Source organism: Scyliorhinus torazame, chromosome 18 (assembly GCF_047496885.1).
Source record: "Scyliorhinus torazame isolate Kashiwa2021f chromosome 18, sScyTor2.1, whole genome shotgun sequence".
NCBI lineage: Eukaryota > Metazoa > Chordata > Chondrichthyes > Carcharhiniformes > Scyliorhinidae > Scyliorhinus > Scyliorhinus torazame.
This window is the reverse complement of record NC_092724.1, coordinates 133,094,150-133,640,387: the sequence shown is the minus strand read 5'-3', so window position 1 is coordinate 133,640,387 and position 546,238 is coordinate 133,094,150. Positions and strand designations below refer to the sequence as shown.

Genomic DNA, 546,238 nt, shown 5'->3' with positions numbered 1-546,238 from the left:
TCAATAAGATTTGTAAGGCAAGACCTACCCCTCACAAATCCGTGCTGACTATCCCTAATCAAGCAGTGTCTTTCCAGATGCTCAGAAATCCTATCCTTCAGTACCCTTTCCATTACTTTGCCTACCACCGAAGTAAGACTAAATGGCCTGTAATTCCCAGGGTTATCCCTAGTCCCTTTTTTGAACAGGGGCACGACATTCGCCACTCTCCAATCCCCTGGTACCACCCCTGTTGACAGTGAGGACGAAAAGATCATTGCCAACGGCTCTGCAATTTCATCTCTTGCTTCCCATAGAATCCTTGGATATATCCCGTCAGGCCCGGGGGACTTGTCTATCCTCAAGTTTTTCAAAATGCCCAACACATCTTCCTTCCTAACAAGTATTTCCTCGAGCTTACCAATCTGTTTCACACTGTCCTCTCCAACAATAATCGCCCCTCTCATTTGTAAATACAGAAGAAAAGTACTCGTTCAAGACCTCCCCTATCTCTTCAGACTCAATACACAATCTCCCGCTACTGTCCTTGATCGGACCTACCCTCGCTCTAGTCATTCTCATATTTCTCACATATGTGTAAAAGGCCTTGGGGTTTTCCTTGATCCTACCCGCCAAAGATTGTTCATGCCCTCTCTTAGCTCTCCTAATCCCTTTCTTCAGTTCCCTCCTGGCTATCTTGTATCCCTCCAATGCCCTGTCTGAACCTTGTTTCCTCAGCCTTACATAAGTCACCTTTTTCCTCTTAACAAGACATTCAACCTCTCTTGTCAACCATGGTTCCCTCACTCGACTATCTCTTCCCTGCCTGACAGGGACATACATATCAAGGACACGTAGCACCTGTTCCTTGAACAAGTTCCACATTTCACTTGTGTCCTTCCCTGCCAGCCTATGTTTCCAACTTATGCACTTCAATTCTTGTCTGACAACATCGTATTTACCCTTCCCCCAATTGTAAACCTTGCCCTGTTGCACGTACCTATCCCTCTCCATTACTAAAGTGAAAGTCACAGAATTGTGGTCACTATCTCCAAAATGCTCCCCCACTAACAAATCTATCACTTGCCCTGGTTCATTACCCAGTACTAAATCCAATATTGCCCCTCCTCTGGTCGGACAATCTACATACTGTGTTAGAAAAGCTTCCTGGACACACTGCACAAACACCACCCCATTCAAACTATTTGATCTAAAGAGTTTCCACTCAATATTTGGGAAGTTAAAGTCGCCCATGACTACTACCTTATGACTTCTGCACCTTTCCAAAATCTGTTTCCCAATCTGTTCCTCCACATCTCTGCTACTATTGGGGGGCCTATAGAAAACGCCTAACAAGGTGACTGCTCCTTTCCTAGAGAGAGAGCAAAAGAGAAAAAGGAGAGCCAAGAGAGAGAGCAAAAGAGAGAAAGAGAGAAAAAAGGATAGAGAGAGAAAAAGAGAGCACGAGAGCGAGCATATGAGAGAGAGAGAGAGAGAGAGAGAGAGAGAGAGAGAGAGAGAGAGAGAGAGAGAGAGAGAGAGAGAGAGAGAGAGAACAACATTCGGAACCTGGTACCTGTTTTTGGTAGGATTGTCGCCCTGTGTATGACAACATCTTCAAATATTACAGGTGACTGGTCCATAACCGCTCCAGTCAATCGTAACAACGCTCGCCAGGCCAGAACCAGATATCCAGTAGCTGGATAAAGTACTCTCCCATCAATGCAGTGATCGGCCATATAATTGTCAGGAGATTCAGGGTTCACATCTGTGGGGAGAGCACAAAATCAACAAGATATTAAAATAGATTGAAAGAATATGCAGCTACAGAAATTCAATTTGAATAAGATTTTATCGTCCAGGTATTGTGTTTTAAAAGTATCCAAAAGCCAAAAAGAGACAACAAACATGCTTAAATGATCAGTCAGCACAGTAGAGTGCAGTACATTTATTCCAGTTTAGGATGACGGAATAGCTCACCAATATTAAATACAGTGGCAGATGCTAAACCTCCAGAGCCCGCGGAGAAGTCCTCGGTCTTGGGCACGTCCCAGATCTGGCTGTGGTCCCATGTGATGCAGGGGGAAATTAAGGGGGTCCCAGCAGGGATGGGATACTCCACAGGTGGGAATAGCTTGTTGGAGTCCAGATTCGTCCTGTCATTTCAAAACAACACAGGAATAGATAATGACATCACGCCAATGTAAGCTCATTAATTTTAAAATCTCATTGCAGCGGCTCATGGAATCAGTTCAAGCAGGAACAATTTTCTGGAACGGACTCGCTTTGTCCCAGAGTCAGCTCCAGACGGAATCTCCAGTTATTATGGAAAGAATGGTATACAATTCTGGTCGCCACACTACCAGAAGGATGTGGATGCTTTGGCGAGGTAACAGGAGTGGTTTACTAGGGTGTTGCCTGGTATGGAGGGCATTAGCTATGAGGGGAGGCGAGATAAACTCGGTCTGTTCTCACTGGAACGACAGAGGTTGAGAGGCGACCTGATAGAGGTCTACAAGATTATGAATGACAGGGGCAGAGTGGATAGTCAGATGCTCTTTCCTAGGGTAGGAGAATCAAGTACTAAGTGCGTGGGGAAAAGTTTAGAATAGATCTGTGAGGCACCTTTTTAAAAAAAAAAACCCCACAGACAGTGGTAAATATATGGAACGCGCTGGGAGCAGGTACGATAGTGGCATTTAAGGGGCATCTAGATAAATATATGAATAGGGTGGGAATGGAAGGATACGGACTCCGTAAGTGCATACGGTTTTAGTTTAGACAGGCGCCATGGTCACGCAGGCTTGGAGGGCCGAAGGGCCTGTTCCTGTGCTGTATTGTCCTTTGCTCTTTGTAAAGATGGTTGCGGGTTTTTAATTTTTAAAACTTACGCCGGAACGGAGTATTGCAAACTTGCCAATAATAGTATTTTTATTTTTGGGAGTGCACAGACTTGGAATTCCTGCTTTCCAACTTCTGGTGTAGACCGGGAATGCACATTAGAAAACTCTTGCACTCCTTGCCTAGGATATTAAGACCCACAAATGGAAAACTATGGGCTGTGGCACACAATATCTCAAAATATTCACCTGCCCTGCACCCAAAATATACCAATGGAAAATCCAGGCCACATTTTCCAATTGCTACAAATGACAACCCCCCCCCCCTCACAAATCTTTTATCACGATCTGTGGCATGACGTAGAAAAAAGTCTTTGGGCAAGCCCTTGGGTCGGTCTTTTAAATTTTTGCCGAAGATAAAATGGAATTCCTTAAAGATGCAATTTAAATAGCACCAGGCTTTTGGCATCACTGTAGTTACCACTCCCAGGAGCTGAAACGGAACTCTGCATATCCCATTGAGGGAGCTGCCATCAAGGGGTTTAATTTGCTTTCTCGTGTCCCCCGGATTTACTTCACCCTTTTCCAGTCTTTATGTCCCTCACTGACCAGCACCTCAGTCCTTCATCCCATATTACTTCCTTACTGCCCATCCCATTTGACCTCCATTTTGCGTACCAAAATTAGGAGCTGGCTGTTCTGAAGCCAATCCAGCAGGTGGAGCATCAAACGCCGTCACAGGAGGCTCAAGTGGAAAGTAAGCAAACTCCCTGTTCGGGGAGGCTGGTACGGGAATTGAACCGTGCTGCTGGCCTGCCTTGGTCTGCTTTCAAAGCCAGTGATTCAGCCCTGTGCTAATGCAGCAGCTGTCAAAGCAATCGTGCAAAATATAAAATGCAGCCCATCTGCCCTATTGCTAAAAAATTTAAAAAAGGAGCAGCATAGCAACAAAAGTCACCATTCGCCCTCTGGTCATGATTGAATATTTGATGAATGAGTATGGCAATGGTGGAAAGGCAAGGTTTCTCACCTGTGACAAGCAAGTCGCACATGTTCTTACCAAATTTCAATTCACATATCTCTTTCCCCTCTCAGATAAATCACTTACCCACTGGCATAGATTTTGCCAATGTGTGATAAGAAATACTCCAGGTTATTGCTGTGCCCTCGCTTCATCAATGGGATATTAAGACAGGATGGCTTCAAACTTCGTTTCAGAATTGCCTGAAGTAAATAACAGAACGCTTGTAAGGAGCGGTGTTCACAATTAGTAACCTTTTACATTGAAGCTAGTGTTCAGCAGTGACATGCAACTTCCTACTTCTATTCCAAAAGTGACCAATACATTTTCACACCTGCTTTTCTACAAGTCCTCAAAGTGTCAATAATCCGAAATATAACTAGTTTACCCAGAGCGCAAAGACTAACAGCAATAAATTCAAAGGAATTGACAAATTTAGGCGCCGATTTCTGCCATGGTCTGAAACAGCCTGGATCTGTGCCTTTGCATTTGCGGCAGAGTGTCTTGGCTTTATAGAAACATCGAAGATAGAAAAAGGTGGCCATTCGAGCCTGCTCCGCCATTCATTATGATCACGACTGGTCAAGTTCAATACCCTGAACCCGCCTTTCAACCCCCCCCCCCCCAAAATCTCCCTTGATCCCTTTAGTCCCAAAAGCTATATCTAATTCCTTCTTGAAATTACAAAACGTTTTGGCCTCAACTAATTCATTCACCACTCTCTGGGTGAAGAAAATGTCTCCTCACCCCAGTCCTTATCCTCAAACTGTGACCCCTAGTTCTGGACTCTCCCACCATTGGGAACATTCTTTCTGAGTCTACCATCTAATCCGGTTATAACTTTGTAAATTTCTAGGAGATCCCCACTCACTCTTCTAAGCTCCAATGAATATAATCCTAATTTAACTCTCTCCTCATCTGACAGTCCCGCATAGCAAGAACATCCTTCCTCAGATAAGGACCCCAAAACTGCACACGATACTCCAGGTGTGGCCTCACCAATGCCCTATACAATTGCAGTAAAATATCTCTATTCCTATACTCAAATCCTCTCGCTATGAAGGCCAGCATACCATTCGCATAATTCAGTGATTGATGCACGAGGACACCAAGGTCTTGCTCAGTATTAAGGTTTAAATAATAATCTGCTTTCCTATTTTGCTACTGAAGTGGATAAACTCATTTATCCACATTATACTGCATCTGCCATGCATATGCCCACTCGCTCAGCCTGTCCAAATCCTGTTGAAGCATCTCTGCATCCTCCTCACAGCTCACCCTCCCACTCAACTTTGTATCATCTGCAGATTTGCAGATAGTAAATTTAGTTCCCTCGTCCAAATCATTAATATATAATGTGAATAATTGGGTTCTGGCACAGATCCCTGCAATACCCCACTAGTCACTGCCTGCAAATCAGAAAAAGACCCATTTATTCCAACTTTTTGCTTCCAGTCTGCTAACCAGCTCAAAAACTTTACATATTAATCTGCTATGAGAGACCTTGTCAAAGGCCTTATGAAAAGTCTAAGTAAACCACATCCACCAGTTCTCCCTGGTCAACTCTACTAGTTACATCTTCAATGAATTCTAGTAGATTTGCCAAGCATGATTTTCCTTTCATAAATCCATGCTGATTCTGTCCGATTACACCGCTGCTTTCCAACTGTTGTGCTATGAAATCCTTGATAAGGGACTCCAGTTCCCTACCACCGACATTAGGCTCACTGGCCTAGTTCCTGGTTTTCTCTCTACCTCACGTTTTGAATAGTGGGTGTACATTCATTACCCTCCAACTTGTAGGAAACATTCCAGAGGCCAAAGAATTTTGGAGGAGATATACGAGGATGGTGCCTGGATTAGAGAATTTCAGTTAGGAGAAAAGATTAGATAGGCTGTTTCTTTAGAACAGGAGGAGATTGAAGGGAGACTTCATTGAAGTGTACAAGTACAAAATAGCATTGAGATATAGAATGGGTGGGAAAGCCCAACTCCTGTTGGGCGAGGGATTCACAATCATGAGGTATAGATTTCAGGTAAGAGAATCAGAGGGAAACGGAGAGGAAATGTTTTCACCAGGAGGGTGGTGGGGATCTGGAATTTATTGCACAAAAGGGTGGTCGAGGCAGAAACCCTCAGCATATTTTAAAAGTACTTAGACATACACCTGAATCTACAATGTTACAATGCAAGAGCTGGATTGGCTGGATGGCTACTTGGCAGTTAGCACAGATACAACAGACCCAATGGTCTCCCTCCCTCATTGATGTAGATTTCTATGATTCTAAGTGTGTCAAATCTCTCAGGTCTTTTGCGAATATTATAATACCTTTAAATTAGCAATTTACCGCAAAACTAGTTGTCAAATCCAAAGGTGCAGTTGTGGATTTGCAACTTTTTGTGACAATATTGATTAATGCTCAGAAGAAACAGTCTTCCTGTTACAAAGCAATTCAGTGCTCCTGAAACCAGATGTACACTTGGGAAAGAACCTTGTATTATGTGGAATTCCCTCATCTTTTAAACCTCAACAGCGAGCACACACTCCATTATGGTAGGACCTTCCAAGTCGGGTGTCGATGCAGTCAGAAGCAAGGCAGATACCTGAAGCAGGGCGTGAGCAGAAATCTCAACCACGACAGCGTTTTCCGGAATATGCTGCAGTCCTTCCTGGAACAGGACTGGGCTCACCAGGTTGTTGACATGATACTCAGCAGAGGAGAATTTAGCCAGGTCACTACCCCATTTGGACTCTGGGATTGACGTACTGATCCAGCGAGGAGAACGTGCTTTGGGAGCAGTTATAACCTGTCAGGAAGGTGTGAGGAAAAGGGTGTTCAGAAAATCAGTACATAATACAACGGACACTCAAATTATCCAAAACAAGTCAACTGGAAGTATTTACAGGAAAATGTCTGAAGAATAACTCAAAATACAATTTTGGAAGAACAATTTAATCTGACTTTATGGGCTAGAAATGCAACTCCATGGTGCCAGAGGTGCTATTTTATGTCCAAAATGGCACCCAAGCCACATGTGCACAACCAGCTTCCTTTATCCATGTCAGAAACAGTCATTAGGTAAGCAGCATATGAAAATAAGGGATCTAACACCTTTTTCTGCTCCCTTCGCAGCTAGGACAGTCAACGTTTCTGGGAAAACCAGCACTTAGCAACATGGAACAAAAAGAGAGTGGGCGCTCATCCCAAGCACTGCTCGCCCCAGTCTCTGGATTTCGGACCTCTACTCCCCACTGACCCACAGCCACCTAGCCAACCCCCCAGAAGCTCCCATGTCCCCATCAACAATACTGCAGATCTCATGATCGCCTCGGACCTCTTAGCCTGTGCCCCCACCATTCTGCTACCCGATTGCAGACTTGATCTATCCAAGTTTTATGTGGAGCACTATGGAAGGCCTTCTAAAAGTCTACAAATACCAGATCCACTGCATTGGCCTGGTCCATTCTTTATATGACATCATCAAAAGCATTATCCAACAAGATGGTAGCCATACCTTCTGCAGTGCGTTTAGAAGTGTTGGCGCAATGGCTGCCATGTAGTAAGAGTGGAATGCAACTCCTGCACTGCGAACTTCCTTTGCAAAGACGCCATCCTCCTTTAGCTTGGCTACAAATTTACTCACAGCTTCCTAAGATGGAAGCAAAAGAGAATCATATAATTTACTGCATAGTGGGAACCAATCAACAAATCCTGTCAGCAACTCTTCAACTGGGGATATAGTTTTTTTTTTTAAATACCAATAGATTGCCAATTCCAATCATTTTATATTCTCTTTTCAAATATTTATATAGTTCCTTTTTAAATTATATATAGCTGTTGCCTCAGTAGCCACACGTGGTATAAATTCTAGGATATAGTTTTTCTGGAGGGACAATCAGCAAAGTGTTTGTAAATGGCACACTTTCACCCAACGACACATCCCCCTCCCAAATGCCAATAGAAAACTCTGCCGAGGAACGGCACCATTTTTAAATTTTAAAAATATTCTTTGAAAGATGGCTTCGAAATGTTAATATATCTGAAAATGGATTTTTCACCAAATAAATTGAACCAGTGTCAATCCAGCACTCAAAAAGATCCAGCTAGAGTTGTGGAGACTACGGCCTGCAGATGAAAACAATGAGCAGAAACGCCCGAACAGGTATTTTGCGAGTGGGGCCTACTTTGAGCATGGTCGTCTTAAGATTAGCACAAATTTTTTTTTTTTTTTTTTAAGATATATCAATTGCGCTGAATGCAATTTGCATGTAGAATTTCACTCTTTTTCCCTTTTATACAGGTAATTTAAACAAAAAAAATATTAACATGCAAAATAGGAGTAGACCATTTGCCCCCTCAGACCTGGCCCCCCCCCACATTCAATAAGACCATGGCTGAGTTTGTGTTTCAAATTCCACATTCCAATCCACCCCGACAACCTTTACTTTCCTTACCTAACAAGAATCCATCAAAATATTCCGATGCCAGCGATGGTGGTTGTGCGTAGGTGGGTGGGAGTGGAGTTAGGGAGTGCTATGATTTGAATCCAATGAAAATGAAGGATCTGCGATATATTTACAAATCGCCTTGATGTACAACTTGAAGGGGACATTGGCACTCCATTGCCCTCGTCCTTCTATGTGTTAGAGGTCGCAGGTTAGAGGGTGCTGCTGAAGGAGCCTTGGGCGAATTGCGGCTGTGCATCTTGTAGATGGTGCACACTGCTACAATTGCGAACTGTGCATTGGTGTTGGGGGGGAAGTGAATGTTGGACTTTGAAGGGGGTGCAATCAAGTGGGCTGCTTTGTCCTGAATGATGTCAAGCTTCTTCAGTGTTATTGGAGTGGCACTCATTCAGGCAAGTTGAAAGTATTCCATCACATTCCTGATTTCTTCTATGGAAAACTGTAAGCCAAATAGCTCCTCTGGCTGAGTACTTGGAATTTCCGTTGAGGAAAGGGAGGGGCTGCATTACTCAGCAACACACTGGGTAAGCTCATCATGATTCTAAGGTAGTGTAATGGTTATGTCACTGGATTAGTAACATTTAGTGACCTGGACTAAATGATCCAGTGACAGGAGTTCAAACCCCACCACAAACATAGCTCGGCAATTGTGCATCCATTATAACCCTTGAAGTGAAGACAGGAGTTACAAAGGGGTTAGTAGTTTAGTGATTTTGGGGGGATAAAAATACAAAGTAGAAAAAGAAATACTGTAACCTAGCGACAGGGCTCCAATGACACAGAAACAGGGAAAGACTGAAATCAAGTTCTGAGTATATATGTCAGAGAGTGAAGACAGGAATTCTCAGCTCTCTAGTAAGAAATCCTGCAAGGTTGCTTCGAGGGTTTAGAGAATCCATGCACGTGTTCCACAGTTGAAGGAATAGTGAGTTCAGAGCACGGTTTTGGGAGTCTTAGTGAGAGGTACAAGTTGGATGAAAAGCATTTAGTGAATGCTCAGTAATCCACCGGAAGAAAACGGTTTGCAACTGGGTCATCCAAAGCAAGAAGCCTCGTTAGGATAGTGGTAAATATTCACTGGAACGGTGTGTGTGTAAGGGTATTGCCAGGATAAAAGGGATATAGTGAGTTTGAATCATTTTCTGCTCTTTGTATTGCAATCTTTCCAACCTTTTTCTGGTGTAATATAGTTCATTTTTCTTGTATAATAAATGCTTTATTCTTTCTATTAAAAACTCCTTTGAATTTGTTCAGTAATTTTCCTCTACAATTAAGTTAGGATCGATCAAGCCAGGTTTTCACCTTGGGATCTGAGCTGTCCAGTTCTATCAGCTGGGATCATAGCTATTAATTAAATAAATCTGGATTTAAAAAGGTAATTTCATTAATGGAGACCAAGACGGCAATTAAAAAAAAAAAAAAAAAAAATCAGGTTCACCAACGTCCTTTAGGAAAGGAAATCTGTGGTCTTTAACTGGCCTGGCCTACATGTAACTCCAGCAATGTGGTTGACTTTTCCTTGCCCTCTGAAAAGGCCTAGCAAGCCAGCCATTCAGGGAAGGGTAATAAATACTGACCGTACCAGTGATGTCCACATCACACAAATGAATTTTTAAAAGGAAAAAAAAAGTTTTTGACCCAGGATCGTTTTTACTTTGAATAGTTGGAACAGGCAACCTGGACTTTCAAAAATGCTCTCACATGTTGTGCAGGCTTCCTCATTCCCATCTATTGCTCGGTTTCTTACCTGTGGTCCAGAGATGGTGACAGTATCCTCTGCGTTGTGACAGGCTGGGACCACCCCTTCTGGACATTGCACTTTACATTCGCTCCATGTCAGCCCTAACAGACATTGGAACATAGTTACGTTTTAGTTACATTTCAAATTTCTATTCTTCCTTGCACTGCCAATGTTCACAGATCAGGAGCGGGTATTTCTTTATGCTAAACTCACGGATCATGTTCTGTGAACATTGGCAATGCAAGGAAGAATAGATGGCCAAATCCAGATGCAAGATTCCCCTGATCTGGCCCAACAATACGTTGGTACCTCGGCCTCCTCCACCTGATTTGTACAAAATGAATAATGCTCCTGGTCTGTAGCTGGTTCAAATCAATTACTTTCTGACTGATTCACAATGAGAAATGTTCAGATCAGGATTGGAATGTTTTCCATTTCAGACACCCAGTGAGTGCACCAACACTTCTAGGTAAGGTATAGCACTATTCATAGCAAAACACTCCCTCTTTTCTACCGTAACAGTACTCCAGCCCTACAATTCTCTGAAATGTCTGTACTCCTCCAAAGTTGATTTTTGAGCATCTCAGATTTTAAATGAATCCCTCTAACATTGGCAGCTATCCCTTCAGCTAAAAGCCAAAAGCTGCGGAATGCGTTGCAGAATCTTCCTTTAGGGCACTCCTTAAAACCTACATCTTTGACCAAGCATTGGGCCATCTTCCTAGTGTCTCCTTATGCTGCTAGGTGTCAATGGTTTATTGCTAAAGTTCCTGTGAAGTGTCCAGAGTCCGTTTACTATATTAAATGCACCATATAAACAAGTTGTCGTACTTCCAGTCTGACCTCAACATGCATCAATGCGATCATTTTCATGTTGTATGCCAGCTTTTATACAAGATCTTGAAGGGAGATTGACAATGGAGCACTAATAAGTGCCAAATTGGGAGTAGTTTTTTGTTCCAATGCTCTTGATTGAGACCATCCAAACTCATCAATACAAAGTCTCTCTGGCCAGCATAGGTTTCTTATTGCCTGGACTCGATTCAAAGTGTTGAAACTCATTTCAGACAGAATCCCAACAGACAGCACTGATGGAACTACATTTGGACTGTGCTTATTTCGGTCATAAAAATAAACATCAACACCATTTCGTCCTTAATCGTAAACATAAATTCTGCATGAGCAACAAAGTAGACTTGACTTCTTGCCGTTCATTTATTCGGACTGACTCCCAATCCGTCTCCTCTTGATACATTGCTGGAGTACAGTTACAGAGCTATAGGTCAGCAGGTGGTCATGTGTATCGCTTGGCACTTGCGTCAACAGGATTTTCACTTCAGATGGAATCATAGCCAAGCACGATGCTTTCCTGATCCAATTGCTATACTGTTTCAGCTATCTTCAGTGGACAGTGTTCAGGGACAAGAGCCCTGGCTAAGGGTGCCATCCCTAACTTAGGAGTGCTGAAGCCATTGGTATCAAAGAACAAAGAACAAAACAGCGCAGGAACAGGCCTTTTGGCCCTCCAAACCTGTTCCGGTCATGATACCCCCCTTGGCCAAAGCCCTCAGCACTTCCTAATGCTGTATCCCTCCATACTAATGCCGTATCCCTCCATACCCATCCTATCCATGGGTTTATTGAGATGCCTTTTGAATGCCGTTAATGTATCTGCTTCCACAACCTCCCCTGGCAACGTGTTCCAGGCACTCACCACCCTCGTGTAAATAAAACCTGCCTTGGCACATCTCCTCTAACCTTTGCCCCACGGACCTATCAATGCCCAATTTTAGATAACTGAATTAACAGTGATCAGCAAGAGACTTCTGTGGTCACCAGTTGTGCATTGGATAGGTTTGCTGAGCTATCAGGGGAATTCAATGATTTCACTTTTATGATCAGAAGTGTTCATCCAGTCACTTACCAACAGCTGCCATTGCCCCTGCTGGTAGTTTGGCCTCCTTGATGCATCGGCCTCTCCAGTAGGCTGCTAATATGACTTCCTCATGTGTCAGTGAATCATCAGCATAACCACAGGCCAGCTCACCCACTGAATGCCCAACAATACCATCTGGTTGAAGACCCATAGCCGTCAACATGTCTATTTGAGCGATCTGTAATTGAGAGCAGAATGAGAACAAAGTAAAGTCGACTCTCAGAATTTCTGAGTTTTTTTCCAATTTGTAACAAGAGTTTATCCTACCTGGATGGCAGCAAGGGCTACAAAGGCATGCACAGTATCATCAAACGTTGTATCTTCGGTGCTCACAAGGAGTTTGGATACTTTCAATCCGGTTGTTTTCAGTGCTTTGTCAGAACGCAGAATGGATTCACGAAATATGTCCAATTTCATCAGAGAGCGACCCATTCCAATCCACTGAGCTCCCATGCCTGGAGAACAGGATATCATCAGTAGAAACATCACCCTGCAGCATTCATTTGACATTAAAGAGTGTTCCTAGCTTCTGATTGGTACTTAGCACAAAAAAAGGTTCGAGGGTCCTCACTAATTCAGCAACCCAGCTTGATGTGTCACTTGCGGTCAATTATTAATAGATTTAACACTTGGGTAACATCACCATGCAATCAAATCATTCACATGAAGGTTTCTCTAATCAAGTGTAGAGTCCTTGGCGCACAAAAATAAAACACATTTCATAGAATTTACAGTGCAGAAGGAGGCTATTCGGCCCATCGAGTCTGCACCGGCTCTTGAAAAGTGCACCCTACCCAAGCCCACACCTCCACCCTATCCCCATAACCCAGTAACCCCATCCAAGGGCAATCAGGAGGAGCTTGAAAAAAAATGCTAGAGAGCCCCTTCACTGAAAGGACCCTTCATTTTCCACCGAGAAAACATGTAATTACAGACTATTTTTTTTTTTTTTTTTTATAAATTGTGCGAACCCGTGAAACAAATAGACCGTTGAATTGCACTTTTAATCATAGGGCGGGTTCTTCAGCAGCGACCGTCCAGCAACCGGAGAATTCCGCCCGAGGTCAATGGAGTTTTCCATTCTGCGCGGCTCGCACATGGGGTTCTTGCGGCGGGCAGGGCGGAGAATCCAGCCCATAGTCTCATCTAAACTACTAAATTAGACCTGGTGGGTGACAGAAAATGCTGGATAAACCCCGACAGGTCTGGCAGCATCTGCAGAGAGCGAAACGGTTAACGTTTTGAGTCCATGTGAACTGTACATCTTGTTTCTCGTTGCAAGGATGCTGCCAGACCTGTCGAGTTTATCCAGCATGGTTTTTTTTAAATTTCAGGATTTCCAGCAGCCATGGTATTGTCTCTAGTTTAGGTCCCATTGCTTCATGATGGCCCAGAGGATTAAGTAGTAATCCTGCATACAGTCCTCCCATGATCACTGCAGCTGCTCCAGTGCTAGAATTCTTATTCTTCTTGTCTGAGCTTAGTAATAATATTTTGAAATAATTTATTTTGCATGTTAACTACAAACCTGGTAAAAGGTCATTTCTACCAGAGAGCCCAAAGTGTACATTTTCATTATCCAAAGTCAAAATCCAAACACAATGCAAGGTCAAACAGGAATATAAATTGTGACAAGAGTCACAAGACATTGAAAAGTCTTTTGGTACTCTTGTCAATTCTAACAGCATCAACATTAACACTCAACTGAGCTTTTTTAAAAAAAAAAAAGAGTACCCACCTGAACAAATATACCAAAGCGACCTTCCAGAAGACTGCATTTGCTGTACTTCTTTAGCATCCATTTCACTCCCGACAAGGGTGTAACCTCGGTACGGCATTGAAGAAACAGGCACTGTAGAGATATCGTTTAGCAAGTTGGAAAAATTCACATCGTTGCCATGTTGCCTGCTTTGATCAATCAGGGTTTCAACAGCTTCAGGGGTACGGCCACACACTTGGACCAGGCGTGGAAAAGCCAGGGGCACCGGAGGGGGAGATCGTTTTAAGTTGGGCCGCAAGATGACATGAACATTGGAACCTCCAAATCCAAATGAATTAACTCCCACAACTCCACCTTTCACTGGGATAGGTTCAGTTACTACATGGATACATCCATTCTGCAGAGCTGGAACCGCAGGATTGGGAGTTTTGTAGTGAATGTTGGGGGCCCATAAACCATGCTCCAGTGACAGCACAACCTGACAAGGGAGAAAGGAAGGAAGACTTGCATTAAAGTTAATCTCAAAGTTTAAGAATCGTCTGATATTTATTCAGTTGGTTCACAATTTAGAAAAGCTCTTTTGGCTCCACGATATTGTGCAGTAGAGGTGGGTGGAAACAGAATAAAAAGTGACTTGCCTTTGCTAAAGCAGCCAATCCCGAGGCAGGCTCTGGGTGACCCATGTTGGATTTGGTCGATCCCAACAGTAAGGGCTTGCGATCAGATTGGCAGAAAGCGTTCACAATTCCATTCAATTCCTGTGGGTCACCAACCTACAGAAACAAAATTGAACTTTTTAACAGTCATATGCCCACATTCTGGCTCCTTCCATTTTAGCCTGCTGCTCCTTGAGCCCACCTACCCTTTGAACCTTGAAGACAAGTGATGGCAAGCCCAGCACCTGGCCTTCTTTATGCTGGCTGCTGAAGTTGAAGAAGTGCTGCATGAGATAAGTGTAATAAGGGTTGCCCTCTGCACCAGTCCACCATCCCATTGATCAGCATTGCAGCAAGCCTGCAAGAAGACACAGCCAGGTTTCAGGCTGCAGCTGAATGTGACTACACATGTTGGCTACTGGTGTCCTTACAGAGAGAAAAAAAGAAATCACACAGTTCTGCACCAGTTTCTCTAATCCAGACCCTGAACCGGTAGGTTCACCATCACTCCACTAATCTTTGCTGCTGGTGGGGTCAAGGTGCTTCTGAAACACTCCCACACATTTTTGCCCCCTTCATTTCAACTCCCTTTTACTTGTCCACACCCTGTTAAGTTTGACTCGCCGTCAAGATTCCCCAATAGTGATGTCGTACCAAAACCCAATGGAGCTTGTTCAAGGTATTCCAAATAATTATGTTAAGCACAGGCAGCTCTTAAAGGAAAGTAGTTCAAAAACAGACCCACAATGTAACTCTTGTCAAGTTGGAGCTTATTTATATATGTGCCAGCAGTGGGTGCTTCATCTGGCAATGACTTTGGGAGACTAGGTAGGTACTGAAGTGAATGGGGACCATTTTCTGGCCCTGACTAATTACCATACAAAAATTAGCAGAGCACCAAAGAAAGATGGGGTTACGCAGCCATGCAATTGGTGTTAAGCTCTACAAAAAGTACTTCAATAGACAGACCTTAGTTCCTGTGCCATGTGCTTCAATATATTCCACATCAGCTGGCGAGATACCCGCTTCCTCATACACCGCTGTCATTAACCTCTGCTGCATTTCTCCAGAGGGGTACGTTACACCTGTAGGCAGAAACCATAGTAACAAGACTCTCATTACAACAGGGTAAAACTGTTCGACAATTGTTGTTGTGGATAAACATCAAACGCTCTGCACCACTTCACATCCATTAAACGCTCAACAACATGATACGTTATAAATAGAACACACCTGTAAATCGTGGCTTGCAAATAAGAAAATGAAATCCAAGCTCCTGCCTTACAATACCAGGTGGCTTTGGTGAAGGAAAGGGAAATGACAAAGCTATCCTAATTCTCAGAAGTTGTTGGGACAGTGAGCTGAGAATGAGAATCTGTTGTTTACGCAGAAGAACAGAGGATGTCAGAAAAACTCAGGAGGTCGGCCAGCATCCATCAGGAGAGAAACGGCACGGTAGCATAGTGGTAAGCACTGTTGCTTCACAGCACCAGGGTCCCAGGTTTGATTCCCGCCTGGGTCACTGTCTGTGCGGAGTCTGCACATTCTTCCCATGTCCACGTGGGTTTCCTCCGGGTGCTCTGATTTCCTCCCACAGTCCAAAGATGCACAGATTAGGTGGATTGATCATGCTAAATTGCCCTTAGGTGTCCAAAAAGGATTAGGTGAGGTTACTGGGTTACAGGGATAGGGTGGAGATGTGGGCTTGGGTAGGGTGCCCTTTGCAAGGGGCGATGCAGACGTGATGGGCCGAATGGCCTCCTGTAAATTCTATGATGATTAAACATATTAAGTCCATACATTCTGACGAAGTGTCTATGGACTCGAAACGTTAACTCAGTTTCTCTTCTCTCCTGGTAGCAGGTTCCAGCACACCTGCTGAGTTTTTAAGTCCTTCGTTCTTGTTTCAGATTCCATTATTTGCACTCTTTTCCTTATTTTTCTGATCTTCATGTCCCTGTTTCCCAATGCACATAGGAAACTGGTCAAAAGCTCGCATGCAGTTGGATTTACGTCTCCTGGTGACCCTGGCAGCCAACGCATTTCCCACTTGTAAGCGGATAAAATGGTCAACAGTTTTGACGGACCCCATTGTTAATTTAATGTAATCCTCAAGGGCCCCCACCCATTATTTTCAGATGCTAATCTGTATTTTGCATCAAATATTTGTGCAGGAACAAATTTGGTCAAGGGATTCCTTGGGAAAACATTGGAGTGAATTTCAGTACTCTCAGGAGGTCACGGTTGAAAATTTCTCACTCCACAGTTTTACAGCAATTCATCAATAAAATAAATCACCAATTACATAGCAATTCAAGTCTATCTCATTTGGATTCAAGAGTCAGAAACATCAGTGCTCACAAAAGGAGAATCAAAATGACAATTCACAAGAGTTCTTGAATACAATTTACTTTGGGTCTGAATTTTTCAGCGTGGAAAGCAAATTGCATTCTCCCGTTTTTCAATCACAAGAATAGCCAAGCCTTGGACTTGTAGAATCCTGCTGCTCAATAGGGTGAACATGATGTGCCAACTACTATAGTTGGGCTTTTCATGAAAAAGAGCTCAACTGGGGCACAGTGGTTAGCATTGCTGCCCAAGGCGCCGAGGACCTGGGTTCAAATCCCGGCCCTGGGTCACTGTCCGTGTGGAGTTTGCACATTCTCCCAGTGTCTACGTGGGTTTCACCCCCACAACCCAAAGATGTGCAGGGTAGGTGGATTGGCCACTCTAAATTGCCCAATTGGAAAATAATTGGGTACTCTAAATTTATTAAAAACAGCTCAACTGCAACCTACTGAGCTGATATAGGAAAGGAAAGGTGTACATGACCTATTGTTAAATATACAAATTATCTGTTCAGTGAAAACAGGTACTTGACGAATAAAAAAGATATTCTAGTGGGAATTCTGACTCTGTTTTCATGAATGTGTTTACGTAGCTATGTGGAACACGCATAATGAGCTACTACATCACCACCTTACAAGGCTTCAGGAGATGATCCTCGCTCAGCTAATTAGATTTATTTTCCTATTATTGTTGGAAGGGCTTTGTAATCCTTTAGCGTCATGCAGGTAAGCTTCCTGTCCCCCTTCACCCACTGTCCAGTTAGAAAAATGCTTTATTATCTGCTACAGCACAGATCAAGAAAGCTGGAGACTCATCTACCCTCAAGAAAGGTTCTTTTCACCGTACATTTACCAAGAGCAATTCTCTAAGCTTTTCTAAAAAAAAATGGAGATTTATTTCAATGCAAAGGTTTAGAGGACTGAGATGGTTTGAGCACACAATGTGACCAATTTAAACTTTAGGTCAAACCAATTGATTACATGAGAAAATGTCAAACTCTATCACACCTTGTTCTTTATAACCATCAGTGTTGCTTCCTGCGTTAACTACTGTAGCGTAAACCCGTTTGGCTGCTGATCTTTTGGTCAAAAGAACGACTACAGCTGCTTCAGAACGACAGTATCCATTACCTGAAAATACAAACAAATACAACATGATTTTTGGGAATCACCAGTTGAGATATCTACAACCGTCCCATTTCAGCTCCCCGCAATATGCAGAAAACAGCAATCGCAACTTAAATATTCCAGTGAAATATCAATGAATTGCTTTATCCATGCAGAAAACACTTAAAATATATTTAAAATGCTAACAGTTTGTAAAGTATTCCTCAAGCAAAAAAAGCTCACGGAAATATTCCAATGTTTTCACTTCCCTACCTGAAGCATCGAAGGATTTGCATGATCCATCCGGACTGAGCATACCCAGTTTCATAAACTGTACTGATGTATTGGGTTTTAGCAGGAGGTTGACTCCCCCGACAAGGGCAGAATCACATTGGCCATGCCGAATTGCCTGGAAGGCATTTTCCAGGGCCAGCAAGCTGGATGAGCAGGCAGTATCAATGGAACTGCTGGGACCTAGAATTCAGATTAAAAAGCAAGTTATTTGCAGGGGTCGTTCAACATATCTGTGAGGTGATTCTACACATCATCACGGCATGGGACAAGCTTGATGGATTGGCTGGTCATTTCCTGGCAGTTAATTCTGTGCTTTTTATATTCTTTTGTCTTCACCTCTCTCAATCTCTCCGCTGTAACTTATTGCAAACGTACCCAGGACCGCGAAGGACTATGGGTGGAATTTTCCAGCCAAAACTCCATTATCGGAAAATCCAAAGGGGGGGGTGTGTCCTGGTGGAGGAATGCAGTCTGGGAAATCTCGGTCCTTACCTAAACCGCCTTTAACTGACCCATTTTTACTTTCAACTCGGGTCGGAAGGTGTGCGGGCGGCCAAACTGACCCAAGGAGGTGGATTGCAATGTTAAATGAGATAGCAAAGATGTAGGCCGTGTTGTCATTCATCTTTTTAACTTTAACTGCTGCCAGTTGGGTTTCTGCACAGTACTGGAAAACGCTGCAGCTTCACGGAGTCGAGGGCTTGGGGGGGGGGGATTCAGGAGGACATCTAGGTTCCCGACTGAGAAGCCCCTTTGATTGGCCCTTTTCCAACACCTCCCACGAGGCCTTCGATCCCACCACACTGCCTCACCCAAAAAAAAAAAACACAAACTGGCCTCTGATATATGACCCATCCAAGTGCCCAACCACAAAGATCCCCAATTATCATTCAACACAAGGCCTCTGGTCTAACCCCTGGGGTGGATGACAATCTGATCACCCCCACTCCCCCAACCATCTCTGTGGTCTTCACTGACCGGCTCCCTCCCAACTGGAGGTCCAGTCGGTCAAGGCAGGAAGCCAAATTGTAATTTCAGGAACACAATTTGCCGCTCAAGCTCACTGGATGTCAGGTCAGTAAAAATGTGGTTCAATACAATCGCAAGTTTCCAATGATAAGAAGCAATCTCTAATAAAACCTGCTTATTTGCATAACCATCTAAGATACTGTGCACGAGTGGGAGTGAAACAACGATAAAATAATTCACACCAAATAAGAACAGGACAGTAAATGTTAATTGAAGCTTTTTCACCTTTCAAGTCAAAAAAGTACGATAGCCTGTTTGCAAACATGGCGTGTTGACAGCCAGTCATGCTGTAACCTAGCAACTCTTCTGGGTCTCTGCTGAAAGCTTCGGCTGCCTCAGAGCCACTCACACCAATCCAAACTCCAGTGTTGGTGCCACGCAGAGCAGCAGGATTTATCCCTGGAGAACAGACAAAATAAAGTCAGAAAAATGGTCCGATTCAAAACGAAGACAGCAAGCGTACATAAAACTTTCCTAGCTCCTGCAGACCCAGTGTGGGACACCATCAAAAATACAATGTACCAGGTTAAACTGTCGGCAGTATACCCCAGGCCAGAATGATGAAGCACCTTTTGGATAGGCTAGTTTCAGAGAGAGAGAGTGAGAGAAGTTACTGTTAAGAGAGAGTGCGACAATTAAGTTCCCTGTGTCTATGTCTCTATGAAGGTGTATCGCATTAGAATGCAATTGTTTCATGTAATTGCCACATGTTTGGCAACAATTGGGGATGGTCTTAATGGAACAGCAGGCAGCCAAATCAAGTGGCACGAGGAGTGAAGGACGCAGGGGGTAAAACTTGTTAATCACCTGGCTGCAGAAAATGAAAATTTGAAAACTGAAACGCCTGAAAAAAGAAACTGTTTCTAAAAAAAAAACACTTGATCATTTCCTAATACGTGGACATTTGGAGAACAGAAGCCATTGCGACAGACTTGGATTGCTCAGATTTAAACCCTGCCGATACAACCCACAACGGGTGCTCACAGGACCAGGGGATTCCACCAGCGAGATCGGCTGGAAAATTCCAGCCACTATCAGGAATATGGAGGTGAATAAAGGAACCGATAGCCATACTGCAACAGGTGACAGTTAACTCGATATTAGAGGCCCCTGCAAACAAAAGACACCGCCTCAAAATAATATTGTCCAAGTCTACAGGTCAAAGTTTAAGGTCAAAGGCACCTTCTTGGTGATATTTTCAAGAGGACAATCGGGTCTGAATTTTGCGATTTTTCCTCAAATTTCACTGTTGACATGCTGCTAAACTGGCTGGAAGTCAGGGTGTGGTACAATTAGCCGGATCACCTCATTCTTCGCGCTAGTTTGAAAGTGAACAAGCCTGCCTCAGTCAAGGCAACTCCGGACCTCTCGGCAAGAGTCAAAGAAACCAGCACATTGGACTATGAGTTCTATTAGACCATTTAAAACAATCTGCAGGAGACTGTCGATGACACAAAGCGATGAATTATTAACTGTGAGGATACTGATAGACCTCACAAGGATGACAGAACGTGTGGACAAGTGACAGATGAAATTTAGTGCAGAGAAGTGAAATTTAGAAAGAATGAGACAACTAGTAAATTGCGCAAATGTAAAAGGGGATATAGGAACAGGGAGACCTGGGGGTAAAATGCCATTGCGGGTGGCAGGGTATGTTGAGAAAGTGGTTAAACAGGCAAACGTGATCCTTTGCTTTATAAATAGAAACAGAGTGCCAAAGCAAGGAAATGACGACAAACCTTTATAAAACACTGGTTCTGCCTCAATTGGAGTATTGTGGGCAGCACTTTAGGAAAGACTTGTTGGGTTTACAAAGTGCACAGAAAGGAGTTACAAGAATGAAGGCCTGCTTCCCTGGAACGAACAAGGATAGTTTGGAGAAGCTGGCACTGCTTCGTGAGAAACAAGGAGGTTAAAAGGAGATTCGATAGAAGTGTTCAAAACGATGTGGGATCTAGACGGAGTAGATAAGGAGAGGAACTGTTCCAACAGCGGATGGTTCAGAACAGAGAATACCAACTGAAGGCGAATTTCAAAAGAAGCAACCGGCAACATAAGGAAAACTTTCCCCTGTGGCAAGTGGTTAGGATCTAGAATGTACTATTGGAGTGTAGTGGAGGCAGATTCAATTGTGTCTTTCAAAAGGGAATAGGATAAGTAACTGAGAAAGAATTGCAGGGCTATGCGAGGAAAGATCATGAGAGTTCTTACAGCAAGCTTCACCAACAAGATGGGCTGAATGGCCTCCTTCTATAATTCTAGGTGAAGCCAGCTATTCATTCTGGAATACAGAATGCAGGTGAATATTCAGAGCTCCCAAAGCTTTATTCTGTTTTAATATTGGAGCAGCGCCTATGCTAAATTACTGGTCACTGAAACAAGGTGCTTTAACGGAGTACATTTTGCGACCCCAGAAAATATTTTCCACAACGTGCACACCTCCATCTACAATAGCTTCGTATGCGACTTCCAATATGATCCGGAGCTGTGGGTCCATTGTGTGCGCTTGCTTGGGGTGGACACCAAAGAAGGAGGCATCAAACTTGCTGATATCTTTCAGTTTCCCACTTCTGTGAGGGAGCCCATATAATCCTGGGAGGAAAATAAAAATCAAGGCAAGTGTTAATTCCTTAACCCTTTTAGATGAAACAACACAAAAAGAGAAATGCACACTTGCTCCTGAATCTGTGCTCCGTTGTGGGGCTGGAGTGGGTGGGGTAAAAGGTGCCAAGTGAAGGCTAGGCACCTATAGAAGGGAGGGAGGTGAAACCAGGTTACAGCTACAGCAGAGAGTCAGGAATAGATTGTTCAGCCTAGATACTGAGAAGACAATGGTGCACAGGGAGATGGCAAAAATGGGGAGAACGTAGGACAGTGCAAATTTACACAGCATTAATATTTCCATTTGCATCAGCCTTAATGCATCTAAAGATTTAACACACAAGTGCACCAACTGTCATTATGTAGACAAATGTGATACCATTCTGCTTCAACAATTAAAAGAATAGATTTAGGGAGCTGCAGTGGGCAGGACACTGGAAGAACTCTCGGCGCTATTTCCTTTTACAGCAGGTAATCTTCAGTGTCTATCAGAACCATCAGAGCCTCTAATTAGGACACTTGGTTTGAGGTCTCATTCAAAAAATAAAAACATTTGTACTGTGATTGTCGCATTGTTGGAAGCAGCAACAGTACAAAATTAAAGGGCTGAATTGTTGCTTAAAGGAAACCGAGTGAAACTCCTTTTTCCACAAAATATAATTACTTCATTCCAAAAGACAGGTTGAGCCCCTTACTCTGGATTTACACTACAATGTAATATAGCTGGCGAGGAGCTAAACCATTTTGCACGGACATTATGGTTAGTTGGAGAAGGTTCTCTCATCTCAGTACAGTAAAATGAATTACTGTGGTCCCCTGGAGTGAACAATTATTATTTTTACTTAAAAACAGGGAATGCGTTCTGTGGCAAAAAGGATGGAATAACCTTCCCCCTCGGCTAAACCTCAAAACATCATTTCATACATTTCTCCAGGGCCTCAGACCTATAGCTCTGCTTCCACTAAAGGTTTGCACTTAATTTGGGGTAAATAGTAACAAACCGTTAACAATGCATTTATTAGTTTTGGTCTAACAAGGAAACTGCACAAAGAAGGCTCACACCAGGTAATGCGGAGGTTTCTTCACTTGATCTTTCCCCAAGACCTTTTCAATTATACTAATTAATCACGGAAATGAAGAGCAAACAATTGCGACTCTCTCAATACCCACCTGGCTTCCACCGTCTACCATCATCTGTTACCATGTCAATGCCGTTGACGAGATTATGCCAAAATTCCTCCAGGTTGTCCGACTCTGGAAGTCTTCCTGCAATTCCTGCTATCACAATATCTTCCATTTTTGGTTCTCCTCAGAGGCTGCAACACAAAGAAACAAAACCCATGAGAACTTGCATTTCAATAGTGCCTTTATTGACCTCGGAATGGTTCCAAAGCGCTTTACAGGTAATGATACCAAGAGTAGTACGCTGGTAATAGTGGGAATGTCAGCCAATTAGCACACCACAAGATCCTAAGAGCCATCATCAAACAATTGACCAATGATCTGTTTTAGGTGTTGCAATTTTTATTATTTTTTTTTAAATGTATTCTTTGATGGGATGTGGGCGGCACTGGCAAGGCCAGCATTTGCTGCACACCCCTAATTGCCCTTGATTTGAGTGGCTGGCTATTTCAGAGGGCAGTTCAGAGTGAATCACGTTACTGTGGGTCTGAATCGTTTAGAATTTACAGTGCAGAAGGCCATTCAGCCCATTGAAACCGGCCCTTGGAAAGAGCACCCTACTTAAGCTCACACCTCCACCCTAGCCCACTAACCCAGCATCCCACCTAACCTTTTGGACATTAAGGGCAATATATAATGGCCAATCCACCTAACCTGCACATCTTTGGACTGTGGGAGGAAACTGGAGCACCCGGAGGAAACCCATGCAGACATGGGGAGAGCGTCCGCAGACAGTAACCCAAGTCGGGAATCGAACGTGGGACCCTGGTGCTGTCAAGCAATGCTAACCACTGTGCTACCATGCCGCCCATAAGTCACGTGTAGGCCAGACACAGCTAGGAGAGAAGCTTTCCTCCCCGAAGGGGCATTTGAGAACCAGATGGGTTTTCCTGACAATCAATGATAGTTACCATGGTCACTATTATTGAGACTAGCTTTTCAATTGCAGATTTGGGGGAATTGAATTGAATTTCCACCGGCTGCGGTAGGGGAATTTGAATCCAAATCCCCAGAATATTAGCCTGGGTCTCTGGATTACTAGCCCAGTAACTTTAATGCTACATCACTATCTCCCCCAATAGCCTTCTCAAAGCACAAGCTCAAACTCACCAGGATCCTATGTTGTACTTGCTTCCCAGCTACAGACAGTACTCTAAAGGCAAGTTCAACCTGCAGATTGACCACACAGGTGTAAGGTGGGCACTCGAGCTTTGCAGGTTGCTGCTACTTTCTCTCTTGCCCACCCCCCCGGCCTGAATCAAGGCCGCCCCCCCCCCCCCCAACCGGCCTGAATCAAGGCCGCCCCCCCACGTGCCTGCATCAAGGTATGCGCAGTAAACCAGGGCAGAGAACAGCCCAAGGGGAAATAAATTCCAATTACTGAACAACTTTCAATAGAGAGCGACAGCACATTGAACATTTGGAGAATCACGGGATGGCATGCATGCTTGCTGCCCAGCAGAGACATCAGCCAAACGGCAAACACTTCAAAAAACGAATGACCAAAGGTTTCATCTCTTCAATATCACAAATAAATCACTTGCAATCCAATTCAAGAGGAATTTCAGACAGAGAATCTGTTGAATCATCACATTGCTCGCATTAAAGCCAAAGCATAATTCAATTATAGATGTCGTATAAAACCATGATAGTAATCAGACATTAATGTCCTCAAAGGAAATTGTTTAATAGTGCTGTTTAAGCATAAACTGAAGCCAAGTCATTGAGGCACCTTGTGACAGACATGGCTGGTTTACGTAAGAGGAGTAATTGTCCAATCCCTCAGGCTGTAGCTGCTCTGCACGGTAAGGTTATGATTCCTTCAATCTCATACAGGAAATACTGTAACAGGATCATCTTATGTCACCACGCAGAAAAACACCAGAGTCAGCTCTCCATAAATAAACACGCAGTTGATGCACCTTCTACACGGAATACCACAGGCGTGAGCTGATCCACAATCCTGAACACGACCAACAAATTATCAAGGGCATCAGGAGGCTTCTCCTCAAATAGGACAGTTTTTTTTTACAAATAAAGTATTTTTTTTTGCAAAAAAAAAAAAAAAGACAGCTGAAGGTTTCTGAGCTACACGGTTTCTCATATCCTATTAAGATTTTTTTTACAACGGAACACATTCTTTTCTCTACGTCTCCACTTGGCTTTTCAGTACATCTGCCCGTCTGTGCTCAGATGCCAACGTCGGGATTGAAAGGCAAAGAAGGGGCTGCAAGGGTAAACTTCCTGTTCTTAAAACGGCGCCAAACGATCCTTGCATTTACATTATCAAGCTGAATGATGGTATATCTGCAGGTTTGTCTGCTCATTCATTACTTATTATCCTGTTGAACCCCAAACTGCATAAATTGCTCGAAGAGTGCTCATGTTCTCTGCGACATCATCTGCCTCCAGTCCTAATATGAAATTAGACATTAATGTCCTCAAAAGGAAAGAGTTTTATTGTAGTGCTGTTTTTTTTCGTTTAATAATTTTTATTAAAGGTTTTCATAAAATATCAATAACAAAATGAGAAAGAAAAAAGAACCCAACAGGGTTAAGTACAAAACACAATCTAAAAAACAACCCCTCCCCCCCGTACCTAAATAATAAATTAACATTAACACCCCGACTTAAGACAACAGGTGTATACACCCCCTCAGACCCTTCCAGTGTAAATAACATAAACAAAAATAAAGTAAACCCCCCCCCCCCCCCCCCCCCCCCGAGCTGCTGCTGCCATTGACCAATGTCTATCGTTCTGCAAGAAAGTCTAAGAACTGTTGCCACCGCCTAAAGAACCCTTGTACCAACGCGAATTTCACCCTCTCCAATTTAATGAACCCCGCCATATCGCGATCCAGGATTCCACGCTTGGGGGCCTCGCATCTTTCCACTGAAGGAGAATCCTTCGCCGGGCTACCAGGGACGCAAAGGCCAGAATTCCGGCCTCTTTCGCCTCCTGCACTCCTGGCTCCTCTGCCACCCCAAATATTGCGAGCCCCCAGCCCGGTTTGACCCTGGATCCTACCACCCTCGACACCGTCCTCGCTACGCCCTTCCAAAATTCCTCCAGCGCTGGGCATGCCCAGAACATATGGGTGTGATTTGCTGGGCTCCCTGAGCACCTAACACACCTGTCCTCACCCCCAAAGAACCTGCTCATCCTTGTCCCGGTCATATGCCCTGTGCAGCACCTTAAACTGTATGAGGCTGAGCCTCGCGCATGAAGAGGAAGAGTTCACCCTCCCTAGGGCATCTGCCCACGTCCCCTCTTCGATCTCCTCCTCTCTTCCCCCCCACCCTCCTCCTCTCTTCCCCCCCCCCCCCTCTCCTCCTCCTCTCTTCCCCCCCCCCCCCCTCTCCTCCTCCTCCTCCTCTCTTCCCCCCCCCCCCTCCGAGAGCACCCTGTCCTGTACTGGGTGTGGCAGTAGCCGTGGGAATTCCACCACCTGCCGTCTGGCAAACGCCCTTACCTGTAAGTACCTGAAGGTGTTCCCCGGGGGGAGCCCGTACTTCTCCTCCAGCTCACCCAAGCTCGCAAACTTCCCGTCCACAAACAGGTCTCCCAACTTACGTATCCCTGCCCTGTGCCACCCCGAAAACCCTCCACCTGTTCTTCCTGGGGCGAACCGGTGGTTCCCCCGTAATGGGGTCCACGCCGAGGCCCTAACTTCCCCCCTATGCCGCCTCCACTGCCCCCAAATTTTGAGGGCCGCCACCACCACCGGGCTCGTGGTATACCTCCTTGGAGGGAGCGGCAGCGGCGCCGTTGCCAGCACCCCCAGACTCGTACCCACACAGGACGCCGTCTCCAGCCTCCTCCATGCAGCCCCCTCCCCCTCCATCACCCACTTGCGCACCATCGTCGCATTGGCGGCCCAGCAGTACCCACAGAGGTTAGGCAGCGCCAGCCCCCCCTCCCTATCTCTACTCCGCTCCAGGAACACCCTTCTCACCCTCGGAGTCCACACAAACCCCATTATACTCCTGTTAACCATTGTAGTGCTGTTTAAGCGTAAAATTGAAGCATCGCAATACAAACATGCAAAAAATGATTTACACCATTACACAACAGGGCAGATGCAGCAGGAGTGATTTCATTTGTGTTGCGTTTCCTCCCCCACCTTTCCGGTCCCTTGACTCTTCCTTGTGTACATCTTTCCATCACCCACCATTGGCACAAAGGGTGACAGCCGCCTCAGCAACTCACTGGAACCCCCTCCCTAATCCTCTCTCATTTGCCGTTTGTGGAGCCCTCGCTGAGCACAATTTAACTGCCACATCCGTCAAAATGACAATAGCGACTGCATTTCAAATAATTTATTGCATGGAAATTCTTAATTTCTCAGGATTTTCAAATGGACACACAAACAGGGTCATGGGTTTTCATGTCACACAGTAGAACAGAAAAAAATGTTTTCATCTTATTTTACACACAACAGCTGTAAACCAGGGAATGAAAGGGAGGGAGGAACCTGGGGGAAATTACAATCACCAAGAAGCTGTACTGTGAAAATTGTTGGGACTGGAGGCTCACAAGTCACCAGGCCCTGATGGACTTCAACCTAGGGTCTTAAAAGAAGTGGCTGCGAACTAGCTGATGTATTGGTTTTAATTTTCCAAATTTCTCTAGATTCAGGGAAGGTTCCATTACATTGGTTAGCAGATCGAACTCCTGCATTCAAAGAGGGAGGAGATAGCTAGGAGATGAGTGGTTGCACACAAGGTGGCTCCCACTTGGGGTTTACCCAGTTAATGGGCGAAGTTTTGGGAAAAAGGTGGAGTGACTGAAGTTTGTTGGTTCCTCCTCTGGTGTGGGAAGTCTACAGGATACAACACGGGGCGGAAGTCGAATAAAGGCCCCTCAGCAGACTCAGAACGCCCTCACGGTGGAGTGGAAGAGAAAGTGGCAGAGCTCTCCGCGCAGTTGCAGCCCTCGGTGTCGTTGATGCCCTCCCAATGGACAGCGGAGAGTTAGTGGAATTCCTTACAGGGGAATTCTAGAAGCAAAAGACTGGCAATGTTGGAAAACCTGTCCAAAGCGATGGAGGTGGTGATGGCACCCATTCGCGTGACCTTGGATAGGGTGGAGTAGCAGTTGGAATCACCGGACTCAACAATTCGGGAGGTGGAGGTGGTCTCAGACCACAGTGATCGGATTGCCTCTTTGGAAGCAGAAGCGGCGTTGCTGGTGGCTCAAAAGATACTGAAGGCCAAGGTGGACCAGGAGAACCGGCCAGAAGCGGAGGATTGTTGGGCTACTGGAGGGCATTGAAGGTACGAACGCCACAGAATACGTGGCGCCTCCCAAGGTGGACCAAGCCCACTGGTTGCTACCACAAAAGGCCCAGGCCTGTCTCCATAGGTATCTGGACAAGGAGCAGATTTTAATGTGGCCCAAGGCCACCTCTAGAGTAGATGGGAGAGCCACCCCATCCAAATTTATTTTACAAGATATCAGGGCAGAACTGGCAAACGACGAGTTGGATTCAGCAAGGTCAAGGGGGTGCTCTACAAGAGCACGGTGCAGTTCGGAGTGGTGACCCCGGCTCGTTTGTGGGTCACGTTAAAGGACAGAGACCATTATTTTAATACGTCAGTGGAGGCAAATGCTTGTTAACGGGGAGTAAAGTGGGGGAAAAAAAAGAGGGCTGCATCTGGTTACTATTGGGGGGGGGGGGGGGGTGGAGAGAGAGAGAGAGATGGAGAAGAGAGCTGTGTGGATTGGCTATCTGATGTTCGATGGGGGGGGGGGGGGGGGGGGTGGAGAAATGGAGGAGGTAGCGTGCTGGTGCTGAAGGTGTCTTTGTTTATGGTGTGAGGGTGGTGACAGTGGCCATTTTGGGTGGGCCTGGAAGCAGGGTAGGTTTGGGCCCAGTTAGATTTCCTCACGGGTAGGATATGGCTCTAAGTAGAGGGTCCAGAGACCCCTAGCTAGGATGGATTATATGGCAAGTGAGGGGGTTAAATGGTCCAGTTAAAAGGTTTTCCCATTTGAAGAGTTTGAAGGCGAATGTCGTCTTCTTGTAGGAGAAGAATGATCAGAAGGGATGGATGAGGCAGGTGGTGGTTTTAGTGAACATATATGCACCGAATTGGGACGACACAGACTTCATAAAGAAAGTGTTGGCGGACATCCCGGAGCTACATGCGCCATGACTTCGGGGACGGTGAAGGAGCTGGCAGTGTACAGGAAGCAGGTGGGGTGGATCCGTGGAGGTTTCAACCCCCGAGGGTGAGGGAGTTTTTTTTCTTCTCGTACCTGCACCGGGTCTACTTCCGAATAGCTTTTCTTCTTGCGGTGGGAAATTGTTACCCACTGGGGGTGTGGGAACTGGGTAATCAGCGATTGTAATATCGGACCATGCCCCACACTATGTGGATATATGGCTGTAGGCCGGCTGAGCCGCCCGCCACCCCGGACACTCCTTACAAATAAGGGGTTGGGTTTTCTTAAAGGGTAGCCTCAGCCACCGGGAGCTATGTAGGTTTTCACAAGGATGGGAAGATTTCACCGTCCATGTTCTGGGCAGCATGAAGGCAATGGTCAGGGGGAGATCATTCATACAAGGCCCACAGGGATACGGGTTGGAGGGGTGGAATGTCAGTGGCTCACCAGTTGAGGCGGCATGTGGCCGTGTGGGATATAGCCCCAAGGACCGTTTGGGGGGGGGGGGGGGGGGGGATGGCTCCATGGCATCAATCTCTCTGATCCTGAAAGACGACAAAGATCCTGTGGAGTATGGATCTTACAGGCCTTTCTCATTGTTGAATACCAATGCACAGGTATCAGCTAAGGTGCTGGCAACGCGTCTGGAGGGGTGATTGCCAGAGGTGATTTCGGAGGATCAGACAGGGTTTGTCAAGGGTCGACAGTTGTCGGCCAGCATCAAGAGACTTTATAAATGTGTTCCTGTCACCCTCCTTGGAGAATGCCCCAGAGGTAATCATCTCCATGGACGCAGAGAAGGCATTTGACCTGATGGAGTGGAGGCATCTCCGAGACTTTGGGGAGATTTAGGTTTGGCCCAACATTTATCTCCTGGGCGAGACTGCTGTATACTGCTCCCCCACGGCTAGTGTCCCGACCAACATGGAGTTCAGGATACTTACGATTGTATCGGGGCACAAGGCAAGGATGCCCGATATCCCCATTGCTGTTTGGCTGGCGATTGGCCATCATGCTTAAGAGCATCAGGTGGGCGAGGGGTATAAAGAGAGCAAGGAACACCAGTGTCCCTTTATGCAGACAATCTGTTGTTATACGTTTCAGATTCTCTCTGTAGTATGGATAGGAAATTGGGGCTGTTGAGGAAGTTAGAGTCCTTCTGGGGGGGGGGGAAAAAGGGAAAAGAGAGAGAGAGAGAGAGAGAGAGAGAGAGAGAGAGAGAGAGAGAGAGAGAGAGAGAGAGAGAGAGAGAGAGAGAGAGAGACTTGGAGGTAGGACACCCTCCCGTTGTCCTTGGCAGACAAAGTGAAGGCGGTTAAAATTAGCAGTCTACCAAGGTTCTTGTTTGTGGCCCAGTGCCTTCTGATCTTCCTCCCCAAATCTTTTTTCATTGGAGCTGATAAGTTAATCTTTATCTGGGCGGGTAAGACTCCCAGGATTCGAAGAGCCTTTCTGCAGAGGGGGCGGCAATCGAGAGGGCTGCACAACCGAATCCGATGATTTATTAGTGGGTGACAAACATCGAGAAAACGCAAGGGTGGACGAAGAAGCTCGAATCAATTTAGGCCGCATGTTAAATTGGGGGCAATGTCATTACTGTCACCAATTTGTGAGAACCATAGATTTGTGCCGTCAGACATGGATGCAATGTACAGGACTTGGAAGAGGGAAGGGGGTCGAGATGTTCAGGGATATGTATGTGGAGGGTAGATTTGCTGGACTGGAGGAGATAGTGGGGAAATTTCAACTCGAGGGGGGAATTTGTTTAGATATGTGCAGGTGCAAAACTTTGTTTGTAAGGAATAATCTTCGTTCCCTCAGCTACCAGGACCTACACTTATGGTGAGGGTGCTATCTCCAGATGAGATAAGGGAAGGTATCCAATATATATGGGTGCTTGTTGGGAGACAGGGAAAGCACCATTAGGGGAAGTGGGAGGAGGCATTGGGCTGGAGGGAGGATGTGGAGTAAGATTTTGCACAGGGTGAATTCCACCACTTCTTGGGCCAGGCTGAGCCTGATACAGTTCATAGGGTGCATTTGACTAGAGCTCGTCCGAGTGGGTTCTTCCCAGAATAGAGGACAGGTTATTTGGGGAGGCAACCATTCACATATATTCTGGTCCTGCCCAAAGTTGTTTTGAGTCTCGACTTTTTAGACTACGTCAAAGATCATGGGGGTCAGCCTGAAGCTGTGCCCATTGGTGGTGATCTTTGGGGTATTGGATTGGCCACTGCTCCTGGAGGGGAGGAAGGCTGATGTCCTGGCCTTCGCCTCTCTGATAGCAGGCCTGGAGGGGAGTCCTGCTTCGATGGAGGTTGTCGGCGCAACCCAAGGCCTCGAGATGGTTGGAGGACCTGTCAAAGTTTCTGAGACTGGAAAAGATTAAGTATGTCATTAGAGGGTTGGAGGAAGGCAGTCCATGTGAATGCCATCCATCACCTTCTTTAAAAGGACTTGTTCGTGGCCAGCAACTAGGGGGAGTTGGAGTTAAGTTTAGTTTGTTTTAAAAAAAAAAAAAGTTTTTGCATTCTATTGGACTTTTTTTTTTTTTTTTTTAAATCTGAAAGGAGGGAGACAGAAAGCAGGAGTCAGTTAGTTTCAAATATTTCAATGAGAAAATGTTAGACGCTATGATCAAAGACGTTATAGCAGGGTGCTCAGAGAAATTCACGGTAATCAGGCAGAGTCAACATGGTTTCATGAAAGGGAAATCATGTTTAACATATTTATTGGAGCCCTTTGAAGTAATATATGCTGAGGATAAAAGGGAACTAGCGGATGAATTGTATTTAGATTTTCAGGAAACATTTGATACGGTGAAAAATAAAAGTTCATAGTGTAGTGGATAGCATATTGAAATGAAATGACGACAAGAGTAGGCATAAATGGGTCTCTTTCTGGTTGGCAAGATGCAATGAATGGTGCGCCGGGGATCAGTGCTAGGGTCTCAACCTTTTACAATTTATTTAAATTACTTAGAGATGAACGGACTGAAGCTGTGCTTGCTAAATTTTCTTATGACACAAAGATAGGTAGGATAGCAAGAGGTGAAGAGGACTATGAGGCTACCAAAGGGATATAGATAGGTTAAGTGAGCAGGCAAAGAACTGACAAATGTGGGAAAATGTGCAATTGCCCATTTTGACAGGAAGAAAGGTGGGAAGCACATTATTGACCACAATTCGGTGACGTTTACGTTAAGGATGGAAAGGGATACGTATACACCGCAGGGCAAGAGTTATAGCTGGGGGAAGGGAAATTATGATGCCATTAGACGTGACTTGGGGGGGGATAAGGTGGAGAAGTAGGCTGCAAGTGTTGGACACACTGGATAAGTGAAGCTTGTTCAAGGGTCAGCTACTGCGTGTTCTTGATAAGTACGTACCGGTCAGACAGGGAGGAAGGTGCCGAGCGAGGGAACCGTGGTTTACCAAAGAAGTGGAATTTCTTGTTAAGAGGAAGAAGGAGGCCTATGTGAAGATGAGGTGTGAAGTTTCAGTTGGGGCGATGGATAGTTACAAGGTAGCGAGGAAGGATCTAAAGAGAGAGCTAAGACGAGCAAGGAGGGGACATGAGAAGTATTTGGCAGGAAGGATCAAGGAAAACCCAAAAGCTTTCTATAGGTATGTCAGGAATAAGCGAATGACTAGGGAAAGAGTAGGACCAGTCAAGGACAGGGATGGGAAGTTGTGCGTAGAGTCTGAAGAGATAGGCGAGATACTAAATGAATATTTTTCGTCAGTATTCACTCAGGAAAAAGATAATGTTGTGGAGGAGAATGCTGAGCTCCAGGTAAATAGATTAGATGGCATTGAGGTACGTAGGGAAGAGGTGTTGGCAATTCGGGACAGGCTGAAAATAGATAAGTCCCCGGGACCTGATGGGATTTATCCTAGGATTCTCTGGGAGGCCAGGGAAGAGATTGCTGGACCATTGGCTTTGATTTTTATGTCATCACTGGCTACAGGAATAGTGCCAGAGGACTGGAGGATAGCAAATGTGGTCCCTTTGTTCAAAAAGGGGAGCAGAGACAACCCCAGCAACTATAGACCGGTGAGCCTCACGTCTGTAGTGGGTAAAGTCTTGGAGGGGATTATAAGAGACAAGATTTATAATCATCTAGATAGGAATAATATGATCAGGGATAGTCAGCATGGCTTTGTGAAGGGTAGGTCATGCCTCACAAACCTTATCGAGTTCTTTGAGAAGGTGACTGAACAAGTAGACGAGGGTAGAGCAGTTGATGTGGTGTATATGGATTTCAGCAAAGCGTTTGATAAGGTTCCCCACGGTAGGCTATTGCAGAAAATACGGAGGCTGGGGATTGAGGGTGATTTAGAGATGTGGATCAGAAATTGGCTAGCTGAAAGAAGACAGAGGGTGGTGGTTGATGGGAAATGTTCAGAATGGAGTTCAGTCACAAGTGGAGTGCCACAAGGATCTGTTCTGGGGCCGTTGCTGTTTGTCATTTTTATCAATGACCTAGAGGAAGGCGCAGAAGGGTGGGTGAGTAAATTTGCAGACGATACTAAAGTCGGTGGTGTTGTCGATAGTGTGGAAGGATGTAGCAGGTTACAGAGGGATATAGATAAGCTGCAGGGCTGTGCTGAGAGGTGGCAAATGGAGTTTAATGTAGAGAAGTGTGAGGTGATTCACTTTGGAAGGAATAACAGGAATGCGGAATATTTGGCTAATGGTAAAGTTCTTGGAAGTGTGGATGAGCAGAGGGATCTAGGTGTCCATGTACATAGATCCCTGAAAGTTGCCACCCAGGTTGATAGGGTGGTGAAGAAGGCCTATGGAGTGTTGGCCTTCATTGGTTGAGGGATTGAGTTCCGGAGTCAGGAGGTCATGTTGCAGCTGTACAGAACTCTGGTACGGCCGCATTTGGAGTATTGCGTACAGTTCTGGTCACCGCATTATAGGAAGGACGTGGAGGCTTTGGAGCGGGTGCAGAGGAGATTTACCAGGATGTTGCCTGGTATGGAGAGAAAATCTTATGAGGAAAGGCTGATGGACTTGAGGTTGTTTTCGTTGGAGAGAAGAAGGTTAAGAGGAGACTTATTAGAGGCATACAAAATGATCAGGGGGTTGGATAGGGTGGACAGTGAGAGCCTTCTCCCGCGGATGGAAATGGCTGGCACGAGGGGACATAGCTTTAAACTGAGGGGTAATAGATATAGGACAGAGGTCAGAGGTAGGTTCTTTACGCAAAGAGTAGTGAGGCCGTGGAATGCCCTACCTGCTACAGTAGTGAACTCGCCAACATTGAGGGCATTTAAAAGTTTATTGGATAAACATATGGATGATAATGGTATAGTGTAGGTTAGATGGCTTTTTGTTTCGGTGCAACATCGTGGGCCGAAGGGCCTGTACTGCGCTGTATTGTTCTATGTTCTATTTAAATGGCGACAGATGCAGAGCTCGAGATCCAGAGGGATCTGGGTGTCCTCGGCATTAATCACAAAAAGGCTAATATGCAGGAACAGTAAATAATTAATAAAGCTTTTTTTAAATATATTGAGTATCCAATTATTTTTTTTCCCCAATTAAGGAGCAATTTAGCGCGGCCAATCCACCTAACCTGCACATCTTTGGGTAGTGGGGGTGAATTCTACGCAGACACTGTGCAAACTCCACATAGACAGTGACCCGGGGCCAGGATCAAACCTGGGTCATCAGCGCTGTAGGCAGCAGGGCTAACCACTGCCCCACCCAATAATTAGTAAAGCTAATAGAATGCATTCATTTATTGCAAGGGGAATAAATGCGAAGAGGCTACGCTTCAGTTATACAGGACATTGGTGAGACCACATCTGTAGAACTGTCCACTGTATTGTCTCCTAATTCAAAGGAAGAATGGAAACACATTGGAAGCAGTTCAGAGAAGGTTTACCGGAATACCACCTGGACTGGGTAGGTTGTTATATGAAAAGTTGGACAGGCTAGGCCTGTATCGTTTAGAAGAGCGAGAGGCATCTGGATTGAAACTCAAGACTCTGAGGAGTCTTGACAGGGTGGATGTAGAGAAGGTGTTTCCTCTTATGGGAGAATCTAGTACCAGGAACTATTGTTTAAAAATAATGGAGTCGCCCATTTAGGACAGAGATTGGGGGATTGTTTTTAAATCTCAGAGCGTCTGGGATTTTGGAACTCTTCCTCAAAAAGGTGAGGGAAGCAGAGTCTTTGAAGGCCGAGCCAGATAGATTGTTGATAAGCAAGAAGGTGATTAGTTATCAGGGCAGGAGTGTGAATTGATGTTAGATCTTGAGCCACGATCTGGCAGGGCAGGCTGGAGGGGTCTATTCCTGATCTGCATGTTCTCACATATAGTTAGTTAATCATCTAATTTGCTTTGTCTAATCGTGCAGCCCCCTACCACATCCTGTGTGGAGGCAGGGAATGTTACTTTGAGCCTGAGATAGATGCAAAACTGGTTTGGTCTCAACAGAAAAAAGGCGGATTCATATGGCAGGAAAGGCTGAAATATCCCAATTTTGAGATTGACTCAGGAGTCGGTGGGTTTTTCTTGTAGGCCAGTCAACTGGGAGAGTAGGAAAGACACAAAGGGAAAATGCAGGTTCATCCTGGATTTCAAACCCCTCCCTATCTCCAATCCCACAACCCCTTGAGGTATTGGCACTCTTCCAATTCTGGCCTCTTGAGCATTCCCAATTATAATTGCTCCACCATTGGCGACCAGGCCTTCAGTTGCTTAGGCTCAAGTGCTGGAATGACCTCCTTCTACCTTTCTGCCTCGCTTTCCTCCTTCAGAAAACCTGCCTCTTTGACCCACCTGACCCAGTATCTCCTTATGAGACTCATTGTCATATTTTGTTTCATAATTCTCGTTGTATCAGACTTTTGATGTCATGAAACGTCCCGGGTACTTATTTTTATAGGCGGGGAACCAGGGAATAGGTTAATTTGAAACGAAACAGGGAAGCATATTGCAGTGGCTGAATCCTGTGGGTTCGGTTTTCTTTCTTACATCCCGTATTTGATGACTCAAACTTTATCAGTTACAGAGCCCCGTGTCAATGAGACAGAGGCACCTAAGCCACAGCATAAACAACTTAATAATTTATAATTCTGCTATCACAGATGCTGCACTCGTCTCCAACTGTTTCTCAATGATATACCTTCTGAAATAAATACATTCAGGTCAAATGTCTATTTTTGGAAGGGTGATCAAGGAGAAATGGGAAGCGGAGTTGGGGCGGGAGGTCAATTGGAGAGTATGGAGTGAGGCTCTGCGTAGGGTAAACGGAACCGCCTCTTGTTCAAGAATGAGCCTGATACAGTTTCAGGTGGTGCACAGGGTGCATATAACTCGGGCGAGAAGGAGAGGGTTCTTTCAGGGGGTTGCAGATGAGTGTGAGGTGTGTGGGCGGGGGCCAGCGAATCACACGCACATGTTTTGGGGTTGCGAAAAAGTGGGAAGATTCTGGGCGGGAGTGTTCACGGTCTTAGCCAGGATATTGGAGGAGGGGGTGGATCCGCACCCTTTGTCATGGCCTGCGCCTCTGATTGCACGGCGGCGAATTTTACAGGAGTGACGGTCGGCATCGCCACCGGGGATAGCGGTTTGGTTGGGTGACCTGTACGAGAAAACAAAGTATGAGTTAAGGCGCTGGGAAATATGCTTCCCGGTGTGTTTATTTGCTGTAGCCTGTTTTGATACATGTTTGTAATAAAATACATTTTTGTTTTAAATTCTGACGGGCAAATGTTACCTCGGGCAGTTTTCCTATTAATGACCCAACAGCACAACATTAAAACCTCAGTCCAATAATACTTCACCAGAACAGTCATGTTAGACTCGAAACATTTCTCTCCACAGATGCTGCCAGACCTGCTGGGTCTTTCCAGCAAGTTCTGTTTTTATGTCAGATTTCCAGTAGCCGCAGTATTTTGCTTTTATTTTCAAGTAGTCTGCAGACTATTCACAGAACACAAGTTTAAACTGCCAACAGTGTCCAGCAGAATTGAATGATTCTTTTTCTAGGATTTAGAGTCTAAGTGACGCTTCTGAGCAGATGCTTGAACAGGCTTCCAAAATATTTCAGAGTGTGAGGGTAAACTATTCGCCAGATGCAGAATGTATTGATGAAAATGTCAACTCAAAAGATCAAGTCTCTCACTTATGAGATTTTTTTTTGCAATTTAGCCAAACTAATTTAGACTTCATATACAGAAACTAATATTTTTGGAAATAATGTATCCCTTTTGTCCCATTCAACTTAACACTAATAGAAGGCAACTAAAAGGTCATCAAAAGTATGAAGAAGCTAATTTAGATTGTTCACTTCCCCTCTCTCTCTCTCACCTCTGTGCTGGAGCAAGCAGGCACCAAAGAAATCACAATCCCCTTCAGCAAAGCTAATGCCCTTGGGTTTAGAAAGCTGCATTCACTTGCCCCTCTCCCCGATTCTGCTCCTCCAGCCCCCTTTTTGTATTTCTCTCAATGGTGCCTCGATAACAATTGTTCCTCAAGCTGACAACTCCTTTTTTCTCTCTCTCTCCGAAACATGCTGCCTTGTGCTGCATTCTTGCTTCACAGGTGACAGCCACTCTCAAAAAGTACACAGAGTACTTCAATCTCCCATTAGTGCCTCGCCGTTCTTCATGTGTGACCCGAGACGCTGAGTGCCAGCAGGCTTCTTACCATGGGGATTATCGGAACAGAGCCGGATAATGTCCTCACCTACCTACACAAATCCACTTGCCCACGGAAAGCAGGGCCCGCTCCCGCTCTGTTGCACTCTCTCAGGAGGTTAAAACTAGCAGCTTGGCTGAGACCAGCTAACCTGTCGCAGATCGGACCGAGAACCGTCCTAATCTTTTTGGTCAATCAACTTATTAACTCGATCCTCAGGACAGCTATTACTTGACCTTCTGAACGACAAAGTGGCTTTTCCTTGCGTTCCCGTTTGGCTGAACATTTGAAAACCACGCTTTCTAGATTCCCGTTAGTTCTGCACATTGAACATCTAAACATCACCCAACTCCATTAGTTTAATAAATTTGGATCAGTTTCCCCAAACTGTTAAGAGCCTGGAAATCAATTCGTAACAATTCCCCGATGACAAGGGCAGCCGTGTTGCCGGTTATTAAGCACCCTGTAATCATTTGCCTTACATTATAATGTCAGTATATTTGTGGGAACTCAGACTTCCTTCCCACAGTCCTACAACTGGGGCGTTGCACCGGACAGCACAGCATCAAACTTAAAAAAAAAGAGAACATTTTGGTATTTCTTACATTTCCAGCATCACCCTATACCTCCAACGGCCACAGCCCCCGACAGCTTACTGTGGTATTTCCTTCTAATTCAGTACAAGTCTGTTTTGGCTGAACCCTGCTGGACAAATGATGGGCGCGATCTTCCCAAAAGGGCACAAAGTCCCCGAGCGAGCACATTCAGCTGCTCGTTTCCCGTCACTCGCAGTGCCGAGAAACACATGACTATTCAACAAGACTTGCTTTGAGTAGGGGGCCTGAAAGGCAAACTCATGGCCGTGGCCGCACATAGCCCCGTTGTAACGAGAGATCGGGATGCCCGAAGGACATGCAGCTGGGTGCCTCCGATCCCCTTGGAGACCCCATGAGTCCCCTTCCATCTGGTCCCCATTTTTTTTATTCAAAGAAATATACTTTATTCATAAAATTTATCATAAACATTACAGAAACATTTCAAATTGTCTTGACTGTACACTTCCGGCAGAGTTACACATTGCCTTGACTTTCTTCCATTCAATTTTGATATTATTATACACATATCACTCTTTACAATTCCTTCTTAAATATTTACATTGTCATGTTTATTTTATACATTGGAGTGTTGGTTGCCCAGACCGAGGGGGGTTTACGCTGTTACCCGCCCCTTGGTGTACATTTGTTGGGAGATCTTACACAGTGGTCTTTCCCCATTGCGCCTTGGCAGCAGCTGCCCCAAGCTGGAGTGCGTCCCTCAGCACGTAGTCCTGGACCTTGGAATGTGCCAGTCTGCAACACTCGGTCGAGGACAATTCTTTGCACTGCCTGGGATCGTCACTCCTCTTCTACCTGGATCCTTCCTGATGGACTCGGCAAGTTTCGGGCAGACCAAAGAGCGTCTTTCACCGAGTTGATGACCTTCCAGCAGCAGTTGATATTTGTCTCGGTGTGTGTCCCTGGAAACAGTCCGTAGAGCACAGAGTCCTGTGTCACAGATCTGTTCGGGATAAACCTTGACAAATACCACTGCATCCCTCTCCAGACCTTCTTTGCAAAGGCACATTTCACAAGGAGGTGTGTGACCGTCTCATTTCCCCCACAGCCACTCCGAGGGCAGCGTGCATTGGCGCAGACCCTTCGTGTGTGCATGAAGAATCTGACAGGGAGGGCCCTTCTCACCACCAGCCAAGCTAGGTCTTGGTGCTTGTTTGAAAGTTCTGGGTGATGAGGCGTTCTGCCAGATGACTCTGGCAGTCGGCTCAGGGAACCATCCAACGTCCTCCATAGTCTCCTTTTCCCTGAGGGCCTCAAGGACATTACGTGCTGACCACTGCTTCATTGCCTTGTGGTCAAGGTGTTTTTCTTCAAAGACTTTTCCACGAAGGACAGGTGGTACGGTACGGTACGGTCCAACTACTTGGAGCGTTCCGCGGCAATGAGGCCAGGCCCATCCTTTGTAACACCGGGGACAGGTAGAACCTCAGTCTGTAGTGACACTTGGTGTTTGCATACCGGGGGTCCACGCACAGCTCGATGCACACAAAGGTGGCCAACAGGATGAGGGAGGCGTTGGGTACGTTCCGCCCTCCCTTCTCCAGAGGTTTGTACATGGTGTCCCTTCGGACACGGTCCATCTTGGATCTCCAGATGAATTTGAAGATGGCTCGGGTGACTGCTGCGGCGTAGGGTCGGGTTATGGGCCAGACCTTCGCCACGTGCAGTAGCACCGAGTGTACCTCACACCTGATGACCAGGGTTTTGCCCGCAATGGAGAGAGAGCGTTGCTCCCACCAGCCCAGTTTCTGCCTTGTCTTTGCTATGCGCTCCTCCAAGGTTTTGGTGCACGCCCCAGCCGCTCCGAACCATATCCCCAGCACCTTCAGGTAATCTGACCTGACAGTGAAGGGGACAAAGGACCGGTCAGCCCAGTTCCCAAAGAACATGGCCTCGCTCCTGCCACGGTTTACCTTGGCTCCCGAGGCCAGTTCAAACTGGTCGCAGGTGGTCAAGAGCCTGCATACAGGCGCAGGATCCGAGCACAAGACGGCAACGTCGTCCATGTACAGGGAGGCCTTGACTTGCATGCCTCCACTGCCTGGGATCGTCACTCCTCTTCTACCCGGATCCTTCCTGATGGACTCGGCAAAAGGTTCTATGCAGCACACAAAAAGGGCAGAGGAGAGAGGGCAGCCCTGCCTGACTCCGGATTTGATCTGGAACTTTTCTGATTCCCACCCATTGATTGAGACTGCGCTATAGATGTTGGTGTAGAGCAGTTTGATCCAATTGCGAATTCCCTCCCCAAACCCCATTTTGGAGAGCACATCCATCATGTAGGTGTGCGATATTCTGTCAAAAGCCTTCTCCTGGTCAAGGTTGATGAGGCAAGTGTCCACCCTCCTGTCCTGCACGTAGGCGATCGCATCCCTGAGTAGCGAGAGGCTATCAGAGATCTTCCTGCCGGGTACAGCACAGGTCTGGTCAGGGTGGATCACCGACTCCAGAGCAGACCTGACCCGATTGGCGATGACCTTGGCTAGAATTTTGTAATCCACATTCAATAGTGAAATGGGTCGCCAATTTCGAATTTCTTCCCTTCTGCTTGTAGATGAGGGTGGGACCAGCACCAAACGCCGCTCACCCGAGGTGAAGAGATTGAACCCCAAAGCCTCAGGTACCTCGGGAATCTGCACATAGAGTAAGGCTTACTGCCTCGCTCCAACGTGCAGATTTGCAAAAAACTGATCCTGCCCCATGGTGGGTGGGATTCCCCTTTCAACGTCTCGTGAGATTGCATAGAATCTCCCGAGGTGTTGCGAGCCAGGTAGATCCCGGGAGCGGGGTCTCACGGCTTTCACCGGCCACGGTGAGATGCTTTCCCGGTGCAGCGTGGCCGGAGGATCGCACCCGGCGTCTCTCCTGCCACCAGCGCCCCTCCTCCATCATCTCACTTATTTTAAAAATCCTCCTTTTCATTTTCTTCTTGAAAATAATTAATTAAAGGCAGTTCTGTTCCGATGCGCCTGGGGAGGTAAACTGCTTCCTCACCTCAGTTATTAATGCAGCGACACCAATAAAGATAATTTCTTACGGCTAAGAAAATGTGCATAATTTAATATCTTTCACCTTGGTGCTTGAATACCAAGAACATCCCAAAGCTACAGCCACAAGAAATATTTCCAATAAGCCCAACCACAGCCTACAATCAACCTTCTTTGCTTCTGCAAACCACACAATCAGGACAAGGCCTAAAATGTGCCCGCCCGCCAACATCTGCTCAGCTTAACAAAGCGCTAAGTTAACAATAGTCAGGCAAGTCCAAAGCTAAACATTGGTAATGATTGTGTGCCAGTCGCTGGTATATTAACTTACAGATATATTCTAAATGGAGACTGACTGCATTGTTACTATCAGCTAGAAATTCTTCAACTTTAAGCTCTATAATAACATTAACAGGATGTTTTCCTATATTTAATAATTTTAAAAACAGAATAGTAAAACGAGTTAATACAAGGTTGCACAGGAGACCAGTTGGGCTATTATGTCTATGCCGATTCTTTGAAAGAGACGGACTTGCAAATCATTCTCCTTCGAGTATTTATTCAGTCCCCTTTTGAAATGTAAGAAAACTGAAAACCCCACTTTCTTTAACTATAGCGTGTGGCTAAATGATTTTTTAAAAAAACAATGCTTGATAAAGAGAATCATTGGAAGCCTGGCCTCTGTGTTTTCAAACACTTTCATGTAGACAATACTTACTAGTGCTAACTGCATCATCAACAAATTGTTCAATGTTCCTAGCCAAAAGCAAAGCCACCCTGCTGCGTTCTAAAGTCACAGCATTGTACAGGATTGATCTGAATTGTGCTTTGATTCAAGACTAACTGAAACCATTCAGTAAAAATTTCCCCACTCCTAGTAACGGCCTGTTGTCTGTGTAGGAAGAGAGAGAGAGAGAGAGAGAGAGAGAGAGAGAGAGAGAGAGAGAGAGAGAGAGAGAGAGCGCCAATGTTCTCTCAAACTCTGTCTTAGCTAGCTGAGCCTCTCCATTGTACAGCAACAGCAGGCTTCAACCCTCATGGCTTTCGGAGCTCAAAACTATTTTATTGTGGTGGCAACACAACATTTCTACGAGCTGCCAAAACTCTGCTCTCGACCCCTGCAGAAAAGTTATTTATTTACAATTTATACCTAGACTCCTTTGCAAAAAGAAAATGCTTCATTTCAAAAACTGGCCTGGTAGAAACTGAAGTTTAGTGAGATCAGCACAACAGCACTGCTTAGAAAGTTTATCCACATTCTTCACTGTAAGCGTCTGCAAATAACTGAAGGAAATACTATCAGAAGTTTGCTTCAATTTCTATTTACTGTATGGAAGTTAATGGAAAAAGTGACTCAGTATCTGGAAAACATCTTATCTTTCATGTTGCTGCACCAATATTTAATTTATTTTTGTTTCTAAGGTGTCTCACATATGCCACTAAATTAATTATTTCTAACTTTTGTGTGAGTATTGATAAAGTAGGTGTATTAAACAATTCTTAATTCCACTGGTTATAAAAATGTAGTGCCCGTTGCAGTGTACACATATGCCAGTGTACACATATGCCAGTGTACACATATGCCAGTGTACACATATGCCAGTGTACACATATGCCAGTGTACACATATGCCAGTGTACACATATGCCAGTGTACACATATGCCAGTGTACACATATGCCAGTGTACACATATGCCAGTGTACACATATGCCAGTGTACACATATGCCAGTGTACACATATGCCAGTGTACACATATGCCAGTGTACACATATGCCAGTGTACACATATGCCAGTGTACACATATGCCAGTGTACACATATGCCAGTGTACACATATGCCAGTGTACACATATGCCAGTGTACACATATGCCAGTGTACACATATGCCAGTGTACACATATGCCAGTGTACACATATGCCAGTGTACACATATGCCATTGGCTTCACTGGTTTACTCTTTCTAGTTCTGGATGAATTCAGGTTGCCATGTGTGTCTCTCTGTTCTCCAATAGGCCAATCATAGCACATGTTGTCTCCTTAAGTGCAATAACCCCAATTGCCCTGCCTTCTCGCCCAAAGATGTCTATCCGACTAGTGTTGGGGATGAACCAACACCCTTCTTCTAATTTCACTCACTCATTCACCACAGCCTCCTGGACTCTGCCACTGGGTGGGACCACTTTCACTTGGGAACCTTTTGGTGAAATTGTATGAGACTTTTCTAGGTGTCCTTTTGTGCTATCTACCCTGACCACTTTCACCGAGAGCATATAAATTCATAAGATATAGGAGCAGATAAGGCCATTTGGCCCATCGAGTCTGCTCTGCCATTCGATCAAAGTTAATCTCAACCCGGCCTTAACTCTACAGTCCATTCTCCATAACCTACTCTTAACCTTCTCCTAACTCTACTCTGCCCGTTCTCCATAACTCTTTAACTCATTACCAATTAAAAATCTGTCTAGCTCCTCCTTCAATTTACTCACTGTTCCAGTATCCACCGCACTCCGGGTAGCAAATTCCAGATTCACAACCCTTTGGGAGAAGTTGCTCTTCAACTCGGTTTTAAATTTGCTACCTCTTATCCTAAGACTCCTCGTTCTAGAATGCTCCACAAGAGGAAGTATCTGTTCCACGTCTACTTTATTCATACCTTTTATCATCTTGGTATACCTCAATTTGATCTCCCCTCATTCTTCTAAACTCTCGAGACAGTATAGGCCTAAACTGTTCAACCTCTCCTTATACAGCAAACCCTTCATCTCTGGAATCAACCGAGTGAACCTCCTCTGAACTGCCTCCAATGCCACTACATCTGTCTCAAATATGGGGACCAAAGCAAAGTTTTATACGTAATCACCAAGCGCCCTCTCCTCATTTCCCTCCAGAGTGTCTGTTAATCTAGGAGCCAACCACAACCTCACTGTAGGGATTAACATAGAATTTACAGTGCAGAAGGAGGCCATTCGGCCCATCAAGACTGCACCGGCTCTTGGAAAGAGCACCCTACCCAAGGTCAACACCTCCACCCGATCTCCATAACCCAGTAACCCCACCCAACACGAAGGGCAATTTTGAACACCAAGGGCAATTTATCATGGCCAATCCACCTAACCGGCCCATCTTTGGACTGTGGGAGGAAACCGGAGCACCCGGAGGAAACCCACGCACACACGGGGAGGATGTGCAGTCTCCGCAGACAGTGACCCAAGCCGGAATCGAAGCTGGGACCCTGGAGCTGTGAAGCAATTGTGCTATCCACAATGCTACCATGCTGCGGATTGACATATTGGTTTTGACCAAGGTCTAGCTGGTTTCCGAGGCTCCTTCAATCCCTACATCTATTTTTGGAACAAGTCACAACTACATTCTCAAATTCAGCTCACCACCTTTCTGCCTCCATTCTGCAGCTGCTGACGTGCTCAAGGACACAGTCAGTTCTCTCCCCACACCTCCATGGCCTAGTCCGCAAGAAAACCTTTACATTCGCCCATCCCAACTGTTCCCCATGGTGTGACCAACATCTTTACTCCCTCAAGCCGAAGGTGTATAAATTTCAATGGGCCTGTCCTGTCACACAACTGGCTCAGCTATTCATCAAGTCTGTCGACCACACCAAACTTCCAGGCCTTGTTGAAAACTACCAAAATAGCTCAATATTTTGTGACCCATCCTCGAGGGGAAAGATAACCCAGGCTCCTTTTCCCTATTGCCAATCAACATCCTTAAACCTCTCTCCCCCCATATCACTTCACCCTCACACTTAGCAAAGAGCTTAAGGGTTCCATCGTCACATCAGGCTTCTTGTTCCTTCCCCAAAACTTTGCCTCCCATTCTCACTCTAGCCTGTCTTTGACCCCTCTTCTCTTATGGTGCTTTTCTATCCCATCTCTTCTACTCGTTATCTCTCTCTCACAAAGCAGAACTAATTCACACTTCACCCAGGACCCCAAGCTTATCCAACTTGAACTGCAGGCCTTCGACCTCAAGCCTACCCAACTTGAACTACAGGCCCCCAACTGACTTAATTTTTCCTTCGATACCTTTACCACTGCTGCCATTACTGACCCCCAATAAAAATGCTATCCTTGACTCTCTGTTCTCATGAATTAACCTCCATCCTGAACCTCCTTTTCCTTTCCAAAGTATTGAACACATTGCTGTTGTTGCCTGGATATGTGCCTGCCTCTGCTGAATTTCCCTTCTTACGTCCCTTCACAATCAGGTTTTCTTCCCTCCTACAGTACTGAAACAGCCCTGATTATGTCACACAGATGCTTGTCCTTCACCCCTGTATCATCCTCCTCGACCTCTTGTGCATGGGTAAATCACACCATCCTCCCCCAACACTGTTGACCAGCTCCATGATACTGCCCTTGCTCGGTTATACATTACCTCTACAAACCTAGTCAAAGCACCTCTAGCAATTCCATCCAAACACCGTCACCTCAAATGTTCCCACAGTATTCATCCCTGATCCCCTCTTCAATTGACATTTACATGTTATCTCTCAGTGACATCAAAACGGTGATATTATATTCCTGTTGCCACCCATCGCTAGCTCTCTTAACCTTCCACTGCCTTTGTGCTGATCTAAAACACCAATTTTGGGATGCCAGATCGCGCAGGTAAACATTTGGAAGACTTATGTAATCACCTTCGGTCCCAGTTCTCCAGGATCCTGCCCCATATTCATGGTCTCTCCAACACGGTTCTCTTTTTGTGTGCCACCCCCTCCCCTCCCACTATTGATGGCTGTGCCTATAGCCACCTGATCCCATTCTTTGGAATTCCCCCTTTCATAAAGTCTATTCCTCCAACCAAGCTTTTGGTGACCCCCCCCCCAAAAAAAATTGCCTCGGTCTCCATTTTTCCTTCCAACACCATGAGACATATTGCAACTTTCTATAGTTCTACAGACTCGATGGGCCGAATGGCCGCCTTCTGCACTGTAAATTCTATGATAAGTTGAATGTAAATGCAAGTTGTTTTTTTTGTTGCCAAGACAATAAACACGAGCTGAATATTCCTGAAATTAACATTCCCTGAGAAAATCCAAGAAAACACACATTTAAAGAGGCCAACGTCTTGTGACTTTTACATGATAGCTTTGTTTGGGGGGGGGGGGGTCAGGATTTTTCATAGTTAAATAAATTGAAGTCAATCACTGCATTTTTTCTAAATCACAAACAGACATTATCAAGGAATGTTTTTTTTTACATTAAATGGTAGTCAGGGTTATACGAGGTTCAATATAGAGTCACACAAAATATCAAATATATATATTTGGCATCCTAAATACAATGAATTAGCTCAGTGGGACTTGGCCCGCTGTAGGGGGAATGGGTGGGAAGCAGTAAATTCCACTTTTGGACCATCTGTGCTATCGATCCTCGGGCTGGCTTAAAACATGGATCATCACAGCGGCTACAACAACTGGTTTCGAGGGGACGGGGGGAGATGCCTGGTTTGGCCTTGAACACTTTGAGACATTCGACCAAAGATTGGGGCTGACATTCTTGTCCTAAACCAGGACGTCCAAAAGAGCCGGGGGGGGGGGGGAAACGTGTGCAGAATTTAAAAATAAAATACAAGATAAAAAAGGGCCTCTTTTGTGTGGGTGCAGGTGGCCAGCAGCAGCCCCGGGGGAGGGAGCAGCGCTGGATCGGCTGCTTCCTGCCCCTCACTTTCCAGTGCAACAAACACACACATTAATCACACTGGTGTTCACCGCCAAGCTCGCCGTGAATGTATTTATTGCAGGCCAGGCTGGGAGCTGGAATCACTCCCCCGCACCCACACACATCCCCTCTCTCTGGCTCAGCAAGTGGGCGGCTCTTCGGTGAAACAGCCGCCTCCCTCCCGGAGAAATTGCAACATGTCGACCATCCCCACATCCGCAACGTGGGGAGAAACACAGCAGCCAGCCTGCCATTGCCCAAAACACACACACACACACATCATGCAGATCATTCCCCTCCCACCCCCCCCCCCCCAAAAAATAATATCTTTGTTGCGGAAGGAAAAGAATCGACCTTCGCAATGTGGCGCAAGCAACAGTCACCCAGAGGAAATGGCAAGGATGAGCGAGTCCCAGTAAAATGGCAGCGGCAGCCTTTTGTAATCGCATCTCCACCGCGACTCAATGCACAGTCATCGGATAAGACAGCAGCCGAGCTGAGAGAGGAGACAGCCCGACCCCGTCCCCACCGAGAATCCAGCCCCCCTTTTACAGAAAGACAACAGTATCCCCTCTAGACAATAAACCGCCCAGACAGTAATCTCCTGGGCAGTACAGACAGGGAGGGACAACACCTCCATCAGGGTCACATCCACCCGGAGAGAAACCCTCTATCATTTCACTCTGCCATGTATTTGTTCAAACAACGATTGCTGCCCCAGTCATCCAATGTATCAAATTCTATACATTATATATATTTGCAGAAGTCATTCATACCTTCCCAAATCCAGTGCCTTTCTTTGTCTCGCTTTCCTTTGTTTGGAGGTGCACTCAATGAAATCAGTGCAGCGTTTCTCTCGTTCTTTTATAAATAAATTGGATTTCTATTCCCTCCGTGCTGCCTGGGCACTCCGCTGCTGATCTCCAGGAGCTGCGCTGCGCCTCTCCAGCGCCGCTTTACATTATTTAAATGGCTGATTCGCCGGCTCGACACGCCACATGGTCTGACAGATTGGGTTTTCAGGCCGGTCCAATGGGAGGAGAGGCAGGGCTGGACCACAAGCTCATGAGATGATCCACGCCCACCCTCTCCAGCGCCTGAGAAAGCGCACACCGGGGTTACTGCAGTTCATGTGGCGCTAGACACCGCTGTGCTGGCCCGGGACCGGGGGGCAGGCAGGCAGGGTGTGCAATCTGCAACTTCACACACACACCAAACCCTCTCTCTCTTCACTGGTTAGGAAGCCAGTGTTAATAAGCCTTTGCAAAAAAAAAAGTGAATGGTTAATTCAAGCTTCTTACACATTCCTATCCCCTTTTTTGTGTTACAAAGCGTTAGGTCTCATATTTTTACTTTGAATTTGTTACAGTTCTGTTTTGATCACATTATGTGGATCCATTCCTCTATAAGGTTGCAACGAGAGAGCTCATCCTTCAATCTCAACATCAATCACCTCCAGGCAATAATATTTACAAGATATTTGCTTGTGGAGCGCAATATCTGGTCCAGATACATTGGGCTTTTGTTTTATATAAAGAGAACTGCTGTGTGTGTGTGTGTCGAACCAGGCCAATTCGACCCCGGAATTAACTGAGCACTTAAAACATGCTCCTGCTGCACAGTCCACCCGCTCTCGATCCTGATCCCTGCATGCGGGCGGTTCCAAACACGTGGGAGCAACAGGGAGGGGTGAGTCAGCCAGCTTCACGGCTGTTGCAAGTACCTACCCACAAGTTGGAAATGACACTTGGGAGAGAGACCTGGAAGCAGTTTAACTTAACTGCCTGGCTGCTCCCCTGGCCCTGGAAGGCGTGCAGCAGAGGAATGTCAGACTTGGGTTCTCATCTGACAGCTCACTGTGACACCGACTTTACCCGAATTGAATTTAAATTCCTCAAATGCTGCAGTGGGATTTGAACTCCTGTCTCCCGTTCAACAATCCAGGCCTCTGGGTTTCTAGTCCAGTATAACATACCCTGCCCCATAACTGAGTGATGTAGGAGTGTAATTAAATTCAATTGTTGATTGTCACCTCCCTTTAATCATCTCCCAGAATTACACCGTTTTTGGATTGAGCATAGAGACTGGTTCTCTCAATAAAGATCACAGGTGAATTTAGCTGTGAAAATGGCCATTCTAATGTAATACATAAATTGCAAAGATGGGCTAATTGTAGTTTATTTTGGCTCCACACATATTTCCAGATCATTTTAATGAACTGCAATCAGGGGCTGGGTTGTCCGAGCCTCCGCGCCGAAATCGCATTCGGCGTGGTTGGGGGGTGGGGGCAGGGAGTGGTCGTCAACCCGGAAATTCGGACCAGTGCCGCTCCCGTGCTTCGCCAGTCCCCGGAGAATCGCTCGAGAATCACACGCGCGTGAACTACACGGCGCGGGTAGGGGCCCATTGGCAGAGGCTCCCCTCCCGCGATTCTCCGCGCGCAACCGGCCGAGTTCCCGACTGCGTGGTTCTAACCACCTATCGGCCGTCGGGAATGTCGGGTGGCAGCTGCCGACTCAGTCCACGGCCGCCCTGGTTTGGGGGGGGGGGATCGTTCACCGTGGGGGGCCTCATGGACGGCCAGGGGAGCAATCGGGCGTCACGGACCCATGGGCATGCGCGATCTCGGTGGGGCCTACATTTTTGATGCTGCTCCGCAGTCCGAGTCTGCCGTGTTGCACGGGGCAGCTGGCGCAGGCTGCCTCCGCGCGCATGCGCAGACTCCCGACTGGAAGTGCGGGGCCCCGTATCCATAGCCAGAGCTGCGAGAACCACTCTGGGGCCCTGCCAGCACCCTGCAGATGGGAGGATCACTCAGGACTTTCTTAAGGAAAGAGTGAAATGCCAGCGTTTTTACACTCGTGTGGGGACATAGCCCCATTATTGGAGAATCCAGCCCCAGAACCTCAAAAGTAAAATACCACAGACGCTGGAGGTCTGAAATAAAATCAGAAAGTGCTGTAGATTCTCGGCAGTTTGTGTTCAGGTTTGTTACCTTCCAATCAGAATCAACAAGTGAAACATTAACTCTGTTTTTGCTCTCCACAGTTACTGCCACAGTGTCCCCATTATTTTCAGCCTTTATTTGAATTCAGCGCTTGTTGATTCTGTGAGATTCCAATTGCCGAGCAAATTTTAATCCCTCCAAGTTAATCACAGAACCACCTTTATCACAGGATCAAAACAGCTCTTATCAAAATCACAAATGACATTGTCGGTGACCAGACTTGGGTAAAAGGGAATGTTTTGTGGTGTCTTCTCCAGGGTCAGAGATCGGAGTGGGGGGGAGGTTGCTTTTCGGGTAGCAGCGACCCAGTTCAGGTATTTGGGAGTGCAGGTGCCCCCGGATTGAGCTCGGTTTCGTAAATTGAACTTTACGAGTCTGGTAGGTAGGATTAAGGCAGATCTACTAAGGTGGGACAGTCTTCCCCTGATGCTGGCCGGTTTGGTGCAGGTGGTGAAGATAAATATTTTGCTGGTCTTTTTGCCAAAGTCGTTCTTCAAGGGGGTGGAAAGGCTGGTTTTGTCGTGCGTCTGGGCAGGTAAAGTGGCTAGGATTAAGAAGACAGTACTGAGAGAGGATGTCAGTCGGGGGGGGGGGAGCCTTCCAAACTTATTGTACTATTACTGGGTGGAAAATGCAGAGAAGGTGCGGGTTTAGAGTAAGGAGACAAAGGCTTTGTGGGTGACTATGGAGGTAGGTTCTTGTAGGGGGTCAGGGTTGCGGATGCTGGCAACGGCACCACTCCCATTTCGGGGAGTCCTGTGGCGATTGCCTCGTTGAAAGTATGGAGGCAATTTTGGCAGCACTTTAGGTTAGGAGCGGGGTCAAGGTCGATGCCAATCCGAGTGAACCATGGGTTTGAGCCTGGGAGGATAGATGCGAGGTATCGGGGATGGGAAGAAAGAAGGGTGATGGAGATGAAGGGGTGATAGAGATGAAGGATTTGTTTTTGGAAGGCAGTTTGCAGGTTTGGAGGAGTTGGGGGTGAAGTTTGGGTTCCTGTGTGGGGAGGGTTTTAGGGCCACATCCGGGGTATCAGACCTGCCAGCGTTTCAGGCGGGTGGGGTCAGATGTTTTAGCCTTCGCTTCGCTGATCGCTTGCAGGTGGGTTTTGTTGGAGTGGAGGTCAGCTTCTCCAACCTGTGCCTCCGTGTGGCTGGGGGATCTAATGGAGTTCCTGCATTTTGAGAAGGTGAAATTTGCCCTCAGAGGGGCAAATGAGGGGTTCCACAAGAGATGGGGTTTGTTTATTCTGCATTTTGGAGAACTAGTTACCGTCAATTGTTTGGGAATTGAAGTTACATTTTTTAAAATAAATTTAGAGTACCCAATTTTTGCCAATTAAGGGGCAATCTAGCATGGCCAATTCACCTAGCCACGGGGGAGAATGTGCAATCTCCACATGACCCAGAACCAGGATCGAACCTGGGACCTCGGCACCGTGAGACAGCAGTGCTAACCACTGGGAATTGAAGTTACTTAGTTTAAATCTCTATCTGGAACATCCCAGGTGTGCCACATTGTGGTAGGGATTGATTGCACAGAGGCATTTTTATGTTTTGGGTTTGTCTATGTCTTTTCTCACAGGAATAGTAATACAGCTTGGAAGACTCTGAAAAGACAGTGGTGTATCTGCTGGAAGCCAGAACAAGGAGCATGAGGAACCAGGGATGTTTCTGAGGTGGAGTCAATAAGCAGGAATTGTGAATGGGGCCCATGCTTGGAATGAAAAGTTCAAATTCCTGAGAATTAAATTGTCACGCTCACCTAGTAAAGCCAGTGGAGGAGAGAGCTCTGGAAGTCTAAGTGCCAGACTAGCAAACTGAGGAGGGTCAAAGTGAATTCTTGAGAGCTGTGGCACACCTTGGTTAGGTCCCAGGAGAAATAAAAGGACCCTCAAAATCATGGAAATTATGGGGCACTCTATAAAAATAGAGTTGGAAGTGGTTTGTTCAGGTTCTTAGGTGAATGTAAAGGATTCGTGAAATATATAGTGTTACATTTGTAGCACTTGCTATGTTTAATTCTTGTACAGTAAATCTTTTTAAATAAGGTTTAAAAGATGAAACCTTATGACATAATTCTTTCAGTTAATACCGTGAGTTCAGATTTTCTTTTTAAGAGGTAATGATTTCTCTTAAGGTTGAATTGAAATGGTGCAATGTTTAACGGAAATAAGTTGTTCCAGTATTGTTTTTATTTATGGGTTTGGACTGACAACCAATAAAAAGTTATGCTATTGTATCCATAGCTTGACTCCAATAATCCATTTATTTTTGGACAATAAAATGCAAATACTTCACTTTCTAACCAATCACCTTGAATAAATTGCACTTATGATTAAACTTCAAGCGAGAATTGTTAATAGGATCCAAGCCACTTGGTAAAGTCAAAACCAAGACACAGAACTGTTCTTTACTGCGAGATTTTACTTATTGCTTTTGTGCCATCTTATAGCTCTCCCAGCACACCAGTGCCTAAACTGTCCCCTATTTATGTGTTCACCAGCTACTTAATTAAACAATGCCCTTCACCTGTGTATCCTAACGATATAATTAACAGGAAAAGAAAACAGAAAAAGACATCTTTCATTCTCACTCCACAGTATAAATATTTCCCACTTTCTCTGTCTGTTAGCTTTGACAAAGAGTCATTGGACTCGAAACGTTCGCTCTTTTCTCTCCCTACAGATGCTGCCAGACCTACTGAGATTTTCCAGCATTTTCTCTTTGGAATATAATTAACATACCATTAACAACAAGACTGTACATTGTCCTGCTATCCCAACTTGTACACCAATATAATCCTTTGCCCTTGGGACAGGCTGGAGATTATCTTTAGTCAGGTAGATTTATTTTCTGCTCCAACATATATGGAGGTTTGTCCGTATGTTTAACCATCTCTGAATAAAGCTACTGAGAGAGAAATTTGGAGAGGTATGTTTTCTGTATGCCCCGTACAGATTTCACAATCTCAGTGAAACCTGTATACAACCAGAGAATGTGGATGTATGTTTAGATTAAGTGATCCCCAAGTGTCAGAGACTGCTGGAGTTTACCAGCTAAGTCAATCAGTAAAGTACACTAATAACCTTCCTGCTGTATGTTCTATGCATTAAAACACTGGTTTGTACCATTAACTGGGGCAGTGAGAAGAATCCCAGCCATCACTTGCAGATCAATTCCCTCCAGTTTCCATTAGTGAGTCAAGCTGGCTGGTCAAATATCAGTAGTGTTCTGCAGTGCTGTGTATGTGTCTGTCTAACACTATTGTGTGAAGCTCTGTCACCATGAGAACTGCAGGAGGTGGTTTCCTTCTCAAGGAAGCCAGGGATGGATAGTAACTGTGGTTTTAATTGTCAACCTTGCTCAGATTCGTTCAGAGAGCAAATAAAATGAAAATCCCCTTGGATCATGATGGTTAACCTCGCTGACAGTGCATCTTGACTCCTAGTAACACAATTATGGCTTCATGCTCTCTTAGTTAAAGTGCAGCAAAATGAAACGGTCAGTTGCAGTAAATGATGAAATTTGACTTGATACTCCAGTTGAGGTCAAACCAGTGTTTTATCAACATTTCTCATAACTTCCTATGGTATTCTACGTCTCTACTTATAAAGACCTGGATTCCACATGCCTTTTTAAACACTTTCGTAGCTCTCCTGCCATGTTTTACAATTCATGCACAAATACACCCAGGTCTCTCTCTGTTCCTGCACCCTCTATAGAATTGTACCTTTTAGCTTATATTGCTCCCCTTTTTTTTTGCTACCAAATGTACCAGACCACATTTCTCTGCATTCAATTTCTACTGCCACGTATCAGCCCGATCCACCAGCCGGCCTGAGTCCTTATTGTAATTCATAATTTTCCAAGTTTTGTGTCATCTGCAGATTTTGAAATTGTGCCCTTGCAAACCCAAGTCTGTGTCATTAATATGAAGAAAAGCAAAAGTATTGCAAGTGAAAGATTAAAATCTAATCTGGGCCTTGTATGAAAACTCCCCTCCTCACTCAATAGGTGTTACTCACTGGGACTAATGGGCGAGTCACAAATTCATATAATATGATTTCATAATATATAATTATGTTTTTTTTTTACATACCTTACTTCACACTATCTTCTACTCACAACTCCCAAAAATCGAAGGGACACCATATATTGTGCCCGCTGGGGAACAGGATTAATCCACCAATAGTAAATGGAAGGTTTCAGTATTTAGAACAGTATTAAGTTTTGTGTAACTAAAATAGAAAACACTGGATAAGCCCAGCAGGTCTGGCAGCATTTGTGTCAAGAAACAGAGTTAATGTTTTGGTTCTAAATGATCCTTCTACAGAACTCCTTTAGATCCGAAACTTCTCTCCACAGATGCTGCCAGACCTGCTGAGTTGATCCAGCATTTTCTGTTTTTATTTCAGATTTCCAACTTCTGAAGTATTTTGCTTTTATTTAATTACATTTCATGTTTTGCAATGTCTGCTTCGATGCGGCTGAAGGCCTGGCGTGCCTCCGTCGACAGGGGGAAGGTTGTGGACTGGATTAGGGGTCGGGCTTTGTCTGCGTAGTTAGGGACCCACTGTGCGTAATAGCTGAAGAACCCGAGGCAGTGCTTCAGGGCCTTGGGGCAGTGAGGGAGGGGGAACACTGTGCTCAGGGTCGTGGCCTATAATTCCATTTTGCACTACGTAGGTCGGAGCTAAACACGCATTTATCCTTATTGTATGTCAGGTTAAGGATTTTCGCGGTCTGGAGAAATTTGCGGAGGTTGGTGTCATGGTCCGGCTGGACATGGCCGCAAATGGTGACGTTATCCAGATACGGAAACGTCGCGCGTAAGCCGTACCGGTCAACCATTCGGTCCATCTTTCGCTGGAAGACCGAGACCCCATTAGTGACACCAAAGGGAACTCTTAAAAATTGATAGAGCCGCCCATCTGCTTCGAAGGCAGTGTACTTGCGGTCACTACTACGGAGGGGTAGCTGGTGGTAGGCGGACTTGAGATCCACCATGGAGAAAACCTTGTATTGTGCGATCCTGTTTACCAGGTCGGCTATACGGGGGAGAGGGTACGCGTCCAGCTGCGTAAACCTGTTGATGGTCTGGCTGTAGTCAATGACCATCCTATGCTTCTTCCCGGTCTTTACCACCACTACTTGAGCTCTCCAGGGACTGTTGCTCGATTCGATGACCCCTTCCCCCAGCAGCCTTTGGACCTCTGACCTGATGAAGGTCCGGTCCTGGGCACTGTACCACCTGCTCCTGGTGACGACGGGTTTACAATCCGGGGTGAGGTTCGCACACAGGGAAGGCAGGTCGACGTTAAGGGTCGCAAGGCCGCAGACAGTAAGGGGAGGTATAGGGCCGCCAAATTTAAAGGTCAGGCTTTGCAAATGGCATTGGAAGTCCAGCCCCAGGAGGGTAGCCGCGCAGAGGTGCGGCAGGACATACAGGCAGAAATTGTCGAATTTCCTGCCTTGGACAGTGAGGTTCGCTAGGCAGAACCCCTTTATCTCCACCGAGTGTGACCCGGAGGCCAGGGAGATCCTTTGGTTTACAGGGTGGGTTACAAGTGAACAGCGCCTTACCGTGTCGGGGTGAACAAAGCTTTCCATGCTCCCAGAGTCAATCAGGCAAGACGTCTCGTGGCCGTTGATGAAGACCATTGTTGTAGCTGTTGCGAGTGTCCGGGGTCGACCCTCGTCCAGTGTCACCGAGGCCAGATGAAGCAGTTGCGAGTTCTGATCAGGCAGCTGGGGGCCTAGGGCCCCATCCAAGATGGCGTCACACATGGGTCGCACATGGCGTCCGGGGATGAACAAGATGGCGGCGGCGATGGTCAAAATGGCGGCGCCCACCCGTCCAGCGTGGTGTCCGGGAGTGAAGATGGCCACGCCCGTGGGTCGCACGTAGCCCTAGGATAGGGGGGTGGTGATCTGATATCTGAGGAGCTCATACCTGCTACAAAAGCATCCCTGATTAAAAGTTCCGTGTGCTCGCTCCCCGAAACTTGCGGGCAGCACCAGTAGCGCCCGGTAGAAATCTTCCAACGATTCCCCGGGGCTTTGCCGTCTAGTTGCAAGCAGGTAACGTGCGTAGACCTGATTTACAGGGCGAATATAATGTCCTTCTAACAGTTCGATCGCGGCATCATAATTCTCCGCCTCCTCGATAAGGGTGTAGATCCCAGGGCTGACCCTTGAGCGCAGGAGATGCATTTTCTGTCCTGCTGAAGGGGTGCCTCCGGCCGTCTCGAGGTAGCCTTTAAAGCACGCCAGCCAGTGTTTAAACATTGCAGCCGAGTTCTCCGCGTGGGGGCTGAATTGAACGCACTCCGGTTTGATTCGGAGATCCATCCATCCACCTTAAGTCTAGTAGATTAAATTGATGCGCGATCAATTACACTCAAGACGAAGTGATTTCATAACTGAAGGCTTTAATCTACTAGAACTTGTTCCCCAGCAGCTTCGGTACAGAAAGTGAAGGCTGCTGGGACGGCACCGTTTCTTATACACCGCCTGTCAGGGCGGAGCTACGTAACAACAGCCAATGGTAAATTCCTGGGTCTAACCAAAGGTCATCAGCCTCTTAGGTACCGCAATACCTGGTACTACCACAGGTAGGTGGGTTGGCACGCTAAATTTCCCCTTAATTGGAAAAAAAAAGAATTGAATACTTTAAATTTTTTTTAAAATCTATTATAGTATATAGTAAAGTTTCGACAGAGCTTTCTAGATTGGCTTGGATAGAGAAGTTAACAGCAGAACACTTATACTGTATAGTTTTAGAAATGCAGGCTAGCTCGACGTGAAACATAACTCTGTTTCTCTCCACATATGCTATGCTGTCTGACGTGTTGACTATTTCCAGCATTTAAAAAAATATTTCCAGCATCTGCAGTGTTTTGCTTTTGTATACTTCACTTCACTTGGTAGCCATATTTGAACAAGTAAAACTTTGCTTTAAGGTTCCAGTATAAGACTGAACCTTGCAAACATTCAATGTTGGTCGTATGTACAGACTGATCCATATCAATTTGATCCCCAAGTGAGTTAGGTGATTACAGCAAGACTGTCAGGAGTGTGTGTTACACTGGACATCAGTGTCCTTCGATTAGGGAATGTGGGAAATATTAGCCAGTATTTCCACTGTCATTAATGACCCCCACAGGTATGCACATGGGGTGAGGACGGGCTCAAATTCAGCTGTAACCCTCATTGTAAGATGTTGTGTGCTGTTCGGTAAGTCTCACAAGGAAGTTCTGAATATCACAATCACATAGTATAACAATAAGTGTTATAACAGTAAGTGGACAGCAGCCTGAATTTTAGGCCCAATATATAATTGGACACTTCAAATTAAGAATTGGAGATTTTAAATTAAACCACAGTCATCTCCAAGCAGGCCTGATAGGAATTCGAGCAGCCAAGTTCAAATCCACTGAACAGAGACAGATAAGTCAGGACAGGTCTGGGCCTGCCCTGTCAACAAGATTTCAGGAGATAATTGGTCCCATTCAAATGGATCGATTGTTGTGGACTGCCCAGATAAAGATAGACTTTCTGGCACCCAGTTTACCATATATGGAGTAAGATTACATGCAAACAATACATCTAGAGATGTACCTTTGGAGGTGGGTTCTCGGTGTCCTGCAGAGTTGAAAGCAGCAACTCCATTGGATGTTGTGACCCCCGCCCTGAGATCTCATTGGCTGAGGGCCAGAGAACCTTCTGGAAAGGCACGAAGAGGGATATAAAGATCGACCACCAGGACCCCCTCCCCAGAGAAGATTCGGCACCGAGGTTGCAGAGAAGATTCAACAACAGACCAGAGATGGAAGGAAGCAGCGTGTGAGACCCACCTTCGCGGACGAAGGCCCTGAGACAACTGAAACTCAGAGATTTCGATCGACAGCTCGATTGAGTTCTTTGGCACGGGTAGTATAAAGAATCTTGGGATTATTATTAGTTGGAATAATTTAACGGGGATAACTGTTTTACTGTATTTAACCGAGCAAATTGCTGCATATGGTTAATGGCACAGATAAATTAATCACCAACAGAGGTAGCAATGGTGAACTACATAGATAGGGGGTGGTATTCTCCACTCCCACGCCAAAGTGGCCGCGCCGTCGAGGTTCACGACGGCGCGGAACGGCCCCGGTCCCGACCGATTCAGGCCCTGACAATGGGCCAGGATCGGGGCCGCATCACCTACACGCGCCAGGCCTTGTCGCCTGCATAAAAGCGGCGCCGCATAGATGACGCTGCCGGCGCCGCATAACGAGCGTCATCCGCGCATGCGCGTGGTTGCCGTCCTCTCTAAGTCCGCCCCGCAACAAGATGGGGGACGTATCTTGCGGAGCCGCGGAAGGAAGGAGGTCCTCCTTCAGAGCGGACGGCCCGACGATCGGTGGGCACCGATCGCGGGCCACCCCACATTCCAGGTAAAGCCCGGTGCAGGATCCCCCCTCGCCCCCCCCCCCCCCCCAACAGGCCGCCCCCCCAGCGTTCACGCACCGCCCACGACTGCAGCGACCAGGTGTGGACGGTGCCGGGGGAACCCGCCGTTTTGGCCTGGCCGCTCGGCCCATCTGGGCCTCAGAACAGCAGGGGTGCCGGAGAATCGCCATTTTGGGTGTCTCCGGCGATTCTCCGGCCTGCGGCCCGCGAAACGCGACCGGGCCGTTCCCGCCGCTTGGGAGCATCGCGGGAGGGCGTCGGACCGGCGTCCCCGGAAATTTTGGCGGCCCAGGCGATTCTCCCAACCGGCGTGGGAGTGGAGAATGACGCCCAGGATTTCCAAAATCGGGGAGTTATGGATAAAACCCACCAACATGACTGATGGCCAGGGGGCACAGGGTATGCTAGTGAAGCACAACAGGCATTCGCAAACCACAAACACGACTGTGGCCGGAAAGGGAACGTTATTTTAGAAGGCCCTGATCCAAAACCCCAAATCCCTTTTAGCAAACCAAGGCGGAGGGGGGCAAAGTGATTAGCAGTTTACTGCAATAAGGAGTGGCTTGCTAGGCCATTTCAGAGGGCATTTAAGCCAGTTCAGGTAAGGATGGCAGATTTCTTTCCCGAAAGGACTTTAGTGAACTACATGAGTTTTTACAACAATCAACAATGGTTTCATGGTCATCTTTAGACTTTAAATTCCAGATATTTTATTGAGTTTCGAACCCAGGTCCCCAGAGCATTACACTGGGTCTCTGGATTACTAGCCCAGCAACAATACCACTACGCCATCACCTCCCTGGCTAAAGCTCCCCTTCTTAAGCTGCTATAAAAACTGCTGAATCTCCTCTCTATGCTGGGCCTAAAAGCCAACCCCAAGAAAGCCCAGATTATGAGATCACAAGTCCCATACTTGGGGACAGTAGTGACTGAGGGGAGGGGCATGAAATAGAAAGGAAGCAAATTGAGTTGATAACACGCCTTGCCCCACCAAAGGCCGTGGGCTTGTTGCACTCCTTTCTAGGTTTGGTGGGGTACTGCCAAAAACAGACCATGGCTCAGGCCCCAACACCACAAATAACTAACCCAGACCTCCCTTTTGCACTGGAAGTAGCAGCCACGGACAGTACATTTGTAGACATACCTCTGCAGGAGTGCCACAAAGACTCGGGCCGTTGGCCTATGCCTCCCGACTCCTACCCCATGTCAAACAGGGTTTCCCAGTGTACGAGAAACACATTTTAGCAGTTTTCTGGCCGGTTCAACGTTTTAGTTATATTTTCGGCCTAAACCCATTAAGTTATTGTTGGAAGCCCGGATCAAGGATGGGATGTTAGTCAAATCCTTATAGCACGCTGGACCCTCATGCTCGCGACACCGCAGTAAAGCCTACCTGAACCCCCACCTTCCTAGCGAATAACTTGGAGGGGAACTCATAAGGGCCAGGTCATAGCAATAAATAACCGTTTGGGGCCATTTCTGCCAAAACAAAAGGGTAGAGGATCCAAGGAAACTGCTAATCAGGCCCTAAAAATATTTGTAGACAGATCCTCCATGGTGGAGGGCAGGAGCAGAAAGACAGGGTCCGGCATTTATGTGGAAGACTAGGAAGGCAAACCTCTGAGGGAGATAGCTTTAAAACGCCCTACCCAGATGAGCGACCAGGCTGCAGAGCTAGCAGCTGCAGCTTACATAGTCAGCCACCCTAAACAGTTCCCCTCACCAGCAGACATACACTCGGACAGCATGCATGTCTGCAATAGTTTAACTGACTTCCTGCCACTATAGGAAGCAAGGGCATTTGTCTCAGTAGGCGGGAAACCTTTACGGTCTGCACCCGTCTTAAAATGTATTCCTCACACTGCCCAAGGCTGTGAGTATGGCATTGTTAAAGTTAAGGCCAACCATAGAACTTCCCCAACTGGGAACATAAGGGCAGATGAATTAGCCAAGCAGGGGGCCCGGGAGAATCATGGCAACCCCCCGTTATCGAATGAATCGATGCCGTGGCTTTTTGAAAAATTTGTTCATGGGACGTGGGTGTCGCAGGCTGTAGCTGCATTTATTGCCCATCCCTAATTGCCCTTGAGGACGCAGTTAAGAGTCAACCACATTGCTGTGGGTCTGGAGTCACATTTAGGGCGGACCAGGTAAGGATGGCAGATTTCCCTCCCTAAAGGACATCAGTGAACCCGATGGGTTTTTACAACAATCGACAATGGTTTCATGGCCATCATCAGACTTTTAATTCCAGATTTTTATTTAATTCAAATTTCACCATCTGCCATGGCATATTTGCACCTGGGACCCCAGAGCATTATCTAGGTCTCTGGTTTACTAGTCCAGTGCCAATGCCACCTCGCCACCACCTTCGTTTACCAGCCAGACGAAGATTGGAGACCTTAAACAGGCCCAGAGCAGCAATCGGGACCTGAAACAAATTCAGGAAGGAGCACACTCTGCCTCCTTTGACAAATGGTGAGATTCACTCACCATACAGGACGTGCTAGTCCTTATGGATGGCCAGTCGTTCCAACCAGGGACCTCAACCACATGGGAGCCATGAGTGAGTGCATTAAGGGATTGTATTGGTGACCAAGCATAGACCAAGACGTGCAGTGTTACGTCACTAACTGTGTATCTGTGCCCAAAACAATCCCGACAAATATGCTCACAAGGAAGAACTGAGGCACGCCTGACCCGTGGAAGGTCCCTGGACTAAATGACACATTGATTACATCGGTCCTCTATCGCCCGGCACTGGAAGTTACAAATACATCCTGGTCATCATTGGCACTTTTAGTAAGTGGGTTGAAGCCTTTCCCACTGGAACCAATAGGGCCACAGTCACGACAGATATTCCAGTGCAATAAATGCTTACTACGTGGGGTCACCCTCTCAGTATAAATTCAAACCAAGGCACTCACTTCACTGCCCAGATGATACAGCGGGTAATGAGGTTATTTGGAATCCAACAAAAATTCCACATTGCATATCACCCTCAATCCAGCGGGATAGTGGAAAGGATGAACCACACCCTCAAAGAAATGATCCCGAAGACCGTCCAGCAGAGCAATCACACCTGCAACAAAATCCCACCCTTTGTCCTCATGATAGTTTCCAGTTCCACCGGATTCATCCCTCATGTGACCATGACAGGGCGACCCATGAGAGAGATCAAACCCCTGCTAGGGTTGGACTTATCGAAACCCGAGCTTGCGGCTCTTAGCCATGAAACCGCAATCAAAACACTGGTGGAAAATGTTTAAGCTACACAACTGGCAGCAGCTGTTAAAATAGGGAAATGGAGGAATCATAGTAAGGCATATTTTGATGGCAAGGTGAACCCCCTCGAGTATGAAGTCGGACAGAAGGTAATGCTTCAAGTCTTCCAGTCCGGCACATTTGTATCCTCCAGATATGCGGGTCCTACCTGTCGTGTTGGGTGTTCCGATATACAAACGAACCAACACGGTTGTAGATGGTCCAACTCTGTTTTATTATTCTGTATAATAACAACTGTTAACTTCTGGCTGTGGTTCGTACTTCACCAGTTAACCTGTGGACCCAGCCCTAGCGCTATCTTAGAGAGGCACTCAGCACATGGTCTATGTCTGAGTGGTGCGCTGTGAGCTCTGTGCTCTGAGCTATCTCCTGGTGGAATGAGCGGGAACTGTGGTGTTCCCTGTTTTATAGTGCGTGTGCTCTCACTGGTGATTGGCTGCGATGTTGCGTGTGTGTTGATTGGTCCGTCGACTTGTCCATCAGTGTGTGTGTGTGATTGCACCATGATATGTTAATGTAGATATCATGACACTACCCAGTGATAGAGTTCATTCATTTACTGGGTGCTGATGGATTCAGGAAAAGCTGGATGGTACCATGTGAACCAAATGAAGGCATTTGGTTCCCAAAACAACTATCAGCAGTATCATCTCACACTTGAAGGAATTGAGGCAGTAGACCCTGCCCTCTTGTTTCGAGTCCCACCCACACAAACCCCAGGCTCAAGGCTCCGTCTGATGTCAAGGAGAAAATGAAAACGAGTCACGATTAAAGTACGTACATTCGAAGGTACCTAACACCGGGACCCCCGGAAGCACTTGGTATGACGCTCCGACTGGGAACCAGTGGTAGAGCAGGTTCCAGGTAGCCAGAGCCCGGCCACCTAAATCACCACCTCAAAGAGAATCTGCCATTCCAATTGTAAATAAATGTATAGTGTTCACTTAGAAAGTATAAAATTTTCCCTCTTCCTTTGGTTTCACGGAAGACATCCTGCAGAGTGCACGGCACATACTGTTTGTGAGGTCCAAATCCCGGAACATCAGCTGGCGCCAAGTAGCAGCACCTCACGTCCAGGTGCAACATAGCTATCGTCATTCGCACCCGATATTCACCCGAGGTTGATGGCCTTCGCTTCGCTGTATCTAGTCTTTTTCGCCGTATCATCTTACTTCTTCATCTAACTTCTGCTTGTGCAACTCTGCCTTGCAGCAAAAGCCTCAACTCATTGCTACAGGGACGCAACCCCCCCTGCAACACAGCTGTATAGACAACCATTCCTTGTTGTACTAGCCACAAAACCCATTGTCCCCAGGAGGCACAAAATTAAACACAGGTTTCGGCCACCTCAAATTCTGGAATGGTGCTCTTTTTTTTAAATAACTTTAGAGTACCCAATTATTTTTTTTCCAATTAAGGGGCAATTTAGCGTGGCCAATCCACCTACCTTTCACATGGGTTGTGGGGGCGAAACCCACGCAAACACAGGGAGAATGTGCAAACTCCACACGGACAGTGACCCAGAGCCGGGATCGAACCTGGGACCTCGGCGCCGTGAGGCAGCAGCGCTAACTACTGCGCCACCGTGCTGCCCTGGAATGATGTTCTAAAAGGGAGTCAGAAGAGTGTGAGCCAGTATCTGGTGGGAGGAAAAGGGAAGAAGGGATCAGACATTGAGAAATAAGGTGCTACATTTTGCAGAATGTGCTACACACTTGCTGTGTGCTACATGGGATTCCTCACCCTGGAATGGACATGAGGGCCCCAATCGACGGAAGGACTCTCTACCAGCAACCAGAGGATTGGACCAATATATCCCGGATACATGGGGTTTAAAAAGGAACTGATACCGCAGCTGGATACAGAAACCGTGATCCAGCACCACAAAGAACTCTCCATCTGAAAGTTTTCTTTTTGTTTGTTTGTTGACTGGTGTATTTATTAGTTTTGTATTTATTTGTATTTTCGACTGTTGTATTTTGTACACAAGCAGTTTAATTTTGTACTTTTTTTATGGTTTCTGGTTTATATGAAATGCATGACTGTTGGGTTAGGGAGTAGGATTGTTTGCCCATGATGCTGATACTTGTCCGTCCGATAGCTTGGTTAGAGTTGTGTTACCCGGTTCGCTGATGCTCACTGGATCAAGAGGAAGGAGTGTGGTAAAATGGACAGCAGCCTGAATTTTAGGCCCAATATAAAATTGGACAATTTCAATTAAGAATTGGACATATTTTTTTTAATAAACATTTTATTGAGGTATTTTTGGTATAGTGACAACAACAAAATAAACAATATACATGAAACAATAAACATAGTGCAAAAGCCATTTACCTCTCGTACAGGTCCCACCCTTATTGATCCCCTACTCTAATCTAAACTACTCACCCGCCCCCCCTCCCCACATCTGCTGACGATTAATTTCCCGCAAAGAAGTCGACGAACGGTTGCCACCTCCAGGTGAACCCTAACAGTGATTCTCTCTTTTTTTCAAGAACACATAAATAAACATCTTACAACTACATCACGAATTCCCCCAATATACAAACCCCCCATTAAGCAATAATAAACACAGTAGAAAACACAAAGTCCCCCCCCCCCCACCCGGATTGCTGCTGCTGATCACCTCCTAACACTCCGCTAGAAAGTCTAGGAACGGTAGCCATCGCCTGAAGAACCCTTGCACAGACCCTCTCAAGCCAACTTTTACCCTCTCCAATTTAATGAACCTTGCCATGTCGCTGATCCAGGCTTCCACACTCGGGGGCCTCACATTTTTCCACTGTAGCAGAATCCTCGGCCGGGATACCAGGGACGCAAAGGCCAGAATACCGGCCTCTTTCGCCTCCTGCACCCCCGGCTCGTCCAATACCCCAAATAGTGCTAACCCCCAGCTGGGCCTAACCCGGGCGTTCACCACCTTAGACACCATCCTCGCAATACCCCTCCAGAACCCATCCAGCACTGGGCACACCCAGAACATGTGGTTGTGATTTGCTGGGTTCCCCGAGCACCTCCCACACCTGTCTTCTACCCCAAAGTACCTGCTCAGCCTCGCCCCTGTCATATGCGCTCTGTGAAGAACCTTAAATTGTATCAGGCTAAGCCTGGCGCAAGAGGAGGAAGAATTAACCCAACCCAGGGCGTCCGCCCACGCACCCTGGTCTATCTCCTCCCCAAGCTCCTCCTCCCATTTACCCTTTAGCTCCTCCACCGAAGTCTCCTCCTCCTCCTGCATCTCCTGGTAGATCGCCAAGACCCTGCCCTCTCCAACCCACACGCCTGAGAGCACCCTATCCTGGATCCTACGTGCTGGAAGCAGCGGGAATTCCCTCACCTGCCGTCTTAAAAACGCCCTTACCTGCATGTACCTGAAGGCATTTCCGGGAGGAAGCCCAAATTTTTCCTCCAGCGCCCCAAGGCTCGCAAACGTCCCATCTAAAAACAGGTCCCCCAGCCTTCTAATTCCTGCCCTGTGCCAGCTCAGGAACCCTCCATCCATTCTCCCTGGGACAAACTGATGGTTCTCCCGGATTGGGGACCAAACCGAAGCCTCTACCTCACGCCTGTGGCATCTCCACTGCCCCCAAATTTTCAAAGTCGCCGCCACCACCGGACTCGTGGTGTACCTAGTCGGCAGCAGCGGTGCTGTCACCAGCGCTCTCAGACTCGTGCCCACACAGGACACCATCTCCAGCCTCTTCCACGCCACCCCCTCCCCGTCCATTACCCACTTGCGTATCATCGCCACATTGGCAGCCCAGTAATACCCACACAGATTAGGTAACGCTAACCCTCCTCTGTCCCTACTCTGCTCCAGAAACACCCTTCTCACCCTCGGGGTCTTTTTCGCCCACACAAATCCCATGATGCTCCTGCTAACCCGCTTAAAAGAGGCCTTAGGGATCAGGATGGGGAGGCAGTGGAATATAAAAAGGAACCTCGGGAGCACCGTCATCTTCACCGACTGTACCCTACCCGCCAGGGAGAGTGGCAGCATATCCCACCTTTCAAACTCCCCCTCCATCTGCTCCACCAGTCGCGTCAAGATGAGCTTGTGTAGGGCCCCCCAGCTCCTGGCCACCTGGATCCCCAGGTACCGAAAACTTCTTTCCGCCCTCTTCAGTGGAAGCTCGTCTATCCCCCGTCCCTGGTCCCCTGGGTGTACCACGAAGAGCTCACTCTTCCCCACATTGAGCTTATACCTGGAAAAGTCCCCAAACTCCCTGAGGATCCGCATCACCTCAGGTATCCCCCCACTGGGTCCGCCACATACAGTAACAGGTCATTGGCATACAACGAAACCCGGTATTCCACCCCCCCCCCCCCACACACACACACACACACAGTTCCTGGACTCCCTCAAAGCCATAGCCAAAGGCTCAATTGCCAATGCAAATAGCAAGGGGGATAGGGTGCACCCCTGCCTCGTCCCCTGGTACAGCCGAAAGTATTCCGACCTCCTCCGATTCGTGGCCACACTCACCACCGGGACTTCGTAAAGTAGCCTAACCTAACTAATGAACCCCTCCCCGAACCCAAACCTCCTCAACACTTCCCAGAGGTACCCCCACTCCACCCTATCGAAGGCCTTCTCCGCGTCCATCGCCGCCACTATCTCCGCTTCCCCCCCACTGCAGGCATCATGATTATGTTAAGGAGCCTCCGCACATTGGTATTCAGCTGCCTTCCCTTAACAAAACCCGTCTGGTCTTCGTGAATCACCCCCGGGACACAGTCCTCAATTCTGGTAGCCAACACCTTCGCTTCCACGTTGAGGAGAGAGATTGGCCTATACGACCCACACTATAATGGGTCCTTGTCCTGCTTCAAGATCAGCGCCCTGGACATCGTCAGGGGTAGGAGCCCCCTCCTCCCTCGCCTCATTGAAAGTCCTCACTAATCGAGGGCCCAGTAGGTCCATGCACTTCGGGTAAAATTCCACCTGGAACACATCTGGCCCCGGTGCCTTCCCCGCCTGCATACTCCCCAGTCCCTTAGTCAGCTCCTCCAGCCCTACCGGTGCCCCAAGCCCAGCCACCTGCTCCTCTTCCACCCTCGGGAGCCTCAGTCGATCCAAAAATCGACGCATCCCCCCCTCCCCCGTCGGGGGCTCAGACCTATACAGCCCCTCATAAAAGTCTCTAAATACCCCATTTATTCCCACCAACAGTGACCCTCTCAAGGTGAACTTGATTTCCTCCAAACAGAGAAAGCTAGCCATGTCCGACAGCCAGGTCTCCGACTTCAGGGGCTTTGAGTCCCTCCATGCTAATCGTATCCGTCTCCGGGCTACCAGGGAAGCAAAAGCCAGAACTTATGCCTCTTTCTCCTCCTGGATTCCTGGGTCTTCTTACACCCCGAAAATCACCACTTCTGAACTCAGCGCCACCCTTGTTTTTAACACCGTGGACATGAGGTCCGCAAACCCCTGCCAAAATCCCCTAAGCTTAGGACATGTACAAAACATGTGGGCATGGTTCGCCAATCCTCCCGCACATTTTGCGCACCTGTCCTCCACCCCAAAGAATCTGCTCATCCGGGCCACTGTCATGTGAGCCCGGTGAACAACCTTAAATTGTATCAGGCTGAGCCTGGCACATATGCAGACGCGTTAACTCTACTCAACGCGTTTGCCCATAGACCATCCTCTATTTCACCTCCCAGCTCCTCCTCCACCTGCTCCTCCTCCTCGGTCTGCGTCTCCTCCGACCCCATAAGCTCCTTATAAATGTCCAAGACGCCCCCTTCTCCTCCCCACCCTCTGGAAACTACCCTGTCCTGAATCCCCCTTAATAGTAGGAGCGGGAAGGTTGACACCTGTTTACGAAGGAAGTCCCGCACCTGCAGATACCTGAATTTGTTTCCCCTCGCCAACCCAAACATTTCCTCCAACGCCCTCATATTCGGAAAGCTCCCCTCTATGAACATGTCCCCCATCCTCTCAATCCCCGCTCTCTGCCATAACCGGAACTCCCCGTCCATACTCCCCGGGGCAAACCGGTGATTATCACAGATTGGGGCCCAGACCGATGCTCCCACATGCCGCCTCCACTGGCCCCGAACTCTCAGGGCCGCCACCACCACTGGACTGGTGGAGTACAGTGCCGGCGGGAACGGCAGAAGCGCAGTTACCAACGCCCCCAAACTGGTCCCCTTGCATGAAGCCGCCTCCATACGCACCCATGCCGACCCCTCCCCCACCACCCACTTCCTGATCATGGCTACATTAGCCGCCCAGTATAGCTGCTAAAATTTGGCAGCGCCAGCCCGCCCTCTCCCCGGCTCCGCTCAAGCATTACCTTCCTTACTCGCAGGGTCTTGCCCGCCCAGACGAAGTGATCACTCTGTTGACCCTCTTAAAAAAGGACCGCGGAATAAAGATGGGAGACACTGAAATACAAATAGGAATCTCGGGGGGACCGTCATCTTCACCGTTTGCACCTTCCCAACCAGAGACAACGGAAGCGCGTCCCATCTCCGAAAATCGTCCTTCATTTGGTCCACCAGCCGGGCCAGGTTCAATTTGTGCAGCCGGTCCCATTCCCGCGCCACTTGGATGCCTCGGTACCTAAAGCTTCCCTTTACTAACCTATACGACAGATCTCCCAGTCACCTCTCCTGTCCCCTCGCCTGGACCACAAATATCTCACTCTTTCCCATATTAAGCTTATACCCCGAAAACCGGCCAAATTCCCCTAGAGTCCTCATGATTTCTTCCATCCCCTCTATTGGGTCCGAAACGCACAGAAGCAGGTCATCCGCATAGAGCGAAACCTTGTGCTCCACTCCCCCCCCCCCCCCCCGACCAGTCCTCTCCAGCCCCTCGAGGATCTCAGAGCAATTGCCAACGGTTCTATAGCTAGCGCAAACAACAGTGGGGAGAGGTGTCATCCCTGTCTCGGCCCCCGGTGTAGTCTAAAATAGTCCGATGTTGTCCTATTCTTCCGTACACTTGCCACAGGAGCCTGATACAGTAACCTGACCCAGTCAATAAAGCCCCGCCCAAATCCGGACCGTCCCAGTATCTCCCACAGATAGTCCCATTCTACCCAATCAAAAGCCTTTGCTGCATCCATTGCGATCACTACCTCCACCTCCCTACCTTCCAGGGGCATCATGATCACATTTAACAGCTTTCTACATTGGCCACCAACTGCCTGCCCTTAACAAACCCCGTCTGGTCCTCCCCAATAACGTCCGGAACACAATCCTCGATCCTGGAGGTCAGGATTTTGGCCAGCAACTTGGCATTTACATTCAACAGAGAGATCGGCCTGTCGGATCCAGGTTCTTGGGTTCTTGTCCCGCTTAAGAATCAGTGAACTCATTGCCTGTGAAATCGTCGGGGGCAGCACCCCTCTTTCCCTTGCCTCATTGAACATCCTCATCAACACCGGCCCCAATATCCCAGAGAACCTTTTATGAAATTCCACTGGATATCCGTCCAGACCCGGGCCCTTATTGGCCAGCATGGCCTTCAAGCCCTCCACTATCTCCTCCTGCCCTATTGGGGCCCCCAGCCCTTCTACCCTCTCCCCGTCCACCTTTGGGAAGTTCAGCCCCTCCAAGAAGTGCCTCATCCCCTCCAGCCCCGTAGGGGGTTCCGACCTGTGCAGCCTACTGTAGAAGTCCCTAAACGCCTTATTCACCCCGACTGAATCACCAACCAGGTTCCCATCTCCGTCTTTTACTTTCCCTATCTCCCGAGCTGCCTCCCTCTTCCTAAGCTGCTGTGCAAGCATTCTGCTGGCCTTCGCTCCATGTTCATAGATCGCCCCCCTTGCCTTTCTCAGCTGCTCCACCACCCTCCCTGTGGTCAGCAAGCTAAATTCCGCCTGTAACCTCCGCCGTTCCCTTAAAAGCCCTGCCTCTGGGGTCTCTGCATACCTCCTATCGATCTGTAATATCTCCTTTACCAGTCGGTCCGTCTCTGCCCTGTCCACGTTCTCCCTATGGGCCCGGATCGAGATCAGCTCCCCACTGACCACCTCCTTCAGTGCTTCCCAGACCATCGCTGCTGAAATTTCCCCTGTGTCATTGACCTGCAGGTAGCTCTGAATACATTTCCCCAGCCACTCACACACCCCTTCATCCGCCAAAGGTCCCACATCCAACCTCTAGTGCGGGTGCTGGTTACTGTCTTTACTAACCTGCAGGTCAACCCAGTGCGGAGCATGGTCTGAGATTGTGATCGCCGAGTAATGTGAGGTAATGCATTTTGGAAGGGCTAATGCAGGTAGGGAATATACAGTGAATGGTAGAACCCTCAAGAGTATTGAAAGTCAAAGAGATCTAGGAGTACAGGTCCACAGGTCATTGAAAGGGGCAACACAGGTGGAGAAGGTAGTCAAGAAGGCATACGGCATGCTTGCCTTCATTGGACGGGGCATTGAGTATAAGAATTGGCAAGTCATGTTGCAGCTGTATAGAACCTTAGTTAGGCCACACTTGGAGTATAGTGTTCAATTCTGGTCGCCACACTACCAGAAGGATGTGGAGGCTTTAGAGAGGGTGCAGAAGAGATTTACCAGAATGTTGCCTGGTATGGAGGGCATAAGCTATGAGGAGCGATTGAATAAACTCGGTTTGTTCTCTCTGGAACGAAGGAGGTTGAGGGGCGACCTGATAGAGGTCTACAAAATTATGAGGGGCATAGACAGAGTGGATAGTCAGAGGCTTTTCCCCAGGGTAGAGGGGTCAATTACTAGGGGGCATAGGTTTAAGGTGAGAGGGGCAAGGTTTAGAGTAGATGTACGAGGCAAGTTTTTTACGCAGAGGGTAGTGGGTGCCTGGAACTCGCTACCGGAGGAGGTAGTGGAAGCAGGGACGATAGGGACATTTAAGGGGCATCTTGACAAATATATGAATAGGATGGGAATAGAAGGATACGGACCCAGGAAGTGTAGAAGATTGTAGTTTAGTCGGGCAGTATGGTCGGCGCGGGCTTGGAGGGCCGAAGGGCCTGTTCCTGTGCTGTACATTTCTTTGTTCTTTGTTGTTCTTTGTACCCCGTGTCCACCACCCCAGCCAGCAAGGCCCGGCTCAAAATAAAGAAATCAATCCGGCAGTACACTTCATGCACATGAGAGTAGAATGAGAACTCTTTCACCCTCGGCTGCCCAAATCGCCAAGGATCCACCTCCTCCATCAGCTCCATGAACCCTCTTAGTTCCTTTGCCATTGCTGGCACCCTGCCCGTTTTCGAGCTTGACCGGTCCAAGCCAGGGTCCATAACTATGTTGAAGTCCCCTCCCATGACCAACCTGTGCGAGTCCAGGTCCGGTATCTTCCCCAGCATCCTCTTTATAAGCTCCACATCATCCCAATTTGGTGCATACACATTTACTAACACCATCTGCACCCCCTCCAGCTTCCCACTGACCATAATGTATCGACCTCCCACGTCCGAGACTATTCTACCCGCCTCAAACTCCACCCGCTTATTGATCAGGATCGCGACCCCTCTAGTCTTTGAATCTAGTCCCGAGTGAAAGACCTGACTGACCCAGCCTTTCCTCAGTCTAACCAGGTCCGTAACTCTAAGGTGCGTCTCCTGCAACATTACCAAGTCCGCCTTCAATCCCCTAAGATGCGCGAACACACGTGCCCTTTTAACCGGCCCATTTAACCCTCGAACATTCCAGATGATCAGCCTAGTTGGGGGGCTCATTGCCCCCCCCATCCGCCGATCAGCCATCCCCTTTTTTAGGCCTGCCTCCAGCCCGTGCTCCGCACCTCCACCGGTGCTTCCCCAGGCAGCCCCCACCCCCAACCTCCTCACTGTCCCTCAGCCCATGTCCCTCCCTCGTCAGCAAAACATTCACTCCCCCTCCCCCCCGAGTAACAACACCCTGTAGCCCAACCCCTTTACTAAACCAAACATATGCACACACTCCACTGCGCTTCCGAGAGCTAGCTCACCCAGCTAGCTTGGTGGCCCCCATCCCCGGTGCCAGATAGTCTCCCACCTATTGTTCCCTCCCCACCCCACTCATACAAACTCCAACATCAAACAGTCCCCCCACAATTGCCCAACAGAAAAACACCAAGATCAAAACAAGCACCTCTCCATCCCCAACAGCGCAAATTAAAACCTTTACTCACTCAGCTCTACTGCTGGTTCTAAATCAATGCAAACAGCATCACAAACAACTTCCATGAAACGCAAAACGGGAAACCTTTTACAAAAACAGAGAAACAAAAACAAAAAACAAAGACATGAACGTTGCAGCCAAGTTTAAAAGTTCTCAATCCATCACCAGCCCTCTCTTTTTCGCAAAGTCCAACGCGTCCTCAGGCGACTCGAAGTAGAAGTGCTGATCCTCATGCATGACCCAGATACGGGCTGGGTATAACAGTCCAAACTTCACCTTTTTCTTAAAAAGGATCGACCTGATCTGGTTGAAGCCTGCTCTCCTCCTGGCCACCTCTACACTCAGGTCCTGGTAAACCCGCAGGATGTTATTGTCCCATTTACAGCTCCGTGTCTGCTTGGCCCACTGTAGAATGCGCTCCTTATCCGAGAACCTGTGTAATCTCACCACCATTGCCCTCGGGGGGTCTCCCATTCGCGGCTTCCTCGCGAGTGCTCTGTGAGCCCTATCCACCTCCAAGGGCCGGGAGAATGCCCCATCCCCCAGCAGCTTCACAAACACGTCTGCGATGTATGCCCCAGCGTCTGTTCCTTTGGACCCCTCTGGGAGCCCGACGGTTCTTAGGCGGCACCTATTTTCTAGGTCCTCCACCTCCTCCAGGAGTTTCTTCTGCTGGTCCCTCAGCATCCTCACCCCCAGCACCACCGCAATCTGATGTTCCCCTGCTCAGCCAGCGCCTTCTCCACCTTCTGGATCGCATGATCCTGGGCGTCCAATCTATGCTCCAACCGCTCAATCGACTCTTTTATCGGGTCCAAGCAGTCCCGTTTCTGCATAGCAAAGCCTTACTGAATGACTTGCATCAGCTGCTCCGTAGACTGCTGGGTCGACAAGCCAGAGGTCCGAACCTCCGCCGTGCTGTCTTCTGTTGCAGCTACAGCCCAAGCCTTCTCTATCTTTTTGTTTCTGCCCTTATGAACACTTCTCGTCCTTCTCTCCATGCACCGAAGTGGGAATTCAGTAAACAATTGCCACTAACATCCGTTTTACAATTCAAGTCCGGTAGAAAAACGGAGAAAGGTCCAAAAGTCCGACCAGAGCGGGAGCCACCAAATTTGCGACTTACTCCTCCATAGCTGCCACCGGAAGTCAAGAATTGGACATTTTAAATTAAACTACAGTCAGTTCAAGTCCTGATAGGAATTCAAACAGCCAAGTTTGAATCCACTGAACAGAGACAGACAGTCGAGACAAGTCTGGGCCTACCCTGTCAACAAGACATGAGAAGCCACTGGTTCCATTCAAATGGATCAATTGTTGTGGATTGCCCAGGTAAAGTTTCTGGCTCACATTTTACCATATATGGAGTAAGATTGCGTGTGAACCGTACACCTAGAGATGGATCCCTGGGGGTGACTTCTTGGTGTCCTGCAGAGTTGCATTCGGCACCTCCATTGGGTGTTGCAACCCCCACCCCGAGACCTCATTGGCTGAGGGCCAGAGAACTTTCTGGAAAGGCACAAAGAGGGTTATAAATATCGACCATCAGGACCCTGCCCTCCTCACCCTCACAAAGATTCGGCGCCGAGGTAGCAGAGAAGATTCGACAACAGACCAGAGGACGTAAGGAAGCAGCGTGTGAGACCCACCTTCATGTGCGAAGGGCCTGAGACAACCAAAACTCAGAGAACTGGACCCGCAGCTCGACCAAGTTCATCAGCACGGGCAGTATTAAGAATCTTGGGGTTATTAGTAGTTGGGATAATTTAAGGGGGATAACTGTTTTTCTATGTTTAATAATAAATTTGTTAAATCATAAACTTGTATCTGTCCATTGTTCACCTCGCAAATAAGGGCACCTGAGTAAAATGTTTGAGTAATAAACTGGTGAAGTGTCTGAGGTTTGACAGTCAATATTCTTAACTACTCATGATTATGTACTTATGCACAGAATAAGGTCTAAGTTAGGAGTGGTCGCCATGTTGCCTCTACACATGTCTCTCTCTGGTACAAGACAGCCTGCTGGATTTGGGTCATGTGTTCCTTTACATCACAATGTGGGTGGTACTGTACCCAGTCCTTCATTAACCCTTTCTATACCAGACCCTGATGCTACAACCTTCACTGTAGTGGAACAGTAACTACCAACACTCACTATCAAACCTCACACAGGGGGACCATCCATTTGAGAGAGGCAGCGGAATGCTATTAGTGCCACTGGAACTGCACTCCGTATGAGTCAGAAACATTTGGGGAAGTGGGAAAGGAAATTAGGAAACAAAAGAACACTGCTTACACTCATTTCTTAAAACGTTCAACAACTTGGCAGAATGCAGTATATCTGACCGTTTTAAATTTATTTATTTATTTAAAAAATAAATTTAGTGTACCCAATTCATTTTTTCCAATTAAGGGGCAACTTAGCGTGGCCAATCCACCTAGCCTGCACATCTTTGGGTTGTGGGGGCGAAACCCACGCAAACACGGGGAGAATGTGCAAACTCCACACGGACAGTGACCCAGAGCCGGGATCGAACTTGGGACCTCAGCGCCATGAGACTACAGGGCTAACCCACTGCGCCACCGTGCTGCACGGACCGTTTTAAATTTATGTCCCTGGGCAACACGATGGCGCAGTGGTTAGCAGTGCTGCTTCATGGTGCCACGGACCCAGGTTCGATTCGGCCCCAGGTCACTGTCCATGTGGAGTTTGCACATTCTTCTCATGGCTGCATGGGTCTCACCCCCACAACCCAAAATGATGTGCACGGTAGGTGGATTGGCCATGCTAAAGTGCCCCTTAATTGGGAAAAAAAAGAGAATTGGGTACTCAAAATTTATTTTTAAAAATTTATATTCCTGTTTTATTTATTTGTTATTTTCTCTCTTGTGCCATTCAGCTAACATAGATTGAGGGCACTGCTTTTGGGAAGCACGGTAGCACAAATGGCTAGCACTGTGGCTTCACAGCTCCAGGGTCTCAGGTTCGATTCCCCGCTGGGTCACTGTCCGTGCGGAGTCTGCACGTTCTCCCCGTGTCTGCGTTGGTTTCCTCCGGGTGCTCTGGTTTCCTCCCACAGTCCAAAGACGTGCAGGTTAGGTGGATTGGCCATGATAAATTGCCCTTAGTGACCAAAAAAGGATAGGCGAGGTTATTGGGTTACGGGGATAGGGTGGAAGTGAGGGCTTAAGTGGGTTGGTGCAGACTCGATGGGCCGAATGGCCTCCTTCTACACAGTATGTTCTATGTTGTGCAAATATAACCCAAGCGTAAAAGATGAGCTATATATTCAAATATTTGGTTTGAAACTTTTGAAGATTTACCATTTTGGGTACTGTTGGGGAGATGGCTCACCAGGGGAAGGCAGCAGTAGCCAGGTTCATGACACCGTGGCTGGCTCTGCTGCGCAGGAGGATAGGAAAAAGAGTGGAAGCGCTATAGTGATACGGGATTCGATTGTAAGGGGAGTAGTCAGGCTTTTCTGTGGACTCAAATGAGACTCCCGGGTGCAAGGGTCCTGGACAGCACGGTAGCATAGTGGTTAGCACAGTTGCTTCACAGATCCAGGGTCCCAGGTTCAATTCCCGGCTTGGGTCACTGTCTGTGCGGAGTCTGCACGTTCTCCCCGTGTGTGTGTGGGTTTCCTCCGGGTGCTCCGGTTTCCTACCACAGTCCAAAGATGTGCAGGCTAGGTGGATTGGCCATGCTAAATTGTTCTTAGTGTCCAAAAAGGTTAGGTGGGGTTACTGGGTTATGGGGATAGGGTGGAGGCGTGGGCTTAAATAGGGTGCTCTTTCCAGGGGCTGGTGCAGGCTCGATGGGCTTAATGGCCTCCCTCTGCACTGTAAATTCTATGATTCTATGTCTCAGAGCGGCTGCAGGGTATTCTAAAGAGGGAGGGGTGGTGCATATAGGCAGCAACAATATAGGTAAAAAATGGGATGAGGTCCTACATGCTGAATTTAGGGAGTTAGGAGCTAAACTAAAAAGTAGGACCTCAAAGGTAGTAATCTTGGGATTGTTACCAGTGCCACATGCTAGTCAGAGTAGGAATAACAGGTTAGACAGGATGAATGCGTGGGGCTTGAGAGATGGTGCAGGAGGGAGGGATTTTGGGGAGATTGGACATTACAAATCAGATGGTCTACACCTGGGCAGGACTGGAACCAATGTCTTAGGGGGTTGTTTGCTAGCACTGTTGGGGATGGTTTAAACTAATGTGGCAGGGGAATGGGAACCAATAGAGGAAATCAGAGAGTACTAAAGAGGGGTTAGAAACAAAACCCAGTAAGGAGAAAAGTGGAAGGCAGAGAAACAGATTGAACTGCATGTATTTCAATGCAAGAGGCCTAACGGGCAAGGCAGATAAACTCAGGGCATAGATAAGTACATGGGTCTGGGATATTATAGCTATTACTGAAACATGGCGAAAGGAGGGGCAGGTCTGGCAGCTCAATGTTCTGGGGTACAGATGCTATAGGAAAGATAGACCAGGAGATAAGAGGGGAGGGGAGTTGCGTTTTTGATTAGGGACAGTATCATGGCAGTGCAGAGAGATGATATATCCGAGGGTTCGCCCACTGAGTCTATATGTGTAGAACTGAAAAATAATAAGGGTGAGATCACTTTCATAGGGCTGTACTATAGGCCCCCAAATAGTCAGCGGGAAATCAAGAAGGAGATTACAGTTAGCTGCCGGAAAAATAGGGTGGTAATAGTAGGGGACTTTAACTTCCCCAACATTAACTGGGACAGCCATAGCACGAGGGGTTTGGTTGGAGAGAAATTTGTCGAGCATAATCAGACATTTTGGTAGATCAAATCAAGCAGGACCTACTCAGTTAATGGTAGGGAGTTGGGGAGAGTTACAGAACAAAGAGATCTAGGGGTACAGGTTCATAGCTCCTTGAAGGTGGAGTCATAGGTAGAAAGTGTGGTGAAGAAGGCATCTGGAAACATGGAAACTGAGGCCAACTTCTTTTTTGAGGGTGGGGGTGGTGCTAGGATTAGTTTTCAACCACTTGCCAAGGTGTCCTGGAGGACCTTACAGGGTCTAGATACACAAGGGGCGGCACGGTAGCATAGTGGTTAGCACTGTTGCTTCACAGCACCAGGGGCGGCACGGTAGCATAGTGGTTAGCACTGTTGCTTCACAGCACCAGGGTCCCAGGTTCGATTCCTGGCTTGGCTCACTGTCTGTGTGGAGTCTGCACGTTCTCTCTGTGTCCGCATGGATTTCCTCCGGGTGCTCCGGTTTCCCCTCACACGTCCCGAAAGACGGGCTGTTCGGTAATTTGGACATTCTGAATTCTCCCTCTGTGTACCCGAACAGGCGGCGGAATGTGGTGACTAGGGGCTTTTCACAGTAACTTCATTTGAAGCCTACTTGTGACAATAAGCGGTTTCATTCATTCATTTCATAGGGGCTGTTTAGCACAGGGCTAAATCGCTGGCTTTGAAAGCAGACCAAGGCAGGCCAGCAGCACGATTCAATTCCCGTAACAGCCTCCCCGAATAGGCGCCGGAATGTGGCGACTAGGGGCTTTTCACAGTAACTTCATTTGAAGCCTACTTGTGACAATAAGCGATTTTCATTTCATTTCATTTCATTCACTCGGGGATTTTCACAGTAACTTCATTGCAGTGTTAATGTAAGCCTACTTGTGACAATAAAGATTATTTTTTTTAATTAAGTGAAGGGGGGGAGGGGCACGACTGATGCCATTCTCATCTCTTCAGGTGCATACTTTTCCCAGCAGGGTTCAGTAGAGAGCAATCTGAAGCAGGAAGCCGGGAAAATGCACCGTGGCCATCCGTATTACCCACGCCGATGTTGAAATCAGTTCAATTATTACAAGCCCCAGCTAGCCACTGGATAAACTCAATGGAGTGACGGCAGCAGCTTCACTGTGCAGGAGGAAAGAAAACCTGGAGCAGTTTCCCTCTGCACAGCACCATTAGCAGGGAACGGTGTGGTGGAGGGAGAAGGGATTTTATCCCCTTTCGTCTTTTTTAATGCAGTAACAGGGCCTTAAAAATGCATAACCATGGATTTGGAACGTTGATCGTACAAACAGACAATGCAGCAGGAAGCTGTCAGTCAAGGAGGCAGCAGAGTCAATCATCTAGCAGATAGCCAGTCAGGGCTGGAGGGTGGGGAGGTGTGGCAATCCTGTCCAATCATGTTCAGCAGCTGGGTGATGGGCAATGATGGGCTGATGTGGTGTTATTGTTTAAAGGGGGCAGGGTTTGAATTAAAGGGCCTGGCCAGTGCCGTTCAGAAGCTAGAGCAGCAAAAAAAGCTGTGAGCTGAAGTTTACTCTCGGTCATTGACCTCAAAATCACTGATGCAGTTTCAGGGTTCTGAGGGGTTATTAAAAGTCATGCATGGCAACTGTCCAGGATTTGGGGTACTGCTTAAAAAAACGTATTAAGCACAAAACCTGCCTCCTTTCACAAATCTGACACATCCTGTTAAAGTAAATCACTGAGTGAATGTCAAGTACCCGCAGGTTTAGATACAACGTACTGAAGAAAATGTATTTCATAATGTATGTTCCTCAGAGTCAGTCGCCCACAGAGGATATTTACAGAGAGAAGAGTCTATTTAATCCTCACTACTGTATTCCTACACTGCTGCAGTGCTTTTGATTTGTGATGCCGACCATGTTATTTTAGGAACATGAAAGCTTTGCACATTTTAACATCAAGAGGACTTTAATGAGAGTTCAGCTCGACAGTTTCCAAAAATATAGTTCATAGAATTTACAGTGCAGAAGGAGGCCATTCGGCCCATCAAGTCTACACCGGCCCTTGGGAAGAGCACCCTACCCAAGCCCACATCGCCACCCAATTCCCGTAACCCAGTAACCCCACTCCACCTTTTGGACACTAAGGGCAATTTATCATGGCCAATCCACCTAACCTGCACATCTTTGGACAGTGGGAGGAAACCGGAGCACCCGGAGGAAACCCATGCAAACACGGGGAGAACGTGCAGACTCCGCACAGACAGTGACCCAGCAGGGAATCGAATCTGGGACCCTGGCGCTGTGAAGCAACTGTGCTAACCACTAAGCTACCGTGCTGTTATTTTGAATTTAAGAATCTGTGCCTATCTCCTTCTATGGCCTGGACAGATTATGTATCCTGGGACGGACTGGGTGCCTTCTGATTTTTCCTTGAGGTCGGTGTTTTTAGGGAAAGAGTGGTGGTGCACATCAAGATGGGTTTGGTTAATCCTTGATTTACTTTTTGCTCGTAGGGCGTTTTTCCCTTAAGGGCTTTTTTCTTCCTCTCTTCATCGAGACGCTGTTACAAGTCCTGATTTGGTTTAGTGGTCCAATGGTGGGCCGCTCCCAGGGCACTTAATTGTTGGATGTCTGGACGATTCTTTAACTCTTGGTGATGGGGTCTCCCCAGTTGAGGTTAACGTTATCTTTTTTTAAAAGTAGCATTGGGAGAGGTGCCCTCTGGGTGTGGTTGAGGAGGTGCAGGACTGGTTGGGGTATAGGTTTTGGGGTATTTTGGAGATCTTGGGGGTGCTGACTTTTGTGAGTCGGAGTGTGCTGGGCTAGGCCAGGTCCAGTGCTATGGTTGATGTCCTGTGGTCCCGTGGAGCTTGCCCTGGTCCTTCTCGAAGGCACTTATTAGGGATATCCTGAGCAGACTCTTGGGTGCACGGGGGCCTGGGGTTGAGCCGAGATCTGTACTTCAGTTGATGTCCTGTTGCCCCCTCATGGTTGGGATGCCTTTTTGTTTGATACAGTAGTTTTTTTCCTCCTTCTCATCAACGATGGTTACTATGCACCGGGGGAATTCGGACTCATGGTTGAGCCCTGACACTTTGTTATCCAATGATCCACACCTGGTAGTACTCTGTCCCTTTTGTGGTGAGGATTTAATGGCACAGATCATAATACAAATATATAGCTGCTGGTTCTCTCTGCAAAATTGTATGAAATGATGTTGGTTCTGTCTGGTCCTGAGATTGGGGTATGTTGCGTTGTGTGGTATATATGTAACATTCTTTTAGAACTGGGGTCTTGTGAATTTCCTGTTTTTTACTGTTCGGAATAAAGAATCCGTAATTATCTGGGGGAATGAGTTGTCGGTGTATCATTGGTGCCGCTGGCGCTGCTGGGGTTGAGGGCAATATATATTGGTGCACGCCCGAACATGGCATGAAATATGTATCCTGATCTCTCAAGGTAACTGCAAGCAATTGCCACGTGGGAAGATGTGAACCATTTTACAATGTTTTCCTGGCTTTATCCGGTTCTCCCTTCTTCTCCGGTGGAGCTTTTAGAGGTGTCAAGTTATGTCTAATGATTGTATAGACCCAAAAAGAAAATGCTGGAAAATCTCAGCAGGTCTGGCAGCATCTGTAGGGAGAGAATAGAGCGAACATTTTGAGTCCAGGTGACCCTTTGTCAAAGCTAAAGACAGAGAAAGTGGGAAATATTTATACTGTGCTGTGAGAATGAAAGATGAGTCATAGCCACAGAAACCCGGGGAAACAGGGTGCTAATAGCCACAGAAAGCAAGGGGAAAGAGTGCTAATGGCAGCCCCCAGAGAGAACAAAAGGTGTAAAAGGCCAAACTGCAGAGAAACTATCAGTGAGTCAACTGTGACAGATGTAGCTGTGGGGGGAGGGGAAGGGGGAAGCAAAGGGGAGAAAGGTGGATAGGATGGGGGGCTGTAAATATATATAAAGTGTGATGAACGGTTACTGCCTTATCATCATGTGAGGTGATGTCCCCTTTAAGACCAGGCTTGGAACCCTGGGGACTCCGCCTCTGGCTCCGCCCATCTGGGAGCCATACATAAAGGCCTGCCTCATGGTCTGTATAGCAGTCAGCTCTCGTCCAAATCTGTAGCATAGTTATTAGCCTAATAAAGCCTTCTTTACAGTTTAATCTCTAAGCATCATTATTGAGGGTACCTCATAAAGAAAGACAAGAAAGAAAGAAATGGTAAAAGACAGTTAAAATGAAATGGGATGAAAACAAATGGGTCGAGGTGGGGTAGAGCTAATCCTCTGAAGTTGTTGAATTCGATGTTGAGACCAGAAAGCTGTAGTGTACCTAACTGGGACCAGAAGGCTGTAGCGTGCCAACTGATAAGGACTCCATTCCCTGTAAGGGCTCCATTCCTTTCTCTCAACTCCTTCGCCTCCGTCGCATTTGCTCAGATTATGCCATTTTCCTAAATGGCGCTTCGAAAATGTGTTCCTTCTTCCTCAAATGTGATGTCCCACCTACAGTTGTTGACACAGTGTGCGGTCCATCTCCCGCACCACTACCCTCGCCCCCCCCTCCCCTCCCTCCAGAACAAGGATAGAGTCCCTCTCGTTCTCACAAAATGAGAAACACAATTCCTCCCCCCTCCCCACTTCACAATTACTCTCCCCCTCTCCTGCAGGCACTGAATCTTTGTGGGCTATGGTTGCATGGGGACTGACAACCCTTTGAGACCTTACCCACAGCGGTGGAAGGATCACACATCCTTCACATGTGTCACAAAGGGAGGTCATTCAGCCCATTGGGTCCATACTAGCCGTCAGGAGAGCAATCCAGCTCTTTCCCCAGAGCGTTGCAAGTTTATTTCCCTCAAACGGCCATAAAATTTCCTTTAGAAATCACTCATTGCCTTTGTCTCCATTGTGGGCCATGAGTTTCCGGTTATTAACACTTACAACATAAAAAGGTTCTTCCCCACGTGCCATCTGCATCACATGTCCAAAGCATTAAATTTGTACCTCACCCCCCCTACCCCCACCTCGTCCTTGTACCAACAGCTAATGGGAGCAGCTTTTTTTGTCTACCTTTTCAAAACCTATCAAGTACAACTGCTGGGCTTGATCGACTTCTCACTTGGCCTTCACACACTTTGGCTGTCTGGGCTCTTGCTCACTGGTCAGAGACCTGGCAAGAAGGACTAGTAAACTAGAGACCGAGAGTAATGCTCAGGGACCCAGGTTCAAATCCCACCACTGCAGATGGTGAATTTTGAATTCAATAAAAAAATCTGGAATAAAAAAAAACTCTTAATTGTCGATTGTTGTAAAACCCCATCTGGTTCACTAATGTCCTTTAGGGAAGGAAATATGTAAGGTGTAGCACATTGGTTAGCACTGTTGCTTCACAGCTCCAGGGTCCCAGGTTCGATTCCTGGCTTGGGTCACTGTCTGTGCGGAGTCTGCCCGTACTCCCCGTGTCTGCGTGGGTTTCCTCCGGGTGCACCGGTTTTATCTCACAATCCAAATAGGTGCAGGTTAGGTGGATTGGCCATGCTAAATTGCCCTTAGTGTCCAAAAAGGTTAGGTTGGGTTACGGGGATAGTTATAGTCATAGAATCTACAGTGCAGAAGGAGGCCATTCGGCCCATCGAGTCTGCACCGGTCCTTACAAAGAGAACCCTACTGAAACACACGTATCTACCCTATCCCTGTAACCCAATAACCCCCACTTAACATTTTTTCGACAGTAAGGACAATTTAGCATTGTCAATCCACCTAACCAGCACATCTTTGGACTGTGGGAGGAAACCGGAGCACCCGGAGGAAACCCACGCACACACGGGGATGATGTGCAGACTCCGCACAGACAGTGACCCAGCCGGGAATCAAACCTGGGACCCTGGAGCTGTGAAGCAATTGTGCTAACCACTATGCTACCTTGCTGCCCAAACCTGAATATCATTGTGAATGTGGAAGAAGAAATGTTTGTCAGTTCTGTCTGAATTATTTTTTTCCAATTAAGGTGCAATTTAGTGTGGCCAATCCACCTACCCTGCATATCTTTGGATTGTGGAGGTGAGACCCACTGAGACACAAGGAGAATGTGCAAACTCCAAACAGACAGTGACCTGGGGCCGGCATCGATCCTCAGCGCCATAGGCAGCAGTGCTAACCACTGCGCTACCATGCCGCCCCTAGGGTTGTGAGTTTCCGGCATTGGTCTTCGTGTAACTGAACAGAGCCGCACATGGGTTCAGACTTACATTGAGTTAGTGGGATCCAGGCAGCAGGATTTGCTTCCGTTTCTTTACTTCTCTGTTGCTACTCTGATCATAGATATCTGGGTCTGTGCAAACTGGGGTAATGGGAGATCAAGTATCCAAGCCAAAGGGTAATGCGATTTCCTGGCCAGGTTGTCTCCATTCTGAGCAATGTGGAATAAGCTTCTCCCAGCCATCGAACATGTTGCCCCCTACAAACATGGCGGACGCACATGCGCTCTACTGCTCATTGTCCCGAGTAAAGATGGCGGTCGTTATGCCGAACCGATCACTAGACCCTCGCGGCTCCGCTCCGTGAAACGGGCGAACTTGGAAGTGATTTTTCCGGGTATGGGCTTGTTCAACATGTTTAGAAAACCTCTCCATCCATCAGCCAGATCCATCGCTTCCCGCATTCCACAATATAGGGTGGAGGCGTGGGTTTGGGTAGAATGCTCTTTCCAAGGGCCGGTGCAGACTTGATGGGCCGAATGACCTCCTTCTGCGTTGTAAATTCTGTGATTTAATGAAACCCTGTCATTTCCATGGGGGAGGCTTGACTGAATCAAGTGCCCTTCAGTCATTTAAAAAAAATTTTAGAGTATCCAATACTTTTTTCCAATTTAAGGGGCAATTTAGCGTGGCCAATTCACCTATCCTGAACATTTTTTGATTCTGGGGATGAGACCCACGCAGACACAGGGAAAATGTGCAAACTCCCCATGGACTGTGACCCAGGGCCAGGATCGAACCACAGTGAGGCAGCAGTGCTAACCACAGTGCTACCGTGCCGCCCGCCCTTCAATCAGTTAAGTGGCCACGGTCAGACCTGTCACATGAATGATGTCCCTGGTGGTATACATTCTGCCTGCTGGGAGCTGTCAGCCAACCAGAGGCTGCCCGTGCCAGTGCATCCACCAGAGGTCCAGGATCATTGTGGGATCCTATATCAATGGCGATATGGAGATCATGGGGTGGGGGGGGTCAGGGGGAAGGGTATTCAACACCTGATGTCTGACTCTTCGATCAGACACAATGCCTGACGATAAGGGACCACCTTAAGGGGGGGGGGCAGGAGGGAGGCAGGGGTGTTGTTGTTGCTGGGAGACCGATGTAGTGTCTTTCCCATGGTTAAGTGGACCCAGCTGACATGTTTCCTGGAGATACCACAGCATCACGATGAGCCTCTAAAGCAGCCCTTTATAGGGCTATGGAGTGAAGGCTGACTGGGACTTTCCCTGACCCTGACTTAATCGGGGGACGGAGGTATCGAGAAGGTGATGCTCCCTCCACCCTGCACCTTCTCACCCAATTATATGGGTTTGCGTATCTTTTTTTAAATTCTTTTTTTTAAATTTAGAGTACCCAATTCATTTTTTTCCAATGAAGGGCCAATTTAGAGCGGCCAATCCACATACCCTGCACATCTTTGGGTTGTGGGACCGAAACCCACGCAAACAAGGGGAGACTGTGCAAACTCCACACAGACAGTGACCCAGAGCCGGGATCGAACCTGGGACCTCAGCGCCGTGAGGCGGCAATGCTAACCACTGCACCACCGTGCTGCCCTTTAAATTCATTTTTTACAGGATGTGGACATCACTGGTTAGGCCAGCATTTATTGTCCATCCCTAGTTGCCCTTCAGAAGGTGGTAGTGAGTTGCCTTCTTGAACCGCTCCAGTCCTTGAGGTGTAGATACACCCACTGTGCTGTTAAGGAGGGAGTTCCAAGATTTTGACCCAGCAACAGTGAAGGAACAGCAATATATTTCCAAGTCCGGGTGGTGAGTGACTTGGAGGGGAACCTCCAGGTGGTGGGGTTACCAGGTATCTGCTGTCCTTGCTCTTCTAGATGGTAGAGGCCATGTGTTTGGACGGTGCTGCCTAAGGAACCTTGGCAAGTTCCTGCAGTGCATCTTGTAGATGGTACACATGGCTGCCACTGTTCATCAGTAGTGGAGGGATTAAATGTTTGAAGGGGGAGCAATCAAGCGGGCTGCTTTGTCCTGGATGGTGTCGAACTTCTTGAGTGTTGTTGGAGCTGCACTCATCCAGGTAAGTGGAGAGTATTTCACTACACTCCTGACTTGTGCCTTGTGGATGGTGGGGGTAGGAGGTGAGTTACCTGCCATAGGAATCTTAGCCTTTGGCCTGCTTTGGTAGCCACAGTATTAATTTGCCTAGTCCAATTCAGTTTCTGATCAATGGTAACCCCCAGGATGTTGATTATGGGGGATTCAGTGATGGTAATACCATTGAATGCCAAGGGCCAATGATTAGATTCTCCTGGTAGGAGATGGTCATTGCTTGGCACTTGTGTGGCACAAATGTAACTTTCCACTTGTCAGCACAAGCCTGGATATTGTCCAGGTCTTGCTGCATTTGGACATGGACTGCTTCAATTTCTGAGGCGTCGCGAATGGTGCTGAATACTGCAAACATCCCCACTTCTGACCTTATGGAAGGGAGGTCATTGAAGAAGCAGCTGAAGATGGTTGTGCCCAGGACACTAACCTGAGGAACCCCCCGCAGTGATGTCCTGGAGCTGAGATGATTGACCTCCAACCACACAACCATCTTCCTTTGTGCCGGGCATGACCCCCAACCAGCGGAGAGTTTTGCCCTGATTCCCATTTATTCCAGTTTAGCCAGGGCTCTTCGAAGCCATACTCGGTCAAATACTGCTTTGATGTCAAGGGCAGTCACTCTCACCTCACCTGTGGCATTCAGCTCTTTTGTCCATGTTTGAACTAAGGCTGTAATGAGATCAGGAACTGAGTGCCCTTTGCGGAACCCAATTTGAGTATCCGTGAGCAGGTTATTGCTGAGTAAGTGCCGCTTGATAGCACTGTTGATGACTCCTTCCATCACTTTGATGATGGAGAGCAACCTAATTGGCCTGTTCTTGTGTAAGGAACGCATCTGGGGAATTTTCCATATTGCCGGGTAGATGCCAGTGTTGTAGCTGTACTGGAACAGCTTGGCTAGGGGTGGAGCAAGTTCTGGAGCACAAGTCTTCAGTACTATTGCTGGAAAATTGTTAGAGCCCATAGCTTTTGCAGTATCCAGTGCCATCAGTCGTTTCTTGATATCATGTGGAGTGAATCACATTGACTGAAGCCTGACATCTGTGATGCTGAGGACTTCTGGAGGAGACCGAGATGGATCATCCACTTGGCACTTATGGCTGAAGGTGGTTGTGAATGCCTCAGCCTTGTCTTTTGCACAGATGTGCTGAGGTCCTCCATCTTTGAGGATGGAAATATTTGTGTAGCCTCCTCCTCCAGTGAATTCTTTAATTGCCAACCACCATTCACAGCTGGATGTGTCAGGACTGCAGAGCTTAGATCTAATACGTTTGTTGTGGAATTGCTTAGCTCGGTCTATTACTTGCTGCTTATGCTGTCTGGCACACAAATAGTCCTGTGTTGTAGCTTCACCAGGTTGTCACATCATTTTTAGGTGTGCCTGGTGTTGCTCCTGGCGTGCGCTCCTGCACTCTTCATTGAACCAGGGTTGATACCCTGGCTTGGTGGTAATGGTAGAGCGGGGGACATGCTGGGCCACGAGGTTGCAGATTGTGGTTGAATACCATTTTGCTGTGGTTGACGGCCCACAGCGCCTCATGGATGCCCAGTCTTGAGTTGCTAGATCTGTTCGAAGTCTTTCCCATTTAGTATGGTGGTAGTGCCACACAACGTGATGGAGAGTTTCCTCAATGTAAAGACGGGATTTTGTCTCCACAAGGACTGTGCGGTGGAAAATAATTCCCAGTACTGAATCTTAGTGCCACCTCCCTCAGTACTTCCTCCCACCCTGACATTATCCTTCTAATTGGTATACTTTATTTTCTATCCTCCAGCCAATCCCTTACACATACCTAAGTTTTGCCTCAAATTTCCGTGGCTGTGTGTGGAACTTTATTAAAGGCCTTTTGGAAATCTAAATATACGACTTTGTAGAGTTTCTACAGCTGATTTGGGTTGTCACTTTCTCAAAGGTATGATGGAGATTGGGCAGGTTGGATCTGCGCTATCTGAGTGCTGCTTATTAGGCCTGGAACATTCACCAGATGGTGGATTTTCCTTTGTCCAAGATACTGCCTGATCTGCTGGGTGTTCCCAGCATTTTCTGTTTCTACTGCACCGCCTAACCCAGAGAACAGACAAGCAACTACTTAATAGGTCAAAATCAAAATACTGCAGATTCCGAAAGTCTGAAGTAAGAACAGAAAATCCTGGCAAAACACAGCAGATCAGGCAGCATCTGTGGAGAGGGAACTTATGTTAATGTTTCAGATCCATGATTGTTCGTCCTAACTGGAAAAATGTTAGACATCAATCGAATAATGATAATACTCTTTATTATTGTCAAAAGTACATTAACACTGCAATGACGTTACTGTGAAAATTCCCTAGTTGCCACACTCCGGCACCTGTTCGGGTACACAGAGGGAGAATTCAGAATGTCCAACTCACCAAAGAAACACGTCTTTCGAGACTTGTGGGAGGAAACCGGAGCACCCGGAGGAAACCCACGCAGACACATGGAGAACGTGTAGAATCCGCACAGACAGTGACCCAAGGAATCAAAGCCGGGACCCTGGCGCTGTGAAGCAACAGCGCTAACCACTGTGTTACCGTGGCGCCCAATTTTGAGGATCATTGTGCAATGTATATTATTTTCCATAGTAGAAATATGCATATAAACAGAAGGAGAAAATACACACGATGTTCCAAATTCAATGCATCACTCGACCTTCTCCAAAGTGACGACAGCGCGGTAGGACATACTGAAGTTGAACAGGATGATGAATGTGGAAGCAGTTGTCCAGCTGTTGCCGTTCTCATTCTCATTGTCTTCAATCCATATGTGGCCAGTGGAATCTTTACAGAACCCCAGGAGCAGATCGCGGGAGCAGTGTGGAGAGCAGGGTGAAAAAGGGAGGGTTGGGGGCAGGAAAAGAACAAACAATGATGGTAGGGCGGAGAGCAGGAGAGGCAGGGCTAAAGGTGCTGGTACCTTGAAACAAAAGATAGGTCCAAAGGGATGTAAGTGGTTAGAGAAGAATAGCAAATGAGGAGAGTAGCAGGGAAAGTGTGGCAGAGAAAGAAGATGCCCGTGGGATATGCCAAAAGAATGATGGGAAGGCTCCAGGGCATGGCCAATGCCATTGGCCAAATGCCGAATAGATCTCTGTATTTGACACACAAAATCATAGAATGGCTACAGCACAGAAGGAGGTCATTCAGCTTGTTATGTCCATGTGGACTCTCTGCAAGTGCCACCACCACATTCTCAGGCAGTGCATTGATAATCCTAACAGAAGGTAGAGAATAATGTTGTGCTCAATGATATTCTTGTGTTATTTAATAAGAAACTTTTAATGAGACTGAGCTTTTGTGCTTGGTTGTTTTATGCTCTTGAATCAACTCAATGTCATTGAATTTTTTTTGTTATTTTAAAATTTATAGTGCCCAATTCTTTTTTTTCCAATTAAGGGGCAATTTAGCGTGGCCCATCAACCTACCCTGCACATCTTTGGGTTGTGGGGGTGAGACCCGCGCAGTAAATGTCATTAAATTAAATGTAAATTTTAAGTTTTCGTACATAGCAGTGAAATGTTCTCAGTGTAAGCAAGTGTTTCACTGTTTTCACAAGGTCAGCCTGTGTCACAGAACGTCCTTCACAAACATTTAATATTGCTGGGAAACGGTCTACATATTTTAGATGCGGCAAAGAATGATGAGTAATGAAAGGTCTTTTCCAAGGCCAATGATAGAAAATTCACGATTAGTTTAAATGAATACATTGTAGTGTTTCACCCTCCTCTTCATGTACACTTTAGAGGTCACTTGTTCAGATCATGTAATTTAAATCTTACATAAAGTTTTTTTTTTAATTTAGAGTATCCAATAATTTTTTCCAATTAAGGGCAATTTAGCGTGGCCAATCCACCTACCCTGCACATCTTTTTTGGGTTGTGGGGGTGAGGCCCACGCAGACACGGCGAGAATGTGAAAGCTCAACGTGGACAGTGACCCGAAGCTAGGATCGAACCCGGGTCCTCAGCACCGCGAGGCAGCAGTGCTAACCACTGCGCCACCGTGTCGCCCCCTAAGTCTTACATAGAGTTTTTCAATACTTCAGAACCAGATATGAGATTTGATTGAAACTGCCATTCTTTGTCATCAATTATGAAACCAACAGCATTTGCTTATAAGCCTGAAATGAATTTAAAACAAATTAATATTTAATTGTAATTTATAGTTATGGATGGCATGGTGGCACAATGGTTAGCACTGCTGCCTCAAGACGCCAGAGACCTGGGATCGATTCCGGCCTTGGGTGACTGTGTGGAGTCTGCACTTTCTCCCCTGTCTGCGTGGGTTTCCTCCCACAGTCCAAAGATGTGCAGATTAGGTGGATTGGCCATGATAAAATTGCCCCTTAGTGTCCAGAGATGTGCAGGTTAGTTGGGGTTATGGGGATAGGGCGGGGGAGTGGGCCTAGGTAAAGTGCTCTTTTGGAGGGTTGGTGCAGACTCGATCGGCCAAATGGCCTCCTTCTGCACTGTAGGGATTCTATAGATCTATAGATCTCAGCTTTCTCAGTAAGTACAAATCACCATGCTGTTATAGCACAGATACATTTCAAGAAGAGTCTTTCAACTTGCATAAGATATAATGTATATTGCTATTTATATGTAATCGCAATATGTTGCACAAACGTTCCTCCTATTAGCACTGTTGCTTCACAGCTCGAGGGTCCCAGGCTCAAATCCTGGCTTGGGTCACTGTCTGTGCAGAGTCTGCACATTCTCCCCGTGTCTGTGTGGGTTTCCTCCAGGTGCTCTGGTTTCCTCCCACAGTCCAAAGATGTGCAGGTTAGGTGGATTGGCCATGCTAAATTGCCTCTTAGTGTCTAAAAGGTTAGGTGGGGTTACTGGGTTACGGGGATAGGGTGAAGGTGTAGGCTTAAGTAGGGTGCTCGTTCCAAGGGCCGGTGCAGACTCGATGGGCCGAATGGCCTCCTTGTGCACTGTAAATTCTATGATTCTATTAATCAATGAACATTACAATATATTTGGACTTGTGGGCAAAGTTAGAACTCATGGACTAAAAGGGACAGTAAATAGCAGCATGGACACAAACTGAGTGATTGAAAGCAGAGAGTAGTGGTTAATGTTTTTTTACAGACTGGAAGAAGGTTCATAGTGAAAGACCCCAGGAGTCAATTTTGGGACCCCTTGTTTTCCTAATATATATTATTCAGAATATATAATTTATAATATACAGGGTTTATAGGGTGTACAGGGAACAATTTCAGCAGGATAGTGTAGAACTTCAAAAGAATATCGGCAGATTGGTGCAATGGGCAGACAAATTGCAGATGAAATTTAATGCAGTGAAACGATTAATTTTGGTAGGAAAAATGCGGAGACAGTACAAATTTCAAATCATTGCATAATTCTAAACTTACAGAATCCCTACAGTGTAGAAGGAGGCCATTTGGCCCATCAAGTCTGCACCAACTCTCCGAAAGAGCCCTCTACTGTAACCTACACATCCTTGGACATTAAGGAACAATTTAACATGGCCAATGCACCTTACTGCACATCCCTGGACTGCGGGAGGAAACCGGAGCATCAGGAGGAAACCCATGCAGACAAGGCTGGAATCAAACCCGGGTTCCTGACGCTGTGAGGCAGCCGTGTTAACCACTGTGTTACCATGCCGCCATGGCATAAAAGGTAGTACAGGAGTGGAAGAACCTGATTGTATATGGTCTTAAATCAGTGTTCTTCAAACATTTTTTCCGGGGACCCATTTTTACCAACCGGCCAACCTTCAGACCCAACCCGGCCGATCTTCGCGACCCACTCCGGCCGACCTTTGCGACCCACGCCAGCCGACCTGCGCGACCCACCATTTTCTCTTACCTTGTTTGCTGCTGACAAAAATGGAGGAAATGGTTTTGGGTCTCTTTGGCCCTCGTACACGCTCCTCCAATGGAACCTGTTGGTGAAGGTGAAGCCTTCCGTGTTGGAAAGTATGGAGTCCCCATCTGTCCAAAGTTCTGCATTTTTTTCCTGTAAAAGTTTATCAAATTAATCCCCCCCGAACTTGTAAAGAAAAAGAAAAATGAAATGAATAAAATAAATGAAAAAAATTAAAATTAAATGAATAAAATAAATGAATAAAACCCCCCGAACTTGTAAAACAAAAAGCTGTGACCGTTTTTTAAAAAAGCAGCCGCACTGCGCATGCGCACCGATGATCGGGCACGCATGTGCGGCCGTATTTGTTTTACATGATCGCGGCCATTTTGAAGGCCACTTGCAGCTGCCGTTATTAACAGCCGGCTGCTGTGGCTGTTGCGCGCAGTTTTGCGCGATCTGGAGCGCCGCGACGGATGGCTCCGCAACCCTCCCGACACCCACCCATGACCCACCCGCGGGTCACGCCCCCGAGTTTGACAATGCCTGTCTTAAATCATTGAAGGTGACAGGACAAGTTGGCAGAGTGTTCAATAAAGCATAAGATACCCTTTGCTGTTTTGGCCTCCACTGAAGTATCACATCCAGTTCTGGACATCACACTTTAGGAATGATGTGAAGGAGTTAGGGAGAGTGCAGAAAATATTCTTGAGAATTTTTCCAGGGATGAGGAACTTCAGTTACATAGATGGATTGAAGAAATTGGGATTGTTTTCCTTGGAGAGGAGATGGTTGAGAGATTTATTGGAGATATTCAAAATCATGAGGATTTTGTGATCTAGATAGGATAAGCTATTGCTATTGGTAGAAGGATTGAGAACTAGAAGGCACAGACTGGAGATAGGTGGCAAAAGAAGCAATGGTAACATGAGGAAAGACCTTTTCACACAGCAAGTGGTTAGGATCTGGATGCTTGAGATTGTGGTGGAGATAGGTTCGATCAAAGCATCCAAGAAGGAATTAGTTTATTATCTGAAAAGAAAGTATGTGCGGGTCCATGGGGAAAATCCGTTGAATCCTAACAGTGCAGAAGGAGGCCATTCGGCTCATCGAGTATGTACTGACCCTCCGAAAGAGCGCTGTACCTAGGACCACTCCCCTGCCTTATTGATAGAACATGTCTGACACCCAAAGCCCCATTATGACAACCATCTCAATTTTATCAATGGCAAAATCATTCATTCTATTCATGTTCAGCTTGTGCACAATGTCACTCACCTTATTCTGCTCACCAATGCCAGGTACCCAGGAAGCTGCATGGTCTTTTTATCATGTGCAATCCATAATTTCAGCAGGGGCAGCACGGTAGCATAGTGGTTAGCACAATTGCTTCACAGCTCCAGGGTCCCAGGTTCGATTCCAGCTTGGGTCACTGTCTGTGCGGAGTCTGCACGTTCTCCCCGTGTGTGCGTGGGTTTCCTCCGGGTGCTCCGGTTTCCTCCCACAGTCCAAAGATGTGCAGGTTAGGTGGATTGGCCATGATAAATTGCCCTTAGTGTCCAAAATTGCCCTTAGTGTTGGGTGGGGTTACTGGGTTATGGGGATAGGGTGGAGGTGTGGGCTTGGATAGGGTGCTCTTTCAAAGAGCCGGTACAGACTCAATGGGCTGAATGGCCTCCTTCTGCACTGTAAATTCTATGATAAAGCTCTCATTTCAGAACCATGCATTCAGATGGTTGCATGGGGATTTGGATTATTCCCTGCTCTCACAGCAAATGACTCCAGAAAGGCTTTTACAGAAAGAACAAGGTTACAGGTTCTCTGAGGCTCACTGCACTACAAGTCTCAGAGTGTTCTATATGAACTCGCAAATGTGATGGAGCCTTATCATTTGGCCCATGGAGTTTCATGAAGCAATGTACTTGGCTTTGTTTTTCATAGCACGGCAATGAGGGATGGCTTGCTGTTTCTGGAAGCTGATGATGACGAAAAAGGAATGGATGGGCTTCTCCCCTCACAGTATGCTAAGGGCACACGGGGAGGAGAAGATGTGGGACAGGGCATCCAACATTCAACAGCCAGAGAAAGAAGGTGCAACTGATAGCTCACTGCTTTTAATAAATTAAGGTGCACTCGCCAAATAAGAGTCTGTAGAGTAGTGGAGACTAGTGTCCACGTGAGGCTTATTGCACATGGCTCTCAGCACCCTGGTCAAGGAGCAATCTCTGCATTCGCATTCACGTATGAGCAGGAAGAACACCCATCTCTGCTCCTCCAGGATGTTCTTTCCTGGAAGTGGTTGGGTTGGGATGCCATGTATAGATACAAGAACACAACACAGGAGATAGAAGCAGGAGTAGGCCACCAGGCCTTTCAAGCCTGCCCCACCATTCAATACGATCATAGCTGTTCTATGCTGGCCATAATTCCTTTTCTATTGGGCAGCACGGTGGCGCAGTGGTTAGCACTGCTACATCATGGCATTGAGGACCTGGGTTTGATTCTGGCCCCGGGTCACTGTCTGTGTGGAGTTTTCACATTCTCCCGTGTTTGTGTGAGCCTCACCCCCACAACCCAAACATGTGCAGGGTAGATGGATTGACCATGCCAAATTGCCCCTTAATTGGGAAAAAAATATTTTTAAATTGGATACTCTAAATTTAAAAAAAACACCTTTTCTGTGCCATTTCCCCATAGCCCTCTATTCCTCGATCTATCAAATATTTATCCACCTCCACTTTAAATACTTCTAATGGTTCAGCCTCCACCACCCTCTGGGGCAGAGAATTTCAGAGATTCACCATCCTCTGCGAGAAGAAATTTCTGCTCACCCCAGTTATAAATGACCGGCCCTTTATCTTGTAGCAATGTCCCCTTGTTTGAGACTCTCCTATTAATGAAAAGACCTCACCATGTACCCTGTCAAGCCCCTTCAGGATCTTATATGTTTGAGTCAGGTCACCCCTCTCTCTTCTAAACTCCCAGGATTACAGACCCGGACTATTTAGTGTCTCTTGATAGGACACGCCCCTCATCCCAGGAATTAGCCTGATGAATCTTCCTTGGACTGCCTCCAAATGTTACCATATCCATTTTTAGGTAAGGGGACCAAAACTGTACGCAGTGTTCTGGGGGAGGCCTCACCAACACCCTGCACAATTGCAACAAAACCTCCCAATTGCTAAACTCCAACCCCATGCAATAAAGGCCAAAATGCCATTTGCCTTCTTAACTACTTGTTGGACCTGCCTGCTTGCTAGGAGGAGGTCAGGTGAAGGGTTCAGCACTGCCTGCTGGTTTTGACACGGCAGGAACTTGTAAATGAAATGCTCACTTAATGTATCAAATCAATTTGTTCACATAACTACTGAGGTGTCGATGATGCAGGCAGCAGGCAACCCTGCCTTGGTAATGGCTCTCATCCAGATGGGAAGGAGGGCCCTTTGTAGTTTGGCACAAGGTCATGAGGAGCAAGGGCCTGAGCAGCATTAGGTAGTGGGGCATGTATAAGATAAAGAGGGTGGTGAACATGGACCACTGCAATTGTGAGCATTGGCCTGACCATGGGTGTATCACTAAAAATAAGCGAAAAGCAACCCCAGAGGCATCCTTTATTGTCCCAGGATGTGGTTGCTTATATCTGCCAGCTTTTCCAGCACAAAATGCAGCCACAAGAAGTTTGGAGGAATAGTGCACAGCTCCTGGCCTGCAATGGGTGAATGTGTGCCCAGGTGCCCTTTAAATCTAGTGCCAGGATCTTCAACCTCGAGGTAATAGTGGGGCAGAGGGCTCCTTGCCTGCCTCGCCAGACGATTCGGTGAGCTCCAGACTGATGCATAATTAACAAGATGAGAAGGAGCAGAGTGTATGTGTTCACCTGCCTCAGCAGGAATCAAGCCGACTTCCCAGCCACCACCTCCCGAATATGTTGCTTAACAAGTTAATATGATTTTATTTTGCGAGTATTGATGATGGAGTCATGCTGGCTGGGATGCTGGGAGAACCCCCTGCAATTATTCTAGTACAGTCATTGGATCTTTAATACCCATCTGCACCATTGAAACAGGGCTTTGGTTTAAAATCTCAACTAATGTATAGCAGTTCTCTCAAAACAGCATTTCCTCGGTATCAAAGAACAACAAAGAACAAAGAAATGTACAGCACAGGAACAGGCCCTTCGGCCCTCCAAGCCCGTGCCGACCATACTGCCCGACTAAACTACAATCTTCTACACTTCCTGGGTCCGTATCCTTCTATTCCCATCCTATTCATATATTTGTCAAGATGCCCCTTAAATGTCCCTATCGTCCCTGCCTCCACTACCTCCTCCGGTAGCGAGTTCCAGGCACCCACTACCCTCTGTGTAAAAAACTTGCCTCGTACATCTACTCTAAACTTTGCCCCTCTCACCTTAAACCTATGCCCCCTAGTAATTGACCCCTCTACCCTGGGGAAAAGCCTCTGACTATCCACTCTGTCTATGCCCCTCATAATTTTGTATACCTCTATCAGGTCGCCCCTCAACCTCCTTCGTTCCAGTGAGAACAAACCGAGTTTATTCAATCGCTCCTCATAGCTTATGCCCTCCATACCAGGCAACATTCTGGTAAATCTCTTCTGCACCCTCTCTAAAGCCTCCACATCCTTCTGGTAGTGTGGCGACCAGAATTGAACACTATACTCCAAGTGTGGCCTAACTAAGGTTCTATACAGCTGCAACATGACTTGCCAATTCTTATACTCAATGCCCCGGCCAATGAAGGCAAGCATGCCGTATGCCTTCTTGACTACCTTCTCCACCTGTGTAGCCCCTTTCAGTGATCTGTGGACCTGTACTCCTAGATCTCTTTGACTTTCAATACTCTTGAGGGTTCTACCATTCACTGTATATTCCCTACCTGCATTAGCCCTTCCAAAATGCATTACCTCACATTTGTCCAGGTTAAACTCCATCTGCCATCTCTCCGCCCAAGTCTCCAGACAATCTAAATCCTGCTGTATCCTCAGACAGTCCTCATCGCTATCCGCAATTCCACCAACCTTTGTGTCGTCTGCAAACTTACTAATCAGACCAGTTACATTTTCCTCCAAATCATTTATATATACTACAAAGAGCAAAGGTCCCAGCACTGATCCCTGTGGAACACCACTGGTCACAGCCCTCCAATTAGAAAAGCATCCCTCCATTGCTACCCTCTGCCTTCTATGGCCTAGCCAGTTCTGTATCCACCTTGCCAGTTCACCCCTGATCCCGTGTGACTTCACCTTTTGTACTAGTCTACCATGAGGGACCTTGTCAAAGGCCTTACTGAAGTCCATATAGACAACATCTACTGCCCTACCTGCATCAATCATCTTAGTGACCTCCTCGAAAAACTCGATCAAGTTAGTGAGACACGACCTCCCCTTCACAAAACCGTGCTGCCTCTCACTAATACGTCCATTTGCTTCCAAATGGGAGTAGATCCTGTCTCGAAGAATTCTCTCCAGTAATTTCCCTACCACTGAAGTAAGGCTCACCGGCCTGTAGTTCCCGGGATTATCCCTGCCACCCTTCTTAAACAGAGGAACAACATTGGCTATTCTCCAGTCCTCCGGGACATCCCCTGAAGACAGCGAGGATCCAAAGATTTCTGTCAAGGCCTCAGCAATTTCCTCTCCAGCCTCCTTCAGTATTCTGGGGTAGATCCCATCCGGCCCTGGGGACTTATCTACCTTAATATTTTTTAAGACACCCAACACCTCGTCTTTTTGGATCACAATGTGACCCAGGCTATCTACACCCCCTTCTCCAGACTCAACATCTACCAATTCCTTCTCTTTGGTGAATACTGATGCAAAGTATTCATTTAGTACCTCGCCCATTTCCTCTGGCTCCACACATAGATTCCCTTGCCTATCCTTCAGTGGGCCAACCCTTTCCCTGGCTACCCTCTTGCTTTTTATGTAAGTGTAAAAAGCCTTGGGATTTTCCTTAACCCTATTTGCCAATGACTTTTCATGACCCCTTCTAGCCCTCCTGACTCCCTGCTTAAGTTCCTTCCTACTTTCCTTATATGCCACACAGGCTTCGTCTGTTCCCAGCCTTTTAGCCCTGACAAATGCCTCCTTTTTCTTTTTGACGAGGCCTACAATATCATTCGTCATCCAAGGTTCCCGAAAATTGCCGTATTTGTCTTTCTTCCTCACAGGAACATGCCTGTCCTGTATTCCTATCAACTGACACTTGAAAGCCTCCCACATGTCAGATGTTGATTTGCCCTCAAACATCCGCCCCCAATCTATGCTCTTCAGTTCCCGCCTAATATTGTTATAATTAGCCTTCCCCCAATTTAGCACATTCATCCTCGGACCACTCTTATCCTTGTCCACCAGTACTTTAAAACTTACTGAATTGTGGTCACTGTTACCGAAATGCTCCCCTACTGAAACATCTACCACCTGGCCGGGCTCATTCCCCAATACCAGGTCCAGTACCGCCTCTTCCCTAGTTGGACTGTTTACATATTGTTTTAAGAAGCCCTCCTGGATGCTCCTTACAAACTCTGCCCCGTCTAAGCCCCTGGCACTAAGTGAGTCCCAGTCAATATTGGGGAAGTTGAAGTCTCCCATCACCACAACCCTGTTGTTTTTACTCTTTTCCAAAATCTGTCTACCTATCTGCTCCTCTATCTCCCGCTGGCTGTTGGGAGGCCTGTAGTATACCCCCAACATTGTGACTGCACCCTTCTTATTCCTGATCTCTACCCATATAGCCTCACTGCCCTCTGAGGTGTCCTCTCGCTGTATAGCTGTGATACTCTCCTGAACAAGTAGCGCAACTCCGCCTCCCCTTTTACATCCCCCTCTATCCCGCCTGAAACATCTAAATCCTGGAACGTTTAGCTGCCAATCCTGCCCTTCCCTCAACCAGGTCTCTGTAATGGCAACAACATCATAGTTCCAAGTACTAATCCAAGCTCTAAGTTCATCTGCCTTACCCGTAATGCTCCTTGCATTAAAACATATGCACTTCAGGCCACCAGACCCGCTGTGTTCAGCAACTTCTCCCCGTCTGCTCTGCCTCAGAGCCACACTGTCCATATTCCCTAGTTCTCCCTCAACGCTCTCACCTTCTGACCTATTGCTCCCGTGCCCACCCCCCTGCCATACTAGTTTAAACCCTCCCGTGTGACACTAGCAAATCTCGCGGCCAGGATATTTATGCCTCTCCGGTTTAGATGCAACCCGTCCATCTTATACAGGTCACACCTGCCCCGGAAGAGCTCCCAGTGGTCCAGATAACCAAAACCCTCCCTCCTACACCAGCTGTTTAGCCACGTGTTTGTCTGCTCTATCTTCCTATTTCTAGCCTCACTGGCACGTGGCACAGGGAGTAATCCCGAGATTACAACCCTCGAGGTCCTGTCTTTTAACTTTCTGCCTAGCTCCCTGAACTCCTGCTGCAGGACCTCATGCCTCTTCCTGCCTATGTCGTTAGTACCAATATGTACAACGACCTCTACCTGTTTGCCCTCCCCCTTCAGGATTCCCTCTACCCGTTCGGAGACATCCTGGACCCTGGCACCAGGGAGGCAACATACCATCCTGGAGTCTCTTTCACGTCCACAGAAGCGCCTATCTGTTCCCCTGACTATAGAGTCCCCTATAACTATTACTCTTCTGCGCTTTGACCCTCCCTTCTGAACATCAGAGCCAGCCGTGGTGCCACTGCTCTGGCTGCTGCTGTTTTCCCCTGATAGGCTATCCCCCCCGACAGTATCCAAAGGGGTATACCTGTTCGAGAGGGGGACAACCACAGGGGATTCCTGCACTGACTGCCTGCCCTTTCTGGTGGTCACCCATTTCTCTGCCTGCACCTTGGGTGTGACCACACTTACATAACTGCGATCTATGACGCTTTCCGCCACCTGCATGCTCCTAAGTGCATCCAATTGCTGCTCCAACCGAACCATGCGGTCTGTGAGGAGCTGCAGTTGGGTGCACTTTCTGCAGATGAAGCCATCCAGGACGCTGGAAGCCTCCCGGACCTGCCACATCTCACAGTCAGAGCACAGCACCCCTCTAACTGACATTGCGTCAATTAATTAAAATTAAAATTTGTCTTTTTTTTTATAAATACTTTTTTTTTTTTTAAATTACAAAGTTACTGTCAACTATCTGTTTCCTAGCACTAGATTTCTAATAGAAATGCGATAGCTAACTATAATATCCTCCGATCTCTGGCTTAGATATCCTCTAAATTATAATTAAGTTATTATGTTTAATTAGTTCCCAAATAGTCAAAAAAATTTAGGTTATAATCCCAACCAGCCACTCAGGTCACAGCTTTTCTGTCCCCCCCGACACACACAATTTGAAAAAAGGTATAAAAGTAAAAATCACTTGCTTACCTTCTGAGATGTTCTCAGGTTCTCTCGCTGACAGAGACTGCTCCTCCACCTCCAATCCTTGGCCTGCACAATGCTAATAATATATAATATAATATGGCACTTACCTTACACCAATGGGTCTTATTATTAGGTTAGAGGAGGAGGGTGGGTGGGAGACACTACACGTGTAGTGTCTCGGGTTTCCTCTCCACCAGAATTTATTGGTTGGGGGGGGGGGGGGGGGGGGGGGGGGGAACTTGCCAGAGGTCGAACTTCCGGTTCCCGCCGAAATCCAAAGGGCTGCTCCTGTAAAGGTAAGTGGTTTTAAACTCACTACTCACCTCCCAGAAGGCCCCTGCGCACCGCTGCCGCCGAAATCCAAAGGGCTGCTCCTGTAAAGGTAAGTGGTTTTAAACTCACTACTCACCTCCCAGAAGGCCCCTGCGCACCGCTGCCGCCGAAATCCAAAGGGCTGCTCCTGTAAAGGTAAGTGCTTTTAAACTCACTACTCACCTCCCAGAAGGCCCCTGCGCACCGCTGCCGCCGAAATCCAAAGGGCTGCTCCTGTAAAGGTAAGTGCTTTTAAACTCACTACTCACCTCCAAGAAGGCCCCTGCGCACCGCTGCCGCCGAAATCCAAAGGGCTGCTCCTGTAAAGGTAAGTGGTTTTAAACTCACTACTCACCTCCCAGAAGGCCCCTGCGCACCGCTGCCGCCGAAATCCAAAGGTATCGTCAAGATTAAACAAAAAAGTGGTGCTTGAACCCAGAAACCTATGATTTAGAAGTATTGTTTCCGATTGCATTTACAATATTACAATTTGTATATGTTTATAATATGCAACCTGTACTGATAAGAAATTGCTCTAATGATTTCTTATTGATAATGCAATGATGCAATGTAGGCATTAAGCCTTATTTTTAAACATGATTCTGCAGTAATTGATATTGGGGGATTACAATGTAATATATAGAGCAATAATAATAATCACTTATTGTCACAAGTAGGCTTCAATGAAGTTACTGTGAAAAGCCCCTAGTCGCCACATTCCGGCACCTGTTCGGGGAGGCCGGTACAGGAATTGAACCCGTGCTTCTGGCCTTGTTCTGCATTACAAGCCAGCTGTTCAGCCCACTGTGCTAAACCAGCCCCTACAAGGAGGAAGTTCATTAATGTCTTTGAGGTTAGAAAAATTAATGCAAACTGTACTATCTGAAGAGCAGATATAATGAGGTTTAAGTAGTGCGGAATCACTATTGAAGTGAGGAAATTATGTTAGCACTGATAGAAAACCAGATCAGAGTTTTCTGGCATATTTAATCCATTGGCAGAAGATGGGATTTCCTGTTGTGGTCTGTTCCAAATGATATCCTTTGTGAAAAAGACTTTGTTGCATGCAACAATTTGTTTTATTATACAGTAGACGTTTCCTTCGAAAACAAAATTTATATATTTACAAATAATTTGAAATGCAGTTAAATGTAAAACAATCTTATATGAAATACAAAACATCTATTCTGTGTGGAACAATTATCGCTGTTCATTCCATGAAACAATTAAAAAATATAATTTAAAAAGTAACCTGGTAGAAAAGTGTTCATTCGTCAGGTCTGAAACTGCTGTAAATATTCAGCAGGTTAGGAAGCATCTCTTGAGAGAGGTAAGATTAATGTTTGAGGTTTACCTTTTGCCAGAAACCAAACAAAATTTGACCTGAAACACTAACCTATCTTCCTCTCAACAGATGCTGCCTGACCAGCTGAGTATTTTCCTCATTTTTGATTTTATTTTCAGGTTTCCAGAATCTGCTGTATTTTCACTTTAGTTCTGTAAATAAAGGATTTGAGCCCAACCAGTTTTAGGTTGCAACTTCCATTCAAATTATCCTATTTGGAGAAGTTTCATCAGTTGAATTCTATGTCAAAGCTAAGCTTTCCAGTTTAAGAATGGAAACTGATGCAATTCATCTTTCACTGGAAAACACACCTCCCCTAAATAAGCTCTGTAAACGACATCGAGCATTGATGAAACACCTGAAAATATTTACATTATTGGGAACCAACTATTCTGAGACAGTGTCAGTCACATAAAATGGAAATTATTAGTATAATTAGCAATTCAGGGGAGGTGGTGGCGAACTGGTATTATAATAATAATCTTCATCATTGGCCCAAGTAGGCTTACATTAAAACCGCAATGAAGTTACTGTGAAAATCCCTTAGTCGCAACACTCGCATCTGTTTGGGTACACAGAGGGAGAATTCAGAATGTCCAATTCACCTAACTGCACGTCTTTCGGGACTTGTGGGAGGAAACCGGAGCGTCCAGAGGAAACCAACGCAGACACAGGGAGAACGTGCAGACTCCGCACAGACAGTGATCCAAGCAGGAATTGAACCCGGGACCCTGGTGCTGTGAAGCAACTGTGCTAACCACTGTGCTACCTTAGACTAATAACCCAGAGACCCAGCATAATGCTTTGGGGACTGCAGTTTGAATCCCACCATGGCAGATGGTGCAATTTGAAATCAAAAGAAACAAAACCTGGAATTAAAAGTCTAATGATGGTCGTGAAACCATTTTCAATTGTTAAAAATCTTACACTAAAGGTTGCTGGTGGCGACTGGAGAGGAGAGTTGGGATGGGGTTGGGAGATGCTTGCCAGGGAGAGGAGACATCGCTAGTTGGGGGCACATATTGGAGGAAAAATATGACACAGTGTATGGAAAGGCTCAGTAAACCAAGGTCCACCACACTAAGAAAACAAAAAGGGACGGTCAATAGAGAATTAAAGGTGCTATATTTAAATGCGCGCAGTGTACGGAACAAGGTAGATGAGCTTGTGGCCCAGATTGTGACTGGCAGGTATGATGTGGTAGACATCACATAGACATGGTTGCAGGGGGTTCAGGACTGGCATTTAAACATCCAGGGATTCACAACCTATCGAAAAGACAGGGAGGTGGGCAGAGGGGGTGGGGTTGCCTTGTTAATTAGGAATGAAATTAAATCAATAGCACTAAATGACATAGGGTCAGATGATGTGGAGTCTGTGTGGGTAGAGTTGAGGAACCACAAAGGCAAAAAAAACCATAATGGGAGTTGTGTACAGGCCTCCTAACAGTGGTCAGGACCAGGGGCACAAAATGCACCACGAAATAGAAAGTGCATGTCAGAAAGGCAAGGTCACAGTGATCATGGGGGACTTCAATATGCAGGTGGACTGGGTAAATAATGCTGCCAGTGGACCCAAGGAAAGGGAATTCATTGAATGTTTACAGGAGGGCTTTTTGGAACAGCTTGTGATGGAGCCCACGAGGGAACAGGCCATTCTGGACTTAGTGTTATGTAATGAGCCAGACTTGATTAAAGATCTTAAAGTAAGGGAGCACTTAGGAGGCAGTGATCATAATATGGTCGAATTCAATCTCCAATTTGAAAGAAAGAAGGTAGAATCAGATGTAAAGGTGTTACAGTTAAATAAAGGTAACTACAGGGGCATGAGGGAGGAACTGATGAAAATCGACTGGGAGCAGAGCCTAGTGGGAAAGACAGTAGAACAGCAATGGCAGGAGTTTCTGGGAGTAATTGAGGATACAGTACAGAGGTTCATCCCAAAGAAAAGAAAGGTTATCAGAGGGGGGATTAGGCAGCCATGGCTGACAAAGGAAGTTAGGGAATGCATCAAAGCAAAAGAGAAAGCCTATAATGTGGCAAAGAGTAGTGGGAAGTCAGAAGATTGGGAAGGCTACAAAAACAAACAGAGGATAACAAAGAGAGAAGTAAGGAAAGAGAGGATCAAATATGAAGGTAGGCTAGCCAATAACATTAGGAATGATAGTAAAAGTTTCTTTAAATACATTAAAAACAAACGGGAGGCAAAAGTTGACATTGGGCCGCTCCAAAATGACGCTGGTAATTTTGTGATGGGAGACAAGGAAATAGCTGAGGAACTAAATAAGTACTTTGCGTCAGTCTTCACAGTAGAAGACATGAGTAATATCCCAACAATTCCGGAGAGTCAGGGGGCAGAGTTGAATATGGTAGCCATCACAAAGGAGAAAGTGCTAGAGAAACTAAGAGGTCTAAAAATTGATAAATCTCCGGGCCCAGATGGACTACATCCTAGAGTTCTAAAGGAGATAGCTGAAGAAATAGTGGAGGCGTTAGTTATGATCTTTCAAAAGTCACTGGAGTCAGGGAAAGTCCCAGAGGATTGGAAAATCGCTGTTGAAACCCCCCTATTCAAGAAGGGAACAAGGAAAAAGATGGACAATTATAGGCCAATTAGCCTAACCTCGGTTGTTGGCAAGATTCTAGAATCCATTGTTAAGGATGAGATTTCTAAATTCTTGGAAGTGCAGGGTCAGATTAGGACAAGTCAGCATGGATTTAGTAAGGGGAGGTCGTGCCTGACAAACCTGTTAGAGTTCTTTGAAGAGATAACAAATAGGTTAGACCAAGGAGAACCAATGGATGTTATCTATCTTGACTTCCAAAAGGCCTTTGATAAGGTACCTCACGGGAGACTGCTGAGTAAAATAAGGGCCCATGGTATTCGAGGCAAGGTACTAACATGGATTGATGATTGGCTGTCAGGCAGAAGGCAGAGAGTTGGGATAAAAGGTTCTTTTTCGGAATGGCAACCGGTGACGAGTGGTGTCCCGCAGGGTTCAGTGTTGGGGCCACAGCTGTTCTCTTTATATATTAACGATCTAGATGACGGGACTGGGGGCATTCTGGTTAAGTTTGCCGATGATACAAAGATAGGTGGAAGGGCAGGTAGTATGGAGGAGGTGGGGAGGCTGCAGAAAGATTTAGACAGTTTAGGAGAGTGGTCCAAGAAATGGCTGATAAAATTCAAAGTGGGCAAGTGCGAGGTCTTGCACTTTGGAAAAAAGAATAGAGGCATGGACTATTTTCTAAACGGTGATAAAATTCATAATGCTGAAGTGCAAAGGGACTTGGGAGTCCTAGTCCAGGATTCTCTAAAGGTAAACTTGCAGGTTGAGTCCGTAATTAAGAAAGCAAATGCAATGTTGTCATTTATCTCAAGAGGCTTGGAATATAAAAGCAGGGATGCACTTCTGAAGCTTTATAAAGCATTAGTTAGGCCCCATTTAGAATACTGTGAGCAATTTTGGGCCTCACACCTCAGGAAGGACATACTGGCACTGGAGCGGGTCCAGCGGAGATTCACACGGATGATCCCAGGAATGGTAGGTCTAACATACGATGAACGTCTGAGGATCCTGGGATTATATTCATTGGAGTTTAGGAGGTTGAGGGGAGATCTAATAGAAACTTACAAGATAATGAATGGCTTGGATAGGGTGGACGTAGGGAAGTTGTTTCCATTAGCAGGGGAGACTAGGACCCGGGGGCACAGCCTTAGAATAAAAGGGAGTCACTTTAGAACAGAGATGAGGAGAAATTTCTTCCGCCAGAGATTGGTGGGTCTGTGGAATTCATTGCCACAGAGGGCGGTGGAGGCCGGGACGTTGAGTGTCTTTAAGACAGAAGTTGATAAATTCTTAATTTCTCGAGGAATTAAGGGCTATGGAGATAGAACGGGTAAATGGAGTTGAAATCAGCCATGATTGAATGGTGGAGTGGACTCGATGGGCCGAATGGCCTTACTTCCGCTCCTATGTCTTATGGTCTTATGGAAGAGATTCATGAAACACTGACAATCGTTATGAGGAACGTAATGGGCACTGGGTGGGGGGGGTACCAAAGATTAGAAACCTACCAATGTGATATCCACATACAAAAGGTGACAAAGCAGACACAGTCAATTAAAGACCTGATGATCTTACTTCCATTCCCTATAAAATAATTATTTAATCATCAGAAGTAAACCTGAGGATTTTCTGCAATGTAATGATTTGGTAAACAGTAGTCACCGTGATCCAAAATGGGATGATTCTGCCTGATTAGTCTCCTTAACTTCTTTGAGGAAGGGATAACCCAACTGAACCTTGGGAAGCACAAAGACACGATACATATTCTTGACTTCAGAAGGCTAAGTTTGATCGAGGTTCTGTTACATTGTTGGAAGTAAACTTGTAAGACTCATGAAGAGTGTGATTGTTTTCAAAAATTGGAGAGCGACCAGTTTAGAAAGTTCAGCGTGTGAAAAAATTCTGTCTGCTAATTGTAACACTTATACCTTTTGTTTCAGATTCTAGTTCATGAGAGTCTTTAGTCACGGATATTGTAATTTCTAATCTTTGCAGTTTTTGATGAATGTTTCTGTTTTGTTCCAGTAGCAGTTAGGTGATGAGGTTTTGCCTTCTTGTGAATGTCAGCCTTAGCGCCTTGCAAGGTGTATATTGGCTCCATTCCGGCTTGCTGTATGGCAGTAGAGTCTTGTATCAAAAATACCAATTCTGCCTTATTTCCACGTTTACTTTGGTCGACATCATCTAGAAAAATAAACTTTCTTTTTTTTAAAAAAGTATGCTTTGAGCAGTGTTTTTCCATAAGCTACTAATTTAATAAATTTGTCTACAAGGTTTCTTATACCGCCCATTGTTATACAGTGAGGAATGACAAGTCCAGGGCCTGTTTTTTTGCTCCCTGGTTGGAAGTACAAAATGAGACATTTCTCCAGCTCCACAAATCTGGCCCGAGGAAAAAAAGTGTCCCGGAAGCTGGGATTTTGTTCACGACTGGCAGGGTTCTCTACGAGGCAGTCCGTACAACCCCCCAGACCAAATGTGGAGGCTACCAGGTGCAGAGGCGGACTTGGTGGAAGACCTGCTTCTGTGCTGAGGCACTGTACTGAAGTTTTAAAAAAATACATAAAACAGCCCTCACCCTCATAAATCCCCCTCCCCGACATTCACCATGCCCCATTCATGCCCCTCTACCCACCCCATGACCCCTCATATCCTCCATGCCAACACATGCCCTCAAGCCACTCAACTAACCCTTTATAGCCCCATGCCAACTTACTGCCAACCCATGCCCCACACCCACCACCCATTTCCCTTACATATACCATATCAACTCAACTAACAGGCATCATGAGAAGACCTCAGAAGCCATGCTGAGATTAAGGGTGCGATTGAACAGCCAGCCTTTGTCACGCCCAACTTTGTCTCGGAATGCCTAGCGAGATATCGTTTTGCGAGACATCACGATCTGAATGAATCCCCAGTCAGAGAATCCCGCCCTCTGTTTTTGGGGCATTAAATGGTCCCCAAAATAATATAAAGTTCGAAGTGTCTGTTGCAGATTTCATTTTTGTTTAAAATCACTCATTCATAAAATACCTACTAACTGCATTTATATTATTTCACTACATAACCCCTTATAAAAACAAACATTTATTCAACTGCATAATCCCTAAATTAACTTATAATTCTTGATGATCACAAGGAAGTACCAGTGTGGCTGTTTTGTATAGTGGTACGTTTTAAAGTTAAGGAAACCTAACTAATCATTTGGAATTCTGAGCATCACTCGTAAGCCTGATCTTTATTGTTCACCCCTCGTTGTCCTGGCAAGGTGGTAGGGGGCTCCCTAGACCAGTAATATAATCACTACACTAAATTCCTAAAATTAGTAAGATTAAAACCATCCATTTTGCCCTTGTAGCTTCATTGCCTCCCTCCCTTCCCCTAACACATCAGGTCAAACTTTCCCAAGGTTTCCCCTACTCCAGTCCTGAAATTATAACTTCTATCATCCTTCATGCCATTTCTTTTTGTTTATAGTATTTTTATTGAAGTTTTTGCATTTTAACAAATAAATGGTAGGGGAATTGCAAAAATGCCTCAACATACATAGATATGGAGGACAGAAGAACAACAATACAGTTGGCCCAGTACAAGCACTAAACTCAACTTGGCACCTCCATACATACAAGGGAGACGAGGTTAAGGCCATGAACACATGGTAATATGGCGCTCATCTTCCCACACAGTGATTGCCCACAACAACCACAAGAATTCGGGATAAGATCTTCATGCCATGTTTGGGCACGCACCAGAACATATACCCCTCAACTCCAACCACACCAGAGGCACCAATAACATGGTGTACTGTCCTCTTCTTAGAGATCAGACCTGTCTGTACCCTTGTCGGAGACGGTCACGGATTCTTTAACCCCACAGTAACATAAAGAAAAAGAATTACGGAAAAAGTATTCAAGGCCACCAGCTCTAAAAGGATATTTTATATACTCAACTAGTTGCAACAAAACCCCAAACTCTGGCACAGTACAGAACGATCATCATTCCAAATATTTATACAGAGCGGACCAGAACATATTCCTACAATAAGTTCAGTCCAGTCAACGCCTCCCAAAGAACTAACCAAGACAGGATAAAAATGAAAAACTACCAGGAGTAGAGGCTCCCAGGACAAAAAGGACCAGTAAATAGCCACAAGTCCATGATCCTCTGGTGCAATCCCCTCACCATACGACAAAGAAGAGAAAAGCTGCTCATTCAATGCTCACTCAGCATCTCCGAACATGCTGAAGGAACATCCCAAGAAAGGGGCAACGGGATATCAGCCACAGTACAGGACTGCCCAATCCTACACATTCTTACACATAGGAATCAGTATTCCCGGGATACCCAGCACATGCCATGACACACCAACCAACCAACTTCATTCCTCACTAACTGCACCCAAGGCAGCACATTAGCCCCACCGAGACTAGAAGAATCATGTTGTCCTCAACCGAGGAAACCCCACCACCAAGGAGAAGAATCACCAAGACCCCCATCGATTGGGCATCTTGGGAGGGGGCCGATTCTCTCCCTCCGATGCCACCCCCTCCCCACCCCCAACCCATTAACCAAATCGGGACCTGCAACAGAACACTGCCTACCCAGATGAGGAGAGAAGACCCCATAAGGGAGGAATGCCAGGATTAACCAAAGAACATCAGACGCAGCCCAGCACTGCACGCCATTGCAAAAAGAATACTAGGGGACAGAGCAGTGCGGTCTTCAACAGAGACAAAAACACTGTCTCCCCATGAAGACCCAACGACAACAAGGAGGGCACTCAGGAAGCCACCACATAAGACCACTTGGAGGAGCGTGCCTATCTCCCCCATCCAGCTTACCCTCAAACTGAGGAAGGGCTCCAACATGCAGATGCACAGCATGCAGACTCTCACTCTAACAAATCAAGCAAGGACTAACCGACCACACCCTGGTGCACACCTTCACACATTTTCCCCGACTCAAGAACTCCAGAGACGCCAACCACGAAGGAGAATCAAAAGGAACCCAGTCCTCTCTACAATATAAGATCAGTCCAGCCTTTTGTAGAAGATAAGCACAGATTCTCAAGACTCAAAGTAAAAAAATACAAAAAGACCCGATACAGATGGCTCTAACTGGGGGTTTACCTCAATCCAAGTGAGAACTTAGCTAACCCTACCACCCACCACCTTGACGTGGTTCTACTCACCTTCTCCATAAGTGAGATCACGGGTATCGAAAATGCACTCCTACCTCTTAAATGCAAGGGTTACAGCACATTAAAACAAAGGGCAAGACTCTGCACAAGCCACATGACACGTTACCAACTCACTATGGTTTTTGCCAAAACAGGATAACAGGCAATCCTTGCCGTCATGCTCATATATTGCATACCTTTGTCAGGAAAAAAGACAACAGAATAATCCTAAGGGAATAAAGTTCATGATTATTGATGAACTGCAGACTAACACCATCCATGGCACTTGGAAAGGCCAAAGCCATGACAGGATTATCGAGCAACCTCAGGATCCCTCCAAAGTTCCATTGAATGAAGTTCTGTCAGCTCCACCAAGCCATCATCCAAGCAGCAAGAACTTAGACCCTGGCAGGAGAGGATGACTCGACATGTGCAGCTGCCTCCAACTCCTCACAACGAGCAATGAGGACAGGATAGTATAAGGCCAGTAGTCAGGGTCTATGACCGAACCCACATCTCAAAGACCAGATACTATGTGCTCCGTCAAACCTGAACGGCCAGCATTCAAATTGAAATTGCGAAAGCTTGGCAGCCAACTCTCAAAATTGGTTGGTAACTCACCCCCCGCCTCCTTGCAAGAGACCGGGTGCACACACACTCCCTGTCTGGCCCTTACACCCGAGTCATTCAGGATAGATGACATATCATGCAACAGGATTTCCAAGGACCGAAGGTGCGTGTCCACCAGGGAAATTACTCTTATCAAATAACAGGATTCTCTTCTCTGCTTCCACTATTCCATCAGGAATGTTATATAGTTCATAAAAGTAAGCACCAAAATACTGCACCACGGAGTCAGGATCATCGTCTAGAACATCACTAACAATGGCAGCCATAATCTTGATGCCGACAGCAGCGTCGAGGCGTAGGCCCACTCACCAGTAAAACCGCCACTGCAAACCAGGCCCCATCCCAGCCACCTCCGACCACCTCAACCAAACGAGGATTTATTGATTTAACTCGGCTCCTCATCGCTAAACTCTAGTCGGGACTTCTCGGGAAATAGTACAAGAGGTATTATCCCAAAGTAATTATGGGATGTGCATTAGGATAAAATAAAGGATTAAAAGACAAGTAGAGCCAGAGTTTTCAAAAACGCAGCCGCTTCTGCACTCACATCATGTGTGTGATCCCGGTTCGATCCCGGCCCCATTCTCCCCGTGTCTGCATGGGTCTCACCCACAATCCAAAGGTGTGCACGTTAGGTGGATTGGCCATGCAGAATTGCCCCTTAATTGGAAAAAAAATAATTGGGTACTCTAAATTTATATTAAAAAACTCTTTAAAAAAAATGTTTTTTTAAGTGCTTGCTGACCATACTACAATCCCCATCACCAAACGCCACAATTTAAAAATTCTCAACTATGAGTTCAAATCCCTCCGTGGCTTCAACCCTCCCCATCTCTGAACCTCCTCTAGCCAGGTGTTCTGCCTCTCATACATTCCCACTTCCTACACTCCGCTATATCAGTCACGCATAGGCCACTTTGGTCTTAATGCCTTGTCCATCCTCAAAACCTCTCTGTCTCACTCCTCATTTAAAATTCTCTTAAAAACATACGTCCGAATAAGCTTTTTGGTCAACTGTCTTAAGGTATCCTTGAGCTCAATGTTAAATTTTGTATGATAATCATTCTTGGGAAGAGTTTGTAATGTTTTACTGTGTTCCAGGCATTGTATAAATGTTCAAAACCAAAATACTCCGGATGCTGGAAATACTCAGCAGGTCAGACAGTGTGCGGAATTCCCCACCTCGCGATGCAATCCGCACTCAGGTGGAGAATCGGATGAAATGGAGGCCTGCGCCCAGCGCTGATTCGGGCACCATGCTCCGTTCACTCACTGGTGGCGATAACGAGGTTTGTGCCCCGTGCCGGTGACGGAATGCAAAACCTGCATTTGCATTCATTTAAATGTGTTAAGCGCGCTTGACCCCCTCTGCTCTGTGCCTCTGTGATGCTCGGCCCCTCAGGCAGAAGTCACGCGGGCGCGATTTACTACAGGTGTTTACAAACGTGGACTGGGCGTCATGGCTGCTGAGGGGGGAGAGAGAGAAGTTAAGCAAAGTTTGAAAACTGTTAAACATTGTACCACTTGCCGGGGGATGGCTGCCAGTGCCGGAGGCAGTAGCAGGGAAAGACTTGGTGACAGCACCGTGGGTTCAGGGTGTCCCCTTGGAATCAGGGTGGCCTGGTTCAGGCTGCCATTGCTGCAGTATCTGTTTTAAATGCACCCATTTGGTACAAGTTACAGGCCCCGGCTGTTCACTCTACTAATTGTTCTCTGTCCTGTAAGTATTCACAGAGCCTCTGGTCATTTGGGAGCCCACCCACGCCACACGTCTGGAAACCATCAGACCCCAGCTGACCCATCAACGGGATGGGTGTGGCCAAGCTCAATCAGTGGCACACAGGGGGCCGGCACTCCTCAGTGCACTCATTAGAAACGCAGCCCCACTGCAGGGGAATAGCATTGTCCACCCTGAACCAAGGACAAGTGCATTGTGGCCTTTGCACCCTCCCTGACACACTGCCCCTCTCAGGGCAGAGGCCCCACCAGTGACACCACTCCACTCCTCAGGCCACCAGCTGTCTCCAAGCCCTGCCTGCCCACTGTGACCCTGCCCCCGGACAATGTCCAGCGCCGCCACACTCAGCTGAGATCAGTACCGCTGGCCGGGGGGGCCAGAAGGTGGGCTGTGGGGGCGGGCATGCGGTCCAGCAGGGCCGGCGCCATGTATTCCGGCGTGGCTGGGGCGTGGTGGGGGTGCAGCCCTGCGCATGTGCAGCTCAGGACCCAGCGACTCTCCGATCGTTTTCCACGCGTTCTGTGGGTGTTTCACACGGCGCTGGTGTTAGCCCCTCACCAGAACTGGAATCGGGGAGGGTTTCGTGCCGTTTTTCCCACCATGAAACACCACGGATCTACCATTGGCGTCGGCACTTAGCCTCAGGAACGGAGAATCAAACCTGCTGTCAAAAACTCTTCTGCCTCATCATGAGTGATAATTTAGCACACACCTCCTTTAACATTTTTCTGCTATTCCGTAACAACATTTAATCACAATTAATTCTCTCTTAGCCAAATAACCTTATCTTAATACACAATGGTAGATCAACATTCCGATGTGATTTGCCCTTATAATTGGTCTAATCAATTCGGACTTCCAGTTTCTCAAGAGCTACAATGGTTAAATGTGGTGCCACCAGGGTCTGTGTGCTGGAAGAGTGGTGTTTCCCTCATACTAGCCTCCAGCTTCTGGATAGTGTTTCCCCAACCAAGATGGCCACAGGAAGTCACATGACAGACTGATGAGGAATCAGTGCGATGAGGATCTGCTGTGCAGCCTGATCAGACTATGTAAGCAGAGTACTGAGTCTTGCTAGAAGAGAAACCCACTTGGTGAATGGGAGAAGAATGGCAGCTGCCGCCTCCACTTCCGCTGCCTCACTCTGTGCTTGGCCTTGCTGTGCGCAAAGTTCAGCTCAAGGAAAAGTGAGGTATTCATTTCCTTTTTTCTGTTTTAGTGAGTGTCTGAAGACCTGTAAATAAACGTTCATCTTTATATTGTACCTGGACAACCGAGAGAACTCCATCCCACCTATCGCAATCCCCAGCTTCTGGTGACATCAAATCTGGTGGAGAATGTGGGGCTGGGTTCTGGGTAATCACTGAGAACTCAGTTCAATAATGGAAGACTTAATGCTACATAGGCAGAACATGAGGCCATTCAGGCTCAAGTGGAGACTAACAGTATATTGCTGGAAGACCCAAGGTTGAGTCATCAGCAACTACAGGCTGAACTCTAAAGGATAAGCGTTGAGTTTGCCAGTCGGACAACTCAATCTCTCCCTGCAGCTCCAGGAGGTGCCAGTCTACAAAAGATGACTGAGGCGGATGATGTAGAGGCTTTCCTGAGGAGATCTGAGCGAACAGCGAACAGGAACGCCTGGCCACAAGAACAGTAGGCTGGAATCATTGACCCATCTTTGGCTGGCGAAATCCAGAAGGCTTATTATGACCCAGAGAAGAAAAAGATTGAGAACTACGAGGCATTGAAAAAAGAGATCCCAGCACGGCTAGGAGTAATGATTGCTACGTGAGCTTGGAGCTTCCATGCCTGGGTATATAAAGAAGACAAAGCAACCCCAGTCCCAGGTGTTTGATCTCATACACTTGTTCCAGAAGTGGTTACAAGCAGAGGAGCTCAGCCCTGGACAAGTGGCGGAAAAAGTTGTCCTGGATCACTTCCTTAAGACTTTACCACTGGACATAAGGAGATCGATAAGCCAAGGGAATTCCCAGTTGGTGGATCATGCAGTGGAACTTATCGAGTAATAGTGCCACTAATGAAGGCTAGATGAATGGAAAAACCTACTGTGGGATGTAGGGCCTGAACTGAAGTGCACCGTTAACCAGCGGCTAGTTGATGCTACACCTGTAGGTGCATCTGGTTGGCTAATGTCCTTATCAGCCAAATCATAGGGCAGAGGAAGATCCCAAAGATAAGAACTGCCACCTCATTGCAGCCTATAGCATCAGCAACCCTGTAACCCAAGAACCTGTCACCTACATGTGGAAGAGACCGTTGTAGAAGCCATCTTGGACTCGGGGAGCATGGTTACTTTGGTGGACTTGAATACGGTGCTCAAAGACAAGCCTTTGAAAGAACGAGCAGATACATTGTGTGCATGGTGTAAGGGTGCTTCCTGTTGACTCCCATATTTCTCCTTTCTTTATTATTTTTGCCGTTATCATTTTGATCCATGGATGCTTAATGTACACGTATCTTTAAGTCAGCAGCAGAGAGATTGAGGAGTTCAAAAGTTACAACATAGTACAACCTGCTAGCTTTGGACAAAAGAACTCAGACTTTGTGGCACCCGAGTGATGGGGTGGGACTCTATTCGATTGGGTAGCTGGTGGTGAATTAATTGGCCAAAAGGCTGTATTCTGCCGGACTTCCGGGTGCGGCAATGACCAGCTGAGTCGCACGTTTCGGCAGCTCCCGGTGAAACGGACTTTTGGGCTCTTGATAGGAGCCCCAACGGCAATTTTGACGGCTAAAAACACTGTGCGGTAAACCAGAAGGGAATCCCCCCTGGATACGGATGAAAAAAGGAGGAGAAAGTGGCCGGATTGCAGTGGATCCTTTAGAACAGCGGCAAGGAAGGCAAGCAAAAACCAAGATGGCGTCGGAAGGTGGCAGTTTAACATGGGGCCCTGAACAACAAGAGTTCTTGAAATGCTGTGTGGAAGAGCTCAAAAAGGAAATGAAGAAAGAGCTGTTGGCCCCGATACTACAGGCGATCGAAGGGCTAAAGGAGGAACAAAAGACCCAGGAGCAGGAGCTTCGGGTCGTGAAGGCAAAGCCAGCCGAGAATGAGGACGACATACAGGGCCTGGTGGTGAAGACGGAGATGCATGAGGCACATCAGAAACGATGTGTGGAAAGGTTGGAGCCACTGGAGAACAACGCAAGGAGGAACAACCTGAGGATTCTTGGTCTTCCTGAAGGTGCGGAGGGAGCGTACGTCGGGGCATATGTGAGCACGATGCTGCACTCGTTAATGGGAGCGGAGGCCCCGGCGGGTCCGTTGGAGGTGGAGGGAGCATACCGAGTGATGGCGCGAGGACCGAGAGCAGGAGAAATTCCCAGAGCCATAGTGGTGCGATTCCTCCGTTTTAAGGATAGAGAAATGGTCCTTAGATGGGCAAAGAAAACTCGGAGCAGTAAATGGGAGAACGCGGTGATCCGCGTTTATCAAGACTGGAGTGCGGAGGTGGCGAGAAGGAGGGCGAGCTTTAATCGGGCCAAGGCGGTGCTTCATAAAAAGATAAAATTTGGAATGCTGCAACCGGCAAGACTGTGGGTCACATATCGAGGGAGGCACCACTACTTTGAGACGGCGGATGAAGCGTGGACCTTTATTGTGGAAGAAAAACTGGAATGAGCGGGTTATTAAAAAGAACGTTTGAACAAAGTGGTGGGGCGAATGTGGGGGGCGAAGAGGGGGGTTAAAAAGGGGGGAAAGAGGAGTTTTATGTACTAATCCTGCGATGTGGTAACTTTTCTCTCTTCCACAGGTGGTGATGGGGGGAGGAGGGGAGGTGGAGGAGATGGGGTGTTGGCCATTGGGGGCGGGGCCAAGGGAGAAGCGCGGGCTTGGTTCCCGCGCTATGATAATCATGGCGGGAATAGAGAAGCAGGAAGGAGGGGGCGTTGCATGGTGCGAGCCGAGGTCACGGGGGGAAGCCGAGGTCGGCCAGAGTTTGCTGACTTCTGGGACCAACATGGGGGGAGTAATTACGCTAGCGGGGGATCTAGCGGGGGGGGGGGGTGGGAGGGGGGAATTACTGGGTTGCTGCTGCTGGGGAGAGGGGGGAGCTGGTATGGGAGGGGATGGGCGGGGGGGGCACCGCCTGGGGGAGATACAGCTGCGTGGGAACCGGGTGAGGAGCTGGAAAAAGAGGATGGCTAATCGACAAGGGGGGTGGGGTGGGGGGGGGGGGGGGGGGGGGGGGTAGGAAGCCCCCAACCCGGCTGATCACGTGGAACGTGAGAGGGCTGAACGGGCCGATAAAGAGGGCACGGGTACTCGCACACCTTAAGAAACTTAAGGCAGATGTGGTTATGTTACAGGAAACGCACCTGAAACTGATAGACCAGGTTAGGCGACGCAAAGGATGGATGGGGCAGGTGTTCCATTCGGGGCTAGATGCGAAAAACAGGGGGGTGGCTATATTAGTGGGGAAGCGGGTAATGTTCGAGGCAAAGACTATAGTGGCGGATAACGGGGGCAGATACGTGATGGTGAGTGGCAAACTACAGGGGGAGACGGTGGTTTTGGTAAACGTATATGCCCCGAACTGGGATGATGCCAATTTTATGAGGCGGATGCTAGGACGCATTCCGGACCTAGAGATGGGAAAGCTGATAATGGGGGGGAGATTTTAATACGGTGTTGGAACCAGGGCTGGATAGGTCGAAGTCCAGGACTGGAAGGAGGCCGGCAGCAGCCAAGGTACTTAAAGATTTTATGGAGCAGATGGGAGGTGTAGACCCGTGGAGATTTAGCAGACCTAGGAGTAAGGAGTTCTTGTTTTTCTCCTATATCCATAAAGTCTACTCGCGAATAGACTTTTTTGTGCTGGGAAGGGCGTTGATCCCGAAGGTGAGGGGAACGGAGTATACGGCTATAGCCATTTCGGATCACGCTCCACACTGGGTAGACTTGGAGATAGGGGAGGAAACAGGAGGGCGCCCACCCTGGAGAATGGACATAGGACTAATGGCAGATGAGGGGGTGTGTCTAAGGGTGAGGGGGTGCATTGAAAAGTACTTGGAACTCAATGATAATGGGGAGGTCCAGGTGGGAGTGGTCTGGGAGGGGTTGAAGGCGGTGGTTAGAGGGGAGCTGATATCAATAAGGGCACATAGAGGGAAGCAGGAGAGTAAGGAACGGGAGCGGTTGCTGTAAGAACCTTTGAGGGTGGACAGACAATATGCGGAAGCACCGGAGGAGGGACTGTACAGGGAAAGGCAAAGGCTACATGTAGAATTTGACTTGCTGACTACAGGCACTGCAGAGGCACAATGGAGGAAGGCACAGGGTGTACAGTACGAATATGGGGAGAAGGCGAGCAGGTTGCTGGCACACCAATTGAGGAAAAGGGGAGCAGCGAGGGAAATAGGGGGAGTGAGGGATGAGGAAGGAGAGATGGAGCGGGGAGCGGAGAGAGTGAATGGAGTGTTCAAGACATTTTATAAAAAATTATATGAAGCTCAACCCCCGGATGGGAGGGAGAGAATGATGGGCTTCTTGGATCGGCTGGAATTCCCCAAGGTGGAAGAGCAGGAAAGGGTGGGACTGGGAGCACAGATCGAGGTAGAAGAAGTGGTGAAAGGAATTAGGAGCATGCAGGCGGGAAAGGCCCCGGGACCGGATGGATTCCCAGTCGAATTCTATAGAAAATATGTGGACTTGCTCGCCCCGGTATTGACGAGGACCTTTAATGAGGCAAAGGAAAGGGGACAACTGCCCCCGACTATGTCTGAAGCAACGATATCGCTTCTCTTAAAGAAGGAAAAGGACCCGCTACAATGCGGGTCATATAGACCTATTTCCCTCCTAAATGTAGATGCCAAGATCCTGGCCAAGGTAATGGCAATGAGAATAGAGGAATGTGTCCCGGGGGTGGTCCACGAGGACCAAACTGGGTTTGTGAAGGGGAGACAGCTGAACACGAATATACGGAGGCTGTTAGGGGTAATGATGATGGCCCCACCAGAGGGGGAAACGGAGATAGTAGTGGCGATGGATGCCGAGAAAGCATTTGATAGAGTGGAGTGGGATTATTTGTGGGAGGTGTTGAGGAGATTTGGTTTTGGAGAGGGGTATGTTAGATGGGTGCAGCTGTTGTATAGGGCCCCGATGGCGAGCGTGGTCACGAATGGACGGGGATCTGCATATTTTCGGCTCCATAGAGGGACAAGGCAGGGATGCCCTCTGTCCCCATTATTGTTTGCACTAGCGATTGAGCCCCTGGCGATAGCGCTGAGGGGTTCCAAAAAGTGGAGGTGAGTACTTAGAGGAGGAGAAGAACACCGGGTATCTTTGTATGCGGACGATTTGCTACTATACGTGGCAGACCCGGCGGAGGGGATGCCAGAAATAATGCGGATACTTGGGGAGTTTGGGGATTTTTCAGGGTATAAATTGAACATGGGGAAAAGTGAGTTGTTTGTGGTGCATCCAGGGGAGCAGAGTAGAGAAATAGAGGACCTACCGTTGAGGAAGGTAACAAGGGACTTTTGTTACCTGGGGATCCAGATAGCCAAGAATTAGGGCACATTGCATAGGTTAAATTTAACGCGGTTGGTGGAACAAATGGAGGAGGATTTCAAGAGATGGGATATGGTATCCCTGTCACTGGCAGGGAGGGTGCAGGCGGTTAAGATGGTGGTCCTCCCGAGATTCCTCTTTGTGTTTCAGTGCCTCCCGGTGGTGATCACGAAGGCTTTTTTAAAAAGGATTGAAAAGAGCATCATGGGTTTTGTGTGGGCCGGGAAGACCCCGAGAGTGAGGAAGGGATTCTTACAGCGTAGCAGGGATAGGGGGGGGGGCTGGCACTACCGAGCCTAAGTGAGTATTATTGGGCCGCTAATATTTCAATGGTGAGTAAGTGGATGGGAGAGGAGGAGGGAGCGGCGTGGAAGAGATTAGAGAGGGCGTCCTGTAGGGGGACTAGCCTACAGGCTATGGTGACAGCCCCATTGCCGTTCTCACCGAGGAACTACACCACAAGCCCGGTGGTGGTGGCTACACTGAAGATTTGGGGACAGTGGAGACGGCATAGGGGAAAGACTGGAGCCTTGGGGGGGTCCCCGATAAGAAACAACCATAGGTTTGCCCCGGGGGGAATGGATGGGGGATATGGAATGTGGCAAAGTGCAGGAATAACGCAACTGGAAGATCTGTCTGTGGATGGGAAGTTCGCGAGTCTGGGAGCGCTGACCAAGAAATATGGGTTGCCCCAAGGGAATGTATTCAGGTATATGCAACTGAGGACTTTTGCGAGGCAACAGGTGAGGGAATTCGCGCAGCTCCCGACACAAGAGGTGCAGGACAGAGTGATCTCAAAGACATGGGTGGGGGATGGTAAGGTGTCAGATATATATAGGGAAATGAGGGACGAAGGGGAGACTATGGTAGATGAACTAAAAGGGAAATGGGAAGAAGAGCTGGGGGAGGAGATCGAGGAGGGGCTGTGGGCAGATGCCCTAAGCAGGGTAAACTCGTCGTCCTCGTGTGCCAGGCTAAGCCTGATTCAGTTTAAGGTATTACACAGGGCGCATATGACTGGAGCACGGCTCAGTAAATTTTTTGGGGTGGAGGATAGGTGTGCGAGGTGCTCGAGAAGCCCAGCGAATCATACCCATATGTTTTGGTCATGCCCGGCACTACAGGGGTTTTGGATGGGGGTGACAAAGGTGCTTTCAAAAGTAGTGGGGGTCCGGGTCGAACCAAGCTGGGGGTTGGCTATATTTGGGGTTGCACAAGAGCCGTGAGTGCAGGAGGCGAGAGAGGCCGATGTTTTGGCCTTTGCGTCCCTAGTAGCCCGGCGCAGGATATTGTTAATGTGGAAAGAAGCCAAGCCCCCGGGGGTGGAGACCTGGATAAATGACATGGCAGGGTTTATAAAGCTAGAGCGGATTAAGTTCGTTCTAAGGGGGTCGGCTCAAGGGTTCACCAGGCGGTGGCAACCGTTCGTCGAATACCTCGCAGAAAGATAGATGGAATGGAAAAAAGAAGGCAGCAGCAGCAGCCCAGGATCGGGGGGAGTGGGGGGGGGGGGGGGGGGGGGGGGAGGAGGGGGGGAGGAGGAACCAGAAGGACTCTCAGGGTTGTTAATATATACTGTATAATATGTATAGGTCGTTGCGACAGATAATTATATATTGGACTGTTAAATTATATTTTTGGAGAGTGTTACTTGTGATAAGGCAGTTGCCAATTAGGGTTAGTTTTCATTTTTGTTATTTATTATTTATTCATTTTTTGTTTATAAAATAGGTCATTGTTATTTGTGTTGTTATAATATTGTGTAAAGGATGCACAATGTACTGTGTTGGTTGACCAAAAATTTTCAATAAAATATTTATTTTAAAAAAAAGGCTGTATTCTGCCTGCTAACAGGTGGTGATTAGGTCTTATGAGTGGAATGATTTTCAGAGACCCAAGGAGCTCAGTTTGAATCCTGGACACTCCGGGAAAGGACCTGCTCTCTTTCATTGTGTTTTCTCCAGAAAATCTACTGTATTTCTGAAACTGCAGAGACCTAAATGAATCTACAATGAAACCCATTGCAGACTGGAAACCAGAAACCTTGACCTGAAAGCCAGGTTTAAAGGACAATGTGCTCAAGACAACCATCTGAAACAAAGATTCTTTTTTTTTCTCTTTTATTATTTTTCTAAGAATTATTGGTTAATTCAATTGAGTTGTGACTCTGGGTCAAGGGGGATGGAATTGACTGCACCCTAGCCCAGGGTGTCATAACATAATTTGGAGGCTCATCCGGGATCTTTGGAATGTTAGACGGTAAAGTTTGCGTTACAGGTTTGTAGCAATATAACAGGATTATTCAAAATGTTTAACATTTGAAGCACACAACAGTACAAAGTAAACCTGACACCCTAAGCAACCACCCCACCTTGCTCCCTCCACCCCAGCAGCTGACAGTAGCTAGCTCTTTGAAATGTAGTATAAACAAACCCCATCTCTTATGGAACCCCTCACGCGCCCACCTCAGAGCAAATTTCACCTTTTCCAAGTGCAAGGACTCTATTAAAATTCCCAGCCACACCGAGGCTCTGGAAGCTGTTAAGATTTTTCTTCAGGTGGGCGGCTTGTCTTTGGTTTATTTAAAAGGGCTTTGAAAAGGCATTGGTCAAATTGGCAGGTGAATTTAAAAATAGAAATACCAGCTAAAGCTAGGGAGGTATTATTTGGGTGTTAGTAGATTGCGTAGGACCATTGCATTAAAAGGAAGGCAGGGCATCAGTACATTTTAAAAGCCATGGCATGGATATGTCTACTCAATTTCCAGAAGCTATACCTTTGCAAACCATTACCGCTAAGGTAGTGATGGAAAAATGGATGTAGTTTTTCATACGTTGTGGCCTACCCTTAGAAGTACAATCTGACTAGGGCTCTAACTTCCTGTCTAAGATTTTCCAGGACATAGTTTGCAGTTTGAGTATCAAACAATTAAGATCAATTGCTGATCATCCACAAACTCAGGGAGCTTTGGAAAGACATCATCAAACTCTCAAAACCATGATTAGGGCCTATTGCCATGAATATCCAAGAGGTTGGAACAAGGGATTGGATTTTTTACTATTGTCACCAGAGATTCTCTGAACGAATCCACTGGCCTTAGCCTATTTGAGTTTGTTTATGGCCAAGAGACACGGGGTTCATTAAAATTGATAAAAGAGAAGTTTCTAAAACCACAGGACAAATCCTCCATGTTAGATTATATATCCATGATCCTGGAAAGACTCAAAGGAGCTTGTCAGGTAGCCCGAGAGCATTTAAAGGTTTCGGCAGTCAGAATGAAATTGTGGGCCGATGAAGAAGCTAGGTCCCGAACTTTCCAGGCTGGGGATGAGGTATTAGTATTGTTACTGTTGTAGGGTGAACCTCTGAAAGTGGAAGTCAGTGGCCCCTATAAGGTGGTTAGGAGAGTGAGTAAGGTAACTTACTTAATCAATACTCCAGACTAGGAAGGAGGACCGGTTATGTCGTCTAAACATGTTAAAGAAATACTACGGTAGGGGGGAGGATGGAAAAGGACAAATGTGTCAGGTGGTACAAATTGTGGAAGAAAACAGTAATGGGAAGAGTGAGGTAGGAGAAGAGGTAGACAGTCCACAGAATGACCCCCCTCTGGCAGCACAATTAACAAATACAGATATCTTAGGACAATTAGAGGCTCAGTTTGCCTATTTGGAAAGACAGCGGAACGATCTAATAAAGTTACTGAAAAAATATAGACAAATTTGTAGGGCACACCAGGGTGCACTCCGTTAACTAGTCATGAAGTAGGTGTAGACATGGGAAACTCCAAACTAATAAAGCAACACCCATATTGGGTGAATCCATGAAAACTGGCTCAGTCAGAGTTAGAGATCCAATATATGTTGGAAAATGTCTTAATTGAGCACTGTAGGAGCAATTGGAGCCCGCCGATAGTGTTAGTGCCTAAGCCGGATGGAATCACGTGGTTCTGCACAGATTTTCGGAAAATAAATGCAATCATCAAAATAGATTTGTATCCAATTCTAAGACTGAAGGACTGAATTGATAGAAAAGGTAGTGCCTCCTTCCAGTTAAAGATTGATCTGTCGAAAGGATATTGGCAGGTCCTGTTAACACCCAGGGTGAAGGAGATATCTGCTTTTGTAACGCCCCAAGAGTTGTTTCAATGCAGGGTAATGCTATTGGGATTCAAAAATGCACCAGCAAATTTCCAACAGCTTATGTCCCAAGTAGTGGCTGGAGTGTCTGTGTGGTCTACTTGGATGATATGGTAGTGTATAGTGACACATGGAAAGAACATATGGTGCAGTTGGAGGAGATATTCCAACAACTGGAATTGACCACGCCCTAGCCCAAGGTGTCATAACAATGGGGACACACAGACATATCCCACAGTGCAACTCCACTTTCAAACACCTAAGGGGATTACCAGGCCAAGGTTGGCATTGTAAAGCACTTGCTATATCAAGTATTGATTGGTCAAGATTGCCATTTTTGTTCCAGGCACTATGGGAGCAGCCCGAGAGTATTGCATCAGATGCTGTGGCCTGTTAGGGGTAAAAGGATGGGGACCCTCCTGAAGATAAGCGTAAAGACGGCTCTCAACAGTGGAACTGCCTGGACCCGAGGTGAAGGAAAGGGCTCACGACAACCAAGCGACGGGACACAATAAGAGCACCACCATCCGAGAGTTTCAACCAATAAATGTGTCCTGATATTGGTATCAACCACTGAATATAAGATCCTGGTGAACTGGAAGGGACCTTACGCAATCATTCGAGAATGTGAGACCAGTCACCAATAAAGTCAGGCAATCAGGTTAAGAGAAAATGGGCAGATCTACCATGTCAATCTTTTGAAGACTGGGAGATACTAGAGAACTCACTGAACCCAGAGCCTGTCAATAAGGACAGGGCAAAGGAAGTGAAGAGGGAGAATCTCATGTCCTCCCAAAGGCGAGATGTATGTGGATTGGTGCCCAAGAAGAATGATGTGTTCTCAAATTCCAGGAAAAACTCAACATTCTGGAAAAAATGAACCAGGACAGAAGGTACGACTACAGCCCTACAGAATCCCTGAGGCATGGCAAAATGATTGTTTCAGAAAAAATGACCAGAATGACCACATCACAAAATGGTCTTGGGCTCTGCAGGCATTTAGTTTCAACGTGGCACACTGGGTTGGTTCCAGACAAGTTAATGCAGATACCCTGCCCCACATGTTCAGTCGGCAGGCCAAGGTTGCTTCCTGGGTGACAGGAAGGAGATATGTGGTGCCACCAGGACTGGCTGTGTGCTGCAAGGGTGGAATTTCCTCCATACTATCCTCCAGTTTCTGGACAAAGTTTCCACAAGATGGCCACAGTGTCACATGACAGCTGATCCTCATTGCACTGATTCCTCATTTTTTGCAGCCTAATCAGACTATATAAACAGAGCATGGAGTCCTGCTTGAAGAGACGCTCACTTGGTGAATGAGAGAAGGCTGTCTTGAAGAGTGAAGGGACTTGCTGTGTGCAGAACTGCATAAAAGTTCATTTCAATGAAGAGCTAGCTATTCATTTCCTTTTTTCTGTTTTGCTGTGTGTCTGAAGACCTGTAAATAAACATTAACCTTTTATACTGTATCTGGACAACTGAGAGAACGCCACCCCACATATCACACTCACCAGCTCCTGGCAACCACATAAGAATAACAAAGTAAAACATTTGAAAAGCTACAAACTTGGTCGAAATAGAGGAAGGATTAAGCATTTTAACCAACAACTCTTTGGATAGTTTACTCTTACCTCTGTTCGTCAAATGATATAATTTGCTGATTTAACCCAAGCCCTGAGTAGTCATTGTAAACCTGCCAGAAACAGTGGCCAAGGCCATGATTGTAACATTTTAATGAGTGCCTAGTGGACCAGAAAGACTTGGAAATGTTTTCTGAGCACCACAAGAAAGCTGTAAGCCCTTCCTTACCCCAGCTACCTGCTGTAGGTTGGCATTGTCAGGTGGATTCTGTAGGGCTGTAGTCGTACCTTCTGTCCTGATTCCGTTGTCGAGCTCCCACTAACCACTTACCTTGAGCCAGGAACCATTTTTTTGGGGTCCCCAGTTTTAACAACAAGGGAGATACTTCTTACAATCAAGTCGCTGGTTTGGTTGGAATACTAATGATGCCCAGTCAGCAAGGAACTGCCAAGCATGTCTCATGCCAATCCTGGACACCCTGCTGCTCACTTTACCGCATTCCTACCAGAATGTGTGTTCTAGGTGTTTTGATTATGCACAATTGGCCAACTACCTTTGGGCATTTTCTGCATATCTACAGTCAGTAATTCCCCACCTGTCACCAGTTTTCACTTTCCACTTATTTATTTGCTCAGGGGAACTAATTATTTCCCTGATTCATTATTCATGAATCATCATGCACATGTTCTTCCCATTTATGAAACCGTTCTGCTTTCCTGTACAGTTACGTAAAATTCAGAACTGACGCACCAATTTCCAAAACATTTTCAATTGTACCATCGTTTTGTTTCACATCTGTTTGAAACAGACAGGAAATCGGCAGCTGTCTGACTTCTCCTTCAGAATGGGTGTTAATTACTGGATTATACACTGGATTTTTCTCTCACTTAATTCCTTTGCTGCGCAAGATCTTGTTCGTCAAAAAGTCAATGTCCTGTTTTAATATTGATCTCTTCTAGTCCGTTTGTCCACTGGAAATGTGTACCAAATCTAGTAACTACCTATTCAATCTTATTTTCAAAAAAACTGTTAGACAAAGAAACTTAATTGCTGTGCTTGCGTTTACAAAAATTTGAAAATATAATCTACATAAATAATGGACTTCTGCTATCTGCAGAATTTTATAGTGGCTGATTTTAAGCTGCTAAATTTTAAGCCGCTAAATGGAAGTGGTTCAGGATTTTAATAAAACAAAAAAATCAGGTTCTGAACATCTTTGTTCATTTTTTTGTATGTAGAACACTGCAGAAATTATACTGTCTGCATAAAAGAATGCATGAAATGTCTTGAAACATTTTATTTATGCTGAATTTAATACTTGCATAAGAGCTAATTAGAAATAAGTTAAACAGCTTGCTGGAAAGTATCAGTTGATGTAGTTGCAAAATTGCTTGATCTGGATTTGCAATGTCATATTTCAAAATTGAAGGAACTTTCTCCTGTCTGAAATTTGTTGCATAATCCACTGAGTGCAAGTTAGGGTAGTCTAGATTGTGATCACCCCATGTGCTGAGCTACTGATATTTGCCAGTCTTGCATTGTTGGTTAATCATTTATTCAGTCAGGTTGTCTGCTGAGAGGCAGCAGTTCCCTGACGTAGACACAGTTCCCTTGATGTAGACACAATCTAAAGTGTCATAATTATTTCAAATAGTTCCCAAAACAGATAACCTTTCCACCCAGTCAACAGACAGTACTGTGCAATCAAACTGTTCCCAAGATAAGTCTCTGTTGGCCCAAAACAAACAAGTGCCTGACCTGAAATATGCAACAAAGTAAAATTCAATTCAATTCCAGGAATAAAGCTGCAATTTTGTTGCAAAGCTTTTATTTGAAATTCAGCAGAAATGGTTGCATGGGGGCAGCTCGGTGGCACAGTGGTTAGCACTGTTGCCTCACAGCGCTGAGGTCCCAGGTTTGATCCCGGCTCTGGGTCACTGTCCGTGTGGCGTTTGCAAATTCTCCCAGTGTTCACGTGGGTTTCGCCCCCACAACCCAAAGATGTGCAGGCTAGGTGGATTTGCTATGCTAAATTGCCCCTTAATTGGAAAAAAATTAATTGGGTACTCTAAATTTATTTAAAAAAAATAAATGGTTGCATGAATGGCGCAGTGAGTAAATGCACCGTCCAGTGGAACAATGAACTGTTACAGCCCAGGAGGGGCTCAGGTCCCATTCAACACTGAGGGTAATCTCAGCCACGAAGGCTGTTGGATTCCTCCAGCAATCTGAGCTATGGTTCCAGTTCCTGGTCACTGGGTAGGATTTTAAGGATGGCAAGCAAATGGCGCTCGTCACCTCTCGAGTCGGCGGGTAATACGGTACTGTTGACTCTGGAGCTCCCACTGCCATTTAACGATCACTTGAGGGAAGGGGGTTCCACCCGCGAGAGCTGTTGGACAATCAGATTGGAGGACAGCTCCAAGTTAGGGCCAAGCACAGTGCTGCAGTGGCCAGAAGCAAAACTGCAGTTCTCTGTCTGGAACTAAGTCCTGGGACCGTTAGAAAGGTGGGCAGGAGAGCAGGGGATACCCTGGAGGGGGAGGGGGGCTGGGAACTGCAGTATTGGGGGTTAGGCCGGGAAGGAAGGGAGTCCTGGAGATCAAGGTGCTGGAGGGGAGGGCACTCTAAGTCTGAGAAGATGTTCCTGCAAGAGATGGGAAAAGGTTGTGTTGTCAGTTTCCCACTCTGCCTGCACCTGCTCCTGCCAGCCTAAAAATTGAGACTGGATGGAAAAAGGCACTTAAGTGGTCACTTAAGATCCTGAATAAGTGAAAGGACGGGATTCCCGCCCAAGGCCCTGCCCGCCCAAATGTGAAATTGTTTCTGGGTGCATGGGTTTCCGGGGGGAATCCCATCCATTAAATTTTACGCTCCCCCCACCTCAGAACCCACCTTGGGGCAAGTGTAAAATTCTGCCCAATAACTGTTTTGTGTGTACCTGTACATGCTGAGAACAGGGAAAAGGCTCAGCTGTAATGTCCTCCCAAAGTCAATTGGTCTGGGTTACTGGCTTGGCTCAAAGACGAATGCCCAATTGGGAAATAAATGCACACAGATGCAAAGTACAGACAGACACACACATTAGTGAAAATCAGCAGTACTGTATATATTGCTCAATGATACCATCTCTTGTATCATGTGGGACTGCCAGATCTGCTCAGCACCCTCAGTAATCACTTACATCCCAGATAGTATTTTTGCAACATGCTGCCTTGAAAGATGGGGGTTTGCTGATAATCGGTATTGTGCATCATCTGCAAGGCATGAGGTTCATGCACAGTCAGTGCTTTAACAGAGATTGAGATTTTAAAAAAGTTTCCATTTTACATTTAAATACTGTTGTATTTTAGCTGAGAGTAATTAGTTATATTCAGGAAATTATTTTGCAATGCATTCAATGGTAAATGAGCTGGAAATTAGGTGTATATTTATCTAATTTTAAACATTGCTTTTGCCTTCAGATTTATTGGACCATGACAGATATATGACAATCAGACCCTGAATATAAAGGGAGAAGGAGAGAGGATTGGCCTGGAGACTCCAGGAATTGAAGATTAATCTTCAGGATACTGATGCGCGCAGTCCTGGAGAAATATTAGATACAATAAAAAAACTGTTTTTTCTTTGAATATTTCTCTTTACCAGATATAAAAATATTGAAAATTTCGATTTCCTACACAGTCAAGCTGAGCAATGAGTATTTTTATTTTCCATTTGGGATTGGAAGGTAGTGTGCCACAAAGATGGAAGTGTCGGCTAATGGTTGGAGCATGGGGAAAGACAAGTGATGAAACCTCCTTGAATATATTTAATTGCAGTTGGCAACGCTAGAAAACAGAAAGCAGTGGTAAATAGCTGTTTTTTTTGACTGAGTGAGGTATATAGTGTTCCCCAGGGTTCAGTACTTGGGCCCATTAATACATTAATAATTTAGACTTGGGTAGGTGTGTGCACCTGGGAGGGGACCAGCGCCTGGTCTAGGTAACCCTGGTCCTATCATTAAGGTGCAGGTGTCTGTGGTACAGGGTGTGGGGTCCAGTGAGCAGGGACCCCACTGCAGCTAGGGGTGCATGGGCAGGGCATGCCGGGAGAGGGGAGGCATTCAGGAATTCCATGTCCGGGGAGATGGGGCATGGGATTGGTGATTGGCATGCATTGCAGAAAAAAGTGCCAGATTGAATCACTCAATGATTTTTCATTATTTTATGCCCATGGCGGGAGTCCTCTGGGGCTGGAGGGCCCCGGTGCATTTGCCGGCAGCACATGCCTTGCCATGCCACGCTGGTCTGGGTGCTGACTCTAAAATGCGCCGCTGTCAGAGGGATGGTCCTTGGGGGAGCAGGTGGCACCATCGCCACTCTGTAGGGTGGCTCTGGGTTGGCATCCAGTGCCCCCTCCTCCAAGTTGGTGCCCATGGGGCCCTGGGGTTCACCCTGGAAGGAAGGGCAGCTGGATCGAGTCCCAGCTACCCCTGCGTCATCTGGCTCTGCCAACCCTGGCGGCTTCCCAATGTCTGCAGCATGGGCAGCACGGTAGCATGGTGGTTAGCACAATTGCTTCACAGCTCCAGGGTCCCAGGTTCGATTCCCAACTTGGGTCACTGTCTGTGCGGAGTCTGCACATCCTCCCCATGTGTGCGTGGGTTTCCTCCGGGTGCTCCAGTTTCCTCCCAGTCCAAAGATGTGCAGGTTAGGTGGATTGGCCATGCTAAATTGCCCTTAGTGTCTAAAAAATTGCCCTTAGTGTTGGGTGGGGTTACTGGGTTATGGGGATAGGGTGGAGGTGTGGGCTTGGGTAGGGTGCTCTTTCAAAGAGCCGTTGCAGACTCGATGGGCCGAATGGCCTCCTTCTGCACTGTAAATTCTATGATTCTATGAACGCCCTCAGCAATGCCAGTGACTGGGACATGCTCTGGAGCACCCTAGCAATGCCATGCCCCCCAGCGATCAGAACATGCTCTGCAGTGCTTCGGCTATGCCCATCTGAGAATGTATATGTCCCGCAGTGGCTCGGCTACGACCAAATGGGACTGGGAGACCTCCTCTAGCAGCCGGGACGTTGTCTAGAGGGCTTTGGTAATGTCCGTCTGAGACTGGAACATGCTGCGCAGCGCCTCATCAAGGTCCGCCTGGTACTGGGTCACATCCCCCAGTGACTGGGACATGCTGTCGAGGCGCTCAGCCATGGCCGTCACTGACTGAGCCACACCTTGGACAACTCCACCCATGCTGCCGATGTTGTTCACCAGGCTCTCCACTGTGGTTGCCACCCTAGCAGTGTTGGCCTCGGTGCCATGCATTGCCAGTGCTATCTGCTGCGCCTTTAGACTCTAGGATTCCTCCAATCGGTTATGGACCTGCTGGAGGGTCGCTGACATCCCCCTTTGAATCTCATGGCCGCACCACATCTACATCAGCTCTGGGTAAACCTGGTTCAGAGGCTCAGCCTCTGACTGGGACCCAGTTGGGTCTTGTGATCCAGCAACCCTCCGTCTGTCCTAGGTGTTCCTGCCTCCACCGGATGTGCATCACCAACTGTGTAGTGCTCACTAGAACTACCGTTGCCCACCGACATGTGTGTCTCTGCTCTGGTGGAGGGTGGGGATGAAAGCTGTGAAGCTTCAACAGCGGCATCCTTGGAGCTCTCCTCTGAAGTTCTCATGGGCGGCGGGGAGCTGGACCACACCGGAAGGGCCGTCGCCCTTAGATGGAGATCCTGCGGAAGAATGGACATGTGATCAGTGGGAGGGATGGGTCATTCTGTGAGGCATTAACAATTCGCATATGGCAGTTCATCTGGGTGGGGGCCAGTGGATCCTCACCTTTGCACCATACGCCAACCTCTGCATTGGTTACTGATCTGACCTTGGCCAAACTTGCGATCTCCAGGGCATGTTTCTCAAAGGGGGTGAGGACTCTGATGTCCGGCACCCCGCCGCACATCTGGGCCCTCTCCCACCTGTTGTGGACCAACTTCTCCTGCGGGGACAGAGGGGGCATCATTAGCCACACATGTCATTCATCGCGGGGTGGGGGGGGGGGGTTGGTGAGACGGCCCCTCTTGGGGGGGGGGGGGGGGTGTAGGCGGCTCTGCTGGACATGGGTGGGCCGGGGCACAGAAAGGTGGGGGGAATACTCATGGTGGGGGGTTCAGGGATCCGGTGCCAACACACCCGTGCAGCCCAATGGAGGTCATTGGTTTTCTTGCAGCTGTGGGTGCCGGTCCTCCTAGTCACACTCCCCAGCAGACGGCCGCTGCCACTTCCTCCCAGGCGGCACTGGCCGCCCCTCCGAGACCCTCTGGCGAACTGGTCATCCCGTCTGGTCTCTCCACATCCAGTAATCTGCCCAGGTCGGCATCCCTGAATCGTGGGACTGGTCTTCTTGGTTTCATGGCTGCGAGCTGTGTGGGTTTGGCTGTGCAGGAGTGGTTTAAGCGCTGCTCTCCTTTGTTAGCCCGGGGCTGTGCTGTTGACTTGTAGTAATCATACCATATCTTTATTAAGACATCCTTAAAAACATATTCCAGCATATAAATACTGTGGCTATAACATCAGGTCAGAGGCTCTTGATTTCCCCAAAGCCTTTCCAGCATAGACAAGACAGAAGTCAAGACTGTGATGGAATACTCTCTACTTGCCTGGATGAATGCAACTCCAACAACTCTCAATAATTCTACACCATCCAGGGCAAATTCATTGCCACAGAGGGCGGTGGAGGCCGGGACGTTGAGTGTCTTTAAGACAGAAGTTGATAATTCCTCGAGAAATCAAGAATTTAAGGGCTATGGAGAGAGAGCGGGTAAATGGAGTTGAAATCAGCCATGATTGAATGGTGGAGTGGACTCGATGGGCCGAATGGCCTTACTTCCGCTCCTATGTCTTATGGTCTAAGTCTCTCAAGTGACCTGTAAAAAATTTCCACTGGTCATAAAAATATTGCGGGCTTCGGAGCGGGAAGACAGGAAATTCTCCTCTTTAGGTCTGAATCCCAGTAGGGTAAAACTTTCTCAATATTTTCCCCAAACTGGCCCATTTTTATGCGCCAGGACACACAGCATATTGAATATGTTTTAGAAATCCCAGGTAAACCACATCGATTGGTTTTGCTTTATCTACCCTACCATTTACACCTTCAGAAAACTCTTAACAGGAATGTCAAATAGGATTTTCCTTTTGTAAAGCCATGTTGACTTGTTGTAATCATACCATATCTTTATTAAGACATCCTTAAAAACATATTCCAGCATATAAATACTGTGGCTATAACATCAGGTCAGAGGCTCTTGATTTCCCCAAAGCCTTTCCAGCATAGACAAGACAGAAGTCAAGACTGTGATGGAATACTCTCTACTTGCCTGGATGAATGCAACTCCAAAAACTCAATAATTCTACACCATCCAGGACAAAGCAGCTGGCTTAATTGATGTCCTATCCACCACTGGTACACCACACCTATAACCATCTACAAGGAATTCTGCAGCAACTTACCAACAATTCTTTGACAGTACCTCACTAAAGCTTGGATAAGCTTCTGGAGGCCCTGTGAAATAGAAAACATGCAATCATGTTTTTACTGCTTCATTGTATTGTGTCCCCCTCCTGAAACCCAGTGCTTTCTAGTATAAATGGAGCAGTTTTATGAAAAAGTGGAAAAGCTTCGAAAGCAGTTCTGAGTATTAACAAGAGGCTGAATGGCAGTACGGTGGTGCAGTGGTTAGCACTGCTGCCTCACGGCGCCGAGGTCCCAGGTTCGATCCCGGCTCTGGGTCACTGGCCGTGTGGAGTTTGCACATTCTCCCCATGCTTGTGTGGGATTTGCCCTCATAACCCAAAGATGTGCAGGGTAGGTGGATTGGCCATGCTAAATTGCCCCGTAATTGGAAAAAATGAATTGGGTACTCTAAATTTATAGAAAAAGAAACAAGAGACTGAATGGTTCTCCGGCTTATCCCAATAAAACTACTCAGACTGATATGGGGGTAGGGGCAGAGCGAAGAACAGAATTGATAATCTTTACCACTTCTAGGAAACGTTAGCCCAATAGGACCAAGATATCTTTATGAGCCTGATTAAATAAATTCCAGTCAATGTCCAGTTGGGATGATATCTTTATTGATTGCTTAACAGCAATGTCAACAAGACTGATTGCTTTTAGATTTGCAAATGCAAATAGCAGATAAATAAATAGTGGAAATGCAGTGATGGCTGAAAGAAAATTAAGATCCTTATTGCATCTCCAACTACTCTGGAGGTATTGATTCTTGCTAGGCTACAAGTCTATTGGACCAGCTATCCTCCAGTATCCTTTTGTGTGAAGGGAGAAAATTGGACAAAACCTGAAAATGAACACGGAAATTATAATGTGTGACTAACCCCCACCATTTGTTGCGATACAAGCAGTAAGTGAAGTTTGAGCTGCCTGCTAATTTAAATCATAGAATCATGGAATTTACTGTGCAGAAGGAGGCCATCCGGCCCATCGAGCCTGCACTGGCCCTTGGAAAGAGCACCCTACATAAGCCCACGCCTCCACCCGATCCCCGTAACCCCACCTAACCTTTTTGGCCACTAAGGGCAATTTAGCATGGCCAATCCACTTAACCTGCACGTTTGGATTATGGGACAAAACCGGAGCACCCGGAGGAAACCCACGCAGACGCGAGGAGAACGTGCAGACTCCGCAGAGACAGTGACCCAAGCCGGGAATCGACTTTGGGACACAGTGATAACCACTGTGCTACCGTGCGTAAATTATAACGATGTGCAACCCAGTGCTAATTATGCTGCTTAATAGCTGCACGTCTTGGCAGGGGACCCAAGCTTGGGCAAGACTAGCATCATATAAAGTGAGGTTCATTCTCACTGCAGAAGGTGACAGAAGTTTTGGAAGAGAACTTAAGTAACAAAATGCAGAAGTGGCACAGTAAGGATCGAAGATTTACTGAAGCCCTGGGTGCAGGTGGTGGACAGAAGGAGAGAGGTCCTCTACCCAAAGGAGGCTTTCGAGACAGACACTGAGAAGGCAGTGGGACCAGATAGTCATCGCTGTCAGATGAACTGGTCTGGCTCAATGACCTGAATACAATGAAGGAAGAAATTTTTTTTTTCAAGTATATTTATTAGGATTATATATCTTTGAAATTGATGCATCAAAGTTAGAAAATAATACCATACATAAAGTGAAAAAATGCCTTTACATACATGGGCACAGGATGATGCAGGAGACTGACAACATAACTGGCTCGATACATAGAATTCCCACAGTGCAGAAGGAGGCCATTTGGCCCATTGAGTCTGCACCGACCCTCTGAAAGAGCACCCCAACCTCAGCACACTTTTCCACCCTAACTCCGCAACCCCGTACAGGAAGCAAGGAATCGTCAAGACACCACATCCAACCCACACCCCCAACTCCTTGGGCAGCCTCCTGAGACACACCAATGAGGAGGACAGCCAGCCACCAGTCAAGAGGGGAGGAATTACACCTCCCCAGGGAAAAAAAACAGGATGAAAAAAGTCAATAAGAAACCCCAGGGAGGGGACAACCAACCGACTCACGGTGGCAACCGTCATATAAAGGACACCTAGGGCCACTCTCATCTCTCCAACCCTCAGTCATGAATACCAATCCCACTTGAACTGACTTTAATAACAGAATAGGCTCTCTGACCACCTCCCCAACCATCTCTCCCCCAGAATCAAATGACAATCAGTGTGTACTTCATCTCCCCCTCATGCTGCAGGCCAAGGGTGGATGATGGGGAGCAAGTTGTCTCACCAGTCACTTGAAGTCAGACCAAGGCCTACTCCATGACCAGCATTGCACCCTGCCAACTGCACCAATTCTTGCAACTCTGGAAATCACCAAGCACTTCTACAACACTCAAATATAACCAGTAGAAATTAATCAGCAACTAACCATGGAGAAGTTCAAATTCAAAGTGAGAATATAAGCTCAGAAACAGAAAGAAATGTACAGTAAGAGACAGGTTCAGATTGTGAAATAGAAAGTTAAAAAACCTAGAAGTTAAGAGGGCACAAAAGACCATAAAGCACTTTATATTACACGTAATCCATCTTATGCTGACATTACTTTTTTAATATAAAAAATTAATAAAATAACCTCTGTCCTGCACCATTTTCACCATTGAGCAAATTAATTCAAGTAATGCTCTGCCCTTTTCTTTACCTGTGTTCTGTGGAGTAGATATAGAAGGACTGGATCCTCCGTCTAACATCTGCCAGATATCTTGAATAGAACTGTCAGCTCCGTAAGATGACATCAGAAGTTCGGGCTGAGTGGATGCGCCATGCATCATTGGTTGTGACTGGCTGGGCTCTGGTACAATTAGATGTGACTGGCTGGTTTCTGAGACCTCACTTTCCTTTGTTTTGCCATTCACAGTTTTTCCTGTTGATGTTACAGCTGGGTTCTGAAAGTCAAAACAGAAAAAACAGACCAAGAAAATTCAATTGAAAAATGGACCACACCTTTCTTATTTAAAAGCTTACATATTTTGTCAACTCTCCCATCTGCTGATGTAATTGATGGTACATGATTCTACCAGCACTAAGAACCTTGCCAAATGGCTATTATTTGTGTCATCCTTCGCAATGAGTTTGACATTGGAATAATAACAGCCAAGCCAAATCTTGTCCCCCATCTTATGCCCAATTATTTTGATTTTTGGGACTCCCAACTATTTTGATTCATCTTATGCCCAAAGATGTGTATTTCTAGCAGGAATACGTGAATAGTAATCAGGAATTGGAATGATAAACTCTTCTCCTTCCAAAGTCCCAAACCTAGGAATGATTAGGCGAATTGTATAGTTCCTTTGCCTGCATTAACTAAAAATAAACTAACTCAACACAGACTGGAGACTGGACATGATGCTTTCCTGGTCTGTAAGGCACAAGTTACTTTTTGGATAACCTCAGTGAAGCAAGCAACCCTTGAAACATGCCTTTTCTACACAGTTTGGCTTTGAGATAATACAATGGAAATCTCCTTCTCCCCACAAAATCACGTGCGATGGTGCAGGATGCTGGCTCCAACTGATCGCCCGCTGTAGAATCCTGTTCAGTTGGTGGTCAGCAGCACCACCCAAAGATGCAGACTGGCTGTCCGACCTCTCAGAATCTCTCCAAATGGAGAAAATCTAATTTGCCATCCGAGGGTCAGACGACGGCTTCCACAGAACGTGGGAGCCATTCACCCAACTGTTCCGGGACCTGTTTGTGGCCAACGAACCAGCAGAAGAATAGCCAGGTAGCCAAGAATCAGGGGAAAGTAGCCAAGGCGTGAGAGGGAGGGACAGCTAAACCTAAGAAAAGAAAGGCGAACCACAGGAGAAGGGGAGGGGGAAAGGGGGGCAGAAGGAGGGGGGGGGGGGGGAAGAGGGAGGAGACAGGGAACAATAGAGGGGAACCAGAGAGAGGGGGAGGGAGGCAAGGGAATGATAGCCAGAAGGAGAGCACGGGAAACGATAACAAACTTGGCAAACACAGGAGCAGAGAGCAAGGAAAATACGGGTGAAAGACGGGGTGAACGGCCGAAGCGGAGGTGAAAGCGAGACGACAACGGCAGCGAAAACCGTCCGGGAGAAGCAAGCGACAACACCAACATCAGATCCATTCTCGTATTGCCCTCTCTGTATTGGACATGACTAATGTAATTGTTTCTCCGGCACCCAAATGTATATGTACCTCCCCAGTTCCCCCTCCCCCCCCCCCCCCGCCCGCCACAAACAGATGCCTACTTATGTGTTAAAAATAATATTGCTAACTGTATAGAGTTGTTGTTGTTGAGCTAGTGCACAATATCTTACCAGTTTTTTTTTCTTTAGTTTTCTTCTCTTCTATATATAAATTTTATTCTGTGTACATAACTGTAAATATACTTTGTTTAAAAACCCAATAAAAAACATTTATCAAAAAAATGAAAGCAGAAGAATAATCAGAATTTTGTCCACTAATGTTACAGTTTAGCAGAGTAGGATGGCGAGATCCCAAGGAGACCAACCCGGGATTTCACCACCTAGCAAACCTGTCTAAAAAGTGCAAAAGTAAAATTCCAACATGATACTGAAGGATAACCTTTCACCTTCATATTCCCAGTGGAGAGACCAGCCTACTAGCTGTGCACATTGGGAATTTTGGACATGCCAAGCACAATATCTAACAATTGATTTAAATGGTTAATCATATACATTGCCACTCAGACTTCCAAAAATAAACGTCGCGGTGGGTGAGGCGCCCCACAGAAAACAAATGGTCAGAAAAAAGATTCCTTTGGTCTTTTTGAGCAGAATCCAAGAACAAATTTCTGTGGGGCAAGCACAGGTTATTTGTCACCCCAAGCGAACCTTCAGCCTGGTGCAACCCCGCCCCACAATTAACTTTTAAAATGTAGATAGTAAAATGGTCCCATTTTCACACAACTGCTAAAAATGGTCTAATTAATAGATTATTCATGAAGGTCTGCCTTCTCAACCTTGGCCCTCGTCTGATGAGTGAAGATCCTCAGGTTAAATCACCACCAGCCAGCTCGTCCCCTCAAAGGAGAAAGCAGCCTATTGTCATCTGGGACTATGGCGACTTTACCTTTACCTCCGAGACAGTTATCAGTGGTCTGCCCTCAGCCCACCCTCCGGTCTCAGTCTCCTGAGTCTCATCCCACCGCTCTGCTTCTGCAGCACCATGTTCCCTTCGTGCAGCTTAGATTAGCACAGAACACCTTTTGCGAGACCTCAACCCATATCACAAAACTGTCACCACTGTGGTGGGGGATGGGGGTGGGGGGTGGGGAAGGGAGTGGAAAGGAAGGGAAAGCAATTAGATGGTCAGCGAGCATGTGCACGCAGTGGGACACTGATGGGTCGCTGCGAGCATGCCTGGGGGGACTCGTGTTGCCTAGTTCTCGGTGTGGCTGAGCCAGCACTGACTGGAATTTCAACTGAGCTCTACTGGAACGAGCTTGACATTCGGTGCCACCTGTTGGCTTAAGTGGTAATGACATTCCAGAAATGGGTGAAAGAACAAGTAATATTATCACAAAGTCGACACAGATGAGGAAGATCAACTTAACTCATCCATCCAAACAAACCTACTGGTTCTTAATTACTTGATGATTTTCATCTTCATTAACCTATTAGAAAATCCATTACATTTGTTGACTGTGTGTGCAGAATTACGATAAAGTAGGTCCCAAATCTTACCTATTATTATTCACAGGCAGTGGAAGCAGGGTCACTGAATATTTTAAGGCAGAAGTAGATAGATTCTTGTTAGGCGAGGGAATAATTGGAGGTAGATGGGAATGTGGAACTTGAAAAACAAACAAATCAGCTATTGTGTTAATTGAATGCCAAGCAGGCTCTTAATGTTTCTATAAAAAATTTCCTTTCGTCAATACATTTGCCAATCTTTAGAAAGTTCCCAAAATAAGTGTGTGTATTATTAAAATGAAAACTAAGAGTTAAGTAAATCTTTTCAATTAACCTCCATATATTGTTTTGAAAATATGTTCATTGATGTTTAGAGTTATAGATGCAAAAAAAATGGCAGAGGAAACTGAGTTTTGCATGTAACAGGCAATGCAACAATAGTAAGAATAATCAACAATGGGAACAAGATTTGACCTCCTCACTGTAACCGTGACTAGGGGCTGGATTATCCACCCCGCCCATCGCTTGAAAGCCACGGGTAACACGCCAACAATGGAAAAATCCATTGACCTCGGGCTGGATTTTCAGGTCGCCAGGCAAACGTGGAAGAAGTATCCCATTCCATGGCTCCAATGCTATTCAATATTTACAGCTATACATTTTTTTTCCTTAATTTAGAGTACCCAATTCTTTTTTTTCCAATTAAGGGAATTTAGCATGGCCAATGGGTACCCTGTTTCTCCAACACAAAATTAGTGTTCGGAATTCTCCCCCCCCCCCCCCCCCCCCCCCATGACGGGTGGGAGAATCGCCAGGGCGCCGCGCCCTGCCGCCCCGACGCGATTCTCCCACCCCCCCATTCCGGCGCGGCGAGAATCACGGCTGGGCGCTCAGAGAATGGGCGAGCGGCGATTCTCCGGCCCGGATGTTTCTAAAAAAAAAGTAATAATAAAAAAGAAAAGAAAATAACTGGTAAGGTATTATGCACCAGCTCAACAGCAGCAACTCTGTACAATTGGCAATATTATTTACAACATATAAGTAGGCAACTATCTGTGTATGTGGTGGTGGTAAGATATACATTTGGGTGCCGGAGAGACAATTTCAGAGGGCAATACTCGAATGGATCTGGTGTTGGTATTGTCACTTGCTTCTCCCGGATGGATTTCGCTGCCGTTGTAGTCTCGCGCTCACCTCCGCTTCAGCCGTTCATCCCGTCTTTCGCCTGGATTCTCCTTGCTCTCTGTTCCTGTAGATGCCAAGTTTGTTATCGTTTCCCGTGCCCTCCTTCCGGCTACCATTTCCCTGCCACCCCCCGACCACCCTGGTTCTCTGTCTCTTCACTCTTCCCCCCCTCCTGTGGTTCACCTTTCTTTTCTCTTAGCTTTAGCTGTCCCCCACCTCCCTCTCCCGGTCTATCTCTCCCTCTCATGCCTTGGTACTTTCCCCTGATTCTTGGCTACCTGGCTATAATTGTTGGCCACAAACAGGTGCCGTAACAATTGGGTGAATGGCTCCCACGTTCTGTGGAAGCTGTCGTCTGACCCTTGGATGGCGAATTTGATTTTCTCCATTTGGAGAGATTCCGAGAGGTCGGACAGCCAGTCTGCAGTGAACCCTGCCAGTGAACCCTGCTCCAAACCCAAGCCTCCTTGAGATATTTCCATTCTATTTGATCAAAGGCTTTCTCGGCGTCTGGGCAGAGCATCACCTCTGGTATCCTCTCCCCAGATGGGATCATCGTTACGTTCAGCAGGCGTCTGATGTTCGCTGTTAGTTGCCTGCTCTTAACAAGCCCGGTCTGATTTTCCGCGTTCACTTCTGGCAGACAATTCTCCAGTCGCCACACTTGTGCGTTCGCTAAAATTTCCGCATCAGTATTTAAGAGAGCGAGGGGTCTGTGTAATCCACACTCTAGTCAAGTCTCTGTCCTTTTGCTCACCTACCATCTTACCATTACTGTCTCTAACTTGAGCTATCTCTTTCGCGACCGCCTGTTTCCCCAACTGGTGAGCCAGCATGCGGCTGGCTTTGTCTCCAGGCTTGTAAAAGGCCCCCCTGTGCCTGGCAGAGCTGGTGGACTGCCTTCCGTGTGGAAAGCAGGTCAAATTCCATTTGCAGCTTTTTCCTTTCCACCAGCAGTTCCACGGTTCCTCGGAGTGCGCCGCTTTGGAGGGGGCGGAGCATCGTGAAAGCGGTGCAGCCCCCGATTTGGTCAGAAACTCGGATTCTCCGGCCGATCGCTGAACATGATTTTGGCGTCAGCGGCCGGAGAACCCAGCCCAAGGTGTTCAGGAAACGAAGGAAATCAGGAGGGGTGGCAGTATTAATTAAGGAACACAGGTGTCAAAGACTAAATGCAGCAAAAATAACTTTATAATAGACATTTTGTGGTTGCAAATGCTACTGGTGTAAGCTGCTTCTAAGTTCTACAACCACCAGAAATATACACAAGGTTTCTTTGCCTTTACATTCATCAGAAGTTTCTCTACTACACTCAAAATTGTTGCAAAACAACTTTCCCTACAAGTTCTTATTTTTTAATGAAATGCTTCCTCTGGATCACAGGAACCCATCTTTCAGGTTTTCCAAAGTACAGTGATAAATCTAGCAGTTTAGTGCTAGAACTACTGTACTGACTGGCTAAAAAAAAAAACCAGTTGCAATTTGGGGACATTGGTTAATGTACCTTCTGCATCATACCTTCTGTCAAGTCAATGTCTTAAAATGATTACTCAAGATTTCTCATTGTAGTCCTCCAGCATCTTACCGTATTCCTGATTTGTGCTCTTGTTCCAATTTTCTTATTCTGGGCATCCTGGCCATTTTCACTCTCCGATGAATTCTGCTGCACTGTGATGGGAACTTGTCTGAAATGTTTCAGTTGTGCATATTGCAACTCCTAAAATCATACAACACTTCTTTGTAGTTAAGAGTTCATGAATAAGCACAGCAATGAACTGATGATGAGAATAACTAAATACTAAACTAAATACAAATGGCAACCAGAGTCTAGATAATACTCAATAAGGAAGGAGCCATAATTTTCAGAAAATTGCACATGTGAATAGAATTGTATGATCATCAAAGTAATCATGAGAGTTTGTGGATGACCAAGGATCTAAAGATTAGGCAAAAACTACCATAAAAAGAGGCAAAGAAAAAAGGAAATAATTTTGAAAAAAAGAGCACTGTTGTGATAAATATGAGGTAGGCTGATGGAGAGGAATTTTATTTCAATCTGGTGTTGAGAAATATTAAACACTCGGAACATCATGACCTGTGAGGTGAGTTGGTACTGTAAGCGCTCCAAAGCAGTCAGACGATTCTGCGCTTCCTGTGCTAGCTCTTTGGGAGACTGGGCAGGTAGATCTGAGTGGCTTACAGCAACAGAGGGCTGAAAAACTGCACAAGAGAAAAAAAAAGAATAGTTAAAGATTACATAAAACAGTACCTGCGAGATAATGCAAACATGATCATAAGAGTGAGGTGCAGAAAATGATCTATCACTGTAATTGGAACTGAGTATGAACGTGACATTCTTCTGCATTGACTGAATTTCTTACATTTCTATAAATTTAAATTTTCTAAACCTGAAGAAAAAGAGACGTGACTGGTGACATACCATCTAATTTCGATCTAACCAGTTCCGCACGCAGTCGGTTTCCCATCTCAATCAACTGCTGTTTGTCACGGGATAGCTGACTGATGTAGCGAGCTGCCTGCTTTAGTTTGGCTTGCAAAACTGACACGGTGGAGCTTTGCTGTTTTGAGGGAATGTTAACCAATTGTGAGTGGCCCAGTTGCTGTCGGAGGTGGAGAATTTCTCCCTGAAGCTCCTTGACAAGTTCAGTCTGAAGCAGAAGAGGAACAAATGAGTAAAAACCAACTTATTCCTGGAAATACTATAAAAGCATTTGATGAGATGAAAACAACAAAGACCTGTGTATAAGTTTGACATTTTTTCCTGGCAACCTTCATGACCCTCACTGATTCCAAATGCAGCTTGCAGCATTTCTTTGAGCTCATTTCATTTACACAGCACTGCAGCTCCTGGAGGCAGCCTCACCTTCAGGGTGCTAATTGAAAATTGCAACTTTAAGTGAATCATGAGTTCCCATAGGAATCAATGTTAAAGCCAGAGTTAGGTTCCTCTGAACATTTGTTGGGACATTTCCAATGTACAAGTTGAAATTCTGTACTTTATGTGAGCTGTACTGTGCATTCCTACTTGAAATAACTTGCAAAATAAAATAAGTTATTGAATTTAAAAGAAGTACAATACATGATGTAATTTTAAAAAGTTACTCACCTCAGTAATTTTCGATTGGCCAGGGTCCATCTAGTGGCAGCAGTTGGTTGGGGCAGAAAGCTGCTGGAATCCTGGGGCTCTCTGCACTGACTTAACTTCTGGCACTAGGTGGAGCCTAAGAGCTTTAGTTTGGAATCATTGCCAGTAGCAAAGTGAGCAGAGAAGCCAGATGTCGAACACCAAGAGTGGCTTAGTAGCACCACTACTAAACTGAATACTAAAAGACATAGCTGCTAAACTGGGTCTGCAGGTGGTGAGGGAACCAACATGCAGGAAAAAAACTACTTGACCTTGTCCTCACCAATCTACCTGCTGCAGATTTCAAACAGATCCAGCAAATCAAAACTTGAAATCCATGCTGTGGGCCATCAACAACAGAATTGTGTACTGTCATGTGAGAGTACCTTTAAGAAATGGATGTTTAAGCAATGTACCTTTAAGGAATGCAGTGATGTCCAGAGTGTGGGTGGAGCTGGGCTTCAGCTTGGCCATTTTGAGGTTTTAGTTTCAGCTTTGGAGACAGCAGCTGAAAAGTGCCTGGCTGTTTTGCTGTGAGCTGCTTGAAAGGAGAAAGCCAGTTTGAGACAGCAGCTTGAAAAGTGCCTGGCTGTTTTGCTGTGAGCTGCTTGAAAGGAGAAAGCAGCTTGAGAAGTGCCTGTGTTGGCTGTGTGCTGCATGAAAACGTGCTGGGACTGCAGGATGATAAATATCTCGGCCATCCAACAGAAAATATATATTAACTGTAACCTGGTGTTACTGTTTTTGAAGGTGAAGTCTTTTGGATGTATAAAGGAACATTTTGAAGGATTATTTAGTGTTGTAGTCTTTTGGGGTTATCTTTGAAGTAATGGGTGTTAAGATAATCAATGTTTGTTTTTAAAGGTTAAATTGAGTTCATAGAATAAATTGTTTTGTTTTAAAAACCACGTGTCCATAATTGTAATACCACACCTGGGGAACAAGCCATGTGCTTCAAAAGCAACAATCCATTAAAGGTGGGAGTTGGGTGAACTCCATGATACATTTTGGGGTTCTGAAAACACCTCTCCCATAACAGTGCAAACACAAAGTGTAAACCTCATGGCCTGGCATATCCCTCCCCACCAAGCCACGGGATCAACCCTGGTTCAATGAAGAGAGGACATTCCAGAAACAGCACCAGGCAATCTAAAAATGAAGTATCAACCCTGTGAAGCTACATGACTACTTGCATGCCAAACAACGGAAGCAGCATGTGATAGACTGAGCTAAGCCATCCCACAATCAACGGATCAGATCTGAGCTCTGCAGTCCTACTACATCCAGTTGTTAATAGTGGTGTACAATTAAAACAACTAACTGGAAGAGGAAGTTCCACAAATATCCCCATCCACAATGATGGGGAAGCCCATCACATTAGTTCAAAAGATAAGGCTGAAGCATTTACAACAATCTCCACCCAGAGTGCTGAGTGGGTGATCCAGTTTGGTCTCTTCTTGGGAAAAGAATCCCAAACTTCAAACTTATTGCTTCCTCGGCGGAAGCACAAATTCAATCCTTAGAAACCAGCCCTGTGGCATGTCAGAAATCCTGAAGATTTGGAGGACCGAGATCGGAGAAAGAATATCCGAGTCACTGTCTGCCTGAGGCAGTGGAGGGTAAGGCTTCTATTAAGATGTTTGAGAACTGGCTGCCACATTTTATTAAGCTGGATGTGAAGGCTGTGCATTTCAAATTAGACAGGGTGCACTATCTGTAAGCAGGCCAAGGGACAATCACCATCCCAGGCTTATGCTCATTCACTTCCACAATTTTAAATATCGCCAGAAGGTCCTGGAGTCAGCGCGGTGGAAGCTGGTTCCACAAGGGAGCAAGGATTTCCTTATTCCAGGACTTTTCAGTGGCATCGCAGATAAAGCATCGAGGCTTTGATGCAATTCAAGGCAGCTGGAGTGAATTATGTTATGCTTTATCCTGTGACCCTGAAAATTGTATCTGACAACTCATCTTTGGAATGATGGTCTGCAACTCGGACTAAGCTCTAATGCGAACTTGTTTGTCTGAATTTATTGGGCGCAATTTTCCCACTGCGTTGCGCCCGCCACCAATCTCGTTGCATCGGGAGCATCGTGGGAGGGGACCAAATCGGGCTTTCCGCCATGCACAAAAATGTGTGCAACATCATCTGACCTGCTGCACGCACGCGATCTAGTAATGACATTTAAATAAGCCACAAGTGGAGACCAGGTCTGATGGCCACTCCGGGGGACCCGGAGGCCATTAGAGTCCCCTGGGTGGTCGGGTCCTAATGGCTCATTTAAATATGCATATCTGGATCTCGCCCAGCGAGAGCGAGATCCAGATTGTGACGTCTCACGAGACTCCGCTGAATCTCCCGAGACGTTTTGAACGTCGCCAATCCCGCGAGATTCGACGGCCTCATCCCGACACCAAGCCAGGCGCGATGAGGCTGTTGAATCATAACCGTAGTGGCTGTTTATCTCCACAGCCTTTATGTGCATACATTTCTATACTTAAACACTTTAAATGCATAAAACCCTTACATGGCTTGTAATTGTCTGCTGCTTACAGCACACAGTATGGACTATATGCTGAACAATGTGCATGGCCCATGGTAATCAATGGTTAAAAAGGCTTTTTCTGATATATTTCTTTATAAGGCTGTTAGATTAACAGATGGCATCCTTGGCTTTATGAATAGAGGATTAGAATACTAATGCAAGAAATTTAAGCTAAACTTTATAAGTCAATTAGGCCTCAGATAGAATACTGTCACCATGCTTAATAGAGGCATTAATATTTATGAATAATTATGATGGAGTAGTTAAGTAGGTATGATTCCCAATGGCAGAAGGCTCAGTAAACCAGAGGAAATGGATTTAAAATAATTGGGAAAAGAACCAGGTGGCGGGAGTGGAAGGGGTCTTAGATGAGGAGACAATTTTTTTACACAATGAGTTGTAATGACCTGGAATGTATTGCCTGAAAGTGTGGTGAAAACAGATTCAGTCATAATTTTCAAAAGCAAATAGAACTGTCAGGAAAAGGTAGTTTTATGTAACCTATATTTGTATTTGTGGATATTAGAAACAAGGAATAGGTTTAAGTAAGTTTAATTTGGGATTTCAGTGCAAGAAAGGGTTAAAAACTTTAGTTAGCTTTGTGCTAACTTTTGTTTTAATTTTAAACTGTGTCTGCATTGTAATTAAAGGATTTACATGAAAAAGAACAGGGTTTAAAGAAAGACGAGTCTGTTGCTTAGCAACCAGGGGTCCCACACTGAAAAGCATAAGCACTTGTGGTTCAGTTGGAACCAGGTACCCGAGAAGAAAGCAGCTTGCACAGAAACTGCGAGCAGAGAGACAGAGCGAGGTGTCCAGGATAGAAAGCAAGTCCCAAAAGCTAAAGAACAAATAGTTCTAGAAACCAGGGAATGAAAAGAGAAGTCCCAGGAAGACTGAAGTCAAAGTGACTGTTATGGGCCAGGGTTTAGAGAACCCCAAAGTGTATCATGGAGTTCACCTGACCCAGAACGTTTACTGGATTGCGGTGTGGGGAGCACACAGCTCATTCTACAGGTGTGGTAGAGCAGAAATGGAAAAGTATTTTTTAAAGCAAAACAATGTTTATTCTATGAACTCAAGTTAATCTTTTTAAAACATACAGTGAACATCTTAGCAACCATTCATTCAAATACAACCCCCAAATAATACAACACTAAGTAATCCTTTAAGCTTTCATTTTAACATCCATAAGACTTATAACACCTTTTACCAGAAGCACATCAGGTTAAAGTCACTACTGTTATTAGCTTTAAATCACCAGGATCGACTTACAGTCTTTAGATTACAGATAGAGACTCCAATACACCTTCTGGCTGTGACTGCGGCTATCCAGCTCTGAAAATGAAACTAAAACACTCCCTGTAGTAAACAGCCTAAAACAAAAGTAAAAAGCTGACACAGCCCAGCTCCACCCACTCTCTGACATCAATGCAGTAATAAACACCCATTTCTTAAAGGTACTCTCACATGACAGTGACAAAGAACTGGAATCTGAACAAGATACTGGTCACTGAAGTTAAAGAAAGGGGCAGTCCGACCTGGGTTCGAATCCTGGCGATGGGTCACTGTCGATGTGGAGTTTTCACATTCTCCCCGTGTCTGCGTGGGTTTCACCCCCACAACCCAAAGATGTGCAGGTTAGGTGGATTGACCACGCTAAATTGCCCCTTAATTGGAAAAAAGTAATTGGGTACTCTAAAATTTAAAAAAAAGGGCAGAGAGAGCCTTCCAATTAAAGACAGAGCTGAAAGGTGCAAATCTGGTTAAGTCAGCTAGCGAGAAGCCAGACATTTGAAGTAACAAGGTTGGTAACACCTTAATACCGTGAAGCAATGGTATTCTATTAGCATACTTGGGTAGTTGAGAGATTGTGTGGAAGTTTGAATGCTTGTGGTAATCCAAGGCAGAGGTGCATTGACAGGAGAGATTGAAATCCTGGAAGTGGATCCTTGGTGAGGCATCCGAGAGGAAGGGTTGTTTGGGAGAAGATTCCACGGTGTGTTTCTTTGAAAGTGAAGTTTGGAAACACTTGTGTGAAAGTTGGAATTCCAGTGAGACCAGTTGGCTCACAGCGTGACAAGTATCTGGCGGGAATTGACAAAGTTCCATTGGGTGGCATCTGCCACTTAGTTTCAGAGTGCGGTCTGTCTGACCACAGTTGGTTTACATGGACTGTGTGCTTACTGAGAACACTCTAGTATAAGATATATGTTGTAATTTGTGTTATCCTGAAAAAATCTGTGTACATCTGTGAAGATATAGGTGGGATGAATAAGAATTGTATTATAGTCAATATTTCCATGTTTAATAAATGTTTATTCTTTTGCTAATAGTTAATTGGCAGTCCTGTGACTCTGCTCACCCACATCTCTAGACAAACAAATCCCTGGGGGCAAGCAGGGGAGGAGGGGATATCCAACGCATCATTGGGGTAACCCCCAGTTACACTGCCCAGGAACTCGGACTTTATGGCTCATTAATATCAGGACGATTCCTCCTCATGGACAATAGTCTATTAAACTATTATAGTGAAGGAAACTGGAAAGTTGAGACCCTCTAAAAGCAGTCTGGGAGGAAAAGGTTTTACTCTTTGCTGTGTACTTGTAAATAATAGCCAAGAAATAACCATGTACCTGTTCAACTACCACTGGAGCTCGGCCACTCACCAAATCCAGCTTCAAAGCGGAAACCTGCAAAGAAGATTCATTTTTTGAAATTATGTTTTTCCTTTCTATCCTTCCAAAACTGTTGATAGGTCACTAGGCATAAAAGCAGCAAGCAACCTGTACTCTGGTCCTTCTCAATGGAACTCACAAACCAAACACGCAATGTGCTATAGTTTATTGTGGTTCCTTAATGAGATCGGATTTGTGTCAAGTGCCTCTCCTAAATAAAATTAGTAACTTGCCAGAGAGGGCCATTTGTCTGAAACCACATCAGCATTACCGGTAGGTACTAAATTAACTTGAGGTACTTTTTTTCTGGAAACATGAAATGCTCATTCTCTTCCTTGTTGATACTTCAGGTATGTTTTTCCAGACCCAAAGAATAAATTAATAACTACCCTCTGGGAATGTTTTATTTATTGTGCTTGGCCAACAACTTGTATTTATATATCATTTTTAACATAGTAAAAATTTCAAGGCACTTCAGAGGAGTCTTTTCAAACAAAGTTTGATGCTAAACCACACAAGATTCTATTAGGACAAATGGACAAAAGCTTGATTAAAGAAGTAAGTTTTATGGAATGTCTTAAAGGAGGAGATGTCATTAGGAAGGCAGAGAGGTTTAAGAGAGGGAATTCCAGAGAATAGAAATTCAGTAGCTGAAGGCATGATCACCAACAATGGGCAGATCAAAAGCAGTAATGTACAAAAGGCCAAAAGTGGAGGAGTGCAGAGATTTTAGAGGGTTATCGAGCTGGAGGACATTAGACATAGGGAGGGGCAAGGCCATGCAGGGATTTGACAACAAGGATTAGAATTCTAAAATTGAAGCACTGCTGCATCAGAGCCACAGAGCCAGTGCAGGTCAGTGAGCACAGAGGCAATAGGTGGATGGAGCTTGGTGCAAATTAAGGTGCTGATAGCAGAGTTTTGGATTAGTTCAATTTAATGGAAGGTGGAAGAATGACCGGGAAAATATTAGAATAGTCAAATCTAGAAGTGTCAAATGCATGGATAAGTGTTTTAGCAGATGAGATGAAGTGGGGTTGACGTGTGCTATTATGGTGGTGGAAGTTGAAAAGTCTTATTCATGGAGCTGATCTGGTTGATATGCAGTCAGAGACTCGGTGTCAAATGGGATGCCAAGGCTACAAGCGGTCTGATTCAGCTTTTGACAGTGACCGAGGAGAGGGATAGAATTGCGGACTAGGAAATGGAGTTTGTAGCAGGGGCTGAAAACATGGTGTTGATCTTCTCAATAATTAATTGGACAGCGTTTCTGCTCATTCAGGACAGGGTGGCATACGAGCATAAGAATTCACAGACAATGGAAGGGTCGAGAGAAATGGTGGTGAAGTAGAGCGGAGTGTCACCAACCTGATGTTGGGTTTCCAGGTGATGTTGCCGAGAAACATAATGTAGTTACGAATTAGGAGGGAACTAAACATTGGGCCTTGGAGGACTCCAAAGGTAATGGGGTAGGAGTGGGAAGAGAGCGTCATGGTGGCATAGTGGTTAGAACTGCTGCTTCACAGCACCAGGGACCCAGGTCCGATTCCTGCCTCGGTTGGCTGTTTCCTCCCATAGTCGAAAGATGTGCAGGTCAGCTGAACTGGCCATTATCAATGTGTGGGGTTACAGGGATAGAGCAGGGGAAGTGAGCCTGGGTATAATGTTCTTTTGGAGGGTCGTTAGTATTCAGCTATGTGCAGGTTAGGTGGGGTTATGGGGATAGGGCAGGGGAGTGAACCTAGTTAGGGTGTCCTTTCAAAGGGTTGGTGCAGACTCAATGGGCTGAATGGCCTCCTTCTGTACTGTAGGGTTTCTATGGAAGCCACTGCAGGAGGTTCTCTGACTATGGCTGGATAGATAGGGGGGCCCGGTAGCACAGCGCCAGGGTCCCAGGTTCGATTCACGGCTTGGGTCACTGTCTGTGCGGAGTCTGAACGTTCTCCCCATGTCTGTGTGGGTTTCCTCCGGGTGCTCTGGTTTCCTCCCACAAGTCCTGAAAGATGTGCTGTTAGGTAATTTGGACATTCTGAATTCTCCTCAGTGTACCCGAACAGGCGCTGGAATGTGGCGACTAGGGGCTTTTCACAGTAAGCCTACTCGTGCCAATAAAGATTATTATTAAATTAAATAATATGGAAACCGTTGACTGCAGTCGCACTCTGCTGCAGGACAGAGGAGAGGTGTTCAAGACATATAATAACAGGAAGACAAATGGCCTGAAAAATGAAACACGTTTATTTTGGGGTTTGCTCAGGGTAGGATTTAGCTTATTACCTCATTTCCTAAAGCCACAGCTTCAGAGTTTTGTTGAAGATTACCCTTAAAGTATTCATCTGCCTCTCTCCGTGCTTCTACCAATTGTAACTCCAGTTCAGCAATTCGCTCATTTAGTCTCAAAATGTCTGCACTTGTTCGCTGTTGCTGGCTGGTTAATTCATATCGCAATTGGTCAATTTCAACCTGTTTCTGACGTGTCTGTTAAGAAGGAAAAGCAGTGCAGATTTGTACATTTAGAAGTCCAGGTAAAATAGGTCAATTACAGACCTCCTTTTAAACCCATATATGTGAATCAGAGTACAAGGTTCCCCTGAAATCTTATTTGCAATAGGCAGTGAGGAGCATCCTGCATTCCACAGAGGATTTTATCATAATTTAAGAGCAGCTACCAACCATCAGTAAACATGGGAAACCATGAATTTAAATGACCAAACGCTGCTCAAGATACTACTAAGAAATCTAAAGGTTAATGCCAGAACATAATGTGTGGATTTTACAGGTCATCTGTGGGCAGGAGAACAAAGAGATGGACCGATAAATTAGGCCCACTCTCCCCACTGCAATTTTACGAATAGTGGGGGAGGAGGTGTTGAATGGATTGCCTGCCTGTGGTCCAATTGAGGCCCTTAAGTAGTCAATTAGTGCCAATTAAGGGCCACATCTCACTGCTGCCCTCACTTAATGGGTGGCAGGAGAGCCCCCTGCTCCATGTGCCTCCTTACAGGTTTACCCCTGCGGGCTGCTGGCCAGTTAAAAGGGGGGAGTGAGTAGGGTTGCCCCTTGCTGGGTCCCAATGCCAATCAGAGGTTCCTCCACAGTTTGATGTCCTATGCCCCCCTATCCTACCCCCCTCCCCTGTCCAGCATGCCCCCACACCCAATCATTGGGGTCTGTCAGCCTGGTCCCACAAGATCCCGGATGTACCTGAATGGCCAGATCAATCAGTGAATGCCACTTGCTTGTCCTACCCGTAGCACCAGAAGTGGCCACTGCCCCTGCATGATGCCTGCCGGTTAGGTGAATTGGACATGCTTAACTGCTTAGTGTCCAAAGGTTAATTGGGGATACGGAATAAGGGGATAGGGCAGGCATAGTAGGGTGCTCTTTCAGAGGGTAAGAGCAGACTAAATGGACCGAATGGCTTCCTTCTGCACTGCTATGATTCTATGAACTGCCACCTGTAAAAGGGAGTACTTCCTCCTAAAGGTGGTTGCTAAGTCCTGCCTCATATTATTTAGAGGACCATTCCTGAAAAATTAAAGTACGGTAAGGATGCCAAGCGAAGGTGGGCTCACCCCTGAAATTTATGTTGGGGTGCGGGGACCCTGTTCAACATCATCCCATCGCTTGAGCACACAGGTGCCCAATATTTATGCAGGTGGTGAACACTCTTTGCAAGTTTGCAATTGCCAAAGTATTTTTTTTGAATAAACATTTTATTGAGGTATTTTTTGGTTTGACAACAACAACAAAATAAACAATGCACATGAATTTAGTGCAAAAACCGTCTTCCTCCCTTTCAGGTCCCACCTTTATTAACCCCGTACTCTAAGCTAAACTAACTCACCCCCCTTTCTGCTGACGATTAATTTTCTGCAAAGAAGTCGACGAACGGTTGCCACCTCCGGGCGAACTCTAACAGTGACCCTCTCAAGGCAAACTTGATTTTCTCCAAACAGAGAAAGCTAGCCGTGTCAGATAGCCAGGTCTCCGACTTAGGGGGCTTCGAGTCCCTCCAAGCTAATAATATTTGTCTCCTGGCTACCAGGGAAGCAAAGGCCAGAACGTCTGCCTCTTTCTCCTCCTGGATTCCCGGATCTTCCAACACCCCGAAAATCACCACCTCACTGTGGACATGACATCTGCAAAACCCTGCCAGAATCCCCTAAGCTTTGGACATGACCAGAACATGGACATAGTTCGCTGGCCCTCCCGCACACTTTGCACACCTATCTTCTATCCCAACAACCTGCTCCTCCAGGCCACTGTCATGTGAGCCTGGTGAACGACCTTGATGTTTGAGGCAAAGACCATAGTGGCGGATAGTGGGGGCAGATACGTGATGGTGAGTGGCAAATTGCATGGGGAGGCGGTGGTCTTAGTGAACGTATATGCCCTGAACTGGGATGATGCCAACTTTATGAGGCGTACGTTAGGACGTATCCTGGACCTAGAGGTGGGGAAGTTGGTAATGGGTGGAGATTTTAATGCGGTGTTGGACCCAGGGCTGGACAGATCGAGGTCCAGGACCGGAAGGAGGCCGGCTGCAGCTAGGGTGCTTAAGGACTTTATGGAGCAGATGGGAGGAGTAGACCCCTGGAGATTTAGTAGACCTAGGAGTAAGGAGTTTTCGTTTTTCTCCTATGTCCACAAAATTTATCCACGGATAGACTTTTTTGTTTTGGGAAGGGCACTGATCCCGAAGGTGACGGGGACGGAGTACACGGCTTTAGCTATTTCGGATCACGCTCCACATTGGGTGGACCTGGAGATAGGGGAGGAAAAAGAACAGCGTCCACCCTGGAGAATGGACATGGGATTATTGGCAGATGAGGGTGTGTGTTTAAGGGTGAGGGGGTGTATTGAAAGGTACTTGGAACTCAATGATAATGGGTCCAGGTGGGAGCGGTCTGGGAGGCGCTGAAGGCAGTGGTTAGAGGGGAGCTGATATCTATTAGGGCACATAAAGGAAAGCAGGAGGGTAGGAAAAGGGAGCGGTTGTTGAAAGAACTTCTGAGGGTGGACAGACAATATGCGGAGGCACCGGAGGAGGGACTGTACAGGGAAAGGCAAAGGCTACATGTAGAATTTGACTTAATGACTACGGGTAATGCAGAGGCACAATGGAGGAAGGCACACGGTGTACAGTACGAATATGGGGAGAAGGCGAGCAGGTTGCTGGCCCACCAACTGAGGAAAAGGGGAGCAGCGAGGGAGATAGGGGGGGTGAGAGATGAGGAGGGAGAGATGGAGCGGGGAGCGGAGAGAGTGAATGGAGTGTTCAAGGCATTTTATGAAAGATTATATGAAGCTCAGCCCCGGATGGGAAGGAGAGAATGATGTGCTTTCTGGATCAGCTGGAATTTCCTAAGGTGGAGGAGCAGGAGAGGGCGGGACTGGGAGCACAGATTGAGACGGAGGAAGTAGTGAAAGGGATTGGGAGCATGCAGGCGGGGAAGGCCCTGGGACCGGACGGATTCCCAGTTGAATTCTATGGGAAATATATGGACTTGCTGGCCCCGCTACTGATGAGAACCTTTAATGAGGCGAGGGAAGGGGGGCAGCTGCCCCCGACTATGTCAGAGGCAACGATATCGCTCCTCCTAAAGAAGGAAAAAGACCCGCTGCAATGCGGGTCCTATAGGCCTATTTCCCTCCTGAATGTGGACGCTAAGATTCTGGCCAAGGTAATGGCAACGAGGATAGAGGATTGTGTCCCGGGGGTGGTTCATGAGGACCAAACTGGGTTTGTGAAGGGGAGACAGCTGAATACAAATATACGGAGGCTGCTAGGGGTAATGATGATGCTCCCACCAGAGGGGGAAGCGGAGATAGTGGTGGCGATGGATGCCGAGAAAGCATTTGATAGAGTGGAGTGGGATTATTTGTGGGAGGTGCTGAGGAGATTCGGCTTTGGAGATGGGTATATCAGATGGGTACAGTTGCTGTATAGGGCCCCGATGGCGAGCGTGGTCACGAATGGACGGGGGTCTGATTATTTTCGGCTCCATAGAGGGACGAGGCAGGGATGTCCTCTGTCCCCGTTATTGTTTGCACTGGCGATTGAGCCCCTGGCCATAGCATTGAGGGGTTCCAGGAAGTGGAGGGGAGTACTCAGGGGAGGAGAAGAACACCGGGTATCTCTGTATGCGGATGATTTGTTGCTATATGTGGCGGACCCGGCGGAGGGGATGCCAGAGATATTGCGGATACTTGGGGAGTTTGGGGATTTTTCAGGGTATAAATTGAACATGGGGAAAAGTGAGTTATTTGTGGTGCATCCAGGGGAGCAGAGCCGGGAAATAGAGGATTTACCGTTGAGGAAGGTAACAAGGGACTTTCGGTACGTGGGGATCCAGATAGCCAAGAATTGGGGTACATTACATAGGCTTAATTTAACGCGGTTGGTGGAACAGATGGAGGAGGACTTTAAGAGATGGGACATGGTGTCCCTGTCACTGGCAGGTAGGGTGCAGGCGGTTAAAATGGTGGTCCTCCCGAGATTCCTTTTTGTGTTTCAGTGCCTCCCAGTGGTGGTCACGAAGGCTTTTTTCAAAAGAATCGAGAAGAGTATTATGAGTTCTGTGTGGGCCGGGAAGACTCCGAGAGTGAGAAGGGGATTTTTGCAGCGCAGTAGGGACAGGGGGGGCTGGCACTACTGAGCCTAAGTGTGTACTACTGGGCCGCCAATATTTCAATGGTGTGTAAGTGGATGGGAGAAGAGGAGGGAGCGGCGTGGAAGAGATTGGAGAGGGCGTCCTGCAGGGGGACTAGCCTACAAGCTATGGTGACGGCACCGTTGCCGTTCTCACCGAAGAAATACACCACAAGCCCGGTGGTGGTGGCTACATTGAAAATTTGGGGGCAGTGGAGACGGCATAGGGGAAAGACGGGAGCCTCGGTGCGGTCCCCAATAAGAAATAACCATAGGTTTGTTCCGGGGAGAATGGATGGGGGATTTGGAGCATGGCAAAGAGCAGGGGTAGCACAATTGAGAGATCTGTTCATAGATGGGACGTTTGACAGTCTGGGAGCGCTGACGGAAAAATATGGGTTGCCCCAAGGGAATGCATTTCGGTATATGCAACTGAGGGCTTTTGCGAGGCAACAGGTGAGGGAATTCCCGCAGCTCCCGACGCAGGAGGTGCAGGATAGAGTGATCTCAGAGACATGGGTGGGGGATGGTCAGGTGTCGGACATATATAGGGAAATGAGGGACGAGGGGGAGATCATGGTAGATGAGCTGAAAGGGAAATGGGAAGAAGAGCTGGGGGAGGAGATTGAGGAGGGGCTGTGGGCTGATGCCCTACGTAGGATAAACTCATCGTCCTTGTGTGCCAGGCTAAGCCTGATACAATTTAAGGTGTTACACAGGGCGCATATGACTGGAGCACGGCTCAGTAAATTTTTGGGGATAGAGGATAGGTGTGCGAGATGCTCGAGAAGCCCAGCGAATCACACCCACATGTTCTGGTCATGCCCGGCACTACAGGGGTTTTGGGTGGGGGTGGCAAAGGTGCTTTCGAAGGTGGTGGGGGTCCAGGTCGAACCAAGCTTGGGGTTGGCTATATTCGGGGTTGCAGAAGAGCCGGAAGTGCAGGAGGCGAGAGGCGCTGATGTTTTGGCCTTTGCGTCCCTAGTAGCCCGGCGCAGGATATTGTTAATGTGGAAGGAAGCCAAACCCCCGGGTGTGGAGACCTGGATAAACGACATGGCAGAGTTTATAAAGTTAGAACGGATTAAGTTCGTACTAAGGGGTTCGGCTCAAGGGTTCACCAGGCGGTGGCAACCGTTCGTCGACTACCTCACAGAAAGATAGAGGGAATGGAAAAGAAGAAGACAACAGCAGCAACCCGGGGGGGGGAGAAATCGGACGGACTCTCAGGGATGTTATTGTATATGTATAGGCACTTGTTTTAGGTAATGTTTATTGGACTGTTGGATTGTATCTTTGGAGAGTACTTATTTTTGACAAGGCAGTTGCCATTTAGTTTGGTTTTTGTTTCTGTTCATATATTATTTATTTATTTGTTTAAAACTGGCCACTGTTATTTCTATTGCTTTATTGTTGTTTAAAAGAAACACTACGTACTGTTATGTTTGGCCAAAAAATCTTGAATAAAATATATTTTTTTTAAAAAGGAAAGCTCCCCTCTATAAACATGTCCCCCATCCTCTCACCCCTGCTCTCTGCCATATCCGAAACCCCCCGTCCATCCTTCCCGGGGCAAACCGGTGATTATTACAGATTGGAGACCAAACCGATGCTCCCTCTGCTCCCACATGTCTCCTCCATTGCCCCCAGACTCTCAGGGCCACCACCACGACGGGTCTGTGTTCCACTCCCCTCCAGACCAGCCCCTTGAAGCTCTCAGTGGCTCTATGGCTAACGCGAACAACAGTGGGGAGAGAGGGCATCCCTGTCTCGTCCCCCGTTGCGGCCTAAAATAGTCCGATGTTGTCCTATTCGTCCGTACGCTCGCCACAGGAGCCTGATACAGCAACCTGACCCAGTCAATAAAGCCCCTCCCAAATCCGAACCGCCCAGTATGCAATTGCCAAAGTTATGTTAATATAAGCGCAAGCCTCTTTTATTCGCATTTTAGAACATAACATGAAAAGAACAGAATTACATAACTCAAAACCAAAATAAAACCCAAGAAAATTCTAATATATAAAAGTCTATGCAGCAAGGATAGGGGGCCAAATAGACTATTGTAGTGGTAAAGTACTCCTGCGATTTAAGTCTTTGGCCTCATTCACATTCACCAGGTGTTAGGGTTATCTGATCAGCTTTGTCGTGATGTCAATTTGGCACCCTGTGGTGCCAAATTGGCATCACGACAAAGCTGATCAGATATGGAAAAGTTGTCAGCTACTGGAAAGATAATCAGATATGGCAAAATAAAAAGATTGAAGTTGCTGCCAGGAAGACAAGTCATGAGGGGGCGTGGCAGTTCCAGAGTGGTGGCTATCCAAATTATGTCTGTGAGCCCCGATTTACCTTTGATTGTTACTTTTTATCTTTCATAACCCATGGAGTGTCAGGCAACAGCGCGGTTCAATTCCCGTGCCAGGGGGGATGGGCACATCTTGTTCCCCCGTGAGGTTAAAACTCAGGTCAATTGAATGCACTCAATTCTTTTGATTGATGTCAACCAGCAGCAGCGACAGCGATGTGCTGCTGCACGCGATCAGGAGCAGCGCCCTACAAAGGAAGGGGAGGCAGGGCCTGCTGCTCTTCCAGGAGCAGGGATACAGATAGCGGAGCCTTGGAGGAGACACTATTGGCCACGGGTATTCGGGGTTGAACCTCCTATCAATGCTGCTCTGAACCTCTATGCCAGCGGCTTGTTTCAGGGCTGACCGGTGACCTGTGCAGCATATCCTGGTCAGTAGCCCGCAAATTCATAAGGGAGGTCACAGATGCACTCTTTGCGAGGGCTCACCTGAACATCAACCTGGACCTAGATTGGGCGAGCCTGTGTAGTACACTTCAGCTGCAAAACTCTGTAATTTGGGTCTCTGCTTCTTTACAAAAGAGGATTAGTAGTGAAGATCTAGGACCTCTTCTTCCAACAGATCACCTGCATCTGCATTTGAATTCTGTCCCGGAAGAGCCAATCAAGATCTAGAATCTCTTCTAGCGGATGGTCACTGATTTTGTCAGAGCATCCTGTTTCTGTCTCTTCTAGCCTGTCAGCAAAGAAAAGTGAGAGATCTGCAATCTCCTCCTGTGCTCCACTGGATGGCTTTTCTGCACCGGCTCACTGCACAATGAGCTGTCTTCAATTTCTCCTGTAGTTCTGAGTTTTCCCACTCCTCGAAACAACTTTGGAAATTCATCCTGGGTGTTACTCCACTGTCCTCTATTGTTACCTCATTGACCTTTTGTAGAAGACCAAGCCCTTAACACACTGCCCTGCTAAGCAGGGAAATTTGCTTGTTCTATAACAAGGTTTTTAAAAAAATTTCATGCTTGAGGGTTCTAGTGAACTGAGCCTTCACTTCGAGGTCTGTTCCTCAGGTCCCTGTACCTTTATTTAGACTGGATTTCAGTTTCCTTAAGCCAGTCTCAATTTGTCTGATAAGACAGTGGCCCCAGCCCCGGTGTCGAGTTTAAACTCTGTTCTGTATGCCTGGACTTCCAGCTGTACAGGCCAGAACGGCTCATCGGAAACTTTAATTTCTCCTGGAAAAGCAGGGGGTTGAAATGCTATATTTCCAATTTCCTGGACTTCAAAATGGTTGAAAGCTTGTTCCAGCTTTCTTCCTCTACATTAAATTTCAAATCAACAAATTGTTTAAAGTGTCTAGGCTTGCCACACTGAAAGCATTTGGCTCCCTCTGCTTGTCAGTCTTCACAGGTTCAAGTTTTTGAGTAAAATGAGGATTTAAGAATTTAATGGAGTAAAGATTAAAGAAGTTTTGGACAAAATAAAGCAAAGCTATCTGAAGGTTTTTTGATATGCAAATGTGTTTAGCAGCAGGGAAACAAGTGCTTACTTAAGTGATGTGGGAAACAATGGAATATAGTATTTTAGGTATTAAAATCATTGAAGAGGAGAGTTCAAAGTGGAGATATAAATGCCACGATTTTCCCAAGAGGGAACAAAGTCCCTTGTGAGCATCTTTAGTTGCGTATTTCCTGGCACTCGCGTTGAATAATCCTGAACGGATTCAATGCAATCTCGCGAGATGTTGCGATGTGAATCCTGCCCATTGTGGGCGGGATCACCTTTTAGGAAATCTGCACACCAGGCACATTGGCAGTGCCAGTATGCCACCCAGGTGGCACCACCTAGGTGCCTGGCTGGCACTGCCAGGGTACCCAGGTAACACCAGTGCCAGGGCACCAACCTGCCCAAAGGTCATGCAGCTGGGGGCCTCCGATCCCCTGGGAGACCTAGGTTAGATGCTCTTGCAGAAAGCAGACATGGACATGATGGGCCGAATGGCTTCCTTCCAACATACAGCATCTATGCAATAACCATTCTCCATTTGCCCCTGGAATTTTTCCCCAGGAAGTAGTTGACACCTTAAGGAGAGATGGGGAGCAAAATCATTCTCACTCCTTAGTATGCAAATCTAAATAATGCATTGAGCCTTTGATTTCCTGTCGCAACAGACAGCAAGCTTCTTCAATCAATAAATGAGATTGTAGGAAACAATAATGAGAATACTTAGCTACTTAACATGGGAGAATAGCAATGACATCTAATATTCCAAATCAATGATTCAAATATATGTGGAGTAAGCTTAACCCACTGACATCAGCCTTGGCTAAGAGACAATTCTGATCATTATGTCAGAAGGTTGCGAGTTCAACTTGGCACTGAAGCACAAAGTCGAAAATGACATTCAATACGAGATCTTAAATCAAGGATCGATCTGCCTTCTAGGTGGATGTAAAAGATTCTATGCTAGTATTCTTTGCTTCAGTATTTACTAGAGGGAACTTGTTGCTCATGAGAACAGTGTGAACCAGGTTAATAGACACAAACAGATTGATATTAAGAAGGAGGATGTGCTGGAAATTTTGAAAAGCATCAGGATAGATAAGTCCCCTGGGCCTGATGGGATATACCCAAGGTTACTCCGGGAAGCGAGGGAGGTGATTGCTGCGCCATTGGCGATGGTCTTTGCGTCCTCACTCTCCACTGGAGTAGTACCGGATAATTGGAGGGAGGCAAATGTTGTTCCCCTGTTCAAGAAAGGGAATAGGGAAATCCCTGGGAATTACAGACACATCAGTCTTACGTCTGTGGTGAGCAAAATATTGGAAAGGATTCTGAGAGATAGGATTTATGATTATTTAGAAAAACATAGCTTGATTAAAGATAGTCAGCATGGCTTTGTGAGGGGCAGGTCATGCTTCACAAGCCTCATTGAATTCTTTGAGGATGTGACGAGACAGGTTGATGAAGGTCGGGCAGTGGATGTGGTGTATATGGATTTCAGTAAGGCATTTGATAAGGTTCCCCATGGTAGACTCATTCAGAAAGTTAGGGGGCATGGGATACAGGGAAATTTGGCTGTCAGGATACAGAATTGGCTGACCAAAAGAAGACAACGAGTGGTAGTGGATGGAAAGTATTCCGCCTGGAGGTCGGTGACCAGTGGTGTCCCGCAAGGGTCTGTTCTGGGAGTTTTTTTACAAATGACTTGGATGAGGAAGTGGAAGGGTGAGCTAGTAAGTTTGCCGATGACACGAAGGTTGGGGAGTTGTAGATAGTGTTGAGGATTGTTGCAGGTTACAACACAACATTGACAGGATGCAGAGCTGGGCTGAGAAGTGGCAGGTGGAGTTCAACCTTGATAAATGTGAAATGATTCATTTTGAAAGGTCGAATTTGAATGCTGAATACAGGGTTAAAGGCAGGATTCTTGGAAGTGTGGAGGAACAGAGGGATCTCGGGGTCCACATGCATAGATCCCTCAAAGTTGCCACCCAGGTTGATAGGGTTGTTAAGAAGGCGTATGGTGTGTTGGCTTTCATTAATAGGGGGATTGAGTTTAAGAGCCGCGAGATTTTGCTGCAGCTTTATAAAACCCTAGTTAGACCACACTTGGAATATTGTGTCCAGTTCTGGACGCCTCATTATAGGAAGAATGTGGATACTTTGGAGAGGGTACAGAGGCGATTTACCAGGACAGGGGCCTGGACTGGAGGGCATGCCTTATGAAGAAAGGTTGAGGGAGGTAGGGCTTTTCTCACTGGAGCAAAGAAGGCAGAGAGGTGACTTGACACAGGTGTACAAGGTGATGAGAGGCATGGATAGAGTGGATAGCCAGAGACTTTTCCCCAGGGTGGAAATGGCTGTCACGAGGGGACATAATTTTAAGGTGATTGGAGGAAGGTATAGGGGAGATGTCAGAGGGAGGTTCTTTACACAAAGAGTGGTGGTTGTGTGGAATGCACTGCCAGCAGAGATGGTGGAGTCAGAGTCATTAGGGACATTTAAACGACTCTTAGGCACATGGGCAGCAGTAAATTGAAGGGTGTAGGTTAGGTTGATCTTAGATTAGGATAAATGGTCGGCACAACATCGTGGGCTGAAGGGCCTGTACTGTGCTGTACTGTTCTATGTTCTATATTTGATGGGTTCTCTTGTTGTCATGGTCAACATTTATTCCTCAGCCAACAATCACTAAAAATGGATTCTCTTTTTTTTAAATAAAAATTTGGTATACCCAATTCAGTTTTTCCAATTAAAGGGCAATTTAGCGTGGCCAATCCACCCAGCCTGCACATCTTTGGGTTGGGGGGGGTGAATGAAACACACACAAACACGGGGAGAATGTGCAAACTCCACACGGACAGTGACCCAGAGCGGGATCCGAACCTGGGACCTCAGCGCCATGAAGCATCAGGGCTAACCCACTGTGCTACCGTGCTGCCCAAAAATAGACTATCTGATCATTTATTGCATTGCTAATTCTGGGACCTTGCTGCTTGCAAATTGAACGTTGCATTTCCCTACGTAACAACAGTAATTATACTAAAAAGTTACCTTGTGCAAAGCACTTTCGGATATCCTTAGGTCATGTAAGATACTATATAAATGGAAGTTAGTTCTTTACTTTAATGATAAATGGCTCTATAATAGAGTTTCACGGGATGTGCTTAAAAGTAGAATCTTATGGAGGGGTATCATCAACATTAAATATTCTACCCTTGTCCTTTAGTCAGCAGTTTCACAAATCTCCTATTTGATAGCAGAAATTTATTTTTTGAGCTTCCTCCTCCTGCAATCTTATGGAGATGCAAATCATCTGGAAGTGATTGAATGAACTGTGTTTTAACAATGAGCAGTTTTACTGAATCAGCAAGAATGAGTAATCTTTTCCTTCCTGGTTAGTGATTCAGAGTTGCTAGTAATTTTAGTCACGGTCTGGCAGACAGGAAGATCTGTGCATCTGTTCGGAGACAGTTTTACTGTGGGTTTACAAATGAATTATCCAACTTTTTGCAGAACATTACCTGCTGTGTGAACTGTATTATAAGATGGTCCAAATGTACAATCCGAGCTTCATGTTTCTTTACAGTAGCAGCTGTAGAGACCTTTTCAGCACGAAGGCTAGCTAATGTAAAGCGAAGGAAGGGATAGATGCATAAAACAATCTGCAGTGCAGAAAGAATCATTACAATGTTTTTAAGGTACATTTAACAGTCAAAATTGTGTTCTGATCACTTAGCAAAAGATGAGCTCAAGCTCCACATGGAAGAATTTGAACTCATACCGCTGTGAATAGCGTTGGGGGAGGATGGCATGGTCAACCTTGTCAAAAGCTGCAGACAAGCCAAGAAGGGCAAGGGGGGATAGTTTACCCTTGTCAGAAGGTGACAGAAGCAAAACTGAACCAATCCACATAAAGAGAGGCAAACAAGGTGCCCATTTCAGAATTGGACAATTATCCGAAGAGAAAAAAATTTGTAGGGCTAAGGAGAAAAGATAGAGTGGGATTAACTGAGTTGCTCTTGCACAACAGATTGCATGGACCTGATGGGCCAAATAGGGGTGGCGGTGACGTAGTGGTACTGTCACTGGACTAGTGACGTAGGGTAATGCACTCCAATCGATGGTGAAATTTGAATTCAACAAAAATCTGGAATGATCGAATGATGAGCATGAAGCCATTGTCGATTGACTCAAAATTCCATCTGGTTCATTAATGTCCTTTAGGGAAAGAAATCTGCCATCCTTACATTTTTAAAAATAAATTGAGTACCAAATTCTTTTTTCCAATTAATGGGTAATTTAGCGAGGCCAATCCACCTACCCTGCACATTTTTTGCATTGTGGGGGTTAGACGCACGCAGGTATGGGGAGAATGTGCAAATTCCACACGGACAGTGACCCAGGGCCGGGATCGAATCCAGGTCCTCGGCGCCGTGAGGCAGCAGTGCTAACCACAGTGCCATTGTGCTGCGTGTGTCATCCTTACTTAAGCGGTCTGGCCTACACGTGCTTCCAGATTCACAGAAATGTGGTTGACTCGTAACTGCCCTCTGAAATGGCCCAGCAAGCCACTCAGTTCAGGGGCAATTAGGGATGGGCAATAAATAGTGCTCCAGTCAGCAACGCCCACATCCTTTTAATTAATTTAATAAAAAGTGGTATCCCTTTGAGCTGTAACCATTCTGTGATTCCATCACCACTAGTATTCAATATAACAATGGACCCTCTGATGTGCTTGTTATACAAGCAAATATAGACATGGCAATGAAATTAAATAACAGGTGCATAAACCTAACACTGCTTTATTTTGTGGACAACATTATGATCCTCATTATGATTCTTTGGAATGACCAGCAACCTCAAAAATGAAGTAAAGGAAAATAATTGGGATAACGGTGAGGTTGAAAATAATGGTGGAATCAATTTGTGGTAATGAATTAGGAATATCCCACATTATTAGATACCATGAAAACAATACATTAAATAAGACTGCTGGAAAACAGATACATATAGAATCCTTACAGTGCAGAAGGAGGTCATTCGGCCCATCAAATCTTGCATCAACCCTCCGAAAGAGCGCCCCACCCAGGCCCGCTCCCCCACCACGGCCCCGTAACCTGCACATTTTGGGATACAAAGGGGCAATTTAGCATGGCCAATGCACCTAACCGGCATATCTTTGGATCTCTCTATATAGTGAGAAAGTTGATTTCAGGATCTTTGTGATGGATGAAGTTTTAAAAATTGCATGATGATATTTTAAAAATTGCACCATTTATAATTTTGTATGTTCCCCCCAAATGTTTTTGGCATAATAGAGTATCTCACCTATTGTCTCATTTAAAGTGCGGGTGTGGTTCTGGAGATAGGCATTGTCTGCAGTAATAGGGAGGCTTGGAAGTGAAACCTTCACTTTACTGGAAGCTTTTGAAATGTCCTCTAGTTGTCCTTCCAACTTTCTGCACTTCTGTTTCAGTTCGTAAACCTCATCTTCCACAGACTTAACATACTCTGGAAGTGTAGATAAAAAACAGAACATGAATTTCAATCTGAAATATATAGTAACTTTGCGCCAGTCTGTTCAGATTACTGTACACTTGGGGCAAAAGTAGAAAAATTGCCTCAATAAATGCTGTTAGTTGGGGGAACATTCAGCGAGATAACAAATGTAGTGTCAGTGGATTTGATTCCAGGCACAATCTGAGTTTTAGGCAACCTCTTCTTTCACCTCATTCTGTGAACCAAAATTCTTCTCTAATTACTATCAAATCCATTTTGATTTTATTAAGTAAACAGTAAAATCAGACTGAGATAAGAAGTTAATATACAGTTGAATTACAATGAAGGACTTAATGTGAAAAGCAGATAAGAATCACATCATCCAGACTAGCTGAATATGTGGACCAAAGCAAAGCAAAACATTATACCACGCAGCCTCCCTCCCCACATCCCGTCCAAATCCCCAAGTCTACTGCTCTGTGTATCATAGAGTCCCTACCGTGCACAAGAAGGCCATTTGGCTCTTCGAGTCTGCACCGATACTCTGAAAGGGCACTCCACCTCGGCCCGATCCCTCACCCTATCCCTGTAACCCCACCTAACCTGCACATCTTTGATCACTGAGGGGCAATTTAACATTGTCAATCCAGCCAATCTGCACATCTTTGGACTGTGGAAGGAAACCAGAGCACCCGGAGGAAACCCACGCAGACATGGGGAAAACGTGCAAACTCCACATAGACAGTCACCCAAGGCTGGAATTGAACCTGGACACAAGGGGTTAATGTAAATACACTAAGACTAAGTAAACACTAGAGGGAGCACCAGAGACATCATGACATGCAGACATACAGATAATGAACCCACAGGATAAGATACGACCAATGGGCAGTCAAGACACCCAGAGGTGGCACTACCACAAGGGGGCAACCTATATAAAAGGACAGGGCACACAAGCTCTTTCTCTTTCCACAGGCGACACTCAGAAAGGACAGGGGCAGATCAGAAGCATCATACCCACCACATGGCTTAGAGCAGATAGGTTAGTTAGACTGAGTTACTACAGCAAGATTAGCAGGAGAGTCGAACTCAAGTAGGAGAATTGTTAACTGTTCAATAAATGTGTTAAACCTATCTCCAAGTCTGAACCTTCCTTTGTCAGAGCATACATCAAGGAAGCAGCTTATGCTACATGAAGAAGCACAACACAACAGGCCCCTTCCGCTGTGAGGCAGCAGTGCTAGCACTGTGCCACCCTATCAATCTGTGTCAAGATCTCAATGGGAATTTTACCAGCCCATGTTCAGTCCTTGATCTATGTAGAGTTAACGAGTTTGGATGATGCATGAATGATGTGTGGACTTCTCAAACTGGCAGTCTGCCAAATTGGCCACTTACGGCCCAATGTTTGGCGTGGCAGGAAATCAGGTCACTTCCAAATTGCTTGTCTTGAGGAGCTTTAGGTAACTTGTAGTGTCTTTCCCAGCAGTCTGGTTGAGACTATCTAACTGAGCACAGACTAAGAATCAAACTGGGTCCTTCTGATCTGTCTATATCTTGCTTAATAAACTGAACATTTGCAGAAACTGCAAAGAGTTTCTTTGCATAATTGTATATTTAAAGTTTAACTAAATGATCGTTACCTGAAGTATATGGGGTTATATCATCTTTCGATGTCTCTTTTGGGCTCTTGGATGAACCTATTTCATCAAATGATTTGTCCCGACTTTGGTTGGCAGGAATTTGCTCAGTCAGCATCTCCATCTCTTTCCTCATTTGGGCAATAACGGTACGGAGGTTTAAGTTCTGCTCCTGAAGCTTTCGAATAACATCTGAAGGGAATTCTACATTATTCACATTTCCTTTCTCAGGCATTGAAGTCTGTCAAGGTAAAGACAAAACGTGGTAATTGTCTTTTTTGGTTTATCCAATCTATACAAACAGATCCAAACCCCATGTAAAAAAATCTATATACATCAGAGGCTTACATAGTGAAATACCGAGAACTTGAGAACCAGACTAAAGTGACAGCTGTCAAAGAGCGGCAGCAACATCCTTTGTGATTCATGAGGAATTTCAGCAAATTCAAAAATATTCTGCAAAATTGTTTGAATTTCTTCAAAAGATCCAATACAGCATAGCCTGTTGTGAATGACACAAAATGCACACATGGTACAGCCAAACACTCAGACCATCTGCAGTAATTCTGGCTCAGTGGGAGAGAAACATAAGAATTAATAAATACTAAAGAGACAATAGACTGAAAAAAGGAGACTGGAATTCAGCACATGAGGAAGACACAAACAAAACAATACTTTTGTGTAATTGAATAACACTATTCTATTATTTATTTATTCTGTGCTGTGCACCTTTTCTTTGAGATAACAGGTTAATGTTTTATTTGTTTTGCCTATTGATCTGAATCCTTGTGGCGGCATGAACAGCAACTCTTAGGGCCAGGTTTTCCCTTTCCTTAAAGAAGAAATTAGGTGCTTAAAGAATCATGGTTTAGACAAGGTCAGGGAAGTCAGGTACACCTTTTAATGTGCAAAGCAAGTCTGTCATTTACAATGATCCCTCTCTCATGTGATGTTGAAACATTTAGCTAACATATCATCAAATTCCAGGTAGAAGCACAAGATGCTTTATATCCCTAGCCTCGATTTAGATGTGTTCCCTGCATGACAACTCCACAAAAGCTTTTATGTAACTGCTTGTCATCACACGTATCAGCTGCATGCAGACACCTGTGTTTGACTGCACTTAGCCATTGGCCATTCTGCTCACTTGATGGTACTCTAGTTTCTGAATCAAAGGACAAAGTCCCACTCCTGAATTTACGTAAACAATCTGGATTAACATTTCAGTAAAATACTGTGGGAATACATTCAGGTGTGCATTAACAATATACTAAAAGAGGAAACACATCTCTTTTGCACTCTTGTTTGAATCTCTGCTGTCACCTTTCTACCACTCCCACAGCATCAAATAGTCCTAAACAATGTCATGGATGAAATTCTCTGTGACTGCGGCACACTTATCTCTCTTCATGCTCTTGGACTTTTCTGCACCCTTCTTCCACTGGAATATTAATTAGCAAACCACAACAATGAAAAATGCCTAACAGGGCTGTGTGGCCTGCTACCCCAGATCAATGTGGGGAACTTTAAAACCGTCATGGTCTACTCAGCAGCAAGCATCATTGAGTACCCAAGGGGTTCTCGTGTTCCATCAGGCACTGAGGCCAAGGCCTTTGTCAATAATCGACTATCCAGAAACTTGCCTTTGACTTATAAATAGAACTGACATTAGGGGCTATTGTAAATGAAACTGCATTTATTTAAAAAAAAAAAATTTAGAGTACCCAATTCCTTTTTCCCAATTCAGGGGCAATTTAGCGTGGCCAATCCACCTACCCTGCACATCTTTGGGTTGTGGGGGTGAAACCCACGCAGACATGGGAGAATGTGCAAACTCCACACGGACAGTGACCCAGAGCCGAGTTCGAACCTGGGACCTCGGCGCGTGAGGCAGCAGTGCTAACCACTACACCACCGTGCTGCCCGTGAAACTGCATTTCTAATGTCAGCTGACTGAACAGCTTGCCTTCACATTCGTAATGAGGTGCCTTGCATTACAGGTCAGCCGTGTCTTGAGAGAATTATACCATTTCCTGTATTTAAAAAAACAGCTTTCTCAAAATGGGGCAGTGTGGTAATGTGGTCCTCATGTGTGACTTCTGTCTGTAAAATCAATAAAGGAAATGAAATGTAGAGTCCACAGAACAAGGCATTAGTTACTTTCAGATGCAGCAGCAGAAGAACATTGACTGAAGTTGGAAATGACCTCCATGCTGCTTGAAAAATGTAGGTGTATAAATGAGAACCCCAGTGACTTTTACTGCCATGTTAATGTTGAGCATCTGGTGTGGGTGTCCACCAGATCTTGGGAAAGCAGCTGGCAGGTTATCCTTCCCGATTTGCTCTTCTTCATCTTACAGTTCATCATTTCAAAGCACAGGTATAGCAGAATCCATAAAGGAAAAAACCATTGTGCCCTGGACTTTATGGCTGAAGTATCACCACGAATTGCAGCAATGTTGACACTATTGGTAAATTGGAGATACTGAAATTTCCAAGTATACTTTTTTTTAGCTGCAAAGGTTGAACAAGTGCAATATTCTCATAAGAAAGCTTGTAGTATAATTTCTGCCTCTCTTAATGAGACTCATCAACCAACAACGCTTCTTTTATACAGACTTTGATTGTTTGAGGCAGATCACAGTATGTAGGTAGAGGGAAATCCAAGGTGGTTGTTAATATGCAATTTAAATTTAATTTGCATGCAACATGTAGGATTTCATACTCAAATAGAAGCAAAATACTATGGATACTGGAAATCTGAAATAAAAAAAGAAAATGCTGGATACACTCAGCGGGCACGATTCTCCGGCCGCGTCCCCCGGAGAATCCCGCCCAAGGTCAATGGACTTTTCCATTGTCCGCGTCTCGCCCGTGGCGATCTTGCAGCAGACTGGGTGGAAGAAACCAGCCCTGCATGCCTGGCAGCATCTGTGAGGAGAAACAGAATTAAACCTTCAGATCCAAATGATCCTGCTTTTTAAATAATATTTTTATTCGGTTTTTAACATTTTATTCATAAAACAAAACAATGCAAAACATCAAGAATAACAGACCACCCCACTCCACCAACCAACACCCCAATAACTCAAAGAAACACCGCCCAATCCATCCCCTAACCACCCCCTCCCATTAGCAGCTGACGGTAACCAAATCTTTAAAGTGTAGAATAAACAGACCCATCTCCATCGCCTCCCTCAAAGCAAATTTAACCTTCTCCAAATACAGGACTCCATCAAGTCCCCAAGCCACACTGAGGCACAGGACAGAGAAGCTGACCTTCATGTCAACAGGACCCGCCTGCATACAATCAGCGAGGCAAAAGCTAAAACATCTGCCCGCGCTCCTATCTTCAGCTCCGGCAAGTCTGACATCCCAAATATGGCCCCCAGGGGACTGGACTCCAAATCCACATGCTGGATCGCTGAAATGGTGCTAAAAAACAACCTCCAAATTTGTCTGACTTCAGGCAGGACCAGAACATATGTGCATAACTGGCCGGACCTCTCCCACACTGCTCGCAAGTGTCCTCCACCCCCTCTAATAGCCGGTTCATCCTCAACCTCATCAGGTGCGCCCTGTGCACCATCTTTAAGTGTATTAACTCCAGCCCCAGGTTGAGGCATTCACCCTCAGCAACACCTCGCACAAACAAAAGCTCCTCCAGCGCCACCCCCAGCTCCTCCTCCCACTTGGCCTTAATCCCCTCCAACGATGCCATAACCCCCTCCAAAATGTTCCCATAAATCGCCGAGATGACTCCAACCTCCAACCCCACAACCGACAACGACCCCTCCAACAACAAGGACGGCGTTGTCACCGGAAACGTCGGGGAAACCTTTTTTGCAAAGTCCCACACCTGCACATACCTAAAGGCCTCCCCTTGTGGAATCCCAAACTTCTTAGTCAACTCAAAACTCGCAAATGCCATTCCAAAAATCCCACCCCAGAAACCTAGCATCCAGCCTCACCAGCTCAAACACATGATTCTCTCGGACCAGCATCAACTTCGACCCCGCCCCAAAACTGCTGCCAAAATTGCCTTCATATCTTCAGCATGGCCACCACCACCAGACTACTGGAGTATTTCCCTGGGACAAATGGGAGCAGTGCCATTGCCAGCACCAGCAACCCCGACTGCCTACAAGACCCCATACAAGAGCCTGCCTCCACCCTCATCCACAATGCCTCCGGCTCCCTACCCCAGCGCCGTACCTTCTCAGCGTTCACCGCCCAATAGTAATACAACAGATTTGGAAGAGTCAAACCCCCTGGCTGTCGCCCTCTGTGAAGCACCGGTCTTCCGAATCCTCGCTACCTTACCTGCCTGGACAAACAACGGAATCAACCATTCCACCTCCATAAAAAACACCTTTGGCAAAAAGACTGTTAAGCACTGGAATAAAAATAAAAAACGATCCAAGATATTCATCTCTGCCATCTACACCCGGCCTGACAATGAGAGGGGGAGGCTGTTCCCCCCCCCCCCCCCCCCCCCCACACCCGCCCCGCCCCACTGTAAACAACTGCTTATCCTTTACAAACCCCGTCTGATCCTCCCCAATCAACTGTGGAAGGCACTCTTCCAACCAAAGCGGCAGCACCTCGGCAAGAACCTTGGCATCCACATTTAACAGGGATATTGGCCGATACGACTCATACTCCAACGGGTCCTTATCCTTTATTAACAGTGAAATAGATGCCAGTCCCATTGTCTCCGGGAGCGTCCCCTTAGCCACCGCATCCTCAAACATCGCCACGAACAATGGTACCCACCTATCCAAAAACGTCTTTGGGAATTCTATCGGGAACCGATTGGCCCCACTGCTTTACCCATTTGCATCTTCCCTATCGCCATCCGAACCCCCTCAATCCCAACTGGCTCTTCCAACCCTGCCATGTCCTCCTCTCCGACTTTAGGACACTCTCCTCCCCTCCCCCCCCAACCCTCCAAGATGTCCCTCATATCCGTCTCATCCTCTGGGGGCTCTGACCTATACACCCTTTTATAAAACTCCTCAAGTCCCTGTTATCTTACGCATACTTCCGATGAACTTCCAAGATTTAACCTACCAGCCGCTGCCGCTCCTCTCCTGCCTCCCTATTCACTTGCGCCTTATACAAGATGATCTCGCCCTTTACCAATGCCTTCAGCGCCTCTACCTACAGTGAGACCTCCCTGTGATGATATGCCTATGGACAGTATCATAGATGGATGGTATGCGATTTCCAACCAGCAGGTGGCAGTGTAGACACACCAAGCGGTAGCAAGGCCATGGTCAGGTGACCTGCTACTCTCATATACATCCGGCCATCATCAATTGGTTGCAGATGGTATACCGTAAGGCATACACGTGAATAGTCAGGGCTAGGTGTAGTTCCAGAGGAATAATAAGGAGACTCCATGATAATGTTCTCTGTAACAGATTGCTATCTTATCACACAAGACTCAATAAAGATCCTGGTTTGGACAAGTCAAGGTGTTTGGTGGATTCCTTTGCAAGGTACAGAAGACTGAACACAACACTCCCCATTCTTATTGAACCCAACATAATCATAAATCACCTTTCCCATCCTCGCACAAAAAGTTGGATCCGTAAACAGCCCACATCCAACCTCCACGCTGGCCTCTGTGCAGGCCCCTTTTCAAGGACCACATCCACCAAATGATCTGAAATGGCAATCGGCGAGTATTCTGCTTTCCTCACCCCTGACAGCAACGACCTCCCCATAATAAAAAAGTCAATTCTTGAGTTCACATTTGCACTGGTGAAGAAAAGGAATACTCTCTGGCAGTTCTTACATCCAGGGCGTAGAGAGATTTTGGCATGGTCCAACTGACCACCCACAATCCTGATGTAAGAATGTCACAAGGGTATTTTTCTTTAAATTGCCAGGGGTTCTTGTTTATTCTTTTCCAATCGTCATCCACTATCCTTCCCAAATCAGAAACAAAATGAGCATCAAATAGCAGGAAAATCTGATCCAGCCCCAATCAATTTTAAGTAAATCTCTCCACCAGAGGGAGCAGTCATTCTAGAAGGGGCATATAACTCCAGTATAAGATTTTCGAACAATTAAAAAATATGACAATCTACCACATTTCCAATACGCAGGGTGGAATTTTCCCAAAATTTGGCAGAGTTCGATGCCTGTGTTTAGTCTGCCAGTGGCGATGGCAGGTTTTCAGGCCATATTTTTAAGAACCTGGGGAAAACGTTTTCAGCATGGGTTTCATGCCACCTCCGTGGTGGGTGGCCTCTAATCCGCCCGCCCATCAGCTGAGCACTCCGTTTAAAGGCTGCCCCAGCGCTCCCCAGCCACATCTTCTAGGTCCAAGGCAGGGGATGGCAGCAAGGAAGTCAGCGCCCAGATTCTGAGGCCTGCTTCGCCAGAATGCTTGATGCCGTGGACGCATGTTATAACATCCTGTACCCATGCAGAGGGAGATTACTAGCTAGCAGGGACACCAGCATGGGAGGCGATGGAAGTGTTGGCTAGTTACAACTCCCTGCAAAGACAGAGAGGCATCCAATGGCAGAAAAGGATAAATAATCTCCTCCGTTCTGCCAGAGGAAATCACTCTTCTGATCATTCTCAACTCACATACTCATCACACATCCACTGTTATGATACCAGTTGATGTTATAACAGGATCCCAGAATGGAACTCTGCTTCAAAAGACCGTAACTTTTATTTTTCTTTATAAAGAATGGAGGAAGAGTCACAGGCCTGCACATAGGTTTTAACAAGAAGAAAAAAATATATACGAAGAGATGGATTATTATATAATAATATATAATTTATTTTACTCCCCCCCCCCCCCTTAGCTTAACAAATATACACAGCTTTAAAGATTAACATGAATTGCAAGTACATCTTAAGCTACAATAGTCTCATTAACACAGGAAGTCACTTTCAAGCACACAAGATGACTGTGGTCAAATACTTGCACTCCGCTCTAAACCCAAGTCATTGTCTGGGGATTTCGCCTCAGAGTCCCCCCCAGATGATGATCCCGAGAGTTTCCAAATTCCACTCCCAAAAACACACTTTCAAATCTTCTCTCATAATAATGCTTTCCCTCTACGGTTTGCATTCTGAAATCCAGTCCAAGTTTTACAAATGACTCTTAATCCAAGCTTCCGTTCCACTTTTAACAGTGAATCCAGTCCGGGACTTTTTGCCACCCCTGTTAGGATTCCTGGGCGAAATTCTCCCCCAACGGCGGGATGTCCGCCGACTGGCGCCAAAGCCGGCGCCAATCAGACGGGCATCGCGCCGGCCCAAAGGTGCGGAAGGCTCCGCATCTTTGGCGGCCTAGCCCCAACATTGAGGGGCTAGGCCGACGCCGGAGGGATTTCCGCCCCGCCAGCTGGCGGAAATGGCGTTTGTTTCCCCGCCAGCTGGCGCGGAAATGCGGCGCATGCGCGGGAGCGTCAGCGGCCGCTGTCAGTTTCCCAGCGCATGCGCGGGAGCGTCAGCGGCCGCTGTCAGTTTCCCGCGCATGCGCAGTGGGGAGAGTCTCTTCCGCCTCCGCCATGGTGGAGGCCGTAGCGGAGGCGGAAGGGAAAGAGTGCCCCCACGGCACAGGCCCGCCCGCGGATCGGTGGGCCCCGATCGCGGGCCAGGCCACCGTGGGGGCACCCCCCGGGGTCAGATCCCCCCGCGCCCCCCCCCAGGACCCCGGAGCCCGCCCACGCCGCCTGGTCCCGCCGGTAAATACCAGGTTTGATTTACGTCGGCGGGACAGGCAATTTCTGGGCGGGTCTTCGGCCCATCCGGGCCGGAGAATCCAGCGGGGGGGATCCCGCCAACCGGCGCGGCCCGATTCCCGCCCCCGCCCAATCTCCGGGAGCGGAGACTTCGGCGGGGGCGGGATTCACGGCGGCCAACGGCCATTCTCCGACCCGCCGGGGGGTCGGAGAATGACGCCCCCTTTCTCTTAACTGCTTTTACATGAACTGAGAGATCCAGCTACCGATTTCCATAGTTATTTCAACTCATGTTCCACAGGCTGAAGTAAAATTTTACAAACCTGAAAATCACTTCAGATATCTCTCTGACTTCTCAGCCTTCTTCTCACCTTTGTCTGTCTTTACTGAACAGTACTCTGTTCTAGTACCTTTAACCTCAGACTTCTTGGAAACTTCCCTTCGTTTATTAGTTTCCTTAACTACCTGCTCTTCAATCTCTGCATGTGTTTTCTTAACCATTACTCCGTCGTACAGCTTTTCTTCTAGCAAAGTTGAGAGAAATTGTTCCCTCTCTCGACTTCTAAACCTACTGCTTCTGGCAGAGCTGTGAGAGTTCCCTTCTTTCTCATTATCCATCTCCAACAGCAATCAAATTAGCTACACTAAAACGTAAAAGCTTCTCGAGCTTACAAGGCCCCAGTTGCTGAGCAACCACTACTGGTTTATTTATTCTTCACACCATAACCCTCTCTAAGCACAGTAGAAACACAGTTGAAACTTACCTAACCCCCACACATACAAACACCTTTGTCCAGCATGAATCCAACTATCAGTTTTATCCTTCCAGGCACAGAAACATTAAATTAAATCCAGTTAAAATTATACCTTGGGCGAAATTCTCCCCCAACGGCGCGATGTCCGTCGACTGGCGCCCAAAACGGCGCCAATCAGACGGGCATTGCGCCGCCCCAAAGGTGCGGAATGCTCCGCATCTTTGGGGTCCGAGCCTCAACATTGAGGGGCTAGGCCGGCGCCGGAGGGATTTACGCCCCACCAGCTGGCGGAAACGGCGTTTGTTGCCCCGCCAGCTGGCGCGGAAATGACATCCCCGGGCGGCGCATGCGCGGGAGTGTCAGCGGCCGCTGACAGTTTCCCGCGCATGCGCAGTGGGGAGAGTCTCTTCGCCTCCGCCATGGTGGAGGCCGTTGCGGAGGCGGAAGGGAAAGAGTGCCCCCACGGCACAGGCCCGCCCACGGATCGGTGGGCCCCGATCGCGGGCCAGGCCACAGTGGGGGCACCCCCCGGGGTCAGATTGCCCCGTGCCCCCCCCCAGGACCCCGGAGCCCGCCCACGCCGGTAAATACCTACTTTAATTTACGCCGGCGGGACAGGCAATTTCTCGGCGGGACTTCGGCCCATCCGGGCCGGAGAATCGAGAGGGGGGGGGGCCCGCTAACCGGCGCGGCCCGATTCCCGCCCCCGCCGAATATCCGGTACCGGAGACTTCGGTAACCGGCAGGGGCGGGATTCACGGCGACCAACGGCCATTCTCCGACCCGCTGGGGGGTCGGAGAATGACGCCCCTTATTCCTAATATTCACCAATACCAATACAACTCTCTCCTCGGCCCTGTTTGTGAGCTGCATAGAACCTTTTGCCGAGTCCATCAGGAAGGACGGATCCGGGTATAGGAGGAGTGATGATCCCAGGCAGCGGAGGCGTGCAAGACAAGGCCTCCCTGTACGTAGACGACGTCGCCGTCTTCTGCTCGGATCCCGCGTCTGTACGCAGGCTCTTGAACGCCTGTGGCCAGTTTGAACTGGCCTCGGGAGCCAAGGTAAACCGCGGCAAGAGCGAGGCCATGTTCTTTGGGAACTGGGCCGACTGGTCCTTTGTCCCCTTCACTGTCAGGTCAGATTACCTGAAGGTGCTGGAGATAAGGTTCGGAGCGGCTGGGGCGTGCACCAAAAACTGGGAGGAACGCATGGCCAAGGTAAGACAGAAACTGGGCATGTGGGAGCAACGCTCCCTCTCCATTGTGGTCAAAACCTTGGTCATCAGGTGTAAGGCACTCTTGGTGTTACTGTACCTAGTGCAGGTCTGGCCCATTACCCGACCCTACATCGCAGCAGTCACCCGGGCCATCTTCAAATTCATCTGGAGATCCAAGATGGACCGTGTCCGAAGGGACACCATGTACAAACCTCTGGATAAGGGAGGGAGAAACGTACCCAACGTCTCCCTCATCCTGATGGCCACATTTGTGTGCATCGAGCTGTGCGTGAACCCCCGGTACGCAAACACCAAGTGTCATTATATATTGAGGTTCTACCTGTCCCCAGTGTTACGAAGGATGGGCCTGGCCTCATTGCCGCGGAACGCTCCAAGTAGTTGGACCGTGCCGTATCACCTGTCCCTCGTGGAAAAATCTTTGAAGAAAAACACCTTTGACCACAAGGCAATGAAGCAGTGGTCAGCACGTAATGTCCTTGAAGCCCTCAGGGAAAAGGAGACTATGGAGGACGTTGGATGGTTTCCTGAGCAGACTGTCAGAGTCATCTGGCAGAACACCTCATCACCAGAACTTTCAAACAAGCACCAAGACCTAGCTTGGCTGGTGGTGAGAAGGGCCCTCCCCGTCAGATTCTTCATGTACACCTGAAGGCTCAGCGCTGTTGCAGGCTGCCCTCGGAGTGGCTGTGGGGGAAATGAGACGGTCACCCACCTCCTTGTGGAATGTGCCTTTGCAAAGAAGGTCTGGAGAGAGATGCAGTGGTATTTGTCAAGGTTCATCCCGAGCAGCTCTGTGACACAGGACTCTGTGCTCTACGGACTGTTTCCAGGGACACACACTGAGACAAACATCAACTGCTGCTGGAAGGTCATCAACTCGGTGAAAGACGCTCTTTGGTCTGCCCGAAACTTGCTGATCTTCCAGTGCAAAGAATTGTCCTCGACCGAGCGTTGCAGACTGGCACATTCCAAGGTCCAAGACTACGTGCTGAGGGACGCACTCAAGCTTGGGGCAGCTGCCGCCAAGGTGCAATGGGGAAAGACCACTGTGTAAGATCTCCCAACAAATGTACACCGAGGGGCTGGTAACAGTGTAAAACCCCTCGGTCTGTGTCATTAACACTCCAATGTATAAAGGCATTGAAAGAAAAATGACTATGTAAATACTTACAAAAGAATTGTAAAGTAAACAGGGAAATATGTGGAATGTCATCCCAATTGAATGTAAGCTAGCCAAGTGAATATGTAACTTTGATGGAAATGTACAGTCACGACAATTCGAAATGTTCTGCAATGTTTATTAGAGATTTTATGAATGAAGTATATTTTTTGAAAAAAAAATTAACCTACTCCAATATTAAATTGAAGTTAGCTCGGAAAGGAATGATCTAGTATCAGGCTGGTTTGCACCAAGGTCTATTTCTTTCCGGTGAGCTTTGTCAGAATCTTTATTATTATGGAGAGCCTTGGCAATTTTGACAACTTTTATTAAAAGGATCCTGCTTTGGAGAAAACAAACAATGTCAGAGGCAAAGCATGTTAAAGTCTTTCCCTTTTAAAAACAAAGTTTGGAAGGAAGCAGAAGAAAGTGGGAAAACATTACTGACATTATATTGCCATAATAATAAATAATAATTGAGGGCGGCACGGTGGCACAGTGGTTAGCACTGCTACCTCATGGTACTGAGGTCCCAGGTTCGCTCCCGGCCCGGGTCACTGTGGAGTTTACACATTCTCCCCGTGTCTGCATGGGTCTCACCCCCACAACCCAAAGATGTGCAGAGCAGGTGAATTGGCCATGCTAAATTGCCCCTTAATTGGAAAAAAAAAGAATTGGTAACTCTAATTTATGAAAAATAAATAAATAAATAATTTTCACCTGTGAATCCCTTTGTGGAAAAACACCATGCTCCTGTAGTGAAGCTATTGCTTGGTCTCTTTCTAGGGTCAATGTTCTGACTAATGTCTCCACCTCTTGCAGTTTACGGTCTGTTTCATGTAGTTCGGCTGTAACCTAAAGAGAATCGTACGGACAGGCAATCACTTTTAAGAACTTGTTGTCGAAGCTGGGTCAAGATCTAAAGAATGAAAAAATCGCCCAGGCGTTCTTTTCTACGTTAATTCTCATCAGTTGGTCCAACTTATCTTAAAAATCAAATATTCTTGCCAATTTTTAAAAACACATTTGTTCCCTTCCCATCATCTTATGATGGTCTTACTTCTTTACTGAGGCCAAGTTCCAAAAGTGCTGGTCTCACAATGGTACCTCACCCAAATGGCCAATATTCATACCGTTAAAATTGGGAGGATATCACAGACAAGCCCAAATAGAGCTCATTTTCCCTTCCTGCCCTGGGGCAAAAAAGGAACAAAAGGCAATGCATTATTTCTCCTGGCATCTAGCTATTTTTATTCTTTCATGGGATATGGGTGTCACTGCCAAGGCCAGCATTTGTGTCTACCCTGAACTGCCCTTGAGAAGGTGGTGATGATGAGCTGCCTTTTTGAACCACTGCAATCCATCAGGTGCAGGTACACCCACAGTGCTTTTAGGAAGGGAGTTCCTGGATTTTGATCCCACAACAGTGAAGTAGTATAGTTCCACGTCAGGTGTCGGCTCGGAGGGGAACTTGCAGGTTGTGGTGTTTCAATGCTTTGCCCTGAGGTCATGGGTTTGGAGATTGCTATCAAAGGAACCTTGGTGAGTTGCTGACGAGCATCCTGTTGAAAATAAACCTGAATAAAGCAAAGACTTGCATTGGATTCATTCTTCCATATTATGAGGATATCTGAATTAACAGGGAGTGAAAGTTCAAGTTGGTAGATGCTGTGCAATCAACCAGGCTGATTTGTGCTATATGGTGTCAAGCACCTTGAGTGCTGTTGGAACTGCATTCATCCAGGCAAGTGGAGAGTATTTAAATGGCTGGTCCAGTTCAGTTTCTGGTAACCCCAGAATATTGATCGTCAGAGATACAGCAATGGTATTGTCATTGCATACCAAGGGGAGATGATTACATGCTTTCTTGTTGGAGGTGGTCCTTGCCTGGTACTTGTGTGGTGGGAATGTGACTTGCCACTTATCAGCCCAATCCTGAATGTTGTCCAGGTCTTCCGCACACTGATGTAACACATACTGCATCAAGATCTGAAGAGTTGTGAATGGTACTAAGCATTATTAACAATTTTCAGCAAACATCCCCACTTCTGACCATATAATAGAGGGAAGGTCATTGATGAAGAAGCTGAACATGGACTAGGACACTAGCATGATGAACTCCTGCAGCAATGTCCCGGTACTGAGATGATTGGCCTCCAACAACCGTAACCACCTTCCTTTGTGTTAGGTTTGGCTGAAACCAGTGGAGAGTTTTCCCCCGATTCCCGAGGACTTCAATTTTACCAGGGCTCCTTGATGTCACACCTGGTAAAATTCTGCCTTAATATCAAGAACAGTCATTCCCACCTCACCTCTGGAATTCAGCTCTTGGTTGGACCAATGATGAGGTCAGAAGCCAAATGGACCTGACAGAACCTAATCTGAGCAGTGAGCAGGTTATTGCTGTCCAATTTCTACTTGATAGCACTATCTGTAGCACTTTCCACCTTGCTGAAATCAGTTAACTCAGAGTGGAAGAAGAATTGAACTGTCGGACCTTGCTGGTCTGTACCATTTGAGGCTATTTAGCCATAAATAAATATGCTGACTCAGTCCTTGTAACCATATGTCAACAGGCAACAGAAAAGATATCAGCAGATAGGTTCAGAATTTACATCAAAGTTTTACCTGTAAACATCAACACATAATTGAAATGGGATTAATCAGACCATTTCAGGTGCCTTTTCATCTTCATTGTGCCTCATTTTCCAACCTTTCCTTGGAAAACTCCAAATCTTTCTTGCAGTTTTAAAAATAACAGATACATCTGCTAATCTGCATAAAACAACTGGGAAATGAACAGCCAGATTGCTTCTAGCACCAGAGAACATTTGGCTCATATTTGGAGATTACCCTATAATCATGTCTGTTGCTGTTGCACATTTCACTCTGGATAGAAGTGTTGATTTCCGTGTCTGTGAATTCATATGGTGAGTAGCTGGGCCATACAGATTATGAAAGGGTAGATGCAGGAAGGATGTTTCTGATGGTGGGTGTGTCCAGAACTAGGGGTCACATTCTGATTATACAGGGTAGACCATTTAGGACAGAGATGAGGAGAGATTTCTTCACCCAGAGAGTGGTCGGCTTGTGGAATTTGTTACCACAGGAAGTAGTTGAGGCCAAAACATTGTCTGTTTTCAAGAAGTAGTTAGATGTAGCACTTAGGGTGAAGGGGATCAAAGGTTATGGGGGGATAGCGGGATAAGGCTATTAAGTTGGATGATCAACCATGATCACAAAGAATGACGGAGGGGGATCGAAGGGCCGAATGGCCTCTTCCTGCTTCTATTTTCTATGTTTCTCTGTTTCACTGAAATCCCCTCCCCACAAAAACAATCATTAAAAAAGTTCTCGAATGCAAGTAACTGACATGAAAACTGGTTAAATTTATTGCAGCTGAAGCTGGCAGACTCATGTTGTTTTTATATCACAGAAGCACCTCTTGAAACATCCCTTGCTAATTAGTATACATGAGCTGTCCCCCAAATACAAAGAGGTCAGGCATGCAGAACCATCCACTGTAGAACAAATAACAACAGTGGTGAGAAGCCGCTATTTTATACAAACAACTCACTATCTTTCCAGTCTGCTGAATAAATGCTCACAAGTGGATTCAGAAACTGGCATGAAAATATTACAAAATTAGACTGACTCCTCTGTGAGGAAATATTACAACTTTCCAGCAGCTTGCAGACAAATTGTACCTTACTCAACATGCCTTTTCCATTGCTTCCCATTGAAGCACCATGTCCATGGCCAAGAACTAATATCAATAGTTTCAATGCCAATTAACCTCTCACCATCCTTACAACAGTGCTATAATCTGAAAGATACTCACACGTCTCCAATTCCTTTGCCATATTTGTTTCCCTGTCAACAGACAATGCGGAAAGCTGATAGGGGTCATGGGAATTAGACTCAGAACACTGCATAACAGAGGAGGAATAGAGGGGGGGGATCCAGAAATCTTGCAGGTGAATGCGAATAGTCAATGCAATATCAAACTTCAAATATTCTGCACTCTAACCAAATTCCATGGGCTGGATTCTCCACTATTGGGACTATGTCCCACGCCGGCATCAAAACGGTGGAGTTTCCCGCCAGAAAAACTAAACATTTACCAGCCACCTATAAGGCCCTCCCTGCCCTCTGATCAGCCCGCCCCGACCAGGTCGGCCGCGGATTGAGCCGCAGCCGCCACGCGAGTATCCTGACCGGCTGGAGCACATTTGTTCCATGCCGTTGACAACAGCCCCTGGTGGCGCGGCGTGCTTTTCGGGGCCCGCAGGATCGGGGAACCGATGTCAGTCCTGATTCCTTGCGGGAAAATGGATTCTCTGCCCCCGCGCCGGTCGCGATGCCGGGGTGCGGAGAATCCAGCCCATAAATTCCATCCTTTGATAACTAATGCACAATGGAGGACAGTAGCTTGGGCAGTGTACTTGCTGGAGCAGTTTGGGTACATTCTGCCTCAATAAGGGGTTTTCCATTCTGGGATTGGGTTATTTCTGAGACCAGACCCTGCACCATGTTGGTAACACGTGTAAAACATCTACTTGGCTAAGTCACATTTGCTGCGCAATTAATGGCAATTGACATGGGAAGGCAGGCCAAAGGCAGCGGTGGGCCCAATTTAAAGGGAGAGTAGCAACCATTGCTAAGGCTTGCCGTTTGTCCCAGGAATGTGAATAATATACAGAACAAAGGGCAGAGAGTAAGAAAGAACCCAACCCCTGCCAGGGCAGCCCCCCTGTTTCGTGATGCTTTACTGGAGAAATGATTAAGCGCTGTAACATTCTGTTCCCTGCCAATGAAAACAGAATGACTGCAAGGCTTACAAGGTCACATGTGGTAAAGGAACATCTGTGATTATGGGTTACTTTAATCTGCAGATAGATTGGGTGACTCAAATTAGTCACAGTACAATAGAGGAGGAATTTCTGGAGTGCATACGGGATGGTTTTCTAGACGAGTATGTTGAGGAACCAACAAGGGACCAGGCCATCTTGTTGTGCAAAGAGACAGGATTAGTTGGCAATCTAGTTGTGAGAGATGAGTGGGGATAATATGGGCATAAGTGGCCATAATATGGGAGAATTCTTTATGAAGTTGAATAGTAACGCAATTGATTCTGTGACCTCAATTAAGGTATCTATGATGGTATGAGGCAGGAGCTGTATGACGGACTAGGAAAAATTACCTAAAGGAAGGACAGCAGACAGGCATTCAAGGAACGAATAGGTGAACTCCAAAAGTTGTTTATTCCTATTTGGCGCAAGAGTAGAAAGGGAACCAAGGCTTACAAGGGAAATTAGAGATAGTATTAGATTCAAAGAGGAGGCATACAAATTAGCAAGAATTAGCAATAGACCTGCGGATTGGGGACAGTTTAAAATTCAGCAAAGGAGGACCAAGGGATTGATTAAGAAGGGGAAAATACAATTTGAAAGTAAATTAACACGGAACATAAAAATGGAGTGTTAAAAGCTTCTATATGTATGTAAAGAATAAAAGATTAATAAAAACTAATGCAGGTCCCTTACAGTCAGAAACGGGGGAAATTGATAATGGGGAACAAAGAAATGGCTGAGGAACAAAATTCGTATTTTGCTTCTGTCTTCACAAAGGAAGATATGAATAATGTATCGGAAGTTCTGAGAAGCACAAGTTTTAGCAAGGAGCTCAAGGAAATTAGTATTAGCAAAGAAATAGTTTTGTGGAAATTAATGGGGGTTGAAGGCAGACAAATCGGCAGGGCCCGATAATCTTCATCCCAGAGTACTTAAGGAAGTGGCCTTAGAAATAGTAGCTCCATTGGTAGTCATTTTACAAAATTCTCTGGGATGGTTCCTACTGTTTGGAGGGGAGCGAATGTAACCCTGCCATTCAAAAAGGGAGGTAGAGAGAAAACAGGGAATTATAGACCAGTGAGTCTAATGTTAGTAGTAGGGAAGTTGCTGGAGTCAATTATCAAGGATTTCATAGCACAGCATTTGGAAAGCAGTGGTGTAATCAGAAAAAATCAGCATGGATTTATGATTATGTTTGAGAAATCTACTAGAATTCTTTGAAGATGTAACTAATAGAGTTGACCAAGGAGGACCTGTGGATGTGGTTTATTTAGACTTTCAGATGGCTTTCGACAAAGTCTCACATAGCAGATTAATATGTAAAGTTAAAGCGCATGGGATTACGGGTAGTGTCTTGAGATGGATAGAAAGTTGGAATAAATAGGTATTTTTCTGATTGGCAGACAGTGACTAGTGAGGTACCGCAGGGATCTGTGCTAGAACCCCAACTGTTCAGATTATATATTAATGATTTGGATGAGGGGACTAAATATATAATCTCCAAATTTGCTGATGATACAAAATTGGGTGGGAGGGGAGCTGTGAGGAGGATGCAGAGATGCTTCAGCGGGATTTGGACAGGCTGAGTGAGTGGGCACACGCATGGCAGATGCAGAATGATCTGGATAAATGTGAGGTTATCCGCTTCGGTAGCAGAAATAGGAAGGCAGATTATTATTTGAATGGGTGCAAATTGAGAGGTGGATACTCAGCAAGACCTTGGTGTCCTCGTGCATCAGTTGCTGAAAGTAAGTGCTCAGGTACAGCAGGCAGTTAAGAAGGCAAATGGTATGTTGGCCTTCATAGTGAGAGGATTTGAGTACAGGAATAGGGGTATTGTATTGGGCATTTGTGAGGGCACAACTGGAGTATTGTGTGCAGTTTTGGTGTCCTTATCTGAGAAAGGATGTTCTTGCTATGGAAGCAGTGCAGCAAAGGTTTACCAGGCTGATACCTGGGTCGGCCGGACTGTCATATGAGGAGAGACTAAATTGGTTAGCATAATATTAATTGGAGATTAGAAGAGTGGATCTCATAGAAATTTATAAAATTCTAACAGGATTTGACAGGTTAGATTCAGAAAGTATGTTCCAGGTGCTGGGGGAGTCCAGAGCTAAGGATCATATTTTGAGGATAAGGGGTAAACCTTTTAGGACTGAGGCGAGGAGAAGTTTCTTCATCCAGAGAATGGTGAAACTGTGGAATTCGCTACCATAGAAAGTAGTTGAGGCCAAAACATTGTGTGATACAAGCTGAATGTAGGGAAAAGCGAGGTATTCCCGGTGAATGAGCTGGCACAGCGGGCTAATTTAGGGGGGATGCCATTTACGGTAGCGAGGGATAAGTTTAGGTACTTGGGGGGTTCAGGTGGCGAGGGAATGGACGGGGCTCCATAAGTGGAACTTAACAAAGTTGGTGGAGGAGGCCAGAGAGGATCTTAAGAGGTGGGATACACTGCACTTAAGTTGGCGGGGAGGGTCCAAGTGGTGAAAATGAATATTCTGCCGAGGTTCTTGTTTATCTTTCAGGCTCTCCCGATCTTTATACCAAAGGCCTTTTTTCGGAAAGTGGACACAATCATCTCTGACATTGGATGGATATGGCTGGCACGAGGGGACATAACTTTAAACTGAGGGGTAATAGATATAGGACAGAGGTCAGAGGTAGGTTCTTTACGCAAAGAGTAGTGAGGCCGTGGAATGCCCTACCTGCAACAGTAGTGAACTCGCCAACATTGAGGGCATTTAAAAGTTTATTGGATAAACATATGGATGATAATGGCATAGTGTAGGTTAGATGGCTTTTGTTTCGGTGCAACATCGTGGGCCGAAGGGCCTGTCCTGCGCTGTATTGTTCTATGTTCTATGTTCTATGTTCTATTGTATGGGCGGGAAAGGTGCTGAGGATGGGGAGGACCCTGCTACAGAGGCAGAGGCAGCAAAGAAGGCCCAAAGAAGAACCAGGCAACGTGCCTCAATGACTACCGTCTGATGGCCCTGACTTCAGTCGTAATGAAGTGCTACGAGATGTTGATCATGAAGCGCATCACCTCCATACTCCCAGAACACCTTGATCCATTGCAATTCGCATACCGTTGCAACTGGTCCACAGCAGACGCCATTTCCCTGGCCCTACACTCTCCCTAGAGCAACTCGACAACAAGGACTCCTACATCATTTTTCTTAGGACTCCTCCTATTTTTCTTAGCATTATAAACGGGATGGACAGTAGCGCGCCGTGATCGTATAGTGGTTAGTACTCTGCGTTGTGGCCGCAGCAACCTCGGTTCGAATCCGAGTCACGGCAGTAAGGTTTGCACTGGTCAGAATCTTTGTCTGTTCCTCGTTAGTATAGTGGTGAGTATCCCCCCCTGTCACGCGGGCGACCAGGGTTCCATTCCCCGACGGGGAGGTTAGTTCGTTGTGAGATTTATTATTGCCGGGTGTTGTGGCGCACGCCTGTAATCCCGCTGCTGGGAGGCTGAGGTTGCCGGATTGCTTGAGGTCGGGGGTTCTGGGCTGGTGTCCTCTATGCCGATTGGGTGTCCGCACTAAGATCAGAATCCACATGGTGCTCTTCGGGTAACCAGGGTGCACCAGGTGTGTTAAAGAGAGGTGAACCGGCCCAGGTCGGAAACGGAGCAGGTCAAATCCTCCGTGCTGTTCAGTAGTTGGATCGCACCTGTGAATAGATACAGCAGTGCAGCCTGACCAACACAGCGAGACCCATCGTGTGCTCGTTTAGCACAGGGCTAAATCGCTGGCTTTGAAAGCAGACCAAGGCAGGCCAGCAGCACGGTTCAATTCCCGTACCAGCCTCCCGAACAGGCGCTGGAATGTGGTGACTAGGGGCTTTTCACAGTAACTTCATTTGAAGCCTACTTGTGACAATAAGCGATTTTCATTTCATTCATTTCATTTCATTGGGCAGCACGGTAGCCTTGTGGATAGCACAAATGCTTCACAGCTCCAAGGTCCCAGGTTCGATTCCGGCTTGGGTCACTGTCTGTGCGGAGTCTGCACATCCTCCCCGTGTGTGCGTGGGTTTCCTCCGGGTGCTCCGGTTTCCTCCCACAGTCCAAAGATGTGCGGGTTAGGTGGATTGGCCATGCTAAATTGCCCATAGTGTCCAAAATTGCCCTTAGTGTAAGGTGGGGTTACTGGGTTATGGGGATAGGGTGGAGGTGTGGACCTTGGGTAGGGTGCTCTTTCCAAGAGCCGGTGCAGACTCGATGGGCCGAATGGCCTCCTTCTGCACTGTAAATTCTATGAAATCTATCAGACTCCTATTTATTGACTACAGCCCCGCCTTCAACACCATAATCCCAGTCAAGCTCATATAAAGCTCCAAAACCTAGGACTTGGCTCCCCACTCTGCAACTGGATCCTCGATTTTCTGACCAACAGACCACAATCAGTAAGAATGACAAACAACATCTCCTCCACAATAGTCCTCAATACCGGGGCCCCGCAAGGCTCCGTACTTAGCCCCCTACTCTACTCCCTGTACACACACGACTGCGTGGCAAAATTTGGTTCCAACCCCATCTACAAGTTTGCTGACGATACGACCATAGTGGGCCGGATCTCGAATAACGACGAGTCAGAATACAGGAAGGAGATTGAGAACCTAGTGGAGTGGTGCAGCGACAATAATCTCTCCCTCAATGCCAGCAAAACTAAAGAGCTGGTCATTGACTTCAGGAAGCAAAGTACTGTACACACCCAATGGGGCCGAGGTGGAGATGGTTAGCAGTTTCAAATTCCTAGGGGTGCACATCTCCAAAAATCTGTCCTGGTCCACCCACGTCGACACTACCACCAAGAAAGCACAACAGTGCCTATACTTCCTCAGGAAACTAAGGAAATTTGGCATGCCCACATTAACCCTTACCAACTTTTACAGATGCACCATAGAAAGCATCCTATCTGGCTGCATCACAGCCTGGTATGGCAACTGCTCGGCCCAGGACCGCAAGAAACTTCAGAGAGCCATGAACACCGCCCAGTCCATCACACGGACCTGCCTCCCATTCAGTGACTCCATTTACACCTCCCACTGCCTGGGGAAAGCGGGCAGCATAATCAAAGACCCCTCCCACCCGGCTTACTCATTCTTCCAACTTCTTCCATCGGGCAGGAGATACAGAAGTCTGAGAACACGCATGAACAGACTCAAAAACAGCTTCTTCCCCGCTGTTACCAGACTCCTAAATGACCCTCTTATGGACTGACCTCATTAACACTACACCCTGTATGCTTCACCTGATGCCGGTGCTTATGTAGTTACATTGTATATCTTGTGTGGCCCTATTATGTATTTTCTTTTCTTCCCTTTTCTTCCCATGTACTTAATGATCTGTTGAGCTGTCTGCAGAAAAATACTTTTCACTGTACCTCGGTACACGTGACAATAAACAAATCCAAATCCAAATCCAGCAGGGGGGTTGGCGTTGCCAAACTTGCTTTATTATTATTGGGCGGCGAATGTGGACAAGGTGCGGCGGTGGTGGGAAGGAGAAGGGGTAGAGTGGGTTAGGATGGAGGAGCATTACCATGCATTACAAAAGAATCTAGGTAATAATAGCAGAGGCACTATAATACATATTTAATAATTCATTACAAAAGTGGTAGTACAAGTAATAGCCAACATTATAGCTATATTTTAAGAAGGGAGATGGAACATGTCCAGGAAACTATAGACCTGTCAAATTAACATTAGTGGTAAGTCCATTACTTTTCCTACTACGAGAGAAGAAAATAAAAATCATCTGGAAACCAAAAATATAATATGTAATAGTCAATATTTAAAAGGGAATGTCTTACCCCCGGGAAATGCCTTTAGATATATGCAGGTGAGGGCTTTTGTGAGGTGACAGGTGAAGGAATTCCCGTTGCTCCCGGCACAAGAAGTTCAAGATAGGGTGATCTTGGGTGTATGGGTCGGGGAGGGCAAGGTGTCGGAAATACACCAGGAGTTGGAAGAAGAGGGGGAAGCGCTGGTAGAAGAGTTGAAGGGTAAATGGGAGGAGGAGCTGGGGGAGGAGATCGAGGAAGGTCTGTGGGCTGATGCCCTAGGTTGGGTTAATTCCTCCTCCTCGTGTGCCAGGCTCAGCCTGATACAATTTAAGGTGGTCCACAGAGCGCACTTGACGGGGGCGAGGTTGAGTAGGTTCTTTGGGATAGAGGACAGATGTGGAAGGTGCCCAGGGAGCCCGGCGAACCATGTCCATATGTTTTGGTCATGCCCGGCACTGGAGGGGTTCTGGAGAGGAGTGGCGGGAGCAATATCTCAGGTGGTGAAAGTCCGGGTCAAGCCAAGCTGGGGGCTAGCAATATTTGGAGTAGTGGATGAACCGGGAGTGCAGGAGGCGAAAGAGGCCGGCATTCTGGCCTTTGCGTCCCTAGTAGCCCGGCGAAGGATCTTGCTAATGTGGAAGGAGGCGAAGCCCCCCAGCTGGAGGCCTGGATAAATGATATGGCTGGGTTCATAAAGTTGGAGAGGATTAAGTTTGCCTTGAGAGGATCTGCGCAGGGGTTCTACGGGCGGTGGCAACCGTTCCTAGACTATCTCGCGGAGTGTTAGAGGAAGGTCGGTCAGCAGCAGCAGCAACCTTGGGGGGGGGGGGGGGGTGTAGAGGGGACGTCCTGGGAGGGGGGGGGGGGGGGGGGACTGCCTGGGAGGGTGGATGAGCAAGAGATAACATGAAGGGTTGGGGAAACTGGCACGTACGGGTGAGGGCCAGTGTACAAAGCTTGTAAATATACCATTTTGCCATGTATATATCTTGCTCTGCGCGATTTCTCGTTTGTTTTTTGTTACGAGGGGGGGAGGGGTTATTGTTTGTAAGGGAGAAAAATTGTGTTAAAAAACTTTAATAAATATATATATTTTTTAAAAAGGGAATGTCTTGCATGATCAACCTCATAGAACTTTTTGAAGAGGTACCAGGGAATAAATAGACAAGGGTGGCACAGTAGATGTAACATATCTAAGGCGTTTAAATTTTTTTTAGATACGGTACCACACAATGGACAAATGAATAAGATCAAAGCGTATCGAGTCATGGGACAAGTAGCGGAATGGATAACTGGCTAGATGGAACACAGAAAGTAGAGAGAAGGGATTAAAGTATAGCTATTCAGAGTACCAGAATCTGGCACGACAATAATCATAATTTATATTTACAATTTAGAATCTGTGAACACCAATATGTGAGGGATAGTCAATACTGCAGAAGACTACTACCAACTACAAGACATTAATAAATTTGCAGAATGGACATGTAATTGGCAAATTAATTTAAATACGAGTATTACATTTTAACAAGAAAAATAAGGCTATTGTATATTACTTAGAAAATGAGAATCTAAATGGGTTGGGAAGCAAAGGGATCAGGGAGTAAATATGCAGAAATCACAAAAACGTACAAGGCAGGTTGATAAGGTAAACCATGCACCAAAGTTTATTTCTAGAAGAATAGAATTGAAAAGTAGATAAGTTATGCTAAACTTGTATAAAACCTTGGTTAGACCAAACGTGGGAGTACTGTATACAGTTTGGATTACTATATTGTTAAAAGACTAGAGGAACTGGAGAGTGTGGGGAAAAAAGAAATTTACAAGGGTGATATCAGAACTGTAAGTTTGTGACGACTTCCGGGTGCGGCGATGACCAGCTGAGTCGCACGTTTCGGCAGCTCCTGGTGAAACGGACTTTTGGGCTCTTGATAGGAGCCCCATCGGCAATTTTGACGGCTAAAAACACTGTGCGGTAAACCAGAAGGGAATCCCCCCTGGATACGGATGAAAAAAGGAGGAGAAAGTGGCCGGATTGCAGTGGATCCTTTAGAACAGCGGCAAGGAAGGCAAGCAAAAACCAAGATGGCGTCGGAAGGTGGCAGTTTAACATGGGGCCCTGAACAACAAGAGTTCTTGAAATGCTGTGTGGAAGAGCTCAAAAAGGAAATGAAGAAAGAGCTGTTGGCCCCGATACTACAGGCGATCGAAGGGCTAAAGGAGGAACAAAAGACCCAGGAGCGGGAGCTTCGGGTCGTGAAGGCAAAGGCAGCCGAGAATGAGGACGACATACAGGGCCTGGTGGTGAAGACGGAGACGCATGAGGCACATCAGAAACGATGTGTGGAAAGGTTGGAGGCACTGGAGAACAACGCAAGGAGGAACAACCTGAGGATTGTTGGTCTTCCTGAAGGTGCGGAGGGAGCGGACGTCGGGGCATATGTGAGCACGATGCTGCACTCGTTAATGGGAGCGGAGGTCCCGGCGGGTCCGTTGGAGGTGGAGGGAGCATACCGAGTGATGGCGCGAGGACCGAGAGCAGGAGAAATTCCCAGAGCCATAGTGGTGAGATTCCTCCGTTTTAAGGATAGAGAAATGGTCCTTAGATGGGCAAAGAAAACTCGGAGCAGTAAATGGGAGAACGCGGTGATCCGCGTTTATCAAGACTGGAGTGCGGAGGTGGCGAGGAGGGCGAGCTTTAATCGGGCCAAGGCGGTGCTTCATAAAAAGAAGATAAAATTTGGAATGCTGCAACCGGCAAGACTGTGGGTCACATATCGAGGGAGGCACCACTACTTTGAGACGGCGGATGAAGCGTGGACTTTTATTGTGGAAGAAAAACTGGAATGAGCGGGTTATTAAAAAGAACGTTTGACTGCCGGGTGCGGCTATGCAGAGCTAGGTCGCATATTCGGCAGCTCCTGCTTGGAACGGACTTTTGGGCTCTTTTACAGGGCCCCCACGGCATTTGTTTGACATTTCCCGGTGTGGGAAGAAGGCTGCAATATTCCCCCGACAGTGTCCCCCAGGAAGGGTATGTCTCTTGGTTGCCAGACACACGCAGAAACAGTAAAAGATTTGGCTGCAACTGCAGGATAAACAGGGCCTCTTCCAGCATGCAGGCGGGGGAAGGGCAAGCTTAAAGCTGCAAGCTGACCTGAGGGCCTGTATCAAAAGTGAATTCTAGCAGCAGAGGGAACAACTGTGAAAAGACCTCATCAAGGCCACTGAAGGGACTTCCGGTTGCGGTGATGCCTAGCTAGCCGCACGCTTCGGCGGCTCCAGCTCCGACGGACCTTCGGGCTCTTTTAAGAGCCCCAACGGGGAATTTTTCGACGACGCAACCCGGTGTGGGGCGTGTGAGAAGGGAGTCCCCCCCAAACGAAGGAGGAAAAAACCGGCGGCGGCGGCTGCAGCGCGAGGAATCGTCGACCAAAGGGTCAGAAAGAGAGAAGTACAAGATGGCGGCGGAGAAAGCGCAGGCGACATGGGGGCCTGAGCATGAAATTGTGAGACGGTGCGTGGAGCTGCTGAAGAGGGAGGTGCTGACCCCGTTGCTACAGGCAATTGAGGGGCTCAAGGAGACATTAAAGACCCAGGAGACAGAGCTCCGTGTGGTGGAGCAGAAGGTGACAGATATTGAGGACGAGATCCTGGGCCTGGCGGTTAAGACACAGACGCACGAGGCACTTCATAAAAAGTGTACTGAAAGGATCGAAGCCCGAGAAAATGGAGCGCGAAGGAAGAACCTTCGGATACTGGGTCTCCCTGAGGGTGTGGAAGGAGTGGACTGTGGAGTGTACGCAAGTACGATGCTGAGCTCACTGATGGGTGCTGAGGCCCCTACGGGCCCCTTGGAGGTGGAGTGGGCAAATCGGATTCCGGCGAGAAGACCAAAAGCGGGAGAACCACCCAGGGCGATAATCGTGCGATTTTACCGCCTTAAGGACAGAGAAGAGGTCCTGAGATGGGCTAAAAAGGTGCGGAGTAGCAGATGGGAGAATGCAGTGGTACGGGTATACCAGGATTGGAGTGCGGAGGTGGCGAGAAGGAGGGCGAGCTTCAACCGAGCCAAAGAGGTGTTGCATAAAAGGAAGGTGAAGTTCGGGATGCTGCAGCCGGCAAGACTATGGGTCACGTATCAGGAGAGACACCATTATTTCGAGACGGCGGAGGAAGCATGGACCTTCATCAAAGAAGAGAAATTGGATCGGAACTGAGGGACTGATGCTGCAGGAAATGTTATTGTTAATGTTACGGTGGAAGTTAATTGAGAAGTAAACAGGGAAGGGGGGAGACATTGGGGAAATGTGGGCGCCGGTGAGGGGGGAAAGACGGGACATAGTTGGAGAATGGGGAAGGGGAGGGGGAGGGGAAAGGGAGCTGCGCCATAAGAGGCGGGTCAGGTAAAGGGATGTTCCCGCACCAGAAAGAATAAGGCGGGAAGACAGGCGCAAGGCGGATGGGAGTTGCCCACATGGGGGGGGGGGTCGAGGAGTGAGCAGGAGTAGCCGGGGTCAGTTGAAGTCAGCTGACTTAGGGAAGTAATATGGGGGGAGCAATCATGCTAGAAAGAGATCTAGCGGGGGGGGGCGGGGGGGGGGGGGGGGGGGAAGAGGGAGGGGGAGGGGGGGGGGGGGACAACTGGGTTGCTGCTGCGGAAATCCAAAAGGAAATGGCTAAAGAGTGGGTGGGTGGGGATGGTGTGCGACGCTGGGGGAGCAAGCGGGAGCGCGGAGGCGGGATATGGGACTGGCCTAGAGAAGGTAATGGCTAGTCGACACGGGAGGGGGGCAGGTAGCCCCCTAGTGAGGCTGATCACGTGGAACGTGAGAGGCCTGAACGGACCGATAAAAAGGGCCAGAGTGCTCGCGCATTTGAAAGGACTAAGGGCAGACGTGGTTATGCTCCAAGAGACGCACCTAAAGGTGGCGGACCAAGTTAGGCTAAGGAAAGGATGGGTGGGACAGGTGTTCCACTCAGGACTGGACGCAAAGAATAGAGGGGTGGCCATTTTGGTGGGGAAACAGGTCGCATTTGAAGCAAAGAACATCGTAGCAGATAGCGGAGGTAGATATGTAATGGGGAGTGGCAGGCTGGAGGGAATGGAGGTCATGTTGGTTAACGTGTATGCCCCAAACTGGGACGATGCGGGATTTATGAGACGGATGCTGGGGCGTATACCGGACCTGGAGGTAGGAAACTTGATTTTAGGAGGGGACTTTAATACGGTGCTGGACCCGGGGCTAGATAGATCCAGCTCAAGGACCGGAAGAAGGCCGGCAGCGGCCAAGGTACTTAAGGGGTTTATGGACCAAATGGGGGGAGTGGATCCATGGCGATTTCTTAGACCTAGGGCTAGGGAGTTTTCCTTCTTCTCCCATGTCCATAAAGTGTACTCCCGGATAGATTTTTTTGTTTTGGGAAGGTCGTTGATCTCTAGGGTGGAAGAAGCTGAGTACTCAGCCATAGCGGTTTCGGATCATGCCCCACATTGGGTGGACCTGGAATTAGGAGAGGAAAGGGAGCAGAGAACACTCTGGCGATTAGATGTGGGACTGATGGCGGATGAGGGAGTGTGTGCAAGAGTGCGGGGGTGTATTGAGAGATATCTGGAGGTCAATGACGACGGCGAGGTCCCTGTGGGAGTGGTATGGGAAGCACTAAAAGCGGTGGTCAGAGGAGAGCTGATCTCCATTGGGGTCCACAAAAGGAAAACAGAGGCCAAGGAAAGGGAAAGATTACTGCGGGAGATTTTAAGGGTGGATAGGGAATTTGCAGAGACCCCGGAGGAGGAATTGTACAGGGAGAGGAGACGACTCCAGACGGAATTTGACCTTCTGACCACCAGAAAGGCGGAGGTACTGTGGAGGAAGGCACAGGGGAGGAGGTATGAATATGGGGAAAAGGCGAGTCGCCTGTTGGCTCATCAATTGCGAAAGAGGGCAGCAGCGAGGGAGATAGGAGGAATTAGAGACGAAAGGGGAGACACGGTGCGAAGGGCAGGAAAGATAAATGAGGTGTTCAAGACCTTCTATGAGGAACTGTATAGGTCTCAACCCCCAGAGGGAGAGGAGGGGATGCGGCAGTTCCTGGACCAATTGAGGTTCCCGAAAGTGGAGGAGCAGGAGGTGGCAGGCCTGGGGGCACCGATTGGGGTGGACGAGGTTATTAAGGGACTGGGAAGCATGCAAGCAGGGAAGGCCCCAGGACCAGACGGGTTCCCGGTGGAGTATTACAGAAAATATGTGGACTTGTTGGCCCCGTTGATGGTGAGGACGTTCAATGAGGCCAGGAAAGGGGGGACTCTACCCCCGACGATGTCGGAGGCGACGATATCGTTAATTTTGAAGAGGGATAAAGATCCGTTGCAGTGCGGGTCCTATAGACCCATTTCATTGTTGAACGTGGACGCCAAATTGTTGGCAAAGGTACTGGCATCGAGGATAGAGGACTGTGTCCCGGGGGTGGTGCACGAAGACCAGACAGGGTTCGTAAAAGGGAGACAACTGAATGTTAACGTGCGACGACTATTAGGGGTGATAATGATGCCCCCAGTGGAGGGGGAGGCAGAGATAGTGGCGGCAATGGACGCAGAGAAGGCATTTGATAGGGTGGAGTGGGAGTATTTATGGGAAGTGTTAAGGAGGTTTGGGTTTGGGAACGGGTTTATTAGCTGGGTTAGACTTCTTTATGGGGCTCCAACGGCAAGCGTAGTTACAGGTCGACATAGATCGGAGTATTTCCGACTATATAGGGGAACAAGACAGGGATGCCCGCTGTCTCCATTGTTGTTCGCGTTGGCAATTGAACCTCTGGCCATGGCGTTGAGAGACTCCAGGAAATGGAGAGGGGTGATTAGAGGGGGAGAAGAACACCGAGTCTCGTTATATGCGGATGACCTATTGTTATACGTGTCGGACCCAGCGGGGGGAATGATAGAGGTTATGCGAATTTTGAGGGGGTTCGGGGATTTCTCGGGGTATAGGCTAAACATGGGGAAGAGTGAATTATTTGTGATACATCCAGGGGACCAGAGTAGAGAGATAGAAGGCTTGCCTCTAAGGAAAGTGGAAAGAAACTTCCGATACCTGGGGATTCAGATCGCTAGGAGCTGGGGAACCTTGCACAGACTTAATCTGACACGGTTGGTAGAACAAATGGAGGAGGACTTCAAGACGTGGGACATGCAGCCTCTATCGCTGGCGGGCAGGGTGCAAGCAATTAAGATGATGGTCCTCCCGAGGTTCTTATTTGTATTTCAATGTCTCCCTATACTAATCACTAAGACCTTTTTCAATAAAATAGACAGGAGCATCACGAGCTTCGTGTGGGCAGGGAAAGTTCCGAGAGTAAGGAGGGGGTTCCTTCAGCGTAGTAGGGACAGAGGAGGATTGGCACTACCGAACTTGGGCGATTACTATTGGGCCGCCAATGTGGCAATGATACGTAAATGGATGATGGAGGGTGAGGGAGCGGCGTGGGAAAGACTGGAGAGAAAGTCCTGTAAAGGGGCGAGTTTAGAGGCGCTGGTGACGGCGCCGCTACCGATCTCACCTAAAAAGTTTACCACGAACCCGGTGGTGGCGGCAACATTGAATATCTGGGGACAGTGGAGGCGACAGAGAGGGGTGCGGGGAGCCCTGGTGGGGTCCCCAATCAGGAACAACCATAGGTTCGCCCCAGGAAGAATGGATGGAGGATTTCAGAGCTGGTTCCAGTTGGGAATTAGGAGGGTGGGAGATTTATTTATAGATGGGACTTTTGCGAGCTTGGGAGCATTGGAGGAAAAGTATAAGTTGCCGCGGGGAAATTTCTTGAGATATATGCAGGTGAGGGCATTTACTAGACAACAGGTGAGGGAATTTCCGTTGCTCCCGACACAGGGGATACAGGACAGGGTGCTTTCAGGGGTGTGGGTCGGAGAGGGCAAGGTGTCAGAGATTTACCGAGAGATGAGGGAAGAGGGGGAGGAGTCGGTGGGCGAACTAAAAGGAAAGTGGGAAGAAGAACTAGGGGAGGAGATAGAGGAGGGTATGTGGGCTGATGCCCTAAGCAGGGTAAATTCCTCTTCCTCATGCGCCAGGCTTAGCCTGATTCAATTTGAGGTGCTACATAGAGCACACATAACGGGAGCAAGATTGAGCAGGTTCTTTGGAGTGGAGGACAAATGTGGGAGGTGTGGCGGGAGCCCGGCAAACCACGCACATATGTTTTGGGCGTGCCCGGCACTGGAAGAGTATTGGAAGGGAGTGACGGGAGTGATTTCGCGGGTGGTGAAGGCCCGGGTCAAACCAGGCTGGGGGTTAGCTCTATTTGGAGTTGCGGAAGAGCCGGGAGTGCAGGAGGCGAAAGAGGCCGACGTTGTGGCCTTTGCGTCCCTAGTAGCCCGGCGCAGGATCCTACTCATGTGGAAGGAGGCGAAACCCCCCGGACTGGAGGCCTGGGTAAATGATATGGCGGGGTTCATTAAACTGGAGCAGATAAAGTTTGCCCTGAGAGGATCGGCTCAAGGGTTCACCAGGCGGTGGCAGCCATTTCTCGACTACCTAGGGGAACGTTAGAGGGAAGACAGATGACCAGCAGCAGCAACCCAGGGGGAGGGCGGGGGAGGGGGGGGGGGGGGGTTTAGTTTAGGTCAAAGATAAAGGGGTTTTGTTACTTGTGTATTGTTTAAAATTTCTGTATTGTTATTGTTGCGTTTGCTTTGTAAGAGGGGAAAAATTGTTGTTTGAGAAAAAAATTTCAATAAAACATTTATAAAAAAAAAAAGAACGTTTGAACAAAGTGGTGGGGCGAATGTGGGGGGCGAAGAGGGGGGTTAAAAAGGGGGGAAAGAGGAGTTTTATGTACTAATCCTGCGATGTGGTAACTTTTCTCTCTTCCACAGGTGGTGATGGGGGGAGGAGGGGAGGTGGAGGAGATGGGGCGTTGGCCATTGGGGGCGGGGCCAAGGGAGAAGCGCGGGGTTGGTTCCCGCGCTATGATAATCATGGCGGGAATAGAGAAGCAGGAAGGAGGGGGCGTTGCATGGTGCGAGCCGAGGTCACGGGGGGAAGCCGAGGTCGGCCAGAGTTTGCTGACTTCTGGGAGCAACATGGGGGGAGTAATTACGCTAGCGGGGGATCTAGCGAGGGGGGGGGGGGGGTGGGAGGGGGGAATTACTGGGTTGCTGCTGCTGGGGAGAGGGGGGAGCTGGTATGGGAGGGGATGGGCGGGGGGGCACCGCCTGGGGGAGATACAGCTGCGTGGGAACCGGGTGAGGAGCTGGAAAAAGGGGATGGCTAATCGACAAGGGGGGGGGGGGTAGGAAGCTCCCCAACCCGGCTGATCACGTGGAACGTGAGAGGGCTGAACGTGCCGATAAAGAGGGCACGGGTACTCGCACACCTTAAGAAACTTAAGGCAGATGTGGTTATGTTACAGGAAACGCACCTGAAACTGATAGACCAGGTTAGGCTACGCAAAGGATGGGTGGGGCAGGTGTTCCATTCGGGGCTAGATGCGAAAAACAGGGGGGTGGCTATATTAGTGGGGAAGCGGGTAATGTTCGAGGCAAAGACTATAGTGGCGGATAACGGGGGCAGATACGTGATGGTGAGTGGCAAACTACAGGGGGAGACGGTGGTTTTGGTAAACGTATATACCCCGAACTGGGATGATGCCAATTTTATGAGGCGGATGCTAGGACGCATTCCGGACCTAGAGATGGGAAAGCTGATAATGGGGGGAGATTTTAATACGGTGTTGGAACCAGGGCTGGATAGGTCGAAGTCCAGGACTGGAAGGAGGCCGGCAGCAGCCAAGGTACTTAAAGATTTTATGGAGCAGATGGGAGGTGTAGACCCATGGAGATTTAGCAGACCTAGGAGTAAGGAGTTCTCGTTTTTCTCCTATGTCCATAAAGTCTACTCGCGAATAGACTTTTTTGTGCTGGGAAGGGCGTTGATCCCGAAGGTGAGGGGAACGGAGTATACGGCTATAGCCATTTCGGATCACGCTCCACACTGGGTAGACTTGGAGATAGGGGAGGAAACAGGAGGGCGCCCACCCTGGAGAATGGACATGGGACTAATGGCAGATGAGGGGGGGTGTCTAAGGGTGAGGGGGTGCATTGAAAAGTACTTGGAACTCAATGATAATGGGGAGGTCCAGGTGGGAGTGGTCTGGGAGGCGCTGAAGGCGGTGGTTAGAGGGGAGCTGATATCAATAAGGGCACATAAAGGGAAGCAGGAGAGTAAGGAACGGGAGCGATTGCTGCAAGAACTTTTGAGGGTGGACAGACAATATGCGGAAGCACCGGAGGAGGGACTGTACAGGGGGGCTACATGTAGAATTTGACTTGCTGACTACGGGCACTGCAGAGGCACAATGGAGGAAGGCACAGGGTGTACAGTACGAATATGGGGAGAAGGCGAGCAGGTTGCTGGCACACCAATTGAGGAAAAGGGGAGCAGCGAGGGAAATAGGGGGAGTGAGGGATGAGGAAGGAGAGATGGAGCGGGGAGCGGAGAGAGTGAATGGAGTGTTCAAGACATTTTATAAAAAATTATATGAAGCTCAACCCCCGGATGGGCTTCTTGGATCGGCTGGAATTTCCCAAAGTGGAAGAGCAGGAAAGGGTGGGACTGGGAGCACAGATCGAGGTAGAAGAAGTGGTGAAAGGAATTAGGAGCATGCAGGCGGGAAAGGCCCCGGGACCGGATGGATTCCCAGTCGAATTCTATAGAAAATATGTGGACTTGCTCGCCCCGGTATTGACGAGGACCTTTAATGAGGCAAAGGAAAGGGGACAACTGCCCCCGACTATGTCTGAAGCAACGATATCGCTTCTCTTAAAGAAGGAAAAGGACCCGCTACAATGCGGGTCCTATAGACCTATTTCCCTCCTAAATGTAGATGCCAAGATCCTGGCCAAGGTAATGGCAATGAGAATAGAGGAATGTGTCCCGGTTGTGGTCCACGAGGACCAAACTGGGTTTGTGAAGGGGAGACAGCTGAACACGAATATACGGAGGCTGTTAGGGGTAATGATGATGGCCCCACCAGAGGGGGAAACGGAGATAGTAGTGGCGATGGATGCCGAGAAAGCATTTGATAGAGTGGAGTGGGATTATTTGTGGGAGGTGTTGAGGAGATTTAGTTTTGGAGAGGGGTATGTTAGATGGGTGCAGCTGTTGTATTAGGCCCCGCTGGCGAGCGTGGTCACGAATGGACGGGGATCTGCATATTTTCGGCTCCATAGAGGGACAAGGCAGGGATGCCCTCTGTCCCCATTATTGTTTGCACTGGCGATTGAGCCCCTGGCGATAGCGTTGAGGGGTTCCAAGAAGTGGAGGGGAGTACTTAGAGGAGGAGAAGAACACCGGGTATCTTTGTATGCGGACGATTTGCTACTATACGTGGCAGACCCGGCGGAGGGGATGCCAGAAATAATGCGGATACTTGGGGAGTTTGGGGATTTTTCAGGGTATAAATTGAACATGGGGAAAAGTGAGTTGTTTGTGGTGCATCCAGGGGAGCAGAGTAGAGAAATAGAGGACCTACCGTTGAGGAAGGTATCAAGGGACTTCGTTACCTGGGGATCCAGATAGCCAAGAATTGGGGCACATTGCATAGGTTAAATTTAACGCGGTTGGTGGAACAAATGGAGGAGGATTTCAAGAGATGGGATATGGTATCCCTGTCACTGGCAGGGAGGGTGCAGGCGGTTAAGATGGTGGTCCTCCCGAGATTCCTCTTTGTGTTTCAGTGCCTCCCGGTGGTGATCACGAAGGCTTTTTTTTAAAAGGATTGAAAAGAGCATCATGGGTTTTGTGTGGGCCGGGAAGACCCCGAGAGTGAGGAAGGGATTCTTACAGCGTAGCAGGGATTGGGGGGGGCTGGCACTACCAAACCTAAGTGAGTATTATTGGGCCGCTAATATTTCAATGGTGAGTAAGTGGATGGGAGAGGAGGAGGGAGCGGCGTGGAAGAGATTAGAGAGGGCGTCCTGTAGGGGGACTAGCCTACAGGCTATGGTGACAGCCCCATTGCCGTTCTCACCGAGGAACTACACCACAAGCCCGGTGGTGGTGGCTACACTGAAGATTTGGGGACAGTGGAGACGGCATAGGGGAAAGACTGGAGCCTTGGGGGGGGTCCCCGATAAGAAACAACCATAGGTTTGCCCCGGGGGGAATGGATGGGGGATATGGAATGTGGCAAAGAGCAGGAATAACGCAACTGAAAGATCTGTTTGTGGATGGGAAGTTCGCAAGTCTGGGAGCGCTGACCGAGAAATATGGGTTGCCCCAAGGGAATGCATTCAGGTATATGCAACTGAGGGCTTTTGCGAGGCAACAGGTGAGGGAATTCCCGCAGCTCCCGACACAAGAGGTGCAGGACAGAGTGATCTCAAGGACATGGGTGGGGGATGGTAAGGTGTCAGATATATATAGGGAAATGAGGGACGAAGGGGAGACTATGGTAGATGAACTAAAAGGGAAATGGGAAGAAGAGCTGGGGGAGGAGATCGAGGAGGGGCTGTGGGCAGATGCCCTAAGCAGGGTAAACTTGTCGTCCTCGTGTGCCAGGCTAAGCCTGATTCAGTTTAAGGTATTACACAGGGCGCATATGACTGGAGCACGGCTCAGTAAATTTTTTGGGGTGGAGGATAGGTGTGCGAGGTGCTCGAGAAGCCCAGCGAATCATACCCATATGGTTTGGTCATGCCCGGCACTACAGGGGTTTTGGATGGGGGTGACGAAGGTGCTTTCAAAAGTAGTGGGGGTCCGGGTCGAACCAAGCTGGGGGTTGGCTATATTTGGGGTTGCACAAGAGCCGGGAGTGCAGGAGGCGAGAGAGGCCGATGTTTTGGCCTTTGCGTCCCTAGTAGCCCGGCGCAGGATATTGTTAATGTGGAAAGAAGCCAAGCCCCCGGGGTGGAGACCTGGATAAATGACATGGCAGGGTTTATAAAGCTAGAGCGGATTAAGTTCGTTCTAAGGGGGTCGGCTCAAGGGTTCACCAGGCGGTGGCAACCGTTCGTCGAATACCTCGCAGAAAGATAGATGGAATGGAAAAAAGAAGGCAGCAGCAGCAGCCCAGGATCGGGGGGGGGGGGGGGGAGGAGGAGGAGGAACCAGAAGGACTCTCAGGGTTGTTTATATATACTGTATAATATGTATAGGTCGTTGCGACAGATAATTATATATTGGACTGTTAAATTATATTTTTGGAGAGTGTTACTTGTGATAAGGCAGTTGCCAATTAGGGTTAGTTTTCATTTTTGTTATTTATTATTTATTCATTTTTTGTTTATAAAATAGGTCATTGTTATTTGTGTTGTTATAATATTGTGTAAAGGATGCACAATACTGTGTTGACCAAAAATTTTCAATAAAATATTTATTAAAAAAAAAGAACTGTAAGTTTGTACCCATAAGGAATGGATGAACAAACGGAGTTTACTTTCTCTTGAAAAAAAAAGTTGACCTAGTACAGGTCTTTAAAATTATGAAACATTTGGATACAGTAAACACGCTGCTTCCACTTGTGGAGAAGAACAAAACAAGAAGCCATTGTGCTGAATGTAGGAATTTCAGATATATTGTATTGTATCTATTTGGTGCAGTAAAGGTTAAAAGCCTGGGTTAGTATGTGACTGCTGCAGCTATGTTTTAAAAATCCCTGATTTAAAAGGCAGTTGGACATTTTGGATAAAGAGGTGCAATTAAAGCAGCGTAAAAGCAAGATCATTATTCATTCCAGCCATGGATAGTTTGTTGAAGTTGTGCTAATGGGCATTTGTTTATAAAAGGAGGGTTCTCTGGGGAGTAGATAATTAGACATATTGGGTACGATTCAGTGGCCTCGTCGTGCCCAGCTTGGTGTCGGGGTCAAGGTCGTTGAATCTGAGAGGCCTCTCGCACGATTTGTGATGCTCGAAACGTCTCACGAGATTCAACGTAATCTCACGGGACATCGCAATCTGGATCTCGCCTTCACTGGGTGTGATCCACATCAGAACATTAAAATGAACTATTAGGCCTATTTAAACATACGATCGCCAGATTCACTCGCCGCCTGGGACTCAACAGCCGTGCCTGCGTGACATCGCCAGGGCGCCGTTTAGTACTGTTCTTCACCTGGGGGAGGGGAAGGGGGGGGGGCTCCCAGGCCATTTGAGGCCCCGGGGTGGTCAGGGACAGGGAAAGCTGGCATCCTGGCTCTCCCTCTTGCACCTGCCAGGCTGATAGGGGCACTGCCAAGTGCCAGTGCCATGGTTCCAGTTTGGCACTGCCAGGGGTAGGGCAGGGTGGGGCTTTACCAGGTAGCGTGGGTGAGAGTCAAATAGAAGGAGAGCGCGATGAGAATGTGGAACTAGCAACTAAGGGGTAGTTTAAGTATTTGGTATAAATGCATTTAAGTGGAAGCGAAATAAGCACTGGGGCTGGTTTAGCTCAGTTGGCTGGACAGCTGGTTTGTGATGCAGAGTGAGGCCAACAGCATGGGTGCAATTCCCGTACTGACTAAGGTTATTCATTTAAGGCCCATCTTCTCAACCTTGCCCCTCGCCAGAGGTGTGGTGATCCTCAGGTTGAATCACCATCAGTCAGCTCTCCCCTCAGTGGAAAGCAGCCTCTGATCATCTGGGATTATGGTGACTTTGCTTTACTTTTTTAGAAAAACACGTGACATCTACGCAAATAGTGTGTTCTGTTGGTAGTTAGATCAGGAAGGTCAGTCGAAGGCTTCAATGGACCATAAATGCCGGTTTGACTAGTTCGGCCAATTCTAGTTCTGAGTATTCCATGAAACAGAAAAAATTGGGCTCATCTTTGATCCCATTCAATTACATACTCTGCCAACACTGAACATCAGAGCTTATATTTGAATAAATTATGAAGAGCTGGAAAATGTCCCATATGTCTAGGAAAGAGAGGAGGGGAGAAAAATCAACCAGAAAATTAAATGCGCACACAAAGCATTCAAAATATGTAAACCCATGGCAACAATTATCAGTATATATTTCTGAAAAAATGCCAACAAAATATATAATGAATCAATAAATGGGAATTATTTTGAAAAAAATACATTCAATCCAGATGAGTTATCCACTGAAGGTGGTTGGAGGCAATGTTTTTGCTCCTGTTAGTCTGTTTGTTTGTAAACAACCTATCTCAAAAAGTAATGGACAAATATCAGAGTATGGCCTAGTTTTTGGCAAAGATGTGGATCCAGATCCTTGAATTTCTTTAAAGAATCCGTTCAGATTGTGGAATAGGGCAAATTGACTTCCATTTAACAATGTGGGTTATTTTATTTGGAATCTTGTTGCTGATTTTAGGATGTTGTGGCTGGTCTCAGATGCTGTGGTAGAATTTGGTGCAGCTATCAAAGTGTGAGCAGAGTTTTCAGAGCAGGTTCCTGAATGTGGGTTGGCCTAAATTCTCCTCAGTGAGATGGAAGCTTTTCATAAAAAGGGTTTTTTCAGCTTTCTAGTTAGAACACCGACCAGGAAAAAACCTCAAAGAAGAGCTATGTAATTGTATTAACATAGAGTTAACACAGCATGATGGAGGTATGCACTCTACTGGTGGTAAAGTGACTCAGTAGTTAGCACTGCTGCCTCACAGCGCCAGGGACCTGGGTTCACTTCCAGCCGTGGGTGACTGTGGTGTTTGTACATTCTCCCTGTGTCTGCATGGGTTGCCTCCAAGTGCTTGGTTTCCTCTCACAGTCCAAAGATGTGCAGGTTAGGTGGAGTTATGGCAAAGGGTTGGGGGTGTGACTTAGGTGGGCTGTTCTTTTGGAGCTTCGGTGCAGACTCGATGGGCCGAATGGCCTCTTTCTACACTGTAGGGATTTTATAATTCTACTGAGTGACCTCTTCACTTGTTTGTAACAGTATTACTTGGAATCTTTGAGAATTGACAACGAATCATATAAATTGGAAATCTAACCAAGATATCCCCAAAACAATAATCTATGGGAATGGATTCTGGTGCATCAAAATGGATGTTGAAATGGAGGGCTGAAATCATTTTTTTTAACTGAATTTGTTTTCTGTGACTTACCCGGTCTTGCGCTTGGCTCAGACTATGAATTAGTTCTTCTGATTTTGCGTACTGACGTCTTTCCATCTCCTCACAGCGTTGCTGCCAATCCAACTCTGCCTGTACTTTTGTTTGTTCCAGATCCCGCTCCCTCTCTACTGCTCGGAAAAGTTGTTGTTTATATCTAAATCCAGAATAGTTTCAGTATGAGGGAAGTAATAACTTTTGAAAGATTATTATCTAATAAACGTTTGAAGACTGTGATTATGGCTGGTACAGAATATGGAACGGTAATTCAACCTCAGGGAATCTACTTGCAATTCCTAATATCTGACATCTCAGAACTGTTGCAGTGAATTATCTTGAAAACTGTTCTAAGCTCGATCCATCGTGGCTTGTCCAACACCCCATCCTTGCTAACCTGCAGCAGTGATCATAACATGATAGAATTTCATATTTAGTTTGAGGGTGAGAAATGTGGATCTAAGACCAGTGTCTTAAACTTATTACAAGGGCATGAGACAAAGTTGGCAGAGTGAACTGGGAAAATAGGTTAAGAGGTAGGACAGTAGAGAAGCAGTGCCCAAAATTTAAGAAGATATTTCATAACTCTCAGCAAAGATATATTCCATTGGCAAAGAGACTCTATGAGAATGTACCATCCATGGCTAACTAAAGAACGTATGGATAGTCTCCAATTGAACGAAAAAGTGTACAATACTGCAAAGATTAATGGAATGTGAGAAGATTAGTCAGATTTTAGAAACCAGCAAATAATGACTTTAAAAAATGGAGGGAGAAATTAGAGTAGTGAGAGAAAGCTACTTAGAAAAATAAAAACAGCTATCAAGAGTTTCTACAAGTATGTAAAAAATAAAAGAGTAACTCAAGGGTGTACTAAGAAACAGGACTGAAGTCAGGTCCCCTGAACCGGATGGTCTTTATTTAAAAATGAATTTACGGGGCGTGAACGTTGTTGGCAAGGCCAGCATTTATTGCCCACTTCTAGTTGCCCTTGAGAAGGTAGTGATAGAAGGGAGAAGGGGGGGGGGGGGGTGAGGGGGGGGGGGAAAGAGTGAGGAGACTGGAACAATAGAGGGGAACTAGAGAAGAGGGGGGGAGGCAGGGGAATGATAGCCGGAAGGAGGGCATAGGAAACAATAATAAACTTGGCATCTACAGGGGCATAGAACAAGGAAAATCCGGGCGAAAGATGGGATGAATGGCTGAAGTGGAGGTGAATGCGAGACGGCAATGGTAGCGAAATCCACCCGGCAGAAGCAAGTGACAATACCAGCACCAGACACACTTGCGTATTGTCCCCTGTAATTGTTTCTCTGGCACCCAAATGTATATCTACATCCCCAGTTTCCCCTCCCCCACAAACAGATGCCTACTTATGTGTCAAAAATAATATTGTCAATTGTATAGAATTGCTGCTGTAGAGCTGGTGCATAATACCGTACCAGTTATTTTATTTTATTTTATGTTTGTTCTTTTTGTGGTATGTTTGTGTGTGCTTGTCTCTTCTATATATATATACTATTCTGTGTACATTATGGTAAATGTACTTTGCTCAAAAATCCAATAAAAAACATTTACATTAAAAAAAAGAGAAGGTAGTGATGAGTTGCCTTCTTGAACTGCATCCAAGGGTCTAAAAAAAAAAGTGCTCGCATAGATAATTGGTTGTGATCGTCCAAAATATCCTAGGTTCTGGGAAAATACAAGTGGATTATAAAATGTAGTACCTCTATTCAAGAAATAAGACAGACAGAAAACCTGCAACAATACCAGTTAACCTAACATATGTCATAGTGAAAATACTTGAATCCATTATCAGGGAGATAACAGCAGTACATTTAGAAAATCATAATACAATCCAGCAAAGTCAACATGGTTATGTGAAAGGGAAAATCATGTTTGACTAATTTATTAGTTCTTTGAGAAAGTAACAAGCAAGATGGACAAAGGGGAACATTAGAATATGGTGTAAGTGGATTTCCGAAAGACATTCGATAAAGATCTATAACTTTCTCAGAGTGGCCGTCACTGGTGGATTGCCACCCTGGAGGGACTTACCTTCACTGGAATTCCAAAGCCAATGTCGCCCAACTTACCTCACTCAGACTGGGTGATACAAGAGCAGCAAAGCGTGCCTCCGGCTGCATCAGTGTGGTGTAATTGAAAGGAAGGAGGTAAATGGTGATTCAGACATCGGAAGGAGGGGGCAGAGAGTTGAACTAGGGGTTGGGCGGAGAGGGACAGAGAGGAGTCCGGATCAAAGACGGTCCCGGACCAGGTGGGTGGGTTCAGGGTATGTCCAGTGACAGGGTGGGGTGGGCTGGGGCACAGACAGATCAGTCATGATCTTATCAAATGTCAGAGTGGCTCGAGGGGCTAAATGGCTTACTGCTACTCCTTATTTCTTGGGTTCTGCATTGGTTTGCAGTCCACCAGTACCTTAAATTTAAAATTCTCATCTTCGTGTTTACGTTCCTCAATGAATCGGCCCACCAGTAACTCTGCTACTTCCTTAAGTCCTACAAACCAACCATAAACTGTTCCTCTGACTCAAGCACCTGCGCATATTCCATCACTCTTTATCCACTCTTGCCATGCATGACCATGCTTTTGGTTGCCTCAGCTCCACGTTCTTTGAATTTTATTCCTAGACTATTCTGCTTCCAGCTCTCTCTTTGTCTTAAGTTACTTCTTAAAATCCACCTCTTTGCCCAAGAATTTGGTCACCTTTCCTAAACTTTCCTTTTTAGTTACGGTGTCAATTTTCTTTAAACTTCTTGTGAATTTCCTTGGGATGTTTTTATATATTAACACTGCCATTGGACTGCTTCTTATAAGTTGCTCTGTAGTACTTGGACCACGCAAAGTTAAAATAAGGAGGTAGAAGTGGAACACAATGCCGGGGGGGGGGGGGGGGGAAGGAAGAGGAAAGGAAGAGGAAGAATGTGGTTGTGAATAGAATCATAGAATGGTTACAGCACCAAAACCATTTGGAGCGTTGTGTCCATGCTGACACTCTGCAAGTGCAACTCACCCAGTCTCACTCCCTACCTTTTCTTCATAGTCCTGAAATATTTTTTTTCTTCAGATGATTATCCAATTTGATTTTGAAAGCCATGATTGAATCTGCCTCCACCACACTCTCAGGCAGTGCATTCATGATACTAATCATTTGTTGCGTAAAAAGCTTTTTTCATGTTGCCATTGTTTCTTTTGCCTATCACGTTAAAAATCGCTGATATCTGGTTTTGATCCTTTGCCAACAGGAACAACATCTCCCGATCTATTCTGTTCAAATCCCTCATAACGTTCAGCACTTTGATCAAATCTCCTCTAAATCTTCACTTCTCTCAGCTTCTCCAGTCCATCGACATAAGTGAAGTGCCTCATCCGTGAAAATATTTCATTCAGTTGCTTTGCATCCTCTCTAATGCCTTCACACCTTTCCTGAACTGGAAACAATAGTCCAATTGAGGCCAAACCTGTGCGTTTTTGCAGGTTTATCATGGTTTCCTTGCTTTTATACTGTATTCCCATTATTAAGATTGGAATATTGATAGAAGCAGAATGGTGAGGCAGATGGGTGCAGGGGAGGGATGGGGAAGGGATAAGAAGAATGGATGAGAAGGATGGAAAGTAAGGTGGAACAGGGAAACAAAACAGTGGATGGTGGGTGTAAAAGGTGAGCAGGGATAGGAAGAGAGGAGTCAATGATAGCCAAGTTCATGTTCAGGTTTTTCTCAACATATCTTGGAGCAACAGTATGTTCCTGATATCACCTTCTCTTCTGATTGAAACCACATTGTATAATTCTGAAGTATTGGCCACATGTCAGACAGGTTGATTGGAAATAGTCAACAACTGAATTGGTTACTCCACAGCCATGGAGAACATCTGAAGCCCCCATCCCCACGGTTAGCAGCATTGCCAATACTTCGGCATGTATTAACTGATAGGCCATGTCCCTTTCCCATTGAGCTTTATCACTCCTTACACCAACTTGGTCATTATTCCCTGTCACCACATCCCCCATAGAGAAGCATGGTGAGTGACAGAATGGATTACTTTACAGTGAATACAGAAATACGTTTGCAAGCACTGGTAAGGTCCCAGTTGATCAACATCTGTGCACATTTTCTTGTCAATATTTTCAAAAAATTATAAATTCTGATATCTAATTGTCACAAACATGTAATTATGTTATTACAGATTTATGGACAGCTGTTTGAAAGGTACATTTCTGAATGTTAGCACACCAGCTCAGAAAAAGGGAGGCGGCCAGGGAGATAGGGAGAGTAAAGAATAGAGGTGGGAATACTGTCCTGGACCCAGTGGGAGTGAATGAGGTGTTTAAGGATTTGTACAGTAAATTACATGAGTCGGAGCCCCTGGCTGGGGTGGAGGGGATGAGGCAGTTTTTGGATCAGTTGAGGTTTCCGAGGGTAGATGAGGATCTGGTGGAAGGGCTGGGAGCCCCAATTGAGATTGAGGAAATAATCGAGGAAATAACTTGGGGGTGGAGCACCGGGTCTCGCTTTACGCAGATGGGGAAGGGGTTGGTATGGGGGCGGATGGAGGAGGCGTCATGCAAAGACACAAGTTTGGGAGCATTGATGACGGCACCGCTTCCGTTTTTACCGGCCCGAAACTCCACAAGTCTGGTGGTGGTGGCGGCTCTGAGAATCTGGGGGCAGTGGAGGGAGCATCGGTTTGGACCCCGATTTTGTTGTTTCATGGTTGGGGTGTGTCAAGATTGCGATGGGGGGGAATGTTAAATGTTTATTGTACCATGTTCTTTTTTTAAAAAATATATTTTATTCAAGTTTTTTGGCCAAACATAACAATACGTAGTGTTTCTTTTACACAACAATAAAGCAATATAAATAACTGTGGCCAGTTTTAAACAAATAAATAAGTAAAATATAAACAAAAACAAAAAACAAAACTAAATGGCAACTGCCTTGTCCAAAATAAATACTCTCCAAAAATACAATCCAACAATCCAATATACAATTACATATACCAAATACCTATACATATACAATAACATCCCTGAGGGTCCGTCCGATTCCTCCCCCCCCGCTGGGTTGCTGCTGATATCTACTTCTTTTCCATTCCCTCTATCTTTCTGTGAGGTAGTCGACGAACGGTTGCCACCGCCTGGTGAACCCCTGAGCCAAACCCCTTAACACGAACTTAATCGGTTCTAACTTTATGAACCCTGCCATATCGTTTATCCAGGTCTCCACACCCGGGGGTTTGGCTTCCTTCCACATTAACAATATCCTGCGCCGGGCTACAAGGGACGCAAAGGCCAACACGTCAGCCTCTCTCGCCTCCTGCACTCCCGGCTCTTGTGCAATCCCAAATATAGCCAACCCCCAGCTTGGTTCGACCCGGACCCCCACCACCTTCGAAAGCACCTTTGCCACCCCCACCCAGAACCCCTGTAGTGCCGGGCATGACCAGAACATGTGGGTGTGATTCGCTGGGCCTCTCGAGCATCTCGCACACCTATCCTCTACCCCAAAAAATTTACTAAGCCGTGCTCCAGTCATATGCGCCCTGTGTAGCACCTTAAATTGTATCAGGCTTAGCCTGGCACACGAGGACGATGAGTTTACCCTACGTAGGGCATCAGCCCACAGCCCCTCCTCAATCTCCTCCCCCAGTTCTTCTTCCCATTTCCCTTTCAGCTCATCTACCATGATATCCCCCTCGTCCCTCATCTTCCTGTATATGTCCGCCACCTTACCGTCCCCCACCCATGTCTCTGAGATCACTCTATCCTGCACTTCCTGCGTCGGGAGCTGCGGGAATTTCCTCACCTGTTGCCTCGCAAAAGCCCTCAATTGCATATACCGAAATGCATTCCCTTGGGGCAACCCATATTTCTCCGTCAGCGCTCCCAGACTCGCAAACGTCGCATATACAAATAGATCGCTTAATTGTACTACCCCAGCTCTTTGCCATGCTCCAAATCCCCCATCCATTCTCCCCGGAACGAACCTATGATTGTTTCTTATTGGGGACCGCACCGAAGCTCCCGTCTCTCCCCTATGCCGTCTCCACTGCCCCCAAATTTTCACCACTGGGCTTGTGGTGTATTTCTTTGGTGAGAACGGCAACGGCGCCGTCACCATTGCTTGCAGGCTAGCCCCCTGCAGGACGCCCTCTCCAATCTCTTCCACGGCGCTCCCTCCCCTTCGCCCATCCACTTACACACCATTGAAACATTGGCAGCCCAGTAGTACTCACTTAGGCTCGGTAATGCCAGCCCCCCCCCCTGTCCCTACTACGCTGCAAGAATCCCCGCCACACTCTCGGGGTCTTCCCAGCCCACACAAAACTCATAATGCTCTTCTCAATTCTTTTGAAAAAAGCCTTCGTGATCACCACCGGGAGGCACTGGAACACAAAAAGGAATCTCGGGAGGACCACCATTTTAACCGCCTGCACCCTACCTGCCAATGACAGGGACACCATGTCCCATCTCTTGAAATCCTCCTCCATCTGTTCCACCAACCGTGTTAAATTAAGCCTATGTAATGTACCCCAATTCTTGGCTGTCTGGATCCCCAGGTACAGGAAGTCCCTTGTTACCTTCCTCAACGGTAAATCCTCTATCTCTCTGCTCTGCTCCCCTGGATGCACCACAAATAACTCACTCTTCCCCATGTTCAGTTTATACCCTGAAAAATCCCCAAACTCCCCAAGTATCCGCATTGTCTCTGGCATCCCCTCCGTCGGGTCCGCCACATATAGCAACAAATCATCCGCATACAGAGATACCCGGTGTTCTTCTCCCCCCCTAAGTACTCCCCTCCACTTCCTGGAACCGCTCAATGCCATGGCCAGGGGTTCAATCGCCAATGCAAACAATAACGGGGACAGAGGACATCCCTGCCTCGTCCCTCTATGGAGCCGAAAATAGTCAGACCCCCGTCCATTCGTGACCACGCTCGCCATCGGGGCCCTATACAGCAACTGTACCCACCTGATATACCCGTCCCCGAAGCCAAATCTCCTCAACACCTCCCACAAATAATCCCACTCCACTCTATCAAATGCTTTCTCGGCATCCATCGCCACCACTATCTCCGCTTCCCCCTCTGGTGGGGGCATCATCATTACCCCTAGCAGCCTCCGTATATTTGTATTTCGCTGTCTCCCCTTCACAAACCCAGTTTGGTCCTCACGGACCACCCCCGGGACAAAATCCTCTATCCTCATTGCCATTCCCTTGGCCAGAATCTTAGCATCCACATTCAGGAGGGAAATGGGCCTGTATGACCTGCATTGCAGCGGGTCTTTTTCCTTCTTTAGGAGGAGCGATATCGTTGCCTCTGACATAGTCGGGGGCAGCTGCCCCCTTTCCCTTGCCTCATTAAAGGTTCTCATCAGTAGCGGGGCCAGCAAGTCCAAATATTTCTTATCGAATTCAACTGGGAATCCGTCTGGTCCCGGGGCCTTCCCCGCCTGCATGCTTCCAATCCCTTTCACTACTTCCTCCGTCTCAATCTGTGCTCCCAGCCCCACTCTCTCCTGTTCCTCCACCTTAGGAAATTCCAGCTGATCCAGAAAGCACATCATTCTCTCCTTCCCGTCCGGGGGCTGCGCTTCATATAATCTTTCATAGAATGCCTTGAACACTCCATTCACTCTCTCCGCTCCCCGCTCCATCTCTCCCTCCTCATCTCTCACCCCCCCCCATCTCCCTCGCTGCTCCCCTTTTCCTCAGTTGGTGGGCCAACAACCTACTCGCCTTCTCCCCATATTCGTACTGTACACCCTGTGCCTTCCTCCATTGTGCCTCTGCCTTACCCGTAGTCAACAAGTCAAATTCTACATGTAGCCTTTGCCTTTCCCTGTATAGTCCCTCCTCCGGTGCCTCCGCGTATTGTCTGTCCACCCTCAGAAGTTCTTTCAACAACCGCTCCCTTTCCCTACCCTCCTGCTTTCCTTTATGTGCCCTAATAGATATCAGCTCCCCTCTAACCACTGCCTTCAGTGCCTCCCAGACCACTCCCACCTGTACCTCCCCATTATCATTAAGTTCCAAGTACCTTTCAATACACCCCCTCACCCTTAAACACACCCCCTCATCTGCCAATAATCCCATGTCCATTCTCCAGGGTGGAAGCTGTTGTTTTTCTTCCCCTATCTCCAGGTCCACCCAGTGTGGAGCATGATCCGAGATGGCTATAGCCGTGTACTCCGTCCCCGTCACCTTTGGGATCAGTGCCCTTCCCAAAACAAAAAAATCTATTCGTGAAAATACTTTATGTACATAGGAGAAAAACGAAAACTCCTTACTCCTAGGTCTACTAAATCTCCAGGGATCTACTCCTACCATCTGCACCATAAAATCCTTAAGCACCCTAGCTGCAGCCGGCCTCCTTCCGGTCCTGAACCTCGATCTGTCCAGCCCTGGGTCCAGCACCGTATTAAAGTCTCCACCCATTACCAACTTCCCCACTTCTAGGTCCGGGATTCGTCCTAACATACGCCTCATAAAATTGGCATCATCCCAGTTCGGGACATACACGTTCACTAATACCACCGCCTCCCCTTGCAGTTTGCCACTCACCATCACGTATCTGCCCCCACTATCCGCCACTATAGTCTTTGCCTCAAACATTACCCGCTTCCCCACTAGTATGGGCACCCCCCTGTTTTTTTGCATCTAGCCCCGAATGAAACACCTGCCCCACCCATCCTTTGCGAAGTCTAACCTGGTCTGTCAGCTTCAGATGAGTCTCCTGAAGCATAACCACATCTGCCTTAAGTTTCTTTAGGTGTGCGAGTACCCGTGCCCTCTTAATCGGCCCGTTCAGCCCTCTCACATTCCACGTGATCAACCGGGTTGGGGGGCTCTTTACCCCCCCCCCCCCTTGACGACTAGCCATTTCCTTTTTCAATCCAGCTCCTCACCCGGTTCCCACGTAGCTGTATCCCCCCCAGGCGGCGCCCCCCTGCCCCGACCCACCCTCCCATACCAGCTCCCCCTTCTTCCCAGCAGCAGCAACCCAGTTAACCCCCCCCCCCCCACCCCCCGCTAGATCCCAAGCTAGCGTACTTGCACCCCTCATGTTGCTCCCAGAAGTCAGCAAACTCTGGCCGACCTCGGCTTCCCCCCGTGACCTCGGCTCACACTGTGCGAGGCCCCCTCCTTCCTGCTTCCCTGTTCCCGCCATGATTACCATAGCGCGGGAACAAAGCCCGCGCTTCCCCTTTTGGCCCCGCCCCCAATGGCCGGCGCCCACAGCTCCTCATCCTCCCTCACCCCCTCCCCCACGACATGGGGAAGAGAGAGAAGTTACAGGGTCGCAGGTTTAACAACCTGGGAAGTCCTCTCTTCCCCCTTTTCCCCCCTTCATCCCACAAATTATTGTACCATGTTCATGGCATTGTTATTATTATAAAAACTTGCAAATACCCGAATAAAAATATTAGGGATGCTGGAGCTGTGAAGCAGCAGTGCTAACCACTGTGCTACCGTGCCACCTGCAAGTACCTGAAACAATCTCAGAGTGACTGATTTGAAATCTTATTTTTAAGTATTTTCTTTACTCGCATTTTAATCTTTGTGTTTGTATTTTAGTTAATAACTTTATCACTTATTTTATTAGGTAAATAACTTTCAGCAGTAGTTTTGCACTAATCTAACTTTCATCTTGTTTAAGATTAAAGCTTCTCCGCTGGGTTATTTTCAAACTAACCACCCATAAATTAAAAGGGGGTTACATACACACGCACACATAATTCTTTGCTGATGGACCACTTTGAAGAAATGTTTTTACGTGGTTGTGACACAATTTTAGAATGGAAATGGTCGATATAAACCTGCCAGATTGTAATGTAGGTGTGCGAGTACCCGTGCCCTCTTAATCGGCCCGTTCAGCCCTCTCACATTCCACGTGATCAACCGGGTTGGGGGGCTCTTTACCCCCCCCCCCCCTTGACGACCAGCCATTTCCTTTTTCAATCCAGCTCCTCACCCGGTTCCCACCTAGCTGTATCCCCCCAGGCGGTGCCCCCCTGCCCCGACCCACCCTCCCATACCAGCTCCCCCTTCTCCCCAGCAGCAGCAACCCAGTTAACCCCCCCCCCCCCCGATAGATCCCAAGCTAGCGTAATTGCACCCCCCATGTTGCTCCCAGAAGTCAGCAAACTCTGGCCAACCTCGGCTTCCCCCCGTGACCTCGGCTCACACTGTGCGAGGCCCCCTCCTTCCTGCTTCCCTGTTCCCGCCATGATTACCATAGCGCGGGAACAAAGCCCGCGCTTCCCCTTTTGGCCCCGCCCCCAATGGCCGGCGCCCACAGCTCCTCATCCTCCCTCACCCCCTCCCCCACGACATGGAGAAGAGAGAGAAGTTACAGGGTCGCAGGTTTAACAACCTGGGAAGTCCTCTCTTCCCCCTTTTCCCCCCTTCATCCCACAAATTATTGTACCATGTTCATGGCATTGTTATTATTATAAAAACTTGCAAATACCCTAATAAAAATATTAGGGACGCTGGAGCTGTGAGGCAGCAGTGCTAACCACTGTGCTACCGTGCCACCTGCAAGTACCTGAAACAATCTCAGAGAGACTGATTTGAAATCTTATTTTTAAGTATTTTCTTTACTCGCATTTAATCTTTGTGTTTGTATTTTAGTTAATAACTTTATCACTTATTTTATTGGGTAAATAACTTTCAGCAGTAGTTTTGCACTAATCTAACTTTCATCTTGTTTAAGATTAAAGCTTCTCCGCTGGGTTATTTTCAAACTAACCACCCATAAATTAAAAGGGGGTTACGTACACACGCACACATAATTCTTTGCTGATGGACCACTTTGAAGAAATGTTTTTTACGTGGTTGTGACACAATTTTAGAATGGAAATGGTCGATATAAACCTGCCAGATTGTAATGTAGGTGTGCGAGTACCCGTGCCCTCTTTTTTTTTTTTAAGATATTTTATTGAAAATTTTTGGCCAACCATCACAGTACATTGTGTATCCTTTACACAGTAATATCACAATATAAATAACAATGGCCAGTTTTATAAACAAGAAATAAATAATATATAAACAAAAACAAAACTAAATGGCAACTGCCTTGTCCCAGATAAATATTCTCCAAAAATATGTTTCAACAGTCCAATATACAATTATCTATAACAACAACCTATACATTTTATACTTATATACTTATATATTAACATCCCTGAGAATCCCTCTGGTTCCTCTCCCCCCCCCCCACCCCCCCTGGGTTGCTGCTGCTGTCTTCTTCTTTTCCATTCCCTCTATCTTTCTGTGAGGTATTCGACGAACGGTTGCCACCGCCTGGTGAACCCTTGAGCCGATCCCCTTAGGACGAACTTAATCTGTTCCAGCTTTATAAACCCTGCCATATCATTTATCCAGGTCTCCACACCCGGGGGCTTGGCTTCCTTCCACATCAACAGTATCCTGCGCCGGGCTACTAGGGACGCAAAGGCCAAAACATCAGCCTCTTTCGCCTCCTGCACTCCCGGCTCTTCTGCATCCCCGAATATAGCCAACCCCCAGCTTGGTTCGACCTGGACCCCCACCACCTTCGAAAGCACCTTTGTCACCCCCACCCAAAACCCCTGTAGTGCCGGACATGACCAGAACACGTGGGTGTGATTCGCTGGGCTTCTCGAGCATCTCGCACACCTATCCTCTACTCCAAAAAATTTACTGAGCCGTGCTCCAGTCATATGCGCCCTGTGTAACACCTTAAATTGTATCAGGCTTAGCCTGGCACACGAGGACGATGAGTTTACCCTACTTAGGGCATCAGCCCACAGCCCCTCCTCAATCTCCTCCCCCAGCTCTTCTTCCCATTTCCCTTTCAGCTCATCTACCATAATCTCCCCCTCGTCCCTCATTTCCCTATATATGTCTGATACCTTACCGTCCCCCACCCATGTCTTTGAGATCACTCTGTCCTGCACCTCCTGCGTCGGGAGCTGCGGGAATTCCCTCACCTGTTGCCTCGCAAAAGCCCTCAGTTGCATATACCGGAATGCATTCCCCTGGGGCAACCCATATTTTTCGGTCAGCGCTCCCAGACTTGCAAACGTCCCATCTACAAACAGATCTCTCAATTGTGTTACTCCTGCTCTTTGCCATGTTCCAAATCCCCCATCCATTCTCCCCGGAGCAAACCTATGGTTATTTCTTATCGGGGACCACACCGAGGCTCCCGTCTTTCCCCTATGCCGTCTCCACTGCCCCCAAATTTTCAGAGTAGCCACCACCACTGGGCTTGTGGTGTATTTCTTCGGTGAGAACGGCAACGGCGCCGTCACCACAGCTTGTAGGCTAGTCCCCCTGCAGGACGCCCTCTCCAATCTCTTCCACGCCGCTCCCTCCTCTTCTCCCATCCACTTACATACCATTGAGATGTTGGCGGTCCAGTAGTACTCACTCAGGCTCGGTAGCGCCAGCCCCCCCCTATCCCTACTACGCTGCAAAAATCCCTTCCCCACTCTCGGGGTCTTCCCGGCCCACACAAAACTCATGATACTCTTCTCAATCCTTTTGAAAAACGCCTTCGTGATCACCACCGGGAGGCACTGAAACACAAAGAGGAATCTCGGGAGGACCACCATTTTAACCGCTTGTACCCTCCCTGCCAGTGACAGGGATACCATGTCCCATCTCTTGAAGTCCTCCTCCATCTGTTGCACCAACCGCGTTAAGTTTAACCTATGCAATGTACCCCAATTCTTGGCTATCTGGATCCCCAAGTAGCGAAAGTCCCTTGTTACCTTCCTCAGCGGTAAGTCCTCTATTTCTCTGCTCTGCTCCCCTGGATGCACCACAAACAGCTCACTTTTCCCCATGTTCAGCTTATATCCTGAAAATTCTCCAAACTCCCCAAGTATCCGCATTATCTCTGGCATCCCCTCCGCCGGGTCCGCCACATACACCAATAAATCGTCCGCGTAAAGAGATACCCGGTGTTCCTCTCCTCCCCTGAGTACTCCCCTCCACTTCCTGGAACCCCTCAATGCTATTGCCAGGGGCTCAATCGCCAGTGCAAACAATAATGGGGACAGAGGACATCCCTGCCTCGTCCCTCTATGGAGCCGAAAATACGCAGACCCCCTTCCATTCGTGACCACGCTCGCCATCGGGGCCCTATACAGCAGCTGTACCCATCTAATATACTCATCTCCAAAGCCAAATCTCCTCAACACCTCCCACAAATAATCCCACTCCACTCTATCAAATGCTGTCTCGGCATCCATCGCCACCACTATCTCCGCTTCCCCCTCTGGTGGGGGCATCATCATTACCCTAGCAGCCTCCGTATATTCGTATTCAGCTGTCTCCCCTTCACAAACCCAGTTTGGTCCTCATGGACTACCCCCGGGACACAATCCTCTATCCTCATTGCCATTACCTTGGCCAGAATCTTAGCGTCTACATTTAGGAGGGAAATAGGTCTATAGGACCCGCATTGCAGCGGGTCTTTTTCCTTCTTTACGAGAAGCGATATCGTTGCCTCTGACATAGTCGGGGGCAGCTGTCCCCTTTCCTTCGCCTCATTAAAGGTTCTCATCAGTATCGGGGCAAGCAAGTCCACATATTTCCTATAAAATTCGACTGGGAATCCATCCGGTCCCAGAGCCTTCCCCGCCTGCATACTCCTAATTCCTTTCACTACTTCCTCTATCTCGATCTGTGCTCCCAGTCCCACCCTCTCCTGCTCCTCCACCTTAGGAAATTCCAGCCGGTCCAGGAAGCACATCATTCTCTCCTTCCCGTCCGGGGGCCGAGCTTCGTATAATCTTTTATAGAATGCCTTGAACACTCCATTCACTCTCTCCGCTCCCCGCTCTATCTCTCCTTCCTCATCCCTCACTCCCCCTATTTCCCTCGCTGCTCCCCTTTTCCTCAATTGATGAGCCAGCAACCTGCTCGCCTTCTCCCCATACTCATACTGCACACCCTGTGCCTTCCTCCACTGTGCTTCTGCAGTACCCGTTGTCAGCAAGTCAAATTCTACGTGTAACCTTTGCCTTTCCCTGTACAGTCCCTCCTCCGGTGCCTCCGCACATTGCCTGTCCACCCTCAGAAGTTCTTGCAGCAACCGCTCCCGTTCCCTACTCTCCTGCTTTCCTTTATGTGCCCTTATTGATATCAGCTCCCCTCTAACCACTGCCTTCAGCGCCTCCCAGACCACTCCCACCTGGACCTCCCCGTTATCATTGAGTTCCAAGTATTTTTCAATGCACCCCCTCACCCTTAGACACACCTCTTCATCTGCCATTACTCCCATGTCCATTCTCCAGGGTGGGCGCCCTTCTGTTTCCTCCCCTATCTCCAAGTCTACCCAATGTGGAGCGTGATCCGAAATGGCTATAGCCGTATACTCCGTCCCCCTCACCTTCGGGATCAACGCCCTTCCCAAAACAAAAAAGTCTATTCGCGAATAAACTTTGTGGACATAGGAGAAAAACGAAAACTCCTTACTCCTAGGTCTGCTAAATCTCCACGGGTCTACTCCTCCCATCTGCTCCATAAAATCTTTAAGCACCTTGGCTGCAGCCGGCCTCCTTCCAGTCCTGGATCTCGACCTGTCCAGCCCTGGCTCCAGCACCGTATTAAAATCTCCCCCCATTACCAACTTTCCCACCTCTAGGTCCGGGATGCGTCCTAGCATGCGCGTCATAAAATTGGCATCATCCCAGTTCGGGGCATATACGTTTACCAAAACCACCGTCTCCCCCTGTAATTTGCCACTCACCATCACGTATCTGCCTCCGCTATCCGCCACTATGGTCTTTGCCTCAAACATAACCCGCTTCCCCACTAGTATAGCCAACCTCCTGTTTTTCGCATCTAGCCCCGAATGAAACACCTGCCCCACCCATCCTTTGCGTAGTCTAATCTGGTCTATAAGTTTCAAGTGCGTCTCTTGTAACATAACCACGTCTGCCTTAAGTTTCTTAAGGTGTGCGAGTACTCGTGCCCTCTTTATCGGCCCGTTCAGCCCTCTCACATTCCACGTGATCAACCGGGTTGGGGGGCTTTTTACCCCCCCCCCCTTGTCGATTAGCCATCCCCTTTTTCCAGCTCCTCACCCGGTTCCCACACAGCTGTGTCCCCCCCAGGCGGCGCCCGTACCCGTGCCCTCTTAATCGGCCCGTTCAGCCCTCTCACATTCCACGTGATCAACCGGGTTGGGGGGCTCTTTACCCCCCCCCCCCCCCCCCCTTGACGACTAGCCATTTCCTTTTTCAATCCAGCTCCTCACCCGGTTCCCACGTAGCTGTATCCCCCCCAGGCGGCGCCCCCCTGCCCCGACCCCCCCTCCCATACCAGCTCCCCCTTCTCCCCAGCAGCAGCAACCCAGTTAACCCCCCCCCCGATAGATCCCAAGCTCGCGTAATTGCACCCCCCATGTTGCTGCCAGAAGTCAGCAAACTCTGGCCAACCTCGGCTTCCCCCCGTGACCTCGGCTCACACTGTGCGAGGCCCCCTCCTTCCTGCTTCCCTGTTCCCGCCATGATTACCATAGCGCGGGAACAAAGCCCGCGCTTCCCCTTTTGGCCCCGCCCCCAATGGCCGGCGCCCACAGCTCCTCATCCTCCCTCACCCCCTCCCCCACGACATGGGGAAGAGAGAGAAGTTACAGGGTCGCAGGTTTAACAACCTGGGAAGTCCTCTCTTCCCCCTTTTCCCCCCTTCATCCCACAAATTATTGTACCATGTTCATGGCATTGTTATTATTATAAAAACTTGCAAATACCCTAATAAAAATATTAGGGACGCTGGAGCTGTGAAGCAGCAGTGCTAACCACTGTGCTACCGTGCCACCTGCAAGTACCTGAAACAATCTCAGAGAGACTGATTTGAAATCTTATTTTTAAGTATTTTCTTTACTCGCATTTTAATCTTTGTGTTTGTATTTTAGTTAATAACTTTATCACTTATTTTATTGGGTAAATAACTTTCAGCAGTAGTTTTGCACTAATCTAACTTTCATCTTGTTTAAGATTAAAGCTTCTCCGCTGGGTTATTTTCAAACTAACCACCCATAAATTAAAAGGGGGTTACATACACACGCACACATAATTCTTTGCTGATGGACCACTTTGAAGAAATGTTTTTTACGTGGTTGTGACACAATTTTAGAATGGAAATGGTCGTTATAAACCTGCCAGATTGTAATGTAGGTGTGCGAGTACCCGTGCCCTCTTAATCGGCCCGTTCAGCCCTCTCACATTCCACGTGATCAACCGGGTTGGGGGGCTCTTTACCCCCCCGCCTTGACGACTAGCCATTTCCTTTTTCAATCCAGCTCCTCACCCGGTTCCCACGTAGCTGTATCCCCCCCAGGCGGCACCCCCCTGCCCCGACCCCCCCCCCCCTCCCATACCAGCTCCCCCTTCTCCCCAGCAGCAGCAACCCAGTTAACCCCCCCCCCCACTAGATCCCAAGCTAGCGTAATTGCACCCCCCATGTTGCTCCCAGAAGTCAGCAAACTCTGGCCGACCTCGGCTCACACTGTGCGAGGCCCCCTCCTTCCTGATTCCCTGTTCCCGCCATGATTACCATAGCGCGGGAACAAAGCCCGCGCTTCCTCTTTTGGCCCCGCCCCCAATGGCCGGCGCCCACAGCTCCTCATCCTCCCTCACCCCCTCCCCCACGACATGGGGAAGAGAGAGAAGTTACAGGGTCGCAGGTTTAACAACCTGGGAAGTCCTCTCTTCCCCCTTTTCCCCCCTTCATCCCACAAATTATTGTACCATGTTCATGGCATTGTTATTATTATAAAAACTTGCAAATACCCTAATAAAAATATTTTTAAAAAAAAGAAAGGTACATTTCTGTTTTCCACCTTTATATTGAGTTTAAAAGCCTTTTTCAAAATGGAACGATGGACCGGCAACATGGCACCTTTCTCCGTTTGTTCAGACCTGGTCAGACTCATATCTCTACAGCTGGTTATGAAGAGTTATTAAAATGCATGAGACTCCGCCAGGGATGCTCATTAAATCTTCTAAAAGATGTGAAAACCCCTTTTTCTTCTGAGGGAACAGGAGACAGATAGAGACTTCAAAAGGATCACAATTTAATTAACTTCTTTGCCAGTTGAAACAATGGGCAGGGTTTAGCGACTACCCAGTCACGTGTTTTTCAGCGGGGGAGGGGGCCCACTAACGGGATCTACTGGTCCCGCCGTTGTCAAGAGGATTTCCTGTTGACAGCCACCCTTGTCGTTGGGAGACCCGTGCGCCGCGGCGCGTGGGACCAGAATTTCCCGCCAGCGTGAACAGCTGGTAAACTCCGCTGAATGACTCCTTGAAAATTAACATAGTGCTCATTTTGTGTTTATTGAACTGTATCAAGGAGGACGTAAGAAGCCACCTCATGAGAGGGTCAAGAATACTCAGGAAGATCCCTGAGAATCGACTTTAGAGTGGGCTCTTGGCCAAGCGAGGACAATTCAGGAGGTATTAGAATTAAATTCTGTTCTGCCAAAAGAGTCCAGGCCATCTGCAAGTGCCATAACTGTAGAATTAGTGAGGAATAGGAAACGTCTCTCTCACCCAAAAAACTTCTGATCTACTGAGTCCACCTGAAAAAGACAAACACTGACAGTCGACTGCAGGAGCCATCACAGCTGCTAAACAGAACATCAGGTTTCAACTCTATCCCTTTGGAAAAACGGAATCATAGAATTTACAGTGCAGAACGAGGCCATTTGGCCCATAGAGTCTGTACCGGCTCTTGGAAAGAGCACCCTACTTAAGCCCACACCTCCACTTTATCCCTGTAACCCAGTAACCCCACCTAACCATTTGGCCCATTGCGTCTACGCCGACTCTTCGAATGAGTTACCATTTACACTCCCCTGTTCACCCCACTCTATCCCTGTAACCCCATAACCTAAGCTGCACATCCCTGGACACTAAGCGGCAATTTAGCATGGTCAATTCATCTAACCTGCACATCTTTGGACTGTGGGAGGAAACCGGAGCACCCAGAGGAAACCCACGCAGACACGGGGAGAAAGTGCAAACTCCACACAGTCACCCGAGGCTGGAATTGAACCCGGGACGCTGGAGCTGTGAGGCAGCAGTGCTAACCACTGTGCTACCGTGCCACCTGCAAGTACCTGAAACAATCTCAGAGAGACTGATTTGAAATCTTATTTTTAAGTATTTTCTTTACTCGCATTTTAATCTTTGTGTTTGTATTTTAGTTAATAACTTTATCACTTATTTTATTGTGTAAATAACTTTCAGCAGTAGTTTTGCACTAATCTAACTTTCATCTTGTTTAAGATTAAAGCTTCTCCGCTGGGTTATTTTCAAATTAACCACCCATAAGTTAAAAGGGGGTTACATACACACGCACACATAATTCTTTGCTGATGGACCACTTTGAAGAAATGTTTTTTACGTGGTTGTGACACAATTTTAGAATGGAAATGGTCGATATAAACCTGCCAGATTGTAATTACATTCTTCCACCAATATTAATACTGTGCCATTTGAGTTTTACACAGCTTAGCTCCACTTTTGTGTTCCGAAATTGCTGCATTACCATTTGTAGCCATCTAAAATGGCCACCTACAAAGGACCATGGGAACTCTGGTCAGCTTGGACACAGAACAGGTACACAGCCTGTGTATTGTGCAAAGAAGCCAGACATGACTGAAACTTGTATCCATTAAGAGTCAATCATCATTTCCCCCAGGCCAATAGAGTTTGAATCAAGGAGTTACAACAGTAGCAGACTAGCCGCCGCCACTTCCCCTTATTTGGAAAGGCCTACGTGCCTAGGACAATGGTAGCTAGGACCCGCCCAGCCACCGAGGTATCCGGCCCCCAATTGGACAGGATCAATGAGGGTGATCGAAACCCTATCGATCTATTGGATCTAGAGATAGGGCCGCCCAAAAGGGAGCAAAAGAGAAGAAGGATAAGAAGCCCTGCGTACTAAGGATCGGCTTGTGTGCGGCCAATTGCAGCATATCAACTAGTCAAGTTCAAGGATCCGCGATCGCTACCTGAAGGACGAGCCCAGCCGAGACGAACCTGAAGATTTCAAACCGACCCACGTGGACACAGATAAAGGCCTTATCTCGCTTCGAGCCAGTCACCCCAAAGTTAAGTAAAGGTCATCTTAGTTATTAGGTCTAGTTTAGTGCATAGTCGCGTGTTTCATTGCATATAGTAATGAGTCTTGTGTTATTAATAAACTGTCTTTGAACTAATACACTAGTTGTGTGGTCATTCGGTCAATATAAGAAACAGCTTGTGGTTCACATCAAAATATAGAAGTCAACACATTTAACTGTAAAAACTATAGTAAAATAAGAGCATATACCACGCAAGATTACATAGGATATACAGTACAGAAAAAGACCAATCAGCCCAACTAGTCCATCCTGGCATTTATGTTCCCCTTGAATGTTCCCATCTTTTCTCAATTAAATGCATCAGCGTAACTCTATTTTCCTTTCTTCCTCACAGGTGTCTTGTCTATCCTTAGATGCATCTATACTATTCGCTTCAACACTCCCTATGCTCGCGAATTTAACATTCTCACCATTCATTGGATAAAGTTGTTTCTTCTGAATTCCTTATTGAGTTTTCTTGGTGACTATCTTATATTAATGGCCTCTAGTCAAGCTCTTTCCCACAAGTGGAAACATTCTCTCCGTATCCATCCTATCAAAACCTTTCATAATTTTAAAGACCTTGGTGAGGTCACCCCTCGTGTTTCTTTTTTTAAAAGAGAAAATAGCCTGTTCATCTTTTTCTTATATGTATACCCACGTATTTCTGGCTATCTTTCTTGAAATCATCTCTGCACCATCTCCAGTGTCTCTATATGCACACAGTACTCTAAATGTGGTCTAACCAAGCTTCAATACAATACAAAGTTTATAGTTCTATAAATCTTGTGCTTGTTTCACTGTTATAGCTTTGCTAAATGTTTACTTATTGGTGTAAATATACTCTGAGATCCCTTTGTTCTTCTATCCCACCTAAACCTGCACATTCCAAAATCCAAGGAATATTCCAAGTAATACCGTTACAGACAAGTCCTTTTCTTCCTACCAAAATTGACTATTTCACATTTCGCCATAGTGAACTTCATTTGCCAATTATTTGTCCATTCTTCAAGTTTATTGTCATCCTGTAATTTGTGGTAGTCCTCTTCAGTATTGACTATTTCCTCAATTTGGTATTGTTACGACACCCTGAGCGAGTGCGATGTCAAATCCAGCCCCACAGACACCAGAGTCTCAACACTGAATTAATAATAATAATAAGAATAGCCTTTTATTGTCACAAGTATGAAGTTACTGTGAAAATCCTCTAGTCGCCACATTCCGGCGCTGGCAAGATGGTACAGGAATTGAACCCGTGCTGCTGGTTCTTCTGCATCACAAACCAGGGGCGAGATTCTTCCCTACCCGGCGGGGTGGGGGGTCCCAGCGTGATGGAGAGGCGGGAACCACTCCGGCGTCGGGCCGCCCCAAAGGTGCGGATGTCTCCGCATCTTTAGGGGCCAAGCCCTCACCTTGAGGGGCTAGGCCCGCGCCGGAGTGGTTTCCGCTCCACCGGCTGGCGGGAAAGGCCTTTGGCACCACGCCAGCTGGCGGCGAAAGGTCTTCGCCGGGCGACGCGGACGTCAGCGGCTGCTGACGTCATCCCCGCGCAGGGGAGGGGGGTTTCCTCCGCCTCCGCCATAGTTATGACCATGGCGAAGGCGGAAGGAAGAGTGCCCCCACGGCGCAGGCCTGCCCACCGATCGGTGGGCCCCGATCGCCGGCCAGGCCACCGTGGAGGCACCCCCCAGGGCCAGATCGCCCCTCGCCCGCCCCCCCAGGACCCCGGAGCCCGCCCGCACCGCCTTGTCCCGCCGTTCAAAAGGTGGTTTAATCCATGCTGGCGGGACAGGCATTCCAGCAGCGGGACTTTGGCCCATCGCAGCCCGGAGAATCGTCGGGGGTGGGCCCGCCGACCGGCGCAATTCCTGCCCCCGCCGACTGGCACGGCGCGATTCCTGCCCCCGCCGACCGGCACGGCGCGATTCCCGCCCCCACCGAATCTCTGGTGGCGGAGACTTCGGGACACGGCAGGGGCGAGGTTCACGCCAGCCCCCGGCGATTCGCCAAACCGGCGGGGGGTCAGAGAATCCCGTCCCAGATGTCTGGCCCACTGAGCTAAACCAGCCCAATAATTCATATATTTCCCTGAGATCTTTGACACTGCATCAAGGGGTGTGCCTGGGTTAGTCCAAATATCAGCTGCCAGCAGGGAGGGAGGGGGGTCACTTCAAAACCAAAAATTTGTACTTTTATAAACAGCAGCCCGCAAGACGGGGCTTAGACAAGGAGTTAGAAGAGGGTCCTTACAGTATCATCTGCACATTTAGAAATTGTGTTTTAGATTCAAAAGCCCAAACGTTCATGTAAATTCTGAACAGCAGTGGTCCCAGCACTTTCTTATGGAATACCACAAATCCACCTTCTGCACCCTTTACTCCCAGGCTCTGCTTTCTGTCTTGAAGCATGCTGGCAATTCATTCTGTTACTTGTCCCCAATTCCACATTTTCTGATCTTATTCATTAGTCTATAATGGGTCACAGTATCAAAGGCATTTTGAAAACCCACATAAATTATATCTACTGCATTACCATTGTGTATTCCCTGTGTTACCTCCTCAAAAGAATTCAACACAGGTTGATCAAGCAAGATTTTCCCCATTGAAATTCACGCTGCTTATTCCAGATTATATTTTTCTTCTCTAGATGTTTTAAAATTCTCTCCTTTAGCAGGGATTCCATTATTTGTCCTGCCACTGATATTAAGCTGATCGATCTATAATTCCCTGGACATGTTCTGTCCCCCTTATTAAAAATAGATATTATGTTAGCTATCTGCCAGTCCTCCATTACAATATTTTCTCTAATTAATTATTAAATATGTGGAGTAAATCCTCTGCTATCCCTTCCCAAGATTGTTTCAAAGAGCGTGAATGTAATTCATCTGGACCAGGGATTTTACCCTCGAGTTTACTAATTTCTTCCGTACATCCACTTTTTATTACAAATGCGCTTATCACATCACTTATCTCATCATTCCATGTCATGTGCACCTGTTATGTCTCCATGGCAAATTTCTGCCATCTCTTTATCGTTATCTGTGGCATTATCCTGCCCAAACTTAATGGCCCTATTCTCAGCTCAGCCTTCCATTTTGATTGATGTGTCTGTAAAATATTTTGTTTTGTATTCCTTCTAAGTTAATTTGAGTTCCTCTTAGCTTTCCTAAATGTCTTTTTACTTCTCTCCTAATCGCTTCGTATTCTCTCTTATCATTCACCGCTCTGCTGTCTATGTACTATCCTTACCCTCAATTGTTCCCTGATGTCTTTATTCATCCACGGAGTCTTATTAGTGTTTCTGTTTTACTTTCCTTTTGACAGAATATCTTTCCTGCACACCATTTTAAACGTTTCCCATTGTTGTTCTACATTATTGTTAGACAATATTGTTGCCCATTTTATTTTCCCAAGTTCTATTTTCGTCCCTCATAATCAGCTTCTCTCCAATCTATTAACCGATTTTCATTAGCCTTCTGTCCTGTTCCATTATCATCTTAAACCAGATAGTCACTTGCAACAGTTTGAGGTTAAACTAGTCTGGTTGCAACGTTGTTGTCACATCCGATCTAGAAATGGGCTTCTGACCCATTGCCACCTTCATAACACCATATGACTTTGTGCATGTCTCAGCTCATCTGCTGCTGAAACCCTCATTCATTCCTTTGATATTTCTAGACTTGACTATTCCAACACACTCCTGGCTGGTCTCCCACATTTTGCCCTCTGTAAACTTGGGGTCATCCAAAATGTTGCTTTCTGTGTCTTCACTAGCACAAAGTGCCGTCACTATCTCAACTGTGCTTGCTGACCTCCATTGGCTCCTGATCTTAGAAACATAGGAATTAGGAGCAGAAGTAGGCAATTCAGCCATTCCAGCCTGCTCCGCCATTCGATCGGATCATGGCTGATCTCTTCCTGGTCTCAAAGCCACCTCCCTACCTGTTCCCCATATCTCTTTAACCCATTTTTAAAATCAGAAATATACCTATCTCCCTTTTGAAACTATTTAATGATTCAGACTCCACCGCAGTATGGGGCAGCGAGTTCCACACATTCATCATCCCTGTGAGAAGTAGTGCTTCCTCATCTCAGTTTTAAATCTATCACCTCTCAACCTTATCTGTGACCACTTGTACTAGATTGCCCCACAAGGGGGAACATTTGGTCTGCATTTACTTTATGAATCCCTTTTAGTATTTTATATATCTCCTGGTTTTCGAACTCCTCCAGGGCCTCACCCTTCCCTCTCTCTGGAATCTCTTTCAGCCCCACAACCCTCCTATATATCTGCTAATTTTGGCTATTTGTGCAAACCTCATTTCAATCACTCCACCATTGGTGGCCGCATATTCAGTTGCCTAGACCCCAAGCTCTGGAATACCCACCCCCTCCAACTCCATTTCCTTCTTTTTTTTGGAAAAGATATTTTATTCCAAACATACGTAACATCAACAAAATGCACAGTCCATCAAAGTCTAACTAACAGTTTGTACAGTTTTTCCCCCTTTTAATCCCCTCCCACGCGACGAACAGCCCCTCAAATACAGTCATGAAGAGCCTCCAATACATCTCAAAACCCTCTTCTGAACCCCTCAACTCGAACAATTTTAAAATAAATTTAGAGTACCCAATTATTTTTCTTTCCAATTAAGGGGCAATTTGGCGTGGCCAATCCACCTAACCTGCACATCTGCATGGGTTGTGGGGGTAAAACCCATGCAGACATGGGGAGAATGTGCAAACTCCATACGGACAGTGACCCAGGGCCGGAATTCGAACCTGGGTCCTCAGCGCTGCAGTCCCAGTGCTATCCACTGCACCACATGCCGCCCCCCTCAACTCGAACTTAATCTTCTCCAGTTGGAGAACTTAGGGCTGCACGGTAGCACAGTGGTTGGCACTGTTGCTTCACAGCGCCAGAGTCCCAGGTTCGATTCCTGGCTTGGGTCTGCACGTTCTCCATGTGTCTGCTTGGGTTTCCTCCCACAAGTCCCGAAAGGCGTGCTGTTAGGTGACCTCTGTGTGCCCGAACAGGTACTCTCTCTATTTCCCTTTTGAATGACTCTCACTGCTCTGTAGGATCTTCCTAAACGTAGCTGCTCCCAGTCCACTTTGGTCAGTTCCTGTCGCCTCCTATTAAAATTGGCCTTACCCCAATTCATAATTCATATTTCCAGTCCATATTTGTCCTATTTCAAAATTACCAAAAATCTTATCGAGTTATGGCCACTATCACCAAAATGCTGCCCACTGACACATCGACTACCTGCCCAGTTTCATTCCCTAAAATTAAGTCAAATACTGCCCCCTCGCTTGTACGACTTTCTACGTGCTGGCTCAAAAAGCTCGCCTGGATGCACTTTAAGAATTTTGCCCCCTCACACTGTGGCAATTCCAATTAATATTTGAGAAGTTGAAATCCTCTACTATTATTACCCTATTATTTTTACACTTCTCTGAGAATGGTCTATATATCTGCTCTTCTATCTCTCCCTGACTGTTTGTGGGCCTATAGTACACTCCCAGCACCGTGATAGTCGCCTTTTTTGTTTTTAAGTTCCACCTATATGGCCTCAATTGAGGGGCCTGCTAAGATATCATCCCTCCTCATTGCAGTAATTGACTCCTTGAGCAATATTACAACACCACCTCCTCTTTTGTAACCCCCCTGTCTCACCTGAAGATTCAGTATTCCGGAATATTGAGCTGCCAGTCATGCCCTTCCCTTAACCATGTCTGCATGATAGCAATAATATCATATTCTTATGTGTTAATCAACACCCTCAGTTCATCAGCCTTACCTGCAAGCTCCTTGCATTAAAATAAATGCCATCCATCCTTGCCTTATCCCCCCCGTGCTTTAACATGTCTCTCTTTGCACTGCCTTCTAGACTGACTTGGTTACTCGTCTATATTTGGCTGTGCATCACCCCCATACTGTATCTCCGCACTGTCACCCATCCCCCTGCCAAATTAACTGATGAATTAACCCAACAAACGATGAATCCATGTTGAACATCATTTGGAGGTAGTACTAAGGGTAGCAAGGTGGCAAAATGTACTCTGGGTGAGGGGACTTCAATGTCCATCACCAAGAATGACTCGATAGCATCAACACTGAGTGAGTTGGTTGCGTTCTAATGGACATAGCTGCTAGACCGGGTCTACGGCTTGTTACATGAACAGTGCAGGAGGGCATGTCAGGAGCAGCACCAGGCATATCTAAAAAAGAGTTGTCAACCTGGTGAAGCAACGACACAGGATTACTTGTATGCCAAACAACATAAGTAGCAAGTTACAGGGCTATGCGATTCCGACGGATCAGATCTAAGCTCTGCAGTCCTGCCACATGCAGCCATGAAGGGCAGTGAGCAATTAAACAACTCACTGGAGGGTAATGCTCCACAAATATCCCCATCCTCAATGGCAGGGGAGCACAGCACATCAGCGCAAAACCATTTGCTACAATAGTACCAAGTGGATGATCCATCCCAGCCTCTGCTGGAAGCCCCCAGCATCACAGATGCCAGTCTCCAGTCAATTCGATTCACTCCACATGATATTAAGAAACAGCTGAAGGCACTTGATACTGCAAAGACCAAGTGCTCCAGGACTTGCCATGCCCTTAACCAAGCTACAATACTGGCATCTTCCTGGCAATGTGGAAAATTGCTTAAGTATGTCCTGTGCACAAAAAGCAAGATAAATTTAATCCGGTTAATTACCACCCTATCAGTCTTCTCTTGATCATTAGTAAAGTGAGGAAGGAGTCATTAACAGTGCAATCAAGCGGCAGTAATAACCTGCTCACTGACGCTCAGTTTGGGTTCTGCCAGGGTCACTCAGTTGCTGACCTCATTACAGCCTTGGTTCAAACATGGACAAAAGAGTTGAGCTCCAGACGCGAGGTGAGAGTGACTACCCTTGACATCAAGGCAGCATTTGACCGAGTAAGGCATTAAGGAACCTCAGAAAAACTAAACTCAATGGGAATCAGGGGTAAATTCTTCGCTGGTTGAAGTCATACCCAGTACAAAGGAAGAAGGTTGGGGTTGTTGGGGGTCATTTCCGTTGCAAGACATCACTGCAGGAGTTCTTCAAGGTAGTGTCCTAGGCCCAATCATCTTCAGCTGCTTTATCATCCTTACATCCTAAGGTCAGAATGGAAATGTTCGCTGATGATTGCACAACGTTCAGTGCTATTTATGATTCCTCAGATACTGAAACAGTCCTTGTCCTAAAGCAGCAAGACCTGGATAATATCCAGGCTTTGGCTAACAAGTGACAAGTAATATTCGTGCCACACAAGTGCAAGGCAATAACCTCTGACAAGAGAGAATCCAACCATCGCCCCATGACATACAATGACACTGACATTGCTCAATCCTCCACTATCAACATACTGGGAACTACCATTGACCAGACGCTTAATTGAGCTAACCATAAAAATATAATGGAATACTCTCTGCTTGCCTAGATGAGTGCTGCTCCAGCAACACTCAAAAAGCTTGACACAATCCAGAACAAAGCAACCCACTTGATTGGCGCCCCATCCATAACCATTCACTCTCTCCACCACCGATGCACAGTAGCAGAAGTTTGCTTCATCTATAAGATGAACTGTAGGAGCGCATCAAGGTTCCTTAGCCAACACCTACTAAGCCCACAACCACTACCATGGAAAAGGACAAAGGCAGCAGGTACATGGGAACACCGCCACCTGGAAGCTGCCCTCTAAGCCACTCACCATCCTGACTTGGAAATATATTGCAGTTCCTTCACTGTCGCTGGGTCAAAATCATAATCATAGAATTTACAGTGCAGAAGGAGGCCATTCAGCCCATCGAGTCTGCACCGGCTCTTAGAAAGAGCACCCCACCCAAGGTCCTCACCTCCACCCTATCCCCATAACCCAGGAACCCCACCCAACACTAAGGGCAATTTTGGACACTATGGCAATTTTGCATGGCCAATCCACCTAACCCGCACATCTTTGGACTGGAACACCCTCCCTCACACCCACCCTCCCTGTGGCTGTGCCTACACCATGTGGACTGCAGTGGTTCAAAAAGGCAGCTCACCACACCTGCTCAAGGGCTTTAGGGATGGGCAATATATGCTGGCTTAGCCAACAAAGCCCACAGCCCTTGAATGAATTTTTAAAATTCTGAATCGAGGCATCTCAGAGTAGAACATGCTGTATGGAAACAAATTGGAATCTACTGCACTTTCTGTAATTTTCAAATAGAAATATTTTATAATGTCCTTTTATAGATTTTAATGAACAAAGTATATTTTTTTGAGGAAAAAGATAACTGAATCCTTTTATTTGCCGCCGTTTTGACATTCCTAATAAGGATCGCTAACCTGCCTCCCCATTTTACTTCTCTATCATTCCTAAATATGTTAAACTTGTAATGTTTAATTCCCAGTTCCAATTTTTCTACAGACAGACCTCAGTATTCTCCATGTCTGGTTCCTCAAAGTGGGCATCTTCAGCTCTCCTGTTTTATTATGGCCACAGCATCTATTGCTATAAGGTGTCCGTACGATAACAAAGAGTATGGGCAGCACGGTAGCATTGTGGATAGCACAATTGCTTCACAGCTCCAGGGTACCAGGTTCGATTCCGGCTTGGGTCACTGTCTGTGCGGAGTCTGCACATCCTCCCCGTGTGTGCGTGGGTTTCCTCCGGGTGCTCCGGTTTCCTCCCACAGTCCAAAGATGTGCAGGTTAGGTGAATTGGCCATGATAAATATAAATTGCCCTTAGTGTCCAAAATTGCCCTTAGTGTTGGGTGGGGTTACTGGGTTATGGGGATAGGGTGGAGGTGTTGACCTTGGATAGGGTGCTCTTTCCAAGAGCCTGTGCAGACTCGATGGGCCAAATGGCCTCCTTCTGCACTGTAAATTCTATGAATTCTATACAAGCAGCATAACTAATTTTTAAGTCAATTTCCCCTCATTTCATGTTTAATCATTTTTAAAAATAGATTTAGGATAGGAAATGAGCACCTGTCATGACCTAGTTATTTACTATGATCTCACCCCACATCACTTGAAGATTATGTTTGATCTTCATTACCCACATGCATCCTCACGCAAGTTGGATTAGTAAGTATTATACATTTTGTAAAATGTAAAGTACATACATTTTCATGTATCTAAGGTGTCAGTACGATAACAAAGAGTTGAAGAGCTAGTTGTTCTACTCCCCTATAAATTTAAGTTCTCCCCTGTGCTGTCACTCTGGAAAAGAGATCCACTTCATCACAGGATGTTCTCAAATATAAATTTTCTCAGTTTATCAGCGTCATTCCATAATTGTTAGCAAGGGTGGAACCGCAGGAGATATGTTTTCCCAGATTATGTGAGGCAACTCATAACCACCCTGAGGAAATCAATCTTGCAACTTCACCAAGACCTCTTAAAAAAGAAAGCCCCAATTAATGGCAGGTGAACCAAAGTGGCAATTTTGAGACTCTTAAATATTGCTACTATTTTAGCTTCTCGATCACCATTCATCTACTTCAGAAAATCAGTGTACATTTATATCCTAAAAAGTTCTTAATGAAATTAGCAATGCAAATCCCACGGTGTTTTAGGAAACTCCAGGCCTTATTCCAAAAATAACAATGGATCTGTAGCTTTTCAAGTGAGGGTGATGTGCCATTTCTCAACTGATTGGTAATGCAGCTTACTTTTCCACGTCCTCCTTGTGCCTTGCTAACTCAGTTCTCAGCTTTGAATCCTGGTCTTGCAACATTTTAATTTGCATGTCCTTAGTAACGGTCTCCTTGGAGATCTGCGCGATGTGACTATCCCAGCCAGTCTTCACTGTTGAAAGCTCCCCATATAACCTAGATAAACAGCACAAAAAAACAAGAAAATTGTATACTCGTTTCAAAATAAAATAAATGGCCCCTCTTCAAATCTGTGAGCTGGAACAGCTGCATTGTCCTACATTATTAAATATGCCACCACATCCAATCAGCGACAACTCAAACAATTACAGTAGTATAGGATCATTTTCTGAAACTGTTTTGTCTTCATTTTATCTGCCTTTAAAAAGTGCACTTCATTAAAATTAATGAATGATTTTTCTATTCTATTTCATCCTACGATAACACAGTCATAGTTTATTAATAACTGAACAGTTCTGTTGTTTACCAGCTTGCCTAGTAATCAAAACAATTATTCTATCTGTTACAGTGTTCTCTGTTGATTACGACTTTGAATGTAGAGTTAACAAAGAAGTTTCGGAGAACTCCTTCAAAAAGTTAATTTTCCAGGTTACAATCAATGGTCCCAACTGAAATTGACATTTTAGTAGAGTTTGCGTAATTATCTAATCATAGGAGGACACACAAATTAAAGAAAAGTCTTCTCTGTTAAGTCTCTCATGCAGATTTGGTTTAAAATTGTATCAAGTGTTCTTTTAAAAAGAATTTCCCCTGAAATTCACAAAAAAACAATTTCCTTCTTCTTGGCTCCAAATGTCATGTTTGAGTGAACCAAGTTGAAAACAATGGGTTTGGCAAGCCATATGTGAAGTACCAAAGGCTACTGATTTAAAGAGTCAGTGATAAATGGATCAAAATAATTACTCTTAAGCTCTATTTTCTCTTTGTGAGACAGCGACTTGGACTGGTCGGATTCCACAGGCACCAACAATCAATTATCATTCATTGTGTGTAAGCCTGGTCTTCAGCCTTTTCAGGATATATGTCCAGTCCTCATCTGACATCCACATACCCAAAATTACCAACAGAGGTTACCAGATAGTGATCAAGAATGGCAATACCAACTAATGTTTCTTCTCCCTAGCCCAGGGACACAGAGGATAACCATTGTGCTTCCAATACCAAGACAACTGAAGTCAGGTACCTCTACACAGAAATATAATTGGAATCGGTGGTCATAAAGTCTCAGGAATAATACACTCTGTTGCATTAATCTATTGAGCCATTGTGGATGGGTGCCTTTGACATGTCTCAAAAAAGACCAGGGGCGAAATTCTCCCAAAATGGCGCGATGTCCGCCGACTGGCGCCCAAAACGGCGCCAATCAGACGGGCATTGCGCCGCCCCAAAGGTGCGGAATGCTCCGCATCTTTGGGGGCCGAGCCCCAACATTGAGGGGCTAGGCCGGCGCCGGAGGAATTTCCGCCCCACCAGCTGGCGGAAACGGCCTTTGTTGCCCCGCCAGCTGGCGTGGAAATGACATCCCCGGGCGGTGCATGCGCGGGAGCGTCAGCGGCCGCTGACAGTTTCCCACGCATGCGCAGTGGAGGGAGTCTCTTCTGCCTCCGCCATGGTGGAGACCGTGGCGGAGGCGGAAGGGAAAAGAGTGCCCCCACGGCACAGGCCCGCCCGCGGATCGGTGGGCCCCGATCGCGGGCCAGGCCACCGTGGGGGCACCCCCCCGGGGCCAGATCGCCTCGCGCCCCCCCCCAGGAACCCGGAGCCCGCCCATGCCGCCTTGTCCCGCCGTTCAAAAGGTGGTTTAATGCACGCTGGCGGGACAGGCAATTTATCGGCGGGACTTCGGCCCATCCGGGCCGGAGAATCGAGCGGGGAGGCCCGCCAACCGGCGCAGCGCGATTCCCGCCCCCGCCGAATCTCTGGTGCTGGAGACTTCGGCAACCGGTGGGGGCGGGATTCATGCCAGCCCCCGGCGATTCTCCGACCTGGCGGGGGGTCGGAGAATGACGCCCCTGGTGCTCATGCAAGAAAAGAGCAGAAAAACGGAAATACTCTAGCTTTCTGCAAACGTATGGATTTCTTCCCAGAATCTGGCAAAGTGTCAGGCTCAGACTGAAAACTGGCATTTAACTCTCCAGTTGCACAGACCAGCGCTGCAGCCCAACAGCCCCCAGACTCCATCCATCATGAAGGTTTTGGGGGCTTCCCCCCTGCAATCCTCACCGGTATCCCCCCCCCATATCCTCTCTGGCATTAGAATGCCTCCCCACCCGACATTCATCACTAGCAGTCCATCCCCCCCCATACGCAAGAGTATAGCTGGCACTGCCCCCCCAACCCAAGCTCTCCCCAATCCCCCCCCCCCCCAACCACACATCAATGCACCCTCCTGTCATGTTGAGTGTTCTGGTTTACAAACAAGCCAACAATGCTGGAAGTGGTGTAATGCTATTTTATTAACTGTTCAACTATGCTAACATACTGTAAACGTGGGTATAAGCAATACCAGCTTAACTGTGGACCCTTTCCTATCACTAGCTATGGTGAGGCACTCAACACATGGTGAATGCCTGTGATGCAGGCTGTGAGCTCTGTGCTATGAGCTGGCTGCTGCTCGAATGAGCGGGAACTCTCCCGTCCCCTGTCTTTATAGTGCTTGTGCTCTCACTGGTGATTGGCTGCGGTGTTATATATGCTGGTTGGTCCTACTGCATGTCCATTAGTGTGTGTATGTGATTGCACCATAATGTACTGATCTATATTATGACATCCCCCTTTTTTTTTACAAAGAACATGTGCCTATGTGAGAATAAATAACGTGTAATGAGTATATCTGATCTTGTGTGTGCAGTATTTACATAACCATGTACATGAGGCTAGTCTATATACACAGAAAGGTGCCTGGTGCAGAGAAAAGAAAAACAAGGTGTTAATCTAACAACAAAACTAATAACAAATGTTATTAACAAACTAGTGAAATGCTGAAACAGGATGAAAGAACAAAGCATTGAGTCCAACATTGTAAGGCTCATAAATCAAGTCTCTGAGGTGGGCGACGAATTCGGGTTGACCGTCACGGTGGCACACCACTCGTCGTCCGGATCAATGCTGTGCACCAACAACGGCTGGTGCTTTCGATTCGGGGACAGCCTGTTCTTGGTTATGACAACGACTCGAAAAGACTCCCTGTCCTCGGTGTCACTGGTCTGCATGAAGTCAGGATCGGACTCGGTGAAGGTGGGTTGGATTGCCCGAACATTCCTGCGAGGCTGGTTAAATCATTGCGAGTTGGCAGGCTGGGCTGCTCGACAGCAGGCAGCATAGTGGCCAAGCCTGTCACAGCGTAGGCACCGTCGTGATTTTGCAGGGCATTGCCGCTTTATGTGGGCGGAGCCACAGTTGCCACACGTCGTGACGTCAGTGCGTTCGTTGCGCCACTGCTCATGCGCGGTACGGTCTTGCATGGTGCGGGCCTGCGCATCGTGTTCCTCCACGTCACCGTCCCCTCGTTTGGCGCGTACAAGCGCGGGAGGCCTCGGAAAGCGCGCGAAATGGCCGCCCTCCTCCAGACTGCAGTCCAGGAAGTGTTCGATCGTTTGGACCCGTTCCGCCTCATGGGGCCCTTGCCGCGTTTCAGCTGCCTGTATGTAGGAGTACCAGCTGGTGGCATTCTCATGCAGGACACAGGTCTCGATGGCAGTCGCGAGGGTTAGTTGCTTAACTTTAAGGAGCTGCTGACGCAGGGTATCCGACATGACCCCAAAAACAATCTGGTCGCGTATCCTGGAGTCGGAGGTGGGCCCGTAGCCGCAGGATTGCGCGAGGATGCGGAAGTGTGTTAAATAGGATTGGAAAGGTTCGTCCTTACCCTGCAAGCGCTGCTGGAACAGGTACCTTTCGAAGCTTTCGTTGACTTCAACACTGAAGTATGTGTCGAATTTGAGGAGCACCGTCTTGTACTTGGTCTTGTCCTCGTCGTCCGCGAATGTCAGGGAGTTAAAGATATGGATGGCATGTTGCCCAGCCGTGGAGAGAAGAAGGGCTATCTTCCTGGTGTCCGATGCATTCTCCCTGTCCATGGCCTCGAGGAAGAGCTGGAAGCGCTGTTTAAATATCTTCCAATTTACCCCGAGATTGCCAGCGATGCGGAGCGGCGGCGGGTTGATGTTCTCCATGCTGTAGGATGCCGGAATGCTGAGAAGTTGCAGGTAGGTCCCACAAGTGCTAGATTGCGGCCACTCCTTGTACCATGTCGTGTTGGGTGTTCTGGTTTACAAACAAGCCAACAATGCTGGAAGTGGTGTAACGCTATTTTATTTACTGTTCAACTATGCTAACATACTGTAAATGTGGGTATAAGCAATACCAGCTTAACTGTGGATCCTTTCCTATCACTAGCCAAGGTGAGGCACGCAGCACATGGTGAATGCCTGTGATGCAGGCTGTGAGCTCTGTGCTCTGAGCTGGCTGCTGCTAGAATGAGCGGGAACTCTCCTGTCCCCTGTCTTTATAGTGCTTGTGTTCTCACTGGTGATTGGCTGCGGTGTTATGTATGCTGGTTGGTCCTACTGCATGTCCATCAGTGTGTGTATGTGATTGCACCATAATGTACTGATGTATATTATGACACCTCCTTCCATGGGGCATGGAGTATAAAAGTTCACAAAATAAAGTTTGCAAAGACTCAGGCCACAGCTTCACACAGCGAATTACAAAAAAGGTTCTACTGAAAGGGTGATGGTCCTAGAAGATACTGGTGTCCTTGAGAGTGTGATACAATGCATAAATACCAAGTCGGAAGTCGACAGAAACAAAGTCTTCAAAACAAAGCCAAAGGCCGCTTCAGAAGATGACTCTACTGGTTCTGGAGGCAAATGTCTCCTTGAAAAGAAACACGACAGTGATGTCAATGGCTGCTCATCAAACATCAAACAGAAATGTCGGCCAGAACAACAGAAAACAAGAACGAATGGTCCGAATAGCAGGACAAACAAGAGTTTGAAAAGCACAGAAAGAAATCAAATGAGCCAAAAAGCACTGATCTTGAGTGATACACAAAAAACAACTGGCATAGTATAGCATATCATGACCTCACGAACGAAAATGATGAACTTTTGGAATTGAAACAGCACCATGAGCTAGAAATGAAGCACCAAAACTCGCATAATGCTGGCCCTTAAGAACAAGAAAAGAAACAAAATGTCTCTCTTTCTAGGTAGCTCCACCATATTTGTTCAAGATGATCAGTACTCATTTAAAAACCAAAAAGTGCCATATGTAGCCTACAAGTGAGGCATCATCACATCTAATTTATCCACGGAATCTGTTAAGGTTACTCTTTGAATTTTAGTGAGGACCTCCTGCTAGGAAATATATTTGAGCAGGCAGCTTTGATGGGTGAGGAAAGGAGTTTACTTTGTTAGGCCTAAGTGTCAATTGAACACCTGGAACTATGCCACCTGAATGAACTTGATCGCAAGAAATTCAAACTGCTCTTTGTCTCAAATAATGTAGGCAGTCCTTTCAGGACGACAGCCAACTTCCTTCAAACACATTTGTTGTTGCTTACTTTCACTCGGTCTTTGGACAACGGGATCAAAAGCTCCTGGGGTTCTGATTTGAGGGAAAGATCTACCAATAAAGCTTCCGTTGGCCCCACATCTTTACTTAACGTTTTCACAAAAAGCGTGTTTGTTTTTGCAGGCCATTCTTGCAGTTGAAAAAGACAGTCTGGCAGAAGGCTGCTCAGGGTGCAAAACAGCCTGATTTCTGTATCTTTCAGGGTCTTGGTTTGCTCATGAGTTTTTAGTCTGAGAAACCAGAGGGAATATTTTTTCGAAACCTATGCTGCTAAATTTCTTCATCCGGCTGCTTTCAATTCTTAATATCTATGTTAACGGGGAAATAAATTGAGCTGCAGCTCAGGAGATATGATGGTCCCGGGAACAATGATCAAGTTGAGACTTGTACTGCCTTCTTTGATGTGAACTGCATGTCTGACAGGCTAGACGGGGGGGGGGGGGGGGGGGGAGTTCATCTCAAATTCAGGTTTCTGGACTTCATGGGAGCGATTTTGAGCCTGTGCTCGCCATCTGCGGGATCACCACTACAGACAGAAATGCCGGGAGAACCGCGAGGTGATTGCCACCCTGAGAGATCGCTTTACACAATTTTGGTGCTTTACGGTATACTCATGAACGTCTTCAATATTTTCCCCAAATAATTTCCCAAATGGACCATTGCAGAAAGGCCTTGCAGTATTTAACTCAGTTGGCTGGACAGCTAGTTTGTGATGCCAAGTGAGGCCAACAGCGCGTTTCAATTCCCTTACTGGTTGGGGTTATTATTTGATGAACAAGTTGTCACCATTTTGAATGACTGGTAGCAACACTGAAGTGCTTCAAGGAGAGTTTCAGAGTGTCTTTGAAACATTTTCTGACCTCCCCTGGAACGTTGGCCATTTGAGAGATGGTGATGACCAGTGGGGAAGATGGTTTTCTGCCATCCTGACACAGTGCCCAGTCTATTACTTTACAGGAGTTTTGCCTGAATGCTTGTGGAGCAGGCTTCAGGAAAGACAGCAGCATTTGCTTCACAGTCAACCCATTGAATCAGGAGGATGCAGCAGCAGTGCTTGTGGAATTTCTTTAGAGTTCTTATATGTTGCTGGTACACAGTCCATGTCTCACTGCAGAACGAGTGTGGTAACAACAATCGCTCTATTCACCAGGGATGGGATTCTCCACTTCCATTCACGTTGGGTGGGTTTGCCGGTGAGAGCGGAAAATATCACAAGGCAGCCTTAGATGTGTTTCACATTAATGTCTGAGCACAACATGATTGTCCCCTCCTCCTTCAGTGGCGGGCTGCATTTCCCGTCATTCAATGTCGGGAACATCATTATAGTATATTGTTATGGGCCAGGGTTCAGAGAACCCCAAAGTGTATCATGGAGTGCACCTGACCCACAACTTTCAATAGGTTGTGGCATGGGGAGCACATGGCCCACTCTACAGGTTTGGTACAGCAGAAATGGAAAAGTATTTTTTAAAGCAAAACAATGTTTATTCTATGAACTCAAGTTAACCTTTTTAAAACACAGTGAACATCTTAGCAACCATCAATTCAAATGGATTACAACACTAAGTAATCCTTAATAACTTCCCAAACAACATCCAGAAGACAAAAAAAACACCTTTTAACAGAAGCACATCAGGCTTACATTCACTACGGCGAACATTTATAATTCTGAATTCACCAAATGATCAAGAGATAGTGTTTCCATGGCAGAGAGATCAACAGTACACCTGCTCTGTCTGGCTTCAGCTCCAACACTGAAAACAAAACTAAAACACACCCTGCAGCAAACAGCCTAAAACGAAAGTAAAAAGCTGACAGACAGCCCAGCTCCACCACACTCTGATATCACTGATAAACACCCATTTCTTAAAGGTACATTTCTTAAACACCCATTTCTTAAAGGTATTCTCACATGACAATATCAACATACTATTATCGGGCCCATACACCAGAATCAAACCGCCACATCAAATAATCGGCCATGGCAGTGCAAATCAGGACAGCACGATGTACGATTGGCTTCAAAATGTATACGGTGAGCAGAACTCAAAGGGTGACTGGAGGTGCGTTCACTCAAGCTGGCACAATGTTCTCAGAGTGACTCTGCTTCTTCAGAGGTCGAGGGGAGTAAGGGGGGCGAGGGGTGGGGGTGGACAGGGGAGGTTGGGAAGAGGGAGGTTCAAAGGCAAGTCTGAACTGCAGCATATTCAAGGCTGCCTTATGTTGTCGGGTCATGGGTTTCTTGGATCGGATGCACAAATGGAAGGGAAGAAAAGCCTGGGGCACAGGCTTCTTGGAGGTGTTGCACAGAGATAATGGTAGGGAAGTCTGCGGCATGGACTTCAATGCGGTGGGGGTTATGTGGAGTCAGCATGGACTGGAGATTCCACACAATCTGGTGGAAGTGGGTGGGGTGGGGGGGGGATGCGTATGGAAGCGGGGTGTTGACAAGGGCAAGTTTAATGGAAAAACATGTCAATGATCAGTAAGGCCGCCATAGTCCCAGAAGATCATAGGCTGCTTATACCTTGGAGGGGGAGAGCTGTCTGGTGGTGATTTAACCCGAGGATCACCACCCCTCAGACGAGGGGCAAGGTTGAGAAGGCGCAGCCTTCATTAATAACCTCAATTGGTATGGGGATTGAACCCACGCTGTTGGTCTCGCTCTGCATCACAAACCAGCTGTCCACCCAACTTAGCCAAACAAGCCCTCGTACCCCATTGTAGCTGACACCATTCATCTTGAGTTGAATTGACACGCTTGGTGTCAGACAATTGTGCCCACTCAAGCAGCACTTACGTGTGAGATTGTCAAAGATTGCTGCTCAGTATTTAAACCTTGGTGCACGGACTTCCAAAACAAATGACTGTCATGGTGTGGCTGTACCATTCCCCAGCTGGGCAAGCAACTATATCCTCTGCAAAACGTGGCCATGACACACTGCCCAAGGATAGTACTCCTAATCCTTAGCTTTGTGCTGAAGAGCCTATTGGTTAAGTTCTGCACAAGGTCTTGGAGTGAAGGTTAAGACGATGACTGCGCTAAAGGTGAAAGCTCAATAGAGTGGCCAAAGCTGTCGCCATTCAGTCACATGGTGTAGGGCAAGGGTGGTGCGAGGTTTTGCCCCACCAGCATGAGTCAATGGGCTTTGAGAGGCAGCTGCAGACAATGCATCGACAAAGAGTGCTACTTAGTAGACAAATGCTAACTGTCAAGTCTCTCTTTGATTCTGTAGTGGAGACCATTGGGAACAGGGAGCTGGTGATCTCGCTGTCATTCCCCTTGCTCATTAGCAGGAGAGAAGACGGCGATGATATCAATGGTTGCTCTTGGCTTGCCAAAGGCTGGAGCTGTAGCGTCAAGAGGAAGGGGTGGCAATGCTTCCTCCACATGCAGAGGATGAACCCCAGAGAGCCAGTGCTTGTAGGTGACTCACTAGACCCAGGGTCTACAGACAACGCTCGACACACCTGCAGATGTCCAAAGGCCAGTGTCGTTGAAGACTATGTTTATCCCAGGAACTGGTTGATCACATCTGCTACCTGCTGCAGGATTTGGCACCACAGTGACTTGGAGAGCATCCGCTGCCAGTATTGCTGAAAGTGGTTGCAGCAATCAATTTCTACACCAGTAGATCCTTCCAGGGCTCCACAGATGACCTCTGCAGGGTTCTGCAAGCCTACGCACATAAGTGTATCCAGGAGGTCACTGACGTAATCTTCGCAAAGGCACACAACTTCACCCATTTCAACTGGGATCATGGAAGTCTGAAGGCAAGAGCAATGGGATCTGTGCAGACCTCTTGTTTCCTACAGGTATAGGGTGCCATCGACTGCACTCACATGGCACATTGAGACTGTGGCATCAGGCTATCAATGATGTGAACTGCAGAGCTTCCACTTGCTGAATGTTCAGCTGGTCTGCGGTCACATGAAACAAGTCCTGCAAGTGTGCCTGATTTCCAAGGAGTGCACACGATTCCTACATTCTCAGCCACTCTCAGAATTCTGAGAGGAGGAACTGTCTGAGGAGGAAATGGAGGAGCAGCACATCTCCATTGATAAGGAGGATGCAAAGGTATGAGGCTGAGAAGGTCCTCAAGGATGAGGATATTGGCCATGGTGATGTTCAGATGAGCTTGGGACACTGCTGATTACTGCTAGATTCATGAAGTATGATGAGGACATCCAGTGATAATTTTCACATGGCATCTGTGAGCATTGCATTTATGTGTTACTGATGGCAGTGCATACTCACTATGATAAGGTTCGTGTCATGAAGACGCAGCAAATGCCCATAGTCCCTACATACCAGGAGGATTATGACGACCTGTAGTGGGGACAATCCATAGATCCTCACGGAGCTTATGCGAATATCTGACTCCTGTCTGGCTGATGGTCGCTCACTTGCTCTGAATGACCAGGATGATATCATGGCGATGCAGCGGGGAAAACCTAACCTCTCTTGATCCTACGGCAGCCTTCATAAGTTGAATCTTGAGGAACGCAGTGTCACCGGAGGCTGAAGCTGTTGAGATGGCGAGCCAGCTACACCTCAAAAGGTGGAGAGAGCACATTGGGAGAATGAATGGACTCTGTGATACCAGACTAGTACATTGTGGCAGACATTCTAATTCCCATTGAGATGCAGGCATGACTGGTGTGTGAAGGAACACCACCAATGTGCTGGAAAGGTTGCATAAAGCATAGAGAGGAAGTCCTGGACTGAGCACCCTGCCTTTATCTTGTGCAGGAATCAAGTTTTCACTTCAGACTGACAGGAAAACAGCTCATCCTAACAAGGAGACATAGAAAAGGTGACATTTTTAGTGGGAGTTTACAAAAATGAATGATATGTACAAGTGATTAACACACGTGCTCACGCTCAGCAACTACAACTTAATTTTGTGGAGGTAGCCGACTGACTGCTACGCCCTGATGACCTTGTGCATGGCCTCTTGAGGGCCAAGACCTGGGGGGGCTCCAGGGCATTGAGTATAAAAATTGGCAAGTCATGCTGCAGCTGTATAGAACCTTAGTTAGGCCACACTTGGAGTATAGTGTTCAATTCTGGTCGCCACACTACCAGAAGGATGTGGAGGCTTTGGAGAGGGTGCAGAAGAGATTTACCAGGATGTTGCCTGATATGGAGGGCATTAGCTATGAGGAGAGGTTGAATAAACTCGGTTTGTTCTCACTGGAACGAAGGAGGTTGAGGGGAGACCTGATAGAGGTCTACAAAATGATGAGGGGCATAGACAGGGTGGATAGTCAGAGACTTTTTTCCAGGGTAGAAGGATCAATTACTAGGGGGCATAGGTTTAAGATGCGAGGCCAGTTTTTTTTTTTTTTTTTTTACAGAGGGTGCCTGGAACTCGCTGCCGGAGGAGGTGGTGGAAGCAGGGACGATAGGGACATTTAAGGGGCATCTTGATAAATACATGAATAGGATGGGAATAGAGGGATACGGACCCCGGAAGTGTAGAAGATTTTAGTTTAGATGGGCAGCATGGTCAGCGCAGGCTTGGAGAACCGAAGGGCCTGTTCCTGTGCTGTACTTTTCTTTGTTCTTTGTTCCACCGCCTCCAAGTCTGGTTTGGTCACTTTGGATACAGGGGATAGGGCATGGTGGGCGGGGGAGTGGACATGAGTAGAAGGCTCATTCGAAGGGTCACTGCAGACCTGATGGGCTGAATGGCCTCTTTCTGCACTATAATTCTATTCTATGATTCAATGAGGTGATGGCGGGGCAGGTGAATCAGAAGTCGCCCGCCAGCGAAACAGCATGGAACTCACGCCTGCAATTTCTTTCCACAAAGTGCCGCACAATACGGCGGAAAAAGCTGCCATTGTCATCGGCGGGCTCAACGCCGCATTCCCAGCCTGAAATCAGACTTTGTAAATTTCAGAGATGATTCCATCCTTGGACTTTTGTTGACTTGCGAAAGTCTTTGTTATCAAACATTCACTGCTGTCGTTTGAACTACTTCTTCAGCTATCTAGCACCCCCTGCTAGAAGTGCAAGGGAATGGACCTCATAATCTAATGATGGTTCCCAAAGTCAAACCAACACTTACCATAATGTGTATGTATAAAAATGTGTCTGTATAAATAATGACCACTTCTGGGGAAGGTAGCGGGGTAGATAATATTTAGAGAACTGTAAGTCACCAAGGATTTGGGGTATTTAAGAGAGGGATAGAAATGATTCCCAAAATAGAGGGTTTTCCTTACAATCTTTACAGCTGACAGTACAGGTTCATTCCTGTAGCCTGCAGAGGCTGCTGGAATGAAGAGGAAGGAACTAAATAAATGTCGCTTTGGGCAACATTTAGATGCACTTAGAAAATCAATCAACAGATGCCAGAGGATGGGAAGGGCATGTTGAGGTAATTGAGGAGTGGACCAGGGTGTTTGGAGGGGGTGGGTGGAACTAATACCTTCAGAATGCTGAAAAGGGAGAAGTGGGTTGTTTGGTGGTGGCATCACACTGGAGGTGTTGGAAATAGTGGAGGCTGGTAGGGTGTAAAATTAGGGCAAGGAGAATTTTATCATTGTTCTGAGGGAGAGGAAGTAATGAGAGAAGTGGTAGTGCAGGACATGGGACAGATACTGTCGAGAATCCTGTGAACCATGGTGGGAAGGAGTAACCCTTGGCGGAGGAAACTGAAGCATTGGGCAGAAGGTGACATCATCAGGACAGATGTAAAGGAGACGGAAAAACTGGGAGAATGGAACAGAATCTTTACAGAAAGTGGGGTGGGAGGAAGTGTAATCAAGGTAGCTGTGGAAATTAGTGGGCTCATTGTGATTACTGGCTGATAACCAATGCCAAGATTTAGAGACAGAGAAGTGGAGGAAATCAATAGTCAATGATGGACAATATAGATCTAAAGTAAGTGGGGAAATTTAAAGCATGCTGGTGAAATTTTCCAGTTCGAGAGAGTGCAGGAAGTTACATTAATACAGTCATCAACGTACCAGATTAAGAAGAAAAGGAAGGGGTCCTGAGCAGGACTGAAATAAACGATCCATATATCCCATGAAAAAGCAGTCTGAACTAGGACTCGTTCAGGCTTCATTTGGAGGAAAAGAATCAAAGAAGCTGTTTAATGTGAGAACAAGTTCAGCCAGGTGGAGCGGCGCGCTGGTTGATGGAGACTACTTGAGCCTCTATTGACGGAGGAAGCAGGGAGCTCTTAGGTCATTCTAGTGGGGACGGATGTGTAGAGACATTGGACATCCACAATGAAAAAATGATGTTCTGGACCAGGAAACTGGAAACTTCAAATGGCACAAAATGGTGTGAAATCATGGATGCAGGTTGGAAGAGACTGGGCAAAAAAAGGAGAAAAAAAAGAGTTGAGATAGGAAGAAATTAGTTTTATGAGACAAGAACAGGTTGAAACAATGGGACACCAGGGTGGTCCTTGTAATATCCTGCACGGGACTTTTGGGGTGGGAATGGTTAGCTTCCCCGTGATTTCTGTGGAGTACGAGCTCCATCACGAGGGGACTCTATTGCCCATTGTAAAAAGATCGGCCAATAAGGCCTGGAGAGAAAAAAGGGTAGGGACCTACCGGGCAGTGTATATTGCGAATTGTAAATAAGTCCTCGTTCTTTACTTTATTCGGTGTGGACTCCTGGTGTCCTTATTAAACTGGCGACAAGGATGGATGAACGATGGCCATGGCCATCCGATCGCCTTTACCTCTCAGATGTTGCCAGTGGCCAAGAGAAAATACGCTCAGATCAAAAAAGAAGGACTGACGGTCGTATTTAGTGTCAAGCGGTTCCATCAGTACATCTAGGGCCTCCATTTCTTTATCATCACTAATCACATTGCTGGGTCTCTTCCATGAAGACAAGACAATCCCACCAATTGTGTCTGCAAGGATTCAGTGCTGGGCCTTGCTATTGGTTGCTTACGAATAATCTTTCGAGTACCACCCAGGGAGCCAGATTGCATCTGCTGGGAGCCGTCTTACCCTGCAGATCAAATTTGCAAATCCTTATACAGTGGATGAAATGGTCGCTGTCCTGAATTTTATGGACTCCTAGCCTGTCACTGCATCGTGTATTAGTGACTGGACGCAAACCTACTCCGTAGTGGCTAAGGTGCGGCATCTGGTGCTCTACGGTGGCTAGCATTGACAGCTACTAGGGGAGTTGAAGGGTTTCTCCTCAAAGTTCTCAGAGCTGACCATAGAAGATGGCTTCCTCCTGTAGGGCACGAGGGTTGTTGATCCTGCGAAGGACTCTGCAATTATGTTCAAGGACCTTCACAACGGCCACCCCGGAGTGTCCAAAATGAAGATGCTGCCGAGAAGTTACATCTCGTGACTAGGTTTGGACACAACTTTCAAAACATCAACCCACAGCGCTCCATCTGTCAAGAGCGCCAGAACTCTCCACAGCGGCATCCCTACACCCTTGGGAGTAGCCAGGGTGCCCTTGGGCTAGTGTACATGCCAATGTTGCCGGTCCATTCTTGGGTTCGCTGTTTCTTGTTCTGGTGGAGGTCCAAAAGATGCCAACAATCACCTCCCGAGTGACCATTGAGCGATTGAGCATTTCTTTTTCCACCCATGGAACCCCGGAGGTGCTTGTAACAGATAACGGGGCCTCTTTCACGAGTGAAGAATTTGCCATTTTTGTGAAAAGTAACCGGTTTCGGCATGTCCGTACTGTTCCATACCATCTGGCTTCGAATGGCTTGACAGAGAGGGCCATACAGACGGTTAAGTGGGTGCTAAAGAAGTAGACTTCGGGTACGATGGACACCAGATTGGCACGTTTTTATTCTCATACAGGACCATGCCATCTGCAGTAACTGGGGTGGCCCCCATTGAGATGTTAACGGGTCGTAGGCAGTACTCGCCAGAGTTTGATTCTCCCGGATATCGGTGTAAAAGTGCGCCATAACCAAGATTTGCAAGGGCTTTGCCCAGTTCGATGTTGACACCTTCGGCACTTCACACCTGACGATGTCGTGTTCATTCGTAACTTCAACGGCTGTGCTCGCTGGCTCTCTGTTGTCCATCAGACAGGACCTGTCTCTTACCAAGTTTGGGTCCAGGGGCAACTGTGAGACGGCATTTGGATCACATTCATTCACCAAGGTTGTTCCCTCGTGAGGTTCCTTGGAAGAAACCTGTCCTGTATCCTCCAACTCCATGGCCAAACCAGCCTGCTGTGACACATCCAGTCTACCTCAACGCCGACATGCCCGATGTTGTATCTTCTGATTCTGAAATGGAGATGCAGACATCCGAGGTCTTGGATGCTGATTCAACAGCTCAGCCGCCTCCTGTCAATCTTCCACCACAGCGTTCCTGCCGCAGACGACGTTCACCGTTGTGTTATATGCCGATTGATCCGGGGCATCAGGTACATGAGGATTTGCCAGAATCAAAGAGAGTCCGATGTCCTCCATCTCCTCTTCCTTCTCCTCCCCATTGGTTATCAGTCTTCGGATTTGGGGGTGGGGGTGGTGGGTGGGGAGGGTGGTATGTAATATCCAGCACAGAACAGGGTGGGAATGATTATCTTCCCCATAATACTTACTGAGTACGAGCTCCCCTGCAAGGGGTGGGGAATTCTATAATCCTTTGTATAAAAGGTCAGCCAGTAAGGCAACAACTTGGAAAGAGAAACACAGTTAGGGTCTATAGGGCACTGTATTATAAATAAATCCTTGTTCTTTACATTAGTCAGTGTGGATTCCCCTTGTCGTTATTAAAGTTCTGTTTGTGGATGTTTGGAAGGAGGCAAAAGTTACCCAAATGGAGTGGATAGACTATGAGATTGGAGGCTGTGGCATGGTGGTCCTGGGCAGTGGTTAGCACTGTTGCTTCACAGCGCCAGGGTCCCAGGTTCTATTCCCGGCTTGGTCACTGTCTGTGCGGAGTCTGCACCTTCTTCCCATGTCTGCCTGGGTTACCTCCGGGTGCTCTAGTTTCCTCCCACAAGTCCCGAAAGACGTGCTTGTTAGATGAATTGGCCACTCTGAATTCTCGGTGTTTACCCGAACAGTTGCCGGAGTGTGGCGACTAGGGGGTTTTCACATTAACTTCATTGCAGTGTTAATGTAAGCCTACTTGTGACAATAAAGATTATTATTATAAAAAAGGTAGGAGGAGAGTAAAAGAATTGTCATTCTGCCTCCAGTATATGGAGATAGATTTGCCAGATAGATCACTACCTTTGTCAGCAGATTTAAATAGAAACGTTAGAATTGGACTGGAGAGAATGGAGAGCAGCAAACAAAGAGGGAGAAAAGTTTGAGTGCACGAGGAAAGCAGTTATATTGAGACTGCTGGCAGTTCCCAATGAAAAGATCCAGAAAGAGTTAGAGGCCAAAGGGAGGGGCCCAGGTAGAACATGAATTCTTAAGATAGGACAAAAAACCCACTATGAGGGGGAGGGGGATTGGCTGAAACAACCTTAAACTAACAAAACCCAAATCCAAATAAAATTCTCCTAGAAAAGAATAGAAAACCCCTTCTATTTAAATTATTCCTATCAAGCAATTTCTGGGACAATGAATGTTGAACCGAACTATGCCTGGGTAACTGCTCTATTTATACAGACGTTTCTAATTATAGGATACCACTAACTGGCTTTTACTGTATTAGGAAATGTAATCCACATTGTAATTGACATTACAATCCTCGGTAGGTCACACCAAAGGACATACATAGCTGTATTTAAAGGAGCAGTAACTAGTTTTTTTTTCCAACTATTTCATGAAATAAACATTAGCTGCAAATTATCCTTCTTGTTCCTCATAAAGCCTAATTTAAGCATATCCCATCTAAAATTTCATACAGGTATTTTGTTGACCTCGGATCTGCCTTCTTCATTTGCTGTCTGTATTTCATAGCACCAAATTTGGAACTTTAATTTTTTTGAGAACCTTCTGTGATGCATGTACATGGCTTCAGCTTCCATTGAGGAGCCACAGCACAGTGCATGTTTCACCCTTTATGTGACCTTTCTATTGGATTTTATCATCACTTCCCATAAGCCTTTTAATCACACCTTTTGTGTTGTGTCACTCATTCATCTTCAATAAAGCATTCAGATAAATTATAGGGAAACAAAGGAACGTGCAGTTTGGTACTGATACTTATTACATTGCAGTTTCTTCTACTAATCTCCCCGTTAGTTTCATTACTCATTTTGGTTAATTACTTGGTTGTTCAAATTTTCTCTCAAAATTCTTGTAGTTGAGTTCTCGTATATTGTTCAGTTCTGCAGATGGGTGTATGGACGCAATGGAGAGAATTTCCTCAGAGTTCTTCCATTGCAACTTCACCAGTAACTCGAGAAAAATATAAATGGCAGTTTTTAACCATTTATACTGCTTACCAATCCTTTGGAGAAGCCCAGCAGTAATTATAGCAATGCACATACCCACTGTCATGGTGATCATGTACTCTTATATGAGGGAGGGAAAGGGGAAAATATAGGAAGTAGGGAAAGGAAAGAAAGAGTGGTTCATGGGGGTGGGGTGGATGGGCAAGAGGAGAGAGTAGGAAGAGAGAAGAAGGGACAAGGAAAGGAGAGCTAAGGAAAGGGAATTTTGATAAGTAGGGGTCTAGAAATTGAGAAATGGAACAGTAGGGGAGAAGAAGTGTAGTCGGTGGAGAGTGGCGTTGCTGCAGATAAACGCTTTTGAGGAGGTTTTTTTACTCCAAAAGGGGGAAATTAAGCAAGAATTGGATGGCCTGTAGCTAACCTCAGGATTCCAAAAGGTACTAAAACTGCAGCTAACACTGTGAACAAAACAATACTGCAGAGGGCAGTAGAGCAGAGCTGCTGATTGGCTGTTGCAAGGGAAATTTGCATACCTCCGTTGTGGTCACCCTAACTTGAAGGTGTACCTGAGCTAGAGGGCATCTGTGGGCAGATGTCTTAGGTAGGGTTAATTCCTCCTCCTCGTGTGCCAGGCTCAGCCTGATACAATTTAAGGTGGTTCACAGAGCTCACCTGACGGGGGCGAAGTTGAGCAGGTTCTTTGGGGTAGAGGACAGATGTGGAAGGTGCTCAGGGAGCCCGGCGAACCATGTCCATATGTTTTGGTCATGCCCGGCACTGGAGGGGTTCTGGAGAGGAGTGGCGGGAGCAATGTCTCAGGTGGTGAAAGTCCGGGTCAAGCCAAGCTGGGGGCTAGCAATATTCGGAGTAGTGGACGAACCGGGAGTGCAGGAGGCGAAAGAGGCCGGTATTCTGGCCTTTGCGTCCCTAGTAGCCCGGCGAAGGATCTTGCTAATGTGGAAGGAGGCGAAGCCGACCAGCGTGGAGGCCTGGATAAACGATATGGCTGGGTTCATTAATTTGGAGAGGATTAAGTTCGCCTTGAGAGGGTCTGCGCAAGGGTTTTACAGGCGGTGGCAACCGTTCCTAGACTATCTTGCGGAGCGTTAGAGGAGGGTCGGTCAGCAGCAGCAGCAACCGGGGGGGTGGATGAGCAAGAGATAACATGAAGTGTCGGGGAAACTGGCACGTACGGGAGAGAGCCAGTGTACAAAGCTATGTAAATATACTATTGTGCCATGTATATATCTTGCTTCGTGCGATTTCTCGTTTCTTTTTTTTTGTTATGGGGGGCGGGGGGGGGGGGGGGGGGGTGGTTATTGTTTGTAAGGGAGAAAAATTGTGTTAAAAACTTTAATAAATATATTTTTTTTTAAAGAGAAGGGGAGTGAATAACAGGTAAGCTCTTTCTTTCATTTTCTTTTTTTTAATCTAGAGGGGATGACAGGGAAGGTAGTGCAATGTTCCTCCTGCAGAATGTTTGAGGTGAGGGACGCCGACAGTGTCCCTGCTGATTTCATCTGTGGGAAGTGCACCCATCTCCAGCTCCTCAGAAACCACGTTAGGGAACTGGAGCTGGATGAACTTCGGGTCATTCGGGAGGCAGAGGTGGTCATAGATAGAAGCTTCAGGGATGTAGTTACTCCGAAGAATAAAGATAGATGGGTGACAGTGAGAGGGGCTGGAAGGAAGCAGTCAGTACAGGGATCCCCTGTGGTCGTTCCCCTTAGTAACAAGTATACCGCTTTGGATACTGTTCGGGGGGGGGGGGACTTACCAGGGATAAGCCATGGGGTGCAGGTCTCTGGCACAGAGTCTGTTCTTGTTGGTCAGAAGGGAAGGGGGGAGAGGAGTAGAGCATTAGTCATTGGAGACTCCATAGTTAGGGGGATAGATAGGAGATTCTGTGGGAACGAGAGAGACTCGCGGTTGGTGTGTTGCCTCCCAGGTGCCAGGGTGCGTGATGTCTCGGATCGTGTTTTCGGGATCCTTAAGGGGGAGGGGGAGCAGCCCCAAGTCGTGGTCCACATAGGTACCAATGACATAGGTAGGAAAAGGGATAGGGATGTAAGGCACGAATTCAGGGAGCTAGGGTGGAAACTTAGATCTAGGACAAACCGAGTTATTATCTCTGGGTTGTTACCCGTGCCACGTGATAGCGAGACGAGGAATAGGGAAAGAGAGGAATTGAACACGTGGCTACAGGGATGGTGCAGGAGGGAGGGTTTCAGATTTCTGGATAATTGGGGCTCATTGTGGGGTCGGTGGGACCTCTACAAACGGGATGGTCCACACCTGGACCAGAGGGGTACCAATATCCTGGGGGGAAATTTGCTGATGCTCTTCGGGAGGGTTTAAACTAGTTCAGCAGGGGCTTGGGAACCTGAATTGTAGCTCCAGTATACAGGAGGTTGAGAGTAGTGAGGTCATGAGTAAAGTTTCAAAGTTGCAGAAGTGTACCGGCAGGCTGGAAGGTAGTTTAAAATGTGTCTTCTTCAATGCCAGGAGCATCCGGAATAAGGTGGGTGAACTTGCGGCATGGGTTGGTACCTGGGACTTCGATGTTGTGGCCATTTCGGAGACATGGATAGAACAGGGACAGGAATGGTTGTTGCAGGTGCCGGGGTTTAGATATTTCAGTAAGCTCAGGGAAGGTGGTAAAAGAGGGGGAGGGGTGGCATTGTTAGTCAAGGACAGTATTACGGTGGCAGAAAGGACGTTTGATGAGGACTCGTCTACTGAGGTAGTATGGGCTGAGGTTAGAAACAGGAAAGGAGAGGTCATCCTCGTAGGGGTTTTCTATAGGCCTCCGAAAAGTTCCAGAGATGTAGAGGAAAGGATTGCAAAGATGATTCTGGATAGGAGCGAAAGCAACAGGGTAGTTGTTATGGGGGACTTTAACTTTCCAAATATTGACTGGAAACGCTATAGTTCGAGTACTTTAGATGGGTCCGTTTTTGTCCAATGTGTGCAGGAGGGTTTCCTCACACAGTATGTAGATAGGCCAACGAGAAGCGAGGCCGTATTGGATTTGGCACTGGGTAATGAACCAGGACAGGTGTTAGATCTGGAGGTAGGTGAGCACTTTGGTGATAGTGACCACAATTCGATTACGTTTACTTTAATGATGGAAAGGGATAGGTATATACCGCAGGGCAAGAGTTATATCTGGGGAATGTCAATTATGATGCGATGAGGCAAGACTTAGGATGCAACGGATGGAGAGGAAAACTGCAGGGGATGGGCACAATGGAAATGTGGAGCTTGTTCAAGGAACAGCTACTGCATGTCCTTGATAAGTATGTACCTGTCAGGCAGGGAGGAAGTGGTCGAGCAAGGGAACCGTGGTTTACTAAGGCAGTCGAAACACTTTTCAAGAGGAAGAAGGAGGCTTATGTAAAGATGAGACATGAAGGTTCAATTAGGGCGCTCGAGAGTTACAAGTTAGCTAGGAAGGACCTAAAGAGAGAGCTAAGAAGAGCCAGGAGGGGACATGAGAAGTCTTTGGCAGGTAGGATCAAGGATAACCCTAAAGCTTTCTATAGATATGTCAGGAATAAAAGAATGATGAGGGTAAGAGTAGGGCCAGTCAAGGACAGTAGTGGGAAGTTGTGCTTGGAGTCCGAGGAGATAGGAGAGGTGCTAAATGAATATTTTTCGTCAGTATTCACACAGGAAAAAGACAATCTTGTCGAGGAGAATACTGAGATTCAGGCTACTAGACTAGAAGGGCTTGAGGTTCATAAGAAGGAGGTGTTAACAATTCTGGAAAGTGTGAAAATAGATAAGTCCCCTGGGCCGGATGGGATTTATCCTAGGATTCTCTGGGAAGCTAGGGAGGAGATTGCTGAGCCTTTGGCTTTGATCTTTAAGTCATCTTTGTCTACAGGAATAGTGCCAGAAGACTGGAGGATAGCAAATGTTGTTCCCTTGTTCAAGAAGGGGAGTAGAGACAACCCCGGTAACTATAGACCAGTGAGCCTTACTTCTGTTGTGGGCAAAATCTTGGAAAGGTTTATAAGAGATAGGGTGTATAATCATCAGGAAAGTCAACACGGTTTTGTGAAGGGTAGGCCGTGCCTCACAAACCTGATTGAGTTCTTTGAGAAAAGTGTGAGGTGATTCATTTTGGAAGGAATACCAGGAAGACAGGGTACTGGGCTAATGGTAAGATTCTTGGCAGTGTGGATGAGCAGAGAGATCTCGGTGTCCATGTACATAGATCCCTGAAAGTTGCCACTCAGGTTGAGAGGGTTGTTAAGAAGGCGTACGGTGTGTTAGCTTTTATTGGTAGAGGGATTGAGTTTCGGAGCCATGAGGTCATGTTGCAGCTGTACAAAGCTCTGGTGCGGCAGCATTTGGAGTATTGCGTGCAATTCTAGTCGCCGCATTATAGGAAGGATGTGGAAGCATTGGAAAGGGTGCTGAGGAGATTTGCCAGAATGTTGCCTGGTATGGAGGGAAGATCTTATGAGGAAAGGCTGAGGGACTTGAGGTTGTTTTCGTTAGAGAGAAGAAGGTTAAGAGGTGACTTAATTGAGGCATACAAGATGATCAGAGGATTGGATAGGGTGGACAGTGAGAGCCTTTTTCCTCGGATGGTGATGTCTAGCACGAGGGGACATAGCTTTAAATTGAGGGGAGATAGATATAAAACAGATGTTAGAGGTAGGTTCTTTACTCAGAGAGTAGTAAGGACGTGGAATGCCCTGCCTGCAACAGTAGTGGACTCGCCAACACTAAGGGCATTCAAATGGTCATTGGATAGACATATGGCCGATAAGGGAATAGTGTAGATGGTATTTAGAGTGGTTTCACAGGTCGGCGCAACATCGAGGGCCGAAGGGCCTGTACTGCGCTGTAATGGTCTATGTTCTATGATATCAAGCTCACCTCTTGATTAGCAGATCAGCTTCCACCCCCAAACAAATTGTCCTCCTCGATCCACCAGATTTTGATCCAATCCTCTCTATTGCAAGGTGCTTCTCCCAACACACCATAGGCTATCCAATTCCTGCTTCATTTCCCCATAGACCTGTAGATGGTGCTGTGATAGATGTATTTCAAATATCAAGGATGTTGCACCATTAAACATAGTGGTAGAGATAGTAATCGTCGTGGTTTAAATTTATTTTTTTCCTGATGAATGAGGTAAAGCTTGACCTACACATACAGTCCCTTTCCCAACTGAAATTTCAGTTTGTGGTGAGATTACAATCCTGGATTGCAGTTCTTGATTACCCTTCTCTCAAGAGATCATTTTGGTGCCTCTGTTCTCCCCATCTGTCGGACACCACCGTCTTCCTTCTTCCCACCACCCATCCTTCCTCTTTATACCCTGTCTTACAGTCCCTACCACCATTTCACCCTTCTACTCTAACGCTACCCTCCCTCTCCTAAGCCTGGATCCAATTATTCCTCCACCTTCCTATCCTACTTAACCTGAATACTGTACTGGGAGCAATTGTGTGAGAAATTCTTTAATTGAAGAAAAAGAAGAATGTCACTTACTTCTCAATGACATCCTCCTTCTCCTTTGTGGCATCTGCATGGTTCCATTCCATTCGCCGTTTCTCCATTTCAGCTGTCTCCAAACTCATTTGCAGTTCACGGATATTGTTCTCTAGCTCTCTAATCTGTTCTGTGTGTAGTCCCTTTGTAGCAGCGAGCTTTGCATCTCTCTCACGAGCAAAATGATCCAACTCACAATGTCTAAAGAAATATTAGATTTTGTAATTTAATAGAATAAGGCAATTAAAAAATCAGAAATCTTTATTTATTTTGAACATTAACGTTAAAAACATCTCCAAGTTTGTGATTATAGCAGGTTCCTATGGGAAAAACACAATTCAAAAACTTGTGTTATTTGTAAAATACATCTGAACATTAATTACAAAAAACACCAAACTTGACTTTTTTTCTTCAAGAATGGCTACTCACTTAGCACCAATTAATGTGAAACGTCAAGTTAATTTGTATTCGAGATTCATACAAAATAGGAACAATGTTTGACCTCCTCAACATTAGAACAATAGAACTCCTACAGTGCAGAAGGACGTCATTCGGCCCATCAAGTCTGTGCCGGCCCTCTGAAAGAGGACTCGACCTAGGCCCACTCTCTCATCCTATCCCCATCACCTGTAACCCCATCGAACCTGCACATCTTTGGACACTAAGGGGCAATTTATCATGGACAATTCACCTAACGTGTACATCTTTGGACTGTGGGAGGAAACCGGAGCACCTGGAGGAAACATGGAGAACGTGCAAACTCCACGCGGTCACTCAAGGACGGAATTGAACCCGGGTCTCTAGCGCTGTGAAGCAGCCGTGCTAACCACTGCACCACCGTGATGCCCCCATCTTGTTTCAACAGAGAGTATGAACCGAGAGAAAACATATTAATGCCCTGTCTTGATTGAACTGATGGCCTTTTCCTCTCCTTGGCAGGCGTTACAATTCTACATAACTATCTAAATATTTCAAATGCAGTGTAATCCTATCAGCATGACAAGAAGAACATGCCTTACAAGTCCTGCTCCATATAAAATGCTTTTTAAAAGATTAATGACAAAATGATTCAGAGATGTAAAAAGTTCAAATTGAGAACAGAAAATCAAACGTGCTAGCTGAGCCATAAAAAAACATGAAACCTGGGTTTGGTTTCTGAGCTGAGTTGGCAGATCTCAGTAGAATGGTGTCATGGTTACAACAAATGTTTCAGTGATCCTGGGCTGGCTGGTGGGTGGGAATTGTCCCAGTTCCTGCTCACAAGCAAGTAATTCCTGCTGAATGTAGGTCGAGACAGCATTATGTTTAGCTGTGTTATTCCCACGACTTGAGCTATCCATCAATGTGACTGATTTACCTCACAAACTATAAATGGCCCCTTGGCTGTGACACTGGAACAGGTGCTCATGGAACAGTGCACTAGTGAGAAGACAGCTCCTTCAGGAAAAATAGGAGAAAAAGTATGAAAGGGAAGGAAGGAACTAAATATTCTCCAAACCTGTCTTAATTTGATTAAAGAAGATTGGGAGTGAATGTTGACTCTTAAGATAGCGGAAAGCGACGGGCCCCGACGGAGTCCCTGGTTGAGCACTCAGAACCTGCGCTGACCAGCTGGGGAGTCTATTCACAGATATCTTCAACACCACACTTCTCCGCTCCGAGGTCCCCGCCTTCTTCAAGAAGATCACCATAATACCAGTACCAAAGAACAAGGTAGCATGCCTCAACGACTACCAACCGGTGACCCTGACATCTGTTATCATGAAATGTTTCGAGCAGCTAGTCATGAGACGGATCAACGCCAGCCTCCCAGACGGTCTTGATCCATTGCAGTTCGCCTACCGCGGCAAACGATCCACAGCAGATGCTATTTCTCTGGCCCTACAATCAACACTCGAACATCTCGACCAGAAGAATACGTACGTCAGACTGCTCTTCATAGACTTACAGCTCCGCCTTCAACACCATTATCCCGACAAGACTAATAACCAAACTCTGCAATCTTGGACTTGATCCATCCCTGTGCAGCTGGATCCTTGACTTCCTCACCAACAGACCGCAATCTGTCAGGATAGGTAACAGTACCTCTTCCCCAATAGTTCTTAACACCGGGGCCCCGTAAGGATGTGTGCTCAGTCCTCATCTGTATTCCCTGTACACACACGACTGTGTGGCAAGATTTAACTCTAATCCGATCTATAAATTTGCGGATGATAAGACTGTGGTGGGTCATATCTCAAACAATAGCGAATCAGACAACAGAAGGGAGATAGATCACAGTTGCATGGTGCACCAAAAACAACCTTTTTCTAAATGTTGGAAAGACCAAGGAAATGATCATCAACTTCAGGAAGCGAAGCACGATACACACCCCTGCCTACATTAATGGCTCCGAAGTGGAGATGATCGATAGCTTTAAGTTCCTGGGGGTAATCATCACCAACAGTCTGTCCTGGTCCACTTACATTGATGCAACAGTCAAGAAAGCTCAACAACATCTCTACTTCCTATGGAAGCTAAAGAAATTCAGCATGTCTGCATTGACTCTCACAAACTGTGCCATATCCGGCTACATCACAGCTTGGTATGGCAACTGCTCAGCCCAAGATCGCAAGAAACTGCAGAGTGTGGTGAATTCAGCCCAACGCATCACATAAGCTTGCCATCCTCCCATTGATTCTGTCTACACCTCCCGCTGCCTCAGGAAGGCAGACAGCATTAAAACAGACCCCTCACACCAAGGGTTTGACCTCTTCCAGACCCTTCCATCAGGCAGAAGATACAGAAGTCTGAAGACCCGCATATCCAGACATAGGAACAACTTCTTCCCCACAGCTACTAGACTCCTCAATGACTCTCCCGCGGACTGATGTGTTCCCTGTAAAAACACTATTCATGATGCGCTATGCTGCTCTCCAATCACTATTTGTTGATGTACCATTTGTCAATGTACTCTGTCGATTATTCTTTTGTCTATTACGTGTGTACTGTGTACGTTCCCTTGGCTGCAGGAAAATACTTTTCACTGTACTTCGTTACATGTGACAATAAATATCAATCAATCAATCAATCGATAGGGCTCATGGATTCAGAAATAATATAATCAAGTTCAAAATGCACATGGTCTTCAATGAGTACTGACCAGATTGCCAAATAGAGAAAGAGTATTACTACTTCAGTCCAACAACAGGAGTATGGTTATATTGATTATTAGAATCAATACAAACATAAATGATCACAAATTATGTGGAACACTGTTTCCCATGCAGCAGGGACCATGGGAATGCCACTGATGGTGACTATTCCAATGCTTTTCTGGCTAACTTGCACACTTAAGCTCATCCAGAACTCGGTTATTCATATATACTCTGCTGCCATAATCCAGGTCCCACTCACCCACCATCTCTATGCTCGCTGACCTACACTGGCTTGTGATCGTGGAACCCTTTATTTAATGTAAGCCTACTTGCGACACTAATAAAGATTATTATCAAAACTATCAAACTTGTTTTCAAATTGTTCCATCAATTCAGCCTCCTCATCTCTGAAACCTCCTCCAGCCCTACAACCCACTGAGATATTTGTCTTCCTCCAATTCTGGACACTTGCACATCCTCAATTTCAATTAATGGTGGCTGTGCCTTCAGTTACCTGGCCCTAAGCTCGTGAAATCCACCTCAACCTTTCCACTTCTCTACCTCTCTTTCGTTATAATGCTCGTCAAAACCTACTCCTTTGACCAAACCTTTCGTGACCTATTCCCAATATCTCATGTGGCTTGATGTTAATGTTTTTTTGATAATTTTATAATGGACCACCATTATACCGGTGCCAAAGAAGAACCAGGCAACGGGCCTCAATGACTACCGTGCGGTGGCCCTGGCTTCAGTCGTAATGAAGTGCTTCGAGAGGTTCATCATGAAGCGCATCACCTCCATATTCCCAGAACACCTTGATCCACTGTAATTCGCATGCCGTCGCAACTGGTCCACAGTAGACGCCATTTCCCTGGCCCTACACTCATCCCTAGAGCATCTCGACAACAAGGACTCCTACATCAGACTCCTATTTATTGACTACAGCTCCGTCTTCAACACCATAATCCAAGCCAAGCTCATATCAAAGCTCCAAAACCTAGGACTTGGCTCCCTACTCTGCAACTGGATCCTCGATTTTCTGACCAACAGACCACAATCAATAAGAATGAACAACAACACCTCCTCCACAGTAGTCCTCAATACCGGGGCCCAGCAAGGCTGCGTACTTAGCGCCCTACTCTACTCCCTGTACACACACGGCTGCGTGGCAAAATTTGGTTCCAACCCCATCTACAAGTTTTCTGATGATACGTCCATAGTGGGACGGATCTCGAATAACGACGAGTCAGAATACAGGAGGGAGATTGAGAACCTAGTGGAGTGGTGCAGCGACAACAATCTCTCCCTCAATGCCAACAAAACTAAAGAGCTGGTCATTGACTTCAGGAAGCAAAGTACTGTACACACCCAATGGGGCAGAGGTGGAGATGGTTAGCAGTTTCAAATTCCATGGGGTGCACATCTCCAAAAATCTGTCCTGGCCCACCTACGTCGACGCTACCACCAAGAAAGCACAACAGCGCCTATACTTCCTCAGGAAACTAAGGAAATTTGGCATGTCCACATTAACCCTAACCAACTTTTACAGATGCACCATAGAAAGCATCCTATCTGGCTGCATCACAGCCTGGTATGGCAACTTCTCGGCCAGGACCACAAGAAACTTCAGAGAGTCGTGAACACCGCCCAGTCCATCACACGAACCTGCCTCCCATCCATTGACTCCATTTACATCTCCCGCTGCCTGGGGAAAGCGGGCAGCATAATCAAAGACCCCTCCCACCCGGCTTACTCACTCTTCCAACTTCTTCCATCGGGCAGGAGATACAAAAGTCTGAGAACACGCATGAACAGACTCAAAAACAGCTTCTTACCCGCTGTTACCAGACTCCTAAATGACCCTCTTATGGACGGATCTCATTAACACTACACCCTGTATGCTTCATCCGATGCCGGTGCTCATGTAGTTACACTGTATATCTTGTGTTGTCCTATTATGTATTTTCTTTTCTTCCCACGTACTTAATGAACTGTTGAGCTGTCTGCAGAAAAATACTTTTCACTGTACCTCGGTACACGTGACAATAAACAAATCCAAATCCAAATCCAAATCCAGCAGGGGGGGGGTTGGCGTTGCCAAACTTGCTTCATTATTATTGGGTGGCGAATGTGGACAAGGTGCGGCGGTGGTGGGAAGGAGAAGGGGTAGAGTGGGTTAGGATGGAGGAGCATTACCATGCATTACAAAAGAATCTAGGTAATAATAGCAGAGGCACTATTATACATATTTAATAATTCATTACAAAAGGGGTAGTACAAGTAATAGCTAACATTATAGCTATATTTTAAGAAGGGAGATGGAACATATCCAGGAAACTATAGACCTATCAAATTAACATTAGTAGTAAGTCCATTACTTTTCCTACTACGAGAGAAGAAAATAGAAAAACATCTGGTAACCAAAAATATGATATGTAATCGTCAATATTTAAAAGGGAATGTCTTGCATGATCAACCTCATTGAATTATTTGAAGAGGTACCAGGGAATAAATAGACAAGGGTAGCAGAGTAGATGTAACATATCTAAGGCGTTTAAAATTTTTTTAGATATGGTACCACACAATGGATAAATGAATAAGGTCAAAGCGTATCGAGTCATGGGACAAGTAACGGAATGGATAACTGGCTAGCTGAAAGACAGAAAGTAGAGAGAAGGGGGAAAGGATAGCTATTCAGAGTACCAGAATCTGGCACGACAATAATCATAATTTATATTTACAATTTAGAATCTGTGAACACCAATATGTGAGGGATAGTCAATACTGCAGAAGACTACTACCAACTACAAGACATTAATAAATTTGCAGAATGGACATGTAATTGGCAAATTAATTTAAATACGAGTATTACATTTTGACAAGAAAAATAAGGCTATTGTATATTACTTAGAAAATGAGAATCTAAATGGGTTGGAAAGCAAAGGGATCAGGGAGTAAATATGCAGAAATCACAAAAACGTACAAGGCAGGTTGATAAGGTAAACCATGCACCAAAGTTTATTTCTAGAAGAATAGAATTGAAAAGTAGATAAGTTATGCTGAACTTGTATAAAACCTTGGTTAGACCAAACGTGGGAGTACTGTATACAGTTTGGACTACTATATTGTTAAAAGGCTAGAGGAACTGGAGAGTGTGGGGAAAAAATAAATTTACAAGGGTGATATCAGAACTGTAAGTTTGTACCCATAAGGAATGGATGAACAAACGGAGTTTACTTTCTCTTGAAAAAAAAAGTTGACCTAGTACAGGTCTTTAAAATTATGAAACATTTGGATACAGTATTCCACTTGTGGAGAAGAACAAAACAAGAAGCCATTGTGCTGAATGTAGGAATTTCAGATATATTGTATTGTATCTATTTGGTGCAGTAAGGGTTAAAAGCCTGGGTTAGTATGTGACTGCTGCAGTTATGTTTTAAAAATTCCTGATTTGTACATTTTGGATAAAGAGGTGCAATTAAAGCATTGTAAAAGTAAGTTCATTATTCATTCCAGCCACGGATAGTTTGTTGAAGTTGTGCTAATGGGCATTTGTTTATAAAAAGAGGGTTCCCTGGGGAGTAGATAATTAGATATATTGGGTACGATTCAGCGTCCTTGCTTTTATTTTTGAAAAAACAATTGGAAACACTATTCATTTCAGAAACATATTTTAGGCAAAATAATTCACATTGACCTCGACTGCCAGATAAACTCAGCAATTTTTCCTACTGACAGACTGGAAAATGTAAACGAGGACATTGGTAAAACAGGAGATTGGCCAAATTCAAGAGAAACCCCCAGAAATGGTTAAAAAAAACTTTCAGAGTTTCTCCAAGGTTTCTTCTCTTTCCAGTGAAGTTACAATGGGAGATCCTCTGAGAAATTCTCCCCGCAAATCATTCAACTTGTACAAGGGGGCTATATCGTTACATACCTAAAATCATGGGCCTTGGGGGGCTTGGTTAGGTCTTCAGAATGACCTGTTTGCAGGTCGCAGAGGGGATTCACTGCAGGCCCCAGAATCAGTGTTTAGTGTTGTGGATTGCTGGGTTAAGCTGATAGTGGTAACAGGGATTGAGGGTTGTGGACTGGTTGCTGAGGCCCACTGATGTCCTTTTTTATGGGTTACCTAGGTACAATGGTCCTGGTGCATCAGAGAAAATCAATCGGGAACAGGGACATAAACCACGTGTTAGGCCTCTTATTTGAAAAAGTCATGGGCCTGACCCCTGTTTCAGGAATGGGTAAAACATGCTTCCTTGGTCCTTATCAAATATGGTGGCAGCATACTTTTGGCCAGAAGTGTGCTTGTGTATTATGCCTGTCATTTTGGAGCCTTAGGTGTCCAAGTAATGCCTGAAGAATAGGTGCTGTATGATGCAATTTGGGAACATAGGAACATGAGTGGGCCATTCAGCTCCTCAAGCCTGGCCCGCCATTCAATGAGATCATGACTGATCTGTGACCTAACTCCATATACCTGTTGTGCCCATATCCCTTAATATCTTTGCTAAACAAAAATGTATCTATCTCAGATTTGAAATGAACAACTGATCTAGATTCAACTGCTGTTTTTGGGAGAGTTCCAAACCTCTCCCACCCTTTGAGTAAAGAGATTCTTCCTAAATAGTCGAGCCCTAACTTTTAGACTATGTTTTAGACTCTCCAACGAGTGGAAATAGTTTATCTTTATCTTTCTTGTCATTCCCTTGAAAAAGGGAATCTTGAATACTTTAATATCTTGAGTACTTTGATCAGATCATCCCTTAACCTCCTAAAATCTAGCAAAAACAGGTCTAATTTGAGTAATCTCTCCTCGTAACTCAACCCATGTAATCCTGGTATCATTTTTGTAAACCTACATTGCACTCCCTCCAGGGCTAAAATATCCTTCCTAAGATGTGGTGCCCAGAACTGCTCACAGTACTCCAAGGGAGGTCTAACCAGGGTTTTGCATAGCTGCAGGATAACACCTGTATTTTTATATTCAAATCCTCTAGATATAACTTCTGGGCCAAGATATCCATTTACAGGAGTGACCAGTGCCATTGAACCCAAAGGAAGGCAGACCAGTAATTTAGGTGTCCTTATGTACCCCATACCATTCCAGTACATCTAATCCTCAATTAGACTTGAATGAATGGCTCCATAGGAGTCAAAAGCTATGACTGCTGCAGTGACAAACATCAAACATTTGTGAAGAATCAACATGTCAGTTTCCTGAGGTAAGTATTACAGTTCTTAGACTATGACCCTATACGCTAGATTTAGCCTGATAAACACCGGCCTTAGAAATTTGAAATACTAACAATTTTTCAAGGACAGTTGAATGTCCCTATGGCTTAGGCTTGCTACTACAAAGGCACAGACATGTAAAATCTCACTGGCAGACAGATGGAACTATTCAGACTATTCATAAATAAATGTTATCATTAAGTTCAAAAATAGGAGGGGTGACTGGTTCAAAGCAGAAGGACATGCCTACAAAGGAGGCATCTGATGTTTGCTGAAGAAGAGTATATACCTAGTGGACTATTAATAAGTCATGTGGCAAAGGTGTTTTCCAATAAGGATGTTGCAAGTTAGTTTAACATTTTCTTAAGTTTGCAATAGGTTGCTTGTTCAATACTTGTCAACAAGAATGCAAGATTGATTCAATCCCTAAAAGTTATTACATTTGTGCAGAACGTAGTATTTTGTACCTTTAAAACATGCAAGGAATAGTCAACCTGGAAGGAAATTAGATGAATTTAGAAACACAAAATTTATGGTTTGGTCACTTATTTAATTTATGAGCAATGTGGTTGTTGCATTTCCTACATTGCAACAGTAACTATGCATTAAAAGTACTTAATTAGTAAAGTGTTTTGGGATATCCTTGGGTTGTGAAGGGTGCTCCAAAATGCAAAACTTACACTTATGCTTCTTTTAAAAATATTGACTAAAATTACAGCTTTGTGTACTTTGGATATCTGACAGTTCGTCATTCAGGGGCTGAACAGCTGGTAACTGGGAGTACGGTTGTGTCTTCTAGTGAAAGTCTGTCAGAATGTGTCAATACTTGCAAAGGGGCTCCAGCAAAAGGTTTAAAAACTATTGTACTTGATGTTACTAATAAATTTGAGGCTGGTGTTTGGCTACCAGGATACGGAGCTCTATGTGGAAAATCTCCCAACTCACAATGGGAGGACACATGGTGGGTAAATGGCAAGTCGGGCTGTTCCATTTGCCCTTTGGTTGTCTGGGACTTAGTCCCTGTTGTTGAAAAGATTTTTATGCTCTTGAGACCTCAACCTGCCTTACCAATACCTCCCCTCACACTCGCCCACCCCAATAGCCCCTCACTCACCATGCCACACCTCCCACCCTCCCTCCATGGCTCATCATACCACCATGCAACTCCAGAGCCACTCACCCAATATTCATTGTGGAAAGACCACAGGAGTCATGTGGAGATGAAATAAAATACATTTCTAAGAAATTAATACAGCATTCTCCAACCTGTGAAGACAAACCGCAGCCCGACAGCGACCCGGGACGCCCGACCGCGCAGACCCACCTACCGACACAGGAACCGCAAGCAAGGCAACAAATCCTCCATCCACACACCGACCAGAGTGAATAACCTCATTAAAGAACTATTATTCCCTTAACACTGCATACTCTCACCGTCTCCTAGGCTCGAAAAGAAGCAGTCACTCCAGGAAGCGTGGAAACCGTGCAGGCCTGCAGGTGAGAGTGAAACAACGTGGCCCCAAAGCCTAGTTTACTCCTAGCTAATGTCCAATCTCTAGAAAACAAGCTAGACAAACTTAAAGCCAGACTCACTTTTCAAAGAGAACTAAGGGACTGCTGTGTGCTCTGTTTCACGGAGACGTGGCTCACTCCTGCTTCACCGGACTGTGCCCTACAACCAGAGGGCTTCTCAATCTACCAAATGGACCGTACGGCGGCCTCAGGCAAGGCAAGGGGAGGTGGGGCCTGCCTCCTAATCAACACCTCCTGGTGCCTAGATGTAGCAACACTGGCGAGTTTCTGCTCCCCGGACCTAGAATACCTGACGCTAAAATGCCGCTCCTACTACCTTTCGCGGGAGTTCAGCTCCGTTATCCTGAAGGCAGTTTACATCCCACCCCATGCGAACGTGAAAATCGCACTGGACGAAATATTCACCACCACAAATAGCCTTGAAACGAGACATCCCGAGGCCTTGTTCATTGTAGCTGGGGACTTCAATCAGGCCAAGCTCAAGAGCGTACTACCAAGTTACCACCAACACATCACCTGTTCCACCAGAGGCCTAAACATCCTGGACCACTGCTACACAAATATCAAACATGCCTACCGCTCTACGCCCGCCCACACTTTGGCAAATCTGACCACAAGGCTGTGCTCCTGCTCCCAGCTTATAAGCAAAAACTGAAGCAGGAGAATCCGTCAAAGAAAGTCGTGCATTGTTGGTCTGAGGAATTAGATGATCTCCTACGGAACTGCTTAGAGTCAGTGGACTGGTCAGTATTTAAAAACTCTGCGACCAGCCTGAACGAGTACACTACTCCAGTAACTGACTTCATTAGTAAGTGTGTAGAAGACTGTGTGCCAAAGAAGCAAATCCGCGTGTTTCCCAGCCGGAAACCCTGGATGAACAGGGATATTCACTGATTGCTGAAGTCTAGGTCTGAGGCGTTCAAGTCAGGTGACCCTGACCTCTACAAGAAAGCCAGATATGATCTAAAGAAATCCATCATAGATGCCAAAAGACAGTACCGGACCAAGCTCGAGTCCCAGGCTAGCCACACGGATCCCCGCCATCTATGGCAAGGTCTGCAAGACATAGCGGGCTACAAGATGAAGGCATGTAAAATCGTTGGCTCCAACGCACCCCTCCCTGATGAGCTCAACGCATTCTATACCCGCTTTGAGCAAGAGGTCAGCAAGAGCGAGCCCTCCACCCCAGAAGCCGCGGATGAACTTGTATCTGAGATCACCACTGCAGACGTCAGAGCAGCCTTCTCGAAGGTCAACCCACGGAAAGCCACTGGCCCGGATGGGGTACCCGGACGAGCACGCAGGTCTTGCGCGGATCAGCTGGCGGGGGTATTCGCAGACATCTTCAACCTCTCTTTACAACAATCTGAGGTTCCTATCGGCTTCAAGAAGATGACCATCATCCCTGTACCAAAAAAAAGTCAAGCATCGTGCCTTAATGACTATCGTCCAGTGGCTCTGACATCCATCATCATGAAGTGCTTCGAAAGGTTAGTCATGGCACGAATCAACTCCAGCCTCCCAGATTGCCTTGATCTACTACAGCTCGCCTACCGCTGCAACAGGTCCACAGCAGATGCCATCTCCATGGCCCTGCACTCTACCCTGGAACACCTAAATAACAAAGACACCTATGTCAGACTCCTATTTATCGACTACAGCTCAGCCTTCAACATCATCATTCCTACGAAACTCATCTCCAAACTCCGTGGCCTTGGCCTCGGCTCCTCCCTCTGAGACTGGATCCTGAACTTTCTAACCCACAGGCCACAATCAGTAAAGATAGGCAACAACACCTCCTCCACGATCATCCTCAACACCGGTCCCACAAGGCTGTGTCCTCAGCCCCCTACTATACTCCTTATACACCTATGACTGTGTGGCCAAATTCCTCTCCAACTCGATTTTCAAATTTGCTGATGACACCACCGACGAGACAGAATACAGGAATGAGATAGAGAATCTGGTGAACTGGTGCGACGACAATAATCTCTCCCTCAATGTCAACAAAACGAAGGAGATTGTCGTCGACTTCAGGAAGCATAGTGGAGAACATGCCCCCGTCTACATCAATGGGAACGAAGTAGAAAGGGACGAGAGCTTCAAGTTTTTAGGTGTACAGATCACCAACAGCCTGTCCTGGTCCCCCCATGCCGACACTATAGTTAAGAAAGCCCACCAACGACTCTACTTTCTCAGAAGAGTAAGGAAATGTGGCATGTCAGCTACGACCCTCACCAACTTCTACAGGTGCACCATAGAAAGCATTCTTTCTGGTTGTATCACAGCTTGGTATGGATCCTGCTCTGCCCAAGACCGCAGGGAACTACAAAAGGTCGTGAATGTAGCCCAGTCCACCACGCAAACCAGCCTCCCATCCATTGACTCTATCTATAATTCCCGCTGCCTCAGAAAGGCAGCCAGCATGATTAAGGACCCCACGCACCCCGGACATACTCTCTTCCACCTTCTTCCGTCAGGAAAAAGACACCAAAGTTTGAGGTCACGTACCAACCGACTCAAGAACAGCTTCTTCCCTACTGCCATCAGACTTTTGAATGGACCTACCTCGTATTAAGTTGATCTTTTCTCTACACCTTGCTATAACTGTAACATTATATTCTGCAGTCTCTCCTTCCTTCCATATGTACGGTATGCATTGTTTGTACAGCATGCAAGAAACAATACTTTTCACTGTATACTAATACATGTGACAATAATAAATCAAATCAAAATCAAAATCAAGCTCTTACTTGTTTTTTTAAAGGATTTTTATTCCAGTTTTCAGGATTTTACAACGAAAAAGACACCCAACACATTAAACCCCCAAACAAGAAGCACCGCCTGCATCCGCCCCCCCCTCCCCACTCACCCCCCTCCGCTCCCTCCCCCCACCCCCTCCTTTAAAGCCACCGCCAACTCCTCTTCCTACTTGGCCTTAATCCCCTCCATGGACACCTTATCCTCCTCCAAAATCCTCCCATAAATTGCCGAGACAACCCCCCTTTCAGCCCCCACTAACAGCACCTTCTTCAACAACGAGGAGACGAGCTATATCAGAAAGGTCAGAAAAACCTTCTTCGCAAAGTCCTGCATCTGCATGTACCGAAAACTCTCCTCCAGCGCCAGTCCAAACTTCTCATTCAACTCCTCCAAGCTCGCAATCTGCCCTCCCAGAAACAAAACCTTCAGCTCCCTGAAACCCCTATCCTTCCATCCCCAGAATCAATACAGCTCTTACTACAAACTCTCAAATGGTTAATCAGTTTTAATAATGAACTTTTGTTGATATTCCTAATCCTCTGATAACCTCTTTAAGCTGTTGATCAAATAATTAACTCAGAAACCAGGAGATAATTGTAGCTTTCGAAACTCTCCCAAGCATTCATAACGAATATCCCTTGGGAGAATGTCAACAAAAGATTCAACTGAAACTGCCAAACAGTTGCTACACCAGCTGGCCTGTCAAAACAGCCCTGCAGAAGTTTTTTTAAAAAAAACATTCACTTATAGCTGAAGTTTTTACAGTTTAAAGAGTGGGAGATTTAAAAAAAGCTTCAGGTCACATTCGTTAAACAGAGATTATCTGTCACTTGCGTTAATTACCCATCATCAGTTTTTTTTTTTAAATGGTCAGAATATTACCACAGAAAATATGACAATTTCATGGATTTTCCTAACAGATTTTCTTGACTTTAGGAAGGAAAGTTCTTGATAGAATGCATGCAACATTTATAATATTGAGCTACAGAATTTGGAGCCTCGAGGGAAAAACAAATGCATAATGTAATCCTTTTCTCAAAATGTTGTTGACTTAATGTAGTCAAGATCACTAATTATTGACTGTGAACAGAGAGTTTGTGGTCTGGAATATATCTTTATTTATGTGTCCTTTGTATTTTTCTTAGTTAAGCTCAATAGCTTTCCACGTATACTTCCAGCATTAGTTAAACTTGAATCAATCTGACAGTTGTCAACATTACAAAAAATGTATACTTCCGAATGCATTGATTAGAGAACAAGGGAAAAATATTGAAATTTATCAAGGAAAACTGAAAAAACGTCCTGGAACTGTCACGATAATTAGTTGTTTTCTCCATCGGGATGTATTGTATAAAACATTTTAAATTTGTGACACTGTCAAAGTAGTGTTCAAGAGCCTCCTTACAAAATTGTAATGGAAACAACAGGCAATTTTATGTTCCCACACTCCTGGGTAGGTCAGTAGCACATATGGTAAATACTGCAATTCAACCTATCATTTCCTGATGGTGCAGAACATCTTGATATGCACTGCTGGCATGTGCATATCCAGAAGCACTGAAGCAGAAAATGCTGACAATATCTCTGTGGGAAAGAAGAAAATACCTGTCTTCAAAAACCAATCAGCTTAAAGGTTACCCTGATGGTTCGGATAGTTTATTTGAAATATTAATGCATGTGGCTGAAACATGAGTTGTCATCAGGTATGAAGACTAAAGTGAAGAGAAATTGTGTTTAAGCCATCACAGTTCCACCTCTCCTGTCCAGTACTGCAAAATGAACTGTAACATGAAAAAGGAACAAAATCCTAAAAATGCTGGCCACTGCTGCTGTTTGGAGCTACTGAACTACTCCTGCCAAGAGATATGCTCTCATGGAATGCCACACTAGTCTGCCTTGTGCCATCCGCATCCATCCACAATAACTCATCTGCGACCACTCTGTGACATCCATCATCTAACTATTCAGGGGTCAACCCCTCTTTCTGCTGTCCTCCACTTTGCCCTGTAGCTTTCCAGCTTTGATCAAATGGCCGAAATACTGACATTTTCTTTTCTGGATATCACTTTTGAGAGTTCTTTTCGCTGTTACTATTTTAAATACCGTTTAATTTGTCTTTCGGTCTGTACATGGAATTTTTAGCATACATCCTGGCATCCATATTTCAAAAGCCTCTATTCCACCCCCCCCCCCCCCCCCATATCTTTACCGATTGTCTAGGTTTCTAGGGCATACAGGAAAATGGATAGAATATGCAATCTTAAGAGATTTTACTTGTTACAGTAGTTAACAAATCCTTCATCTTCACAAAATTATTTCTGGTGCTCTCTAACCTGCTTTCCAACTTCTGATCACACGTGCATCTTCTGTTCCTATTTGTCTTAAATATGTGACATCATCCACTTCAATCTTCATTCTAGTTTTGTCTAATGAGTTCCTTCAAACTCCCATTGTTTTTGTCTTTTTGGTGTTCATATTCAAGCCATGTTCTAAATGTCTGGATCTTACTTGATCTATGATATTTTGTAGGGTCTCTTCTCATTTTCCAAGTAGTGCTGTTTCATCAGAATACTGTAAGTTTGTTACATTCTTGCCTATAAGCTTTACCCCTGGAAGTATATCTAATTCTCTAGATACCTGTTCTGTGTCCAGATTAAATTATTTTGGCAACAGTGCACAGCCTCATCATACTACTCTCTTTGCTGGACACATATTTGATTGTCTGTCTTAATTTGCTCACTATTTGGTACCAAAATAGACTCTGAGTAAATCTCACACCTTTACTGTCAATGTCACAATCAGCAGCACATCTATTAACTTTTGGCGATGAATACAACTGACCGCTTTTATATTTAAATATTTTTGTTTCCTTCTGGAGAGTTATTGAAGATTGTTCTTCGGTTAAATATTCTCTCTTGTGATCCTACTTTACATGTGGATTCAGACTACTTTTCACCAATTTCTCCCTCAAATGTGTTATTCTTTCTTTCTATTATGAATTTCAATATCAATTTAATGAGATGCCTCATTAAACTTATGGTTCTAAAATGATTGCACTTCCATTGCTTTAGGTTCCTTACATAACTGCGTGAATAATGCATGTCTCAAGTCAGTTGGTATATATTTGACCATGAATTTCTGTTATCACCTCTAACTCTGTTTCTCCAAGGGATTTTAGATGTTATGCTTTTCCTGTACTCAGCACGGTAGCACAGTGGTTAGCACAGTTGCTTCACAGCTCCAGGGTCCCATGTTCAATTCCTGGCTTGGGTCACTGTCTGTGCGGAGTCTGCACGTTCTCCCAGTGTCTGCGTGGGTTTACTCCGGGTGCTCCGGTTTCCTCCCACAGTCCAAAGATGTGTGGGTTAGGTGGATTGGCCATGCTAAATTGCCGTTAGTGTCCAAAAATGGTTAAATGGAGTTACTGGGTTACGGGGTAGAATGGAGACGTGGGCTTGGGTAGGATACTCTTTCCAAGGACCGGTGCAGACTCGATGGGCAGAATGGTCTCCTTCTGCACTGTAAATTCTATGATTCAGCAATTTCAAAACATTCTTTACCTCTGATATCATCATGTTTGGTCCTTCATTTGCTTCTTTGTCTTGAGGACTGCCTCGATTTGGATCTTCGTATAAATACTTTGTGTATTCTGTCCATCTTTCTGCAACTTCGTCCCTTTCAAACAATATTTTACCATCTTTGTCTTCTATGCACCCTATAACCTGTTATCTCTTTCTTTCTACCTGTCAAAGATTTCACCTTCTGGTGCATCATTTTGTGATTTCTTTCCAACTCCAATCATTCATCACATATCTCATTGTACTATTTCTCTTCAACCTGTCTATGTGCATTCTTTATTTTCTTCTCAATTTCAGGGGCTGGTCTAGCACAGTGGGCTAAAAAGCTGGCTTGTAAAGCAGACCAAGGCCAGCAGCGCGGGTTCAATTCCCGTACCAGCCTCCCCGAACAGGCGGCGGAATGTGGCGACTTTGGGGCTTTTCACAGTAACTTCATTGAAGCCTACTTGTGACAATAAGCGATTTTCATTTCATCACACTTGACACTTCCGATGGCACGATGTAAGGGGAGGGCGTGCACAAGTTGGCTCCTGCTGACTTTTTGCCCTTTTTTCTGGCACCACGAACCTTTTACTTCTCAGGAATTTTTGTAATTTAATGGAATAGAGTTTCCCCTTCTCTGAGATGCATGGGAGAGACAAAGCCAAGAAGAACAAAAATCTGTCGACTGATTCTGAAGCCTGTCAGCGATCTTCTGGAGGCAAGGTGGCAGGGGTGGATTTTTCCTATCTGAGGCTCTCACCAGCATTTTGCCAAGGAAGCTAGGCAAACACCGCCAAAGCTTGGCGGCAGATCTTAAAAGATCAATTTGAAGAGACCTTGGCCCCATTTGTTTGGCTCTTGAAAACACAAATAAGACTGTCGAAGCTCATTGAGCAACAATTACGAGCATGGAGGCGGCATTATGAGATCACAGTGATTGGATCACCTCTCTGGAGTCCAATATTACTTTAGGTGGTTGAAAACAACAAGTCATTAAAAGCCAAACTGAATGACCTGGAAAAAAGATCCAGCAGGCTAAACATTCATATTGTGGGGCTACCGGAGGGGACGGAGGGCCGCACCCCTCCTGAATATTTCTCTGGCATGTTTTACAAGATGGTGGATGAGGGTGTTTTTACATCTCCCCCAGAATTAGACCGGGCCCATCGCTCACTTCGACCGAAACCTCGTTCTGGATATCCGCCTCGTGTGGTGATCGTACGGTTTCATAGTTTTCAAGAAAAGGAACAGGTTCTTTGATGGCCAAGGCAACATTGAGATCTCAGATGGGAACTCCATTCCATTAGACTGTACAAGATATGAATGTGGATCTAGCAAAAAGAAGAGCTGTTTTTAAAGGAGTGAAAGTAATCTTGTATAAGAATGGAGTCAGGTTCGGAATCATCTATCCAGCTCGCCTTCGAGCGACGGTTGGGGATAAAGACCACTTTTCTGACATGACAGGAGATGCAGATGGCTTTTGTTCAAAAGTTCAAATTGGACGTTGTTTAATCTATTTTATAGTGTTAGTTTGCTGGTGGTATCTGTGGGTTCTCCTTTGTCGAGTCATCTGACTTGGCTCGGTGGCTATCTTGGGTGGATCTCTTTACTTTATCTTTTTAGTGCCCTCTCTCCCCCACACACTCTCTCCCCCTCCTCATGGCCTGGGCCACGCACCACCACTTCAGTTGCCTTGCCTGGACCCTGCACCACTGCTCCAGCTGCCTTGCTCTCTGGGCCCCAAAACCTAACTTCAATACTTACCTTCCCACGCTTAAGCCAAATTTTTCAACCCTTCCTGCTGGCAGACCAGCTGATGGCAAACCACCGCGGCTCATTCCCCAGCGGTAAGAGAACTGGGCACATAAAAGCCCATAGCCATCGGCTGATTTTGAAGGTGTCAACACTGGCTGCCTCCCCCGTCGGAAAATATGCCCTGGGGAGCCACAAAATCCCACCCTTTGCTGCTCCTCCAATCAGAGGCTGATTTCTCCCTGGTTTGCTGCTGGATAGGCTCACTAGTGAGCTTATCAGCCAAAACCTCAGGGAAGAACGAGCCTATTATTCGATCTGAGCAACTTTGCAGCATTTTTCAGGTATCAGTCACTTAAATGTCTAGAATGGGTGCCCCGTTGCGCTCTGGCAGTACTACTTCACTGAATGCTTCACTGATGTTCTCATCCTTTTAACATGTCAAGGTCTGAATAGTCGCACATCTTTTTCTTTTTTGGTATCTTCAATTTTAACTTTTTGTCACAAGGAAGCAATGATCTGAATTTATAACAATGGTGAGACACGCATGAATGTTCTTTATACTGTTTCTAAAATGTTATTTCACCATCATCTAATCTATTTGGCCCCCAAACGCATCGCCTGGGCTTCTTCAAATGTAGTTTCCTTTTGGTTGCCTACAGATATTTGTCACCATCAGATAATTTTCTGGACAAAATTTTAATCAGTCTCTTCCTCTTTCATTTCTTGGTCCAAAACCTTATTAATCGACATGCATTCCTTCACCAATTTTAGTGTTCAAGTCATCCATTATAATCACATCAATTCATTTAACTGAAGCATAACATTTTAAGATGCCACCATAAAATGCCTCTATTTCCTGTTCACTGATCTTGTGTCAGGGCAGAAACTTGTGTGACAAGTTTCCTTCGATCGTAATCATGATCATGCTTTCTGAGATTGGCAAATCACCGTGAACTGATCTCATGTCTTATATTTACGACTCCAGTCCTATATTTCTCAGGTGGTAAACAAAGAGATTCTTCTTTTCTATCTGACAAGATTCTAATCATGATTTGGAGATGCTGGTGTTGGACTGGGGTGGGCACAGTAAGAAGTCTTACAACACCAGGTTAAAGTCCAACAGGTTTGTTTGGAACCACTAGCTTTCGGAGCACTGCTCCTTCATCAGGTGAGTCACCTAATTGACAGGCAGAGAAAAAAAGAAAATAGATGCATTTTTTGAAGAAAACTAAATTGCCATTGTCACAAACCAGAAAAACTCATCGAGTGACAATAAAAGTCAGTGGCTCCGTTTTGTTTTTGTGGTGAGCAGAATAGAAGCGGCTTTTGCCGTTGACCTTGCATACAGTCCTCCAGAGACTTTGAGCAGGCATGCCAGGCAGGACTTCCAGTCATATGGTGTATGGTTGAATTCATTGCCTTCTGAGAGTGACTATGAGCAAAACAAATGCAGGAAGGCTCCTCAAGTAATCAGATTAAAAGGTTTCCACTGAGATACTCAGACTACAAAGCAGAAGTTAAAAAACAGGAAATATAAAAGTTGTACTGAAATCGTTGTACAACTGAAATAAAGATTAGGATGTCCACATGAGATTAAGGGAAAAACACAAGAAATATTTTAATTTTCATGTTTTTGAAATCTGCATTGCTACTTTTCCTGAGGGAATGAGACAGTACATTTTTAAAATTACTTTATTCAGGACTAGATGGGTTCTTCAATGGTAATTACTACTGACTATGCTTTAAAAAATTCAGATGATCCTGATTGCATGTGGTTCAATTTTTCATCTGTCTTTAGAGCACGAATAGCATGTAATTAGTCTAATTTCACACCATTACAGTGATCTCTGTGCAAGTTTATCAACAAAGTTGGCAACAGTGCAGCCTGTGGAGGAGCAGGGTATCACTGACACAACCCTTGGATTTCCATATTTAACTGTGCATGTTTGGACCCAGAGGTAGCTGCCAGTTTTACCCAGTAATAATGGTGAATGCCAACAGTGGCACTCCTATTGGTACAGCAAAACCTGGGCTACTCGTAATATAGTCACAGTGCGAATATGAGAATTACTTCTGGAGCCACCAGCTTCATAAACAGGAAATCTGATCATATCTAATGTTTGAGAATTATTTGTAATAAGTACCTGAACTTCCTCCCTGACTCACCATAATTTATATTTCCACTGCAGTCTGGCACCTTAAGTTGCCTACCACATGCAGACATTTTCAAAATCATAGGCATGTAGCAGGGGCTGGTTTAGCACAGTGGGCTAAACAGCTGGTTTGTAATGCAGAACAAGGCAGCAGCGCGGGTTCAATTCCCGTACCGGCCTCCCTGAACAGGTGCCAGAATGTGGCGACTAGGGGCTTTTCACAGTAATTTCATTGAAACTGACTTGTGACAATAAGCGATTATTATTATGTATTTTTAACCAGAATATTTGAAATATTCATGGGAATAGAGGCGGGTTTTCTAAATCAACTCGACATTTTAAAAACACACGCTTTAAACAGGCTGTGTTGTAAGGACTTTGTATTTCACATGGATGTATACTAACAGATGACTTTAGGAATGTAAATTTACTTACTTGCGTTGGAATATTTCTTCTTCTTTTTTCAACTTAATTTCCATTTTATTGACTTTGCCCTCCAGTTCTTTTATCCTGACAAAGAGAGATTCAGAATATTAAAAAAGCTTCTTGTTTCCTACAGAATCACTCAATATCTATCTGACGCAAAACTAAGTAGGAAAATGGAGCTTCCATTTTGCTTTGAAGATAGCAACATTCAACTATTAACCTTAAAGCCGGAGTACTCAAAACTCTTTCAGTGCCTGGCGAAGGAACTTTGCTGCACGATAGAAAAAAAGATTAATTGAAAAACTATTAAATGATTAATTATTTTTATGCTCATCTATTTTTATGCTCATCTACTAACTGAGATTGGCAGGTAAGCCTCAATGACTGAAGTCTGCTAGCAACAGGTCAACAGCCCAATAGTCATTGGTATTACAATAGACACAGATGGAGCATGGGTCACTCTTTTCAAAATAAATGTAGTTTTTCTCCCCAAATTTATTCTCTCGCCTCATGAAGGCAGTGTCCCTAATGAATTACTGTTCCATGCATGCTAATGGTTCTCATTCAGGTGGCTATCAAGGTGTGTGACGCTTGACAGTAAGCAATAGTGAGTTAATGTGAACCCAATGAGGGCTCACATCACCTCATTCGCACAGGGCTAAATCGCTGGCTTTGAAAGCAGACCAAGGCAGGCCAGCAGCATGGTTCAATTCCCGTACCAGCCTCCCCGAACAGGCGCCAGAATGTGGCGACTAGGGGCTTTTCACAGTAACTTCATTTGAAGCCTACTTGTGACAACAAGCGATTTTCATTTCATTTCATTTCAGGAGGGTTCAGATCACCTTGTACAAAGGTAGATACAGCATCACTTTTTAAAAATAAATTTAGAGTACCCAATTATTTTTTTCCCAATTGAGGGGCAATTTTAGTGAGGCCAATCCACCCAGCTGCACATTTTTTGGTTGTGGGAGTGAAACCCACACAGGGAGAATGTGCAAACTCCACACAGATAGTGACCCGGGGCCGGGATCGAACCCAGGTCCTCAGCGCCATAGGCAGCAGTGCTAACCACTGCGCCACCGTGCTGCCCGTAGATACAGCATCACATTGGTCAGGTCACCTGGACTTGTTTCAATCACATATACAGAGGGCACGATTCTCCAGAAAGATTTCCATGTATGGTAGTGAGCATAAACTGCCATGAGCTGCTCGGCCCGGCAAGGCTGGCAATGCAATGCAACATTAATTTGTCCACTTAAGTAGGCCTCACGCTTCACAAGGGCTTCACGCCGCAAATGAAGGCTCGCTGGTCGATTCGAGGGACCGGGCTCGGCAGCCCCTCGCTAACAAGGTCGAGCAACACTTAAACAGCTCTTGCACAGACAACCCCACTCAGCCCGTAGCCATGGCGCCGAGACGACCGGCCCCAAGGTTTGGAGACGCGGACATTGTGAGGCTCCTAGATGCGGTGAAGGCCAGGAGGGATGTCCTGTTCCCCATAGGATCCCGGGGGTGAGCTACACGGCAGCCAGTGCCGCCTGGGATGAAGTGGCAGCGGCCGTCAGCTTAGGCAGCATGACCAGGAGCTGTCCTCCAATGCCACAAGAAGGTCGACGACCTGCACCAGGCCGCACGTGCGAGTTGTCACAACTTACCCCCCCCCCGTGCAAACCTACCCATCTCCACGCGACGGCACCCCCCAACCCTTCATTACGCCCCCCCCCCAATCCTCCCTTCACCCTCCCCCCAACTTTTCCTTCACACACCTCCCTCCCGCCCCCCGCCCCTACCCATCACCACCACTGTGACCCACATGTGCGGCTATCGATGCCCTCTCCATGTCGCCGCAGGAGAAGCTGTCCCACAATCGCCGGGAGAGGGGCCAGACAGGTGGCGGGGTACCAGACATAATAATCCTCATGACCTTCGAAGAACAGACCCAGGAGGTGATCGGGGTAGCTGAGGACAGGCACGGAGGATCCACCAGGCCCCACCTGGAGGACCTGTCAAATAAGAGTTGTTAATGCCATACAGATTGACCCATCCCTCCCACTAACCACATGTCCATTCTCCCGCAGGACTTCCAGGCGACGGCGTCAGCCATTCTGGGATGGCCTCCCTCCCTGCCTCCATAAGATCACCTCGGAGGGGAGCTCCGAGAATGCCACCATCATGCATCACAGCTGTCATCCCCACCCTCCACCAAAGCAGAGACACATACCTCGGTGGGCGGCAATAGCGGTCAGGTTTCTGGGACACATTCTGGTGAGCACCACATAGTTGCTGATGCACATCAGGTGGAGGCAGTAACGCCCAGGTGAGAAAGAAGTTGAAGATCTGCTGGATCACAGGACCCAGCTGGATCCCAGTCAGATGCTGAGCCTCTGGAACAGGTTTACCCAGAGCTGACAGTAGACATTAGGGCTCGGCCGGGACATTCAGAGGGAGAGGTCAGTGACACTCCTGCAGGTCCATAGCCGTTTGGAGAGGTCCCAGAGACTATGGGCACCGACAATGCGTGACACCGAGGTGAACACTGCTAGGGTGAAGAACGCAGTGGAGCCTGGTGCACAATGTCAGCTGCATTAGTGGAGATGTCCAAGACATGGCTCAGTCGGTGGCAGCCATGGCTGAGGGCTTCGGCAGACAGTCCGACTCACTGGGGGACGTGACCCAGTACCAGGCGGATCTTGATGAGGTCCTGTGGGATATGTCCCAGTGTCAGATGGGAATGGCCGAGGCGCTACGGAGCTTGTCCCAAAGCCCAGGCTTAACTCTTAACTGAGAGGGCACTGAGGGGGGGGGGAAGGAACAAGGTAGTGTGCGTGGGGGGCATTGGGAGAGAAGGGAGGGAAGGTGGCGGCACCATCGGGAGAGTGGGGCAGTGGTGTACATTTGTACAAAAAACATTAAAATACCCTCACCACAATCAGTATGACGCCTCTGGCTTTTTGCTCTGCGATGCGCGTCGACCAGCAATCCCATGCCCCAGACATGGGGTCCTGGTCCCCTCCCCCTACCCAACACGCCCTGCCCACACATACCCGACCATGGCTGCACCCCAGATACCCAAACAGAACTTCGCCAAACCCCAGCTACGGACATGTGCCCAGGGCTGAGGCCCACCCCCTGGGTGTTCGGAGGTTGGCTCCTGCATCTGTGGTGCTGCCTCCCACAATGCTCAAGCACAGTATCCATCTGTCAAGGTGTGATTGGGATGCTAGGCAATGAGCCCCACATACTACATGGCACGCCCACCCACAAGGATCCACTTGGGATGTGTGAAGTGCTCACTTAACCAATTCCCTGCCAATTCAATTGCCAATTCCCTATTTGCAGTAACCTTCAGCTGCACGGCCAGAGGCCTCCGCGGTTAGTGAGAGTTATGGGTGGTCGGTGGGGTAGACAGGCAGAGACTACGGTTGCTCCCGGAACAGGAACACACAATCCAGGGGTTGGCATGGAGGGATGGTGCATGGTTGCCCCCCCATAACCCAGCAGAGCCCCCCTCAGCCCCCCATGGCAGCCCCCACCCCCCCCCCCCCCCCGGGTTTCCCCGACAACCCCCTCCGAGCACAGGGGCAGCATGCCAGTGCTCCTGGGCTCATTGCCTGTGAGCAAAGATGGCTGCTCACCTCCTAGGGTCCCCGCAACAGCTCTTTGGCCAGGTTTACTTTTATCGAAAGGAGTACTAATCAGCGCCACGCGGCCACTGGAGGTCTTTGGATATGGGGTGGCTGCCGTTAATTGTATGGAAACAAGGCTTAAGTGGTGATTATTGGTTTCTCGCCACACTACGGCAGGATCCCAATTTCGCCTACGGGAGCTGGCCGGTTGCATTGCAAATGGTTTGGCACCTGGCACGGTTCTGGTTTTTGGTCTCTGCACTATTCACCGGCCTCATTGTGCTCTCGTTCGACACTTGCTTATTGGGGGTTGGTAAAGGGAAAGCAGTACTTTGTCAATGTATCAGCAGTCAGTGTTAGGGTTCCTACTGTTTCTAAACGAGGCCAATGAATCATTTATGTGGATGGAGAAGAATTTTCCAGATCATTTTTCCCAAACTGGTTCGGGCTTTTAACTAGTTTCTCACCTCTCCCAGGCTACTCTAAAACACTTTGTTCAAAGATTTCCCAGTGTAACGCCCAATGTCAGTCAGTACTGTACAATGCTTACACAAAAACACAAGAGGTAACAGCAGGAGTAAACCATACGGCCCATTGAGCCTGCTGCATCATTCTGTATGGTCATGATTGAGCTTGGCTTCAACTACACTTTCCCATCCTCCCCCCAAGATGAAAACCAGATTACAGATAAGAAACTGGCATAAGAGAAGTAAGTGACACTTACTGGGGGCTGGTAAAGGGAAAGCAGTACTTTGTCAATGTATCAGCAAGTCAGTGCTCGGGTTCCTACTGTTTCTAATTTATATCAATGATGTGGATTCATAAACTCGATGAAAATGCTCTAATTCACAGATAATATTAAATTAACCAGAGAGTGATGCTACAAAAAATGGCTTCTTTAAAACTGTAAATGAGCAGAACTGTAACAAATGAAATTCAAGACTGATTTGTACAAGCTCCTGCACAAGGGAAATAAAAATGGAGAACACTTGTTCTCTATGAATGACCAGAAAGTTAAAAAAAACGGCAAATCAAAAATAAAAACAGAGAAGGTTGGGATCACTCAGCAGGTCAGACAATACCGGTGATAAATATGAGAAAGGCTCCACACCCAAAACATAACACTGTCTATTTTCTCAACAAACACTGATAAGTGCTAAACAGGTTGAAGTTAAAAGCGATCTGGACAGGTTAGCAGACTTTGTATAGTTAATCAGTATGAAGCCACAAGTAACAAGGCAAACAGAATGTTGCATTATTTGGCATCAGTCCAATATAACCTGGGAAGCTAACTTGCTGAATAAAAGTTGTGAAGTGCTCTGGCATTCCTCATCGAGTACTGCACCTAATGTTTCTCACTGTGATATAAATGAAGCAGTAAAGGCCTGGAAGTGATACAGAAAACAGCTAAAAAGCCAATGACATATGTCAAAGGATGGAATACAAGATAAGACTGGAGAAACCCAGTCCTTCAGCACTGAAGGATTTGACTGAGAAGGGACTTAATAGAAGTATGAAATGGTACAGTAGTTTGTTTTTATACCCACAATAAATTACATCAATTAATTTTTTGTCCATCCCCTCAGTTTTTTGAGATGACCTTGAGGACTCTCAATTAGGCAGCTGGTCACATAGAGTTTGCTGATAGAACCAAGTTATCAATAAAAGCATTAGATTCGATGCATATAACAAATAGAGTAATCAATGAATTCAGAGCATGGTAGCAAATGGAACTCTTTCCAGTTCAAGCACCCTCTGTCAACATTGTTCCTTTTGCTCTGCCCTAACAATGTGCCTCAGCTCCAAACTCCAAATAATATCAATTTTGCCCTACAACCACCTGAGCCTGAATCAGGTTTCCAATTAGATAGGGTCCATTGTAAGTCCATGCCAATCAGAACAGGATCAAAAACATCCAAACCAATCCAATCCAAATTTTCAAAAGGATTGTTACACTTACATGCATTTTTCTGGATTTGATCCTTGATCTAAAGTAAAAAGGTCATTATCCTCCTCACTTCCAAAATATCTTCTGTAGCACAATCAATCACTCACGAGGCGAGAAGAGATGAAGTCAATCGATGGCTTTATTACGCAGACTTCTTCCCCAGCAGCTCGGTTACAGAATGCGGCTGCTGGGAGAACCCGGGTTCTTATACTCCGCCTTACTGGGTGGAGCCAGCAGGCGGCAGATCCAATCAGGACCCAGTGTCTGTCCACCAATAGCCTCTCGGGATCACTGGGTACCGTACTACCCCTAATACATACCACCACATTCACCCCTTGTTTAAAAAAGAACCCGGCGGGGTGGTGGGTCGCATGGTGGTAGGGGTTTACAAAGTCGGTACTGGGATTCCATTAACACAGTGGCTATGCATCGATATCAACGGTTAACTATTTACAATGCCGTTTTTACTGGGCTACTGAATTATTTACAGATCTTGCTTTGTCACGCAGATTCAATGAGTCGAGTGGGCGCCCTGGTCATCCTTGCCGATCGTCTCAGCTCCGGTGGTGGTGCAGGCACTGGCTCGGGCACTGTCGTCTCTGGGAGCGTCGCGATATTTGTTCCTGTTTCACTACTCCTGGGCGGGCACGGAAGGAGGACCGATCCACCCGGGAAGGGAGCGGCTGTGGGGTGCGCCGGTGGGAGGGAAGGGGTGATTGGTGTTGGGGGTGTGTGGGGAACTCCGGCGGGCGCCAGGTCCCGCAGTGAGATCGTGTCCTGTCTGCCGTCGGGGTATGCCACGTAGGCGTATTGAGGGTTTGCATGGAGGAGTTGAACCCTCTCGACCAACGGGTCCGATTTGTCCGCCCGCACATGCTTTCGGAGCAAGATGGGTCCTGGGGCTGCCAGCCAGGTCGGAAGTGATGTTCTGGAGGAGGACCTCCGAGGGAAGACAAGGAGGCGCTCGTGAGGCATTTGATTAGTCGTGGTACACAGCAGCGACCGGATGGAGTGGAGGGCATCCGGGAGGACTTCCTGCCAACGGGAAATTGGAAGACTTCTAGACCATAGGGCCAGTAGGACGGTCTTCCAGACCGCACCGTTCTCCCTCTCTCCCTGACCGTTCCCCCGGGGGTTGTAACTGGTCGTCCTGCTCGAGGCGATGCCCTTGCTGAGCAGGAATTGACGCAGTTCGTCGCTCATGAAGGAGGACCCACTATCGCTATGGATGTAGGCGGGGAAACGGAACAGTGTAAAGTTGGTGCAGAGGGCTTTAATGACCGTGGCCGTGGTCATGTCGGGGCAGGGGATGGCGAAAGGGAAACGGGAGTATTCGTCAACCACGTTTAGGAAGTACGTGTTGTGATCGGTGGAGGGGAGGGGGCCTTTGAAGTCCACACTGAGGCGCTCAAAGGGACGGAAGCCTTTATCAGGTGCGCTCCATCTGGCCTGAAAAAGTTCGGCTTGCACTCTGCGCAGATTTGGCAATTCCTGGTGGCTGTTCGGACCTCCTCGACGGAGGACGGAGTAGGGGAGGTTGCGGGTCTTCACGAAGTGGTAGAACCGAGTGACCCCCGGGTGGCAGAGGTCCTCGTGGAGGGCTTGGAGACAGTCCACTTGTGCTTTGGCACTTGTGCCGCGGGATAGGGCATCGGATGGCTCGTTCAGCTTTCCGGGACGATACAAGATCTCATAATTATATGTGGAGAGTTCAATCCTCCACCACAAGATCTTGTCGTTCTTGAACTTGCCCCGCTGCGCATTATCTAACATGAAGGCTACCGACCGTTGGTCAGTGAGGAGAGTGAATCTCCTATCGGCCAGGTAATGCCTCCAATGCTGCACAGCTTCTACTATGGCTTGGGCTTCCTTTTCCACTGAGGAGTGGCGGATTTCTGAAGCGTGGAAGGTACGGGAGAAAAAGGCCATGGGTCTGCCCGCTTGGTTTAGAGTGGCCGCCAGAGCTACGTCGGATGCGTCGCTCTCGACTTGGAAGGGGAGGTACTCGTCGATTGCGCGCATCGTGACCTTTGCGATATCTGCTTTGATGCGGCTGAAGGCCTGGCGGGCCTCTGTCGACAGGGGAAAGACGGTGGACTGAATTAGCGGGTGGGCCTTGTCCGCGTAGTTGGGGACCCACTGGGCGTAATAAGAGAAGAAGCCCAGGCAGCGTTTCAGGGCTTTGGAACAGTGAGGGAGGGGGAATAAGGGGGCGCATGCGTTCAGGGTCGGGGCCTATCACTCCATTACGCACTACGTAGCCAAGGATGGCTAGACGGTCGGTGCTAAACACGCATTTTTCCCTGTTGTAGGCGAGGTTCAGGGCGTTAGCGGTCTGGAGGAATTTGCGGAAGTTGGCGTCGTGGCCCTGCTGGTCATGGCCGCAGATGGTGACGTTGTCGAGGTACGGGAACGTGGCCCGTAAACCGTGCTGGTGAACCATTCGGTCCATCTCCCGTTGGAAGACCGAGACTCCATTATGGATCTCTTAAAAAGTGGTAGAGCCGCCCGTCTGCTTCGAAGGCAGTGTACTTGCGGTAGCTCGGGCGGATGGGGAGCTGATGATATGCGGACTTAAGGTCCACAGTGGAAAAGACCTTGTCCTGTGCAATCCGATTGACCATGTCGGATATGTGGGGGAGAGGGTACGCATCTAGTTGTGTATACCTATTGATAGTTTGACTATAGTCTTACGACCATCCTCTGCTTCTCCCCGGTCTTTACAACTACCATCTGAGCTCTCCAAGGACTATTGCTGGCCTGGATTATGCCTTCCTTCAGCAGCCGCTGGACTTCAGACTGGATAAATGTTCGGTCCTGGGCGCTGTACCATCTGCTCCTAGTGGCGATGGGTTTGCAATCCGGGGTGAGGTTCGCAAACAAGGAAGGCGGTTCAACCTTGAGGGTCGCGAGGCTGCAGATAGTAAGTGGGGGTATAGGGCCGCCGAATTGGAACGTTAAACTCTGAAGGTTACATTGAAAATCTAACCCTAGGAGAGTGGGAGCGCAGAGGTGGGGGAGGACATAAAGTCGGTAATTCTTAAACTCTCTCCCCTGCACCGTTAGGTTCGCGATGCAAAACCCTTTGATTTCTACGGAATGGTATCCCGCTGCCAGAAAAATCTTTTGGGTACTCGGGTGGATTGAAAGAAAACAGCGTCTTATCGTATCCGAATGGATAAAACTTTCCGTGCTCCCAGAGTCGATCAGACAAGGCGTTTTGTACCCGTTAACCAGCACCGTCGTCGTTGCCGTTTGGAGCGTCCGGGGCCGCGACTGGTCCAGGGTCACCGAAGCCAGTCGCGGTTGCTGCATTGGGGCGTTTTCTTCAGGCCCCGTGGAGCCGTCCATGCTGGGGTCCTTGGCTGTCAGCCAAGATGGCGGCGTCCACGGATCGCACGCGGTCGGACAAAATGGCCGTGCCAATGAATCGCACGTGGCCGGAGGGTTACAAGATGGCAGCGCCCATCCCCCACGCATGGAGTCCGGGGCCCAAAATGGCGGCTCCCATTGGCCGCACATGGATCGTTTTGGGGGGGTTGAGTCTGTGATCCCAGTTCTCCCCCGGAGATTGTGGCGACCCCCCGGGACTGACACACCACTGAATAGTGTCTCCTCTTGCCGCAACTTTTACAGATGGCCAAGCGGGCCGAGCAGCGCTACCGGGGGTGTTTCGACTGGCCGCAAAAATGGCAGCGGGGCCCCCCCGGGTGGTCTGGTGCTCTGGCCGCGCAGGCTTGCGGGGGGATGGGGGTGCTGGGGAGTCGATCGCGGCGGGGGTCCATGGAGCCCAAGGGGCTGCCGCGCGGTCGGGGGCATAAGCGCGGGCATTCTGCGAGGCCACATCGAGAGGCCGCAAGGACCCGTGCCTCCGTGAGCCCCAGTGAGTCTCTTTCCAGCAGTCGCTGACGAATTTGGGATGAGATCATACCTGCTACGAAAGCATCCCTGATTAGGAGTTCCGTATGTTCATTAGCCGTCACCGGTGGGCAATTGCAGCTCCTTCCCAATATTAGCAGCGCGCTGTAGAACTCGTCCAGCGATTCTCCGGGGATTTGCCGTCTCATCGCGGGTTGGTGGCGTGCGTAGACCTGGTTTACGGACCGAATGTAGATCCCTCTCAGCATGGCGAGAGCCGTCGGGAAATCCTCCGCGTCTTCGATGAGCGTGTAGATCTCATAACTCACCCTGGAATGCAGGACCTGCATTTTCCAGTCTTCTGTAGGTCTGCTGGGGGCCGTTTGGAGGTATCCCTCAAAGCACGCTAGACAGTGTTTAAACGTGGCCGCTGAGTTTGCTGCATGGGGGCTGATTCGCAGACACTCCAGGGCGATCCGGAGCTCCATAGTCCTTTAAAGTGTGCGTAATAAATTGTAGCACAATCAATCACTCACGAGGCGAGAAGAGATGAAGTCAATCGATGGCTTTATTACGCAGACCTGTTCCCCAGCAGCTCGGTTACAGAATGCGGCTGCTGGGAGAACCCGGGTACTTATACTCCGCCTTACTGGGTGGAGCCAGCAGGCGGCAGATCAAATCAGGACCCAGTGTCTGTCCACCAATAGCCTCTCGGCACCACTGGGTACCGTACTACCCCTAATACATACCACCACATCTTCATAGCTCTTTTAAGAGCTTCATGTACAGATTTTAACTAAATTATCCACTAAACTATCCTCAAACATTGACAATGGGGGTGATTATTGTTGTGTTATGCTGCTTCGGATAACACAAGCTGCTTCCTTGTTGTAGTCTCTACGAAAGGATGCTCCAGACTATGAAATGAGTTCAACATGTTTATTGAACTATTAACACAGTTTTTAAATGAGTTCGACACTCTGCTAATCTACCTCTCTAGTAACTCAGTCTAACTATACCAGCTTGCTCTAAGCCAAGTGCTGGGGTGTGATTCTGCTGATCAACCCTGTCTAACTCTCTAGATGTCTGTCTGTGGAAAGAGGCAGAGCCTGTGTGCCGTGTTCTTTTCTATGGGCCGTGTAGTGCTCCCTTGTGGTAATGCCACCTCTGCGTGTCCTGATTACCCATTGGTTGTGTCCTGTTATAATGACCCATTGGTTGTATGTCTGCATGTCATGATATCTCTGGTGCTCCCTCTAGTGGTTACTTAGTTGTAGTGTATTTACATTAACCCCTTGTGTATATACAGTGATGCATATCACTACATCCCCCCTTTTTTCGTGTTACATATTTTCTATACTTTGTTAAAGAAAATTGTACAAAACAGGTAGATAAATGATGACATGCACAAGTTGTGATGATATTGATGATTATACAATACCAATTAACATTTATGAGTCCAAACTTTAGGAATTGGTATGGTCGCGTGGCTTGCTTGTTTTGTTGTTGAAGTGGTGATGTTGATGCTGTCATTTGTTTGTGAACGCCGTCAGTGTTCCTGTGATCATGAGGTGTTGAATGGTCGATTCACTTCGTTGTCTGATTTGGACTCTTTTTTTTTTCTATGCTTGTGGTAGCGATTCTGTATGTCATCCTTCCTGAAAGCTGGTTTGCTTGTTTGTGGTGGAGCAAACGTGAATCGGTGAGATTCGGTGTCATGCCATGGTATGTCTGCACTCTTGCCATTGTCTTGAGCTGTGCTGTCACATTGTCCTTCGTGTGCAGAGTTGTACAAGTCGTTGTTCTATTGTTGTTGTTTTTGTTGTGTTTGTCGTGCTGGTTGTTGCTGTTGTTGCCTTTATGCTTCTTGTTGTTGTTTTTATTGTTGTTCTTGTAGGTTTCCTTGTTGTGCTTGTTGCGCTCAATGACCGTTCCGTGTGGATAATTCGAGTCATTCTCAAAGTTACATGTGTCAGTGTCCTTTGTGGTATCTGATGTTTCATTGAGCATTTCTTTTTGAGGATTGTGTGAATGACCTGATGTTGCATTGATCTTGGTGACATCAGTCATTTGTGGTTGATGTGATTCCTCTTTGATTCCTTGGTGCTCCTCTTTTGGAGTCATTTCAGGTTCACTTGAATCATCTTTGGTTTCTTGATGCTCCTCTTCTGGAGTCAAAATTTTCAAGATTTCATTTTCTTGTGGATAGGTTAGAGTAGATGAGATTTTAATTGACATGGTCTCACTGGACTCAAGAGCAGTTTCATTTTGATTGTTGAGTGCTTCTGTACATACGAGCTGAGATCTGTCAGTCTTGCTGTGATCTTGCACATCTTGTATGGGAATCGTGATTTCTGCGTCACTTGTCTCACATACAGTGGGTAAGACATTCTGTGTCTTCTTGTTGGTTAAATGAGTTGGGTAGACTTTCATCGTCTTCTTCTGGTGGCTCAAATAAGCTGGATAGACCTTCATGGTCTGGTTCATGCATGGACTGCGCTATGGTGTCTTGAATTGCTTCCATTGTGGAGTCTGTCAATGAGTTCGCTGTGGAGGCTTATATCGCTCTCTCTGTGGACTCTTTCGTCGCTCTCTGTTTGGAGTCGTGCAGTGGTCTCGCTGTGGAGTCTTTCATCGCTCTCTGTGTGGAGTCGTGCAGTGGTCTCGCTGTGGAGTCCGTTCATCGCTCTCTGTGTGGAGTCGTGCAGTGGTCTCGCTGTGGAGTCGATCTGTGTGCTCCCAACGAAGTCGTGCAGTGGTCTCGCTGTGGAGTGTTCCATCGTTTTGTGTGTGGAGTTGGGGACTCGTCGTGGTGCGTGGACCACTCTGTGTGGCGGCGTCTTCTTCTTGGGTATTTGACAGGTTGCTGTCATCCAATGTATCGACAATCTGCCATGGCATCATGGTATTGGATTCATCTACCATGAGTAGAGTCGTGTTGAACTTTGCAACCGTGTTGCTGATGCAATGATCATCAAATCCGAATAACTCATCCATGTCTGAGTAGTATTCTTCAATGTACAAATCATCTCTTTGTGTTTCGGATTTGTTATTGTGCTCTCTATGTCCAATGATGAAATCATCTTCTGAGTAGTATTCTTCAATGTACAAATCATCTCTTTGTATTTCGGATTTGTTATTCTGCTCTCCTCTTTGGGTGGTGCTAACTGCTTGTTCCAGGGTGCGGCGGATGTTGTTTTCAACTGCTGGTAGAAGTTCAGGCATTATTTTGTCTTTCGAGGTGAAAGAATTGTGTTTTGTGGCTTTAAAACTCTTCTTTTTAATTTTCGGACATTTCCCCTTTAAGTGGGCGTGCTCCAGAGCCGCTGACGTCATGACACTCGTGGCGTCATGCGTAGGACTCCATTGTGCATGCCGAGGTTCCTTTACTGTGCGCTCTTTTCGCAATTGCGCATGCGCGGCTTCTCGCGCATGCGCAGAACACCGTTTTGCCGGTTCGCGTCTTCTAGGGAAATGCGCATGTGCGGACTAGTCTGGCTGGATACACGTAAGATGGCTGCCAATCAAAACTGCCGTCTGCTTCTGTTGCAATGTTGCTCTGTTTATCTGGTTATAAATATGGCGGTCAATATGGTTGCCTTCCTTAATCCTAATTATGTTTACTTTAGAGTCACCAGGTATCTATCGATACCGCCACAAGGTTCAACCGAAATACCGATCAAGGAGACAATACACCAGTTAGTTAGTTCAAAGTCAAGACTATTTATTTACACACACAGTAAGATCTACTCATGCACAACAGTACTACAAACTAAACTATCTCTAACGCTAACGCCTATACTTAACTTTGGGTGCCCACTTAGTCAGAGGAACAATGGCCGTTCTTCGGGTCTGAGGCTGTTGGGTTCGAAGATATACAGGAGAGCAGCTAAGGTCGTCCATCTGGTAGCAAGCGTTGACCTTGAACTTACTTGCTTCTGGTGATGCTGGTGGATGGGTCTCTCCGCTTTGAGAGCCAAATCCAAGAGAGCAATTCTCTCGTGGGGGTTCCTTCTTATACCCGGAGGGATTTCACGCGCTTTTAGGCGGGCCTTAAACATGGCTCTAATTAATTGGGCCACTTCTCGATCACTGGTATTGATCTTGACCAATAAAGGGATGGATGCCCTGATGGCTGGGCGTGTCTTTGGTGGCCGTTGGCCTTGCTTTGTTTGTGCTTTCGGTTGGGGAACTGGCGCCGGGATGTCTGAAACAGTATCGGTTGCTTGAGTGTATTTCCTTTGTTCCTGGAGATGGGCCATCAATATGCTAATTGACCTATAGTTTCAATTCCGTCTGGGAGCTGTTTCTCCAATATGCATACAGGCTCTGTGCCTGTTTGTTTTATTAACATTGTCCACAGTTCCCTACATTCTTTGCGAGCGTCCATTTTGTATTCTGGAAGTGGCCATCCCAGATGGCTACAGCAACCCTACCTCTGCCTCGTGGTGAGTATTCACACCGGTTTTACCAATTTCTTTTGTCTACCTCGCAGTGGCTGTCGAATTTGTCCAGGATGGTCTGGAATTTTGTTCTGTCCTGCCCGTCGGAGTATTTAAAGGAGTTGAAGATCTCTATTGCATGATCACCCACATTGGTGAGTAGAAGAGCTATCTTCCGAGCATCAGTCGCGCCATTGAGGTCGGATGCTACCACGTACAGTTGAAATTTCTGCTTGAATTATCGCCAGTTGGCACTAAGATTGCTGGTGGTCCTGTGCTGATGAGGAGCCTGAATCTTGTCCATTGTGCCTGTATTCAGTAGCTGGTTGTCACAGATCTTGCTGTGATGAACTAAATAGATTGAACAGTCACTCCTGGTATCATGTCTTATGCTGCTTCAGATAACACAAGCTGTTTCCTTGTTGTAGTCTCTACGAAAGGATGCACCAGACTATGAAATGAGTTCAACATGTTTATTGAACTATTAACACAGTTCTTAAATGAGTTCGACACTCTGCTAATCTACCTCTCTAGTAACTCAGTCTAACTAGACCAGCTTGCTCTAAGCCATTTGCTGGGGTGTGATGCTGCTGATCAATCCTGTCTAACTCTCTGGATGTCTGTCTGTGGAAAGAGGCAGAGCCTGTGTCCTTTTATATGGGTCGTGTAGTGCCCCCTTGTGGTAATGCCACCTCTGTGTGTCCTGATTACCCATTGGTTGTGTCCTGTACTAATGACCCATTGGTTGTATGTCTGCATGTCATGACATCTCTGGTGCTCCCTCTAGTGGTTACTTAGTTGTAGTGTATTTACACTAACCCCTTGTGCATATACAGTGATGCATATCACTACAATTATCAGCCCACGTTACCTGTCAGCAAGAATGGCAATGCGGGTGTAAAATAAGGCGAGAATAGGTGAGATTGCGTTTCCCAATCATCCAGGCCCCTCGCCGGTGATGTAATGAGCCTCCCACCACAATAGGTTGGGAACCTTATTTAAATACATCAACATATCATTAGTGAGCCCTCCCACTAGGAAGTCTTCTCTCACTGTATATTCATCGGCCGTGATATCATGCTGGCACGATTCACAACAGCTGTACAGAAACGAGAACATGCTGACCTGACCTCTGAAGGGGGTATCGGAGGTGAGCGCTCAGGTCGCCATCACCCTTCAGGGTGCCAATTGCAGACGGGGATATGTGAGGGTGCAAGGGATCCAGAGAAGTGCAACTTAGGAGCCAGGGGGCAGGGCCAGTCACAGCAAATCAGGGGGGTGCTCACTCCTGGGCCTTAGCGACTGTTCATGGCTGTGAGCCTCGAGGTTTAAAGTGACCTGGTGGCTGGGTTGCATGCATTGCTTCCCTTGTGCATCTGGCTGGGCTGGTGGCAATATTACCGCCCTTCAAGAGTGCCAGCTGGGAAGTGGATGGGAACAGGTGAATTCACAAGGTCAGCAGTGGGACTGTGAGATCCTCGGCTGGGATCTCATGAGATGTCAGGCTGCATGGGCAGAGTAGGGGACTTTGACAAGGACTGACTCCCAGCCTCATGCGGGCTGAAGACCCTCACATGGGGGAGGACAAGAGCAGTCAGAATAAACCCCACACTCTGGCTGAACATTCAGGAGCAGGCTGATGATGCCAGTGCAATAGCCCTAAACACCCACTGAGACATGCTGCAAAGAGGTTAATGCATCAACGTGTGCGCTGTTGGAACAGGCAATTGGACTGCTCAAGATGTGGCTCTGGTGCCTGGACCATTCGGAGGAAGCTCTCCAATACACTCTCCAGAGTGATCCCTGCATCACTGTGATCTGCTGCGGTGATGGAGGGGCACCACATCTCCTCCAATGAAGATGAAGTAGAGGAGGGCGGCGAGGGGCATGCCATGGAGGAGGTGGAGGTAGGACCTCGGGTGATGCCAGGGCCTGCATAGTGCGCAGTTAGAGATGCCCTCATAGCCTCTTAGTTTGGGGTCAACCAGGACCAGGGCGTCAAGACCTCTCCCACCATGGGATCTTACATCATCTTAACACCGTGGGGCCTGCGGAAGGTCATCGTGATGGTCACATCATTCATAGGGAGGGTGCTAAAGTGACTAACTGGACGCTTCAGGAGAATGTTGATGACTTGCAGTGAGGACAGAACGATGCTCCTCTTAACATCTGCAAAATGTCTAACTCCTGCCTGCCAGAGAGCCAAATGTAACCTGCCACTGAATGGGGTGATCTAGGGGCCCAGAGAGGCTGAATGACACATTTCATCTGCTAATGCTTCCCCCGAGGTCAGGGTTCCTGGTGCGTTTCTCCACCTACTGACAAGGTGGATAGGCGCTCTCACGTTTTAAGCCCATGGAATCCTCATAACTAACAAATTCTGGCAGACATGAGGCCTGAGTATTGAATTTTGGGGGGGGGGGGTGCTGTGGGGCAAGGCCTGTGCAGGCAGGCACGGCTTGACTGCGTCGTCGTTAGTGTGGGTATTGGGGAAGCATAGAGCTGCCAATCTCTCAGGGAGGAGGTGCCAAGTTGCACAGGAGTTTGCGGCGCCATGGCATGACAGCGTGGAAATTCCTTTATGGGTGATCAAAGTTATTTTTAATACAAATGAGTTACAACAATTGTATCTTTTCTCTAATAACGCATAGGTTCACCCATACTCTCTAAGTGCCTACATTTTCCTAGTCTTCCTCACCCTCCCATAATGTCTCGGTGTATCCTCAGGATTCACAGAACAGTTGAGGCGACCCGCTGACTTCCACAACCTGTTGCCTGAGATGACCTTGGCGGGTGTCCCTTGGGGGGGGGGGGGGATCTGGAGGGTCTGGGCCTACTTTCAGGCAGCATGAATGCTGCAGTGCTGCCTTCCTCGGTGTGCGGGGCTGGAGATGTGTCGCTCACAGGTAGGGAGGTGTCAAATAGACTGGGCACCTCAAGGGTCTCCAGAGTTCCTTCCTGCCTATCCTCTTTGGGTGCATGGGGGCCCCTGGGCTCCACCATGGGATAGAGAGGCAGTTGGAGTGAGATCCAGAAGCTTCCCATCCTCTGGCTCTGACACTCGTGGATTCCCACTCGTGCCTGTACCATGCAGCTGAAGCCCTGCACCATGGACCTCATGCCCTCAGCCATGGACATCATGAGATGACCCATGGAGCAGACATACCCCACCATAGAGTGCCAAAGTCTCAACTGTGGACAGTATCCTCGCAGTGTTGGCCTCGTTGCGTCGGAGTGACGGCACCATCTCCTCGGACAGAAGGCGATGGGACGCCTCTAGTTGGCCTTGCAATCCTAAGAGGGGTGCTGTCATCCCTTCCTGATGCGCGCAACTCTGCCTTTGCAGTTCCAGCGGCCCTGGGATGACTGGACCCAGCAAAGTTCTGGGCTTTGGCATCCCTCAGTGTAGCACATCCCTCCACCTCTGCCTGCTGTGGATCATCAGATGTAATATGCCCACCAGTGAGTGACCCAGGAGCCTGCCTACTACTTTCCACCGAGTTGTGAGTATCTGCACTGTTGGAGGGTGTGGGTGACAGGTGTGACACCCCTTCGAAGCTCAACTCCAAGATGTCTGGCGCTCACAATCGTGGCCACAGCCTCCGAGGTGGGGATGGTCACTTTGCTGACTGGACAGCTGTCCAATTATGGGTAGAGAGCTTCCCGCCTATGCTTCCCGTCGAGAAGTTTGCTGAGTGCTTCCTCTGTAAAACGTGGTACAGTCTTTCTGGCTGCCAATCCCCTGATTGAACTTGGAACACATGCTGGGAAGGCATTTAAAAGGAGCACCCCACTGATTACAGCGATTACATTTTACCGGGGTGAGCGAATCAGAGACAAGCCGCCACAAGCACAGTATGAAACACGTTTTTTATGAAACATTTGTTAAAGAGGCTAAATATATAATGATTTCATAACCGACAGCGCCGGTGGGATCATCCCCAGTCTTTTTGTCGGGACGGACTCTTTGAACAAATTTCGGACAATTCTGCCCTAAAAATGCAGAAAATTAGAGATATTGTCTGTAAATCATATCTTAAAAGAATTTAAAAACAAAATACAACTTTGTTCATACACCACAAACCTGATTTTTTTTAAGGCGACTACACCTTTCAATTCAAGCTCTTTTCTTTGAAGCTCTTTCTCCATTTTAGTGTTCGTTTCCTCTGCCCTCTGAAGTGATTCTCCAGCCTTTACTCCTGCCTCCCTCAGAAGCTCCAATTCTTTTGACAGAAGTTTCACCTGTATGGTCAAGTATAGGGCAACATAGATATGTTTCTTTATTCTTTTAAGTCTAAGCTGTGGTAATATATGCGAAGAATAGAATCTTTCAACTACACATTGCTGAAGAATTGATATAGACATTAAGTAGAATGGCCTCCTTCTGCAATGTAAATTCTAATCACCGAATCAACAGTGCAGAAGGAGGCCATTCGGCCCATCGAGTCTGCACCGGCCATTGGAAAGAGCACCCTACTTAAGTCCACACCTCCACCCTATACCCGTAACCCAGTAACCCCCACCTTTTTGGACACTAAGGGCAATTTAGCATGGCCAATCCACCTAACAAATATGTAGGTACAAATATGTAGACAGATTATAGAAAAATGTAGGAGCAATAGGATGGTCGTGATGGGAGATTTTAACTTCCCCAACATTGAATGGGACTCATGTAGTGTTGGAGGCGTAGATGGAGCAGAATTTGTAAGGAGCATCCAGGAGAGTTTTTTAGAGCAGTATGTAAATAATCCAACTCGGGAAGGGGCCATACTGGACCTGGTATTGGGGAATGATCCCAGCCAGGTGGTTGAAGTTACAGTCGGTGATTACTTTGGGAATAGCGATCACAATTCCGTAAGTTTTAGAATACTCATGGACAAAGACGAGAGTGGTCCTAAAGGAAGAGTGCTAAATTGGGGAAAGACCAAGTATAACAAAATTCGGCAGGAGCTAGGGAATGTGGATTGGGAGCAGCTGTTTCAAGGGTAAATCCACATTTGAAATGTGGAAGTCTTTTAAGGAAAGGTTGATTAGAGTGCAGGACAGACATGTCCCTGTGAAAATGAGGGATAGAAATGACAAGATTAGGGAACCATGGATGACGGGGGGAATTGTGAGACTAGCTAAGATGAAAAAGGAAGCAGACATAAGATCTAGGCGACTTAAAACTGATGAAGCTTTGGAGGAATATCGGGAAAGTAGGACAAATCTCAAACGCGCAATAAAGAGGGCTAAAAGGGGTCATGAAATATCTTTGGCTAACAGGGTTAAGGAAAATCCCAAAGCCTTTTATTCGTATATAAGGAGCAAGAGGGAAACTAGAGAAAGGATTGGCCCACTCAAAGACAAAAGAGGGAATTTATGCATGGAGTCAGAGGAAATGGGCGAGATTCTTAATGAGTACTTTGCATCGGTATTCACCAAGGAGAGGGACATGGCGGATGTTGAGGCTAGGGATAGATGTTTAAATACTCTAGGTCAAGTCGGCATAAGGAAGGGCGAAGTTTTGGGTATTCTACAAGGCATGAAGGTGGACAAGTCCCCAGGTCCGGATGGGATCTATCCCAGGTTACTGAGGGAAGCAAGGGACGAAATAGCTGGGGCCTTAACAGATATCTTTGCAGCATCCTTGAGTACGGGTGAGGTCCCGGAGGACTGGAGAATTGCTAATGTTGTCCCTTTGTTTAAGAAGGGTAGCAGGGATAATCCAGGGAATTATAGACCTGTGGTCAGTGGTCGGCAAACTGTTGAAGAAGGTACTGAGGGATAGGATCTATTCATATTTGGAAGAAAATAGACTTATCAGTGATAGGCAGCATGGTTTTGTGCAGGGAAGGCCATGTCTTACAAACCTAATAGAATTCTTTGAGGAAGTGACAAAGTTAATTGATGAGGGAAGGGCTGCAGATGTCATATACATGGACTTCAGTGAGGCGTTTGATAAAGTTTCCCATGGCAGGTTGATGGAAAAAGTGAAGTTGTATGGGGTTCAGGGTGTACTAGCTAGATGGACAAAGAACTGGCTGGGCAACAGGAGACAGAGAGTAGTGGTGGAAGGGAGTATCTCAAAATGGAGAAAGGTGACTAGTGGTGTTCCACAGGGATCTGTGCTTGGACCACTGTTGTTTGTGATATACATAAATGATCTGGACGAAGGTATAGGTGGTCTGATTAGCAAGTTTGCAGATGATACTAAGATTGGTGGAGTTGCAGATAGCGAGGAGGACAGTCAGAGAATACAGCAAAATATAGATAGTTTGGAGAGTTGGGCAGAGAAATGGCAGATGGAGTTCAATCCAGGCAAATGCGAGGTGATGCATTTTGGAAGATCTAATTCAAGAGCGGACTATACGGTCCATGGAAGTGTTCTGGGGAAAATTAATGTACAGAGAGATCTGGGAGTTTAGGTCCATTGTACCCTGAAAGTGGCAACGCAGTTCAATAGAGTGGTCAAGAAGGCATACAGCATGCTTGCCTTCATCGGACGGGGTTTTGAGTACAAGAGTCGGCAGGTCATGTTACAGTTGTATAGGACTTTGGTTAGGCCACATTTGGAATACTGTGTGCAGTTCTGGTCGCCACATTACCAGAAGGATGTGGATGCTTTAGAGAGGGTGCAGAGGAGGTTCACCAGGAAGTTGCCTGGTATGGAGGGTGGTAGCTATGAAGAAAGGTTGAGTAGATTAGGATTGTTTTCGTTGGAAAGACGGAGGTTGAGGGGGGACCTGATTGAGGTCTACAAAATTATGAGAGGTATGGACAGGGTGGATAGCAACAAGCTTTTTCCAAGAGTGGGGGTGTCAATTAAAAGGGGTCACGATTTCAAGGTGAGAGGGGGAAAGTTTAAGGGAGATGTGCGTGGAAAGTTTTTTACGCAAAGGGTGGTGGGTGCCTGGAACGCTTTGCCAGCGGAGGTGGTAGAGGTGGGCACGATAGCATCATTTAAGATGCATCTAGACAGATATATGAACGGGCGGGGAACAGAGGGAAGTAGATCCTTGGAAAATAGGCGACAGGTTTAAATAAAGGATCTGGATCAGCGCAGGCTGGGAGGGCCGAAGGGCCTGTTCCTGTGCTGTAATTTTCTTTGTTCTTTGTTTAACCTGCACATCTTTGGACTGAGAGAGGAAACCGGAGCAGCCGGAGGAAACCCACACAAACACAGGGAGTACGTGCAGACTACGCACAGATAGTGACCCAAGCCGGGAATCGAACCTGTGACCCTGCAGCTGTGAAGCAACAGTGCTAACCACTGTGCTATCATGCTGCCCCACGTAAAGTGGAACCACAAATTCACAAGAATTGCCAACAAAATTTGAGCTTAGATACATCAGCTAATACAATTGGGCATTTGAAATAAAGAAGTTGATGGGGAGCATCTCCTTTCTCCTCTTGGTTCATTCCATTTCTATTCCCAATTATCCATGCTAAATCCAGTTGATTTGAAAACTAAATTTGACATGGGAGTTGAATCATGCAATGGCATCCACTATGTTCATCTGAGGTGGAGGAGCATTAGTTGGAGGAGAAGGATGGAGGGGTGGAAAAGATAGGCAAGTGGAGGGAGTTGCACCTATATTCATGTTGCATCAGCTCTAGTTGGTAAAGTGTGCACTCAGACCATTGAAAATAGTTTCAAAGGAGGCACGGTGGTGCAGTGGTTAGCACTGTTGCCTCAGGGCACAGAGGACCGGGTGCGATCCCAGGTCACTGACATGTGGAGCTGGCACATTCTCCCTGTGTCTGCGAGGGTCTCACTCCCACAACCCAAAGATGTGCAGTGGGTGGATTGGCCATGCTAAATTGCCCCTTAATTGGAAAAAAATAATTAGGTACTTTAAATTTTTTAAAAATAAAATAGTTCCAAAGGAATCCGCATACTTTTGTTTCAGATTATGTTGCAAACTTGGATCTGCCGTAGATACTCATAGGTCAGAGGTCTTTCAAGTAGGGGTAGAATCTTTCTTTTATAGAAATTGACGCATGTTGTCATGCTGCCTCAAATTACCTACTTATGTTACAATAGCAGCGTGATTCAGATCAGACAACTTGTCTCTTCAATTGTCATCTTTTTTTCAGTCTTTCTGTGGGTGTAGTGGGATAAGATATAGATCATCCAGCTGTATTATTTCCCATCTAAATGAACATACAGAGCAACAGTTATAACTGAATTTACTTGTCTCCAATTCAATTGCCGTCTGTAATGACATCAAAGTACTGAATATTAAACTCTACCCTATTGTAGTGAGCTCTCCAGCTTTTCTAACTATTTCGCTTTTAATCCATCATTCTTAACATCTTAGTGCTAGGATGCCTGGGTGTCTGTGTCCCCAAAGCCAGACTGTGCATGTTCGTGTCTGTGTTTTTCTTTATTTTAGGCTGTTCACATCCAGCAAAAGATCAAAAAGACGCTGATAAAATGGATGCAAAGCATTTACCATTTACTGAAATAAGCCAATGAATAGCTTAATATCTGCTGTCAAGGAGAAGACAATGTCAAAGCTAGCTCAGTAGTACCTCAACTATTCATATCTCCGAATTTTTCTTTGATATTTGCAGGCTATACAAGACAATATTTACAATCGTTTTTATTCAATCTTTCTGTGGAAAAATAGCTTAAAAATGTAGCAGTAGCAATTTACTGTTAGGTTCTTGCCAAACGGGCATTCAATTGACTTACATTTTTTTTAGTTTATAAAAGGTTGTCCCATGACTATTACCAAATTAGAATACCACAATGAAAACATGTTGATTAATTTATTCCAAAAACACAAATATTTAACGTTACCTACCCCCCCCCCTCCACCCCGCTTAACAGCTAACAGTAACCAAACCAACTCCCAGAAATACATCTCTGATAGAACTCGAGGGTGGTGGTTGATGGGAAATGTTCAGAATGGAGTTCAGTTACAAGTGGAGTACCACAAGGATCTGTTCTGGGGCCGTTGCTGTTTGTCATTTTTATCAATGACCTAGAGGAAGGCGCAGAAGGGTGGGTGAGTAAATTTGCAGACGATACTAAAGTCGATAGTGTGGAAGGATGTAGCAGGTTACAGAGGGATATAGATAAGCTGCAGAGCTGGGCTGAGAGGTGGCAAATGGAGTTTAATGTAGAGAAGTGTGAGGTGATTCACTTTGGAAGGAATAACAGGAATGCGGAATATTTGGCTAATGGTAAAGTTCTTGGAAATGTGGATGAGCAGAGGGATCTAGGTGTCCATGTACATAGATCCCTGAAAGTTGCCACCCAGGTTGATAGGGTTGTGAAGAAGGCCTATGGAGTGTTGGCCTTTATTGGTAGAGGGATTGAGTTCCGGAGTCGGGAGGTTATGTTGCAGCTGTACAGAACTCTGGTACGGCCGCATTTGGAGTATTGCGTACAGTTCTGGTCACCGCATTATAGGAAGGACGTGGAGGCTTTGGAGCGGGTGCAGAGGAGATTTACCAGGATGTTGCCTGGTATGGAGGGAAAATCTTATGAGGAAAGGCTGATGGACTTGAGGTTGTTTTCGTTGGAGAGAAGAAGGTTAAGAGGAGACTTAATAGAGGCATACAAAATGATCAGGGGGTTAGATAGGGTGGACAGTGAGAGCCTTCTCCCGCGGATGGAAATGGCTGGCACGAGGGGACATAGCTTTAAACTGAGGGGTAATAGATATAGGACAGAGGTCAGAGGTAGGTTCTTTACGCAAAGAGTAGTGAGGCCGTGGAATGCCCTACCTGCTACAGTAGTGAACTCGCCAACATTGAGGGCATTTAAAAGTTTATTGGATAAACATATGGATGATAATGGCATAGTGTAGGTTAGATGGCTTTTGTTTCGGTGCACCATCGTGGGCCGAAGGGCCTGTACTGCGCTGTATCGTTCTATGTTCTATGTTCTAATCGACAGCCTCGTGGCGTATTTGACCTTCTCGAGGTGCAAAAACCCCATCAAATCCCCAGCCACGCCGAGGCACTCTGTGGTGTCGCCAACCTCCAGCCCAGTAGGATACCCCGCTGTCACCATCAACGAGGCAAAGGTCAGGACATCCGTCCCCGCACCTGTCTGAAACTCAGGCACATCTGAAACCCCAAAAAATAGCCAGCAGAGGGCAAAGCTCTAGCTCAATATTTAGGGTCACCGAAATGGTGTTGAAAAAGGAACCCACCAGCTTAGAACAGGACCAAAACATGTGTACATGGTGTGCGGGCCCCCTCGAGCAGTGCTCGCACCTATCCTCCACTCCCCCGATCAGGAGAAAAGCCTCTTCAAGATGGATGATGGCGGCACCACAGGGCAGTCCAAAAATAAATCTCTTAACAAAGCTTCACACCTGAAGGTACCTAAACATGGCCGAGCCTAACTGCTCAAATTTCTCCTTAGCTCCTCGAGACTGGCAAACCGCCACTCCAAAAAGAAATCCCCCACTCTCTCCAGCCCTCTCTCTCTCTATGCACCAAATGTGGCATCTAACCTTGCCGGGCTCAAACAGGTGCTGAGCACAAATGGGAGCCAGCTTTGAAGCTGCCCCCAACTTAAAATGCTGGCGGAGCTGTCTCCAAATCTTTAGCATGGACATCATGGATTCGTTGAGTACATTGCCAGTGCAAATGGAAGTGGCGTCATTATCAATGCCCCAAAACCTGTCCCCATACATGATCCCAATTCCATCTGAACCCGGAGAGCCCCTGGGTCCCCACAGCACCCCAACACTTTCTCTGCGTTGGTCGCCCAATAATAGTACAGTAAATTTGGCAACACTGGACCCCCTAGCCTGCCTCTCCTTCTGAAGCATCCTCCCTCCAAATCCTCAGGGTTTTATCCGACCAAATAACGCCAGGAATAAACTGCTCAATCCTTCGAAAAATTGACCTGGGTAAGAACACTGGGAGACACTGAAATAAAAATTGAAATCTCGGCTAGATGTTCATCGTAAGAGGGGTTCTGGTGTGAGGTGCTCCAGATAGTGAACGCCTCCATCTCGTGCGCAAGGTTGGGGCTGATACAGCTGAAGGTGGTATATAGAGCACACCTCACAATGACAAGGATGAGTCGGTTCTTTGAGGGGGTAGAGGATGTGTGTGAACGTTGCGGTCCTGGCCAAAGATGGAGGATTACTGGAAGGAGGATTACTGGAAGGAGGTTTTTAGGGTAATCTCTAAAGTGGTGCACGTGAAACAGGACCGGGGCCCTCGGGAGGCCATATTCGGGGTGTCGGACCAGCCGGGGTTGGAAACAGGTGTGGAAGCAGATATTGTAGCCTTTGTCTCGCTGATCGCCTGAAGGCGGATCCTATTGGGATGGAGATCAACCACTCCACCCTGTACCCTGGCGTAGCGGGGGACCTGTTGGAATTCTTGACTCTTGAGAAGGTTAAGTTTGAACTGAGAGGAAGGATGGAGGGGTTCTACAATTCATGGGTGTTATTCATTATGCACTCTCAAGAATTGGATTACATCAAACATTAGGGGCGGGAGGTTGGGAGGGTTGGGGGAGGGGGACTGTATATGCTAAGAGTGACTATAGCTGATTCCTTTTTGTTTTTTTGGTTATGTTAACATGCGGGCTGTTGTTTGGGAGTTTGGTGGGAAGATGGGATTATTGTTGTTGATAAGGGGATTGACATTGTATTCGTTACTGCTTATTGTTTGTTGATGGTTGTAAATTTGGAAGAAAATGTCAAAAAGGAGGACAATAAAAATATTTTTTTTAAAAAGATGTTCACCGTAACTAATTGGACCCGGTCCGCCCTAATAGTGGGAGACTCTCCCACCTCTGCAAATCCACCTTAACTCTATCCACTAGGCTTGTATAATTCAACCTCCAAAGCTGCCCCCAGTTCCCCACCATCTGGACCCTGAAGAATTGAAAGCTAGTCCCAGTCATCCGAAACACCATTAACCTGTATTTTAACCTTTTATGTGACACCGTATTGAATCCCTTTTGGAAATCCAAGTATACTACATCTATTTGTTCCCATTTCTGTCCCATTAAGTTACATCGTCAAAACATTCAAACAAATTTGTCAAACAGCATTTCTCTTTTGTAAAATGATGTTGACTTGTTCTTATCTTACTATATTTTCTAAGTGCTTTGTTAAGACTTCCTTAATAAGGGCGGCACGGTAGCACAGTGGTTAGCACTGTTACTTCACAGCGCCAGGGTCCTGTTTGATTCCCGGTTTGGGTCACTGTCTGTGCGGAGTCTGCACCTTCTCCCTGTGTCTGCGTGGGTTTCCTCTGGATGCTCCGGTTTCCTCCCACAAGTCCCGAAAGATGTGCTGTTAGGTTAATTGGACATTCTGAATTCTCCCTCAGTGTACCCGAACAGGCGCTGGGATGTGGCGACGAGGGGCTTTTCACAGTAACTTCATTACACTGTTAATGTAAGCCTATTTGTGACAATAAAGATTGTTATTATAATGGATTCTAGAACTTTTCCAATTACTGATCTCATGCTAACTGGCCTATAATTCGCTGTCACGGTTTGTAAAGCTGTAACGCTGTAATATTTGCTAAATTCCAATCTGCAGCGACCATTCCAGAATCTAGGGAACCTTGAAAAATCATAGCCAGTGCATGCACTATCTCTGCAGCAGTCTCTTTTTGAACTTGAAGAGGTAGGGCATTAGATCAGGTTTTAATTTCTAGTGTTTTGCCAGTACCTTTCTGTGCTGATATGAATTACCTTAAATTCCTCATTCTTATTAGCCCATAGTTACTCTCCGCCCCCCCCCCCCCCCCCCCCCCCCCCCCATTTCTTGCATGTAACTTGTGTGATCTTCTGTGAAGACAGATTCAAAATATTTGCAATTTCCTTATTCCCATGATAATGTTTCCCTGTCTCTGCTTCTAAGGGACCAATGTTTACTTCAGGGGCTCTATTTATTTTTATACACAAGTAAAAGCTCTTACAATCTGTGTTTATATTCATGGCTGGATTACTTTCATTATTTTTTCCCTTTTGAATCATCTTTCTAATGGCCTTTTGCTGGTTTCTAAAACGCTTCCAATCCTCAGATTTACTACTATTCTTTGTAACATTAGAAGCCTTTTCATTTAATCTATCCATAACCTCCCTAATATGCCAAGGATGGACATGTCTTGCTGAGCTTTTGTTCTCAATGGGATGTATTTTTGTTGAACATGTTAAATAGTTCCCTTAAATGTTTCCTATTGTTTAGTTACCACCATAACTCCTCACTTAATGTTGTAACTGCGTTCCTGAAAAGTCCAACCTTAAATGAAACAACATTAAGCGAATCAGATTTTACTATTACAACCAGTGTAAAAGATGTAGTTAGGTTCTGTAGGGCCTTTCCTGTCAGAAATTTAAAAAAACTTCACACCCAGCAATTTGTAAAACTGTACGTTCATGAATGAAAATATTTGGAAAATGTCCCGCTCGCCAAACCTCATGCTTGCCAATCCTCTTGATTGCCACTTCTCTCTTCCGCTCTTCTTGCTTGCCACTCCCTCTCCCAAACACTCACTGTGAGCAAGGGCTCGAGGAGATACAGGAAGAAGCGAGCAAGAGAGTAAGAGGGACTGTAAGCGTAAGAGGCAGAAACCAAAGGGTGCACTTTCGGTGGGGCCAAGAGGGAGTAAGTCGCGCATTTGGTGGCGCTCGCTCCGGTCAAACCTTTAGACCTTTTCCCCCAACTTTTTCGAACTTTTGAGCGCTGGAGGGGAAAACAACAGCACTGTAGATTTGGATCCATACAGAGTTGTATGGACTTAAGGAGTAGAAGGGAGCTAAAACAGACGAAGAAGGGGCTGAACAAAGGTGGTGTGGAAGTTCAAGTGGGAGGAAAGATGGCCGACGAACGGACCATGGAACGGACGGTCCAGACAGCACTGGGCAACATGCTGAAGGTCATGAAGGAGAGCTTTGTAGCACTGAAGCGGGATAATTTGGAACCGCTTCAGAAAGCGGTGGAGCGACTGGACCAAAGGCTGGACACCCAGGATAAGAAGGTCCAGGCATTGGAGAAGACAGTGGAGGAGCAGGCGGATTTCCAAACGGTAGCGGACGTGGAAATTAGAAAGTTGAAGGAGCAACAATCAAGGCTGATGGACAGGCTGGAGGACGTGGAAAATAGGTCTCACCGGCAGAATCTGAGAATCATTGGGCTCCCGGAGGGGGCCGAGGGAGTGGATGCTACGGCATATGTGGCAGACATGCTGCAGAAGCTGGTGGGGAATGATTTCTTCCTGTGTCCGTTGGAGCTGGACAAGGCACACAGAGTGCAGGCGAGGCAGCCGTGAGGGGGGGCCCCCTCCGGGCGATGGTGGTCAGGTTCCATAGGTTCGTGGACAAGGAGCGGGTCCTACAGTGGGCCAAGAACACGAAGAGCTGCTTATGGAACAACAGTGTCCTGCGGATCTATCAGGATCTGAGCCAGGAGGTGGCCAGAAGGAGGGTAGCCTACAGACAAATTAAAGAGATCCTGTTTAAAAAGAGGGTCAAGTTCGGGCTAGTTTTTCTGGCGCGGCTCTGGGTCACATACCGGGGACAGCAACATTATTTTGAAGACCCGAAGGAAGCGATGGACTTCGCTAAGGGGCATGGACTGGTGCCAAACTGAGGACCCATGGACTCGAGTTAGAGTGTTTCAAGGGATGTTTGCATTTGTTTGTGGATTGCCCTACGTGTTAGCGATGTCGTTCGGCATGTTCTTTTACTTAAAATTTGAGGTGTTCGTGTGTTTGTTTTTGCCTGTTTGAAAGTTTTAAAGTTAAAGTCATAGTTAAAGGTTAAGGTATTGGGTGCTGGGGGGCTGTACGGGTTTTTTTTGCTATTTTTCTGGTAATGTTGGGAGGGGGGTGGGTGGTCACGCCCACCTCATTACACAGTTTGAATTGCACTATTGTGGGGGCGAGCTTTGTTCTTTGTTTGTTTTCTCTCTGTTTCGGTCCCAACAAGGCTGTTCTGTTAGGTTACGGGGGGGGGGGGGGGGGGAGCCAGGTCTCCCATTCGGGGCTTGACGCTAAGACCAGAGGGGTCGCGATCATGATTAACAAATGGGTTCAATTTGAGGCGGACAGCACAGTTGCGGATGGGGGTGGTAGATTTTTCATGGTCCGGGGAATGCTTGGGGGGGGTGAGGGTGGTCCTAGTGAATGTTTACGCTCCAAACTGGGATGATGTAGATTTCATAAAAAGGCTGCTGGGGAAAATCCCCGACTTGGATTCGCACAAGTTGATTATGGGTGGGGACTTTAATACAGTCCTTGATCCCGACCTGGTTCGGTCGTGCTCCAGAACGGGCAGGGTCCCGGCAATGGCAAGGGAACTGAGGGGGTTCATGGAACAAATGGGGGAGTAGACCCCTGGAGAATCAGGCGGCCGACGGGGAAGGAGTTCTCGTTCTATTCGCAGGTTCACAAGGTTTATTCTCGTATTGACTTCTTTATTATGAGTAGGGACTTTTCGGAGAGGGTGACGGATACAGAATACTCGCCGATCACTATTTCTGACCATGCTCCACATTGGGTCGACCTGCAGGTCTACAAAGAAAGTCACCAGCGCCCACAATGGAGGATAGAGGTGGGATTGTTGGCAGATGAGGGGAGGTGTGAGAGAGTGGGGAAATGCATGCAGAGCTACCTACAGGTCAACGATACAGGGGAAGTCTCAGCAGCGGTGCTCTGGGAGGCGCTGAAGGCGGTGGTGAGAGGGGAACAGATCTCAATCTGAGCCCATATGGACAGAACGGACAGGGCGGAGATGGACAGACTGGTTCACGAGATGATACGGACGGACAGGGAATATGCGGAGTCCCCGAGGGCAGAGCTACTTAGGGAACGACGGAGACTGCAGGTGGAGCTGGGGGCGCTATCCACTGGGAAGGCTGTAGAGCAGCTCAGAAAGGCAAGGGGCGCGGGGTATGAGTATGGGGAGGAAGCCAGCAGAATGCTTGCACAGCAACTTAGGAAGAGGGAGGCAGTCAGGGAAATAGGGACGGTAGTGGACGGGGCAGGGAACCGGGTTCAAGACCCAGCAGGATTGAACAGGGTATTCAGGGACTTTTACAGCAAGCTGTACACCTCGGAACCCCCCACGGGGCCGGAGGGGATGAGGAGCTTCTTAGATGGGCTGACCTTCCCAAAGGTGGGCAGGGGGATGGGTAGAGGAGCTGGGGGCTCCGATTAGGGCTGAAGAAGTAATGGGGGGCCTGAAGGCCATGCAGTCGGTAAAGCCCCAGGGCCGGACGGGTATCCAGTGGAGTTCTACCAAAAATTCTCGGGGATAGTGGGGCCGTTGCTGGTTAGGGTGTTTAACAAGGCGAGGGACAATGGGGTGTTACCCCCGACGATGTCGCAAGCCACCATCTTGCTGATATTAAAACGGGATAAAGATCCGGAAGACTGTGGGTCCTACAGGCCAATCTCCTTGATTAAAGTTGACACTAAACTGCTGGCCACGATCCTGGCGTCCAGAATCGGAGACTGTGTACCGGACGTGATTGTGGAGGACCAAACGGGGTTTGTAAAGGGCAGGCAGCTGATAGCCAACCGAAGAAGGCTACTCAATATGATTATGATGCCCCCGGAGGGCAGAGAGGTGGAGGTAAGTGGTGGCAATGGATGCCGAAAAGTCTTTTGACCGGGTGGAGTGGGACTATTTATGGGAGGTGCTGGGACGGTTTGGGTTTGGGGAAGGCTTTGTGGACTGGGTTAGACTGCTATATCAGGCCCCGGAGGCTAGTGTAAGGACGAACAGGACGACATCGGAGTATTTTCGACTATACCGTGGGACAAGACAGGGATGCCCCCTCTGTCCATTGCTGTTTGCGTTGGCCATAGAACCGCTGGCAATTGCTCTGAGAGCAGCAAGGGGATGTAAGGGAATGGTCAGCGGCGGGGTAGAACATAAGGTCTCTCTCTACGCGGATTACCTGCTTTTGTAAGTGTCGGATCCAGTGGCAGGGATGGTCGGGGTTATGGAAATCCTAGGGGAATTTGGCTGGTTTTCGGGGTATAAGTTGAACATGGCAAAGAGCGAGATGTTTGTGGTGCAGGCAAGGGATCAGGAGAATAGGCTGAGGGAGCTACCGTTTAGGCTGGTTGGGGAAAGTTTTAGGTATTTAGGAATACAGGTGGCGCGGGACTGGGGCAGGATGCATAAGTTGAACTTGTCTAGGCTGGTGGAGCAAATGAGGAGCAAGTTTCGGAGATGGGATGGGCTCCCGCTGTCACTAGCGGGGAGAGTACAGACGGTGAAGATGACGATCCTCCCGAGATTTCTGTTTATTTTTCAGTGTCTCCCTATTTCCATTATGCAGTCCTTCTTTAAAAGGATCAATAAAATCATCCTGGGATTTGTTTGGGTGGGGAAGTCCCCGCGGGTAAAGAGGGGGATGCTGGAGCGGAACCGTAGCGAGGGGGGACTGGCATTGCCGAACCTCAGCAACTACTACTGGGTGGCTAACATAGCCATAAGGAAATGGATGGTGGGTACGGGGTCAGTTTGGGAACGGGTGGAGGCTGCTTCGTGCAGGGGCACCAGATTGGCAGCCCTGGTCACGGCTCCTCTGCCGCTCCCGCCGGCCAGGTACTCCACCAGCCCTATAGTGGTGGCGGTTCTGCGGATTTGGGGCCAATGGAGGAAGCATGCGGGGGAAGTGGGAGCGTCGGTCTGATCCCCAATATGCGACAACCACCGATTTGTCCCGGGGAAGATGGACGGCGGGTTTTGAGCGTGGCGGAGGTGGGAAGGATGGGCGACTTGTTCCTGGAAGGGAGCTTCGCGAGCATGAGGGCGCTGGAGGAGAAGTTCGGGCTGGCAAGGGGAAATGACTTTCGGTACTTGCAGGTGCGGGATTTCGTACGTAGACAGGTCCCGTCCTTTCCACGCCTTCCACCAAGGTTGATCCAGGACAGGGTAGTTTCCAGGGGAGAGGTAGGATGGGGAGAGTCTCGGATATTTATACGGAGCGGAGGACACAGGGACCGAGGAACTGAAACTCAAGTGGGAGGAGGAGCTTGGTGGGGAGTTGGAGGGAGGCGCATGGGCAGACGCTCTGAGGAGGGTAAATGCAACCGCAACATGTGCCAGGCTCGGCCTGATTCAGTTCAAGGTAGTTCACCGGGCCCACATGACGGTGGCCCGGATGAGTAAATTCTATGGGCTGGAGGACAAGTGCGCTAGATGTTCAGGAGGACCAGCGAATCATGTCCACATGTTCTGGGCGTGCCCAAAACTCAGGGGGTACTGGCAGGGATTTGCGGACGTCATGTCCCGGTTACTGAAAATAAGGGTGGCGATGAGTCCAGAGGTAGCGATTTTTGGGGTGTCGGAGGACCCGGGAGTCCAGGTGGGGATAGAGGCCGACACTGTGGCCTTTGCTTCCCTGGTAGCCCGGCGACGGATACTGTTGTCCTGGAGGGACTCAAAGCCCCCAAAGACTGAAGTATGGCTGTCGGACATGGCAAGTTTTCTCGGCTTGGAAAAAAAAATCAAGTTCGCCTTACGAGGATCACTATCGGGGTTCGCCCGGAGGTGGCAACCGTTCATCGACTTCTTCACGGGGAACTAATCATCAGCAGGGGGGGGGGGTAGAATAATGTAGAGTAGGGGGGAAGAATAGGCGGGTCTATTGGCGAGAGAGGAACTGTTATTTGCACTGTTTTTGTAATTGATATTTGCACACTAATGTATATTGTTACTGTTTACAATGCCAAAAATACCTCAATAAAATTGTTTGTTAATAAAAAAAGAAACCAAAGGGTGGCCAATGGGAGGGTTGGCAAATGCAAAGGTCTCAGAATGGGGGGGGGTCCTGTGAGCAGTGATGCTACTCCAAAATGGAAATTAGGTCATCTGATGCTGTGTCGGCCCCATCATGACACAACACTAAAATGGAATTTCCGACACTAAATGCTCATTCTGCCCTATTATATCTGCAACGTGTAAATGGAATGACTTAAAACCAGGCAACTTAAAATGATGACTTACTGTACTTACCCAATCAACCTTAGGCAGCTCTCCCCTCATTACTATGTAATTGGATTTGTTTAATTCAAGATTCTTGTTGGTCATGTCATTCAAATTTATGATGGAATTAAATTTTATTATGATCACTATTTCTTAGTGGGTCGTCTACTATGACATTACTAATTAACTCTGCCTCATTGCTCAGTATCAGATCCAAAATAGCTTTATCCTGAATTGGTTTCACAATATAATATTCCAGAATTGTCATAAAAGCATTGCTCCAGAAACTATCATAAAAACATTCAAAAAGCTCCTCTACCAGACAACCTTCGCCAATGCAAATTCCCTAATGTACATAAAGATTGACAACTATTACATTGCCTTTGCTACAAGCTCCAATAATTATTTGTTCAATGCTCTGCCCAATGATATAAACTACTGACAGGGGGGCTGTTAACTACACCCGTCAGCATTTTCTGACTATAGTTATTTCTAATCTCTACCCGTACTGAAACTACACCCTGATTTTCTGAGCCAAGATAGCTTTGCACTGATGTCCTTATGGCATCCTTTATTATCAGAGTTACTCCTCTTTTTCTATTCTGCCGATCTTTTCAAAATGTTGTATACCTCCGGAATATTTATTTCCCAACCTTGGTCACCTTGTAATCATGTCTCCAAAATGGTGATTAGATCTAAACTATCTATCACTAAATGTGTCACTCAGTCACATATCTTATTACAGATGTTCCATGAATTCAGATAGTGACTTCAATTTATTTTTGTTTATTACTATTCCCAGCAGGATTTTACTCTCAGATGCACTATTACCACTAAACTCGCTGTTCCAACCCAGCTTGGTTTTACCCACATCGACATCCTTTTCTATTGCCACAACCTTTATCTTTGAATTCCTAAATGTTCCTTCACCTGAACACTCCTTCCCCTGTTAGTTTTAAGCCATCTTTCCTTACTGGTGGATCGATATGTCAATCTTCAATTTGTAGAATTACAAAGCAAGTGAATGCTGCAATCATTAAGATGTTGTTCCTCAATGGAAAAGTATTTTTAAAAGCCAAACTGCATCATAAATACTTCAGTGCAGTAACCTTGCTAAAGCTGACTACATAGCATTTTTAGCTGAAACAGCCGTTAGTGCAAGCATGGTTATCAAAAGTATGTTTTTTCCTAGTTGACACAAGTTCACCCAAAGTGAACTGGAGAGTAAGTGGAACATTTTGATTGAAGCCTTTCTGGAGACGTGTACAATGGTTCGAAGCTTATTTATGGACATTGAGGATTCGGTGGACTTTGCCTGAAGTATGTTTGTGCAATAGAGTGTGAAATGGCTGCTCAGACATGTATAGTAATGGATAGATTATTAATAAGCTTTTCCTATCTAGATTTGCAGTAGTCTAGCTCTTGCTACAAGTGCAAGTATTGGGTTAGTGACAAGCTGATTGACGTAACAGGAAAGAGCAATGAAAACTCCCCACAAACCTTCAGTTCACTTGTAAGTACCGCATTACTCATTTCATCTGCTCGGAGAGTAAACTCATGTTCTCGATGCCTCATATCAGCATCAAACTCTGCCAACATTTCCTGAAAGAAAGTAAATATACAAATTGATGCTGAAATACCATTTTCGCTTTAATTAATTGAAAAGCATTTTAAAGTGAAGGATGCAAAACACTTCTTATTCTAGTCTTTACTTTTTACTGAACGTCCTCTGAGGATGTTCCTATCCCATGGTCAATAACAATAAGAAAGATTTGCATTTATAAAACGACTTTCATGATCACCAGACATCTCAAAGCACTTTACTGTCTATTAAGTTCTTTTGAAATGTTGTCATTATTGTACTGTTATACTGCAGCAAACATTACAGCCAAGTTGCACACAGCCAACTCCCACAAACAGCGGTATAATTATCACCACATTATCTTTTTTTTGTCGTGTTGTTTGACAGATAAATATTGACCAGGACACTGGGGATAATGCCCGTGTTATCCTTCAAAATAGGCTTGAGCATAAAAATCAAGGTTGTCAACTCTGGTGTAGTACTGATGGAGTACTGCACTGTGGGAGGTGCTGTCTTTCATATGAGCCATTAAAAACCAGGTTGGGTTGCCTGCTTGGGTGTAAAAAGTCCCATGGAACTATTTTGAGGAAGAATAGAGGAGCTATTCCTGGTGTCCTGGTCAATATTTCTCTAAGTTAACATAAGTGAAAAAAAAAAATCACATTGTTGTGGAAGCTTGCACTCCAACAAATTAATTGAGTTTAAGTAATTGCTACTTTCCTTCAATAATCTCCAACAAACAATTCAACTCCTCAATTTTGCTCCGTTCTTGGCAATATTTATTTTTTCTCCACTCTTCCTCTGAAATCACTGACCCCTATTAGAAACAATAGGTGCAAGGTGCAATCTCACACAAATCTCTCTCTCTCTCGGACTGTGGTAAAATGACCCAAGAGTTTCAAATATACATTTTTGAAAGCCTGTAACTCAATCCTACAAACTGTGTCCTATGTATCCTTCCACCTTCAAAGCTTATGTTCATGGCAAAATGAATCACATAAGCCTTGTATCCAGGTAGAAATGCTAACTAGCTAGGCAGCACTGTGGCACACTGGTTAGCACTGCTGCCTCACAGCGCCGAGGTATCAGGTTTGATCCCGGCTCTAGGTAACTCTGTGTGGAGTTTGCACGTTCTCCCTGTGTTTGCGTGGGTTTCGACCTCACAACCCAAAAATGTGCAGGGTAGGTGGATTGGCCACGCTAAATTACACCTTAATAGGAAAAAATGAATTGGGTATTCCAAATTTATTTTTAAAAAGAAATACTAACTAGCTATCCTTTAGACTTCCAACTCCATTCCATGTTTTAAGATAGAAAAAACAAAAAGTAGTCAGTTAAACCATTTGCAAAACACGCCATTCTTAACACCGTCCTGGGACTTGGGAGACTAGCAGTGCACCCGCTGTCAGCACAGCTGCTTCTGTCATTGTGTGCAAGTGTGAATGCCTTGCATCTTCTCCCAGTAAACCAACCAAAGCTATCCTCTTAATCTTGAACAATCAAACTGCCCATGTTTACTGTCAGCTGAATTCAGTACAGGTCACAAAGAGACCCTTTGTTCCTCCATTTTACTCTAAAATAAATTGCTTTATCTTTGTTAAATTCAGTGAAAACAGTGTAGAACAAAACCTTGACACAAGAATAACCATCATCAATTAAGGAGAGTAGTGTAGTAAGAAGTCTTACAACACCAGGTTAAAGTCCAACAGGTTTGTTTCGATGTCACTAGCTTTCGGAGCGCTGCTCCTTCCTCAGGCGAATGAAGAGGTATGTTCCAGAAACATATATATAGACAGATTCAAAGATGTCAGACAATGCTTGAAATGCGAGCATTAGCAGGTGATTAAATCTTTACAGATCCAGAGATGGGGTAACCCCAGGTTAAAGAGGTGTGAATTGTGTCAAGCCAGGACAGTTGGTAGGATTTCGCAGGCCAGATGGTGGGGGATGAATGTAATGCGACATGAATCCCAGGTCCCGGTTGAGGCCGCACTCATGTGTGCGGAACTTGGCTATAAGCTTCTGCTCAGCGATTCTGCGTTGGCACGCGTCCTGAAGGCCGCCTTGGAGAACGCTTACCCGGAGATCAGAGGCTGAATGCCCTTGACTGCTGAAGTGTTCCCCGACTGGAAGGGAACATTCCTGCCTGGTGATTGTCGCGCGATATCCGTTCATTCGTTGTCGCAGCATCTGCATGGTCTCGCCAACGTACTACGCTTCGGGACACCCTTTCCTGCAGCGTATGAGGTAGACAACGTTGGCCGAGTCGCACGAGTATGTATCGCGTACCTGATGGGTGGTGTTCTCACGTATAATGGTGGTATCCATGTCGATGATCTGGCATGTCCTGCAGAGATTGCCATGGCAGGGTTTTGTGGTGTCGTGGTCACTGTTCTGAAGGCTGGGTAGTTTGCTGCAAACAATGGTTTGTTTGAGGTGGCGCGGTTGTTTGAAGGCAAGTAGTGGGGGTGTGGGGATGACCTTGGCAAGATATTCATCTTCATCGATGACGTGTTGAAGGCTGTGAAGAAGATGTCGTAGTTTCTCCGCTCCCGGAAAGTACTGGACGACGAAGGGTATTCTGTCGGTTGTGTCCCATGTTTGTCTTCTGAGGAGGTCGGTGCAGTTTTTTGCTGTGGCGCGTTGGAACTGTCGATCGATGAGACGAGCGCCATATCCCGTTCGTACGAGGGAATCTTTCAACGTCTGTAGATGTCTGTTACGCTCCTCCTCGTCTGAGCAGATCCTGTGTATACGGAGAGCTTGTCCATAGTGGGTGGCTTCTTTAATGTGGTTAGGGTAGAAACTGGAGAAGTGGAGCATCGTGAGGTTATCCGTGGGTTTGCAGTAAAGCGAAGTGCTGAGGTGACCGTCCTTGATGGAGACGAGTGTGTCCAAGAATGCAACTGATTTTGGAGCGTAGTCCATGGTGAGTCTGATGGTTGGATGGAACTTATTGATGTCATCGTGTAGTCGTTTCAGTGATTCTTCGCCGTGGGTCCAAAGGAAAAAAAAGTCATCGATGTATCTGGTGTATAACGTCGGTTGAAGGTCCTGTGCGGTGAGTAGGTCTTGTTCAACCTTGTGCATGAAGATGTTGGCGTATTGGGGTGCGAATTTGGTCCTCATGGCTGTTCCGTGCGTCTGGATGAAGAACTTGTTGTCGAAGGTGAAGACGTTGTGATCCAGAATGAAGCGGATGAGTTGCAGAATTGCGTCTGGAGATTGGCAGTTGTCGGTGTTGAGTACTGAGGCTGTTGCAGCAATGCCGTCGTCATGGGGGATGCTGGTATAGAGTGCCGAGACGTCCATTGTGACGAGGAATGTTCCTGGTTCAACTGGTCCATGGGTGCTGAGTTTCTGTAGGAAGTCCGTCGTGTCGCGACAGAAGCTGGGCGTACCTTGTACGATGGGTTTCAAGATGGGTTTCAAGATTAAGGAGAGTTCTGGGAAAAGCATGTTGCAAACAATAAAATTCCACTGTAAAATTTCTCAGTTGAAGCAACATGGTTTTCTTTTCTCGCTCTCTTATAAGGCCACAAAGGAATTCTCACCGAGTAGTTCAAAGAAACTTTGTTTATTTACAATAACTATTATATACACCACATGGTAGATCCCAACTGGGTCTGTCTTGCTGGTGCCTAACTGGCCGACTTTATTATCATACAACTAGACATTGTTTAGAGGTCCCCCCGCCCCCTTAGTGGGGGAGCTCGTATTCTGAAAGGTTCACGAAGAAGGTAATTGTTCCCACCCCGTAAGATGCCTGTGGGTTATAAGATTCTCCCAGCCATTTGCATCCCTTTTTGATTTGCTTCGGAGGTTGTTTTCTTTTTATGACAAGGTTTTATGGGCTTTGGCTTTCCCCTTCACATGATAATTACCCAAACTCTTATTTGTGCTTTGAGGTGAAGATAACTATGTTCATCATGTGGTATGTTTGTTAGGTGTACACATAGGTTTTGCTCAAGGCTAATTGGCACCCAGGAAGTTCTGCTGCATATAGAACAGGGTACTGCAGACAGCTGAGGTTTGGACAAGTTGCTGGCTTGGGATTTCCTCTTCTTGCGCATTCTCTTTGCCCCTGACATGCACTTGCATTCGAAGACCATCTTTTTTTGTTTGTTTGTGTCAGCTGCTGTAACCATAAGCAAGTTTCTCCCAGGACTCAACATCCATATCAAAACTCCTGGGTGAAGCCTTCTGTCCTTGGTGTGTTTCTTTTGACCACCATGAGAATGCACCCCAGACTCAAACTCGCTCTCCACAGAAGATTCACTTTGGTGAACGAGTATCAGGCATTCTAGCTACATGACCACCTCAAACCAGAACCTTTGCAATTAAGTTCAGAAAACTATTGAGCTATGTGGTACATCACAGTCAAGCTCAAACCCGTTATCGCAGGATGCTCTTTCAGGAGATCATATGTAGTGATCACGAGTAGGAGCCTTGGCAAATTGTCACTCTCTTAGCTAAGGACATCCCGGGTGCACTATACACAATATTTGTACTTTTTTAACATTGGTACTCATTTAGGGTTATGCAGCATAAACATCCCCATGTTACATTGTGAAATGAAGTGAAATGAAAATCGCTTATTGTCACAAGTAGGCTTCAAATGAAGTTACTGTGAAAAACCCCTAGTCGCCACATTCCGGCGTCTGTTCGGGGAGGCTGTTACGGGAGCCTCGGCTGTTACGAGGCTGTTGTCACTTTCTGAATTTCAATTAATAAACTCGACTGGGCTTCCTAGAAACTTTGCTTCACACGGTTTGCATTAATACTGCAACAACTGTGAATCCTAAGCACTGGCCCCCCAAGCTAATCTTACAACCTTGGTCGACCATACCTGAATTACGCCACAGACTCCATCTATTGTTTTCAGTTGTATAAAAATATAATTACTTCAGTCGTGGGAATCAAAGCTGACAATTTAGATATTGGTAACATGAATTATAAGAAAAGGTGGTACAACTAGTCTGACACTGAAATAGATAGTTGATTTTTGTTCTGTGCTTTTCCAGCAAGGGACATCATGTGGCTACTTGGTATTCTTTCCTTGTAACTTACCTCACCAGTTTAGCTGGCTTTGAATGGCTATAATTATGTGGACTCAGCAGAAACTGCATTAATTCCCAGAGCTAATCCACTAAGGGAGCAGTGTGAATGGGAGGCAGTGACAATCTCCAACAAGGCGCACTTTAAACTTCAGGGAAATTACTCAAATATTTGAGTGGTGTGTTACCTGATAACTTTAAGAAGAAATAATTTGGCTCATCTGAAGCTGCATTCACATTACAACTGTAGCTTTTGTGTAAGGCAAAACAATTTCCCATTGACACAGTTATAGTGCATATGGACAGAAGTCCACAGTCTGTAGCAAATAAATAAGACACTACCTGGAGGAGGGAGTGTTACACTGCTTCATTTCAGGGTTACTGTATGTCATAGCACCCAATATACACTACACACATTTAACAGAAAAATAAAACTGCTATGCACCAGTGCTAAATTTCAAATATTAATGTACCCTGACATACAGACATTTTACAGTACTGTGACCCAACAAGCCATGCAGGTCCTGCTACACTCCCCCAAGTTCATTTCCCAGTCAGTGCTGTATTTATTGATCTCTAAAGGATAAAGTGGGAAAATGGGACTGACTGGTTTGCTCTATAGCGAGCTGGCACGGACTTAATGGGACGATTGGCCTCCTCCTGTGCCATAATGACAATAACTTTTTGAATTCTCAAAGAAATGCAACTGATTTTATCATAAATCATTTATTTGTTAAATATTATATTTGTACAGTGGCATCATACAGTACAATTTGAATAGCTCAGTAAATTGACAAAGAAGAAATGGTCTAATTAAATCAAAATTTCACGAGACTAATCTAGCATTTCAGCATTTTGGCCAGTTAATAACTATGCAGTCAAGAAAAGTCCTAGTTTGCTGATGGTAAATTACCCAATGTTAGCTGGGTGTTGATAAAGGTGTTGCTGCTGGCTTCTGTGCCTCTAAATTAAGAGAAGAATCTGCCAGGCTTTGTTCTCCTGATTTGTTATTCACAAATCCTTCCTTGAAAGACGCATGCTTGGACATTGCAGGAGGACAGATCAGGCTTGGCTGTGATAGAACAGCCTGCCAACACTCACCATGAAGGTTCACAAATAATAATTTGATCTATTAACTTGTGCTCTCAGAAGAGGGATGAAAATAGAAAAAAAGACGCTGCATTTGTACTTTAATCCTTTTAATTACTTATATAGATGAGCTTAATTTTTGGAAAAAGCAGCACTAATAAGAATGTTCAATGATGCTACTACACTGAGCATGACTGCAATATGATGATCATGATCATGAATTTGAAATAGAAATCCATTAGAATCATATTTGGATCAGATAGACAAGAACTCAATAAAAAAATTAAGTTAATTTAAATATATATATATATATGTAGTCTGTCTTTTAGGTACTTGTCTCGGTCACAAATATTCTGATGAAATGAATTCATTTAAAAGTTCATGTAAATTACGCCAGTTCACTCAACATTTCCTTTCCTTTAAGTGCCGAGCTGCTTGTATATTTTTGCTGCATGTGAAAGGAGTACCATTGTCTGTTGCTAAAGCAACTTTTGAATTCTATTTAGCTCTGGACACAGTTGTAGTTTCGATAAAGCGCAGTTTTCATGTGGCATCGTCTTTGGCTGCTCGTATATTTTATTGTTAATTCTGACATGTGGGGCGGCACGGTGGCACAGTGGGTAGCACTGTTGCCTCACGGCGCTAAGGGCCTGGGTTCGAACCCGGCCCCAGGTCACTGTCCATGTGGAGTTTGCACATTCGCCCCACGTCTGTGTGGGTCTCAACCCCACAACCCAAAGATGTGCAAGGTAGGTGAATTGGCCACGCTAAATTGCCCCTTAATTGTAAAAAAAAAAGAATTGGGTATTCAAAATTTATTTTAAAAATTAAATTCTGAGATGTTGGCACAAAATTTCTAACAGGTTCATTAACCTGGTGTTAGCTTTCCTCAAGCTCTAATTTTCATTTCAGCAGGTTAATTAATTACATTTTCACCATTTTTTAAACTTTAAACATGGTGAAACTTGCTAAGAATTATAATAAAGCTTCAGCACTAGTGCTTTAAGACTTGTTTTAAGTTTTCACCATAAAGCAGAGGGAACGAGAGTCCACACTACTTGAATGCTTTAATGTTCTTGTCAACCTGTGGGATAAGCACACAAAAAACTACTTTCACCCGAACATGGAACTGTAGGGCAAGATCTTCTGGTGTCGCCGACGGGGCACCCCCCGTGTGGGTTTCTCAGTGGTAGGGGGGTGGATTCAATAGGAAATCCCATTGACAGCAGCGGGTCAAGATCCTCTGAGAAACACCCCATAGGGAGGCAACAGAATCTCGCCACAAGCTATGTATTGTGCAAAGGAGTAAAAGGCAACAGTATATAGACAGGTCTGGAGGGTGATGGATTGTACTAAAGTCATCCAGTCAAATCTATAGGCATTTAGAATATGTGAGCTTGGTCGATTGTCTTTATTTTTTTTTTTTTTAAATATATTTATTAAGATTTTTTGACAACACAATTTTTTCCCCTTACAAACAATAACCACCACCCCCCCCCACCCTCGTAACAAAATAACACAAAATCGCACTGAGCAAGATATATACATGGCAAAATGGTATATTTACATAGCTTTATACACTGGCTCTCGCCCGCACGTGCCAGTTTCCCCCACCCTCCATGTTATCTCCCGCTCATCCATCCCCTCAAACAGTTTCTCGTCCCCCCCCCCCCCCCGCCCCCTCGTCCCCCCCCCCCCCCCCCCTCGTCTCGTCCCCCCCCCCCCCCCCCCCCCCCCCCGGGTTGCTGACCGGCCTTCCTCTAACGTTCCACGAGGTAGTCTAGAAACGGTTGCCACCACCTGTAGAACCCCTGCGCAGACCCTCTCAAGGAAAACTTAATCCTCTCCAACTTAATGAACCCGGCCATGTCGTTTATCCAGGCCTCCAGGCTAGGGGGCTTCGCCTCCTTCCACAATAACAAGATCCTTCGCCGGGCTACTAGGGACGCAAAGGCCAGAATTCCGGTCTCTTTCGCCTCCTGCACTCCCGGCTCATCCACTACTCCAAATATTGCTAGCCCCCAGCTTGGCTTGACCCGGACTTTCACCACCTGAGATATTGCTCCCACCACTCCTCCCCAGAACCCCTCCAGTGCCGAGCATGACCAAAACATGTGGACATGGTTCGCCGGACTCCCTGAACACCTTCCGCATCTGTCCTCTACCCCAAAGAACCGACTCAACCTCGCCCCCGTCAAGTGCGCCCTGTGAACCACCTTAAATTGTATCAGGCTGAGCCTGGCACACGAGGAGGAGGAATTAACCCTATCTAGGGCATCAGTCCACAAACCTTCCTCGATCTCCTCCCCCAGTTCCTCCTCCCATTTACCCTTCAACTCTTCTGCTAGGGCTTCCCCCTCTTCTTTCACCTCTTGGTGTATTGCCGAAACCTTGCCCTCCCCGACCCATACACCCGAGATCACCCTGTCTTGAATTTCTTGTGCCGGGAGCAACAGGAATTCCCTGACCTGTCGCCTCACAAAAGCCCTCACCTGCATATATCTAAATGCATTTCCCAGGGGTAGCTCAAACTTCTCCTCCAGTGCCCCTAGGCTCGCAAATGTCCCGTCAATGAACAGGTCCCCCATTCTTCTAATCCCCGCCCGATGACAGCCCTGGAACCCCCCGTCCATCTTCCCTGGACAAACCGGTGGTTACCCCTGATCGGGACCACACCGAGGCTCCTACTGCACCCCTATGCCGTCTCCACTGGCCCCAGATCATTAACGTTGCCGCCACCACCGGGCTCGTTGTATACTTTGATGGCGAGAACGGCAGCGGTGCCGTTACCAACGCCCCCAAGCTCGTTCCTTTACAGGACGCCATCTCCATCCTCTTCCATGCTGCCCCCTCTCCCGCCATAACCCACGTGCGGATCATCGCCACATTTGCTGCCCAGTAGTAGCTCCCTAGGTTTGGTACCGCCAACCCTCCTCGGTCCCTACTGCGTTCCAGGAACCCTCTCCTTACCCTCGGGGTCTTGTTCGCCCACACAAACCCCATAATACTCCTACTTACTCTCTTAAGAAAGCCCTTGGTGATCACGATGGGAAGGCACTGAAACACAAACAAAAACCTCGGAAGGACCACCATTTTGACCCACTGCACTCTACCCGCCAACAAAAGCGGCAACATGTCCCATCTTTTGAAGTCTGCCTCCATTTGGTCCACCAACCTCGTCAGATTCAATTTGTGTAGGGCCCCCCAACTCCTAGCTATTTGGATCCCCAAATACCGAAAACTCCCCGTCGCCCTCCTCAGCGGTAGGTCCCCTATCCCTCTTTCTTGGTCCCCTGCCTGTAGTACAAAAAGCTCACTCTTGACTTCCGGGTGCGGCGATGACCAGCTGAGTCGTACGTTTCGGCAGCTCCCGGTGAAACGGACTTTTGGGCTCTTGATAGGAGCCCCAACGGCAATTTTGACGGCTAAAAACACTGTGCGGTAAACCAGAAGGGAATCCCCCCTGGATACGGATGAAAAAAGGAGGAGAAAGTGGCCGGATTGCAGTGGATCCTTTAGAACAGCGGCAAGGAAGGCAAGCAAAAACCAAGATGGCGTCGGAAGGTGGCAGTTTAACATGGGGCCCTGAACAACAAGAGTTCTTGAAATGCTGTGTGGAAGAGCTCAAAAAGGAAATGAAGAAAGAGCTGTTGGCCCCGATACTACAGGCGATCGAAGGGCTAAAGGAGGAACAAAAGACCCAGGAGCGGGAGCTTCGGGTCGTGAAGGCAAAGGCAGCCGAGAATGAGGACGACATACAGGGCCTGGTGGTGAAGACGGAGATGCATGAGGCACATCAGAAACGATGTGTGGAAAGGTTGGAGGCACTGGAGAACAATGCAAGGAGGAACAACCTGAGGATTCTTGGTCTTCCTGAAGGTGTGGAGGGAGCGGACATCGGGGCATATGTGAGCACGATGCTGCACTCGTTAATGGGAGCGGAGGCCCCGGCGGGTCCGTTGGAGGTGGAGGGAGCATACCGAGTGATGGTGGAGGGAGCATACCGAGTGATGGCGCGAGGACCGAGAGCAGGAGAAATTCCCAGAGCCATAGTGGTGAGATTCCTCCGTTTTAAGGATAAAGAAATGGTCCTTAGATGGGCAAAGAAAACTCGGAGCAGTAAATGGGAGAACGCGGTGATCCGCGTTTATCAAGACTGGAGTGCGGAGGTGGCGAGAAGGAGGGCGAGCTTTAATCGGGCCAAGGCGGTGCTTCATAAAAAGATAAAATTTGGAATGCTGCAACCGGCAATACTGTGGGTCACATATCAAGGAAGGCACCACTACTTTGAGACGGCGGATGAAGCGTGGACTTTTATTGTGGAAGAAAAACTGGAATGAGCGGGTTATTAAAAAGAACGTTTGAACAAAGTGGTGGGGCGAATGTGGGGGGCGAAGAGGGGGGTTAAAAAGGGGGGAAAGAGGAGTTTTATGTACTAATCCTGCGATGTGGTAACTTTTCTCTCTTCCACAGGTGGTGATGGGGGGAGGAGGAGAGGTGGAGGAGATGGGGCGTTGGCCATTGGGGGCGGGGCCAAGGGAGAAGCGCGGGCTTGGTTCCCGCGCTATGATAATCATGGCGGGAATAGAGAAGCAGGAAGGAGGGGGCGTCGCACGGTGCGAGCCGAGGTCACGGGGGGAAGCCGAGGTCGGCCAGAGTTTGCTGACTTCTGGGAGCAACATGGGGGGAGTAATTACGCTAGCGGGGGATCTAGCGGGGGGGTGGGAGGGGGGTATTACTGGGTTGCTGCTGCTGGGGAGAGGGGGGAGCTGGTATGGGAGGGGATGGGCGTGGGGGGGCACCGCCTGGGCGAGATACAGCTGCGTGGGAACCGGGTGAGGAGCTGGAAAAAGGGGATGGCTAATCGACAAGGGGGGGGGGGGGGGGGGGTAGGAAGCCCCCCAACCCGGCTGATCACGTGGAACGTGAGAGGGCTGAACGGGCCGATAAAGAGGGCACGGGTACTCGCACACCTTAAGAAACTTAAGGCAGATGTGGTTATGTTACAGGATACGCACCTGAAACTGATAGACCAGGTTAGGCTACGCAAAGGATGGGTGGGGCAGGTGTTCCATTCGGGGCTAGATGCAAAAAACAGGGGGGTGGCTATATTAGTGGGGAAGCGTGTAATGTTCGAGGCAAAGACTATAGTGGCGGATAACGGGGGCAGATACGTGATGGTGAGTGGCAAACTACAGGGGGAGACGGTGGTTTTGGTAAACGTATATGCATCGAACTGGGATGATGCCAATTTTATGAGGCGGATGCTAGGACGCATTCCGGACCTAGAGATGGGAAAGCTGATAATGGGGGGAGATTTTAATACGGTGTTGGAACCAGGGCTGGATAGGTCGAAGTCCAGGACTGGAAGGAGGCCGGCAGCAGCCAAGGTACTTACAGATTTTATGGAGCAGATGGGAGGTGTAGACCCGTGGAGATTTAGCAGACCTAGGAGTAAGGAGTTCTCGTTTTTCTCCTATGTCCATAAAGTCTACTCGCGAATAGACTTTTTTGTGCTGGGAAGGGCGTTGATCCCGAAGGTGAGGGGAACGGAGTATACGGCTATAGCCATTTCGGATCACGCTCCACACTGGGTAGACTTGGAGATAGGGGAGGAAACAGGAGGGCGCCCACCCTGGAGAATGGACATGGGACTAATGGCAGATGAGGGGGTGTGTCTAAGGGTGAGGGGGTGCATTGAAAAGTACTTGGAACTCAATGATAATGGGGAGGTCCAGGTGGGAGTGGTCTGGGAGGCGCTGAAGGCGGTGGTTAGAGGGGAGCTGATATCAATAAGGGTACATAAAGGGAAGCAGGAGAGCAAGGAACGGGAGCGGTTGCTGCAAGAACTTTTGAGGGTGGACAGACAATATGCGGAAGCACCGGAGGAGGGACTGTACAGGGAAAGGCAAAGGCTACATGTAGAATTTGGCTTGCTGACTACGGGCACTGCAGAGGCACAATGGAGGAAGGCACAGGGTGTACAGTACGAATATGGGGAGAAGGCGAGCAGGTTGCTAGCACACCAATTGAGGAAAAGGGGAGCAGCGAGGGAAATAGGGGGAGTGAGGGATGAGGAAGGAGAGATGGAGCGGGGAGCGGAGAGAGTGAATGGAGTGTTCAAGACATTTTATAAAAAATTATATGAAGCTCAACCCCCGGATGGGAGGGAGAGAATGATGGGCTTTTTGGATCGGCTGGAATTTCCCAAGGTAGAAGAGCAGGAAAGGGTGGGACTGGGAGCACAGATCGAGGTAGAAGAAGTGGTGAAAGGAATTAGGAGCATGCAGGCGGGAAAGGCCCCGGGACCGGATGGATTCCCAGTCGAATTCTATAGAAAATATGTGGACTTGCTCGCCCCGGTATTGACGAGGACCTTTAATGAGGCAAAGGAAAGGGGACAACTGCCCCCGACTATGTCTGAAGCAACGATATCGCTTCTCTTAAAGAAGGAAAAGGACCCGCTACAATGCGGGTCCTATAGACCTATTTCCCTCCTAAATGTAGATGCCAAGATCCTGGCCAAGGTAATGGCAATGAGAATAGAGGAATGTGTCCCAGGGGTGGTCCACGAGGACCAAACTGGGTTTGTGAAGGGGAGACAGCTGAACACGAATATACGGAGACTGTTAGGGGTAATGATGATGCCCCCACCAGAGGGGGAAACGGAGATAGTAGTGGCGATGGATGCCGAGAAAGCATTTGATAGAGTGGAGTGGGATTATTTGTGGGAGGTGTTGAGGAGATTTGGTTTTGGAGAGGGGTATGTTAGATGGGTGCAGCTGTTGTATAGGGCCCCGATGGCGAGCGTGGTCACGAATGGACGGGGATCTGCATATTTTCGGCTCCATAGAGGGACAAGGCAGGGATGCCCTCTGTCCCCATTATTGTTTGCACTGGCGATTGAGCCCCTGGTGATAGCGTTGAGGGGTTCCAAGAAGTGGAGGGGAATACTTAGAGGAGGAGAAGAACACCGGGTATCTTTGTATGCGGACGATTTGTTAATGTATGTGGCAGATCCGGCGGAGGGGATGCCAGAAATAATGCGGATACTTGGGGAGTTTGGGGATTTTTCAGGGTATAAATTGAACATGGGGAAAAGTGAGTTGTTTGTGGTGCATCCAGGGGAGCAGAGTAGAGAAATAGAGGACCTACCGTTGAGGAAGGTAACAAAGGACTTTCGTTACCTGGGGATCCAGATAGCCAAGAATTGGGGCACATTGCATAGGTTAAATTTAACGCGGTTGGTGGAACAAATGGAGGAGGATTTCAAGAGGTGGGATATGGTATCCCTGTCACTGGCAGGGAGGGTACAGGCGGTTAAGATGGTGGTCCTCCCGAGATTCCTCTTTGTGTTTCAGTGCCTCCCGGTGGTGATCACGAAGGCTTTTTTTAAAAGGATCGAAAAGAGCATCATGGGTTTTGTGTGGACCGGGAAGACCCCGAGAGTGAGGAAGGGATTCTTACAGCGTAGCAGGGATAGGGGGGGGCTGGCACTACCGAGCCTAAGTGAGTATTATTGGGCCGCTAATATTTCAATGGTGAGTAAGTGGATGGGAGAGGAGGAGGGAGCGGCGTGGAAGAGATTAGAGAGGGCGTCCTGTAGGGGGACTAGCCTACAGGCTATGGTGACAGCCCCATTGCTGTTCTCACCGAGGAACTACACCACAAGCCCAGTGGTGGTGGCTACACTGAAGATTTGGGGACAGTGGAGACGGCATAGGGGAAAGACTGGAGCCTTGGGGGGGTCCCCGATAAGAAACAACCATAGGTTTGCCCCGGGGGGAATGGATGGGGGATATGGAATGTGGCAAAGAGCAGGAATAACGCAACTGAAAGATCTGTTTGTGGATGGGAAGTTCGCGAGTCTGGGAGCGCTGACCGAGAAATATGGGTTGCCCCAAGGGAATGCATTCAGGTATATGCAACTGAGGGCTTTTGCGAGGCAACAGGTGAGGGAATTCCCGCAGCTCCCGACACAAGAGGTGCAGGACAGAGTGATCTCAAAGACATGGGTGGGGGATGGTAAGGTGTCAGATATATATAGGGAAATGAGGGACGAAGGGGAGATTATGGTAGATGAACTAAAAGGGAAATGGGAAGAAGAGCTGGGGGAGGAGATCGAGGAGGGGCTGTGGGCAGATGCCCTAAGCAGGGTAAACCCGTCGTCCTCGTGTGCCAGGCTAAGCCTGATTCAGTTTAAGGTATTACACAGGGCGCATATGACTGGAGCACGGCTCAGTAAATTTTTTGGGGTGGAGGATAGGTGTGCGAGGTGCTCGAGAAGCCCAGCGAATCATACCCATATGTTTTGGTCATGCCCGGCACTACAGGGGTTTTGGATGGGGGTGACAAAGGTGCTTTCAAAAGTAGTAGGGGTCCGGGTCGAACCAAGCTGGGGGTTGGCTATATTTGGGGTTGCACAAGAGCCGGGAGTGCAGGAGGCGAGAGAGGCCGATGTTTTGGCCTTTGCGTCCCTAGTAGCCCAGCGTAGGATATTGCTAATGTGGAAAGAAGCCAGGCCCCCGGGGGTGGAGACCTGGATAAATGACATGGCAGGGTTTATAAAGCTAGAGCAGATAAAGTTCATCCTAAGGGGGTCGGCTCAAGGGTTCACCAGGCGGTGGCAACCGTTCGTCGAATACCTTGCAGAAAGATAGATGGAATGGAAAAAAGAAGGCAGCAGCAGCAGCCCAGGATCGGGGGTGGGGGGGGGGGGGAGGGCGGGGGGCAGGGAGGAGGAACCAGAAGGACTCTCAGGGTTGTTAATATATACTGTATAATATGTATAGGTCGTTGCTACAGATAATTATATATTGGACTGTTAAATTATATTTTTGGAGAGTGTTACTTGTGATAAGGCAGTTGCCAATTAGGGTTAGTTTTCATTTTTGTTATTTATTATTTATTCATTTTCTGTTTCTAAAATAGGTCATTGTTATTTGTGTTGTTATAATATTGTGTAAAGGATGCACAATGTACTGTGTTGGTTGACCAAAAATTTTCAATAAAATATTTTTTTTAAAAAAAGCTCACTCTTCCCTACATTGAGCTTATAGCCCGAGAACTCCCCAAACTCCCTCAGAATTTGCATGACCTCCACCATCCCTTCCATTGGGTCCGCCACGTACAACAGATCATCCGCGTATAGCGACACCCGATGCTCCTCTCCCCCGCGGACCAGCCCCCTCCATTTATTAGACTCCCTCAGTGCTATGGCCAAGGGTTCAATCGCCAATGCAAACAACAGGGGGGACAGGGGGCACCCCTGCCTCGTTCCTCGGTACAGCCGAAAGTACTCCGACCTCCGCCGGGTCATCACCACACTCACCACCGGGGCACTGTAAAGGAGCTTAACCCAGCTAATAAACCCTCCCCCAAACCCAAACTTACGCCACACCTCCCAGAGGTACTCCCACTCTACTCGATCAAAGGCCTTTTCCCCGTCCATAGCTGCCACTATCTCCGCCTCTCCCTCTTCCGACGTCATCATTATCACGTTTAAGAGCCGCCGCACGTTAGTGTTAAATTGCCTGCCCTTTACGAATCCCGTCTGGTCCTCATGTATCACCCCCGGTACACAGTCCTCAATCCTCGTGGCCAGCACTTTTGCCAATAACTTAGCGTCCACATTGAGGAGCGAAATCGGCCTGTACGATCCACATTGCAGTGGGTCCTTGTCTCACTTCAGAATCAAGGAGATTGTCGCCTCCGACATTGTCGGGGTCAGGGTCCCCTCCTCTCTTGCCTCGTTAAAGGTCCTCACTAGTAGCAGGGCCAATAGGTCCACATACTTTCTATAGAACTCCACCGGGAACCCGTCCGGCCCTGGGGCCTTCCCCGCCTGCGTACTCCCCAGACCCTTACTCAGCTCCTCCAACCCGATTGGTGCCCCCAAACCAGCCGCCTCTTGCTCCTCCTCCCTCGGGAACCGCAGTTGGTCTAGGAATCGTCTCATCCCCTCTTCCCCCCCCTGGGGGCTGGGATCTGTACAGCTCTTCATAGAAGGCCCTGAATACCTTGTTTATTTTCGTTGCGCTCCGAACCGTGGCTCCCCCTCCATCTTTGATTCCCCCTATTTCCCTCGCTGCCGTCCTCCTGCGGAACTGGTGTGCCAGCATCTGACTGGCCTTTTCCCCGTACTCGTAGGTCGCCCCCTGCGCTTTCCTCCACTGTGCCTCCGCCTTCCCTGTGGTCAACAGGTCAAACTCCGGCTGGAGCCGTCGCCTTTCCCCAAGTAATCTTTCCTCCGGGGCCTCTGCGTATCTCCTGTCCACTCGCAAAATCTCCCCCACTAACCTCTCCCTTTCCATGCCCTCTGTCTTCTCCCTATGAGCCCTGTTGGAGATTAGCTCTCCCCTGATCACCGCCTCCCATACCACCCCCACTCGCACCTCCCCGTTGTCGTTGGCCTCCAAGTACCTTTCGATACACCCCCTCACCTTCCCACACACCACCTCATCTGCCAACAGTCCCACGTCCAGCCGCCACAGTGGGCGTTGGTCTCTCTCCTCTCCCAGCCCCATTTCCACCCAGTGCGGGGCATGGTCCGAAACGGCTATGGCCGAATACTCCGTTCCCTCCACCCTCGGGATGAGCGCCCTGCCCAGAACAAATAAATCTATCCGGGAGTAGGCCTTGTGTACGTGGGAAAAGAAAGAAAATTCCCTGGCCTGCGGTCTTACAAACCTCCATGGATCCACTCCCCCCATCTGATCCATAAACCCCTTGAGCACCTTGGCCGCCGCCAGCCTCTTTCCCGTCCTGGATCTGGAGCGGTCCAGTGCTGGATCCAGACTGTATTGAAGTCCCTTCCCATTATCAGTCCTCCTACCTCCAGGTCCGGAATGCGCCCCAACATGCGCTTCATGAATCCAGCATCATCGCAGTTCGGGGCGTATACATTTACCAACACCACGCACGTCCCTTGCAACCTACCACTCACCATCACATATCTCCCTCCATTATCCACTACGATAGTCTTGGCCTCAAATGACACATGCTTGCCATCTCCCTTTCTGGGCCAGACCCGTGTCCGCGTCTCCCTCACCCTCCGGTCCCCCAGCCGGGGGACCTCCGTCCCGACCACCTCGTGTCCCCCATTCCCTTTCGGCCAGTGCAGCAGCAAACCCCCCCCCCCCCCCCCCCCCCCCAGACCCCGGTCTAGCTTTTTTGCTCCCCCATATCACTCCCGTAAGTCAGCTGACACCTGCTGACCCCGGTTTCCCCCGCCATCCCTTTGATCCCCCCCCGTGTGGGAGTCTCCCCATCAATATACGTTCCTTCGTTCCCCTGCCTGCCTTTCTTCCCGCGCGCGGGAATAAAAACCCGCGCTTTCCAAAGCCTGCCCCGCCCCCTCTGGCGCAGCTCCTGTCGCAGCCTTGTCTCTCTCCCCCAGCCCATATAACATTCCCTGCGCATGATTGACCCCCTATATACAACAACCATCGTACTTTAACCCTCAAACACCCCCCACCCTCACAAACCCTCAATTAGAGTCCAACTTTTCAGTTAGTATAAAGGTCCACGCCTCTTCGGGCGTTTCGAAGTAGTGGTGTTGGCCATTATGTGTAACCCACAGTCACGCTGGCTGCAACATTCCAAATTTCACTCCTTTCCGATGCAGCACCACTTTGGCCCAGTTGAAACCCGCTCTCCGCTTAGCGACCTCCGTGCTCCAGTCCGGGTATATTCTGATTTCTGCGTTGTCCCACTTGCTGCTCCGCTCCTTCTTGGCCCATTTCAGGACCCTTTCTCTGTCCGTAAACCGGTGAAATCTCACCACCATCGCCCTTGGCGGCTCATTTGCCTTGGGCTTCCTCACCAGCACTCGGTGTGCCCCTTCCAGCTCCAGCAATCCCGGGGGGGGGGGCCTCCGCGCCCATCAGCGCCCCAATCATTGTGCCCGCATATGCCGCGGCGTCAGCCCCCTCCACTCCTTCTGGGAGACCCAGGATCCTCATATTATTCCTCCTCGACCTGTTCTCCAGGTCTTCGAGTCTTCCCGCCCTCGTCTTGTGTAGCGCTTCGTGCTGCTCCACTTTCACCGCCAGGCCCAAGAGCTCGTCCTCATTCTCACTCACTTTGTCCTGGATCTCCTGGATCTTCACCTCGTGGGCTTTCTGGGTTGCCCCCAGTCCTTCAATTATTGCCAACATAGGCGCCACCATCTCCTTACGCAGCTCCTCGAAGCAGTGCTTGATGAATTCCTGCATCTCCCCTTTGTCCCCGGCCGCCGCCATTTTGCTTGTTTTCCCTCTCTTCTCCCTCTGCTCCAATATCACTTTTTTGGCCGTTTTGCTGCGAGTCCGGTCCATACAAGTTAGTAGGGGACCTCTCTCCTCTCTTCCCCACGGGTTGGCTGTGAAAAAAGTTCCGTTGGGGCTTAGCTCCGCATAGCCGCAATCGTGCGGCTTAGCTCCGCATAGCCACAACCTTTGTTGCGTCCGATTGTCTTTATGGGAATAAATTATCGAGTTTACAACAATAAAATGATTGGAAGTGATCAAAAAGGATAATTGCATTTTTGCTGGGTATCTGTTTTACTATGATTTATTCACAGAAACTATGGAATGCAGTGACAAAGGTAAAAATTGTATAAAAGTGTGCGAGAATCACCATATACCATTGCTTATTTAAGAATCACAAGTTTGGTGTCTCAGTAAAGACCTGATCCTGCATTGTTACAACTGAATATGTGTGTGTTTGCTCTGTTGTTTAAGATAATGTGATTAATTTGAATGAGAAAACATGTCCTACAGAGGGAACCTTTAAAAAAACATTAAAAAGCTTGTCTGATCATAGGATCTATAAATCATAGCACCGACATACAAGCTGCTGTGTTGCCCACCTTTACTTTAGTCCACATTTTATTCTCGATAGTGCCTTTATTACTTACTTCTTCAGAGGACACAGAAATGCCAAGAAATAGCAAAACCTGATCACTAACAGTTGTTCTCAAACATTTTGGTTGTAGGATCCTTTTACAAGTGAATTAGTAATCATAGACTCTCCATTTAAATTACATAATTATCTCAATAAACAGTGCTGCAAGTAAGTAGTATTTTAACAATACTTTTCAGAAAACTGGTATTTATTTAGAGTAGCAATTTGAATCATAGAATCATCATCATAGAATTTACAGTGCAGAAGGAGGCCATTCAGCCCATCAAGTCTGCACCGGCTCTTGGAAAGAGCACCCTACCCAAGCCCACACCTCCACCCTATCCCCATAACCCAGTAACGCCACCTAACCTTTTTGGACACTAAGGTCACTGTGCGGAATCTGCACGTTCTCCCCGAGTCTGCGTGGGTTTCCTCCGGGCGCTCCGGTTTCCTCCCACAGTCCAAAGACGTGCAGGTTAGGTGGATTGGATATGATAAATTGCCCTTAAGAGTCCAAAAAGGTTATGTGAGGTTATTGGGTTATGGAGATAGGGTGGAGGCATGGGCTTAAGTAGGGTGCTCTTTCCAAGAGCTGGTGCAGACTCGATGGGCCGAATGGCCTCCTTCTGCACTGTAAATTCTATGATTCTAATCCAAAAAGATGTGCAGGGTAACTGAATTGGCCACGCTAAAATTGCCCCTTAATTGGAAAAAAAAAGAACTGGGACTCCTAAATTTAAAAGAAAATGAAAGATGACCTGCTAATTACATACATAAAAAATAATCATTTAAAAAAATAAATTTAGAGTACCCAATTCATTTTTTCCAATTAAGTGGCAATTTAGCCTAGCCAATCAACCTACCCTGCACATCTTTAGGTTGTGGGGGCGAAACCCACGCAAACATGGGGAGAATGTGCAAACTCCACATGGACAGTGACCCAGAGCTGGGATCAAACCTGGGACCTCGGTGCCATGAGGCAGCAGTGCTAACCACTGCGCCACCGTGTTGTCCTAATAATCATTTATTTTAACAAATCACATACAATTGGCCGAATCAGTACTAAAATCAGAATCAGTACTAAAATCAGTCTCATCCCATTTAGATGCTCAAAAAGTTATGCTATGTCAATTTTCCTCCGATATAAGTGGCAAGTCTGCTATCCCACCAAATAACCCCATTTAGGAACTGAGAACTGAACACAGTCATGGCAGAGATAAGAAACTTTGGTTCTTGTGGATTCTGCACCAGGAAGAAGTTATTTGTTCTAAAATCTATTGGTAAACTGCATTGTAGTTTCTTTCAAGGATCTATAAATTAAAACGGGTGCATAAAGCCGTATACATCTTGACCAGGTTAGCTTCTGGTATCTTTGGAATCAAACAGAAACACTAAGATCTTCTCAAGGGCAATTAATGTGATCTATAAATGGCCAGCGATGCCCACACTGTGTGAAAGAATAAAACAAACAATGCTCATAGGGCAGATTCTTACCCTCCCCCAAGGCTGGCTCTTGGTCCGGTGGGAGAGGAGATGCCTTATGTTCCCAAAAGTCTGGGACTTAGTCCCAGGCTAAACCCTGCAGTACTGTTTTCGGCCAATTTGATAGAAGTCCCGCCCATTGCCAATCAATGTTCATGTGAGTGTTAACTGGCAGTAAGAGTTCAAGAGTCTGTATAAGGCTCTGGTCAGACCCCATTTGGAGTATTGTGAGCAGTTTTGGGCCCCGTATCTAAGGAAGGATGTGCTGGCCTTGGAAAGGGTCCAGAGGAGGTACACAAGAATGATCCCTGGAATGAAGAACTTGTCATATGAGGAACGGTTGAGGACTCTGGGTCTGTACTCGTTGGAGTTTAGAAGGATGAGGGCGGATCTTATTGAAACTTACAGGATACTGTGAGGCCTGGATAGAGTTGTCCTGGAGAGGATGTTTCCACTTGTAGGAAAAACTAGAACTAAAGGACACCATCTCAGACTAAAGGGACGATCCTTTAAAACAGAGATGAGGAGGAATTTCTTCAGCCAGAGGGTGGCGAATCTATGGAACTCTTTGCCGCAGAAGGTTGTGGAGGCCAAATCACTGAGTGTCTTTCAGACAGAGATAGATAGGTTTTTGATTAAAAAGGGGATCGGGGGTATGGGGAGAAGGCAGGGGAATGGGGATGAGAAAATATCAGCCATGATTGAATGGCGGAGCAGACCCGATGGGCCGAGTGGCCTAATTCTGCTCCTGTGTCTTATGGTCTTATGGAGTCACTGGTTGCATGTAGGTTTGGGATGGCGAACGCGGAGTACTTGCCACCTTTAAAATTCTACCCATAGATCTTACATACTCGACAAAAAATTCACTAACAAGAAAAGCAATGTCCCACCAAGCAGAACACATGCTGTAAGATTAAAGAGAGATGAAGAACTAATGGAGGGAGCACGAGACGGCAAAGCTTCAGGAAGCTGCCAATAAACGACCAGAAGGCTCTCTATGGCCCCAAAACTAATGGTACCACACCTGCAGATAGCAATCAGCTCCTATCAAACATGCATGAGATTCTCTCTCAGTGGCCAAGAATTTAGTGTGTAACAACACCACTGAATCATTTCCATAGCATTGCTTTCTGGACAAGCTCACATCGATCCATCACAAGCCAAAGTCATCAAGGCCATAACGCAATTGTTCATGGACAAGTCTCTGGGAGCTGATGGCATTCCGTCCGACATATTCAAGTACGAAGCAGATCACATGGTTTGGAAACTCACTGGTCGCTTCTGCTTAAATTGGAACTAAGGCATTGAGAACCAAAATTACAAGGATGTTTCCAACTCATCTGTACATAAATGCAAGGGAAGCGGGTCCATTTGTGACAATTATTGTGGTATATTGTTTCTCTCCACAGCAGGAAAAAACCTTGCAAGGGTTATTTTCAAGAGGATTGTGACTCATATTACAGACTTGATGTACCCAGAATAATAATGTTGCTTTCATGCCAGATGAGGAAGGGTTGACATGATCTTTGCACCTAAGCTCCACGAACTGAACAAGGACCACCTAATGCAGTTGACCTGACTGAAGCCTTCATGCAGATAAAATGCAAAGAAGATGCTGTACAAATATGTCTTCCTTGAAAAGATGATCAGGGTCACCCCCTCATTTCATGATGGCATGGCTAATGGTTTGCAGAATGGTGCCTTATCAAGTGTCCTTTCTGTCAGCAATGGCACCAAGCTGAAGCCATCCATAACCAAATGCACCAAGACGTGGTTAGGCTGATAAATGGCAAGTATCATTAATGCCACTCAAGTACCAGGTAATGACCATTTCCAACAAAAGAGAATCCAACTATCTCCCTGAATCAACATTCTGTGGGTGACCACTGACCAGAAATTGAACTGGACCAGTCATCAAAACATAGAAAATAGAAGCAGGAGTAAGCCATTCTGCCCTTCAAGCCGGCTCCACCATTCATTAGATCATGGCTGACCATCCAACTCAGTAACCTGTTCCTGCTTTCCCCACATATCCAGTGTTCACTTAAGCTCCAAGAGCTATATCTAACTCCTTCTTGAAAATATACGGAGCGGGATTCTCCATTGGCTGACGCCGAAATCAGGAAAAACGGTGGGTAGAGAATAGGTGGGTGGAGAATAGGTTCCAACACCAAAATCGTGGTGGGTGCCGATTTGACGCCAAATCGCAATTCTACATCACCTCGACAGCGGCATCAATGTGGCCTGGAACCCACGTACAGTAAACTGTACGCATATTTGTATATCATTCGTGGGCCTGACCTGAGGACACTTGATAAGGCACCATTCTGCAAACCATTAGCCATGCCTTCATAAAATGTGTATTCACCAGGACCTCTGCGATTCTCTGCCTCCGATGGGCCAAGTTCCTGACTGTGCAGTTCAGTTGTGCTTCTAAAACTCATGAAATAGGCATCGTGGCTGATGAGGGAGAGAGAGAGAGAAGGCAGGACACAGAGCGGCGCGACCGTGGGCTGCCGGGCCAGAAGTTGGTGACGGGGGAATGGGCCAAATGGCCCGGGTGGCCCCCCACGGGACTGGGGCAGTGTCCAAGCAGGGGCTGCCATTGCCTCGGCCTGCAAAGCAGCCATCATGCTACGCATCCCACTGACCGCCCACCTTGTCCCATGGTTCTGCAGTGACGCCAGCCGGCAAAACCGCCCCACCCCCCGCCACCACTACTTGTCCAGCGCCCGCCAGCAGGGCATCAGGTGACCCTCCCAGGGCAATGCCCAGTGTAGCCCCTACGGGGGCGCTGGGACACCTGACATCAGGAACTAGTGCCAGGGCCAAAGACTCCCATGGTGCCGGGCACCGATGGGGCCAGTGGTGTGAGGATAAGGGAGGGGTCATGCACAGCAGAGCCCTCAGTGCCAACCGGGCCCACCATGTAGACCCGTGGGCCTGGTTGGGCACAAGGATACGTACCGTGCTAACAAGTCAGCCTTTTACCCCCTGTAGACAATGGATATTGGAATTCAACCAGCAATGGTGGCCTTCCTGCTAGTCGCTGCAGCCCTGGGGGATGTCTATGGCGGTACGAGCTGGTGCTATTCGGGGAGGAGAGGAAGCTGCAGCAGCGGAGCGTGCAGCAGTGGAGCATGCCCCAGAGGGACAGGAGGCAGCAGCCCAGGATAAGAGAGCCAGTCGAGGAGGCAGTGGTGCCAAGGAAGTCTCACATGTATCGGCAACGCCTGTCATTCTGCCGGACCAAGCATGTCATCGAAAACGCCGGCTGAGCAGGGAGACAGTGCGACATATCTGCCAAATCATGGCACATCTTGCACCGCAGTGGTATAGGGGAAGGACATCCAATCCTGGTGGCCGTCAATGTGACCGTCGCCCAGAACGTCTACGCCACGGGGTCCTCCCAAGTGCCAATTGGGAGCCTGTCCGGGATCTCAGAGACCTCTGTGCACAGGTGCATCCGCGCTGTCACAGAAACTCTATATGTCCAGGCGGCTCAATACATACATTTCAATGTGGATCGAGCCCAATAGGATGCCCGGGCAGCAGGGTTCGCTGCCGTGTCCCAGGTACAAGGGATGATTGACGGGATGCATGTCCTCCTACGATCACCTGCAGATGACAGCTGCTCGAAACAAACCCGAAAGAGGTTCCACTCGATGAATAGGCAGCTGATATGTGACCATGAGCTGCGCATCATGCACGTCTGGGCCTGATATCCGGGCAGTGTGCACGACGCCTTCACCCTGGCACACTCGACGATTCCAGACATGTTCGAGAGGCCAACGCGCACAGGACACTCTGATCGCTTCAAGGTTCGCTGACTTGGGGGAGGGAACACTGACCAGGGGAAAGGACATGGCATCCGACACCCCCCCCTCTCCCTCAGGTCTCACCCCTGCCTGCAACCCCTTCCGCGATACATATCTGTTACACTACGGGTATGGGCCCTGGGTTGGCAGTAACACCGGATCTGGTCCATGGGATGGAGAATGACAACCCGCTCTGCGATGAGCTCTGGTGCGCCACATCGTTTGACAATGTCCGACTCCTGCCCGCGGTAGCAGTTTACACTGTCCACATGGGTGATCCCTGCATGCGAGCTGGCCATTGCATCACACGGTCCCATCGAATCCCTGGAGTGACGGTGGTGGGGTCTGTCTGGCAGATGGGGGACCCCAGGCTATCCACAATGCCTGCCCATTCCCCACAACCCCTCACTGGCCAGCCTAGACCAGTTCACCCCTCGCACCCATCTGACAGAGCACCGAGACAGGTTCTAATAATGCTTAATGTGGCAACGTATGTACAGATTTCTGCCCTAGCGCCTCTCACTAAACTGTGCCCTGCATCCATGCCAACGTAACCAGTGTCTAACTTTCTGGCCCTATGGGCCCTAACGCTATGTCTTGGTAGATCCCCAGGTGGTACAGCAGGAGTGGAGGCGGCCTGCTGTGATTCCTGCCCGGCGACCTGGGTCCCCATTGGCAGCCGCCTCCTGGGGCGACCTTGCCTGGATGGGCCCGGCTGCTGCTCAGGCTCCCAGGTGGCATGATGCTGCCGTTCTGCCCGCTGCCCACCAGATGCATCAGAGACAGGAGGCGGGGGGGTCTGAGGTGCTGCTGTGTTCTGGCACCTCCCCTGGGGGAATCACAAGCATGGCTCCATCAACTCTGCCTTCCTCGAGGCACCCGATGGCCACCGGGCTACTCTATGAGATGGGGGTATGAGCAGGGCTATCCCCTGAGGCTCCCCCACCACCTGGCGCTGCTAGTCCTGGAGGCCTGCTCTGGGCTCGACCAGGGTCTGCATGCTCGTGGCCATGGAGCACAGGGAGTGGACCATTTCCATCTGGAACTGTCACATCACCCATTGACTGTGACTTTATTCCGGGCTGCCGATCATGTCCAGGACCCTCTGCCCTGCCGCGGTCAGGGGCTGCAGGTACGTGGTCCCGCTCCAGTTTTCTCCCGTGGTGTGGGGGGGAGGGGGGGGGGGGTTAACATCACATACAAAATGGCACCAACCTAGACGGTGAACAATTGGTCTCCTTGCTGAACACTCATCTGTCAAAGTGACGAGTGAATCCATTGCCCAGCTCTCTCCAGGGTCATCATTTATTTTTCTTTCAGTGAATAGATCAGCCCTATAGACCAGGAACACTTCAAAAGTTCAATGAGCCCTTTGTGCATTAAAGCTAATTGTAAATCTAACTCTGCACAAATTAACATTTGTACTGGGACTCTTCTGATCTTTCTAGTTTTAAAACTGGCCATGGAAGGAATTCTGTGAACCTAAACAGCTCTTTGTGTACAGTCAAAAAGCTCAGCCCAAACAATATTGTGCACTTGTGATGCTACAAGAAACATTTATGTAATGAGTGATTCACTTATCTCAGACACCATAAGATGACAGACTCACATTATCCCAATGAAAGGAAATCTTCAAAATGTTTTTGCAAGCTCCATATTCAGAATGGAAGTAAACGTTTTGACTCTATGGTCAGATGTTCGGCTCTGCAGTCTGTCATTGTGATTACTCTTTACCTTACTTAAAGGAACAGAGTGATAAATATTTGAAATAATCCAATAGAATGACAGTGACACAAACACTGGCATTATGCAACATACAATTACTGAGGGGTGAACTTTGATAAATTTCCTTTTGTTCTTGCTTGCTCAAAATAGATTTCAAATTGGCCAAACATCTCTGGGTAAAAAGGACAAGATTAGATGTAGCTCTGCCACCCCTGCTCTGCATTATGGTCATCACATTTAAGGATGATATATTGATAATGGTCACCTAGTTGAGAGACTGAAGATCATCAATCATCCATGGAATTTCACCTCACTATGGTCTAAATACCTAAAGGACAGGGAGCAAAATACAGATAAAAATAAAAACTGGTCTACATACCTGAAGGACAGGGAGCAAAATACAGATAAAAATAAAAACTGGGGAAAGGCAGGAGGCAACTGGTTTTGAAGTAACTTTTCCCAAGCAAGGAGTCAACACATTCAGGAAAACGGAGTGGGAAGGTGAGAAAATTTAACTTGGAGGTGGAATTTTACTTTTTCACTTTAGCACATGCACGTGCCACCCACCTAGAGATGCAGGAATGACTGTGACAAGTGTCAAAGACTTGCCACACAGTGGCTTGTCTCACATCCTCCATGTTGCCTTTAAAAGCGAATCATAAAAATTAAACTTTTTCACAAAAAGTGCTGGAATCTCAAGTTTTTTTATAAGTTAAGTATTCCTTCCACACCCAATAGCAATGTTAAATACTAGAGGCAATCAGCTACTTCAGTGACCAAGGTTGCTAAATGTCTAAACGGTAACATTTACATTAGATTGCTCATTTATCTCATTGCATACAATACCCCGATATCAATGGTTGCAAGATACATCACCCATCAATTCCAACAGAGAATGCACATGACCATCATTTTCCAATCCACAGTGATGGATTGAAGGACACTGAATGGATTGAATCACACTGAAGGACAGTTGGGCTGATGAAGTTTTAAATTGTTTAAAATAAAGGAGAATGGCAGCACGGTGACACACTGGTTAGCACTACTGCCTCACAGCTCCAAGGTCCCAGATTCGATCCCGGCTCTGGGACACTGCCCATGTGGAGTTTGCACATTCTCCCTGTGTTTGCAAGGGTTTGACCCACAACCTAAAGATGCAGTGTAGGTGGATTGGCCACGCTAAATTGTACCTTAATTGGAAAAAATGAATTGGGGACTCTAAATTTAAAAAAATAAACAAAAAATAAAGGAGAAAGCGATAGGCTGACTAATTACAAGCCAGTCAACCCAACCTCAGTAGTGGGCAAAATTCTGAGGGACAAAAAAAATCATTCAGAAAGACATTGATTAATCAAGGGTGGTCTGAGTGGATTTATTTTTGGACGGTCATATCTGACTAACTTGATTAAATTTTTCAAAGAGGTAACATCGTTGATGGTGCTGGTGTGTTTGATGTCTACATGGATTTTAGCAAGACCTTTGACAAGGGCCAAAATGGAAAACTGGTCAGAAATGTATAAGCCAAGGGAAGGTGGCAAGTTGGATCCAAAATCGGCTCAACGGCAGGGAGAAAAGATTAATGTTTGCATGAATGGAAGGTTGTTTCTAGAGTGGTTCCACGGGGTTCCAAACTATGTCCTTCAGGCTCAGAACCACGTCCCTTGCTTTTTGTGATACAAATCAATGATTTTGACTTAAATGCAGGAAGTTGACAAATTACACGAAAATCCACATGTGACCTACAGCAAGGAAAAATGCTGTAGACTGCAGGACAATATCAATAGGCAGGTCAGGTAGGCAGAAAAGTGGCCAATGGAATTCAATTCAGAGAATCGGGAGGTAATGCCCTGGGAGCAAACAAGGCAATGGAATACACAGTAAAATTATAGGATACAGGGAGATGTAGAGGGACAGAGGGAGCTTGGAGTGCATGTCCACAAATCTCTGAAGGTAGCTTGACAGGCAGATAAGGAGGTTAAGGCAGCATTTGGGCCATTTTCCTTTATTAGTTTAGGCACTGAATACAAGAGCAGGAAGTTATGTTCGAAGTGTACAAAATACACGTTAGACCCCATTACAGGAAGGATGTGCTTGTGCTAGAGAGGGTATAGATGAGCTTTATGAAGATCTTGGCCAGGAATGAAGAATTTAATTGAGATGAAAGATTGGATAAATCAAGGTTGTATTCTTTGGAACGCAGGAGAGATTTCATTAAAGGTGTATAAAATTATGAGTTGTCTAGACCGAGCGAATAAGGCAGACCTAGTTATCTGAGCAGAGAATTCAATAACCAAATAGTATAGTTAAAGTAATTGGCAGAAGAATGAAATAGGAATTGGTAAAAAGTATTCCACTTGGAGAGGTGGGGGTCTGCAACTTGCTATGGGCCAGGGTTTAGAGAACCCCAAAGTGTATCATGGAGTTCACGTGACCCACAACTTTTAATAGATTGTGGTATGGGGAGCACACGGCCCACTCTACAGGTATGGTAGCAGAAATGGAAAAGTATTATTTTAAGCAAAATAATGTTTATTCTATGAATTCAAGTTAACCTTTTAAAACAAACAGTGAACATCTTAGCAACCATTAATTCAAATACAGCCCCCAAAGAATACAACACTAAGTAATCCTTTAAGCTTTCCTTTTAACATCCATAAGACTTAAAACACTTTTTACCAGAAGCACATTAGGTTTACATTCACTACTGAGAACATTTATAATTCTGAATTCACCAAATGATTAAGAGATAGTCTTTTCATGGCAGAGAGATCAACAGTACACCTGCTCTGTCTGGCTTCAGCTCCAACACTGAAAACTAAACTAAAACACACCCGGCAGCAGACTAAAATAAAAGTAAAAAGCTGACAGACAGCCCAGCTCCACCCACTCTCTGACATCACTGCAGTAGTAAACACCCATTTCATAAAGGTACATTTCTTAAACACCCATTTCTTAAAGGTACTCTCACATGACACCAAACCCCAAGAAAAAAAAATAAACCATCAACTTCAAGATGGTTTCATTTTTCACCTTTTCACTATCCTTTAACAAATGCACACAGTAAATATACTTTTTTGTTTCAAAAAACAACACGCGCAAACAGGTATAATAATATAGTCCATTTTCTTTTCGTTCTTCATCCTCCAACTGAAACTGCTTCCTGATTGACAGTCTCTTTGAACAAGAAGGTCTCTGCACGATCCGTCCATTTCTCTACGCCTCGGCATTTCTCTTCAGATACTTTAGTTCTATCTGATCACAGAGCCCCTTGTAATTCTCTAACACAAGAGCATTGGTAATCACAGCTTTCAGGCAGTCAAATGCCTGTTGAAAGTCCGCTGCCCACTGAAATTTTCAAAGTTTCTTTAGCAAGTCCATCAGTGGAGCAACCACGCTACAAACATTTTTCACCAATGTTCGATCAAATCCACTCATGCCAAGAAATCGCATAATTTCCCGTCGTGTCGAGGGTATCGGAAACTCCTCAAGGAAAGTGACTTGGAATTTTCCAAATTCACTTTTGGCTAGGTTTATCACCAAACCCGCCTCCTGAAGTCGATCAAAAAAACTCCATCAGATGTTTTAAATGTTCTTCCCATGTCTGGCTGAAAATTATCAGATCGTCGATATACACCGCACAATTGGGTAACCCTGAAACAACTTTGTTAGTTAACCGTTGACATGTGGCTGGGGCATTTTTCATGCCAAATGGCATAACTTTGAATTGATATATACCATCTGGAGTCACACAAGCTGAAATCTCTTTCACCCTTTCAGATAAAGTTACCTGCCAGTAAACTTTAAGGAAATCCAGTTCGGAAATAAAAGCTGATTGTCCCACTTTCTCAATACAATCCTCCAAATGTGGGATAGATAAAGAGTCCATTCTGGTAACTGCATTCACCTTTCTATAGTCCACACACAACCGGTGGGTACCGTCTGGTTTAGGTACCATCACTATGGGTGAGCTCCATTGGCTGCAACCCACTTCAATTATGCCATTTTTAAGCATACTCTCAATCTCTTTGTTAACCTGTGCCAATTTTAAAGGGTTAAGTCTGTATGGGTGTTGTTTGATTGGAACAGCATTTCTTACATCTACAACATGTATAGCCATTTTAGTACTTCCCAATTTATCTCCACAAATATGCCCATGTGATATCATTAATTCTTTCAGGTCAGTCCATTTTTCCTCTGCAAGGTAACTCAAAAATTTATCCCAATTTTTAAGAATATCCTCATTTTCCAATTTAATTTGAGGTATGTCAAATTCACAGTCAGCTGGATTTGGTTCATCACTTTGAGTTAGACTCATTAAAACCGCCTCCTTTCTCTCTCCTTCCCTTTCAAAGTACCTTTTAAGCATATTCACATCACACACTTGGTGAGTCTTCCTTCTATCTGGTGTTTTTTTACCACATACTTCGCCTCACTTAATTTCCTTTCAATCTGATACGGTCCACAAAACCTAGCTTTTAAAGGCTCCCCTACCACTGGTAACAACACTAAAACTTTATCCCCGCTGGCAAAACTACGAACTTTGTATTTCTTGTCTGCGACCCGTTTCATCACATTTTGTGCAACTTTTAAATGTTGTCTAGCCAATTCACCTGCTCTATTTAATCGTTCCCTAAAATTTGACACATAATCCAATAATGTAAGTTCTGATTTCTCACTCACCAATTTTTCCCTAATCAATTTAAGTGGTCCTCTTACCTCATGACCAAAAATTGATTCAAAAGGACTGAATTTGGTTGATTCATTAGGTGCATCCCTAATTGGAATGGAATTCCTTTATCCCAATCCTCTGGATAATCTTGACAATAAGCCCTCAACATTGTCTTTAATGTCTGATGCCACCTTTCTAACGCTTCCTGCGATTCTGGATGGTACGCAGTGGATTTAAATTGTTTTATTTCTAAGCTATCCATAACTTCTTTGAATAACCTCGAGGTAAAATTTGATCCTTGATCCGATTGTATTTCTGTGGGTAGTCCATATCTAGTAAAGAATTTAAGTAACTCCTCCACAATCTTTTTAGCTGTAATATTACGAACTGGAATGGCCTCTGGAAACCTAGTAGACACATCCATTATAGTCAAAAGATATTGATTCCCACTTTTTGTTTTAGGAAGCGGTCCTACGCAATCAATTAGGACCCTTGTAAAAGGTTCCTCAAATGCTGGAATGTGTATTATGGCCGCTGGTTTTATCACTGTTTGAGGTTTCCCTATCACTTGTGTCATGCAAGAATGCCTTTAAGAAATGGATGTGTAAGCAATGTACCTTTAAGAAAACAGTGATGTCAGAGAGTGGGTGGAGCTCAGCTCAGGTCAGCCATTTTGCAGGTGTGGTTTTGCAGTTTAAAAAGTGCCTGGCTGGATTTGCTGAGAACAGTTTAAAAGTGTCTGGCTGTTTTGCTGTGAGCTGATTAAAAGTAGAAAGCCAGTTTGAGACAGCAGCTGGAGAAGTTCTGGTTTGCTGTGATCTGCTTAGAAGGGAGAAAGCCAGGTTTGAGAAAGCAGCGTGGGTGTGTCTGTGGGTTTCCAGAGAGCTGCATGAAGAAAGCAAGGTGCTGGAGCTGAAGTCACCCAAGCTAATATATCTCTGCCATTCTACAGAAAATATATATATCCTTTAACCTGATGTGATACTGTTTAAAGGTGTTAAGTCTCTTGGAAGTTTGAAGGAACATTTTAAGGAGTTATTTACTGTTGCAATATTTTCTGAGTTATCTTTGAAGTAAGAGGTCCAATGTTTATTTGAGATGTTAAGTTGAGTTCATGGAATAAACAGTATTTTGTGTTTAAAAACCCACGTGTCCATAATTGTAATTCCACACCTAGGGAAAAAGCCACGTGCTCGGAAAAGCAACAAATCCATTAATTGGAGAGGTTGGTTGAACTCCATGATACATTTTGGGGTTCTGAAGATATTGATTCCCACTTTTTGCTTTAGGAAACGATCCTATGCAATCAATTAGGGCCCTTGTAAAAGGTTCCTCAAATGCTGGAATGGGTATTATGGGCGCTGGTTTTATCACTGTTTGAGGTTTCCCTATCACTTGACATGTGTGACATGATTGACAAAATTTAACTACATCTTTATGTAGTCCAGGCCAATAAAAATGTTTTTGTATTTTAGATTGAGTTTTCCTAATTCCCAAATGACCTCCCACTGGTACCTCATGTGCAACTCGCAACACCTCCTTCCTGTACCCTACCAGCAGTACTAGATGAACTTCTGCCCACTTTTCATCTGCCTGCATATGTAAAGGTCTCCAATTTTCTGATTGAGACATCACTTTTACGGTAATAACACTCTGGTCTCTTCCTCTTCCATGTATGCTTTCTGATACATCCGGTTTATTTCTACACCTTTCTGTTGTCACACCACCAATTTTCCTGAACTAAAAATATCCGCCTCATCCTCCACCTGTTCTTGTTCTTTTTCAACCACTGATCAAAAATCGTTTCTGATAATTGCACTTCAACTTCACTCTTTGATTTCTCCTTTTGTCTTAACCTGTGACTTTGCGACCTTGTTACTACAAAATCCGGAAAAATCCCAGGATACTCGTCCTTCGACCCTTCAGTTGTCTAATTTTCCACTGGCTTATCAACCACAGTAGGCATCACTCCCACCTGCGATCCAGCTATATCATTACCCAAAATAAACTGTATTCCTGGACAAGATAGTTTCTCTATTACTTCTACTACCACTTCACCACTCTTCACTGGACTTTCCAACCTTACCTTACATAATGGAACACTACTCCTCTCACCCTGAATTCCACATATTACCACCTTTTCTGGCAACATTCTTCCTAAACTACATAACTCCTCATCTCTTACCATTAAATATTGACTAGTTCCCGTATCTCTTAAAATTGTGACTTCTTTACCTGCTGAAACACATGAGTAAACTTTACCCACACAAGTAAATTTTTTAAGAGATCTGGCACCTTCTTATCAATCACCTCTTGATCAGGCTGTACATTATTTTGCACCTCCTTCGCTTCACTTGGGCTTTCCTTTACCACTTTAACAAACCCCATTGTCTTATCCTGTTTTACCACATCAGCCTTCCCAGTGCGTTTCTTCAACCACCAACACTGTGACTTCACATGGCCTAGTTTATTACATGAAAACATCTGAAACTTTTCATTTCTTTTCCACCCTCCTGGATTTCTTTTTTAATCTGAGGTAGACTCGCCTTATTATCTCCCATCAGATCACCTTTACCTTTACCACTTGAATATTTCTCATGCCCCCAGTTTCTACCCTTCACAGGCTGAAACTGATGTCGGAAACCAAGCTTTGATTTATGAACTAATTCATAGTCATCCGCCATTTCTGCTGCTAATCTTGCAGTTTTAATCCTCTGCTCTTCACATGAGTTCTCACTACATCAGGAATTGAACTTTTAAACCCCTCCAAAAGTATAATTTCTCCAAGAGCTTCATACATTTGGTCTATTTTCAAAGCCCTTATCCGCCTATCAAAATTACTCTGTTTGAACATTTCAAACTCCATGTATGTTTGACCAAATTCTTTCCTTAAATTTCTGAACCTTTGCTATAGGCTACAGGCACTAGTTCATATGCAGCCAAGATGGATTTTTTCACCTCCTCATACGTCTCAGATACCTCCTCTGGTAGTGATGCAAACACTTCACTAGCTCTACCTACCAGCTTTGCTTGAATCAGTAACACCCACATGTCCTGTGGCCATTTCATTTGTTTAGCCACCTTCTCAAATGAAATGAAAAAGGCTTCTACCTCCTTCTCGTCAAACCTTGGCAATGCTTGGACATATTTAAATAGATTCCCACCAAGCCTTCGACTTTGACGCGTCCTCACTATCCTCATCACTATCATCCAACTGTACGTTTCCCTTTACGTCTGCCAATTTTAACTGACTGTCATGTTTCATGGCCATTTTCTGAAGTTCAAACTCTCTCTCTTTATCTTTTTCCCTGACTGTAGCTCCCTTTCTCTTTCTTTTTGTTCTGCTAGGGCTATTCTTTCTTTTCTCCTTTCTTCTCTCTCCTTTTCTTTTTCCTCTCTCTCTCTTTCGTATTCAAGCTGCTTTCATTCTTTCTCATGTTCCATTTGTTTGCGTTGTAACTGAGTTTTTGCCATTTCCAATGAGTCAAACTGTATCTCAGGCAACTTTAAATGCTTAGCTACCGCCATAATTACCTCTTCTTTTTGCATTTTGTCAGATAATGTTAACGGCAATGTTTTTGCCAAATCTAGCAGTCCGCTTTTAGTCTCAGTCTGTAAGGTACTGCGTGTGACCGTCTCAACCCCAAAAAACTTCTGAGCCTCTGAAAGAGCCATTGTCCACACCACACTCCCTACTTAAACTAGAATACCACAACTGAAAAACAACCACAATATGCTCACCCCTCACTGGCTTTAAGTTCACTAAGCCAATCCAATAGATAGACTTTTATCCCCTCGAGCCCCCAATTTTTTATGGGCCAGGGTTTAGAGAACCCCAAAGTGTATCATGGAGTTCACCTGACCCACAACTTTTAATAGATTGTGGTATGGGGAGCACACAGCCCACTCTACAGGTGTGGTGCAGCAGAAATGGAAAAGTATTTTTTTAAGCAAAATAATGTTTATTCTATGAATTCAAGTTAACCTTTTAAAACAAACAGTGAACACCTTAGCAACCATTAATTCAAATACAACTCCCAGAATATACAACACTAAGTAATCCTGTAAGCTTTCCTTTTACATCCATAAGACTTAAAACACCTTTTACCAGAAGCACATTAGATTTACATTCACTACTGAGAACATTTATGATTCTGAATTCACCAAATGATCAAGAGATAGTCTTTTCATGGCAGAGAGATCAACAGTACACCTGTTCTGTCTGGCTTCAGCTCCAACACTGAAATTGAAACTAAAACACACCCTGCAGCAAGCAGCCTAAAACAAAAGTAAAAAGCAGACAGACAGCCCAGCTCCACCCACTCTCTGACATCACTGCAGTAGTAAACACCCATTTCTTAAAGGTACATTTCTTAAACACTCATTTCTTAAAGGTACTCTCACATGACAAACTCACTACCTGAAAAGTGTGCTAGAGGCAGAAACGCTTGCTGCATTAAAAAATAATTGGGAATGCACTTGGAAGTGCCGTAGCCAATGAACAAGAGTGGAAAGTAGCATTAGGCTGGATAGCTCTTTTTGGCTGGCACAGACGTGGTAGGCCTAAAGGCATTTTGTGTCCTAAACTTCATGTTTTTCTATGCTTCACGGAAAATGGGCACGGATGCAGCAGAATGACTCCTCAAACCATTTCCTGTTTCCATCTTTCCCAATTCTAATTAAAAGAAAACAGCAGAAGACAGCACATGAGGTCATAGGGGTTTAGTACAGGCAAGTGTACAATACCCACATAATCCATTCATAAGGACGACTGTTATAGCCCACTTATCAAGTAACTGATTTTCACCATTACCCATTGTGTAACCTCTATTTCTATTGAATATGCAATTTGCAGGGCTGTGAATCATCCCCGAATTCCCAGGGTCATCCCTCAATTCCTGCATTAAGTGTCCTGCATTACAAACTGTTTCAACATTGTCTCCACTGAAGCAACCTTACTATAAATTGGCCCACCCGTGCACAAAAACAAAAAAGTCTGAGGCCAGCCGGAATTGGGACAATGAGACAATGCTCTGCACTATGCTTTGGATAAAGTGTTTTCTGGCAACAGTGAAAGGACTATTATTCTGGCAGGGTGTCCCAAAAATAAGGTTTGAAAGTTGCAATGTCGAAGATGCAAATTAATGGGCAAAGAATGGTAATTTGGCTCAACAAAGCAAATTGCTCACAGAAATTAGTGATTTTCAACTAAGGAAAATTTTACTTGGAAAGGACAAATAAATGTGCAAATATTATATCAGATAATGCATGTTTGATGAAAAAATTGGGAATAAATGGATTTGGTTATTAAAGGAAAACGGCTATTGAAATCATTCACATATGGCCTCAAAATGTAATCATTGAGAATCGGAAGACAGTTCTGAGTCAAAGGTTTAAATTAGGTTTTTTAAGAAGGTATGCTTCCCCGAGCAGTTGTATTTCTTTGCAAACATAGCGGAACAAAAATAATAAATCAGATTTTCCAAAGTAAAAGATATTCCACAGAGAGACTTCTGCAGAATGAATTTCTACGTTAATTGGGTTATCAAAGGTCTACTAACTCAGGGTGGCATGGTGGGGCACTGGTTAGCATTGCTGCCTCACGGCACCGAGGTCCCAGGTTCGGTCCCGGCTCTGGGTCACTGTCCGAGTGGAGTTTGCACATGCTCCCCGTGTTTGCGTGGGTTTCGCAACCTTTTATTTATCGATGTCTAGTTATGTATACACAGAATACCCTTTCTGTTTTTGGCGCGTACACACGTACACACACACACATCATAGGTCTTGTCTATCGAGTTGAAAAAGGCCTTAGGATGTAGATCAGTATGGACCTAAACAGGAAGAGGAACTTGGGCAGTACGTTCATCTTGATCGCATGAACCTACCCGTCAGGTAGAGCGGGTGCGAATCCCATCTCTGCAGGTCCTTTGTTATGTTTTCCGCCAGACTGGTCAGGTTCGACTTGTGGATCCGTGTCCAGTAATGGACAACCTGGAACCCCAGTAGCGGAATTTGTTTTGGGCTCGTTTAAAATGGCAGTCCCTCCAGCTCCGTCCCTTCCCCTCTCGGGTTCACGGGGAATACTTCACTCTTGCTCAGTTTGAGTTTGTAGCCCGAGAAGGTTCCAAACTCTTTCAGGAGCTTCATGATTCCTTCCATTCTGTTTTGCGAGTCCAAGATGCAGAGGATAGAGGTGCATCCGCATACAGCAAGACTCTATGCTCTCGGTCTCCTCTTCGGATTCCCTTCCAGCTTCTCGCTGCTCACCAGCGGCTCGACTGCCAGGGCGAATAAGAGCGGGGACAGCAGGCATCCCTGCCTTGTGCCTCTGTGCAGCTGCAACAATTCAGAGCTGGTAGAGTTGGTCCGTACGCTCGCCTTGGTGGCATGTACAGGAGTTTCACCAATGAGGTGAACCCTGTCCTGGGCCCAAACCACTCTAGTACCTCAATGAGATACTTCCATTTGACTCTGTCGAAGGCATTTTCTGCATCCAGGGAGACGATCAGCTCGGTATTCTCTCCCGGGATGGGGTCAATATCACATTCAGCAGCCGTCTGATGTTCGCAGTTAGCTGTCTACCTTTAACAAAGGCCGTTTGGTCCTTTGCGACCAGCTAAAATACGCAGTTGTCCAGCCGCATGACCAGGACATTTGCAAGTATTTTCGCGTCTACATTGAGCAGCAAAATGGGTTTGTATGATCCAGATTCCGTTGGGCCGTTTGTCCTTTTTGGGCATCAGCGATATGAGGCCTGTGTTAATGTTGGAGATGTGCCACGACCACGTCGCTCATACTTCCTGGCACTAGCTTTCCCGCTAGTGTGGTAGCTCCCCTTCCAAGGTCGATCTGACCCCCTCCTACACCCACTCTGGTGTCCCTACTATCCCCTCCTTACCCTCTCCTGTGCTCTGCTGCACTCGCCCCCTCCTTTCTTTCTATGAGCTGGTTCCCCTGTTCACAGCGAGATGATGCAGTCCCGCGCAAAATTGTCCGTTGACTTCCTCCGCCTCGTAAATGCCTTCCTCACCGCTGCCTCTCTTGCTGCCTGACCAAACCGTTCTGCCGGACGTAAAGGTCTGCTTCTGCAGTAAAATAATGTTCCTTGCCCTAATATGTTACCCTGAACCTGGCTGGGAATAGCATCCCAAATCCGATTTTGTTTTTATAGAGGGCCAACGTTGCCTTGTTAAATTCTGCCTGCGCTTTGCCATGTCCTCCCCAATGCCTAGGTAGACTCTGATTTTATGTCCCGTCCAGTTGCATGCCTTCATCTGTTTGACCCAGCGAAAGATCCTTACCCGGTTATGGTACTTGTGCAGCTTGACTATTAACGCTCTCGGCAGCACCCCTGCCTTGGGCTTTGGTTGGAGTGACCTGTGAGCCCCGACAATCTCCTGCGTCTTGGGGGAAGCTATCCCTCCCCACTAGGTTGCCCAGCATTTGGGCCACGTAGCCGGTTGGGTCCCTGCCCTCAATTCCATCTGGCAGACCCACTATTTGGATGTTCTGCTGACTCGACCGATTTTCATGGTCCTTGACCTTCCCTTTCAGGCTCGCCTGGCTCACCACCAACCTCTTGATTTCGGCCTTCAGAGTGACAATTCGGTCAGTCTGGTCCGTCGATGTCTTTTCCAGTTCCCTTATCATGCTCCTCTGGGCTTCCAGTCACTTTCCCATGCCATCGAGAGCCATCTGCATGGCGGCTAGTGCTTCCGCCAACTTGACTGCCGCCTTTTTCTCAGTCTTGATGTTGTCTTTTATTGTTTTTAGTTCCCTGGTGAGGAACGTCTTCCATCCATCGCCTGGTTGGGCGGGGGGGTCGGCTGGTCTCCCTCTCTTAGGGGTGGCCGGGGACCCCTCGCCTCATGAGTCCGCAGACCCGCTTGCTCGCCACTCCTGCCCCTTGCCGCAGTTCTTGGTGTCCCTATGGCCTCTTGAGCTGCTGCTTCCTGGCATTTTCTCTGTATATATTATCATTGCGGGTGAGGGGATTTTTTTCGTCCAATTTTGCGGGCTAAATTCAGTCAAAAGTGCCTATTTTGTTGTCTTTTGGAGGACAGACACCTGATGTACGACTACTCAGTGCATCCCCATCGGACTAAACCTAGTTGTCAAGTCTACAAAGTATAAGATGAAAATACACTTTCTTTATCCCACACCTTAAGATCCATAGCAACAACTTTATTAAAATCTGTCACTAAAGTCATACGCAAGCACTATGGGTTGCAATGGTGTTCTTCTATATTTCTTATATAGATGTGATATAAATGATAAATGTGATATAAATTTGGTGTATTCTTGCATCCCTGAGCAAAATCTTTACTCTTTGGAAGGCGGATGGGCAAATTGCCGATGCGATCTTAACACAATCAACTTTTTGTTTTCTAGACTCTGTTCTCTGATGCTAACAGTACTTCATTAATTTCTTTACAAGAAAAATTAGGTTTCATTAGTGGGATACAAGTGTCCAATAGTGTGTACAGCCACAGCTTTTCCAAATATGATGGCCATGGCGTTTTCCATGCTAAGTTTCACGTGTGCTTTCTTCATCAATGGTTGGCTCAATAATGAAGGTATTTCACTGGATACAACATCTGTGCAAATGAAATTATTTTATCTTATGATTTTACTGGGAATCAGTACTGGTGCTGGGGCTGGTTTAGCACAGTGGACTAAATAGCTGGCTTGTAATGCAGAACAATGCCAACAGCACGGGGTCAATTCCCGTACTGGCGTCCCGAACCGGCGCCGGAATGTGGCAACTAGGGGCTTTTCACAGTAACTTCATTGAAGCCTACCTGTGACAATAAGTGATTATTATTATTATTACTCTTCAATGTTCTAAGGGTGTTCCCATCACCAATCTGAAACTTGTGGAACTTCCAAATTCCTTAGCCTTGATCCGATCTTTGTCACTTAAAGAGTCCAGGTAACATTTAAATCAGTCTATTCTACATATTGTAGATGTACAGCCACCGTCTAATACGGCACAATTGAAGGACTCTGCGGCCAGCACTTTCATCATCAGAATAAAGCTTCTCGTTCCTAAGATAATGCATTCTATTTGATTAATATCTTCTTCTTCAGAATCTTCTGTGTTATGTTTGGTTTCAAACACCCTATCATATTGCTTCGGACAGTTTATTGCATTATGCAACATTGAATCACACCTAAAACAATGATTGACCACACCCTGGGCATTTGTGTGGATTACCTTTTCGCTTGAAATTTCCTAATTCATTCCTCCTGCCATAATTATTAAAGGTCTTTTCATCTTCATTGTTTTTGGTGATAATATTTCTCGGTATTGATGCTTTTGGCCCATTTCTAGACCACCTCACTATCCCGTTAACATAGTGTCTTCCAAAGTGTCTTATTGCCGATTGGCACTTATGCCATTTGAGCCATGAAGGCTGAGGGAAGGAATATTTCCGCAGGAACTTGTTTTAGAGCCTCTGACATTTGTTGTAGTGTGTCTTTCGGCAAATTTAACTCCCACCAAAATAAGAAGAATATCCATATTTGTAACTTTGGCACAGTCCAGTAACCTAAACACAAGCACGGATTGAGGAATTTCTAGACTGAAATTTAGCAGCCTTGTATACAGTCTGATAAATTCCATTATGTTCTCTTCTATAGAAGTATGTTAGGGACGCCTAGTCAGCTCTCAACAGTGGCTAAAAGACTGGACCAGGAACATAACTTTAAATATTTTTAAGACGGTGTGGAAAGATCGATCGTTCCAGAATGATATAAGAAATAGGGCTTGGTTATTTTATAGTACAGACAGACTTTATTAAAACAAAATAAAAAACAATATTTAACTTTTTAAACATCAACACTAACAGATTACATATAGTTTCTTAATCTTAACCCACTAGTTCCATTGAACAACACTGTAACAGAATATGCAGCTCTCATGCCACTTTCACAGGCAGACAAAGGCAATACTTGCAATTATGAAGCAAAGTTTCTTCTGGTATGGACGTTCATTTTGAACCCCTTTTCCAAAGCTTGCCTCGGTGGCAACTTTCATGACGTTCTCAGTCGATTTCCAAAGCCTTCTCCTGCACCTGTTCAGAACAGCATTCTTTCTCTCTCTCTCTCTAAGCTCCGCCTAGGCACTCAAACAATGGTTGTCTGCTGGGGCTTCCAGGCACGAACTCAGGCGTTATCTTGGCTGTTTGATTGCCCACTCCAGTTTATACAAAAGAACAAAGCCATGCTATTTATATGCAACTAACCTCCCATTGACGGGCAAAGGTTTAGCACACTGGGCTAAATCGCTGGCTTTTAAAGCAGACCAAGGCAGGCTAGCAGCACGGTTCGATTCCCATACCAGCCTCCCCGAACAGGCGCCAGAATGTGGCGACTAGGGGCTTTTCACAGTAACTTCATTTGAAGCCTACTTGTGACAATAAGCGATTTTCATTTCATTTTCATTTCAAGAGGCCATCAGATTATAATGGAGTAATAGCTGGTAAGACAGGAGTGTCCTGAAGAACAATGGATCTGGGGCATCCTATGCATTCCCATTAACTAGTTTTAGTCTGACTGGGACAATGTAACTCAGCCAGGCATGGGCGTATCCCTCCGACTCTGTGTTAGCAGGTTTTTTTTCCCTCAGTCTGTTTAACCCCTAAATTGTCTGCTACATTGGGGTCTCATTTTAGAACATAAGAACATAAGAACTAGGAGCAGGGGTAGGCCATCTGGCCCCTCGAGCCTGCTCTGTCATTCAATTAGATCATGACTGATATTTTGTGGACTCAGCTCCACTTTCCGCCCCAAACACCTTAACCCTTAATCCCTTTATTCTTCAAAAACTATCTATCTTTATCTTAAAAACATTGAATGAAGGAGCCTCAACTGCTTCACTGGGCAAGGAATTCCATAGTTTCACAACCCTTTGGGTGAAGAAGTTCCTCCTAAACTCAGTCCTAAATCTACTACCCCTTATTTTGAGGCTATGCCCCCTAGTTCTGCTTTCACTCGCCAGTGGAAACAACCGGCCCGCATCTATCCTATCTATTCCCTTCATAATTTTATATGTTTCTATAAGATCCCCCCTCATCCTTCTAAATTCCAATGAGTACAGTCCCAGTCTACTCAACCTGTCCTCGTAATCCAACCCCTTCAGCTCTGGGATTAACCTAGTGAATCTCCTCTGCACACCCTCCAGCGCCAGTACATCCTTTCTCGGGTAAGGAGACCAAAACTGAACACAATACTCCAGGTGTGGCCTCACTAACACCTTATACAATTGCAGCGTAACCGCCCTAGTCTTAAACTCCATCCCTCTAGCAATGAAGGACAATATTCTATTTGTCTTCTTAATCACCTGTTGCACCTGTAAACCAACTTTTTGTGATTCATGCACTAGCACACCCAGGTCTCTCTGCACAGCAGTATGTTTTAATATTTTATCATTTAAATAATAATCCCTTTTGCTGTTATTCCTACCAAAATGGACAACCTCACATTTGTCAACATTGTATTCCATCTGCCAGACCCTAGCCCATTCACTTAACCTATCCAAATCCCTCTGCAGACTTCTAGTATCCTCTACACGTTTGCTTTACCACTCATCTTAGTGTCGTCTGCAAACTTGGACACATTGCCCTTGGTCCCCAACTCCAAATCATCTATGTAAATTGTGAACAATTGTGGGCCCAACACTGATCCCTGAGGGACCACTAGCTACTGATTGCCAACCAGAGAAACACCCATTAATCCCCACTCTTTGCTTTCTATTAATTAACCAATCCTCTATTCATGCTACTACTTTAGCCTCAATGCCATGCACCTTTATCTTATGCTGCAACCTTTTGTGTGGCACCTTGTCAAAGGCTTTCTGGAAATCCAGATATACCACATCCATTGGCTCCCCGTTATCTACCGCACTGGTAATGTCCTCAAAAAATTCCACTAAATTAGTTAGGCAACAACCGGCCCTTTATGAACCCATGCTGCGTCTGCCCAATGGGACAATTTCCATCCAGATGCCTCGCTATTTCTTCCTTGATGATAGAGTCCAGCATCTTCCCTACGACCGAAGTTAAGCTCACTGGCCTAGAATTACCCGCTTTCTGCCTACCGCCTTTTTTAAACCGTTGTGTCACGTTTGTTAATTTCCAATCCACCGGGACCACCCCAGAGTCTAGTGAATTTTGGTAAATTATCACTAGTGCATTTGTAATTTCCCTAGGCATCTCTTTTAGCACTCTGGGATGCATTCCATCAGGGCCAGGAGACTAGTCTACCTTTAGCTCCATTAGCTTGCCTATCACTACCTCCTTAGTGTTAACAATCATCTCAAGGTCCTCACCTGTCATAGCCTCATTTCTATGTCACTGACATGTTATTTGTGTCTTCCACTGTGAAGACTGACCCAAAAAACCTGTTCAGTTCCTCAGCCATTTCCTCATCTCCCATTATTAAATCTCCCTTCTCATCCTCTAAAGGACCAATATTTACCTTAGCCACTCTTTTTTGTCTTATATATTTGTAGAAACTTTTACTATCTGTTTTTATATTCTGAGCAAGTTTACTCTCATAATCTATCTTACTCTTGTTTATTGCTTTTTTAGTAGCTTTCTGTTGCCCCCTAAAGATTCCCCAGTCCTCTAGTCTCCCACTAATCTTTGCCACTTTGTATGCTTTTTACTTCAATTTGATACTCTCGCTTATTTCCTTAGATATCCACAGTCGATTTTCCCTCTTTCTACCGTCCTTCCTTTTTGTTGGTATAATCCTTTGTTGAGCACTTTGGATCCAATTTCCTAATATCTCCCAGGCGTGACAGGTATCCTTCAGCTTTCTAAATTTGTCAAAATCACATAAGCCCTTAATCAGTCATCCTTTTTGTAAATCTTATCCATGAAAGTTAATAATGTATCCAAACCTTCACCTGAGTTTAGATGCTCTGGCTCCAGTTCCATGTATAAGTGCCAAGGCCATTCCCTGTTATTTCTTGGACAAGGAAGTAATCCATGTTGGGTCAGCATGATGGCACAACGGTTAGCACTGCTGCCTCACAGTGCCAGAGACCCGGGTTCAATTCCGGCTTTGGGTCATTTTCTGTGTGGAGTTTGCACATTCTCCCCGTGTCTGCGTGGGTTTCCTCCAGGTGCTCCGGTTTCCTCCCACAGTCCAAAGATGTGGTTAGGTGGATTGGCCATGATATATTGCCTGTTAACGTCCAAACAATCCGTGTAGGTTAGGTGAAAGGGTTATTTGGATAGGACGGGGGAGTGAGCTTGGTTGAAGTGCTCTTTCAGAGTGTCGGTGCAGATTCGATGGGCTGAATGGCCTCCTTCTGCTCTGTAGCGATTCTATTATTCTATGATGATTCTATATCCACATGGTAACTTCATTCTTCCATTGGTGATCTGGTGATTCTCGGAGATCAGTGGTGAGGTAGTCATACCCCAATGCTCTACACCTGGATTCAGCCATTTGTTTTCCAAATTACTCAAAATCACTCTTCAGGTTAGAATTCAGAACATAGTCTTTTGTCCAAAGAAATCTTAGTTTGCAATCCTTTCTCTTACAGGCAGAAACTATCCTCTGCTACCATTGTTAAGCTCTGATGATAACTATATAATAGGAACTAGGAAGTAAGTCTTGACTTCTTCAACTCCAAGTTTGTGTTCAGTAATCACTTTCCAACACAAAGTGCTTGGGAATCCTAAGGACGTGAAAATTGCTTGCCATTTTCAACGAACTAATTGGAACTTCATTACCAGAATAATGTTTTGCTCAAGCATTTAAAAAATGCAAGCTGCAAAATAGAATCAGCCAACAGACAGGAATTCTGTTCCAAATTTAGACAGTTTAAGTAAAGGCAAAAATAAATCTTCTCAGTCAATGTCTTGCAATTAGGCAGCACATATTCTTGGCACCCAAAATTTTCAGCCACTGTTTAGCCAGTTTCAGCCCTCCTACCATTCCAAACTGAAACATTAAACAGTCAAAATTCAAGCCTCATTACAATAGCATGAAAGCCAGTCATAATGACTAGTTCACTGCACCGAATAGCAGGAAGATTAATGATACAATACTTTAATTCTGCTGCTCACATTTTAGCATGTCACTTTGGAGGAAGGCCTAATGCAGGCTAGCCACTGTGCGAAGGCCAATTGTTCATCAGTTATTTTTACATTTGCACAATATCTTATTCGCAGAATGCACAAAAACATCTCATAATCAAATCATTATCTTTTTTGCAGTAACTGTTTTTTTTTATAGTGCTGTAACTACTGAAGAGTAAGCTGCATGGAGGGGCAGGGGTAAAAATGTTGGGCTGGATTCTCTGTCGGCAGGTTCCTCCATTTCGCTGGCAGCGCACTCACGCCCGCGGATTTCCCGACAGCGTGGAGTGCCCACAATGGGAAGCCCTATTGTCCGGCTGCCGAGATGGAGATTCTGCTACCGGCGGGGTGGCTCGCACCAGAAAACGGGTACAGCGGCACGGAGAATCCCGCCCCTAATGTTTGACATCAAAGTGCCCGAAAATGACAGGCCTGGGAATAAAGTTTAGAATCCTCTGTGCTGACTTAATAATCCATTGCTCAAGGCAGACAATTTTGCCATATTCCAGGCTTCTGCTGATGGCCAATAAACCAATCTAATTTACTAACAGAATCTGGCGAGATGGACCCATTAAGCAGGGACATGGATCCTTCTTACTCAACTCCAGATATCTCTGTAAGTCAATACCCCAAGGGTAGTGACACATAGCAGGAAGCATGCTACTATTGGTAAGCGGCAGTTTTGGTGGTTAGAATTAATCTGTACCTCAGCACATATCCGAGGGATCCAAATGTTAGATACTACCAACCTGCACCTAAAAGCTAACTTAGGGATAGGATAGGCTTTCCTCCCTATTGGGCAAACAAACACAACATTTGATTTCTAGTTTGGTCTGGAGACTTGTCAAATGCTAATGGTTTTATGTCAGATAAAATAAATGAACTTTCACTTATGCTAAAAATACATAAGAATTATAGTTGAGATATTTAAGACAGCTTGTTTTCATTCAAAATAACTGTTAAAATGAAATGGCATTTAATTGATTACAACAGTTGACACTGCCACAATGCCCGTAATTTTTTTCAAGGTGTTTATGAAGTTGTTCAGATATAAAATTTTGCTAGGAGCAGTGTATATTTAAAGATTGAATTAAGGCTAAATAGATTTGTCACCTGTTTTTGTAAAGCAAGTTGTCCCTCCACTTCTTGGACTTTGCGTTCAAGATCTTGTTTTAGATTCTTATACTCATCGCGCTGCCCGTCAATCTTAGAGTCGTTTGAACTGTATTTAAATCAGACGAAATAACAGTTATGAATCGCAACTTATTCCGTATTTTTGTTAATATTGAAGCATGATAAGAAAGAAAACGGACGAGTCCTAAACCCAGATGTAAAACACCGAGTAATACAGTTGATTATGTCATGATCCTAGCTGATGTTATCACTGGACAAGTCAGATCCCTGAGTGGAACCTGGCTTGATGAATCCTGTTGGATTCAACAATTGTAGAGAGGGGTCCTTTAAAATATCAGCTAAAATATTCTGGAAAATAAAATAAATCTTGAAAATTATTGAATTTGTAGAAATATGAGTAAGTTATAAAATTGGCTAATCTTCTGAATAGTGTCCATGACTGTCTCAAATGTTACGAATAATGTCCTGCAGGTACTCTTACTGATATGAGGGTACATTCAATGAGTTTGAAACAATCTCATAACTGAGACCAGATGTGACGTAGGGAGTTTGTACGTGGGACAAGGGTCGTGGAAAGATAATTAATTTGGAGTAATTGATAAATGTCTAATTAACCAATCGCCTCTTAAGTGACTGACACTTTCCTGAACAAATCAAGGGCGTCTCAGCTAAGAATTAGAACCAATGAAACTAAGTAAGGGGCTAAACCCAAATAAGGATTCCCTTAAGAACGTGATCCGTTTGACTGATTAGAGAGAGAAATCTTAGCCGTCGGAGAATCCTTGAAGCATTGGTAAAAATTACTTTTACAGCCTTTTGTTGAAATGACTTTTAATTTTGTAAATCTGGAGTCACTTTTATCTTGAACTTTTTGCTTCCACGCGTTGGTGTCTCAAGGACATTTCGAGACACACAGGAAAAAATCTTTCCAGTTAATTTTGTACGAATGTACCAAAATGTGTTCTCAAAGAAATAAACATTACTTTACATTCATAAAGGCTCAGTAAACCAAGGTCCACCACACTAAGAAAACGAAAAGGGACGGTCAATAGAGAATTAAAGGTGCTATATTTAAATGCGCGCAGTGTAGGGAACAAGGTAGATGAGCTTGTGGCCCAGATTGTGACTGGCAGGTATGATGTGGTAGGCATCACAGAGACATGGTTGCAGGGGGTTCAGGACTGGCATTTAAACATCCAGGGATTCACAACCTATCGAAAAGACAGGGAGGTGGGCAGAGGGGGCGGGGTTGCCTTGTTAATTAGGAATGAAATTAAATCAATAGCACTAAATGACATAGGGTCAGATGATGTGGAGTCTGTGTGGGTAGAGTTGAGGAACCACAAAGGCAAAAAAACCATAATGGGAGTTATGTACAGGCCTCCTAACAGTGGTCAGGACCGGGGGCACAAAATGCACCACGAAATAGAAAGTGCATGTCAGAAAGGCAAGGTCACAGTGATCATGGGGGACTTCAATATGCAGGTGGACTGGGTAAATAATGCTGCCAGTGGACCCAAGGAAAGGGAATTCATTGAATGTTTACAGGAGGGCTTTTTGGAACAGCTTGTGATGGAGCCCACGAGGGATCAGGCCATTCTGGACTTAGTGTTATGTAATGAGCCAGACTTGATTAAAGATCTTAAAGTAAGGGAGCACTTAGGAGGCAGTGATCATAATATGGTAGAATTCAATCTCCAATTTGAAAGAAAGAAGGTAGAATCAGATGTAAAGGTGTTACAGTTAAATAAAGGTAACTACAGGGGCATGAGGGAGGAACTGACGAAAATCGACTGGGAGCAGAGCCTAGTGGGAAAGACAGTAGAACAGCAATGGCAGGAGTTTCTGGGAGTAATTGAGAACACAGTGCAGAGGTTCATCCCAAAGAAAAGAAAGGTTATCAGAGGGGGGATTAGGCAGCCATGGCTGACAAAGGAAGTTAGGGAATGCATCAAAGCAAAAGAGAAAGCCTATAATGTGGCAAAGAGTAGTGGGAAGTCAGAAGATTGGGAAGGCTACAAAAACAAACAGAGGATAACAAAGAGAGAAATAAGGAAAGAGAGGATCAAATATGAAGGTAGGCTAGCCAGTAACATTAGGAATGATAGTAAAAGTTTCTTTAAATACATTAAAAACAAACGGGAGGCAAAAGTTGACATTGGGCCGCTCCAAAATGACGCTGGTAATTTTGTGATGGGAGACAAGGAAATAGCTGAGGAACTAAATAAGTACTTTGCGTCAGTCTTCACAGTAGAAGACATGAGTAATATCCCACCAATTCCGGAGAGTCAGGGGGCAGAGTTGAATATGGTAGCCATCACAAAGGAGAAAGTGCTAGAGAAACTAAGAGGTCTAAAAATTGATAAATCTCCGGGCCCAGATGGACTACATCCTAGAGTTCTAAAGGAGATAGCTGAAGAAATAGTGGAGGCGTTAGTTATGATCTTTCAAAAGTCACTGGAGTCCGGGAAAGTCCCAGAGGATTGGAAAATCGCTGTTGTAACCCCCCTGTTCAAGAAGGGAACAAGGAAAAAGATGGAAAATTATAGGCCAATTAGCCTAACCTCGGTTGTTGGCAAGATTCTAGAATCCATTGTTAAGGATGAGATTTCTAAATTCTTGGAAGTGCAGGGTCAGATTAGGACAAGTCAGCAAGAATTAAGTAAGGGGAGGTCGTGCCTGACAAACCTGTTAGAGTTCTTTGAAGAGATAACAAATAGGTTAGACCAAGGAGAGCCAATGGATGTTATCTATCTTGACTTCCAAAAGGCCTTTGGATAAGGTGCCTCACGGGAGACTGCTGAGTAAAATAAGGGCCCATGGTATTCGAGGCAAGGTACTAACATGGATTGACGATTGGCTGTCAGGCAGAAGGCAGAGAGTTGGGATAAAAGGTTCTTTTTCGGAATGGCAACCGGTGACGAGTGGTGTCCCGCAGGGTTCAGTGTTGGGGCCACAGCTGTTCTCTTTATATATTAACGATCTAGATGACGGGACTGGGGGCATTCTGGCTAAGTTTGCCGATGATACAAAGATAGGTGGAGGGGCAGGTAGTATGGAGGAGGTGGGGAGGCTGCAGAAAGATTTAGACAGTTTAGGAGAGTGGTCCAAGAAATGGCTGATGAAATTCAACGTGGGCAAGTGCGAGGTCTTGCACTTTGGAAAAAAGAATAGAGGCATGGACTATTTTCTAAACGGTGACAAAATTCATAATGCTGAAGTGCAAAGGGACTTGGGAGTCCTAGTCCAGGATTCTCTGAAGGTAAAATTGCAGGTTGAGTCCGTAATTAAGAAAGCAAATGCAATGTTGTCATTCATCTCAAGAGGTTTGGAATATAAAAGCAGGGATGTACTTCTGAAGCTTTATAAAGCATTAGTTAGGCCCCATTTAGAATACTGTGAGCAATTTTGGGCCCCACACCTCAGGAAGGACATACTGGCACTGGAGCGGGTCCAGCGGAGATTCACACGGATGATCCCAGGAATGGTAGGCCTAACATACGATGAACGTCTGAGGATCCTGGGATTATATTCATTGGAGTTTAGGAGGTTGAGGGGAGATCTAATAGAAACTTACAAGATAATGAATGGCTTAGATAGGGTGGATGTAGGGAAGTTGTTTCCATTAGCAGGGGAGACTAGGACCCGGGGGCACAGCCTTAGAATAAAAGGGAGTCACTTTAGAACAGAGATGAGGAGAAATTTCTTCAGCCAGAGAGTGGTGGGTCTGTGGAATTCATTGCCACAGAGGGCGGTGGAGGCCGGGACGTTGAGTGTCTTTAAGACAGAAGTTGATAAATTCTTGATTTCTCGAGGAATTAAGGGCTATGGAGAGAGAACGGGTAAATGGAGTTGAAATCAGCCATGATTGAATGGCGGAGTGGACTCGATGGGCCGAATGGCCTTACTTCCGCTCCTATGTCTTATGGTCTTATTCAACCGGACTGAGACCTTATCTATGAGCGAGAGATAAGGGGGTACTGGTCCCAACTTTTTTTTGTTTAGATAGGTGGAAGGCAGGAATAGAACAGAATCGCAGGAGTCAGCTGAAGAACATATAGGGGCTAGTTTCACACACTGGGCTAAATCGCTGGCTTTTAAAGCAGACCAAGGCAGGCCAGCAGCACGGTTCAATTCCCGTACCAGCCTCCCCGAACAGGTGCCGGAATTTGGCGACCAGGAGCTTTTCACAGTAACTTAATTGAAGCCTACCTGTGACAATAAGTGATTTTCATTTCATTTTTTCATTTCATTTAACAAAAGAATAAAACATTTATTAAACAAAATGAACTGATACTCTACTCGTTCACTCCAACTATACATCTACAGATGTATAGAGATTTGTGAGGATAAAACAAGTTACAAGATCTAGCTTATATTCTAATATTCACAGTAAGTACACAAGTCAATGTAAACCAATATGCAAAATATGGTTAGATAACCCACGCTCTAAAACCAAGTGGTAGATACCACCCAAAGCAATCCCAGATTTGTAACACTGTGAGCCAGCTAGTCTCACTGGAACTCTGTCTTCCATACAAGGGGTTCCAGTCTCTGCTCCCGAAGAACATGTCTTGGAATCTTCCCCCAAACAGCGCTTTCTCCTGGATGTCTTCACCAAGATTCCACTTCCAAAGGTTTCAACCTCTCCTTCCTGGATTGCCATGTGGATTCAAGCTTTGCTTTCACACAATCTCTTCTCTATCCAGCCATGCAAACAGAACATCCTGTTTCACAGGCCTGTAGTAAGGGGTCACCAACCTTCTGGTCATTTTCGATCTCTGGCTTCTCGCAAGTCCTCTTCGTTTTCCATCTGCTTTCTGCAGTTTTGTTTTTTGGAGTCTCTCTCTTCCCTTCACTCTTAACTTTACTTAACAGGACTCTTTTTTCCCAGATTCCTGTTCCTTGTTCCCTTGATTAGACGTTGTTATTGTAACTGGCTTCTGTTCCTCTCCCTGGTTTCAGGACATGTCTGTTCTTTAGCCTGGGGTCGGCAGCCTCTCTTCATGTCCCTGTTCCAGCAGATGATGTGTCAGGTCCTTACTCTAGGCTACATTCTTTCAACTGAACTCAAACATCTTTTGCTGCCTCTTTGGGACCCTGGTTGCTCAGCAGTAGCCCAGTGTTTTAATACCTTGTGTTTGTTTTAGAGTTGTAAAAGCCTCATTAATATGCAGGGATCTTTTAAAGTGAAACTAAAAATGAAATTTCCTTAACACACAGCTGCAGAAGTACAATTTAAGCTTAAACGTATAGCTATGGGCAGCACGGTGGCGCATTGCTGCCTCACGGTGTCAAGGTCGCAGGTTCGATCACGGCTCTGGGTCACTGACCGTGTGGAGTTTGCACATTCTTCCCGTGTTTTCTTGGGTTTCGCCTCCACAAGCCAAAAATGTGCAGGGTAGGTGGATTGGCCACACTAAATTGCCCCTTAATTGGAAAAACACTATATTGGCGATTGTTTCTGCAGTCGAAAAATACCGTTCTCTCTTCACATCTCCTTTTAAAATTGCAGTAGTGGGGTAGCACGATGGTGCAGTGGTTAGCACTGCTGCCTCACGATGCCGAGGTTCCAGGTTCGATGCCGACTCTGGGTCATTGTCTGTGTGGGTTTGTACATTCTCTGCGTGGGTTTCATCCCCACAACCCAAAAAGATATCCAGGGTAGGTGAATTAGCCATGTTAAATTGCCCCTTAATTGGAAAAAAGAATTGGGTACTCTAAAAAAAAAAAAATTTAAAGCAATAAATACAAATATAAATGATTTAAAACTATCCCTATTTCTTAACACTTACTTGCACAATGTCTATTATGTAAAGTTACTTTGAATTCTGACAACAAAATCTCATGGGAGTGGGGCAGGGGAGTGGGCCTGGGTAGGGTGCTCTTTCAGAAGATTGGTGCAGACCTGGTGGGCTGAATGGCCTCCTTCTGCACTGTAGGGATTCAGAAAAAAAAAGGGACAGCCAGTACAATCTGTTGACTCAATCAGGCTTTGAAATTGAAACTATTGATACACTATTTATTTTTCAATGTCATATCATATATAGGCAAAAAATTAAAAGGCATCCAATATAGTTGAGCAACAATGATGGATCCAGATACAATGCACAACATTGTGCTGAGTTAGCTAGTTTTAGCTGATGTAGTAGTTGACTCTCAATGTCTCAAAATTATGGCAGGGGTGAGACGGTGAACCCATTTACTCTTGGTAACTCTTAATATAAATGCCCTCATGTGATCCTCTATTGAGGAAATGTGTGGACTTTTCTGCAAAGCCAAGGATGTTGAAGAGCCTATAGAGCTAATTTCTAAATAAGGTCACTCGGTATGTACTAACAGAACACTGAATGTGCTAGAAACCAGGCCCAGGAAGCAGTCACTACCTTTGCTAATGGAAAGGAGGCACGAAAGTCAAAAATCGAAAATGCATAGCATTGGAAATCTAATAGTTTTTCATTGAATTCTGCTACTTAACCTGGCATGATTTAAAAGTCAAGTCGGAAAATGTATCTCAAAATTCCAAGAAGAAACACGAAAAATACCGTTCTCTCTTCACATCTCCTTTTAAAACTGCAGTAGTGGGGCAGCACAGTGGTGCAGTGGTTAGCATTGCTGCCTCACGGGGCCGAGATCCCAGGTTCGATCCCGGCTCTGGGTCACTGTCCGTGTGGAGTTTGCACATTCTCCCTGTGTCTGAGTGGGCTTCGCCCCCACAACCCAAAAGATGTGCAGGGTAGGTGGATTGGCCATGCTAAATTAAATTGCCCCTTAATTTGGAAAAATGAATTTGGTACGCTTAAAAAAAAAAAAAAAAATTTTAATTGCAGTAGTGACTTTAATTTCTATTCTACAGATTCCTTTACATTAGGGAAAGGTCAATGTGGACTAGGAATATATAAAACCATACTGTTGACGTGTACAGAATTCAACCTACCTGGAGTCAGTAAAATGACGATGAATGACATCTATTCTCGCTTACCTTCATTGGTCCTTCAGAGTCTGCCATGCAAGTCGGTAGCATTTATAATATAGTAACAGAAAGTCTGTGCAGCAATGCAGCTTCAAATAGAAGGGAACAAAATCATTTAAGGGGCAGAGTAGCTTTGCCATTTCAACTGGGAGCACATGGTTTCCCATAACATTTTACTTTCAAAAGGCAAGCATAAAGGTGCTCAGGATTAGATTTATTTAGGAGAAATTCTAGATAACACAAAGTGGGTTTCAAACAATATAAAATTACCGATGAACCATAATATTTCTAAAACCATAACAACGCTATCCACAAACCCACAGACATTCCCATGTATGATTACCCTCAGCTTGACCTTACCTGCGTATTTTTTCTATTTCCAGTTGATGTGTTTTTACCGTCTGTTGGTATTGGAACTGTAGATCAATCCGTGTCTTTGTCTCCTTCGCAACAATTTCTTGCGTCTTATCAATCTGAATTTGCAGATCACTGATCTCTGCCCGTTTACAGTTTTCTGTAATCTTTAGTTGAGCAAACATGGCATCATACCGTTCCAAATCCCGATCTCGTTCCTCCAGTACTTTTAGGTTGAACAAAAAGTCCTCTTTCAGGATGTTAAATTTTTCTTGCTGGTCTTTGAGTTTTGCTTGTGAATTTTGAAGTGCAGTCTCTAACGACTGAATGTGACGTATCTGCAGGTCCTTCCATTCTTGTTCCTTTTGAGCAAGGAGCTTATCAAAATTATCTTCTTGAAGCATTCTGGGAAGTTACACCTTATAAATATAATAAAACAGGTTACTCTAACATATAGTAACACTGAGCATTGAATGCTTCTTGCAGTTCCCAAAATAGAAAACTTTCTTCCAGCATTACTGACCAAATCGTTAAACTGCCTTATATTCCGTACAAATACTGACTGAATTATTGTGTACTGCCAATTTTTCAGGAGCCAAATGCGATAATAAATGTATTAAAATATTCGATCAGGTACAATGGTTTGAGGCTCAAGATGAAGCTACTTTTGTTTCTCTCTTGTTTCCAATTCATTAAATTTGTAATGGTACATTACAGTTAAATTTAACTCTGGCAGTTCACATACAGATTAATTATGTTAAATACAGTACATGAAACACCAGGATACCCCAATCCACTTATGTACAGATTGCTTCCACATTATTATATTAAACATTTCCTGATGCATACAAACAGAAGAGGATTTTACCCTAAATTATAGGGACAGTTCCAGAAAATAACCTTATAAACTTTTTATTTGCAGCAAATACTAATATCATATAATTGACATTCATGGTTGCATCAACTTTTAAAACTTCTTAAGTATAGATGGCATTGACGGCATCCATGACATTGACTTGAATGACCTGGAAAAGGAATGTTAAAAATGCTATGGTGAGGTTGTCCAGTCTATTCAGGACAGCCTCTATAAAGTATATTTCTTTCAGCACTTTGTGTTAGAACAGTGCAACCAATAGCCTACGTGCAAGTTTCTTGCTGTCAGCAGCGTTTCTAAATATACACAATCCACCTTTACCACAGAGACTGAGATTTTCTAGTGGGAGGGTTTTGTTAAAGGTTCTGCCTTTGGAAATTCAAAGTCAAGTTCCTGTATTTATGTCAAAGGGAATCTTGGTATCTGCAGTGGTGGCAGCAGTTTAGGTACTATACCATAAAGGGGTGGCCCAATCCCAAAATAATTAATGTACTGATCCAAGTAAAACGCAAAACTTCATTTTTTTCAACAGGAGCATTGGCCAATTGTTCAGCCAGAGCAAAAGAATCTACACCACATTTCAGTGTGCATTTTGTTATCCGACATCAGACATCTGTACAGATATATGGCATGCAACTGTTAGCTGGCCAGCTACACAATTAAGAAATTAGCAAATTAATTAGCCAGCACAGCATTAGCAGGAGATGTGATGGCATGGGGACATGAAGCATATGCTGCAGACAATGATAAAGCTCCAGTCTCCAATATCGTATTTAGCCTCTGGTAATAAGGCTACATAAAAGTCTCATTGTTTGAAATAAGAGTAACTCCAGTGGGATGTGGAATGCAACAGCAGCTTCAGTATTACTCAGCAGTTTCATACACCTTCTTTGATATGTAATGAAGTGTGCTTGCTGGGTATTCTCAAATATTTCCATAGAATAACTTACAGAATCAACTGTGAATGGGCAGCACAGTGGCACAGTTGACTTTGCTGCCTCACAGCTCCAGGGTCCCAGGTTCAATCCCGGCCTCAGTCTGTGCGGAGTTTGCACTTTCTCCCAATGTCTGCATACGTTTCCTCCGGGTGCTCCAGTTTCCTCCCACAGTCAAAGATGTGCAAGTTACGGGGCGACACGTGGCACAGTGGTAGCACTTGGACTATGACGCTGAGGACCCGGGTTCGAATCCCGGCCCTGGGTCACTGTCCGTGTGGAGTTTGCACATTCTTCCAGTGTCTGCTTGGGTTTCACCTCCACAAACCAAAGATGTGCTGGTTAGGTGGATTGGCCACACTAAATTGCCCCTTAATTGGAAAAAAATGATTGGGTTCTCTAACTTTATATTTTTTAAAATGTGCAGGTTAGATGGACTGGCCATGCTAAATTACCACTTAGGGCCCAAAAGGTTGGGTGGAGGCATGGGCTTAAGTAGGGTGTTCTTTCCAAGGCCGGCGCAGACTCGATGGGCTGAATGCTTCTTTCTGCACTGCAAATTCTATGAAAGAGAAGTGGTATGATGTTTTCTTTTACAACCATGAGAAAGATCCACAACATGAAGACTTTTCAGTGAAACTTATACTAAATGTCAGTCATTTTCATACCCTACTAAAAAATAACTATACCAAAATGATATAGAAGCCCCAGACATGCATTTTAATGTGAAACACAAGTCTGACACAGAAGGGCTGGGATTGTTTGGATTTTTATTGTCGGTCACCAACTGTCAAAACTAGCACCATAGGGCAAAAGGAAAATTTACAAACTTTGTTCTATAGTTAAGAACTTTTTCCCCTTTCCTGAATGCGAAAATGTCTTAAGTGAAAAAACTTGAACCATGCTGCTCGATTTGGAATCTGCAATGTAACCCTAAAATATACAATGTGCAGTTCATCACTGTTTGTGCTTGGTTTAAAGTTTTTCCAAAATGTTTTATCTAGTATAAGGGCGTCACTGATTTTATGTTGTTATTGTTAATGGTTTGAGTTTGAATGACTTTTCTCATAAATCATTAATGTTGCTGTCATACTTACAATTACGAAAGAGTTACTGTGCACTGGAGAAGAAACAACAGACTGAAAACAGGCTTTTGCAGTTAGTGTACGTCAGCAAATGAGTGACAGAACAGACAGAGGCAACAAGAAGAGCTGAATTTCAGAGGTAAAGTGAGTGGCTGCACTTGACATCAAGTTAGCATTTGACCGAGTGTGAAACTGGTGTCAATGGAAATCAGGTGAGAAACTCTCCACTCTGAAATCATATCGAACAGAAAAGTAAGATGGCCGAAGTTGTTGAAGGCCAATAATCTCAGCCTCAAGATGTCACTGCAGGAATTCCTCAAGCCAATGTCCTAGGCTTTACTATCTTCAACAAAAACAGAAAATGCTGGACAATCTCAGCAGCTCTGACAGCATCTGTAGAGAGAGAAGGGAGCTAATGTTGAGTCTGGATGACTCTTTGTCAAAGCCAGAGAGAATTGGAAATAGGATGAGGTTCATACTATTTTTGAGGGGGGTGGGGGGTGGGGGGTGGGGGGGGGGGGGGGGGTTGCGTGTGTAGCTGTTGGGCTGGAGAGAGGACCAGCAATAGGTGGAGATTGACAAAGATGCCGTGGACAAAAGGACAAAGGGGATGTAAATGGTGGTTATCATGGCTAAGAAGGGTGTTGATAGTGGCACACTAAAAGATCAGAATATGTTAATAGAAGAACAAAGGTAAGTCAAAGGACAACTTGGAAAGGGGGACAGACAGCCCTGGTAGAGTGGGGTCGTTAGACACAGACTAGTACTATATGCCCTTGCAAAAAGGATATTAGGGGATAAGGCAGCTCTGCCTCAACAGAGACTGCCTCCCCGTGGAAATCGCAACCACAACGGGAACACTCAGGAAACAATATAGAAGACCACCCAGGGGAAGATGCCTAACTCCCCTATCAAGCCTTACCCCCAAACTGAATAAGGGCTCAGACAACACAGAGACATAGTGTACAGACTCTCACTTCAACAAATCGAACAGGCCTAACAACAAAAATAGAATCAGAAGGAATCCAGCCCTCTCCAGGGTACATGATCTGCACAGGTCTTTAAAGGAGACAAGTATGGATTTGCAAAATTCAAAGCAATAAAAAAGCAAAATAAAAACCGATACAATTAGCTCTAAATGGTCTATCCTCAATCCAGGTGAGGGCTAATCTAACCCTACCATCCACCACCACACCAACCATCATTCTGCTGTGGCCCCACTCATCTCCTCTATAAACAGGCTAAGGGGTATCTAATACGTGCCCCCTTCTGTAGCCACCTGGGTTGGCCACTTCCCGACTTAAAATGGAGAACCGCAAAGGCTGAAGGGAAATTCAGCCAACACAGGCAAAGACTGCAAATACAGAAATCATGTGTATTGGAACCTGTAAGAAACCAGACAGCACTAAATCTAGCAGCCATCTGCATAGTAATACAGCAGCCATCTGCATAGTAATGAGCAATTCCAGGGCACAATGGCAACAGTTAAGGTAAATAAAGCCAAGCCAGACTCCTCGGCGCCAGTAGGAGCCAAGACAAAGGAAGGCCAACGGACACTTAAGGACCGCCCAGCGATCAGGGAACCGCTCCAGCATTGCAGAAATCGATCCAAGTGATCAGAAAGTAGTCCAATCACTTGGAACCAGGTACGGGGTCCGCCCCGAAGGGTGGGAAGCCCCTGGGGGCTATAAAGTAAAGCCCCCAAGTTCAAATCGTTCTTCTTTGGCAGGGTCACTCAGCAACTTGAACCAAACCCTTGACAGTGACCTGCCTCGCTGCCGCCAACCAAGTAAGTCTCAAGTCAACGCTCACTACGAGATAGGCGCTCCTAGCTACCAGTCCATACCAGCTTTTGAATCCTGCAGACTCAGGACCTGAACGAAAGGCCATTTGTTCCCCTGACCTGGTGGGCCAGTCCGAAGCCAAGTATTGGCCTTTTAGTGATAGGAATAGCCTAGAAAGTAGAGTTTATGCATGAGTAGTGATTTACTGTGTATAATAAATGTGTTTTGATTTGAATCTTGCTAATTGGTGTGTTGGGTTATTGATCATTACTTGAACTTGAACCTCGTGGCGGTATCATAAAGATACCTGGCGGCTCTAGAGCAAAGGTTAAACAAACAGAGCAAATTACGATTTAAGAGCCAACCAAAAGTTAGCAACATATTACTGGCGACATCCTGATGGGACCCGACTTAGAAGTGGCTTAACCACTCCGGGAGAACCCAAAATTTGAATTAGAAATCCAATTGGGAACAGAAAAACCACAAGTGTTTAAGCAGTTCTGATCAATCCTCATAATTCGGAAGTGTGGTAATGCATGCGTAACTAACAGGGCTATAAGATATGGGGGGGAGCAATCATGCTAGATAGGGATCTAGCGGGGGGGGGGGGGGGGGGGGGGAGACAACTGGGTTGCTGCTGCGGAAATCCAAAAGGAAATGGCTAAAGAGTGGGTGGGCGGGGATGGTGTGCGACGCTGGGGGAGCGAGTGGAAGCGCGGAGGCGGGATATGGGACTGGCCTAGAGAAGGTAATGGCTAGTCGACACGGGAGGGGGGCAGGTATCCCCCGAGTGAGGCTGATCACGTGGAACGTGAGAGGCCTGAACGGACCGATAAAAAGGGCCCGAGTGCTCGCGCATTTGAAAGGACTAAGGGCAGACGTGGTTATGCTCCAAGAGACGCACCTAAAGGTGGCGGACCAAGTTAGGCTAAGGAAAGGATGGGTGGGACAGGTGTTCCACTCAGGATTGGACGCAAAGAACAGAGGGGTGGCCATTTTGGTGGGGAAACGGGTAGCATTTGAAGCAAAGAACATCGTAGCAGATAGCGGAGGTAGATATGTAATGGTGAGTGATAGGCTGGAGGGAATGGAGGTCGTGTTGGTTAATGTGTATGCCCCAAATTGGGACGATGCGGGATTCATGAGACGGATGCTGGGGCGTATTCCGGACCTGGAGGCAGGAAATTTGATTTTAGGAGGGGACTTCAATACGGTGCTGGACCCGGGGCTAGATAGATCCAGCTCAAGGACCGGAAGAAGGCCGGCAGCGGCCAAGGTACTTAAGGGGTTTATGGACCAAATGGGGGGAGTGGATCCATGGCGATTTCTTAGACCTAGGGCTAGGGAGTTTTCCTTCTTCTCCCATGTCCATAAAGTGTACTCCCGGATAGATTTTTTTGTGTTGGGAAGGTCGTTGATCTCTAGGGTGGAAGAAGCTGAGTACTCAGCCATAGCGGTTTCGGATCATGCCCCACATTGGGTGGACCTGGAAGTAGGAGAGGACAGGGAGCAGAGAACACTCTGGAGATTAGATGTGGGACTGATGGCGGATGAGGGAGTGTGTGCAAGAGTGCGGGGGTGTATTGAGAGATACCTGGAGGTCAATGACGACGGCGAGGTCCCTGTGGGAGTGGTCTGGGAAGCATTAAAAGCGGTGGTCAGAGGAGAGCTGATCTCTATTGGGGCCCACAAAAGGAAAACAGAGGCCAAGGAAAGGGAAAAATTACTGGGGGAGATTTTAAGGGTGGACAGGGAATTTGCAGAGACCCCGGAGGAGGAATTGTACAGGGAGAGGAGACGACTCCAGACGGAGTTTGACCTTCTGACCACCAGAAAGGCGGAGGTACTGTGGAGGAAGGCACAGGGGAGGAGATATGAATATGGGGAAAAGGCTAGTCGCCTGTTGGCGCATCAATTGCGAAAGAGGGCAGCAGCGAGGGAGATAGGAGGAATTAGAGACGAAAGGGGAGACACGGTGCGAAGGGCAGGAAAGATAAATGAGGTGTTCAAGACCTTCTATGAGGAACTGTATAGGTCTCAACCCCCAGAGGGAGAGGAGGGGATGCGGCAGTTCCTGGACCAATTGAAGTTCCCGAAAGTGGAGGAGCAGGAGGTGGCAGGCCTGGGGGCGCCGATTGAGGTGGACGAGGTTATTAAGGGACTGGGGAGCATGCAAGCAGGGAAGGCCCCGGGGCCAGACGGGTTCCCGGTGGAATATTACAGAAAATATGTGGACTTGTTGGCCCCGTTGATGGCGAGGACGTTCAATGAGGCCAGGGAAGGGGGGACTCTACCCCCGATGATGTCGGAGGCAACGATATCGCTAATTTTGAAGAGGGACAAAGATCCGTTGCAGTGCGGGTCCTATAGACCTATTTCACTATTGAACGTGGACGCCAAATTGCTGGCAAAGGTACTGGCATCGAGGATAGAGGACTGTGTCCCGGGGGTGGTGCACGAAGACCAGACAGGGTTCGTAAAAGGGAGACAACTGAATGTTAACGTGCGACGACTATTAGGGGTGATAATGATGCCCCCAGTGGAGGGGGAGGCAGAGATAGTGGCGGCAATGGACGCAGAGAAGGCATTTGATAGGGTGGAGTGGGAGTATTTATGGGAAGTGTTAAGGAGGTTTGGGTTTGGGAACGGGTTTATTAGCTGGGTTAGACTTCTTTATGGGGCTCCAACGGCAAGCGTAGTTACAGGTCGACATAGATCGGAGTATTTCCGACTATATAGGGGAACAAGACAGGGATGCCCGCTGTCTCCATTGTTGTTCGCGTTGACAATTGAACCTCTAGCCATGGCGTTGAGAGACTCCAGGAAATGGAGAGGGGTGATTAGAGGGGGAGAAGAACACCGAGTCTCGTTATACGCAGATGACCTATTGTTATACGTGTCGGACCCAACGGGGGGGATGATAGAGGTTATGCGAATTTTGAGGGGGTTCGGGGAATTCTCGGGGTATAGGCTAAACATGGGGAAGAGTGAATTATTTGTGATACATCCAGGGGACCAGAGTAGAGAGATAGAAGGCTTACTGCTAAGGAAAGTGGAAAGAAACTTCCGATACCTGGGGATTCAGATCGCTAGGAGCTGGGGAACCTTGCACAGACTTAATCTGACATGGCTGGTAGAACAAATGGAGGAGGACTTCAAGAGGTGGGACATGCAGCCTCTGTCGCTGGCGGGCAGGGTGCAAGCAATTAAGATGATGGTCCTCCCGAGGTTCTTATTTGTATTTCAATGTCTCCCTATACTAATCACCAAGACCTTTTTTAACAAAATAGATAGGAGCATCACGAGCTTCGTGTGGGCAGGGAAAGTTCCGAGAGTAAGGAGGGGGTTCCTTCAGCGTAGTAGGGACAGAGGAGGACTGGCACTACCGAACTTGGGTGATTACTATTGGGCCGCCAATGTGGCAATGATACGTAGATGGATGATGGAGGGTGAGGGAGCGGCGTGGAAAAGACTGGAGAGAAAGTCCTGTAAAGGGACGAGTTTAGAGGCGCTGGTGACGGCACCGCTACCTTTCTCACCTAAAAAGTTTACCACGAACCCGGTGGTGGCGGCAACACTGAATATCTGGGGACAGTGGAGGCGACAGAGAGAGGTGCGGGGAACCCTGGTGGGGTCCCCTATCAGGAACAACCATAGGTTCGCCCCAGGAAGAATGGATGGAGGATTTCAGAGCTGGTACCAGTTGGGAATTAGGAAGGTGGGAGATTTATTTATAGATGGGACTTTTGCGAGCTTGGGAGCATTGGAGGAAAAGTATAAGTTGCCCCGGGGAAATTTCTTGCGATATATGCAGGTGAGGGCGTTTACTAGACAACAAGTGAGGGAATTTCCGTTGCTCCCGACACAGGGGATACAGGACAGGGTGCTTTCAGGGGTGTGGGTCGGAGAGGGCAAGGTGTCAGAGATTTATAGAGAGATGAGGGAAGAGGGGGAGGAGTCGGTGGGCGAACTAAAAGGAAACTGGGAAGAAGAATTAGGGGAGGAGATAGAGGAGGGTATGTGGGCTGATGCCCTAAGCAGGGTAAATTCCTCTTCCTCATGCGCCAGGCTTAGCCTGATTCAATTTAAGGTGCTACATAGAGCACACATAACGGGGGCAACATTGAGCAGGTTCTTTGGAGTGGAGGACAAATGTGGGAGGTGTGGCGGGAGCCCGGCAAACCACGCACATATGTTTTGGGCGTGCCCGGCACTGGAAGGGTATTGGAAGGGAGTGACGGGAGTGATTTCGCAGGTGGTGAAGGCCCGGGTCAAACCAGGCTGGGGGTTAGCTCTATTTGGAGTTGCGGAAGAGCCGGGAGTGCAGGAGGCGAAAGAGGCCGATGTCGTGGCCTTTGCGTCCCTAGTAGCCCGGAGCAGGATCCTACTCATGTGGAAGGAGGCGAAACCCCCCGGACTGGAGGCCTGGGTAAATGATATGGCGGGGTTCATTAAACCGAAGCAGATAAAGTTTGCCCTGAGAGGATCGGCTCAAGGGTTCACCAGGCGGTGGCAGCCATTTCTCGACTACCTAGGGGAACGTTAGAGGGAAGACAGATGACCAGCAGCAGCAACCCAGGGGGAGGGGGGGCGGAGGGGGTTTAGTTTAGTTTAGGTCAATAGACAATGGGGTTTTGTTACCTGTGTATTGTTCAAAATTCCTGTTTTGTTATTGTTTTGTTTGCTTTGTAAGGGAAAAATTGTTGTTTGGAAAAAATTTTCAATAAAATATATTTTTAAAAAATAACAGGGCTATAAGGTAAACTGATAGATTTTTTGTTGCGACAAAACTGTCGGGAGGGCAGCACAGTGGCACAGTTAAGGAGGGCAGCACAGTGGCACAGTGGGTTAGCCCTGCTGACTCACGGCGCCATGGTCCCAGGTTCGATCCCGGCTCTGGGTCACTGTCCGTGTGGAGTTTGCACATTCTCCCCTTGTTTGCGTGGGTTTCGCCCCCTCAACCCAAAGATGTGCAGGCTAGGTGGATTGGCCACGCTAAATTGCCCTTTAATTGGAAAAAATGAATTGGGTACTCTAAAACATTTTTGAAAGGATAAGACTATGCACACAAACCGGTTCAATATGTTTTTTGCTAAAACAGGATAAGACTCGGCCCTCGCCCTCCTGCCCAAACATTGTACACCATTGTGAGGAGAAAAGACAATAACACAAAATCAACAGCATAAGCACAAGGTAATAAAGTCCAGGATTATTGATGAACTGCAGGATAACAAAAACATCTGTGTCACTTGGAAAGGCCAAGGCTATGACAGGATCGCAAGCAACAATCAGGATCTCTCAAAAGTTCCATCGTACGAAGGGTCTTCACCTCCGCCATGCCATCGGCCCGACACCCAGGCAGCCAAGAACCCAGACCCTGGTCGGGCGGTGATAACCCAACATGACTAGCCACTTCCAACCCCTCATGATGAGCATCGTGGCCAGGATAGCATAAGACCAATAGTCGGGACCTCCACCAAACCCCAGGCCTCTAAAACCGGATCAATGTGCTTCATCGAACCTCTCAACAACTTTCAAGGATACTTTGCAATTCATCAAAGTGAGCACCAGAAACGCGCACTACAGAGCCAAGATCACCATCCTGATGCACATAGCACTGCCGAAGCACAGGCCTGCTCACCAGCAAAACCGCCACTGCAATCTGGGCCCCGTCTCAGGCTGACTCAATCAAACAAGGATTCAGATTCAACTCGGCTCTTCATCACAACACTCCAATCAGGATTATCCAAGGACACAGACAAAAATAGATTAGGATAAAATAAGCGATTAAAAGATGAGTGGGAACAGGGCGGCATGGTGGCGCAATGGTTAGCACTACTGCCTCACGCCATCAAGGACCCGGATTCAAACCCAGTCCTGGGTCACTGTCCATGTGAAGTTTGCACATTCTCCCCATGTCTGTGTGGGTCTCACCCTCACAGCCCAAAGATGTGCAGGTTAGGTGGATTGGCCACGCTAAATTGCCCCTTAGTCAGAAAAAAATGAATTGGGCACTCTAAATTATAAGGCGAATGGAGCTAGAGCTCACGAAAAGGCAGCAGCTCGCAAACGTCCCTTATTTAAGCTCCGTAAAGAATGTTTTAAAAATTCCAGTGTGAAAATATTTAGTGCCGAAAGGTGAACCATAAACTAGAACTATAGAATCCCAGAAGGAAGCCATTCGGCTCATCGAGTCTCCACCGGCCCTTAGAAAGAGCACCATACCCAGCCCCAATATCCTGTCCTATCCCAACCTTTGGACACTAAGGGTCAATTTATCATGGCCAATCCACCTAACCTGCACATCTTTGGATTGTAGGAGGAAACTGGAGCACCCGGAGGAAACCCACACAGAACACGGGGAGAATGTCACCCTGAAGGGCAACAGAGAACTATCCGGCAATTCAGAGTCGATTAATTGTTATCCAGTCACACCATTGTTCAGGACACTCTAGAGCCATGTCAGTTAACACTATTCAGGCTTGGGCAACATGGTGGCGCAGTGGTTAGCATTGTGGCCTCACGGCGCCGAGGTCCCAAGTTCGATCCCGGCTCTGGGTCAGTGTCCGTGTGGAGTTTGCACATTCTCCCCGTGTTTGCATGGGTTTCGCCCCCACAACCCAAAGATGTGCAGGGTAGGTGGATTGGCCATGCTAAATTGCCCCTTAATTGGAAAAAATGAATTGGGTAATCTAAATTTATTTTAAAAAACACTTTTCAGGCTTAAAGAATAGCTTTGAGTTACTTTTGGTTCATCAAGCCCCATGTTTTGGAAAATCATTCAAAAGAGGGCTTGCAGCACAAAGTTAGTACAAAAATTATGTTTTCGGAGTTTATACTGTGATGTAATAGAGGTTAAATAATATGGAATGAATACATGAATATTGGGTTAAATATTACTTTAGGTAAACTTGCAGTATATTTTAACAGGAGTCAAAGCTACCTTGCAAAACAGCAAGGTAAACTCCCTTGACGGCAACGTGAATTCACCAATAAGAAATACATACAATTAAAAAACAGTACTTTATGGTTCTTGCCATTGCATTAGCAGATGCTACTCTTGATAATTAAAATTGCAATCAGATGAAAGAGTGCTGGGCTCAAGTCTTATTAGCTTACTAGGCACTGCACCGTAACCAGGCTTCAAGTCTTATTAGCTTACTGGGCACTGCACCGTTACCAAGAAACATTGACCAATGGGAGTTCACAATGTCCAGTTTTCAGAAATAAATTCAAAATAACATTTCCTAGAAATTGAATGAGCATGCTCATTATAATAGGGGGGTTGTTTAACCAAATATAGGATGATAGTTAGGGATGGTCTGTACCCCGAGAATGAGCCAAAACCCCTGAGAATGAGCCAAAACTCCGAAGTAGCTTTAATATCTCCTCTACATTGTTGAGTGGATCCGTTATATACAATAGCAGATCAAGGATACCTGTGCTCCCTCCATCCCCCCTCTATCTCTCTCCACTCTGTAGATGACCTCAGTGCTATGGCCAGAGGCTCAATTGCCAAGGCAAACAATAGCGGGGATGTACAATAGGCAACCATGCTTCACATCCCTATTCAATTGGAAATATCCTATGATCAGCGCATTTGCAGTGGGAGCCCTGTATAGAAGATGGATCCAAGAGATAAACTTAGGCCCAAATTCGAACCTCCTAGGATCTCGAACTGACACCCCCATCTACCCTATCAAACATTTTTTCAACGTCCTTGAAATAATCACCTCTGGCTCAAGGACTCGAGAGGGGGACACGATAATATTAAGTAGTCGTTTATGTTGGTTGATAGTTGCCCGCCCTTGACAAACCAGTCTGTTCCTCCGAGATCACCCCGGATAGCAGGGCTCCAAGCCCATTGCCAGAACTTTTGCCAACGTTGGTGTTCAGCAACTAAATAGGGATGATGCAACCCACGCTCTTGTCAGATCCTTATCCTTCTTCAAAATAAAGGAGATCAATGCCTGCGTCAGTGTGACCGGCAATGCCCCCCGGGACATAGAATAATTAAACATATCTAACAATATATATATAAATAATGGGATCAACTGATCCTCAAATTTCTTATAAACTCCAATCGGAAATCCATCTGGGCCTCGAATTTTACCCGACTGCATTTCATAATCACCTCCGGACTCAACAGGGGCTCCAACGCCTCTCTTCTCTCCTGCTCCACAACTGGGATAGACAAGGCATTCACAAATTCCATCATGGGCAAATTCTTCTCGGGGGGCTCTGACTTATAGAGGATTTGGTAAAAGGCTTCAAAAGCAGCATTCCCTGAGGCCGAGACCAACCCGCCACCTGAGTCCTTCACCTGCACCATCTCCTGGGAGGCAGCCTACCACTGCAGCTGCTCCGTTAACAGGCAACAGGCCGTCTCTCCATATTCATAAAATGCCTCACTCGAGTGTCACAGCTGTTGCACTGCCTTGCCCATCGAGAGCAGCTCAAATTCCATCTGCAACTTCTTCCTACTCACCAACAACTCCGGTGTCGGGGCAAGCGAGTAGTGATGGTCCACCTCAAGGATGGAGTCCACCAACCTCTGCCTTCTCCACTCTTTCACTCTTCTCCTTATGTGCCTTATAAGAGATTATCTCCCCCCTATTAACTGCCTCCCACAACATCGAACATGAGATAGTCTCACTCCGATGAGACTCAATCTATTCCCCAATGGCATTAGAAACCCTCTCACAGAATCTTTGTCCGCCATCAATGCCGTATCCACCATCCATTGGGGAGGGGAGCCCGAGGGGCCCGGCCTCAACCCTAAATCTACAAAATGTGAATCTTGATCCGAAATAACTATTGCCGAATATCCCGCCCTCATCATCAACCCCCACCTGTTCCATAAAAGCAAATAGTGCCTTTGCCACTCCCAAAAGACTCAAAGGCTGAGATCTTGATCTATCTAGTCGGGGTCTAGTACACAATTAAAGTCGTCGTCCCCCCCCACAATTAACTGGTGCGAATCCAGGTCGGGAATAGAGTCAACAACCTATTGACGAAAGCCGTATCAACACAGTTTGGTGCATATAAATTCACTAGGACCACCGGAGTACCTGCCAACAACCACTAACAATCACATACCTCCTGCTTGAGTCCGTCAAAACCTTTAGCCACCGAAAAGGTTAGCCTTTTATGAACCAAAACCACAACTCCCTTGGGCCCTATCAAATCCCAAATTGAATACCTGCCCCACGCAACCCTTCTGCAGCCTTGTCTGGTCCTTCATCGAGAAATGGGTCTCCTGCAAAAACACAACATCAGCCTTCAAACTCTTAAGGTGCACAAACACCCTAGATCTTTTCACTGGGCTGTTCAATCCCCTTACATTCCAAGTGATCAGCCGAACAGGGGGCCTCTCCCCCTCCTACTCCAGAGTCAGCCATTCTCACCATGTGGGGTATTCCAACAGCTACTCAGTGTTGACACTAAGCCCACGCAAAACTGCTACCAGACTCCCCCATCAGAATAAATAAAAAGTTATAGCTACCATCAGAGAACTAACCCTACTCCACCCATCCTGCCTCCCACACCCGCATAAACCAGAAAACCGCAACAAGGCAAACAAAGAGCCCCACCCTTAGTCCCAAACAAAAACAAAAACCCGAAGTTCATCCTTAAAACCCACTCAATTACGAGCTGCAGTTACTCCTCCCACTCTTCTCCCAGTTAACTAACTATACAGCTAGCAGGGTGGCCCCCGCTTAGAGTAAAAAATAGTCAAAGAAAAAAGAATACCCATCCCACAAAAAACAGTAAAAATACAAATACAAATTCCAGAATGCCCAAAAAACACCCCAACAAATCCCAAATATCACATGCCCACCTCCCCCAAACAGAAATCTCACAACTCCAATTCACAGTTAGCTCGAAACCCAGTCCATGCTTCTTCACAAACGCCTCTGCCTCCTCAGGCACATCAAAATGGTAGTCTTTCGAGTCATACGTTACTTGGAGGCGTGCAGATGGAACTATACCAAAAATGAACGTTTTTCCTGTACAAGAGTTGTACAGTTGTACAGGACGTGTTGAATAGCGAACTCCAGTCCCACATCCTTGTAGAGCTTAATGGCATGGCCCTTCCATTTATAATCCAATGGTCCTTCACCACAGCACCCTTTCCCCTCTGGGTAGCTATGAAAGCGCACGATGATCGCCTGTGGTGATTCACCAGAACGGGGCATTTGCCTCAGCGACCTGTGGACACGATCCAATTCGGGAGAGGATGTTGTTTCCCCCACCCCCCCCCCCACCCCATCTTCCCAAACATCTGTGACATGTATTCCATTGGATTTGTACCTTTCTGATCCTCTGGCAGCCCTACATTTCTCAAGCGATTCTCCAGATTGTCCACTTTTGCTCTTAGCGCCTTGTTATCCCTGGCCATCCGTGCCATCTCCATCTCCAGGGAGGCGATCTGATCACTCTGCCTCGAGAGGGCCACCTTCACACCCTGAAGCATCGTACCTTGCTCCTTTACTGTCCAGTCCATTTTTGCCAAGGCTGCGCTAATGGGGGCCAGGGCCCCTTCGATTGCTCTGTCGAGGTCTTCAGAGACAGCCTGTCATAATTTTTTAAGTACGACTGCCAAGATGCCTGTGAGCATCTCAGCAGTTAGTGTGCAGAGTGGCCAAAGTTGTGGCCGAAACCTCTGCCATTTTCTCAGCAGTCGAGGCTCGAGAGACTTCTGTGGCTGACAACGATTCTTTACTTGTCTGCTGCCTGGTCTTGTACTTGTTGGGCATTCCTTTTACTTGGGACTCTTATCCCATCAAACTAATAAAGTTCCACCCCAAATCACCCCCAAAAACCAGGCGAAAAAGGCCAAAACCAAACTCTGGCGGGAGCAAGCTCGTGTGCAACTGCTCTCTACATGTCTCCACCGGAAGTCCATATTCTTTTCAATTCTTCCCCCAAAGTGGACAAATCACATTTTCTCACATTATACACATTTGCCAAATTTTAGCCCACTCACTTAACCAAGCCATATTTCTTGGCAGACTCCTCACAACTTGCTTTCCACCTCTCTTGTATCATCTGCAAATTTGGTTCCAATATACTCAAACACTTCATCCAAATCATTAATAGATTGTAAATAGTTGAGGCCGCAGCACTGAGCTCTGTGGCACCCCACTAGTTGCAGTCTGCCATCCTGAAAATGACGCATTTATCCCAAATCTCCATTCCCTGTTAGTTAGCAATCCTCTCTCCATGCTGACCCTCAACACCATAGGTTCTTATCTTGTGCAGCAACCTTTTATGCGATACCTTCCCACCCTAATAGTTCTACTGGTGTACCTACACCTTAGAGTCTGCTGTGGTTCAAGGCGGCGGCTCACCACCACCTTCTCAACGGCAACAAAGGATGGGCAATAAATGCTGACCTAGCAATGATGTTCACATACCGGAAATTAATTTTAAAAAGAGAATGTCCTTTGCAAGTTCAAATACACTAGACTAGACTAGATACTGGTTCCCCTTTGTCTATGCTGGGCATTGAATGTTCAAAGAATAACACATTTGTCAATACTATCTCCCTTTCCCAACTGCTTGATTGTATTATGATTTTCTAAATGACTTGCTGCTGTTTCCTTAATAATGGATTCCAACACTTCTGGTTGCGGCTATGCCTAGGTAGGTCGCACGGTCGGCAGCTCCCGCCGATAACGGACTTTTGGGCCCTTTTAAGGAGCTCCAGCGGCATTTGGACGGCGATTCCCGGTGTGGGAAGGAAACAGTGAGGGTCCCCCAGCGCTATATGGAGTGGACCAGGAGTGGAGCGGTCAAAAAAGTGGCTTTAGAGTACAGAGGAGAATGGGCGCGAAAAAACAAGATGGCACGGGCGGGGATCAGGCAGCGTAGGCCCAGTGGTCCCGGGAGCAGCAGGAGTTTTTAAGAAGCTGCTTTGCTGATTTAAAGGCGGAGATGTTGGCCCCCATGAAGGCGTCGATTGAAAGGCTGGTGGAGACCCAGAAGATGCAGGGGACGGCGATCAAGGAGGTGCAGCAGAAGGCTTCTGATAATGAGGACGAGGTTCTGAGCCTGGCGGTCAGAGTGGAAGCGCACAAGGCGCTGCACGAAAAATGGCAGGAGAAGTTGGAGGACCTGGAGAATAGGTCAAGGAGGCAGAACCTGCGGATTCTGGGTCTCCCTGAAGGCGTGGAGGGGTCGGATGCTGATCACGATGCTGAGTACGCTGATGGGCGCGGGGACCTTCCCGGTGCCCCTGCAGCTGGATGGGGTGCACAGAGTCCTGGCAAGGAGGCTGAGGGCGAACGAGCCACCGAGGGCTATGGTGGTACGGTTCCACCGCTTCACCGACAGGGAGTGTGTCCTGCGATGGGCGAAGAAGGAGCGGAGCAGCAGGTGGGAGAACACCGAGATCCGGATTTATCAGGACAGGAGTGCAGAGCTGGCCAAGAAGCGTGCAGGATTCAATCGGGCCAAGGCGGTCCTCCACGGGAAGGGGGTGAAGTTCGGGCTGCTACAGCCGGCGAGGCTGTGGGTCACATACCAGGACCGACACCATTATTTTGATACGCCGGATGAGGCGTGGACTTCCATCAAGAATGAGAAGTTGGACTCGAGTTAATGGATTGCAGTATGTTATGGGGGTTGGTGGTGAGGGGGATGGGGCGGTGTTTGGGTGGGGGTTTCCCCACGTTTTCTTGTGTCTTTGTGGCCCGGGGCCCTTGGGGATTTGGGTGAGGTCGCAGTTGAGAGGAGTTGCATCACAGAGGGTGGGGGTCGGCCCAGGCAGGGAGCGCGGATTTTTCCCGCGAAATGGTGGGGGCGGTACCTGAAGCAGGGGACAGCACTGTGTTCGATGTTCGCATTGGTTCATATGGGGTGTAGGGGGGGACGGGACTTTCTCTACCCCACTTAGGTGGGGGGGAGGGGGGCTGGAGATTTGGATGGGGAATCCACAGGGGCAATGGAGGTAGAGGCGGGAGCGGCCGGGGTCAGCATGAGTCAGCTGACTTACGGGAGTGCAATGGGGGGGGGGGGGGGGGGGGGGGGGGCAGGGGGGTTAAGCAGTTGCTTGGCCGGGGGATGGGGGGTTGGGGGGGGCGGACTGGGTTGCTGCTGTGATGACTGAGAGGGAATTGATGGTAAGAGGGAGAGTCGGGGCGGGGAGCCTGCACCTGGGGGGCTGGAGGGTGTGGGAGGCGCGGGCACGTGGCTGGCCTAAAAAAGGAGATAGCTAGTTGGCAGGGGGAGGGGTGGGTAGCCCCCCGATCCGGCTGATCATGTGGAACGTGAGAGGCCTGAATGGGCCGGTCAAGGGTTCCCGGGTGTTTTTGCACTTAAAGGAGCTAAAGGCAGATGTCGCCATGCTACAGAAAACACACCTCAAGATCGCGGATCAAACCAGGCTGAGGAAGGGATGGGTGGGACAGATTTTTCACTCAGGGCTGGATGCGAAGAACAGGGAGGGGGGGGTCGCAATCTTGGTGAGTAAACGGGTGGCATTTGAGGCGGTGGGTATTGTGGCAGATAAGGGGGGCTGTTACGTTATGGTGAGTGGCAGGCTGCAGAGGGCCCGGGTGGTGCTAGTGAATGTGTACGCTCTGAACTGGGACGATGCAGGGTTCATGAAGCGGATGCTGAACCGGATTCCGGATCTGGAGTCATGTAGTTTGATAATGGGGGGGGGACTTTAATACGGTCCTGGACCCGACATTGGATCGGTCTAGGTCGATGTCTGGTAAGAGGCCGGCAGCGGCCAAGGTCCTGAGGGGGTTCATGGACCAGATGGGGGGAGTGGATCCGTGGAGATTTGCAAGGCCAAGGGCGAAGGAGTTTTCCTTCTTCTCCCATGTACACAAGGCTTACTCGCGGATAGATTTTTTTTGTGGTAAGCAGGGCGCTAATTCCGAGAGTGAAGGGGGCGGAGTACTCGGCCATTGCGATCTTAAACCATGCCCCGCACTGGGTGAGCTGGGGATGGGGGAGGAGAGAGGCCAACACCCGCTGTGGCGAATGGACATGGGACTTCTGGCGGACGAGGTCTGTGGGTAGGTCCTGAGGTGCATCCAAAGATATGTGGAGGCCAATGATAATGGGGAGGTTTCGGTGAGTGTGGTCTGGGAGGCGCTGAAGGCTGTGGTCAGCGGGGAGCTAATCTCAATCAGGGCCCACAGGGAGAAGAGGGAGAGGATGGAGAGGGAGAGGTTGGTGGGGGAGATACTGAGCGTGGGTAGGAGGTATGCGGAATCCCCCGAGGAGGGATTGTTGAGGGAGCGCCGGAGCCTTCAAACGGAGTTTGACTTGCTAACCACGGGGAAGGCTGAGGCCCAGTTGAGGAAGGTACAGGGGGCAATGTATGAGTATGGGGAGAAGGCAAGTCGGATGCTGGCGCATCAGCTGCGGAAGAGGGAGGCGGCTAGGGAGATTGGGGGAATTAGAGATGGATGGGGGGGGGGGGGGGAACATGGTGCTGAGCTCAGCTAAGATAAACGAGGTCTTTAAGGACTTTTGTGGTAAGTTATACGAGTCAGAACCCCCGGAGGGAGGGGAGGGGATGAGGCAGTTCTTGGACCAACTGAGGTTTTCAAAGGTGGAGGAAGGGCGGGTAGAGGGATAGGGGGCCCCGATTGAGATGGAGGAACTAATTAAGGGGTTGGGGAGTATGCAGGCGGGCAGGGCTCCGGGACCGGATGGTTCTCCCGTAGAGTTCTATAGGAAATTCTCTGAGCTGTTCGGCCCGTTGCTGTTGAGAACTTTTAACGAGGCTAAGGAAAAGGGAATCCTTCCCCCGACGATGTCGCAGGCTCTGATCTCGCTTATCCTCAAGCGTGATATGGACCCGCTGCAATGCGGCTCCTATAGGCCAATTTCGCTCCTTAACGTGGATGCCAAGCTGTTGGCCAAGATCCTGGCCACTAGGATTGAGGACTGTGTCCCGGGAGTGAATCATAAGGATCAGACGGGATTTGTGAACGGCAGGAAGCTGAATACGAATGTGCGGAGGCTTCTGAATGTGATCATAATCCCTCGGAGGGTGGGGACGCAGAAGTGGTAGCGGCAATGGATGCGGAGAAAGCCTTTGACCGGGTGGAGTGGGAGTACCTGTGGGAGGTGTTAGTCAGATTTGGGTTTGGGGAGGAATTCATAGGGTGGGTCAAATTGTTGTATCAGGCCCCAGTAGCGAGTGTTTCGACGAACAGGTGGCGGTCAGGGTACTTTAGATGATATCGTGGAACGAGGCAGGGGTGCCCCTTGCCCCCCTGCTGTTTGCCCTGGCGATTGAGCCACTGGCCATGGCGTTGAGGGAGTCCAGAAACTGGAGGGGGTTGGGGGGCGGGGGAGCACCGTGTTTCACTGTATGCGGATGACCTCCTTCTGTACATTGCAGATCTGGTGGAGGGGATGGGGGAGGTCATGCGGATACTTTGGGATTTTGGAGACTTCTCGGGGTACAAGCTAAATGTGGGAAAAAGCGAGCTTTTTGTGGTGCATACAAGGTGCCAGGAAAAGAGGTTGGAAGACCTACAGCTCAAGATGGTGGAGAGGAGCTTTCGGTACTTGGGCATCCAGGTGGCCAAGAGCTGGGGGGTCTTGCACAAGCTCAATTTAGCGCGGCTAAATTGGAGGAAGACTTTAGGAGGTGGGACATGCTGCCACTCTCCCTGGTGGGCAGGGTGCAGTCCGTAAAGATGACGGTCCTCCCTAGGTTCTTGTTTGGCTTCCAGTGCCTGCCCATTCTCATCACCAAGTTCTTTTTCAAGCGGGTAAGTAGGAGTATTACGGGATTTGTGTGGGCAAATAAATCCCCGCGGGTTAAGAGACTGTTTTTTGAGCGCAGTCTGGGAGGGTTGGCGCTGCCGAATTTCTGCAGCTATTACTGGGCAGCGAATGTGTCTATGATTCGGAAATGGGTAATGGAGGGAGAGGGGGCGGATTGGAAACGGTTGGAAGCGGCGCCCTGTACAGATACTAGCCTGGGGGCACTGGTGACCGCACCATTGCCACTTCCGCCGAAACGGTATACCACGAGCCCGGTGGTGGTTGCGACACTGGGGATTTGGGGGCAGTGGAGACAGCATAGGGGGGAGGTCGGGGCCTCAGTCTGGACCCCAATACGGAACCACAGGTTTGTTCCAGGTAGGATAGACGGCGGGTTCCTAAGCTGGCACAGGGTGGGAATCAAAAGGATGGGGAACTTGTTTATCGATGGGACCTTTGCCAGTCTGAGGGTGCTAGAGGAGAAATTTGGATTGCCCCCGGGGAACACTTTTTGGGTACATGCAGGTTCGGGCGTTTGTGAAAAAGCAGGTGGGGGAATTCCCGCTGCCAGCCACCCAGAGGATACAGGACAGGGTGGCCTCGGGCGTGTGGGTAGGGGATGGCAAAGTATCGGACATATACCAGGAGCTGCAGGAGGAGGCCTCAGTGGAAGAGCTGAAGGGCAAGTGGGAGGAGGAGCTGGATGAGGGCCTGTGGGTTGACGCACTGGGCAGGGTCAATTCCTCCTCATCTTGCGCCAGGCTGAGCCTGATTCAGTTTAAAGTGGTGCACCGGGCGCATATGACAGGGTAAGTTCTTTGGGGTAGAGGACAGGTGTGTGAGATGCTCAGGGAGCACAACGAACCATGCCCATATGTTTTGGACATGCCCAGCACTTACGGAATTTTGGAAAGGCTTTGCAAAGGCTATGTCCAAGGTCTTAGACACTCGGGTAAAACCGAGCTGGGGGATAGCGATATTTGGGGTATTGGATGATCCGGGAATGCAGGAGTCGAAAGAGGCCGGAGTTCTGGCCTTTGCCTCCTTGGTAGCCTGGAGAAGGCTCTTGTTAATGTGGAGGGACACGAAGCCCCCAAGCGTAGAGGCTTGGGTCAGTGACATGGCGGGGTTCCTCAGGTTGGAGAAGATGAAGTTTGCCTTGCGAGGGTCCTTGCAGGGGTTCTTCAGGCGGTGGCAACCGTTCCTTGACTTTCTCGCGGAACGTTAGATGGAGGTCAACAGCAGCAGCAATCCAGGGGGGGGGGGGGGCTGATTTCATTTTATTTGTAAGGGGCAAATGCCCCACCTTGTTTTGTTTTGTTTGTTAAATTGTTAATTTGTTAGAGGGTTAAGTTGTTTTTGTTGGCATATTGTTTTGTTCTCTTTGCATTATATTTTCTTTTGTAGTGGTTTGTAAAAATTATTGAAAAGTTTGAATAAAAACATTTTTTTAAAAATAAAATAATGGATTCCACTCGTCGTCCTCGTGCGCCAGGCTAAGCCTGATTCAGTTTAAGGTATTACACAGGGCACATATGACTGGAACACGGCTCAGTAAATTTTTTGGGGTGGAGGATAGGTGTGCGAGGTGCTCGAGAAGCCCAGCGAATCATACCCATATGTTTTGGTCATGCCCGGCACTACAGGGGTTTTGGATGGGGGTGACAAAGGTGCTTTCAAAAGTAGTAGGAGTCCGGGTCGAACCAAGCTGGGGGTTGGCTATATTTGGGGTTGCACAAGAGCCGGGAGTGCAGGAGGCGAAAGAGGCCGATGTTTTGGCCTTTGCATCCCTAGTAGCCCGGTGCAGAATATTGCTAATGTGGAAAGAAGCCAAGCCCCCGGGGGTGGAGACCTGGATAAATGATATGGCGGGGTTCATAAAGTTAGAGCGGATTAAGTTCGTCCTAAGGGGGTCGGCTCAAGGGTTTACTAGGCGGTGGCAACCGTTCGTCGAATATCTTGCGGAAAGATAGATAGGGGAGAACAAAGAAGGCAGCAGCAGCGGCCCAGGACTTGGGGGGGGGGGGGGATGGGGGGGGGGGTGGCCTGAGACAAGGCAGTTGCCAATTAGGGCTAGTTTTTTTTTGTTGTTTTTTTTTTGTTATTTAATATTTATTTATTTGTTGTTGTTTTTGTTTAAATTTAAAAAAGGTCATTATTATCTGTATTGTTACAATGTTGTGTAAAGGATGCACAATGTACTGTGTTGGTTGACCAAAAATTTTCAATAAAATATTGTTTAAAAAAAAAAAAAATAATGGATTCCAACATTTTCCCAATCTCAGGTGTTAGCCTTACTGGCTTATAGTTTCCTGCTTTCTATCTCACTCTTTTATTGAATAGAGACATTATGTTTGCGGTTTTCCAACGTGCTGGGGCTGTTCAGAATCTAGAAAATATTGGAAAATTACAACTTTGAACTTTTTGTTTCAGCTAAAATGTCCTTAATTTTTAAATGAATGGGAATGCTGCCCACAATTCACTACAACCAATTCTAAAAAATAAATACTAGTACAGCATTCATTTTTTTTCATAAATTTAGAGTGTCCAATTTATTTTTTCCAATTAAGGGGCAATTATTATTATTATTATTTTAGCGTGTCCAGTCCACCTACCCTGCACATCTTTGGATTGTGGAGGCGAAGCCCACGCAAACACGGGGAGAATGTGCAAACTCCACACAGACAGTGACCCAGAGCCGGGATCGGACCTGGGACATCGGCACCATGAGGCAGCAGTGCTAACCACTGCACCACCTTGCTGCCCCAGTAGAGCATTAAACATAATGGTGATATCACAATATTAAGGATATTTTGGAAGTTGATGCCTCATCATATATTCCCAACAAATTCACTTAATGTGGAATTCAGGAAGATTTTTGCCCTCTCTGGCGATTTACAGATGAGAACAAAATAACAGACAAGTAACAAGACTAACTGGTATCTAGAGGAGTAATGATATGTAATTTTCCCAGTAGCAAGATTAGTAGGCGTCCGGGCAGCATGGTGGCGCAGTGGGTTTGCCCTGCTGCCTCACGGTGCCACGGTCCCAGTTTCGATCCCGGCTCTGAGTCACTGTCCGTGTGGTGTTTGCACATTCTCCCCGTGTTTGCGTGGGTTTCGCCCCCACAACCCAAAGATCTGCAGGCTAGGTGGATTGGCCACACTAAATTGCCCCTTAATTGGAAAAAATGAATTGGGTACTCTAAATGTCTAAAAAAAAAGATTAGTAGGCGTCCAGAGACATTGAGGTGCGACTAGCCGTATCAGAAACCTTGGGCGCAATCCAATTGCCATTCTGCGTCTGAAAAGCAGTGCATCGCAGTGCAGCGTGGCTAATAAAAGCCAGAACACTCCATTCCCGGGATCTACCCGGCTCGTAATGCCTTGCGAGATCTAATGTGATCTTGCGAGACGTTACAATGTAAATCCTGCCCATTGTGGGCGGGATCACTTATTCGCAAATCTACATATTCATAGAATCATAGAATCCCTACAGTGCAGGAGGCCATTCGGCCCCTCGGGTCTGCACCGGCCCTTTGAATGAGCACTCTACCCATGTCCCCTTCCCCACCCTCCCCTATCCCGGTAAGCCCATAACCTAACCTACACATTCCTGGGGACTAAGGGGCAATTTAGCATGGCCAATCGAACGAACCTGCACATCTTTGGACTGTGGGAGGAATCCGCAGCACCAAGAGAAAACCCACGTAGACAAGGGGAAACGTGCAAACTCCGTACAGACAGTGACCCACGGCTGGAATTGAACTTGGGTCCCAGGCGCTGTGAGGCAGCAGTGCTAACCACCTTGCCAACATGCTGTCCAAAGTGAGACAGTTAGTCCCACTTTAACGTGCAGATTACTGAAGTACCTGAGGCTTTAGGATTTATCCCCTTCGCCTCGAGACCTCGGGCGAGTGCCTTTGGTACTGGTCTCCACAAACAGGGACTAGATGGAATGGCCCTCGTGGGGGTCTCCCAGGGGATCAGAGGCCCCCAGCTGCAGGCCCTTTGGGCAGGGTGGTGCCCTGGCACTGCTGGTGGCACCTCAGAAACATGCAGCTAAATCCGCTCGCAATTGGACTTTATTCCCAATTAGTTGAATTGCATCCCTTGTTACGAGATAGTGGGACTGTACAAATGACAACTTCTAAAGGCAAGGAATGAGAGATGCAGACAGCCGAATCCACAGGGCAGGATGTCAAAGAGATGGAACCGTATAACTGCTAGCACCTTAATTGGGGAGACAGGCTAGTTCCATCCATAATCTGAGCCATGGTGACCGTTTGCATTTAACATTTAGAACCACGGCAGATTGCAGATTTTTTTTCCCAATTAGGGAGCAATTTAGGGTGGTCAATCCACCTACCCTGCATATCTTTGTCCTGTGGGGGTGAGACCCGCGCAGAATGGGGAGAATGCAGATACTCCACATGGACAGTGACCTGGGGCCGGAATCGAACCCGAGTCCTCAGCGCCGTGAGGCAGTGCTAACTAACCACTGCACCACCGTGCCGGCCGATATTGCAGATATTCACCTCTAAAAGATACAGTTTTAAGTTGCCTCTTAATTGGAAAAAGTACTTTAAATTTACTTTTTTTAAAGAAAAAAAGTTGCAGTTTTGTGCCTTCGCTGAAACCTGGAAGTGATGTTGTCCCAGACCTGATCACCTAAGCAGTATTGTGTGGTAACTATTAGCTGAATTTGACCTATAGAGTTACTAAAATGGCTGTTGCTTGGGAAAAGGAGTCTCAGTGAGTTCAGGTAATATGGGTATATTTTGGGAACAAGAGGTAACTTCAGATGAAACGGGATGTTTAGTTATTGATATACTGAAGTGTCATAGGGTGTGAGTCTTTTGTCATGTGCTATTTTCCTTTCTTTTACTTTAATAAATAGTCTTTATTGTTTACACAATGACTAGTCAGGTTCCTCACTGGGTTGTACATTGTTCCTCACATTATTCCAAACAAATATACACCACTAAGAACCACTGTTTCAAGTTATCCTTTGGGATTTTGAAGCACTCTCGCAAGCAACATCAGCAGGATTCTTAACATTGTGTCACCCCCTTCTCCCATGTCGCTGAGTTCAGCTAACTCCACAGAAACTAGGATCTTCACAATTATATGGCCAGGTTCAAGCTGTTATTGCGAAATTCTGCATGAAATCTTTGTTACACATAATCCTGTGTTGAAAATGTCTTGTCGTGTTATGTACTCTGGGATAACACAGGCTGCAACTGGATGCAGCTTTAACCAAAAGATACTCCAGACCTTGAAGTTAGTTCAATCTAATTTAGTGAACTAGTAGCACAGTTCTCTATGAGTTCGACTCTCTGCTAATCTAAGTGTGGTTGCTCTGTCTGACTAAACCAGACTAGCTCTTAGCCACGTGCTGGAGGTGTGATACTGTACATACACCCTGACTCACTCTGTAGATGTTCATCAGTGAAAAGAGGTGGAGTGTGAGTGCCTTTTATAGTGAGATACCACCCCTGAGTGTCCTGCCTGCTCATTGGTCATGTCCTGTTCTCTGTGTTCATTCGCTGCATGTCTGTGCCTGTCTGTATATCATTATCTGCATGTCTGCATATCATGACATGTCTAACTTTAATTGTCTTATAAGCTCCAACAGTCATGGAACCAGAATGCTGCTATGTCTCCTTCCATCTATTGTCACTCCTGCTACTCTGATTGTTCTGTTGAGGACTGTATCCATTCAAATAGATTGGAAGTGAAAATCTGATCTTGAAACTGGTAAGAAAAATAACTTAAAACGTACAAAATCTAACATTCTAACTCACTCAGCATCTTTAATTTTCTAAATTATCAGAACATGTTATTTGTTTAGTGCCTGAGCAATTTATAGTGCGGATTTAACTTGGCCCCAATGAGCTTGTTTTTATTCACACAGAAAGTTCCTTCTGTCTGACAGCCAAGACCTCAGTTTTCTATTTATTTATTCTATCACTAATTTCTTTCCTTGTACATATCCTCTTTACCTCTCAACAATAGTCTTGATTCATTGCTAGAATACAGTTATTCAAGCAACCCATACAGTATGTTATCTTTTCAAATTGGCTATTATTCTTGTGAGCCCTAAATTTATATACAGCCAGCCACTTTTGCCACATGGTAGGCAAAATAACTGAACTTAGTGTGGCTCAAATCATTGAGCTTCTGCACTCAGCAGCATGAACCCTGGTTAATTCTCTGAATGAGCAGAAACGTCCTCCAACTAAATAGTAGGAAGGCCAAATCTAGTTTTTTGTTTCTGCAGCAAATCCTTAGCTACCAACTCTGCCCCTCTTCTGGAAAACCATCAGAGGCTCAACCAGACTGTTTGCAGCCTTGGTTTATTGTCAGACCCCAGGATGGGTTTTGGACCACATAATCACAAAGACCACCTGTTTTCACTTCCATAACCCATGAACATAGCCTAACTCTGCTCCTGCCTCTGCTCATTCGCATTCTCAAATCCTCGTTCATTCCTTTATTACTTCTAGACTCGACTATTCCAACAGACTCTTGGCCAGCCTCCCACATTCTATCCTCTGTAAACTTGAGGCCATCCAAAACTCTGATGTCCATGTGCTTACTGACATCTAGTCCCATTCAGCCAACACCTCGGAGCCTGCTAACCTACAAAGGCTCCTAGTTAAGCAACACCTCCATTTAAAAATGTTCATCTTTGCTTTCAAGTCCATCCATGGTCTCACCCTCCCAATCTCGATAATGTCTCCCAGCCCCAGACACTGCACTCCTCTAATTCATGTCTCTTGAGAAATATTATTTATTAGCCACTATTTGTGGCTGTACTGTTCAAAGCTCTGGAATTCCAGCTTCCCGTGCTGAGGTCAATTATTGTGGCTTACTGAGATAACTTACTCAGTAGGGAACTTGATTCAAACCTGGGACCTTACTGATCTGTTGCTCAGCTCTCAATCATCAAAAGTGGTAGTTTAACGGATACTTTAGTTCTATTATCCAAATGATGCACTTCATCGTTTTTTTCCCATCTCAGCTGGGTGCTTTATTAAGTGTATTCGCCAGTCTGCTTTATTTCAAAGCTTTTGCCTTGAGCACCTGGGACACATACATACTGCACTCAGCTTTTGTTTTCAAAACAAAAAAGGTAAAATACCAATCATTTGGAAAAATCCAGGAACCCCAGTCAGCAGGAAACAATTCTGATTTTAACCAAACTGTGGAAACACATTAAAGTTAAATTAAACCTACAGATCACATTTAAACATTATTAATGAATGCAGATGTTGGAATGCAGTCACTTTATCCTGGCCTACGCGTGCTGTTGAGTGTACTGCTGAGAACATACACGCAGCCAGTGCAGTCAACATGTGCCTTCAGGTGGATGAAACAGACTTTAAAGAACAAATAATCTCCCCCCTTCCCCTTACAGCACGGGTGTTTCGAGGTTATTGCTCAATGAAATATTTAAACGGACGCTTAAAGAAAAACAGTTTGCACCTTAGGCATTAGTGATGTTGAGGGTCCTTAGTGATTCTTTTCAACGCGAGCCTTTCAGGAAAGTCAGGCTCCGTTGCCGGTTCGTTAACCGTTCAGAAGCTGCACGGACGGCAGCAGCTGGACCGCTTCCGGGCCTGGATTTCACCTCCGAGCTCAATCTCTCATCTCCTCTCCTGCCCACCCACCCTACTGTTAAGAAATCCGCCTGTGCGTGTGTGGGGTGGGGGGGGGGGGGGGGGGGGGGTCACGACTTGGTTGGGAAGCCCGTTCAAACAGGCCGCGGGTTTGCCGTTGCCATGGCGACTCGTGGTGGTGTCGCAGTCAATTCCCTCCGGGTGGGGAGGGGGATGAACCGCCATTTCCCCCTTCCCCTCGGGGGGGGGGGGCTTGTTTGGGGCACCGGTCCTTTCCTGTTTTAATTTGCTTTTATTTCAACGGAACAAACACAGAACGTAGTGGGAAGCAAGAGCAAGGATACTAAGAGTAGCCCCCCCCCCTCCTTTGTTTTGGCCCTCTCCTCTCCTCATTGATCGCCATCCAAAAATGATCCTCAGTGGAAAACGCGCGTTTGATTATGTGTGTCCTCTGCGCGGTGTAAGGTCATCCCGGTCGGTGCTTCTGAAATCGCGGGGGGGAGGTGGTGGCTGGGTGCATTCTGTATCCTCCTCTCCCCACCCCCAAGTGCGGGGTGGACAGCCTGCAAAGGGGAGGAGTGAAGCTCTCTCTCTCTGTCTGCTTCCCTAAAGCTTAGGTTGTTTGTATTGAACCCAGAGAGGTGCTGATCTGCACGTATGCAGAACGTGGCCCCGAACTCTGCAGCCACAAAGACACGCTGCCCCCCACCCCCACCCCCCCCAAAAAAAACAATCATTAAAACATGACCGATGAATCGCACGATTTGTCTTGCTTAGGGTCCAGATTCCCTAACACAACGAGTCCTTTATTGGGGGGGTGGGGGGAGTGAGTGGGTCCGTTTCCAGAAATATTTAACGTCTTGATGAAGAATGCCTGAGAAACAAGCATCAGCTCGTTTGCATTCGCCCCGTATGGTTTGCAAGTGAAAATCTGTAGAACTGGGATATTATTTCTTACTTTGCCAACATATATGTGAAAAAGAATACACATAACCCAGATATTATTTCTTACTTTATGAATATATATCTGAAAAAGACCTTTGAACATAACCAGAATATTATTTATTTCTGAAGACGTGTAAAAAAAAGACAGCATAGCCAGAATATTATTTATTTGTGAATATATATGTGTGCGAAAAGGACTGCACATAACCGGGATATATATGTGTGAAAAGGACTGCACGTAACTGGGATATTATTTCCTCTTTTGAGAATATATGTAAAGAATGCACATGTTACCCAGTCACACGAGCGACCAATGGGCTACTGCCCGTGCCTACTGTAAAGTCCATCATTTAACCTCGAAGATAAAAAGGACAGGGCAGAATTGGTGGGGAGAGAAACAGTTAACACTTTTATCCGGTAAAGTTTCATTAGAACCTCGCTCAGATAAATATGTGTTTTCTGAAGCGCCTGGTTACATGTAGATTTCTATTCATTTCACAAGTACGAGGTAAAGGCGCTGGAAGCAACAGTGTATCTGTCTTTAGCTAGTCTTGTGAAATTACTTGGTTGGGTCACGGAGAGGGAAACGGGAAGGTGGATTGTGTATGCTCTGCAGTGAAATTTCTTTCTACTATAATAGGGAAATATAACTCATTTATCGCATTGGTGTTTCCTCCCATTCAGTTTCCTAGAACGCGCGGAATGCATTGCAGCGTCATTCCTCTTTCACAATAAGAGGGAGGCCGAAGTGAAGTGGGAATGAGCAGGCTGGCGATCAATTAGGGGGGGTGGTAGGGGTGGGGGGGCAGTATTACATACAAGGAACAGGGAAAGTACACTTCAAGCTAGAGAAATTGAACAATGTGACAACCGGAAAAAACCCAAACTGAAACATTTGTAGACTTGAACAGCGTCGTAGTGAAAAGTTATAAGATTTTAATAAGAAAGAACTTGCATCCAGTGAATGAGAAATACAACATACAAAGGGTAGGAAGATGTTCACACGTAGAAAGGATGTGGTTAATATTAGGAAAGGGGTACGTGTGTCATGGAAGTCACGAAATGGCGTCAGCTACAGCAGCCTTTGGTTGCAATCTATCACATGGCTAAACATTGTCGGGTTATGTACTCTGGGATAACACAGGCTGCAACTGGATGCAGCTTTAACCAAAAGATACTCCAGACCTTGAAGTTAGTTCAATCTGATTTATTGAACCTGTAGCACAGTTAGCACAGTTCTCTTATGAGTTCGACTCTCTGCTAACCCAAGTGTGGTTACTCTGTCTGACTGAACCAGACTAGCTCTTAGCCACATGCTGGAGGTGTGATACTGTTCACTCTGTAGATGTTCATCAGTGGAAAGAGGCGGAGTGTGAGTGCCTTGTGCCTTTTATAGTGTGATACCACCCCTGAGTGTCCTGCCTGCTCATTGGTCATGTCCTGTTCTCTGTGTTCATTCGCTGTCTGTCTGTGCCTGTCTGTACATCATTATCTGCATGTCTGCATATCATAACAAACACGACTAAAGATCGTGTCCTAAAGAATGTTACACAAAATAAATAAGTTGAGAACTTGAAACATTCTGTTTCCCGCTCCACAGATACTGCCTGACCTGCTCAGTACTTCCAGCATTTTCGGTTTTTATTTCAGATTTCTATGCAGCATCTGTACATTTTGCTTTTGCAACAGTTGACTTGTTCTTGTGGAGGAAAAATGTAAGTTGTGGCACAAAAAAAATAAAGGAAAGCAGCTCTCTCACCTTCGAGTTGGAAGGTCGCTGGCGTTGCCTTTCAGATGAAACTTTAAATCATCTCAGGCCCAATCTCCCCTCCCAGTGGATGTAGAAGAGACTATTTGAAGGAGACATGGGGAGCTTACATGGCCAATATTGTTTTTAAAAAAACATTATCTCGTCATAATCTCATTGCTGTTTGTGGAACTGACCATGTGCAAATTGCTGCATTTCACACATCACAAAAGTGACTATAAAGGTATAATTAACATCAAACCTTATGGAGCATCCTAACGTTGCTAACGGCACTATATAAATGCAAGTTTTTTCTTTCCTTTGTTCTGAGCTTTGGCAAGAACCTGGGTTGTGGGGGTAGATCTGGTAAGGGATTTTGTTCAAAGTAAATAAAGTTTGAGGTTCAGGATGCTTACTAAGTGACTAAAACGACAAGATCCCATGGGTTTTGAACAAACAAAAATAAACTTTATTATATGAGTTCAGAAAGATATAACAATTTACAATATCTATCTTGTACTCTAACATTCAGGGTAAGTTTGACATACATGTGAATTAACCGGCAAATTGTGGCTAAACATACCACGTGACCGAACAAATTGCAACGGCAACCAAACCTGATTGCATGGATTTCTTAACAACCTACAGTACATAAGGAGGCCATTTGCCCCATTGAGTCTGCACTGATCCTCGGAAAGAGCACCCTGCCTTTTTTTAAATAAATTTTGTGTACCCAATTCATTTTTGGGGCAATTTAGCATGTTCAGTCCACCTACCTTGCACATCTTTGGGTTGGGGGGGGGGGCGCGCGAAACCCACGCAAACACAGGGAGAATGTGCAAACTCCACACGGACAGTGACCCAGAGCCGGGTTCGAACCTGGAACCTCGGCGCCGTGAGGCAGCAGGGCTAACCCACTGTGCTACCGTGCTGCCCAAGAGCACCCTACCTAAGCCCACGCCTGTCCCCATAACCCCGTCACTCCACCTAACCTGTACATCCCCAGACACTAAGCAGCAATTTAACATAGCCAATCCACCTAACCTGCAAACATTTGGAGTGTTGGAGGAAACCAGAGCACCCAGAGGAAACCCACGCAGACACAGGGTGAAAGTGCAAACTCCACACAGACAGTCAGCCATGACTGGAATTGAACCCAGGTCCCTGGTGCTTTGAGGCAGCAGTGCTAACCAACGTACCACCGTGACACCCATGGTACTCTGTATCAGATCATCTGATTTGCCTTTTTCGCACCTTTCTTTTTTCTATGCAGGTGTGTAGGACCAGTACAAGGTCTGAAGAGTGTAAAAAGGCAGTACTGCGAATGTGCTCCCAGTTCTTGCCCGACACATAGAACTGTACAGCACAGTACAGGCCCTTCGGCCCATGACGTTGTGCCGAACTAGTCTGAAACTAAGATCAAATCAACCTACTCCCAATCATTGTCTCCCAATCATGTGCAAAAGATTGTTTGGAATCAGAGTTCCGACTTCCAAACGGAAGAAAGTGAGTTTAGGTTTCATCATACCTTATTTAAGCAGCTGATTGGATTATTACAAAGGTATTGTGTCCCTGTCAGGAACAGTTAATTTTGTGACTTTATATAAAATATAAAGTAAGAAACACCAATTATACCTAGCTCACTTGGTAAAGGAAGCCATATAAATTGAAGATCCTGTTTTTATTCCCATGGAGTTTTGAGTAAGTTTATCTCAGGTGGAGTGACAGTAAAATCCTACAATTAGTTTCAGTGACTCTGAACTACAGGAGGGAAAAGCAGTTATTTGCCAGGTCTTATTCACTACCCAGTGTTCCTTGCTGGAATGAATCCATTTTGGGTGTTGAGTAAAGACAAGAATTTAGCAGTAAGATCACTGTCTGATCAAATAGACTGCAAAAATTCACTACCTTGGTCAACACATGAAGAATGCAATCTTTTAAAAATACTTGTGAGTACCTGTAAAATCATATCTCAGCATAATTCAATGACTAAGAGAAAAGAACAAAATTGGAGGAAGTGGGAAATCAAGTCAAGAATCTCTGTCTTAGTGTTTGAACAGAATAGTGAATTAACATTTTTTTATTACCTAAATTGATTTTTTTGTGGTTTAAATGTTATTTAAATGGGGCGGCATGATGGCGCAGTGATTAGCACTGTTGCCGAGGACCCGGGTTCAATCCGGGATCCGAGTCATTGTCCATGTTGAATTTGCATATTCTCCTTGTGTCTGCGTGGGTCTCACCCCCACAACCCAAAGATGTGCAAGGTATGTGGATTGGTCACACTAATTTGCCCCTTGATGGGAAAAAAATATTTTGGCTACTTTAAATTTTTTTTTTTTTTAATGTTAATCACTGACTGTTAAAAAATTATAACGTTAATGATTGGTGCAAACAGAGTTAGGGAGATCCAATACTTATCATAAAGATTGAACCAGAAAAATAAAAGCATACGAAGCAATGCTGAAAGACTGGCAGTGAAGGGAGAAACACTGAAGTCATTTAGAAATGATCTAATTACATTGTTAATAATCTGATCGGAGCTGGAAAATAACACAGTGTAAACCCTGTTTGTTCATAGTTTTATAATGGTTTAAATATACTGTAATGTACCATGATGTAATCTTCCATTGTGATATGCTGACATAGTTGCTCATAGAGTGATGAAACGGGGATCAGCAGCTACGATTTCCCCACAATGTGAGTCCTTAATGATGGTTATATTGTGACGGAAGAGTCAGACTGAAACAAGGTTCTTTTTCGGACAAAAAGAGGAAGCAAGTCAGAAGTGGCTCAATTGGGTGTTCATCTTAGCACTGATTTCCAGTGTGGCTAAGAGGGGATGGTGTCCAGATTTGTGGACAGTATTAAAATAGGCAGCAAGATAAATCATCATGGGGATCAAAATAAACCACAACGGGATACAGTAGCACAGTTGCATTGCAGCTCCGGAGGGTCCCAGGTTCGATTCCGGTTTGGGTCACTGTCTGTGCGGAGTCTGCACGTTCTCCCCGTGTCTGCGTGGGTTTCCCCCGGTTTCCTCCCACAGTCCAAAGATGTGCAGGTTAGGCGTATTGGCCATGATAAATTGCCCTTAGTGTCCAAAAAGGTTAGGTGGGGTTACTGGGTTATGGGGATAGGGTGGAGGTGTAGGCTTAAGTGGGATGCTCTTCACAAGGGCCGGTGCAGACTCGATGGGCTGAATGGCCTCCTTCTGAACTGTAAATTCTATGATTCTATGAAAAGATTGTGGAATGGGTCAAATAAGGGAAATAGAATTTCACATGCTGAGTGCGAGGTGGTATATTTATTTTTACTGGGAGAAAGCTGGATGATGTGAAAGAACAGAGAATTTAGGTTTTCAGATTCAGAAGACAGTAAGACACTGCCTCAAGTGATTAAGGACATAAGCTAATGAACTATTGGGTTTTATAGCAGAGGTTATTGATATGGTATATATCTATAACATATATTATATAGGTAAAAGATACCAGTAAGGATACATATAAAATGTCGAGGCAATAGTGAGTACAATGTAGATTTACTCGGACGATGCCTGGTATAAGGGAATAGATATATCAGGAAAGGGTGAGGAAATTGTGGCTGCTTTTCTTGCAACAAAGAAAAAAGTTCTGGGGTAATTCTCTAGAGCGGGTTAAAATTATGAATGGATAGTCCCAAAGATGGAAGACTTGTGGTAGCATCCCTGCCTCTGAGCCAGAAGCTCCAGGTTCAAGTCCCACTCTAAGACCTGATGGCCATGGAAGGTATGTTCATAACAAGGCCAAACAGGTTGAGGGTCAACTTGTAAAACATAGAACACACAGTGCAGAAGGAGGCCATTCGGCCCATCGAGTTTGCACCGACCCACTTAATCCCCTCTTCCACCCTATCCCGTAACTCAATAACCCCTCCTAACCTTTTTGGACACTAAGGGCAATTTAGCATGACCATTCCATCTAACCTGCATGTCTTTGGACTGTGGGAGGAAACCGGAGCACCCGAAGGAAACCCACGCAGACACAGGGAGAACGTGCAAACTCTTCACAGACAGTGACCCAGTGGGGAATCAAAACTGGGACCCTTCCAACATATCCTTCCAACATATGCCAATAACAGGTGGTAAGAGCAGGAGAGATTCTTGGTCAGCCATGAGATGGAATGAACATTTTAAGCCTCTACTATCACTATCCATAGCTCCAGGCTACAACATCCATGTAAAAGTGTATGTTCCAACATCAACTCAGATTCTTTGGGAGGGGGCGGTTGGCTCAGTTGGCTGGATGGCTGGTGTGGATCAGATTGGTGCCAACAGGGGGTGGAGCACTGGGCCTCGCTCTACACAGATGACCTGCTCTTGTATATTTCGGACCCGTTGGAGGGGATGGGGGAAGTAATGCGAAACTTGGGGGAATTTGGCAATTTTTCGGGGTATAAATTGAACATGGGGAAAAGCAAGATGTTTGCGATCCAGGCGAGAGGGCAGGAGAAGAGACTGGGAGAGCTGCCGCTTAGAATGGTAGGGAAGAGCTTTCGATATCTGGGAATCCAGTGGCCCGGAAATGGGAGGTACTACACACGTTAAACCTATCCCGGTTGGAGGATCAAATGGAAGGGGACATTAAGAGATGGGACATGCTCTCGCTATCGCTGGCGGGAAGGGTACTGACCGTGAAGATGACGGTCCGCCCCAGATTTCTGTTTGTCTTTCAGTGCCTCCCCATCTTCATCCCTAAGGCCTTTTTCAAGCGGGTGAATAAAATTATTTCAGGCTTTGTGTGGGCGAGTAAAACCCGCGAGTGAAGAAAGTGTTGCTGGAGCGCAGTCGCGGGGAGGGTGGGTTGGCACTGCCGAACATCTGCATTTACCACTGGGCGGCTAATATAGCCATGATTAGGAAGTGGGTAGTGGGGGAGGGGTCGGCATGGGAGCGGTTTGGAGGCGGCGTCATGTAAAGACACCAGTTTGGGAGCATTGGTAACGGCACCTCTGCCGTTCTCGCCGGCCCGATACTCCACATGTCCGGTGGTAGTGGCGGCTCTGAGGATCTGGGGGCAATGGAGGAAATATAAGAGAGTGGAGGGAGCATCGATTTGGACCCCGATTTATAACAACCACAGATTTGTACCGGGTAGGCTAGATGGCGGGTTCCGGAGGTGGCAGGGGGCAGGAATTAGAAGGATGGGGGATCTATTTATAGATGGGAGCTTTCCCAGCTTGAAAGCTTTAGAGGATAAATTCAAATTGCCACCAGGGAATGGTTTTAGGTATTTGCAGGTGCGAGACTTCCAGAGAAAGCAGGTGCTGGCCTTTCCGCTGTTGCCGCCACGCGGGATACAGGATAGAGTAGTTTCCAGTACCTGGGTGGGGGAGGGGCAGGTATTGGATATTTACCAGGAGCTTTCGGAGGCGGAGGAAACTCCAGTGGAGGAGCTTAAGGGCAGGTGGGAGGACGAGCTAGGTGGAGAGATAGAGGCGGGTCTGTGGGCGGATGCCCTAAGTAGGGTTAATACCTCCTCATCATGCGCCAGGCTTAGCCTGATACAATTTAAGGTAGTCCACTGGGCACACATGACAGTGGCTAGGGTGAGCAAGTTTTTCGGAGTAGAGGATAGGTGTGCGAGGTGCGCGGGAAGCTCAGCAAATCATGTCCACATGTTTTGGGCATGCCCGAAGCTTAGAGGGTTTTGGCCAGGTTTTGCTAAGGCAATGTCCACGGTACTAAAAACACGAGTGGTGCCGAGTCCGGAGGTAGCGATCTTTGGAGTGTCGGAAGTACCGGGAGTTCAGGGGGCGAAAGAGGTTGACGTCTTGGCCTTTGCCTCCCTGGTAGCCCGGAGACGGATCTTGTTAATGTGGAGGGACTCGAAGCCCCCGTGTGTGGAGACCTGGGTCAGTGACAGGGCTGGGTTTCTCAGTCTTGAGAAAATAAAGTTCGCCTTAAGAGGGTCAATGTTAGGGTTCTCCCGGAGGTGGCAGCCGTTCGTCGACTTTCTCGGGGAAAATTAAAATGTCAGCAGCAGCAGTATTCCAAGGAGGGGGGTGGGGGGTTGGGGGGGGGGTATTGTTGTTGTTTGGTTGAGGTGTGTGAAGATTGGGCTGGGGGGGGGGGGGAATGTTCATTTTGCCATGTGGATGTTATTGTTTTTGTTAATGTTATAAAAATTTTCAAATACCTCAATAAAAATATTATTAAAAAAAAGAAGATTGGTGCCAACAGATCAATCCCATTCCGGTTGGGATGGATTCAGCACTTGTCTCTTTTCCCTACCCATGGTGGAGGTCATGGCTGTGGGTCAGAACAGCCTTTAGACAGAGAATTGAAGAAGAAGTCACAAAGGCTATGAATAAATGACTTCTGAATCGCAGTAACTGTTGTTATGTAGAAAAATATAACTGTCAATTAATTGCCAGATTATTGTGTGTTTTTGTGCTGCTGCTTGTGGGAGAAATGCCAGCCAAGATGTAGGGAGAACTTATTATTTGGCAATGCAAATAATATATTTGGTTATAATGTGATTCTGCCAGCCATAATCTTAAAAGTTTAACTATGTAGTCCTGTTACCCGTTCAGTGCAATATTGCAAAGAAACATGAAGTTCACACTGACCCTATTTCCAGGCAGTACACGAGGCCGAAACAAACTCAACACACTCATTGGAGTAACTCATAAGGCGTATCTTGTGGCAGCAGATGTGGCCCACCATTTGCTAATGATGGGAACTTCCGGTCCCGCCACCATCAATGGAGTTTCCTGTTGTTTGCACCCTCCAACTGGAGTATTGGGTAACACACTTCAGGGAAGGTGTGAAGGCATAAAATATGTGCAAGATTGGTCCCACCGATGAGAAATTTCAGTTACATAGAACGGAGAAATTGGGACTATTTTCCTTGGGAGAAGAGAAGGTTGAGGGAAGATTTTCTAGATGTAGCCAAAATCATGAGGAATCTGGATGGAATGGATGGGGAAAAAATGTTCCCACTAGTGGAATAATCAAGAACAAATTGGTGTTGAATTAGAGTAATTAAAAAAGAAGCAATGAAGTCATAGTAAATAAGATCTAGAATGAGCTACCTCCAGCCCCGCGTCACTGTCCATGTGGAGTTTGCACATTCTCCCCACCCCCACAACCCAAAGATGTGCAGGGTAGGTGATTGGCCACGCTAAACTGTCCCTGAATTGGAAAAAAAATGAATTGAGTACTCCAAATTTATTTTAAAAAGTAGAATGAGCTACCTGAGATTGTGATGGAGGCAGGTTTCATCAAGGCATTCATGAGAGAATTGGATTTCTATCTGAAAAGGATGAATGTGTAGGGTTGCAGGGAGAAGGCGGGGAATGATACAAGATGCATTGCCAACACACACATGATGAACCAAGTGGTCTCCTCCTGCGTGATAGCAATTCTGAGTAGCAATAAAACCTCATTGTATTCATTTTATAAGCATAAAATGAGTGCATCAAGGCCCAATTTTGAGGACTAACATCCTGTGATTTCAGGACACCTAAACATTGCCCCAAAATTGATTCACGCTGTATTTCAATTGTTCCTGGCAGCCACCTAAAGCAGATGCTATGGGTGTTTCTGACAAGACCAGGATTTAGCATATTGCTAGTTGTCCTCGAGAAGGTGGTGGTGAGCTTTATACTCCACTACATCCCATGTTGTGAAAGTACTCCCACAGAACGGTGAAGTAGGAGTTTCAAGGGATTATGGTTTTTGGAGGTGCTGTTGAAAAACCTCAAACCTTGAAGGATAAGGCCAGCAAGTACATGGAAACATCATTACCTTCAAGTTCCCCTCCAAGTCACAGACTATCCCGACTTGAGCATCTGTCATATCCCTTCATGGTGGGGCGGCATGTGGCGCAGTGGTTAGCACTGGGACTGCGGCGCTGAGGACCCGGGTCACTGTCTGTGTGGAGTTTGCACATTCTCCCCATGTCTGCGTGGGTTTCACCCCAACAACCCAAAGATCTGCTGGTTAGGTGGGTTGGCCACGCTAAATTGCCCCTTAATTGGAAAAATAAAAATAATTGGCTACTCTAAATTTATATTAAAAAAATATCCTTTCATCGTTGTCCAGTCAAATCCTTTTAAAATTTATTTTTAGAGTGCCCAATTCTATTTTTTTTCCAATTAAGGGGCAATTTAGCATGTTCATTCCACCTATCCTGCACACCTTTTTGGGTTGTGGGGGTGAGACCCATGCAGATACAAGGAGAATGTGCAAACTCCACAAGGGCAGTGTCCCGGGGCCTGGATCAAACTCAGGTCCTCAGCACTGTGAGGCTCCAGTGCTAACCACTGTGCCATTGTACCGCCCTGTCAAATCAAATCCTGATCCTGTAGTGGTCTGAAAATTAACTGTTTCATTTTGTTCTATTCTACATTTGTAACTAAACCATTGTAACCATGCTAAACCATGGACAAAAATGCTTCAATTTTATTCCATTCTTTTTCTGTTCTTTCTATTCTCCATATAGAAAATCTTGCAAGTTGATGCCGAGGATAAGGGAAACTAGAGTATGAAACAATCTCACAAATGAATAAAGATTAGTATAGATTTTTACTTGCTTAGTAAAGAATCTCTGAGTATTAGAAGTATTGTGAATGAGATTGAATTGCAACAACGGGCAAAGTACATGTCAATCAGTAATTTAACTCACCCACTATTGTACACACCACTTATTCTTCCTGTCTGGAACTGTTGTACAAGCTGACTTGGCTTTATAAATAGAACATGTATAAAATATTAGTTTTGACTCAGCCAGACTGGCCATTTGTAAGATGGCAGTTTGCACCATGGTGGTCAACTCTATTAAGCATTGCCTGATGTGGCTCATGAACCTCAGTCTGGTTTGGCAGTCTCTGGTACATTTGCTGCAGAGGATTACAGTGGGTTGCGATGGCTCACAATTCACTGGCGTCTGATTTCTCTCGGCCTTCTTCTCTGCCAGCTGAGCTTTTAGTTTCTGCTCGTTTCTTCCAATGTCATTCCAAACAATCACTCTTGGGAGCTCTCGGCAGTCAGTGACTGTCTCCTAGTTGTCAATGTCAATATCTAATGTCTTCATATCCCACTTGCAGGTGTCCTTGAAGTGGAGATATGGGTACCCAGGAGGTGGGTGCCCAGGAGGTTGTTACCCAGTGGCCAATTTAGTGTACAAAAGTCTTTGTGTATATGGCTGATGAATGTGACCGAGCCAGTACAGATGTCATTGACTTAGCAATGAGTAAATGCTGATGCAGTTAGCATGCTCCACGACCTCTGAGTTGGTGAACTTACACTGCCAAAAGATGCAAGATTATGTCTGAGATAGCGATGGTGGAAACTGTTCAGCCTTTCCTTCTGCCTGGCATATGTTGTCCAGGTCTCACCACTGTAGAGGAACGCACTGAGGATGCAGACTTGATAGACCCAGTTTGGCATCCTCTGTCAGGTTACTATAAATTCCACACTCAACTTGTAAATAATAGTTGCAGCTTTTGCAATGCACATGTTAATTTCAGAATTTGACATACAGCAAGTGACAGATTGCTGGTGATTGTGGAGCCGAAATATGTGAAGCTATTAACAACCTCCAGCATCACATTATCAAACTGCCTCTTAATTGGGAAAAAAAAATAATTGGGTAATTTAAATTAAAAAAAAGACATGGGGAGAATGTGCAAACACCACACAGTCAGTGACCCGGGGCTGGGATCAAACCCGGGTCCTCGGCACAGTGAGGCAGCAGTGCTAACATTATCAATGCTGATGAATGGCAGTATGGCAACATCCTGAACCATGATATTTGTCTTCCTAATGCTGCTGGTCAGACCAATCTCTTTACAGATGTGAGAAAGTTTGTCCATTGCTGCTGCAGGTGTTCCTCATATGGAATGTTAATATAGTATCATCAGTGTACAGCAACTCTCTGATGATGCACATTTCTCTTGGATCTCGGTTGAGCAAGGCTCAAAAGATTTCCGTCAGTTCTGATACACAAATAGACACCCTCTGCAGGTGGCCTGAAGGTACATGACAGCAGCAAAGAGCAGAATATGCTAAAGAGTGTCAGTGCTAGAACACAACACTGTTTGACCCCACTGCAGACCTCAGCGGGTTCTGATGTTACTCTATCATAGCTGACCTTACCCATCATATTGTCAAGGAAAAAGTAGATCACATTCGCTGCCAATTTTCACTAGCAGCTTAAATAGACCGCCTCTGCTCGCGTGGTTGAATAACTTGGTGAGATCGATGAAGACAATATATAGTAGTCTCCTTTGTTTACGGCATTTTTCTTGCAGCTGCCAGATTGAAAAGATTTTTTTTTAATAACGCATTTTATTCAAACTTGTATCAAAGTAGGTTACAGCAAATAAACACCCCGGGAAACATTCTTCCCAACAATCAACTATACAGTTTGTACAGATTGTTCTCCTTTTTCACCCCCCCCCCCCCCCCCCCCCCCCCACCCCCCACCCCTCTCCCCATCACCCACAGATTGAAAAGATTATGTCAATTGTAGATCTTCCTGTCCTGGAACTGCTCTGGGATTCGGGATGGCTGCAATCAACCAAGATCTGAAGTATGACAAGGGTAAAATGGGCAAATACTTTTTCCGTGGTGCTTAGCAGGGAGATGTCTTGATAGTTGTTACAACCGGAATATTAGGTCCAGTTCTGAGCACTGAATGTTAGGCAGAATGTGAAGGCTTTAGAGAGGGCATAGAAAGGATTTATGGGAACGATTTCAGATATGCGGTACTTCAGTTCCATTAATAGATTGAAGAAACTGGCATTGTCCTCCTTAAAGAAAATTTTGAGAGGAAGTTTGATGGAGGCGTTTAAAATCATGAGGAGTCTAGACAGAGTAGATGGGAAAAACTGATGTGCAGGTTCAGTGGGTTGGCAATGCCAAATTACCCCTTAGTGTCCAAAGATATGTAGGTTAGGTGGGATAATAATATTTATTTGTGTCACAAGTAGGCTTACATTAATACTGCAATGAAGTTACTGTAAAAATCTCCCAGTCACCACACTTAGGCGCCTGTTAGGGTACACTGAGGGAGAATTCACAATGTTCAATTCACCTAACAGCACGGCTTTCGGGACTTGTGGGAGGAAACCGGAGTGCCTGGAGGAAACCCATGCAGACACAGGGAGAACCCGGGTCCCTGGCGCTGCAAAGCAATAGTGCTACCCACTATGAATGGCCTCTTACTGCACTGTTGGGATTCTATGACTCTATCATTTATGGAAAGGCAAGAACCAGAGGACACAGATTTAAGATGAATGGCAAAAGAACCAAATGACATGAGGGGAAATCTTTTTCAGCAGCAAGTGGTTAGGATCTCGAATATACTGTCTGAGGGTTTGGTGGAGGCAGATTCAATTGCTGCTTTCATAATTGGATAAACACCTGAAGAGAAAAAGTGTCGGGGGCACAGGAAAGGGTGGGGGAGTGGGACTAGCTGACTGCTGGGTTGCTCTTGACGTCTGCCAGCACAGCCATGATGAGCTGAATGGCCTCCTTCTGTGCTGTAACCATTCTATCATTCCATGATTTCCATCCTCAGATTTGATCACACTAGAGACTTGGTTTGTCATTATGAGTAACTCCTTGCCTCTTGTGCAAAAGTAAAACCAGAAATGCATTTTCAAGATAGTTTGTCAAAGCACCTAATTTGAACCAATCACTGGCTGTCCAGATGCTTCTGTTGGTCAGCAACAGTGATCAATGTTCAGCCAAATCTACTTTCCACAAATCCGTACATAACAATTCTATCATCTACACATTGGAACTCACAAGCATTGTCAAGCCATCTAAAAAAAACAATACAAGAAAATGCCTATAATTACAATGTTCACATTTTCAGTCAAAATAAACTTAACACTTGATGATCAATGATTTGTGTTCCATTTATGGTGATCCAGCTCAATGTTTCACATATGTATTTCACAATTCTTATGAATTCTTAAGAAGATATAACTATATGAAGAAGGAAGTATATGAAAAAAAATGTGCATGCAGTGACAGAATAGATACAGCAGGCAGGTGTTGATTCCCCACACAGCAGATCATTTCAGCTTTTGAAGCATTTGTAAATACAGGGAGAAAACAGCTGAGCGAGAGGGAAAATTATACATTGAGTAGCTACCGTGCCTTATTTTCTTGTTCATTCCCCTCCATTTTTTTCCATTTTGATGGACTTCCAGTGGGGCTGAAATCAAGCACTTCTCCAATTGGACGACCGGAAAAGGGCAGCAGTAAACAACACAGAGCACAGATAGAAATGCCTTTTTTTAAATAGGAAAATGGCGTAGGACTGATATTGGATGTCTTCTAGTTGCAGCAAAAAGACCTCCACTTTTTACTTCTACTGCGTTCCCCGCAGGCTGACAGAAGCAGTGGACTTTGCTCCTAAGTGCTAAATTCTGTCACGGGCTATGCCTGCAATTGGGGTATATCAGGGTCGTGCAAGTGACAAAAAGCAACAGTAGGCGCGTTCAGTTCTGGTCAGGTGTTAGTCACCTTGAATGCTGTCCACCTGACTAATTCACAGATCGCTGGAAAAAGGTCAATCAATCAGGTGTGTCAGTAGGTTAAGAACATAATTCTGATGATTAATGGTGAGAAGTCTGATAAACTCACAGACCACCTCAGATCCCCGACAACTATGTAGGAGATGTAAACTGTAAATTGAAAACAGCAAAATCATGAATAAACCAGGAGCAAGAATAGCATTAAAAACTTTCTGAAACCCATAACCTCAGCTTTAAACCAAAAGGGCTTTGGAACAGTCTAACTCAAGATTATGTTTTTGCTCCATGGTGGCTGCGTGGGAATATTATATGCAACAGATAATAAAGTCTAGATACATTTATCTTCTTGTGCTGTTCAGGAAACAACGGTGCAGGATGAAATATTTTTTTTGGGGAAAACACTCTAGTTTGTTGCTGACAATTGTACTAGTTTCCCACACATTTGGTTAATCAGCTAAAATGGAGAAACACTAAGCCTCTTAAACAAATATTTCAACTTAATGGACTGGAATTGGAAGGAGGTAAGCATTTGACATATTAGGCAGACAAGGCCAAGTGTTTACTAAGTAAAGATGCTGTAGAATTTAGGGAGTTATATGTTTTATGGCAGGGATTTTAAACCCTACGGTGTGGAACTAAGGAGAGAACGTATGGTATTGATGCTCAGCTCACATCCATTAATGTACCTGATATATCAGCATAGGAGGAGGTAGCTGGGATCAGGCAATTTCAGTCACTTTTCACACTGCCAGACATGATTCAATCACAGAAGAGTCCTTGTGACGGACAGCTAGGAATTCACCAGAGCCCCAGCAGACTTTCAGCGAAACATTACAACCGATTGAAACAAAGACTCCTCTTACTAGGAAGTAGGTGAGTAAAAGTTATGCAATGTCACATGGAATCTGTTAGGACAAGCACCATGACAAAACACAGCCATCACTCACACCTCAACTAATTCATTCAATTTTCACCTACTTGATTTGTAAACGTACCTGCGATGTCTGTGTGTTATGCAGAATAATGTAAACAATACAGTAAAATATGAGTATTGAGTATAGTTGCAAAAGTGCTGAAGATGATGTTGAAAAGTTGCTTTTACTCCGTTTCCCTGACACATGTAGATAAGGAGGTTGTTAAATTGGCATTCAAGGCACTTCGATCAATGTGTTTGAGTGCATGGTGCAGCAGAATGGCAGGGTGTGGTATTCAGGAGCTATTTCCTCATTTTCATTGTCTTTTTGGATTCTGAACTTTTATAGTTAGACCTTTGTAGAGAACAAATTATTAACATACAACAAAGGGCAATGATCGTAGAAACAGGTACTGTAGGGCATCAAGGTGGCGCAATAGTTAGCACTGGGACTACGGCGCTGAGGACCCGGGTTTGAATTCCGGTCCTGGGTCAATGTCCGTGTGGGGTTTGCACGTTCTCCTCGTATCTGCGTGGCTTTCATCCCCACAACCCAAAGATGTGCAGGTTAGGTGGATTGGCCATGCTAAGTTGTCCCTTAATTGGAAAAAAAAAGAATTGGGTACTCTAGGTTTATAAAAAAAATAAACAGGGACTGTAATAGGCTTTGCCATCTGTCTAAGTATCAAAACTGCTATAAATGACATGATCAATAATTATTTTATTGGTTCACTGGGCTTCTTATTGCCATTCATGCTCTGTCTATTGGCTGCCAGGGTATTTGAGGATCCACTATACCTTGCTGTTCAAATTATCACAGATGATTGGTAAAATAAAATAGGCGCATCACAGGAACTGCTGAGAAGCTAGGCATTGAGCAGCATTGGGTGGCATAGTATCACAGTGGTTACAGCGCCAGGGACCTGGATTCAATTCTGGCCTTGGATGACTCTATTGGAGTTTGCACATTCTTCCCGTGTCTTCCTCCCACAATCGAACGATGTGCAGGTTAGGTGGATTGGCCATGCTAAATTGCCTCCTTAGTGTCCAAAGGTAAGATGGAGTTAGGGGGATAGGGTGGGAGAGTAGGGTAGGGTGCTCTTTCTGAGGGTTGGTGCAGGCTCGATGGGTTGAATGGCCTCCTTCTGCATGTAGGGACTTTATGATTCTATGAAGCATTATTCTCTGGTAATGGCTAACCAGTGGACATTGAGAGAATAAACCTCCTTCCTATTCATTTAGGCCATAGCATTCACAGCATAGACCTTAATAGTACAACCGTTCACCCCTTGTACTCATGTAAAGCTAGCTGTACAATACAATTATGGAACATTTATACAATACTACAACAAAAGCAGAAAATACTGGACAATCTCAGCAGGTCTGACAGCATCTGTGGAGAGAAAAGGGAGTTAACGTTTCGAGTCTGGATGACTCTTTGTCAAAGCTGGAGAGAACTGGAAATGGGGTCAGATTTATACTGTAGTGGGGGGGGGGGCAGGGGGCGTGGAGCGGAGGGGCTGGATAGGAAGCTAGCAATAGGTGGAGATAGACAAAGCTGTCGAGGACAGAAGACAAAACAAATGTAAATGGGGTGATTAAGGCTAAGAAGGGTGCTGATAGGGGCACATGAAGAGATTAAAATGTGCGAATGGCAGAACAAAGTTGAGCAGTGTGTTAAAGGGCAACTAGGAACAATTGCCCAAGTGGAGTGGGGGGAGGGGGGGAACAATGGTGAGGAAAAACAGATCAATGGAAGAAATGAAAATAAAAATAGATTGATAGAAATAAAAATGGGGTGAAGGTGGAGGAGAGTGGTCACAGTCCGAAATTGTTGAACTCAATGTTAAGTCTGGAAAGTGTAATGTGCCGCATCAGAAGATGAGGTGCTGTTCCTCCAGTTTGCGCTGGGCTTCACTGGAACATTGCAGCAGGCTAAGGACGGACATGTGGACATGAGAGTAGGACAGTGAGTTGAAATGGCAAGCGACTGGAAGGCCTGGGTCCTGCTTGCGGATGGACCAGAGGTGTTCTGCAAAGCGGTCACTCAGTCTGCATTTAGTCTCTCCAATGTAGAGTAGACCACATTGGAAGCAGCAAATGCAATACATCAGATTGAAGGAGGTGCACTTGAACTGCTGCCTCACTTGAAAAAAGTGTTTAGGGCCTGAGATGGTGAGCAGTGAGGGGGCAGGTGTTACACCTTCTGAAATTGCATTGGAAGAGGGTGAGGTGTTGGGCATGATGGAGGAGTGGACCAGGGTATCCCGGATGGAACAGTCCCTGCAAAATGCTGACAGGGGGAGTGAGGGGAAGATATGTTTGGTGGTGGAATCATGCTGGAGTTGCCGGAGGATGATTCTTTGAATGCGGAGGCTGGTGGGGTGAAAAGTGAGGACAGGTGAGCCTCTGTCCTGGTTTTGAGAGGGAGGAGATGGGGTGAGGGCAGAGGTGAGGGAAATGGGTCGGACAGGTTGAGAGCCCTATCGACCACAGTAGGTTGGAAACCACGATTAAGGAAGAATGAAGACATGTCCTTCTAATACTGCAGTTCAGTGGCAAATGTGATGGAACGTGTTGACTCTGACAAATAAACTGGCAGTCAATATCTTGCTTCACTGGGGGGATATTTTACCCAGCTGCAGTTTAGAAGAAGCTGAAAAGCATAGATAATGAGGGTCATGATGACTTTGGTAGTTATTTGTAGTGTTGGCTGAGTAGCATATGTTATGCAGAAGATACATTCTTACTTTATAAATCTTAGTATTCTAAGGCATTGGCTCAGTCAGACTCACTTAGCTTTAACTGGGGTGGTACCTTTAATATGTGGCACAGCAGTAGGCACAGACAGCATGCTTTGGAGTTACACATTAGCAGCCACAAGTGTGATCCCAATCTGCCGGTAGCCTGCCCTATTAATTCTCCACCTTGCTCCCACTCTGACCTCCGTATTCTGAGCCTCCTGCAATGTTCCAATAAAATTCAGCGGAAGCTGGAGGACCAGCACCTCATCTTTCATTTAGATAGTTTACAGCCTGCCAGACTCAACTATATTAATGTGGTATATAAATGCAGGCTGTTGTGATGGTGAAAACTGGTCCTACGTTTTTCTGGCACCTTCTGAAGATTTTTTGCACCAATTCAAACAAATGGCTAGCATTTGTTATTGATAAACACATTCACAATTAATACAAGGCCCTATTATATGATATAAAGCATTTGGAGTAAAAGAAAGCTTAGGCATTCCCTTGGGATCTAGGCTGATTTGTGTCCACTCTGATTTGATGGATTCTGAGGTGGTTGGTAAGTTCAATGTGTGATCTGCAGACTCTGTCACATATGGGGCAGGTGGTGCTTTAAAGGGTTGGGTGAGAATGGGTTGTTTGGATGTTTATGCACTTTCTCCAATGCCTTGGCTTCACCACTGCACATTCCTGACAAAGCCTCTTGGTGTGTTTGGTGCCATTCCAAATGAGCCTTCGTCATTTTGGTCGGTCACAATCCAGGGTCTCCTATAAGTCGCTGGGTATGTTTGACCACTTCAGGGTTGCTTCGAAGACATCGCTAAAGCATTTCTTCTGTGTTCCTGGGAGTCTCCTGTCATGGTTGAGTAGAGCAGTTGCTTCAGGAGTGTGCTGTCGTGTATAAGAGTGATTAGTGCCTCGATGCTGGGCAAGTTGGCTTGGGGGAGGAATTGCTGTCGGACCACCTTCCTTGCCACTGGATTTGGAGGACCTTGTGAAGGAACCGCTGATACTATTTCTCCAGTACTTTGAGGTGCCTGCTACAGGTCATCCAAGTCTCCAAAATATATAGGAACAGGGGGAATCACTGCTGTCCAGTAAACCATGACTTTCGTCTCGGATTTGAGATCCTGATCCTCTTTCTGTCAGTTGGCTGAATGCTGAGCTGGTGCGATGGAAGCGATATATTTGCCTTCACTGAGTGGAGACTCCCAAGATATGGAAAATGGTCAAAATTTTCCAGGATCTCCCATTCCAAACCTGTGACCTCTACCTCCTAGAAGGACAAGGACAGCAGACGCATGGGAATACCACCACCTGCAAGTTCCCATTCAAGCCACACGCCATCCTGACTTGGAACTATATCCTTGTCACTGGATCAAAATTCTAGAGCTCCTTTGTTAATAGCATGTGAGTTGTGCCTGCAACACATGAACTGCACATGATACATGAAGTCAGCCCACCACCATTTTCTCTTTTCCCCCCCCCCCTTTTTTAAAAATTCAGAGTACCCAATTCATTTATTCCAATTAAGGGGCAATTTAGCCTGGCCAATCCACCTACCCTGCACATCTTTGGGTTGTGGGGGCGAAATCCGTGCAAACACGGGGAGAATGTGCAAACTCCACATGGACAGTGACCCAGAGCCAGGATCGAACCTGGGACCTCGGCGCCGTGAGGCAGCAGTGCTACTCACTGCACCACCGTGCTGCCCTCCACCATTACTTTCTCAAGGGCAATTAGGGATGGGCAATAAAAGCTGGCTCAGCCACGCCACCCACATCCCGCCAACAAAGAATAACTATTTTAATTGTCAGGAGTTTTAGTTCAACTCCAGGTGTTTAATGAAAGACCCACTTTCTCAAATGAGTTGACAAGGAGCCCCAGCTCTAGTTCTGGGGCTGAGGTCACGCACACATCTGCATACTAATGATTCGGCGGCCACTAAGACCCAGCGGAACTGTTTCTGAGGACACTGCCTGACGCACCAGTCTGAATAAGAGCAGAGCGTGGGAGAGCATCACGTATCAATCCTGAATAAAACCTCAGCGTGCTGCTCCAACGAGGTAAGAACCTACACTGTACTCGTTTATTTGTATGGAAATAACACATTGTGATTAAACAGTGTTGTAAATATGGGATATATTGAAGATCATCACGTAGCAGCCCTTAATTTCGACAATTTTCATCAGAATTTGAAATTAGCGTTTGTATGAAAATACCTTAATACCAGCAGATTTGGTATTATTCAGGTTTATGGATTCACACTTTAGCAATACTCCAATTTGCATTAATTTGCTCGGAGCAGCATTGTGTCCAGCCATTGGCAGATGAGATTGATAGATACCGTGATGGAGATGATCGCAGTCAGTAAGCCTGGAAAGGCTAAATGTGAGCCCTGGGAGTGTATTTCAGCGACTACATTACAACGGTGGACCTGTGAGTTCCGAGGGCGGGCGATTCTCAAAAGGGATGAGGAGAAGAGCGAAACAGAAAGTCGCCCACAAAACGTGTGCGGCAGCAGCAGCAGCAGCAAATGGCGATGGGCTGCCTCCCGGAGGCAGACCTCAATGGAAAGTCTGGCTGCGCGACTTGCAACGAAGCGCCTGCACCGGAGTGGGGGAACTCCCCGCCTTTATCCGGGTCGACGTGATGGCGAGAGACCCGCTGGAGCTGGACAAAGGGAGTGAGGAATCTACCTGAATCTCACCATGCCCTCCCCCCCCCCCGTCACCTGAATCAATGGCAAAGTATTCCTCGGCAAACTTTGCAATTATTTTACCAGCGCGGAGGTAAATCTTTACAATGAGAGGAGGAGCGCGCTGGAAAAGAATTAGCCACAAGTTTAAAACAAAACAAAAAACCTTGAGTAAGGACTTGTAATGCCTGTGCCCCGGAGTGTTTTACTGCCATGGAGGGTCCGTGAAGATTAATTTTATAAACTGCTGGAGCTTCATTGAAATAACCCGACCCATTTTTAAAATTAAACTACTGCCTTGTACTTCCCTGGGGCGTCCAGCGGCCGGGGCGAGTAGACATCCAAGTGCAAACATTGAGTGTGAGACGAAGATGTTCCCGGAAGCAGTGGAGAAACGGGTTTGAATTTTCCCATCGAAATCTCCTCCGGAAAGAAACGTGTGTTTTAATAGCAACGGTTGAAGCCCCCACGCGATTAGTGGATTGAAAGAGGCTGGGTTCATCAAGTGTTGTTGGGACAGACGCAGTGATCGTTCAGGGCCGAATGGACTGAAGCCAGTCGGGCGTGTGCGCCAAGGCCAGCCGAACGGCAGGAGGGGGGGGGAGGGGTCCATTGATGTTGTTTCCTTTGGGTTTGGACGCTTTCCCCGTTGATTGATGATCACTGCAGCCCCGCCACGGGAAGTGCGACCAAACACTGGGTGTTGTGAAAGAGTTCCCCCCCCCCCCCCCCCCAGGGGCATTTGCTACTCGGTGTCACTGGGCACCCCACTCGCCTCCGCTCATGCTCTTTGATTCGGTACAATTGCTCCCACACTCCGGTCAGCATCGCAGGCACCCTTTGCCCGCTCTCCACCGGCTCACTCTCTCAGCTCACGTCCTCCTGCGGTGGCGGTGATGGTTTGGCTCCCCCCCGCCCCCCTCTCGATACCTGAACACCAAGGGTCACTGGACAGCATTAAACAAAACTCCACCATCGAATATTTGTCGGGATGGCGATTTAAAAAAAAAATGTAAACCCTCAGATTTTATCAATGCAGATCACCCCAATTGGACTGGGGATGACTCCGGTCAGTGTTAAAGTCACCCTGCCTGCTGTTAGCAGACATATGCCTGGCTGTGGGGCAGACGTGCTGGCGGGAGCCGGCATCTCGATGGACGAAGGATTGGGAATGGGAGTGAAATGCATCTTCCAAAAGGTCGAAGCGAAGGCACACCCCAGCCCAGCGATCATTTGACCAGACTGGGTGATTATTCATGCTGAAGAACTGTTTTAACATGTGAACAATGGGACTTCTAGATTTAAAAGTTAGGCCAGTGTATGGTAATCAATACTAAATGAAGAGAGGATTCATCACAGTCGGGCCACATTTGTATCACGAAGCCCAATTGGCTGACGGTTATTCCGAACGTAAAACCGAGACAATCTTTGTGGGCCGGTTGTGTAAACAGTCTCTTCCAGCCAGCCGTGGATTGGGCTTGATCAACCAGCAGTAATGGAGTATGGGTGCATTGTCTTGCCAGCAGGCATAGGATGATAGAATACCAACAGTGCAGAAGGAGGCCATTCGGCCTGTTGGGTCTATACCGGCCCTCCGAGAGGGCACCACGCACAGGCCCACTCTTTTCCCCCTATCCCCTTAAATCCCCCTCACCGTTGGACACTAAGGGGCAATTTAGCATGGCCAATCCACCTAACTTGCACATCTTTGGACTCTGGGAGGAAACCGGAGCACCCTGTGGGGAGAACGTGTAATGATTTAAAAAATAATTTAGAGTATCCAATTCATTTTTTCCAATTAAGGGGCAATTTAGAGTGGCCAATCCACCTACCCTGCACATCTTTGGGTTGTGGGGGCGAAACCCATGCAGACACTGGGAGAATGTGCAAACCCCACACAGACAGTGACCCAGAGCCGGGATCGAACCTGGGACTTTGGTGCTGTGAGGCAGGAGTGCTAACCACAGCACCACCATGCTGCCCGAGAATGTGTAGTAATAATCTTTATTAGTGTCACAAGTAGGCATACATTAACACTGCAATGAAGTTACTGTGAAATCCCCTAGTCGCCGCACTCGGGGAGAATTCAAAATGTCCAATTCACCTAACAACCACAAAACTCCACACGGAGAGTTGCCCAAGGCCCTAGCGCTGTGAGACAGCAATGCTAACCACTGTGCCACCCGATTGATGATTCGGGTAACTTGCATGTTTCTATCTTCAAACCTGCTGTGTAAGCCAGTACAGGTGAACAGTAAAGACGCAATTGCATTCAGTCAAAAATGTAAGAGCAGCGTGGAGGCCTGGATAAACGATATGGCAGGGTTTATAAAATTGGAGCGGATAAAGTACGCACTAAGAGGTTCGGCTCAGGGGTTCACCAGGCGGTGGCAACCGTTCCTCGACTATCTCGCAGAGCGATAAGGGAAAATAGGAAAGACAACAGCAGCAACCCAGGGGGGAGGATGCATTCGGGTCTTTGTTTTTTTTTTGTGTGTTGTTACATATTTGTTGTTCATAGTTATCTTCTTAATGTTACTATTTTCATTTTTTTATTTGTGTTGGCACTTGCCGTTAGTTACTATATTATTTTAAAAAACGATCAATGTATATATTGTTACAAAGTTGTAAAAATGGAAAATTCTTGGTTGATTGAAAAACTTTAATAAAATATATATATTTTTTAAAAATGTAAGAGTAGAATTCCTACTTTGGGTGCAAATTGCATTTTTTTGCTGCACCAATCAGGTTACAATTAAAAGCCAAGAGTTTCTGCTGCAATTTATTTGAATAATCATAAGCCTAAAATCTGCCATGAACTGTAATTGGTCAGCATAATAGAATGTTACTTTTGTTTATTTTTTGAATTAAAAAATCCTTGATGTATTTAAGGGTGCTAAATTGCAGTTTATGAATACAACAGAAAATGAGCTTATCACAAAACATATTGGGTGAAAGTCTCCGTTTGGTACTGAGTTTGGCCACATTCCCGTTGGGGGCACTGTTTCTGGGGCAATTCAGGACATGCTATTGGGCCAGGACTGTGCTGGGGCGAATTCCCGGCCCAGCGGGCATTCTAACACGGGGGCCGGAATTAGCACCAAAGAACATGGCAGCTGAAGAAGGTTTTAAGCGCTCCACTTACGCATACTCACTGCAGCCACCAAGGTGACTCACAGAAGACCTGCCCCCTGAGGTCAGGTGTCCAAAGGTGGACCCACACCAGTGCCCTCCTGAACACTGCCTGGGAGGTGGTGGCAGAGGCAGTGAGCGCTGCCAGGCTCACCAGGAGGAGACAGCTGGTGATCTGGAGGAGTGGGTCATCATAGATCATCATAGAATTTACAGTGCAGAAGGAGGCCATTCGGCCCATCGAGTCTGCACCGGCTCTTGGAAAGAGCACCCCACCCAAGGTCAACACCTCCACCCTATCCCCATAACCCAGTAACCCCACCCAACACCAAGGGCAATTTTGGACACTCAGGGCAATTTAGCATGGCCAATCCACCTAACCTGCACATCTTTGGACTGTGGGAGGAAACCGGAGCACCCAGAGGAAACCCGATCACTGATTAGTTCTCTGTCCTGAGAGGAGCAGAGAACCAGGGAGCATGTGGTGCAGGTGTCCTCTGGTTGGGGTGCGATCCGCTGATCCCATGCTTCCAAGCAATGGGGCAGTGTGTCTGAGGAGTGCCAACCCCTGGTGGACCCCTGATTGAGCTTGGCCCTTGATGGTACAGCTGAGGTATGTAGGTGTCCAGAGGGGCTCCCTGGGTGGGCCCTCAGATGGACCAGAGGCCTTCTGAGCATTTAAAGGACACATGCTGCACTCAGCAGTGTGAGCAGCCAGGTACCTGTAAGCAGCAACAAAGGGGTGCATTTAAAAGACAGACTGCAGCCATGACGGTCTGAGCCAGGCCACCCTGATCCCGAGAGGGACACCCAAGTCCACGGACTTGGTACCAAGTCACTACCTGCTACTGGCCCTGGCAGCCATGTCCCGGCAAGTCTGACAGTTTTCAACAAACTGTTCTTTAGCCTCCTTCCTCCTCCGCAGCCATGGTGCCCAATCCACTTTTGTAAATACTTGTAGTAATTCATGCCCACGAGACTGCCACATGAACGGAGCACAGCATCGCGGAAGGACAGAGCATACTGTGTCCAATCCCCATATCACATTTAAATGTGTGCAAATGCTGGTTTTGCTTCTAGCATGGGGCGCACACCTTGTGGTCACCGCCAGCGAGGGACTCCTGGAGCAGGGTGCCTGAATCAGTGCTGGGCACGGATCTGGATTCAAATCGCTGAAAATAACCTAAGCACTGAACTATTTAAATTGGTGTACATTTTTCAGTTTCTTGGTAAATTGACTTTTTTAAGATGTAAAAAATTGTTTTAAAACATTCCTAATACCCTTGCACCTTAGAGAACATGCTCAATCTGAAGATGCTCCTTGGACAGGAAACTTGCCATTCTCAATATTTCAGTGTGGCACTGTGGTCAGTTTTATGCGCAGGGCTGGCTTTGGGCGCAATGATTCTTAAACCAGAATTAAAAATTCCAGAAACTGGATTCACTCTGAATGTCAATGTCACTTGACCTTCCCTGATCTTTTGCACTGCTTCAACCATTTTAATCCGGATTTTGCTGATAAAACCAACGTTAATTCTACGCCGAGAAGACATATACCTTGCAAGGTATTACGAGACAGAAACAGGACTTAACTAATGCCAGCCCGACCCAGAGATGTTTTGCTGTCGAGGAGTACCAAAGCGTGCTTTGCTTTTTTTCCATTACCACTCATAAAGAAAAATATTGGCATTTGTATAGCACCTCTCATGACCTCAGGACATCCCAAAGCACTTCATAGTCATTAAAGTACTTTGTAAGTGTAGTCACAGTTATAAAACATACAAACCAATTTGAACACAGTGGCGTCCCAGCAATAGAAAGTAAGAAGTACTACCATGCCGCCGTAGTATTTAAGTAAATGACCAGATCATCTGTTTTTATGCATTGGTTGACAAATGTACTGAGAAATCCCATACCCTTTATTGAAATAGCATTGGAGGGTTTTCACCTATTTGCGAGGACAGCGTGGTCTCCGTTGAATGTCTTATCCGAAAGACAGCAGGAGCGATTTAATGGGGGGGAAACAGAGTCCCTTTTTGGGCAGTACCGAGAACAACGCCGCTGTAAAACGAGATTCTGCTTCTTTTCTGGGACTTGCCGATGAACGTCCCGCCGAGGCCGTACTTAGACTAATTTCCTGACTAATGGGCTCAGCTCACCAATGCAGGAAATGGCGCACTGATCTCTCGATCCCCCACCTTGGCCTCCAGACACCCCCCCCCCCCCCCCAAAAGCCTCAACTTACTAATTTGGGAGTCTTCAAACCCCCCCCCCACCATCTCATAAGGGCAGGGCGCCCCTAGGCCCAATCCCTGGCATGGGCAAGATGCCAGCTTGGCACTGTCAGTCTGGCACCCTGGCAGTGCCCCTGCAAGTGACATCTGGACACCCTGGCACTTCCAGGGTTCCTTGGTGGCACTGCCATGGTGCCAAGCTGGCATCTTGCCCTCACTGGTGGTGACCACAAGGTGTGGGCCCCATGCTAGAAGCAAAACCAGCATTTGCACACATTTAAATGTGATTAGGGGTTTGGACACAGTATGCTCTGTCCTTCCGCTATGCTGTGCTCTGCTCATGTGGCAGTCTCGTGGGCGTGAATTACTACAAGTATTTACAAAGTGCACTGGGCACCAAGGCTACGGAGGTGGCATCAGGAATGCCAGGGTACCACCTTGCTCAGAACCTGACCACCTGGGCGACCCCCCCCCAAGTGCCGACATGCCTTGTCCGTGTTTTGCAAACCAATGCTAAACGGCACAACAGCAGGGTCTCCGAGGTGAGGCCGTTTGATCCTGCCTTAGGGTAACTCCACTGAGACTACTCACTTGAATATGCACATCTGGATCATGCCAGGTCGTGATCCAGATCATGATGCCTCGCAAGATCTCCCTGAGGCGTAATGAATGTCGTAAATTTCACCCAGTCTTGTCGCATCCTGAGTCTGGCGCATTGAGGCCGGTAAATTGTGCCCAGTATCTTTGAGCCTGTAGCACTCCCTCAATACAGCAATAAAGGGTGAGCTTGATCAAGACCTTAGTATTGGGGCTTGAACACATAACTTTCTGACCCAGAGTTGAGAATGTTGTCACCGAGCCAAGGCATGGATATTCGATGACTTCAGATCAAAAGTAGATTCCCACTTGTGTACTGCACTGTGTGACAAACTGTGAAATTGGGATTTATTTTCAGGACATGCTGCTCATAAATCTGAGGACCACCCAACACAATCTCAAAACTCACCCGAAACAACATTTCTACAAGTCTGCCTCTACAAATGCTGTTGCAGCTTATCCCACTGCTTTTTCAACTCTGCTCCCTCCTTCTACTCCACCAAAGTGACAGGATGGGTGGAATCTTTCAAAGTGTTGGTTCCAGTGAGAAAACCGGGGAGAAGCCTACCGATGCCGCGGTGGGAAAACTCACTGAATAGTCTGCCTCTTTAACAAATTGATTTTGTCCCCATGTGATTCACGACACACTTGTGGCGGCTTGCTTCTGATTTGCCTGCTCCGGGAAAACGTAATCTCTGCAATCAGTGGGACTCTCCTTTTAAATGCCTCCCCAGCACTTGTCCCAAGTCCAATCGGGGGATGGCTGCCAGGAATGCAGAATCAAGATTTCCGGAGTGGGCCCTTATCAAACTTCTGGATGGTTTGTAGCAGAGGCATGGCATCCTCTACCCGCGTTCCTGCAGACGTCCATCAACCAAGGTCACCACCCCCACTGGGGTGGCAGTGGCTGCAATAGTGAGTGCCAGCTTACTGTATAAGAGGATGGGGAAATAGCGCCAGAAGAAGATAAGTGACCTTCTTTGCGCATCCAGGGCAAGTCTGCGCCTGATGTGTGCTGCGGCATCCCTTCACACCCCCACAGTGATCTCTCACTCAGCCACTTCACACATTCCCAAAACGTCTCATGGCACACTGTCTCGCACCAACACCTGCCCAAACTGTCTCTTTCCCCCCCCCCCCCCCCCCGCAATCTGCTCCTCACATCCCTGGTCCCATTCACGTCCTGCGCTCATACCAGATGTCAAGCTGGTGACTGATGAATGTTTAATATTTATTAACTTGCATAGACTAATGAGAAAATAGTTGCATATAATGTAATAATCGCTTATTGTCACAAGTAGGCTTCAATGAAGTTACTGTGAAAAGCCCCTACCGATGCATCAGTTTTTGCATGTATGCTGACAACACTCAGCTCTACCTCATCACCACCTCTTTCAACTCCTCCCCTGTTCCTCAGTTGTTTGCCTTTATATCTCCACATCATTCATATCTGATGTTCAATGCTGGATGAGTGGAAGTTTCCTCCACCTAAATATTGGACGGGTCAAAACTATTGTCTTTAGTTCCCAGTAGAAACTATATCCTTAGCCAATGACTCTGTCTCCCTCCCTGGAAACCCTTGAGGCTGAATCCTGAATCAGGCCTTTCACAATCTGTTGTCATACCTGACCTGGAAATGAGTTTCTAAACACATAGTTGTGCCATAACAAACAACACATGTTGTCACTTCCATAACATTGCATGACTCAGCTCTACCTCAGCTCATAGGAGCAGAATCTGGCCATTTGGCCCATCAGATCTGCTCTGCCACTCAATCATGGCTGATATTTTTCTCATCCCCATTCTCCTGCCTTCCCCCCCCCCCCCCCATAACCCCTGATCCCCCTATTAATCAAGAACCTATCTGTCTTTTGTCTTTGGCCTCCACAGCCTTCTACAGCGAAGAGTTCCACAGATTCACCACCCTCTGGCTGAAGAAATTCCTCCACATCTCTGTTTTAAAGGAACGTCCCGTCAGTCTGAGGCTGTGCCCTCGGGTTCTAGTTTTTCCTACAAGTGGAAACATCCTCCCCACATCCAGTCTTATCTAGGCCTCACAGTATCCTGTAAGTTTCAATAAGATCATATGCTACTGAAACCCTGATCTGTTCCTTTGTTACCTCTAGGTTCAACAATGCACCCCTAGCTGGCCTATCATGTTCCACTCTCTGTAAAGGTATCCAACAACATGTGTCGTAATTCACACTAAATCTCGTTCATCCATCGCCCCTGTGCTTGCATACCTAATAATAATAATCTTTATTGTCACAAGAAGGCTTACATTAACACTGCAATGAAGTTACTGTGAAAAGCCCCTAGCCGCCTGTTTGGGTACACAGAGGGAGGATTCAGAATGTCCAAATTACCTAACAGCACGTCTTTCGGGACTTGTGGGAGGAAGCCCACACAGATGCAGGGAGAACGTGCGGACTCCACACAGACTGTGACCCAAGCTGCAAATCGAACCTGGGACCCTGGCGCTGTGAAGCTACAGTGCTAACCATTGTGCTACCGTGCCGCCTGACTTCCAGTTCAACAATGCCTCAATTTTAAAATTCTCGCCTTTTGTGTATTGCACTGAGTAAGATTAACACATGCTCAGCTGTAGGCAGCCATTATTGAATTGGGTTTATTTCCACCCCCAGCAGACAGTGCAAAAAACTCAGATCTTGCAATATACATTGCCCTTGTTTTCAAATCCCTCCATTGCCTAGCTCCTCCCTATATCTGTTACCTCCTTCAACCCGAGAACCCTCCAAAATATCCACCCTCCTCCAATTCTGGCCTAAATCGCTGGCTTTTAAAGCAGACCAAGGCAGGCCAGCAGCACGGTTCAATTCCCGTACCAGTCTCCCCAAACAGGGGCCGGAATGTGGCGACTAAGGGCTTTTCACAGTAACTTCATTGAAGCCTACTCGTGACAATAAGCGATTTTCATTTCAATTCCTTTCCTGTAAACCTCTCTTTCTTCCTTCAAGACACTCCTTAAACCTACCCTGTTGACCAGACTTTTGGTCATCTGTCCTACGTGTTTTCATTTTGTTTGTCATTGCCCTTATGTTTTGGGGTGTTTTACGATTTTAAAGGTGATAAATAAATACTTGTTATTTTAAGGTTCCCTGACCTCTCTCTGAGTCTTGTCAGGACTGCAAGTGGCTATTTTCCTGTCTCCTGAACAATACATTTTCTTGATTCTTGCCATTAAGGTGAAGTTAAGTATTATTAAGTACTCATTAACTATTAATGGCATATGTGACAGATCTTTCACTGATACTTCCAGTATTCCGTCAGATACAAAATGTTTGTGAAATATATTTAAGGGTCAATATTCATTGGCTTTTCCATAATGTGCTATTAAATATTTTAAGATGGTGGGACCTATGCTCCCATTGAGTTACAACAATGAGTAATTTTAGTAAATCACAAATGAGTCCGAACTGAGTTGGTAAAAAGAAAACTTGGTTTATTGCAAAGCAATTATATTTGCAATATCCATCAGATCACAGATCTGGCCAGCTTTAAACAGATCTCCATCATGAATAATTTCTGGCTCCCCATCCCCTTAGCGGTTCAACAAGACACATGGGTAGACTGATGCTCCAACGTGGTAGGTCTCGTGCGGGTCTTGAAAGTATTAGAAAGAGAAAAATCATCCCAGGTTCATACCTGATCAGTATATAGCGACATCTACAAAAAGTATAATGGGTGATGTGGACAAAATTGGCTTCAACTTGCTCATCTGCCACCCTTGCACCAGTAGGATTGGACAACATTTTCGAACAAAGATTTTCTTAAAGTGAAGTCTGCTGTAATAAATATCCTGTGAGCAGAAACATAGAGCAGTTGCAGTAATATATTTGAAAATGGGTTTATCACAAAAAATAAGCATTTTAATCAGCTTGCCTAGTCCGCCACTTCTGAGTAATCCAATTCTGAATAATAGAAAATTAGTTTTTTTTAAATACAGAAACCATTTGCTAGCCATATTGACGTGCAATAATCAATTTCATGGTGAAGTAAAAATTATTAATTATTATTATTTATAAAATAGACAAAATATTTTTTTTAAATGTCTATTACTGTCCTTATGTCAAAAAAAAGCTTAATTTTTAGAGCTTCCTTGAAGGCTCATAAATGAAGAGAATTAGCAAAATCGTGCAATGGCGTTTCATTCGATCTGGGAACATAGCCAGCTTTATGATTGGACAAGCTTCGCTTGAAAATGGGTCCAATAGATCACAGATCTTCAACTTGCGTGGAAAATTCCCCAATCTTTTGATCAGCTTTTGCCAATTTCAATCTGGTTACTCCAAAACAGGTCGGCGCAACTGAGTGGAAGCTCCAAGCCCTGTTGCTTAAATGGTTTGTTGCATTGCCGTGGCGTTTCCTCCCAGCTCTGGCTCCATTTTGTTTATGGTGGCACTTCTCATTAAGTGTACAGGTTGTTATCATAGAATTTACAGTGCAGAAGGAGGCCATTCGGCCCATCGAGTCTGTACCGGCTCTCTGAAAGAGCACCCTATCCAACCGCACACCTCCACCCTATCCCCATAACCCAGTGACCCCACCCAACACTAAGGGCAATTTTGGACACTAAGGGCAATTTAGAATGGCCAATCCACCTAACCTGCACATCTTTGGACTGTGGGAGGAAACCGGAGCACTTGGAGGAAACCCACGCACACACGGGGAGAACGTGCAGACTCCGCACAGACAGTAACCCAAGCGGGAATTGAACTTGGGACCCTGGAGCTGTGAAGCAATTGTGCTAACCACCATGCCACCGTGCTGCTGTGTTAGTTCACTCCACATTAACATGTGATGAAATCAATGTTGAAGTGCTGATTTTTGGGGTAGCGCTCACAGAGAACACCGGTTGGAGATTTGTTTTGGTTTCCTGACCACATAAATGATTGGACGGAAAATCAGGGGTTGTGGGTTCACATTGCTCCTCACATCAGAATAGCTCTTTGGGGAAGGAACGGTTTTATAGTTGGAAATGGTAGAGGACGAGTAGAAGTATATACAAAAATAACCATCCAACTGGTGATATATTACTCTACTTTCCATGGCACTGATGCATTGAGTGACTTGAGATAATGTGATAAACCATAAGAACAAAACTGAAGTGCTTGAGCAGCATTATCTGAAGCTTGAAACGCACTACTGCCATAAAACAGCATAGGCTGAGATTTTTCTTTATAATGGCTACAGGATTCTCCCATTTAAAGTAGATTTGAGCTGTTCATTCTTGGGTTTGAAAATTAGATCGCTGACTTCCACATATTTTGTCTAAAAATGGTTTTCATTCAATGTGACCAGCTTTATGATCAATTTCACTACATGTGCGAAGGAAATGAAAATCTCATATTTTATAAGTCACTAGCTCGGATGAAGATGACGTTAAAATAACAATCTGCTATGATTGTTATATTCTACTCACATAGCAAATTATTGTAAAAGTGGAGATACTGTAGCAGTAACAGTGAGGGTTTGGAATGTTGCCATGAGTGTGAAGGCCTTCAGTGACTGAAAGCAAATAGAAAATCCCGAATTCGGAGGACAATGGAGCTTTAAACCCTTCTGGGGAGAGTGTTGTTCCCTTAGCTATTGGAATGTGATCATTTTAATATCACCCAGTCCACATTTATCTATTAAAGAAAAATAAATCTGAATTCAAAATCCCTAATCAAATATAGCATGTATTTGAAGCATTTGGGTTTTAAATTTTACTGTACTTGGCAAAGCAGCACAATTGTTAGTTTATGGTCATCTACTTGCGTCAAACACACCCAACACGTGGCATCTCTTCCTGTATGTGCACAGGACATGCGGGGATCTTGCTACCTAACGTAAGTTCCTGTATGTGCACAGGACATGCGGGGATCTTGCTACCTAACGTAAGTTATGTAAAATGTTACATCATCACAGTATCTAATAATTACACTCTTAACATCCACACTATATGAAAAAAAGCATGAATGTAATGAAACTGAGAAATGTCAGGACTTTAGATATTTTTTAGGTATGCTTGCATTTCTTATTTTACTTAATTTTTTAAAATGAGTACATGCTTTAGCTATGGGCCATGACTCTCCGAATTGAAAACTAAGTGCTCCCACCAACGGAAAAACCAGAGTATTTCCTGTTGGCACTAGCAACAAACCCGATGTGCCATTCAATTACACCATAGACGTTTATTTTACCCAGGATTGTGTTTTCCACGCAATTCAATGGCACATCAGGGTTCTTGCTGGACCTCAGAGGGGTGGGGCCTAATCTCTTTGACAGGTCTTGCTCCTCAGTGCTCAGGGTTTTTTTTAAAAAGGGCTTCCCGATCTGAATGCTGCTGCAGCCAGACCCCCTCCAGATCATTGGCAAGGCTGCCCCCACCTTAATTGCTGGCAAGGCCCCCTTCCTTCCCCTCAGTCCCCCTTTTCAGTCCCACAGCAGGTGTGGAGGCAGCACTCAGACAGAGCACCTGCTCTTAGGAGGAAGCACTTGAGAACAAAGAGACAGACTCTTGGGGGGGGGGGGGGGGGGGAGAGGGGAGTGCAGTTAGAAAAACAGCTGCTCAAAAGAGGAAGTACTTGCGAACTAATGAGCCCCTGTAGAACTATACAATTAAACCACCATAACACTCCCTTTGAAACTGCTTGGACCTGTCAATCAAAAAGCTTTTAAATTGCAGTGCTGTGAAATTGAATGTAAACAATACAGTTGAAATCTTTTAGGCATTTAGGTATACAGACAGGCTTAAAAAAGGCTAACGGGCAATGAAATTGACTGAGAAAAACACTTCAAAGGTTTCCACCACATTAAAGGGGATACTTTTATTTTCATCTGACAGATCCTTGAACTTTGCACGCTGATAAACAGTTTAAAGGGTTTAGGGTTGCATATGGGAAGACTTTCACTTTATTGTCAGAGAGTTTTAATTTTGAGCTGCTGTCAGACTGGTTAAAGGGTTCAATACTGCAGATGGGAAGACTTTTACTTTATTGTCAGGGAACTTTAATTTTGAGATGCTGATAGACTGTTTAAAGGCTGTAGATGGGAAGACCAGCCAAATGACCTCCATCCCAGGAAAGACCCCCGACCCGAGCCTCTCCAGCCCAGCACAAGATCATCTCTGATGAAGGACCCCCCTCCTTTACCCTGAAGGCAATTGTAGGGATGGTAATCACCTCTTGGAGTGCAAACTGCCAGGTTCCCGTTTCTCAGGACTCGCACCAATTCACACTAGTGGGACCACCGGCTGGTGGGGCTGGAGTATCACAGGAGGCAGGTGAGTTGGCGTCCTGTCCGTAAATACCTTCAAATTAGCTGTAATGAGCTATTTGCATCAGGGCCGTCGGGAACCTTGTTTGGGCCGGCAGGCGGGCCAGGAGATTTGCAACAGATGTCACGACCGACGTGAACCCCATTATTTGCCCAATGCTGGATTCACTGGGCCATCGGGAACCCCACCGCTGGCTGATGGCCCCGGAAATTGCCCCCCACATAGTGTAGCAATACCAGTCTTGGCTAGTGAGGTGTGAAATGTGACTTTTATCAGGTGAGATGTGAGGTCAAATCAAATCCATAGATGAATTAAACAGTATCATATAAAACATTTGTTAAAATGGTGGTTTAACACAATGTTGCAAGCTGCTCAAAGAATTGCGCACGCGCACATTCTTTATTAGAGATTGTCTTATTGGATTGGATTTGTTCATTGTCACGTGTACCGAGGTACAGTGAAAAGTATTTATTAATCCTATTAGACTCTGAGTAGCAGTTGCAATAGTACCACAAAGGTTGCATTGTCTAAACTGACATTAGCCACACTTGTGAACCTTCATGCTGTTTCCTACTATTTTACATTTTGATTACCTTCTAATCCAACATCTATCTAATCCAACACTTAGTGCATGAATAAGATGAAGTTCATAAAAGTACCACCCAGGGTTGTATAAGGTGAAGTTGGTGCTCTGAGAAGTTTTTGACATTATTTTGAAAGTTGATGTTGAATTTCAGAACAATACTAAGTGCCATTAGCTGATGCTGAAGAAAATGCTCTGGTTATCTGCAAGCATTATTACCTGAATTTCTGAGCATCTCCTGGACAGTCCTGGGATGCATCAAATTCTCTATTGATCTAAAGTTGAACCCTGAAAAAAGCATGATGACTTTTCAAAAAGTTATTGGCAAAGTTTAACAGTTCACTGAATAATTTATAGAGCAATTATGAAGTCAAAACTGAAAATGAGTAAAGGTGCATTAAATTTTTTCTTTGGCACGATGTGCCGAAGTGAACATTTAGAATGGCTGGTATAAGTGATTCAGTGGGTTGATGTTGAAGAGTAATGCCAATGGAATCGTAGGGCAAGATTTTTGCCTGAGATGACCATGTGCAAACTTTCTGATTGTCACAAAAGTCAGTGATTGGTCCTGAGTAAAAGATGGACACAGAAAGAGAGAAATTTGATTGGTGTATCAACTTTGATGTGTTAGAGCCAACTATATTACTTTGCAAAATTTACAAAAGCCTTGGAGCAAGTATCTCTCTCAGTTAAGAAATAGGGAATCATAGAATCCCTACAGTGCAGAAAGAGGCCCTTTGGTCCAACGGGTCTACACCAACCCTCTGAAAGAGCACTCTTTCCACGTAACCTAACCTGCACACCCCTGGACACAAAAAGGCAATTTAGCATGACCAATTCACCTAACCTGCACATCTTTGGACTGTGGGAGTAAAGCAGAGCACCTGGAGGAAACCCACACAGACATGCAGAGAAAGTGCAAACTCCACACATTGATCCACGGTCGGAACCAATCCCAGGTCTTTGGCTCTGTGAGGCAGTAGTGCTAATCAGTGTGCCACCCACCTGAAGATGGAGAAGCAAAACCAGCAGGAAAGTTGGCATGGAAGTGAAGAGGGCAATTTGAGCATCTTTAGATATTACACTGCAACCAGTTTAAAGACTCTAGTTCTATTATTTACTGGAGAAGTTAAAATCTTCAGTTCTGACTGAGAAACATGCTGCCAATGGTAAAAAGATACCACAAGGACACAATCTGCCAGTGGCGGCCAGCTTCCAGGCAGATACGCCACAGGAGTTAAAACCCAAGGTTTGTGTAACAATGTGGGACAGTCTACCATTTGTTCTGGCTCCAGGGTATCTGTCGATAAAGACAGGGAGGGGTAACAGGTGGCATCCATACCTTGAGAAGAACAATTAAACAGCAGGGAAGAAGGTGATTGATAGCTACACCCCAGATACCAGACCACCGATATCACTAATTGTAAGATAACAAACGTGCCTTTGTCGTGATTGGATGGTTAAACTAAGCATGCAAACCTTTGATGTGACTTGTTAATTATTCTCACCTCAATCGAGTCATGATTGCAGTAAGAAGTCTTGCAACACCAGGTTAAAGTCCATCAAGTTTGTTTCGAAGCACTAGCTTTCGGAGCACTGCTCCTTCCTCGGGTGGAATCATGATTGGTCATAGATATTTAGTAACGATTGGTATATGCTAATTTCTTTTCACCGAATCTCAAAGTATATCTGTCTGTACCGTTGTTGAATCTGTTCTCTGGAATTCCTCATTCGCCTGCTGTTATAGCATTGAATAAAGGCCAAGGGTGTAATTCTCTGGAAAGATTTCTAAGTTCATTTGTGGCGGGTTTTTCAGGGAGTTTCGAATTCTCCACCGCTATCCAATGACACTTAGGGCGTAATAATATAATAATCTTTATTGTCACAAGTAGGCTTACATTACAACTGCAATGAAGTTACTGTGAAAAGCCTCTAGTAGCCACATTCCGGCGCCTGTTCGGGTACACAGAGGGAGAATTCAGAATATCTAATTCACCTAACAGCACGTCTTTTGGGACTTGTGGGAGGAAACCAGAGCACCCGGAGGAAACCCATGCAGACACAGGGAGAACGTGCAGACTCCGCACAGACAGTGACCCAAGCCGGGAATGGAACCTGGTACCCTGGAGCTGTGAAGCAACAGTGCTAACCACTGTGCTGCCATGCTACCCACGGCATTCCCAAAAGAGAACAAAATCCCTCCGCGAGCGAGTTGAGCCGCACGTTTCCCAGAACATGCAGCGCCGCGAAACACATGGATATTCAACGAGACTTGCACTGCATAAGGGGCCTGAACGGGGATGCGCGGCTGAGGCCACACATAGCCTCACTTTTGACAATGGGCAGCTCTGCTCGCCGAAACTCTCCATTGTAGCGAGAGAAATGGCATCCTGATTTCCGAGGCCCTGAAAAGAATTCCTGACATCCGCCCCCACCCAAACGCAATAATGGGCGGGTCCCCCAGCACCCCACCCAGCCCAATTGCACATGTGCACAAAATGCCAGCTTGGCACCTTGGCAGTGCCACCTGGGCACCTTGGCAGTGCCAGGCTGACACCCAGGTGGCAATGGCAGGCTGGCACTGCCAGGATATCTAGGTGCCAGGGTATCGCCCTGCCCAAAGGGCATTCAGCTGCCTGTTCTGACTGCTTTTCTGCCTGTTTGGGGACCAGTATCAAAGGGCGCTCGCCCGCGGTCCCTGAAGCGAAGGGATTAAATCCCAAAGTCTCAGGAATCTGCACATTAGAGTGAGGCTTACAGCCTTGATATAATACGGGAGATACCCTTGCAATGTCTCACGAGATTGCGTTGAATCTCGCGAGGCGTTGCGAGCCGGTCAGATCCCGGGAATGGGGTCTCCCGGCTTTCACCGACCATTCTGCACTACGGCGAGCTGCTTTTCCGGTGCAGTGTGACCGGACGATCTCGCCCATAGACAATTTTTTGGGACCTGGGGAGTTTCTTACCAGTTTAGCCTACAATTAGAATATTTTTAACACTGGGGAGCTGAACACCGAGACTGGGCTGCCATTTTGAAATCTTTAAGTGAGCTTGTGGGCCCCCCACACCATCCACCCCACCCACCCATGGGAAATGTCACCCCCCCCATGCACATGAGCACACCCCGCTATGGGGTCCCTTTGGGACACCCATTTTCAGGCCCCCCAAACCCCCTTACAGCAGCCCCCTTCCAGGACACGTCACCCCCCCCCCCCAAACCTCCAGAAAGCCCCTACTCACCTGCCCTGCACATCCCATCCTATCATGGGCATGGATCCTTGGCAGTGCCACCCTGGCACCTGGGCACTCTGGCACTGATATGTGGGCAATCCTCCTTCCTGCTTGGCAGTGCCTCTGGGCACCTTGGCAGTATCAAGATGTCAGCTGGGCAGTGCCATGGTGCCCACATTCCAGGGGGAGGGCCAGGGGGCCACCCTGCCCTGACCAGCCAGGGGTCTCCGATGGCCCGGGTGACCCCCCGCCCCGGGTGCCGTTCCACCTGTTCCACATTCTTGTGGACTAGCGTTGATCGGCGCCCAGTTCGAGGGAGGCCGGTGGATCCCGGGTAGGTAGGCCTTAAGTAGGTTTAAGATCTACTTCAGCGTGTGCCGTTTGGTCCTTCCCCTTTTGGGCGGAGGTCCGAATCCGACAGTTCAGGGTTTGGGTGAAACCCGTGAAATGCAGGGCCTGCTGGGAAACCCGCAGGAGGACTCTCCCGGGATTCTCCGGCCACTTTGTGGTCTCATTCAAGCACAACGCAGCCAGAGAATTGCGCCCTTGGTCTGGTTTCTTGTGAGAGGAAGAGTGAAGTACACTAAAGTCGAATAGCTGTACTTTTCTCCACAGCAGTTGCATTCTCCACACAGTCCTCAGGAAAGGCAAAAATTGCTGGCCTTTCCAACAATGCCCACAGCCCAGAAAAGAATAAAAAACTATTGACCATGATATGATTGCACATTTGAGCTAAATCCAGCACAATATTTTCCCAAGGAAATGAGTTATGTATTGAAAGTTATCTAACAAATAAGGAATACAGCTTCACATTCTCGATATTAACGCAAAATGGTTTGGAATAGAAAGAGTGCAACCGAACAATTCTATGATAGATGAGCATGTAATATAGTTGGTGATGGAATCTAGAGTGAATATTGTTGATCATATTGAGATCCAGTAATTAGTGTAGCTAAGTCTTTAGAAGATTATTTCAACTATTCTAAGTTAGTCATATTGAATTTCTGGTAAAGAAACCCTTCATTTTTTTTTAAGGGAAAATACCTATGAATTTTGCGAGAGTATTCCGAAACATTTTGCGTTAATATCAAGAATGTGAAGTTGTATTCCCTATTTATTAGAATAAATATGCATCACATTTGATTGCAACAGGATATTTTGAAACTGTGATCTTAAAGTGGCTAGCACTTAACCTTCAAATTGTTAGTGGAGGTATCATTCTTTCTGCTATTATTGTCTAACAATGCAGATGCACTTCAAGTAGCTGGAGGAGTCATGCCAAGTCCCAACAGTGAATGTCATGGAAAGGTTAAACATTTTGAACATGTTTGTTTCAGTTTCATACAGTGCTTGTAGCCTATCACTGTAGCCTGTAACTTAATCATCCTGTTGAGTCTCTGGAGAAATGCTCTATTTTCTATTTTTCAACCTTTAAAGACACTGACCTTTAAACAGGTGTAAGGATCGTCACTCTGCCTGTCTGTTCACCAGATATGCTTGCCCTGTTAATTGCTTATTAAAGAAAAGCCATTCCTGCTGTCAGCGCACCCCACCCTGTGGGTCTCTCGCTGCCGTGGGGTGGTTTCAGTGGAAAATTCCATTGACACACAGTGGGAAGAGAGAATCCCGCCACAGCAAAAGGCGGGGGGGGGGGGGGGGGGGTGCTGGCTGCAGAGAATCCAGCCCATGAAGTTTTCAGAGTAAAGATTAAAAAGATATAGGGAATTTGTAATAAAATAAAAACTGCAGATTCAGAGCAGGTCACTCATTATCTTCTCTGAAAGCGGCTATCTTTCTTGGTATTATTCTTTATTGGAGCTAGTTCACTTGGAAGGATAACACATGACATGGAAAGCTGGTGTTCTCTGTCAAATGCTGACCAACCGGTTTCGGCTTGGTATTGCAGAATACCCACTTTAAAGTACTTGACGGTGAAAGCTTTGAGTGGGATTCTCTCAGCCCACGCCGGGTAGGAGAGTCACTGGGCCGGGCACGATTCGCGAGACGCCGCCCCGACGCCGGTCTGCCAATTCTCCGGTCACTGGAGAATCATCATTGGCGCGGCGCCGGTCGTAGAGCAGCCCCCCCCCCCCCCCCCCGGGCGATTCTCCGCTCGGGATGGTTCCGAGTGACCGCCCAAAAAAGCCTGAGTCCCGCCGGTGCCGTTCACATCTGGTCTTACCCGGCAGGACCTCGGCATCCATCCTCTCTGAGGTGGGTGGGTGGGGGGGCCTCCACCGTGGCCTGGTCCGCAATGGGGCCCTACCGGTCGGCGGGCCGGCCTCATGGTGAGGGCCTCTTTTGCTCCGCGCCGGCCCTTGTAGCCCTATGCCATGTTGCGTCGGGGCCGGCGTGGAGAAGGGAGCTACCGCGCATTCGCGCCGGTCGCAGCGCGCTTGCGCAGAACCGCGGCGCCCATTTGACGTCAATATTGGCAGCTGGAGCGGCGTGGGTCGCTCCAATGCCGTGCTGGCCTCCTGTAGGGCAGAGGATCACCACACATAGCGGTCCGATGACGCCGTCGTTAAACTCTCCAGTTTTTACGACGGCGTCAACACTCTGCCTTCAGATGGGAGAATCGCGCCCTACACCTTTCAATTAAAAAAAATAAAATAAATAAATTTAGAGTCCCCAATTCTTTATTTTTTCCAATTCAGGGGCAATTTAGCGTGGCCAATTCGCCTACCCTGCACATCTTTAGGTTGCGGAGGTGAGACCCACGCAGACGCGGGGAGAATGTGCAAGCTCCACACCGACAGTGACCCGGGGCCAGGATCGAACCGGGGTCCTCAGCGCCGTAATGCAGCAGTGCTAACCACTGCGTCACCGTGCCGCCCTAGGTTGCACCTTTCAAACAAGTGAAAATGCCCTTATTACATCCATGCTATCCCCTTGCACTACGGATTACTTTCTCATAGAGTTACAAATTAAGTTTGACAGCATCTCCAAGCCGATTACACATCTACATTAAGAAGCAATGTTTACAGTTGGGATCGGGGACAAGTAGAAATGCCAAGAATAAACTGGAGCGTCACCTCCACTGGTGTCTTCAAGACACCCATGCCACATGTTTTTATTTGTTTGGTCTACAAGAATTCAAGATGTGTCACTGACATTAAATCATTTTTTGAATGCAAACAGTTTTGGTTCAGTTATTATTTTAAATGTATTATTGAATATTTGTTGTAAATAATAGCCGGAATTCTTCAGTCATTGCCATTCACGTTTCCTGCCGGCAGCGCACCCCCACCAGCATGTTTCTCGGCAGTGTGGGGTAGTTACAATGGGAAGATTGGTGGGAAGATTGAATCCCACCGCCAGCAAACAGCACGTTGCGGAGAAACCCGTGGCTGGCTGGCCGGAGAATCCTGCCCAGTGTCGATGTAATGTGTAATTAGTTTTTGCTAACTCTACACCTGAAACTCTTCAGTTGGTGAACTCGAGTCGCACTGCACCTCTTGATTCGAGATGTCAGTAAGTTTTAATGTTTCTGGTATGATATGATCCACACATTTTGTTGATTGAGCAAGGACAGATAGATCAGGTTTTCTGCTGATGCTGAAACCACAGTAGTAGAGGAATGCTTTATCACCCAGCATTAGAATAATTGGCATGACGACTTAGTTGCTATCAATCTCCTCAAAAAAGTTGAGTTAATAACCATATGGTTTTTGATGGTCCCATGGTATCATGGTCAATTTTAACTAAACCGTGTCCCTGGGTCTTAAACATGATTTTCTGATAATTACAAATATATTGTTGTGTTAACTGGTACTTGAAATTCTTAATGTAATGATCCAGATGGCAGTGCCAGGGTGACAGGCTGGCAGTGCCCAGGTGGCATCGGTGCCAAGATACCACCCTGCCCAGAGGCTGACCACATGGGGGCTTCTGATTGCCTGGGCTGGGAGACCCCTCCCTAGTGCCATTCCACCTGGTCCCTGACTGTGGAGACAGGTGTTAAAACGGCGGCCGTCTGGGGTCTCCTCAGCGAGAGGATTCAATCCCCTCGCTGGTTAAATCCGGCGAGTCCATATTCAAGTGTACCTAACTGCATATTTAAATATGCAAATTTAGAGCACACCCAGATGTGAGCGGGATCCAGGTTGCGACATCTCACCCAAACCCATTCGATCTCGCGAGGCATGGCAAGCTGGTGGCCTTTCGTGAGATTTACCAGTCTGTTGCGTCCCGAGGCAGGTGCGAAAAAGCCGTTAGATCGCGCCCAAATTGTTTAACCATGGACTCCAAAAAGCCTTGATCCCATATTTCTTTTCAGAAATGTAGGCAGTGTGGGCTGCACTTTCGTGAAGGCATCATAGCTGCTTCTTGAATAATCGTCATTGACTCACCTGATGACATTTCTGTGGTTAGATGCAGCCTGAATATCAATTGAGTGTAAGCACGTGCTGTTCATGTAACCTATGGGATTGGTCGATGGTGAGAATCCCTGTGTGCAGTACAAGATACTGTCAAAAAATAAAAGCAAATTACTGCGGATGCTGGAATCTGAAACGAAAGAGAAAATGCTGGAAAATCTCAGCAGGTCTGGCAGCATCTGCAGGGAGAGAAAAGAGCGAACGTTTCGAGTCTGATGACTCTCTGTCAAAGAGTCATCGGACTCGAAACGTTCGCTCTTTTTTCTCCCGACAGATGTTGCCAGACCTGCTGAGATTTTCCAGCATTTTCTCTTTCGTACAAGGTACTGTCATCTCCCTCTTAAGAAAGCTCATGAGCAGGTCAGTTTGCAGGACTTCTGTATCCATTTAAATGGTTGAGATGTAAGCTTTAGATGGAACCTGAAGTTTGTTGCAGGTGCAGGTTTCATTTAATTTTTTTCTTCATTGAAGGCCACACCATTTTATTTTAGCATTTGTTGCTCTTTTCGTTTCAGATTGACTGTGACAGCATATGGTGGACTTCTAATTGGGCATGTGATTTGTGGCCTGACCTTTGAGCGCATGTGCCCACCCCACTTCCCCTGTTGACAGTGAGGTGTTGCATTGACGGCACGGTGTCACAGTGGTTAGAACCGGTGCCTCTCAGTGCCAGGGACGGGTTCGATTCCATCCTCGGGTCACTGTCTGCGTGGAGTTGGCACTTTCTCCCCTCATCTACCTGGGATTCCTCCGGGTGCTCCGGTTTCCTCCCACAGTCCAACGATGTGCAGGTTAGGTGGATTGGCCATGATCAATGGACGGGTTATGGGGATAGGGCAGGGGAGTGGGCCTACGTATAGTGCTCTTTCGGAGGGTCGGTGCAGACACGATGGGCCGAATGGCCTCCTGCACTGTATGTATTCTATGGATTGCCAATCAGCCCAATAGGGTAAGTGCGGCACATTAATTTCTATCCATTATGGACAGAAAGCCATGTAGACTGTGCCCATAATTTTCAGGTACCTGGTGCTGGTTGGCAAGGTGGCATGCCAGGAGCACACATTTGGAAAATCACCTCGTGGTGTAACCATTTGGAAAAATCGTAATTTATTTTTCCGTTTAAGCTAAGTAAAAATCAGCTGGGTGCATCTTATTATGGCATTCAACACGGTACAATGCAAAGTACCAGCACGGCATAAGCATCACAGAAATCCCAATCCAATTACGAACAAAGTTGCCCAAGGAAATTAACAGTATTAAATTTGGAAATAGTGTAACATAGCCTCATGCAAAGTACCTTCTGCATCACACACACACGTACAGAAGTGATTGCTGAAGAATGTTTGAATTGATAAAGATTGGTGCTGGAAAGGTCCATAAACAAATTTGCCTATTAATACAAAGTGACCACACAGTTGTGCCTTTAGAAAATGCTTCTGGAAAGGAAAATAAGTTTTCAGTGTCATGCAGCTTGGCAATGTGAGCCATCTGTCACTCACGGGTCACACTATACCTCATTAGATGCTGCAAAAATGTCACACGTGGAATACCCAATACAGTCGGAAATGTCATGCATTTTAAAGAAGTATTTTTGGGGATGTAATCTGGGCCAACACTGCAGCATGTGCAAGACAGAAGTTCAAAACTGGATAGAGCAAAGTTGGAGTTCAAGGTGGTGAAAGGGTGGCTTTACAATAATGTATCAGTTTATATGCTGGCTTACTATTTCAAACTTCAACCCTGCAAAAGCTATACCTTTGTTCTCATCCAGCTTTCAATGTGGAGGCCTTGGTATAATTGTATATTGGACAAAATATTTGAAATTTATGAATAGTGTAATCATTGGAAACTCATGGCTGGTAAACAGCTCTGGGCATTATTATATATATTTGAATATTTTTTCTCTTCAGAGAGTGGGCGATATAACTCAATCTACTCAGAAATAACTTTGCAAATTATACTGTAGTGGATTCAGAATTGGTACTAACTGCAGTAAAAGGATTTCTGTAGCACCTTTCACTCAGGATGCTCCAAAGCAAGTCATGCCAAGTAATTATTTTCTGAAGAGTATTTGCTGTTGTAATGTAAGCAAACTTCATTTACACCTTTGGGTCCAGTTTGCAATTCAGCTGTCCAGGAGGATGCTCAAAGGCATTTACTGGGCTTCCGTCCTCACAGTTAAATTTCAGGACCTGTGCATATCCTTGAAATTGCACACAAAATTGGTTTATTAATTTAAACTAAGGAACTAAATAATACCACCGTTGAATTCCAGTTTCACTGCAATACTGCAGTGTTTTATACTAGCCATGATGTGGAGATGCCGGCGCTGGACTGGGGTGGGCTCAGTAAGAAGTCTCACAACACCAGGTTAAAGTCCCAACAGGTTTATTTGGAATTAAAGCTTTTGGAGCACCGCTCCTTCATCAGGTGAAGTGGAGGCAGGTTCACAATCACAGCATAGATAGGAGAGTCACAATTGCAAGATAATTACAGATTGGAATGAAAAATGAAATGAAATGAAAATCACTTATTGTCACAAGTAGGCTTCAAATGAAGTTACTGTGAAAAGCCCCTAGTCTCCACATTCCGGCACCTGTTCAGGGAGGCTGGTACGGGAATTGAACCGTGCTGCTGGCCTGCCTTGGTCTGCTTTAAAAGCCAGCGATTTAGCCCAGTGTGCTAAACCAGCCCCTGTGAAGAATCGTTGGAATGTGATTCATTACGTAAACAATCTCTGTCCCTGACCGTAAATCTATGTCCCCCTGATTATTGACACCTCCGTTAAGGACAAAAGTTCCTTCCTATCTGCCACATCTATGCCCCTTATAATATTACACACCTCAATCCGGTCTCCCCTCCACCTTCTCTGCTCTAAGGAACACACCCCAGCCTAACTAGCCTCTCTTCATAGATGAAGTGTTCCATAAGACCATAAGAAAAAGGAACAGGAGTAGGCCATTCAGTCCTTCAAGCCTGCTCTGCTATTTAATAAGATCAAGGCTGATCTAAGACCACTTTCTTGCCGTATATCTATAACCCTTAATTCACCTCCTGATGAAAAACCTACCGATCTCAGCCATCCCAGGCAACATCCCAGTGAATCTCCTCTGCACCCATTCTAGTACAATCAAATCCTTTCATTTTGCGGCAACCAGAACTGCACTCAGTGCTCTAGCTACGGCTTAACCAGCGTCTTGTACAGCTCCATCATAACCACCCACATTCTATGCCTCGGCTAATAAAGGCAAGTATCCCACCTGCCTTCTTAACCACCTTATCTACCTGTCCTTCTGCCTTCAATGATATTTGGACCTCTGTACTTCCTAGTGCCCATGAGCATCAATTTCAAACTGACTTCAGAATTGTAATTAAGACTGTCATGTTGAAAGACTCCACAGCACAAACTCAAATGAAAAGATACTCCCACCTGAGAGTATGTGGTGTGGCTAGCTTTGTGGGCAGAGATTCAGTTGGAAGGTTTGAAGGGCAGATGCAAAATACCGAGGATATTATGGGCATAAACTACTTCCAGCCAAAATCCTGCAGTCTTTAAAGCCAGATAATTGGTTTGTACCCTATGTGTCTCAATGCAGAAATATGGAAACCAACTCCAGAGCAAGATATTGAAAGAGCCTTAGTGCCGAAAAGAAACAGTTGGCAAATAATTGAGCAACTCTGGTTACATTTTAAAAGTCATGATAGGAGGACTTCTGGTGGCGGCAATGAGAGAGTGAGCCGCACATTCGGGGGCTCTCACTCCGCCGGGATTTGAGGACCTGGTTCCCCGGTTTTGCGGCCTGTGAAAGGATGGCCACGGGGGGCTAAGGAGCGAGCAGAGGTGCATGGAACTGCAGGAGAGCAGAAAGCAGCGCAAACGGGAAAGGAAGGGACAAAGGCAAGGTGCAGGGGAAGCTGATCCGGGAGCAAAGGTGGGGGACCTGCGGACCTCGGACCCGGCGATCCAGCAGGCGCTGGAAAACATGCTGCAGGTGATAAAGAGCAGTTTTGAGTCGTTGAAGCGGGATAACTTGAACCCACTTCAGAAGGCAGTGGTTCAGCTGAAACAGAGACTGGATGCCCAGGACGAAAAAGTTAAGGAGCTGGGAGAGGAGGTGGAGGAGCAGACGGACACGCAGACGATTGCTGCGCTAGAAGTCGATGGGTTGAAGGAGAGACAGAGAAGACTGCTGGACAGAGTAGAGGAGCTAGAAAATAGAGCCCGTAGACAAAATCTGAGGATCATCGGCCTCCCGGAGGGGGCGGAGGGAGCTGATGCCACAGCGTTCGTGGTGGACCTGTTGATGCAGCTGATGGGGCCTGAAGCCTGTCCGCGATCGCGGAGCTGGAGGGGGCACACAGAGTACAGGCGAGACAGGTGCGTCCGGGGGGGGGCCCGGTCCGATCCGATCCGATGGTGATTAGGTTCCACAGGTTTGTGGAGAAGGAGCGGGTGCCGCACGTGGAATAAGTGTCCTTTGCATTTATCAGGACCTAAGCCAGGAGGTGGCCAGGCGGCGAGCAGCCTTTAAACAAGTTAAGGATGTGTTGTTCAAAAAGCACGTGTGAAGTTTGGTCTGCTCTTCCCGGCCCGTCTTTGGGTTACGCATCAGGGCCAACACCACTACTTCTCCGAGCCCAAAGAAGCAATGGACTTTGTGAGGGATCAGGGGCTGGTCTCGAAAAAGGAACCCCCCCCCCCCGTGCTTCATTTATGTCTATGGTTTTTATGTTTGTTTCGGATGGGAGATGTACGGGTACTGGGTTATTGCGGTGTTATATATATTTTTTGGTGCTCAGAAAGGGACGTGGGTTAACACTTTTCTGTGCACACAGCTGGAACTGTGTTGTACCTGGAGCAGCCTCGCGTTGCTGTTTGATGTTTCCATCTTGTTTGATCTTTCCCATCTTAGTGAGACTGCTCCAGTGGGTCGGAGTGGGGGAAGGTGTGCTGGGGAGTGGGGAGATGAGGTCGGGGAAACAATGGAAGTGAGACAAGGGGGCGCCAGAGCGATGAGTCACCGGGCTAGCAGATTGGCTAGTCAAGGGAGTCAGGTGGGGGGGAGAATACAGCCAGTGAATGGCAGGGGTGGGGTTATCGGGGGATGTTGCTAGGGGGAGGGGGGGTGTTATTTTGCTGACTTGGTGGGGGGGGGGGATCTGAAGTAGGTAATGGAAAGGAGGTCAGGGGTGGAGGCAGCTAAGAGGCGAGCCAGGAATGGCATGGCGCATGGGCCGGGGACGGGCCCAAGAAAGGTTATAGCTGACCGGTGGGGGAGGGGGGTGGGGGGTGGGTTGTGCCCCCCCAACCAGGCTGGTCACCTGGAATGTCGGGACTAAATGGGCCAGTTAAAAGGGCACGTGTGATCGCGCATTTGCGGGCTCTAAAGGCGGACGTAATTATGTTGCAGGAGACCCATTTGAAAGTGTCTGACCAGACTAGGCTAAGGAATGGCTGGATCAGCCAGGTCTTCCACTCGGACTTGGATTCTAAGTCCAGGGGGTAGCAATTATGATCAATAAGCGGGTTCAGTTTGAGGCGGAGGGCGTCGTCGCAGACGGCGGGGGCAGATTCCTTATGGTAAGGGGCAAGCTGGAGGGGAGAAGAGTGGTGCTGGTGAACATATATGCGCCAAACTGGGACGACGTTGACTTTATCAAAAGAGTTCTGGGGGAGATCCCGGACCTAGACTCACGTAAGTTGATAATGGGGGGGGGGACTTTAATACGGTCCTCGACCAGGGGCTGGACCGGTCATGTCCCAGAACGGGCAGACTCCCAGCAATGGCAAGGGAGCTGAGAGGGTTCATGGAGCACATGGGGGTTGTGGACCAACGGAGAGCCAGACAGCCGACGGGAAGGGGCTACTCTTATTCGCATGTTCATAAAGTATATTCTAGGATTGATTTTTTTATCATGAGCAGGGACTGTGCAGGGGAGGTAAAGAATATGGAATACTCGGCAATCACTATCTCAGACCATGCCCCGCACTGGGTGGACCTGCAGGTCGGGGGGGGGGGGGGGAATTACCAACTCCCGCAATGGAGGTTAGACGTAGGACTGTTGTTGGAGATGGGGATATGTGAAAGACTGCGGAAGTGTATGCAAAATTACTTGTAGGTGAACGATACGGGGGAGGTTTCAGCAGCGACCCTGTGGGAGGCGCTGAAGGCAGTAGTGAGGGGGGAGCTGATCTCAATTCGGGTTCACAGGGTCAGGGCGGACAGAGCAGAAATGGACAGGTTGGTTAGGGAAATTCACTGGATAGACGAGGAGCATGCGGGGTCCCCGGGGGAGGACCTACTCAGGGAGAGACGGAGATTGCAGTCGGAACTGGGGGAGCTGTCCACGAGTAGGGCCGTGGAACAACTTAGGAAGGCGAGGGGAGTGGTGTATGAGCATGGGGAGAAGGCCAGTAGATTGCTAGCGCAGCAACTCAGGAAGAGGGAGGCGGCCAGGGAAATAAGTAGAGTGGTTGATGGGGAGGGGAGCAGAGTGGAGGACCTAGCAGGACTGAATAAGGTATTTCGGGACTTCTATAGTAAGCTGTAGACTTCAGAACTCCCGGAAGAGCCGGAGGAGATGAAAAGGTTCCTGGATGGACTAACCTTCCCAAAAGTGGGCAGGGGACTAGTGGACGGGCTGGGGGCCTCGATTAGAGCGGAGGAGGTATCGGGGGGCCTAAAGGCCATTCAGTCGGGGAAAGCCCCGGGACCGGATGGATACCCAGTAGAGCTTTACAAGACTGGTCCTGACAAGGGTTTTTAATGAGGCAAGGGACAGAGGGACCCTGCCACCGACGATGTCGCAAGCCACCATCTCGCTGATACTGAAGCGGGACAAGGACCCGGAATCCTGTGGGTCATACAGGCCAATCTCCCTGATCAATCAAGCTCCTGGCCAAGGTCCTGGCGATTAGAATTGAGTACTGCGTATCGGAGATGATTGGGGACGATCAGACAGGGTTTGTGAAAGGCAGGCAGCTGACAGCTAACTTGAGAAGAATGCTTAATGTGATCATGATGCCCCCGACGGGCAAGGAGGTGGAGGTAGTGGTGGCAATGGACGCTGAGAAGGCCTTCGACCGGGTGGAGTGGGGCTATTTGTGGGAGGTGCTTGGACGGTTTGGGTTCAGGGAGGGACTGGTTAATTGGGTCAGACTATTGTACCAGGCCCCACAAGCTAGCATTAGGACGAACAGGATAATGTCAGATTATTTCAGACTACACCGCGGGACCAGGCAGGGGTGCCCTCTCTCTCCGTTGCTGTTCGCGCTGGCCATAGAGCCGTTGGCGATGGCGTTGAGGGGGGCGGCGGGTGGAACATAGGGTCTCTCTATATGCGGACGACCTGTTCCTGTACGTGTCGGACCCACTGGCCGGGATGGAAAATATACTGGAAACATTGAGGAAGTTCAGCAAGTTTTCAGGGTACAAATTAAATATGGCCAAGAGTGAGATGTTTGTGGTGCAGGCCAGGGGGCCTGGAGAATAGACTGAAGGAGCTGCCATTTAGGCTGGTTGGGAAAAGTTTCCGGTACTTGGGGATACAGGTGGCACGAGACTGGGGCAGGTTGCATAAGTTACATTTGACTAGGGTGGTGGAACAAATGAAGAGGGCGTTTCGAAGATGGGATGCACTCCCGCTGTCACTGGCGGGGAGGGTGCAGACTGTAAAGATAACAATCCTCCCTAGATTTCTGTTCATCTTCCAGTGCCTCCCGATCTTTGTCCCACGGTCCTTCTTCAAAAGGACTGGCAAAATCATCATGAGCTTTGTCTGGGCGGGAAAATCCCCGCGGGTGAAGAAGGCGATGCTTGAAAGGAGCAGCAGCGAGGGGGGACTGGCATTGCCGAGTCTGATCAACTACTGCTGGGCGGCTAACAGAGCCATGATAAGGAAGTGGATGGTGGGTACGGGGTCTATCTGGGAGTGAGTGGAGGCGGCTTCGTGCAGGGGCACCAGTTTGGCAGCCCTGGTCACGGCTCCCCTACCACTGTCGCCGGCCAGGTAATCCACCAGCCTGGTAGTGGGGGTGGCCCTGCGGATATGGGGCCAGTGGAGGAGGCATGTGGGGGGGGGGGGGGGGGTGCGTCTGTCTGGGCTCCAATATGTGATAACCATCGATTCGCCCCCGGGAACATGGATGGAGGGTTTCGAACATGGCGGCAGGCGGGGGTGGGGAGGGTGGGCGATATGTTCCTGGAGGGGAGCTTTGCGAGTTTGAGGGGCTTGGAGGAGAAATTTGGGCGGGTAAGGGGAAATGACTTTAGGTACTTACAGGTGCGGGACTTTGTACGCAGCCAGGTCCCATCCTTCCCATGCCTACCGCCAATAGGGATCCAGGACAGAACAGTCTCTAGAGGAGAAGGAGGAGAGGATAGAGTCTCGGATATCTACAAGGTGCTCATGAAGGGGGAAGAGTCCCAGACGGAGGATCATTTGCGGGGGTCATGTCCCGGGTGCTGAAAACAAAACAAAGGTGGTGATGAGTCCAGAGGTGGCAATTTTCAGGGTTTCGGAAGACCCGGGAGTCCAGGGGGAGAAAGAGGCAGATGTTCTGGCCTTTGTTTCCCTGATAGCCCGGCGGCGAATACTGCTGGCATAGAGGGACTCAAAACCCTCGAAGACCGAACTATGGCTTTCGGACATGTCAAGTTTTCTGGGTATGGAAAAAAAAATTAAGTTCGTCTTGAGGGGATCTGTACTGGGGTTCGCCCGAAGGTGGCAACCATTCATCGACTTCTTCGCGGGAGAGTGAACGTCAGTGGGGGGGGGGGAGGATTAGAGTCGAGTAGGAGGGATAAATAGGCGTGTAGTGTGTAGGGGAGAGGAGCGGGCATGTGCAGTATGGTTTGATTGAAGTATTGGTTTTATATTGATGTTTACACATTTCTGTTATCTGTAACTGTTTACGATGCCAAAAAATACCTCAATAAAATTGTTTGTTAAAAAAAAAAGTCATGATAGGATATGAATTGGCACTTTTTAAATATAAATTGAAAGTACCCAATTCATTTTTGTTTCCCAATTAAGGGGCAATTTAGCGTGACCAATCCACCTACATCTTTGGGTTGTGGGGGTGAGACCCACGCAGACACGGGGAGAATGTGCAAACTCCACACGGACAGTGACCCAGAGCCGGGATCGAACCCGGGTCCTTGGCGCCGTGAGGCAGCAGTGCTAACCACTGTACCACCCGAATTAGCACTTCTTAAATGAGATTTCACTTCATTGGCGTTTTCCTGTAATTTTAGTGCTTTGCAATGATAAAGTTGTAACATAAATGTAACAATGTATCATTTCACCATAGTATCTGCTCTTTTATCTAAAGAAACACATACAACTGATATACTTTGTCAGTTCTATTTTATATGTAGGGATGAAATTGAAGCCTTAAATGTATTCAAAAAGTACATTGATGCCGAGTAACAGTTGTGTTCCCTACTACCGATGGTTCAACCTAAATTGCTTGATAAGACATGTATCTGATCTTGTGTTCCTGTGAGTGGTAGTGGATTATACCGTACTTGTGAAGAAGCTGGAAAATCAACTTGACAGAGCAGCTTTGTCATGGCTGTGGTCACCTGATTACTTTTTACTTTAGTTGGTGATGATTCAGATTTACCGAATATAACTGACAATTTCCGCCTCGCTAAACACCCAGGAGGCCTGTGTGAAATTTCTGCCAGTTGACACACCAAACTCCCTCCTGCGCCCAACTCTTTTCCCCCAACTTCAGAACCACGTAATTCAGTCTGGCCCAACATTCATTAAACCTAACAATGATGTGCAGTGAATAACTATAGTGTAACCCAGCATTGGGATTTTGTGTCTAAAAGTGTATCCAGAGACAGAGACTGTTACAGATGTTCCTTGAAGTGTAGACAACTAGCACATACAGCTTTGTGAACGGTACTAAATGTGTGGAGTGGCTGTCAGAAATCTCCCTTGATGGACAAAAGGGGGCAGTTTATAGCAAGTTATCGGTGACTAAGAATAGGAGCCAGTTGCATCCCAATATAGATCTGACCGTTTGCTATCGTAGATAAGAATGCATCTCTTAACAACTTTGAAGCAAACTACAGTACATTTGAGTTAGATCACTCCTCAGAACACATTACAGTACCAGAATAATTGGTATACCATATAAATAGGTGCAGCAATTTCCATGGGACAAGGGGTTATTTTATAGGCTGTTTCCATGTAGTGGTGCAGCCAAATTCTCTCCAACCTAGAGAATTACATTCCAAGCACTGTTTGAATTCAGAACTACCGTACATTCCTCGCCACCACTGAATCACAATGCCCCCCTCAAGCCAGGGGCAAGGTGCAGTGAAACTGCCCAACCATCATAGCCCCATGACAACTCTCCTGAGAGGGGGATGACTCATCTATGTTTGATTTGCGATTGGTGTGCAGTGGCAAGCCATTCCATTCCTTAAATGAGGACAGAAGATTAACAGGACTTAACCTAATTACATGCCTGATTATCAGTGTCTTTGACTTTTACTAGGAGTTAAGTTGCGCCTGTGCGAAATGATCACGACATGAGTGAGTGCATATCCCATTTGCTAATTTCCTTTTTCTCGTTCTCAGTTAAAGAGATCCCCATCTCTTGTGGCACATATGGTCAGCGTGTTCGGCTGTTAACCGAAAGATAGAAATTGCACTACGGGAGATGTTGAAAAAGGTTTATTGACATGTTTGGAGGGGAAGGTTGATTTCCTGTGCCAAAAGCAGAAAGGTGCCCCAAATTAGCATAAATCCTGAAGTTGATTTATGCTAGAAAGTTGCCTTATGAAGCAAGACTTTCCAAAGTCTTACAGCTGACCCAGATAAAAATGTAACAACTTAAAGAGTACTATGAAAGAGATTTGCTTGCTTCATGGGCTGGATTAGCGCACTGGGCTAAATCGCTGGCTTTTAAAGCAGACCAAGGCAGGCCAGCAGCATGGTTCGATTCCCGTACCAGCCTCCCCGAACAGGCGCCGGAATGTGGCGACTAGGGGCTTTTCACAGTAACTTCATTTGAAGCCTACTTGTGACAATAAGCGATTTTCATTTCATTTCATTTCATGTGCTTAACAAACAGCCTGAAACCACAAGGTGCAAATGTCTCCAGCTGGGATGCATCTCCCCTCATAGCTTTATGCTTCTCCGGCTGGCATTTGGCACTCAACAAGTGCAATTTTCTGAAGGGGCTTGAGATAATTAAATAACGATAAAGATTTTTTACACTAGCTGGTGAATTAGCAATAAGGGGACAAACACATGGATGGTTACTGAAGCATGGAAGTTTGAAAACATGGTTTCACAAAGTGGCTACATTCGTGTATGAAATACTACAGATGAGTGGTAATCAAAGTTATGTTGATCACAACATTGAGAGAGGATTGAGGGAGGGGAATTTGGACCATTTTAACTCGATGGTAAATTTAAAGTATACACTCTGGGTTTTTCTTCATTTTAAATTCATATTTATAATAGAAACTGCCTCTGTAAAGGTTGTAATTACACTCTTGCGCTAGCTAGAGAGCAGTTAAATGTTATATTTACATGGACAGTTTCCATTATAAATGTAAACAGTGATTTATAATGGAAACAGTTGACCGAGGGTGTGCGTAGATATGTGGTATTTTTTGATGTCAACATTGAGCGAGAGTTCGAGATACAAGGAAGGAGAGAATTTCCTGTCATAACTTGATGGGGCTTTGGCCAATCCCTCGAGAAATAATGTAAATGGCTGTTTCTTGTTGGTCAGACAATTTTCTCCAGGAGGTCTAATACAGGTAGGGAATATACAGTGAATGGTAGAACCCTCAAAAGTATTGACAGTTGGAGAGATCTTGGTGTACAGGTCCACAGGCCACTGAAAGGGGCAACACAGGTGGAGAAGGTAGTCAAGAAGGCAGACAGCATGCTTGCCTTCATTGGCCGGGGCATTGAGTATAAAAATTGGCAAATCATGTTGCAGCTGTATAGAACCTTAGTTAGACCACACTTGGAGTATTGTGTTCAATTCTGGTGGCCACACTACCAGAAGGATGTGGAGGCTTTACAGAGGGTGCAGAAGAGATTTACCAGGATGTTGCCTGATATGGAGGGTATTAGATATGAGGAGAGGTTGAATAAACGTTGTTTGTTCTCACTGGAACGAAGGAGGTTGAGGGGTGGCCTGATAGAAGTCTACAAAATTATGAGGGGCATAGACAGAGTGGATAGTCAGAAATCTTTTCCCAGGGTAGAGGGGTCAATTACTAGGGGGTATAGGTTTAAGGTGCAAGGGGCAAGGTTTAGCGGAGATGTGTGAGGTAGGTTTTTTACACAGAGGGTAGTGGGTGCCTGGAACTCGCTGTCGGAGGAGGTGGTGGAAGCAGGGACAATAGTGACGTTTAAGGGGCTTCTTGACAAATACATGAATAGAGGGATAGGGACCCTGGAAGTGTAGAAGATTTTAGTTTAGACGGGCAGCATGGTCAGCGCAGGTTTGGAAGGCCGAAGGGCCTGTTCCTGTGCTGTACATTTCTTTGTTCTTTGTCTTGCAAACCTCTACCAAAGTTATTTCTGGAGTGACATGCAATGGCGTTACACATTGTACTCGAGGAATGTTTACAATAAAAGTCTCTGATTTGTTAGTACCAGTGTTCTTTCCGGAATACTTTCATGGCAGGAATAATTCCCAACTTTGAAATCAATCCTTTCACGAGTGTGATATTTGATATAATAGAATCACTACAGTGCAGAAAGAGGCCATTCGGCCCATCGAGTCTGCACCGACCCTCTGAAAGAACATCCTACCTAGGCCCGTGCCCCACCCTATCCCCGTAACCCCCCCCCTAACCTTTTGGTCATCAAGGGGCAATTGATCATGGCCAATCCACCTAACCTGCACATCTTTGGACTGTGGGAGGAAACCGGAACACCTGACGGAAGCCCATGCAGACACGGGGAGAACATGCAAACTCCACACAGACAGTGACCCAAGGGTGGAATTGAACCCGGGTCCCTGGTGTTGTGAGGCAGCAGTGCTACCCCCTGTGCCACCGTGGTGCCTTTCTATTCAGGTTTCGTCAAACATTTCAGCCAGTTTCATGTTTGTCAGCCTCCGGTTTAGGCCTGGGATATTTTAACTTCTGGGCCTCATTTAAATGCTGCCTGTCCGCCTCCCACTCGCCAGAGCCATCAACAACAATGTTTCATAACCACCTTTGAACAACCTGTCTGGCCCTAAATAAAACAAAGGTTATATTTCTGCAATGTCACATTTCTGCATGATGATAAATATTCAATTGTATTACAAATTTCCACTATGCTAATATTTATGCAAAATATGCTAAATTCACTTCTGCTTTACAGACTGTAACCTGAACAATGGGAGCCATAGTAGCGGATGATGGGCCGCCAACTGTAAAAGCCCCTGACGGAGGTTGGGGTTGGGCCATTCTCATTGGTTCTTTCGTCATCACTGGATTCTCGTATGCTTTTCCAAAAGCTGTGAGTGTTTTCTTCAAGGAATTGATAAAAGAATTCCACATTGGGTACAGTGATACTGCCTGGATCTCTTCCATTCTGCTTGCTATGCTGTATGGAACAGGTACGCATTCGATGAATCGATAACACATAGCTGGTCTTTTTGTTACCAAACTTCATTTTTGCATTACAAATTAGTTTATATTTCCATTTGATTACTTCTGTAAATGTGCACAGATTGGCAGCTGGTCAGTTATTTGATTCCATGATGTGTGTTTTTATGCTTGAAGAGCAGCATACACAATGCTATCGTGCTTCCAATTACGAGATAAACGCACAGACGTTTGGGATTTGTATAATCCGGTTTCTTTTCAGTGAAGGTAGAATCGCAGCATTCCATTGATAACTCTAAAGTTTGCTTTTACAGAATTTACTGATTTGTAGCCAACGTCAAACTCAAATAATTTATATACTAAATGGTGGAACAGAATTTTGCAATTTACTTGTCTCCTCCATTACTGGGGATTGGATCCACAGCACCGTCTGACCCTTTACTGGGGTGGCTGTTCACCATGTTGAGCCTAATGTGTGTTGATAGGTAGGGGCTAGTGAATAGTGATCTGGTGCAAGTTCCATGGCCACCGTGACTCAGCCAAGTGTAATTTTTTTTAGTTCTTCCATGGGATGTGGGAGTCGCTGACAAGTCCAGCATTTGTTACCCATCCTGAACTAGCTTGAGAAGGTGGAGCTGAGCTGCCTTCTTGAATTGCTGCAGTCCATCTGGCGCAGGTGCACCCATGGTGATGTTAGAAAGAGAGTTCCAAGATTTTGACGCAACGGCAATGAAGATACAGCGACATATTTACAAGTCAGGATGGTGTGCGGTTTGGAGGGGAACTTGCAGGTGATGGTGCTGCCATGTTTTTGCTGCTCTTCTCCTTCTAGGTCATAGAGGCTGATTGTTTGGAAGGTGCTATCGAAGGAGCCTTGGTGAGTGCACTGTAAATGGTACACAATGCTGCCATTGTGCAATGGTGGTGGAGGAAGGGAATGTTGAAGATGCTGGATGGGGTACCAATCAAGGGAGCTACTTTGCCCTGGATGGTGTTGAACCTCTTGAGCGTTGTTGAAGCCGCACTAATCCAGGCAAGCAGAGAATGTTCCATCACACTCCTGACTTGTGCTTTGTAGATGGTGGATAATCCTTGGAGAGTCAACCTGAGTTACTTGCCACAACATTCACAGCCTCTGGCCTGCTCTTGTAGCCATAGTATTTATATGGCTGGTCCATTCATTTTCTGTTCAATGGTAAACCCCAGGATTTTGATCATGGGGGATTCAGCGATGGTAATGCCATGGGGTGATGGTAGATCCTGCCTTGTTGGAGATGGTCATTGCCTGGCATTTTTGTTGCATGTCCATTACTTGCCACTTATCAGCCCAAACCAATCTTGAGGAGTGGTGAATGATGCTGAAGAATGTGCAGTCATCAGCAAACATCTGCACTTCTGGCCTTATGATGGAAGGAAGGTCATTGATGAAGCAGCTGAAGATGGTTGGGCCTTGGACACTACCCTGAGGAACTCCTGCAGTGATATCCTGAAACTGAGATGATTGACCTCCAACAACCACAACCATCCTCCATTGTTCCAGGTATGACTCCAACCAGTGGAAAGCTTTCTACATGATTCCCACTGTCTCCAGTTTTGCTCAGCCTCCTTGATGCCATACTGGGTCAAATGCTGTCTTGATGTTAAGGGTTACAACTCTCACCTCAGCTCATGAGTTTTGCTCATCTGTCCATGTTTGGACCAAGACTGTAATGAAGGCAGGAGAGGAGTCTCTCAGGTGGAACCTAAGCCGAGTGTTGTGAACAGTTTATTGCTGAGTACGTGCCATTTAGTAACACTTTCCATCACTTTGCTGATGATTGAGAGTAGACTGGAGCGGTAATTGACCAAGCTAGAATTGTCCTGCTTTTAGTAGACAGGACACATTGCCGAGTAGGTGCCAGTGTTGTAGCTGTACTGGAAAAGCTTGGCTAAGGGCGCAGTTAGTTCCATTGCTGAAATATTGTCAGGGCCTTTGCAGTGTACAGTACTTTCAGATGTTTCTTGGTACCACGTGGCGTGAATCATATAGGCATCTGTGATGCTGGGGACCTCAGGAGGTCAAAATAGATCATCCACTTGGCACTTATGGCTGAAGATGGCTGCAATTGCTTCAGGCGTATCTTTTTCACTGATGTGCTGGGCTCCCCTAAGAACACCTTCCCCGTCAGTTAATTTTTATTTGTCCAACACTATTCACAACTGGATGTGGCAGGACTACAGAGGTTAGATCTGATCCATTAGTTGTGGGATCGCTTAGTTCTGTTAATCGCATGCCGCCTCCGCTGTTTGACACGCAAGTAGTCCAGTATTGTAGCTTCACAAGGTTCACACCTATTTTTTAAGCATGCTTGCTACTGCTCCTGACATGCCCTTCTCCATTCTTCATTGAACTAGGATTGATCCCTGGCATGGTGATAATGGTAAAGAGGGGCATATGCTTGGCCATGAGGTTAGAGAGTATGATTGAGTACAATTTTGCTGCTGCCGATGGCCCACAGTACTTCATGCCCGGCCAGTCTTGAGTTGCTAGATATGTTTGAAATCTATCCCATTTAGCATTGTGGGTAGTGCCACACAACATGATGGAGGGTAACCTCAATGTGAAGATGGGACTTTGTCTGCATGAGAATTGTGCTTCTTACTACTGTCATGGACAGATGCATCTCTGATGGGTAGATTGCTGGGGATGTGATCCAAGTAGGTTTTTCCCCCTTGTTGACTCACTCACCACCTCTGAAGACCCAGTCTCCAGTGTTATCCTTTAAGTCAAGGGAAGCTCAATCAGTCGTGGAACTACCAAGAACTCTTGGTGATGGACTTGAAGTCCTCCACTCAGGGTATGTTCTGTACCCTTGCCACCCTCAGTGCTTTCTCCAAAGGGTATTCAACATGGAGAAGTGATGATACATCAGCTGGGGGAGGGTGGTAGGGGGTAATGAGCAGGAAGTTTCCTTACTCGTGTTTGGCCTGATGCAATGAGACTTCATGGGGTCCAGAGTTGAGGACTCCCATGGCAACTCCCACACAACTGTGTCACCACCTCTAATAGGTCTGTCCTGTCGGTGGGACAGGTCATACCCAGGAATGCTGACGGTGGTTTCTGGGAAATTGTACTGTCTGATTCAGACAGACTGTTGCTTGACTGGTCTGTACAGCATCTGTCCTCATTTTGGCACAGACTCCCAGATGTTAATGAGGAGGACTTTGCAGGGCTGACAGGGTTGGGTTCACCATTATGGACCGATGTGGCAATCTCTGTGTGGAGCTGGAAGATGTAGGTAAGGCTTTCAATGGGTACTTTGCATCTGTGTTCACTATGTGTAGGTATAGAAATCCGGGAGGGGGACTGTGAACAAATTAATACAAGGACAGAGGAGGTATGAAAGGTTTTAGTTGGCTTAAAAGTGGATAAATCCCCAGACCGAGATGAGATGTATCCAAGGCTGCTATTTGAGGCAAGAGGAGGTTGCAGAGGCTCTGACAATAATCTTCATATCTTCTGGCCACAGGAGAGCTGCCAGGGGACTGGAGGACAGCTAATGTGGTACCATTATTCAAGAAGGGTGATGGGGAAAAATGAGGAAATTACTCTAATCCTACCGAACTATTCCATTTCCTCAAAAGAAAAAATAGCCATAAATTGGGCTGAAAGAGCCAGAAAACCGTGTGCCCCATCGGGAGTCACCGCGCGTGCGTCCGCTCAGCACATCGCCACCACCGGAAGTCATCGTCTGCTACAATTGAGTGGCCTGCTTGGCCATTTCAGAGGGCATTTAAGAGTCAGCCAGATTCTTGTGGGTCTTGAAGCTGACCAGTAAGGACAGCATATTTCTTCCCCTAAAGGACATTAATGAATTAGATGTTTTTTTTTATGACAATCGAAAAAGGTTTTGTGGTCACCATTTGACTCGCTTTCAATTCCAGACTTATTAATTCAATTTAAAGTGCAATAGCTGCTATGATGGGATTTGAACCCATGTCCCCAGAGAGAGTCAGCATTGTCACAGTCAGCGGTGAGGGGCAGAGGTGATGGTCTTGAGCATTTTCTTTTTTTTTTTAACATATGTTTTTATTAAGAATGTTTCAATAACAATATTTTGTACCTTACAAACAACCCCCCCCCCCCTCCCCCCAATATATGGCAGAGGAATTAACCCTACTTAGGGCATCAGCCAATAGCCTCTCCTCAGGGACTACCTGAGAGGAGAGCTCCGAGGAGAAAATCACCAATGCGTTAATGCTATCACCCCCACCTTCCACCGGCGCAGAGACACACACCTTGGTGGGCAACGCTAGTGGACAGGCTTCGGGGGCACTAACTGGTGACGAACACACAGCTACTCATGCACATCAGGTGGCGGCGGGAATATCCAAGCCAGCAGTTGGAGATCTGCTGGGTCCCAGGGCTCAGTTGAGTCCCAGTCAGATGTCGAGCCTCCGGACAAGGTTCTCCCACAGTTGAGACAGATGATACGACAAAGCCATGAGATTCAGGAGTGGGTATCAATGACATTCCAGTGACTGCAAAGCTGATTGGAGGAGTCCCAAAGCCTTCAGGCGCAGGAGATGATGCTGGCGTTGTGTGGCAGTCACCCTCACCTCACCTCTGGCATTCAGCTTTTTTGTCCATGTTCGAACTAAGGTTGTAATGAGGTCAGGAGCTGAGTGACCCTGGCAGAAGCAGTGAGCAGGTTATTGCTGAGTAAGTGCCGCTTGATAGCACTATGGGCCCTGACAATATTCCGGCAATAGTATTAGTGCTCCAGAACTTGCCTCATCCCTAGCCAAGTTGTTCCAGTACAGCTTGATAAAACGGTTGATGACTCCTTCCATCACTTTGCTGATGATGGAGATCTATGGTGGTACTATCAAGTCACTCTTGCTGATGGACAGTGAAGTTCCCCCACCCAGAGTATATTCTGCGTCCTTGCCCCTTTTGGTTCTTCCTCCAAGTGGTGTTCAACATGGAAGAGTACTGATGCATCAGCTAACGGCGGCCAGTATATGGTAATCAGCTGGGGGTTTCCTTGCCCATGTTTAACCTGGAGCCATGAGACTTGATGGGGCCCAGAGCTGATGTTGAGGACTCCCAGGGCAACTCCCTCCCGATTGTGCCGCCACTTCTGCTGTCTTGCTGGTGAGACAGGAGTGGCGATAGTGGGATCTGGGACATTATCTGTAAGATATGATTCTGTGAGTATGACTATGTCAGACTGTTGCTTGACTAGTCTGTGAGACAACACTCCCAACTTTGGCACAAGCCCCCAGACGTTAGTATGCTAATCCCTCCTTTGAAAGAAATAAATCATTTTTATTTTTGTCACAAGTAGACTTACATTAACACTGCAATGAAGTTACTGTGAAAAGCCCCCAGTCGCCACATTCCGGCGCCTGTTTGGGTACACAGAGGGAGAATTCAGAATGTCCATTTCACCTAACAAGCTCATCCTACGGGACTTGTGGGAGGAAATTGGAGCACCCAGAGGAAACCCACGCAGACACGGGGAGAACATGCAGACTCCGCACAGACAGTGACCCAGCCGGGAATTGAACCTGGGACCCTGGCGCTGTGAAGCAACAGTGCTAACCACTGTGCCCTGCCCAGCCTTCAGCTGTGAAGCTAGAGGCTGCTCACATTCAAAAGGGGGAGTGGAATTGACTTTCAGGAGAGAAGTTGCAGCGGGGCTCTGTCCTGGAATAGTTTGGTAGGGCAGTCAGGCTGCAGCTGTGATTTCCCCTATTGTGGGTCTCTACAATATTTGAAGATGGCGTGAGGGACTGGTGTCCTGGAGCTGCAAGCCAGTAAATAGAAAGGGCTACTCACCTCCTCACTTCCCCTTGGCAGCCATTGAGCCAGATCCAACTTTTCTAGAGTGCTAAATGACGTCCGCGCCACCTCTCACTGGGGAGTCGGGTGACTTCCAGGAGGCCGCGGCATTCGACTTCAATCTTTAGGCGTAATGCGCTTTTTGTAATTTTTGAGCGAGATCTGGATCTTGCCATCGGGAATGGCCAGGTAAATTGTAAAATGGTTCGCATCCGGTGCGAATCTCGATTTGGGCGTTCCCATGATTTACTCTGTGCGCGTGGGTTGGCGCCAGGCGCAACAAGATGGGAAAACCGCACCAATTTTGTTCAATTGTAAGCAGTAGGCTGGCTATTGTACATGTCTGGTGCAACTGTGATGTGTAAAATTAAAACTCTCTACATCTCCTGCCCTTGAGGCATTTGCTCTAATTATATTGTGACGATCAAACTCAAATGCCAATACCACTTCTGGCCCAGGGTACATATAATCAAAATTTCCTCACACGGACGTCTGCTCTGAAAGTAGATTTGTTTTTCAGTACAGTGCATTAGCGAGTTCTGAGCAGTGATTTTCAGGCAGCCTTATTAAATTTGCCACTTTGTGCACCAATGCAAATGCATCCTGAGTTTCTCCCTGAGCGATTATCCGTTTAATTCAGGAAATAGGTAAAATCTTCATTTTGCTTCTTGAGTTATTTTAGGTTTGATTGTACTGCATTTTAATACTCATTAAGTGTAGATTTGTGATAGCAATTATGTCAAATCCATTAGAAAATTCAACAGATAAGTAAGCTAATAAGTTATATTTAGCCCAATGACCAGTGGCCTGTATTCTGTATTGTTATCACCTTGGCAATGAACACATTTCTGGACTAGGAAAGGCCCATCACATTCCTCCCATCGCTGCCAGCAATGGTATTTGTCATGTGGTTACTTCAAATCATTCACAGATGTTCATCAGGTATTATTATCTGGATCTCTCTCTCATTGTGGAGGTTTAAATTTCCTGCAAGGATATGCCTCCCCCAGTCTTGAAATAGTTGTCAATCTACAGCAATGTATGGATGATGCAATCTGAGCACAAGAACATAAGAAAAAGGAGGAGGAGTAGGCCATTCGACCTTTCAAGCCTGGTCCACCATTTAGTAATGGTGGACCAGGCTTGACCGCCGGCATCTCCACATCATGGCTACCATCGACACCGCAAACTGCCGGCTCAAAGTGGAGAGGATCTCCAGGAAGATCGCGCATATAGACACTGACATTAAGTTTCTACAAAGATGCAAGAAAGCAGACAAGATCCTGAAAGGGCTACAGATCACAAACCCACTCAAGTCGACCTACAACACAGACTTCGCTGAGAGACTCTGCCGTCACACCTCTCTCACACTCCTCAACCACCTCGTCCGCCAGCTCTACAGCAGACGACGCAACCTGGAAACCAAGATAGAGGCCATATTCTCAACTTGCGCTCAGGATGCAGCAGACCAGCTGCGGAACACCGCCAAACAGATGAGACAACAATACTATGCCACCTATATGCATACCAAGAACAGAAAGCTTGAGAAACTTGGCATCACCACCGGCAGCAACCAAGCCATCCCCGGTGTCACAGTAGAAAACAATACAGGGAAATCTATTGTCAACTTGTCAGACTACACCCTTCAACCAGACGAAATCGAAGTCCTCAGCAGAGGGCTTAATTTCTGCACCACCACCAAAATGGACCCCATCAGTCTCGCGGCAGACACGGAGGAATTCATCAGGCGAATGAGGCTCCGGGAATTCTTCCACAGACCCCAAGAGGCCAACAGCGAACCCAAGCAGACTACCAATGAACCGGAACAGCAGACCGAGAGATCTGCGGTGCGGCAACCGAAGAGGAAAGAGTCGAATTGGACCCCTCCGGAAGGCCGCTGCCTTAGACTCGACATGTATGCTCAAGCCGTCAGGAGTCGCGTCAATGCCAGATTCATCAGTCGCATTCACAAGACAACCCCGAACGTCACCCAAGCACAACGCAATGCCATCCGCGCTCTCAAGACCAACCACAGCATCGTCATCAAACCAGCAGACAAAGGGGGGGCCACTGTCGTACTGAACAGAACGGACTACTGCAAAGAAGTATACCGACAACTGAACAACCAAGAACACTACAGACAGTTACCCGCAGATCCGACCAAGGAACACATCCGCCAACTTAACAGACTGATCAAGACCTTGGATCCAGATCTTCAGAGCACCCTACGTGCTCTCATCCCACGTACTCCCCGCATTGGAGATCTCTACTGCCTCCCAAAAATACATAAGGCCAACACACCAGGCCGCCCTATCGTTTCAGGCAATGGGACCCTGTGTGAGAACCTCGCTGGCTACATCGAGGGCATCTTGAAACCTATCGTACAAGGTACACCCAGCTTCTGTCACGACACGACGGACTTCCTACAGAAACTCAGCACCCATGGACCAGTTGAACCAGGAACATTCCTCGTCACAATGGACGTCTCGGCACTCTACACCAGCATCCCCCATGACGACGGCATTGCTGCAACAGCCTCAGTACTCAACACCGACAACTGCCAATCTCCAGACGCAATTCTGCAACTCATCCGCTTCATTCTGGATCACAACGTCTTCACCTTCGACAACAAGTTCTTCATCCAGACGCACGGAACAGCCATGGGGACCAAATTCGCACCCCAATACGCCAACATCTTCATGCACAAGTTTGAACAGGACCTACTCACCGCACAGGACCTTCAACCGATGTTATACACCAGATACATCAATGACATTTTTTTCCTTTGGACCCACGGCGAAGAATCACTGAAACGACTACACGATGACATTAATAAGTTCCATCCAACCATCAGACTCACCATGGACTACTCTCCAAAATCAGTTGCATTCTTGGACACACTCGTCTCCATCAAGGACGGTCACCTCAGCACTTCGCTTTACCGCAAACCCACGGATAACCTCATGATGCTCCACTTCTCCAGCTTCCACCCTAAACACATTAAAGAAGCCATCCCCTATGGACAAGCGCTCCGTATACACAGGATCTGCTCAGACGAGGAGGAGCGTAACAGATCCAACGCCGGCATCTCCACATCATCACCATTTAGTAAGATCATGGCTGATCTCTTATCTCGACTCCACCTTCCCGCACTATCCCTGTATTACTTAATTTCCTTAGTGATCGACAGTTTTCTAGATACTGTGCAAAATGTACTCAATGGTTGCGCATCCGCAGCTCTAAGAGGTAAGAGAAGTCCAAAGATTCACAATCCTTTGAAGAAATTTCTCTTCATTTCAATCTCTTTGTCCTAAGATTGTGACCCTGAGGTCTAGAATGTCCAGCCAGATAAAACATCCTCCCAGTCTGTACCTGCCATGCTCCAATTAGCCCACTTCTTATTATGTTAAACTCTTGGGAATATAGAACCCAAAAGAGAAAATGCTGGAAAATCTCAGTAAGCCTGGCAGCATATGTAAGGAGAGAAAAGAGCTAACGTTTCGAGTCCAGATGACCCTTTGTCAAAGCTCATGGGAATATAGGCCTGGCCAACTCGGTCTCTCCTCATAGGACAATTCCCTCATCACAGGAATCAGTCTAGTGAGCCTGTGTTACATGTTGGAAGAAGTACATCCTTCCCAGTTAGGGTTCCAATACTAAACAAGACCCCATATAATTTTAGTAAGACTTCTTTACTCTTACATTCTAATCCCATTGTAACAAATGCCATTTGCTTTTTAATTGCTCACTTTACTTACATAGAAACATAAAATCCCTACAGTGCAAAAGGAGACCATTTGGCCCATTGAGTCTGCACCGACTCTCCGAAAGAGCACGCTACCTTGTTTTTTCAAATAGAAATTTAGAGTACCCAATTCATTTTTTCCAATTAAGAGACGTGTTCAATCCACCTACTTTGCACATCTTTGGGTTGTGGGGGCAAAACCCACGCAAACACGGGGAGAATGTGCAAACTCCACACGGACAGTCACCCAGAACCGGGATCGAACCTGGGACCTCGGCGCCGTGAGACTGCAGTGCTACCACTGTGCCACCGTGCTGCCCTCAAGAGCATGCTACCTAGTTGCAACCCCCACCCTATCTCTGTAGCCCCACCTAACCATATTTGGACACTAAGGGCACTAATAGCCAATCAACCTAACCTGCAGATCTTTGTACTGTGGGAGGAAACCAGAAAACCCAAGGGAAACCCATGCAGACCTGGGGAGAATGTACAAACTCCACACAGTCACCCAAGGTGGGAATCGAACCTGGGTCTCTGATGCTGTGAGGCAGCAGTGCTAACTACTGTGCTACTGTGCAACCCAACATGTTAACTTACAGGTTAACATCCTGTGCTTTATGTACAAGGACAAATCTTTCTGAATATCAAAATTTCCTAGTTGATCACCATTTAAAAAAATATTATTTTCTATTTTCTCCTACCAACGTGGATAACTTCATAATGCCTCACGTTACATTCCATCTGCCACATACTTGCCTACTCAATTAACCTGTCTATATCACCTCTTCACAGTTTACATTCCCACTTAACTTTGTATTGTCAGTAAACTTGGATGTAAGACACTTGATCCCCTCATCCAAGTTATTGATGGATAGTAAATAGCTGAGACCCAAATACTGCCCCTTGTGGTAATGTTAGCTGAAAATGACCCATTTGATCCGAATCTTTGTTTTCTGTTCATTAATGAATCTTCAATCCATGGAGCCCTGATTTTGTGTAAGGATCTCTTGTGCAACACCCTATTGAATGCTTTTTGAAGTAGAATAGAGATGAATAAAGTTTGGAATCTTTATAGAAGAAATTAGTCTGAGTGTCACGCCTCAATTCTGGTTCTAATTGAGTATTTAAGGGAGGAATTTCAGGGAGCATCTCCCCCACATCCCAAAGGCAAGCCTTTTCCCAAATTCGAAGCTAGTGACAAAGTGTCACGAGCATTTTTCTGAAACCGACACTGCACCCTTGAAGCTGATAAGCAGAAGGCTAATATGAGCTATAAGTCCTATTCCTAAATATGATAGAAATTTACTCAATTTCCCATTGGAAATATAAATCAATCAGAAATAAATGATCTTAATGTGGAACTCGAGAAACTCAATCCTTGCTCCATAATTGTAATGTAGTCTTGGTTAACCAACTTGCTCTGATTCACCTCACCCCCAACTTACCTCTTGGCTTACAAATTACCCAATTTTGGGAATACTTTAACTACTTGCCATATTGGTACACAAATAGACCACAATTCTCTGGTTTTGGGGAAAGGAGATCTAATATGGGTTTCAGGATGGCCTCTTCGGGCACATATTCCTGGCACGCCATCCACTCTGTGCTGGAGCTGCCACAAAACCAATGTCTCGGCCTTCCTTTTTCAGAAATATCTTCCCACTTTGCCACCCAATCTTCCCTACAGGCCTTGCAGCGTGAAGAAAATTGAAGCTATCATCTCAACCAATTATCTCAGTCCCAGGATATTCCTCAGGGCCACGTGCTCGGCTCCGCCATCTTCCGTGTTTCATCAAGGACCTTCCCTCCATCACAGGGTCAAAGGTGGGACAGTTTGGTGAAGATTTCATTGTTCAGTCTATTCACAATCTCTCAGATAATGAAGCAGACCAGCACAGAACTCACCACAGAAAATTATGTCTTGTTTATTCCAGCCACTGACAATTACTTATTTAAAGTGCAGGTTTTAACGTTTAAAATTAATTTTTGTTCTTACCCTCGGCCTGTCGACCTCTCACACTCATCTATTACCGGTGGGGAGAGGGCATACGATCTAACCAAAATAAAACAGAGTGCCGTTCTGGGCGGCAATAGCGGCAGGAACGACCTCACTATTTACCGGCACTCTATCTTGTTTTCTTGCCCCGGCGGAGAACACCCCACCGAGGCCACACTCAGCCTTATTTCCTGCACTGAGGAGCTCCAATGAGCGGAAGGGTCGCGATTCCATTTTTAAATGTGGCACTGCCAGCCTGGCATCCTGGCCATGTCCCTGCCAGCCTGGCAGTGCCACCTGGGCACCCTCTGCTAGTACAGGAATTGAATCTGTGCTCTTGGCCTCGCTGTTCGTCACAAACCAGCTATCCAGCCAACTGAGCTAACCTGACCCGAAATCAAAGTGGAGAATGTGGGATTTTAATTACTTACCTGATAACTCCACCGGGTTTCCCGGTTGCCTACAGACCCATCTTGGTTAAATCCGGAAGTAGACAGGATCATGCTGGATTCCTAACCTGACCCCACTTTTTTGGGGGGCTTTGACCCGATGTGCACACCTGAACCCCTCCAAAGTGATTATTCTGGTCTTTATTTCTCTTTCTGTGCCAGATTTGACATTGAATTCACCTACTCCAATTCACACATCCCTCTGAGCCTTTGTGCTCTGATTTGCTAAGGAGAACCTGGTTAAGGAGACAACCTGTTGGATGGCCGGTTTCCCTCACTGCACCATTATCATTTCATACTTTCACAAACCTGTCACACATTAAAAAATCTAAGGTTGAAAGACTAGCTTAACAAATGTAGATTCAAATCTAAATCTTTTTTTAAATTATAAATTTAGAGTACCCAATTCATTTTTTCCAATTAAGGGGCAATTTAGAGTGACCAATCCACCTAGCCTGCACATCTTTGGGTTGTGGGGGCGAAACCCACGCAACCACGGGGAGAATGTGCAAACTCCACACGGTCAGTGACTCAGAGACGGAATCGAACCTTGGACCTCGGCACTGTGAGGCAGCAGTGCTAACCACTGTGCCACAGTGCTGCCCCTGAAAACTAAATCTTAAGGTTACAGAAAGCTTAAAAATAAATCTCAGTACATTATAAAATCGTTTCAGATTCTTGTATGATAAAAGTAATACCCTATCAAATAATAATTTTTATATTTTTGCCACTCTTGTATAGCTGAGATCAACCATTTTCTTTCCTGTGCTGTCAAATTACTTTATTTCCCTTACTGTACTTTATCAACACTTTTCCTGTAATTTGCTCTTAAGGACACCTTGCTTCTGAAAGCCACAACTTAACATTATATAATCACTACATTTTGATATGTTCCTTTCATTTCTGGTCATACTCTACACAATTGCCCTTCACCTAGGTCCTTGTAACATAATTGTACACAACTGACCCAAGTGACTGCATGGCTAAGAATGTTGCTTTCAATCAAGAACTTAATTTTGTAAATCGGTAATATCGGATTCCCCAGATCTCTGATTTTTGGGTTGCTGCGGTAGCAGTCTTCTCTACTGACTAAACTGAGTCTTTAATGGTTCTTTGTTCTGAACTCGTCACCTGACCATTTTTTCTTCCTCCTCTGCTTCACGCAGGGCCTTTGTGCAGTGTTCTGGTGAATCGCTTTGGCTGTCGTCCTGTTATGATGGTGGGAGGCCTATTTGCATCAGCGGGGATGATACTTGCATCACTGTGCACCAGCATAATCCAGGTCTACATGACTGCTGGTGTTATCACTGGTAAGAAATTCTTGCAACAATTTTTTTAAAAAGCAAAGTACTGCATGCGGATGCTAGAAATCAGAAATAAACACTGAAAATACTGGAAATACACAGTAGATCAGGCAACATCTGTGGAGAGAGAAGCAACATTAGCCTTTCAGGTCATTGTCCATCTGTCAGCACTGATGAAAGTTCACCAACCTCAAAATGCTTCCACTCTGCTTCACTTTCCGTAGATGTTGCCTGACCTGCTGAATATCTCCAACCTTTTGGGTTTTCATTTCTGCAGTTAAATAGCTTGCTTCATGAAGAAAAAAGTGTCCATGGTCTTGAAGCTTTTTGTTTCTTTGGACTCCAAATGTGCTCAAGTTACTAGAATCATTAATGTATTATTAAATTATGTGTTTGGAACTGTAATTTTGTGGCAGGTATGAAGCTGTATGGCACCTAAACTGAAAAAAAAGCTATTTTCATTCACTGAGATTTTTCCGTTATCATGGCTCTACTCGCGTTTACGTTTCCTTATCATAGCCATAAAATCATACTGTGGAGATGCCAGCGTTGGACTGGGGTGAGCACAGTACGAAGTCTTACAACACCAGGTTAAAGTCCAATAGGTTTGTTTTGATGTCACTAGCTTTCAGAGCGCTGCTCCTTCCTCAGGTGAATGAGGAGGTCTGTTCCAGAAACACATATATAGACAAATTCAAAGATGCCAAACAATGTTCTCAAGCTTTCTGTTCTTGGTATGCATATAGGTGGCATAGTATTGTTATCTCATCTGTTTGGTGGTGTTCCGCAGCTGGTCTGCTGCATCCTGAGAGCAAGTTGAGAATATGGCCTCTATCTTGGTTTCCAGGTTGCGTTGTCTGCTGTAGAGCTGGCGGACGAGGTGGTTGAGGAGTGTGAGAGAGGTGCGACGGCAGAGTCTCTCAGCGAAGTCTGTGTTGTAGGTCGACTTGAGTGGGTTTGTGATCTGTAGCCCTTTCGGGATCTTGTCTGCTTTCTTGCATCTTTGTAGAAACTTAATGTCAGTGTCTATATGCGCGATCTTCCTGGAGATCCTCTCCACTTTGAGCCGGCAGTTTGCGGTGTCGATGGTAATAAAATCATACAACAGAGAATGAGACCATTTGGCTCTGTGCATGTGGAAGAGCTCACGAGTCCCGGTCTCCTACTCTTTTCTCCCGCTCGCCCTGCAATAGTTTTTGTTTTCAAGTTGTTGCAAATATCTAGTTCGTTGTTCAGATGATTTGGAAAATAACTTTTAGTTTTAGGAATTAAAGTTTAAATGTACAGAATGGGGGAAATTTAAATTTAATACTGATAAACATCTGATGTAAATGCAACTCCAAACAAAGGCTGAGTCAGTCACAATTCAAAAAACAGCACATTTTATCGAAAGGCTGCATCATATTGACTTTAAAGTTCAGAGTAGAAAGGAAAGAGTCATAAAACACCTAGCATTGGTTTCTGGTTCGGCATCGCCTCGATTTGAACAACCCCACCCTTGTTTTCAAATTCCCCCCCCCTTCCCATCTGTCCCTCCCTATGTTTTAACCTCCTCCAGCCCTACATCTGTTTGAGATCTCTAACCCCCTGTCATGCTGCCCACTTGTACATTCCTAATTTTAATCCCTCCACGTTGGGGGGTCCCTTCCCTAATTCTTTCTACCGTTCCTCTGTAAACCACACTTAAAACCTACCTCTTTCTTTCAATCTTTTTGTCATCTGTCCTAATATCTTTTTATATTGGTTGGTGAATAATTTTGTTTGAAAACTCTCCTGTCGGGCATTTAGGGACATGTGTTTGGTTTAAAAATGCTGTTTCACTGAATTGTAAATAGTCCCTGTCCCTCCAAACCAAAACCGTAACTAAACAAATCGCCTTTTATATTTTCACTGCAGGTCTGGGTCTAGCCTTGAACTTTCAACCATCTCTCATCATGTTAAACCGCTACTTTGACCAGCGTCGCCCATTAGCAAACGGCTTATCTGCAGCTGGAAGTCCCGTGTTCCTGTGTTGCCTCTCTCCATTGGGCCAGACCTTATCTAAGAAATTTGGTTGGCGAGGAGGCTTCCTCATTCTCGGGGGTCTCCTGCTGAACTGCTGTGCCTGTGCAGCACTGATGAGACCCCTTAAACCTACCCGCAAAGAACAAGAAAAAATAGATCAAGCAAAGAAAATGCAGGAAGGGAAGAAGAAAAAGCTCCTGGATTTCTCAGTCTTTAAGGATCGAGGTTTTCTGATATACACAATAGCAGCCTCCATCATGGTCTTTGGTCTGTTTGTGCCTCCTGTATTCATAGTGAACTATGCAAAAGATACAGGCGTGCCGGACACAGATGCTGCTTTCTTGCTGACTATTTTGGGTTTTGTCGATATTTTTGCCCGACCTTTTTGTGGTGTTCTTGCTGGCTTGAAGCAGGTCCGGCCTCGCTGTGTGTATCTTTTCAGCTTTGCTATGATTTTCAATGGAATCACAGATCTAGGGGGCTCCTTTTCTCAAGGTTATGGTGGACTGACAGTGTTTTGCATTTTCTTTGGGATGTCCTATGGAATGGTGGGAGCGCTGCAGTTTGAAGTGTTGATGGCGATTGTTGGAACCCAGAAGTTCTCCAGTGCCATTGGGCTTGTGTTGCTGGTCGAAGCCATGGCTGTCTTGGTTGGTCCTCCAGGAGCTGGTAAGTCTGCGCGCGCACAGACATGTCTGTGTATGCACTTTTGTGTACCTTTATGGGAAGACTTGCTTCAGCCTTCTTTGCAGTATAAAATACGAATCGATGGGAAACTTGACAAAAGTCACGAATGCCAGAAATATTAGTTAACATTTGAAAGGTTTATATTTTTAGTGGGCCTATTCATTAAAACTGATATGGTCCGGAGTGGTGCCCATTTATTACATTGGTCAAGGCAAGCAGCCAAAAGAACAGTAGATATCAATTAAGGATTACAGATGTGCGAATTGCTTTACTAAAGAAATAACTGGGTTCTCCAAGTATTGCGACAGAAAGTTGGCTGTTGTTTTCTATCCTATTCCCATGTACCTCGTCACAAAGGGCTGGTTTAGCACAGGGCTAAATCTCTGGCTTTGAAAGCAGACCAAGGCCAAGCCAGCAGCACGGTTCAATTCCCGTACCAGCCTTCCCGAACAGGCGCCGGAATGTGGCGACTAGGGGCTTTTCACAGTAACTTCATTTGAAGCCTACTTGTGACAATAAGCGATTTTCATTTCACATCTCACCTTCCTCTAATATAGCCTAATTGCTTTCAATGGTCTTCAATGATTTTTCTATAACTTGCCAACCACAAAATGGCCTTGTATCAGGGAGAGAAGTGCACCGTGGGGCCCTCGTTTAGCACACTTTGTGGAATAAAGTGCTGGGCCTGCATCGAGGGGTCATGGGCAAAATGGACCTTGATAAACTGTGAACAGAATAATTAAATTTGCCCTGAAGTGATGCGACCTACTCCCATCGTTGGGTGGAAAAGAGAAATATATTGATTTTTGTTTTCCTGCTGTACCTGTACAGGGAAGCTGTTTGACACCACAAAGAATTTCAAGCACGTTTTCTATTTGGCCGGGAGTGAAGTAGTTTTGTCTGCCTTTGTACTGGCGATTGGGAACTTTTTTTGTCTACACAAAAGTACTGAGCCCCCTGCGAAAGAACAAAAGGAAAATGAGGAAGAAGGAGAGCAGAAAAGGGAAACCGCGGATTCCATTGAGGTAGATCAATTCTTAAAGGATGAGACAGGAAACAATGGTGAAATTGTACCAACACCAGAAACAAGTGTATGAAGGTCTCAATGGAGGAAGAAACAGAACGTTTACAGAAGCTCAAGAGAAACAAGTTTGTATTTATTTAGAAATGTGAGGAATCTCCATGTATAATGGTAAGAGTAGTTTATTGTGCAGAATATTTTTGTGATTTTTTTTTAAAAATTGCTGCCTTGCATTTGCCATTCATGTGTGTCTTTCACAAAAGTTTTTTGAAACAACGGCATTCGTTGAAAGTCTAAGATGTTTTTAAGAACATTCTGAAAAATCAAATCTACAGAATTGGGATTGCACAAACTGGAAAGAGGTTTGATGCACAAAACGCTTACACTATTGTCACTAATGCTGTTGTTAGCTGTATCCACAGCTTATAACATTGGCCACAAATGATGGTTTCCACAATTAAAGGAGTGTCAGTTACCCATAATAGTGAACCCACTAATAGTGAACCAGCATGGGTTAAATAGTTTTTAAAGGAACATATCGACACCTGCCTCAGCTACACCATACCAATACTTGCACTGATGATTTGCATCCAAATTTAACACCAACTAATAAGGTCGCCAAACTGCTAGTATGTGATGAACGTAAACAGTAATGGCTATAAGACAAAACCAATTACATCAAACCTGTTAGTTGTTGCCATTGAAGAACATTCAAAAAATTGAATACACAAATTTGACACCAAATCTGAACTCGCCGACAAGAGCTGTGGAGAACCTCCCAGCCAAAGCTGCCTGAAATAACACTTAGAAAGCTTTCCGTTAGATCGCGCCCATAACCTAGTTTCTAAAGAAACATTTTCCATTGTAGTGTGACTGAATATTTATCATGTAGAAATGTGACATTGCAGAAATATAACCTTTGTTTTTTTTTAGGGACAGACAGGTTGTTCAAAGGTGGTTATGAAACATTGTCGTTGATGGCTCTAGCGAGTGGGAGGTGAACAAGCAACATTAAAATGAGGCCCAGAAGTTAAAATATCCCAGGCCTAAACCTGAGGCCAGCCCACATGAAAGTTGCTGAAATGTTTGACTAAACTTGAATAGAAATGCATTATGGCGGCACAGTGGTTACCACTGCTGCCTCACAGCGCCAGGGACCCGGGTTCAATTCCACCAGTTGGTCACGGTCTGTGTGGAGATTGCACATTCTCCCCGTTCTGCGTGAGATTCCTATGGGTGCTCCGGTTTCCTCCTATAGTCTAAAGATGTGCAAGTTAGGTGGATTGGTCATGCTAAATTGCTCCTTAGTGTCCAAAAGGTTAGGTGGGGTTACGGGGATAGGGTGGGATATGGGCCTAGGACTTTCAGAGAGTCAGTGCAGACGCAATGGACCGAATGGCTTCCTCCTGCACTGTAGTAATTCTATGATTCTATCTCAAAGTACACAAGAATTTTGGCTGCAATAATAAAGCATTGAGGAGCTCTTATTACTATTTCACTGCTCCAAATATCAGGGTGGTGGGATAAGAAATTTTGTAGTTTTATCCAAACGGAACATTGCCTCACGAACGGTTTTTAAAGGTATGTTAACAGGAACCTGTTTGACAAATTAAATTTTAGCGGGACAAGCAATAATGATTGACACACTGTTGGTTTCTGGGAAGTGAGACAGATGGATAATAGAGTCGTTTGATGGTGGTATGGTGCAAGATAATGCTAAGATCGTGGACTCGATCCCCATCCTGGCTAAGGTAGTTCTTGGGGCCTTTTCCCTCATGTTGCCTCATAGTGATGTAGTGGCATAAGTCATGGTTAGCAACCGCCAGACAACGGGGATTCTGTGCCAAGAGAGGAAGCTGAGGCTTAGATGCCCCACATCGCCTGGTGATCTCATGCAGCCATAGGAGGACATATGCAGTTGCATCACTAAAGAAAGTTCTGGCAGGCTTAGGGAAATTCTACCCTTGATGTAAAAAGGAGGAAGTTTTGGATGCAATTCACATTAAAACCATGACGCTAAGTTGCAGAGGTGAAAAGCACATGTTAACTTGTGAAGAAACCTCATGAGCTGGGAAGAAGTCTCAGGTGTTAGATAATGCCAAGCAGAGGGGTCATATTGCTGCAACTGGTGGGAGTATGTAATTAAAAGAGACAACATTACGTGGGCAGATTTTTAAATTGTAAATGTTGATTTAGGAATGGGGAGGGTCGGAAGTTAACAGAGGTTGATAAAAGTATAACAATCAGAAGTACGGTTTTGTAGACATTAACTCATTCCAATTGTCCATACTGTACTGTATACTTAAAAAAAAAAAAAAAATTTAGTGTACCCAATTCATTTTTTTTCCAGTTAAGGGGCAATTTAACGTGTTCAATCAACCTACCTTGCACATCTTTGGGTTGTGGGGGCGAAACCCACGCAAACACGGGGAGAATGTGCAAACTCCACATGGACATTGACCCAGAGCCGGGATCGAACCTGGGACCTCGGCGCTGTGAAGCAGCAGGGCTAACCCACTGCGCCACCGTGCTACCTCCTGTGCTGTATACTTGACCAACGAGATCAATAAACTCAAAGCACAGTGGTTATGAAAGGAAAAAGTATAATTTACCCATTAAGGCTGAACTCTTTAATTCACACTTACTTCCTTTGTATAGCAATCCTAATAATCTAATTGAAAAATTAGAAGTCTTCACTCTTTGAGGAAACAAAACTTTGATTGTGGGCGTTTATGGATTCCAAATCATCCTCAAAGCTCTCCACAAACTCCAGATTAACCAAGAGGTGCAAATGAAATCACAACCCCTAAATCAATTGTGATCAGTCATCATGGTGAGAATCTGGAAGGACTTTCATAACTTTGTCTTTATAGATTTCAAATAATCAATTTTTGCTATTTGACACAATCTGTACAGCAAGAACTTCATTGATTCAAGTTTTGACTTTAGCTGGGCAAAAGACCAATGGAAACAAACTGCTGATCATTATACACCCTGCCTGATTTTCATTTCTATTAACTTAAATTTACTGATTTGCTACCTTCCATTTTGCTCTCATGCTGAATTTGAAGTTCACCCCAATGCTATTGCATGGTCAGTGATCTTTTTGCAGGCTTGACTAAATGAGTGATGGGATACAATAATGAAAGATTGGAAATATCTCAAAAAATGGCTAAGAAACACATGCCATTTTGTCCGTGCTTGGCTGTAAAAGTGCGACAATAGAACTATTACTAGGTGACATATATCTTGTGTTTGCTTAAAGTGCATCTTTACCAAAACTAAAAGGAGCTTCTTAAGATTCCCTCGATGCAAACATTTTTACAAATAGAAAAGGTATATTTGATTTTGGATGATTCTTAATCACTATTTCTATTGATTCAACGCATGAGGATAAGATTTACAATTTACCCAAAGAAAACACCCAATTTTGATATCCATTGGTTTCAGGTTCCATAATGTGCATCTGATCCGCGATGTCACATTATTGCCTGGGCAGTAAGTTGAAAACCTAATTCTTTGAGTGTCACTTACACGCTTTGAGGCCTACAGGGACATTTTTGCAACACGGTCTTTTAATTTGAGGTATACATGTAGAATATCTAACCAACCCTTTTCTATACGAACTTAGATAAAACATTCCAGGAACTGAATTCATCAGTTTGTCCCTCAGTATTTTCTTTCCTCGAATTATACATCTTTTACGACAAAATCCGCATAGTTTTTTATACGAATTATACAGCATTCTCTTCAATGGATTGAAAATCTTCTCCATTTCAAACTGATTTGGGGTTATGTCAAAATAGGACTTGATAAGTGTTCTTGGGATTAATGCTGGGTCGGAGAGGGGGTAGTGCAGGGTTAAATTCAATTTAAGTAGGGTCATAAAACAGGTGTAAGCGGATTGGCCGCCTGTTGTATTGTCAGAAAGGGCTTGTGAGCAATTCATGATGCCCAATTTGTGTCCCCATCAAACTCAGATTTCATTCCCATTGTGTCTGTTGTCATGCCCGGGCATTTAAGTTTTAGTATTGCAAAAGGCATAGGGAGGTCTTGGGGCTCAGCATATGGGCATCCCTGCCTCCGAGCTAGAAGCTCCAGGTTAAAGTCCCACTCCAAGACCTGTGACCACAAAAGCAGCATTTATGACTTGGCCAAACAGGTTGATGATCAACCTGCTAATCCTTCCAACATACTCATGGCAGGAAGTAAGAGCGGGAGAGATTACTGGTCAGCCATGCTTGATGCAAGCTATGACCACTTGTCTCTCCCTAACAGAGAGAAAAGGCAACGGTCCCTTACCGACTGCGGCTAACTATGGATGGACTGCACAAGTCACGGACTGAATGCTTTAGCATATTCTGGTTCGAAGATTCCTCTATTTATTAAAAGTTTTGTAACTTATTATTTTCCTCTCAGTACCAGTGCTCTCATAAAGTGATCTTCCCTCAGGGAGATCAGTTTTTGGAGAAATGTAATTTGTAGTATGCTTTTGTATGTGTCTTGTGCACAGTATGGTATGCATTGTATAATATAATGACACTGTAGAAAAGTCTGTAAACCCTGAGCAGTTTTCGGGTGTTAATATTTTTTTCAGAATTGCATCTCATAGGTCAAAAGATTTACAATCCCTGGTCTGAAAAGAAAAGCTTTCTACAGAATTTCAAGTGGTTGACAGGATGGGTGGGATACAGACTATTCTCGGATAAACACGTCCGCCATACTTTGCAAATCAACGTCCTTGTAAGGCAGGTGGAAAGGAAGTTCACCACTTGGCAAGATTTGCACTTTAAGATATGGTGCAGGCCATGTTTTCAGACAGGCAGAAACTGTATGTTGTGACATTGTGAGAAGTTAGCAATAATCTGAGATGAGATGGCTGATCTTAGCCGAGCAGCAGCTAGTGGCTACAGTTATTCCCACCATCCATGAGGTATGGAAAGGGGCAAAGAAGCCAGAACTGTCCTGCTGGTCATTGTGCTGTTACAATTGCTGGGGAGCCATGTGCGTGATGTCAGATAAGGATAGGGTTAGATCTACACAATGTCCTTTACAGCCTTCGACACTGCCTGGGATAATACATGAAGAATGGATCCACGCTATTGTACCGCAGGAAACACAGCACCTCCGAGATGGGAGAGAGAAAATCTGAAGGGGGTGGTGGGACAATACTCTGGTATGGGAGGGGAGATTTCTTCTGTTTTCTCCATGGTAGGTTAAGAGAAGACCTCTTCCCCTATAGTCTCCCGGTAACACAATGTCAAGAGTGTCACATTCATTCTGCTAACCCAAGCTCGACTGTAAACCTGTTATGATGGGTTATTGTTTTTTTTTGTCCTATTTAAAGTAAGGTGTGTAAAAGTGGAATGGTGAAATCCACTTTTTAACATTTACATAGACGAGACAATTAAAATGTGTACATTTTCAAACTCCATGCTGTCCTCAAAGTGTTGAAGCAACACTTCAAAAAATCTCATTCAGAAAAAAAATGGTTAATAATCAGTTTGAATTCTGGGAGTTTCATTACACAAAATATTTTTATAATGCAAGGTTTTACCATGTGTGTGTAATTGTTGTTAACACAGATACTGGCCTTCTTTATAACCTCAACTGTAAGGAGGTAACTAACCAAACATTTCAAATTTACTATCTGTCTGTAAACTCATTGAATCTGTATTACTGTATGTATTAATGTCCAAGTTAACAGTGTCAAGTTTTGCCAGCAGTTCTTTGTCATGTTCCAGCTGACAAATTTAAAGGAGGACCCAGTTACTGAAGGATTTTATCATGGAAATGTAAATATATTTCTGATAACTTAATGGTTAAACCTAAAGAGCAGCTGAGCTGTTAATGCATTGAGCCAGTGTCTGAGTCTTGATTAGACCAGAAGGATTCATAATAGAGGGGTTTGATTTACTGTGTCAATATGATATTTTCAGCCCAGAACCTTTGTGTGCTTATTAACAAAAGTAAAAGAGGAACAAGAATTAAACATGGTACAAATTGGGGTGGATAGGTATGCTTTTGTTCCTATGCACAAGGAAAGAAAAAAATATCTACAATTTCAGAATACGTCTACACTCTTGTTATTCAGTATTAAAACACCCACATAATGACCTCACCTCTGATTTCGATTGAATCAGCTCTGTGTCGAACCTAGTGGTGCACACCATTTGTCTCAGGCTCGGGATTCTTTCAAACAAACAACATGTTGGAACTAAGACTCCAAAAGTCCTGGAATTTGTGAATTTATTGTACGTGTGTGTGTCCGTATATAACCAAGAAATAGTGTCACTTTATTCAGGAATTACAAATGCTTGCTTGACCATAATTAAGTATTTTGGATGCCGTACTAATAACATTGATGTCGGCGCTGTTATATTCAGAACCCACAAAGATTACAGGTTGCAGCTTCATTTTACCCAGACGATTTGATCTTTATTGGGTTTTCACTGTTTCATCTGATTGTATGGATTTACTCTGTTATTTTTGCTGAAGTATTGCTATTTTTTGAAGTTTGAAGTGCTGGAAGTATTTTTTTGTAGTCACATATACATGGTAGATTTGTATAAAATATATAGAAAAACCTTGTCTTAGTGTTCGGTACTTCAAAGTAATTCTTTCAAGCCATTTGAACATGGTAAGCATAATCTGATGCCCTACCAGTGAATGGCAGAGAGCTTAAAATAAAGCGGGCATTGGTCAGGAACGTCAACCTGCAGCCGCAAGTGCCAGACTAGCAGTTTCAGAAGTGAAATTGAGACCAAAGTGCTCATTTAATTAGACACATTTATTCCAGGAGCTTGCTAAAGGTTGGCAAATGTATTAATGAAAGGAAATCTTTTTTTATACGAACGTGTGAAATGGGAGCAGAAGTAGACCATTCAGCCCTTCGAGCCTGCTCCGCCATCCAATAAGATCCTGGCTGACCTGTTTGTTTTTCGAGTTCCACATTCCCATCTGATAACCTTTGAGACCCTTGCATAACAAGAACCTACCTCTACCTTAAAAATAAAGGTGATCCCACTTCCACCGCCTTCTGAGACAGGAGTTCTAAAGTTGCACAACCCGCTCGAGTGGAAAGATTTCTCCTCATCTCTGTTCTGTAAGGGCGATGTTTATATTTCTTAGATGTGGTCCTTACTGCATTTTCCTTTGTGTACCAGCTTCTTTCAAATGCCACCATTTTTTTTATTTTCGTTGCCAGTACTCTTGGCTCCAAGGCCATTAAGCGGCACCGTACAAAGTGCTGAGCATGGCCATTCTTTGCCAGGTTCTAGTCTGAATGCTTCAGTTGGAGAAGTGAGACACCATCAAATGCAACAACACCTCTGGCAGTCCATCTGCATCCATCACTTGTGCCTGGGACATGCATTGACAGATCTGCCAGAATCTATTGGGGCATCAAAGAAGACCTGTTTTTGCCACCTCTGCTTTACTAGGTAGACCTGCTGCACGAGAACACATGGGTAACAGCTGAGGTCTTCCAGTGGTAGAAAGAAAAGTTACTCAAATGAGAAGCTTTCACTCTTCCATTTCAGACATTGCCCCATCTGTAGTACTGCACCTTCTTATTAGATATAATTGCAAAGCTATTTGACCCATCAAACCTGTGTTGGATTTATTCTGTACATGTGGTCCTAATCTTGTGTTTCCTATATTTTTTTATTGACCTTTCCTTCAGCCACTTATTAAATGTTGACAGGGTCTCATCTTTAATCATTAACTCTAGTACCGCATTCCGCAGCCGCAACATCACTTGTTTGGGAAATGGTTTTCCTGTTCTCATCTGTCACATATATCCTCTCCATCCATATGCACCGTAATTATGTCTGGCTGCCACAGAAATACTGGGAGGAATTTTAACACCGATGAGTATGTGTGATTGGAACTGCAGGGGAGAATAAATCGGGATAACCTCCTAAGTGCATTGGGAAGCCGAATCCAACCCGCCGACTTCCAGTTTTCACTGAGGCAGGTCACGAGGGCTGGCATTTTAAATATGTTTTTGAGACTGGTTAAGCTCTTATTTAACCTACTTTGCAGTGCAAAGCCTGCAAGTGAAGCAAGGCAAGGTCAGCTTCAGAGATAAGGTAAGTAGTGCATTTACAACGCTGTTTATGAGCCAGGGGCTTCCCCCACATTCACCTCAAGCTCGCCTGTTTGCTCGTAAATTCCTAACCTGGATTTTCCTTTTACATGCACGGTTATCGATTCCATTGAGAAATTCCCTGAACTACGGGAGACTGACCATCTGTTCTAAATACCCCATCAGCTGTGAGAAAAATGTGCTATCACAACGTTCGCACAATAAAAGAGCGTGTGTAAAAGGGAAACAGGTGGGCAAAAAGTTAACCCTCATTAACTTATGGACCGGAGGGTGTGGAGTCAAGATTAGTTGCGCATCATCAAACCGAACTTTATTACCCACAGATCACTAGGGTGACAAGTTTAAGTGATCTCTGCATTTTTGAGTTCATGGCACAATTTCCCAGTTAAAAGTGGTTGCAGCTCTTTAAGGATTACAGCATCAAAAAGCATTTTCCAATTCACAAACAGCTCTTCCTGTGCCTACAACGTACTAATTTTACACTGCGGGCTCTGTTTGGCTGGTGGTGATTGGGCAGCAGCGGCCTCAGCTGCCAGCTGGCAAGAGGTGGCTCTTTTCTGGAAGGTCCACCGAACCATAAGCCAATCAGGGGGGGGGGGGATCCCCGTCGCACTCCCACTCCCCGCACTCACCCGTCCTTCCCCCGCACGCCCCCACCCCCTCCCGCACCCCCCATGATTGAGTTGTACAAGATTAGGAAGTGTGGATAAGAAGCAGCAGTTCCCCTTAGTTGGTGTCAGTTATGAGGGTACACAAGTTCATGGTGAAAGGGGGGTTTAGAGGGGATGTAACAAAAACCTTTTTACTCAGAAGGTGGTCATGGTCTGGAATGCACTGCCTGGGAGAGTGGTAGAGGCGGGTTGCATCACACCCTTTAAAAAGTACCTGAATGAACATTTGGCACGTCATAACATTCAAGGCTGTGGGCCAAGTGCTGGGAAATGGGATTTGGTAGGTGAGTCAGGTGTTTTTCATGTGTCCGCAAGGCTTTCATTCATATCTATGAGAAATTGATTTTACTAGGCTGTGATTGACAGATTTCACACACACCCAGCTGTCTGGAGGATGGTTTAATCTCATTTCCCTTCACGCTTGAGTGGATTTCAAGTAGTCAACTGTGAAACTAACCACAATGTTTATAGGCATCTAGCTACCATTGACAGCTCTTGGACCACATCAAAGAGAGTTAAGTAACCTCATTTTTGGACTGCCCACTCAAAATGGTGGTCCAATAGTTAAATTCCCTCACCATACATAAATTTGCGTGGCAAGTGATAGGGAATCCCCTATGGATCTGCGCTTCCAGCATGAGTGAAAATCAGTGGTTATTCATCTGCGGCAGGAGAACCTAGTCTCCCAAGCAGAGAATTATGGCCTAATACGAATCGGCGCCCGGGTGAGGCCTCACTGGTGTGGTAGGTAACTCCCGGGCGCTGGGAGAATGATGTCTCAAATAGGCTGTGCATATTTAAATGAGCCTAATGGCTCATTTAAATATGATTATCTGGATCCCATCCAGAGAGGGTGCAATCCAGATCTCGCCGGACGCTGCGGGTCGAGTGACCTGCGCATGCGGTTTTGCACCTGGTGCAATGAGATCAGCGCCGGGGCAACATGGTGGCAAAACCGTGCCCCACATCTCCAGTGGCCTTGTTCACTGAGGTTTATTAATAATAATCACTTATTGTCACGAGTAGGCTTCAATGAAGTTACTGAAAAGCCCCTAGTCGCCACATTCTGGCGCCTGTTCGGGGACGCTGGAACAGGAATTGAACCCGCGCTGCTGGTCTTTTCTGCATTATAAGCCAGCTGTCTTAGCCCACTGTGCTAAACCAGCCCATTGTAGTTTCATTGCAGTTCCCTGATTTATATAAATTTGAGAGGCACCTGCCAGAGTCAGGCATGTGCATCAGCCATCTGAGAAAAAGCTCTGTTAAAATGGCCCCATGGAAGCAATTGTGTGGTGAGTGTATTGCTTCTATTTTGATTCCTATTAAAGATTCCCCTGTAAGGGCAGCACAGTGGCGCAGTGGTTAGCACTGTTGCCTCACGGCGCCGAGGTCCCAGGTTCGATCCCGGCTCTGGGTCACTGTCCGTGTGGAGTTTGCACATTCTCTCCGTGTTTGCGTGGGTTTCGCCCCCACAAGCCAAAGATCTGCAGGCTAGGTGGATTGGCCATGCTAAATTGCCCCTTAATTGGAAAAAATGAATTGGGTACTCTAAGTTTTTAAAAAAAGATCTCCCTGTGGTTTATAAATCATACATTATACTACTGCTTATGACTTGTCAATTTATTTCCTTTGCTGTTCTAACACTTCTCAACCACAAGTGAATCAAGAAGATGGACTGAACCTTCTATTGATGATGTTCATGTAATGTTTTACATATGCCGGGCGGCATGTGGCGCAGTGGTTAGCACTGGGACTGCGACGCTGAGGACCCGGGTTTGAATCCTGGCCCTGGGTCACTGTCCGTGTGGAGTTTGCACATTCTCCCTATGTCTGCGCGGATTTCACCCCCATAACCCAAAGATGTGCAGGTTTATGTGGATTGGCCACGCTAAATTCCCCCTTAATTGAAGAAAAAATAATTGGGTACTCTAAGTTTATTTTGAAAAAATGTTTTACATATGCCAATAGAATGCTACTGGTATCCAATAGATACAGAAAACATTTCACTACCTTTGCATTATATATGATCAAGAATAAGTACAATGCTTTTACAGACAAATAAATGAATAAGTACACTAGCATGAATAAACTGCTGTATTTTAAACTTTTCCTGACTGTCGTAGATATTTTGTAATTATTTCCCTGTTTGTCAGTGAATCACTGCCTTCTCTCCCCCTCAGAACCACCCACCCACCTAATATTGTGGATAATTTTCCAGCTAAAAGAATTGAGCAGTTGCCCTCCTTGCAAGCTCACCAATTCCCACAGCTAACTCGACTACAGCTCTTCACATCCTGTAAGGACTCCATCCCATTCTCCCAGTTCCTTCACCTCTGTCGCATGTGTTCCGACGATGCCATTTTCCAAAACCTTGCTGCTGACTTTTCTTCATTCTTCCTCAATCATGGTTTCCCGCCCACTGTGGCTCCATCAGTCCCAACACCTCACCCTCTTCCTACGGCACCTTCTGGTGCAATTGGAGAAGGTGCAACACCTGCTCCTTTACCTCCGCCCTGATCACCACCCAAGGGCCTAAACACTTCAGGTGGGCAGCGCTTCACGTGCACCTCCTTCAATCTGGTCTATTGCAATCGCTGCTCCCAATGCGGTCTACTCTACATTGGAGAGACTAAACGCAGATTGAGTAACCACTTTGCAGAACACCTCCGGTCTGTCCGTAAGCAGGACCCAGACCTTCCTGTCGCTTGCCATTTCAACTCACGGTCCTGCTCTCATGTCCACATGTCCGTCCTTGGCCTGCTGCAATGTTCCAGTGAAGCCCAACACAAACTTCCAATCAGACACGTTACAGCCTTCTGGACTAAACATTGAGCTCAACAACTTCAGACTGTGAACCATCTCCTCCACCTTCACCCCATTTTTATTTCTATCAATTCAATTTCATTTCTTCCACCGATCCATTTTCCCCTCACCTATGCCTCCCCACCCCACCCCACTTGGGCCATCTGTTCCTAGTTATCCTTTGACATAAAGCTTACCTTTGTTCTGCCATTAACACATTATCATCTTTTAATGTGCCCTTCTTAGCCTTGATTACCCCCATGTACATTCTCTTTGTCCTTTTGTCCATGACATCTTTGTCAATCTCCACCTATTGCTAGCCCTCTATCCAGTCCCACTGCTCCATGCTGCCACCCCCAACCCCCACTCCCCACACCAAACACTACAGTATAAACCTGACACTATTTCCAGTTCTCTCCAGCTTTGACAAAGCGTCATCCAGACTCAACGTTAGCTCCCTCTCTCTCCACAGATGCTGTCAGGCCTGCTGAGATTGTCCAGAATTTTTTGTTTTTGTTACCCTGCTTGCAAATCTATATGTGCATGATTTGAAATGACTTCAGCCTTTAGATTTCCCTTCCGACAAGTATTTGTTAAAAAGTGCCCTCATCGCCTGTTCAACTCGGGCAGATTAAACTTGTGATCAGTTTGACCCCAGTGGCTTCAGGGAGAGTAAACCATTTGGGTAACTTTACCTGCCCAGTTTCCTTTGTAGGATTGAAGATGACCCCTATAATCTTCAAAACCTTGCCCTCAATGAAAATCATAGAATTTACAATGCAGAAGGAAACCATTTGGCTCATCGAGTCCGCACCGGCCCTTGGAAAGAGCACCCTACTTAAGCCCATGCCTCCACCCTATCCCAGTAACCACACCTAACCTTTTGGTCACTAAGGGGCAATTTAGCATAGGCAATCCACCTAACCTGCACATCCGGAGCACCCGGAGGAAAGCTACGCAGGCATACTGTGATTGGTGTTGGTGATCTCAATTGTGGGCAAAATCTTAAATTTTGAGCAATGGAACATTCCACTATTTGGGCTGGAGTAAGAATTTGGATGAATTCAAATTAATTTTGAGCTGCTGCAAAACAAGATTTGGATCATGTAAAACTTATATAAAATGGGACATGGAACAATGCAAGGGAGAATCACCCTGCACCACAAAACACTAAAACCACACTCCATACTTAAACAAACAGTCATATCATCCTTAAACGAAAGCACCGTGGAACATTAACTCATCCCCATCCGCAAGACTACCAGCAAATATGGAAGCAACTCTTCTGCCAGACCAACAACACCAACTTGCATTTATATAGTGCCTTTATTGTTAAATGTCCCTCTGGATTTCAAAAGAAATAAAAATTTCACACCAAGCCCCGTAAGTTGGGTGAGATTCTCTGGCCTCCAGGATCGGAAGATTCCACTGGCATGAACAGCCGTAAGATCACACCCAAGTAGTTATTAGGGCAGGGGAAAGATTGTTTCAATTAACATTTTAACAGAGGAGAGAGAGAGAGAGACAAAGAGGTTTTGGAAGGGAATCATGACTGAACCTAGGTGAATTTTCTTCCTCAAACAAGAATCAACAGGGCCATCTCCTTCTCCAGCAGTCCATCAATTAATAAAGATACACTTCTGCAGCAGACCAGTAGGGAATTCCTCGCCAGTGCCAGGAGGCATGGAACCAAATGTACCCCATTAGACCAGCAGTGATGATAGAATCAACCTCTTTCAATATATGATGTGGAGATGCCGGCGTTGGACTGGGGTGGGCACATTAAGAAGTCTTACAACACCAGGTTAAAGTCCAACAGGTTTGTTATTTTTAAAGCTGCACTCTGAAAGCTCGTGATTCGAAACAAACCCGTTGGACTTTAACCTGGTGTTGTAAGACTTCTTACTGATTTTCAATACACAAAGAGGCTAGACTAATGGAAGCGCGTATACCTGACAACCAAGGAATATAATCACCTTCTTCCACTAACAAGGGAAATAAGGTGAACCTTACTGAAATATGAAGGGAATGGAGAAAATACAATAGATCATTACGTTTAAAAATAACTATAAATAAACTCAAATCTTTTTATCTTAAATGCCATCAGTATAAGCAGCTGGTGACTCTGGAAGAGCTGAGGCTGATATCTGTAGTAGAACTCTCAGCAATTCCAGCCCACCAAACTATTCTACATGTGTATAAGGGGCTCAGGCTTTGTACGACGGCATTCCCTGAAGTACACATACAACTAAAACCAATTGAATTGGGCCAAAGTTCAGTGTTATCACAAATACTTAAAGCCCACCCCAAAATGTTCTATGAGGTTCAGTCATGATCACCGTTACACATATACGGGTTTGCCACATGTTTATTTTACGGATTAAACTGCATTAGCGGATAGATTATTGCAAAGACAAATCAGTGCTGTCAGTGCAGGCACTAATGCCTGATAATAACCCTACATTGCTACAATAGATTGAGCAGATTAATAATAACTTTGTGTGTGAATTTCTAAGCTGCAGTACTCTTGTCTCTGCTAAAGGTTGAAATGAATGCTTGAATGTTTGTGATGCTGGAGATTTGCTATGCATTATTAAAATAACTTATTTTGCATTCAAAAGTCCTATAATTAATAATGTTATGCAATAGATCAGTCAATGAACTTGGCTGTTATATCCTAATGTTAGCACTTAAACTGCCTGTCTTCACAATATGTAAATACATGCATTTACTAGTTAAATTGTTCACAAGTCTTGAATCTTGCTGGACATATTATTCAGAAGATCGTATGAAAGAGTGGATGCTACACTGGAACAATAAACTATGGCAGTGAGTCTTTGACAACAAAGACCTCTGCCAGTCAACAGGAGTCCTGGTTGGCAGAGCTGTTGGCATTACCATACTCCTGTGCTAGAGGGAGACCTGGACAGGGTATCAGCGACAAATAAGAGCACGAGAGAAATTCCATTAGCGAACATCTCCTGGATTCAATGGAAGGACAGTCAAACACAGGCTAGTGACCTTCTCGTGGCCAGCTCCACCAGCATTCAGGCAAAACTCCAGCAAAATCAACTTCAGTGGACTGGACACTCTGTCTGGATAGCCAAAATGTGATTCCCTCACCGGGTCTTGTTTCCTCAACTTTCAAATGGGCAGTGTTCCAGAGCAGGACAAAGAAAATGCAACAACAATGATCGGAAGACAGGGGAGGTCTCAGCAGCAGCGGTCTGGGAAGCGTTGAAGGCAGTGGTGAGAGGTGAGCTGATCTCGATCCGGGCTCACAGGGACAGGACGGACAGGGCAGAGATTCTACAAATCGACAGGAGGTACGCAGAGACTCCAGAGATAGGGCTTTTAAGGGAACGGTGGAGGCTACAGGCGCAGTTCAGCTTGTTAACCACAGGGAAGGCAGTGGAACAGCTCAGAAAGCCAAGGGGTGCGATCTATGAGCATGGTGAGAAGGTCAGCAGGACGCTTTCTCAGCAGCTCAGAAAGAGGGAGGCAGCTAGAGAAATAGGGAAAGTTATTGACGGGGATGGGAACTTAGTTGGGGACTCGGCATGGGTGAGCAAGGCGTTCAGGGATTTCTGCAGCAGGTTGTACAGATCGGAACCCCCTGCGGGGCCTGAGGGGATGAGGCATTTCCTGGAGGGGCTGACTTTCCCGAAGGTGGACGGGGAGCTGGTAGAAGGACTGGGGGCCCCGATCGGGTTGGAAGAGATAGTGGAGGGCTTGAAGGCCATGCAGTCGGGTAAGGCACCGGGAGGGGACGGGTACCCAGTGGAGTTCTACAAAAAGTTCTCCGGGATATTGCGACTGGTGCTGATGAAGGTGTTTAATGAGGCAAGGGAAAGAGGGGTCCTGCCCCAGACGATGTCACAGGCCACGATTTCGCTTATCCTGAAACGGGACAAGAACCTGGAGCTATGTGGGTCTTATAGGCCGATTTCCCTGTTGAACGTAGACGGCAAAATGTTGTCCTCCAGGATTGAGGATTGTGTAGGATCAGACAGGGTTCGTTAAGGGCAGGCAGCTGGTGGCCAATGTAAGAAGGCTGTTAAACGTGAGCATGATGCACCCGGAAAGTAGGGAGGTGGAGGTAGAGGTCGCAATGGATGCGGAAAAAGCTTTTGACCGGGGTAAGTGGGGGTATTTATGGGAGGTTCTGGGGCGGTTCGGATTTGGGAGGGGCTTTATTGACTGGGTCAGGTTGCTGTACCAGGCTCCTGTGGCAAGTGTACAGACAAACATGATGACTTTGGGCTATTTTAGACTGCACCAGGGGACAAGACAGGGATGCCCCCTCTCCCCACTGCTGTTTGCGCTGGCTATAGAGCCGCTGGCAATTGCTCTGAGGGCCTCAAGGGGCTGGTCCGGGGAAAGGGGGGGGGGGGGAGCACAGCGTCTCGCTGTATGCAGATGACCTGCTTCTGTATGTTTCAGATCCAATTGAAGGGATGGAAGAAATCATGGGAATTTTAGGGGAATTCGGCCGGTTTTAGGGGTATAAGCTCAATATGGGGAAGAGCGAGATGTTTGCGGTCCAGACGCGAGGTCAGGAGAGGCGACTGGGGGAACTGACGTTTTGTTTGGTAGGGGACAGTTTCAGATATCTAGGTATCCAAGCGGTCAATAAAGTTATCGCCGGCTTTATAGGGGGGGAGCAAGTCCCCTCGAGTGAGGAGGGTAATGCTGGAGTGGAGTCGGTGAGAGGGAGGGCTGGTGCTGCCAAACATTAGTAATTATTGCTGGGTGGCTAATATAGCCATGATTAGGAAGTTGCTGGTGTTGGGGGGGGGGGGGGGGGGGTGTTGGCATGGGTGCGTATGGAGGCGGCTTCTTGCAAGGGCATAAGTTTGGGGGCCCTGGTAACTGCGCCGCTGCTGTCCCCGCCGGCGCGGTACTCCACCAGCCCCATGGTGGTGGCGGCCTTGAGAGTCTGGGGGCAATGGAGGAGACATGTGGGAGCATTGGTCTGGTCCCCAATCTGCGCTAATCACCGGTTTGCCCCGGGGAGGATGGACGGGGGGTTCCGAATATGGTGGAGAGTGGGTATTGAGACGATGGGGGACTTGTTTATAGAGGAGAGCTTTTCGAATATGAGGGCGCTGGAGGAGAAGTTTGCATTGGTGGGGGGAAATGAATTTTGATATCTGCAGGTGCAGGACTTTCTGCGTAGACAGGTACCAACATTCCCACTCCTGCCGCTAAGGGGGATTCAGGACAGGGTAGTTTCCAGAGGATGGATAGGTGAGGGGAGCTTTTCTGATATTTACAAGGAACTTATGGGATCAGAGGAGACACAGACCGAGGAGCTGAAGCGAAAGTGGGAGGAGGAGCTGGGGGGAGAGATAGAGGGGGGCTTTTGGGCAGACGCGTTGAGTAGAGTCAAAGTGATCGCAACTTGTGCCAGACTCAGCCTGATTCAATTCAAGGTCGTTCACCGGGCTCACATGACAGTGGCCCGGATGAGCAGATTCTTTGGGGTGGAAGATAGATGTGCAAAATGTGCGGAAGGACCAGCGAACCATGTGCACTTGTTCTGGACATGTCCAAAGCTGAGAGGATTTTGGCAGCGGGTTACTGACGTCATGTCCAAGGTATTAAAATCAAGGGTGGCACTGAATCCAGAGGTGGCGATTTTCGGGGTGTCGCAGGATCCGGGAATCCAGGAGGAGAAAGAGGCAGACGTTCTGGCCTTTGCTTCCCTGGTAGCCCAGAGGCGAATATTACTAGCGAGGGACTCAAAGCCCCCAAAGTCGGAGACCTGGCTATCGGACAATACTAGCTCTCTCTGTTTGGAGAAAATTAAGTTTGCCTTGAGATGGTCACTGTTAGGGTTCACCTGGAGGTGGCAACCATTCATCGACTTCTTCGCGGATAATTAATCGTCAGCAGAGGGAGGGGGGAGAGGGTTAGGTTAGCATAGATTAGGGCGTTAATTAATGGTGGGACCTGTTGGGGAGGGAGGTGGTATTTGCACTATGTTAATATTTTCATGTACATTGTTTATATTGCTGCTGTTACAATGCCAAAAAAATACCTCAATAAAATGTTTATTAAAAAAAAACAATGCTCGGAAGCTCTCCTTGAAGTGCCGCAGCGTTGTCATTAGTGACCCGGAGGAGTGTTCTGCCAATCGTTAGAAACGGTGACAATTTGTCCATCAAGCTGCATCATGTTTTGGGAATCCAAATGCCTTAATGATGAGGCAGAGCAGTGGCAGAAAAGGAAGCAAATCCTGCACTCCGGATCCCACTGCCTTATGGGATACTAAACCCCATGTGCCCGAAGACCATGGGTCGAGAATCAGCCTGTTCCGTCACATGAAGACTCCTGGCAGGAGCTCAACCCTCAGCAAACCTCATCCTCGCATTGAGGGCGAGCCAATGACGACAACTCTGACTCTTTTACTTCTCAGGCCCCAAGTTTCAAACTGATCCATTCTGCTGGGATGAAAATCTATTTTTTTTGGCTGATAACCAATTATGTTCTTAGTGGGTCTGGGCCAGTAATAAAATAAGAAACTCCCATAACAGGACTAAGTTGTCAGTCTGGTGGATGGCAACTTGGATACATGGGGAGTGTTCTTCTGGGCTTGGGGTTAAGACAAGTGGTTGGCACAGAGTGGTGGAGGGAGCCTTTATGCTGCATTAGAGTTATACGTTACAGCTGTAACATTCTTCACCATGGCAAGCACCAAAACCATTTCACAGAATCCAGGGCGGGATTCTCCACTCCCACGCCGAAGTGGGTGCGCCGTCGTGAACGCCGTTGAGGTTCACGACGGCGCGGAACGGCCCCGGTCCCGACTGATTCAGGCCCTGACAATAGGCCAGGATCGGGGCCGCTTCATCTACACGCGCCAGGCCTTGGCGCCCGCGTAAAAGCGGCGCCGCATAGATGACGCGGCCGGCGCCGCATAACGGGCGTCATCCGCGCATGCGGGAGTTGTTGTCCTCTCTAAATCCGCCCCGCAAGAAGATGGGGGACGGATCTTGCGGGGCCGCGGAAGGAAGGAGGTCCTCCTTCAGAGAGGACGGCCTGACGATCGGTGGTCACCGATCGCGGGCCACCCCACAATCCAGGTGAAGCCTGGTGCAGGATCCCCCCTTGCCCCACCACAGGCCGCCCCCCCAGCGTTCACGCACCGCCCACGACAGCAGTGACCAGGTGTGGACGGCGCCGTGGGGAACCCGCCGTTTTGGCCTGGCTGCTCGGCCCATCCGGGCCTCAGAATAGCGGGGGTGCCGGAGAATCGCCATTTTGGGTGTTTCCGGCGAGTCTCCGGCCTGCGGCCCACGAAACTCGAACGGGCTGTTCCCGCCGCTTGGGAGAATCGCAGGAGGGGGTCGGACTGGCGTCCCTGGAAATTTTGGCGGCCCAGGCGATTCTCCCAACCGGCATTGGAGTGGAGAATCGCGCCCCAGGTCTCCTCAAAGATACTGGCTGGAATCTCCCAAAATGGGACTATGTCCCCACACCAGCGTAAAAACGCCGGCGTTTCACTCCGGAGTTTCCTAAAAAAAAGATAAGCCAATTCACTCACCTGCAGGGAGCTAGGTGGGACCCAGAGTAGTTCACGCAGCTTTAGCTGCAGATACGGGCCCCCCGCACTTGCAGTTTCAAGTACGCGCATGCGCACGGCGGCGGCCTCCAGCGGCCACGCCAAGCGCCATGGTGGACTCGGATCATGGAGGCAGCTGCAAAATGTAAGCCCCCCCCCAATGGGCCGCGCGCCTGAAGATCCGACTAGCCCGATCTGTCCCCTACCTGCCCATAAGGGCCCCGCTCCCTGGTGCCCGATCCCCCCCCCCCAGCCCCCACCAGGGCAGCCGCGGACTGATTCCACAGCCGCCACGCGAGCTTCCTGAATTAGGTGGTTAGAAACACGCCGTCGGGAACTCGGCCGGTTGGGAGCGGAGGATCGCTGGGCTGGCCTCTGGCAATGGGCCCCCAGGCGCGCGGGGTACTCCGCGAACTCACCGATTCTCGGGTCCCGGAGAATCGGCGGACCGGCACTGGGCCCGATTTTGGGGTGAAATTGGATTCTCCGCCCCCGCGCCAATTTCACCGCGGGGCTGCGGAGAATCCAGCCCACTGAATTTATACTCACTCATTATCACCACCTAGTGGTGGGTTTGCATTCTGTTCTGCTTTCAGGATACTTCGTATTGATGCTGCATCTCACCTGCAAACCTAGGGGTTAAAAGACTGTGAAATTGCAGGCAGTTTATTCAATGTTGTGGTTAGCAACACACTGACCCCATCACATCAATAAGAAATGATAGACTTGCATCCTCACAGTGTCTGACCTAGAAATTTAACTGGAATTTAAAATGTATATATTACTCTAGTCGATTCATTTCTTTGTAAGATACATGAAGGTTAAATCTGAACTTGTTAAATACAGAATGTTTGTTTCTTCATGGCAGAAAATATCAGAAACACCACACAACACAAATGGTCACAGTTTTCTACGGATTGCACTGAATATTGCACCATTTGAACAGTGAATTTTTAGAGACAATTTCATTAGTAGTGATTATTATTAGGTTTATATCACAAGTGTTAATAAAGGATGTGTGGTATTTTTAAAGGATAGGCTTGCAGACCATAAAGTTTCAAACAAACAAGTGCTTTATTGTGTTTACTCTGCAGGCTGTTAGGATAGACTGCCCATTTGCCAGCGCAAACGGCCGATTAGGTCATCAATACGTCACGTGATGGGACTCTGAGGGTGACCTTGTCCCAATTAGGAACAAACATGAATACTACTTTCCTCCCCATTTACATTAGAGGTTCCTGCAATGAAACACAATATAATGTTCAGAATCAAAATTTACAATATGAACAATTAATAAACACGACAGTGGATATGTTAGACATTTCAGAGGATGTTGATTTCTGCGTGGTTATCACCGAATCTCAGGCGACATTATGTTTTTTTATTTAATTTTTTTTAGGGTACCCAATTTCTTTTTTCCAAAATAAGGGGCAGTTTTAGCATGGCCAGTCCACCTCCACTGTACATCTTTGGGTTGTGGGGGTGAGACCCACGCAGACACAGGGAGAATTTGCAAACTCCACACGGTCAGTGACCCGGGGCCGAGATCGAACCCAGGTCCTTGGCACCTTGAGGCAACAGTGCTAACCACTGTGTCACCGTGCTGCCTAGGCGACATTATGTTGACTGCAACCTCTGATGTTTTTGGTTTAGTTTGTACATCGTCCATAGTTGCCTCAACTGGAGTCGATGTAGTGTTTGGAGTTTAACTGGGGTACTGTCTTCCACAGCTCTTTCTGGTATTGTCAGGTCCTTGGCAATGTCGAAGTCTTTGGTAAACTAGTCTTTGGTAAACTCGGTTGACTCTGTCTTTGGTAAACTAGTTCTAGTTGCTAAATGTTGATCAGCATGTCTCCTCCACATTACATCACCCTAAGTTTGAATGGTGTAGGAGACTGGTCCTTTCTGTGCCAAGACGATGGCAGGCATCCACTTCTCAGTGGTGGTATAGTTCCTTGCCAATATTTCCTGACAATTCTGTAAAACATGAATTCGGAAATCGCAAAACCTGACTATGCTGTTTCCTCCCAACAATTTCTCTTGACTTAGGTGGCTTCAGCAAATCAAACACTGTGTGTAACATAACATTTTACCATGAATAATGCTTGAGAACTTTGGGATGTCAAACGTATGTCATCAGGAATTGGCTCGGTTGTTTAGACAATGATCCTTGCTCACGAGTAACCTTCAATTAATGCTTTGTTGTCTGAGCAAACCTTTCAGCCAGCCCATCTGTGGCAGGATAACAAAAAGAAGGTTGGATGTGTTGTCCCCCAACAGACACAGGGAGAATTTGCAAACTCCACACGGTCAGTGACCCGGGGCCGAGATCGAACCCAGGTCCTTGGCACCTTGAGGCAACAGTGCTAACCACTGTGTCACCGTGCTGCCTAGGCGACATTATGTTGACTGCAACCTCTGATGTTTTTGGTTTAGTTTGTACATCGTCCATAGTTGCCTCAACTGGAGTCGATGTAGTGTTTGGAGTTTAACTGGGGTACTGTCTTCCACAGCTCTTTCTGGTATTGTCAGGTCCTTGGCAATGTCGAAGTCTTTGGTAAACTAGTCTTTGGTAAACTCGGTTGACTCTGTCTTTGGTAAACTAGTTCTAGTTGCTAAATGTTGATCAGCATGTCTCCTCCACATTACATCACCCTAAGTTTGAATGGTGTAGGAGACTGGTCCTTTCTGTGCCAAGACGATGGCAGGCATCCACTTCTCAGTGGTGGTATAGTTCCTTGCCAATATTTCCTGACAATTCTGTAAAACATGAATTCGGAAATCGCAAAACCTGACTATGCTGTTTCCTCCCAACAATTTCTCTTGACTTAGGTGGCTTCAGCAAATCAAACACTGTGTGTAACATAACATTTTACCATGAATAATGCTTGAGAACTTTGGGATGTCAAACGTATGTCATCAGGAATTGGCTCGGTTGTTTAGACAATGATCCTTGCTCACGAGTAACCTTCAATTAATGCTTTGTTGTCTGAGCAAACCTTTCAGCCAGCCCATCTGTGGCAGGATAACAAAAAGAAGGTTGGATGTGTTGGATTTAATTATCCTTCAAATAATTTGTGAATTCTTGCAAAATGAGCTGTGGCCCATTGTCGACAACAAGGTGTTCAAGGTAACCAAATCTTGCAAAGATCGCACCCAGTCTTTCTATTGTTCTCTTCGAGGATGTAGTCCTCATAACAGCAACTTCAGGCATTCTGAGTGCCCATCTACCACAATGATAAACATTAGTCCTTCGAATGGTCCAGCATAATCTATATGTATTTTTTGCCATGGCCCTTTTGGCCATTCCTGTGGGTATAATCACACGAGTGGCAGCAGGTTTCGAACATTTGCACAAGCCGAACACATGCCTGCCTTCTCCTCAATTTTGCTATCAAGCGGACTTCCGGTTGCGGCTATGCGGAGCTAAGTCGCACGTTCGCAGCTCCTGCTAGAAACGGACTTTTGGGTTCTTTTTAGGTCCCCCAACGGTACTTTTTCGACGATTCCCAGTGTGGGAAGGAGACAGCAATATTCCCCCGGCACTGTATGGATTGGACCAGGAGTGGAGCGGTGAAAAAAGTGGAATTGGAGCAGAGAAAGGTGCGAGGGAGGAAGACCAAGATGGCGGCGGGTGGAGAGCAGGCAGCGTGGGCGCAGTGGTCGCAGGAGCAGCAGGAGTTTCTCCAGCGCTGCTTCACGGAGCTGAAGGCAGAGCTGCTGGAGCCGATGAAGGCGTCAATTGACAAGCTGCTTGAGACTCAGACGGCCCAAGGGGCGGCGATCCGGGAGGTCCGGCAAAAGGTCTTGGAGAATGAGGACGAGATCTTGGGCCTGGCGGTGAAGGTGGAGACGCACGAAGCACTCGATAAGAAATGACAGGAGAAGTTCGAGGACATGGAGAACTGGTCGAGCAGAAAGAATCTGCGGATTCTGGGTCTCCCGGAGGGGCTGGAAGGATCGCATGTCGGAACCTACGTGGTCACCATGTTGAACACGCTGATGGGCGCGGGGGCCTTCCAGTGGCCCCTGAGCTGGAGGGGGCCCATCGAGTGCTGGCGAGGAGGCCCAAGCCCAGCGAGCCGCCGCAGGCGGTGCTCATGCGGTTCCACCGTTTCGTGGGCAGAGAATGTGTCTTAAGGTGGGCCAAGAAAGAACGGAGCGGCAGGTGGGAGAACGCAGAGGTCCGGATTTATCAGGAGGTGGCTAAGAAGAGGGCCGGGTACAATCGGGCTAAGGCGGTGCTGCATCGGAGAGGGGTGAAGTTCGGCATGTTGCAGCCGGCGCGACTGTGGGTCACCTACAGGGACCGTCACCATTACTTCGAGACGCCGGAGGAGGCGTGGACCTTTATTCGGGCCAAAAAGCTGGACTTTGATTGAGGGCTGGGGACGAGGGGATGCTGAGGGGGGATGGTTAGGACTGTTGTGTCATGTTTTGGGGGGATTGTGCGGTTGGTTGGGCAACGTTTCTTGCCGTCTGTCGGGTGGGTTGGTAGGGGGGTGCAGATAAAAGCCTGTGGGCGCTGGTGGCTGGTAATGGAGATGGGGCCTCGCGGGGGGGCCGAACCGGAGGAATTGGGACTGGGCCTGGAAAGAGAGCTGCGCCAGAGGAGACGGGGTCGGGTGGGTGGAAAGCGCGGGCTTTTTCCCGTGCTAAGGGTGGAAAGGGGCAGGGCCGGTGCTGGAAAGCGCGGGCTTTTTCCTGCGCTGAGAGTGGAAGGGGGTGGGGTCGGGGTGGGGGGGGGGGGTGGGGGGGAGAGGAGAGCCCGTTGACGGACAGGAGGGAGGAGGGGAGACTCCCACACTGGGGGGGCCGATGGAGCGGCGGGAGTGGCCGGGGTCAGCAGGAGTCGGCTGACTCACGGGAGTGCAATGGGGGAGCAATGCTGCTCGGGGGAGACCTTGCTGGGGGGGTGGTGGGGGTGGGGGGCGGGTTGCTGCTGGAATGGCCAAGGGGGAGCTGGAATCTGTAGAGGAAGTCGGGGTGGGGGTCTGCTGCTGGGGGAAACGGGAAGTGCGGGGGGTGCGGGCACATGGCTTGCCTAGAAAGGGTTATGGCTAATCGGCGGGGGGGGGGGGGGGGGGGTGCAGGCAGCCCCCTGATCCGGCTGATAACCTGGAATGTAAGAGGCCTGAACGGGCTGGTCAAACGGGCCCGTGTGTTCGCGCCCCTCAATAGGCTGAAGGCAGATGTGGTCATGCTCCAGGAAACGCATCTGCGGGTGACGGATCAGGTAAGGCTAAGAAAGGGGTGGGTAGGGCGGGTGTTCCATTCGGGGTTGGATGCAAAAAATCGGGGGGGGGGGGTGATTTTGGTGGGGAAGAGAGTGTCGTTTGAGGCGTTGAGCATTGTGGCAGACAATGGAGGTAGGTATGTGATGGTGAGTGGCAAGCTGCAGGGGGTGCGGGTGGTCTTGGTCCCCGAATTGGGACAATGCGTGGTTCATGCAGCACATGTTGGGCTGGATCCCAGACTTGGAGACAGGGGACTTGATAATGGGGGGGGGCTTCAACACCGTGCTGGATCCGGCGTTGGATCGCTCTAGGTCTAGGACGGGCAGGAGGCCGCCGCCGGCCAAGGTGCTGAGGGGGTTTATGGACCAGATGGGAGGAGTGGATCCTTTGAGGTTTGCGAGGCCGGGGGCCAGGGAATTCTCATTCTTCTCCCATGATCATAAGGCGTACTCTTGGATTGACTTTTTTGTAATGGGCAGGGCGCTGATTCCGAGGGTGGAGGACATGGAGTATTCGGCGATAGCCATCTCTGACCATGCCCCACATTGGGTGGACCTCGAGCTGGGGGAGGAGAGGGACCAGCGCCCACTGTGGCGCCTAGAGGTGGGGTTGTTGGCGGATGAGGAGGTGAGCAGGTGGGTCCGGGGGTGTATAGAAAGGTACCTGGAGGCCAATGATAATGGGGAGGTGCAGGTAAGGGTGGCCTGGGAGGCGCTGAAGGCAGTGATCAGGGGTGAGTTGATCTCCATTAGGGCCCACAGAGAGGGGAAAGAGAGGAGAGAGAGGTAGAGGCTAGTGGGGGAGATGGTAAGGGTGGTTAGGAGGTACGCAGAGGCCCCCGAGGAGGGACTACTCAAGGAGCGACGGAGCCTCCAGGCCGAGTTCGACCTGTTGACCACCAGGAAGGCGGAGGTGCAGTGGAGGAAGGCGCAAGGAGCAGTGTACGAGTACGGAGAGAAGGCTAGCTGGATGCTGGCACACGAGCTTCGGAAGCGGGAGGCAACGAGGGAGATCGGGGGAGTTAGGTATGGAGGAGGGAAGCACGGTGCGAAGTGCGGTGGGAATAAATGGGGTGTTCAGGGACTTTTACGAGGGACTGTATCGGTCTGAGCCCCCATCGGAGGAGGGGGGGATGGGTCACTTTCTGGACCGGCTGAGGTTCCCGAGGGTAGAGGAGGGGCAGGTGGCGGGTCTGGGGGCGCCGGTTGGGTTGGAGGAACTGGTCAAGGGACTGGGGAGTATGCAGGCGGGGGAGGCACTGGGGCCAGATGGGTTCCCGGTGGAATTCTATAGGAAGTACGTGGACCTGTTGGGCCCGCTGCTGGTAATGACTTTCAATGAGGCAAAGGGGGGGGGGTCCTGCCCCCGACGATGTCTAGGGCGCTGATTTCTCTAAATCTGAAGCGGGACAAGGACCCTGTACAGTGCGGATCGTATGGGCCGATTTCACTCCTTAATGGGGATGCGAAACTGCTAGCAAAGGTTTTGGCCATGAGGATTGAGGACTCTGTTCCAGGGGTCATACACGAGGATCAGACGGGTTTTGTGAAAGGGAGGCAGTTGAATACCAACGTACGTTGGCTCCTGAATGTAATTATGATGCCAGCGGTGGAGGGGGAGGCGGAGATAGTGGTGGCTATGGTTGCGGAGAAGGCCTTTGATAGGGTGGAGTAGAGGTACCTGTGGGAGGTGTTGAGGAGGTTTGGGTTTGGGGAGGGGTTCATCAGCTGGGTGAGGTTGCTGTACGAGGCCCCGGTGGCGAGTGTGGCCACGAACAGGAGGAGGTCGGAATATTTCCGGTGATACCGAGGGACGAGGCAGGGGTGTCCTCTATCCCCCCTGTTCTTTGCACTGGCGATTGGGCCCCTGGCCATGGCTTTGAAGGAGTCTAGGAACTGGAGGGGGTTGGTGCGGGGGAGGGAGGAACACCGGGTATCGTTGTATGCGGACGATCTGCTATTGTATGTGGCGGACCCGGTGGGGGGAATGCCGGAGGTGATGCGGATCCTTAGGGAGTTTGGGGATTTCTCCAGGTATAAGCTCAACATGGGGAAGAGCGAGCTGTTCGTGGTGCACCCGGGGGACCAGGAGAGGGGGATTGGTGAGCTTCCGCTAAAAAGGGCAGAAAGAAGTTTTAGATACCTGGGGGTTCAGGTGGCTAGGAGCGGGGGGGCCCTACATAAGCTCAACTCAACGAGGCTGGTGGAGCAAATGGAGGAGTTCAAAAGGTGGGATTTGCTGCTGCTCTCCCAGGCGGGTAGGGTGCAGTCGGTTGAAATGACGGTGCTCCCGAGGTTTTTGTTTTTGTTTCAGTGCCTCCCCATCCTGATCCCTGAGGCCTTCTTTAAGCGGGTTAACAGGAGTATTATGGGGTTCGTATGGGCGAAGAAGACCCCGAGGGTGAGAAGCGTGTTCTTGGAGTGGAGCAGGGACAGGGGGGGTTAGCATTGCCAAACCTATGTGGGTACGATTGGGCTGCCAACGTGGCGATGATACGTAAGTGGGTAATTGAGGGGGCGGCGTGGAAGAGGCTGGAGATGGCGTCCTGTGTGGGCACGAGCCTGGGGGCGCTGGTGACGGCGCCGCTGCCGCTTCCTCCGACGAGGTCCACCACGAGCCCGGTGGTAGAGGCGACCCTCAAAATCTGGGGGCAGTGGAGATGCCACAGGGGGGAGGTGGGGTCTTCGATGTGGTCCCCGATACGGGAGAACCATCGATTTGTCCCGGGGAAAATGGATGGGGGTTCATGAGTTGACACAGGGCAGGTATTAGGAGGATGGGGGACCTGTTCATAGATGGGAAGTTTGCAAGCCTTGGGGAGCTGGAGGAGAAATTCGGGCTCCCCCCTGGAAATGCTTTCAGATATATGCAGGTAAGGGCGTTCATTAGGCGACAGGTGGTGGTGTTTCCGCTGCTGCCGGTGCGCTGGGTCCAGGGCAGGCTGCTTTCGGGGGGGTGCGTTGGAGAGGGTAGGATCTCGGCAACTTACCAGGTGATGCAGGAGGAGGAGGAGTCCTCGGCGGAGGAGTTAAAAGGTAAGTGGGAGGAGGAGCTAGGGGAGGAGATCGACAAGGGTATGTGGGTGGATGCCCTGGGAAGGGTAAACTCTTCCTCCTCCTGCGCGAGACTCAGCTTGATACAATTTAAGGTGTTGCACAGGGCGCACGTGACCGGGGCAAGGCTAAGCCAGTTTTTTTTGGCGTGAGGACAAATGTGTGAGGTGTTTGGGGAGCCCAGCAAACCACACCCACATGTTCTGGGCATGTCCAACGTTGGAGGAGTTCTGGAGGGGTGTCAATGGTAGTGAATTCTAGGGTTAGGCCTAGCTGGGGGCTCGCAATGTTTGGGGTGTCGGACGAGCCGGGAGTGCAGGAGGCGAAAGAGGCCGGTATTCTGGCCTTTGCGTCCCTGGTAGCCCGGTGAAGGATTCTGCTTCAGTGGAAGGATGCGAGGCCCCCGAGCGTGGAATCCTGGATTAACGACATGGCAGGGTTTATTTAATTATAGACGGTGAAATTTGCCTTAAGGGGATCTGTGCAAGGGTTCTTCAGGCGGTGGCAGCTGTTCCTAGACTTCCTGGCAGAGCGTTAGGAGATGGTCAGCAGCAGCAGCAACCCGGGGGGGGTGGGCGGGAAGTTCGTGTTTGGTAGGGAATGCACTATTGTTTACCGTTTAATGTTTATTTGTTTATTTATGCACTTTTGTTCTTGTTTTATTATTTGTGTAAAGGGGGGGGGGGCTATTTTTCTGTTGTGATAATCTGTGGAAAATTTTGAATAAAAATTATTTAAATTTAAAAAAAAAATTTGCTATCAAGCCCTGTCCACCTAAAATAGCTTCCGGCTACCTCCTTCATCCTTCTTACCCCACAATGGCCTTCATGAAATTGGTTTTGGATATGTTCCCTCAGCAATGGCGGAACAATGACCCTCATTCCCCAGTTGAGACAAACAGCCTGTACGTATAGTTAAAGTCTTTGGGTAACATGTGACTTCAACTCTGGGTTTTCTCCCGTGGTCTTGCCACCAAGTATCATGTCCATAAAGTCTGACAGTAGTGGATTATTTCTGTTAAAATTATTTTTTCTTTTAAATTTAGAGTACCCAATTGATTTTTTTTCCAATTAAGGGGCAATTTAGCACGTTCAATCCACCTACCCTGCACATCTTTGTGTTGTGGGGGCAAAACCCATGCAACTCGGGGAGAATGTGCAAACTCCACACAGACAGGGACCCAGAGCCGGAATCGAACCTGGGACCTCAGCGCCATGAGGCAGCAGTGCTATCCGCTGTGCCACTGTGCTGGCTTTCTGTTACACTTCTTTTTTTATTGAAATATATTTTATTGAAAATTTTTCGATCACAATTTTTTCCCCTTACACATTAAACATAAGAAGAAAAAAAATTTAACAGTACATGTAACATAATAACCACAGTCTAATAACAAGTAACTAACCAACATGGTAAACTAATCAATTAACATAAAATAAAACTTTCCCCCAGCCTGGTTTGACCCGGACCTTCACCACCTTTGAAATCACTCCCGTCACTCCCCTCCAATACCCCTCCAGTGCCGGGCACGACCAAAACATATGTGTGTGGTTTGCCGGGCTTCCGCCGCACCTCCCACACTTGTCCTCCACCCCGAAGAACCTGCTCAATCTTTCTCCCGTTATGTGTGCTCTATGTAGCACCTTAAATTGAATCAGGCTAAGCCTGGCGCACGAGGAAGAGGAATTTACCCTGCTTAGGGCATCAGCCCACATACCCTCCTCTATCACCTCCCCGAGCTCTTCTTCCCACTTTCCTTTTAGTTCGCCCACCAGCTCCTCCCCCTCTTCTCTCATCTCACGGTATATCTCTGACACCTTGCCCTCCCTGACCCACACCCCCGAAAGCACTCTATCCTGGATCCCCTGTGTCGGGAGCAATGGAAATTCCCTCACCTGTTGTCTTGTGAACGCCCTCACCTGCATATACCTAAAAAAGTTTCCCCGGGGCAGCTTATACTTTTCCTCCAACGCTCCCAAGCTCGCAAACGTCCCATCTATAAATAAATCTCCCACCCTCCTAATTCCTAACTGGTGCCAGCTCTGGAATCCTCCATCCATCCTCCCTGGGGCAAACCTATGGTTGTTGCTGATTGGGGACACCACCAGGGCTCCCAGCACACCTCTCTATCGCCTCCATTGTCCCCAGATATTTAATGTTGCCGCCACCACTGGGTTCGTGGTAAACTTTTTTGGTGAGAGAGGTAGCGGCGCCGTCACCAGCGCCTCTAGACTCGTCCCTTTACAGGACTTTCCAATCTTTTCCACGCCGCTCCCTCTCCCTCCATCATCCACTTACGGATCATCGCCACATTGACGGCCCAATAGTAGTCGCCCAAATTCGGCAGCGCCAGTCCTCCTCTGTCTCTGCTACGTTGTAAGAACCCCCTCCTTACCCTCGGGACTTTCCCTGCCCACACGAAGCTCGTGATGCTCCTGTCTATTTTTTTAAAGAAGGCCTTAGTGATCAGTATAGGGAGACATTGGAATACAAATAGGAACCTCGGGAGGACCATCATCTTAATTGCCTGCACTCTGCCCGCCAGTGACAGTGGCTGCATGTCCCACCTCTTGAAGTCCTCTTCCATTTGTTCTACCAATCGTGTCAGATTAAGTCTGTGCAAGGTTCCCCAGCGCCTGGCGATCTGAATCCCCAGGTATCGGAAGTTTCTTTCCACTTTCTTTAGAGGCAGGCCTTCTATCCCTCTACTCTGGTCCCCAGGGTGTATCACGAAGAGTTCACTCTTCCCCATGTTAAGCCTATATCCCGAGAAATCTCCGAACTCCCTCAATATCTGCATGACCTCTGTCATCCCCCCCACTGGGTCCGTCACATACAACAGTAGGTCATCCGCGTAGAGTGACACTCGGTGTTCTTCTTCCCCTCTAATCACCCCTCTCCATTTCCTGGAGTCTCTCAACGCCATGGCCAGTGGTTCAATTGCCAACGCGAACACCAATGGAGATAGCGGGCATCCCTGTCTTGTTCCCCTGTATAGTCGAAAATACTCCGATCTTTGCCGACCCATGACCACACTTGCCGTTGGGGCCCCATAAAGGAGTTTGACCCAGCTAATAAACCCGTTCCTGAACCCGAACCTCCTTAGCACCTCCCATAGGTACTCCCACTCCACCCTGTCAAATGCCTTCTCTGCATCCAGTGCCGCCACTATCTCTGCCTCCCCCTCTACTGGGGGCATCATTATCACCCCTAATAGCCGTCGCACGTTGACATTTAGTTGTCTCCCCTTTACGAACCCTGTCTGGTCTTCGTGCACCACCCCCCGGGACACAGTCCTCTATCCTCGATGTCAGCACCTTTGCTAGCAATTTGGCGTCCACATTTAATAGTGAAATAGGCCTATAGGACCCCCACTGCAGCGGATCTTTATCCTGCTTCAAAATTAGCGATATCGTCGCCTCCGACATTGTCGGGGGTAGAGTCCCTCCTTCCCTGGCCTCATTAAAGGTCCTCACCAACAGCGGGGCCAGCAGATCCACATATTTTCTGTAAAATTCCACCGGGAACCCATCTGGTCCCGGAGCCTTCCCTGCCTGCATATTCCCCAGCCCCCTGATAACCTCGTCCACCCCAATTGGTGCCCCCAGGCCTTCCGCCTCCTGCTCCTCCACCCTCGGGAACCTTAATTGGTCCAGGAACTGCCGCATCTCCTCTTTTCCCTCCGGGGGTTGGGACCTATAAAGTCTTTCGTAAAAGGTCTTAAACACCCCGTTTATCTTCCCTGCTCTCCGCGCCGTAGCTCCCTTTTCGTCTTTAATTCCCCCTATCTCCCTCACCGCTGTCCTCTTTCGCAGCTGATGGGCCAACAGGCGACTAGCCTTTTCCCCATACTCATACCTCACCCCCTGTGCCTTCCTCCACAGCACCTCCGCCCTCCTGGTGGTCAGAAGGTCGAACTCCGTCTGGAGTCGTCGTCTCTCCCTGTACAGTCCCTCCTCCAGGATCTCCGCAAATTCCCTGTCCACCCTTAAGATCTCCCCCAGTAGTCTTTCCCTTTCCTTGGCCTCTGTTTTCCCTTTGTGGGCCCTGATGGAGATCAGCTCTCCTCTGACCACCACCTTTAGTGCTTCCCATACCACTCCCACTCGGACCTCCCCGTCGTCATTGGCCTCCAGGTACCTCTCGATACATCCCCGCACTCTTCCACAGACTCCCTCATCCGCCAACAATCCCACATCTAATCGCCAGAGTGCTCGCTGCTCCCTCTCCTCTCTTAGTTCCAGGTCCACCCAATGTGGGACATGATCCGAAATAGCTATGGCTGAATACTCAGCTTCTTCCACCCTCGAGATCAACGACCTTCCCAAAACAAAAAAATCTATCCGGGAGTACACTTTATGAACATGGAAGAAGAAGGAGAACTCCCTGGCCCTCGGTCTAAGAAATCGCCATGGATCCACTCCCCCCATTTGGTCCATAAACCCCTTAAGCACCTTGGCCGCTGCCAGCCTTCTTCCGGTCTTAGATCTGGATCTATCTAACCCTGGGTCCAACACGGTGTTGAAGTCTCCTCCCAGTATCAAGTTTCCTACCTCCAGGTCCGGTATACGTCCCAGCATCCGCCTCATAAATCCCGCATCGTCCCAATTTGGGGCATATACGTTAACCAACACAACCTCCATTCCCTCCAGCCTGCCACTCACCATTACATATCTACCTCCGCTATCTGCTACAATGCTCCTTGCTTCGAATGCTACCCGTTTCCCCACCAGTATGGCCACCCCTCTATTCTTTGCATCGAGTGCTGAATGGAACACCTGTCCCACCCATCCTTTCCTTAACCTAACTTGGTCCGCCACCTTCAGGTGCATCTCCTGGAGCATAGCCACTTCTGCCCTCAGTCCTTTCAAGTGCGCGAGCACTCGGGCCCTTTTAATCGGTCCATTTAGGCCTCTCACGCTCCACGTGATCAGCCTCACTAGGGGGCTACCTGCCCCCTTCCCGTGTCGACTAGCCATCACCTTCTCTAGGCCAATCCCACGTCCCGATTCCGCGCTCCCACTCGTTCCCCAGGTGTCGCATTCCAGCCCCGACCACCCTTTCTTTAGCCAGTTCCTCTTTGATTTCTGCAGCAGCAACCCAGTTATCCTCCCCCCCCCGCCCCCCCCCCCCCCCCCGCTAGATCCCCCTCTAGCGTGATTGCTCCCCCCATGTTACTTCCGCAAATCAGCTGACTTCAACTGACCCTGGCTTCTCCTGCTCACTCCTTGACCCCCCCCGTGTGGGGAACTCCCATCTACCTTGCGCCTATCTTCCCGCCATTATCTTTCTGGCGCGGGAACATCTCTGTAGCTGACCCGCCCCTTGTGGCGCAGCTCCCTTTCCCACCCCACTCCCATTCCTCCTCCCCCACCGGCGCCCACATTTCTTAGTGTCTCCCCTCTTCCCAATTTACTTCTCTATATACATCGACAGTAACATTTCCCTGTAATATCAGTCCCTGAGTTCCAATCCAATTTCTCCTCTTTAATAAAGGTCCATGCTTCTTCCGCCGTTTCGAAGTAGTGATGTCTCTGCTGGTACGTGACCCATAGTCGTGCCGGCTGCAGCATCCCGAACTTCACCTTCTTCTTGTGTAACACCTCCTTGGCTCGATTAAAACTCGCCCTCCTTCTCGCCACTTCCGCACTCCAATCCTGGTACACCCGTACCACTGCATTCTCCCACCTACTACTTTGTACCTTTTTGGCCCATCTCAGAACCACTTCTCTATCATTAAAGCGGTGAAATCGCACGATTGTCGCCCTGGGTGGTTCTCCCGCTTTTGGTCTCCTCGCCGGGACCCGATGAGCCCCCTCCACTTCCAAGGGGCCCGAAGGGGCCTCAGCTCCCATCAGCGAGCTTAGCATCGTGCTCACGTAAGCCCCGCAGTCCGCTCCTTCCACTCCCTCAGGGAGACCCAGAATCCGAAGATTCTTCCTACGTGCTCTGTTTTCTAGGGCCTCAATCCTTTCAATGGACTTTTTGTGGAGCGCCTCGTGCGTCTGTGTTTTGACCGGCAGGCCCAGGATATCGTCCTCGTTATCCGTCACCTTCTGCTCCACCACGCGGACCTCAGTCTCCTGGGTCCTTTGTGCTTCCTTAAGCCCCTCAATTGCCTGTAGCATCGGGGTCAGAACCTCCTTCTTTAGTAGCTCCACACACCGTCTTAAAAATTTGTCTTGATCGGGCCCCCATGTCGCCTGGGCTTTCTCCGCCGCCATCTTGTTTCTTTTTCCTTTCTGTCCCTATCTTCGAGGATTCCTCGCGCTGCAGCCGCCACCGCCGATACTTTCCTCTTTCGTTGGGGGGGACTCCCTGTTAACTCACCCCACACCGGGTTTCATCACGCGGAAATTTCCCGTTGGGGCTCTTAAAAGAGCCCGAAGGTCCGTTGGAGCTGGAGCCGCCGAAACGTGCGGCTTAGCTGGTCATCGCCGCAACCGGAAGTCTTCTGTTACACTTCTTAATTTGCCCTACAGTTACAGGAGGGTTATTGACTTCTTCGAAATAGAAACTATTTTTTTTAATATATAAATTTCGAGAACATAAATATTATTTTTTCCAATTAAGGGGCAATTCAGCACGGCCAATCCACCTAACCCTCCATCTTTGGGTTGTGGTGGTGAAACCCACGCAGACGTGGGGAGAATGTGCAAACTCCACCCGGACAGTGACCTAGGGCCGGGATTCGAACCCGGGTCCTCAGCGCTGCAGTCCCAGTGCTATCCACTGCGCCACATGTCACCCAAGAAATAGAGACCATTACCACTCAAAATATTCATTGATGACCCATTAGGTTAAAGTAATCTGGAGAATCAATCAGCATTCCCGTGGCAATTTAATTGACAATATTTTATTGTTCATGTAGGTTCTGACAACAGCAATGCCCATCTCTGCATCCAGCTTGCTGTTGAGATAGATTATCGGTGTGTGGCACAAGTGGTCGATGATCCGTTAGTAAAGTAAATTTCTGTCCATATAAGTATTGGTAAAACGTTAGATTCCAAAAATGCTGCCAAGATCTTCCTTCTGTATCTCTGCATAGTCAATTTCTGCTTTTTGCAAGGATCTTGATGAAGACGCGATTGGCTTCTCTTCACCATTGGGTATTATTGCCAACCCATAAGTTGATATATCACAAGCCAGTTGCAATGGTAACTTTGGATCAAAGTGTGTCAGGACTTCTGACTTTAGTAGTGGCTCTTTAACTTGTACCAAGGCCCTCTCGCACTGATCCATTCATTTCCATTTTTTGTTTTGATGCAATAAGTTGGGTAAAGGCTTGAGAATGGTTGCTATATTAGGGACAAACTTTCCATAATAGTTTAAAAAGCCCAAATATTATAGAAGTTGATTTATGTTTTGAGATGCAGCTGCCTAAGTTATGGCTTTTTTGAAGACGATTTGTGCAGTCCTTTTGCATCTTTGACGTGCCCCAGGTATTCAATAGAAGATTTGAATAATTCACATTTATCCTTTGCCTACTGGTCCATAATCTTTCAGTCTCTGGAGTGTGGCATCTATATTTTGAAGATGCTCTTCCTTCCAGTGACTAAGATATTGTCTAAGGAGCACTTGACTCCTTCTAGTCCGTTTACAATTTGATCTATGGCTCGTTGGATCAACAGAGGGTTGGACGGGTTGCCAAAAGGAAGTCTTTTATATCTGAATGGTCTATTGTGTGTCACAATTGTCAAATATTGTTGTGAATCTGGATTCACATTTATCTGGAGCTAAACTTGACGAAAGTCAACTCTGTCGAAATGCTGGCCTCCAGCCAACATAGCAAATTTATTTATCTAGCGAATGCAAAGTCCCTAGGGCAGCATGGTAGCACAAGTGGATAGCACTGTGGCTTCACAGCGCCAGGGTCCCAGGTTTGATTCCCCGCTGGGTCACTGTCTGTGCGGAGTCTGCACGTTCTCCCCGTGTCTGCGTGGGTTTCCTCCGGGTGCTCCGGTTTCCTTCCACAGTCCAAAGACGTGCAGGCTAGGTGGATTGGCCATGATAAATTGCCCTTAGTGACCAAAAAGGTTAGTTGGGATTATTGGGTTACAGGGATAGGGTGGAAGTGAGGGCTTAAGTGGGTCGGTGCAGACTCGATGGGCTGAATGGCATACTTCTGCACTGTATGTTCTATGGTTCAGCAGATGATTCAACCCCCCCCCCCCCCCCCCCAGCCCCACCAAAAACACTTAATCAAACAGCCCACTTTGCTCTTCCCTCCCCCTTAGCAGTTGATGGTAACCAACTCCTTGAAATGTAGTCTAAACAAACTCCATCTCTTGTGGAACTCTCACTCGTCGTCCCCCCAAAGCAAATTTCACATTTTCCAAATATTAAAACTGCAATAGATCCCCCAGCCACACTGAGGCGCAGGGTGGAGAAACTGACGTCTACTCCTCCAGGACCCGTCTGCGAGCAATCAACGAGGTGAAGGCTAAAACATCTGCCCCCGCTCTCATCTGCAACTCTGGCAAGTACAACACCCCAAATATGGCCTCCAAGGGCTGGGCTCCAGATCCACGCGCGAGATCGCCGACATGGTGCTGAGGAGCGATCTCCAAAATCTCTCCAACTTCGGGCAGGACCAGAACAGATGTACGTGATTAGCCGGGCACCTCCCATACCGCTCACAATTATCCTCCACTCCCTCAAACAACCGGCTCATCTTCGACTTAGTCAGGGGTGCTCTATGTACCACATTGTATCAGCCCCAGCCTCGCACATGAAGTTGAGGCATTCACCCTCCCCATCTCCTCGCACCACAGCCCCTCCTCCAGCGGCAACCCCAGCTCCTCCTCCCACTTGGCCTTAACCCCCGCCAGCTCCTCCTCCAAAATCCTCCCATAAATCGGCGAGATGACCCCCCACTCCTGTTGCTAACTTTTGGTTGATTCAATTGGCTCTGTTTTATAACCTTTGCTCTCCAGGTATCTTTATGATACCACCACGAGGTTCAAGTTCAAGTAATGATCAATAACTCAATTAGTAAGATTCAAATCAAAGCACATTTATTATACACAGTAAATCGCTACTCATGCATAAATTCTACTTCTAAGCTACTTCTACAACTAACAGGCCTGTACTTAGCTTTGGACTGGCCCACCGGGTCAGGGGAACAAATGGCCTTTCATTCGGGTTCTGAGTCTGCGGGATTCGAAGTTGGTATGGATTGGTAGCTAGGAGCACCTATCTCGTAGCGAGCGTTGACTTAAGACTTACTGGATATCGGCGGCAGTTGACCCGGTCACTGTCAAGGGTTGATTCGCGCTGATGAGTGATCCGGTCAAGAAGGACAATTTGAACTTGGGGGCTTAACTTTATAGTCCCCAGGGGCTTCCCGCCTTTCGGGGCGGACCCTGTACCTGGTTCCAAGTGATTGGACTTTGTTCCAATCGCTTGGTTTGATTTCTCCAATACTGGAGCGGTTCCCTGATCGATGGGCGGTCTTGAGGTGTCCGTTAACCTCTTTTGTGTTGGCTCCTGCTGGCGCCGAGGAGTCTGGCTTGGCTTTGTTTATCCCAAATGTTTCGATTGTTCCCGGGGATCGCTCATTAGTATGTAGATGGCTGTTACATTATTATGCAGAAGGCTGCTTGTATAGATGCTGTCTGGGCTTTAGCAGAGTTTAATACACAGTAACTTGCACCTGCTAGTTTCTGCCTGTGTTGGCTGAATTTCCCTTCAGCCTTTGTTCTTACATTTTAAATCGGGACTTGGCCAACCCAGGTGGCTACACTCCCTCCTTGTGATCCTAACGCGAAGTGTGAAGGATCACATAACTGTTCATTAGTATGTAGATGGCTGTTACATTATTATGCAGAAGGCTGCTTGTATCGATGCTGTCTGGGCTTTTGCAGAGTTTAATACACAGTAACTTGCACCTGCTAGTTTCTGCCTGTGTTGGCTGAATTTCACTTCAGCCTTTGCTGTCCTTCCATTTTAAATCGGGACTTGGCCAACCCAGGTGGCTACACACCCTCCTTGTGATCCTAACGCGAAGTGTGAAGGATCACATAACTGCGTTGTTTTTCATTCCCTGACCCGGCGAGCACTCTTCTATGGCCTCTACACTGACCATAACTAGGCAAAAAAATTTTAAGTGACAATTCTGAGGGGCGCTATGTCAAACAGGGACATGCATTACAAAACAAGAAAATCGGAACCTCTAACTACCCTTAATAAACTACACTCACTCAAACATTTCATCACACTAACTTCCTAAACCATACAAACAAAATCATAACAGTATTATACACATTTTTCTGACATGGCAGTCAAGCTCAGGATTGTTCAATTGCTCATGAAACATTTCTTTATTCACAACAAAAACGCAAACGACTGTTCTTTATTATAGATCGCGGGGGTCGGGGGTCTGGTCATATCCGAAAATAGGGGATCTGATCCTATATACCGGGGTGTGAGCGCGGTAGGCTCTCCTTCTCCATTTTCTCAGACGAATAGTCTGCACAATGCAGCAGAGTATCGCTAATACCAATAGGGATTCTATCAAGTAGGACAGGGAGTAGCAGGTTATAAACCTGTCACACCAAGATGGTGTGGTGTCGCTTGTGACTGGGCTCTGGGTCCTGTGGGGAAGTGAATCATTTACGGCTGGGGGAGTTGAGGTCAGGGAGTTCGCGTTCGCACGTCACCAAATGTCCATTATAACAATGAGCAACGCGGAGGATGTCCTCATGGTTCTTCTTCTTTCACTTCTCTTCTCTTCTCTTCTCTTCTCTGGTCCTGGAGCTTCTGGAGTTCTGTGTGATCAAGCATAGTGTCTGTTACTATCTTGGTTTAATATCTCATATGATAGCCTGTCTGTCCTTTAGTGCCAATTACTCCCTTTATAATTGGTCACTATGTGTGACTCCCTCATTTTTTTTTCAAAAACCGAATTTCAGGACAAGACACACTTACAAATACTGAACCAGTGCGAGCCGTCTCGCAGACTGTGCGGTTTACCATCCAAATGTTTGAGGATGTAATTAGCATAAGGTTGGCAACCTAAGGGTCGCCTGAAAATAAAACAAAACTTTTTTGAACAAAACTTGCCAAAATGAGGTGCGTATGGGCCGCGACGGGTACGATTTGGATGGAGTCCCCGGGTAGGACGGCGACCAATGCTGTGTGTTCTCTACCCGAGCGTAGCTGACCAGAGGGGGGTTCCCAGGCAGGGCGGGTCCCAATGCTGTTTCTCCACTGCCTGAGCAACCGACAAGAATGGGCAAGAAATGTAGTCATCGTGGGGGGTTGCCGTAAAGGTTCGTCCTTCGAACCAGAAGGGCAGTTACCAATGGGGGTCTGTGTTTCTGTCGACAGACAAGTTCCTCTGAACTGGCGTCTGGGACATTAACAAATCTCTGCGGACAAACTAGTTCCTCTGAACTAGCATCTGGCCAAACTAGTTTCTCTGACTGCCAGTAGGCGTCAGAAGGGTGGTGGCGTGGGGCCATGGAAATTATTTTTTCCAGTCTGACATACAACATTTAACAGTACAAATACAAACAACATAAAACATGCTGCAGGTTCCATCAGAAAGGACACCGTTTTCTCCCAAGCGGTTCCTTTTAAAACATCATCTGGACACCTCAGTTATCGGTTACGAACAGGGTCGCAAAGGGGTTCTCGTTTTGGGAGTCAGACTCAAAGTCGTCATCTTCTCCCGGATGCCAAACTCTCGAGTGTATCAGGGCTGATAGGGCTGCATGGTGTGATTTGGGATCGCTCTCGTCATTCCGGACAAGTCTGTACGAATCATCTCGGTGCCAAAAGGTGGTGTCTAGTTCTGTGGGGACGGAATCGGGGTCGTCATTATAGGTCGGTGGTCGGTGATTGGGTTTGTTTAGGAAAGTGATCAGGAAGGGATCACTCGAATCGTGGTTGGATTCACTGGGTGTGGGTCATGTTGCATGGGGATAGTAGGGAGGCGTGCAGTGGCTATCGTCCAAGTCACAGTCGCTGTCTCTGCTGCTGCAGTCTGTGGGCGTTCCGGGGCGGAGTGTATAGTTTGGGGGTGGAGTCAGGGTTGAGTCCATGGCTGGGCTGGACGTGTTGGGGGAGGGTGGGGTTACGTTGGCTGTGGGCGGGGCGTGGTCTGCTGCGTCGAGCATGACGTGGTGTGCGTGGTTAGACTGTTCCATGTGCCTTCATCTGGTTGATATGGAACCACGCAGTCTTTCCATTGGGGTACTTTATTTTGTAGACGGAAGGGCTTACTTTGTCCGCAATGGAGTATGGACCCGAGTACTTGGGTGACAGGAATGTGCTGGGGTTATATACGGAGAGCATGACTTGCTGTCCTACACTGAACTCAGTCGCATGCACTGTGTTATCGAAACAGGCCTTGCTCTGTTTCTTTCTTGTGCCCAATTTCACTGCGGCTGCTAGCTGAGCCGTTTTAACATTCGCCACTAATTCTTCCACTGCTTTCTCGTGTGTGAGGGCCGTCACTTCGGGGCTGGTCAAATCTAAGCCTAATAAAATTCTGTGCCTTTCATGGGGCGTCCGGTCATGAGGGTGTGTGGGGTGTAACCTGTGGAAGTTGAAACTGTATTTCGCAAAAACATCAGCGCAAAAGTGAGGACTGAGTCCCAAGTGGTGTTATTTTGCTGGACCATTTTTCTGAGGGTGGATTTTAGGGTCTGATTCATGCGCTCCACGATACCACTTGTGGAGCGCACTCGTGGTATGCAATGTGGAATTTTTGGGTAATGCCAAATATCGTAAGGACGTGCTTCATGACACGTCCCGTAAAATGGGAACCTTGGTCGGATTCAATGCTGCGGGGGAGTCCCTATCTCGTAAAGATGTGGTGGGTTAAAATCTTGGCTGTGGTCTTTGCCGTGTTTGTTCTGGATGGGAATGCTTCCACCCATTTTGTAAACGTGTCTATCACCACGAGTACATATTTATAACCATTCCTGCAAGGGGGGCAATGGTCCAATATAATCAATCTGGCGGTTAGTCCAGGGGCCATTAATGGGTCGGGTGTGACTGAGCTGAGCCTTCTTGGCATATCTGTTCGGGTTGTTCTGGGCACAGATAAATCAATGTAGTGATTTACATCGGCCTTTAAACTCGGCCACCAGCAGAGCTGCCTGAGGTAGGCTGTAGTGGGATTGATTCCCTGATGTCCATGACTGTCATGGAATAAACAAATCAGTTGATTCCTGTCCTGTTCAGGAACCACATAAAGGGTGTCTTTTAACACCACACCGCCATGTGTGGTGAGAGCATTTCTAAACCTATCATAGGAGGCTGGATAATTTCCTTTTAAAATCTCCCTGAGATTGCTGTCCTGCTTCTGGGCCTGCACTAAATCCTCGATCTTAGTCTGCGAGACCTGAACTGCATTCACTGGTGCGCTTTCGGGGGGTGTCCAAAAATATCCGTGCCTGGAACCTGCTTTAGCCATTGCGTCAGCTTTTACATTTCCAGGGGGGGAGGAATTATGGTGACTACGAACTTTGACTATACCAAAAGTCCTGTTCTGTGCTCTCTCTAAGATGTGACGGAGCAATGGGGCTGAGGGGAGGGATTTTCCGTCTGCGGAAAAAAATCCTCTTGCTTTCCACAGGGGTAGGAATTTCATAAGGCTGTTGCAGACATAGAGGCTCTCTGAGTATATGTCTGCTGGGCTGGGGAAGGAATCTGGGTGTTCCACTATGTATGCGATGGCCGCAAGTTCTGCTGCCTGCGCGCCTAAGTGTCCTGGAAGTTTTATTGCTATTTCTTCTAGGGCGCGTCCCTGCGCATCCTCAACATAAATGCCGCATCCTGTTATGCGCTTCCCTTCTAATATTGTGGAAGATCCATCCACATATATCCTTATGGGGTCGCACGTGTCTGTGTGCTGGGGGCTCTGGGTTGAACCTCCTATCTTTCTGGAGGGTGTTTTTGCAATAAAGGGGCCTATGTTGTGGTGTGGAGAGATAATTTCACATTCATGGGGGGTTCCGGGGTACTGTAGGTTGTCGGCTAAAAAGGTGTGGGTTTTTGTCCTTTTAACAGTGATGTCCCATCCCTGCAAAAGGAGGGTCCATCTAGCTGCTCTTATCTGACTAACTGTACCGTCCTTGAGTCGTCCGTCCAGTAAAAGTTGGGTGGGGGGGTGTTCTGTGAGGATTGTGACGGGGTTCAGTCCGGTAATCTAAGAAAAATACTGTACTGCCCAAAAAACTGCGAGCAGGTGCCTTTCACAGGCTGAAAATGGAGGGGGAGTTGTGGAATCCTTGTGGAAGGCATGTCCACGTGTACTGCTGATTTTTAAAGGTGAAGGCAAATTTGTATTGGCACGCCTTTGCCAATGGAATGGACCAGAATCCATTACTGATATCCAAAACCGTGAAGTATCGGGAATTAAGTCCCTGTCTGAGCATGGTCTCGGGACTTGTTGCTGCTGTGGGGGCTGCTGCGGGGGTGATTTTGTTGAGTTCCCAGTAATCGATGGTCAGTCGCCATGATCCATTGGGCTTTCTCACTGGCCAAACCGGGGCATTATTAGTGGAGGCTACTGATCTAAGTACGCCTTGCTCTAATAGGCTGTCGATTACTTTTGAGATTTTTCCCTCTGCCTCTTGGGGAAATACATATTGCTTTTGGGGTCTAGGGTCAGGTCCTGTGATTTGTACTGAACCAGTCACCCGGCCACAGTCGTGTTTGTGGGTCGCGAATGCTGTCCTGTTCTTTTGTAAAACTGCCCTAGCCTGCTTGTCCATGCTAAGCGTGGTCGGGTTAAACCAAAATTCGCCTACTGCGCTAATTTTGTTGGTGTATTCTCCTATGTTGAGCGTTGCAGGGGCTCTCGCAGATTTTGCCATTCTCCAGACACATTGATTGACTGGATCAAAGGACAGGTTGTGGGAATTCATAAAGTAAATTCCCAAAATGTGTTCTGCTGTGTGGGGTAGATCGACTAAGACTACGGGGTGCTTGGTGGTGATGGTGCCGATTTGAATGGGTACAGGGGCTGTGATGTGTCCCTGCTGTGAGTGGCCTGTAAAGCCGCTGAGGGTGATAGTGGGCCACGTGTCCTTTTGGAACATGGTGGAGGAATTTATTGTGGTGCGGGACCCTCCTGTGTCCATAGAAATTTGATGGGCTGTCCCCGAATTCTTGCTGCAACTATCAGTCGGCCGGACCTGTCCCAAAGGGTGTCGCAGACCCAACTGGGGGAGCCCGAACACCGTCAGTCCGTTCCGTTCAGTTCCGTCTGATCTGAACGGGTGCTCACACTAGGTATGGGCTCTGTCTTATTCTTACTTAGAGTGCCCGTCTGCTGGGCTGTCTGTGGCTTTCGTGGGGCATTGCATTCCCTTGCAAAGTGTCCCAACTGTCCACAGTTGTAACACTCCTGTGACTTTTGTGGGGGGCTATTCTTGCCTTCATTTACCCATGCGGGGTTCTGGTGTGCCTTAACTGCTTGCATGTCTGCTTCTGCCTGCTTTTCTTCGGGATTTTTAACTGCGGGTTTGTTTTGTACAGACTGCTCCCAGGCGCAGGACAATCTTTTTACGACCCATTTCTCATTATGAGCCTCCTCTGAGGGGTCATGATTGGCACAAGCTTTTTGTCTTGTTTCTGTGGCATGGGAGATGAGGGTGCGGGTCCATTTGGCCATGTTGTCTGGGGACAAATGGGCGCGGTCTAAGTCTCCAAAAACTGCTGCCAAATGGATCCACAGGCGTCCAACAAACGCTCTAGGGTGCTTGGTTTTCTTTTGCCTGCATTTATTGAGGCCATCTACGGGGTCACCCCGGTTATACCCGATCGCGTCTAGGACCGCGGTATGCGTTTCTGCAAGGGTGCCTCCTCCTACATTCTGTGGGTCGGGAAGGGCTGCTACGACCGAAGGGTCTAAACTCAAAACTGTGAGCTTCACGTGCTCTCGCTCATTCAGGCCATACATGGTCGCCTGCTGCTTTACTCTGGCAAATAAGTGGTGGGGGTCTGAGGTGGGGAGGAACGGTGTGATTTTCTTGTACGCGTCCCGTAATTGGGTCACTGTTAAGGGGGTGGTATACAAAAATTCTGTGTCGTCTGATGTGGCTGTGCGGTGTGTGGTTACTGGGTTCATTGGAGCCTGAACTATCTGCTCTGTGGGGGGTTGGGGCGCTTTCCTCTTTTGGGGCTTTCCCTGCGCACATGTTCCCTGAACATATCTCTGTGCTGTCTCGTTTAATTCTTCCCAATCAGGGCCGTCTTCCTCATCTAATTTTGCTCCGAAGGTTTCCTGGAATCCCTTTTGAACTGAAAGCAGAGATTGCAGCTCTGCAATCTGCTTCCGGCACTTTGCGTGGTCTAGTGAGCTTTGTCTTTGCTCTTGGGTGGCAGCATGGAGTGCTCTTAACGCTGCCTTTAGGTCACTACACTGCCTCTGCAATGTCTCTACCTTCTTCTCGGTTTCTTCTCGTACCAGGACTGCACGTTGCGTGTCCTGATAGGCCTTTTCATACTGGGACTGGAAGCTGCTTAAGTGCGCCAGACAAGACTGGTGTGCCCACTTGGCATCATCCACCTCTCCGTCTTTTGCTGCCAACGTCCTCCTTAACTCTAAGTTCTCTCTTTCTACCTCACTGACATAGACCTTGCTCATTCGATGTATGCCTTCTATCTCTTTCCGGAGCGTCCTAACGACCTCCTCTGTACCTCGCAATTGTGCCAAACAGGACACGATTGCCATCGGCTTGCAAGCTTTTCCTAAGCTCTTCTTGTGAATCTCGCTCAGGTTCTCCCACCAAGTATGTCCTATACTCCCGGTACCTGTTTCCTCGTTGTTACAGAATTCGCTCCAAAGAGGCCATCCTTTCCCTTTGAGGTACTTCCTGATTTCTTCTTTCCATACGGGACATTGTCCTACTCTACTGCTGCTGGTCGCTGCGACCGCAAATTCCTCTGGGTTCATGAGGCGTTGCATTGCCAGCATTGCCATCTTTCCTATCTGAATGCTTCTTTTAATTTGGAACAAGGGGGACTAAGGCGGTGCTGTAATTACGGGTATGACTTTCGCTATTTTCCGGAATACAAACTCCTGACAGTTTTGTCGCAACAAAAAAATCTATCAGTATTACCTTATCGCCCTGTTAGTTACGCATGCATACACACACTTCCGAATTATGAGGATTGATCAGAACTGCTTGAACACTTGTGGTTTTTCTGTTCCCAATTGGATTTCTAATTCAAATTTTTGGGTTCTCCTGGAGTGGTTAAGCACCTTCTAGATCGGGTCCCGTCAGGATGTCGCCAGTAATATGTTGCTAACTTTTGGTTGGTTCAATTGGCTCTGTTTTATAACCTTTGCTCTCGAGTCGCCAGGTATCTTTATGATACCGCCACGAGGTTCAAGTTCAAGTAATGATCAATAACTCAATACACCGATTAGTAAGATTCAAATCAAAGCATATTTATTATACACAGTAAATCACTACTCATGCATAAATTCTACTTCTAAGCTACTTCTACAACTAACAGGCCTATACTTAGCTTCGGACTGGCCCACCATGTCAGGGGAACAAATGGCCTTTCGTTCGGGTTCTGAGTCTGCGGGATTCGAAGTTGGTACGGATTGGTAGCTAGGAGCGCCTATCTCGTAGCGAGCATTGACTTAAGACTTACTGGATATCGGCGGCAGTTGAACCAGTCACTGTCAAGGGTTGGTTCGCGCTGATGAGTAACCCGATCAAGAAGGACAATTTGAACTTGGGGGCTTAACTTTATAGTCCCCAGGGGCTTCCCGCTTTTCGGGCCGGACCCTGTACCTGATTCCAAGTGATTGGACTTCGTTCCAATCGCTTGGTTCGATTTCTCCAATACTGGAGCGGTTCCCTGATCGATGGGCGGTCTTGAGGTGTCCATTAACCTCTTTTGGGTTGGCTCCTGCTGGCGCCAAGGAGTCTGGCTTGGCTTTGTTTATCCCAAATGTTTTGATTGTTCCCGGGGATTGCTCATTAGTATGTAGATGGCTGCTACATTATTATGCAGAAGGCTGCTTGTATCGATGCTGTCTGGGCTTTTGCAGAGTTTAATACACAGTAACTTGCACCTGCTAGTTTCTGACTGTGTTGGCTGAATTTCCCTTCAGCCTTTGCTGTTCTTCCATTTTAAATCGGGACTTGGCCAACCCAGGTGGTTACACCCCCACCCCATCACCAACGGCACCCCTTCCAGCAACGAGGAGGGCGGTGCCACCGGAAAAGTCGGAAAAAACATTTTTGCAAAATCCCGCACCTGTATATACCTAAACACCTCCCCGCCCCCTCGGGACTCCAAACTTCTCCTTCAACCCCTTCAAACTTGCAAACCGCCCTTCTAAAAATAAATCCTTCATTTCCATCACCTCGCGCTCCTCCCAATCCCGAAACCTAGCATCCGCCTTGCTGGCTCAAACCCATGGTACCCTTGGATCGACCCCGCCCCCAATCTAAAGTGCTGCCGAAATTGCCTCCATATTTTCAGCATGGCCACCACCACCAGACTCCCCGAATACTTCACTGGGGCAAACGGAAGTCGGCAATTCAACCCTTCGATCCTGCTCCACCATTCAATCAGATCATGGCTGATCTCTTCCTGGTCTCAAATCCACCTCCCAACTGTTGCCCATATCCCTTCAACCTGTTTTTTAAAATCAAAAATATATCTATCTCTTTCTTGAAAACATTTAATGAGTCAGATCCCACTGCTCTATGGAGAAGTGGACTCCACAAATTCATCCCCCTCTGCTCGAGGTAATTCCTCCTCATCTCATTTCTAAATCTACTGCCTCTCAACCTCTCTCCGTGACCTCGCGTTCTAGATTTCCTCACAAGGGGGAAGGAATATTCGGTCTATGCTTACTTTATCAATCCCATTTAGTATTTCATACACCTAGATCAGATCCCCCTCATCTTTCTAAACTCCAGCGAGCCCAAACTGTTTAATCTCTCCTCATATGTCAACCCTTTCATCCCCGGAATCTATCTGATGAACCTTCTCTGAACTGCCTCCAATGCCACCACATCCTTCCTCAAATAAGGAGACAAAAACTGGACACAATGCTCCAGATATGGTCTCACCAACACCCTATATAATTGCAATAACACTTCTCTATTTTTATACTCAAGGGCTTTTGCAATAAATGATAATATTCCGTTATCCTTTTTAATTACATGCTGGTACATGCTTTTCTTGGTGGTATTTTTAAAGGATAGGCTTGCAGATCACAAAGGTACAAACAGCCAAGAGTTTTATTGGAAAGATGTTTACCCTACAGGCTGTTAGCCTGAGCAAACAGCCAATGATGTCACCAATACATCATGTGATCAGATTCTTAAAGTGACTTGTTCCAATTAGGAACGAACATGAATAAACAGGATTTTTCAAGAAATATATTTTTTAAAAATTCACATTTACCTTTTACTCCCCCGCCCCCAAATGCACTGACACATTCTGGGGTGCAGCCCATGCATGCTGTCAGCCCTCCAAAAGGATGCTGCCCCCAAGGGATATTCTTCGTACGTGAGGGTTGACACTAGGTAATGACCGAATATTTGTTTTTTCCATTGTCCTGGTTAACACTTATCCCTCAACTAACATTACAAGACCAAAATATCGATCTTCTTTACTGTGCTCTACACATGACTGCATCACAGTAAATGGACCTCATCGGCTTCAATGGCAACATCCCAAGACCATGGAAAGCATTGTTATATATATATACCTTCACTGACAGAACTGTAGATGTTGTAAAACCGCTATGACATGTTCTATCCGGTAACACATCCTGAGTTTGGTATTGTGCTCGTTATTACTCTTCAACTGTGCTGCAGCCCACACCACCGTCAGTCACTGGCTCTTTTCCCTAGTCTGCCCATAATCATTGCCACTTCAGCAGAGTTTAATGTTTGTTTCCCAATGATGCTGTAAAAACTTGTTCAAGATTAATTGTTTGTTTTCTCCATGTTCTTCTTTGCAATTTCCCTTCCATGAGCATTAGCCGAAGTCGAAGGCAGTGCCCGAGCAGTACAACAACAATTTGGCATTTTGTAGCCCCTTCAATACTGTAAAAGGTGTGGTGATATGCATCACTGTACATACACAAGGGGTTAATGCAAATACACTACAACTAAGTAAACACGAGAGGGAGCACTGGAGATGTCATAATATGCAAACATGCAGCTAATGAACACTTCGAATAGGACACAACCAATGAACAGTCAAGACACCCAGAGGTGGAATTACCACAAGGGGGCATTACACAACCCATATAAAAGGACAGGGCACACATGCTCTGTCTCTTTCCGCAGGCGACACTTAGAGAGTAGGACAGGGACAGATCAGAAGCATCACACCCACCACGTGGCTTAGAGCAGACTGGTTAGTTAGACTGAGTTACTATAGCAAGATCAGCAGAAGAGTGGAACTCATAGAGAACTGTGCTAATGGCTTAATAAATAATATTGAACTTATTTCAAAGTCAAAGCTGCATTGAGTTGCAACCTGTGTTATCACAGAGTACATAACACAACATGGTACCAGTTGTGCCTGTTGAATCTATATAGTTCAACTCAGCGAGATCCGTGACTACCAGCAACAGCACCCAGGCAAGATGATCAAGCTTCCGGTTCCTCAGCAGCTCAGGTACCACGGCAATCTCAGTGTCAACTGGCGTGCATTCAAGCAGAGATTTGAGATCTACATGGTAGCATCCGACCTAGATGGCGGGCCGATGCTGAGAAGAAAGATCTTCTACTCACCATTGCGGGTGAAAGTGCAACAGAAATCTTCAACTCCTTCAAGTACTCCAAAGGGCAGGACAAGAGAGACTTCCAGCCAAGTTTGAAAATTACTGCGAGGTGAACACAACAGAAATCGGTAGAACTGGCACCTATACTCACCACGAGGCAAAGGTAGGCTTGCAACAGAAGCAAACAGCAATTTTGATTGGCAGCTATCTTGCACAAGGAGCTGCACATGCGCAGTTCCCGAGAAGACGCTATCCGGCAAACCAGTGTTTTGCGCATACGCGAGAAGCCAAGCATGCGCAGTTGCGAAAAGAGCGCACAGTGAAGGAAAAGTGATCTGCGCATGCGCAATCCATTCCTACGCTCCACGTCACAAGCGTCATGACGTCAGGACACGTCCACTTAAAGGGGAAATGTCCGAAAATAGTGAAAAAACATTTTACCGCCAGAAAACACAATTCTTTCACCTGGAACGACAGCGCAATGCCTGAACTTCGACCAGTAGCTGAGAGTAACCTCTGCAGAATCCTGCAACAAGCAGTTAGCACCGCCCTAAGAGATGGTTTAGTCCTTGAAGACTACGACTCAGACGATGATTTCATCATTGGACGTAGCGACCTCAGTACCAAATCCGAACCGCAACAAGATGTGTTGTCCATTGAAGTATCTGACACAGTCATGGACTAATTTTTCGGATTTGAGGATCCGCAGCCCAGCATAGACGACATCCCGACCCATGAGTACAGGATTCTGCTGCGGCCTGACGCCAAGAGACAGTGAGTGGTACAAGCCCACAGAGAGCGGCCTGACGCCAAGAGAGTGTTCCACGCACCACGAAGAGTCCCCGACTCCACACAGAGAGTGGTCCACGCACCACGAAGAATCCCCGACTCCACACAAAAAGCGATGACAGACTCCACAGTGAGACCACTGCACGGCTCCACACAGAGAACACAGAAAGACTCCACAGCGAGACCACTGCACGACCCCGTTGAGAGTGCACAGATCGACTCCACAGCTAGACCACTGCATGGCTCCACACAGGGAACGTGCCAGACTCCATAGAGAGAGCGATACAAGCCTCCACAGCAAGCTCATTGACAGGCTCCATGGTGGAAGCAATGCAAGACTCCAGAGTGCAGTCCTTGCATGAACAAGACCGTGAAGGTCTAGCAACCTTATCTGAGCAACCAGCAGCAGACGATGCAAGTCTGCCACACTCAAGTGCACAACAAAAAGACTATGACAGTCTACCATGCTCACGTGAACAACAAAAAGACTGTGACAGTCTACCCAGATTATTTGAGCCACCAGAAGAAGACAGTCTACCCAGCTCATCTAACCGACAAAAAGACACTGAAGGACTACCCACTGTATGTGTGACAAGTGACAAATGCTTCACGATTCCCATACAAGGTGTGCGACATCTCAGCGAGAATGACAGACCTCAGCTAGTATGTACAGAGGCACTCGACAATCAAAGTGAGGCTACTAGTGACTCCAGTGACACCACGTTAATTCAAACCTCATCTACTCGAGCCTCTTCACAAGAAACTGAAATGATCCCAGACGGGGAGCATCCATAAACGAAAGGTGATTCAGGTGAACCAGAAAGGGCTCCAGACGGGGAGCATCGACAAGCCAAAGATGATTCAAGTGAACCGGACATGACTACATGACTCCAGACGGGGAGCGCCGAGGAATCAGAGCCGGCACGCTCAATGAAACAGCAGATGCCACAAAGGATACTGGCACAAGTAACTTTGTGAAGGACTCGAGTTCTCCACTCGGTGTGGTCATTGAGCGCAACAAACACAACAACAAAACCTACAAAAACAACATCACCGACAACAACAGGAAGTGTACTAAAGGCACCAACGTCAACAACAAGCACGACAAAACCAACAACACTGGAACAACGACTGGTATGACATTGTACAACTCTGCCAATGCAGGACACTGTGACAGCACAACTCAAGACAATGGCAAGTGTGCAGACATACCATGGAATGACAACGCAGCTTACCAATTCACGTTTGCTACACTACAAACAAGCAGACCAGCTTTCAAGGCAGCTGACATACGGCATCAATACCGCAAACACAGACACCAGTCCAGGTCAGACAGGAAAAAGGACATCAAGAATCGCTACCACAAGCATCGCAAAAAAAAAAGAGTCCAAATCAGACAACGAAGTGATTTGTCTATTTGAACACCTCCTGATGACTTCTTGGTTCCTTAAGCACAGGGACACTGACGGCGTTCACAAGGAAATGACAACATCAACATCGACACTTCAATAACAAAACAAGCCACTCGACCATGTAAATTCATGAACTTTGGACTCATAAATTTTATTTGTTATTGTATAATCATCACTGTCATCATGACTTGTACATGTCATCACTTATCTACCTATTTTGTTCAAATTTCTTAACCAAGTACAGAAAATATGTAACATGAAAAAAGGGGGGATGTGGTGATATGCATCACTGTATATACACAACGGGTTAATGTAAATACACTACAACTAAGTAAACACTAGAGGGAGCACCGGAGATGTCATGATATGCAAACATGCAGCTAATGATCAGTTTGAATAGGGCACAACCAATGAGCAGTCAAGACACCCAGAAGTGGCATTACCACAAGGGGGCATTACACAACCCATATAAAAGGACAGGGCACACATGCTCTGTCTCTTTCCATAGGCGACACTTAGATTGTAGGACAGGGGCAGATCAGAAGCATCACACCCACCAGATGGCTTAGAGCAGACTGGTTAGTTAGACTGAGTTACTATAGCAAGATTAGCAGGAGAGTAGAACTCATAGAGAACTGTGCTAATGGTTCAATAAATCACATTGAACTTACTTCAAAGTCTGGAGTATCTTTTGGTCAAAGCTGTATCGAGTTGCAGCCTGTGTTATCCCAGAGTACATAAGACAACAAATGGTTTCAAGGTGCTTTGCAGGGGCGTTATCAGGTAAAACATGAACCATAAAATCTTGAACCATTGAACATTAAGATAGGCTGGTCAATGGCAGGTTTAAAGGAAGGTCTTTGAAGGAGGAGAGGGAGGTAGAGAGATGGATAGGCCGAGGGTGGCATTTATAGAGCCTGTGACTTTGGCAACTAAAGGCACAGCCACCAGTGGTGGAGAATTGGCAAGAGGCCAGAACTAACAAAGCACAGAAATCTCGTGAGATTATAGGGTTGGAGGAGGTTACAGAGATGGCAAAGCCCACAGAGGGAGCATAGGGACAGGAGGAGGTAATTTGACCCATCAAGCCTGCTCCACCATTCATTTAGCTGAGCATCGACCTCAGTGCCACTTTCCCAGCACTTTCTCCATATCATTAGAATCCAGAAATCTAGCCAGTTCTGCCTTAAACATGTGCAATGATTGAGCTTTCACGGCCCTCTTGAGTTGTGAATTCATCATCCTCTAGGGTTCAAACATAAGGATAAGAATTTTAAAATCACGGCAAGGCATTGCTGGCCCAGAAAGCCAGGATTGAATGTAGGTCAGTGCGCAAACTCCCCCAGTACCTATTATCCATGTGGGTGGATGACAGCTCTTGACGCTCCAGCAAGACTGATAATCTTTATGTGTGCAGAGTGAGGGCATAGCAGTTTCAGGGCTTTGCTTCTAGGGAGCTGAAAGTGTAACCTTGATTCATTTATCTCATATAGTTATTAATTCAGAAAGACGGTTCTACCCTGAAAACTCACAGCAAGTTAATAAAAGTGACATCTTTACATGCACTTGCTTACCAAAACTGTACCAAAGCAGTGTGAAATGTAAGCCTGCTTGTGACAATAAAGATTATTATTGTATCGCAAATTACATAATAAAGGACTCATCCTATTGTCTTCCGCCTGTTCCACTTTGATTGTTGGACAGACTATGCTGCTACCTATCCTGATAGTGTAGCAAAGATCCGGGATCTACCTAATAGCAACTTGCTGGCATACTGACATTAACCATCCTACAGCCCAGCAACCAGGCTACTTTGACACAGGTATTATCTCATTTAAACTGTGCCACGTGCTCAATATCACATTGTTAGCTTGTCTGCAGCTGGGTAACTCAATGTATCATGAGCTTTAAATTGATATTACAGCTCCTTATCATAAATTGATGGCTTTTATAAATATCACTATTATAATCTTTAAGTTCTCGAGGGTTGTAGTGCAACTTGCAGTTAGGTCACACTTTGCCAAATCTGAGGATGCCCGAATATTGACACATTTTAACAGGCACATTCTACATTGCTTGCTTGTGTCGTGATACTTACAGCTCAAGGCTTCCATCCTTTGCCGTAAGGCCCAATAAGGTATTAGCAATTTCATTGACTGAATTTCAGACTGGTGCAATGTTATCCTAAAGCATAGAAGAATATGCAAATGTACCCTCCAGCATATTGAAATACCAATGAAGGAGTATGGCAGACTGTGATAGTTTTATCTTAAACTCTAATGATATATTTCAGTTGACGGATATAAAGTTTGGACGGTTGGTCTTTGAACCTGTTGGGCAGACCATTCACTATTAAAGGATAAGTTACTGACTTTAATGTGTACCTCTTTCATTCATATCTAATATAATTATGGTTATGGACTCTCTGATCTTCCTAAGAGGTGGTCTTATGGTGGCGCAGTGGGTAGCGCTCTGGCTCTGAACCAGAGCTCTGGGTTTGAGTCCCACTTCAGGACTTGATGGCCTTGGAAGATGGGTTCATAATGTGGCCTAACAACCAGTAAATCATTTCAATATGCCTGTGGCAGGCAGGAAGAGTGGGAGAGTCTCCTGGTCAGCCACACTTGATGGGTGCCCCTCAAACTCTATAGTCTGCGGTGACAGACGAGTGACGTGTTCCAGGAAAATGTGTGGAAACAGATGGAAGTATCTGCTTGATCTGCCTCATGGCACGGGAAGAGAATGGAAATCTTCCTACATTCCTCATATATTGCAATCAGGATTTCATCATACAGGGGCAGCACGGTGGCGCAGTGGGTTAGCTCTGTTGCCTCACGGCGCCGACGTCCCAGGTTCGATCCTGGCTCTGGGTCACTGTCCATGTGGAGTTTGCACAGTCTCCCCGTGTTTGCGTGGGTTTCGCCCCCACAACCCAAAAGATGTGCAGGTTAGGTGGATTAGCCACGCTAAATTGCCCCTTAATTGGGAAAAAAAAATGAATTGGGCACTCTAAATTTTTAAGAAACAAAAGAAAATAAGAATTTCATCATACAGATTTCTATTCTAGCTGATTTCTAACCATGAACTGTAGGCTACTGAATTATTTACCACCCACAGTCTTTCCCTCCTCCATTAATCTCCAGGCATTTAAACCTGAGATCGATCACTACTTAGTCTCTTTTCCACCTAAGTTTCAAAATTAAAATAACAGTAGAGCTTGAAGATTAAATATATAACTATTAATCTGTGTTTGCACCATTTGACAGCTGTCCCATTAAAATGCTTCCTGTTAGAAGATGTATTAATGGTGCAGCATGATTGTTATTCATCCTTCGAATAGAATCTTTTCTTGTACAATTTGTTCCACTTTTCAGCCGGTAGCAAAATACTTATTGCTGCACACCCAAAAATCCTTCAACTGTCAGGATGGAATGGCCTTGACCAACAAGGAATCTGGATCTGCGCAGGCTTGGTTGGCCGAAGGGCCTGTTCCTGTGCTGTAATGTTCTTTGTTCTTTGTAGACTGTAGGAGGCATCAGTTCCAATGGATTTCACTATCAGCTGTCAAGAATAGCTTTAAAGCATAGACTTATAAAGTTGTTGCGGCGCAGAAGGAGGTTGTTTAGCCCATCGAGTCCATGCCAGCTCTCTGCAAAACAATCCATTCCCCCATTTCCTCCCTGCTGTGCCGTAAGTTTGTTTTCCTCAATTTCCTTCTGGAATCATTGCTCATCACTGCTTCCACCATCAACGGAGGCAGCGAGTTTGAGATCCTTCCCACACCCTGCCTAAAAAGGTTTTTCCTCACATGGAACATACAGTGCAGAAGGAGGCCATTCAGCCCATCGAGTCTGCACCGACCCACTTAAGCCCTCACTTCCACCCTATCCCCGTAACCCAATAATCCCTCCTAACCTTTTTGGATACTCGGGGCAATTTATTATGGCCAATCCACCTAACTTGCACGTCTTTGAACTGTGGGAGGAAACCGGAGCACCCGGAGGAAACCCACGCAGACGCGGGGAGAACGTGCAAACTCTGCACAGACAGTGACCCAGCAGGGAATCGAACCTGGGACCCTGTCGTTGTGAAGCCACAGTGCTATCCACTTGTGCTACCATGCTGCCCAAAATGCCCCTTAATTCTCTTGTCCAAAACTTTAAGTCTCTATCCTCAGGTTCTTAAACTATCAGCCAATGGGAACAGATTATCTTTGTCTACTTAATCTAATCCTGCCATAATCTTGTGCACCTTCTTTCAAATCTCCCTTCAAACTCCTTTGCTCCAAGGAGAACAACCCCAGCTTCTCCAACCTAACCTTGTAGCTAAACTCCCTCGCCGCTGAGGAACCCCAATCTGGTAAATCTCCTCAGCACCTTCTTAGAGCTCCTCAGAACCTTCTAAAACATGATGATCAGAACTGGATGCAATACTCATGGTGGCCTAACCAGAGCTTTATATTGGTTCCTTATCTAAGGAAAGATATACTTGCCAAAGAGTGAGTGCAACGGACGTTCACCAGACTAATCCCCGGGATTGTCTTGTGAGGAGCAATTGAGGAAACTGGGCCTCTGTTCTCAAGACTGTTGAGGAATAAGTGGTGTCATTAAAGTTCACAAAATGCTTAACAGGGCATGACAAGGTAGTTGCAGGAAAGATGTTTCCTCTGGCTGGTGAGTCAAGAACCAGGGGGCACTGTCTCAGAACACAGGTCAGGCCATTTAGGACTGAGATGAAGATGAAGAGGAATTTATTCCTCAGAGGGTGGTGAACCTTTGGAATTCTCTGCCCCATGGGGCTGAGGAAGCTCCATCACTGAGCATGTTCAAGATAGAAACAACAATTTCTCAATACCAAAGACATCAAGGGATATGGGGGGAAGGATATGCAGGAAAGTGGCATTAAGGTAGATGATCATCCATGATCCAATTGAATGCTGGAGCAGGCGCATGGGCCAAATGGCCTACCCTCGTTCGTATGTTCCTCCTAACCTCCCTGCTTTTGACAATACCTCTAATTATGAACCCCAAATTGCGTATGCTTTGCTACTTGCTCTCTCAATATGTCCTGCCATCTTCAACTGATCAACATGAACCCCATTAATGAAAAAGATAAACAGATCAAACCCTCATGTGCTGTGATATCCCATGATTCTACCCTGAAGAGGAATGCCCTGCCATTGGTCATCACATTGTTTGACCAGGAATTGGCTGCACTGCCTTCTAAAGATGGCCTGGTTTCTTTCTCTACGATGGAGATGAAGCCATGATCATATTGAATCGTGGAGCAGGCTCAAAATGCTAAACTGCCTACTCCTGCTCCTAGTTTTTATGTTCTAAGAAATAACTATTCTGTCTAATTCTCTTGGTCTGTAGCCCTGTAGGTAACAGCACCTGAAGCACAAATCTGGTGTCCTTGGTTAATAAGGGGATTTCTTGATTAATGAGGCAATCAGGGGTTATGGGTAGAAGGCAGGACAATGAGGTTGAGGAGCATATCAGCCATGATCGAATGGTGGAGCAGACTCGATGGGCCGAATGGCCTAATTCTGCTCCTGTATCTTATGGTCTTATGGGCATTTGATCAGATGACAGAGATTTCTGATATTCCAATCCACCAGCCATTTGAGGATTTTATTCACTTCTTTGCAGGGTAGCAGAATGAGGGAGGTCACCAGCCCTGGGTCTGAACTGAATTAACACTGAAGCCCGAGAGAAGTATGCAATATGCTCGTTCAGTCCCACTGATGCCCCAGGTCCTGAATCTGAGGGAGACGCATGGAGAAAGAACCCTCAGAGAAGATGTAGCCGAAATAAAGAGAAAGAAATGTAGCTTTTGTTTATATGCAGAATAATAATAACCAGGATTAGAACTGGGGCCAACTGCTGCCAGACTGTATGGAGCCTCCTGGTCGAAACAGATGATTATGCATGATTTCAAACTTTCAAATGCAATATACAAATACACAGTTAGTGAGTCATTCAAGTGAATGAGAAGCCAGCATTTTGAGAAAGACAGCAAACCAGGAGTTCAAAACCAGCCGTCAATCATGCTTTTAAAATCATTATCTAGATTATGACGGTGAAACTGGCAGCATTCAGTATCATTACAACTGTGAAACTGGCAGCATTCAGTATCATTACAACTATGAAACTGGCAGCATTCAGTATCATTACAACTATGAAACTGGCAGCATTCAGTCTCATTACAACTATGAAGCTGGCAGCATTCAGTATCATTACAACTATGAAGCTGGCAGCATTCAGTATCATTACAACTATGAAACTGGCAGCATTCAGTATCATTACAACTATGAAACTGGCAGCATTCAGTATCATTACAACTATGAAACTGGCAGCATTCAGTATCATTACAACTATGAAACTGGCAGCATTCAGTATCATTACAACTATGAAACTGGCAGCATTCAGTATCATTACAACTATGAAACTGGCAGCATTCAGTATCATTACAACTATGAAACTGGCAGCATTCAATATCATTACAACTATGAAACTGGCAGCATTCAGTATCATTACAACTATGAAACTGGCAGCATTCAGTATCATTACAACTATGAAACTGGCAGCATTCAGTATCATTACAACTATGAAACTGGCAGCATTCAGTATCATTACAACTATGAAACTGGCAGCATTCAGTATCATTACAACTATGAAACTGGCAGCATTCAGTATCATTACAACTATGAAACTGGCAGCATTCAGTATCATTACAACTATGAAACTGGCAGCATTCAGTATCATTACAACCATGAAACTGGCAGCATTCAGTATCATTACAACCATGAAACTGGCAGCATCCAGTATCATTACAACTATGAAACTGGCAGTATTCAGTATCATTACAACTGTGAAACTTTCAGCATTCAATATCATTACAACTATGAAACTGGCAGTATCCAGTATCATTACAGCTACAAAACTGTCAGCATTCAGTATCATTACAACTACGAAACTGGCAGCATCCAGTATCATTACAACTATGAAACTGGCAGCATTCAGTATCATCACAACTATGAAACTGGCAGCATTCAGTATCATTACAACTATGAAACTGGCAGCAATCAGTATCATTACAACTATGAAACTGGCAGCATTCAGTATCATTACAACTATGAAACTGGCAGCATTCAGTATCATTACAACTATGAAACTGGCAGCATTCAGTATCATTACAACTATGAAACTGGCAGCATTCAGTATCATTACAACTATGAAACTGGCAGCATTCAGTATCATTACAACTATGAAACTGGCAGCATTCAATATCATTACAACTATGAAACTGGCAGCATTCAGTATCATTACAACTGTGAAACTTTCAGCATTCAGTATCATTACAACTATGAAACTGGCAGCATCCAGTATCATTACAACTATGAAACTGGCAGTATTCAGTATCATTACAACTGTGAAACTTTCAGCATTCAATATCATTACAACTATGAAACTGGCAGTATCCAGTATCATTACAGCTACGAAACTGTCAGCATTCAGTATCATTACAACTACGAAACTGGCAGCATCCAGTATCATTACAACTATGAAACTGGCAGCATTCAGTATCATTACAACTATGAAACTGGCAGCATTCAGTATCATTACAACTATGAAACTGGCAGCATTTAGTATCATTACAACTATGAAACTGGCAGCATTCAGTATCATTACAACTATGAAACTGGCAGCATTCAGTATCATTACAACTATGAAACTTTCAGCATTCAGTATCATTACAACTATGAAACTGGCAGCATTCAGTATCATTACAACTATGAAACTGGCAGCATTCAGTATCATTACAACTATGAAACTGGCAGCATTCAGTATCATTACAACTATGAAACTGGCAGCATTCAGTATCATTACAACTATGAAACTGGCAGCATTCAGTATCATTACAACTATGAAACTTTCAGCATTCAGTATCATTACAACTATGAAACTGGCAGCAATCCCAGGGCATCCGCATACGTGTAATGAAACTTGCTCCTCCACAGGGTGGATTGTGAAATCCCCAGAGATGACAGACAACTTTCATTTTTAATCCAGAAGTCTTGAAGAGGTTACACCTTATTGGCTGAAATGTGACTGGGTTTTAACAGTGTACTGCGTCCCTAATTACTGCTCAAGTACTTCTTTTGATCCAGAAAAACATTTGACATTTGTGAAATGTCGAATGTCTCTCTCGTGATAAAAAGAATCCATTGGCTTTTGACATAATTACTGTTAATGAGTGCTCATGATGTTTCAGCTTCTGCTATAACTCCAAGTGTATGTCCTAATCTTTATTTTGCTCTCTGTAAAATGGTGGTGTTTCGGATGGATATGTAGCAAGCCCATGACTGTTTGAAGAAAAGCAGAGACTAAATCTGGCCAATGTTTCTTCATCAAACAACTCCCAACCTCCTCCCTTCATCTATTATACTCCACCAAATTTAATTTTTATTATTGCTTATCTCATTGTTTGCAAAATTGCAGTCACTGCAGTTCAGAGATTTGTTGTATATTAAGTGCCTCGAGCTGTTTTTGACAGGTAAGATGAGGTGCAATATGAATATAAGCTCAGTTCTATTTTTGTATTTTATACTACATTGACCAGGACAGCAGAATACAGATGCCACTTGCAAAATACTTTTTCCGTTATTCTCTTTTATTTCTCCTCACTGCTCCGCTCGCCCCCATTTCAATGGCATTCAATTCAGGAGAGGGTTGGTATCTCACTGAGAGTTCAGTGGGTAATTAGTCAAATAAACTGGAAGACCTTAGGTTTGATTACCTGTCCATGAATGACGATGGTGAAGTGCTCGAACTGGCATCAGATATTGTAGGTCGTGGAGTGATAATCAGCCACAGTTCCTTATCATTTGATCCTTGATTTAAATGTATGGGTGGCAGCTAAGAAACAGCCTGGCTCTCATTGAAATTACCTTCGTCATGATTGTTGTCTTGGATAACACATCATAAATGATTACTTAAGCAGGTGACTTCGCGGAACCACATCTTAGCAGTTAATACCAGTGAAAACATGCCAAAATAACAGGTAAATAACTAAAACAACTTGGTATCAATAGCTGATGCAATTGGCTTGTAAGTGGCCTTCTTAGACAAGATAAAAATCAAGATGAAATTTTTAGTGTGCACTATTTTGACTCTTTTTTAATCAATGAACATTAGGCACTTGGGCATTGTACAGAAGACACCGGTATCCATGCAACTGGAGTCTCAAAAGGATCAACACATTCAGAAGACGGGAGGACAATCCTAAAACAGTCCAACAATGAAATGTTATGGGTGCGAACTAATATGCTGTAACTAACAGCGATGTTGATCCAATAGAAAGGAGCCGACATTAAAAAAAGGCTTGCATTTATACAGCACCATTCATAATCTCCGGAGGGCCCAAACTGCTTTTCAGCCAATTGAAGTACTTCCAAATTTCCATTTTGGGAAAGGCAGCAGCTGATTTGTATGGAGCAAGGTCCCTCAGACAGAGATGTGATAATGACCAAATAATCTGTTATTGTGTTGTTGATTGAGGGGTAAATATTGTCCACACTCCCTCAGTATTGCACTGCAGCACCAGCCTGGAATGGGACTTGAACCATTCTGGTTCAGAGGCAAGAATTCTATGCGTTTTGCCACAAGTGACGCTGTTTAACAGCCCATATTGTCATAAAATGGAATGGAAAGGAATGAAAGCACGGAATTAAATGGCATGCCATCAGTCTGATTTGGCTGTAAAGTCTATGAGTATGCAAATTAAAGCACAGTATGAGCAGCAAAAAGATCATCCAGTTGTCATGGATCTGAAGAACACTCATCAGCAAAAGCAAGCGCTACTTCTTTTGTTCTGTTTACGCAGATACACATGAACATAAACATCTGCACAGAATGTGACACACTGACCAAAAAATCCTGGCAACACCTTCACAACCAGCCTGGTTAGGGCTGTGGCAGTTCAGCCTTTTTCCTGATATCTTCAGTAAACTATTGATCAAAGGTTCTGATGCTCGACTGCACAACAATTTTGACTGATGAGAAGTGGATAAGTCCCAAGTCTGGTCTAATGCAAAAGGGGCAGCAGGAACACTCCCATTGACAGGAAAGGAAGAACAGGCAGGCTAAGGGTTGTTGGGAATGCCTGCATTCAGACATTGGGCGAGTGCAGAGTCGGGCAGAAAGCAGTCAAACCGGCTGACACACCACCTGCAAAACCTGTACACAAATACTGATCTCTTGGCTGAGGTCCCAGAGGGCCCCCTGCGCCCATTCAATTGTATTCAGTGGGGGTCAGGTTTGGATCCGTGCTGGGTGCAAGTAGAAAGGTTTTCAAAGACTTCTGGTTGCGGCTATGCGGAGCTAAGTCGCATATTTGGCGGCTCCCGCAAAAACTGACGTTTGGGCTCTTTTCAGGGCCCCCAACGGCACTTTTTCGATGTTTCCCAGTGTGGGAAGGAGATTACAACAATTCCCCGATAGTATATGGCTTTTACCAGGAGCGGGGCGACTAAAAAGATGGTGGTGGACCCGAAGAAGGTGCAAGGGAAGAAGAACAAAATGGCGGCGGGCCTGCGCATGAATGTCCTGCGCTTCCGTTTTTTGTACCAAAGGCCTTTTTCCGGAAGGTGGATACGATTATTTCAGAGTTTGTGTGGGCGGGGAAGGTACCAAGGGTGAAGAGGGCCCTGTTACAGAGGCCGCGGAGGGTTGGTGTTGCCAAACATGTGACATTATTACTGGGCGGTGAACGTGGAGAAGGTGAGGCGGTGGTGGGAGGGAGAGGGGGCGAATGGGTTAGGATGGAACAAGAATCATGTCGGTCCAGCCTGAGGGCTATGGTGATGGCAGCATTCCACTCACGCCAAGGAAATACACGGAGAGCCCAGTTGTGCAGTCCACGGTGATGGTGTGGAGCCAGCTGAGGAGGCACTTTAGAGTAGAGGGGATATCGGTGTTAACGCTGTTGTGTGAAAACCATGGAGGGGGGGGGGGGGGGGGGGGGGCAGATGGTATGCACGGGAAGTGGAGAGAAGTGGGGATGGTGAGGACGAGGGATATGTACCTGGAAGAGAGGTTTGCAGCCCGATGGTGCAGTCCACAGTGAGATGGAATCAGCTGAGGAGGCATTTTAGGGTGGAAGGGATGTCAGTGCTAACGCCGCTGTGCGAGAATCATGGGTTTGAGCCGGGGGGGGGGGTTGTATACAGGAGGTGGAGGGAAGTGGGGCTGGTCAGGGTGAGGGATCTATATTTGGAGGAAGGGTTCGCCAGTCTGGAGGAGCTAAGGGAGAGGGTAGAGCTGCCGAGGGGGAGTGAGTTCAGGCATCTGCAGGTTAGAGACTTTGCGCGAAAGGTCTGGAGGGGGTTCCCTAGGTTGCCGGGATACACCCTGCTGGAGCGACTGCTGCTTCCGGAGGTGGAAGGGGAGGGAAGAATTGGGGATATATACAAGTGGCTGGGGGAGCAGGGAGGCGAGCGGGTGGTGAAGATCAAGGAGAAATGGGAAGCGGAGTTGAGATGGGAGATCAACTGGGGAGTATAGAGTGAGGCTCTGCGTAGGGTAAACGGGACCTCCTCTTGTGCAAGGATGAGCCTGATACAGTTTAAGGTGGTGCACAGGATGCATGTGACTCGGGCGAGAATGAGTGGGTTCTTTCAGGAGTAGCAGATGAGTGTGAGAGGTGTGGGCGAGGGCCAGCGAATCACACGCACATGTTTTGGAGTTGCGAAAAATTGGCTCAGTCTTAGCCAGGACAGTGGGGGAGGGGGTGGACCCGGACCCTTTGGTGGCGATATTTGGGGTTTCAGAGAAGCCGGAGTTCATGGAGAGGAGGAAGGCCGATGTCTTGGCCTTCGCCTCTCTGATTGCACGGCGGTGAATTTTGCTGGAGTGGCGGTCGGCATTGCCACCGGGGATAGCGGTTTGGTTGGGTGACCTGTACGACTTCCTGCGGTTAGAGAAGATAAAGTATGAGTTAAGGGGCTCTTCAGGATGGTTTGAGGAAAAGTGGGCGATGTTTGTGACCGTGTTTGAGGGGCTGTTCGTCGCAGGGGAAGGGGGGTGCGGGGGGAATTCTGTGCAGTCTGTATAGGTGGTTGTTGGGAAGTATGTTTCCCGGGGTGTTTATTCACTGTAATCTGTTTTGATAAATGTTTGTAATAAAATGCATTAAAAAAAGAGAGGTTTGCTAGAATGGAGGAACTGAAGGAGAGGGTAGAGCTCCTGAGAGGAAGCAAGTTTAGATATTTACAGATGAGGGACTTTGCCCGGAAGGTCTGGAAAGAGTTCCCCAAGCTGCTGAAGTATGCCCTCCTGGAGCGTTTGCTGCTCCTGGATGTGGCAGGGGAGGGCAGGCTCGGAAACATATATGGATGGCTGGGAGAACAGTGGGGGGGGCGGGGTGGGGAGGAATAAGGAGTAGTGAGGGGGGTGGGGGAGGAATAAGGAGTAGTGAGAGGGGGAGCTGGGAGGGGAGATAAATTGGGGAGTGAGGTGCTATGCAGGGTAAGCAAGACCTCCTCTTGTGCAAGGATGAGCCTGATACAATTCAAGGTGGTACGCAGGATACATGTGACTTGGGCGAGAATCTTCCAGGGAGTGGCACACATGTCCGAGAAGTGTAGGCGGGGACCAGAAAACCACGGAACATATGTTCTAGGGCTGTGAGAAGTTGGAGAGATACTGCGTGGGAGTGTTCACGACACTAACAAAGATTGTGGGGGAGAAGGTCAGGCCGGACCCTATGGTGGCGATATTCGGGATATCAGAGAAGCCGGAGCTGATGAAGGGAAGGCCGTGGCCTTTGCCTCTGGTTGCCCAGCGAAGGATCTTATTGAAATAGCGGCCTGGCTAGACTTATATGACTTTCTCCATTTGGAAAAGATCAAATATAAACGGAGGGGTTCAGTGGAGGCAAGGTGGGGGCTGTTCATGGCCATGTTTGAGGAGCTGTTCATCACAGGAGGGTGGGGTGAAAATGGAGAAAAACCTGTACAAACTGTAGAATTGTGAGGTGGGGAATAGTTCGCCGGATTGTCCGTGTTTTGTAGCTGAATAAGTTTGGAATAAAATACATTTTATAAAAAAGAATGGGGAATCCAGTTCGCGATTCTCTCTTGGTACCAATCTTCACTCAATCCAGAGGTTATATCCACTGTACACACTTTGTTTCCCCTCATTTTAAAATGGCTGGCGTAGCTGATTCATACACCACCGTGTCTCTCTGGAGTTCAAGCACGTTTTAAGCAACTTGGGCCAATTTTAAGTCTGTTTGTTTCAGTTGCAAATTGAAATACGCTGCAGTTAAAATGAGTTGACCAATCATCCCACAAAACCAACTGTTGTTTATGGTTACCATGACATTGCCAGACTTATCTTGTACTTTGCACTGTTGACTTTGGATACTGTTTCCAAGAACCATTTAATTGGCACCTGTATACGGTATTTTCATACCCATTGGAATTCAAATGATAAACAGTACAAAGAAATATGGATTTTCAATTGAAATACAATCCATTGTCACTAATAATGTTTTATAATGTAAATGATCAACAACCTCCTGTACAACCCCCAAGTGTTGGCCAATAATCTGCAGGTAGAAGCAAGTGACTGTGGCTGCTGGACGAAAATACTGGACAATCTCAGCAAGTCTGACAGCATCTGTGGAGAGAGAAAATGGAACGAAAGTTTTGAGGCTGTATGACTCTTTGTCAAATAACCTGCACATGTTGTGATAACGTAAATGTGGGAAGAGTTCTCTTAACATGACTAGGGTTGCCAACCCTCCATGATTGGTCTGGAGTCTCCAGGTCACTGCTGCATGCAATCCTGGAGACAAATCATCAGAACATTTAAAAAAAGATTGGGTTTTTTTAACCTGTTATTTTCGTTAAACATTTATCTTTACCAGATCTAAAAATGTTGAAAACCTGACAGCCAAGCAGCATCCGATTGGGTAATGAGTCCTTTTGCTTCCCAATAGGCATAGGGAGGCAGCGCGTCACAAATGGCTGGGTGCGGGGCGAGTCATGTGATGAAATCTCCAGGAGTGAAATATTTACAAATGCACACTATTTGAGACCATATTGCAGCACCAGCAGGCAGAACAAAGGTCTAGGCTGCATTTCTAATCCAGTAAATTGCAATTTTGGTGACATTGTTGTGAGTTAGTAGGTTAGCCATTGGAAGGAGGATTGCTCGCTTCGGCAGCACACCTATTAAATGATACAGATAAGATTAGCGTGGCCCCTGCGGAAGGATGATACGCAAATTAAAGGGCGGCACGATAGCACAATGGTTAGCAGTTAAAAAAAATAAATTTAGAGTACCCAATTCTTTTTATTCAATTCAGGGGCAATTTAGCGTGGCCAATCCACCTGCACATCTTTGGGTTGTGGGGCTGAGACCCTCGCAGACACAGGGAGAATGTGCAAACTCCACACGGATAGTGACCCAGAGCCGGAATCGAACCTGGGTCCTCGGCGCCGTGAGGCAGCAGTGCTAACCACTCTGCCGCCCGCAGTTAGCACAGTTGCTTCACAGCTCCAGGGTCCCAGGTTCGATTCCTGGCTTGGTCACTGTCTGTGCGGACTCTGCACGTTCTTCCTGTGTCTGCGTGGGTTTCCTCCGGGTGCTCCGGTTTCCTCCCACAGTCCAAAGATGTGCGGGTTAGGTGGATTGGCTATGCTAAATTGCCCTTAGTGTCCAAAAAATGTTAAGTGGGGGTTACTGGGTTATGGGGTAGGGTGGATGCACAGGCTTCAGTAGGGTGCTCTTTGTATGGGCCGTGCAGACTCGATGGGCCGAACGGCTCCCTTCTAAATTCTATGATTAACCGTTGGAAGACAATCAACTCGGCAAAAGATGCTTTTTGGTCTGTCTGGAACTTGTTGGTCTTTCAGTGGAATGATCTGTCCATGACCAAGCGTACTGGTACATTCCAAAGGCCAGGGCTATGTGATGAGGGACGCACAAAGCTTAGGGCAGAAGTCACAAAGGCTCTATGGGGGAAGGCCTGTGAATAAAGCCCCACTGCTATTCTGAGGGTCTGGAACCCATGTGAAAAACCTTTGGACCTAATGCAACAGAGAATATTTTGAAATATATACTGTAAATATTATGATTCGGGAAGTGTAATTGTGTATTGAAAGAAAGTCAATTGTTTTGAACGTCATCTATCAAATTTACTTGCGTATTATACCGTTGCAAATTTTATAAAGTATATTTTATGAAAAAGTACAGGGAGGTAGTTAGGGAGCTCGGTGATCAGCAACCTGAAGAAGATACTCAATTGACATCCTCGCAGCTACACAAACTCAGGATCAGCAAATCCTTTTATTCCAGGTTGTATTGTGAAGCCTACAGGCAGCACAGCGTTCCAATCCTACATGTCATGTCCTCTTTCTTGGAGGTTTGAGACGACAGCAGCTAGAAGACTCTGGATAAAGATCATCCATCCAGTCCTTTGAGATGAGTAAAACTCCCTGAAGAGATCTTTACTGGGTTGATTCATATTGACTCTATGGGTCTGCATCCCAGAGCTGTTGGGAAGTAAACATGAGTATGATTCTGGTCAGAACCATGTCAGAATCACCCTCATTTACATACAGAAGAGTATAGATAGCAAAGAGGTCAGAAAAGGAAGCCCATTAGTGTTGTTAATGGAGGATCTCTGATTATATCCCGGGTCGAAGTGTAATGCAAGCCCCTACTTGTGACAATAATAAAGATTATTACTATTGCGTATGTGCAGGACAGTAGGGTGATTAGGAGCAAGCCTTTGATAGAATATTGCACACATACTTGATGGACGTAGTCTCCTAAATGGAGTTGGGAAGCAAATCCACAATTTCCAATTAAATCTGCCCTGTTCATGTGCTGTTTGAATCTTTTGCTATGTCCATCAGAAAGGATAAAGGCACAAGAGGTGTGATGAGTCAACGTCTCCCTATTCTTTCTGGAACATCTGGGAAGAGATGTTGTGGTTTTGTTAAATTTCATCCCAAGTGACTCGAATAAAGTACTCTAATCTACAGTTCCCAGAGTTTTGGCCTGGGAGTCTCTGGCCCATTGGGATTCTTTTCCTGCTGGCAGCATAACCATGCCCACAGGTTGCACAGAGTGGGGTGCCTCAAATGAGAAATCCCATTGACAAGTGGCAGTAGAGAATCCCATTGCCAGCGCACTGCCGAGTAACATGTGGCTGGCGGACTGGCGAATACAGCTCACGCACTGACACAATCAATTGCTTTTGGAAGACCATCAACTCTGAATACGCTGGTCTGCCCAAATATGGTCTTTCAGTACAAGGAGCTGCCAGCCGCAAACGTTGCAGAGTGGCACATTCCAAGGTCCAGGACTACATACTGAGGAATGCACTGAAGTTCTGGGCAGTCACTGCAAAGGTTCAATGAGTAAAGGGCAGAGTTTAGGGCCCTTTCTCCATAGTCCACCCAAGGGGGCTGGTGCCTGTGTAAAACCCCTCATGCACGAGGAAACATTTAACGTTCTAGAAATGTGGAATGCAAGTTGAGTAAGGGACCCTGGTGTGCCATTACCATATTTAAAATAATTAATCTGTATTGCACCATTTGGATTGTCCTATAATGAACTTTTACAAGTGTTATGGATAAAGTACATTTTCGAAACAAATTGCAGGCAGGTAGAGCTGAGTTAGCATACCGAGGATGAAATGTTGATAGGAGCCTGCTATCTCTAGGTTACACAAAAAAACACCGAGAGATCTTGTTCCTGTTTGCTCTACAATGACCTCTGTTGGGAATGTTTGTGGATGACAGCAGATGTAGACAGAAAGGTGATAATCTTCATTATCTGATAGCTTGTTGCTGCTGTCAAATGTCGCATCTATATTTAGTAAAGGTCTTATGTGGAATCAGCTTCATAAATATTTTCAAATTAAATTTCGATGTTTAAGTGACAAGACTTGACATTTACTTACCCACAGATAATACTGCCACCAATGTTTAACGTACCACACTACGGTACTGCATAAACTTTATTTTTTCAGGCGGCAGTGGCACAGTGGTTAGCACAGCTGCCCTGGGCAGCATGTGGCGCGGTGATTAGCACTGGGATTGCGGCACTGAGGAGCCGGGTTCGAATCCTGGCCCTGGGTCACTGTCCGTGTGGAGTTTGCACATTCTCCCCATGTCTGCGTGGGTTTCACCCCCACAACCCAAAGATGTGCTGGTTAGGTGGATTGGCCACGCTAAATTGTCCCTTAATTGGAAAAAACTAGATTGGGTACTCTTAAATTTATTTTTAAAAGAAACTTTATTTCTCCCCAAAATCATTCAAAATATTTTAAAATAAACCATCTCTTCCGGTGGCGGCTATGAAGGAGTAAGTTGCACATTTGGTGGCTCCCGCTCGGGTCGGACCTTCTCCCCCGATTTTCTACCGGACCTGAACTGTAAAACTGAAGAAAGAGGCAATTGTGTACTGAATTCCCATGGAGAGAAGGACCAGAAGTGCTCGTAAAGGCAAAAACAGAGAGACAGAGAAGGCTTTGGCTGAAGCTGCAGTGGGAGACAGCATGGTGGAGGAGCGGACCTCTGGTTTGTCGACCCAGCGGTCAACGGAGCAGCTGATGCAAGTTATTCAGGAAGGCTTTGCTAAGCAGAAACGGGACTGCTTGGACCCGATAAATGAGTCGATTGAGCGGCTGGAGCTTAGATTGGACACCCAAGATCGGGCGATCCAGAAGGTGGAGAAAGTGCTGGCTGAGCAGGAGGAACATCAAATTGCGGTGGAGTTGGAGGTGGGGATGCTGAGAGACCAGCAGAAGAAGCGCCTGGAGAAGTTGGAGGACCTAGAGAATAGGTCCCACTGGCAGTACTTGAGAATCATTGGGCTCCCGGAGGAGTCCGAAGGAGTGGACGCTGGGGCATACATTGCAGATATGTTTGAGAAGCTGCTGGGGGATGGGGCATTCTCCCGACCCTTGGAGGTGGACAGGGCTCACAGAGCACTCGCGAGGAAACCGCAAACGGGTGACCCCCCCCCCCCCCCAGAGTGTGGAGGTGGCCAGGGGAAGAGCAGGCTTCAACCAGATAAGGCCGATCCTTTTAAAGAAGAAGGTGAAGTTCGGACTGTTGTATCTGGCCCGTCTCTGGGTCACGTACGAGGAACAGCATTTTCTTTTGAGTCGCCTGAGGACGCGCTGGACTTTGTGAAAAGGAAAGGACTGGTGGTGGACGGAGAACTTTTGAACTTTGCTGTAATGTTCATGGATTTTTTTTCTTTTTGTTTCTCCGTTCTTCTAAAAAAAAAAAAGTTTCTCGTTTTGTGGAAGCTGTTTGTAATGGCTTCTGTAGTGATTTGGGACCAGGGGCAGAGCTGAGTGAGTTAAGGTTTTCATTTGCACTGTTGGGGGATGGAGGTGTGCTTGTTTAGATTGTGGTGATTTTCTGTCGGGCAATTGTGTGGGATTGTTTGATGTTGTAGTATGTTTGTATGAGCGGGGGTGGGAGGGGTGGGAACAATAGGTGGGAGACTATCCGGCGCCAGGGATGGGGGCCACCAAGCTAGCTGGGTGGGCTAGCTCACGGAAGCGCAGTAGGGGGGTGCATTTGTTCGGTTTATCAATGGGGCTGCATTACAGAGTGTTGTTACTAAGGGGGGGGGGGGAAATGTTCTGCTGACGAGGGAGGTACTTGGGCCAAGGGATAGAGAGGAGGTTGGGGGCGAAGGCTCCCTGGGGGCAGGTCGGTGGAGGTGCGGAGCGGCTGGAGGCGGGCTGAAAAAAGGGGATAGCTGATCGGCAAATAAGGGGGGGGTGGGAATGACCCCTCCCAACACGGCTGATCACCTGGAATGTTCGAGGGTTAAATGGACCGGTCAAAAGGGCACGTGTGTTCGCGCATCTTAGGGGACTTAAGGCGGACGTGGTAATGTTTCAGGAGACGCACCTTAGAGTAACTGACCAGATTAGGCTGAGGAAAGGCTCGGTCAGTCAGGTCTTTCACTCGGGACTGGATTCAAAGACTAGAGGGGTTGCGATCCTGAACAATAAGCGGGTGGTGTTTGAGACGGGTAGAATATTTTCGGATGTGGGAGGTCGGTACATTATGGTCAGTGGGAAACTGGAGAGGGTGCAGGTGGTATTAGTAAATGTGTATGCGCCAAATTGGGATGATGTGGAGTTTATAAAGATGATGCTGGGGAAGATACCAGATCTGGACTTGCACAGGTCATGGGAGAAGACACTGTTATTAACCCTGGCTTGGACTGGTCAAGCTCGAAAACAGGCAGAGTGCCAGCAATGGCAGAGGAACTAAAAGGGTTCATGGAGCAGATTGGGGGGAGGGGGGGCGCGTGGATCCATGGAGATATGGGCAGCCGAGGGTGAAGGAGTTCTCCTTCTACTCACAGGTGCATCAAGTGTACACCCGGATCGATTTCTTCATTTTGTGCGGGGCCTAACTGGCAGGGGTGGTGGACACGGGGTACTCGGCGATCACAATCTCAGACCATGCTCCGCACTGGGTTGACCTGCAGGTTAGTAAAGACAGTAACCAGCGCCCGCACTGGAGGTTGGATATGGGACTTTTGGCTGACGAAGGGGTGTGTGAGCGGCTGAGTAAATGTATTCAGAACTACCTGCAGGTCAACGACACGGGGGAAATTTCAGCAGTGGTGGTCTGGGAAGCACTGAAGGCGGTGGTCAGAGGGGAGCTGATCTCGATACGGGCCCATTGGGAGGTGGACAGGGCACAGACGGACCGACTGGTTAAGGAGATACTACAGATCGATAGGAGGTATGTGGAGACCCCAGAGGCAGGGCTTTTAACGGAACGGCAGAGGCTACAGGCGGAGCTCGGCTTGTTAACCACAGGGAGGGCGGTGGAGCAGCTGAGAAAGGCGAGGGGGCGATCTAAGAGTATGGAGAGAAGACCAGCAGAATGCTTTCACAGCAGCTTAGGAAGAGAGAGGCATCCAGGGAGATAAGTAAATGACAGAGGTGGGAACCTGGTTGGAGATTCAGCAGGGGTGAATAATGCATTTAGGAATTTCTACAGTGGGCTGTATAGGTCAGAACCCCCTACAGGGCCGGGGGGGGGGGGGGGGGGGGATGAGGCACTTATTGGGGGGGGGCTGAATTTACCAAAGGTGGACGGGGAGCTGGTAGAGGGCTGGGGGCCCCGATCGGGTTGGAAGAGATAGTGGAGGGTCTGAAGGCCATGCAGGCGGGTAAATCCCCGGGGCCGGACGGATACCCAGTGGAGTTTTATAAAACGTTCTCTGGGACATTGGGGCCGTTGTTGATGAGGATGTTCAATGAGGCAAGGGAAAGACGGGTGCTGCCCCCGACGATGTCACAGGCCACGATTTAGCTGAATCTGAAGCGGGACAAGAACCCGGAGCTGTGTGGGTCCTGCAGGCCAATATCCCTGTTGAATGTGGACGCCAGACTGCTGGCCAAAACTTTGTCCTCCAGGATTGAAGATTGTGTTCTAACATTATTGGTGAGGACCAGACTGGGTTTGTTAAGGGGAGGCAGTTGGTGGCCAATGTAAGAAGGTTGTTAAATGTGATCATGATGCCCCCAGAAGGTGGAGGTAGTGATCGCAATGGATGCAGAAAAGGCTTTTGATCGGGGAGAATGGGATTATCTGTGGCAGGTACTGGGACGGTTCGGATTTGGGCGGGGCTTTATTGACTGGGTCAGGTTGCTGTATCAGGCTCCTGTGGCAAGTGTACGGACGAATAGGACATCGGACTATTTTAGACTGCACCGGGGGACGAGACAGGAAAGCCCCCTCTCCCCACTGTTGTTCACGCTAGCTATAGAGCCGTTGGCAATTGCTCTGAGAGCCTCAAGGGGCTGGTCCGGGGTGGGGTGGAGCACAGAGTCTCGCTCTATGCAGACGACCTGCTTCTGTATGTATCGGATCCATTAGAGGGGATGGAAGAAATCATGAGGATTTTAGGGGAATTTGACCAGTTTTCGAGGTATAAGCTAAATATGGGGAAAAGTGAGATGTTTGCGGTCCAGGCGAGGGGACAGGAGAGGTGATTGGGGAACAGATGTCATGTCCACAGTGTTAAAAACAAGGGTGGCACTGAGTCCAGAGGTGGCTATTTTCAGGGTGTCGGAAGACCCGGGAATCCAGGAGGAGAAAGGCAGACGTTCTGGCCTTTGCTTCCCTGGTAGCCCGGAGATGGATACTTATTAGCTTGGAGGGACTCAAAGCCCCCGAAGTTGGAGACCTGGCTATCGGACATGGCTAGCTTTTTCTGCTTGGAGAAAGTCAAGTTCGCCTTGAGAGGGTCACTGTTAGGGTTCCGCCGGAGGTGGCAACTGTTCGTCGACTTCTTCGTTGAAAATTAATCGTCAGCAGAAGGGGGGGTTAGTTTAGCTTAGAGTCGGGGGGTTAATAAAGGTGGGACCTGTAAGGGAGGGAGACGGCTTTTGCACTATGTTTATAGTTTCATGTACATTGTTTATTGTGTTGTTGTTATAATACCAAAAAATACCTCAATAAAATGTTTATTAAAAAAAGAAAAGGCAAAACATTTTAAATTACTCCGTTTAAGTACAACATCATTCTTTGAAGCCATACTTCACAATCCATCACCTTAAACATTTACTCCCTCCACCATTGACGCACCATGGCAGCAGTGAGTACCACATGCAAGATACACTGCAACAACTTGCCAAGCCTCCTTCCACAGCAGCTTCCAACCTCCAGACTTTAGGAGGACAAGGTCAGCAGACACATGGGAACACCACTCCAAACCACATACTATCCTAACTTAGAACTACATTGCCACTGCTGGGCTAAAAACCTGGAATTATTGTCGTAACAGCGTTGTCGGTGTACCTACACCAGGTGGCCTTCAATAATTCAAGGTGGCTCACCACCATCTTCTCTCGGGCAACTGGGATGGGCCACAGCACCACTCGACCCATGAAAATGAAAAAAAAAAACACAATTAATTTTCTCTGTAGTAGGAATGGGACCTCTTGCACTAAAAACTAATTGAGGAAGTGAGAAGACATTCTGATCAATAGAGCTTTTGCATCGAAAGGTAATTTTGATTTAGTGTTTCCCCGTTCATGAAAAAAATGGGGCACAAATCCTTAATTAATCCTACAGTCTTGTCCCATTCTTGCAAGGGCAGCTACTAACAAAGGTTAGGTTTTAGCCTAATATTTTCAAAAGCAAATCAACATTCATAATATGAAGCAGTTTTGTAACTAGATCACATGGACACTTAAATAAAAGAGCAAATGTACCACCAAATCAAACTTTGTTACATTGTTAACTATCTGCAAATTACGGTTTACAGAGCATCTACCTTGCTCGCAAAAGGAAGCAATTGAGAACTAGGAACTTATGAGTCAGAAGATTCAAGCTCCACTCAAAATCACTATTGTAATCTTGGTTGACATTTTAGTGCAGCACTGGCAGAGGTACTGTTGTTAGGATGAGATGTTAAAATGAGGTAATCTGCTCTTTCAGGTGAATATAAAAGGATCCCATGGCATTACTCAAAGAGCAGGGAAGTTTTCCAAGTGTCCTGATCACCACTTCTCCCTCGATCAACAAAAAAAGTATCTGGTTATTTATCTCAATATTGTTGGTGGGACCTGTGTGCAAATTGGTTACTGCATTGTCATTGCATTAACGACCACACTTGAAAATTAGTACATTGTGAAGTGCTTTGGTATGTGGTGAAAGTTATAACACATAATTGCAAGGTCCTTTACAAAGGCTTGAAATAGATGCAGCACAAAAGATTCCTTCAGTAATATTTTAGAAACATCCTCTAATCTAGCACATACAGAAAAGTCATCCTTTTGAGGATATCCTTCCATCCCCGTGAATGGAGCGTTTGTTGAAAGAGAATTGTCGAGAATGATTCAGTCGCTGCACTTTCTGGATTAGTCGAGTTACACTTTAAAACAGCCATTATTTGTAATGATTCTAAAATTGCAATTTTACATGATTAAGAAGTTATTAAAAGGATTTAGATTGTGTTTTGTACTTAACCCTGTTGGGTTCTTTTTTCTTTCTCATTTTGTTATTGATATTTTATGAAAACCTTTAATAAAAATTATTTTTAAAAAAAAGAAGTTATTAAAAGGTCAAACGACAAAGCTTGCTGCAAAAGTGCCATTATACTACTTGTGGACAGAGAAGACCACGGCTGCTGATTCGACCATTTCTGCCTGGCTCCATTTCCACTTAGGCAATGTGTAATAACGTTCATTAATTTATTGCACAGAATACGAATGCTGCTGTAAAGAGGTAATTTTCTCCATTTCTCAGTTTAAATGAGCTCACAAAGGCTCGAGTATAAATCCCAAATTAACAAAGGTGCTACACTTTTGCAGAAGTTGGAGCATGAGAGATATCTACTGTAGAATCCCAAGTTTCTTTACCCGTCAGTCTGGCCTCAATAAAAGTAGAGATGGATTTGCAGGTACAGCATTAGTTATTTTATTTAGCTTGCAAGCGTTCCTCAATTCTCAGGAGTACGAAGCACATCCTGCTTCATAGACTTCTGGAATCAAGTGAGGATGTGGAACAAAGGAATCTGTACTGATACATTCAAATGGCATCAAGTTTCACATACACGATGCCCATAGGTCATCCTATATCCCTCCTGACCTGTTGATCTATTCTGATTGGCTCACTTCCAATCCCTTCCTCTGGCCCCTATTACCCAGCATCCCTTTCTCCTGCTTTGGTGGACACACCTCTTCCTGCTTTTCCATGCGGTCTGAAATCCTTTGTCTGTGAACTCACCTGAATTAGACTGGCCTACCTCTACATTACATTAACTAATATCTCTAAAGTAACTATTTTATATCACATTCGTCATTCCCTCCTTTTATCATTCCATGATAACCGAACTATCCAATCCATAGCTACGGTTCCTCATCTAAAAAGATCCGTCGCTACATTTCCAATTCCTGGCTTAGCCCCCCCTCATCTGCTGCACCCTCATGGATTTTAACAGTTAAGATTTTAGGGGCGTTGATCTGTTCCAGTGCACCCCGCATTCTACCCATCACACAATTAAGGATGGCTAGGCCCACAAAGATGCAGCCGATAGCCACCACTAAATACATGGCCATATTTATCAACCAGTCCTTCCAACCCCCAAATCCCCAGTTACCCCAAGAGCCAGGATCCTGCATTCCGTCCAGGTGATCCCGTATGTGATCCATAAATTTAGTGATGTTAGCGGTCAAGTCCTGAACTCCCATGATACACTTGCCCTGCACTATGGCGCATACCCCACCCTCACGGGCCAGAAGATAGTCAAGAGCATATCGGTTCTGCATTGCAAACAACCGTAGCTGAGACAGTTCCTTGGTTATTGCCCCGAGGGCTCCCAAGGTTTCATTTCCCAAGATGGTAAGGCCACAAATAAAATAATTCCTATTGCTGACAGCCAAGGAACCCCCCACACCTCCCAGTGTCAAGACGCTCAGAATCCCCCATCCGGCTGAGTGGCCCCGGTTGGGTGCGAGAACCTGAGGTTTTTTCCAGTTCTCGCAAAATTCAGCAGAGACTGCCCGGCGTGCTGACTGATTATGCAGCTTCCACGCCGAAGGGCAGGGGACTGTGGTAAGGACTAGAGTCCCTATAGCAATTTGGCGGGGAAATGGGGGTGACAAAACGTTGGTCGCTGTGCCATTAAATAAAAAGTAGTATCCTTGCTCCGTGTGCAGGCTAGCATCACAATCAGTATATCGGTTTCGTAAGGATCCCCCAGTAGCCCAGTTTATCCAGCTTCGAAACGCCCATTCGGGCCGCCTAGCAATGCGGAAAGCCCTCGTCCCAACAGTGATATGAGAGACATTCGCCCAGCCACAAAGGAGCTGGAGGCCGGCGTTCAATGGAACGCAAGTGGTGTTGTAACAAACGCATTGGCCAGACGCCTGGGTGATATGGCACCTCCTGTCCGTACAGGTGGGGAACAGACATATTATATTTTTTTCCACCTCTACCTGCAAACAGCCGTATCCTTCACTGCTGAAACAATTCTCGTACGACCGGGAATCCCTATTGGGAGTGAAGTGGCTAGGTATATACGCCCTTCACCGTTGCAGCCTATCATACTGTGAATGGGAATTATCCCGAGGAAGGGGAAGGCAAATAGCCGGTGGTGCTGAACCCGGATCGTAAGGAAGAGTGACTTGCTCGGGCAGTGGCTCGGAATGCTGACAATGAACCACCGTTTGGGGAGTGCCCCAAAGCGGTGAAACAGAAAATAACCTAGACACTGCTGCGGGGTTCGGGTAGCAGACAACCCGTCCGTGGCCATACAAGCGATGGTAAATCTGGTAGAAGAGATTCATACTACCCAGGTTTTCCTCAGTTTGGCCTTTAACTAACTTAAGTGTATCTCCCGGTAACCTACGTTCTAGCTGTACTTCCCTTCTCACACGCCCCGTCCTCTCTCTTTCTCATAGCCTCTTCCTACGCTCTCCTGACAGCCTGATGTTACCTTTATTGCACCAATCTTAACACATCCAAAATCAAATTTACATGTATTCCAAAAACAAGGCAATGTCCATATAATATTCCCTTCCCATCGCCGGGACCGGTGCAATTGCTTCATGAGTCCTGCATTCTCCTTAACTTTGATGACCTTCCATGAGTCGATACCATGTCCTCGTATATGGGGGCAGCGAAGAACATCACCTTTGCATAGGTGATGTGTCCTTGTAGATTGGTCGGGGTTACAAATATAAATAATATTCCCCTTTTCCATGTCCGTCGCCAATAACACTCCAAGCGAAGTGAGGCCAAATATCACACAGACAGTGCGTAGCCACTCCATCATGCTCCACACCTGGAAAATAGCACTGGAGAAGGGAGGTAGGTTAATCTGTCCAAGAAAATGAGGCCCGTTATCAGAACTCAACTGAGCTGATCTACTGTACCGGGGAATGATTTCCCGCATCAGAACTTTAACCACAGTAGCAGCTTTATTATCGGTAGTCGGATACGCCTCAACCCATCTGCTGAACCCATCCACAATGACCAAAACATATTTATAACATTGACACCTTTCCAACTCAATGTAATCCATTTGGAGCGTCTCAAAGGGACCACTGGGCAACGGGGTTTGCCCCATCCCACAAGGGATACCTTTTCCGGTGTTATATTGCTGACAAATCAAACACCGATTACTGATACTCTGGGCCAACCCCTGCATTTTAGGGTGCCACCAAGTGTCCAGCAACAATTCACTAGTCCCTCGAGCCCCACAATGAGTTGCAAAGTGTACACATTCAATGACCCATAAAGCCAGTACATCAGACATACAAGTCTGATGTGCTGGCGTGGTCCATAAAGAGGAAACAGAATCATATGTACAACCTAACCGTTTCCACATTTGTTCATCACTCTCAGGAGCGTCCTCCTGTAACCTTATGACGTCTTAGATGGTTGGCATTGACTTGTCAGAAGCAGACATATTTATAGTAGATCGTTTAGTCTGACTTAACATTTTAGGCACCATCACTTGCTGAATTTGCGCGGCTGTCCGCGCTGCACAATCTGCTTGTTCATTACCAACGTCAACTGGGGTCTTACCATTTGTGTGGGCAGCGCATTTAATAACGGAAATCTGCGCGGGCATAAGGAGGGCCTGCAGTAGGTCATTAACTAAACCCCAGTGGGATATTTGACCACACATAATCATGTCAGGTTGTTCTGACGAAATGTCACTCAAATCGCCCCTTATTGTGGTAGTTTCCTGAATCAAGGCTAAACAGTCGTGGCTAGGTGCGTCTTCATGGACAGGCGGACCACTAAGAAAACAGGCTGGATTGATAATAGTACAGTGTTTAAATGTCAGACGTGGATTGTTCAAAAGGTATACCTCATACCTATTCTGACGAGCTGCGGTAAGATGCTGAGTCTGCAGTTGCCTCAGTAGTGCGACGACCGAGTGGGAGCTATACACCGTAATATCCTGTTGGAGGGTGAGAGCATGTAACAGCTATGCAATGGCATTGATTGAACGTAAATCCTGTACTAATCGGTACTGGTCTGGTTTGGCTGGTTTAGGCACAGCAAGTATGGGGGTGTTACATTCTGATTGGCAAGGGACCAAAATACCCTGTTGCAACAGCTCTTGAATTAATTTGTCTATAGACGGAGCAGCTTGGGATTTCAGGGGGTATTGCCGAATGGAAGGTAGCTTTACATGATCCTTAATCGTTACCCTTATAGGTGTAACATTTGTCTTTCCCACTTGTGATGGGTATTTCGCCCAGACCTGTGGATTGACATATTCCAAGACATCATGCCCCCAGTGATGCTGCAGTCGAGTGTTAATTGTTTCAGGGACCTCAAAATATTTTATGGTAGTGCCGTTTGGCATGACTTGAAGTGCGTACTCTGTTGGATCCGAATGATTCACTGCCCTCCTTACCATTTGCCCCAGATCCCTGGCATGGTACTGGTCGTGGACCTGACGTGTAATATGAGGGCTTACCGAAGCTGACTGTGGCCATAAATGTGGTGGTATTGTAACAAAATCGGCTGTACCTTCTTTTCCCGTGACTGTGGCTGTACCTTTGACTGGCCATTCGGTCCCAATTAATGGCCGGTATTTGTCCTCCAACTCCCTGTTTTGTCCGGTTCTGTCATAGGCCAGGGTAACATGATGCAGTGAATGTTCAATGTCTAACGTCCACCACTGGGGGGTGATAGAAATATAGCACTGTTATCTCATCCTCCATGATTTAACCGTTGCCCCCTTGTCTCCGCACTCTAGCTGTAGCTGGAAGATACACAGTAAATCTCGGGCCAACAAGTTACAGTCCAATCCAGTAGTCACTACAAATTAATGATCTGCAGACTTATTCTCGTAAGTGACTATCACAGGTTCAGAAATAGGATACTCACACACCTGTCCTTAGAACCCCGACAATTGCTGCGTGTGGTCGGATAATGGTAGTCGAAGTTCTGATTGCACAGAAGACATGGCTGCTCCAGTGTCGTTTACAAATGAGTGATGTTCATCTCCTATCTGCAGAGAGATAATAGGTTCCCTGTCCAATTGGAGAGTCCTTATGACTAAATTAGCTAGTCAATCCTGTGTTGGGAAAGGGTTTGCCTGGGAGAAGTCAGTGTATCTCGTCTGTCTTCCCCTTGGTGGGTACCCCCTCGTTCTGCTGCCTGTCTTTTAAAGGGGCATTCCTGTTGCCAGTGATCTGCACGGCCGCAATTAAAACATGCATTGCTCCCTCTATATCTGCCCCGTCCTCTTCTCCCAGTAGACCAATGGCCCCTCAGAGGGGGCGGCGGTTGTAAAGCTGTTGATGCATACGGTGGGCCATAAAAAGGAGCTGAGGGTTCCTTTGGGTGGGTTTGGTATCCTCCCCCTCGCTGATCCACCCACCCAAAGTCACAATATTGGGGCTCCTGCTGGTAAACTACCATTTCTGCCGCTTGTTGGGGTCGCAGATCATCCTTTTTCATTACATACTCAGTCTTAACCTTTGTAACTGAGCCTCCTTCCTGGCCTACACCCTCCTTCCAATAAAATCTGACTGCCCTTGTCATCTGGGAAGGGTCGTTCTCTGTCCAATTGATGTTATTACATTTCACAGCAGTAGCCACAGAAGGTGGTAGGCAATGCATTAACATAGCACAATATTGAGGGGAATTCTGACCATTTTGATATAGCAAGTCGCCTGACTGCCCACAGTAGATTTCATTAAAACGCTCCAGAAATTCCTCTGGCTCTTCAGTCTTCTTAAGTTTTAGGTCTAAGATAGCAGAAATATTTATGGGCTTTTGAAATCTGCTATTCAACGCATTCAGGATCTGTGTCCGCCTATCATCGTTTAACGCATGGGCTTGCTGAAGTGCGGCATGGCTAGCATAATTCAAGTGATTGGTATCTTCCTAATCGGCAACTGTCTCCGAGTCTCACCAGGGAGCACTCTAGCTATTTCCTCTGGTTCTTCCAAGACTTCGATGTCCCTCCCTGTCACTAGAGGGAGTTCTTTCTCTTCAAAATCATCTGTTGCAGCTCCCTTTGTTCTGAAATTTGCGGTTTCCCCTTGGTTTGGAGGGATTTAGGTGATATGCTTAATTGTTTTTGGTTAGGATCAAGCCCTTCTCTCGCTGTCCGAGATCTGGTCCTAGAGCTAACTGGGCTTGCGGAACAGAGCTCCTCTTTCTCTACTGATCGTGAAGATGGTAAATCAGGACCCACACTATCACCCAAAAGGGCTGGAGTTACTGGCATGATTGGAATCTGGGAGCAGTGACTGGATATCAATTATTATACTCTGGTGGTTCTGGAATTAGTGCAGACAATGCTACAGGTGCAGTCGGAACTTTTAGTGACTTTCCTAAATTATTGAATTTATCATTTTCTGTCAATTCAAGGCCAGCCATTGAACTACGTAGCTCATCTTTTGTTTGACCCGTGCCTGTCCCGTCTCTACTTGCGCGTTTTTTTTCTTCTTTTTTTCTTGGCAAACCGATTGAAAAGGTTCTAACAGTGGTTTTTTTAAAAAACTTAAAAATGTTTGAAAATTCAAATTGAATTACTACAACTTGCAAGCTTAGCTCTGATCTCAACTCAGAACTAAATTTACGATTTGCTTAACACAAACTTGTATAACATTTACAACTTAATTAATTCACAATTTTTCTTTTAACAAGTTTTTCTTACATTCACAAAAATGTTGGCAAAGTCAACTATCATCTCCAGATTTACACTTTTTAAAATGGTGTCCGTGATCTTCCCTAAGTTTCTATTAATTCACAAATAAAATGAGATAAACATTATTTCAAGTAAGTAAAACTTAAGATTCTGGCAATTTCAATCAATTGCTTTCGAAAATAATAACTGTTATCAAAGAGGTGGAGAAACCCACTGGTTTCCTTTAATTAATTCAAAACGTAACTTTGCTGGAGTTCACTGACTCAAAGGAAAGGTATCCGATTACACTACAGGCTGCTGCTGTTATCTCAAGGCCTGAGTGAGAAGCAGTCTGACGTCTTTAACTTTGGCTGCTGCTGTTAACCCTTTGAGAGACTTCTGCTTCAACCAATATGCAGCATTCCCCACAATCTCAACTAGTCCTCAGAACTGCGCCCTTCGCCACCACAGTCCAAGGGTACAATTTTAGCTTAATCAACTATATATTTAAAACACTCACACATGGAATTGAATCCTTTTCAGATTTAAAAACAGTTATACTGGACTGAACCCTCACTACTGAAGTCCCATCAGCCCCTGAACCCATATACTAGACTGAACCGCCACTACTGAAGTCGCATCAGCCTTAAAAACACTTATACTTGGAATTGAATCATCATTTGAGATGTCCCATCAACCCAAAAACCTAACCCAAGCCGAATCAACAATATGAAATCCCATCAATTAAATTGCTAATCCCCAGACTGACCTTTGATTTCGTCGAGACGATCTTTCCGTACCAACCGCGAGTGACCAGGCTAATCAGACGATAAGAAGAGGGGAAAAATCAATGCGTGGTCATTTTCCAGTTCTACATTGTGGGCCCTTTTCCCCCATCCTCCTGTTCATAATCAGTCTAATTCTGATTTCGCAGTTGGTCAGAACCGTCTTGAGAAATCCCGGGTTTCGGCACCAATTGTAGAATCCCAAGTTTCTTTACCCGTCAGTCTGGCCTCAATAAAAGTCGAGATAGATTTGCAGGTACAGCATTAGTTATTTTATTTAGCTTGCAAGCGTTCCTCAATTCTCAGGAGTACGAAGCACATCCTGCTTCATAGACTTCTGGAATCAAGTGAGGATGTGGAACAAAGGAATCTGTACTGATACATTCAAATGGCATCAAGTTTCACATACACGATGCCCATAGGTCATCCTATATCCCTCCTGACCTGTTGATCTATTCTGATTGGCTCACTTCCAATCCCTTCCTCTGGCCCCTATTACCCAGCATCCCTTTCTCCTGCTTTGGTGGACACACCTCTTCCTGCTTTTCCATGCGGTCTGAAATCCTTTGTCTGTGAACTCACCAGGATTAGACTGGCCTACCTCTACATTACATTAACTAATATCTCTAAAGTAACTATTTTATATCACATTCGTCACTACCAGATATAAAGGCAGGTTGATTGCTTCCAATAAATGTAGACTGTTGAAATGCTTAAGACTTTAATTTAATCTCGCAGAATAGAATGCTATTTGACAAAATTAGTGTTAACCCAGGAAGGATTTGTTTAGCTTACAGACTGCACCTTAGGTCAATTATCAGTTTTCATGATGTCAGGTCAAAGGTGAGAGGGTGTGATCTTCAATCAGGGAATGGAGCACTAAGTGCTTGTCAAAACCATTAAAATATAAATTGAAATGGCCCTTTTAAAGAAAAGAAACTATGCAAATGATTAGCACAGGACAAAAATCCTATATACAGGAGACTAATTGTCACTATTCTAACAACAGCTATGTTGTGGGGCTAGACTGACTCAATACTTTGGGCCAAGGGAAAACAATCAGCAGCGTCTAAAAGTTAGTTTTACTTTAAAGGCTGGGGCGGATTGTTGTCTAAGGTAAACAAAGCTGAAAAAGTTAAAATTATGGCCCCTCACCAATTGCTTGCTAGTTAATCAGCACCATATACTGGAAATCTTTCCACATCAAACTATTTTGCATCATACAAAATTAAATATTAATTAGCTTTAGTTGTATCCTGAATACCTGTCTGGAGGCTGGAAGCTTTCCTTGAGATTGAATGACACTGTTCAAAGCTTCAATCCTGGATTCCAATAATCAAAAAAAAAACTGATAAAGATCCGCTGCAGTGCGGGTCCTATAGGCCTATCTCACTGCTAAATGTGGACGCCAAGTTGCTAGCAAAGGTGCTGGCAACAAGGATAGAGGATTGTGTCCCGGGGGTGGTGCACGAAGACCAGACAGGATTCGTAAAGGGGAGACAACTAAATGTCAACGTGCGATGGCTATTAGGGGTGATAATGATGCCCCCAGTAGAAGGGGAGGCAGAGATAGTGGCGGCAATGGATGCAGAGAAGGCATTTGATAGGGTGGAGTGGGAGTATCTATGGGAGGTGCTGAGGAGGTTCGGGGACAGGTTTGTCAGCTGGGTTAAACTCCTCTATGGGGCCCCAACGGCAAGTGTGGTCACAGGTCGGCAAAGGTCGGAGTATTTTCGACTATACAGGGGAACAAGACAGGGATGCCCGTTGTCCACATTACTGTTCGCGTTGGCAATTGAACCACTGGCCCTAGCGCTGAGAGACTCCAGAAAATGGAGAGGGGTGATTAGAGGGGGAGAGGAACACCGAGTGTCACTCTACGCGGATGACCTACTGCTGTATGTGACGGACCCAGTGGGGGGATGACAGAGGTCATGCAGATATTGAGGGAGTTTGGAGATTTCTCGGGATATAGGCTTAACATGGGAAAGAGTGAGCTTTTTGTGATACACCCTGGGGACCAGAGTAGAGGGATATATGGCCTACCGCTAAGGAGAGTGGAAAGAAACTTCCGATACCTGGGGATTCAGATAGCCAGGAGCTGGGGAACCTTACACAGACTCAATCTGACACGACTGGTGGAACAAATAGAAGAGGATTTCAAAAGGTGGGACATGCAGCCGCTGTCACTGGCGGGCAGAGTGCAGGCAATTAAGATGATGGTCCTACCGAGATTCCTATTTGTGTTCCAATGTCTCCCTATACTGATCACTAAGGCCTTCTTTAAAAAAATAGATAGGAGCATCACGAGCTTCGTGTGGGCAGGGAAGGTCCCGAGGGGGTTCCTACAACGTAGTAGAGACAGAGGGGGACTGGCATTGCCGAATTTGGGCGACTACTACTGGGCCGCCAATGTGGCGATGATTCGTAAATGGATGATTGGGAGAGGGAGCGGCGTGGAAAAGGTTGGAGATGAAGTCCTGCAAAGGGACGAGTTTAAAAGCGCTACCGCTCTCACCAAAAAATTTTACCACGAACCCAGTGGTGGCGGCAACATTAAGTATCTGGGGGCAATGGAGGCGACAGAGGGGTGTGCTGGGAGCCTCGGTGTGGTCCCCGATCAGGAACAACCATAGGTTTGCCCCAGGGAGGCTAGACGGAGGATTCCAGAGCTGGCACCGGGTAGGAATCAGGAGAGTGGGAGATTTATTTATAGACGGGACGTTTGCGAGCTTGGGAGCGCCTGTGGAAAAGTATGAGCTGCCCCGGGGAAATTTCTTTAGATATATGCAGGTGAGAGCGTTCACGAAACAACTGGTGAGGGAATTTCCGCTGCTCCCGACACAAGGGATCCAGGACAGGGTACTTTCGGGGGTGTGGGTCGGGCAAAGTGTCAGAGATATACCGGGAGATGAGAGAAGAGGGGGAGGAGTTGGTGGGCGAACTGAAGGGAAAATGGGAAGAGCTCGGGGAGGAGGGTTTGTGGGCTGATGCCCTAAGCAGGGTAAATTCCGCTTCCTCGTGTGCCAGGCTTAGCCTGATCCAATTTAAGGTG

General features: G+C 46.7%; 3 protein-coding genes, 1 non-coding gene and 1 pseudogene across 7 annotated transcripts in view; 3 read left to right on the top strand and 2 right to left on the bottom strand.

Moving 5' to 3' along the window:
* The window catches only part of fasn (fatty acid synthase), a 118,581-nt gene extending 70,544 nt beyond the window's left edge, over nucleotides 1-48,037 (bottom strand). Inside the window, exons 1-17 of the mRNA XM_072483409.1 lie at nucleotides 47,813-48,037; nucleotides 22,911-23,056; nucleotides 21,579-21,731; nucleotides 19,365-19,538; nucleotides 18,090-18,290; nucleotides 17,718-17,840; nucleotides 15,331-15,446; nucleotides 14,344-14,478; nucleotides 13,724-14,183; nucleotides 12,253-12,440; nucleotides 11,974-12,163; nucleotides 10,056-10,150; nucleotides 7,357-7,491; nucleotides 6,445-6,648; nucleotides 3,928-4,043; nucleotides 1,960-2,135; nucleotides 1,556-1,747 (exon numbers count right to left, since the gene is read on the bottom strand). Coding sequence (XP_072339510.1) covers nucleotides 1,556-1,747; nucleotides 1,960-2,135; nucleotides 3,928-4,043; nucleotides 6,445-6,648; nucleotides 7,357-7,491; nucleotides 10,056-10,150; nucleotides 11,974-12,163; nucleotides 12,253-12,440; nucleotides 13,724-14,183; nucleotides 14,344-14,478; nucleotides 15,331-15,446; nucleotides 17,718-17,840; nucleotides 18,090-18,290; nucleotides 19,365-19,538; nucleotides 21,579-21,731; nucleotides 22,911-23,037 — 2,785 coding nt within the window. The 5' untranslated portion in view covers nucleotides 23,038-23,056; nucleotides 47,813-48,037. The remainder of the gene's footprint in view (nucleotides 1-1,555; nucleotides 1,748-1,959; nucleotides 2,136-3,927; nucleotides 4,044-6,444; nucleotides 6,649-7,356; nucleotides 7,492-10,055; nucleotides 10,151-11,973; nucleotides 12,164-12,252; nucleotides 12,441-13,723; nucleotides 14,184-14,343; nucleotides 14,479-15,330; nucleotides 15,447-17,717; nucleotides 17,841-18,089; nucleotides 18,291-19,364; nucleotides 19,539-21,578; nucleotides 21,732-22,910; nucleotides 23,057-47,812) is intronic.
* A 52,547-nt stretch (nucleotides 48,038-100,584) lies between these two features.
* ccdc57 (coiled-coil domain containing 57) lies at nucleotides 100,585-388,795 on the bottom strand. Of its 3 annotated transcripts, none has more exons than XM_072483406.1 (20): nucleotides 388,577-388,795; nucleotides 360,671-361,083; nucleotides 353,317-353,425; nucleotides 307,301-307,402; nucleotides 290,963-291,120; nucleotides 273,014-273,088; nucleotides 252,440-252,640; nucleotides 230,023-230,181; nucleotides 201,158-201,320; nucleotides 175,166-175,300; nucleotides 163,580-163,817; nucleotides 161,766-161,948; nucleotides 159,959-160,059; nucleotides 148,252-148,452; nucleotides 145,933-145,989; nucleotides 140,049-140,277; nucleotides 139,704-139,828; nucleotides 139,194-139,325; nucleotides 133,444-133,687; nucleotides 100,585-105,626 (listed from the first exon to the last, which is right to left on the bottom strand). In XM_072483406.1, the coding sequence occupies exons 2-20, from the start codon at nucleotides 361,066-361,068 to the stop codon at nucleotides 105,403-105,405; spliced, it is 3,234 nt and encodes a 1,077-aa protein (XP_072339507.1). In that variant the 5' UTR covers nucleotides 361,069-361,083; nucleotides 388,577-388,795; the 3' UTR covers nucleotides 100,585-105,402. The 3 variants fall into 3 exon arrangements, with proteins under 3 accessions (XP_072339507.1, XP_072339508.1, XP_072339509.1); XM_072483408.1 differs by lacking the exon at nucleotides 100,585-105,626 and adding an exon at nucleotides 136,475-136,583 and having other exon boundaries at nucleotides 133,638-133,687; XM_072483407.1 differs by lacking the exon at nucleotides 148,252-148,452.
* trnah-gug (transfer RNA histidin (anticodon GUG)) lies at nucleotides 182,533-182,604 on the top strand. Its single transcript has one exon. It is a non-coding gene; the product is annotated as a tRNA-His (tRNA).
* A 20,759-nt stretch (nucleotides 388,796-409,554) lies between the features above and the next one.
* LOC140395513 (monocarboxylate transporter 4-like) lies at nucleotides 409,555-468,939 on the top strand. Of its 2 annotated transcripts, XM_072483405.1 has the most exons (6): nucleotides 409,598-409,659; nucleotides 418,145-418,320; nucleotides 445,089-445,326; nucleotides 458,499-458,642; nucleotides 460,533-461,309; nucleotides 462,159-468,939. In XM_072483405.1, exons 3-6 carry the CDS (start codon nucleotides 445,104-445,106, stop codon nucleotides 462,422-462,424), a joined length of 1,410 nt encoding a protein of 469 aa, XP_072339506.1. In that variant the 5' UTR covers nucleotides 409,598-409,659; nucleotides 418,145-418,320; nucleotides 445,089-445,103; the 3' UTR covers nucleotides 462,425-468,939. The 2 variants fall into 2 exon arrangements, with proteins under 2 accessions (XP_072339505.1, XP_072339506.1); XM_072483404.1 differs by lacking the exon at nucleotides 418,145-418,320 and having other exon boundaries at nucleotides 409,555-409,659.
* Nucleotides 468,940-526,937: 57,998 nt separating this feature from the next.
* On the top strand, nucleotides 526,938-527,035 carry LOC140395809 (U6 spliceosomal RNA; annotated as a pseudogene).
* The last annotated feature ends 19,203 nt before the right edge of the window (nucleotides 527,036-546,238 follow it).

Coding starts and splice junctions, on each gene's coding strand:
- LOC140395513 (XM_072483404.1), top strand. CDS start 445,104: ATGGGAGCCATAGTAGCGGATGATGGGCCGCCAACTGTAAAAGCCCCT. Junction 445,327..458,498: donor TGCTATGCTGTATGGAACAG/GTACGCATTCGA, acceptor TGCTTCACGCAG/GGCCTTTGTGCAGTGTTCTG. Junction 461,310..462,158: donor GGTTGGTCCTCCAGGAGCTG/GTAAGTCTGCGC, acceptor GTACCTGTACAG/GGAAGCTGTTTGACACCACA.
- ccdc57 (XM_072483406.1), bottom strand. CDS start 361,068: ATGCTTCAAGAAGATAATTTTGATAAGCTCCTTGCTCAAAAGGAACAA. Junction 307,403..353,316: donor AACTTGCTTTACAAAAACAG/GTGACAAATCTA, acceptor ACTTTCTTTCAG/GAAATGTTGGCAGAGTTTGA. Junction 252,641..273,013: donor GAAGAAATATTCCAACGCAA/GTAAGTAAATTT, acceptor ATATTTCTTTAG/ACATTGTGAGTTGGATCATT.